General features: G+C 44.9%; 4 protein-coding genes across 31 annotated transcripts; 2 read left to right on the top strand and 2 right to left on the bottom strand.

Moving 5' to 3' along the window:
- Positions 1–18,735: 18,735 nt before the first annotated feature.
- On the bottom strand, positions 18,736–19,970 carry LOC129006898 (large ribosomal subunit protein uL11). Its single transcript, XM_054437171.2, has one exon. It carries the CDS (start codon positions 19,291–19,293, stop codon positions 18,796–18,798), a length of 498 nt encoding a protein of 165 aa, XP_054293146.1. The 5' UTR covers positions 19,294–19,970; the 3' UTR covers positions 18,736–18,795.
- Positions 19,971–30,193: 10,223 nt separating this feature from the next.
- On the top strand, positions 30,194–99,766 carry ZRANB1 (zinc finger RANBP2-type containing 1). Of its 5 annotated transcripts, XM_054437186.2 has the most exons (11): positions 30,194–30,587; positions 53,554–53,721; positions 55,609–56,459; positions 78,364–78,551; positions 83,717–83,870; positions 85,379–85,450; positions 85,933–86,131; positions 93,415–93,535; positions 94,877–95,006; positions 95,161–95,390; positions 96,487–99,766. In XM_054437186.2, exons 2-11 carry the CDS (start codon positions 53,681–53,683, stop codon positions 96,703–96,705), a joined length of 2,205 nt encoding a protein of 734 aa, XP_054293161.1. In that variant the 5' UTR covers positions 30,194–30,587; positions 53,554–53,680; the 3' UTR covers positions 96,706–99,766. The 5 variants fall into 5 exon arrangements, with proteins under 5 accessions (XP_054293161.1, XP_054293163.1, XP_063526443.1 ...); XM_054437188.2 differs by lacking the exon at positions 53,554–53,721; XM_063670373.1 differs by lacking the exons at positions 53,554–53,721; positions 55,609–56,459 and adding an exon at positions 74,074–74,195 and having other exon boundaries at positions 30,198–30,587.
- Positions 99,767–100,050: 284 nt separating this feature from the next.
- CTBP2 (C-terminal binding protein 2) lies at positions 100,051–273,572 on the bottom strand. Of its 24 annotated transcripts, XM_063670380.1 has the most exons (14): positions 273,338–273,471; positions 272,830–273,031; positions 223,137–223,240; positions 200,526–200,658; positions 153,718–153,826; positions 151,199–151,357; positions 115,182–115,336; positions 114,790–114,934; positions 109,603–109,809; positions 106,143–106,357; positions 105,531–105,661; positions 104,878–105,005; positions 104,372–104,489; positions 100,051–101,419 (listed from the first exon to the last, which is right to left on the bottom strand). In XM_063670380.1, the coding sequence occupies exons 6-14, from the start codon at positions 151,254–151,256 to the stop codon at positions 101,239–101,241; spliced, it is 1,338 nt and encodes a 445-aa protein (XP_063526450.1). In that variant the 5' UTR covers positions 151,257–151,357; positions 153,718–153,826; positions 200,526–200,658; positions 223,137–223,240; positions 272,830–273,031; positions 273,338–273,471; the 3' UTR covers positions 100,051–101,238. The 24 variants fall into 24 exon arrangements, with proteins under 24 accessions (XP_063526450.1, XP_063526448.1, XP_063526444.1 ...); XM_063670378.1 differs by lacking the exon at positions 200,526–200,658; XM_063670374.1 differs by lacking the exons at positions 153,718–153,826; positions 200,526–200,658 and adding an exon at positions 234,848–235,061.
- A 5,734-nt stretch (positions 273,573–279,306) lies between these two features.
- LOC129006903 (small ribosomal subunit protein bS21m-like) lies at positions 279,307–279,537 on the top strand. The gene has a single exon (XM_054437191.1). The coding sequence runs from the start codon at positions 279,307–279,309 to the stop codon at positions 279,535–279,537; it is 231 nt and encodes a 76-aa protein (XP_054293166.1).
- The last annotated feature ends 297,179 nt before the right edge of the window (positions 279,538–576,716 follow it).

A 576,716-nucleotide genomic window follows, 5' to 3' on the forward strand; every position in this document is an offset into this window, starting at 1 on the left:
CACGCCCGGCTAATTTCTTTTGTATTTTAGTAGAGACGGGGTTTCACCCTGTTGGTCAGGATGGTCTCGATCTTCTGACCTTGTGATCCACCTGCCTCAGCCTCCCAAAGTTCTGGGATTACAGGCGTGAGCCACCGCGCCCGGCCTGGCCTTACTCTTTCTTAAGGCCCAGGGCCAGTAACTAGGGCCTTGGAATGCCTTGTATGAAGACTCAGAGGGAGGGAGGGACTAGCAGAAGAAATGCATCCCGCTGAGGAGTGAATTCTACCCGCAGTGCCAGCTCAGTGGACCCTTATCCAAGGTTCTCCTCAATCACCACCAAAGGGGCACCTCACCTGGAGCTGCCATCAGAACTTTTGTGATTTAAATGGAGCTGCCCATTGAAAGTGGAGGTCCAGGCTGGACGTGGTGGCTCACACTTGTGATCCCAGCACTTTGGGAGGCTGAGGCCTGTGGATTGTTCTGAGCCCAGGAGTTTGAGACCAGCCTGGGCAACATGGCAAAACCCCAACTCTACAAAAAATACAAAACTTAGCTGGTTGTGGTGGTGAGTAGCTGTGGCCCCAACTACCTGGGGGGTTGAGTGGGGGCCGGAGGTGGGAGGATTGCTTGGGCCCAGGAGGTTGAGGCTGCAGTGAGCTGTGATCGCGCCACTGCACTCCAGCCTAGGTGACAGAGTGAGACCCTGTCTCTAAATAAATAAATAAGTAAAAGAGAGTGGAGGCCCAGAGAACAGGCCTGCCCCACCATTGCAGGGCCCAGGGCCCAGGAGTGGAAATGGAGGCTCAGGTGCATGTGTCTAAATGTTTCAAATCATTAATCAAGTTCCCCGCTACATAAAATACGTTCTGCCCTCTTACTGTTTTTATTTTCAGAAAGTTAGCTAAATATCAAAGATAACTTTGATACTTTGATTTTAATTAATATTGTATATGTCTAGATGCTTTGTTAATGGGTTGGTGATGTTGCCAGAGCAGTAAAGATGAATACAATTCAAAAATTATTCTAGCCGGGTATGGTGTATGGTGGCTCATGCCTGTAATCCCAGCACTTTGGGAGGCTGAGGCGGGTGGATCACCTGAGCTCATGAGATCGAAACAAGCCTGGCCAACATGGTGAAACCCCATGTCTACTAAAAATACAAAAAATTAGCTGGGCATGGTGGCAGGTGCCTGTAATCTCAGCTACTCCAGAGGCTGAAGGAGGAGAATTGCTTGAACCCAGGAGGTGGAGGTTGCAGTGAGCCAAGATTGCGCCATTGCACTCCAGCCTGGGTGACAGAGCATCTCAGACTGTCTAAAAAATATATATATATATTCTAATTTAAATTAAAACATTTATTTTTCTTTCCTGTATTTCAGCAAAGTCACTATGTTGTTGTAGGCAAAATTTTCATATAATTTGTGTTGAATTAATAGTAATGCTAAGTTAGGCAACTTTTCTTGAGTCACTGTAGTTCTTAGTATTATTAATTTCAATTTGGAAAAACAAAATTTTGCTCTATTGAAGCAATAGCAACTGGAATTGTCAGTAAAATATCACTGTTGTTATTATTATTTTGAGACAGGATCTTGCTCTATCACCCAGGCCGGAGTGCAGTGGTGTAACCATGGCTCACTGCAGCCTTCGCCTCTTGGTCCTACCTCAGCTTCTCGAATACCTGAGACCACAGGCATGTGCCATGCCTGGTTAATTTTTTTTTTTTTTTTTTGAGACAGAGTCTCGCTCTGTCACCCAGGCTGGAGTGCAGTGGTGTGATCTCGGCTCACTGCAACCTCTGCCTCCCGGGTTCACACCATTCTCCTGCCTCAGCCTCCCGAGTAGCTGGGACTACAGGCGCCCACCACCACGCCCGGATAATTTTTTGTATTTTTAGTAGAGACGGGGTTTCACTGTGTTAGCCAGGATGGTCTTGATCTCCTGACCTCATGATCCACCCGCCTTGGCCTCCCAAAGTGCTGGGATTACAGGCGTGAGCCACCGCACCTGGCCAATTTTTTTTTTTTTTTGGTAGAGACGGGATCTTGCTATGTTGCCCAGGCTGGTCTTGAATTCCTGAGCTCAAGCAGTTCTCCCACCTTGGCCTCCTAAAGTGCTGGGATTACAGGGATGAGTCACTGCACTTGGCCCTTTTTCTCCTATTCGTCTGCCTTTTGTGAGTTGATTTTTTTTTTTTTAGCAAACCTTTAGAGGACCAAGGGGAAAGCTCTCTCTTGGCCCCTACACATGTGACATATTATCTTCATGGCAGAAGATATGTAACAAGTTCAATTTTTATCATGTAAATTGCTATCAGTTACAGTGGCAATCTTTCTCATCTCTTAAAGCAATAATAGCTAGAGGCATAGAGTAACATAAATAGCTGGTATTACGCTTCACACATATTATATCTGGGCCCTACACAGACACGTCTAAGAATAATATGCGCAGTGGCTTATGCCTGTAATCCCAGCACTTTGGGAAGTCGAGGCGGGTGGATCACCCGAGAGCAGAAATTCAAGACCAGCCTGGCCAACATGGTGAAACCACGTCTCTACTAAAAATACCAAAATTAACCAGGCATGGTGGTGTGCACCTGTAGTCCCAGCTACTCGGGTGGCTGAGGCAGGAGAATTGCTTGAACCCGGAGGTTGCAGTGAGCTGAGATTGTGCCACTGCACTCCAGCCTGGGTGACAGAGCAAGACTCTGTCTCAAAAAAAAAAAAAAAAAAGAAGAAGAAGAAGAATATGAACTGTGTAATATTATACAATGTTCCTTGATGACCATATGCAACTGTTGTGAAATGTACGCTAATCTGTGAATGCCTCCCAAGCCCAGATCAAACATAAGGAGAAGAAATGTAGGGACCTAGGACTACTGGGAAATAATATTTCCATGAGTAAGAATCAGTTGTATTTATGCTATTTGACGATTTGACAAATTGAACAACCTGTCTTTCTCTGGCCTAAGGTCTTCCCTTGACTAAGTCGTCTCTGCTCTCTGAAGCAGTGCCTGACTCCAATGTTGGAAGCACCACAACCCACAAATCTCCAGGATGACCAGACAAGGTCACCTTCTGTTCAAGATCAGGGGCCAGGCCTTGTGGAGAAGCATCTCTCCAGGCCTGACACATCCTAGTCCTGACTGGTGGTGTTTACGGTGGTGACTTGTGCTGGGCCAATGCTGAGCACAGGATCCCACGGGGCCAAAACACCCCTGTGCTCCTCAATACATGTGTTTCATGTGTATGTTTGTCATGCATAAGGCTCATGGAAAGGGCCTCTCATGCCTGGGTGTAAAGGGAAAGACTTTTCTGTAATCGCAAAAATGCAGCCCTGTTTCCTGCAGGGAGTAGAGTGGCAGATACTAAGGAGCATCTGCTAGGTTCCAGGCCCTGTGCTAAGCCCACCTTTCCTTGCTTCCTCCCTTTTCTTCCCTCTCCCTCTCCCTGCCCATCCCCCCAACCCGCTTTTTTTTTTGACAGAGTCTTGCTCTGTCACCCAGGTTGGAGTGCAGTGGCGCACTGCAACCTCCGCCTCCCGGCTTCAAGCGATTCTCCTGCCTCAGCCTCCTGAGTAGCTGGAATTACAGCAGTGCATCACTATGCCTGACTAATTTTTGTATTTTTAGTATAGACGGGGTTTCACCATGTTGACCAGGCTGGTCTCGAACTCCTGACCTCAAGCAATTCACTTGCCTCGGCCTCCCAAAGTGCTGGGATTACAGGTGCAAGCCACCGCACCCGACCTTTTTTATTTTTGAGATGGAGTGTCGCTGTAATACGCAGGCTGGAGTGCAGTGGCAGGATCTCAGCTCACTGCAACCTCTGCCTCCTGGGTTTAAGCAATTCTTGAGCCTCAGTCTCCCAAGTAGCTGGAACTACAGGCGTGCCACACCACCACGCCTGGCTAATTTTTTTTTTTTTTTTTTTTTTTGTATTTTTAGTAGAGATGGGGTTTTGCCATGTTGGCCAGGCTGGTTTCAAACTCCTGACCTCAGGTGATCTGCCCACCTCGGCCTCCCAAAGTGCTGCGAGTACAGGTGTGAGCCACTGCCCTGGCCCGTCTCTCCCTTTCTGCTTCCCTCCCTCCCTTCCTTCCTTGAACAGGAATCACATTGACCAGGCGCAGTGGCTCACACCTGTAATCCCAACACTTTGGGAGGCCAAGGCGGGTGGATCGGCTGAGGTCAGGAGTTCGAGACCAGCCTGACCAATGTGTTGAAACCCTGTCTCTACTAAAAATACAAAAAAATTAGCCGGGCATGGTGGTGTGTGCCTGTAGTCCCAGTCTCCTGCCTGAGGCAGGAGAATTGCTTGAACCCAGGAGGCGGAGGTTGCAGTGAGCTGCGACAGAGCTACTGCATTCTAGCCTGGGTGACGAGCGACACTCCATCAAAAAAAAAAAAAAAAAAAAAAAGAAGAAAGAAAGAAAGAAAAAAGGAAGGAAGGAAAGGAACCACATGCAAATAGTACCATGTTGCATTCCCTGCACCCTAATGCACCCAGGGCAGGACTATGGGAGTGCCCTGGCTGAGAGGAGGGAATGGCTTCAGAAGAACCCAGAGCTCCTGGGATTTTGTAGGGAGGAGAGACGTGGGGACACAGGACTCTGGAGCTTGTCCCAGGATGAAGCTCAGCTCTGAGGATGGTTTATTCCCTTTGCCATGGCTGCCTCTGACTCTTAGACTGCTGGGGTAAGGGTGGCAAAAATGTATCCTTTAAAGACAAATTCAGGGCACTCAACAAATTGAATGTAAGAACTTCGTACAATGCTCACCATTTCTCTTATGCCCAGAAGTCTGATATCATGGTTACCTAATATGCGTCTTTTTAAAAAAAATGATTTTTTTCCTTGCCAGAATCTAATAGCGATGCCGCCTCTGAAGCCCATAGGACCCGTAGTCAGGCCCAGCTTAGTCTCTCTGTGGTCAGACTCCTTATCTGTCAATGGGTGCTGACTGCCGGGAGCGGCGGGAGTTCTGTGAGCTGGCCTCTGTGAGGGTAGCCAGCTCGGCATGCATCAGCAGCTCAGGGGACGTCAGCTCCCTTCCTCCTTCTTTTGTGAGTAAGGAGAAAGAAACAAACCTGTATGTGCCTGTGTGAGTGTGCGTGTGTGTACGCACAGGTACATGCACACACTTTGAAGGGTGTACTCATTTGCCAGGACTGCTGTAACAAACTCCCATACACGAAGGGCTGAAATCAATAGAAAGAAACTGGACTCTCACATTTCTGGGGTTTGTTTGTTTGTTTTGTTTTTTTGAGGCAAGCTCTTGTTCTGTCACCCAGGTTGGAGTGCAGTGGTGCAATCATAGCTCCCTGCAGCCTTGACCTCCCAAGCTCGAGTGATCCTCCTATCTCAGCCTCCTGAATAGCTAAGACTAGAGGTGCATACCATCATGCCCAACTAATTTTTTTTTTTCTTAGTAGAGACCAGATCTCACTATGTTGCCCAGGCTGGTCTCAAACTCCTGAGCCCAAGTGATCCTCCCGCCTCGGCCTCCCAAGGTGCTGGGATTACAGGTATGAGCCACCATGCCCGGCCACTCTCACATTTCTGGTGGCTAAAAATCAGCAGGCAAGGTGTTAGTAGGGCTGTGCCTCCTCCAGGGGCTCTAGGAAGGGATCCCTCTTTGCCTCTTCCAAGCTTTTGACGTTTGCCAGTAATCCTTGGTGTTCCTTGGCTTGTAGACACATCACTCCAAACTCTGCCTCCGTTGTCACCTGGTCTTCTTCCCTGTGTCTTCTTTGTGTCCTTTCCTCTCCTTATAAGGAATCTGGTCATGTTGGATTTAGGGCTCACCCTAAAACAGTATGAGCTCATCTTATGATCACATCTATAAAGACTCTATCTCCAAATAAGGTCACATTCTGAAATTCCAGGTGACACTATCCACGCAGTCAGTGTGCAGGTTTAAGACAGAAAGCTAAGACTCTATTGTGAGATGCATCCCAAATTCAAATACATTAAACGTGAAAAAATGTACATCTTAAACTCCATGACACATGCCTCTTACCCAAACACATGCACACATATGATTCAACAATGTAAGTGAAAAAATGTGTTCTCAAAAGTGGTCACAATAATCTTTCGGTGGGATCCCCAGTTGAGGTGCCTCAACTTTGATGGACCAAAGGTACTCACATTCTCCAGAACTGTTGACATTTCTGAAAAAGGCTTTACTCAGAAGGAAGCGGATCCTATGAAATTGCTAGAATCTGGCTTAGTTCATTAAATTGGGAGATAATGGTAGTGAAAATGCTTTGCAAGCAGTCAAATGTGATACAAATAAAGGTCAATGTACATGTGGGTGTACCCACTTTATGCCCTTAGGGAGGGTAATCCATTCCACACACATACACATAAACACACACACATACAGATCATTTGAGGTCAGGAGTTCAAGACCAGTCTGACCAACAGGCTCTACTAAAAATACAAAAAAAAAAAAAAAAAAATTAACCGGGTGTAGTGGCACATGCTTTTGATCCCAGCTACTCAGAAGGCGGAGGCAGGAGAATTGCTAGAACCCAGCAGGCACAGGTTACAGTGAGCTGAGATCGTGCCACTGCACTCCAGCCTGGGCGACAGAGCGAGACTGTTCTCTCTCAAAAAAAAAAAAAAAAAAAAAAAAGCTGAGGTGGGCGGATCACGAGGTCAGGAGATCGAGACCATCCTGGCTAACACGGTGAAACCCCGTCTCTACTAAAAAAAAAAAAAAACACAAAAAATTAGCCGGGCGTGGTGGCGGGCACCTGTAGTCCCATCTACTCGAGAGGCTGAGGCAGGAGAATGGCGTGAACCCAGGAGGCGGAGCTTGCAGTAAGCCGAGATGGCGCCACTGCACTCCAGCACTCCAGCCTGGGCGACAGAGTGAGACTCCGTCTCAAAAAAAAAAATCCTTTATCACTGGGGTAAAAGGGCAATTCCTCTGGGATCATAAACACAAACTTCGTTGTTCATCAGGGGATCCCTCAGCTCCCTCTGGGTTTATCTACCTTAGAGCCCTACACAAGTTTCTCACATGGAGGGTTTTTGTTTTTGTTTTGAGACAGGGTCTCATTCTGTCACCGCGGTTGGAGTGCAGTGGTGCGATCACTGCCCACTGCAGCCTCAACCTTGTAGGCTCCTGTGATCCTCCCACCTCAGCCTCCCGAGGAGCTGGAACTACAGACGTGCACTACCACACCAGGTTAATTTTGTATTTTTTGTAGGAGTTTTGCCGTGTTGCCCAGGCTGGTCTCGAATTTCTGGGCTCAATTGATCCATCTGCCTTGGCCTCCCAAAGTGCTGGAATTACAGGCATGAGCCACCGTGCCAGGCCCCACATGTACGCTTAATCTATGGAAGGAGAAGCTCTGTGATTTGGTCACAATGTCATATACTATAGAATTGTGCATATTTTGCACTGAGTCAGTCATTTCAAAAGGAGTTAATAGAACTTTATGCCTGGAAGGGAATTTATTCATGACCTCATCTGCCCCTCCCACCTTTAAAAAAACAAAATAAAAGAGGCCTAGAGAGAAGCGGCCGGCTGGCCCATGTGCAGAGGAGTTGGCAGCAGTTTGGGCTGAGGAGGCCCTGAAGGAGATTCTCTGAGGCTCAGCCCTGTGGTCCCCTTTCTCCAACATGCTGCTGAGGTTGGGGCACACACGTTCTTGTTTAGTCTTCACAACAACCCTATGAGGTGAGTGTATTATTATCCCCATTTTATGGATGAGTAAACAGAGGCCACCTGAGGCAATGTCTGGCTCAATACCACAGCTGGTGTTATACAGGTGATCCTGGAGCCACCACCCTGTCCTGCTGCTGAGGCAGAAACAGTGGAGAGGCAGGGGCACCCCATTAGGAGCCCCTCCACTCCCCATCCCCAGCATAAAATTTCAAAATAAGCCAACTGTCTTTATAATACATAAAAGTAATCAGTGAAGAGAATGTTCTGGAGCTTATTAAAGTGGGACAGGAATTGCAGGATATGGAGAGGAAAGTTGTCATGTTGCTTCAGGGACAGAGGCATAATTAGGGGGGTCCAGAGGACAATGCCTCCTGCTCTGTGGATGTGGAGGCCACAGCCCTGTCTTTTCTGCTTTCAAAATAGCTGACATTCATCATATAGCAATGTTCCATTCCAGTAACTATATTTCAATTTAGCCATTGCTCCAGATGAAGATTCACTCTGAGAGTAGCACCAGCGGTAGGGCAAGAGGCTGACTTCCCATGACCGAAAAATGAACCAGATCCTTTGTGCTCCAGACTTTTTTTTTTTTTTTTTGAGACAGAGTGTTGCTCTGTTTCCCAGGCTGGAGTGCAGTGACATGATCTCGGCTCACTATAAGCTCCGCCTCCCGGGTTCACTCCACTCTCCTGCCTCAGCCTCCCAAGTAGCTGGAACTACAGGCGCCTGCCACCACGCCCGGCTAATTTTTTGTATTTTTAGTAGAGACGGGTTTCACCGTGTTAGCCAGGATGGTCTCGATCTCCTGAACTCGTGATCCACCTGCCTCGGCCTCCCAAAGGGCTGGGATTACAGGCGCTTCAGCCACCGCGCCCAGCTTTCTTTTTCTTTTTTCAGATAGAGTCTCGCTTTATCACCCAGGCTGGAGTGCAGTGGCACAATCTCGGCTCTCTGGGTTCGAGTGATTCTCCTGCCTCAGCCTCCTAAGTAGCTGGGATTACAGGCATGTGCCACCACGTCTGGCTAATTTTTGTATTTTTCGTAGAAATCGGTTTTCACCATGTTGGTCAGGCTGGTCTTGAATTCCGGATCTCAGGTGACCTGCTCAGCTCGGGGGCGAATCTCCTAAAGTGCTGGGATTACAGGCATGAGCCAATGCGCCCAGCCCAGGAATTTTTTCCCAAGACATCACAGTTCTTTCACACCAAGTATCTTCTCCTGCTCAACTGGCTACTCACTGCTTATTATCTAAAGATACAGTAATGATTTTTACTGAATGAAACTAAGGAAACAATGTGGGGGAATTATGTATCGTGTATTGGAATTATGAAACCATATTCCATGTAGGGATAATTTCTCTGTTGTATTCTGGAAGTTTTCTAGCACTCAATTGGAAACCATAGAGTATGGTGTACGAAGCTTTTGCTACGGCATCTCTTAAAATATAGACGTGTCTCATGTTTTTCCTTTTCCACTTTTTCACCTCTCTAGCCGATTGATTTTCAGATTAAAACAAAATTCTAAAACTCCTTTCACAAAGCACAGACTAAAGCAGCAATTTGGAAAGGGAAATTATTTTGATTAAGGTTGACAAACAATCTGTAATGACATTGCTATCAGCAACCTTTTTTTCTGGATGAAATATATTACATGCAAACCATATTTTAGACCTGGGAGTGAATTTAGCAATTAAAGTCACCATCATTTTAAAGACTGCTCATGTGGTTAGTTATATATTTGGTATTTTTATGCACTGGGTCTTACTAATCCGGCACATATTCTCAAATAGTGACAATGAAGTACAATATTCAAGGGAACATTATAGAGACAGGAGTCAACCCCCTACACTGAGAGTTTGTAAGTACTCTGCAGATGTAAGTTCTTGGTCCATTATCCACTAAGCTCATTACCTAGCACAGATTTTGTTTGACCTCAAAATCTGCCAAGCAACAGAAGGCTGCCCCTGTAGCCTGCTGTGTCTGGGAGGGGACAGGGACAGTTTCCTCAGGGAATGTACCAGAAATGTCACTCTTAGACTAACCAAACTTCATAGCTCCTGTAAAAGTACCTTTGTAAAAATTCCCCTCTTTATCTGCCCTTCCCTGATGACCCTGCTGGGGTTTCTCTCTCTCATATTGAACGAAAAGCCTACCACAGGCTTTTTGTTTTTTACTTTCAGAGATAGAAATATATTTACGGACAAAATGATAGGATGTCTGAGATTTACTTCAAAATAATTTGGGAAGGTGGAGAAGCAGATGGAGAGAAAACTGAAGCCGGGCTGGCCACAAGTTGATCATTGTTGAGACTGAGATGGCACCAGGAGTTCGCTATGATTAGAATACTTTGGGGCTGGGCGCAGTGGCTCATGCCTGTAATCCCAGCACTTTGGGAGGCTGAGGTGGGTGGACCACTTGAGGTCAGGAGTTCGAGACCAGCCTGGCCAACATGGAGACACCCATCTCTACTAAAAATACAAAAAATTAAAAAAAAATACAAAAATTACCCAGGTGTGGTGGTGTGCACCTGTAATCCCAGCTACTCAGGAGCCTGAGGCAGAAGAATCGCTTGAATCCAGGGAGGTTGTAGTAAGCTGAGATCGCACCACTGCACTCCAGCCTGGGTGACAGAGCAAAACTCTGTCTCAAAAACAAAACAGCAAAACAAAACAAAAAAAGAATAGCTCGGAGAACATCCTTAAGCACATGCAGGAATGTCCCTAAACTCCAGGAGGAACTCTGGGGCTTACACACATCCTGCATTGTATTGGATACTACCAAATTGCTCTCCAAAGTGTCTGCACAGATTTACATTCCCAAGTCATGCATCTCACCGGAACTTGAGATTTAACCTTGCTATCCACCTGATTTTTAAAAAGTGGTGTATCTCCTTAGTGTTTCATCTGCATTATCCTAATCACCGGTGAGTTTGAGCACCGATGCATATTTGCTGGTTCTTCAGGTTTTCTTCTGTAAATTCCCTGTTCATGTTGTCCTAGATTTTAGATGAAATCACAATGAGCTCTCTTTCCTTGTTCCTCCAAGCAGTAGTGTGCAATACCCTACTTGTATTAGCTTGTGAAAGCCAAGCCAATTGTTAAGTTTTCAAGACTTTTTTTTTTTTTTTTTTGAGATGGAATCTTGCTCTGTCGCCCAGGCTGGAGTGCGCAGTGGTGTGATCTCAGCTCACTGCAACCTCCACCTCCCTGGTTCAAGTTACTCCCCTGCCTCAGCCTCCCGAGTAGCTGAGATTACAGGCGCATGCCACCAAACCCGGCTAATTTTTTTGTATTTTTAGTAGAGATGGGGTTTCACCATGTTGGCCAGACTGGTCTCGAATCGAACTCCTGACCTCAGGCAATCTGCCTGCCTCAGCCTCCCAAAGTGCTGGGATTACAGGCGTGAGCCACTGCACCCGGCCAGACTTTTGCTAAATTTTCAAGATTATCAAATATTGGTAGCTCAAAAATTGGTCCTGGTGGGAATATTTACACCATGGCAACCAGCAAATGCTACAAATGAGGACTCCTGTCCCCGGAGAGCTAGTTGTGAAACATTTACCAGCACGCACCGCCTCCAGGCATTTACAGCTGGACGCAGCCTGGCTCAAAAAAGCATCAAGGCGACCTTGAGGCACAGGTGTGGGAGGTGCCACTGACTCCCTGACTGGGACTAGAAAAGGCTTCTAGGCTGAGTTTCCTGTATTTCCAGCATCAGCTGCTGGAGCATCGGCGAGGTTGGGGAGGGCGGCGCCTCTAGCACACCCAGGAGGCCCGCCCTGCTCCTACAGCAAGGCTAGGTGGAACTGGGCACAGGTCCTGGCCTCTATTCCTTGGTCCTTTCCGTTTCTGTGCAAGGCAAGGCCAGCTGTGTAATTCGCAGGGGGCAGGGCAACATGAAAATATGGGGCTCCTCATTCAAAGGCTGGAAAAAAGCTTTTTCCTTCCTTCACCTGCAGTCTCTTTCTCCACCAATTATGGTGTTTTTAATTTGCTATTTAACGTCATGTTCTCTTGGGAATGAAGACAGTCGTCGGTGAACACAAAACCTCCTACTCGCCTGGGGTCTTGCTTGGTGACTCGGTACACAGAGAGTACATGACCCACGTGGAGCCTCCTCGTGCCTGTGCTCAGGACTGCATGCATGGAGGGGACCGCAGTGGTGACTGGGCGGTGACAGAGGGACGGGAACGTATCCTGGGGAGGCACGAAGACCATTGGAGCAAGACCATGGGTGAACCCAGGTGCTGGTTCCCACCGCACGTGCCATCGCCCCATTGGACTTCACTTACAGAACACAAATTCCAAGATAACATTATTAATACATTCAAGACAGCAGCTGTAGAGCATCAAACCTGAAGTGTGCAGGCTCCTAAGTGTGCAGCCCGTGAAGCCGCTCTGCGGCCAGGCAGCCCCGTGGCCACTGGGCCTCTGCACTGGGAAACTTACCTTGGGCTAAGAAACTTAAGAACCCAGATGTCTTCACCACCGCAGTGGTCACAGTCTAGGTACAGTCAAGTCAGAGGGTGTAGTCAGGTTTGTTTTAACAGTCCTTGGCTGGGCGCAGTGGCTCACATCTGTAATCCCAACACTTTGGGAGGCTCAGAGGGGCAGATCACTTGAGCCCTGGAGTTCGAGACCAGCCTGGCCAACATGGCGAGACCCCATCTCTACAAAAAATATAAAAATTAGCCTGGTGGTCTGGTGGCGGCATATCTGTAGTCTCAGCTACCTGGGATGTTGAGGTGGGAGGATCCCTTGAGCCTGGGAGGTCAAGGCTGCAGCGAGCCAAGATCACGCTACTGCACTCCAGCCTGGGCAACAGAGAGAGACCCTATATCAAAGAAAAAACGAAAATACAAAAGAAAAAAAAATAAATAAATAATAAAACTGGCCGGGTGCGGTGGCTCACGCCTGTAATCCTAGCACTTTGGGAGGCCAAGGTGGGCGGATCATCTGAGGTCAGGAGTTCAAGACCAGCCTGGCCAACATGGCGAAACCCCATCTCTACTAAAAATACAAAAATTAGCTGGGTGTGGTGGTGCATGCCTGTAGTCCCAGCTACTCGGGAGGCTGACACAGGAGAATCGCTTGAACCCAGGAGGCAGAGATTGCAGTGAGCCGAGATCGCACTACTGCACTCTAGCCTGGACCACAGAGCAAGACTTGGTCTCAAAAAATAAATAAATAAATAAAATAAATAAAACCATAAAACCGCAGGATGAAGAAAAAGAGCCATTCCTCCATATCAGGAGTGTAATGTGATTTTATCAGGCTAATTGAAAAAGAAAATCCTGGCCAGGTGTGGTGGCTCACACCTGTAATCCTAGCACTTTGGAAGGCTAGCTTGAGCCCAGGAGCCTACCTTGAGCTCACTTTGGGAAGATCACTTGAGCCCAGGAGTTCAAGACCAGCCTGGGTAACATGGCTGGTCTACAAAAAATACAAAATTAGCTGGGCATGGTGGTATGTGCCTAGTCCCAGCTACTCAGGAGGCTGGGGCTGGAGGGTTGCTTGAGCCCAGGAGGTCCAGGCTGCAGAGACCAGGCTGGGTGACAGAGTGAGACTGTGTCTCCAAAAAAAAGGAAAGAAAGAAATCCTCAAATAATAAGATGGATGTATCTTTCTCATGTACAAATGTCAGGGGACGGGCAGTCCAAGGATGGCCTCCGATGGCTCCAGGGAATCATCAGGGCTCCAGGCTTTCAGGCTTCTGCTCCACCAGCCTCAAAATCACTTCAGGGTTCAGGATAGCCATAGGAGTTCCAGCTGTCACATCCATACTCCAGGGAGGGAGGTGGAGGTGGGTAGGATGGCCTATTTCCTGCCCTTTAAGGAAAACTTTCTTTCTTTTTTTTTTTTTTTTGAGACAGAGTCTCACTCTGTCAGCAGTGGTGCGATCTTGGCTCACTGTAAGCTCCGCCTACCAGGTTCACGCCATTCTCCTGCCTCAGCCTCCCGAGTAGCTGTGACTACAGGCACCTGCCACCACGCCTGACTAATTTTTTGTATTTTTAGTAGAGACGGGTTACACCGTGTTAGCCAGGATGGTCTCGATCTCCTGACCTCGTGATCCACCCGCCTCGGACTCTCAAAGTGCTGGGATTACAGTTTCACTCTTGTCGCCCGGGCTGGAGTACAATGGCATGATCTCGGCTCACTGCAACCTCCACCTCCTGGGTTCAAGCAATTCTCCTGCCTCAGCCTCCCGAGTAGCTGGGACTACAGGTGCCCGCCACCACGCCCGTCTAATTTTTTGTATTTTGAGTAGAGACAGGGTTTCACCATGTTAGTCAGGCTGGTCTCGAACTCCTGACCTCAGGTGATCCATCCATCTCAGCCTCCCAAAGTGCTGGGATTACAGGCATGAGCCACCGTGCCCATCGGAAAACTTTCACAAAATCCCTCACAACCACACTTTCACTTGTATATATCATAAACACATTATGGAGCAAAACTAAGGCACAGCCACGGCCACACCTTATTGTAGTAGAGAATTGGAAATACAGTAAAAGCATTTAGCTGGGCAACAACTTTGTTAGAAACTGATGTTCTGTTACTAAAGAGGGAAAGGGGAGTGGATGTTGGGAAGAGTTTATAACAGTTTTTGCCATGGTCACTCATTTCCTTTTTAAGTTTATGGAGGCTGTAAATTCAGGAAAATAAATTGATACCTAATTCCTAGGTCCTTGAGAAGTTCCATTTTAAAATATTCTCATTCTTTCTAAAAATCAGACAAAAAAACTCCAGTGAGAAACTAATTTACGTTCTGTTGCATTCATTATTTTTGGGTACGTTACTTCCATAGTCTACTTTTCACCTGCTCTTGAATTGCATAGGGAAGCAGTCAAATGACTCAAGGATTTCACTGTAGTTGTACAAAGCTTTGTGCTTTATAGGACAAAAGAATTTTTAAAAACGTACATTTGAGACAGGAATAATAGCAGGTTGATTGCAATAGTATTCGTTTCAGCTCGGCACTCCAGAGAAAGCACTTCTAAATGGACATCTTACATATTTTTCTGTTGAAAATAATCAACAAAGAGAGCTTCTCTCTCTTGTTGACCCCATGCTGCAATACAGTATCTATTCAGGCAGTTGTTCTACAGTATAAGTGGCTTTCTGATGGAAAGCTAATGTTTAAAAAAAAAAAGCGTCTATTTTCTTAGCTCTTTTATGTCTTCCTCTTGAAGATTTTTTTTTGCTAATGTGACAGGCATTATCTGACAGCACAGTAATACAAGAAAAACATCACACTTCAGTTCCATCGACTGTGGGGCACTACAATGTGAGTTAACCTTTGTGCATGGTGGCCTAGTGATTGAACGGCTAATATTCTATTGGTGGGAGGTTTTCCCTTATGATCAGAGAAGTTTTCAGGGATATTATGGTAAACACAAAGACACATCTTATTCATGAATGTCTGTGCTTTATTAAAATAGATTTATCTCCAAGTTAGGGCTGGCTCCTTAACACATTGCTTTCCTACTTAACAATATTAAGGAAGATTTCTTGTCTCTAACCCTGATTTCGGTGATGGAAATCCCACAGACAGACTCAAAACTATATCATAAGACAAAGTGTCACAAAAGGAAAGTCTGTCATATCTCCCAGCTATGGAAATAGAGTTTAATATACAAGGATGACTGGCATTAAATTCAATGTGGGCTCCAACAAATCTTACCTTTTGTGATAAATCATTTCATTCCTAAGAGATGCTGCTGGATTGGTAACCTATCTGCTTATGGACTTCAACTTTTTTCCTGTTGCTTTAGAAAGCCATTTCTTGGTGCCTCTCCATTATTTCCCTGAAATGTTTCTGTGCCACCTCTGATAGCCATCTTTTCTGAGTTTCACTGATAGACTGGATTAGCATAATTCCTTTTATGGCATAAGACCATGCTGTAGTAGAAGAAAAAATCATGATGTTCTTAAAATACATTGTCTTTGGATAGAATATTCTTTGCTTAGGAGAAGGGATTCAAAATGTCAGTAGCAGTCTCCACCAAGTAAAGCTCTGGAAACATCTATTCCTTTAAATTTGCTCTGCTATAGTTTTTATTGGCTGGAGAGCCTCCATTTGTCCTTCCAGATCCATTCTCCCCCTGCCATGTGCCCCTTGAGACAGATAGACCGGCCAGGACTGCATCAAAGCCTTCTGAACCCTAAGGTCATCAGCTTAGTTTGGCCAATGAGAGGCCCTGGCAGAGATTGGAGAGAGGAGAAAGGCGTCAGAATATTGACCCTGGCTTGCTCCCTGCTGTGCTTCTCTAGGAAGGCCACTGCTCCTGCCAGGTGGCCCTCCCCAGCACCAACGGCTCTCTCTGCAGGATTTGGTAATGGCACCCTTTCATTGCCAGTTCAGGGCTATTTCACCATCCTTGTTGGTTTTCTTCAACCTTGCCCAATACCTTGTAAAATAATCTTAATTTTCCCACTGGAGTATGCTATTTATTTCTGCCTGGAACCCTGACTGACATGCAAGTCTTCTAACAACTACCTCAAAAAATGGGGGACAGTGGTTGTTTTGCCTATGACTTGTTTTTAGAAAATATGTTCATCATGAATAGGATTAAAGGCAATGCCTGTAAACTTCATCTGCTGTTTGTGTTTTACTGCCAGAGTTGTAAATTGTTTACATTTTCTTTTTTCTTTTTCTTTTTTTTTGAGACAGAGTCTCTCTCTGTTGCCCAGGCTGGCGTGCCGTGGCATGATCTCTGCTCACTGTAACCTCTGCTTCCCTAGTTCAAGTGATTCTCCTGCCTCAGCCTCCTGAGTAGCTGGGACTACAAGCATGAGCCATCATGCCCGGCTAATTTTTGTATTTTTAGTAGAGATGGGGTTTCACCATGTTGGCCAGGCTGGTCTCGAACTCCTAGCCTCAAGTGATCCGCCTGCCTTGGCCTCCCAAAGTGCTGGGATTACAGGCATGAACCACCGCACCTGGCCAAATTGTTTACATTTTCACAAGAACATAAAAGAGGAGGATATGGTTCTGCAATCCAGCTGGTTCTCAGGCAGGGTTCTGACATCTTGCTAGAGCATCCAGATGTGTGTTACGTGGCAGCCCTCCCAGCATCACCGTAGCCCAGGGGCAGATGAATGGAGTACTGACTGGGCCCCAATCTTGTCAGCATCTTCTTTCCCTGACACCGACCCTGCCAGGAGCATCAGCTCCAGTCAACTCCTTACCTGCTTGCTTCCTTAACCCATTACAACCCTGCATCCTATCTGCTGACCCTAACATTTCAAGATAAATCGTGCCAGGCTCCTAAAACAAAGTGCTGTAAGGCCAATGCTAATCACCTGTCCTAAAAGGTTGGCTGAGAAAGTAGCTCGTATGATCAGATTATTTTTTGAAGTTTACTTGATTAAATTTGGGTTGAAGTTGCCTGGGCGCAGTGGCTCATGCCTGTAATCCCAGCACTTCGGGAGGCCGAGGCGGACGGATCACTGGAGGTCAGGAGTTCGAGACCAGCCTGGCCAACATGGTGAAACCCCGTCTCTACTAAAAACACAGAAATTAGCCAGGCATGGCGTGTGTCTATAGTCTCAGCTACTTGGGAGGCTGAGGCAGGAGAATTGCTTGAGCCCAGGAGGCAGAGGTTGCAATGAGCCGAGGTTGCACCACTGTACTCCAGCCTGGGCGATGCAGTGAGACTCTGTCACGAAAAAAAAAAAAAATTGGTTTGAAGTTGAGTGTATATGGTATTTCTAACTTTCCCCACCATAGGGATGGATTCTTATTTCAAAAGTGTAGTGAGGCCTACAAACTGATCTGGTAAATTCTATTTGCAAGGATCGCTTCTTGAAAAAGCCAATCTTAAAATTAGAGTGGGCACTAATATTTAATTTCAGTCCACAGATCTTTTATAAAAACATCTGTTAGCTTTGAGTCTTTTGGGCCCCAGCGATGCAGATGGAAAGGCTTGGGGGAGGGTCACTGGGTTAGGACTTGAAGCGCTTGTGGTCCAGTTCCTAAAACACAAGTGCTGTAACTTCTCTGTCCCTTCCATCATTTGGAAATAACAACTGCCTGACAACACTGATAAGGATAAAAATGAGATAATGATGGTGAAGTGAAGTGATCTGCAAATTTAAATATCCTAAAAATACAAATGATTTTCTGAAGACTGCCACACGGTGGATAAATTTCAGAAAATATACCTTGTTTTTTCTTAAAAGATTGTTGGCTGGGCGTGGTGGCTCACGCCTGTAATCCCAGCACTTTTGGAGGCCGAGGTGGGTGGATCACAAGGTCAGGAGATTGAGACCATCCTGGCTAACATGGTGAAATCCCATCTCTACTAAAAATACAAAAAATTAGCCGGGCATGGTGGTGGGCGCCTGTAGTCCCAGCTACTCGGGAGGCTGAGGCAGGAGAATGGCGTGAACCCGGGAGGCAGAGCTTGCAGTGAGCCGAGATCGTGCCACTGCACTCCAGCCTGGGTGACATAGCGAGACTCCGTCTCAAAAAAAAAAAAAAAAAAAAGATTGTTAAATGCAAAAATTAATGTAAATGTTAGATACAGTTTTCATCTTCATTCATTTATAAGATTTAATGTTTAAAATTCTGCGCAAGACATGCAAATTACAAACTGAAAGAAAAAAAGAATCAAAGAGAAATATCAAACTGTCCTAAGTTCCTTTTTTTTTTTGAGACAGGGTCTCATTGTCACCTAGGCTGGAGTGCAGTGGCAGGATCACAGCTCACCGCAGCCTTGGCCTCCCCACCTTGGCCTCCCAAAATGCTGGAATTACAGACGTGGGCCGCCTGCCTGGCCCTTTTTTTTTTTTTTTTTTTTGAGACAGGGTCTTGCTCTGTAGCCCAGGGTGGGGTGGTTCACTGCAACTTTGACCTCCCAAGGTGACCTCCCACCTCAGCCTCCCAAGTAGATGGGACCACAGGTGCACGCCACCACACCTGGCTAATTTTTTAAATTCCTTTTGGTAGAGACAGGGTCTCCCTGTTTGGGATAGCTGGTCTTGAACTCCTGGGCTCAAGTGATCCTCCCACCTTGGCGTCTCAAAGTGCTGAGATTCCAGGTGTGAGCCACTGTTCCCAGCCTGTCCTAAATTCTTTTTTTTTTTTTTTTTTCAGTTGTCAAAAGATCCTTTATTGAAATATTTTCCTTTGTGCTTAACTGGCTGGGCATTCCACAGCACCACTATTGATGTCATCTATGATGTCATGAGGGTGGCGGCCATCAACATTACAGCCCACAGACTGGGCAGTCCCCAGGATCTCTTTAATGGTTCCAGAGAGTTCTCTGGCTAAGGATCGGTGCCGCATCTGTCGAGCAATGTTGACGATCTCATCAAAAGTGATATTCCCACTGTGTTTAATGTTTTTCTGTTTCTTTCTGTCTCTTGGTGGTTCCTTGAGGGCTTTGATGATCAGGGCAGAGGCAGAAGGCACCACCTCAATCTGGGCCTGTCTGTTCTGAATGGTCAGTTTCACTGTAATCCTCAGGCCCTTCCAGTCACCTGTTGCCTTGGCAATGTCATCACCAACCTTTTTTGGAGACAGACCCAGGGGGCCGATCTTGGGGGCCAGGGCAGAAGTGGCACCGACTTCACCTCCGGTGCACCTCAGGTATACGACTTTGATCTCGTTGGGGTCGAACTTCGGCGGCATGGTGGAGGCGGCTGGTGTCGGATGAACCCGGATTCGGGACGACCGAAGAAAGTTGCACCTTGGCCTCCTCCGAGCTGAAAGCCGAAAAGCTGTCCTAAATTCTTGAGCAAAGTTTAAATGTGTTAGGTCATTGGACAAAAGTAGTCAGGGTGAAAATATTCTGATGTATAAAATCAAGAAAGTAAGGTTAATCGATTCATTCAACAAATACTTCTTCAGTAACTGTGTGTGCCAGGCACCATTCTAGGTACTCAGGATATATCAGTCAAAATATCTCACATACAGGAGAGGTACTTTCTGTTTACTAGGAAGCTGTTAAAGTTCCAAGTAATGAATGAATACCAGCAGCCAATGAGTTAAGGAATTGTAGAATTCATGCATTACCTCTTATGTGGAATCACTGAATAATTTTGTATGTCATAAAAACTACATTTCTTTCTGATTAGCCCCTTTAAAAATTTTAGCTTGTGTATTTTAAATTTACATCTACTATAAATCTGCCATATTGAAGGTAATATTGAATATTGTGATCTTCTTGGTTACACTGAAACTGTTGTGCAGATTTTTCTCCTTCGTCCACTATTTGAATTCGTAGATTGTTTTTGAAGCAAATAAATCATTTGCATGAATCACTCTGGTGAATTTAAGAACTACTCAAATGACGTCATGAATACTTTCAAATATTTTGAAATATTTTTAAACTTTGTGGTCTCTGAAATGACTGGAAAGAAAGGAATGAAAAATATTGTGGCATTCCTAACTTCACTACTTTGGAATTACTTTTCGTTAACATCACTTTAGCGTTTGGCAAAAAGGCAGCATATTTTTAATTCCACGAGTATTGTATAATTAAACATGTAATGAAGATTTAGGTTCTAGATTACTACATTTTGTCTTGTATAAGACTGTGCTGGCCGGGCATGGTGGCTTACACCTGTAATCCCAGCACTTTGGGAGGCAGAGGTGGCCGGATCCCAAGGTCAATAGTTTGAGGCCAGCCTGGCCGATATGGTGAAACTCTGTCTCTACTAAAAATACAAAAATTAGCCAGGCGTTGTGGTGTATGCCTGTAATCCCAGCTACTCAGGAGGCTGAGACAGGAGAATCGCTTGAACCTGGGAGGCGAAGTTTGCAGTGAGCCAAGATTGCACCATTGCACTCCAGCCTGGGCAACAGAGTGAGACTCTGTTTCAAAAAAAAAAAAAAAAAAAAAAGACTGTGTGTATGGTATGTGTGTGTATAGGTGTGGGTGTGTAATGTGTATGTAATTGTATATATGTGTGTGTGGGTATGTGTGTATATGTGTGGTGTGTGTGTATATATGTGTGTGTGGTGTGTGTGTGTGTGTTGGGGATGGTGGACGTGTAACCTTGTAAGCATATATATACATATATATATATATATATATATTTTTTTTTTTTTTTTTTTTTTTTTTTTTTTGAGACAGAGTCTTGCTTGTCGCCCAGGCTGGAGTGCAGTGACGTGATCCCAGCTCACTGCAACCTCTGCCTCCCGGGTTCAAGCGATTCTCGTGCCTCAGCCTCCAGAGCAGCTGGAATTACAGGCGCCTGCCACCATGCCCGGCTACTTTTTCTATTTTTAGTAAAGAAGGGGTTTCCCCATGTTGGCCAAGCTGGTTTCGAACTCCTGGCCTCAAGTAAACATCCTGTCTCGGCCTCCCAAAGTGCTGGGATTACAGGTGTGAGCCACTGCACACGGCCGCCGGCACTGACATGGGAAGATATTTGCTTATACAAACTATAAACTGGGTCAATATCCACTCAGGTCATTCACATGGGTTAGACTTAGAGCATATTTGAGGTTGACCAGATGTCAATCCTGCTTCTCAGCTTTCCAGGTGTTCTCATTGAGACACGTCTTGCCCCTCAGTGAGTCACTCATTTTTCCCTCTGTCTCCAGTCTGCCTTTCTCCTTCCTCCTTGCTTGGCAAATCATATTCACCTGCAAAACACAGTCACTGCCCGTCTCTGTTTTCCAAGGGAACTGCATGGCTTGCCTCCTCTGTGTCCTATGCTGGGACGTTACTCATTTGATTATTTGATATGGAATTTGCCTCTCTGTCCTGAAACACTCATAAAATCCAATTTTCCACTAACTTGACTAGGGTTTCTTCACCTTTTCTCTGTCACGGCCAGTTCAGAATAATTTTTAAATGCATAACAGAAATGAGATTATAAGGAAGCCAATTAAATTGAAATACAGTTATTAAAATGTTTTAAAAAATCTGTAATATTAATTGAAGTACTTGTTACTCACTTTTTTTTTTCTTTTTTTTTTGAGACAGAGTCTTGCTCTGTTGCCCAGGCTGGAGTGCAGTGGTGTGATCTTGACTCACTGCAACCTCCACCTTCCAGGTTCAAACGATTCTCCTGCCTCAGCCTCCCAAGTAGCTGAGATCACAGGCATGCGCCACCACAGCCGGCTAATTTTTGTATTTTTAGTAGAGACGGGGTTTCACCATGTTGGCCAGGCTGTTCTTGAGCTCCTGACCTCAGGTGATCCGGCTGCCTAGGCCTCCCAAATTGCTGGGATTACAGGCATGAGCCACTGTGCCCAGCTTTTTTTTTTTTTGAGACAAAGTCTCACTCTGTCACCCAGGCTGGAGTGCAGTGGTGTGATCTCAGCTCACTGCAGCCTCCACTTCACAGGTTCAAGTGATTCTCCTGCCTCAGCCTCCCATGTAGCTAGGACTACAGGTGCACACCACTACATCCAGCTAATTTTTTTTGACTTGTTAGTAGAGACTGGGTTTCACCGTGTTGGCCAGGCTGGTCTCGAACTCCTGACCTCATGTGATCCACCTGCCTCCGCCTTCCAAAGTGCTAGGAGTACAGGCGTGAGTGACCACGCTCAGCCCAATTGAAGTACTTTTCTTTCCTGAGACGGAGTCTCGCTCTGTTGCCCAGGCCAGAGTGCAGTGGCGTGATCTTGACTCACTGCAACCTCCACCTCCTGGAGTCAAACGATTCTTTTGCCTCAGCCTCCCGAGCAGCTGAGATCACAGGCATGCGCCACCACACCCGGCTAATTTTTGTATTTTCAGTAGAGACAGGGTTTCACCATGCTGGCCAGGCTGGTCTTGAACTCCTGACCTCAAGTGATCCTCCTGTCTCAGCCTCCCAAAGTGCTGGGATTACAGGCGTGAACCACCATGCCCGCCCTGAAGTACTTCTTTAGTAACCTATTCAATAATGTAATATGGTCTAAAAAAATCTATGATTTCTATTGGTGTCAGTGCCATAGATGTGTTAATACTACCGTAGTATGTTGACTACACTGACAATTGTTATAAATACTGCATTTCAGTTAAAAGTTAGAAGAAATAAAGATGTACTTTCTTTCCATCCAAGTTCATGGGCCCCTCCAGGGCATGGAGACCCTAAGTTAGGGATTGTCCTCCACTGGACTGTTGGCCCCTGATGTAGATACAGCCTTACCTGTCTCTGCATTGCTGTTCTCAGCACAGTACCTGATATGGGGTCATTCCTCAGTAAATGTTACCTGGATTAAATGAAATGCAGAGCGAGGAAACCAACATTTATCAAACACTTAGGAGTACTGCCAGGCCTTTCAGCTCTTGTCTCATTGGACCCTCAATAACTGCCAGGGAAGTATCACCCTGAATTTTTCAGATGAGGACACAGGACACTGGCACTCAGAGAGGACAGCAGCATTTCAATTCAGGGCTGTTTGACTCCAAAGTTCATGCTCTCTCTGCTCACAGCTTTGCCTCTTACAAAACTTCCCCAGATAAGATCACAAGCAAAGTTGTTTCAGATACTTGATGTTTCCAAACTTCTTAAAAAGATACAACAGCCAGGCGCGGTGGCTCACACCTGTAATACCAGCCTGTGATCCCAGCTACTCAGGAGGCTGAGGCAGGAGAATCGCTTGAACCCGGGAGGCGGAGGTTGCAGTGAGCCAAGATTGTGCCATTGTACTCCAGCCTGGGCAACAAGAGTGAAACTCCGTCTCAAAAAAAAAAAAAAAAAAAAAAAAAAAAGACATAGTATACTGGCTGGGTTTAGTGGCTCACGCCTATAATCCCAACACTTTGGGAGACTGGAGGATCACTTAAGCCCAGGAGTTGCAGACCAGCCTGGATAACATGGCAAAACCCTGACTCTAGGTGGGTGTCTATAGTCCCAGCTACTCAGGAGGCTGAGCCTGGGAGGTTGAGGCTGCGGTGACCTATGATCGCAACACTGCACTCCAGCCTTGGCGACAGTGTGAGACCCTGTCTCAAAAAAGAAAAAAAAAAAAAAGAGACTCAATACAACTTCAACATTTTTTTTTGCATAATTCTGTAAGTCTAGCTTACAGGGATACTTAGTTGAAAAATCTACAAAAATTTCTTAGTCTGGATATAGAGTGACCGTGTTCCTATAAGCACAAATTTATAGCCATCAAGATGAGACCAGTCCTAGCACAGACCGGGATTCTGAAATGTCAGACAAGCTGTATTTTCTCTGATGCTTCACAAGCATATCTGGTCCTCTCAGGAGAGATTTTTTTCCAGGCAGATTTGTGGTGGACGAAGGTCACAGGACGGTACTATGTTCCACAAAACTGTCCTGTACTGCATGCATACAGATTAGGCAACATTATTAAATACGTTTATTTCCTTCTTTCCTTCCTTCCTTCTCTTCCTTCCTTCCTCCCTCCCTCCCTCCCTTCCTTCCTTTCTTCCTTCTTTTTTTTTTTTTGAGACAGAGTCTTGCTCTGTCACCCAGGCTGGAGTGCAATGGTGTGATGTTGGCTCACTGCAACCTCTGCCTTCTGGGTTCAAGCAATTCTCTTGTTTCGGTCTCCCGAGTAGCTGGGATTACAGGCACCCACCACCACGACTGGCTAATTTTTTGTATTTTTAGTAGAGACGGGGTTTTGCCATGTTGACCAGGCTGGTCTCGAACTCCTAACCTCAGGTGATCCACCTACCTGGGCCTCCCAAAATGCTGGGATTACAGGAGTGAGCCACCGCACCTAGCCTGTTACATTGCATTTTCTACTGTTAAGATGTTTTTTCCACTTGGGAATCATGTTGATCATACACAGAGAATGGAAGATACATTGCAGTTTATACAAATGACATTTTCTGCAATGTGTCTGAGAATATGTTCTTGTAACAACTGAACATTTCTAACATTTCTTTTGAGGGGAACACCCATTTTATAACACTTTCTACTTAAAAGCACAGATCCCCCAAAGACCCTAAGTAAGCTGGATCCGTTACCATTTCCTTCAGCAGAGCGCCTTCGATTTCCCTTAGCTGCATATGTCCACCTCTTGGGGGGCCTCCACAGCCTCAGCCTGATCTTTCCGTCCTAGGCCTGATTATGGACTGCCAAGACTTTTTGGGGAAAGCGGTTTCTTGTTGCTCTTCTTTTTTTCATTCTTCTTGATTTGCTTTCCTCTAACTATTGTCCCAAATCTCCTCCAGTTCCCAGAGCAACCCTCAGCAGGAGACTCTGTGCTTGATTCACCAACGGGGAGAAAGGATTTGAAGTCCACTCCATCACCTCTGTCTCACCCACCAAAACCTCCCTAGAGCTGTTTTTCACGGCTTCCTCTCCTCATTTCTGAGGAAGATAGGGCTTTCTTGCTTGCCAACACACATCACTGTGTTCTGAATTTTACCTCCCTTCTGGATTTCAGTCCTTTTACCCCCTCTACATCTCTCCTCCATTTACAAAAGTGCTCAGATATGCCCATTCTTTAAAATAAATACCTAAAAGAAAACAAAACCTTTCCCTTATTTTTGTTACTGCCCCAATCTAGTCTTATATCTCCTGCTTTCCTTTCACTGCCAGACGTCTTGGACTTGTGGTTTATAATCACAAGGCTTCAGCTTTTGAAACTTGGCTTCTCTCCCTACCATCCTACTGAGAACTGTTCGCTAGAAGGTCACTGAGTCTCTTGTTTGTCAGATCCAGTGGCCTTTCCTCCGTTCCAATGCTCGAAATCTGTAGCATCTGACAATTTTTATTACCATGTGCTTGAGGCTCACTGTACCCTCGGCTTCCAGAACACCGTACTACCAGCTTCATCTCCTGCCTTTCTGACCACTCTTTTTTGTTTTTCCTTCAGTAGTTCTTTCTTCCCCACTCCTGCGGCTTCCATAGCGAATTCTACATAGACAGCTCCCTGATGTTGAGCTCCAGGATTGCCCTACACATTTCAGACCAACATTTCCCCCACCAGCCATTCCCTTCCTCCTGAGTCCAGGATCTCGTGATTCAAGGGTCCACATCTCCTCTGACCCAGTTCCTCTCTTGCGTGTCCCACTGTTGCACATACTGCCATCACTCAGAGTTCACGGACCTCTTTTTTTTTTTTTTTTTTTTTTTTTTTTGGTGACAGGATCTTGCTCTCTTGCCCAGGCTGGAGTGCAGTGGCATGATTATAGCTCACTGCAGCCTTGAACTCCCAGGCTCAAGCAATTCTCCCTCCTCAGTCTCCTGAGTAGCCGGGACAACAGGTGTGAGCCACTGAGCCTCGCAGGTTAAAAATTATTTTTTGTAGCAATGGGGTCTCATTATGTTGCCCAGTTTGGTCTTGAATTCCTGGCCTCAAGCGATCTTCCACCTTGGCCTTCCAAAGTGCTAGAATTACAGGCATGAGCCACTGCTTCTGGCCCACTCTCTGACTTTTGATTCTTTCTTCTGCCTCAGAGTTAGTCACTGGCAAATTCTGAACATTGCACTGTCTCCCATTTCACTCTTGGCCCTCCTTTCCATTTCCACAGCTACTTTGGTTTTAGGTCCTTGTCTCTTCTCTGCTCGTTTCTACTTCTGCCCTCATTTGTCTCACAGACATTCCAGGTAAAGGTGGGTAGCTCCAATACTGGCACCTTCCTGCTCAAAACCTCTTTATGGCTTTCTACTGTTAATGGAACTACAGATCCACAATTTTGCATGCAAAACTTTCAGGAAAATGCAATATGGATTTATAAACTCTACAGTTAGTTTGGGAAAAACTGAAACGAAAGCCAGAATAAACTATCAGCAAAACTATACTCTCTCTACCCTTTACTACAAAGGTTTTTTTTTTTTTTTTTTTTGAGATAGGGTCCTGCTCTGTTGTCCAGGGTGTAGTGCAGTAGTGCCATCATGGCTCACTGCAGCCTGGACCTCCCAGGCTCAAGCGATTCTCCTGCCTTGGCCTCCCAAAGTACTAGGATTAGAGGCATGAGCCACTGCACCCAGCCTAATAAAAGGTTTCTAATAAAAGGAAATTAAAAACCCCAAAAAGACAGTGGATACTTTTTTCCAAATGAAATATTTCTCAGAATGCAGATATACATAAGTAGAATGTTAGTTCGGTACGTGTGCCAAACAGCAACAGTTCTGTAACTGTGACAATGCCATCTGCTGTATTTATTGATGATATCTTTTTAATTCAAATGTAGTGGAACATTTGACTGTGGAATCAAGAGTTCTGTGTTCTGCTGGGCATGGTGGTATGTGCCTGTAACCCTAGCATTTTGGGAGGCAGAGGCAGGAGGATCGTTTGAATCCAGCAGTTCAAGATAAGCCTGGGCAACAAAGACTTTGACTCTACCAAAAATTTAAAAATTAGCCGGGTATGGTGGTGCCTGTAGTACTAGCTACTGGGAAGGCCAAGGTGGGAGGATCACTTGAGCCCAGGAGTTTGAGGCTGCAGTGTGCTATGATTGTACCACTGCACTCCAGCCTGGGTGACAGAGTGAGATCTTCACAAAAATAAAAAAAGAAAAAAAAGAAAAAAAAGAGTTATGTGTTCCTGTTCGAATTGCAGAGTTAATTGGTCTAGCTCTTGTTAACTCACTTAACATCTTTAGGCATTAATTTCCACATCTGCAATCTTTCGGGGCTTGAGGACTCTTTTGTCAGTAGTTCTCAATACTGGCTGCACGTTTCAGGTACCTGGGGAGTGGGTTTAAAACACATTCACAGGCCGGGCGCGGTGGCTCATGCCTGTAATCCCAGCACTTTGGGAGGCCGAGGTGGGCAGAGCATGAGGTCAGGAGATCAAGACCATCCTGGCTAACACGGTGAAACCCCATCTCTACTAAAAAATACAAAAAAAAAATTAGCCGGGTATGGTGGCGGGCGCCTGTAGTCCCAGCTACTCAGAAGGCTGAGGCAGGAGAATGGCGTGAACCCGGGAGGTAGAGCTTGCAGTGAGCCAAGTTCGTGCTACTGCACTCCAGCTTGGGTGACAGAGCGAGACTCTGTCTTAAAAAAAAAAAAAAAAAAAAAAATATATATATATATATATATAAATACAATATAAATAAAACAAAACATATCCATGCCCAGGCCCCCCTCTTAGGGATTGTTTCGATAGGACATCTGTCTATCTCTCTCTCTCTCTCTCTATATATATATTTTTTAATTTGTTTGTTTGTTTTTTTAGACAGAGTCTCACTCTGTTGCCTAGGCTGGAGTGCAATGGCACGGTCTCGGCTCACTGCAACCTCCGCCTCCTGGGTTCAAATGATTCTCGTGCCTCAGCCTCCCGCGTAGCTGGGGTTAAAGGCACGTGCCACCATGTCCGGCTAATTTTTGTATTTTTAGTAGAGACGAGGTTTCACCATGTCGGCCAGGCTGGTCTCAAACTCCTGACGACCTCAGGTGATCTGCCTGCCTCGGCCTCCCAAATTGTTGGGACAACAGGCGTGAGCCACCACGTCCAACCTATAATTACAGGTCTTTCTTTCTTTCTTTTTTTTTTTTGAGACGGAGTTTTGCTCTTGTTGCTCAGGCTGGAGTGCAATGACACAATCTCAGCTCACTGCAACCTGCACCTCCGGAGTTCAAGAGGTTCTCCTGCCTCAGTCTCCCAACTAACTGGGATTACAGGCATGCACCATGATGCCCGGCTAATTTTTTGTATTTAGTAGAGATGGGGGTTTCACCATGTTGGTCAGGCTGGTCTCAAACTCCTGACTTCAGGCGATCCACCCACCTCGGCCTTCCAAATTGCTGGGATTACAAGGGTGAGCCACTGTGCCTGGCCATAATTACGGTTATTTCTGTCTTACTCTTTTCTCTATGCTGTAGTTTCCTCACTAAGATGTGTCTTACCTTTGTGGGCTTCTTATTCATTGGTACGTGATATTCACTATTTATTCAACTGAGGAAGGAGATAATAAACTTTATCCAAGTGATATCCCATTTCCTTCCCAAAATAAACTACCACTCAAGCGAAACAAAAACACCTAATTCTGTGATTCCTGTTAGTTTGTAACTGAGAGGCTCTGCAGTCTGAATTCAGGAAGGGGAAGCTGGAGGAATTCAGGAGCTCTTAAAGAAAATATTTTCAAAGTTGAAATAAATGTTGGCCTAACTATTGTTCTTAACATAGTAACATGGTGTTTGATCTGATCTACAACTGTGTTAATTATACGTTAATTATATCTATAGCTCATATGTATAAATATATATGAGAATGTATGTTAAGTTTTGCAGGCAAAAGACTTGCAATTTAAACTCAATTTATTGAATAAGTGATGTTGCTCTGGGCAGACGAGGATTGTCGAAAATCTCTACACTATAGGAATGGCAATGAGAATAAAATATGCCAATGAAATATGTTGTTGGAGAGGGGAATCTGTAAGATACAGCATTATTGTTTGCTGGCCATAATGAAGCTAAACACACATTCTTGACCATATTTATGCAAAGAGAAAGCCAGAACACCATGAATAGTTTTACTAAATGAAGTCCCATTTAAATTTTAAAAATCTGATTAAACTCTGAATAATGGTCCTCCTGTTGAACCTGAGGTATCCAACTGCTAAATGCCCTTTGGCAGTAGTATAGGTTTTCTCTAATAGATAACTTTTCAATTTACAGCTTTTAAAGAGTCGCTGTCTTTTATGATCTTCCAAATTCTTTCTTCTCCTCACAAAATTTTAAGTATGAAAACTACAAGGTAAAGTCCCACTGGGAAAAAACAAAGCTCTCTAGCTAGAAAAATTTCCCATACTCACGGGGTTTTAACAAATGGCTGGCTTATTTTGGCTACTTGGTTATTTTTATAGCACAAAAAGAAGGAAATACACACATTCTGTTTAGAACTTGGTTCCAGGTGATTCTCCTAGGCAGTATTTTTTTCCATAGCTGTAATTTATCCTCGGCCTGAAGATAGGTAAGGCTTATTTACAGACATAAGGCTTATTACGAAAGGCTTATTTCTAATTTACAGAAAAGGCAGCCATAAGAAGGTCGGATTTTCCCAAGACTAGAGCCAGGAAGTCGTGGAGGAGAGCAAGAGGCAAGGTCTCCATGACTTTTCATCGCGTGTCTATCTACGTACGCACACATGTACCATGCAGAGAGCAAAGAAAATATACACACACATCCATATACATGGATACCCCAGCAAAGGCAGGGGTAAGAATCGGACACTGCAAAACGTAAATTTAAAAAATCAAACCATCACAAAGCACCTAGAGCTTTGTCTTCCCTGGTGTTTTACGAAGAGCTTCAAAGTCCCTTAGAAAAAGTAAAGCAGCATCTAGTTTATAGGTACATCACTTAGGATACGTGAGACCTGGGGGTTAACTTAAAACTCTGGCGCATCTGTCGCAGAGAAGAGGCAAAGCGCGCGTCCAGACACCGCCGAGGACGCCCTCCAGGCAGCCGTCAGCCCGCGCCCCCGAGCGCCACGCACCCCGCAGCGGTCCGGCACCCTCAAGACCGCAGTCGGCAGCGGAAAGGAACGGGAACGGGGCCGACGCGCGCCGCCGACTCACAATCGGGGCCGCGCGCCGGCTGACGTCACCCCGTTTCGACCCGCCTCCTGAGCCCGGAAAGAGGCGGTCGCTCATTGGCTGCGCCGGCGGCGGCCTCGGGGCCAATGACAGGGCGGCAAGCGGCGGGGTCTGGCCTTGACGTTGTGCCGCTCGCCGCGGGGTTTATTTGGCTCCGGATCCCTAGGCCGCCGCCATTAGGGGTCCGCAGCGCCCGCGGCTGCCTCCCACGTTTCACTGCCCCCGCCCCCCGGGGCTCCCCAGCCTCCGCGCCTCCTCTCCACCCTTCTACCCCGGCCTCCGGCAGCCGGGAGCCGCGCGCGGACCCTCGGAGACCATGTCCTGACTGAGGGGAGAGGGCGGAGGCGGCAGCAGCGGGGCGGGCGGCGGCGCGGAGGGAGGCGGAGAGGGGCCGGGCTCGACTCGTCGCCGCGGGCAGCGCGGGGAGTCGCCGCCGCCGCCGCCGCCGCCGCCGCCAAGCGCCCGTCGGACGGGGAGGAGGAGCAGGAGCTGGAGGAGGAGCCGCCGCCGCCAGGTAACCGGGCCCCGGGGGGCGCCCTACCGCGGCCTGTCGGGCCCCTTGCTTCCAGGCGGCGCCCAGGTTGCCGGGCCTCCCGGGCTGTCCGCCCGCTCGGCGCCCCAGGGGCGACCGCGTTGCAGGCGCGGGGAGAGCAGGGGCCCGGGCCGCCGCTGTCGGCGCTTCCATCTTGGGCGCTCCGGGTGCGGGGACGGCCCGGGGGCTGTGGGAGGGCGGGTCCGCCCAGCTTGTTTACCGACCGCCGGCCGCCCGTGGCTGGACGCGGTGCCGGTCCCGCCGCCGTTCTTCCGCCAGATTTCCCCACAACTTCTTTTCCTGCGGGAGACGGGTCGGCGAGTGGGGTTTCGCTCCCACTCCGTAATAGGCCGTAAACAGTTGGGTCCATCGCCACAAGTTGGTTCTGGTGTCTCCAAACTTGTATTTCAGTCCCTCGGCCGCTTGCTTTCCACCTCCTGCGGTGGCCTCCAGTTGCCATTTCTAGGAAAATAAAGGTGGGGGACGACGAGGCGGGTGGGGAGGAGGAGCTGGAGCTAGTGGAAAGATTCGTCTATTCCTCCTGCTCGCAGTAACGAGTGTTCAGTGCAAGGCTCTGCTTTTTCTCTGCTGTGGTTTGGTGCGGGTCATTTCACAGACAAAAGAACTGTAGTGAATGCTGGCATTAAGCGCAAGGGACAGGCAGTTTAGGTTAAGCCTGGAAGTTTGAACCGGCCCATTATCTTTGAGATACACTGGTGTTTTGAAACTCTCTTGCTGAGAATTTTGTCTTTCAGTCAGTTGATTACCCTTTTCTGAGCGCCGCCCCATCTTACCAGTATTTTGGTTTCACCGTGTTTATGATGATGTTAATAAATCTAATGTGCAAAAATACCGTTTTAGGAGCACAATTGGAGATAATTTTTTTTTGTTTTTGAGACGGAGTTTCACTGCACACAGGCTGGAGTGCAGTGGCGCTATCTCGGCTCACCGCAACCTCCGCCTCCCAGGTTCAAGCGATTCTCCTGCCTCTGCCTCCCGAGTAGTTGGGACTACAGGCATGCGCCACCACGCCCGGCTAATTTTGTATTTTTAGTAGAGATGGGGTTTCTCCATGTTGGTCAGGCTGGTCAGGCTGGTCACGAACTCCTGACCTCAGGTGATCTGCCTGTCTCGGCCTCCCAAAGTCCTGGATTATAGGCGTGTGCCACCGCGCTTGGCATGAGAGAAATCTTTAACTCTGGGACCTATTATATAATGAGTGATTTCTTTACCTGTGTGTTTTAGTTAACTTCTTTTATCACTTGTGCAGCATCCAGCAGTACCCCTGTTTTGGTCAAACATGGATGACTCAGTGTACAAACCATAAGCCAGGGGAAACCATAAGGAATTTTGATCTTGGCTTGTGCCAAGGCTCTTGGGAAAGTCATCTGAACTATGGGAGAAATAAAGCTGGATCTTGTCTCCTTGTTATTATTTTGAATTAAATAAGGTAATTCTAAAAAAATTTAGAATCCTCTTGACTTTTGGCTCTAAAGATAGTCAGTCTCTTTATACTAAAATTTTATAACATTGTTTTTATTGGGCTGTTGGGGGTTTACGAGGTAGTAGGACAGTAATGACACATTTTGCTCTTTGGAGGAGGATGTTATCTGAATGTCACGAGGGATTTTATTTCTGTTGCTGTTTCAATATCTTTTATTAATGCCTCAGAGCATTGGGACACCCATTTATTTACTCTTGAAATGTGCTTGGGTATGATGAACTCATTCATGGTAATGTATTTTAAGCTCATGGCCTTGATCCCTGTCTGTACACTGATAGGGGTTATGGCATGTCACATTTAAAGTCTGAGGATTAACATAGTTTTGGAACTCATGATCTGGTCGTACAATATATGAGGCAAATTGCTTCATATGTGTAGTTGATACAGTGAGAGCTTGTCCATGTGCTTTATAATAAATGTAAACTTTAAATCTGAATTACAAAAGTAGACCACTGGCCAGGCCGGTGACTCATGCCTATAATCCCAGCACTTTGGGAGGTTGAGGCGGGCGGATCGCCTGAGGTCAGTAGTTCGAGACCAGACTGGCCAACATGGTGAAACCTCGTCTCTACTAAAAATACAAGAAAGTTTGCCGGGCATGGTGGCGTGTGCATGTAATCCCGGCTACTCACGAGGCTGAGGCAAGAGAATCTCTTGAACCCCGGAGGCGGAGGTTGCTGTGAGCCGAGATCCAGCCACTGCACTCCAGCCTGGGCAACAGAGCGGGACTCCATTTCAAAACAAAACAAAAGTAGACCACTATTAATTTGGTTCAGGGTTTTTTTTTCCCTCCTCCTTCTTCTTCTTTTTTTTTTTTTTGAGATGGAGTCTCGCTCTGTCACCCAGGCTGAAGTGCAGTGGCGCGATTTCCGCTCACTGCAAGCTCCGCCTCCCGAGTTCACGCCATTCTCCTGCCTCATCCTCCCAAGTAGCTGGGACTACAGGCGCCCGCCACCACGCCCGGCTAATTTTTTGTATTTTTAGTAGAGACCGGGTTTCACCGTGTTAGCCAGGATGGTCTTGATCTCCTGACCTTGTGATCCGCCCGCCTCGGCCTCCCAAAGTGCTGGGATTACAGGCATGAGCCACCGCGCCCGGCCCCCGCTTTTTTTTTTTTTGAGACCTAAGTCTCATCACTCTCTTGCCCAGGCTGGAGTGCCGTGGCGTGATCTCGGTTTACTACAACCTCCGCCTCTCGGGTTCAAGCGATTCTTCTGCCTCGGTCTCTCGAGTACCTGCTGGGATTATAGGCGCGTGCCACCACGCCCGGCTAATTTTTGTATTTTTAGTAGAGACAGGGTTTCACCATGTTGGCTAGGCTGGTCTCGAACTCCTGACCTCAGATGATCGTCTGCCTGCCTCGGCCTCCCAGAGGCTGGGATTACAGGCGTGAGCCACCGCACTCGGCCTGATTCGGTTCAGTTTTGTTTTTTGGGCATTGCTGCTTGCCTCTTCCTTTCCAATAATAATCTCTTGTGTCTGGGCTTTGGATACTTATCCTCTCATTGATTTAGTATTCGATTTGGAATATTTGTGCTACACTTATGCTTTGGGTAAATACTTGCACATTTGAACACTCTTACCTCCTCATATCACAACATAAAGACTTACAGAAAACTCCTTTATACGGGCAAAATAAAGTTCAAGCTTCTCTGTAGTCTGGCACTGATCCATTCTTCAGTCCTAACTCTAATTTATTTGTGAATCCCTAACTCTAGCCACACTAACTTGCTTATTGTTCCTATGAAGTCCCTCCTCTTGGCCTTTCTTTATGCCATTCTTTCTGTTTGAAATCCTCTTCTGCTTGTATTCATGGAGACAATGTTCTGGGCCAAGAGAGGTCCTGTCTCTAGAGAAGCCTTTTTTGACTACTTTAACCCAAGGGATCTATTCAGTCTTCTCTTGTGTGAGACTTTTTTTTCTTAGAGTATGCTAGCCTTGATTTCAGTTTATCTTTTTATGTTTCTATTTTGCTTCCCAAGTAGTTTTTTAAGACTTCTGTCAAATGGGTATAACTCTATATACCGTGTATCTATCTATGGAGACCATATATTCAGCACTGAAAATATGAATACATGGTCTGACGAAGTATTTTTGGTTATAGAGGTATTCTAGGATATGCAGTTTGTACTGTAGTAAGTATTGGTGTTTCTGGGACTTTATGGTTTATGAGACAAATACCTGAAATTATGGCGTCTCTTTAAAAATTTGGTTGGTATGTTTATATCTATTATGAGCATACTTCTTTGCCCTGTAGAGGATGTTCAGCATTTTGATAGTGTTTGTGTCATATTATTAAAATAAAAATTAAATATCATGTTTCACTGGTTTACTTCAGGTTTGGGTCTGGAGCAGTTACTTGGGTCTTGGATGCTAAGTTTGGTCATTCCGTATTGTATGGAGGTAACATTTAGCATCATGGGAAGGAGAAAATAATCTGTAGCCTCAGTTTGTATTCTTAACCTCAGATGTTGGCAGCGTGTGTCACCGATGATAAGGCAGATGAGACAGGAGAATATGTGATTCACTACTGCTACCTGTCAACTGTCTTGGATGAAAAATAAGCTGGTCCACAGAATTTTTGTATACCAAGGATAATACATGTAATTATGTAGTACATAGGTGAATGCTGATGCATTTGGAAAATAGGCGTGTGTGTTGTGTTTTATGAGTAGGAGATACTGGTGTTTTATGGGTATGCAGTCTCTTGGCACTAAACCATCTTGACTTACCTACTGCATCTATGTGAAAACCTGTTCTCTTTCTCCAGTTCAATAAAATATTTTTCCCCTTGAAATTCATTTTTAGAAAGTATATAAAAACTATTTTTTTTCAAGTGTCAGAAACCTTTTAGCATCATTGAAGTTAAAATGACTGTTCATAAACTTTTCAGAAATAGTAGGCATTTTTACTTCGGCTACTAGATTTGTAAAAGGTATTTTCATAGAATTATACCAGTGATTTCACTACCTGAAAAATCTGGATCTGTAAGCATTCTTTGCTTTTTGGGAGGGTGGTATTTTGGTTAATTCCATGAAGTTTTTGTCAAGAGCCATAAGTTTGAATTTTAAAATGGGGGTTGGCCAGGTAAATTGAATATAAAGTTGATATTTTTTCTGCTGCCTAGTGATTTAAATTAAAAAAAAATTTTTTTTGAGACAGGGTCTTGCTCTGTCTCCCAGGCTGGAGTGCAGTGCTGATCATGGCTCAACAAACTGTCCTCCCACCTTAGCCTCCCAAGTAGCTGGAACTGTAGGTGTGTACCATTGTGCCTGGCTTCTTAAAAAATTTTTTTGTAGAGACAAGGTCTCTCTATATTGCCCCCAGGCTGGTCTTGAATTCCTGGGCTCAACCAATCCTCTTGCCTTGGCCTCCCAAAGTGCTGGGATTATAGGCATGATCCCCTGAGCCCAGATTTTTTATATATATATATATATATATTTTTAATAGGGTCTCACTCTGTTGCCCAGGCTGGAGTGTATGACATGATCACAACTCACTGCAGCCTTGACTTCCCAGGCTCAAGCTATCCTCTCACTTCAGCCTCCCCAGTAGCTGAGACTATAGATGCGTGCCACCACGCCTGGCTAATTTTTTTTTTTTTTTTTTTTTTTTTTTTTTTTTAAGACGCAGGCTCTCCCTGTCGCCCAGGCTGGAGTATAATGGCACAATCTCGGCTCACTGCAACCTCCACCACCCGGCTTGAAGCGATTCTCCTGCCTCAGCCTTCTGAGTAGCTGGGATTACAGGCACGTGCCACCATGTCCAGCTCATTTTTTTGTATCTTTTAGTAGAGGCGGGGTTTCACCGTGTTGGCCTGGCTAGTCTTGAACTGACCTCGTGATCTGCCCGCCTCTGCCTCCCAAAATGCTGGGATTACAGGCGTGAGCCACTGTGCCTGGCCTTGCCTGGCTAATTTTTGTATTTAGCCATGGTAAGCCACTGCGCCTGGCCCTAAATTTTTTAGTAATGAAAAAAATAAACTACTACGCAGGCATGGTGGCATGTGGCTATAGTCCCAGCTATGTGGGAGGCTCAGGTGGGAGGATCGCTTGATCCCAGGAATTCGAGTCCAGCCTGGGTGTATTAGTTTGTTTTCACATTGCTATAAAGAACTACCAGCCGGGCGCAGTGGCTCACTCCTGTGATCCCAGCACATTAGGAGGCCAAGGCAGGTAGATCACAAGGTCAGGAGTTCAAGACCATCCTGGCCAACATGGTGAAACCTCATCTCTACTAAAAACACAAAAATTGGCTGGGCATGGTGGTGAAACCTCGTCTCTACTAAGAACACAAAAATTGGCTAGGCATGGTGGTGCACGCCGGTAGTCTCAGCTACTCGGGAGGCTGAGGCAGGAGAGTTGCTTGAACCTAGGAGGCAGAGATTGCAGTGAGCTGAGCTACACTCCACCCTGGGCGACAGAGCAAGACTGTCTCAAAAACAAACAAAAAGAACAACCTAGCTGAAGCCAGGCGCTGTGGCTCACACTTGTAATACCAGCACTCTGGGAGGCCAAGGCAGGTGGATCACGAGATCAGGAGCTCGAGACCAACCTGGCCAACATGGTGAAACCGTGTCTCTACTAAAAATTCAAAAAAATTAGCTGGGCATGGTGGTGCGCACCTGTAATCCCGGCTGCTTGGGAGGTTGAGGCAGGAGAATCTTGAACCTAGGAGGTGGAGGTTGCAGTGAGCCGAGATCGTGCCACTGCACTCCAGCCTGCCTCGGAAGAAAAGAAAAAGAACTACCTGAGATTGGTAATTTATAAAGAAAGGGGGTGTAATTGACTCACAGTTTCTCATGACTGGGGAGGCTTCATGAAACTTACGGTAGAAGGTGAAGAGAAAAAAAGCACCTTCTTCACAAGGCAGGAGAGAGAGAGTGAGCAAGGGAAGTGCCACGCTTTTAAACTATCAGATCTCCTGAGAACTCACTCAGTATCTCAAGAACAGCATAGGGGAAACTGCCCCCATGATCCGGTCACTTCCCACCAGGTCCCTCCCTCCACACATGGGGATTACAATTGGCAGTGAGATTTGGGTGGGGACACAGAGCCAAACCATATAACTGGGCAACATAGCAAGACCCTATCTCTTACAAAAAAAAGAATTTTTGTTATTTTTATTGTTCATATATTGAGGGCAAACTGTCCCTCTCCTGAACTAACACACCACAGTTTTGGTTTTTCATGCTTTGTCAAGTCAATTTTTAATGTGGGTGGTCTCTTTTTTTTGTTTCAGATGGGGTCTTGGTACGTTACTCAGGCTGGTGTCAAACTCCTGAGTTCAAGTGATCCGCCCGCCTTGGCCTTCCAAAGTGCTGGGACTGCAGGCTTGAGCCTCTGCGCCTGGCCGTAATGTGGGTGGTTTTAATTCATATAAATAAAAAATACTTGAATGCATGGTGTTAATTGGAATCAGTTGCAAATCTTTCCAGTTTTTTCTTAAAAAAAAAAAAAAAAGGCAGCTTCATTGAGGTATGTTTCGTATACCGTAAAATTCACCCCTTTAAAGTATACAATTCAGTAGTTTTTAGTATACTTACAGAGTTGTACAGCCATTACCAACACTGTATAATCCTGGAACATTTTCATGACCCCAAAAAGAAACTCTGTACTCATTAAAGAGTCATTTCCCCCTTGCCTCAGCTCCTGGCAACCACTAATCTACTTTGTCTCTCTAGATTTGCCTATTCTGGATATGTCATGAATGGAATTGTACAATATATGACCGTTTATGTGGCTTTTTTCACTTATAATGTTTACAAGGTTTATGTTGTGGTATGTGTCAGTACTTCATTCCTTTTTGTGGCTGGCTAATATTCCGTTGTATAAGCAGCATTTTGTTTATTCATTCATTGATTGATGGGCATTTGAATTTTTTCCACTTTTTGGCTATTATGCTGCTGTGAGCATTTGTGTACAAGTTTTTGTTTGGATGTAAGTTTTTTGTTCTCTTGGGTATATACCTACAGATGGAATTGCTGGGTCGTATGCTAATTATGTTTAACCTTTAAGGAACTTTCTGCCTGTTTTCCAAAGTGGTTGCATCATTTTACTTTTTTTTTTTTGAGACAGAATCTCACTTTGTCTGCCTAGGCTGGAGTGCAGTGGCATGATCTCGGCTCACTGCAACCTCCGCCTCCTGGGTTCAGGCGATTCTCATGTCTCAGCTTCCTGAGTAGCTGGGACTATAGGCACGCACCACCATGCCTGGCTAATTTTTGTATTTTTAAGTTGTATTTTTTTAGTAGGACGAGGTTTCATTATGTTGACCAGGCTGGTCTCGAACTCCTGACCTCAAGTGATCCACCCGCCTCGGCCTCCCAAAGTGCTGGAATTAGAGGCATGAGCCACTGCTCCCTGTCCATTTTACATTTCTGCCAGCAATATATGTTCCATTTCTCTACATCCTAATCAACACTTGTTATTGTCTGTTTTTTTTAAAATCGTCATTCTAGTGGAATGGCATCTCCTAGTTTTTATTTGCATTTCCCTAATGACTAATGATGTTGAGCATCTTTTCATGTGCTTCTTGGCCATTTGCATATCTTGTTTAGAGAGGTGTTTATTTCAGTGTTTTGCCCATTTTTCATTTGGGTTATTTGTCTTTTTGTTGGTGATTTTTTGCAAGAGTTCTTTATGTATTCTAGATACAATTCCCTTCCTATATTTGCAAATACTTTCTTCTGTCTGTGGGTTGTCTTTTCACCTTCTTTATGGTGTTCTTTGAAGCACAAAAGTTTTTAATTTGATGAAGTCTGGTTATCTGTGTTTTCTTTTGTCACTTGTGCTTTTGCCTAACCCAGGGTCATGACAATTTATGTTTTCTTCTAAGAGTTTCTTAGTTTTAGCTCTCAAATTTAGGTCTCTGATCATTTTGAGTTGAGCTTTGTGTATAATTTGAGGCAGAGGTCCAACTCAGTTTTTTTGCATGTGGCTGTCTAGTTATCCCTGCATCATTTGTTGAGATACACTTAGTTGTAGCACTGCACAGTCACGCGTTGCTTAAATGTTCTGAGCAATGCATTGTTAGGTGATTTTGTCATTGTGCGAACATCATAGAGTCTACTTAGACAAAACCTAGATAGTATAGCCTACTACACAATAGGCCATGGGTTCTAGTCTGTTGTTCCTAGGCCATAAACGCTGTGTAGCATGTTACTGTATTGAATACTGTGGTGTTTTTCTCACACAAAGATAAGTATTCATGAGTGTAAACATAAACATAGAAAAAGCACAGTAGAAATATGGTGTAAAAGATAGAAAATGGTACACCTATATAGGGCACTTACGATGAATGGAGCTTGCAAAACGGGAAGTTGCTCTGGGTGAGTCAGTGAGTGATGAATGAATGTCAAGGACATTGCTATACACCACTGTAGATTTTATAGACAGTGAACACTTTGGCTACACTAAATTTATTTAAAAATTTTTCTTCAAAAATAAATTAATCTTAGCTTATTGTAACTTTTTAACTTTATAAATTTTTAATTTTTAAAAAAACTTTAGACTTTTGTAGTAACACTTAAAACACAAACACATTGTGTAGCTGCACAAAAATATTTTGTTTCTTTAGATCCTTACCTTATAAGCTTTTTTTTGTTAATAACTAGGACACACGTTAGCTTAGGCCTATACAGGGTCAGGATCATCAGTATCACTGTCTTCCACCTGTACATCTTGTCCCACTGGAAGGTCTTCGGGGGCAATAACATGTGTAGAGCTATCATCTATGATAACAATGCCTTCTAGAATACCTCCTGAAGGACCTGCGTAGGGCTTCTTTACAGTAGACTTTTTTTTTTTTTAAAGTAAGTAGGAGTAACATTGTAAAGTAACAATAAAAAGTATAGTAAACAAACTGGTAACATACTTACTATCATGATCAGATATTACGTACTGTATATAATTTTACATGTTACACATAGCTAGACTGCCAGCACAGTAGGTTTGTTTACACCAGCATCACTACAAACATGTGAGTAATGAATGTGTTGTGCCATGACATTATGATGGCTTTGACGTCACAAGGCAAATTTTTCAGCTTTGTTATATAACCTTATGGGACCACTGTCACATACACAGTCTGTCTTTGATTGACACATGGTTATGCAGGCCATCACTGTAATTCTCAACTGTAAGTTGATTTATTGCAAGGCAGGATTCCCTGGATATATGAAGAAATTATCCCTATTCTGCAGCAGAAGGAAAGGATCTCTCTTAGTGTTGCACAGTAAAAGTTGGAACAATACACTTGTGAGTGGAATTCTGAAGACATCACTTCTGTGATTTTTAAACCACTTCTAAATCCTTTCCTCTTTTGTTTGTGGTGGGTAATTAACTTCACTTTTTGGTATTTAATGGAGCTAAAGTTTATTTTTAAATGGGAACTAGTTCAGTTTTCTGAACTAACTAAACTTTTTGTGGAATACTATCTTTTGATACCAGCAGAATATTAAGTTTCTTTTTATTGACTAAATGATTAATAAGCAATGGTTACATGCAGATACTGTTTAGGGACATACTGAGTTTTTCACAGTTGAGTGTTAGAAACAAATCATAATCCAGTAAACTAAGAACTATTTTAGAAGTTTGTTTTGAAGTGGTAAAGAAGGGGTTAAAGGCCTGGTGTGGTGGGTCATTCCTGTAATCCCAGCATTTTGGGAGGCCGAGGCGGGCAGATCACTTGAGGCCAGGAGTTGGAGGCCAGGAGTTGGAGACCAGCCTGGCCAACATGGCGAAACCCCATCTCTACCAAAAACACAAAAATTAGCTGGGCATGGTGGCACATGCCCATAATCCCAGCTTCTTGGGAGGCTGAGGCATGAGAATTGCTTGAACCTGGGAGATGGAGGTTGCAGTGAGTTGAGATCGCATCACTGCACTCCAGCCTGGGTGATAGAGCAAGACTGTCTGAAAAAAAAAAAAAAAAATAAACCGACTAAGTTTATTCAGTAACATGAGGTTGGGGTTGATCAGGATGGGCTTTACCGAGGTGGGAACATTTAAGCTGGTCTTTGAAGGAGGAGTACCAGATTTCTAGGTATATAAAACTGGGTAAGAAGGGGAATAGGAGTAGGCAAGCATCCTGTTACGAGTGAAGACATGGAGACATGAAAATTATATGTCATCTTTAGGGACTAGCAGAGGCTACGGTGTAGCCGAAGCATGCGGATGAGGTTGGAAAGGCACTCTTAGCACTTGATCCTCACCTTCCCCTGGGGCTGGGAATTAGAAGAGAGGCGTGATCTCCTTAAGTGTGGATCATCTTTACATATGTGAAGAGCCATTACCCACCCCTCCCCAACTGTGCAGCTGTGAGTGTGTATTGGGAAGATATGTTAGGGATATTTGTGGTATATATTAGAAGTGTTGAAGGCATTGTTTTTATAGAAATTATTTTAGTAAATTTTTTTTTTTTTATTGGGCACCTGCTGTGTGATTTGAAGTTGCTTAGGATTTTCTAAAAGATTACATAAAATACTGTTGAAAAGATGATTGCATACAAAACATATAATCTGTTCAATGTTAAGTGTGTTAGAAAGCACGTATACTAGATGTTGGGATACATCTGTGAACAAGACAAAGTCTTTGCTAATTGTGTTCTATTTACGCTCTAGTGTGGAGAGACAAATGCAGAAAGAAATGTCAGATAGTGATAAGTGCTGTGCAGAAAATTAAAGTAGGGTGATGTGATGGAGAATGCCTGAGTGGTCAGAGAAAATCTTTCTGAGGAGGTGACATTTAAACTGAGATCTTAATGGCAAGAATGACATGTGGAAAATCTGGGGAAATAACATTCTAGGCAGAGGAGATTTCTAATACAAAGCCCCTAAAGGGAGAATGATCTTGACTTGTAAAAGGAACAGAAAGTCACTTTATGTAAAAATTTGTAACTAAGGCTGGGGAGTTTTAATTTTATTTTGTGTAAGGATGGTGGATAGAGTGGAAGTGCTAGATCACTTAGTCTCTGCAGTAATTCAAGTCACAAATAATGGTGGCTTGGAATGGGGTATAGCAGGGGAGTCTGGAGTGAAGCAAACTTTTGGGGACTTGTTTAGGAGGTAGTATCAGTGGTAGCTAGCTAGTCTGTTTTATAGCCTGATAATCTTGGGCAATGTGTTTATAATCATGGAAGGTTGTGGTGCATTAGTGAGAGGATACTGGAGTCAGAACTGGGGTTCACTTCCTAGCCTTGTGACCCTGGACGAGATGTTTCACCTCTCCTGAAGGCACAGATTCTTTTTTTTTTTTTTTGTGACAGAGTCTCACTTGGTCGCCTAGGCTGGAGTGCAGTGGCGAGATCTCAGCTCACTGCAACCTCCGCCTCCAGTATTCAAGCAATTCTCCTGCCTTAGCCTCCTGAGTAGCTGGGATTACAGGTAGGCACCACCACACCTGGCTAATTTTTTTTTTTGTCTTTTTAGTAGAGACGGGATTTCACCATGTTGGTCAGGTTGGTCTCGATCTCCTGACCTCGTGATCCACCCACCTCTGGCTCCCAAAGTGCTGGGATTACAGGTGTGAGCCACCGCGCCTGGCCAACACAGATTCTTATTCATAAAAATGGAGGCCGGGCGCCGTGGCTCATGCCTGTAATCCCAGCACTTTGGGAGGCCGAGGCGGGTGGATCATGAGGTCAGGAGTTCGAGACCAGCCTGGCCAACATAGTGAAACCCTGTCTCTATCAAAAATACAAAAATTAGCTGGGTGTGGTGGCACACGCCTGTAGTCCCAGCTACTTAGGAGGCTGAGGCAGGAGAATCACTTGAACCTGGGAGGCAGAGGTTGCAGTGGGGTGAGATCTGCTGTTGCACTCCAGCCTGGGCAACAGAGCGAGACTCTGTCTCAAAAAAAAAAAAAAAAAAAAAAAAAAAGAGATGGGGTACTTTAAGAGGGAAGGTACCTGAGGATTCAATGAAGTTAGTGTTCTTTACCTGAAGCTCCGTACAAAACTTAAGTTGATGTTACGTCAAGCTGGCAAGTGTTCGTGATGTTAATTATAGGACTTCGGTTTTGAAGTGATCAGTTTTAGCCCTCCACTTAAAGATAGGTAAGCCATTATGGTCCCCATTTTTTCAAATGAGAGGCTTGGGTTCTAAGGATTTGGCTAGTATTTCAGATGTAAGAGAGGCAGAGGGACTCAAACTCACATTTTGGAAGTGCAGTACATTTCCTTCCTTCCTTTCCTTCTGTCTTTCTTTCTTTCATGGATTCTCGCTCTGTCGCCCAGGCTGGAGTGTAGTGGTGCAACCTTGGCTCACTGCAGCCTCCTCCTCCTGGGTTCAAGCAATTCTCCTGCCTTAGCCTCCCGAGTAGCTGGGATTATAGGTACCCACCACCATGTCCAGCTAATTTTTGTATTTTTAGTAGAGACGAGGTTTCACCATGTTGACCAGGCTGGTCTCAAACTCCTGACCTTAGGTGATCCACCTGCCTTGGCCTCCCAGAGTGCTGGGATTACAGGCATGAGCCACCGTACCCGACCTGGTACATTTTCATATATGTGAGAGAACTAGGTATAAATATCAAGAGATGAAAGTGGTTTTTCCATAGTAAAGCATATTTCTATGCTTTAGTGAAAGATAATAAATTATTAAAGGGAAATATTATAGGATATTCTTGACGTATATATTTGGAAGAGTAGCTGAGAAGATACTTAAAAGATTAATCATGGCTATGTGCAGTGGCTCATGCCTGTAAACCCAGCACTTTGGAAGGCTGAGTCAAGAGGATTGAGGCCTGGAGTTTGAGATTAGCCTGGACAATGTATGAGACCTTGTCTCTAATAAAAATTTAAAAAATAGCTCGGTGTAATGGTGTTCGCCTGTAGTCCCGGCTACTCTGGAGGCTGAGGTGGGAGGATCACTTGAGTCTGGGAGGTCGAGGTTGCAGTGAGCCATGATCATGCCGCTGCACTCTAGCTTAGGCCACAGAGTAAGACCCTCTCTGTTAAGAACCAAAAATCAGTTAGTCATGAAGGGCTTTTTATGCTCTCTTAAGGATATAAATATATTTTTTGGAGACAAGATTTTGCTTTTTCTCTTGGCTGTAGTGCAGTGGTGTGATCATAGCTCACTGCAGCATTGACCTTCGGGCTCAAGTGATCCTCTCACCTCAGCCTAGCTGGGACTACAGGCGTGTGCCACCATACCCGGCTAACTTTATAACAATTTTTTGTAGAGATGGAGTCTCACTATGTTGCCCAGGCTGATCTTGAACTCCTAGGCCTCCCAAGGTGCTAGGATTACAGCAGTGGTTCCTACCGCTCCAGCCCTGTGTCCTTTTAAATACTCTCCGTTATTATTATTTTTTGAGACAGAGTCTTGCTCTGTTGCCCAGGCTGGAGTGCAGTAGTGTGTTCTCGGCTCACTGCAGTCTCTGCCTCCTAGGTTCAAGTGATTCTCCTGCCTCGGCCTCTGCAGTAGCTGGGATTACAGGCGCCCACCACGACTCCCGGCTAACTTTTGTATTTTTGGTAGAGACAAGGTTTTACCATGTTGACCAGGCTGGTCTTGAACTCCTGATCTCAGGTGATCCGCCCACCTCAGCCTCCCAAAATGCTGGGATTACAGGCGTGAGCCACTGAGCCTAGCCTAAAAATACTGTATTTTTTAGAGCAGTGTTAAGTTCACAACAAAATTGAGCAGAAAATACAGAGAGTTCTCATACACCTGCTGCCCCCATGTTCCCCCCACTGTCTACATCCTTCTGCAGAGTGGTATATTTATTAACAATTAATGAACCAACATTGACACATAATCACCCAAAGTACATAATTTACATTAGGATTCACTCTGTAGATTCTATGGGCTTTGACAAATTTATAATGAAAAGTATCTATCATAATAGCACACAATGATTTCACTGCTCTAAAACTCCTCTGTGCTCTTTCTATTCATCCCTTCCCTCTAACTCTTGCAACCCCCCCGATCTTTTTACTGTCTTCATGTTTTGCCTTTTCTAGAATGTCATATAGTTGGAATCATACATTATGTAACTGTTTCAGGTTGTCTTTCACTTAGTAATACGCATTTAAGGTTCATCCATATCTTTCTGTGGCTTTATAGCCACAGATTTGTTTTTAGAGCTGTATAATATTCCATTGTCTGGATGTACCACAGTTTATCCATTCACCTACTGAAGGACATCTTGGTTCTTTCCAACTTTTTGCAATTAGAAAAAATTCCCACACTATATGGGTGTAAAGATTTTTTTTTTTTTTTTTTTTTTTTTGAGATGGAGTCTCACTCTGTTGCCCAGGCTGGAGTGCAGTGGCGCATTCTTGGCTTACTGCAACCTCCGCCTCCTGGGTTCAAGTGATTCTTGTGCTTCAGCCTCCCAAGTAGCTGGAACTACAGGTACCTGCCACCACACCTGGCTAATTTTTTGTAATTTTAGTAGAGATGGGGTTTTACCATGTTGGCCAGGCTGGTCTTGAACTCCTGACCTCAAGTAATCCACCCACCTTGGCCTCCCAGAGTGCTGGGATTACAAGTATGATTTTGAATTCCCACCAATAATGAATGAGAGTTCCTGTTGCTCCACATTCTTGACAGCATTTGTTAGTGTCAGTGTTTTGGATTTTAGCCATTCTAGTAAGTATGTGGTGGTATCTCAGTGTTTTAATTTGTGATTACCTAATGACGTATGGTGTATTTTTGTATTTTTAGTAGAGACAGGGTTTCACCATGTTGGCCAGGCTGGTCTTGAACTCCTGACCTCAGGTGATCAGCCCACCTTGGCCTCCCAAAGTGCTGGGATTATAGGTGCGAGCCACCCCCCGCGTTTGAAAAGATGTTCAACATCTTTTCATATGCCTATTTACCACCTATATACATTCTTTGGTGAGGTGTCTGTTCAGATCTTTTGCCCATTTTTCAGTTGAGTGGTTTTCTTACTGAGTTTTAAGAGTTCTTTGTATATTTTGGATAATGGTCACTTATCTTTTGCAAATTTTTTTTCTGGTTTTTGGTATTCTCATTCTCTTGACATTGTCTTTCACAGAGCAGAAGTTTTAAATATCAGTGAAGTCCAGCTTAATCAGTTTTCTTTCTTTCTTTTTTTTTTTTTTTTTTTGAGATGGAATTTTGCTCTTGTTGCCCAGGCTGGAGAGCAATGGCGCGATCTCGGCTCACTGCAATTTTTTTGAGATGGAATTTTGCTCATGTTGCCCAGGCTGGAGAGCAATGGCGCGATCTCGGCTCACTGCAATTTTTTTGAGATGGAATTTTGCTCGTGTTGCCCAGGCTGGAGAGCAATGGTGCGATCTTGCCTCACTGCAACGTCTGCCTCCCAGGTTCAAGCGATTCTCCTGCCTCAGGCTCCTGAGTAGCTGGGGTTACAGGCGCGCGCCACCACGCCCAGCTAATTTTCTCGTATTTTTAATAGAGACAGGGTTTCACCATGTTGGTCAGGCTGGTCTCAAACTCCTGACCTTGTGATCCGCCCGCCTCAGCCTCCCAAAGTGCTGGGATTACAGGCGTGAGCCACCGCGCCTGGCTGACAGAAATTAAATTCTGAATGAAGTAGCATGTTCATAGTTCTTGCAAAAGTTGTTTTATTATTATTTAAATGCTGGATTGCTGTGTATTTTTGGAGTTAATTGTTCCATTTCCATATATGTTTAAGAAAACTGTCGTCTTTCATCCAGTTAGATTGCAGGTTCTCTGAGCACAGGGACAGTGTTTTGTCTAGTTATATCTCTCCATATTTCTGAGTGCGTGGTAAACCTTTGATAAATGTTGTCGTAGGTTGTTACATTAGTGTTGTTTGGGATTGTGATTTAAGGTACATGATTGACCTGGGATGTCTCAAACTGTAAAGGAACTGTGCTCTAAGATAGGTTCTACTGAAGCTCAAGACATCTGTATTACTCCCGCTCACTTTCTTGTTAGGACTGAGGAACTGAAGTGTTCCGATAGAGTAAGTATGTAAAGAGCTAGAAATCCTCCTGAGATGACAAGATGAACAGAAAGAGCATTAATATTGTTTCATGCTAGATTTGACACAATGTAAGTTAACTTTTTGTCTTTAAGATCTTCTTTCATTCTAGTCAGTGGATTGCTAATTGTCTAGTGGTTTAAAAGAAAACAAGACTATTAGAGTTGTAACTTTTATTACAGTTTTTTCTAATGTAGCCTTGACAGATTAAAATGTAACATTTAAATTTGTTACATTTTGAAGACTTAGGTTTGGTTGGAATGAAGTTAGTTGTAGTTGTAGAGGGTAATCACCTCAGTTAATTAAGGCATAGTGCTGATAAGGCCAAGGTCACCCTGGCAGGTGTTACTTAGTTTTACTTTGTCCAACTTATCCGCAAATTCCTGGGAAGTGTACAGTATGTTTAGTTCAGATCTACTCATTTGATACAGATGCCATAGATAATAGTGACCTCTTTTTATAGGAATGCCAGCTCATTTTTGAGATCTAATTATTGATTATTTACATACAATTTCACACTAATTTAGGACTTTTAGAAGATACTTAATGGTTGCAAAAGTTTTGTACTTGTGTCATTGTCATAACAAGATTTGAATAGTTAACCAGCTTATGGGTTGCCACAGTGCCAAGTCTGTTGTAGGATGGTAGACTTTCAGAGCAGTGACGAAAGGAACAAACATTTATTGAACAATTTTGTGGCTCTTAGTAGTCTAATCCCTTCAATTTGTAGATGGGAAAACTGAGGCTCAGAAATAGGAAATTCTGATTACGAATTGAGTTTTGGACATGGTAAGTGTGAGAAACTTGTTAAACCTTCAAATTGAGATGTCAGGTGGGCAGCTGGTTTTACAAATCTTGAGTTAGGGGAGAGATCCAACTTGGAGATACAAATTTTTAAATTATCACGAAATAGATGATATTTAAAGCCTAGGGATTGACTAAGATCCCCAAAGTAGTTAGAGGTTAGAGAGACGAGGACCAAAGCTTGGGGCACTTGGCTCTCATTCAGAAAGATAAGGAAGCCAACAAGTTTGAGGAAGAAAAGCTACTGAGATTGGAGGAAAACCAGGAGAATGTCTTGGAAGCCATGTGAGAACAGTATGTTTAATTGTGGATTGTAGAACCAGAGAGCTTCAGACTAAACCATTTAACAAATAATTTAGTGATGGTTGTGTTTTGCCTAAGAGTTCTTTTTATTTCAAATGCCGAAGTTGCAGAGGCAAAAGTGTTTAATAATTTCGTGGATTCAATTACATGTTACATGTTTTTTAATGGGGCTAGAATGTGAAGGTGCTGAAGTCACGGCTTGCTGTGTAATATTCTAGGTATTTGTTGATGTAGTTCTATACTTCAGTATGGACCTAACTGGTGTGTTACGAAATGAGAGAAAAACAGATGTAATAGGTTTTGCTCAGTTTATAATCTGGTCAAGGATATAGGAAGACATAACAAGTGTATCAAACATGAATCTTAGTCCGAAAACTCAGTTAGAAAGAAGGTACCACGTTTGCTTTCTTTAAATTAACTTGATTTGAATTCTACTTCTTTGGCAAGAAATTCAACCTCAGTCATCCTTGGGGCCCCCTCTCTTCTTGTTATTGGAAGGCATGGTGTCATACGGTTCAGAATTTGCCTGCATTGGTTATGGTATTGTCTTCCATTGCCCTCCACAAGGTTCCATCAGGTTCTGTGGCTCTGCCACCAACTGTGGGCCCTAGTGCCTGTGGCTTGACACCTAGTTTATATCTAGCAGACACTTTTTACTGAGGTCTTGCTGCCTGTTCAGTTGCTGCCATGGAGTTGATTCCATCCTCTTTAGAATTTCTTCTGAGATTGCTCACAAGGTCTACTCCTTTCTTTCATCAAGTCATTCAACATGGCCTCTTCTTGGGTTTTACTAAACACAAGGTGCTGGTCTACCTTCCGTGCCACTGTAATCTCTGAACAAAGGTTTTTGAAAGCCTGGCTGTTTGACTGGAAATCGAAGGGAGGGATGGAAATAGAAGGCTGTGAGTGACATAGAAAAAACATATGAATTAGTGTTCCAAAAACTAGCCCCAAGAGGAAATATAAAGTGCCAGACGTCAGTAAAAGTATGGTTGCTTGGAGTGTACTTGGAGTGATTTGAAAACTTCATGAAGATGAGACTTGAACTGAACCTGAAAGGGTGGGTAGAGTTCATTATAAATGAGGGTGTCTGTTGTGCTTCTGTATCTAAGGCAGTACCTTCATGTGTATGTTGGGTGGTGGTGACACATGCATGAGTCAGGGGCGTGTGTCGCATGTTGGGGAGTGAGTGTGTGGTGTGTGTGTGTGACAGGAAGGAGTTGAGAATTTATACTGTTGCAGAAGATCCTCAGAAAGAGAATTGTGGAACGGTCAGTTGGGTGGATTTAGAAAGGGAAGATGCTTAGAAGGCTTTTATGGTAGTTCTGACCTGAACTGGAAAAGGATTGATGGCAGTGGGAATGAGAAGACAGTAATTAGATAGAAACCACTAGAAAGAATCTGTGGGGAGAAGGCAGAATTTAAGGTGATTCTGAGTTCTCTGCTGGGTGCAGAGGTATTAATAGTGTCATTAATGGAAACTGGAGAAGTCAAGATAGGAGTTTGTTGTGAGAAGAAGATAAGGGGTTTAATGGAGGATTTGATAACCTGGTGGAGCCCTGAAATGAGGTTAGATTTGTAGATAAAGGGTTTACCATATCATCGATCTTCATGATCCTGCTCTAGACCGGTTGTTTTTCCTGTTGACTATTGCGAAGAAGACAGTGATGAAAGAATATACTGATGAGAAAAGAGATGAGTATGTGCGATATTTTGGCTTAAGAGTTAAGTAGTTTAAAGTTTTTTATTTACAGAAATTTTATAGTTCAAAATTGCTTTGTAATGTTTTAAGAGCCTGAAAATTTAACATGCTTGGAAAATCCTTTTTAGTTTTAGCTTTCGTCTTTATATCCCTAAGATGTTCTCTGAGCATTTGTAAATCTCCGCAGATTTATATTAATAAGCTAATAAATATTTATACTAGTAAGTATAAATTTGTATTAATAAAGCTAATAAAAATCTTTAAGGCTGCTTTTTTTGTTGTTGTTGTTGTTTGAGATGGAGTCTCGCTCGGCCGCCCGGGCTGGAGTGCAGTGGCGCAATCTCTGCTGACTACAACCTACACCTCCCAGGTTCAAGCAATTCTCCTGCCTCAGCCTCCTGAGTAGCTGAGTAGTATAACTTCTCATCATTTGAAACTACTGGCAGTTGAGCTTATCTCAGTTTGTTTCCTGAGTTTGCACTTGAAGAGAATTATTTGTGTGTGTGTTTTTTTTTTTTTTTGAGATGGAGTTTTGCTCTTGTTGCCCAGACTGGATTGCAGTGCTGCAGTCTCGGCTTGCTGCAACCTCCACCTCCCGGGTTCAAGTGATTATCTTGCCTCAGCCTCCCGAGTAGCTGGGATTATAGGCACCTGCCACCACACCCAGCAATTTTTGTGTTTTTGGTAGAGACGGGGTTTCGCCATGTTGGCCAGGCTGGTCTTGAACCTCTGACCTCAAGTGATCCACCCGCCTCGGCCTCCCAAAGTGCTGGGATTATAGGCATCAGCCATTGCGCCCAGCCGAGAATTATTTCATTTCTTCAGTTCTCTATGATTGTTTAGTAGGTGGTTGGGGAAATTTGTAGTGTAGCTACAATTTTGAGGAATTGACTTCAGTATAAATATAATTTTTGTATAGTGTTTAGTAATGCTTCACAAATATTAAACATGACAGTATAAAAAATGTTCAATTATGTAAGTCCCTTTCCCCTGCCTGCTATTAGTACATACACCGTAATATTTGTGCACTTTTATTATCTGAATTGGAAAGTATGTAATTAAAAACAGTTACGAATTTAGTACTTGTAAATTTAGTAGTAGTAAATGGTTGATATATTTAGAGACATTATTCATTCTACAGGCAGAGCTTGATGCACAAATGGATTCCTGGTCTCCTTGGTCCACAGGATGAGAACAGTTGGTTGCATTTGAACCAAGAAATATTTGTCTTAAGAGTAGCAGTTTTGTCCAGTTCTCCTTAAAGAAGGCCCAGATTATGTTGATTTTATTGTGGTTTTCTTTTACCAATTAATTGAAGTTTGAGTCCTTGGACTGAATTTGCAAATCTGCTTTGCATGCAAAATTAATCTTGTAAACTAAATTTACTTGGGTGTATGAATATATTTAATACTTAAAGTGATATTTAGTAAGTTTTATTTCAAGGTAGAGTATTAACTTTTAGAGCTGGCTACTTTGGAAATAATTTTATGTACTTTTTGGAATGTTTTGACATCTGGAAAAAGTGTACTCTGTTAATTTCTTCGTAATACTGCAAAAAAACACATAGTTCTGTTGATGTTATCCTTGCTGTTCAGTGCTGTTTACTAATTACCACAGTTAGAAATAGCTGTCTCAGATAATCTTCAATGAATTTTTTCTTTTCTTTCTTTCTTTTTTTTTGAGACAAGGTCTCACTCTGAGTGCAATGGTGTGATCATGGCTCACTGCAGCCTCAAGTACCCTGGGCTGAAGCGATCCTCCTGCCTCAGCCTCCTGAGTAGCTGAGACTACAGGCATGTGCCACCACCCTGGGCTAATTTTTGTATTTTTTGAAGAGATGGGGTTTTGCCATGTTGCCCAGGCTGGTCTCAAACTCTTGGATTCAAGCAATCCACCTACTTAGGCCTCCTGTGCTGGGATTACAGGCGTGAGCGCCCAGCCACTCTTCAATGAATTTTACCTTGCAGTTACTAAACAAGATTCCTGCAATGTTTCAAGTTCCCTCAGAGTGAACGCTGTACATCATTACTTTTTTTTTTTTTTTCCTTGAGGCAGCCTTGCTCTGTCATCCCAGGCTGAAGCACAGTAGCACAGTCATAACTCACTGTAGTCTTGAACTCCTATACTCAAATGATACTCCTTCCTTGGCCTCCTGAGTAGCTGGGACTATAGGCACAGGCGACTGCACCTGGCTAATTAAAAAAAAATTTTTTTTTTGGTCGGGCGTAGTGGCTCACGCCTGTAATCCCAGCTCTTTGGGACGTTGAGGCAGGTGGATCACTTGAGGCCAGGAGTTTGAGACCAGCCTGGCCAACACGGTGAAACTCCGTCTCTACTAAAAATAAAAAAATTGGCTGGGCATGGTGGGATGCACCTGTAGTCCCAGCTACTCTGGAGGTTGAGGCAGGAGATTTGCTTGAACCTGGGAGGCGGAGGCTGCAGTGAGCCAAGATTGTGCCACTGCACTCCAGCTTGGGTGACAGAGTGAGACTGTATCAACAACAACAAAAATCGTGTTTTTTTTTTTTTTTTTTTTCCTTTTTTGTAGTGATGGAGTCTTGCTATGTTGCCCAGGTTGGTCTTGAATCCTGGGCTCAAGTGATCCTCCCACCTCATTCTCCCAAAGTGCTGGGATTAAAGACTTGAGCCACTGTGCTTATTATCTAATATAAGGCACATCTCTTAAAACTCTTGAGCTTGGTTTTGGTATTGCTTAGTTACCTGGATTTTCAGAGGTTGGTGGGCTAATTAGGTAGCTATCTGTCCATTATTTTACCAGGCATTTATGACAGTGATTTTTTTTATGGCAATTTTTTGTTTTTTAAATCAGCCTGGACATTTAAATATATTATGCCAGTATATTAGTTACATGAAGATTAGCTAAGATAACATAAGGTTACGGGCTGTTTAGTTGCACCTACGTAGTAAGACTTATCAAAACAAGTATGGATTTTGAATGTGAATATTTTAAAAGATATATTGAAATTACTTAGAGTAGCCCTGGATATATGTTCATTATGGCATTTATCTTGTTAATAAGTTTCTACATGCTCATTTTAATTTCCAGTAGCATGAGCAAGTAACTTATATTTCATTCCTGAGAAACTAAAAGAATCTGCCTAAAGAGTATGAAAATTGCCATTAAATCTGTATTGTCTACTTTCTGGATGCTTATATGATTATAGTTCTCTGCTCTTCCATACATTTTTGGGCTGCTATCAGTTTGTAAGTAACCATTATACAAACTAAATTTAAAAATTTAAGCAAGATAATTTTATATTACTTGGATAAGGGAAAAAAATGCAGTTGCTGAAGGTGGTTTCATAGCTAAATATAAGCAATTACTTTGCTTTTTCTACTTTTTTGGATTTTATCATCTTTTCCCTTTTAGTAATAGAGTAATACAGGTAGGAATTAACTTACCACTGCCAAATTAATAGTAATGTTAGACCTGTGTATACAGCACAGGGTTAAGGTTATATAGAAAAATGTCTCATCCATGTTTAATTTGGCTGACCAGCCGAATTGATTAGCCAATTTCATTGTTTTGTTAAATTAAAATTCTAAATATAGTTGTCCATTGTTAAGTGAGTAGGGTTAAAATAGAGAATTGATAAAAATAAAGCCTTAAAAATCTTCTAGCTAAAGTAGCAGGCTTCAAGTGAAATTCAGTTTTGGTCTCCTTTACAGGAATAGCTATTCACAGTCAGACAGAACCAGTTATCACGTTATCTCCTGAGGAAGTCAGAGTCTGAGCCAGCATGAAGACGGAGTCTTGTCTTCCATCTGATTTGCAAACCGTACTTTTATTCTAATCATGTGCAAGGTGGAGGTTATAGCGTGGGAACTAAAATCTTAGTAAGTGTGGTTTTTATTTTAGCTATTAAACAGTATACTTTCTTACAGTGATTTTTTTTTTCTTCTTAGCAGAGTTCACACTATAAATGGTGTATGGACTTGGCAGGCAGGAACATAATACAGTATACTTCAAAAGTGAAAGATTTAGGCCGGGCACGGTGGTTCATGCCTGTAATCCTAGCACTTTGGGAGGTCGAGGCGGGTGGATCACGAGGTCAGGAGTTCAAGAGAAGCCTGGCCAAGACGCTGAAACCCTATCTCTACTAAAAATACAAAAAAATACAGGGCATGGTGGCATGCACCTGTAATCCTGGCTACTTGGGAGGCTGAGGCAGGAGAATCGCTTGAACCTGGGAGGCGGAGGTTGCAGTGAGCTTAGATTGCACCACTCCACTGCATTCCAGCCTGGGCAAAACATAGCAAGACTCCATCTCAAAACAAAAACAAAAAACAAAAAAAAAGAAAGATTTAACCCTCTGGGTTCAGGAAAAATCCCTGAGAAAGAGAGAGCAAAGCTTCTATACTCTGCCTAGGATTTCTTTCTCTTTCCTGGTGAAAAATAGGTGTTGGGATGATACTGAGTTGATGAAAGTATTTAAGAAAAGTGGCCAGTGTCTAAATTCAAGCCATTAAAAAAAATCATTAAATTTGTTATGTAAGTTGCTTCATTTATGAATTAGTTGCCATTAAATTATGAAGTCTTTCTTCATTATAATGTAGTGTTAGCCCACTGTTGAATCCTAGAAATCTTTTAAGTAGTGTGAATATCTTTTAAATATGAATTGGATTTTTTTAGGTGCAGGGGATGGAGTCTCGCTCTGTCGCCCAGGCTAGAGTGCAGTGGTGCGATCTTGGCTCACTGCAGCCTCTGCCTGCCGGGTTCAAGCAGTTCTCTGTGTCAGCCTCCTGAGTAGCTGGGATTACAGGCACCTACCACCATGCATAGCTAATTTTTGTATTTTTATAGAGACGGGGTTTCACCATCTTGGCCAGGCTGGTCTTGAACTCCTGACCTTGTGATCTACCTGCCTCAGCCTCCCAAAATGCTGGGATTATAGGCGTGAGCTACCGCCCCCGGCCATGAATTAGATTTTGAGTATATTTTAAATATTCAAAATTTAAAATATTTTAATTATGAACATTCACAATTATATTGGAATGATTATGCTACTAGTTATTTCAGTGACCTTCCGCAGATTTAATTTTCCCCAGTACAGTCTTCTTTTTTTTTGCTCCAGATAGAACTAGATTTTGAGGCTACAGAATATCAAGGAACTACCTATTTCATAATGTTACTGTGTTAATTGTAGCCATTACTTCTCAACATGTTTCTTTACTACCTGTGCTAATTAAGAACAGTGGATAATTAACATTTTAAGTTGCTTTTCTCTGTTAGCGAGAATGATAAAATAGACATTGTTTGATCGTCTGAATTCATGAATCATAATCTGTGTTCATAATTTGAGAGTGGTTATGTGTTTAAGCTATTTTTTAGTTTGTGTCATTTCCTCTACCTTTGTCTCTTTAAACTATTGGTTACTTTTCTAAATTGATGTGATGGCCTCCCTGAAATCAAACATTTCTATTAGTGGCTTCCCTTTAATCTCATCCTTCTTAGATCAAACCTCATTATATCTCCTGCCTACTCTTTTGCATTCCAAAGTTCAATTTTATTAAATCTCAAGGTCTAAGATTTTTTCTTTGAGAATTTATCTCCAGTGTTTCTATGGAAATCAAAAAAGAAAATTAGGATAATTCAATGTCGAAATGTTACATGCATCTTTTGAGAAATTTATATTTTGTAGGTTGAAGGACATGCTTTTTGGGCAGCATATTTTTGGAGGTGGAATGTAGTTATTTTAATAACCATGTCCTAATTATTTATAGCTTCCTGCCTGACACAGCTCACTTCCAGAAGTGCACAATGTCAGAACGTGGAATTAAGTGGGCTTGTGAATATTGTACGTATGAAAACTGGCCATCTGCAATCAAGTGTACTATGTGTCGTGCCCAAAGACCTAGTGGAACAATTATTACAGAAGATCCATTTAAAAGTGGTTCAAGTGATGTTGGTAGAGATTGGGATCCTTCCAGCACTGAAGGAGGAAGTAGTCCTTTGATATGTCCAGACTCTAGTGCAAGACCAAGGGTGAAATCTTCATATAGCATGGAAAATGCAAATAAGTGGTCATGCCACATGTGTACATATTTGAACTGGCCAAGAGCAATCAGATGTACCCAGTGCTTATCCCAGCGTAGGACCAGGAGTCCTACAGAATCTCCTCAGTCCTCAGGATCTGGCTCAAGACCAGTTGCTTTTTCTGTTGATCCTTGTGAGGAATACAATGATAGAAATAAACTGAACACTAGGACACAGCACTGGACTTGCTCTGTTTGCACATATGAAAACTGGGCCAAGGCTAAAAGATGTGTTGTTTGTGATCATCCCAGACCTAATAACATTGAAGCAATAGAATTGGCAGAGACTGAAGAGGCTTCTTCAATAATAAATGAGCAAGACAGAGCTCGGTGGAGGGGAAGTTGCAGTAGTGGTAATAGCCAAAGGAGATCACCTCCTGCTACGAAGCGGGACTCTGAAGTGAAAATGGATTTTCAGAGGATTGAATTGGCTGGTGCTGTGGGCAGCAAGGAGGAACTTGAAGTAGACTTTAAAAAACTAAAGCAAATTAAAAACAGGATGAAAAAGACTGATTGGCTCTTCCTCAATGCTTGTGTGGGTAAGTTTCTGTATTCTGCATTTTTTGCATGGGATGGGAAAAGGTAGTAAAAATGATATGAAAAGAGCTGGGTGTGCCGACACACGTTTGTAGTCTTAGCCACTTGCTTGAGACCAAGAGTTTGAGGCTGTAGTATGCCATGATCGGTGTGTGAATAGCACTTGCACTCCAGCATGGGTAACATAGTGAGACTGTGTCTCCACGCACACGCAAAAATGTGTATGTGTGTATATATATATGCGCAAAGTCACTAGCATTTAATTCATTCAGCATGTTAGCTGTACTTTCAAGTATGCATACATAAAAATTTGTGTATTTGTGATCTTGTCATAACTTTGTACTAAATTGCCCACAATTAATTGTGTTCATGTCTCTCCATTACTGGGGACAGTGGAAACGTTTAAGTTAAAGCAAAGTTTTTACACATCAGTAGTAAAATATATACCTGGACTTTAAAACTGCTACTCTGTTTATTGTAACAAGATGTAACTGAGGAACACCAGCTGCTGTTTCCAAGTATTTGTAAACAGTGTGAGCATCTTGTGATGATAGAAGCTTTAGTCAGATGTTAAAAATACCACAAAAATGTGTGACTCCAAGAAGTTGAACAAACATATTGACCTTGAAAATACTGGTGTTAATTTAACATGAATGTCATGTAGTAAATGTTTGCAAACTTTATGGAACTGATTACATGTAGCCAGCTGATTCCATACTTCAAGTTATGGTTCGTATGTATTGTGACATTTTCCTCAGGAAATGCTGTTAAAGGACAGAGACATAGGAGAGGAGAGTTTTTCTTCAGTTCTTGACCTTGTGAGTTAATTGTGATGTAATTCACAAAAGCAGTGACTTGAGTCTTCAGTATTTTTTTTGAGTAGATTAGATGTTTGATTTTTATTAAATTATTTGGATGGGCTGCTTACTTTGACATTTGGTCTTATAAGGGAAATTTTGAATGATTACTAAGTTTAAACTTTGTGTGGAACAGTAGCTAAGCCTTAACTATACCTTAGCTGTATGTTTTCCCTCAGTACCAACTTCTTTTATTTATCCCTCTGGGTACAGCCCAAGAATACAGAAGGTTTAGGTGTATGAACCTGTGAGTCCTAGGAATTGATTTCCAATAAATCGTGAGTTTTAAAATTAAATTATATATATATATATAAAATTATATATATCATTCCCTCCCTCCCCCCAAGATGGGATCTCACTCTGTCACCCAGGCTAGAGGGCAGTGATGCAATCATGGCTCACTGCAGCCTCAACCTCCTGGGTTCAAGTGACCTGCCACCTCAGCCTCCCCAGTAGCTGGGACTCCCCATTAGCATGTACCACTGTGCCCTGCTATTGTTTTTAATTATTATTTGTAAAGATGGGGGTCTCCCTGTGTTGCCCAGGATGGTCTTGAACTCCTAGGCTCAAGCGATCCTCCCACCTCAGCCTCCTAAAGTGTTGGGATTATAGGCTTAATTTGCTGGGCCCAGGTGAAATCCTGAGTTTTCAATTTTAGCTTTGTTCTGGCAAAAAAGAATATCCCAGCAGATGAATCCTTCTGACCTCCAGATGTGGTAGGCACTTAGCAACTGTTAGTTCTAGTTTCTTCCCATCCTGAGGATGAGGGGATGAAAACACACCAAGCCATCTTTTCTGTCTGTGTTGTCCCATTTTATTCCACTGATTTTTCTGCTCCAAATTGAGGGGCAACATATAGTATGATTGTCAGTTAAAAAGATTTAAACAGGAGATACAAAAGGGTTTTGTTTCTAGTTTCCTTATTGAGGTCAAATTGATTTAACATAAAAATTCACCGTTTTGCAAGTGAACAACTCATTTGGCATTTAGTGCATTCACATTGTGTAACCACTACCTCTGTGTTGTTCCAAAACATTTTCATCATCCCAAAAGGAAACTATGTACCCATTAAGAAGTTACTGCCCCCTACCCTTGCCCGCTAACCCTTGATAACTACCAGTCTGCTTTTGGTGTCTGTGGATTTACCTATTCTGGATATTCATATAAATGGAATCTTTACATATCTGTGAGCTTTTATGTTGGGTGTGATTGTCTTTTAATTGCTTGTATGCCTTTGGAACACTCTTAAAATCATTTTTTTTTTTTTTTATTTGCAGGTAGTAGTGTACTATGAATACTTGGACTACAAGATGGTGTTATAGTACATGTAGGTTTATAGATGAAAATGAACTAGACTTCATTGTGACGGTTCTTAACCTCACAGTGAAGGTCACTAAAGGTCTTAGAATCCTTTAGGAATCAGGGCTTCATTTCAACCCTAGGTTGCTTCAAGTCAGTGGATCTCAGGATAAGAACACCTGATTTGAAGTATTTTCTTCCCTTGAAACACACAAGTTAGATGAATCAACATGTTTGTCTTTATGACATTATTTTTTCTTGGTCCTGCCTTTTTCTGCATATCCTTATTACTTCTTTTGACTAGACGACTAGCCATCCTTGTACCTCTTTGCATTTTATTTATTTTTTTGAGACAGGGTCGCGAGGCTGGAGTGCAGTGGTGCAATCATGGCTCACTGCAGCCTTGACTTCCTAAGCTCAAGCCATCCTCCCACCTCAGCCTTCTGGGTAGCTGGGACTACAGGTGCATACCACCACGCCCGGCAAATTTTTGTATTTTTTTTTTTTGGAGAGACAGGGTTTTACCTTGTTACCCAGGCTGGCATCTTACTCCTGTGCTCAAGCGATCCACCCACCTCAGCCTCCCAGAGTGCCAGGATTACAGGGGTGAGCCACTGGGTCCGGCCCATCTCTTTTCATTTTAATCACTGAGTTCAATTTAAAAGTGGAACAAGGCCAGGCACAGTGGCTCAGGTCTGTTAATCCCAGCACTTTGGGAGATAGAGGTGGGCGGGTCACCTGAGGTCGGGAGTTTGAGACCAGCCTGACCAACATGAAGAAACCCCGTCTCTACTAAAAATACAAAATTAGCTGGGCATGGTGGCACATGCCTGTAGTCCCAGCTACCCGGGAGGCTGAGGCAGGAGAATTGCTTGAACCTGGGAAGTGGAGGTTGCAGTGAGCCAAGACTGCACCATTGCACTTCAGCCTGGGCAACAAGAGCAAAACTCCGTCTCAAAAAAAAAAAAAAAAGAAAAAAAAAGTGGAACAAAAACTTCTACCAATAGGACCAGTATTGGATTTGACCTTGTTTTATTTATAAAACGATTTGTCATTAAGTTGCTGTTTCTACCTGCAAAGTTTCTAGATTCTTAGGGCCAAGGGTTGATTGTATTTGGTTCTTAGTAATGTGGACTATGTCTTTCCTATCGGCAAATATTTTTTACTATTAACTGTACAATGTCATTCTGGACTGTTATACGTAAGGTTATAATTATAGGCCTGTTTCTATGGGATAGCCATATTCTGATGTGTAAACATAACTGAAATATGTTAAATACTTTTTAAAAACTTGTTTACGTTGTGTTGGGTTAATTTAAAAAAAGGCTTGAGCAGTAAGACTAACAAGTTCACATGTACTCAAAATTAATCTTTACTTCCCTTTTCTGCCTGCCTTATGTTCCCCAGATTTCGTTAGATACAGTGTATTTTGGGTTATTGATGTTAAGTGTTTTTTAAAAAAATCCATCTCTAAAGTAGTATATACACTGAGTATAAAATGTGAGACTTTTCCATTTAAAGTTGGAAAAAAATTTCAACCTCAGGTCAGCTTTGTAGCTGATAAACTGGGAATGAGGAGGATTCAGTTGTTGAGAGGGTAGATGTCAACTAACGCATCAACAGTATCGAGCAAACATATTGACATAGCTGTTGGGTGTAAGTTTCACATAAGTCATATTATCTTATGTGGTGAGAGGATGTTGGGGACAGCTGTGCCAAAACCTGACATCAGTAGTGGAACCTGAGGTTGAGAATCAGGGTGGTAAAGGTAGAGGTGTGAATGTAAATGTACAGTTGTCTCTGGAATGTCTGCAGTTGGTACTAGATGTTTTTAGGGACATCAGGTTTTTAGGGCGGTCATGTCAGCACTCACCATAGACTGCTTTTCTCACTGGGTAGACAACAATGTATCTAGAGAATAGAGCAGCGCTACCTAATGCCCTGCTTTTGTTCTGCTATTGTATTGAATCAGTTGCCTTATGAAATTGCACTTCAATTTGTGTACATAGTTACGTCCTTAAAAAGACACAGGGTTAGATAAGAACACCATATTAAATCTGTGCTGTAACGTGTATTCCTGAATCCTAGACTCATATATCCAGCTGCCTATTCAGCATCTTTCCTGGAGTGTTTAATAACTCAAGCTCATTTCAGGCTCAGTGATGCTAAAACAGAACTGGTCTCTCCTTCAAATCTATTTTTTCCCACGCTCTCATCTTGGTTGATGGCAAATTTCTCATTCCATTGCTTGTGCCAAAAGCCTTGGCCCTCCTTGATTCTTCTTTCTCTTATGCCCCACTCCTATTTCTCAGAAGATTCTTTGGCTCTACCTTCAAAATATGTCTGTACTCTGACCACTTCTCACTATTCTTGTCCAAACCATGATCCACCCTTGCCTTTGCCCTCCGTACAATCTGCTGTCATCAGAGGAGCTAATTCTGTTCAGAACCCTCTAGTGATCACCTCTTTTACTTGGATTAAAAGCCAGAGTCCCTCAAAAACTCTACAAGGCCATCTACATGCTCTGTATTGCGCACTTCAGCTTCCCTCCATATACTTTTGACCCTTGAACAACACAGGTCTGAACTGTGCGCGTCCACTTACACGTGAGTTTTCTACCTGCTCTGTCACCCCTGAGACAGCAGGAACAACCCCTCTTCTTCCTCCTCCTCCTCCTCAGCCTACTCAAGGTGAAGGTGATGATGATGAAGACCTTTATGATGAGCCACTTTGACTTAATGAGTTAGTAAATGTATTTTCTCTTCCTTATGATTTTCTTAATAACATTTTCTTTTCTCTAATGTATTACAAGAATACAGTGTATAATACATATACAAATATGTGTTATTCGACTGTTTATGCTATTAGTAAAGGCTTCCGGTCAACAGTAGGCTATCAGTAGTTTTGGGGGAGTTAAAAGTTATACATGGATTTTCTACTGTGTGGGAGGTTGGTCCCCCTAATCTCCATGTTGTTCAAGGGCCAAATATAGTTTATCTCTGAACTAATCTGTTTCCCACCTTTTCCATTTCATTGCAGCCACTCTTGCCACCTTTTTTTTTTTCCTGTAAACAAGCCTCAAGCCTTTTACTTGCTGTTTGCTCTGCCTGGATTGCTCTCCACCTTCGCTTGTTTTCTCAGGTATCGCCTTCTCAGTGAGGTCCTCCATGACTGCCATATCTAAAATTTCATCCCTGTCCATTATCCCTCCCCACAGCATTAATTTTCTTCATAACACTTCTAATATGCTTAGTCATCTTGTTTATTATTTGTCTCTCTCTACTCTAGAATTTAAGCGTCCTGAGGGCCAGTAATTTTATCTGTTTTGTTCAAAGCTGTATCTTAGTATGTACAGCAGTGCCTGCTACATACATACTAAGCACTCAGGTATTTTTATATCAGTGAATGAATGAATATTTTTGAGAACTAGGGTCTGGGCTAACCTTTATCCTACTCCTCCTATGAATTTCTAGATTCTTTGCATGCTTCATAGCTCTCTGTGTTTTTCAGTAGTTGGGGCTCAACCCAGGAGAGCCAGTTTTACTTCTCACTGGTTGTCAGGAAGACTGAGGTAGGTAGTGGGTATGAAAGGGTCTTACAGGAAAGGGTATAGAGGCTTCAGTTTATCACCAGGCAGTCTATGGATGTGAAAAGTCTAAAGTCAGGTTTATGTTTAATTTCTCTATCTTCCTACTTTCACTCATGGCAGTATTTGTTTTTTTAAAAAAATCATTCTGTGTGTTTGCTATAACTATCAAATGAGATTTTTACTTGAAATATTTTATTCAGTTGTCATTGGACCTACTGCTTCCTAGTTGGCATTTTATCTCACTTCCTAAACAATAGCTGCATCTTTCTTAAGTTTAGGAGCTGAGATTTGGTTGGGGCTGTTGAAGGTATAGGGGGAAAAAATCAAACTTAAGTAACAAGTTCACATTGAAACTATGTATATACATATATATGTGTATACACACATATATACATATAGGTATATACATATGTGTGTATATATACGTATACACACATATATGTATATATATTCACGTATATATACACACACACATATACACACACACACACACACACACACACTTTTTTTGTTTTTTGAGACAGGATCTTGCTCTTTTGCCCACCTGGAGTGCAGTGGTGCGATCACAGCTCACTGCAGCCTTGACCTCCTGGGCTCAAGCAGTCGTCCCACCTCAGCTTCCCTAGTAGCTGGGTGTACAGGTGTACACCACCATGCCCCGCTAATTTTAAAAATGATTTGTAGAGATGGGGTCTCCCTGTGTTGCCCAGGCTGGTTTCAGACTCCTGGACTCAAATAGTGGGACTACAGTTGTGAGCCACCACCTGGCCTGAAACTGGTATTTTTATGCTGAAATACTCAGTTGCCCAATAGCAGTGTTATGAACAGCTTTCACTATAGAGAATATGTGAAACAGTAATGCCTCCCCGTGCTCTGAAGTTTTGGGGTGACGTGAAGTGCATGTGCAGTGGTGTTCCCTGTTGAGAATCACTGACTTATGGACTGAACCAGAATCTCTTCTTTATCAAGTAGCAGGCTGAAGTGGCATCATGAGGATTATAATTCTGATGGTTTCTGGCAAAATTTGTCCCACTTTCAGAATTTTGACATATCTGTTAAAGACTTAAGATGATTTTTATTGTTTTATTTTTTAATTAATTAGCTATTTAACTTTTTTGAGGCAAGGTGGTCTCACTTTGTCTCCCAGGCTGGAGTGCAGTGGTGTGTGATCTTGGCTCACTTCAGTCTCTGCCTCCTGGGCTCAAGCAGTTCTCCTACCTCAGCCACCCAGGTAGCTGGGACTACAGACATGCACCACCACGCCTGGCTAATTTTGCATTTTTTGTAGAGATGAGGTTTCCCCTTGTTGCCCAGGCTGGTCTCAAACTCCTGGGTTCAAGCAGCCCGCCCGCCTCGGCCTCCCAAAGTGCTGGGATTACAGGTGTGAGCCACTGTGCCTGGTCTTAGATGATTTTTAAAACATAGAACATGTATTGGTAACGTTTTCTTATGTTAGTTGTCTGCAAAAATATTGTTATATTTAATCTATTATTTTCCCTTTTCTCATAACTTAATTGTGTTGAAAATCAATGTTTGAGGCAAATCCATTTGGATTCTTATTGTATTTGGGCCTCTTGCCAGAAATCCGTATAACGTGTCATATGGTGTCTGTCCACTCTAGAGTGCCGAGTGTAACTCTAGAAATATCTAAATATTTCCACAGTTTCTGGATGGGTCTGGATATGGTGGCTCAGTCCTGTAATCCCAGCACTGTGGGAGATTGAGAGAGGGGAGGATCGTTTCAGCCTAGGACTCTAAAACCAACCTGGGCAACTTGGCGAGACCTCGTCTCTATAAAAAATAAAAAAAATTAGCAGGGCATGGTGGTGTTCCCATGTGGTCCCCACCTATGCAGGAGGCTGGAATGGGAGGAACACTTGAGCCCAGGCTGCAGCGGGCCATGATTATGTCACTGCACTCCAGCCTGGGTGACAGAGCAAGACCATGTCTTAAAACTTGCATGGTATTAAATATGTCAGAAGGTATTTGTCCATTTGGTTTTACTTACACACATTGTTTAAAAAAAAAATAGCAAAGTGTAGGCATATTACATTTTAAAATATTCTTTTCAATTTGTTTTGGTATTGATATTAAGAATTACGTATATGGATGGACATTTACAATTTGTCAGAGATTTTTGTCAAGTAAATTATTAAATTAGTATTACTTTTTTCTCTGGAGAAACAAAACTGCTGCAAAATGTAATCTTCTATAATGATTTTTTTAAAAAAAGTTTCTACTGTTGAAATATATGCCTGTTGTAATGAAAGGGAGGTTGTACAATAATCCAAATAAAATTAAATTAACTTCTGTGAAGGAAAAGTCATTTAGTTTTTGAGAGATTATACTCCTTTGAACTGGAATGATTTTAAGGTGATTTGTATTACCAAGAAAATTACCATGTCAAAACAGAAAAGGAAATCCTTGCATTGGACACTGGTGATTTTGCCCATTTAAGACATCTTTGGGGTGACTTTTTAACTTGAGAGAAAACTCAGGGCATACAAACGATTGTGAAGGAAAAATAGAAGAGGCTTCTATTCTCTAGTTCATTACTCCTTAGCTTTAAAAATTATTTCTTTCACAAGGATATTTTATTGTTGACTTACCTGAAGGCACAAAACATTCGGTGTTTTTAAAAACACACTATCTGCTGGGCGCAGTGGCTCATGCCTGTAATCCCAGCACTTTGGGAGGCCAGGGTGGGCGGATCACTTGAGGTCAGGAGTTCAAGACCAGCCTGGCCAACATGGTGAAACCCCGTCTCTACTGAAAATACAAAAATTAGCTGGGTGTGGTGGCGGGCGCCTCTAATCCCAGCTACTTGGGAGGCTGAGGCAGAAGAATCTCTTGGACCTGGGAGGCGGAGGTTGCAGTGAGCTGAGATCATGCCACTGCACTCCAGCCTGGGCAACAAAGCGAAACTCTGTCTCAAAATAAATAAATAAATAAAAACAAAAAAATAAAAACACACTATTGATGAGATAAGTTATAGTGTCCAAATTTACATTTTTAACTTGCCCATTGACTTCCTTATAGGTTCATCTCCCTCTACCCCCTCTTTGGGCTTTTTGGGTGATTTGCATGACCAATATTAATAGAGTGGCAGGCAAGATAATGTCCACACCCCACCTCCCCGTGCTTGCATCCCAGTCCCCAGGATTTGTGAGTATGCCACCTTACGTGGCAGAAGAGATTTTACAGAAGTGATTAAAGATTTCTTAAATGGCAGGGTTATCTGGGTGGGTGGTGTAATCACAAGCGTCCTTGTAAATCACAGCGGGAGACAGGAGAGTGAAGATTACAGATGGGACCATGAGAAGAGAAGCGGAGGCTTGAGAGAGTTGGAGGGCCATGAGGCAAGGAATGCCAGCAGCCTCTAGGACAAAAGGCAAGGCTTTTCTAGAGCCTCATGAAGGAGCACGGCCCTGCCAACACCTTGATTTTAGCTCAGTGAGAGCCTTGCTGAACTTCTGACCTCCTGAATTGTAAGACAGAAAGTTTGTGTTGTTTTAAGTCACTAAGGTTGTAATCATTGTTTGAGCAGCAATAAGAAATTAATACAAATAGCTTTTTTAAAAACAAATAATATCTTTTTTTTTTTTGAGATGGAGTTTTCGCTCTTGTTGCCTAGGCTGGAGTGTAATGGTGTGGTCTTGGCTCACTGCATCCTCTGCCTCCTGAGTTCAAGTGATTCTCCTGCCTCAACCTCCCAAGTAGCTGGAATTATAGGCGCCCGCCAACATTCCCAGCTAATTTTTGTATTTTTAATAGAGACGGTTTTCACCATGTTGGCCAGGCTGGTCTGGAACTCCTAACCTCAGGTGATCTGTCCACCTTGGCTTCCCAAAGTGCTGGGATTACAGGCGTGAGCCACGGTGCCTGGCCCCTTTTTTCCTAATACATTGTTTTACATACGAATGAAGGCAGAACCAGTAAACAGGTCTTGCATCATATTAATAGTTTTGAACATTTAAAACCATCTAATTGCCCTTTTATTAAAGACAACAACACAAAAATTGTTTGAGTTAAAAATGGTACATTAAAAGTTTTTTTTTTTTTTTTGGAAACAGGGTCTTGCTCTGTTGCCCAGGCTGGAGTGTGGTGGTGTAACCTGAGCTCACTGCAGCCTCCACCTTCTGGGCTCACACAATCCTCCTGCTTCAGCTTCCCTAGTGGCTGGGATTACGGGTGTGCGCCACCATGCCCGGCTAATTTTTGTATTTTTAGTAGAGATGAGGTTTCACCATGTTGGCCAGGCTGGTCTCGAACTCCTGACCTCAGGTAATCAGCCCACCTTGGCCTCCCAGAGTGCTGGGATTACAGGCGTGAGTCACAGTACTTGGCCCTTTTTTCTTAATACATTGTTTTACATATGAATGGAGGCAGAACCAGTAAACAGGTCTTGCATCTTATTAATAGTTTTGAACATTTAAAACCATGTAATTGGTCGGGCACGGTGGCTCACGCCTGTAATCCCAGCATTTTGGGAGGCCGAGGTGGGCAGATCACGAGGTCAGGAGATCGAGACCATCCTAGCTAACACGGTGAAACCCCATCTCTACTAAAAATACAAAAAATTAGCCGGGCATGGTGGCAGGCGCCCGTAGTCCCAGCTACTCTGGAGGCTGAGGCAGGAGAATGGTATGAACCTGGGAGGCGGAGCTTGCAGTGAGCCGAGATCGCGCCACTGCACTCCAGCCTGGGCGACGGAGACTCTGTCTCAAAAAAACAAACAAACAAAACCCATCTAATTGCCCTTTTATTAAAGACAAACAAAAGTGGTTTGAGTTAAAAATGTTACATTAAAAGGTTTTTTTTTTTTGTTTGTTTGTTTGTTTTTGAAACAGGGTCTTACTGTGTTGCCCAGGCTGGAGTGCAGTCGTGTAATCTCGGCTCATTGCAACCTCCACCTCCTGGGTTCAAGTGATCCTCCTGCCTCAGCTTCCCTAGTAGCTGTGATTACAGGCATGAACTACCATGCATGGACACATTAAAAGCTTTTAATAGGATCCAAAATGTATACAGACTTCTGTAGCATTTTTTGGCCTGCATCCGTAAAAGGAGAGTGAGTGCCAGAATACTGGCAATGCTTTGTTATGTCCTTGGCTAACTTCATGTGATACTCTTAAGCGTGATATGTGCGTAGCTATGAAGACTGTGATCATTTCACTCCACAAACGTTCGTGATTGTGGGTTTACTTCCTGTCCAAGGTAGTTCATATAGGTAATAGAGTTATTTTTAGCACCATGAAATAAGTATTATCTTCAGGTAGTTTTTGTTTTTCAAGTTTTTAAGGATTTCCTGTTCTGATCTTGGAACACTGGATATAAAATAACATTTTATGTCATGATTTTTAAGTGAATTGTGAGAATTTCCAGCAACATAAAATATTCTAATCTGTAGGGAACACACAACGCCTGTGTGCACACACACACTTTTCACGTCTTTTCTTTCTACTATTAAATGATGCTGGCCAGTTTGGTCCGGGATTTGAAAGTACTTCCTGACACCTGTGATAAAAAGAAAGCTTCCAGGAATGAATGTTTCTATTAAGGCAAATGGGCGGTGATGGCAGAAATAAAGCCCCAGTATTCTCTTGGTTGCCTTTAGTATGTCTGAGACATAATTCTTGGCTTTCGGAAATGATTGATTACACAGGGTTGCCAACTAGTAATGTGCCTTTTTATGCTGAGAAAGGGACTATGTCACGTGATTCTTGATTATGTGATAACTGACATTTGAATATGCAGCATTGATTCAGTAACGGCTTTCATTTAAAAAAGAAAGTACTACATTAAATGAACACATTGAAATATGAAGTCCAGATGTATCCTTTAAATATCAAGTATAAAAGGATATGTTTTGACTCTAGAGAATTGTTGGGATATAAACTAACTTTAAAAAGTTGCATTAAACTAGGCACATGGTTAAAAAAAACCCAGGCAGCACAGAAATGCAAATATAAGGAAATGCAATAGTTTCTTCTCTCTACCTCCAGTCCTGCTGTGCATAGACAACCACTATTTTCCCTGTCATTCTTTTATTTTACTTTTATTTATTTTTATTTTTTTGAGACGGAGTCTTGCTCTGTCGCCCAGGCTGGAGTGCAGTGGCGCTATCTTGGCTCACTTCAACCTCTGCCTCCGAGGCTCCAGTGATTCTTGTGCCTCAGCCTCCCAAGTAGCTGGGACTATAGGCAAGCTCGCCACCACGCCCAGCTGATATTTGTGTTTTTTAGTAGAGGCGGGGTTTCACCACGTTGGCCAGGCTGGTCTCGAACTCCTGACCTCAAGTGATCCACCTGCCTTGGCATCCCAAAGTGCTTGGATTACAGGCATGAACCACCATGCCTGGCCCCTGTCATTATTTTATAATGAGAAATTTCAAAACCTGTATAAAGGTTACAAGTGTAATATATTGAACACCACATGCCTTTGGCCTAGATTTTCCAGTTCTTTGCTGTATTTGGTGTCTCTGTCTGTATGTCTTTCTCGTGTGCATTCTCTGAACTGTTTGAGAGTTAGCTGAAGACATCATGACACTTTACCCCTAAATATTTCAGCATGTGTTTCCTAAGAACAAGGACATTTTTTCCTACACAACCACACAGTATAATTATCCAAGAAATTTAATACTGAAAGTCTGTATTTAGTTTCACCAATAGTTTCAGTAATTGCTGTTACCCCACCTTGTTCAGTTAAGGATTATACATTGTGTGTAGTTTTGTCTCTTCAGTCTTCTCTAATCTAGAACAGCGCCTGTTTTTTTTTTTATTTCATGATTGACATTTTTGAAGATTCCACTTTTGCGGAATGATCTTCAGTTTAGATTTGTGGATTTCCTTATGATTAGATTCAGTTTAAACATTTATCTTTTTTAGGGGAGGGAGGAATACTGTGTAGGTGATATTATTTGAGACAGCACCTCCGATATCTCTGAATAATGTCCTTGTATCATTGTTCCTTTTTTTTGCAATTTATTTTGAGGTAAAGTATACATAAGATAAAATTTATACCATTTTACTCATTAAGTGTATATTAGTAGCATTAGGTACATTCTTATTGTTGTGTAACCATTTCTACCATTCTCTCTAGAGCTTTTTTACATCTTGGAAAACTGAAACTCTGTATCCATTAAATAGCTCCATTCCCCCTTCCTCCAGCCCCTGACAACTATCATTCTACTTCCTGTCAGTCAGTTTGACTGTCCTAATAACCTCATGAATGGAATCATACAGTATCTGTCCTTTTGCTTATTTCACTTAGTATAATGCCTTTAAGGTTCGTCCACGTTGTGATCTGTGTCAGAATTTCTTTCCTTTTTTTTTTTCTTCGAGAGGAAGTTTCGCTCTGTCGCCCAGGCTGGAGTGCTGTGGTGCAATCTGCGCTTGCTGCACCCTCTGCCTCCCAGGTTCAAGGGATTCTCCTGCTTCACCCTCCCAAGTAGCTGGGACTATAGGTGTGTGTGCCACCATGCGTGTCTAATTTTTGTATTTTTAGTAGGGTCGGGGGTTTCACCATGTTGGCCAGGCTGGTCTCGAACTCCTGGCCTCAAGTGATCCACCCGCCTCGGCCTTCCAGAGTGTTGGGATTACAGGCATGAGCCACTGCGCCTAGCCAGAATTTCCTTCCTTTTTGAGACTGAATAATATTTCATTGTATGTGTATACCACGTTTTGTTTATCTTTTCCTCAGTTGATGAAAATATATTATTTCTTTTTCACCAAATTTAGACATTTGTACTGACTTCTTGTAACGATCTTTGAGAGTTTAGTTCATTTTTGAATAATAAAGGCAGACTACTTGAGACTAGCATGTGCAACATAGCGGGACCTCTTCTCTATTAAAAATAAAAAACTTAGCTGGGTGTGGTGGCAGGGTGCCTGTAGTCCCAGATACGTGAGGCTGAGGTAGGAGGATTGCTTGAGGCAAGAGTTTGATGCTGCAGTGAGCTATGATCATGTCAGTGCGTTCTAGTCTAAACTTCAGAGCAAGGCTCTATCTCAAAGAAAAGCAGACTATATGCATTGTAGACCATTTCAGAGATAAGAAAAGCTATGAAAAAATAAAAATAGTTTGTAATCTCACTGCCTAGAGGAAGTCTGTCAGATTTTCTGTGTATTTTCAGTGTTTTTTTTTGCATTTATTTACTTTTACGTAGTTGAGATTATATTGTATATCCTTTTTCATTGAACTTTATATTTTGAATCAACATGTTACCTTTTAAAAATGGATGTGTAATATGACATTGAATTGCTGCACCTTAAATTAACCTGTTCTTTATTAGCAGCAGTTTGGGTGTCCCTGTGGAGCTGTCTTTGCTGATGTTTGTTATTAAGAATGGCATGCTGTCTCATTTTACTAATCATTTGTATTTTTCTGTGAGTTGTTGATTCATGTCTTTTGTTCACTTTCGTTCACTTTCTTTGGTGATTTTATCAAGTTACATGAAATCTATATGAAAAATACACATCTCCAGTCCCAGTCTGGGCAACATAAAATCATTTTTGGCCTCGGCCTCCCCAAATTGCTGGGATTACAGGGGTGAGCCTTGGCGCCTGGCCTCAGTTACTTTGAAAAATTGTCTTAGCTTTTGCCTTTTCTTTGTTCATTCATTCATGCATTCAGGTACTCACTGAGTGTGCTCACAAGCACTTTGAAAGAAGTCATGGCTCTCAAAGAGTTTATAGGGCAAATAGAATTTAGCAAGCCAGGATAGTTCAGCAGAGGAAGTACAGGGTCCTAGAAGGAGCATATAACCTAATCTCATTAGGAGATTTGGAGAGGACTTTGGTGACATCTAAGCTGAAACTTGAAAGAGAAGAAGGAATAGTGTTTCTATTAGTGGGAATTTTATGTGTTAAAAATGCAGGGTGGAGAGGCCAACGCATGTCCAATAACCCGAGAGAAGTCAGTTGGTTGGAGTGTAGAATGAGGACTGTGAGAGAGAACCTGTAGGGAATGTTGGGACTATTTAACCTGGTTAAATAGGTTAATTCCCTAACCTGGTTAAAGAATTTAGCTATTAGCCTAAGGGCAGTGGTAAACTTTTTTTTTTTTCCCTCCCTGAGATGAGATCTCACTTTGTTACGCAGGCTGGTTGGAGTGCAGTGACATGATCACGGCTCACTACAGCCTCAACCTTCTTGGGCTCAAGGGATCCTCTCACCTCAGCCTCCCAAGTAGCTGGGACTACAGGTGCATGCCAGCACGCGTGGCTTATTCTTTAAATTTTTTGTGGAGATTGGGTTTTTCCCAGGCTGGTCTTGAACTGCTGAGCTCAAGCAGTCTGCCCTCCTTGGGCTCCCAAAGTGCTCGAATTACAGGTGTGAGCGACTGCGCCCAGCCCAGTGGTCAACTTTTGAAAAGGGAATGCCTTAATTAAATTTGTAGTTTAAGAAGACCACACTCACCCTAGTGTAGAGAATAGATTGGGAGGGAGCAACACTTGAGATGGCACACCAGTAGAGTAAATGATAGCAACTTAGGTATAGTCAGGTATAGCTAGGGTAGAGTCAGTGGAGATGGGGAAAGGGAGATTGATTTGAAAAAGACTGAAGTAGAATTGGCAAAACTTGGAAGAATTGATACTGGGCTGAGATGAGGAGGAGTTTAGAAAGCCAGATTTTTGGTTTGGACATGTGGGTTGGCTAACGGTATCATTTTTCCTGGACATAGGAGAGGGAAAGTTTAGGTTTTTTAAGAGGTTTTGTGGTGAGGATGCCTGATGGATTATTGGATACATGGGGTCTGAAACTTTTGGGGATGGATGCTTGTGGGGCTATGAGTGTCTACCAAAGCCATGAACTTTCTTTTTCAGTGGCAAATTATAGGAACTTTCTTGTTTAGTGTTTCTAATTGGAGACCTTAGTAAGATTGACTGGGTTACGTTTGAACATTTCTTCCAATTTGATGATTTTCTGTCTTAATTCTGTCTACTTTTGCCTAGAAGAATTAAATGTATATTATATGAACAGTATACAGTTATAATAAATTATGAAAGTTTTTCCTTTTATCCTTTCTTCCTTGCCCCTACTTTGTTTTTTAAACAGTGACAGGGTCTCACTCTGTTACCCAGGTTGGAGTGCAATGGCGTGATCATAGCTCATTGCAGCCTCGAATTTCTGGGCTGAGGTGATCCTCCCAAGTAGCTGGGACTACGGGCATGCATCACTATGCCTGACTAATTTAAAAAAATTTTTGTAAAGATGAGATCTTACCATCTTGCCCAGGCTGGTCTTGAAATCCTGGGCTCTAAGTGATTCTCCTGCGTTGGCCTCCCAAAGTGCTGAGATTATAGGTGTGAACCACTGCACCCAGCCTCCCATTTCCACTTTTAAAATGTTCATTTACCCTCTAGTGAAAAAAACGTGGGCTAGACTATTCAGTTTCTCCCGGCCTACCTGAGATAGTGTAATTATAAAAATCTAAAATTTGGTTTCAAATTCAGCCAGGGTAACTTGGCAGTGTGGCAAATGAAATTTTTATTTTGAAGTCAGAAAAACCTTTGGATGTGATTTCAGTGGTGTGAATGTGGTTTTGGCATACACTATTTTATGAGTTTCAAAATCTACTTTTGGAACCTAAGATTTTTTTTTTTTTTGACAGAGTTTCACTCTTTGTTGTCCGGGCTGGAGTGCAGTGGTGCAATCTTGGCTCACTGCAACCTCCGCCACCTGGGTTCAAGCGATTCTCCTGTCTCAGCCTCCCGAGTAGCTGAGATTACAGGTGCACGCCACCACGCCTGGCTAATTTTTTTTTGTATTTTGAGTAGAGATGGGGTTTCACCATGTTGGCCAGGCTGGTCTGGAACTCCTGACCTCAGGTGTTCCACTCACCTCGGCCTCCCAAAGTGCTAGGATTACAGGCATGAGCCACTGCACCCAGCCGGAACCTAAGATTTTTAAGAACCGTAATTTCCTTTCAGTTGAATATTTCCAGTAATATTTTAAGTGACTCATAATGTGAACTCATGTTCATCTGTTTTAGCCCTGTTAACATTTGTCCCCGTCTCTGATCACTTGTCCCAAAGATAACTTTGTGGCATGTTTCCTTTAAGTCCTGCCATGTTGCTTTCAGCAGCAATTCTTCCTGCTTGGCAGGATCTTCTTTCTTATGAAGGTATCTGTTAGGTTAGGTATTTTTTCATGACTTCGGGGACTTATATTTTCACAAGAGTGGGTTGTTAACACTCTGATCAAAGATGTAAGGAGAAAAGAGCTCAGTAGTATAGACTATATTTGACATAGTTTGTCACATCTTACAGATAATTTAGAAAGCTTTAGTGACTATTTGACTTCCTTCTCTCATTGAATCTTTTATTTTTCTAAAGAGGATGTTTTAGTAATGGACAGTGAGATTATTGAATAGAAGCTAGTCTTCGTATGATATAGATTAAATTTAAGAATTTGTTTATGATTTTGATTTTCATCTCTGATTCTTTGAATAGGTTATTGTTTTGTAGCACTGTTACTAGGAATAGAAATAGTAGATCTTAACTTGTTGCTATTATTACGTGGAAAATACAACCAGGAGGTGTTTTGGCCTGCTCAAATTATTTCTGAGATTGTTCCTGTGCTTTTGCCTACTTGCAGGTACACTTTAAAAAATATTGAAGTCATTTTATTTAAAAAGCAGCTCATTAGTTTTGAAAGAGTTTGCTGTGAATATCTCCAGGTTCAGGATTAAACTATAGCCAAATGCTTATGATATAAAAAAGTATTACTGGGTGGTATAGTTTCCTTTTAATATGAAAACCAGTTAAATGAGTTAAACTCTGGCTAGAGGAAAACCACATCTGCATCTTTCTCTGACCATGGTAAAGGACATTCTGAACATTACCACTTAAAACTAACTTTTCTCTTTAAGGGTTCCTGAAATTGTGCCAGCTGACTCCAGGTCCACCCTGACCCCACAGCATAAACCATGCTGTGATGTCACAGCTACCATAGAACTCCAGGGTAGTGTTGGGCTGGCCCATGTGGGCTCAGGTAAGTCCTGGCTTTTTTTTTACCATTTGGCATTCTTTTCAAAGTTAATAACCATTACAATTTTATGTCATAAAGGAAAATAAGGCAAAACTTTGAAAACTGTGCCATATATGGGGGAAAAAATAAGTCTGTTTTCTAAACATCTATGAGCCAGCTCTAAATTCTAACCAATGGAGTTCCATAGTAGCTGTGAAGTCCCCAGTGAGTCATTGACCTGTGGCTTCAAAATACGTAAACTGTACTCCTGGCCCAGCTCATGGAATAATATGTTTGCTTTTTATGTTTTTAACTGTTTAGCTAGTAATATATAATATAGTGGCTTTCATTCTTAGGCCTTCATGTTTTAAGAAGTGTATTAACACTTTATCTGTAATTATGTTTCACTATTAGGCTAATTGTGCATTTCATTCAATTTTGAATGTATGGTGATAGTGCAGATTAGTTTTATAAAATTAATCTTCTCAGAGTGGCTTCAGCTGTCCTTTTGTCTTCATGAAGGAAAAAGGGACAGAAGGCATAATACATGTTTGTTAAATTTTCAAAAAAAGTACTAAGAGAAAGATGCTTTCGCTGGGCGCGGTGGCTCACGCCTGTAATCCCAGCACTTTGGGAGGCCGAGGTGGGTGGATCACCTGAGGTCAGGAGTTCGAGATCAGCCTGATCAATACGGTGAAACCCCGTCTCTACTAAAAATACAAAAATTAGCTAGGTGTGGTGGTGTGTGCCGTTAGTCCCAGCTGCTCAGGAGGCTGAGACAGGAGAATTGCTTGAACTCGGAAGGCGGAGGTTGCAGTGAGCTAAGATCGCGTCACTGCATTCCAGCCTGGGTGACAGAGCGAGACTCTGTCTCAAAAAAAAAAAAAAGATGCTTCCGTTACTCTTGGAGGCGTTGTGAGATGTCAGTAACCTAGAAAACATGTATACGTTGATTATCTTCTCTTGGAACTTTTCATTTTTTCCTGGCCTTTGTCCTATAAAGTGAGATTTTAACACTTGCATTTATTTGTCTTTTCCTGTCTACCAACTCTTCTACGTTATTCCTACGTTCTTTTTATCCCCTGACATTAAAAGGTGCTCAAAGTGTAATTATGTGAAGAACTCAGATATTTTGTAAGGTTTTTTTTTTTTTTTTTTTTTTTTTTGCATATATTATGATGCTTTTTCCCTGCACCTTAAGTAGAAAACATGCGGTGGCTAAAACTTTAAATTATATGCATATGGGCCAAATCCTATTGCACACCATGTCTACAACAAAAACCTGTCTATGAAGTAACGTCTAAACTTTCAGAAGTTCTCTTTGAGCAGTGTGCAATAAAGACGTAGGAAAAATTGGGACAGTTCAGTGACATTTTCATGAAATTTGATTTGTAATAAATTTACTAATCTTTGTAGCTGAAAATGTATCAGTCACTGAGACTGTGAACTTTTACGCTTAATGAAAAGAATGAAGTTACATATTCCCCAAACACTAGATAATAAAATAATTTTATTTTAAATATTATTTTTTACCTATATTTAAGTGATGTGTGTTTTTCATGCTCTGGGAAGTTTGGAGAATTTCATGCTGTCAAAAACTGAGAATAGTCTGTTCTCCTCATCTTTTGTATGTCTGCCATGCTGGGGAATGGGCAGTATGCCCGTTTGTAGTTTAATGCAGAGCATGGAGTAGGAGGGACTAATTAAGTGTTTTTGATAATTTTGTATTAGGTCAAATAGAAATCCTAGTTGTGTTTGTGTATATCGGCTTTATTGAGACATAATTTCACATACCATGCATTTCAACATTGTAAGTTCTGGTTATATTTTTAAAAAGCACTTAATGAAAGCAGAATGGGTGATATTATTGTACATTATAGTTCCAAAGTACAGTCTGCTAAATTTGTTGTGCTATGTAGTCTGCACCCCACCCCCCAGTGCTCATTAACTTCTAATTACAGAAATCTCTCAGAGACATTAGAGAGGAAATCTTAAGAATTTCTAAGATGAGATTCTTCTAGACTTCAGCTATATGGTGAGTTAGCTAAAAACAATAAAGTGATTTGAAGATCTCCCCTTCTTCCAAGCAAAAGAAGGAAGTTATTTGGTGCTTAGCTTTAGATTACCTCATCTTTGTCTTTGAGAAATAAGAAATAAACACGAACACATACAGTACAAACACCTACATACATGCATACATGTATATACACATAAATTGTACAGATCTTCCTCTTTGCTTTTTCAGCTAAATTGATCAGACTCTTGGGTTGTTTTTGGAAGTGTTTGGAACATTTTTTGTGTAATACAAAAAAATTTATAAGTAGATAATATTTTTAGATTAGAACTAAAGACTATAAAAGGTGCCTTGATGCTATGTATACCTGAAAATAGTCAAGGGTTTTGATAGGACTGAAGGGAAAGGTCGTTGCCTTCATACAGAAATGCTATGAAGTGAAAGGAGATGGCGTGGGCATGCTCAGTCCTAAATAAAATAAAACTGCATTGAATTATCTTAAAAGTTATGGGCCCTACCAGACTGTACTTAATTGTTCATTAAATAAGCAGAAGTTTCAGAGTTCTTTCTGTATTTGAACATAATAATTGGAAGCAGAAAACTCTTCAATCATAGAGTTGTTTTTAGTTCAAGTAGCACTTTCTGGTCTATTTGAAAGGCTTGCCCCTTTGGGAAGATTTATAGCCTTTATCTCATGCCATCCTTGATTAAGCTTTAGCCTTGACTTCTCTAGGGCGCACTGTTCCTCATAAGGATGTGTAAGGTGGGTGGAGGCGGGGCATTTGTAGCTGAACTTGTATATGCATAGCGAGGAATTTATCAAGCTACATTGCTATGAAAGTAAGAATTCCTGTAAGAAGGCATTCTTAATACAATGGGTTTTCAACCTGAACAATGTATATGTCTGTGTTCGGGGCAGGGGGTCATTTTTTTGGGGAGAGGATCGAAGTTTGCAGAAAGGACTGTTTTGAATATTGGAGTCACGTTTTCACTGTCTTTGTACTTCTCATATTGCCTGGCAAGGCGTTCCTGTATATGATGAGGATTCAGTAAATGTGGGAATTATTTTGAAGCCTTGTTATCTTTACTAATGGTAGAAAATTGTTGCATTTTACCAATCTGTTATATTCTAAGGAATATGTCTGATCTAATTCCTAATTCAAGATGGCAATTAAAATACTTTTTTAAAAGTACACTAAGAATATTTTTACCTAGTATTAGTATCCTATCCAGCAAACACATTTGTCTTGATGTAATTTAGGAAACACTTAAAAGTATTTGGTCCCACAAATAATTTTTTAAAAATTGTTTTAAACACTTTTTGTGGTAAATTGGAAGCTAATCTACTTTTTTTTTTTGCTCAGGCTGATACCCATACTTCACCAGACTGCTTAGTAGACAGTATTACTGTGTTTACCTAATATTAATTTGTGTTAAGATTAATAAAATGGTTGTGGTAATGGAATGTTCTTTATAGATTTGGGCAGAAGTGATATTTCTGTTTCCCCCCTACTCTAACTGGATTATAATGTTTTATTTTAGCATATTTTATTTGAAATCATCTGGTCCGATTTTTACTTTATTAATAATTCTTAATGGGTATAAGGAAGACTTGGCTATGAGAATCTGAAATCAAAATGTTGCCAACGTTTACTTACAGTGAAGATGGTTTCAGTTGCTCTAAGTTGTTTCAAAGCTAAAGAGCAGTATGGAAAGCTCAGCATTTGTTTTGATCTGCTTTAAGAATGCAGTGTAAAGGGCAGGAGGAGCTCAACACCAGCTGGAAGCACATCCCTGTCTCCTTGGTTTCTGCAGAGTCAGGATGAACACAGGACCAGAACCAGGGGCTCAGTGTCTCTTGTGACGTCTGGTTTCTCATACTAGATTATCGATCTTCGATCTAATTCATACAGTCTAATAGTTCCTCTAAATCTCACCAGACCCTGGAGCCTGCACTGATGGTAAGGTAAATATCTAGGCAGTTCTAGTTCTGGAAGGAAAATTTTTAAAGGGAAAGCAAAAAACTAATTTTCCTTACTCTTATAGGACATTTAAATGATGCATCAGGATCCAGGAAGCACAGAGAAACACTTAAAAGAGTTTGGAGTGATTGCTACGGTTTGTGTTTTTTGAAGAAAATGAGAATTAAATGCTTTTCTATCTTGATGCTTGTTTTAGGGGTTGTAGAAAGTGATTTAGCTGCCATAGAAGCATACAAGTCATCAGGAGGAGACATTGCACGCCAGCTCACCGCAGATGAAGTACGCTTGCTGAACCGTCCTTCTGCCTTTGATGTTGGCTATACTCTTGTACACTTGGCTATACGTTTTCAGAGGCAGGATATGCTAGCAATATTGCTTACGGAGGTAAGTTTGGCGTTTTGGTTAAATGTTTTTTTATATTAAGGAAACCTGTTCTTTAGTTGTCATTTTTGATTTTATAATGTTTCTCTAAGCAGCTTTAAAATGTTTTGAATTCTTTTACCCCTTTTTAAAAATAACATTAAACTTAAGAGACTTAATTTTAAGGGTATATGCTTTCAAATATTTGAATAGTCACAAAAATGTTTGACTCATCATGTTTGGTTCATAGAAACCTGGGATGTATCTGTCATTCTTTAGTCATTCAATTAATAGATATTTATTGTGCATTTACTGTGTGCCATGCACTAGGCTGAGAAGGGATAGAATTGTAAAGATACTGGCTCTTTCTTCATTAAATCTCCAGCAAAGTAGAGAAAAGAACAGGTAATTCTGTGCAGCCTGTGCCCTGGTAGATGTAAATGCCAAGCGTTATGCCAGTACTTGAAGAGTTTTGAGGTGTCTTGTCGTCTTTCTTATAGCAGGTTAATGTTTTTGCTGCAATTTGAAGAGAAAGAGTTAGGAGTTAGCCACATGAAGTGGATAAGGGAAAGAAGGGAAGTTGAGGAAAGCATTTTTACAGGGGGCAGAGATGGTGGAATTTGTGGTGAATCTAGGGACTTGCAGGTAACTAAGCATGGCTGAGATGGTGATTGGGAATGGAGAGAAGGGAAGTCTGAAAGATAAGCAGAGGCTGGATTATGAAGGATCTTCTGTGTCAAGAAATTTGAAGATTATCCCTAGGCACTGGATGGTGTTAGGTACAGGCGCAGGGGAGTGAGCAGAGCAGATTGTGTTTTGGCTGCTGCACACTGGAGAGGGGCGAGCCTGGTTAAGAGGGAGTTGGAGAGGTGCTGGCAAGAGCTTCTGCCAGAAGGGCAGAAGGGTAGCCATACAAGGGTACCCAGAAGGGTAGCCTTAGCAATGGGAAGAGGGTTAGAGGGTTGGAGAGACTGAGACAGGCCCTCAGTCTGAAGTAGACTGATTGGCTATGGGAAGATACAGTGTGGATCTACGTTGATTCTTCAGTTCCTGGCTTACATAACTAGGTACATGCTACAAATGATCGAGATCGTGTATGAATTATTCAGGGGATGTGACTACATTATCCAGGTTTTTTTTTTTTTTTTTAAGCTGGAGTCTCACTCTGTTGCCCAGGCTGTAGTGTAGTGGCACGATCTTGGCTTACTGCAACCTCTGCCTCCTGGGTTCAAGTGAGTCTCCTTTGTCAGCCTCCCAAGTAACTGGGATTGTAGGCACATGCCACCATGCCTGGCTAATTTTGTATTTTTAGAAAGGTGGGGTTTCACCATGTTGGCTAGGCTGGTCTTGAACTCCTGACCTCAAGTGATCTGCCGGCCTCGGCCCCCCAAAGTGCTGGGATTATAGGCATGAGCCACCGTGTCTGGCCAAGGTAACATTTTTTAATGGTGAGAGAAATAGAGTAAAAGTGAGAGAGTCATATTAATTGTGGGTTCAAATTTTGTCAGTATACATCTTTCATATGTACTTTTGCATAGTTGTTTATTCAAATTTGCCAATATTTGGGAACCACTACAGAGCACTGTATGGGGATTAAAAAATTTGAAGGTTAGATGGAAACATGATTGTAGTAGCTAACCACTGTGTCCAGTTTGGTAAGATTCCAGTGAAGCCGGGGTGGGGGTTTGAGAGACTAAAGGCCATGATGAAAACAAAAGGGCGGGCTTATTGAGTATAAGGGAGAAGGGAACTTTTCAGATAGAGGGATCCAGGTTTTGGAATGTGAGATAGAAGAATTGGAGTTTTTCTAGTGTCGAAGGCCTGGCTGCATTTGTGTTGTGGTGCCTAGTTGTGTTGTCTATTGTATATTGGAAGGGCTGTCAATGTGGAGTTGTAGTTGCTGGTGGTGACAGGAGCCAGGATAAAGAAGGTGATTGTGAACTAGGGTGAAAGTCTTTAGGGGCTCCCCTAAAGGTAGGTAGATTATTACAAGGTTTTAGAGGGGCCATTATGAGTCACTGAGCTCCTGAGACAGTCTGAGGAGTAACAGTGGGATGATGATAGAACATCAGTATATTTATTGCAGTATCACAGATTGTCTGGAAACTTAGCAGCTAAGACAACAAATGTATGTTACCTCACAGAGTTTGTGAGGGTTAGAATCCAGGAGCTGCTTAGCTGAATAGTTTTGGCTCACGATGTCATGAGGTTGCAGTCAAGTGGTCCAGGGCTGTAGTTGTCAAAAGACTCAGCTGGGGCTAGAGTGTCTGTTCCTAAGCCCACTCAGGTGGCTTTTGGCAGGAGGCTTCAATTCTGTGCCATGCAGGCCTGTCTACAGGGAGGCTCATGACACAGCAGCTGGTTTTACCCTCGACAAGTGATCCAAGAGAGGCACAGAGTGCAAGAGAGTGGTCCAGTGTCTTTGAAACCTGCAGTGTCTTTTATAAATGGATTTAGGAAGCAACATACCATTACTTTTGCTGTATTCTGTGGGACGTGTGGAACAACCCTGGAACAGCGTGGGAGAGGTGGAGGGGATTTGTTCCAGGCAAAGAGCAAAATTGGTCATGGATTCAGTCTCCATGGAGTAAATACTCCAAAGGACAGAATTAAAGGGGCCAGTAGGGAGACTGGAAGTGGGGGAGTCTGGACTAAGTCTAGACTAAGGGGGTGTGTTGCAGAGAATGCTCAGCCAAGTTCTTTTGGAATGAGAACAGGAGAACATTAGAGTTGGGGATATGTATGTGGGGCAGGAATTTTCATCGGTTTCTGTGTCATGGACCCTGTTGGTAGTCTCATGAAACTTACGGACTCCTTCCCAGAATACTGTTTTTAAATACATAAAATAAGAAGTAAATGAGATTACAAAGGAAATCAGTTGTATTGAAATAATAGCTACCAAAATACTAAACTAAATTTGTGATATATAAGAAAATACATTTTAATATAGGTAAAAAGTTGGGGATAATTGATTTAACTTGAATTAAAACCAAATTCCCATTAAAGTACATGGACCATTCCCAAGATCATGGACCCTAAGTTAAGAACTCCCAGCCTATGGAGATGGTTGAGAACCATAAGGTTGAAGGAGGTGAGAAGGTGAGTGGCAGGCTTCAGGGGCACATCCTGCTTAAGGATGGTGGTGGAAGCGGTTGTTTGGGGGCTTAGTTTCTTTCAGAATGTTTATGGTAGTCAGGGTCCGGTCCAGGTGGTTTTTGGAAAGGTTTTCCAGGTTTTTGGAAAGGGCCTGAGAGCTAGCTGATGGGAATAAGCTATTTTTGAATTTACTTCGGGGGAGCCATTTTAACTATGTTACTTGAGAAATAGTCAATTATATTCTGAAAATATTTAATATTTGGTTTTCCATGTTTGAGTGTTGACTAATGGTTGGGCTCATGGAGTTAAGATGTAGTGAGAATTTTCATGGTTAATGGTAATCTTGGCCAATAAAGTCTAGTTGAACTGAATTTCCATGTAGGAGTTTTTTAATTTTTAATTTTTTTCTTTTCTTTTGAGACAAGCTTTCTCTCTGTTGCCCAGGGGTGTGATCATGGCTTGCTGCAGCCCTGACCTCCCTGGCTCAAGTGATCCTCGCACCTTTCAGCCTCCCCAGTAGCTGGGACTACTGGTGCATGCCACTAATGCCTATCTAATATTTTGGGTTTTTTTGTAGAGGCAGAGTTTCATTATGTTGCCCAGGCTGGTCTTGAATTCCTGAGCTCAAATGATCCTCCTGCCTTGGCCTCACACAGTGCTGGGATTATAGGTGTGAGCCACTGCACCAGGCTGCAGTTTCAGGATAGGGAGTCAGGTGACTATGCTGGCTATGCGGGGTTTTTGAAATATTATTTCTTTGATAGCAATGGCAGTTTTCTGCATATATGATGTAGATAACATTATCATTAAACCTTACTCTTTGAGAAGAAGAAGAAGAAGGGGCTGGAAGACGTGTTGCGTCACACCCCACTGTGGCTGGAAGGCTACCTTTGGGATAGTTGTCCAGGTTGGTGACATCAGGGAATAGACTCACTCTGGGTTCCCACGGTATTCTCTTTGGGTTTTTTTTTGTTTTTGTTTTTGTTTTTTTGGCAGAGTCTCTTCTGTCGCCCAGGCTGGAGTGCAGTGGCGCGATCTCAGCTCATTTCAACTTCTTCCTCCCGGGTTCAAGCGATTCTTATGCCTCAGCCTTCCAAGTAGCTGAGACTACAGCTAATTTTTGTAGTAGTATTTTTAGTAGAGACAGGGTTTCATCATGTTGGCCAGGCTGGTCTCGAACTGCTGAGCCGAAGCAGTCCACCCGCCTCGGCCTCCCAGAGTTGGTGGGATCACAGGCGTGAGCCATTGTGCCTGGCCTTGAATTCTGTTTGTTACTTGCAGATGCTCAACTATGATTTTAGAATTCTGTGTATGTATTTTTATTTAGCTCCACAAACTAGATATGACTGAAATGTGAGGTTAAATTAAATCTTTGCAACATTTGTTGCTATTTAGCATTTTAAAAAGAATAAAAAAATAACAAAAGAAAGTTCTAGCCTTCCTTGGTTTGTTGTTTTCTTGCTTAGAGGCCTGTGCAGTAGTGCTCCCATCTCACTCCTGTCAGGCTGAGCTTCAGAGGTTGGCAGTCTGTGTTTAAACTTGGAGATGCCAAATGCTTTTTTAAAAACTCAAGAGTGGTAACAAATGGAGAGGAAGAAAGGGCTTGAGGTCAGTGGGAACTAACCCTTTAAATACCGTGCTTTTTAAAGTCCAAGTTAGGGTACTTGAAACTTGTGGGAGAAGAGTGTTTGCAGTTTTCCCTTTATCAGCTGTGATTCTCTACTTCTAAAGAATGTTTTTATTGTGTGCACGATGGTTAGTCTACTTAGGTTTTCTGTCCTCCCTCCTCTTCCTGTGATGTGTCCATGAACAACACCCTTTTCCATACATTTTTATGTGCATCTTTGAGTATTTCCTTGTGATAAATTCTTAAGTAGAATTACTGAATCAGAGGATAAAACATTTTTATGACTGTTTCTGAAAAGTTATACTGGTATATACTTTCATTGGTAAGGAAATAATACCCAGTGTATTTTAAGATTAAAGAAAACCTTGAGTTATTGGGAAATTTTGCTGATTTCTTTTAAATACTGTTGTTTTCTGCTTCCATTTATGATACATGAGATGAGAGGAAAGTTTCTTTTGTATTTAAGGTGTCTCAACAAGCAGCAAAGTGTATTCCAGCAATGGTGTGTCCTGAACTGACAGAACAAATCCGGAGAGAGATAGCTGCCTCTCTTCATCAGAGAAAGGGGGATTTTGCTTGCTATTTTCTGACTGACCTTGTAACATTTACATTGCCAGCAGGTAACTCCAAAATCTAATGTAAAAAGACTTTTTCATTACATTTGTGTATGTAGGTGAAAAATGTTTCTGTTAGCACATAACATAGCTACTATATGTGCATCTTAAATTACTTGACTGTCATATATGCTGGAAGTGAGCATACGGAGGGCTACTTGTTAGTAGCTATCTGAGAGGAAGACAGCAGTTAATAGTAACGGATTTCTTTGTGGACCTCAGATTATTTTTTAAAAATCTGTTTTACTCTTTTATTTTTCTCTTCGGTTTTATTTTAGAATATCCTTTAAAAAAATCTCCTTTGAAAAATTTTCCCTTTTCATGCTTGTGTGTTATTTTGAAATTAGATAGCTATATTGGTTACCTGGTATTAAGAGATGGGATTAGAACATGAGCTTTTGATGGGTAGAGTCAGGTTATTTGAATTGAACACACTGCATTTTCTTGAATATGTCATTCCTTTTTTACTCATTTTATTTATTTCTACATGTTGGTGAAGCAACTTTTCATTTTTCAATTCATTGACAGTTGAAAACATCCTCCAGAATGCTTTTTGTCGGTTGGCATTGAATAAATACACCAAACACCAAAATTTTCTAAAATCTTTCATCTGAGATTCTGAGATGTTTGTTTTGTTGCTGTTTTTTTTTTTTTTTTTTTTTTTAATTGAAACGGGGTCTTGCTCTGTTGCCCAGGCTAGAGTGCAGTGGGCATCATCATAGCTTACGTAGCAGCCTTCAGCTTCTGGGCTCAAGGGATCCTCCTGCCTTGGTCTCCTGAGTAGCTAGGACTATAGGCACATGCCACCCACCCCTGGCTAATTTTTAATTTTTTTGTAGAGATGGAGTCTCGCAGTATTACTCGGGCTAGATCTCAGTGTTTTTAATTTTTATGTTCAGACAAACGGATTTTTACAAATTGTAGGAGATAGTAATTAAGTTTTCTGAAATTGGAGGAAGTTTCATTTGAAATGCACTTGTTCTGTGTATTTAAGCTTACCCCAGAATGAACATTTTTAAAAATTTATTTTTTATTTTTATTTTTTGAGACAGGGTCTTACTCTATTGCCTAGGCTGGAGTGCGGTGGCAAGATCACGGCTAATTGCAGCCTTGGCCTCCCCAGGCTCAAACAGTTCTTTCACCATAGCCTCCTGAGTAGCTGGGACTACAGGTGTCTGCTGTGTTGTCTGATTAATTTTTGTATATTTTTTGTATAGAGACAGGGTTTTGCCGTGTTGCCCAGGCTGGGCTCAGAATCCTGAGTTTAAGCAGTCTGCTGGCCTCAGCCTCCCAAAGTGCTGGAATTATAGGTGTGAGCCGTTGCACCCGGCCCAGAAAAGAAATATTTTATATCACACATGTTATACTTACATATTAAGAAAAAGCTATCTGATAACCTTCAATGGAAAGGGAGTTATTTTAGAGAAAGTTACTAGTAGGTAATTAATAAGTGTAATTAAGTATAAGTTAAGTTATGAAACAAAAGATCTTTTAAGCTTGCTTTTTCTTTGTAGATATTGAAGATTTGCCCCCAACAGTCCAAGAAAAATTATTTGATGAGGTGCTTGATAGAGATGTTCAAAAAGGTAAGCATGGAATTAATGAGTATAATTTACCTTTCATCTGATCAAGTAAGTTTTGTTTAGTAAGGCATGGTGTAGTTTGGTGTGTAGTGAACTTGCTTTATTTTTATTTTAAATTAAAGATGTAAAGTCCTGAAGTTCAGTGTTATATTGTATGGTTCACTGTTATAGAGTGAACAAATAAAGATAGAAAAATTTTAAAACCTTGGTTCTCTGCTGCTTCCTGTTCCAGAATGTATATATTTCTATATTAAACACTTTTTAGAAAAACTGTAAAGAATTTAAAAGTTGATTAAATTATTCTAGAGACAGAAGATGTTTCAAGTACTCAAAAGTTTATATTTCAATTGGTCAATTTTATTTAGGTGTTTATTGGTAAATTACATATAAACTATTTTACATCTAGAAAATAGGTTCTTCTCCCCATGAATATTCTCTAATGACATAGGTATGGAAATGAACATGTGTTTAAATCCATCGTACAGAATTAGAAGAAGAATCTCCAATTATCAACTGGTCCTTGGAATTGGCTACACGTTTGGACAGTCGACTGTATGCACTTTGGAACCGGACTGCAGGAGACTGCCTACTTGATTCAGTACTACAAGCTACCTGGGGCATCTATGACAAGGACTCGGTGCTTCGGAAAGCCCTGCATGACAGCCTGCATGACTGTTCACATTGGTGAGCTGGCATTCTGCCCTATTTCAACCCAGGAGTGCATTTGCTGGATTATTTCCTTGTGGTGGTGGGATACTTTTTATGTCAGTTATATTTTCTATGGAAACTGGAGGAAAAACAGTTCATTTTGGACATTAAAATACTTTGAACATGTCCATGGTTTCTGTTTTTGTTTTTCTGCCAAGAAACGAGATAAAAGCAAGAATCAATGGTTTTTATACATTTTTTTTGCTAAATTTTAAAATAGAAACATTTGAAGCTTTAAAATGCAAGCATTTGTTTCTATAAGACAGAGGCAGTATATTTGAACATTTCAAATGCAGCATTTCAAGTTATATATAGTAGCCTTAAATATTGATAAGGCCATTGCTCATCTTTTTAGGGATTGATTGATTGATTGATTGATCCGTCGATGGAAGCAGGGTCTGGCTCAATTGCTGTGCTGGAGTGCAGTGGTGCAGTCTTGGCTCACTGCATCCTCCACCTCCTGGGCTCAAGCCATCCTTCCACCTCAGCCTCCTGAGTAGCTAGAACTACAGGTGCTCATCCTCATGCCCGGCTGTTTTATGTATTTTTGGTAGAGATGGGGTTTTGCCATCTTTCCCAGGGTGGCTTTGATAATCCTGATCTCAAGCGATCCGCCAGCCTGAGGCTCCCAAAGTGCTTGGATGACAGGCCTGAGCTGCTGCACCCAGCCTTATTGAATGTTTGTGTTCACCTAAGAGGTTATCTTGACATTGTGTTACAAGTTTTTTTCCTTCCTGAGGGAGTCTTAAGATCACATTTTTTATTTTGCAAATTTTCAAACCAATGGAATAATTTAAAAAAAAATTCAGTGCAATAGATCCTGGTATTTTCTTCATTCAGTTGAGCAGTTGTTAACATTTTGTCACACCTGCTCCATGTCTGCATACAGAAAGACTCGTGGGTCAATTCGTTGTAGACATCATGATGCTTTGCCCTTCAAAGTATCAACATACATCTTTCCAGAATAAGAATATTCTACTCACCCACATCCCCATTCCTACATCTAAGTAATTCAACATTGATTCTGTTATCTAACAGTTCATAATCACATTTCTTCAATTGTATCAAAGTGTTCTTTATATATATATTTTTTAACAGCATGCAGTCACTGGAAAAATAATTGTTTTTGTGAATGAATAGTTCAGTCTTTATATTTATTTGACTTATGTGGTATTTTCTTGGTTCTTTGAACATTATCTCATTTAGTTATTACAGGCATGAGCCACCGTGCCCGGCCTATAAATTACTTTCTTGAGAGCTAAATTGTAGATCAAAGCATAACGCAGTATGGCTGGGGTTTGTGGCTCATGCCTGCAATCCCATTGCTTTGGGAGGCTGAGGCAGGCAGATCATTTGAGGCCAGGAGTTCAAGACCAGCCTGGCCAACTTGTTGAAACGCTGTCTCTACTAAAAATACAAAAATTAGCTAGGTGTGGTGGTGCATGCCTGTAATCCCAGCTATTCGGGAAGCTGAGGCACGAGAATTGCTTAAATCCAGGAGGAAGAGGAGGTTGCAGTGAGCCAAGATCACGCCACAGCACTCCAGCCTGGGTGACAGAGTGAGACTGTCTTGCGGGGAGCGGAGGGGGAAGCATAACATAATAGAGTAACAATTTGTGGGCACATTAGAGAAATAAAATAACTTCCTGGATGACCTGATTGGATGTATAATAAAGCTAAAGAGTGAATGTGTCACTCAGGTAGTTTTAGTCAATTAGTAATTGTCCTGGAGAGAGGGCTTTTTTGTGCCTCTTAGTGGAGATGGCTGTCTGGTAGTATGAAGTAGGTTCATCGGGCTAGGTAAGCCTGATGCTGGTCAGTGCTCTGCCTGTCTGGCCCTCTTGATCAGATCCCGTGGTCACCAAGCAGCTTCCTGTTGCTGATTTTCTTAGCTTCCTACTGCTGATTTTCTTGACCACTGCTATGGGCCTGTCTGTGTCAAGAGGATGAGCCTGGTTTGGTTCCTAAGACAGTGGGTTCTTGGCATTGTGGTTTCACAGGTCTGCCTTGTAGTTTTGGTTAGTGTGACTCTGCCCTGTAAGATGGAAAGCCAGGTTTGAACTGTGGTAAATCTACCACTTTGCAGGTCCTCTCTAAAAAGGCAGCCAGTAATCTTTTCTTTGGTGGTAATTTCCTTTTTTTTTTTTTTTTTTGGAGGCAGAGTCTTACTCTGTCGCCCAGGCTGGAGTGCAGTGGCACGATCTCGGCTCACTGCAACCTCTGCCTCCTGGGTTCAAGCAATTCTTGTACCTCAGCCTCTCAAGTAGCTGGGATTACAGGTGGCGCCACCATACCTGGCTAATTTTTTGTATTTTCAGTAGAGATGGGGTTTCACCATGTTGCCCAGGCTGGTCTCGAACTCCTGAGCTCAGGCAGTCCGCCCACCTCGACCTCCCAAAGTGCTAGGATTACAGGCGTGAGCCACCACGCCTGGCCTTTTCTTTGGTGGTAATTTCCTGATCTGTTGACAGGCCAAAAGTACATTGTGGATTTTAGAAGTGGTGTCTTTTTTTTAGTGGTGAGGGTTTTTGTTGTTGTTTGTTTTTCGAGAAGGGGTCTTGCTCTGTCACCCAGACTGGAGTGCAGGGGCACGATGTTGGCTCACTGCATCCTTCACTTCCTTGGGCTCAGGTGATCCTCCCACCTCAGCCTCCTATGAGTAGCTGGGACTATAGGAGTGTGCCACCACACGTGGCTAATTTTAAAATTTTTCTGTAGAGATGAGGTCCTCACTGTATTGCCCAGGCTAGTCTTGAACTCCCGGACTCAAGCGTTTCTTCTGCCTCAGCCTCCCAAAGTGCTGAGATTACAGGCATGAGCTACTGCAACTGGCCTTTTTTTTTTTTTTTTTTTTTTTTAAAAAAAAGACATTTGTGGTGAGTAAGAATTGCTTTGGGTTTATGCCCACCTGTTCCTCACCGCTGGCTATGGATGATCTTACGAGTGAGTTGTCACTAATGTTTGTATTGGGACTGGAATTCTCAGATGGTTGCAAGTCATTTGAGGTCCCAGAAGTCTAGCATAGAGATAGGGAGATTGTGGGCAGATCTCTTGAGCCTAGGAGTTCAAGACGAGCCTTGGCAACATAGTGAAACCCTGTCTCTACCAAAAAATACAAAATTTAGCCAGGCGTGGTAGTGTGTGCCTGTAGTTCCAGCTACCTGGGAGGCTGAGGTGGAAGGATCGTTTGAGCCTGGAAGGTTGAGGCTGCACTGAGCCAAGATCATGCCACTGCACTCCAGCCTAGGTGACAGAGTGAGACCCTGCTAAGAAAAAAAAAAAAAAAAAAAAAAAGGTTGGTTGGGGGGAGAAAAACAGTCTGATGTAGTAAATAGGCTAGATAGGGAGTGGCTACTAGGGTGAGAAGGAACTAGGCTGTTTGTTTACAGCCACTGGCAAGAGTTGTTGCAGCAGAACTTTTCGTCCATAGTCCTGACTCTTAAAGGATGCTTCAGGAGTGAGCACCTAGGGCTGGCATATGGACAGGTGTCCCAGAACAGCATGGTTTGGCATCACCTTCTCCAGTCCCTGCCACTGGGGAGCTTTGCCCGATGGTTTACAGTTCAGGCATAGGAAGCTGCATTGATTACAGTGATCACACAGACATCCTTACAGTATTGCGGGGTGGGTTGGGATGAAAATTAGTGGTTAGATAGTAAGTGTTGTTGCCATGGATTCGGGAGATCAGATATACTAGCCTTAAGGAATAACCCTTACATAGTTCTTGTGTTGAGTTGCATTAGGTTTGTCCACTGGGTCTGTTATGTGGCCAGTAGAGAGTAGAGTGAAAAGCTGTGGGTTTTCTAGGCCAGGAGAGGAGGAGCCAGCATGTAGCTTGTCTCCTTTTTAAGATGCTCTTTGCTGAGGTGCCTTTTGCACTTAATTGAAATCAGCCGGAATGAGGTGTTTTCTTAAGTCATGTAAGATAGATAGTAAGAACTGAGAAAGCAATTTTCTTTTATTTGAACCCCTCCACCCATCACTTCAAGATAGGCTATTTGTGTTTGTAGCTAGCTGTGCTGTTCTCTTGGATACCCGTGATTTTAGCTGACTCAGGTTCTCAAGTCTGAATATATTGTACTCGCCTTGCAGTGACATGCCAACCCAATTTCCCAAGGGGCAGGTGGAGGCGTTTAATGTAAATTGGGGGAAAAAATCAGTGTAAGTCTTTTAGAATTATTCCTTTTTTTCTTTTTGGAGACGGGGTCTTGCTCTGTTGCCTGGACTGGAGTGCAGTGGTGCGATCTTGGCTCACTGCAACCTATACCTTGTGGGCTCAAGCAGTTCTCCCACCTCAGCCTCCCAAGTAGCTGGGACTTCAGGCACATGCCACCATTCTCAGCTAATTTTTTTTTTTTTTTTTTTGGTATTTTTTTGTAGGGACGGGGTTTCGCTATGTTGCCCAGGCTGGTCTCAGACTCCCACCTCGGCCTCCTAAAGTGACTGTTTTTGTTATGAAGAATTATCGGCCGGGCCTGGTGGCTCAGGCCTATAATTCCAGCGCTTTGGGAAGCTGAGGCTGGAGGATTGCTTGAGCTCAGGAGTCCAAGACCAGCCTGGGCAACATAATGAGACCCTGTCTGAAAACAAAGAAAAACACAATGCACAGATACTACTTCACATGCACAGAAACGGCCATAACCAAAAAGACAAACAATAAGTGTTGTTGAGAATTTGAGGAAATTGGAATCTTCATACGTTGCTGATAGCAACGAAAAATGTTCTAGGTCTTGAAGTCCTGGGCTCAGGTGATCTTCTAGCCTCAGCCTCCCAGTTAGCTGGGATTGCAGGCATATGGGCTCCTTGTGATTTTGATTTGCATTTCCCTATTTAAGTGATGATACTGAGCATCTTTTCATGTGCTTATTGCTCATTCCTATAGCTTCTTTGGTTTAATATCTTTCCACGTCTTTTGCTCATTTTTAAATGGATTGTCTTAATATTGATTTGCAGATGTTGTTTGTATCAGGTCCCTTATTGGATATCTGCTTTGCAGATATTTTTTTCTATTCTGTGGCTTGTCTTTTCACTTCATTAGCAGTGTCTTTTGAAATCACGAGTCTTTAATTTGATCAAGTTCAGTTTATCAATGTTTTTCTGTTATTGCTCATGCTTTTGCTGTTGTATCTGAAGAGATTTTTGTCTAGCCCAAGGTCACAAAGATTTACTCCTGTGTTTTCATAGAAGAATTTTATAGTTTTAACTGTTACATTTAGGTCAGTTTTGTTTTAAATTTTGAGGTCATTTTTGTTTAAAGTGTGAGGTGTCCTAAATTTACCTTTTTGCATGTGGTTACCCAGTTGTTTCAGTACCTTTAATTGAAAAAAACCCTTTCTACATTCTATTGCCTTGGCGATTTTGTCGAAAATTAGTTGACCATAAAAGTAAGTGTTTGTTTCTGGACTCTTAATATTTTTCTATTGATTTATTTTTCCATTGGGCTATCCTTATGTCAGTACCAGACTGTCTGGATGATCATATCTTTGTAATACATTTTGAAATCAGGAGTGTAAGTCATTTGACTTTGTATTTCTTTTTCAACATTGTTTTGACTATTTGAGTCCTTTGGATTTCCATATACATTTTAGGATACAGCTTATCAATTTTTGTAAAAAAGACAGCTGGGATTATGATTGGGATTGCATTGAATCTGCAGATTTGATTGGGGTAATGGTGGTATTGTCAGCTTGACAATATTGAGCCTTCCAATCCATGAACATGGATTGAATGTTAAACCAAACTGGTATTCCTGTACCATTTGGTCATATATTGCTGGATTTGGTTTGCTTGTCTGTTCTTATGGAGACTCTGGTAGTTTCAGAGTTTAGGTCTTGGGGTGGTGAGGATGAGCATTTTAACATGTTTAGTTTTAAAGTATATTTTATTGAACTCCCTTCTTCAGTGGTCTTTGAAGAGTTTTGAGTGCAATCACCATTGAATTTCTGGCTGACTTAGCTGTCTTATTTATAAAGTGATTTTAGGCACCAAGAAATTCCTAACTGCATATAACTTTCAGTATTGACAATTTCTCTGTTTGATGTTTCTCCTTGAACTTTTCAAAACAATGTATTTCATCACTGTTGCCAAAATTTTCAAGACACATTTCTGTGTATCTTAGCGATTATAAAAGAAGCATATACATATTTTAATTTTAAAACATTTGGAATTATGATTAAACATCCTCAGTTACCTGGAGTATGAAAAATGTTTTAAACTTGAGTTAAACCTCTGGAACATTATATTTTAATTTCTTTAGAAAATATATTTACTTTCTAATGAGCCCTTCATTAAATTACTGTAAAGTTACTTGTGACACCACCCATTTAACTTTTTTTTCCCCCCCAGTATAGCCGGGGTCTCACTATGTTGGCCAGGTTGTTTTGAATTCTGGACCTCAGGCAATCCTCCTTCAGCTTCCCAAAGTGCTAGAATTACAGGTGTGAGCTACCACACGTGTTCACGTTTAACTTTAATATGCTGAAACTTTTTAACAACAGGAACAGATTTGTCGTTTGTTTCTTTTACCTAGAATTCAGATGTATGGAAGATAAATGTGATGTTATAAACAGATTCAATGTCTGTCTGCATTTTAGAGGTCTTAGTTGGCTTGTTTTTGTAAGACAGTGAACCATAATTTTGAGCATAATTATTTCTGAATTTTTATATTTGATAGACAGTCGATGTTGTTTTTAGTAATTCAGTGTTAAGCATAAAGAAGGAATGTTTTCTGTCATTGCAGTGGGTTTCTTTTTGGTTGCTTTTGAATTATTAGGTGATCATCAGAGAGAAATTATTTATGGAAAGAAATCTCAGGGAGATGATCTTGATACTATGAACACGTGGAATATTTCCCATCTGTTGTTTATATAAGTGATCAAGTAGGTGGTGTACTACACATTGATAGAGAAATGTAGTGTCTTCGTATACATTTCAGATGACTTTCTTTTTTTTTTTTGTAAACTAATTGTAGACAGTGGAAAATAACCAGTCTCATCATTAGCGTTTGAAGTTTGAAAATTTGGTTGTTGGTAAATCGAATTCTGGCTAAAGATGTTAAAGGATGTTACAGGGTATCTGCTAGTGGAAGAGGGAGGCATTTTTCATGTGAAAAATACGTTACCAACCAGGCAAAATAAAATTATTAATTGTTTCACAAACTGCTTAAAGACTGCATTAAATAAAAATGATCAGAACTTTAAATGTTTTATTTATAGAAGACTTATTTATTTTTTTATTTTTTTACTATCCTGCTTTTTTAGGTTTTACACACGCTGGAAAGATTGGGAATCATGGTATTCTCAGAGCTTTGGTTTACATTTTTCCTTGAGAGAAGAACAGTGGCAAGAAGACTGGGCATTTATACTCTCCCTTGCTAGTCAGGTGAGGATGCTCCAAGTCTTGTTGCTTCTGTGAGAAAAGTAAGCATGTAGTCTAAATGGATTGATTTGAGCAAACCATGTTGGGGGCAATGTGGTCAAAGAAAAGAATGCTTGACTTGATATCAGTCCACTTGGGTTCTAGTGATGACTGCTATGTATCAAATAAATAGCAAAGCAAGTATAGATGACCATAGCAAGTCCTCACTGCAGAACAGGAAGAGTAATATGTGTTTTTATATCGAATGATTAAAAAACATCAAAAAGTGAAAGCTGTGCTATGACGGTTACATACACTAGATAGTCTTGGGATTGCTCTCCATTCCTGCAGCATAGGCTTGATGCCTATGGTACCTATCCAGGTGAGCTCTGTTCTGTCTCTGGGGACACTTAAGATTACTGAACTGGTGTAGGTACTTGCATTGCTGTTACTCATCTGTCAGGCCCTGAGGAACCAGTTGTCAATCTTCATAATGCTCCCTGTGGTGAGGCAATACCTGTGTCATGTAGGCCAAGGAAAAGCGTAGTTTAGCTTACTCTGAACTAATTACCATCAATAGGAATGATTTCTGATTAATGTGGGAATGAATTTTTCCAAGTTTGCTAACGTCTTTTTATTAATGAAGGCTGCTTGTGACACAGAACTGTGTAGGGTTGTCCCTTAGACTCTTGGTTTCATGCTTTATTTTGTGAAGCACTTCAGTATACCAAACTGTAAAGTACAAATATATATACAACTACTCCTTTTTTTTTCCAGAAAGCACCATGGTTCATTTGAACTTAGAGAAGGAGGTACCCGATCTTTGGGCAATTTGGGCAGGATTCATAGTGGTTGATTTACATGAGACATGCATCTCACACCATGCATTGTAGCTCGATGATGGACCCATTTAATATTAGTATTCACGAGTTAGGTGATACTGCCATTTACATTTGCATGAAGCAGGCTCACTTTTTTATTTCAGGACTTTGTTGTAGGTAGTGCTTTCACAGTAACTTAACAAGAATGTGATAAGAAAGCATCCTTAGCTCTCTGAATCTCTGGTTCCTGAGGTTGGAGAGTTAGTAGTGAGGTTGGGTAGTGAGGGATATTTCAAAATCTGTATGCACATCTATATAATTTGTGAGTTTGGATGGTAAATGATATTTGCATGTAGCCTTTGTAGATTTCTTTTACAGTTTTAATGGATTTATTATTTGAGGAATCAGATGCTGCTTTGACAATTTTTTTTTTCTTAAAAACCAACTGCGATAGTATACTGAAGGGGAGGTAGTATTGTTTTTTACACATCAGTTTTCCAGGAGTGGTAATAAATGTTTTAAGTTTTTGTTCTGTTTTGTACAGCCTGGAGCAAGCTTGGAGCAGACGCACATTTTTGTACTGGCACATATTCTTAGACGACCAATTATAGTTTATGGAGTAAAATATTACAAGAGTTTCCGGGGAGAAACTTTAGGATATACTCGGTTTCAAGGTAAGCCATTCTTCAGGAGCAATTTACAAGTTTCTTTGAACGGAATGGCTCAGATGTCAGGAAGGAGCAGTGGACAGGGGAATGTGAACAAGGGCAGTGAGGGAGTGGCTCTTTCTTCCTGTGACTGTTGGGATATTCTTCCCTCTCTTTCCAGGTGTTTATCTGCCTTTGTTGTGGGAACAGAGTTTTTGTTGGAAAAGTCCGATTGCTCTGGGGTATACGAGGGGCCACTTCTCTGCTTTGGTTGCCATGGAAAATGATGGCTATGGCAACCGAGGTGCTGGTGCTAATCTCAATACCGATGATGATGTCACCATCACATTTTTGCCTCTGGTTGACAGTGAAAGGAAGCTACTCCATGTGCACTTCCTTTCTGCTCAGGAGGTAAGCAGCGTGTTTCTCCTATGAACTATTTCTAGTAGTGACCTTGTACCAGAAACAGCCTGAAGTGCCTTTCAGGTGTGGTTTTATCTGCACTATCACTTAATTTCTGAATGTGATTGTAGTAATTGCTGAAGATACCAGCTATACTTTGAAATTTACCTTTTCAAAATTGCTGTATGGGGACACATCAAGGAACTTAAGGTGGTGATGGGTTTTAAGAAGAAAAAGTAAAGATGAGGTTTGTGATTTAAATATGGCATTTTAGGGAATGAGAAGTGTGAGTTTTTATCTGAAAGCAGAGTTCCAAGAATTGCAAGGCCAGTGTGGTTTAAGAGGGGAAGCAACAGGGAAAGAGAGAGGGTAGGCGGCAGGGGGAAGGAGGAAGGGAGAAGAGGTCAGAGAGGATAGGGATGGGGTGGAGTTCATTGAAGGCTTTTTAAAGCTTTGGGTTTTACTCTGGATAATGTGGTAAGCCAATGGCCAGTTTACCCAGAAGAGGAACATTTGGGGTCTGGTGCATGGCAGGAGCAGGAACACCAGGTATTGTAGATGAAGGGGAGTGAAAGGGTGGTGTAGACCAGACAGGGGAGGTGGTGAGAAGGTACAAAAACAACGCTCTTTCAGAAAGCCAGTATTCTTATAAAAGTATTGGTCTTTTATTTAATATACTAGTAATTATAAAACATTTATAATCACAACATGAAGAGAAAAAGTTCATAGACCGTAACTTGTATAATTTCAGCTTGTACATAATTGACTAAGTAAACTTACCTTGTCATGTGTTTGAAGCTGTGGCTTGCCAGGATCAGTTTATTAGGACATTTGTTTTTTGTTATGTTATCTAACAAATTACCCTCTAGTGTGCTCTGCTCTTTAGTTTTTTTCTGAGAAATTTCCCATTGATGTCTTTTTAAATTTAACCAGAGCAAACTGGACTTTAATCACAAAACTTCCAAGAGGTCAAAACCATGTGAAAAGTTGATTGCTTTGGCCTTTTCATGAGTTAGCATACCAGCTGTAGGTTTCCATGTCACATTCCTACCAAGTCTCTGATCTGTTGTGTGATTTTCCCTTTGTCTTCGTATTCCTCCAAAAGCTAGGTAATGAGGAACAGCAAGAAAAACTGCTCAGGGAGTGGCTGGACTGCTGTGTGACGGAGGGGGGAGTTCTGGTTGCCATGCAGAAGAGCTCTCGGCGGCGAAATCACCCCCTGGTCACTCAGATGGTAGAAAAATGGCTTGACCGCTACCGACAGATCCGGCCGTGTACATCGCTGTCTGATGGAGAGGAAGATGAGGATGATGAAGATGAATGAAAAAAAAAAAATCAAACAGGAGAAGACCAAGGCATCAGATCTGTAATGACCCTAAAGTTAGTGTGGTGCTCCAAGCAGAGTCGACATCATGGAATGAACCAAATCTGGCAGGATCTGCTCGGGGAAGTGTTTTCCTGGACCACACACACCTTATGGAGATAATGCCTCTGCTGCGTGAGGGGACAGAGAACTTTAGTTGGACTACAGTTTGTAAAAAAAAAAAACTAATTTTATTAAGACAGAACTTTTTTCCTTTCAAATTGTAAATCTGTCTATAAATGTAACGCATGTGGTTGTGTAAGAAATTGTTTAATAGGAAAAGTTGTACCAGCATCTTCATATTATTGAGAAAATGTTTTCCAGCATGGGCACTTAGAAAAAGCACATGGCAAATGGCTCTTTGTTCCTTTCAGATATTATTTCAGTAGAACCTGGCATTCTACTTTCACCTTAAAAGATCCATCTAAGTCTCAGATCTGGAAACGTTTTGTACAGATTATCCACAGCAAAACATAAAAATAAGCTTTTATTTTATTAATAATTTCGTTCCTATTGTGCCCAATCAAATCTTTTAGGAACAAACTGCAAGAAAAGCTAAGAATGTTTTAGAGTGAACTAAATATAGACATTGCTTACTTGTTTTGAAGAGGGTTTTGGTTTTGATTATTGTGTCTTTAAGTTTTCTGATATGCCCCCTTTCGATAGTTAGATATTTATTTGTTGGGAAGAATACCTTAAAATGAGGGTTCTTATTCCAGATTCTGGGCAGTGGTCTGTGAGTATTTTTTTTCCTGGATGAAAAGGGAGCAAGCCCACTTGTCACTAAATGAATTGTGTGAAACGTGCTCACTTGGACTCCATCAACAATGTGCTGCTCCCAGATGCCACGCCAGAGGGCCTTGGGATTCTCCCTTCTGTCACCTCTGCTCTAAGCAAATCTTGTTAGAAGGGCATGCCTTTGCTTAGGCAGATTGGGAATACCAATTCACTACAGAATAAAGATTTTAAAAATGCAATAAGGTGGCAAATGCATTGTATGAAGAATTTCTCAGTGTTTAGTCTGAGAATTTTTGCATGTTGGTTAATTGTGGCCATTCTTATTTAAAGTTAAAACTATAATCTTAGGTAGAAAAACTTTTTTATAAGAAATATTATTTGACCACTTCAGGTATACATTCAATACTGGGTAAAAATTTCAGACCTATCTCAGGAACACAAGAAATATTTGGTGTCCTGATAAGCACTTTCTAGACTATTGATGTGGCCAGGAATTTGGAAAGACGACACACACACACACACGCACGCGCACACACACACAGTATTTTTTTTCCTTCCCTGTGATGAGAAAGGCTGTGAAAACCTTAAAGTATTTGCTTGCTTCTTGTTTTGTTTAGTTGATAATGAAATATGTACAACCTCAAATTTGCTGCCAGAATACTAAAAATAGAAAAATACCCACAAACTGTCATGTCTTTAGTTCTTTCCCCCGAACACTCAGTAAAAAGGTGTTCCCAGGATGAAAAGATCATTTTTGCTGCATGCTAAATCTTGCAGGAAAAAATGATGCTTGTAAAATGATGCTTGTAGTACGATTCTGCAGAAATGAATCTTTGATACAGTGTAAATGCTGCTGTTTCAAGTGGTGAATATGTTGTCAAAAATTGGCTGTTTGCTTTCATTTTGGCCAATAATTAATCAAGTTTGTAGAAAATGTTAGCATTCTGACTACTTAGCATCTGTAGTAACTTTTCTCTATGTATAGGGATAATTTTTTAGTGGGCAGAGATCCTGTTCTAGTTGCCTATTAAGCAAAATCTGCCCTCCCAATTGAAAAAGCCAAAGAGAATTTTTGTTAGAGGGAAAAGCATGTAGCCATTGCAGTCTGCATTGCAGCCAGCGTTGTCCAGAGAGTACACGCTCAGTACTTAGCTTCTACTGTGTGTTGTGGTCTGGTGTTGTTTCCCCTGAGCGCTCTATTTATTTATTTATTATCAGTGACCCTGACCACATAGTGTGATAGGTGCAGCATTCTTCCCTGTGGGAAAGAATTAAAGATGGTTCCATTTCCTAAGGCTAACGGACAGGAATGGGGCTCTAAATGGTTTTCATAGACTGGCTGTTAAAGGCCAAAATTTTTGGTAAATCAATGCTGTATTATGCTCTTGAACTACTAAACAGCCATAATTATTGTCCCAAGGACTATATTCTTAGTCCTTTTTCAAGGATTATACGTGGCTAGGTGACAGACATAAATGATTGACTCTTGATAGTAAGTAAGTCATACCTTCACTCTGTGGACTTGAGGGTTCTTTTTCTAGAGCAAACAGAGCGTGGCATTTTGTTTTGACTTGTTCTTCCTTAGAGTCAAATTTATATATATATATAAATTTTTGTTTGGGCAACCAAGATCTAATTAAAACCCAGGTGGACCATGGATTCAGACCTGCCTTTTTATGTTTTTGACTCTTAGGTTCATCGTGTCCCAGACTTCTTCACATATGTGAAGGTAAGATATTCTGTGTGCGCTTGGCCTCCTTTTCACGCATATTTCACTGCCTCTTTGATGAGTGGTTATGAAGACGTTCAACTACCTTTTTGTTCCCTGGGGTAATAGGTAACTATGAGCGCCATTTCTCTGCATGTGGGCTTGTGTTAATGGACACTTTCATGGTAGAGTTGGGATGCGGCCACCACCTTAAAATGAGTGGGCAGACAAGGCCAGGCAAGCCAGAGGCTTTAAGACACCATGATGTTTTTGTTTTGTTTTAATGGGAAGGGAAGTATAAGGAAGAGCTCAGAGGGAGTTTGATACCTGGAATTGTTGGACTTAATTGACACTTGTAAATACTTAGTATAAAGGTTTAATTCTATTTAAAAAGAAGATCCATTAAATCAAGTTCTTAACTCATGGGACTATTTTGCAACACTTCTTTGTAAATATCATTTTGTTTGTTAGGTTATTGGCAAAACAAAACAGTTTCAAGGTTCACCTCTCTCCCTTGAACCAGGTCCAGGTCATTTTGCTTTGGGGTAAATTAAAGTCAGAACTCTAAACAGTTGAGCAACTTTGTTTTGTTTTTTTTGAATTGACTTAGCACTAAGCTACCATTACATCTTAAGGATGGCATGACTTGGTAATGATGGACTTGTGTGAGGTTTTGATTTTTCAGTTAAATTTTGTTATCACATGAGGTAATTGTCAGCGGTCTTGAGTCTGGTTATGGAATAGGCAGATAGAATCCTGTAGTAACAAGAGTTGGAAATTGGCTAATTGACAATGCAGTTGCCTTAAACATCTCAAGTAGAGAACTTTTACATTAGTGAGATGTACTTGAATTTCAGAACTTAACAAATTTTAATTACTTTTTATTGAAAACTGCACTGAACGCTAAATGTCCACCTTTACAATAAACAAATACAGTAACGGTAACTCACACTAAAACAAAACATACTTCTGATAGCCATTATTTTTCTGTTTGGGACAATTTTAAAGTTTTTTTTTTTGTCACAAAAACAGGAATGTACCTATACAAAGGCTCAAAATAGGCCATCTTTTTAAACAAAAAGGCAATGATTCACAAAAGACTATGAATAGAACATGTAACTAGTTGATACAAATCTAATAGGATTTGTTAAAATCAGTCACATCTAATACATCTGAAGTGTTCTTGTATAAAATATCACGTGAAGAAAAGAAGACTTTATCAATGTCTAAAAAAGTGGGTTTGTTCATAGACAATCTGACAAGTTACCATAAAAAGTGTTTCCTGAGACATAAGGAAATGCAACATTATTCTTCTTGAACCCTTTTAGCTCAAGACTTTCCACTCAATAAAATAGCAGAGGATCTGAAACTGAGAAAATATATTTGAGTACAAACAGCTTGTGAAACTTAATACTTTTTTTTTTTTTGCATCATCAGAGGGTTTTACTGAACTTACAACCAACTTGCCCGCTCAGTATGCAGTTCAGATGTGAGAGACGCTTCTCTGTACAGCAGCCTGTACTGTCTTCAATCCTACGCGTGCAGGTGTCTACCACAGGCAAACAGTTTTCTCCCCATTTTGTAGTAATGTGATTTTCCTATTAGCAAAAAGAGGTCACCAGCCCCTGTAGACTTAAGGGACTCAAGTCACAGGATGGGGATTTCCTCTTAATATTTTTTATTTTGTTGTTTGAACTCTTGATGCAACATTGTAGAGCAGGGTGTTCAGGACCTGCTGTGCCCAAGGGACTGATAAAGGAAAAAGCTCTATTTATTCTTTTTGTGATTTGATGCACAGATGAAAAACTTAACACACAATAACAGAAGTTGGTCGTTAATAAATCACATCCTAGTCTTTCAGCGCTTCCATAAGCAGACGCGACATCTTCAGTTTTCTAGCTCTTGTAGTTTTAACACCGCAACATCAATGATGCATATGTCCAGAATCAGTTACAAAGACCATCCGATTCTTTTTCTCTTAGTTCATCTATTTTTCACTGTCTCTTGGTCCCAAGTGTATCTGAGTGATTACCTTCCGGCATTCTCTGCTATTGCTCGTTGGGGTGCTCTCGATTGTCCCCGTGTTTTGTGGGCTGGTTGGGAGAGGGCGCTTGGGAAGGATGTGCCACTGTCGGGAGGTTGTGAGTCACTGGGATGCCTCCAGGGATGATCCCTTCCATGGCTGCAGGAAGTCCTCCTGGAGCCACACCCACGATGCCTGGCGGATATCTAAGGAACACGCAGAAATAAGGCCTTGTAAGTTCAGGGCAGAGTTGCCAAGCTCTTGGCTCTTCTACTTCTGGCCTTTTCACAAGAGACAGGAGCCCAGTGACATGAACACGGCTCACCTTGACCGACCTTCTGGGCTCAAGTGATCCCACCTCAGACACCCAAGTAGTGGCGACCACAGGCATGAGCCACCACGCCTGGCTAGTTTTTGTATTTTTTTTTGTAGAGATGGGGTTTTGCCAGACTGCCCAGGCAGGTCTCAAACTCTTGAGCTCAAGTAATTCCCCCACCATAGGCCTCCCAGAGTCCTGGGAGTACAGGCGAGAGACACCACGCCTGGCTAATGGCCTTTTTTTTTTTTGAGACGGAGTCTTGCTCTGTCGCCAGGCTGGAGTGCAGTGGCGCGAGCAATCTCAGCCCACTGCAACCTCTGCCTCCTGGGTTAAAGTGATTCTCCTGCCTCAGCCTCCTGAGTAGCTGGGACTACAGGTGTGCGCTACCACCCCGGCTAATTTTTATATTTTTAGTAGAGACGGGGTTTCACTATGTTGGCCAGGATTGGTCTCAATCTCCTGACCTCGTGATCCGCCCGCCTCAGTCTCCCAAAGTGCTGGGATTACAGGCGTGAGCCACTGCACCCGGCCCTGGCTAACAATTTTTATGGGACAGTTTATCTTCCCTGTCCCCAAAGCAAGGAGAAGTCTCAATTTTTATATAAAGCACTGGCAACTAATTCATAAAAACAAAACTAGTCCAATCCAAACACGGGGCCACTAATTTTGTAGCTTTTAGATAACAAGAAGATATTAGCCCATACTATTTATGAATGTGGATATATTATACTGTTCAAAAAACACACTTTGTACAAAATGGACTCCCAACTGTTCACCAATTACTTCTGACTGATAAAATGATTTCCCAACAGAGTACAATGGACTCCTAGGGACTCAATGTTTGTCTCCCTCCATCTCCCTAATTCCAATTCAAATCCCACACCTCGAAGGTGATGACCTTAAGAGGTAGAGCCCTTGGGAAGTGACTGGGTCATGAATGAGATTAGTGCCCTTACAGAAGGGAGTCTAGTTAGTGCTCTGGCCCTCTCTGCCATATGAGGATGCGGGAAGAAGTTGACGGTCTGCTGCCTGGCCCTCACCAGAACCTGACCATGCTGGCAGCCTCATCTCAAGACTTCCAGCCTCCAGAACTGTGAGCAAGGCATTTCTTTACAAGCCACCCAGTCTATACTACTCAATTATGGCAGCCAGAACTCACTAAGCTTTCTAGGCTGGTTGGCTATATACTCCCATGGTGTGAGATGGGAAGCGGATGCTTGCTGGCTGTTGGCTGGGGGCCCGCCTTCCTCGGAACGCCCAGGCTGGGGCTGGTTTTATATTGCAAGCATGAAGTGCTGTGTGAGGACACATTGCATTCGCCAACCACAGAACATAGGGTCCTCGGGCAAAGTGGGACTCAGTGTATTCACACAGACTTATCATCCATCCAGGTAAAGGAGGAGGCATCTCACTATGGTAGCCACCCCACCCCTAGCTCCTGGCCTGCCATCCTGTCACCAAGACCTTCAGAAGGACTCTGATCATTAGGGTCCCTTCCAGTCCCTTCCTCAGTGCACCCATACTGTTCTAGGGGGCCTAAGAGCCCTGGCTTACGTGAAGGATAAATAACAATGAAGACATGAAGAGGTGGGCCCCCAACTCCACCCAACAGGAGAATATGGTGCTGTGATGGGCTCAAAATACTTTTGAGGGCCAAACGGACGGGACTGGATAAAATGTGAAGACAGCCACGTGACCTGCAAGCACCAGCATAGCTTCTTCAAGAGTGTCAGAGCCTTCATTACACAAACTAAATGCACCCTGGTCGTCACTATGGCTACAGCAGGGGATGTGGCTGGAGACATTTTCAATCATCGTGAGTGGGAGTGGGAGGTGCTACTGGCATCCCATGGGTAGAGGCCAGGGATGCTGATAAACGTCCTACAATGCACAGGACAGGCCAGGCCTCCCACGAGAGAATGAAGAGAATGATCTGGCCCCAATGTACCTATTGCCAAGAGCTAGAAACCCTGGTTTAGAGTATGCAAAAATTTTTCAAGGCTGCAACTTCATTCATTTATGCATGAGGGGGCTACTGATTTTCCTGGGAAGCCAGCAATAATGGGAGGGGGAGTGGGAGAAAACCGATTTGTGCATGGAAAATACCACAAAAGAAACCACTTCTCCCTGTGAGGGCTCCTGTCTTTCCCCCACTCTGCGTTCCCAAACATGGCTCCAGTTTCTTAGCTGACCCAAACTACAAGCATCATTCTTAGTATGTGGACAAGGTCATTATCCTGAGTTGATTGTACCAGAATGCCTTCTGCGGACATAAGATTCAAATTGGAAAATGAACTTGCTCACAGGCCTTTGCACTTGAACATCTTATCTATGTCTATGTATACGTTTCTCTTTGAGAAGCCCTTTTTTTTTTGGTGGTGGGTGGGGTCGGGGGTGTAGCGGCGTTGTCTCACTCTGTGTCCTAGGCTGGAGTGCAGTGGGTGATCTCGGCTCACTGCAGTCTCCACCTCCCAGGTTCAAGCACCTCTCCCCACTTCAGCCTCCCTAGCAGCTGAAATTACAGGTGTGCGCCACCACACATGGCTGGGAAGCCTTTTGGTTTTAAGATGGCCTTAGAATGAAAGGCAGTTCCTAGCGCCTGTGGTCAATGACATCTGACCGAACACACCCCCTTTTAAAATAGGAGCTTCTGTTTGTTCCATGAAATTAGGCATTGGAAGAAATGGGGGCAGTGTACACAGTTCCTGCTGAGAAGGCCGATTGTTCTGACCCTGATTTAGCATCTGTGGGAGGTAAGCTTCCGCCAAGTTTGGGCTTCTCTCCCTGGGCCCGGGGTGTGGTGCTCACAGGCTGAGACAAAGTCAGTTCCTCTTCTCACCTGTATGTGGCACCATTGAGCTCAGGATGAATTGCTTGCTGGTCTATTACTGACCAAGGCGCTGATGTGACAAAGAATTCCTTGTTCACACAATTTCTTAAGCTTTCTGGGATGCGACCTAGGGTAAGATGATTAAAATTAATCATATTATTTTTACAAATCAGAGTAAGTTCAACATTACACCTGTAGCTGCTTATGTGGGGAAATAAGCATTCGTAAAAATGTAGAACATCCTAAGGCCCAAGTGCTTGAGCTCTTCAACACTGACCTTCAGCCTCTGTCTGCCCCCCACCCCCGAGTTTATAATGTCTGGGACTAAAGGGAATGGTTCCCTCTCTGAAGTTTAGTTCATGGCTTACATAAATAAACAGGGCCCAACTCATATAAATTTGATGCTAAAAGTGAATTCTACCTGTCGAGAGCCGCCTGCAGCCAGCAGGACGGGAGCCAGCTGTACTGTGGAGCTGACGCTGCCCTTGGCAGGCCAGAGGCACGGAGGGGCTCACCTGTGATGGCTCGGCGGATCTCGGTGGCAGCTGCCTCCCTCATCTCCAGTGACGCCTGCTCACTGTACCAGGCAGTGTGAGGAGTGCAGATGAGATTCGGGGCATCTTTCAATGGACCCTGAGCAAAGCTAGAAAAATGTAGAAGAAACAGAGTAAGCGGGAAACGTCGCATACGCTCCCTGCCCTCCTCAGCACGAGGGAGCTCTTGGTAATGAAGAAAAGTAGCTACATAGATAGTGTGGATACAGGAACATCTGTGATGGTATTTCATGAAGGCTGGGAATTTTTGAATGTAATTATCCAAGTTGTGTAAGAACAGTATAATTGGTAGATCAAAAAGCCCAATTCTATTGAAGGCTTGTCCTGCTCTAATCCAGGGCAGAGATGATGCCTGTCTGTCTAAAGACCAGAACCACCACTACACCCCCACCAATTTTCTGCCTCTCCTTTCCCTGATGACCTCTGGGAAACTTCCAGCCCTTTTACAATTAGAATACAGCACAATCCTTAGAAGAACAGAGACTGTAAATGTCATCTCTGGAGTTTCCTGCCCAGGGACCTGTTTGGGAAAAGGGCCTCGAGTTCAAAGTGTGGGGGTCAGGTGTGGAGTTGGGCCCTGTGGGCTCCTGGTAGGCGGCAGGGGCAACACGCACCTGAAGGGCTCTGACTCATGCACGTCGAGGGCTGCCCCTCGTATCCTGCCCTCCTTGAGGGCTTGTGCTAAGGCTTTCTCGTCCACCAGGCCACCACGGGCTGCGTTCACAAGGAATGCTCCCTGCCTCATCTGTGGAAGGAAAGAAAAGCCGGTTACAAGCACACTGGCATGGTGGAAGACTCGTACCAAGGTTTAAAGAAGCAAGCTGCAAGCTAGTTTTGTTGGTCTGGTGGTTTAATGTGTGTGCTGCAGTTTGAGGGAAGGGAGTGGGAAGTTCTGGTGATGGCTGGAAGCCAGGGCCGTTGCTGCTGATCCTGAGAGGAAGCAACACGGTGGAAAGGCTGGACTGCGCTGAGCTGCTGGCCTCTTGAAAGGTTCTGGGAAGCTTTGGAAGCTGGGTCCTGGCTAGCGCCTGTCCTTCTCTGCTTAGCCTGGCTCAGCCCGAGGAAGGGGCTTCACCTGGCTTGTCACTGGTTTGTTGCAGGGCCTCTTCCCTGCTCAACAGTGTATCCAGAAACCATCTCCATTGCCCTCCGTGTCCCTCTTGTGCCCACAAGCAAGTGCTACCACCTTTCGACAGAAGCTTCCATGGCATCTATTTTCAAATTACCTGCTTTATGGTAAAGTCATTGATGAGGTGGTGGTTATGTTCGTTGAGATTGCAGTGCAAGGAGACGCAGTCGCTCTGATACAGCAAATCCTGCAGGGTGTAGACCCTCTGCACGCCCAGGGACCGCTCGATCCCATCCTGCAAGTAGGGGTCATAAAATATGACGCTGAATCCAAAGGCCTTGGCTCGAACTGCAACCGCCTGCCCCGTGCGACCTGTACAGAAACAGAGCGTCCAGGTGAGTGAGTCCACAGCCCGCGCCCCAGCGCTGCCACCTCCATTGCTTCTGAGCTGAGTCCGGGCTTGGCATCCCCGCTGGTAGCTGCTGCTGGAGAAACCATGTGCCCAAAGCTTAGTGAGGCCTGAGGTGAGCACTGCCCGCGAGGGGCCGCCATGGCCGATGTAGGACAGGTGAGGACCGCAGTGCTTGCTGCTTATATTGGCTACAGCAGGATTTTTGTTAAAAACAAAACAAAACAACCCTTCCTTGTTATTGACATTTTCAAACACAATTAGAGTGTTCTGACAAGCCCACATGCCCCCCCGTCACCACCCGTGTCCTCCGTTCCCACTCCTCTCCCCACTTGTGTGCACTGCAGGCTTCTTAACATGAGCTTTGTGTTTGAAAAACTTGCTCTCAATGTAACAGGGAGTGATGTCCTGCCTCCTCATTGCTGGGCTTGCTCCTGCAAAGGGTGACAGGAGCACAATGGCTCCCTGCAGGCTGGCCCGAGTGCAGACTGGCCACGTGCTACTGTGTTCTGGGCGGGAGGCAGGGCACATGACCATCAGGCCTGGACCTGTCCCACTGGTGGGGCCTCACGCCCATCTGCATTATGCAGCCTGGGCCTCCCACCAGCTATGTCACAGGATGAGGAGGTGTCTCCCACTCCCCAACGGCTGTCATTTCATAAACCCATGGGGTCCCCTCGATAGCACCTCCAGCTTCCCAGAGCAGTTTTCAGCATTTTGAAAACAAAATGGTTAGTGTTGATGCTCGACTGGTTCTCTTGGAGATCACAGAAGTAATCTTTAAAGCCATGGCTCCAAGGTGCAGGCAGGAGAAAGACAAAGATGCGCATTTCCAAGCAGGCAGCCCGTGTTCCAGGGGTACCTCAATGCTGGATGGCTCCTCCTCCTGCAGCAGCTCCATCTAACTGACGGCCTGGCTAGGACAACTGCCGTAGTTTAGAACAAAGGTTGAATAAGGCCAGTCTGATCAGGGACAGCTGCAGGGCAACTAGCAAGGCACGAACCATCACACCTCTCCTCCTCAGTGTCACCCCCTACAGCAGGCAGGACTGGACGGTGGCAGGGACGGAGTGGGAGATGGCTCTCTGACGCACTGTCAACATGAGACTGAGGACCCCAGCATGCAACTGCTGGGAGCTCACACTCCACAGGACCCCCCACCTGCCTTCCCCTGTTCCTGCAGCCTCCATCCCCCTCATGGCGTCTGTGCACAAACATGCTTCAATCAGTGGGGCTCACACTGCAGATCCAGGGCCTGGAGAGCCTGGGGAAAAGCAGCCCAGAGCACCAAGCCCAGATTTGAACCGTGCCGACTGCTATTTGTTTTTTTTTTTTTTTTTAACAAGTTCACAAACCCCTTCAACTTTATCCATGAGATTTTCTGATGACCCAATGACTTAATCCTGCTACTGACTTAATCAAAACCCAGTCCCTACTCTTCGAAGAGACCTGCTCCCCCGTCACAGCGCCCCCCGGCTCCCCACGGCGCGTATTTAAAAGCACAGCTCCCACAGGCTGCCTTTCCTTCAGTTTCTGTCCATGCCTCCAGCCCCAGGCTGCCCTCTCTTGGCAGCACTGTCCCACCCCGCCTGCTGCACTGAGCCCGCTGGGCCTGGGGGACTCTTGCTCAGTGGAACCTGAGGCCAGCAAAAGCTCTTAGCCCAGGATGGCTGTGGCAGCGACAGTCCTGAAGGCTACAGAGACACCTGGAAAAGGAACAAGGAGACCACGACAGTCCCTGTGCTGAGGATCCAGGGTGGTGGTGGCAGTGGTTAGTGTACAGTCTCGAGAAAACAGGGCGGCGGCAGGGGGCTGAACTGACCTCTATACACGGAGAGGGTTTTTAAAGTTGAATGATAAGGGCACAGCTACAGGAACGACCCTGGGAAAAAGTCCCGTGATGGCTGGAGTCAGAAGCCCCTGAAACAAGCACTTCCCCAGTGAGGCCCCACCGTGCACCCAGGGTGCTCACGACCACCCCCAGGCTCTGCAGCCTGGCCAGAGACCACTGAGGCCCCAGGAGAGGCTTCAGAGATGGAGATGAAGCTGCATCTCCGAGCCATGAGGCCCAGTGGGGCCTGGACAGAGGGAGCCTGGTGTTCACACACCACATCCGCTTTCGAACAAAGTCAAAACACAGTGGGTCCTTTTAAAAGATCCCCAGCACCCGGCATTTAAACTCAGACCCCAGGTGTCGGGCGAGGCCTGACCCAGGAGATCATAGCCTGTAGAGGGGACGGAAAGATGTGCACTCCTGGAAGCGTCCAGCAACTTCTGCCTTGTTCAAGTGGCACCCCAGGTCCAGAGCGGGGCTTGTGGGGAGAGGAGCACGGGGGCTCCGTCCTCGGAGGCGTGGAGCTCCAAGCAAGGGCTGAGCAGCAGCTGGGAGTCTCCCGGAGGCCAGAACATTACTGGCCCCGTGTGCACATGCATCTTCTTGGAGTCCCAAAAGGCAGATACCATGTATCCCACCAAATATCTACTTACAGATTGGGAAATTGAGGCAAAAAGCTCAGGTAATTCCCACAAGGCCACAGAGCTGGTAAGCGGTGGGGTTGAGATTCAGTGGCAACGGGCCGAGGTCTCCTGGGTGCGGTGCGGACCCTGATGGTGAGCAGGGTGGGGACCTCCTCGAGCCCCCGTGGAATCAGGCTTCTCCTTGGCACCGGTCCCCCACCACGCTGAAGACCCTCCTGGGCCTCTCCTCACATCTCCTTTTCTTGCTCCCTCTCAGGAGAGCTTTCCAAGCTGATGGCCTGACTGTGCCACCCCAACCTGGCATTTGAAGGCCTTCAGGAGTGAGGCCATGCCCATAACCCAGGTCTCCACTGAACCCTACGCCAGCCCCTACGCGAGCCCCAAGCCTGGCTGCTTCTCTACGACACACCTCCATACAGCCCCTGCCCTTCACCCCTGCCCAGGGAAATTTAGTGGGCACAGCGCCTCGCCTGCTGTCCCACAGCAGAGAATGGTATTCTAGCAGACAGCAGTGGACACGCATTCTTCCAGAACCAGCCCAGATCCTGCCTCTAGGGTGAGTTCCCTGATGGGTGTTGACTCGGATCTCCTACCCCGTGCAACACGGGGAGGGTGCTGGCCCTGCCTGCCCTGGCCTCAAGAGCAGGCTGGGGTTGCCTTTCCCAAGGGGTCCCCACTACACCAGCCCGTGTCGGAGGGATTGGGGGTCGGCGCAGAGGGTGGCACGTACCAAAGCCGATGAGGCCCAGCGTCTCCCCACGGATGCGGGCCGCTCCCGAGGCCACCTCGCGGATCTGCTCCACGCTCTGAACCCGCGTGCCTTCCCGCAGTGCCTGGTACAGCCACGTGTTCCTCCGGTACAGATTGAGGATGTGGCAGATGGTAGAGTCCGCCGTCTCTTCCACGGCTGCAGATGGAATGTTGCACACAGCAATTCCTGAAACGGATGAGGCCAAGGCCAGAAATGAGAAAACCTCAAGATCAGTGGGGAAGCCCCAGGGCTCCCAGCCCGCCCTCCTGAGACAGGGTTGTTGGCACTGGGGGAGGCCCACCTTATCGTCTAGCAGACGCGGGGCTGGGCACGTGGGCGGTAGGCCCTCCGGCTCTGATGCTTGGGAGGCTCTAGCCCCAACATCCACCCCTCCCTCCCAAGGAGGACTTTTGCTCCAGGACGTGGCTCATGACCAGCCCAACTCCTATGGCTGATCTTGGGCCTGACTGGCTTCCTCCCAGACTTGCGCTGAGTCCCAAGAAAGGACCTGGAGTGGCAGGAAGCCAGTGGGCTTAAGACCAGACTCCTCCAAGTGGACCCCACTCAGGCTCAAACCCTTCAGGGTCTCCCTCATGGAGCTGGCAGGGGTGACAAAGAATGGCTTTTGGTTTTAAGGTATGCTAACGGTTTGATGCAAAAAACACACATTTTAAACATACTGGTTTTAAAAAAACACCTCCACCCGCACATGGATGCAAGGGCTGGCCCCGGGAACGGAACTGATGTCCGAAGCGTGTGTATAGTCGCCCTGTGGTCCTGTGCTCAGCACCCTGCTCTGCTGGGAGGAACTCAGAGCAGACAGGATGCCCTCCCTGACCCGTGGAGCAGCCTTCAGGTCAGGGCCAAGGGTGGCTTGGGGTGAGCCCTCTGGTCCCACACGAGCTGCAGAGACCAGGGTCAAGTATCTCCCAGCACAAGGCAGCTGTGGCTTGGAGAGTTAACCCAAGTCATAGGCACAAAGGGCCCTGACATTTACCCTCCCCAGCCAGAGGGTGTCTGGGGAAGAACGAATGACTGCCAGATACAACAAGGGTGCAAGTAGGCAGAGGGCCAGGCTGGGAACGACCCCTCCCTACACCCGACAGGTAGAGATCCAGAGGCCTGCTTGTGGGGGAGATCCAGAGGCCTGCTTGCAGCAGAGACCAGAGGGGCCGAGCCAGGGGTGGGGCCCCAGAGGGTGGGCTCAGCAGCCAGCCTGTGGCTCCCAGTTGAGCTCTCTGAGGAGGGGTGTGGTTATCTGGGCACCACGTCAGCCCAAGTGAAAAGGTTCCCTCCTAATCCCAGGTTTGGGACCCCCTAGGAGAGTGCCTCTCCCAGCAAGGGGTGCCCAAGGCACTGGGACAGGGCCACCTTTAAGGCAGCCTAGGACTTCTCTATCTTAAGTCCTGAAGATTGGGGTGGGAACAGATTGGGGGGGTGGGGGATGGCAATCACCAAGGCAACTTCTTCGGCTCTACTGGACGGGAAACAAGACCAGTGGGTGCTGCGTGGCTGTCTCCCCACAAGGGCCACCCCTAGGTCTAGGGCCTTGAGAGTGACCCCCTCAGCAGGACACACAGCTCAGAGAAGGTGAAGCCACTGTGAACAGGTCACCCACCCACCCAACGCGGCCACTGAGGGCTCCTCTGGGCCACAGACACCTGCCAAGGGAACAGTGTGGTTGACTGTGACTGAGGCCGACCAACTTTCCCACGAGCTGGATGCCAGGAATCTTGCAGGAAACGGGCCTCATTCATTTGAAATAGCTCAGCAGAGAAGCTGGGGCTTGATCACATGCCATGTTATTATTAGAGTCAGATAGACTGAGGCCGATGCCAGAGGTTCCAGAAAATCTTTGGCGGTGGGGACAATTTTCATTCCTCGGGCGGGCTAAAGCCCAGCAGGGAGGCCCCGCAGCAGAATCACCCTCAAGGACACTGGCTCCGTGCTGCTGCCAGGGCTGGCTCGGCCATGCTGCCCGGCGTGAGCAGCAGCAGCTCCTCCTAGGAGATGATGCTGGCTGAGACCCCCCACAAGGCCACATGCGTAAAGGCACCCGGGTGGGTATGGCACAAAAAGGCAGGTTGAGGCAGGACATCCGGTCACTCTTCTCACCGAACTTGGACATTCAGCTCCTTGGTTCCAGTGCTCACCAGAGTGTAGAGTCCCAGGATGGGGAAAGGGTGCAGGAGGAAGAGCTGCCGCCACTACCTGGGATGGAAGAACCTTCCCACCCGGACCGCAGCGGCGCCACTGCCAGGAACCTCCATAACCTCCCCGCCCTCTCGGAGGGAGCATCTTCTTAGCTGTCCTCTGTCGCTCTGTGGATGCGGCCTCCCTTCTGGATGAGTCAAGCTGATCCTTCAAGTGCCACACGATGGGTGGCTCTGATACTCGCAGGCTGGGCCTCCCAGTGTCCACAGAGCCCGGAAAACGGCCCCAAAGAGGCAAGCTGCTTTTCTCTCACGGTCAGTGCCATCGTGCTTTAATCCCTCCGTGAATGCCACTGGCACGGAAACCACATAAACCAGCTTGCTAGAGGCGGCGGGGGTGGGGAGGGCTGTAGGGCCCTCCCGAGGCCTTCCCCTCGTGTCTTCTGGCTCGTGGGGAGAAGTGCAGGTGAGCAGCTTCCTCCAGCCTCGCTCTGCTCTCACCGTGAGGGTTGACTCTCGCCCGTCATTCCAGGGCTGACAGCGCAGAGCCTTGCGATCCCAGAAGGCGTCACCAGAGGCCTAGTGCGCTGCCTCGTGCAACATGGACGGCCGTTTTCTGGGCCTGCCAGGGACCCTCTTTCATCAGGAGAGGGCCTGCCTGCAGCCACCTGCCGCTCCCAGCCCTCAGCACAAAAGGCCCGCTGACCGCATGATGTGGGGAATGTGCATTCAGAGACAAAGGACGTCTGGACAGAGGCTCATTTTCCGCCTCTAGAGTCTACATTCGAAAAGTGCCCTTCAAAAGGGCCCCGCAGATGTCTTCCAAGCGCCCTTATCAGATGGGACCAGGATCAGTGAAAATCCACCGCTCACAGCCCTTCTACATTTTCCAAAACCACAGTCCCTCGTCCTGGTCGTCTTCTGTGGGTCTCAGAACTCAGGGAACACAACCTCCCATCTCGGCCTTCCCAGGCCCCCCGTCATTGAGGCCTTGGTGCCTTTCTGGCCCCACTGCCTGTGCTGGGGCACTTCTAGAAATGGAGAAAGAGGAAGTTCCACAGGCAAGGACCTCCCCTCTCTCCCTGGAAAGCAGCGTCTGGTCCAGCCGAGGAAGGGCAGGGTCAGCACCCGTATGGGCCTGGGAGCTGTGTGGTGAGGGGCCGACGTGCTGGAGAACCAAGAGGTGTGCGGGGAATAAGGATTTGAGAGCCCCTGGCACATGAAGCTGTATTCTCCTCTGCTGTTCAAACCTGGGATTTCAGCTCTACCCAGAGCACAAAGGACATTTGTTTTCAAACAAAAATATCCTTGTTTGTGCCAGGGAAAGATGGAAAATTTTAGTTTATATTAAACACGCTTTTGAAGACTCACATCTTCCGGAGTGTCTTTGTTCCAACAGAGGGGCTCGGAAGGACGCCGTGGCTGGTAGCAAGTGAGGGGTGTGGGGAGGGTGAGGGGTGGATGTGTGAAGCTGCTGCTTCCAGGACCCTAAGGGGTCTGGAATCTGAGTGACCCTCTCTCCCTCCCTGTTTTTTTGCTTTGGGATTTGCCCGTGGGGCAGCCCCACCCCACTGCGTCCTGACCCCTGTGAGTATATGGGCAGCTCCACTGCTTGCCTGGCTCTCCAGCCCTGCTCCTGACACCAAGACCCACCCGATGCTTCCGGTACCTGGGTGCTGCTCTGAGTGGCAGTGAGGGATTCAACTAACATTCTGACCCATACACTCCATGCCCCAGGCTAAGGCTGTGGAGAGACAGCTGGAGCCCATGGAGGTGGCCTCCCTGAAAACGTGGCCGGTGGTGCCCGAGGGCAGGATTCTCAGATGTATGTAATGCTCTGCTCACACACGGAGCCGATTTGACACCCAGCCCGTCCCGGAAGCACCGGGACCCACTGGGGCCTTAGCCGATGGGAGAGAGGTGGGGAAATAGCGCCTGGGCTATTCCTGGAGCACAGGAAGGGCTGTTCCGAGGCCAGGCTGCTGGCTGGAGTGGTTTTGAAGTATTCCTAAGCAGCCTCATGAATTTGGGGCACCTCAGCACTCGTAAGGCAGAGTACAGCCCCCACCCCCAAAATGCAGGGGTGGCGTGTTCCAAACACAGAGCAAGCACGGTGCCCACCTGGCCCTCTCCCGAGGACGCTCGATGCCAGCGGTCTGCTCCTTGTGCCTCTGCACTCAGCGCTCACGAGCTCACACTGGGTGCTGGGCAGAGGCCCCCCTCAACATGCACCCCCAGTCACAAGTGCATGGGGCCAATAAGCAGCTTTGAAGCCCCCAACTCTGGGTTCGCGCCTGCTGCCTCTGCTTTTCTTCGGAAGCCTCTGTCATCAACTGTGTTGGGCAGGGGTCTACCTGCTTTGGTGCCAACCTGGGCCACATGCTGCTAAGGCTGCCCTTCCAGAACGGGAGGCCCAGGTTCCCATGTGGACAGGGGCCTAGAGCTGTGCACGCAGCAGGGGTAGTTTAGGGGACACCCACAGCAGGGGTAGTTTAGGGGACACCCACAGCAGGGGTAGTTTAGGGGACACCCACAGCAGGGGTAGTTTAGGGGACACCCACAGCAGGGGTAGTTTAGGGGACACCCACAGCAGGGGTAGTTTAGGGGACACCCACAGCAGGGGTAGTTTAGGGGACACCCACAGCAGGGGTAGTTTAGGGGACACACCCAGCAGGCGTGGTTTAGAGGACATGTGGCCAGTTGCATTCTCCCCTCTGGAGGTGGCACTGGGTGTCTCCAAATTAAGCCCATGCCAGCTGAGTGTTGCTCTGAGGGCAGAGATGCCTCACAGCCCAGCAGACCCCACACAGGGGCCAGCAGGGACTATCCTACCTGTGTCATGTGAAGGCAGGGCCGGCAAGGTGCTCCACAGCCCGGCCTGGAGGCAGCCACTCTGCTACAGCCAGAAGTGGCTGCTCCGTGGTCCCAGTTCCAGCTGCTTCTCCGAGCCCACCCAAGCAGGGCCCACGGAGCTCCGGACAACTCCAGGCAGCCAGTGCGGCCTCGCACTCACCGAGCTCACCGGCAGCCTTGATGTCCACGTTGTCGTAGCCGCTGCCTATCCGCACAATCACTCTCAGGGCCTTGAACTTCTCCAGGTCCTCCCTGGTGAGGGTGATGGTGTGGTACATCATGGCACCCACGGCTTCGTTTAGAACCTGCATGGGAACAGAGCACAGGGTCGGAGCCCCACCCCGTGCAGCCCACCGGTGCCACCTGGCCTGGCCCCCTGGCCCTATCAATCACCCTTGAACCCGAGGCTGAGGAGTTCAGTAGGAAAGCAGGGAACAGGGGTTTTGGAGCCTGCCAGTTACTCGGGGCGATCTAATGGGGGGATGCTGGGGAGGGCCGGGGAGGAAACTGCCCAAGGTCAGTGCAGCCCCTGGCCGGGCAGGGTGGGCCCACCTTCTCGTGGATTTCCTGCGTGGACTGCGCGTCACAGAAGGCCACGGTGGCCAGGTCCTTCAGGATGGGCATCTCCACAGTGCAGTCGCGGCCGTCCAGCAGCGCCACCAGGGGGCGGGGGTGCAGGGGGCCGTTCATGATCTGGGGGCGGATACCTGCACGGAGGGAAGGGGTGAGCACAGTGGGTGGGTGGGTGGGTGGCTGGGGCCACAGGGTGCGTGGAGGGACAGCTCCCCACTCATCACTCAGGGCAGGGCTTGGGCAAGTGAGGGCGGCGGAGCAGCGAGGGCCCCGTCTCCACCTGCATCACCTCCCGGGGAGCCACTGCCATGAAGAGGAGCCACTTCCCATCCACTTGCGGCTCTGGTTGGAGACGCACACGGCTGCTTCCCTGCCAGCAGACCATAATCCCAAGAGCCTCAGGACCATGGGGCCCCGAGGCCAGCACAAGCTAGTCCAGCACAGGACGGGTCCTCGCACCGTGTGCCTCCCCGCCTGCACCGGCACCAGCTGCCCCTCACACAATATGACAGGGGATAAGGCATGTGTATCCGAGGGAACTTCCTGGAGAGGCCCTGCACAAACAGGCAGCCTGGGCAGGCTCCTCCAGCCCCTCTCACCTGCGCTGGGTGAGAAGAAATGGCGAGTCTGGGGCAGGGAAGGTATACCTGAGGGCAGGAGGCCTCTGGGGGCTCAGGAAAGCAAACTTCTCAAAGGACCCCACAGCAAGCAGCTCTCTAGACAGGCCAGAGCCATCATATTAATCCTGACAGACTTCCTGGTGCTGCCAACAAGATGAAGGGACAGCTGTGAGGACAGAGGGGCCGGGGCGACCCCAGGAAGGGCCCCAGCGGTCCTTCCCACAAGTCTAAGTACAAATTCTCTAGCTACTTCATCTGGACCAGCGCGGCTGCATCTAGATGTTCAGCAGGGTGGTGGAAGGCCTTACCCTGCCACACTACAGAGGCACATGCTTGCGCCCCGTGCACATGCAGGGCAGACACCCTGCGGGGCCCACCCAGGATGCAGCGAGAGCCTCAGGGCCTCTTTTCTCTCTTTATTCTGTGCAGCAAACCCAGCAGGCTCTGAAGACCTCAGAGACAGAGAAGCAGCATTTTCTCCAACAAAAACTGCCCCCTTCAAATCCATCCTTGGATTTTGTAGGTCCTCCTGACCATCTGCCCAAACCTCACATCTTCAAGACCCACACCCTGGACACAAGAGAACAACTATCTGAGTTCCAGAGGTGCAATCTGCCGAGATGCCAGGAAGGGGCAATGTCTCTTGTCAAATTAGAACTCTTTAGCCTCAGATTAAAACTTTGGGGCTTATCAAGTTTTCAGATATCCAGATCAACCCTGACGGCGGCCTTACATCCCCATCCCCTCCCTCCCTCTGAGGCTGGACGGTCCAGGCCATTGCTCCAGGCTGAGCCCAGCCTGGTGACCCACCATGGGTAACCCAACCAGGAAGGTGTGACATTTCCGGGATCACTGGCCTTTGACCACAAGGCAGCAGGCTCAGGGCCCCACAAGCAAAAGCAGGAGCCTTCCACAAAGGACAAGTTCATCTGTGTGGCCTCCGCATTCCAGCCCTAACCTCCTCAAGGGCTCTCGGTAGTCCCCAAGCTGGCCACTTGGTGGGGACGATGACTGGGACCCCAGCCACGGGGGGCTCCTGCTGGACCACCAAGGCTCATATTCCGTTAGCCACATGCTCGGAGCCGAGGAAGGAAATCCCCCTCCACTGGGGCCGTGTCTGTGTCCTGTTAAGACTATATACAGTGCTGGGGAGGGACGGCCCAGGGCACCCGCACCAGCCCTGCATGGAAGGCCGTGCTCGGCCAGTGGGACTTGGGATAATTGTCTCTTTGAACACAAAGTATAAAAAAGGCTTTTGTCCCAGCCTCAGAAGAATGGGCTGGGGGAGCCAGGGCCACAGCCAGCCCCACATGGCCCCCAAGCTATGTGCAGTTCTCCTGCCACCCCCGGCTGGGAGGAATCATGGTCCCTCTCAGCCCTGAGCGGCAGCTGCACCCGATGCTCAGACACCAAAGGCGCACGTGCACCCAGTCACTCCTGCTGCTGCCCCGACATCCAGGTCCCCAAAGCAGGGTGTCCGCATGGATCCGCACTCCAACATCCTTCTGCACTAGGAAAACAGGGCAGGGTAGGGGGAACATAAGGCAGGGACGAAGGCCAACACCCCCGTGTCCTCACCAGCCCACGAACTGTATGAGTGGACAGGAAGTGTGCAGCAGAAAGCTGGACACACCCTCAGCTCATCCGCGAGATCCGCAACAGCACTGTCACCTGACGAGGAACCCGACACACATGGCTCCCACCTGGGCTCCTCTTCTCTGCTAAGAAAATGTTACAACTGCCAAATTCCAGAAGATTCTTTCTCTTTCAGTACACTCTTCTGGCCCCCTACTTGAGGTCTGAGGGCGCAATCCTGTGGGGCCTGGAAGTCCTGGTCTCATGCCCCAGGCGGTCGCCCACACACAGTGAGGAACACCCCAACTTCACTTTCAGGGGTGCTGGCAGGATGGTTATCGGAGAGAGTGCCTGATTATAAGAAATCCAAGCTGTTCATTAAATGGTAGCCACACAGGAAAACCACGCTGGGCTCAAGGTGGGAATCCAGAGCTGCTGATGCGTCTGGGGAGCCTGAGAGGCCATTGTCACGAGATGTCCATCCACAGCATCATCAGTGCATGGATCCGTTACCAGGGTAACAAACTCCAGGTTGCCTAGCGATCGGCTCCCTCCCCGACACGGGTTGCCTTTCTCGTTGGTGAAACCCACCCTTTACCCTCCCTGATGGCCGGGCACGCAGAACGTGGCTGAGGCTGGCCCAAGAGACCTGTCCAAGGTCTGAGGCTCGAATCCTGGCAGCAGGTCCTTCATGGCAAGGTGGGAAAAGAGAAAAGCAAATGGGTTCTCGTGCTGGGAAAAGATGCCGGGCACGATGGCCGGAGGTGCGGGGTTGGGAGTGGGTGAGATGCTTGTGTGTCCTGCATGAGGTGCAGGGATATGGAGGCCACAGGAGACCACCAGCCCTGGGCATGAGAGCTTAGCTGGGACAGTGCCAAGGTTTGCTCTAGAAAGGAAAGCACCATCTTCCATGTGCTCCTTCAGTCCCAGAAGGAAACTGTCCACCCACACACCAGAGAATCTGGACTGAAATTCAAGCCCTTGCCTGGCAGCTGCTGCCCCTACAGGCTTGCTGGAGCCTGGGGCAGAGGTTTCTCATCAGAGATGAAGGTGCAAACAGATCCCTCATCTTACCTCACACAGGATTCCTGACACCTCTTTCAGGCTTCTGACAATTTGAGCAAGTTTTTAACATATTAGGATGTAACTGACCCATAGAGTAAGATTCATATACATTAAGATGGAACACGACCCTTTCAGGGACGTGGGGTCCCCAGGCCCAGTGGGGGAGGATTGGGAATTTGCGAGGAGAAAGCCCAAGGCGCAGTATGTAACGAGGGCTTCCGAAGAACTGGGCTTTATGCTAAAAAGCCATGGCTTCCAGTTGCTATGCACAGCTGAAGGCCTTTTCCATGCACACAGACCACAAGGCTGACAAGAGTCCTGCAGTGCTGCTGTTCTTCCCACTTCACAGCCCAGGAGTCAGAGCTCAGGGTGGCCCCGTACCACGGTGCGCAACCACGAGGTATGAGGAAACACTTGCGGACGAGGGTCACAGGGCCCTGGTGCCCTCTATGCGTTATTTTTCCTTTCTACCATCTCCCACCAGTAAACCTGCCTTGTCCATTTCAGGACAATTCCAGCTGCAACTGGACACATCACGGAAATGACATCAGTGCCTTACTGTTGACAGCTTGCCCACATTAACTGTGTAGAGCAGAAAGCCCTGCCGGCTCCCCTGGTATCAATTACTATCTGGTTTCAGGCTTGCGTGTGCACCAGGACAGCCCTGCCCCTCCATCCAGGATGCGCTGTGCACCAGCTCGAGGCAGTGCTGACACCCATCGCTGGGCCTGGTATTGCTTAGAGCTGCAGCTGCAATAAATACTTGTGAAATGAGAGATGCTCAGTCAAAAACAAAGTCAACACCAGGCCAAACTGCTGGAGTTTTGTGAACAGTAACCAGACACCCGGGAAAAGCAAAGTCTGCGGATCTCACAGATCCTAAGGCAGGTAGATCTCAGGGAGGATGGTGGAAGGATCCGGAGCTGGAAAACGCTACATTTCATTGTGGGGAGCTGCTGCTTTCTCGGATACAGGCGGACAGGCCTGGAGTTGACCTTCTGGCTCAGTACCATGCAAGGCAAATGGGATGCTCCCCTGAGCAGTCACCAGAAGGAAATGGATTGATCCTGCCACAGAAAGCTGCCTGCAGTGTTTCTGAGACCCATTTTCCAGTCTTCCTAGACACTATGTGAGCTAAGCTGACATCCTTCCAACAGAAATTCTCATTATTTAAAAATGATCTATAAATGGGTTTCTGTTGCTTGCAGCTCAAGACAAACTGCCCCAGGGTAAAGGCTTTCCGGATTTGAGGCTTCTACCCCAAAGCAAAGCAGCTGCAATGATCATTTCTGACATAAGAAGCAAAGGCTGGCTCTGGCCTTTTTTTTTTTTTTGGAAACAAGAGTTTCACTTTTGTTGCCCAGGCTGGAATGCAGTGGCACGATCTCCGCTCACTGCAACCTCCGCCTCCCAGGTTCAGGCGATTCTCCTGCCTTAGCCTCCCAAGTAGCTGAGACTACAGGCATGTGCCACCATGCCTGGCTAATTTTGTATTTTTAGCAGAGATGGGGTTTCGCGATGTTGGCCAGAGTGGCTTAGAACCCCTGACCTCAGGTGATCCACTCGCCTCGGTCTCCCAAAATGCTGGGGATTACAGGCAACGAGCCACTGTGCCTAGCCGGCTCTGGCCTCTTTTTTTAAAACTCACTAGATTTTATGGAAGTTTCCTGACACCGCAGCAGTCTCAAGACACCAGTGCCTGAGTCACTCCCTGTTCCTGACAGGGACTACAGCTGCCCAAGGACAGACACTGGCCACATACCCCAGGGTTGCCCCTTGAAGCCCCTGCAGGTTGCAGTCTTAGAGCTGACCGAGCTATCACATTCATGAGAAGAACCGCTGCTCAGAGTCACAGCAGTGGCCTTCCAGGAGGGAGCCTCTGTAGAATGAAGGCAGTTGCTGGAATTTGCCGGGTGCCATCACCAGCTGCCCTAACACAGATGTTGTAAGAAGTACCCGGATCCTTCCACAGACGGGAGATCCAGGCAGGCCTTCCAAAGATCCCGACAGAAGGCGTCAGAGTGCTGCAAGCAGCTCCAAGCTGTACAAAGTAAAGCAGAGGTTCCTCTTCAAAGACTTTCCTCCCCGTCTAATTAGGAATAAATACTAACTTCTCTTAGAGGCAAAATTTATTCAAAGATCTGTGCTAACATTCTTAAATATTTGCTAGCCGTAATAAGGAAATCAATGTACTTTATGTTCTTAGCTCCTGCAATTTAGCCTAAATATTTGCCCTGGCATGCTTATACTGGTCCAAGCAAGCATTAGATCATAGCCTGTTCCTCTTCCTTATTTGAAGGTGTTTTTACCTTTCTCAACATTCCACAAGTTACTTCCTCCTTCCTTTGTTCCTCTCTACCTTTGCCTCTTTAAAAAAGTTCTAAGTTGCTAGCCAATCGGGATGAATAGAGAGTGTGAGGTCCGTTTCCAGCTGATGGAAACCGGACACAGCAGTAGGGTGGACGCGTCAGGTTATAAATGACCCTGTGTCCTTTGCTGGGTGAACTCTCGTGGGAAAACTGCTGGAGAGTGTACCCTTTCTGCAGAAAGTAAAAATGGCCTTACTAAATAAATTAAATTTATGTTCAAGTGCTACTTCTTTATGGCACTGGGGAACAAGCATTTCAAACACAGCCAAGAGATCTAATGCTTCATCAGCCCCTAGGACCTGCGGGTGGCCTGGGAGGCAGGAGGAACCTAGCAGCCGGTGCGGCTCCCAGCCTCATGCACAATGATCCAGGCAGAAAGAGGAGACAAAACCACACAAACTCCAGAGGCCGGGGCGGGACACAGAGTGACCCAACACAGCTGAACCTGAGGCCCCGCCTGCCTCCAAGGAAGCCCCACTTAATATCCCACTGATCCCACCAATCTCAGAAAAGCTTCCTCTTAAATGCGGCCTCCTCCCCAATTAAATGGCTGCTTTCTGCAATCCAGCATGACCCGATCCTCACTGGCTGAGCTTAGCAGATCTGATTTCTAGAAAGCCAGACACAGAATCAGAACTAAGGTCTGCTAAGAGTGTTATTTCAGAGGCTTGGGTTTCTACAATATAAAACTGAAAATTGTGACAGAGCCAAGCTGGGGGCCAGATACTGATGCTGGGACGTACACAAGTGCCTCTCAGACACTTGGCATTAAACTTGTAAACACAGCTGCCTCAGTGGGTCTACAGGCCAGCCCAGCACACAGGGCTGTGGAGCTCTGAGTGGGGGAAGGCGGTCTGTGGGAGCCTCGTGTTGTCAAGGTAAGAGATGTCTCCCTTGCTTTGTAAACATGTTTAACCATGTTATAAAAGCTGTTCTAAACCGTCAGACGTGGGATCTAAACAACAACAAATGTTCTGCAGTTGGCTGATCTGGAAAGTGAGCAAGCCACGGTGACTCCCCCTCCTTGTGTCCCCAGCAGCTGGGAAGGTGCCCGTTCCCACAGCAGCTGCAGAGAAGACTGTGGGCAACAGGCATCTCCCCTCTGCCTTTCACGAGAAGGACCACAGGAGCAGGGTGCTGATGAGCGGGTGGCTCCGGGAGCAGCTTCAAGGCATGATTTGGAAGAAAATCTGTGTTGCTAAGAGTGGCACTATTTTAAGGTTAAAAAAAAAAAAAAAAAAAAAGCAACTGCTATTGGAAATCTCAGCTTTGTTTCTACGTTGTTATCTGCTTTTTCATTTGGCAAATGGGCTTTCTCTCTGTGTTGCTTCTGGGAAGCTCTCCCAATGCTGCGTCCACTTCTTTGCCCAGCTTCCCAGAGGCTGCGATTCCATTTTACAGTCTCAGTAATGTATAGGCAGTATGTGCTCCCCCAGAATGGAGAACCCAATCCTCGAGTTTTAAGTGTCACCTGACACGCCCAACAGATTCCCTGGCTCATGTGCACACACCTCCCACCATGCAATGCAAGCAAATACGCAACCCTTATCTCTCTTTCTGCATTCATGGCAGACATCACTAATCGATCCCCACATTCTTCCTGAAGCCAGGACCTCAGCCCTGGAGTCGCGTCACACACACCAAGCTGTTGAAGACCTGGCCCAGCTGAAAATGATTTAACTCAATCTTGGACAAGGACTGGCCTGAACCAGGGACTGGAAGACAGCGTGAGGAGAGAATGAGAGAGCAGTGTGGTACAAAATGAGTGCTGGGAAATTTAAAGAATGAAGTACACCTTCTAAACTTAGAAAGTGGTGATGGCTGTGCCGTCACTGTGTACATCCTTAGCAGCTATAGGGATTATCCATATTTTCTCCAGTGAGGTACAACCAGGTAGGAAAAAGCTCGCAATCTGCCGCATATTCAGCCAGCCCACTCCTCACACTAAGAACACCAGGATCTTAGTCTTCCAAAGTTGGGCTCTTACTTGCGAACAATTTAAAAGGGTTTATGGCAAAGGGTTCATGTGAATTACCCCTCAAGTTCCCCTGCCTTTCTGTAAGGAGGGAAAAAATTGAGTGTTGGGAAATCTAGCTTCACCAAGGCCTCTGAGCACCCAGGGGCTGTGCTGTTTGGGGTGCCCCACACCAAGTGGGCTCCCCAGAAGGCTGGATGTGCCCCATGGGGAACCTAGCTTTAAGCTACTCCACGGCTTCTGAGTTTGGCATTCTCTGCAAAGTCAGCTGGAGGTTTGGTGAAGAAATGGCCACAGGAACGCCTTGATAAATAGATTTGCTTCTTAAATAAAACATGTATCTGAATGAGTCATGATGTGACATGTGAGAGGCTCCCAGGTAATCTCCCTTGTAGCTCAGGTGACAGCTGGACACAGAGCTGGCGAGGCAGGAGGCTCCAGGTACCCCTGTCTTTATCCAGCCAGTCAGGTGCAGTCTGGTGCTCCCCAGAGCCTGGGCCATGTTCTCAGGCCCCCAAAAGCTTTCTGGGTGATCATGTTAATAACCAAGAGCATGTGTGGTATCTTCCAGGGTTGGGAAGAGATGTCCAGACCTACACCATCAAGTTCAGAAAAAAACACAAGATACAAACCCCCCTGAAAACAAAGCTCATCTGCAACCCTAGAAAGACAAGCACGTGCAGTCACTTCAACGGGTTCCTCAGAGACCCCCGGGGAGGCTGCAGCCCGCACCCTGCAGTGGCCGCACCACGCTGAACAGAGGAGCACAGCGGGCCCTGAACACAGGAAAGTGACAGGTATTTTCCCGGTTTGTAACGGAGTTTAAAATAAAAACAAAACCAAGAGTGACGTTAGGTGCCTGAAAGTGTTTTTAGGCACTGGTGGCTTTTTGGAAGCCCAGACACCATCCTGTTGGCTGCCTCTGGTGTTGAGTGTTCGGGCTCCGGCACCTTCACCTATCCCTGGGTGCAGCTCATGTTCTGGGGTGAATTTTTGCCCTGAGGAAGCAGGTGCCATCCACCCGGGGCAGATCCAACAACCCCACCCAGCCTGTGTGAATGCAGACACTGCTGACTCACTGGGCCTGAAAGATCCGTGAAGGGACATCACCAAACACGGTGCCTTAGAAGGCATTCCCACAGCGAAGCAGCCAAGGACGTGAGGCTCTGCTTCTATTTTTGGTGAGACACGCTATGTGTGCGAGATTTCCCCAGTGGCCCAGCCTCACATGGGTGGTCCTGGGGCTCTGGGAGGGAGGACAGGATGTGGGGATAGAAGCTGGAGCAACAGCCAAGCCTGAGGAGCAAGGAGTAAGGATCGTGGCTCCCACTGGGTGAGGCTCTGCAACATACCCTCCTGCTTCCCAACACGGGGACGGTTACTGCAGGGACGGGTGGTCAGGATCTCATGCACAGGATGGGGACACTCTCAGCCACCACTCTGGCTGGGGACACACATCGTCTGAGTCCCCTGTCCAATAAACAGTTCTGGTGTAATCTTCCAGGAGGACTGCTTGTTCTCTTGCTGCTGGCACGCCAAGGTGAGATGCGCCCTGGGGTTCCAACTCCCCCACCTGCCTGTGCCTCTGCACACCCCACTCGTGTGGCCGCTCCTCCAAGCCTCTGTGAAAGAGATGAGCCTCAGGGCATCGCCAAAGACTAAAAATTGTTGTTGTTGTTTTTTTGACATGGAGTCTCACACTGTTGTCCGGCTGGAGTGCAGTGGCGTGATCTCGGCTCACTGCAACCTCTACCTCCTGGGCTCAGGTGATTCTCCTGCCTCAGCCTTCCAGATGGGGTTTCACCAAGTTGGCCAGGCAGGTCTCGAACTTCTGAACTCAGGTGATCCGCCCGCCTCGGCCTCCCAAAGTGCTGGGATTACAGGCATGAGCCACCGTGCCCGGCCAAAAGACTAAATTTTAAGAAGCACAAACCTGCCAAGGACAAAAAGGGGCTCCCATATGACTATCTGTTCACCCTGGTGAACTCACTCGTCAAAGCCAGGACTGGCTGGTCCACCTAACTCATTCCTCCTTGGGAGGTGCCCACCTCGCCTCTCCAAGCTGCCGGCCAGCAGCAAAGAATGCTATGACTATGGCAATGGGCCTTCTGTCCCAAGGGTGGCAGCTGCCAGCATGTGGTTCCAGCCCACAGCTCCTGAACTATGAGATTCTCAATTCAAAGGCCCAAGCTCCGAGTTGTGAGGTGGTCTGGAGCCTGTTGGAAAGACCACCAAGAATGCCCACCGTCTGCTCAGCCTCACCTGTAATGAAAACCGGCTGCCTGCAGCCAAGGGGCCGCCTGGGACACCCCCACTTCACATACCCCATGTGGGTAGAGTGCATTCTGTGCCACGGTAATTAGACACAGACCAGACTTTCCCAGGATGTGCCTGGAAGCTGGGTAAATACCTGAGACTGGAAATGCCTGAAGTTGTAAAATAGTGAGTCTCATGCCTGGCACCGCTGGCTGCCGTCAGCCTCTTTTCCTTAATTGGTTTTCAATACTTTATTGCAGCAATAAAATCACCTATGCACCAAGAACCCAAACACACAGGGAGTCACGTTTCTGGTAACAAAGGGATGGTAAACAGTCAGCTCCTTATACCATATGCTGAGCATCATGCCCATGGAATACAGCCTGTCCTATTTAGAAGGATGGTCATGGCCACTTCTCTTGCACCCTCCACACAACCCTGTGCCGTAGGCGCTGCTGTTTCCCCAGCAGGTAATGGAGGTGGGGGGAACTTGCCCGGGGTCACACAGCGAGTAAGTGATGGAGTCAGGACTCAAACTCAGGTCTGTCTGACACCAGAGACCAAGCGTGCAACCCCAGGGCCCACCGCAGCGCAAACCACCTGTTGGATTGGTTCAACTCAACAAGCTCTGGACACTGGATAGACAGACATCATCAGGCCTGGCCCTCGGAAACAGACAGGTGATCTTGCCTTGGCAGGCTGAAGTAGGTCTTAAAGTTCTCTCTCTTTTATTGCAGGAATGTGATTGTTCGATCTATCAACCAGGCACACAAAATCAAGAACCAAGGACCTGAGGCTTCTCACCTGAGGCATGTGCTGTTCCCCGCCCGGTGTCTCTCTAGATCTTGCAGCCTAAAAGAGGCCTCATCGTGGTAACCGTTATCAGAACCGCAGAGAACAGAAGGGCGCATCCAAGCAAGTCCGAGACGCCACAGGATGGCAACATGTGTGTGCTGGCCCCACTCCCCAAGCTGGATGCAGGGACACACGGTCCTCCTCACAGTGTCCTACTGACCCAGCAGGCATCCATAGCCCTGGTGATAAGAAACCTTGTCCTAACCTGGACAACACAGTGAAGTCCCATCTCTACAAAATTTACTGGGCGTGGTGCCACGTGCCTGTAGTCCCAGCTACCTGGGAGGCTGAGGCAGGAGGATCCCTTGAGCCCAGGAGTTCAAGGCTGCAGTGAGCTATGAGTGTGTCACTGCACTTCAGCCTGGGTGACAGAGTGAGACTTGGCTCTAAAAAATTAACTGAAAAAATAAACACCTGATCCAAGAAATGGATCTATGTCAACTTGGCCCTTAACACTGGCCTCTAAGAGGGTTTATGCGAGATTCAATGCACACGAGGTTGACCTTCCTTACAGGAAGCAACCTCTTGGTGGCCTCCTGGCGAGTGGCCCAATTGCTCTGTGCCTCAGATGCCTGACCCCGTGGGGCCTCTGGCCAGGCAGGACTTGCCGAGATGGGAACACCAGGCCTCCAGAAAGCACTGACTTGGAAGGAAGCACTTCCCCTAAAGTCTCGGGAAGAATGAGCTTAGGGAGCTGAGTTTCACCCAGTTCTGAGCCGTGGTGGACAAGACCAATGACCACAGCTGCTCAGAATCCAGGCTCTCCAGGTTGAGCCACCAGCAGCCGCCTTGCCGGGCAGGGACGCCCTTCTGTCCTTTTAAGCAGTAACCAGAGAGAAGGGCCAATCATCAGATCTCACCTCCAAGAGAATAAAAACCAAGAAAAGTGAGCACTCGTCAACCCAAGCTCCCCATACCAAGCAGTTTTCCTGGAAGATACTCCGCGGTGTGGAGGGTGTTTACCAGCTACCACGTATCTGCTTCCTTGGGTAGAGGAAAAAAATGTGCTCCACATCCCTCGACAGAAGGTCTGAGTGACCAGAGCCCGAGGGAGCTTCATAGAGCAGTGCCGGGGAAACCTCCGTGGTCAATCCCGCTGTGATTGTTCGGAGACTCACTTCTCAGGCAGCGGATTCATGGTGCTGGACAACCAGCCAGCAAGGTGGGAAACCCTGCTTGCCAGCAAGTGACCAACACAAAAGAAAAAACTAGTCATCCCTGCCCAAGCAAGGCCATTAGCTTCTCTTTGAGTCCTGCACTGTCCCCAGAAGAGCCATGGCCCAGATGGAAAGAAGCATTGCTGGTTTTCATGTCAATGCAAAAAATCAGTGACAACCCAAAGGCCACAAACAGGAAATGCGACGTCTGTTTTTGAAACGGAGCCTTTGCTGTGCGGTCCCTGGTGTGGCCTGGCTATCCTCCCCTGCCCTGCTGGGGCCACAGCCGGGCTCCCAGGGCTCCCTCTGTCCACTCCCGGTCTTGCAGTTGGGAGGGCGTCCCGGAAGCCCATGCAGCCCAAACCCTAGAGGACTCCCTCTGGCTCTAGTGGCCCCAAGTGCTCCCCGAAGCACTTCTAAGAAGGCGCCTCGCCCGCCCACTGTGTGGGTACCGCTGGTGGAGGTGTTGGGTGAACAGCTCTCAAATTCTAAAAATGTGCCCCTGACCACAACAGAAGGGGATGTTTGAGAAAAATAAGAGAAAATAGAGATGAGAAAAGAACGAATGGTTGCCAGAGGAATCTGGCAGAGGCCAGCTGCTGCACACTCACTCGCCGGCCGCACAAGAGGCTGGGTGCTGGGCTGGCAGCGTGTCCAGTGTGGACACACACGGGGCTGGGTGAGATTCTGCAGGAATCTAAAAAGGCCACAGGCAACCCAGAGATGGCACGGGATGGTCCAGTCTGACTTCTCACTGTGTGAAAGTCTGAGAACGCCTACAGTGCGCTGGGTACCCGGGTCCCTGCACCTCACAAAAGGGCTCTAGCACCACCTGCAGTGACAGGGGGAAGGGGACGGTCAGGGTGCAGCGAGACTGGGGCCTGGGACCCTTTAGTGGGTCCCGATCAGGCTGAGGAAGGCCATGAGGCCACGCCCGCCCTTCCCAGTGCCCCAAGGTACAGGAAGTAGCAGCAACCAGGAGGGCAAATGCCCTGGATGTTCCATGAACCCACAGCTAGCCGAGCGCCACTGCCAAGTTCCAGGGGGCACCACTGAGTCACTGCCCAAGGGGACGGCTGCCCATGAGTGCCGGAACCAGGAGCCCTCTGGATGGCTGCCCCGGCCGCTGGCTTGTCCCTTGGAATCTGATGGACCAATTCCACCAGTGCTCCAGAGAAATGAACAATACGTCCTCCCGCAAAAGGACCCTGAGTAGCCTGTAGCCTGGCAGACCCAGTCTTAATTTTCTCACCTTATTTCCCAGGCTGAATGTCCACAAAAGCAAAATAACACCCTCCTCCTTAGCTATGGCAGCCAAGGCTAAGATGGGAGAGGGAGAAGCCTCATGCTTGCAGCACACTCTTGTTTTTCGAGTGGTCCTAAAACCCAAGAGGAAAGTGATCCACAAGGTCTGCTCTCCAGCAGGCCAGGGGCCAAGAGCGCTGCGCCCAGGCCCAGCTCACAGCCAGGAAGTGAACATTCTCAGCACAACAGCTGGCTGGATGCCGCCTCCATTCTTCTTTCTTCTCTAACTTTTTCTTAAAATGTAATAACTTCTACAGCATCCCAGGCTCAGAGCCCAGTGTACAGGAAAACACTAGAACCCATCACAAAGGCATATTTATTCCTTCATATAAAAAGCATCTAATAGGCAAATCCCCAGTGGGGAAACGTATTGGGTTGAGAGGTCAGAGGTCAGCTCTAAGCACCGTGGATGGAAGGGGAATGGACTGGCCTGTGCTGGGCAGTTGGTGCCAACATTCAGTTCCGCAGGCAGAGCTTCCTTCCACCACGAAAAATCCCTTAATACAATCCCTTAGTGAGGCAGGGCCAGAAGAGGAGGTAGGAGCCCCGGGGGAAGTCAGTGCCAAAGAACAGCTGACTGTATCCAGCCAAAGTGCAAGAAGAGCTTAACAACTTCAACCAGGATGAGGCCCTGGTGAAATCAGAAGGTGACAAGCTGGAAGCTGTCGACGGGTAGCGGAGGAAGGTGCAGGCTGAGGAGCAGGGAGGTAATGCCAGAAAGCGAACTGCAAACCAGCGCTGATGCCACTTCTTAGGAGAGGCAATAAAGGCAGGAGAAACTCACCTCTGCTTCTGAGCAACGGGTTCATCGGTCCCATCTTACACGCAGTGTGATTCTTCTATGTGATCAGTTTCCCTCTTTCTTTGGTTGCTAGGAAGCTCAGAGCAGAATTCCCACCTATCCTTGTGTACAGGACTGCACGGGATGCTGTGTTCTGGCCCTACCGCCCTCCCTCACCTTTTCCTACATTTACTTTTCCATTTATTAAAACTTTACCCTTGTGTGTGTTACAGCTGTTCCCAACAGCCAGCTTAAATCCTCTTATGACCAAAGAACATTTTACATTCCATTTAATCACATAGAAGAATGGCGTTTGCTCTTCACTGGGAGAATTAACTCCCTGAACTCTCCCAGGCAGCAGCATGATCCAGGGGAAGGAGTTTGGCCCCACAGTTGGAGCAGCTTGGATGCAGTGTGGTCTTGACGGCAGCAGCTGGAGCCAGGCAAACACCAGCAGGTGCTTGTGGAGCCAGCTGGGGGCCCTGAGCTTGCCATGCACACAGCTCCGGTGTGATGCGGTTCTCAGAGCCCTGGGGGGTGGGGGGGGCAGGTAGGGTGGGCACCATCACCCCAATGTTACCCATGGGAAGCGAGCCTCAGAGACCATCATGATGACTCCTGCTCCACAGCCCGTCATGACTCTTGCTCCAGAGCCCAGCCACTTTGTCCTGTTTCCTCTTGCTGACACAGACCTTGGCTTCCAGCTCGGACTGGTGTCTCCTCCCCAAGTGTATACCGTTGTTGACTTTCCCTTGCTGTGCTAATGCACCGTGCCTGAGGATCATCGTGGCATGGGCCACCCCCCTGCTGTGGGACTCAGGGTAGGCGGTGAACCTCTCTGAGTCTGTCAGAGGAAAAATGTCCAGAGTCTTCCTGGGATTTCAGATGGGGAATCATCCTTGTCAAATGCTCCACAATAGGCCGGGTGCAGTGGCTCACGCCTGTAATCCCAACACTTTGGGAGGCTGAGGTGGGGGGGATCACCTGAGGTCAGGAGTTTGAGACCAGCCTGGCCAACATGGAGAAATCCCATCTCTACTAATACAAAAATTAACTGGGTATGGTAGTGGGCACCTGTGGTCTCAGCTTCTTGGGAAGCTGAGGTTGCAGTGAGCCGAGATTGTTCCACTGTACTCCAGCCTGGGTGACAGAGCAAGACTCTGTCTCAAAAAAAACAAAAAACAAAAAACAAACAAACTCCACAATAGTGACAATTACTAATATTTACTGAACTCAGTCAGGGCTCTAGATTCTCTCAAGGCTGGTTTCCCCTACCTTGGCCCTGGCAAAGGGGCAAGAGGCACATTCCATGGGCCACCTGGAGTAGGTGCACCCCACCAGCCCTGCGGAGGCACCGTGTTCATATCTAGCTGGTATTGCAGGACGCGCTCCCCAACCCCACTGGCACCCTACACAACTGCATTGGGAGACCAGGAATCAGGGTGCCTACTCTTGCCCCTTCTGGTGGAACACACCCAGGGTGCTAACTCAGCCACGGGCTTCTCCCTCAAATGGTCACACAGCTGCCCCATGTCCCACTGACATTTGCAAACCCTCCTGGGATGAGTTCTCCATGGCTCTCAGGAGAACATGTCCTAGGGGGCCGCCCACCCTCTCAGTGGGGACGGGTGTTTCTAGGTTGGATTTTTTGCTCTCCTAACAATTTGGCAAAAGTTGTTTTATTCACATGCTGAAAGCTGCTGTTGGGCTAAATTTAACTACAGTGTACCTTCCTGTTCTTTCAGCAGTTCTTCCCTCCCACTGGAGGGGGCAAGAAAAGTGAATGGAGGCTAGTTTTTTTATCCTTTATGAAAAAAACAACTAGAGAGCCCTTTGTTGAAGCCAGCCTCAGAGTGGGGAACACACACCTGACAACAGCACGTTTAATTACACTTGTTTCTACATCGCTAACGTGGGCTAATTAGTTATGGATTACAAGTATTATTTCTTTTTCATAAACTTACCAAAAAAACCTCTCCCACATATGAGCAAGGAATCTGTGAAAAAGCTTTAGAATTCTTGCTTCATATGCTCTTGGGGGTAAATAAATTTGTGCCAAACACCTGAAAAGCTTTCCTGTTAATATATGTTGGCTTTCTCACTTAAAAAAAAAAATACGTCTCTCTTCCTTAGAATGTTAGTTTCCAAATGTAAGAAGTCTGGCGTGAAGCTCTACTTTTGCTCTACCCAGTCCAGCTCTCCACAGCTCAGCTTCTGCAAAGCACAAAGCAAACACTGGGACAACCAGCTGAACAGGACCCCTACCTCACACCATATGCAGAACTTTACTCAAAGCAGATCAAGACCTCAATGTCAGAGCTAAAACTGTAACACTCCTGGAGGAAAACATAAGAATATATCTTCATGACCCTTAATTAAGCAATGGTTTCTTAGATGTGACACCCATGGCATAAGCAAAGTAAATATGTAAGACTCCAAATTAAAACTTTCATGCTTCAAGGACACCATCAAGAAATTGAAAAAACAACCACAGAATGGGGGAGAAATATTTCCAAACTGTGTGCCTGACACCAAAAAGCCTGGGCCCCATGACCCAGGAAGACCCTCAACTCAAGCACTGAGGTTGAGAGAGCTGAAATGTGACTTGTGGAGCCCCAGGATGGACACCAGACACTCAGGAGCAAAGGCCACATTTGAAAGTAGAGTTAAAGCAAAATAGCGTAGGGGCCCATTGGTTGTTTTTATGGCCAGGTGAACATGGGGCCACTCACCTGGTCTGTGGAATCTGCTCAGGTACTTATACCCTTGGCTCTGCAAATCTTTCAGGAAATATGAACTGTACCTTGGCCAAGATCAACAGCTTTTAAAGATTTCAGAGGAGCAATAATCCCTGGAGGGGTTTAGGAGGCCCTGAGCTTGGCCATGCACAGAGTTCCAGGTGTGATGTGATTCTCACAGCACTGGGTGGGGGCTGGGGGGATGGGGTGGGGACAGCACAGCCACACAAAACTATTATCTAGAAACCAAAGCTATGGCCCCATCACCTGCTTCCTGGAAAGCAGAGGGTCCGCTGGCCAAGACCTCCCTACTCCATGTGGAACTGCTTTCTAAACCAGGAAGACAGAACACCCCTGTAGACATGAGGAGGTCAGTCAACGCGGGCCTTGTGGAGACAGACAGAAGAGGGTCTGGTGACTGGAATGCGGGCAGAGTGGCCAAGGTCCCAGCAGCAGTCTTGGCTGACATGGCCTCCCATGAAAACACAGGTCAATTCCTTTAAACCAACAGCAAGCGCCGACCTCATTCACCACCTGCTGAGTCCCGCACCATGCCCGGCAGAAATCGTTTGTCGACCTCTTCCCCCTTGGAGCTCTCCAGATGTGGCCAGGAGCCAGGCCTGTTAGGCAGAAGGCCTGAGACTCACGACCCCAGCCAGCTGACACCAAGCACCCACGTTGCTCTCCGGCCAGACTCCTAGTCCGATCACCCACCCGCCAGTGCGGAGGGGGTCTGCGCTGTCAAGGGGGACACGCTCTATGCAAGGTGGGCTTATAGAAATTCCCAGATACTCACTTGAAAAAAGGCCCACTAAGTTTTAACAAGACAGAGGCCTAGGAGAGGTCTTTGCACCAAACAGGACCACAGCGGGGCCTGCTTCAGCAGCTTGGCCGCTGTCTAGTTGTCCCGGCATGGCTCACCCCACGTCCTCCATGCACAGAATGAAATCCACACCCAAGGGGTCAGAGGAAGTGCTGTGAAGGAGGCAGAGCTGGGGGACAAGTTTGGCCCCCGAGACCCTGAGGGCCTCAGCAGTCCAGTGTGAGAAGAGGCCAAGGGTCAACCACCAGAAAAGCACCATTCCCTGCTGAGGCCAGGCAGCTCCAACCTCAACACACAAGCACTCTCTTCCTTCTCTGCTCACTGCTCTCCCAGAAGCAGAGGAAACAGGTTCAAGATCATGACAGACATGGAAATAGAAGCACAGAGAATTCAACACACTTGCCCAAACACAAAGCAGATGGCACTCCTCTGGGCCATGCATTCAACTACTTTATGCTCCTGGGCTGAAATCATATTCCTGGGGTCTATGGCACATCCAGGAGACTGAAAGGGGACGAAGAAGCCCAGTCTCAGCCTAGCAGAATGAGCTCCATGAACAAAGGGTGAGGCCAGGTTCAGGCACTCACTGAGTTCAGTCTGGTAAGGGGGGCACAACCAAGATGTGAATACTTCAGGGCAGCAACGGGCGGGAGGGACGATCACTGCTGTTCTGCAACAAAGGCGGAGGATGATCTGGCAAGGTCACAAGAAGGGCTGGGAGTCTCAGAAGGTCAGGCATCAGCCACAACCAGGGCCTCAGAGGCACAGAGGCCAGTAGCAGGTGACTTGCCCAGGGGCACAGAGGCCAGCAGCAGGAGACTTGCCCAGGGGCACCCGGAATGCAGAGAACACCGGGCCATGAAACCCAATGACTGATCAAGTACAAAAGCCAAACGGAAGCCTGCAGAGCTCACTGATGTCAGTGTGTTCACCGTTTTGCTAGAAAAGGCTGAGTTGTCAGCACCTGGGAACCGTTCAGCTCCTCTTGGATTTGGAAGGGAGGCCGTGCCGAGGTTCTGGCTCTACCAGGCCGGGGTAGGGGCAGAGTCCTGGCTACGTGGCTCCACAATGCTGGAATGTTTTGACTACGCAGGTATATATTACTCTGCAAGAAAAGAGACGCCACAGGGAGTATCAAAACACCAGTCAGGCCCTTAGCTGCCCTTGCACATGACAGCTCACGCACACACTTCCATCTGCCCCACGCCGGCCTGGGCGGTGTCCTCTCCCCTGGCCCCAGTCTGGCTGCGGTGCTGAGTTCCACCCTCCTCCTGCTTCCCTGCCGGTGCACACATATGCGCTGTAGGGATGCTCTTCCAAGCACAGGAGTGGCCAGGCAGCCCTGGAGCTCCAGCTGCTCCACAGGCCCCATCTTGGTCCCTGCTATACACAGTCACAGTTAACTGTCCTTTTATGAATTGCCTTTCCTGGCCCCCAGACCAGAGAGCACCTGAACACAAGCCTTGGGTCTTGCCCACCTGGGAGCCCCAAACATCTGGCCACAGGCCTGGCACATAGCAGGGGACAGGTCAATGAGGAAGGAAGGAAGGAAGGAACAGCAGGGGACAGGTCAATGAGGAAGGAAGGAAGGAAGGAACAGCAGGGGACAGGTCAATGAGGAAGGACGGAAGAAGTGAACAAACCGCCAAGCCCACGCTGGGCTCTGCCCAAGGCAGTGGTCTGTGTCCAGGACTCGGGGGTCCTGGGGGCAGCCCAGAAGAGGTTTCCTTGCTCCCTTACAACTCTCTCTGGCTGGACTGCATGGCCAGCACACAGGAAGGGCTGGACTCATCCCTCTGCTGGTCTGCAAGGCCAGCCTGGGGTCACAGCCCCTGGACCTCACCCCCAAACATCCTTGTGCTCCGAGAAAGGGGAAGCCTGCCAAAGGTTTAAGGGTCAAGACCCTCAAGAGCAGTGCGTCCTCTGCCCCAGCACAGACCTCAAGGTGCAGAGGGAGCCTCAACAAGAAGCAAGGCTGCTCGAGGACTCAGTAGCAGGGGTGCGGGCTGATGGCGGCGACCCTCTATACAGATTCTGACAGGGCTAAAATTATTGATGGAGTTGCTTTCTATCCAGGAGACCAGTGTTCACACCTCCAGTTGCTGGAAACCGAGGCCACACCAAAAGCCCTGAGAGTGACCAGCTCTGGTGATAGATAACTGTCACAACCATCAGCCTCCTCAACAGCCCCTCCACACAGACCACGTGCTCCTCCCCCAATCCTGAAGAGTTCTCAGGCAGTGACCCTAGCAACTAGACAGGGGTCACGTGTGCCCCATTAATCCAGTTGCATCAAGAAAAACGGCTGGAAGAAAATGGAAAAAGCTCAGAAAGATATTTTTGTGGATCTTTGGGCCGGGACTGCGTTTCTCACATCTGAAACTTTGCTCCCAGGGTGTGTCCTGAGCTGAGCCCTGTGCAGGCTGCAGGCTTGGCTGTATTTTGTGAAGACAAAGATACGAAAATGGCCGCAGCCCCGTTCATTCGTTGTTTCTGATGCTCCCTGCTGCATCTGGTGCAGGCAGGGCTCGGGTGACAGCACGTGACACGGGGAGATTGCTGGCTCGCAGCCACCGCCGGAGGGCTCCATGACTCGTGCCATAGCTGGCCAGGTCAGCCTGAGAGCGACAGCTGACCCCACCACTCGCCAGGTGCTGCCACTCACGTGGGCCTGGAGCCCCCATTTGTCTGTGTCACTGGGGCTGGTGGGCCGCACTGGGGTCCCCGCGGCATATGCCTTCCTCACGTTGTCACTCTGGACTGCTTGGTCAGCGAACTGGACTAGAAATAGGAGCCTATTGTGTGTATGCACAAAACCCACCAAGATAAGGCAGGTAGTTCGTGGACCGAGAAAAAGCAAACATATGTTAAAAATAGCCAAAGCATATGAAAATAAAATAGATACTGAAAACAATCCCCAAACCACCCCACTGTAAACACTGCAACACCGCCCATCCCAAAGGGGAGAAGAGAGTCAACTTCCAGAAGAGCATTCCTTGTCCCTCCGATGGAATGGAAGCACTCGAGTTAGGCGGCACCAGAACGAAGATGCGTTCAGGCTGGCGGCGTCCTGAACAAGAAACACTGGATTTCCAGATGGCTGCGTCCTGGACCAGAGGCCGGCGGGACTGCCCAGCCTGTGCTTTCCTGAAATGTAAACATTATCCTCCACACACACCGTCTACTTTCCCTGCTGGCTCCGACAGATCCAAATCTGACTGCGGATTCCATGGAACCTGCCGTACAAAACGTACAGCCATGTACACAGCTGAAGCGCTACCAGGGACGCCAGCCCCTGCCCCCTTCCCGACAGGGTGTGGGGGATAACGCCACAATCAGCATCCGATAAGGAATGAGGAGGGAAACTGCAGCTATGGGGTGGATCATTTAACAGAGACATTTGATTTGCTGGCTGGCTTCTGCCTGCAGACTTCCCTGGCACTGGCTCGCTGCCACGCAAATTAAGTAAAAATCAATATCCTCTAGTCTGCAAAACATCGTGTTAACAATCACAGTGCAAACAACTTATATAATACCCCTCACTCCATACCCAAATAATGGCAAATGTTTTTGTTAAAAGGCAAGTCTAAAATAAACAGGAAAAAGAAAAGAAAAGGCAATCTTACAGGTTCCTCCTTCAGCAAAACCTTTCCACGACTTGGGTGAGGAGATAATCTTTCTGTGATTATGACCAAACCCTCCTGTCACTTAGCAACACATAATTAAGGAATATGTTTTCAGATCCGCTTTGCAAGCCCGGCCATTATCAGATGAAATTACTGGAGCAACAAATGTCATCGCCATGCAAATTAGTTGGTTGCAAAGAAAGAATGTTTGACTGAGAGAGCAGGCATAGGCCCTCGGAAAAATTATCTGATGTCCCTCCTGCCCCACATGGATTTGAGAAAGTCAAATAATGATGTGATCAGACTAAAAAAAATCCATGAGACAAAATCAGAATCTATACAACAAAACAGAAAATCAGGCCAGTTGCTCAGTCTCCACTTGGAAACAAAATGCAAAATGCCTGGAGGTCATCTCTAGGAGGCAATATCAATAGCAGACACGGGCCACACAGCAATGGCAGAGAAACTTAATTAAGGTGGTCTCTGCATGGTTGTGAGGTCCGATGCCTCGGTCCCCGCCTACAGCTGCTTCAGGGCTATTTTCAAAAAGGTAGATCTTACTGTTTCATCCTGATTTTCACAAGCTATTCAGGAAAAAAAAAAAATCATTTGAAAAGGATTCTGTTTTCTGAATTATGTAGGGGAGGCAGGCGGGGAGGAAAGAAGTATGTTTGAAAGGAAGAAAACTGATTTACATTTTAAATTTTTGGTCAAGACTCTAGAGTTAAAATAAAAATTCTAAATGGTGTTCTGAGGACGCCCACCTAGGACTTCATCCACAATGTCCAAGGAAACACACGCCATAAATTACACCTGGCACATGTTGTGAAGAAAACCACCTACCATCACTCTCCCTTTCCTGGACTTGGAAATATATTCTTCCCTTCAAGCACGCGGAATTCCCAACTGTATTTTCTGATATGAGAGACTAAATCTGTTTTTGAAACTGAGTTCTGAGGGATTTCAACATCTTGCTTTGTTTAACCCACAAGTATGCAAACACACACATTTTCATCTCCATGGTGGGTAATCACTGCCTCTGATATGGCGTGCGGACCCGTGAGAGGTACGTTTCCACACGATCATGCCCTTCTAAATGGAGGATGCACACTTTACAGCCAGCATTTGATGAAACATTCCTGCCTTCTCCAAAGCTCCCTAGTGTGAACTAGAGAAAAGGCCACCCCTCGTGAGCTCAAGGCTGCAGTCTGTTCTGAGTGACTTCTGACTTTCTCCAAGAAACACAGTTGAGTTTTACCACCGTAATGGGAAATCTACACATCAACCCGACCTCAACTAAAGAACGGGAGAGCACTGCTGCCCCAGCAGATCTGGCCTGACACACAAATCTGATTAACCTAAGAGAAGCCGTGTCAACTGGCCACAGTGCTGCGTCCTTCTTGTTTGATGGTGTGTGTGTGTGGCCTGGCGACAGAGGGCTTGCCATCCTATGTTCAAACTTCCACAACCCCGCACCCCCCTGCTCCCCCCAGGTCCCCAGGCAGGGCAGGCGGGGAGGATGTATTACTTGGTTCTGGTGCAAGCATGGTGGACACGATGATGGGCGCCCCTGTGCGCCGGGCCACCTTCTGGTACGGTGAGTGAGGCGTGTGGAGGCTCTGGCTGGCCGGCGGCAGGGTGGATGGCCCCAGGGGTGCACCTGGCTTCCGCAAGACCTGGGGGCTGCCGTGAGGGCTGGGCAGCGGAGAGGCGGCCACGTTGCGCTCCCTCTTTAGCAGTTCCATGGGCACCGTGTATGCTGTGGAGTAGGCTGTTCTGGGGCCTGGGTGAAGGGGGTTCGAGGGGCCCGGGTTAGTCAAGGCCACCCCTGCCTGCAGGGGGTACGTGGGGCTCAGACGTGCTGTCAGGGCACAAGGGGTGGGAGAGCTGTACCCGGAGTTGGAGGAGAAGTGGGGGGCATGGGCGCCCACGCCAGGGGCAGAATAGGTGGCCGCCGTCTCCAGGAGGTGCTGAGATGGTGCGCTGGAGGGACGGCGAGCCGGGTCTCCAGCTCGGGGGGACGCTGTCTGCAGAGGAGCCGCAGGCTGGGGCTGCAGGGCCACAGCGCCCAGAGAAGCCAAGTCACCATGGAGCAGTTCGCTTCGGTGGCTGAAGCTGCTGGACCGCGCCCGGGGCAGCGGGCCCACCCGGTCCTGCCTCCGCAGCTGCATCTCAGTCCTGCAGCTATTGGCCAGGCGGCTCAGAACACGGGCCTGGCCCAGGTTGGGTGCGACAGACTTGATATCCGCGTCCTCCAGGGTAGCCAGGACGGCCGGAGAGTCAAAGCCCTGCTGTAGTAGGGCTGCCAGCGTGGCCTCTGCCAGCCCCTCCGCCCGCAGAAAGGCCAGGAACTCAGGGGGCACAGTCCTCCTGCCACCACGACCCTGGAAGGTGGACAGGTCAGCTTCGTAAGTCTCGTAAGCCATCTTGGATGGGATGCTTTCCCGGGCAGGCCCATAGCCTCGATTCAGGGCCCCTGGGGCCACCCCTGTGCTGCCTTCGGGGGCAGCAGCTGAACTGGGGTCCACAACCAGGCACGTCGGGGCCACCTGTCTGGCAGGGGCAGGGTCAATAGGTCTTTCGCTGATGTCACTGAAGACCTGGCTGGGGGGGTAGGCAGGCCCCTCCGCCCCATACCTGGTGTTGGGCTGCTCCTGTCCATACCGCCCGGGGGATGCAGCCCTGCTCTGTGTCCGCTGCCCCTGAGGGATCATTTTACCTCCAGGATCCCGGTACAGGTGACCGGCGTCCTGCAGGGCAGGTGACCGGCCTTGCATTGGATCCCATGACGTTCTGCTGCTAAGCACTCCGTAGCTGGGGACCGGCCGGCTGACTCCTGGGTCCCGATAGAGGGGAGGCTCTTTGGGTACCCTAGCAGCTCCAGACGGGTCACTGTAGTAATCCCGTGGCAGCAGGGGGCTGCGACCAGACATCACTGCCTGTCTGCTGTCGTAGAAGGTGAAGTCAGGAGTAGACCCCTTTCTTGCAGCCACTGAGTTATAAACGGCCTCCTGGTACAGGTAGGGCTCGGCGGCCCTGGGCAGGGCAGCGTCCTGTGGTCGGTGGTTTGGCTCAAACCAAGTCCCCTCTGCTGTGCCATACGTCAGGGAGCTTCTCCTCCCCAGAGGCCGCAGGGACTCAGCGTTCTCCCAGGGGCCCTCGTACCACCCGGCAGCATCCCAGCTCTGAGAACGACCAATATTTATATGCCTGCTGGGAACTGGCATTGGAAAAAAAATGACTGCGGATGAGGCAGAGGAGAAGCTTTTCTTTATAAATCTTCAATTACATACATCAAAAACAGACTTGGCTGTGTGCTAACCCTTCCGAGACGGCAGGGACAACCAACTGGGGGTTTTCTGTTTCAAAGCATGGCCTAAATTATTAATCCTCCGAAACCTTAGCAGACAAAACATAAGACTCACGGTAACTTTGCCTCACTCCCCCAACGATAGCCAGAGAGGTCTGTTCCTTACAGCTCAGTCCCAGAGAGGAGGCTGTCCCCAGCCTGCCAGGTCCCCCTTCCTGGCTGGTGTGCTCACATGGACCAGGGCTCTCTCAGCATGTGGATTAGGAGCTAAATAAAACCCCTAAAGCTTTGTTCCATGTGACATCTCGTTAGACTGATGAAGCCGGTGGCTTGCTCTATCCAGCCCTCCCAAGCTGCAACTGGGATTTACTTCTACACTGAAGCTCAGGTTTATACTCCCTCTTCCAAGCACCAGGGTACTTTTAGGATGCACTCTGCCTCCCCCTCTGGAAGGGGCTGTTCCCACCCCCGCCACTGATTCCTGAGAGGTAACAGAAGCAAAATAAGGCTGCTTCAATGTCAGTCCACTCTTAATCCACCGTGATGAAACGTTAATCCATGGCACAGCTAAACACAAATTAAACGTGGATAAACAGAAAAAGGTCCCCTCGTGATCCTAGGCCATGGATGTCTAGCCCAAAAAAGAGGCCAGCTCTGAAACCTGATGTTTTGATAATACTGAGATCTGGCTTTGAGATGACTCTTTGGTTGTGAATCAAACGGGTTTCCGAGCTGAAGCCCAAATGCATTCTTTACCTTATTACTGTGAAACACAGATCGGCTCATACTGCCGGGGGGCCGGGGAGTGCCAGGGAAGGGCGTGTGTAATCTGGGATTTAAAGTGACTGCAACAGAGGTCACAGGAACAGGAGGATCGGTGACTAAACCTTACACTGCAAAGCAAAACTGGGAAGTGGCTGCATCTGAATATCTCATCTTCCTTTAGGTATGTCAGGATGAAAAGCCTAATTCCAGCAGGCTTAGATCCTGCAGACGCTCTTCCATATTCACATGGATTAAGCCTTCAGAGTCCACAAAGGACTTCAGGCGCAATAATGCAAAGAACAGCAGTTATTTAGATAAAGGAGCGCCCCAAAGTTTTAAAACATTTCCTTAAACATATAGAACAGTCCCAGAAAGGCAACATCCCAGACTAACACGGTAGGTTCCTGCCCTGCAACTGCAGGATTTCCCATGACAAAGAATTCACAGCAAAAACACAAGCCGGTGATTAGGAAGCTACAAAGGCTGTATACATTGAAAGCACTTTAAAATGAGACAACATGCATACCTGCAAGCATTAAACCCGAGTGCTGTTCCTCACCCACATCTCTCCAATCTAGCACTCTACTAGAATCTTCTGAAGAGAAATACCAGTCTTTAAATTTTTTTTTTGAGACAGAGTTTTTCTTTTTTTTTTTTTTGAGACAGAGTTTTTTTTTTTTTTAATTGAGACGGAGTCTCGCTCTGTCGCCCAGGCTGGAGTGCAGTGGCGCAATCTGGGCTCACTGCAAGCTCCGCCTCCCGGGTTCACGCCATTCTCCTGCCTCAGCCTCTCCAAGTAGCTGGGACTACAGGCGCCCACCACCATGCCTGGCTAATTTTTTGTATTTTTAGTAGAGACGGGGTTTCACCGTGGTCTCGATCTCCTGACCTCATGATCCGCCCCCCTCGACCTCCCAAAGTGCTGGGATTACAAACAAGCGTGAGCCACCACACCCGACCCAGAGTTTTTTTTTTTTTTTTTTTTTGAGACCAAGTTTCGCTCTTGTTTCCCAGGCTGGGGTGCAATGGCGCGGTCTCGGCTCACTGCAATCTCCGCCTCCTAGGTTCAAGCAATCCTCCTGCCTCAGCCTCACAAGTAGCTGGGATTACAGGTGTGCGCCACCACGCCCGGCTAATTTTTATATTTTTAGTAGAGACTACCATGTCTCTACTCTACTTCACCATGTTGGCCAGGCTGGTCTCGAACTCCTGACCTCAGGTGATCCACCCGCTTCGTCCTCCCAAAGTGTTGGGATTACAGGTGTGAGCCACTGCGCCCGACCAACACTTCAGTATGAAGCCACCTTGCCCGTTTCTTTCCTCTCCTTGTTGTAATGAACAACAGACCTTATGTGGTGTTAGTACTACGCGACCCCACTCATGGTGCAGGCACACCTCTCAAAGATGGGTGGATGAACTCGGAGCATTCCGGGAAAATCCCCCATGCCAAGTCTTTTTGTAGCAGGGTAAGGTAGTTCTGCTGACTCACCAGCTTCTTTGCTATCTGGTTTTCAGCTCAGCAAGTTCTCAAATGTAAACAGGGCTCTATAGAAGAATGTTTACCTGGTAGCTCCTAAGAAACCAGTAATGATTCTTTAGAGAGGTTCTTGAGCTGGTGTCCAAGGGGTGATCGCAGGAGCAGGGCAGATGTGGGTAGTTGCGCTTTGGGGCGGCGTCAGCCTCCCATTGAACCAGGAGGCCCAGCTTCCATTTCTATCAACTTCCAACCTATTCTGCTTGGAAACCACCCAAACTCGCACAGCCTTGGCTCTGAGATTTGACAAATATTATGACAGATGTTTTCCCGTGCTAGGTAAAAACACCTGTAACTGGACTCACACTTTTCCAAACACTCTGGTTACACAAACACCACACACACACACACACACACCCCCACACCACACTCCGTCTTTTAGACAGGACTGCTTTTCTTAAAAATTCTCATGTTGACTAAAAGTGAGATGGGACCCATTAGAGTAATACATCTCACAGGCTTAATTTTTTAATTCTGCCAAAACCCTCACTATAGAAATTGCGTCAAGTAAAAATAAGATGATTGTATAACATAAAAAATCATCTCCTGAAAATTAAGAAAGATAAACCCAAACTCTCTTGCCGACAAAATGAACCCAAGAAAAAGCCGGTTGTGTAGAATAACCTGATAGCTGCGTTAGGAAGAGAGGCGATGTCCGCCCAAAGCCAATTCCAAAGTCCCTGTGCGATACAAGGTGTCAATTAACAGCAACAGAGACGTACAGAGATCCAGACAATTCCAGGGATGGATCCAGACAGTTCCAGAAGAGCTGGGAAGAGAGGCCAGGATGGGGATGATCAGTGGGTACCCTCCGACGAAGCAGTCTTTGGACAAACTGCCAACAAGCGTTTCATGTCCCCATTGGAATAATCATGCAGGAAACTGCTTGAAATGAGTGGGAAAACACGACTCTGGGGTCTGATTCTCACTTTTATAGAAAAACAAGAACAGGTGGGATCAGTGAGTCTGAAGGTTGCAGTAACATGAGGGCCATGTGGCTCAATGGTGTGTCCCTCTTAACTGTGCTGTCACCTGCCCACTCGGTGGGCTGCCAGGTCTGTCTCAAGGTCTTCTCATGGGATAGCTCATTCTCAGGAGGCAGCCAACCCCAACTTAGGGAACAGCTTCCCCAGGGGGGTCCTGCACCTGCCTGGGCTTCCATTCCCTGATCCTGCCTCCACCAACACTAAGGGCCAGGGCACCTCTGAAGGTGATGGTGGAAATAACATCTCAGGAAGCTCTTCGGCGCCTGCTGCATCCCAGGACAGAGCCACCACAGTGCCCTCTACGTCTCCCACAGCCAGCGCTTCCCTAGGGAGGCTGCGGAAGTTAGCGGGTAACACGGTTTTCTGGCAGACACAGGGCAGAAAAATTGGCCTATGGCATACCCATTTCCTGCTTTTAAATGTGGACAGCCTGTGTTGGATGTTTGTATGTTTCTGTCAAGGTAAGTGTTGTGGAATCTGTGCCATTAAAAAAGTTTTCTTGGGCCGGGTGTGGTGGCTCATGCCTGTAATCCCAGCACTTTGGGAGACTGAGTGGGGCGGATCACCTGATGTCAGGAGATGGAGACCATCCTGGCCAACATGGCGAAACCCCATCTCTACTAAAAATACAAAAATTAGCCGGGTGTGGTGGTGGGCGCCTGTAATCCCAGCTACTTAGGAGGCGGAGGCAGGAGAATCGCTGGAACCTGGGAGGTGCAGGTTGCAGTGAGCCAAGACAGAACCATTGCATTCTAGCCTGGGCAACAGAGCGAGACTCCATCTCAAAAAAAAAAAAAAAAAAAATTTTTCTTTCCTCTCATCAACCCCCTACCCCCTGCCCCCTGCCCCGGAACATCCTCAACCCAAAGTAACCAAGTTGGCTAATCTAACGCAAAGCGTGGGAGGCCACACCGAATGCACTGGTTACATGGCAAACACGAAGTCTGACTGGGTTTTAAAGCAGTCTTCATCTAAATCACAGAAGCACACAGCAACAATTAGCAAAACTGCCCAGACATCGTTTCAGGTATCAAAGGGGCCGAGTGGCACCGCGTGCCCTTGCTTGCACACTGAGTGCTCTCACCAATTTCCGGGCCTGGAGCGCAGAGGCTTGGACACCCGCGCAACGTGCCAAAGGAAGTCAGGAGAGTGACGTCGAGTGTCTAAACCAACCCAGCTTTTTCCAGATTAGCTGCATCCTAAGAAGCCCCAGCCCTCATGTCTCTCAGTATTCAGCCATGGTAAGTGAAAACAAAGGCCTGCACAGTGCTTCTGAATCAATTTCTTAACTATATTGTAAAGCTTCCTGGGAACTGCATTATGAAAATTAGACCACTCATTATGGGGTTTCAAAAAAAAAAAAAAAAAAAGCCCATTCTCTTGTACCGCCCATTTTGAAAGTGTTGGTGGAGCCAAAGTGTGCAATGGGACCCCAGCTGGGATGCAGGACAGGCCTCACCTTGGACCATGTCAGGATTCCCATTTCTAGCAATGGAACACACTCAACCTCGAGAGGCTGTGCTCAGCTCTGGACAGCACCTGGCACAAGACGCTCCGCACAGTAGGTGCTCAATGAACACCATCCCTTCCGCTCTTCAGCAGCTTTTCCTGCAGATTCCCAAAGTCTCCACCTCACCTCCATGGTGGCCCGCCCCATCACACTCCACTGTTTGAGGTCTCCTTGGCTCTCCTGGGATCAGAAGGTCCCAGGACTTCTTCCTTCCTCTGGTTTAGTTAGCAATGTTCCTAACCAGGGCTGGCTCAGCCAGCCCTCCCCCATGAACCTCTCTCAGTCCAATTCTGTCACTTTGTTCTTAGTCCAAAAAATCTGCCACTCATCAAGATGAGAAAAGCACCCCCAAAATAATCCAGGGCATGCATGTGCCTGTAGAGACAGGCCACGGCATGGCCGCTTAGCCCCCACCTGTGGAGCGGAGCGCACCCCTCCCTCCACGGCACGTGCTCCCTCCATTCATCACGTGCTTTTCATTTCATTTGACACCCGGGCTGTAAATCAAACTATCGACTATGACTCGATGGTGATGGACAGCTGGCCTCAAGGGAGTGTACAGTGTGATGGGGAAAAACGACAGAGACATGGACACAGTCCCCAGAAGTCCCTTCCCACAACCACTTCAGCCCTCTGAGCCTGAGCCCACATCAAAGCCCAAACAGCCCTATTTGCAAGCCTGGACACGGTGGGCACTAAGCTAGGCGAAGTACCCATCGCCCAAATAAGAATGGCTGCCTGACAGGGACCCGCTCCATGTGAGCCTGTACACAGACAGTTTCAGCACACGGCCCTTGATGGGACGGTCAGCCTTTCTTAGGGTACGAAAGAACTGACTCTCCGCCTCACTCCCAAGTCGCGGAAAAATCTGCGTCACCCATCCCAGTTGCAAATGGGAAGGGAGGGACCCTCCTGGCAGAGACATCTCTTCAACTAGAACATGGAAAACAAAACCCTCAGGTGATGAGAAACAGGCTGGAGGGACAGGGAGTGTGGGATCCCACTGTGCCCCAGTGCTGGACACCCAGAATGCTCTCCCCTCTCAGCGTCTTCACAGCCCAGCTGGGGTGCTCAGCCAGGCTCCTGCTAGATGTGGAAGGGTTGAGAAAGGCACGTGAGGTCACTCTGTAGATGGATATGAGACAGAGACAGAGGAACGCCCTCGAGCACGCACGCCAAGGTGCCTGAGCTTTAGTAGCAAGAGAGCCGAGTGGTAGAAACCAATCAGAGAGGAGTCTCATTTCACAGCTTAACACTACATTCTGGAAAAGGAGAGAGGGCAAGAAGCTGGCAGCAAAATGTATCTTGGGGTTCTGGTTCACAGTCACCCCAAATACCTGTCAATTAGGTTCAGCTGTGTGAAGAGCGCAGAAGGTTCTCTACATTCGTGTGGGCTGCTGTCTGCTGCTGTCTGGCTACCCCGGGGCCTCCAAACATGGAGACTATGGATGCACTGTTCCCCCCGTCTGCCCCAGGCACTGCTCCCCTAAGACACTGACCCAGCCTGAAACTAGAGACGCTCTTTTCCCAAAGGTGCCGGGACCAAGAGGACAGGCACTGAGAGTAAAGCCCCAGGCAGCCGGGCCCAGGGGCTCTGGGCCACACTGTGGGAGGTTTAAACTCAATCATCAATGGAGACAGGGCACCACCAACCAGGGAGACAGCGCAATTCACTGTGGTGGGGGCAGGAGCTGAAAACCGCAGCTACAGAACCAAGCTAGAAGACGGTGATGAACCCCCAACCCCCAGCCACTGACTCTAATCGCACTACACATCCCTGGCCCCCAAAATAAAAGCAAAGCGGCCGTAACATGTTGCTATTAGAAAAAAGTGGTGAGTATGAAGACATCCGCCCATCACCAAACTGACCAGTGCAAAGAGAAGCTTATGTTTGTGCTTGAGAAATGAGTAAAAACAGAGAAATAAAACACTGAATCTGATTCACAGCTGCAGAATGGGAGGGCAGTCTATGAACCCCATCCCCAGAGTCGGTGGAGGAACAGGTGGGGTGAGTGTTCCCTGGGGAGGGGTCCCCACTCTGAGTTTCTCTAAAAGCCGGGGACAGATAAGGCAAAACATGAAACTTTACCCCTTGCAAAGAACCGCACTTTTGCCTGTGAAGCTTTGCCTTGGCTGTTTCCCGAACCTTTACCTTTGCATAAGATTGTTTGGGTATGTTCATTTGTGCTTTGGAGTTTTAAGGCATGTCTAGTTGACTATTGTATATTTACATAGCTAATGTAATTACAGCTAATCACATAATTGCTGGAAATGTGCATAATTGCCTGATCCCAACATATAATTACAATGTATAGCAACATCATTAATCCCATTTTTAAAATCCATATTTTGGGGCTATTTAAAGTTATTTATTAGAACTGTTTGTGGACTACCTATAGGCAGGCTTCAACTCTGTTTCTTTACAAAGTGCTCAAAGTGCTTTAAAAAAACAAACAAAAACAAAATAAGTCCTGATTTTATAATGCATTTTTACAAAGATAGATGAAAAGAAAACAGCTACTCAGAACAAAAACAAATAAATCTCAAATACCAAACAACACCGTTTGTCAACACTGTGGATTATCTTCTTTCCTTGGGGAAAGAGAAAGTCACTCTCTCAGCCTGGAGGCTCTGATGGGTGTTTGCCAGGAAGGAGGCTGCTGGAAGAAGGAAAAGAGCCTCCCTCTGGACTTCTAGACCACTTTGGTACCCTTGGTGACCCCGGAGGCGCCTGTCTTTGTTCCTTATACATATGAATGACCTTTCTTGGGGGCACATCCCACTGAGATGTGCTTCCACAATGGCAAGTTCAACCCACTGAGAAGAGCAGAAGAGCCCGCGACAACAGAAGAAACCCACTGGGGAAACTCCCTTCCACCTCATCCCTGGCAGCGTCTTCTCGGACTTCTCATCCTCCTCCTGTGACAAAGATGATGCAGAATGAGATTCCCAGAATTTCTAACTATCTATGTGTTTCACAGAAACCAGCTTGTCTCCTTTTTCCTCATATCCATCCAACCAGCTCATCGTTCTCATTCCTTTTATCCTCTGTGGTCGTGAGAACATTCCAGAGGTGCGGAATGTTTCATGAGCTTGTTTATTTAAGAGGAGGTCCCTTTTATTTTTGCAGAGGAAATGGAGAAGCATCCTCCCTGAGTCATGTTACAAGGGGACTAATCACAACTCAGCTGATACCATCCTCGGGACCATTTTCCACATCTCTAACACATTCGAACAAAATGCTGTAAAACGAAACACATACTTTTTTCAAGTTGCAATTGAAACAGCCACAGGAAAGGGGAGCAGTGTTTACGGACTGATTCTATCATAACCCACAAGAAGCAGCTCTAACAAAAAGTCACCACCAACAACAGCCATTGTGGTTTATTAAGTTCTACAAACCCAGGGCTCTGCAAGATGCTCTTCTGGGTTCCCTTTGCAATGCTGAGTGATTGTTAGCTAGCCCTCATTTCCAACCACTAAATGTTTGGGGCAAACCAAACGAGCTCTGGCATAATGCAATAAGGTAGGTACTAAAACCCTCCAGCTGGTGCAGTTCACAATGTCAATTATGTCAGCCAACTAAATAGATAGGAAAATCGCAATTATACTCGAGAATGAGGAGACCACAATCTTGTTCTGATCAGCCTATGTTATGAGAGGGCTCCTTCGAAATAAATCTTACATGGTATTATAGGATTGTTTGATAGGCATCAGAAAAAAAAAGGAACAAATTATAAATACCAAACTCAAAGAGTTACATTAAAAAAATTAAAATGTGGCTTTTACGTTGGCTAGAAAGACCACTATTCCAGCTCATTTGGCTGGAGTCCCAAAGACTGTCTGTGTCCTGCTCTCAGAGTAGAGACACAGCCTGGCAGAGTGAATCCCCACGGCAGATTCTGGGCACACAGAATGATCAAGCTCCATGCCACTTTTTCTTGCTTTGAAAAGTTTCAAGGAGGAAAGGGCTGGAGAGGCCTTAGAAAACAGGGAAAGGCTGTAGAAGTATCTGTGCAGGGGTGATGCTCAGATTCCAGCGGAGTACCTGGAGTGGGACCCTGGAGAGGCCTGCCTGATTCCAGCCTGGGGACCCACGACCAGGGCTTGATATTGGGATTGTGTAGCAGGCGGGAGGGGACGAATTTGAAGGAGCTGGTGTATCCAGACACCAAGAGCAGTAAGACAAAGTTCCTACAAGCCTGGGAGCAGACTGGGTAAGCACAGCAGAACATGGCAGCTTCATGCTTTTAATCATTTAGAAAGAAAAACAAACCTAAGGGACGCAGAAGTCCCTGTGTCAGGTGTAGGCAGTGGGGAGGGAGAAAAAAACAGTTTGACAGGCTCTCTGCATGTCAATACAGAACATTCTACAAGTAGCTGACAGAATAGAGACACGGTGAGAATTCAAAGCTAGAGGGAGTGAGTGTGTGAGTGTGTGTGAGTGTGTGTGTGTGTGTGTGTGCGCGCGCATGTGTGTGTTAGATGTTCAAGGCCTTCAGGTGGAAGAAAGAGCTGAATCCAAGGAGCTGATATGAGAGAAGGCCAAACAAAAAAACAGACTGCCCGGATTCCTGGGTGCAAACTGCCTACTGCTCAGCACCTCTCCGGCAGCACCTGTGAGATGGGTGCCACCTGTCCTGAACCATAACAGGTGCCACAAGGACTAAGTCAGCTTATACACAGGAAGAGCACCAACAAAGCACCTGGGACCAACTGTGAGTACTTAATAAGATGGCCAGGGAGCTGACATATAGATGGTGACCCACATTGGAGTAACTGCATTTTGGCCTGTCTGCGTTGACAGTTATTGAGAAATTTAAAATACATAACTGTAAATGTATCTGAAACACTATGCATAGACAAGGTAATGCAAACTTCTGTTATAAAAAATTGGCTGAAAATTTCCTATTACACATAAAGGGGGTGAGAAGGTTGGTGAACCATCCTTCAGCACCTGTCTGGATGGGACAGAGGGTCTACAAGCAGGCAATGGTTTTGCCCAAGTCAGGTTTATACAGCCATGGAAACACAGACAGGAAACGCTGCTGGCTCTTCAATCCCATTCTAGTTTCTGATGCAACACCCCTGGAGAATCCTGGGTGCAGGGGGTGGAGTCAGCCCCAGAGGCATTCCTGCTACTAACCTTGGAAAGCTGAGTCACGAGCGTGTTCCAGAAGCAAGTACTCAGTAACCTCAATCAAGCACCTTTACACTGGAAGTCAAGAGTAAATTTTACAACTCCCCATACAATCTGGTGAACCCATACTGTGGAATAGTCTACAAATCAATGGGGCCTGGGCTCTTCAATAAGTCCAATGTCTCTGAAAGTCAAAAAAGCCCAGGGGATAATTTTAGACTAAGGAGACTAGAGAGATGTAACAGCTAAACACAATGCGTGACCCTTATCTATTGCACAGGCAAAGAGACATGGAGGAAATGCGAATATGCAGCCTATACTAGACAATACTGTCCTGAGGTTAGATTCCTGGGGTTCATTCCAGTATTGGGAGCATGTAGGAAATTGGATAAAAGGTGCCATGCCATAGGTAGTCCAGAGTAAAGTGCTGCCCCTGCATTTTTTCAGATGGTTCTGGAAGAAAATCCATCATCTACTCACACAGTGTCTATTTATATGTATATCTCTATCTTTATCTCCCCTCAAAGAAATCTGGAAAACTGAATGGAATATTGGTGTTCACTGTACTATCCTACCAACCTCTCTGTAGGTTTTTATAATTTGTGAATGTTTACTTTAAAAACACCCTTTAATGCCAGACTCCTTATACTGAACCCTAGGAATGTCAGTGCTTTTGTGATCTTGCAGTGCAGAGTACTGTGGGGCTGTGGAGTCACTCAGCAGAATGTCTATGATGTCCCCACCCCGTGTGGCGTGAGCCACATCTACTTATAGGACAGACAATTCCATATGGGCAGCTGCAGGGGAAGGCCTGTGGGTTGCGTATTCCTGTCCGCAAACTGGTGGGTCAGCTACTAAACTTCAGCGTGTGCGTGAAGGGTGCGGAGGGGGCTGCGGAGCCACCTTCGCTTCCCTCCGAGAGCCACCCTGTAGGGCAGTACCAGCAATCACCCTGAGCAAAGAGCAGCCCTGTAGCACTGACCCCATCTGGCAGGTGCACTCACCCCTAAACCCAAATCCACACGGTGGTTTCTTACCACCCGCTAGCTGGAAGAGCGCAGTGCTTAATCAACACTTCAGAGTTTTGTCCCCAGGTTTCCATTAGATTTTAATTGTGTTTACTTTTCCTTTCATGAACAGAACAGAACACTTCCAGACATCTCCAAAGATACCAGGGACATGAACACACCACGAGGGGCAATGCTGGGCTCTTCAGGAATCTCATAATATCAGGAAATTCAGCATTGTAAATATCTTAATCCAAAACAGGTAAAGTCCTGAGATTTCAGGAAGTGAAAAAAGATGGTCCTAATCAATACCATCTTTTATATGCAAAATAACCTTAGGTACAAGGAAGACATGGACCTCAGGGCCCACCAGCCCTGAAACTGTTCTCCTAGTTCTCAACCCCGCCCCAGAAGCCAGGCCTTGTCCCAAGCCAAGGCCAGGCCCACGGCCAAGGACACCCAGCAGAGGGTGCCAATGGTGTGCAATGTTGGAAGGAATCTGGCTTGGGGGGTGGCACAGCCAACTCAAGGGAGCAGCCAGCGAAGATCTGAGTGAGGGACTACGTATGTTTGGTAAAAACCGCCAAACACGCTCTTACCTTCACAAATTCTGTCCAATCGCTGTCTCTTGACTTTGTGCTTATCCACAAGGGCCATTCTTTATGGAACTTTGCAACTCTCAGATCAAAAGGCAAAGCAGTCCTCTAAGAACTTAGGGGAACTCGCAGGAGTCTGCGTGCATGACGCCACTATGAAGCCTGAAACAAGGAGAAAAGAATCCTTACTCTCTGGAGACCCTCTGGGCACAGGACAACAGCTCATTGGGGACTTAACTGCTACTTTCTATAAGGGAACCTGCCATGCGGACACATGGGACTTGCTCTCTTCCCAAAGCACTGGGAATGGAGGCTGCACCAAGTGCATCTCAGCCACCTCCTGCTTCTTATAATAGAAAGCAAGCGAATGCACACAAGACAATCGTCAGTTATTTCTGGAAGCAGCAAATTCCAACAGATCTCTTGCTTTTAACTTTAGGGCTATAAATGCCAATTTACTGACCAATTTGAAGTGTAATAAATTGTATTCCAGTGGCAGAGACCAAGTGACAGCCAGTTGGACCTGCCCCAAACGCACTCACGCTGAGATGCAGATGCACACTGTGGTGACTCGAGGGGCTCTGCCAAGGCCTTCTGCCAGGTGAGTTACAACAATGCTTTCCAAAACAGCCACGCAGGGGTCAGGGGTCAAAGCCACAGCTCAGAACAACACAAAACCCTGACTCTATCACGTGAGAATGCGGGTGGGAAGCCCCAGCAGCTGCTAACCAATGTTCGTCCAATGCCACCTTCCTGAACCTTCCTTGCAGCTGGAGGGGACCGCAGTCAGCACCAGCAAGGACAGGGTCCCAGGCTGCTGGCCTTGACACTTGGTCCCAGCTATATGGGCTGAAGTATTTTCTTAGTGTGAGAGTGTAACCATCCCCGTGATGTTTCAGGCAGAGGTGAGGCTGATGGAGGAGGCAAGAAAGGTCTCTCATGTGGTTTGGGGTACGTGGGATTCTCTAGAGGGAGACCTGACTGCGGCCTGGGGAAGAAGAGCTGCTGCCCATCCTCCTTCTGGAAAGGTCAGGATCTGAGCACTTTGGAAGCCTCTGACTATCACCAATGTGCCGGGTGAGGTCCAGATCATTAACGGCTGTCCCCAATATCCCAGGTTTGCGTCACTGCTCTGGAACTGCATTCTTTCCATTGATTACAAGAGGCTTGATGAATCTTGGCCAGGCACGGTGGCTCACGCCTATAAGCCCAGCAGTTTGGGAGGCCGAGGCAGGCGGATCACCTGAGGTCAAGAGTCCGAGACCAGCCTGGCCAACATGATAAACTCCTGTCTCTACCAAAAATACAAAAATTAGCCAGGTATGCTGGCAGGCACCTGTAATCCCAGCTACTTGGGAGGCCAAGGCAAAAGAATCATGTGAATCTGGGAGGTGGAGGTTGCAGTAAGCTGAGGTTGCACCACTGCACTCCAACCTGGTGACAGAGCAAGACTCTGTCTTTAAAAAAAAAAAAAGGTGCCTTGAATCTCAATTGGGAAATAACGTTTAAGGCCCACTCTATTGTCTTCTGTATTTTTTTCCCCAAGGAATACAATTAAGTCAGTCTTATTTTAAGAACACCACCACAACCACATACACACACACAGAAAAAGTGGTTCTCAGTGATCTAGCGGAAAGAAAGAGGAGAGATAAAAGACAAAAGTGAGGCCCAAGGGGTAGAAATGAGGATAATGATGTACGGTCATCAGTTATGCAAAACATTAAGAGTTACTTTATCAAAAGGTCAGATTGCAGGTCTACCAGGTTTCTGTAAGTTAATGGCTAATTTCCCAGCAACGAGGCTGAAAAGGCATCCGAAAGATTTATGGCGATAATTACTTGATTCTCAATAAAAGAGCTACGAAAAAGCACAATTTCCAATCACATAAATAATTAATGTAACATCCCTGAGATACCAAACCCTTTCAATGATTGGGAAGTTCCCCCAAAACGGGGAATGACCATATCGGATCAGTCAGGAGATGGAGGTTGTCCTAGAATGTGTGGGGTTACCCTTGAGCAGATCCATGTGGACGTATTTTAAAAACTGGTTTTGCTAGTGTTGGTTTTTTTATTTTTGGTGAGACAGGGTCTGCTCTTCACTCAGGCTGGAATGCAGAGGCAAGCTCATGGCTCACTCACTGCAGCCTCAACTTCCCAGGCTCAAGCAATCCTCCCACCTCAGCCTCCTTAATAGGTGGTACTACAGGCATGTGCCAACATGCCTGGCTAATTTTTGTATTTTTTGAAGAGACAGGGTTTCACACCATGTTGCCTGGACTGGTCTCGAACTCCTGAACTCAAGTGATCCACCCACCTCAGCTTCCCAAAGTGCTGGGATTACAGGTGTGAGCCACTGCGCCTAGCCAGTGCTGGGCTTTCTGAAAGGCAACCACACAAAAAAAGAGTCCCTAACTATAGCCAACTTAAGAGTTATTGGAGGGGGGGCGGGGGGCCAAACCTATCGATCTGAGCTTTTGTCCATCCCCTCCCAACCCACAAATGACTCTAGGTGAAACTGACCAGGAAGGCTCGGGCCAGCAATTGTCATCTGCTCAGGCACAAGCTCTGATGGTCAAACTGCAGTCTGGCCCCTCCTTGACTCTGTTGTAAAAACAGAATTCCACGTCAGCTGCGTCATCCAAGGGGGGAAGAGAATTAATCAGTTAATTTTTGTGAAGACCTCGGAGATGAAAAATGACAGCATTATAATCTGAGGCAAGACGGGTTTCACACCCTCCTCCCCCAATTCCCGAGTGAGGCGTAATCATTCTTTTTGCTTTCCTTTGAATTTTAATTTGTATAATTAGATGGCTTCCTGAAAAATTGATAAGTAGAATTTCAATCATGCAATCAAAGGAAAGATCAGCCATCAGCTTCCACAAACGCCAACATTCTACTATTAAAAAAAAAAAAGAGAGGCTGACTCCCATGTCTGGCTTTTTTTGGGGGTCGGGGGAGGGGGGTCACCCTCTTTTCTCGCCCTTCTGTGGGTTCCTTTTTGCACACCCCAGCCAGTGGCACCGACCCATGTTTAGGGCTGGCCATCTTGGCTCCCAAGGCCACCAGCCTCTGGGTCTGGTCTGGGCAGTGACCATTGATTTGTGTAGCCTCAGTCCCCTCCCCTGATATTTCTTGTGCAACAAGAATGTACGAAATGTGACATTTTCCTCCTTAGCCCTCCCAAGGAGCAAGCTATTAACATAACCATCTTCCAATGACAGCCACAGGCCCTCCTTAGAGCTGAGCTGCACACAGCGGCCTCCAGCTGGTCTCCATGCTGAGCAAGCCAGCACCCCCAATCCACGCTGGCTCTGGGCTCCCTGACATCATCACAACTCTCTTGGTGACGTCTCCTATGAAAACCAGGCTCTGCCTTTATTTTAAACCAGACTCCACTCATAAATCAATTTTTCCCCGCTAAACACCAAACAATATGGGCACAAATAAGGAAGGAACAAAAGCAGAGGGAACGTGTTTCACTATTCCACTCCTGCTGAAATTGTTCCTCAAACCATGCGAGGGGCGGAATTGTGGGTGGAGGGAGTTCTAGACTCCACTGGTGGAATGAGCTTGGATGAGCTGTTCTGGATACTCAGGCTCCTTGTTTGTAGAATGGGATGTCACTGTGATGTCCCAGAGTGGCAGTGAGGACCAACCAGTGAGGATGTACACGAAAACACTTGGTGGGAGCCTGCAGGTCTCTGCGAGCTGCTCCTGCCTTTCCTCTGACACCCCCTTGCACACTCCCCCTGGCAGGGAATAATCATTCCCTTCTGGCTGAGGCTGGGAGGTGAACCTCAGTGAAGTTCAAGGTCAACAGGAAAGCTGTATCTTTTCAAAAGGAAGAAGAGTGCCCTGAAGCCAAACCTCACAAGAAGAAACACTGCCTCCTCCCAAAAGGAAAGTTATGGGTATCACAGGCCAAACTCCAACCAAAGATCAGAAACGTGGACCTTAAATTGTATTTGCTTTAAGTGAGGGCTGTGATCTAGGGCTGAAATATTTGGTGTCAAGAAATTCAACTCATTTCTGAAGATGAACAAGGCTTGGAAAAGAAAGCCACTTGGAGATACTTGGTTGTTTCCAGAGGGGACAGGTATGGAAGATTTGTTTCGTGGAGGTATCACAGAGAATGGGAGATTTTTGAAGAAATGAGACAACCAAAAGGAAAAACGGCACATTTTACAAGCCCTTGCTTGGCTATCAAACTCCAACATATCCAGAATCAAGGGCAGGGGGAAGGGGAGGGTTCCCCTCATCAAGCACAGTCTAAAATCTGGGCAGGTTAATTTTATCAATGACCATCACCAGCTCCTCGCCACCATCATGAGGTTCTCTACCAAGCGCCCTTAGTTTACACAGCACAAAAACCCAGCCCATCAACTCAGTTTTATAGACCCTCTCGATTTCTTTTCTTTTTCTTTTTTCTTTTGAGAAGGATTCTCGCTCTGTCGCCCAGGCTGGAGTGCAGTGGCGCAATCTGGGCTCACTGCAAGCTCCGCCTCCCAGGTTCATGCCATTCTCCTCCCTCACAGCCTCCCGAGTAGCTGGGACTACAAGTGCTGCCACCACTCCCGGCTAATTTTTTGTATTTTCAGTAGAGACCGTGTTAGCCAGGATGGTCTCGATCTCCTGACCTCGTGATCTGTCTGCCTCGGCCTCCCAAAGTGCTGGGATTATAGGTGTGAGCGACCGTGCCCGGCCGACCCTCTCGATTTCTTGACTCCACTTCCTAACCTTCATCAAGAATAGGCAGCCGAAGGGATTTATAGAGTAAGTGCATGCCTCTGACAGTGCCCTTCTTCAAAATGAAATTTCTCTCAAATCCAGTTAAACATGATGATGTCTTTCAATTCTTTCAAGGAAATCTACTTAAACATTCTGTTAATAAAGGCAGACCGAGTTTCACAATATGCTCACAAATTAATATCATTGTAGTTAAGCAAGTCCTGCCAAAGTTCTCTGAGTGTGTCCCCGGAGAACTCAGATCTCATTGGTAAGCATGAGTGGGGCGTAGACTTTCTGTTTGAGAGGTTGAGGCGATCCAATGCAGGAAGAAAAGATTCCTTGCAACCCAGATGGCCGCATTGATGCACAAGGTCCACCACCCTTCTGAGCCTGGGATCCAAAACGACAGGACTCACTCCTGGAAAGCTTCATTCACCGCAGCCTACAGGGCCTCTCAGTGCACCCGCAGGCTCATCTAGGAGCCTGTGCGACTGCTGTGCCAAGATGAGGAGACAGCAACAGTCCAGGTGGTGGCGACGCCCAGCTCTTGCACACATAGCCGAGGATCCTGCTGGTGCGGTGCCAGCGGCACATCTGCAGATACGGTGCCAGTTAACAGTGCCTTGAGAACACCAGCCCACCAATGACTTCTGCCCAGAAAACACTCTGACTTTTCATCCGGAGTCAACAGAGCCACATGTGCTCAGGCCACCTCAAAAGAGCACATTCCATAAGCTTCAGAAGCCAAACTTGTGCAACAGATGTCTTTCTTAGGAAGAGAGCTGGGTAGAATCTTCTGAACAGGTGATGAGCATTTTATTTTGTAAACTACACTTGGAAAAAACTACTAAAAACCAGATATAAGCAGGGCACAGTGGCGTGTGCCTCTAGTCTCCCTCCTCAGAAGGCTGAGACGGGCAGCTCTCTTGAGGCTGTGGTGTGCCATGATCGCACCTGTGAATAAAGCCACTGCATTCCAGCCTGGGCAACCCAGCGAGAGCCTGTCTCAAACTTAAAGCAACAGCAAAACCAGATATAACAAAACAAATGTCCTAAAAGAGTCAGGGATCACAGCGAGAGCCTGTCTCAAACTTACAGCAACAGCAAAACCAGATATAACAAAATAAATGTCCTAAAAGAGTCAGGGATCAGTGGGTCAAAAAGCACTGGCCCAGCCTTTGATTAAATGGCAACCGTAACACAATTAATAACAAAATTACTAAAACTGTACTTTAAAGGAAGAAAATGAAGCTTTTTGAGAAAATCAGGATAGGAAATGAGCTTAATGGAACCAGTTTTCAGAACAGCAGCTATGGACCGAATGCTTATGTACCCTAAAATTCTTCCATGCTGAGTGTTGAATTCGTGAATGTTCAAACCCTAATTCCCACAGTGACGTATTTGGGTGCTGGGCCTCTGGAGGTGATTCACGAGGCTCTGCCCTCAGGAACAGGAGTAGTACCCAGTCCGTAGTACCCAACAGATGATCTTGCTGCCCCACACGAGGATACAGCCAGGAGGTCTACAGCCAGCAAGCAGGCCCTCCCAGATCCTGGATCTGCCAGATCATTAGTTTTACATTTCCCAGGCTCCAGAGCTGTAAGAAATAAAGCCACTCAGTCGATGGTATTTTTCTTACAGCAGCCCAAACTAAGACAATGGCCAAAAGTGAATATTGCTTCCTGATTATTTATTAATTTTTGCAAATTTAGTTCTACATTTTTGGGTATTAAGAGAGTGTCTGACTTCCTATACACTACCAATAAAAAGGTGTACAGGAAAATCTCCCTCTCCAAGAGCCCCCATACCCCATGCCCTAAAGGTAACTAGCAGGACCCTTTCTTTTTTTTTTTTTTTTGGAGACAGATTCCCGCTTTGTTGCCCAGGAAATCTCAGCTGACTGCAATCTCCACTTCTCGAGTTCAAGTGATTCTCCTGCTGTAGCCTCCCAAATAGCTGGGACGACAGGCACACGCCACCAAGCCCAGCAAATTTTTGTATTTTTAGTAGATACAGGGTTTCACCACGTTGGCCAGGCTGGTCTCAAACTCGTGACCTCAGGTGTCCTGACCCCTCGGCCTCCCAAAGTGCTGGGATTACAGGCGTGAGCCACCAAGCCCAGTCGTGACACTTTCTAATACACACATTGAAGCTTCACTCTGGTTCCACCATCAAAGAAAGGCTGGCGAGCACCCAGCAGCCCAACCCGAGAGTGACATGGTCATACCCTGGTCACATGCCCTCGATCAGTTCCAAGGGCCCCACCCTCTAATTCTCTAGGGCTGATGCAATGCAGGAAATCCAGCTGTGGCCAACACAGGGCTACAACCCACTTCCGACACCCCAAGGCTAGGTATGCTACAGAATTCACAAGTGCTTGGGTTTTAAAAAAAAATACATGGCTTCCACAATCTATTACAGTGTACCCCCCAAATCATCTAAATGCCTGTGCCAGAACAGATAATCATACTGACCCAACTGGATTAAGAAAGAATATAAAAAACAGACTCATCAATTTAGGGCAGGTCAAATTATGCCACTATCAGAGTATTTTAGAATTTGGATATGAGGGCCAGGCGTGGTGGCTCATACCTGTAATCCTAGCACACTGGGAGGCCAAGGAGGGCCGATCACATGAGGTCAGAAGTTCGAGACCAGCCTGGCCAACATGGTGAAACCCCATCTCTACTAAAAATACAAAAAATTAGCCGGGCATGGTGGTGCATGCCTGTAATCCCAGCTACTGGGGAGGCTGAGGCAGGAGAATCGCTTGAGCCAAGGAAGTGGAGGTTGTAGTCAGCTGAGATCCCGCCACTGCACTCCAGCCTGAGTGACAGAGTGAGACTCTATCTCAAAAAAAAAAAAAAAGAATTTGGATATGAGGCTAAGGAATGTGGACCTGTGATTCTGTTCTGTCCATCTAACTCCCACCAAAACATTCTTAGGGGCTTTGAAATGACCAAAAAATTAAAAGTGAAGCCCCTGTAAGCTACACAGGGTAAGAAACATCAAAGAAATGTACACAGCAAGTCTCTGAGCACATGGAGCCAGTGCTAGGAGAGGGCACACTATGAGGCTCTGGGCTGCCACACAGGAGGAGGTGAGCAAATCTAAAAACCAGGCTTTCCCTTGGCCAACAAAGCTGAGTAAATCCTCCCGTTTTGGTTAAGGGTTGTTAGCACACGAAAATACATTTCCTCATGTTAAATGCAAGACTCCAAAATTCTAAATATTTTCACTTGCTAAAAGCTATAATCAAGAACAGAAGACTTGAGCAGAAAGAATTCATGATTTTCCTAATTGGTTGTTTGATTTGTGTCATAATGGAAATTAAGCGTTGGTCTTTGTTGCTAAAGAAAATGAGCCATTCCTGTGTTTAGGATTTTCACACATTTTAAAAGCACTTGTCTGTCTTCCAAATATGCCTTAAAAATAAACAGTATATTAGTTTTAATAGTGTTATTTAATAATAAAGGCTAAGAAAAAAAAGGGATAAAAGCAAATAAGCAAACAAACTAAACGACACCTCTTATTCCTATCTGTTTAGACTTGAGGAACCAGGAATGCAGATTAATTTTTCCTTTTCTAGTTTTCTCTTTCCTACTCTGGCATGAAAATTTTGATCTGTAGCTGAGAAGGCTGGTTGAACAGATAAAAAAAATTAGTAATCTCAAATTTTATGCAGACAGAAGTGGTTCCACCAGAAAACTCATCTTTTGTTACATATAGTGTGCAAGAAATGATTCCAGAATGTTTATATCTGAACGTCATGCAGAGAAAGTATCCAGAACGTTGGAAGGTTCTCATGTCATGCCTGCAGAAGGGCACCGGGCCATGGTAAGTAAAGCCACTCCTGTGCCCCCAAAATCACCACGGCAAAATCTGCAGCCTGTGATACAACTGAGCACACACGATGCATCTGCTGTGTCCAGCATGGTGTAAAAGCACAGGGGACTGATGGCCACTAAGGGTTCTGAACTTGAGGACTTACAAAGGCGAGAGCCACCAAGCTACACTTCTTGGAGAGAAATATCTGGAGGTTATATGCTAAACCTATGCAAAACTTAATACAATTTATTAGACTATGTATTCAACTGTCAATTGTTATTACAGAACACTGTGTTATATGTATCATATAGTATATAATAAATTATTAATGAGATAATGTTAAACATTGCTATCTTAGTATATGAAATGGGGGAAGATTTAATCCTCTTAACTTTTAATTATTTAGCTTACACTTAACCATGAATTGCCCTTGTATTTAAATATCAAATAAAGGCAATTATAGGAATTAGCTACTTATCAAACAAATTGCAATGATGAGATATGAATTTGTAAAAAAAATCTTCAGGTTAGATTTTTAAGATGCCTGCCTTTGGATTTTGCCTCAGAGAGGCCTGGAATCCTCGACTGATTTTGTGGGGCCTCTACTGTCCTTAGGAGAACCCAGCTGGCCTTCTGAGATCCCAGCCCACTCATCTCTTGACACCGTAGGGTCCAGAATGCTCGTATAAGGACATGCTCTCTGCAGTCTCTGCTTGCTCTCAAAACCAATGGAAACCCCCACGTGGGCTGACCTTTTCCTGTTGCAGCCCTTCCTGGGAGATGGCCCAGCCCAAGGGAGGCCTGGTGTCCAGCGATGGGGCCCTTTGGCCGGCAGAGGGCACTGCACACCCTGCATGGCCTTCCAGAGGCTACAGAGACAGCCTCTTGGCCATGAGTCACCATCCTCATTTCTATCCCAACTTGAGCTCTACAAGCACCTGGAGAAAATAAGATCAGCTACTCCTAGAAGGGAAGGCCTGGGCCCATGGATGAGATGCTGCATTTCCCTGAAAGTTCCAGATGCAAAAGAGGCAGAAGGTCTCACCGTTCCAGCAGCAGAAGCTTCGTTTCTAGGAGCATGATATGCCAGGGGAAAGGGGATGCAGTGCCAGCCCCTACCTGTTGTTTATCTCCCGAGATGCTAGCTGGGGGTCCTACTTTCACAGCTGAGTGACTTGAGGTACAGGCCAAGAAGCAGGGAGGCTCCCTGCCCAGGGCGTGGGGTCCCTGACCCCAGGGAGCCAGGGCCACCCTGACAAATGATTTTTCCATTATGTCCGGTGATATCAACCAGTCAGTGTTGAAAATTGGAAACAACTTGGCAGAGACGGAACACACACAGAGAGGAAGGTGCTGGGGAGGGGCCGGCTGGGCTGGGCTGCTCTGCAAATGCCCGTTAGGCTTTCCGTTACAAATGACAGCCTCTGGGGCACTATACACACCTGATCAACAGGCGACTGCTCAATTTGACTCAACACCAGGATCAGTTTGCTGTGAGACAAGTATGATCTCAAGATATACAACTTTTTTTCTTGGTAGACACTAATTTAGAAAGGAAAGTGAGGAATGGGGGATTTTTCCAACCTTCCCCAGGAATGGATTCTGGCCAGAACGCACATTAATGTGCTCTCTGGCCTCAGTTTGCGTGCGCGCACACACACACCCGCCTTTCACCAAGTTCTAAGATGCTGGTCACCTCTTCTCCACACTGGCAGGGCACCTGACAGTTTCTGGTTGGAGAAGAATGGGAGGGGCTGGTGTAGCCTACTAATGCCCCACTACGGGAGACACATGTGCCTAATTCAGTCCCCACCATCACAGGACACTCTTTCTTACCATCATTTCAAAGCTGCCACAGTTGCCACAGCAGCAGGACACCACTGGGTGATATAGCACATGCTTGGCCTGACTTGGCAGAAGATGCCTTTGGATAGACCCCACACACGTGCGGATCCTGGGGAGTCCCCACCCGAGCTCTGGTGCCACCTCCCCCAGGCAGCCTCCAGGATGTGCCTCTTCATGGTTCTGATGTCACAAATACCTCACAAGCTTGCTCCAAGTCACATTTAGTGGGACTTGCTTTCACTTTCCCGGACGAGGTTCCTCTGTACAACCCACTTCAGTGTGGAACCCTCAGCAAGGAATGAGGGCTACCTGGTGGCCAAGGAGAGGTAGAGACCCACAGGCATGGTTGAAGATGGTGGGAAAGGGGAGTTCAAGCTGGACGGGCAGAGATAAGCTATCAAAGCAAACGCTGGCTGGGCTGCCAAGTGTCTGGAGAGATTATCTCAAAAACAAGCAGGAACAGCTCCCTCCAAAGGGGCCCACCTGTTGAAGGAGTGGGGACCCAGCCTTCCAAGTTCCAAACCAAATCAAGACTCTTGAGCCACCCTGCTCCAACTCTTCTGCCCAGCCTGACGTGACCAGGCCAGCGTGGCCACCACCCCAGTGCACAGCTCAGCTCCCCAAACCCCACGTCTGAGGGGCTAACTGTTTAGGACACCAGGAGTTTGGGCATGTAGTGGGATAAAAGTGTTCCAGGCACCTGGTGTGGCCCATCCTTCATTTCAAGTAAGGTGTCACTCATGCAAAGGTTGGCACCCAGGAGAGCCAACTCAGACCTCAAGAGTGGAGGATTATGTTTGCTTTATGAGGGCAGATACTCTATGCCTGGGTCCTTACAAGTATACACATTCCATAATGCGTCTCTATCACCAAAAGCCGCTCTGCAGCATCATGGGGCACCGGTACTCTGTCTCCTGCGAGAGGTCGTGGAAATGATATGTAGAAATCAGACATCCCTAACTCCAGAAAATCTCTAGATTCAAAGGCACCGCTTCCCAGACTTTATCTTTTCAACCTGAGTCATAGAGAGAAAAATCTTAGTCTTATCCAGTTATTTAACAACATGAAATAAAGCAGCTTGCAGCTATTCATTTTGCTTAACACGGTTTTCACGTGGAAGACGGTTGTGTAACGGAAACCCAGAGGGACGAAGGCTTTGTTTGGTATCCATGACTGCACCCAAAGAGAGAGCGGGCGCCTCGCAGAGTCTGATGGGGAGGAGGAGGGTAGGACACTCCCGTGTCACACAAATTCATCTTTGCCTATCAAATGCTGGGAAAAGAAAGGGTGGGGGTGGGGCTCAAAAGAGCTCTTTTGTTTTTGTTGTGGGGTGTCACTGGGGTTCAGCTGTCTTCTTGAATCATTTCACCTGTTTCATAGTGGCATCCAGTCCCGGTCTCCAGGTCTCTGATGAGTACACCACCCCATTTTAATATTCATCGTAGCTCAAATGTTCCAGGCTATAGCTCAAATATAAGTTAGTGGAAAGAGGTTGCTGGGGAGGAGTAGGCAAGGCTCCTGATGAGAATCTTCTAGAGAACTGCAACCTTGTCATAATGAACTGGGGTCCTCACAGGCCTCCTGCACTGAAATCCTCTAGAGAGGGAGACATTTGGATGAGGAGGGTGGATGGTGCCCATGAAGACAATCACCTATGTGGAGAATTACAGCTCGTCGTCCGCTATCATCAGGGATCCTAATTTTACATGAAATCCCATTGGAGAATTCTTGACAAGATAATGGCCATTTAAACATCTGCTCTGAGACATTTTATGGGGATATTGTGCACGTTAGGGCCCAAGCCAGACAAATAAATGGGAAAAAAGGTCTGAGGACTCAGGATACCTGGATCCCAAGTTTTTGTCCCCACCCCAGACACCATGCGAAAATGGTACACGAAGACCCTTAGGGAAAGGCAGGTCCCTGGAGGCCCACTCCTCATGTACTTCCTGCCATAGCCATCCAAGCCTGAACATTTATGGTCTTGATGTCAATTAAGTCCCCAAAGCAATTAAAATACCTTTTCAAGCTAGGCATGGTGGCTCATGCCTGTAATCCCAGCACTTTGGGAGGCCAAGGTGGGTGGATCACTTGAGGTCAGGAGATCGAGACAAGCCTGGCCAACATGGCAAAACCCCGTCTCTACTAAAAATACAAAAATTAGCCAGGTGTGGTGGTGGGCACCTGTAATCCCAGCTACTCGGGAGGCTGAGGCAGGAGAATTGCTTGAACCCTGGGGACGGAGCTTACAGTGAACTGAGATCACACCACTGCGCGCTAGCCTGGGCAACAAAGTGAGACTCTGTCTCAAAATAGAAACAAACAAACCAAAAAAAAAAACAACAACAAAAAAAAACCTTTTCAATTAAATGCCCACAGGTCACACTGACTGTTACAGGTTGAATTATGGACCCCCCTAATTATGTTAAAGTTCTAAGCCCCAGGACCTCAGAATGGAACCTTATTTGAAGATAAGGTCATTACAGCAGCAATCAAATTAAACAAGTCATTAGAGTGGACTCTAATCCAAGACTAATATTCTCATAAAAAGGAGGACATTTGGACACTTAGACACAGACGGGGAAGACGATGTGAAGACGGCGTCTAAAAGCTACGGAGACAGGCCTTCTCTCAAATCCTTGGAAGGAAGCACCCCTGCGGATAACTTGTCTGAGACTTTCAGCCTCTAGAACTCTGAGAAAACACATCTCTGTCCTGGCCTGTCTGTGGAACCTTCTTTCAGCAGCCCGAGCATGCCAACACATGCCAACAGATGAGAGGCTCACATCTATCGATCGGGGTCTGCGCTGCTGAAACCTGCAAAGCTCAGGACCACCTTGGCAGGAAGCCTGGTTGTGGTGCAGGGGCAGCAATCTGTCCAGAATCCTGGCTTTATTAAAAAGCGCCAAGTCAACCCAAGCCTGCTTTAGGGGGAGAAGCAACCTTCACCCTCCAATCTCACCCCGGACAGCTCAACACGCATGGCCTGACTCAGAGGGGCTGCAGGTCCCAGAGCTGAACCCCACAACATGCAGGGAGCGGCCTCCCGAGAGGCTCAGACCTGTGTTCGCCAGGGAAGAAACCCAGGAGGGAATGTTCTAACCTTATTTCCCTTAAGCTGCTTTCTGTGCCCCATGTCTGGGATTTCACTGTTTGGACCATCCTGCCTTTGTGTTGTCTGTGTTAACAACACCCAGAAGATTCCATCAGCCTCATGCCAGGGTTGGGAGATCAAAGAAAGGTGATCCCCACACTGCCCACAGAGGAGGGAAGAACCTATCAAGGACGTCCTTGGGGTCTAGCAGCAAAGAATGGTGGTCGTGTCTTTGAACGCCTCAGTCCGGGCTATGTGTATCGTGGTGTGGGCTCCAGCGGGAATCTGGGGTCCACAATCACAGGCACCATCCATCGGTTCCTGCTTGGCGGCAGCCCCAACACACTCCCATGGGAGCCCAGACTGAGCACCCACTGGATCTCAGGCTGGAATTGGGCGCTTGGATCAACTCCATTCAAATGGCTTTGGGACAGCCACGTGCATCTCCACATTTCCCAAGTTCATGGGAAATTTTGAAAAAAACTTTTCTGACTGTCAAAGCATTCTCTCCGGTCCATTCTCAAATTCTTCCCCCAGAATGAAGTTTATGAATACGCATCACGCAGCATGCAGCCGCTGACCCCAAGTGTACTTATTCCTTCAAAATACAGAACTTTAGGAGTACAAAAGGCTTATTGGAAGAGAGAGAGAAAAAAAAAAAAAGAAAACAAAACCCCACAGAACTTCCAAGATAATTTAAGCATGAATCCACGGGGCCACCAAAGCCAAGGCTGCCCCTCAGGGCAGGTGCAGCATTCTCCCAGGTTTCTGGAGTACGACTGGGGGTTCATCTCTGGAGGGCCGGGGCTCCCTCACTTCCAGGAAGGATCCAGTGCACTGTCAACACTGGAGACACGGGAGCAGGAGGAGCCCACTGAAAATGACCCGCCACTCTATCTTTTGAATAACAACCTCACTGCCCACCGAACAGAGAGCAAGAGGACACAGTGACAGGTCTTTTGCAGTCCAGATGCTTGCAGCCCCTCCTGGCGTCCCCCAACACAGCAGTGCGAGGAAGGCCCTCTGTCCTCTCCAGGCCCCTCCCAGAGGTTCTCCCAGGGAGGGCACCCAGGGATGAGTGGCTCCTGGGCTCAGCTTGCTCCACTCCCAAGGCCCTTGGGAAATCAACAGGCTCAGCTCAAGAGAGGCAGAGAAGGGGTGAGGCTAATAGGTTTTGGTTTTTGAAAGGTCTGAGGTTAGACCCTCTGGGCTTCAGAGACAGCACCTCAGATGATGCCAGGGTGAACATCTCAGACACGCTCCTGAAGATGGGAGGGGAGATCTCAGCCCAGAGCCGAAGGTGTAGACGGGTCTGATGATGTGAGAAGAGAGGAAGGGAAATGGGAACTTCACTTGGAAAAGGAGAGATGTCACATAGTTCCGAAGGGCAGGGCACTGGCCACAGACTGCCCTTCATGCCCAGCTCCACAAGAAACCAGGGACCCGGCAGAGGATCAGATTCCACACAGGGGCCCTCACTGAGGTTGCACACACATTATCTCAGTGACCTTTCCAGCCCCTACAGGACTTCTGGGGAATCCGAAGCCTGATAGCTCTGCACAGCCACCCACCGGTGACACAGGCGTGCCCACAAAACAGCAGAGGGCCATGAATGGAGGGCCATGGAGGATTTTCCGAATCACTGCCCCTCCCCAGAGGCTCACTGAGAGCTTTCCAAGCTGAACATGACCCTCTCCCTGACTAGGGCAGATCCCATCTATACTGTGGATGCCAGAAAAAGAATCAAAACCATGGCCCCCAGGGACCCCCAACCTTTTGGAATTCATGTCCTTGTATAAGCCCTGCTTCTAAACAAACAGTATACACAGGTGAGGGGATGTCACTTCTGAGATTAGGTTAAAAGAGACTGTGGCTACCAATGTGGGTATCCTCCCATCTTCCCTGCCAACTTCCCTCCCTCCCACAGAGGCCAGTTGCCATGTCAGCTGCCCTAAGGAGAGACCCACGGAACAGGAAACCAAGGCCCTCAGTCCCAACAATCCACGAGAAGCTGAACCCTCCCTGAGCTGGGCCTTCAGATGAGACCACAACCCCGCTGACATCCTGACTGCAACATTGTCAGGGCCCTAGCAGGAGGCACCAAGCTAAGCTGTGCAGGTTCCTGTCTCACAGACAGTGCAAGACAATAAAGTTTTGTTGTTTTAAGCCTTTACATTTTGAGGTAATTTGTCACACAGCAATAGATAACTAATATAACCCTTTACACAACCTATCACACTGACTATGGTTACTGACACAGTACAGTTCAACAGAAAAGATAAAAACAGTAATACATTTGTAATGCATGGCGTCTAGTTTATACTACCTACAGGACAGAGAACACTAACAAAAAACAAGCGAAACCCTCTAAATCCTCCGCTGCCCAGGCTGACATGAGGTCTGTGATATATCCACTTCTGTAAACTCTTGGGGTAAACGCTATTCTCCTCACATCAGCAATGCGCACAGGCTGAAGCAACGGAAAGTCTGCTGTTATGTTCACTTACCCCAGATGCTTAAAATAAATTCCAGGGCTACGCTCAACATGCACAGAGTTAACTCAGGCACCCTGGGGTCTCCACTCTGACTCACGCACACCCATAAATCTGGGGAACATTAAAAAGATCTATCAGAGCCTGGGCCCCACATTAAGAATGCAGCCTCCTATACCCCCCTCTGAATGGTAATTCACTGGGTAAACAGACCTTCTTGCTTTTTCTTAAAAGTGGTCCTTGAACTGCAGCTACGATTAAGTCTGAGCTCTCAGTTAGAGAAAAAGAACATGTAGGTAAATATTAAAGGCAGTCTGCACAGCGGTTCAGGGCACAAACACAGCCGCTCCTGAGATGGGGAACGCCATGAGCTGAGGCAGGAGCCGGCCTCATCTGCAACACAAGGGGCAGAAATGGGAATGCTGCAAAAACCACGCAGGTGCCATGCCCTCATGTGCCCAGATGCTTCGGTGGCCCTGGATGGTTTCCTAGGATCACGGCATTTCTGGAGCCTTCTGAGATTGTAGAGGTCACCACATCCAAACTTCACAGAGAACCTGAGACTCAACATGGCCAGTTCACTCCTAGTCCTGTGTCCATAGGACTCCAATGTACATCTCCCGCTCCCCGAGAAGCAGCACTGCAGAGGCTTGTGGAGCCAGATTGAGCCACACCAGCCAGATGCAAAACACGGCTATGTCTCACGAAGCCACACCCCACAATCCCCGAACCACACTCCAAGGGAGAGCTCTCCAGAGCAGACAGAGAACATCTGCAGAAGCAAAAAGCCAGACTAGCATGTAAAGTCATGAAAAGAAAAAAATCAAAGAGGCAGGTAGACACATACCCAACTGTTAGCAGGGGAGTCCCTCTGAGGAGTGGGACTGTGGGAAGGAGGAGGCACCAAGAGGCTGGAACGCTTTTTAGCTGCATGCATGACTTGAAAAGCAGCTAACTGGCCAGGTCTGGCAGCTCACACCTGCAATCCCAGCACTTTGGGAGGCCGAGGTGGGCAGATCACGAGTCCAGGAGTTCGAGACCAGCCTGGCCAACATGGTGAAACCCCATGTGTACTAAAAATACAAAAACTAGCTGGGTGTGGTGGCACGTGCCTATAGTCCCAGCTACTCAGGAGGCTAAGGCAAGAGAATTGCTTCAGCCTGACAGGCAGAGGTTACAGTGAGCCGAGATCATGCTACTGCACTCCAGCCTGGGCAATACAGCGAGATTGTGTCTCAAATATAATAATAATAACAACAACAACAACTAATAAAATAAACAAAAGCAGCTACCACTTCTAGAATGCTCCATGTGTGATGAGAACTATTCTAAGCGGCTGTGAGTGGTAACTGACACAATGCATAAGCAGCCAGCAATTCCATTCTGCTGGGCTGGTTCACATAGTGAAGGTGTGCACACCATGGAGGAGGACACGCCCAGCACAGATGTCTGTCAGCTCTGGATGAGGCTTCAGGTGAGTCCCCAAAACCTCAGGTGCAGGCAGGATACACACACTCCCCCTCCACCCCAGATACCTTCAGAAGAGTGTGCCATTGGCTCTACGGAGCCCAGGAGGCCCAGATCCTGTAAGATAACATCACGACACAGTGGCCCAGGGGTCAGGGACATCTGCTGAAAACTCACTCCCTCTAGTTACCCGCCAGCCCCACAGCTGCTCTTTGTGCCTCAGCTTCATGGAAAAGTTAAATGACCAACGCCGTCCTCCCGCCTCCAGAATGGCCACAGACTCAGGTCAGATGACAGTCTGCACTCTTAGTCGAGGGATGTTGGCTACAGAAACTTCCATGGCCTTAGGACCTCCAACTCCATAGCTCCCAAGCCCATCACGGGCAGCAATTGCGGACAGGTCACACAGGTGCCATGGGGAATGCCTCCTAAGGACCCACCTCCCAGTCCGTGTCTGTGGCCCCAGTGCTTGATGAGCTGTGATCAGAGCATGTATCCACAGGCAGAGCTCTGGAAGATTCTCTCCGAGGGACCTGTTGAGTCCCTCTGTCCCCGGGGTACACAGGATAGCCTCCAGCCATGGAAGCATGCCGCTCTGCCCTCTGGGTTGGGCTCCGTTGCCCATGCCAGGTCCTGGGGACAGGAGGGAGACAGCAAGGCCAGAAGGCAGTGCAATCTTATTCCCAGAGAGGCACCCAGGAAGGGTTAAACGGATTGTTAGAGACAAAACTGATGAAAACGACTTCAACACAATCTGATGAGGTCAGCGAGTAGAGAGGCCCTAATGACACTTGTAAGAAAAAACATCTGTTGGTGTCAAAAGGTCAGCAGGAAGTGAGTGGGATTTACGTGGCTGGGATTGGCCAGACCAGCACTCCTCGAAAGAGAGACACACACATGGCTTAACTTAGCCTGAGAGGAACAACAAAAACCCCTTTCAATTGTCCTGTGACCAGCCCCCGCCTCCCTCTAAACAACAGGCCAAACCCCGAGCTATGAAATCCGTCTGGGCCCCTGACTGGCAATTAGCTCTTTGTCCATTCACTGATCGGCCACTGAGGCCCAGACTCCCCCCGACTGAGTCTTTTGGGGATGAAGTTTTTGCTGTGAGTGTGTATCCCTTTTCCAGGCTACATAATCTCCAGCTTGACTTTTTCCTTGGAACACAACGAGGGTCACTTGAATAGCAAATATTTCAATAAATCCATCATCACAAAAACCAAAACAAGAAGTTTCTCTGGAAAAACAGGAAGTCCTGGTACACAGCATGGCTTAAAATAGGGCCCGTTTCATTTGTTGACAAAACTCCAGCCTCTGAAGCCTCTTGGAGCTTTGTCTGAGATCCAACTTACCTTTTAAACGCTCCTTCAGTAAAAAGCATCCCAGTGCCTCGGGCAACAGACTGGCCTGGACTTCGTTACACTCTGACGCAGGTCGCAGGTCACAGTTCTGGGTTCTGGCCGTCCCACTTCCTGTCCACAGGCCCCCAAGAGGGTCTCACGGGAAGCCAGGCTCAGGGCCGCAGCAGGAATGAGGCCTGGTGCTTTCATGCCATAAATGAGCTGGGTGGCGGGAGGTGCTTTTCAGCCTTCTCCTCTAAAGCATTTCTAACTTGGAGGCCTCTCGGAGTTAGTATTCTGCTTGTTCTTTATGAACTGTTACAGAGTTTTACAGGAGCCCTGACTGGGAGAAACTCTTGGACTGTCACCTGAACTTGACCACTGTGCAGTAGGCAAAGTGGGGGTCCCAGTTGCATCCAGCCAGCCTGGAATATGCAGCTGCGCCCTCCCCAAAGTCACCCACTATAAAGAATACAGGCACCAGAAAACTCCAGAAAGATGTTAAAAGTTCTTCACGCGATACGACTGCACACACAGTGCTGCGTCCTCACAAGATGCCTCCTGGGCACCGTCCCATAAAGGTGCTCTCACCTGATCTAACCATCCATTCCTCTCCCGCTGAGTTTTGCCTTTTCCAAGCTAACCGCCAAGGATCTGGAGGACGGTGTTCACACAGCGAGGCACGGGTGTGTGTCGCAACTATTCCCCTGTTGAAATGTGAAGCCACGGCCGGGCGTGGTGGCTCACACCTGTAATCCCAGCACTCTGGGAGGCTGAGGTGGGCAGATCACCTGAGGTCAGGAGTTTGAGACCAGCCTGGCCAACATGGCAAAACCCCATCTCTACTAAAAATACAAAGATTAGTCAGGTGTGGTGGCGCGGTGGGCAGATCACCTGAGGCCAGGAGTTCGAGACTAGCCCGACCAACATGACGAAACCCATCTCTACTAAAAATACAAAAATTAGCCAGGTGTGGTGGCACACTCCTGTAATCTCAACGACTCAGGACGCTGAGGCAGGAGAATCATTTGAACCCAGGAGGCGGTGGCTGCATTGAGCCAAGATTATGCCACTGCACTCCAGCCTGGGAGATAGGGTGAGACTCTGTCTCAAAATAAAAAGGCCCAGAGAGATGAGAGAATCAAGTCTACCAAATTCTTCCCACGGAGATTCCACCACCACCAAAAGCAAATCCCCATGGTCAGGCAAGTGAAGAGGACCTTCAGGAGATTCCCTTATCACTACGATGGGCAGGGGGAGGCTTCTGCATGGATACTGGAGGCTCACTGCGTGAACCTTCTGGAGATGGCACTGTCACTTTTGTCTCCTTTGCTGGTGCTAACCAAAGTGTGGGCGGTGGGGGTGGGACACAAGCAATGCTAGTTGTTTCAGGATCCTGCTGGGTTTTGTTGGTTTATAGAGGAGAAAATCAGCTATATGAAAGTACATGAGGGGTAAGACATATGCAATTTCACTTCAGAAATGTGAATTGAGGCCTGGCATGGTGTTTCACGCTTGGAATCCCAGCACTTTGGGAGGCTGAGGCGGGCAGGTCACTTGAGGTCAGGAGTTCAACACCAGCCTGGCCAACATAGCGAAGCCCCGTCTCTACTAAAAATACAAAAAATTAGCCGGGTGTGGTGGTGCACGCCTGTAATCCCAGCTACTCGGGAGGCTGAAGCACTAGAATCGCTTGAACCTGGGAGGTGGAGGTTGCAGTGAGCAGAGATTGCATCACTGCACTACAGCCAAAAGTGACGTGATTTAGATGGAATTTACTCCGGACCCAAGGCTTGTCACCACCGACCCATCCTGATCCACACCTGACCTGGACCTCATTAGCCTAATGTCCATGCTAAGATTTTCACACTGTTTTTTGACATTGACCCCAGAAGCCATGCTCCAAGGCCACTGATGCTGGATCAGTGGGCAGCTCAGTGTGCTACCCCCCTCCCCCAACCAATTTCCTGCCCCCCGCCCCACCCCCCCCCAACCCCCTCCCCCCGCCCCAGCTCCAGGAGGCGGAATTTGTCAGCATTTGTCTGGATTCACTGGGAGTCAGGAACGGGCCTGTTTGGGAGCTTGTGTTGGGTCTGGCTTACTGATCTTTTGGGGGGAGATACTTAGGCTGAAATGGGGTAAAGGACAGAAAAGCCTCACCCGCAGGACCTCGAGGGTTAGCCACAAGTCTGACACACCTGAGCCTGCCCCACTGCCCATCTCTGGAGTCATCCTTCCCGGGGACCAAAGGCTCTTCCATGTCACTGAAGTTATCATATGGCGGGCAGATTCGAACCGTCTATCCCAGTCACTCTTTTGAAGAGTGAACAATATGGAGAATGTGAACATATGTGGCCACGCAGCTGATGTACACAAGCATTCCCCACAGCCATTTATTTTAAGGCACCGTGTGCTATTTTTATCCTCCACAGAAACGCTGCCAAGGGAATCCGCAGAGGAAAACAAAGGCTCTGGAGCTGCGCGGGCTACTCTGGCTTCACTCCTTCACATGACAAATGATCATAGCACACTATTTGCCACCTTGTCTCAGAGACAAATGTCATGAAATAAGTCACTTGTCATTATTTGAGTTCAAGTACTTTTTCTTAAAAAATGGCTTTTAAACAGAAATGCATTTTTCCTTAACTACTGGTCATGATATTCCATTCCTCCCACGTGTGTGTGTGTGTGTGTGTGTGTGTGTGTGTGTGTGTACATGTGCGTGTCTGTTGCGGCTTACCTGCAACACTGGTTCTGAGCAAGTGAAAAACTGGCAAATGTGTTGTGGAAGAGAGTGGTGATGCTTATCCCTAGCAGGGAACGTTCCCGAGTTTCCATCTCTGCCTGTGATTATGTGCAGGGCAGTCATGCGGAAGAGGGATTGGGTGTATTCTGCATGGGCAGACCTATGACTAAGGAGAGAGGGGAAGCCAAGAGGAGAGATTTCAGATGGATAAAGAAGCTTCTCACAGTCGAGGAATAAGAACCACACGGGCAGGCTTCCCTGGAGAGGCCGGTGCCCCAACCTAGAGGACACGAAGCTGAGACCAGGACTGTGACCCGCAACTGGAGACCCCTCTTGACCCGTGGGGGCTGGTGTGCTAAGGTGCAAAGGGAGGGAAGAGCAACATGCAGCGTGACACCTGCAGACAGTTCTCCCTGTTCTGGAATCTTCTGGTCGGCCCCAGGGGTGCACCCTAGGGCAGCCCATCGCCAGCCCCTGCTAGATCCCGGCTCCCGGCAACCCTCAATGCTGAACTCTCCTGGGATTCCTGCGGCAGCAAACAGCCCTGGTATGTACCATTTTATTTTCACTCAAAACATCCTTCCTGGGACCATCCCAGCAAGCTGAGCATACTATTTTCAACTAAGGCCCTGGCATTGTCTAGGAATGTTTTCAGGGCTAAGCAAATTGCTAAAGCAAACATCTTATTTTCGTCTGCAAGGACAGCCAAGCGCTGTAAAAATACTTCCCGATAGGACTTCCAGTGGAACGGCCCCCTCTGGTGGCGCCGTTGGCACCAGACACTCTGGTTCAGGGGAAAGCTCTTGCTGGGCATCCGGGGCGACACCCACACTTCCCTTGACAGTGGCTCCACTGGCAGCCGCCCTGCTCCGCACCCCTAGCTGCCCCAGGGGAAGGCCAGAGAGGGCCTGGGGGCAGGAAGGGGTACAGGCCCTGTAGCGCCAGGAACAGGGCCTCCCTCACCTCTCCTCCTCCTTGCTCCAAAGAACAGCCATAGTTTGACACCAAATCCCACACATCCCAGTTCCAGGAGTGGCCTGGGACTCAGACACCAGATGATCTGGGTATGGGAGAATATAACAGGGTGTACAGCAGCAAAGCCTGAGGCCCCCACACCAAGCCAGAGGCAACTGAGAGCTGGTACCACAAGCCAGACAGAGCCCCGTGCAGCATCCTGGACCCGTGAGCTGGCCTGCATTCCTGGGTTTTCAGATGCACCACGGTAAGGTGCCACCTCCTCACGGTCACTACAACTGTCACACCCTTACTGAGAGGAGCAGCTGTAGCAATAAGCAGGCTCCCCGGCTCACGGCATCCTGGACACTGTTCCCAGCACTTTGCATGAATTCACTCATTCCTCCCAACGGTCTTAGGAACCAGGTATGCTTTCCTCATCTAAAATGACTAAACAGAGGCCCAGGGTAGAAAACAACTGGCCAGACACAGCTGGGGTGGAGGTAGGACCGAAGCTGGGTAGCCCAGGGGTCGTCCACACCCTGAGCTTGTGATGGACCTAAACTCCTGTTTCACTTCCTGTTTCAATTGCTAAACTGAGAGGGCCCTTAGCGACTGCTCCCACTGGGGCTGGAGAAGCAGAACCCAGTGGACTCAAAACGGTGCCCACAGGGAAAAACGGGGTGAGCAGGGGACGGCTGAGTCCAGCCTCAGTTCTGGACTACTAGAAAGAGGGACCCCTGAATGGGGGGACACAAGGGTGCTCTCAAAACTCAGCAAATGTTAGTCCTTGTATTTCAGGAAAATACACGGAACTATTTGTTGATGTAATAGAAGCTAGGGTTTACTGTATAATGGCCTGGTAGGGTATGTCTGTAAGAGAATGCACGTGAAATGAGGGTGACGAGGACATCTGCTTTTTTAAGTCTGTCCTGTTTAAACCTCTAACATTTGTAACGTGGGGACAGTGCCACCTACTCTGAAGGCTGCGGGGAGGTTCTGGTTCAGCAGCATGCAGCAGAACCCAGCGCGAGGGTTAGGGTCGCTGCCATCAGTAATAAAAAATACGGAGGGACCGGGTGCGGTGGCTCACACCTGTAATCCCAGCACTTTGGGAAGCCAAGGCAGCTGGATCACCTGAGGTCAGTTTAAGACCAGCCTGGTCAACATGATGAAACCTCGTCTGTACTAAAAATACAAAAAATTAGCCGGGTGTGGTGGCACACGCCTGTAATCCCAGCTACTCAGGAGGGCTGAGGCAGGATAATCTCTTGAACCTGGGAGATGGAGGTTGCACCAAGCTGAGATTGCGCCACTGGGAGCCTGGGCAACAAAGCAAGACTCTATCTCAAAAAAAATAAAATAAAATAAAAAATAAACCACTGAGGGCACCCAAGGAACAGCATCTGCTGTGTACCCATGTTTTTCTAATGGCCCCAAGAGAGGCTGGCTGAACAGACAACCGTGCTCAGATGATCTTTCTGGCGTTCCAGTGAGCAGGCTGGGCCTCCACAGGAAGGGAGCTTAGCCAAAGAAAGGACAGCTCCCCAGCAGCGAGGCAGGGCCCTGGGCAGCTGTGCACAGCCTCGGCCAGCCTCGAGCTGGACCTCAGCCGCAACTATGTGCTGTGCTAAATGGCCATCATTGGTGGAACCAAAAACGAACAATGGGAAAATTATCACATGATCCTTCTACGAAGCAATCTGGAAAGCTAATTACGTGTTACTCTGAGCACATCTTCATCTCTGATGTGGAAACAGCATGGGCGAACTGGTCTGGTGGGAAAAACATCATACTTAAGAAATACGGAGAATTTATTTCTCCGCAAGCCACACACGTGTTTTACCCACGCGTCATGAGGCCTGTGGCACCCCGATGGGGACTGAGCGTTCACTCCTCTGCCCATGTGAGGAACCAACAAAAGATGGCAAGGACACCCCGGGATAACACCCAGACACGTCGACTCGTGGGAAAGGCCTCACGCACGATCCTTTCTTGCTGTGGCAAAACCGTTAAGTTTCTCTCAACACACACAAAACCGAAGTAAAATGCTCATCCTCTGGCTCCCCTACAGTAGTAAAAATTAATTGCCACATAAAATTGCTGATTCCTACCAAATGAAGCTATACGATTTATCAACTCACGGATGGCGCAAACTCAATAGTGGTTTAACTACATCACCTGAGTTATTGCTGTGTTTTCTCTCAGTGACAGCTTTACGGGGAATGTAAGTTTTGCGAATTCATTCACGTAGGACAAACTTCCAAAGTAAACAAAGGCATTAAGCAGACACAGCTCTCCCGTGGCTATGTCACAGCGATTCTCAAAGCCACAGGGTGTCTGGGCAAGAAGCGTGGACACCCCGGGTAGGGACCCCTGCGGCAACTCCATCAGTCATGGTTCCCCGCCCCCCCACCCCCAGGCTGCAGTGCCACCTTCCAGGGGTGCTCTCTGCTGAAGCCCTCAACCCCCCGCACCTCAACTTTAGAGGCCATCGTAATTTAATTATCCAACTCCACCTCCACATAGGAATCCAGTTATTTAAAATGCATTAAAAAAATAAATCACTGCCAGTAGCTTTTGTATTTTTGGCCAGGGCAATAAATTTATAAACAGCTTATATATATGGTGTGGAAGACAATTAGATGGTGAATACCTCAGGGAACACCATAGTCTCCTCGGTTTTCACCAGAGTTTGCCTGGGAGCCGGGGCATCCCTATCATTTTATGGGCTATTTCTGTTTTCTTCATCATTCGTCCCCTGTCCATTAGACAACAATGGATTGATCTTTTTCTAATCTGAATTAGGCCGGGCACAAACAGGTAAGTTACCTTCCGGTTTCCACAATTACGGGAACAGGCAAGTACTTCTTCCAAACTCAGGCCTTCAGAGAAAAATAACTTTGGTGGGAGGGGTGCAATCCCTAGGGAAACAGGGTTCTTGGTGAGGACAATGCTGAGGTCACCTATCAGTCTCTGAAGAACAGCAGTTCTACTTCTCAAGGAAGAGAGCCCCAACTCTAAGAATTTCAGGTACATGAAAACACACAAGTGCCACAATCCATTGTCCAAGTTTGCCTTATGTTCTATTTATAGTCAGAGTGCATGCTCTGAATCCGTTTTAGAATCATGTTCTTAAGGACAACTTGAAATAAAAATCAGAGAAGTTTAATTTCAAAAAAGGTAGAGAGGTGACTATCCACCCAGGTGATTTCACCCATTCCTGCCATGCCAATGTCCCTGGTCAGCCTTGACCCTGCTTCCCTGACTGTGTAGTGAGATGCGGGGATTCAGCCCAAGGCTTGTGGTTAAAGACACAGGAAGAAAAGACAAAGAATGAAACCTTTCTGGTTTGGTGACTTAGCTCAGAGCTGGTCTGGCTCTTCTCTACTTTCTTGCCAAGTTTTGCATATTTGGGATTTCAGTTTCACAAGTTTCCCCACCTCACTGGTTTTACTGCTTAACGAGCAGAGAATATTCTCTAATGATTATCTGAAACACACCCACAGGTAACCACAACTGTTTCACACAGAACAGGAAATGCCCAGCAAAGAAACTCTCACTTGATGATGAAATGTTTGCCACTAGAAAATACATTGTACTGTCCCCATTCCATGGGCTCCCCAAACCTCTCTGCACAAAAACTATGGTTGGGGGGCTGCTTGACAGACTGTTCTTTGACTGCTCACTTCAGGATCTGGTCTTTCCAGGGAGGTCCAGCCATCATCAGATCCAAATGGAAGTCTTGCAACTGGGGCACTCTGCTTGAACTCAAATGCCCCCAACAAGAGCCTCGTTCTCTTTGTGATTTCCTGTGCTGCACACATGAATCTGTGTGCTTTTCTGAATGTGCAATTTTTAAAAAATTGAAAACAACCCAAGGATGAGTCAACATTTTAATGCAGCTCATACCTGACTGTCAACTTCAGCAAAATAAAGGGAAGGAAGGGCAAAGCCCGCAGGGGCTTTGGGGAAGGAGAGGTGGCGAGGGGAAGAGGCAGGATCCGGCTAACAAATGCCAGTATCAGGGAAATACCAAGTCCACATCCTGTGCAGTCAGCTCACCAGGATTTGTTTTTGTGGGTCTCTGAGCTGAGAGCTAAGGGGGCCAGAGGGAGAAAGTAGGAGGTAAAGTTAGAGGAGGGACTCACTGTAGGAGCACACTGCCAGCTCTTGTGGCCAGCCCCAGTGGAAAACAAAATCCCACTAAATTTACATCCATTTGTGCTCCATATGAAGAAACTGAGGGTCACTGTCCTCTTCTAGCTATTTCATTCAGCTGGCTTTCCAGTCTATCAGAAAAATGCCATCATCAGCTGGGCGTGGTGGCGCTCACCTATAATCCCAACACTTTGGGAGGCTGAGGTGGGCAGATAGCTTGAGCCTAGGATAGCTTGAGACCAGCCTGGGCAACATGGCAAAACCCCGTCCTAAGAAAAATACAAAAATTAGCCCAGCTTGGTGGCACGCGCCTGTAATCCCAGCTACCTGGGTGGCTGAGGTGGGAGGATCACTTGAGCCCAGAAGGCAGAGGTTACAGTGAGCCCTGATTGTGCCATGGCACTCTAGCCAAAAAAAAAAAAAAAAAGCCATCATCTTCTTGATGGTGAACTCCCTCTAATGCTCAGGCCAATGTCCTAACACCCAGGACAACATCTGAGTGACCAGTGGCTCTTGGCTGAGGGATGTGAGCTGTGAGCCCCTACATCACAGCTTCTGTTAAGATGGCGATGGCTAGGCACAGGCAGCCACCCCTCTATACCAAGCCACATCCCAAATCCTAACCTCAGCAGAGCCAGAGACTCAATGCTTTGTGTCACATGGAGCTACCAACATCAGGACCAGCGAGAAATCGGCAAAACATCAAGTCAGAATGTCCCGGGCCTTCTAAGCAGTCAGGTGCATGCACCGTGCTAGGTGAGTGCGGGGCAGGGAACAGAAGGTAAGCAGGGTGCGCAGATGTAACGGGAGAAGCAGGCACGGCCAAGCACCCTAGAAAGTACTGTCATGTTTCGTACAGGAGCCTGCTGGGGGTAGCTCACAGGGACTGGAAGCATGGCCCTGAAGTGTGGGGCAGCATCTTTTCTGTTTGCACGACTCAAAGTCTGCCTGGTGGAGGAGGGTGACACCTGCACAGAAGCCAGGGAGCACAGTGCACCAACCTTCAGTGTAATCTCCAGTCCTGCCACTGACTCGTGAGGTGTGTGACTCTGGGTACATCACCTGAACCCTTCACACCTGGGGGTTTCTTATCCATAAACGGAACAACCTCACCAGAATTTTAAAATTTAACAAAAAAGGAACTCGCCCATGTGTCTCTCAGTAAATGCCTCAGGGTGAACTCAAGAATCCAGAAGTCTCCAGGGAAGGCCAGTGTGTGTGATGTGCCTCTTCCTATCTCCCCTGGGCAGTCTTCCCAGCTCCATGGAAAAGTCTTTGGTCAACTGAACGCAGGCAAGGCCAATGAATTCCTTAAAGTCCCCACCTGACCACCAGGCCCAGGTATAAGGGAAGGGCGACTCCTATTGATGGACAACTGACAGCCCCCACCGTCCACCTGCTATGTGGGGCGATTCATTATTGGTCGGCAAAGGCTTATACTTTTTTCTTTAAAGAATTTTTTTATTTAGAAATTACACAAAAAAAGTCTTCTGTGAAACCCATAACCCAGTCCAGGAATGAGAAAAACATCACACGAACTGCAGTAGAGGGACAATCCACAACATATACGATCATAATCAAAACCGTCAAGGTCATCCAAAAAATAAGGAAAGACTGCGAAACTGCCACCGCCAAGTGGGGCCTAAGGAGACAGACAGTGACATACAAGGTGAGAAACTGGACAGGATTCTGGGATGGAAAAAGGACATTAGATCATCAGAATACAATGTAGACTTCGGTTAATATTAATGTATTGATAATTGGTTCATTAATTTTAACAAATGTCTCATACTAACGTAATGTCAAATGATAATAAGGAAACTAGGTGAGGAGATACGGAACTCTCCGTGTAACCTTCCAGACGTTTCTGTAAATCAAACTGTTCTTAAAAATATCCATTTAAAAGGGAAAAAACTGCTTTTATATATGCCATTTATCAAACTTCTTATCTTACCATCTCAAAACCCAGGCAAAGGATATAATATAAACCAAAATATGAGAGTAATCAAAGGAAAATATTAATGGCACGTATAACCCTCATTCTCTTTCTCTCAAAGCAGTAAGTTATAGCAAGTGTTAGCTGCCAGCCTGTGCACGTAGCCTTTAGTTCAAGGAAGGCCCTGACCCGTGCACTGACCCAAGAATCAAGTCCCACGGGCAGGGCCCATGGTGGGACTCCCTGACCCGCGTCATCCTGTGCCCCTACCTCTGAAGCCGCCAAGTGCAGAGTCTGCCCAAGGAGCCACCGGGCTGCAGACCCAGGGCGGGGCCGATGTATACCCTGGGAGGCACCCCCAATTTCACCTCTCCTTGGTGGGCCTCTCACCTGCCCACTTGCCACAGGATCTACCTGCCCTCTGGTGCCAAGCAACATCGGATGAATACCCACTACCTCCAGACGGTCAGATGGGCCTCAACTCAGCGGGGGTATCCAACAAGCAGCCAGAAAGCAAAGCGAGGAAGATGACAGCCAATTTCACCATGTGGCCCAGGCCCACAGACTCCAGAGGATTCTGGGAAGCTTCACAGCTGCACCAGAGTTCTGCCCCACGACCATCCTGATCTGCGAAGGACACATCCATTCTGACCACAGATGTTCACTGAGCCTCTGCTAGGCACAGGGTGAACACCATACAACGACCATCCCCAAATTCAGGAGTGTGAAACTTCATCTACATTAGAGAATTCAAACTATGTAGACAGGGAGTTATACAAACCAAAAGAAAATGTTAATTCGCACACATAACCCCATCCCCTTTCTCTCAAAATAGCAAGTTATAAAAATCTAGAAAGTAGAGAACATTTTATTTGCAGTTTGGATAACCTAAGGTTTACTGAGCAATGAAACTGAGAATGTTTCCACTAACACACGGGCCACAGGTTTCAGGGTGGCAGGAAGGCCAGGAAGGAGCAAGTGCCCTGGAGGTGGCAGCTTTGTCTCTATACCACACCACAGATGCCGGATGTCCCGGAACAAGGTTGGCCAGGGTGCAAAGGTCTTAGTGCCGTGGCTGAGACAACTACTGGGTTTCCCAGTGTGGTCCCTTGGGTGAGGGAGCTACAAAGGACTCATCAGCACCCTACGCAGAGGGGTTTCTGAGCACAGGACCAGGCCCTGGAAGGTGGGAGTCTTGAGACCAGCAGGGCTGTAGGAGGTGCTCCCTAAGTCACCTATTCCCTCGCAACTTGGAGGTCAGGGTTGCTCTGCCCTGCTGGGGGAATCTGCCCCTGCTGTCTCCGAGGCCCCACTCTCCCCTCAGCTAGCTGGAGCACTGGGTTCTCCTTTGGATCCTGACACTCGACCTTAGACAATTCATTTTACTGCTGATCCTCCCGTTGCAGGCTGTGGCAGGGAGATCAGCTACAGGAACAGAAGGGAATGGTGCACTCACAGGGCTGGGGTAGAGCTGGTGTCCACCCCCACCACCAGCCAAATAGCCTTGGGGCTGGCCTCTTTTCCAGGGGCCTTTCTCAGGACCAAGGGTTTCCTGTTCCCTGCCTGTCTTGGCTGAGTGACCACCTCCCCTAATAGCTGCCTGCCAGCCAGCTCCTACAAATCAGGACCTTCTATTGACAACACTACAAACAAATTGCGTTATGATTTTATAAAGCTTTAAACTGCAAAATCAGAATTGGAATTAGTCCAACCTGTAAACGCCTACAATGATGAATTTCACACACACAAAAATACTGCCTGTGGCCAAGTGCGGTGGCTCACACCTGTAATCCCAGCACTTTGGGAGGCCGAGGTGCGCAGATCAACTGAGATCAGGAGTTCAAGACCAGCCTGGCCAACATGGTGAAACCCCATCTCCACTGAAAATACAAAAATTAGCTGGGTGTTGTGGTGCACACCTGTAATCCCAGCTACTCAGGAGGCTGAGGCAGGAGAACTGCATGAACCCAGGAGGCCGAGGTTGTAGTGAGCCTGAGATTGTGCCACTGCACACCAGCCTGGGCGACAGAGTGAGACTTCATCTCAAACAAACAAGCAAACAAAATTACCGGCTGAAAGTTTCCATTAAGACAAGCTTGTTTTCCAATATTAAATCCCCAAGCCAGAACATGGTCATTTCTGTTTGTTGTGCCATCTAATCAGGACATGGAGATTTCTGCTGAGAGTCTCCCCTTTAATGGAGGTTCTCATAGAGTATTTTGTTGTTTCCCTACTCCCTCAACTCCCCCACCATCAGGAAGCTGACAGAAAGTAAAGATGTGAAATTACTTCCTTTTCCACACCACACACACACACACACACGCACACATACAAACCCTGGAAGAAGTGAATATAGAAAGATAAAGAGTTACCCTAAGTAACTACAGACTTTGGATAATAACAATGGATCAATTACTTTGGGAGGCCTAGCTGGGCCGATCACTTGAGCTCAGCAGTTTTATATATATATGGGTCATTAATTGTAACAAATGCATCATACTGGCTGGGCACGGGCAGCTCAGGCCTGTAATCCCAGCATTTTGGGAGGCCGAGGCAGGCGGATCACGAGGTAAGATCTACACCATCCTGGCTAACAAGGTGAAACCCCTCTCTACTAAAAATACAAAAAATTAGCCGGGTGTGGTGGCACGTGCCTGTAGTCCCAGCTACTTGGGAGGCTGAGGCAGGAGAATCGCTTGAACTCGGGAGGCGGAGGCTGCAGTGAGCCGAGATTGTGCCACTGCACTCCAGCCTGGGCGACAGAGTGAGACTCTGTCTCAAACAAACAAACAAACAAACAAAAAACAAATGTATCATACTAATGTAAGATGTTAATTATAGGGAAAGGCCAGGTGGGGTGGCTCATGCCTGTAATCCCAGAGCTTTGGGAGGCTGAGGTGGGAGGAAAGCTTGAGTCCAGAATCTAGAGACTTCAGTGAGCTGTGATGGGGCCACTGCATTCCAGTCTGGGTGACAGTGAGACTCAATTTCTAAAAAATGATAATGATAATAACAATAATTACCAATTGTAATAGGGAAAACTGGGTGTGAGGTATATGAAATCTGTATTATCATCACAATTTTTATGTAAATCTAAAATTTTTTTTTTCTTCTTTTTTGAGAGGGAGTCTCGTTCTGTTGCCCAGGCTGGAGTGCGGTGGCGCGATCTCAGCTCACTGCAGCCTCCGCCTCCGGAGTTCAAGTGATTCTCCTGCCTCAGCCTCCCGAGTTGCTGGGATTACAGGCATCTGCCACCACGCCTGGCTAATTTTGTATTTTTAGTAGAGGCAGGATTTTAACATGTTGGCCAGGCTGGTCTCGGCCTCCCAAAGTGCTGGGATTACAGGTGCGAGCCACTGTGCTTGGCCTAAAATTTTTCTAAAATAAAAACTTTTTTTAACCGAAGAAAAAAAGAAAATCACCCACTTCCCTCACACTGCATTCCTGCAAAGACAAAACGCCCTGTATGCAGTGATTGCTTCCCTCCCCAATTCTGAGCAGATGCTGCTCTCTGTTGCATCGAAGCATATTCCAGGCACATCCAGATGCTCCTGAGCCGTGTGTGTGCCAGGGCTGCCATGGCCTCGTATCTGTGCCCCACTCACCCATGCAACCACCGCCTGCTGAGAGGGGAAACGGAGGCAGCGAGGGGCAGGCTCCCTGCTCTGGGAAGGGAAGGAGCATTTGCGGGAAGGCCCAAGAACATGAGAGCCTGGTTGAAGGCCACTGGACGGCCCTTGGCACTGGACTAGGGGGCCAGCCAGGGATTCAGGGATGATGGAAAAACCAGGAAATATTAATAAAATGCAGAACACTTGCTGTGTGCTCCTGATGGAGGAAGCAGCAAAGCCGGCTAACAAATTGGTCATTGGTACAGTGAGCCTGAGCCCAAGTGGGACAGGAAATTAATCCAACATGCTGAAGACTTGAGTTCCAACTGCTGGAACAAGGCGAAGGGGTCCCACCCCAAAAGTGAAGTAAGACCTGAAAGATGGCAGTAAAAACTTACAAGACACAAATTAAAACAGAGCTAATGGCGATGACAGCCGGCCAAGGAACAGGAGAATGGACCAGTCCGCCAGGTTTTAAAGAGTTTTTTAGAAAGCAAGGCTGACTAGAGCCAGTGAAAAATAAAACGCTTAGAAGAAAGACAGTAACTCTTTAAAACCACAGTTAATGGTCCAATGGTTCTTCCTTCCATCACAAAATCAAATTCCCGGATACCTTGAAATGCACACCACCACCCGCAAACATTCCCAAAGCAGACCCTGCACCTTTGCAAATGCTGCAGATTCAGAAACAGAGGATGCAAGCAGGAAACAGAATCTGACAACTGTTGTTGAGGGGAATGGGCCAGAACAGTCAGCTGCCCGCAGGGCACTTGGTGGAAGACAAGAGGTCAAGACAGGCACTTCCTCTGGGCTGAGGGTGGCCAGTCTGGGCCCTAGACATCCACACCATGGACAAACCCTGAGGCCTGGACATGGGCTTTTCTGGCCAGAACATAATCCACATACGTGGCCGGGCACGGTGGCTCACACCTGTAATCCCAGCACTTTGAGATGCCGAGACAGGCGGATCACGAGGTCAGGAATTCGAGACCAGCCTGGCCAATATGGTGAAACCCCATCTCTACTACAAATACAAAAATTAGCCAGGCATGGTGGCGTGCGCCTGTAGTTCCAGCTACTTGGAGGCTGAGGTTGCAGTGAGCCGAGATGGCGCCACTGCACTCCAGCCTAGAGAGACTCCGTCTCAAAAAAAAAAAAAAAAAAAAAACGGAATCCACGTACAGCTCCTATCTGTCCTGCAAGAAAAGGAAATTGACGAAGCTGGGCGCAGTGGCTCACGTCTGTAATTCCAGCATTTTGAGAGGCCAAGGTGGGCGAATTACCTGAGGTCAGGAGTTTGACACCAGCCTTGCCAACATGGTGAAACCTCATCTCTACTAAAAATAAAAACAATTAGCCAGGTGTGGTGGCGGGCGACTGTAATCCCAGCTCCTCGGGAGACTGAGGCAAGAGAATTGCTCTAACCTGGGAAGCAGAGGCTGCAGTGAGCCAGGATTGCACCACTGCACTCCAGCCTGGACAACAGAGTGCAGAGTGAGACTCCGTCTCAAAAAAGAAAAAAAAAAAAAAAAAAGGAAACTGACAAGAAGGCCAAAAACAAAGAAACAGATGCCAACTGCTTGGGGCCCTCATGGTAGCTGGGGAGGAACTACCACCTACCACTGGCATGGCTGATTCCCCAAGTAACTGCCTCCAGGTCCCTGGAGCACACACAGGGTCTTGTAGCAGGACCTGCAGGCTCAAATCAAGTAAAAGCTAGTCTCAGATATTCAGTATGTTCCCCTTGATAAGTGTCTCAGGACTAATTATTTTACAAGGCCCCAAATCACTAACAAAACTGTTGACTACAGTTTTGGCAATCATTATTTAAGTCATTACTAACGGTTGGATGCAATAAATAGAGATGACAGAATGGCAAACAGCTGAGATCCCACCTCCAGAGCCCAAGAACACAGTGTCAGAGAAAGCTAACAGCCACGGCAGTTCCACGCCGGCTCGCCCAAGTCTTCAGATGTGAGCCCTGCCCAATATAAATCAGTGTCTGCAATGGCAAGGGCCACTCTCTTACATTTTACATCATCTTTCTTTCTTAATCTCAATGTTGATGTCCACTTAGAAGCTCAAAAACACGATGAGATTTCTTCAATGGCTTCTGCATCTCTCTTTTTTTTGAGATGGAGTCTCACCCTGTCGCCCAGGCTGGAGTGCAGTGGCGCGATCTTGGCTCACCGCAGCCTCTGCCTCCCGAGTTCAATCGACCAGGTTCAAGCGATTCTCCTGCCTCAGCGTCCTGAGTAACTGGAATTACAAGCGTGCACCACCACACCCAGCTATATTTTGTATTTTTAGTAGAGACATGTTGGCCAGGCTGGTCTCCAACTCTTGACCTCAAGTGATCCGCCCGCCCTGGCCTCCCAAAGTGCTGGGATTACAGGTGTGAGCCATCGTGCACAGCTGGCTTCTGAACCTCTTTCAAATGGAATTTATTTTTTAAAATAAGATAAACATGTCAATAAAATTGGAAACTGATTTGTACGTGGCAAACAATTTTCAGGTGGCAAGTCAACTGCCTTGATTCATATAGGCATTTATACAAACTGTTATGGCTATAGCAGCTAAGTTTTACCAAGAAGAAAGATACAACTAAATTTCTCTTAGAACATAGTGAAGTTCACCAGGACTGGACACATAAAATGGCCAGCATCTCTGCGTGCTGCCCTCCGGAAAGGGTCCGGACATGGCGACATATGAGAGGGAAGACTCCTCCCAACCGGGGTCTGGTGCTGGTTGGAGGCTATCTGATGTCATCTTTCCCAGGAGGGTGTGTTCTTACTCCCACAGTCCCGACGTGGAAACCGTGAACCCTGATCTTCAAACCCACCCAGCGCCACAGAGTGCTGGGGATGTTCTCAGTACATGTTCAGCTGTCTCTCTCCCCCTCAGCACTGTTGGTATTTTAGGCTTAACAATTATTTGTGGTGGGGGGCCTTCCTGTGCACTGTGGTATGTTCATAAGCCTGGCCTCTATCCTCTAGATACCAGCAGCATTCCCCGTCTCCGAATATGATAATCAGTCCCTCAAGGCAAAGCCTCCTGAAAGCAGCAGCTACATGAAGGTCTCAGAGAATATAGTGAACCTAAGGAAGAATGTAACAATATAGCTCAGGGCAACAAGGATCCCCTGCAGACAATTGGCTGTAGGCAATGACCTGTCTGGTACACCATGAAGACCTAGCTGGGATGCACCCTCTGCAGTGAACACTGTCTTTTTTTCTTTCTTTCTTTTTTTTTTTTTTTGAGACAGAGTTTCGCACTTTTCACCCAGGCTGGAGTGCAGTGGTGCATTCTCTGCTCACTGCAACCTCTGCCTCCTGGGTTCAAGCGATTCTCCTGCCTCAGCCTCCTGAGTAGCTGGGATCACAGGCGCCCGCCATCACACCCAGCAATTTTTGTATTTTTGGTAGAGACGGGGTTTCACCATGGCTGGTCTCAAACTCCTGACCTCAGGTGATCTGCCCGCCTCGGCCTCCCAAAGTGCTGGGTTACAGGCGTGAGCCACAGCGCCCGGCGAACACTGTCCTTTTTACATTGAAGTAAATGTGACTGGGTGTACATTTCAGAGTGCACAGCATGTATTCAGTGTTGTTCTCCAGTAACTTCTTTCTCACCTTGAAGCACTCTGTGTAGTACTTGGTCCTTCTCAACAACTTGGACCCGACACATCACTCAGGGCTTTTCCTCATCAGCTACAGGTTTAACCTGGCAGAGAGGTACAATGAGCTGAGATGGCAGCTCAATGGCACAGCGACACTGGAGCCACCTGTGGAACCATGAGTCCTACCTTGACCACGACTTCCACAGGCGGAGCCGAGAAAACAATAATAGGTGGGAACCTGGACTCCTAACTGACGCCAGGCAGACTCAATAAAGTAAACCAAACTTTTAAAAGGAAAAAAGGAGAACGTCCTAAGGATCTTGGGTAGACAACAATGATCTAAGACACAAATGCACTAACCATAAAATCTATGACTAGCCATCATAAAAAGCTTCTGCTCATCAAAAAGATTATAGAGTGACAATACAAAGTGAGAACATATTTCAGTAAAAATATGCAACAATGGTCTTCCATCTAGAATATATCAAGAATTTCTACAGTTCCAGTATACCACAGTTCGCATATGGCCCCCAAAAAGAGTATGCTGGAAACTTAATCCCCCATCATTCTGGGAAGTGGGGCGTTAATGAGGTGATTAGGCCATGAGGCTCCACCCCCATTAATGAACCAATGCTGTTATCGTGCGAGTGGGTTCCTTATAAAAAGGTGAATTTTATTCCCTTTTCTCTTTCTCCTCTCTCTTTGCCCCTTGGCCAGGGAATGACGCAGCAAGAAGACCCTCGCCAGATGCCAACCTTGTGATCTTGGACTTCCCAACCTCAAAAACTGCAAGCCAATTTCTGTTCATTATAGATTACTCCTTCTGTGGTATTCCGTTACAGCAGCATAAAATGGACGAAGACACGGTAAGAAAAAAATCCAGACACAGCAATTTTTAGAACAGGCAAAAGACTTGACAGGAACTTAAGAGAATACCCAGATAGCCAATGAAAAGGTATCTAATATGCACCAGGAAAATACAGATTAAAATGTGCTGAGGTTCTACTACAAATGCACCAGAATTGCCAAATGCAGAGGATAATGCTAAGAATTGCCAAAGCTGTGGAACAGAACTCTCACGCGCAGCTGGCAGGAGTGGAAATTGGTACAACTCTTCTAGAAAACCACCAGGCGGTTTCTACCAAAGCTGAGCATGTGCATCCCAATGGACCAGCAATCTTCTTCTAGGTATGTGCTCAACAGACATGCGTGTAGCACATGTGCACCAACTGACATGATCATGGCAGCAGCATCCCTAACAGCTCAAAGCTACAAATCCCAAATGACCACAAACAGAATGGGTGTATAATCTGTGCTATCATCACACAATAGAACCATACACAGAAGTGAACTACCCCCTCCCTCCCTCCCTCCCATGAGGAGCCTCCTCTATCCTTTCTTTTCCCAAGCTCCAGACCCCCATTACCCCGCTATCATCCCTTAACACCACAGGCTGCACCCACCTCTGGGCCACAGAAGACGACCCTGAGCAAACGTGGCTTAAGGCTCCAACCCTGCCAACTCCACTCAGGTGGGCTGGGGTGTGGCACTGGCCCTGGAAGGCTGGTCCAGGCAGCAGCTGGGGCCAGCCCCAGCTCGACCACTTTGGGAGCATGGCCATCGTCCAGTCAGCTCTGGCCCCTACACACCATGGGAGGCTCAACCTCAAGGAGGGTCAAGATCTCCTCTGGGTCCAGAAGATCTCCTCTGGGTTCAGTTCTGTCCAGGACCACTGTCACCACTCAGCTCTTTCCCCAGGAACTCGGCCACCTCCGTTCTTTCATCACAGCCCCACACTCCTTCCAGCTCCTTCCACTCACACAAAAGAGCACCTGGGACTTGAGAGGCAGCACCTCTCCACGCAGCACAGACTTCACTTTCCAAGTTCTCCTGCCACCGACCTGACATGGAAGACACATTTGGCACAAAAGGACCAGACAAAACCCAGTGCCAGTCAGGTTGGCGTTGTTCTGAGAAGGCAGAGAGAAAAACAGAAACTGAGTTGTAGCAGGGGTTAACAATTTTATATCCACTCTGGCAAGAGACGGCTCGTTCCTTGTGCACTGTCTACGTATTTCCCTATTTCATCCCTGGAGAGTTTAAATGTCCAGAAAGGTTTCTTCCTTCCCAGACCCTCTTCATCCTTCCCCCTTTAAATGGTCATTTCTGCCAAGAATCATCTGTCTCGCTACTTCCTGCTAGTCCATTAATTACAATAAGAAATAACCCTGCAGTGATGTCATCCAAACTTTTACTTCCTGTAGTGAACGCACAGGTCAGGCCAACTGATGTGTGTGTCCAGATGCGCGACGCCTCCATTTTGAAAAGAGAAAAAATTCACCGCTCTTGCACTCCATGAAAGCTTTCGTGTGTCCAGAAGCACTCACCCCAAGGTTTTATAAGTTAAATAAAAATGAAATGCGTGTCAGGCACCGCTACCACCAAAATGTCGCTATTGTAAGCGGAAAACAAGCCACTGATTGTGCAGAGCTGTGAATGTAGGTTTATATACATAAAGAAAAGCCACATTTTCAAGACACATGTAATGAGATGCAGGGTATAAGACACATTCAGCGTTTCTAGCATGTGTGAGCTGGGGAGAGTTGGTTTCTGACGTCAGCAGGGATAAGGCGGCACCTGTTGGGGATGGAGTGACTCCCTTATCTGTGTTCTTAGAGCAACAGGACTGGAGACGGGGAAGGAAGAAGCCCCCATCTGGCTCCAAACTCCCCGGGCTCGCAGAAAGGGCTCACTCACCCCCTCACCAGGCCTGGCAGCCAATAGCAATCGGTGTGGTTCATTTTTTGAAGGGATCAAAGAATAAAGCTGCATCCAACAGCACATTCTGGAAAGTTCTGGAGTTGGGATGACCAACAAAAAGGGCTCTCTGAGACAAACAACTGGGAGCCTGCCTAGAAGAACCCTGAAAACCCAGGTCAGCTGAAGAAACCACCCATGAAAAAGCTGGGGGCACCGTGGTGATGCCCACCCCAGCTGATGCCCACGGGGCCCCCGGCCCTCTGCCTCCCGTGTTCAACCTCAGCTCACCTCTCATTTAGTCCAAAAGGGGCCACCATTTGGAGTCTGTTCTGCGATTTCGGCACCTGGTATTCAAAGTTATCTTAGGTTGTGGCTTAAGCAGCCAAGTCTGACTTCAGATTCAGCCCTGGGTGGTGCTGATGGGGGGTGGTTAGGGGCTGCTCTGACCTCATCATCACAATTCCCATAAGAACCTTTCCCAGGCCAGGCGCGGTGGCTCACGCCTGTAATCCCAGCACTTTGGGAGGCCGAGATGGGCAGATCACGAGGTCAGGAGATCGAGACCATCCTGGCTAACACGGTGAAACCCCGTCTCTACTAAAAATACAAAAAATCAGCCGGGTGTGGTGGCAGGTGCCTGTAGTCCCAGTTACTCGGGAGGCTGAGGCAGGAGAATGGCGTGAACCTGGGAGGCGGAGCTTGCAGTGAACCGAGATCACGCCACTGCACTCCAGCCTGGGCGACAGAGCGAGACTCCGTCTCAAAAAAAAAACCAAAAAAACAAAAAAAACAAAAACCTTTCTCATGGGAGGACGGGGGCTTGGGCATTGAGATCAACAGAGGAGGGAGCTTCTAAGATGTATTTCCTACGTGAAGATAGGTCCAAGAAGATTATTTTTGTCTACAGCCTGCCAGAAACAAGGTCTTATCAATTATTATTGACTACGAAGCCACTTTGTCACCCCAAACTGCCTGTTCTGTGGCCACCCCAAGATTGTTCTACTTCCACAGCCTTTTTTTTTTTTTTTTTTTAAACCCAACGCACATTGGCCATTTCCTGACAAATTCTACTAGGGTTGACTTCAAAGTGTCGGGGGGAAAGTGCTGTTTTGAGTTGACACGAGGTCACAGACAAGCCAAGCTGCGATGGTTGGGGACAGCTCTGGAGGCGGAGCAAGCACCGGATCATGTAGAGATGGCCAAAGCCAGGAAGACGTCTTCAGATACCTCTAGGGACTCATGACTCTCGCCAAGGGCTTAATCTGACCCTTACCAATAATAATGTTCTTTCTTTTTCCTGCTGTGTTTTCCTACCACTCATTACAAATTCTAGACCAATCAAAAAATTTGGAAAAACCAGGCCTGGCACGGTGGCTCATGCCTGTAATCTCAGCATTCTGGGAAGCTGAGGTGGGCAGATCATTTTCGGGTCAGGAGTTCAAGACCAGTCTGGCCAGCATGGTGAAACCCTGTCTCTACTAAAAATACAAAAAAAAAAAAAAAAAAAAAAAAAAAAGAGCCGGGCACGGTGATGAGCGCGTGTAATCCCAGCTACTCTGGAGGCTAAGGCACGAGAATTGCTTGAACCCAGGAGGCAGAGGTTGCAATGAGTTGAGATCATGCCACTGCACTCCTGCCTGGGTGACAGAGTGAGACCTTGTCTCAAAAAAAAAAAAAGTGGAAAAACCAGCCCTTGATGGGCCACCAGGAGCTTTCGGGAGCCTGCCCGGGATATCACCCGGCTCCACCATGTGTGAGGCTCCTGCTCTAACGTACTTGGAGGACACGGGGCACAGAGCCTTTCACAGCTACTGGCTCACATGCCAGTCCACAGTTCCCAGCGGTGGCGGCATTCCTCTCCAGGGAGGAAAATGCTACAAAATATTCACCACTGGTCAATTCATCTGCCCGGTTGGATCTCCTTCCAAACTTAAAATCTAGGCATTCAGTCCTGAGAATGCCATACTCCGCAGGTTCTCCTTACACAGATTGAGATCAACAGTGGGTTGGTTTCAATAAGATATGAAGAAACAATGAGGCAAGACCATTTTGAAACAGCCCATTATATATACAGAAAATCCAATCAAGCCTTGGCTACAAAAACAGAAGGGCGGGCTGTGCACTAGCATGTCATTAATTATTAATTCTCCTGTAATGTCCCAATATGGACTAAATAACCTATTCCCACAGGAAAATGTATTGTCATTGACCATAGAAGACCAAAATATCTATAATGGTTGCTAATTTGAATAGAATCAGTTCCACACTTAGGACAAGTGACTATTCCAATGGAGAGTTTATTTACAAGGCATTTTCTCACATGACGCAGGGAGACTGATTTAGAAATTGCAATCCTCTCTCCTGTGATGAAAACCACTTCCACGATTAAGCACTCCATGGAGAAGTACTTACTTACAAGCTTTCCTTTGGATTCTGAATGCTTTCTGCAGATTTTAAACAGAGTCGGCTCACCCTCCATTCCTGGTAACCATGCTAAATGGTTTCGATACTGTACCTGAGCATTTAAGTGATCTTGTCAAATAAAACATTCCTCCAAGTTAACTCCGCTGTATATTTATGCACTTAATATCACAGCTTACTGCAAAGTGCACAAATCATTTTAACAGAGTATAAATTTAACTACCATGAAGGCATTTTATACTCTGTTTAACTTCACTGAGGGGCCCATATTTTTTGGAGAAGATAAATCATGCTTCCATATAATTCGACTTAGGGGAACAGCAGTCAAAACTCACAGAGAAATACACCCAGTTTCCTCGGATTAGGGGTAAAAAAAAAAAAAACCACACACACCCACACCCTCAACCAAGACATCTGTCACCTGTACCTCTTACCAAGCAGTGGTAGCCACCAGTGCACCCAGCCCAGGGCAGGTGGGCTACGTGAGGGGCTGGGCCATGAGAGTGCACCCTTCTCTGCCCCTGGTCACTGTCCTCTGGCCATTCTGGAACAACGGGGATTGAGCGCTGTTGACCTGACAACACCCCTAGCATGAGAGGTCTGCCATCTGTGCCATCTTGGCTGTCATCATTGGAAGCACAATCTCCTATGGATCTTTTCTAAAAGGAGCTCCAGGCCCCACTGCCAAAGGGTCTCCAGATGCACATAAGAAATTTAAAAAGGGGGAAAAATAGTCACGCAAGAAATCCATGCATACAGCAGCTGAAGTCATCAATTATTTATTGAATGAGGGAACCTTAGCCATGGCCCATCTGGAAGGGCCAGACTTAGGTCTCAAGCTGTGCCCTGCAGGTCAATAGCAGGAGCTCTTCTGACCTGACAGGAGTCTCTGAACTCAACTCAGGGTCACAGAAGTACACTCTTAACATTCAGTGGAGGCAAGGGCACATGTGTCACCTCCACAAATTAAGGACACTCAGCGCTGCCTCCCACATCCCATGGCCAGACCTGGTACGTTAAGATACACAAAATCATGTACAGGACTTAAAAAAAAAAAAAAAAAAAAAGGAGATTGAGATAATAGCTTTACAGTGGAGAAAGACGGACACGATCTTAGCCAAGTGATCAAACTTAACCCCACCAATAATAAGATAAATTCACATGATGTGCCCTCCTAATCCGCTGTGCTGACAACAGTGGTTCCTGAGCATTCCTGCCCAAAGTGCCCAACTCGAATCAGGAAAAAACACAGGACAAACTGAACTGAGGGCCACTCTACAAAACGACTCATCTGCTCTCTTCAAAAACACCAATGTCATGGTACAAAGGAGGACAAAGAAATGGTTCCAGATTAAAGAAACGTACAAAAAAACGGTTCCAGATTAAACATGACTAAACAGACAAGGAAACCAGAGGCAACATAGAATCCGAAGTTTCTTTTGCTATAAAGGCCCTTATTGGGACTACTGGCAAAATCAGTAAGATCCGAATATTGGATATGATTATCAGTGTTAATTTCCTGACTTTGATACTTGTCTTATGTGAAAGAATGTGTGCTGTGTTTAGGAAAAATTAACTCCTCCATCCCTAAATACTTTTTAGCCTTATATATTTGCAAATATCTCAGAGGGATCTGAAAATTATATACTCTGTGCGTGTGTTTCCGTGTATGAGAGAAAAACAAGCAAATGTGGTAAAATGTCATTTGGAGAGGCTAGGTAAAGGGTAATTAGAAATTCTTTGTTCCATTCTTACAACTCTTCTGTAAGCCTGTAATTATGTCAAAAGAAAAAGTTAAAGGGGGGAAAAATAGACATGAATGGCCACAGTGATTGTGTTCAAGTTTTAGAATCAAGACTGACTGATATTTTCCCAGAGAACCCAAATTTTTGCAATGTGATTTCATTACTCTTAAAGGTAAACTATCAAAAATAAAGTAAGAGTCACAGCATGTCAGGGGCTTCCGGCGGGTCAGGCAGGGCGAGGTCCCAGGCCTCCTCCTGTCTCTGCTGGCGGCTGTTGCAGAGGAAGTGGCCACCGAGAACCCACCCCGTCTCCACCCAGGCTCAAGTATCCAAAGCCCAGGCCAGCATGGTCAGCGCTGCCCAGGGGCAGGCTCTGTACCTGCTGCTGTGTGCCAGACAATTCTACACAGCCACAGTACAGTCCAGAAACCAGCCAGAACCAGCCCGTGGGCAAGGGAACAGACCTGAAGGTCACAAAGCGTGGCATGCCCTCCCTGATGGCCCAAGGTTGGGGGTGGCCACGCCGGAGCTGGGGGCTGCCCTCCTCCCTCCAGGCAGCCTGTCTCTGCAGGCCAGCTCCGGGCCACACTGTCTTCAAAATCCCCATCCATGCTCCTTCCAGCCAATGGACAGCCTCGCCTTGGAGATGTGGCCAGATGGGCTGCCTCTTAAGTCCTTGTCCATGCTCCTTACAACCAATAGGCAGATTCACCTTGGAGATGCTGCCCTTCTGGCCTCTCTCTGGAGAAGACAGAAAACTCAGTAACTTCCCCAAAAAGCTCCTGCTTTATGTAGTGAACTTGTACTTCCCACTAAAATCAATTCTTAATAAGATTTAAAAGGCCTCTTGCCTCAGGTATCATTTCCAGCTAACTTTTACTCCCCCATGAGGAGAGTATGGTGGCTGCACAAGTCGCGTTTGCACACTGTATCCATATCCATGATCATTCTTCTGCCAGCTTTCCTTTTTTTTTTTGAAACAGAGTCTCGCTCTGTCGCCCAGGCTGGAGTGCAGTGGTATGATCTCGGCTCATTGCAACCTCCGCCTCGTGGGATCAAGCAATTTTCGTGCCTTAGCCTCCTGAGTAGCTGGGACCACAGGTGCATGCCACCACACCCGGCTAACTTTTTGTATTTTTAGTAGAGATGGGGTTTCACCATGTTGGCCAGGGTGGTCTCCAATGCCAGACCTCAAATGATCTGCCCGCCTCGGCCTCCTGAAGTGCTGGGATTACAGGCGTGAGCCCCTGCACACAGCCTTTCTGAGAATTTTCATAGGATGTATGTCCAGCAGGCCTCGGCATTACCTTCTACTCCAGAAAATTCGGCTCAGAAGCCAATGCTCCAGGAGAGGGTTTCCCAGAGCACACCAAGCAAGACTGAAGTGCCCTCTCCCTCTGAGCCAGCACAAGGTCCATCTCTCTGCAGGAGGTGGGGTGGTGGGTGGTCCCCACCAGACTGCAAGTACCGGGAGGGGATGGTTATCCCCTTGGCTCTGCAGCCAGCGGCTGCTGCAGAACACGTGTTGGACTAAATAAAGCTAGACTTAAATTCTGCCTTCACGTCGCAAGTTTACATCTGACAGCAACAACATAAGACCACCAGGGCCAGCACGCATTCTCAACATACTTTCCAAAGCTGGAAAAAAGCACAGCCAAGTCACTCAGAAAAGCCTCTCTTGATTTGGCTTCTGGATAAAAAAGAGTCTCCCTGTCGTGCCAGATGGGGTCAACTACTCGGTGAAAACAGATGCCCATTCCACAGGCACCACTGCTGAGCCTCTGAGTTCCCAGGACAGGGCTGTCCGAGGACACAACACTGACAGCCATGTGCAGACCCCCGACCTGGGCAAGGATACCGCCCTCTGAGACTCAGTCGCCTCGTCTACAAAAAAGGAAAAGATACTACATTACCGTGACCATCTAGCCTAATGAAAATGCCGCCAGGATCAAAGACCATAACGCAAAGCCCTCTGTTCGCATCTTAGTCCGAACAAGCACCCAGGATGCACTTGCTGTTGTTTGTTTGTTTTTTTAAGGCAGGATCTTGCTCTGCCTCCCAGGCTGGAGTGCAGTCTTGACCTCCTGGGCTCCAGCCGTCCTGCCACATCAGCTTCTCAAGTAGCTGTGACTGTAGGCACGCACCATCACACCCAGCTAAAGTTTTTTTTGTTTTGTTTTTTGAGACGGAGTCTTGCTCTGTCATCCAGCTGCAGTGCAGTGGCGCGATCTGGGCTCACTGCAACCTCTGTCCCCTGGCTTAAGCATTTTTCCTGCCTCAGCTTCCCGAGTAGCTGGCATTAGAGGCGTGCGCCACCACGCCCAGCTGATTTTTGTATTCTTTAGTAGAGATGAGGTTTCACTATGTTGGCCAGGCTGGTCTAGAACGCCTAACCTCAAATGATCTGCCCGCCTTGGCCTCCCAAAGTGCTGGGATTACAGGTGTGAGCCACGGCGCCTGGCCCCAGCTATGTTTTTTGATTTTTTGTAGAGAAGAGAGCCCACTATGTTATTTTATTTTTTGTAGAGATGTTATGTATGTTGCCCATGCTGGTCTTGAACTTCTGAGCTCAAGCAATCCTCCTGCCTTGGCCTCCCAAAGTCGTGGGATTACAGGTGTGAGAAACTGTGAGCCCAGCCGGCTGCTGTTTAGAAGTGCATCACGAAGTCTGCCTTGAGGGGCTTGGGGAGCATCTCAGGAGAGAAGCTGCAGGGAGAACGGTCCAGTCATCCTTCTATTTCAAGCCAACAGCAGCCCCGTGGAAGGAAAGGTGACTAAATGAGAAGGAATGTGACTCAGAGGGAGGTGCTCTGGAGGCCTCTGTGCCTACCCCAGGAGGGGCTGGCCTCTAGGTGGAGTCCCTACCGGTCCGGAGGCTCCCGCCCAACCTTCCCCATCCTCTCTGGGAAGGGAGGGCGTGAGGAGGTGGTCCCCTGGAAGCCACTTCCCCAGCCCTGAGGTTCACACCACCTCAGTCTCAGGGGTCTGGGGGCGGCCCCAGTTAAAACACGGGTTTCCAGACCAGTGAAGCACTCAGAAGCACAGCCACTCTCCCTGCCCGTTCTGTGTCCCCTGGCAGAGGGTGGATCTGGTATCTGCGTAGCAGGTCCTGACCCCACCCAAGCAGCAGCAGTGTCCCAGCACCCCCGCCTTCCTGACCCACCAGCACTTTTTCCCACCAAGGCGCCTCGAGATCCCCAAAACACGTCTCCACTGCTGCCCCAAGTCTGCCCCTAAAGGTTTGGCCTTCGCCACCTGTTACTGCCCAGGCTTGACACACGGCCATGAGTTCTGCCGTCGCCACGTCAGCAGATCTCTGCCAATGTGTGCTTGCCCTTGAACATTTCCCCCAGCTCTAGGCAAACAAAGCCCTCTCCTTAGCAACAGCTCACTGGACAAAACCCAAAGATGACCCGACCTGGCGCACCTCCAGCACTCCAGGTCTTGGCTCATGACCATGTGACCGCGACAGAAATTACCTTCAACCCTCACGTCACCACCCATCACCCAAGCTGCGACATCAATACATCAGCAGGAGAAATGAGGCGGATTGCAAACAGCTGCCGAGTTCCAAGATAAAGAGTTTTATTTTGGTGGCTAAGGGGAAAAGTAGAGAAAAGCCGCCAACATTTTTACTAACAGCATAATTATATGAGAGAAAACTCCCTCCTTTAAGATTCCTACGCTGCCCTGACAGCAATTTAAGCAGCTGAGAAAAGATGGTGAAGACAAAGTCATTACGGCAGGATCCCGTCTCCTTCCTGTACACACGTCTGACTCTCTGTAATGACAATGAAAGAAAGCTCTGCGGGCATATGGCAGGGGAGCCACCTCCGTGTGCAACAGCAGTTGCATCAAGTCTTTAGTGCAGGATTTAGCTGTCTTAAAGATCCTATTAACCAGAGACAATTTCCATCCCAGGCTCCAGGCAGAGCTGGGAGCTTTCCTTCAGAAACGAGGGCGAAGAACCTCCAACAGTAAGTTTTCTGCGGGCGCTGGAACTTCCAGCCCCAAAGCCTTCAGCAAATCACTCCATGGGGAAATCTAGTCCTGTCAGCTTTAAACCAGCCACCTTGCATTAACAGGGACTTTCGCAGCTAGGGTGTGGGTAATCTTAATGCACAGCTCTGCTACTATACGAGTTCACTTAAACGGTCCCCTTGTTTCTGCTCTTATCCCTTCTAAGCCATTTTCTAGAGACACCCAGGAGGATTCTCACTGGAAACTGAAATGTGATCCTAGCCCAGTGTCTGGAAACTCTCCAGCAATGCCCAGTGCCTTCGTGGTCAAGATCCGGGTCTGCGCTCACAGGGCCACAACCGCACTGGCTCCTGCCCTGGGTACAGCCCCTCGGCCTCGAGACCTTTCCCCAGATGCCCCATGGCTGGCCTCCTCCTGCCACGCCAATCTCAGCCTCCCCACAGAGAACCACTCCCTGCGCTCCCACCAAAGGGTCCCCTCAGTCCAAAGTATCTGTCTGGTCTTAATGTTTGTGTCCCCTGCAAATTCCTATGCTGAAAGCCTCATCCCCAAGGTGATGGTATTAGAGGGTGAGGCCTTTGTGGGGTAATTAGATGAGGGTGGAGCACTCACGAACGGGATTAGTGCCTGATGAAAGAGCTCTTTTGGCCAAGGCACGGTGGCTAATGCCTGTGATCCTAGCACTTTGGGAGGCCGAGGTAAGTGGATCATCTGAGGTCAGGAGTTCGAGACCAGCCTGGCCAACACAGCGAAACCTCGTCTCTACTAAAAATACAAAAATTTGTCGAGCGTGGTAAACTTTGATCCAGCAATCCCTGTAATCACAGCTACCCGGGAGACTGAGGCAGGAGAAAATACAAAAATTTGCCAAGCGTGGTGGTAATCGGCTGTAATCCCAGCTACTCGGGAGGATGAGGCAGGAGAATCGCTTGAACCTGGGAGGTGGAGGTTGCGGTGAGCCGAGATCGCACCACTGCACTCCAGCCCGGGCAATCGAGCAAAATCCTATTTTAAAAAAAAAAAAAAAAAAAAAAAAAAAGATCTCATTTGACCCTTCCACATAGCGAGAGCATACCGTCTCTGAACCAGAACGTGGGCCCTCATCAGACACCGAATCTGCTGGCATCTTGGTCTTGGACTTCCCAAGAATTGTGAGAATTAAATTTCTGTTGCTATGAGCCACCTGCTTATGGAATTTTGTTATAGTAGCCCAAGCAGACTAAGACAACATACCCTCCACTCGACACTGAGAAAGCCAGCAAGACCACAGGCCCTCAGGGAGGGGGCTCCGCCTCTAGAACACAAGTTCAGTGGGAGCGCGGCCACTGCACCTGTGGATCCTGAAGAACAGTCCACGACACGCACGCGCGCCCACACACACGCTCTCTAGATGGATGACTGAGTCTGAAGAGATCATGGACCAGCCATGATTCTTCAGCCCTAACTTCAACCTTGAAAGGAAAATTTGGGCAATTACTTTTTTTTTTTTTTTTTTGAGACAGAGTCTCGTTCTGTCACCCAGGCTAGAGTGCAGTGGTGTGATCTCAGCTCCCTGCAACTTCCAACTCCTGGGTTCAAGCGATTCTTCCGTCTCAGCCTCCCGAGTACCTGGGATTATAGGCGCCTGCCACTATGCCCGGTTAATTTTTGTATTTTTAGTAGAGACGGGGTTTCGCCATGTTGCCCAGGCTGGTCTTGAACTCCTGACCTCAGGTGATTCGCCCACCTCCAGCTCCCAAAGTGCTGGGATTACAAGTGTGAGCCACCGCGCCCAGCCAAGGGCCATTACTTCTTAAGTACAGAAGCATCAGTGAAGGTCAGTGGCATGATGCGCTGGGCCTGTCCTCTGCAGGTTATTATAAAGAAGACATCCATGAGGACGAATGTCCACACCTGCCAGGAAACACTCCTCTAATCCCCCTGAGGGGCAAAGGTCTGTCTTCCAAAGAGTCTGGGCTTGCTCCTTTTGTCATTCTATTGGCCCAACACCCACTCACATGTCTCTCATCCCCCCACTTAGTCCTCATTTTCTCGAGTCCTTCAGTTTGACCAATAATCAGACCCCACATCTAGGAGTGTGCTGAATAACTCAGCTTTGTTTAAGCACAAGAGGTCTTTGGGATGCTTCAACGCCAACTCCCACAGCATGCCACGACACGCCTTGTGGCCAGGCGGCCTGTCTGCAGCTCACAGCATGTACACGCTCTCTCTCACTGGTGGACAGCTTATGTGGCTTTACGAATTTTCTCGATTTACAAGAACTGTGCTTCCTTGTCTCCCAACCCAGTTCTGCCCTCTGGAACCGGCTGCCTCCCCATTTCCTGGGACAATACTCCAAGGACAGGTGCTTTTTCTCCGGGCTCAGCAGCCTCGGGTGCCTAAGTTACCTTTACCTTCCTGCACCCTCCATTCCCACCTCCTTCGGTGAGCTCTTCGAATGGTCAAGGCACAGCTCACATCTGGCCCTGGAATCTGACCCAGCACGCCAGCCCATGGAGAACTGTCCAGGATGCCTGAGAGCCTATGGAGCCACCAAGAGCCAAACTGAAAAGGGACAAAAGGCCACAGGAGATCCTCTCAAGACAACTGTAACTGGTACGTACTGTGCGTCGAGGATACCGTACGAGGTCATTCAGGAAGCTCACGGAACAGCACTGCAGTCAGTCGGCAGGAGTAACGACAGAACCAGGATAGTGGAGGGACGCTGGCAAGGGGCGGGGACCGCTGTGGGGGGTTCTAAAGAATGAAAAAGGGATGGGAGCGGGGTGACCTGTGCAGTTAGTACAGATGATAACCATGACCCCAAATCAAGAGTTATAAACATACAAAGAATGTCTCTTTACCACTCAAACGATGACAGGAGGCATCAAGGCAGACACTTCTGATACCTGCCATGCAAACTGAGGGTTTTCTTTGATGCTGCTGGTCATCACTCAATTGTGGCGAAACAGCACAACCAGCCTCAGAGCATGCCATTTATCAATCAATGCAATGGACAAGCTGAAATCACCCCAGATAACCTCAGGATTGATCATTATTGCTCATTACCTTCTAAACTGCAGGGAATGAGTCCACATCATCTGAAAATGTCTCTCTCCTGGAAATTCCACAGTAAGTGTTTCCGTTGGCTAGAAATCAACAGCCCTACTCAACGCCTAACAATTGAGTTTTGTTAACGGGCATACAGAGAGGGGGAAGATCACACCCTTCATACTTCCCACTTACCACCACTGTGTAAACCCACCTACCTTCAAGAACTGCACCAAATTCGGAGACCTAGTTGGGAGATAAATGCCCCTGAGCTCCCCCGAGCTCCCTGCCCTCCCAAAGAGAGTTTCATTATCAGTTCTTCCAAGCCAAAGATCAAGATGAGATAAATACCAAACAGAACCATTTCACTTTCTTCATCTATCAAGTGTGTCTTTTACTCTAGCTGGGATTCACAAAGTCGGTTGCGAAGATATAAAATCAGTATCGGAGACACAAAAGCCATGTTCTAATTTCTTTAATAGGGTAAGAATAACATCTCTCACAAGTATATTTGTCACTTATACCTCAAAACAAGCTGCGACCTACATAGTATTTCAGAGCCGTATGACATGCTGCAAACATTTTTTTACTTTAAAAGACGTGCTCTTGACAATAAATTTTAGGCGAGAATAAAAGTTGCTTTCTTCATAAGTGTCAAGGAAAACAAACACTACCAATGGGATTTTGTTTTTCAACATCTGGAGATTCTAAAGTACCAGAGGTTGACACAAAAACTTTAAATCAAAGTAATGAAAATGCCTGACAGAATCAGTGAAATTATTTTGTGAAAGAGCCGACCAAACTGGATGACAGTTGAACTTCAGAAGTCACGGTGTAGCTTAGGGAGAGCACAGGTGTCTAGGGGAGGAGTCAACCTGGAGCTATTAAAGGACCCTTTTGTCAACCTAGAGCCTCCCAAGAATGGTTTCTGGCCACTGTTTGGGCTGTTTCTCTTTCTGAGTCTACACATTTGCAAAGTGTGCAGATCAGGCAGGCACAGCTCGAAGTGGCTGAACACACCCAGAAGGACCAGCCAGAGAATGTAAGATGTGCAGGCGAGAGCAGCTGGGGAGAAAAGGATGCTTCCAGGAGGCGGAAGCTGGGCAGCTTCCAGGACTGAACTACACATGCATTTCCTGCAGAGTCCTAGCTCAATCCTTGACACACAGCAGGGACTTAATAAATGTCTGCTCCATAGCATACACTACTAGTACTTGGAATCCAGCTGACCAAGGGAAAGGCCTAACGGGTGGGACCACGTCACAGGAGGGTTCTCATCTTGGCCTCTGTTGGCTCAGTTTCATATGCCCCTCCCCTGGAAGCCTGCACACTGATGCTGTCCTTGGGAACACTTCCGACTAGGCTGCACCCTCCGTGTTTGCTCCACTGGTGGGAACCTGGGGGCCAAGGGGCCCCAGCAGTCAGGTCCAATGCAATAGTCCTTGAAGATCACAGCCAAAGCTACGCTTGCTCTGGACAGGTAACTCTCCCTTTCATGGGCAGGGGGTGGTAAAGGGAGCAGGCAGAAGCAAAAAGGAATTTTCCTCTAAAAACAGAATTGCTGAAAGGCACTTAATAGAGGGATAGGGGCCAGGCATGGTGGCTCACACCTATAATTCCAGCACTTTAATAGGAAGAGGCTGCGGTGAGCCGAGATCGTGTCACTGCACTACAGTCTGGGTGACAGAGTCCCTGGCTCAAAAAAAAAAAAAGGGTTGGGGGGGGGATGGGATTTGGCAGAAACATGAAACAGTGAAATGCAAAGAATATGTATCATAAACTGAATTACAGACTTAAGATATTTTATGTTTATAAATGATTTCATAGAAAAAATATGGAATAATAATGGTTGTTTAAAAAAAAAAAAAGGCTGAGGAGGGCCAGCGCGGTGGCTCACACCTGTAATCCCAGCACTTTGGGAGGCCAAGGTGGAAGAATCACTTGAGGCCAGGAGTTTGAGACCAGCCTGGGCAACATAGTGAGACCCGACCTCTACCAAAAGTTTAAAGATTAGCTGGGCATGGTGGCGTATGCCTGCAGTCTCAGCTATTTGGGAGGCTGTGGTGGGAGGACTGCTTGAGCCCAGGACGTCGAGGCTGCAGTAAACTGTGTTGGCACTCACCCTGGACGACAGAGCAAGATCTTGTCTTAAAAAAAAAAAAAAATTAAAAAACAAAACAAAACTGGGGAGATGGGGGAAAATAACCAACCACACTGACAGCAAATTGGCAAAGTGCTTACGTCTCCAAGCACTGGTCCATGTAATTTGCAAGTACTAAGTCATTTATCCTTTACAAGCTTATAGAACAGTTACTATTATTACTCATATTTAAGGAGGAAATTGACGCAAAGAAAAGATCAGCCATTTTCCCAATGCCACACAGCTACCAAAGGCAGAGGCAGGAATTGAGTCCAGGCAGCTGGATGCTAGCACACATGGTTCTGCCAAAAGAGACAATTGAAAAAACAAAGGATATGACTTAACACAAACCAAAACCATAGTAAGTACAGATTCCACTTAGGTAAAATCCTGGGTGTGCACACATGCCCAAAGGCAGTAAGAGGGAAAGAAAAGTATTGGAGAGGCCTACTAGTCGGCAGAGGTATCTATGCACAATCTGCCATATCGAATGGGAATGCAGGAGTAACAGCACTCCTTTTGGTAAGCCAACAAAGACACCCTCTGTACGTTCAGATGCACTTGTACGTCCTGGTAAAGGCAAGGAGAAAGACAGTATCTGAGGACTGGAGAGGGAAGGTAATCAGCTCTGTCTTAGTAAATCTTGCATTGCACTGTTCGCCTCTTCAACAAATCCATGATTCCTTTGGAAGCATCAGGGTGACCAGCTATTTTATTCCCTATTTAAAAAGTAACATAGGCCAGGTGCAGTGGCTCACACCTGTAATTCCAGCACTTTGGGAGGCCAAGGCAGGAGGATTACATGAGCCCGGGAGTTTGAGACCAGTCTGGGCAACACAAGGAGACCCCAGCTCTACAAACAAACAAAAAATTAGCTGGGCATGGTGATGCATGCCTGTGGTCCCAGCTATGTGGGGAGCTGAGGCAGGACTGCTTGAGCCTGGAGGTCAAGGCTGCTGTGAGCTGTGACTGTGCCACTGTGCTACAGCCTGGGTGACAGAGTGAGACCCTGTCTTGGAAAAAAAACAAAAAAAACCCAAACATGTATTCATTACAGAACATTTGGGGAGGAGGAGTGGGTATGGAAAAAAAAAATTACCCAAAATTCTACCAACTAAAGATAATCACTATGAACTGCTCCTCATGAGCTTTCCCCCATGATTATTTTTATGGTTCTATTCATAAACGTTCAACATTTGATATTGAAGCTTTTCATTTTAAGACAAGCATTCTACTTACTTCAAACTGTGAAGGCATCATTTGAAAAAGAATTAGCTGTTTTACCACTGTTGGATGCTTGAGTTATCTGTCTTTTTGCTGTCAAGTAACACCATAACTAAAATCTTGGTGCATTAGAGCTTTCTTGGCATTGGGCGGGCGAGGGAGATTACTAGGTCAAAGAGCATGGTTTCCTTGTCTGAAGATTCTTTTTTTTTTTTTTTTTTTTTTTTTTGAGATGAAGTTTCCCTTTGTTGCCCAGGCTGGAGTACAGTGGCATGATCTCGATGATCTCGGCCTCCTGGGGTCAAGAGATTCTCCTGCCTCAGCCTCCCTAGTAGCTGGACTGCAGGCGCGTGCCATCACACCCAGCTCATTTTTGTATTTTTAGTAGAGATGGGTTTCACCACATTGCTCTCGAACTCCTGACCTCAAGTGATCCGCCCGCTTCCACCTCCCAAAGTGCTGGGATTACAGGCATGAGCCACCACTCCCAGCATTCCTTGTCTGAAGATTCTAATGGATTACTTCATAGTCACAATCTATGACAGTATTTTATCTAACCTTCTTCCCACCCACCATCAGCAAGTATGTGGGGACAGACCTGGACAGACACACACAGGCATGGCGGCCTCATCCTACAGGGTTAGTTCCATAGTAGCAAGTTAGGCCCCGGGGGCAGTGGACTAGAACAGAGTGGTGCCATCAGGAGGTGGTGATGTCACCAGAACGTACCCAATGTGGGCACTGGCTTACGTTTAGGAGCAACGACTTCTACAAGATGCCCAGTTACTGCATGAGAGTGACACCCAGTGAGATGTTCACACAAAGCATGGCACACACAGCGCCAGGAAAACAGCCCGCCTTCTAGAGTGGCGGGGGCAGCATGTGCTTCCTGAGTTTAACAGTGGCCCATGGCCCATCTCAGGACCCAACACCAGCCCCAACTGTTATGCGGCACTTGAATGGCACTCAGAACACACACTCAGCACCCAGCGACTCCGGACCCCAAGCTGACCGTTCTCTTTCCTGCATCAGTGTCTCAGCCCCCTTCATCTGCACTGTCTAAAGCCTGCTCAAGTGTCAGAAGCTGTTTCCTTCGTCAGATCCATCCTGTGTGCTTTCTACATGAGCATCTTTAACCTCTAATGCTGGGCTGAAAACAACTCAGTGTTTTGGAAAGTAAGTTTTCTACTCCAGTAATCTGAGGGTGGGGACATCCACAGGAACCCTGGGGCCCACAAGGAAAACAGAAGACAGGCTTAATCACTGAATTCTCACTCAAGAATTCCAGTGGCCAGATGTCCTTTCTAATCCCGTGTGCTGCTCTGAGAGAACATTCTAGCCACTCCTTTGTATATGTGAAAACCACTGCAGCAGGTCTTATTTTGAGCAGATTTTCCACATTAAAAGGCACAATGGTTAAAATGATCGTTATGATACACCTCCCACCCACGACACTTTGTTTAATTCAAACTCAAATACCAAAGTAGGAATGCCGACTGTTTACCACACTTGAATTTATAAATGGCCTTCCTGCCCATCACCCAGGCTGCCCCACCCCCTCCCTTCTTTCGACACAGCTGGGTGGGAATGCAGTGACCTAATATCACTGGACAGATAATTCCTTGCCTTGGGGAAAGACTGGCAAAGCCCACGGCATCTGCCATTTCCAATCTACTCCTCAGAACGGTAAGTAGGGGCTTGTGCCAGGACGCTCGGGGGGCAGCACAGAACGCGCGCAACCGTGGCTGGAAGTGAAAATGTAAAAACCCACCCACGGCCTCGTTGGGAGTCACTGCTCTGCACTGGAAAACCCGGGTGTTTGATTCAACTAAATCATCTCAAAGCCTGCATTGGAGAAAATAATTGAATTAAAGAGTTGCTATAACTCATTCAAGTGAGATAAAAACCATCCAGTGGGAGGCGAGACGGCAAGGCAAAGACACTGCTGCTAGAATGTGCCGTCTTCTCAAGATCGCGAGGAGAAAAGCAATATAATGTGGTTCAAAGGACAGATGGGACTTTCCTAATTGTCCCCAGATTCCTAGCAGCAGGGGTGGTAACTAAATGGTTTCAATTAAAAGTTAAAGAAACAGAGGAAAGCAGGCGGTAAGTTATGCCTGGTGCTGATAAGCCTCATTCGGATCAGTCTCAGGGATGCTTTGTCCCGATTTCAGACAGCCAAGTGTCAATGGCACACGAGTGGTGGAGCCATCCCAACATGTCACCCTGACAAGGTGACAAATAAATCTGTCTGTCAAATGCACTGTCATGAACACCCGTGTGAGCGTCATGGAGCCAAGCACCAGGCATGTGGCGACGGCTCAGAGCAGGGCCCTTCCATCTGCAATCAAGGAGAAAAAGGGACGGACGCAAACACTAGAACACAGCCCAAGGAAGCAACGATGATGTGGGGGTTACGCACCTCAGGGAGGATGCTCCACCTCTGACGACGGCTACAGGGTGGTTTCCGTGCCAAGCACGGTATGGCTCAAGCACAGTGTGACAAGGGCCATGGAATCAATGTCTACCCCTTCACCAGGGGCTCTCAAGCAGGGGACACTGGGCCCTATCTGGCGACATCTCTGGTCATGCTGGGGTGGGGAGGGAGGTAACACTGGCATCGGGTGGGGAGAGGCCAGGGATGCTGTTGAACATCGTATGATGCACAGGACAGCCCCCCACAACGAAGAACCACCAGACCCAAAATGTCAACAGTGCCGAAGTAGAAACTCCTGCCTTAAAGGAATCATAAGTTGAAGTCTCTGAAGTTCCAAACTAGAAATGCTGAGAAATGGCTGGGACTCATTACAGGCAATTTTTTTTTTTTTTTTAAACCAACACAGGACATAAGCAATATCCTGAAAGGGACAAGTAAGTGCATCAAAAAAGCAGAACAGACGATGAGCATGGGGGTGAGCTCCAGCCTCTGAAGAAGCGCGGAGGAAGCAAGTGTGGCAGGGTTGGGTGGCGCTGTCCTGAGGATGCTGATTCAGAAGAAGCTGACCCACAGCCAAGTGTGGCTGAGGTGGAGCTGAGAACAGGAGGTCCCCTGGGGATGACTGCAGCCCCATCTTTTAGGGTAGGTCTCTCAACACACTCACAATTCCCATCCATGTCACTGCTCTGGGAGGAACTTTGACACACACCTAGCAAACAGATCTTGGAAAAAATGAATCCCTAAATGTGAGAAGGTCTCTACTGACAAAGGCAAACAGAGGGGCGTAGGGTCCCAGAAAGCCAAGGTCAATGCCTAAGGCTCTGAATGCAAATACTCAGCATCCACCAGCCCAAACTCAGAAGGCAGCCCCAGCTACCACCAGGCTGCTCTGGAGTCACGCAGCCCAGCCACGCTTCCAAGGGATGTGGTCAAAACAGAAAGACCACCCAGAGCAAGGAGGGCAGGAGGAGCCTCATCTCATCACAGAAAAAGGGACGAAATGAGCCTGGGAACGGCTCCGTTGGTGTCAGGGGTCACCAGGCCCCACCACCAGGAAAAGACAAGAAGAGTCACTACCACATGCTCTGAGGACGCTAGTCCTTCTGGAACTGTGGGCCTCAGAAGGAAGCAGACTAAGGTGCTCCTTCTTCCCACCACTGCACCCCACGTCTGGGTGGCTCCTGCTGACTTTTCGAAGTTGGCAGATGTTTTGTGATGTCCTAACCTCAAAACTAGAACTAGGTGTGTACAGGGACAGGGCCTGGGAATCCAGGCTGGAGCAGACGCTGAGCTTTGCAGACAGCACAGTTTCTGCAGGAAAGTAGTAGGTTTCTCACTGTTTACAAAAGCTCTGTGGTGACTCCAGGTTTAGGCTAAAGATGACCCCACTCAGGATTCACTAAGCCTTGCTAAAGCCCAATGCTCATGAGGTGGGAGGCAGGGGAGTCCTTGCCTCTGCCAGGAAGTCCCACCAAGTCTTCACTCCCTCAGCCCTAATGCAGCCCTTTCTAGGAAGCCCTATGAACCGCACGTCCAAAGGCAAAACAGGAAGGGAGCTCAGGGAGTGGGGGCTCATCTCCTTTCTCTCCGCTCCTTAATACTTAAGGGGTTATTCTTTTGTCCCCTTTGTCAAACGCAAAAAAAGCAAAACACAGCATGCACATGGTTGAAATAAGACATGTTTGCATTCTTGTTCTAAGAGCTCTGGAAACAAAATCCGAGTACTCAATTATGTAGCCCCACTATTAGTTAACACTTCATTACTATACTTCGTATTTCCTTCTCGTCTTTTTTTCTGAGAGTAGGTTAAAGAGAAAGAAGACACTGAACTCTGTTGAACCTACCCCATGGGGGGAAAAAGTCTCAAAGTTATGAAAAGTGAAAAAGAAAACAAAGATGCAAAATAATATAGTGATAAAATCTCTGCATGATTTGAGACTATCACCTCATGAATCTAAAGCTGACTGATCAATACTTCCTATTTCCCAGCTCAGAAGTGGGACGACATCGCTACTCGACTAAGCAGATGGCTAACAACCACCAAGTAAACCCCCTCCCTGCCAAAACAGTTACTGGACACTAGAATGCAGGTTATAGCACGTGGTCATTTACAAAACTAAAAGGTATGAAACTCTCTGCTGAGTCAGGTTGCCTAGACACAGCTCTAACACATTCTCTCATCTAAGATTATCATATACATTAAGGTTTAAAAAAAAGCAAGCCAGCCCAGGTAAGAAATACAAAAGTCTATGCAGCATGAAATAGCTCAAAGAGACTTGTTTGGTGGAATTAACTAGTGGCTTAATGGGGGGGTGGGGGGGAGATGTCTGATATACAAGAGTGCCCCAATTTCTTCAGAGAAATTAACATTTCAATCCTGTTTTTATCTAGAAGTCATTAAACTGTGCAACATGAATTATTGGAACTGTAGCAGCGAATTAACTCTATTCATCAACTAAGTCCAAACATTTTAGAGTGTATCTGTAATGAAAAAATAGCTCTACATTTCTATCTCTTCTCATTAAAGTAAACCAGTTTTCCCTCTCTCAGTATATAAAACTGTCTTCTCTTCACATAATTTATATTACCATAAGCCGGCTCACATTCTAAACTATTACATGCCTCCAATTAATTTTTGCAGCTTTTGCCTGAAAATTTAATGAGATAGTAGTGGATGAACCTGCTGACTCCAGATTATGTGTGTGCTCCCAATATTAATGTTGGCACAATAAAATAATCTGATCCACACCTGACTCAAGCATTTCCCCTCGCTGGGGTATAAAGGTAATATGGAAACCAGGTCCGCTCATTTCAGTCTTTTAAATCCAATTACAAAATTTACTAGTCTCAAATTAAACTGCTCCTACTCATCAACCTGGGAGAAAAGGAGAAAGCAGCAGCACAGTCTAGTTATCCCAACACCATTTCTATCAACACTGCAGGGAACAGTTACGATGGATGACTATTTGTCTAAGGCTTCAGTTCTCTACCGTAGAGGAGAAGTCACAAGCCGCACTCCTCAAAGCCAACCCAAGGAAGCCAGGGCAACCCCCGTGATGAGTACAGGGTACAAGGAAGCCCGTTCTCTGTCCCGCTGCTACAGGTGCGCCTTAGGTGCATGCCTCAGGTGGGGTCCATACCATTCACGATTTGTTTGTACATGTGTGCATATCAGTGTGTCCATGTCAGATATATGTGTGCACACGTGTGAGCATGTACATGTGTGTTAATCTATGTGTGCCTGAGTTCAGACGAATAGGTGAGGGGCATTGGCGACTCTAAGTCTCAATGACAGGCCCTCTGTAGTTCCTACTTTTTGCCAAAGGGTTGAGGTGCAAGCAGAAGGCAAAAAAGGCCGACAAGGCTGGGAGCAGTGGCTTGCGCCTGTAATCCCAGCACAGCACCTTGGGAGGCCAAGGCAGGTGGATCACTTGAGGTCAGGAGTTTGAGATCAGCCTGGCCAACATGGTGAACCCATCTCTACTAAAAGTAGCCGGGCGTGGTGGCGGGCGCCTGTAGTCCCAGCTACTAGGGAGGCTGAGGCAGGAGAATTGCTTGAACCCAGAGGCGGAGATTGCAGTGAGCCGAGATCGCGCCACTGCACTCCAGTCTGGGCGACAGAGCAAGACTCCGTCTCAAAAACCAACCAAACGAAAAACGCCGACAATACCAGTAACAGCAGCAGCAGTCAGTAATCAGTGTTCAGAAAGTGCCTGCTATCCCCGTTTTCTTTTTTTGCCAAGCACTGAGACGGTCCCAGCCATCAGTCCACAGGTGTGTGGACCCAGCACGTGTTCAGCTCTGGGAGTGAATGGAATGGAACTTAGGCAGACTACTCCCAAAATTCCATTCCCTCCCTAGGCTGCTAATGACAATGACACCCACATACACTAGCCCTGGTGGCTGAGAATATAGTAACATCAAGAGAATACACGGTACCCAGCTGCGTCTGGTATATGGGTGGTCCCTAAGGCATCACTTGGTTGATGTGTTTAACAGCCCTTAGGAAGGCCAGGACCTGGGGATTAGCGGGCCATGCTTCCGAGGATGGGGGTTTATGTCCAAAGATGGCCAGAAGACCCCCCTATTCATACCTGTGCCCTGCACCTTCACAGTGCCAATGATGCAGCCTGGGGCTGCTGCTGGTGAACAGAGAGAGAAATGGGAGAGAGAGAGAGACAGACAGACAGACAGAGAGACACCCAGGCCTTGGAGCTGCCCACCCTGTGCTACTTTAGCCTGGAGTCCTGGCTACAGCAAAGACCAAGGGGCTCATTCTGCTCTGGGGCCATCTCCTCCCCACGCCCCCTCCACCCCCACCACTAGGTGTGTGGGGAATGGAACTGCAAAGCTTACAATAAACTCAGCAAGCTCACCTGACTGAGCATTTACCAAGCCAGAAAGCCTCCTTTGCATGCGCTGTTGGTCTGCAAGCACGGAGTCTATAGAGAGACTGGAGAAAAGCCATCATACCAGCACATGGTCAGGTGCGTTCAGTACACACAGGTTTATACCAACATCTAAACTATTTTAGGAAAAGGCCGTGTAGCAGAACATGCTGGGTGTGCAACTGAAACCTAGACCTAGGTTCAAATCTGACCTCTGTTCTTGCCAAGTGCCAAGAGAAATCAATTAATCCCCCTTATCCATCCAATTTATAGGAATGAAGGTAAATACCTCAACCTTGCAAGGCTGTGCCACACACATAGGACCAATTCAAGCTGTGCAGCGTCTGGCACGCATGCCACATAAGGCTTCCTTTCCGGGGCAACTGGCTGGACCATTCTGGGCCCTCCAGATTAAAAAGGCCCTTTTCAAATTTGCTTTCCTGACCAGAGAAGGCCTGGGACATGAGCCCCAAGCTCCACCACTCAGCCCTCCCTCCAGGTTCACTGAAAGATACCCCCTTCCTGAACTCCAACTGGAGCCATCTCCCTCCACTCCCTTTTCAGGGGGCAGTTTTCAAAGGGTACAATTCCTCACTCTCAATAAAGCAATGCTTCCTGCCTTAGAGAACCATCAACAAGTTTGTATGGAAAATAAGCTTTTGAGTTGTCAAAAACCCATGGCTAAAGGAGAACCCAAATGGTGCCAAGCTACCAGGGGAGGTGGCACCTCCAAGAGTGGCAGAAGGGTCCCAAGGACTGTTCAGACCCATGGTCTCTTTCTCTGGACCCATCACTCCAGCCAGTCTGGTCCAGGCTAGGACGGAGTAGGGATGGGGGTGATAGATAAGACCAGGTCTAGCCAGCCAGGCTCTTCCCAGAACCAACACAATCCCAGCAAACTGTGGCCAGAAGCATCCTCAAAACAGGACTTTGTGCAGGCTCAGATTCAGTCCTAAGGCACCAGAAAAAACAGCCTTAAATTTGACACTGCCAAGCCCTGGGGGGCACACAGAGAGTCTCATCAAGATCACACACAGACTCCGAAAACCTCATATTGAAGAACGGGAGCTATTAACTGTGTTAACGGCATGCACAGATGTTGTCTACATCTAAAAATTCCCAAATACATCAATTTGCATATTATAAAGAATTTACTTCCATTTTCCCTCGACAGATCATAAAGACCAAAATGTAACGCTCAGTTTGAATTGACAAGTGTGTATGGCAGAAGATGCCGTATTAAATGCAGACAACAGTGAAAGAAAATGGTATTTGATGACTGGCCACCCAATTCTCAGAGTACAACGTCAAAAGCCAGAAATCCATTTATTTAGTAACCAAAGCTCAACATCACACAAGTCACTTGGGCTCTGGTAAGGGAAGTTCCACCATCTGCACTTGGTAATTCCACTGTTCCACTCATTTCCTAGGTAAGATACTGGGAGCATGTGTGGAAAAGCAAGACAAGGCTAGAACCCAGGGGCAAATACACGTGCACACACGTACACAAATCAAAGGAACATTTTTGGGAAAAAAAAATTTAATTTTTAAGCAAAAATAAAAGAAGGCATAACAACATTCTTATGTGCTGAAATTCTAAGCATGTCTTTACTTGTATGTTTAGAAATGATCCTTTTACAGGAAGGAAGGGCTGCAGGAGATAAGGATGAGAGGAAAAACACCAATAACATAAAACTAAAATTAAGTTAATAGATGCAGAGTTATCCTTCTTCCCATTCTTCCAGAATCCTCTTCCTAGATTGCAAATCAAAATCTGCATTTAAATAGAATATTTTTAGTGTGGGAAAGAGAAAGCCCTAGGGCACAAAGGTATTGCATTCAGGATCTATGGGCACAATATTGTATTTTAAATGAGATGAAGAATTTTGAAATTTACTGAATATATTACATATTCCAAATTGTCTTGTTATTACTACTATTTTTACTAAATTCTTCTATCCTAATAGGTGTTTCTCTTTTATGGCCAAAACTTTTAATAAAAGTAGTGTGATATTACATCATTCTATCAATTTAATCTTGAGAAAAGATTACACGATCCAGGGATCTTATAAGCTGTGGGCTCTGATAATTCCAGCCATTATTCAGTGCGAAATTCAAACAGTCTGAATTCATTAACATTGGTTGTTACAAATCTGCATTTTTAGACTTTGCCATAAAATGCAGGAGTCCAGACCCAGTGACCTGAATCTAACTGCCTTTCATGTGAAGTGGCCGTGTTCCCGGCCTCTCCCAGTGTGGCTCTCGAGAGAAAGCCTCATGTCTTCGTCCTCTCCATGGCTGGCCTCAGGCTCTTTGGTCACACTTACTGTTCAGGCAAATTGCAGAGACCTCAAGCCATTTAAAGGAGTAGAGACGTGTTCCCAGGAAAGGATGTCCATTAGGAAACAGATGTCCAGGTGGGCATAGGAGCAGGTGCAGCAGCATGGCTGTACCTCGCCTTGGCTGCGGCTGGGATCAGCACACCCTCACAACTAAAACCCCAACGCGTGACATTTGGGAAAGGCTTCAGGGAAACCCCAAACCTTTCACTGCTTGATAGAAAAACATTACTACCTGGTCGACGGGCAAGGAGTGAGCATCCTACATCCCAAGTGCCAGGAGGAAGACAGAACCTTCAGGAACACAGTAGACCTTCATGAGCAAGAAAGGTTTGAATTCCCTTCGTCTTGCATCTAAATGTTCATTGCAACATAGACCACAGGTACTGGCTTGGAGAGATGCAACCTGTACTACCTCCTCCTCCAGCCCAGGCAGGCAAGCAGGGCATCTCCCACATGCTAAGCCTTTGGCTGTGTGCATTTACTGCTGCTACTGCAGCAATCACTTTTGGGTGTGTACATACATTCATGGGGTACAAGTGGAATTTTCTACATCCATACACTGCATTGTGGCGAAGTCAGGGCCTTCAGTGCCTCAATCGCTGAAGCAATGCACATTGTACCCACCAAGCCACCTCTCATCAGCCCCCCTCGTCAGTCCCCATGATGTCATTCCACACTCAGCAGTCATTCTTGACTAAGCTGTTAACATGTACCAGGTACCTGTTAAGCCCCGTTCAGTACTGTTTCATTGAATCCCCACAACTCTGAGATTAAGCACTACTATCTGCTGCATTTGCAAGAGGGGGAAACTGAGGCACTAGGCTCAGAGGGGCATAGTTTGCCCAAGGTCAACACCATCAGAGGAGGACAAGGTCAAGTTGCAAGCATTTTTTGGCCATACCATGAGGACCCTGCCCTCCTGCCATCACCAAGGCCAGGACCAAGTCCTGTGCAATTAGAATCATTACCTTCCCCTTGCAAACATCAGGAGGAAGTGCCAGAGCCACTGGGGCTGCTGGAGGGAGTGACTGTTATGACGCAATTCCATGCTGAAGAATTCCTCCTGGCCACGTCAAACTCTGCTTCAATCTGCTCTGTTTAAACACACAAGCAGAGAGGGCTTTCCGGCCTTCAGCAGGCCTCTGCAGTGCTGCCACTTAAGCCCAGGGTTTGCAGGGGGGTGGGGATCAGAGCACAAATCAATGTGAGTCCTCCTTCCCAGAGGAAGCTGCAGCCCTGTGTCATGGTTTAGAGGTCATCTTCTGCTGTAATGAGGGAGTGGCAGTGAGTTTCAATTGAATTATGAAAAGCCAGGAGGACTGTACTCTCATCAAAGTGAAGGTTTTTTTTTTTTTTTTTTTTTTTTAACAAATGTGGGACTGGGGCCGGCAGTTACACATGCAGGAAACAACAGCTTCCAGGCCTCTGAAGGTGAGCAAAGCAGCAGCCACCATGCTGGGTCCTTGAAGAAATTTGATACAGAAGCCATCTGAGCTTTGTCTCGAGGAACCTAGGCCTACAGGACTTGCAGAGCCAGTGGGCCTTCTTGCTGTCCTCATCATCCCAGCTTGGATGTAGTCAGGTCGGCTGAACCACATTATCCCTCACCTACGAGTCTGCTGCAAGTGTGGCACCCACAGGTGGCAGGAGAGTACAGCTGGGTCCCCACACCCTACCTGCATGGGTTTAGACTCCCTGCCCTACTTGCACGAAGGAGAGGTGGGGGCATGACTTCACTTCCCTGCGGTGGAAAGCTCAAGAACACGGCGTGATTATCTCAGAACATGCACACCTCCTCTGAACAGGTAATATAACATGCTGGGTTGCCTTCTGTCTGCAGAAAACACTCCCAGCTAACACAGAACCAACCCAGCCTTCCAGACAGCTGCTGCGATGCGCTCCTACATGTGCCCAGCCCACTCCACACCCCGCTGGCCCCACTGCAGCCTAGATTCATTCATTCAAAAAATTACTTCTGGGGCATCTACAATATGCAGGCCATGCACAGAATTAAGGGGACAATGAGCTCAAGGAGCTAGCTCTGCTTCAGGGAGCTGCAGAAATCACTCTGGAAGGTTCTATGTTTGTAGTCAGAGTCCTGACCTTTAGTCCAAGTCCATTTACAACACTTTTTAACTTCCCCTGATACAGGAGTCAGAAGGCTCAGGAAGTCAGAAGAGACACCCTTGGCTGCTGTACTAAGAGGGACTGAAGACTCCCACCAGACAACAGGCCACCCAGGCAGAGGGAGCCCAAATGCTCACAGGAAAGCCAACCCCAGGAGGTACAGATGCTGTGACATGCAGAAGTGACATGCCTCGAGCAGCTGGAGCCAAGGTCTCCCAGGACACAGGCGCCATCCATGCCCCCCAGGTGTCCCACCACCGCAGAAGCGGGTGACAGGGAGGACTCACTTGCCATGACCAGCTGAACCAAGGGGTATATCCTGCAAACCTGCATTGTCCGGGAAAGAGGCAAGCTTCCTCCAGGAAAGGGGGCAAGCCTGTCCCACAGCTCTGGGACCCTCCTGTAAACACCCTCCCACCCCTGCTGAAGAGCCTCTCCCCCTACATCCCTGAGGAAACTGATCACCCAAGCTGAATTCTTCAAGGAGTTGCAGGTTACACCCTACCCACGACAACAAAGGTTTCCTTTGAGTTAAACAATGTATAGCTGAACCGGAGGAAGGAAGGTGACCACGGGAAAGGTATTGCATTACAAGGCTCAGGAATTCGATATCTTCACCAGCAATTCTCGTTTTCCACAAATCCCTATTAAAAGACAGCACAGTACCGTTCCCAGAAATCAAGGCTCACACTACGTGGAGCTGACTGGATGCTCACAGGGACATTTGATCCCAGTGGCCTGGAGAAAGGATGGAACGGGAGGACCCTGTGCGGGCGCCATTGTTGTTCATCAGTATACATTTATAAAGAAACGGAAATTAAACACTGTCATCAGACGCTCTGAACTGCTGCTCATCCACGGCTGTGTTTTTTCATCCTCCCACATTAACATTTCCCCCTAATGTTCTATCTTTTTGCCATATATAATTAATTTTAACAGCTTCTGCAACTTCCCCACAGGTTGTTGCTGTTTCTTTTAAACAGTATACTGCTGAGAAATTGATTTGTTTGCTCCGCGTGCCTGAAGAAACCACATTATGAAATATGTATAAATGTCACTGTTCAGGCTGCTTCTCAGGATAAGTGCAGAAAAACGTTCCATTTTACCTCCTTACACAGGAGTCCACTCACGGAAGCTACTCGCATGTATTACCCGTGTGCTCACACACAAATGCTGATGAATTACGCAGCATTTTCTTTGAAAACCTCCTATTTATCCTTAACTGGTACAAGGCTAGGGGAATCATCTTAATTGCTACGTGGAAAGAATGAATTGCAAAAGCATTCAGTCGACCAAGAAGACTTTATTTTTAACAGCATGGGGCCAGGTGGAAGTTGCCAAGTTTGCCAAAAATAAATGAATCAACCAATCAATAAAGCAAATGTGTTCAGCTGGTGTTAAATGAACGCCTGGGAAGAAGGAAGCCACAGGCAGCACGTCCTTCTTTCTCCTCTTTTCCCGCCCCCACCCCTGTGAAAACACCAGGCCCGAGGACACGAGGGTCATGGGAATTCTCAGCCATTTCCTACATCGTTACTTTTATTTATTTATTAATTTATTTGAGACAGGGTCTGCCTCTGTCACTCAGGCTAAGTAGAGGGGTGTGACCACAGTGCACTGCAGACGTGAGCTCCCAGGCTCACACAATCTGGCCACCTAGGCATAGGCAGGCGCCGCCACCTGGCCGATTTTTAAAAAAATTTTCTGGAGATGGGGTCTCCCTCTGTTGCCCAAGGCTGAGTGCAGTGGTGCAATCACGGCTCCCCGCAGCCTTGACCCCCCAGGCTCACACAATCCTTCCACCCAGCTACTCTGGAACCGGAGGACCACAGATACACACCACCACCTGGCTGATTTTTAAAAAAAATTTTATAGAGATGGGGTCTCGCTATGTTGCCCAGGCTGGTCTCAAACTCCTGGGCTCAAGGGATCTACCCTCCTTGGCCTAAATCATTACTTTAGAAAATGCATCCAATTTTCTGCTCCTTCAACAATGGTCAAAATTCAGATCCAGATACTAAATCCTAAAATTACTGCAAGTAACCAGGATCTTGCACTTCTGAGCTATTTTATCAGCATTTGCAGGTGGGGGAGCTGCTCTAAGTTGAAACTAATGCCCCTTTACACTTGAACCTGGGCAGATCCCTCAAGCTTCAGTGAAATGGTGTGTGTCCTTCCATAAAGACCAACTGAAACTGCTTAAAACCAAGACCATGTTTAAAAAAAAAAGTTATTGGTCTAATGCATTCTAAGAGTATTAATAAAATCAGCAATGGTAACACATAAATGTTAAGCAAAAATATTTACAGAAAGAAATAACCTTTTCCTCCGCCACTAATCACACCCAGGAACACTTGATTAGTAAGCCAACATTTTAATAAGAGAAAGCTCACTTCCCTGCCTACTCATCTGCACATCGGCATCTCACATCGGCATCTACGCCCCAGCCTGAAACTTGACAGTAAACAGAATATACCACCACTCCCTTCAACAAGTGAGGCTCTGGCCCTGCTGCTTGCTCCATCCACTCCTTCACACTCTTCTTGCCTTTAACAAACACGTGCTCCAAGCCTCAGAGAAATCAGCCGCTGACCCATGTCTCTGGCTGTCCCACACAACAGGGCTGCCATCCCTCAGTTCAGTGGCCAGGCCTGTCTGGGGCACAGGGGGGTCTCCACCAGGGCTGGCTGTTGAGGGATAGCAGACGCCCGTTCTCTGCACACTGCCACACTCTCAGGGGCAAGATGCAGCCCATGTGTGGCCCCACTTCACATGGACCAAGTGCTCTTCCTCCCACACCCCTGGGGTGGGACGGTACCATGACAAACCTGAGAAACCTTCCAGGAATATCAAAGACCCTGGGAAGTCATCTTCACTATAAAGGGACCCTGCAATATTTGGGAAGCCAGGCTCACTACCACAGTGTTTCTGGAAAGGTTTCCACCAGCAAGGGACGCGGTGCGGCCTGAGTTTGGGGTTGCTTCATCAGCAGCTGAATACCAGATATACCTAAGGCCACACGTACCGGCAGGTGGATCTGTGCGTCAAGTTCTTCAGTAACAAAACGGAGGTCTTGGCAAGGGTATGAGGATCATGGAAAGAGAAGCGGACACCACGTCTCCAATTCCCAGCATAATGTCACTCAGTGGCAACAGAGACTCCTGGCCCCGCCAGGAGTGACAGGTAAGTGTGGCCACCATCCTACAGAGGCCCTGCTCGGAGGTACCCCTCCAGCAAAGGAGCAACTCAGCAGGAACCCACCCAGGCCGGCCACACAGTTTTGACACGTGGGTCACAGAGGGAAAATTCAGGCCTTCTGCCTCGTCTCTTCCTCCCTACTTTGCAAATCCACTCTGATGAGAACCAGCAGCCGGGGTGGCGCAGGAAGCGGAAAAGAACAGTAACAGCAGAAAGCCAAACTTACCAGAATAGAGGGCGTCACCCCTCTGTGACCCTGGACCCATGCAGACGCTAAAACAAAAAGAAGGGGAATGGACGGGGTGATCTCTCCATCCCTACTTGGGAGGCCACACTAGGTTGTTGAGATGCTCAGGAGAAAAGAACAAAGGCTGAATCAATGCCTCCCATTTATCCTTGGGGGGTGGAGGGAGGCTGGGATTCCGAAGCACAACTCACATCCAGAAGGCACAGGAATAAAATCCAAGCAAGAACCAAGAGCTTCAGCGGGGGCCCCTCCTCTCCTACTCGGAAGGCTGGCTAAAGTTTCGCTGGCATCTTCCCCACTGCCCCACCTCAGCCTCCTGTTTCTCACCTAGAGAACCCCAGAGATGAAAGGCCCTGTGGATCTTCCTCTGGTTTGTGGTTTCGGATGTTGGCAGTCTTGCTTCCGGCCCAAACACTGGAGCAGGATCACACGGCCCTAAGCAAAGGCCCCACGGATGCATGCAGGCCAGGAGCTCAGGAGGCCAAGGGCCCGAAGGACCCTGGGGGCCACACACTGGGACCAGAGTGGCACAGTGGCCATGGCCCAACACCCCCACCACTTTACAACCACTGACAATCAGACCCCAAGTTTTAGGTATGTGTTTCCAGAGTAATTCAATACTTTCCTTCTGTTTTTCATGGAAAAAAGATATCTGTCCTGCCAGAAGCAGGCTAGAGGAACAATGATCAGGAAGATGACCTCACCTAGGTGGCCTGCTACAGCTACAACTCAGATGGAAATCCAGCCTGGTTCCCACAGCAGATCAAGGCAAACCCCTCTTCTACCACCAAGCACACTGAGTTTCCAGCACTGTGTCACCTCAGACTGTCTTTCCCAGAGGCCTTGGTAGGCAGGTCAAGCTTCTATATCATCCTGGAGATCCGTCAAAATACATAACACAGCATGCATGGCAGCCGGAAACAGTCCTATCTTTGCAAAACCACAGCTGCAACTGTTCTACCACCATTTTACATAATATAATAAAAGTTAAGGGATTTGATTTGCATTCCCACTCATTTATGAGCATTTAACCAAGAACACTTTTTCTGCGACACTTTTGCTAAAAAAGGTAATTGGGTACTGCGGCAAATATTAATGCTTAATAACAAAATGGTACTAAAAAAAACCATGACCCAACTGAAGTGATGGAGAACGGTCTTTTTCCAGGAGAAGCCAGCAAAGCCATCTGGCATGTTGAGCTTTCATTATGACAAGTAGCAACATACAGAACAGATAGTAAAAGCAGAACATGCATCTGATCTAAATTTAGCACGTCACTATTCATTATTGAGAGAACGAGCCTCTAGTTAGGAGAAGGCTGAAGTGTTTGACGTCAAGTTACTAAAAGAGACGGCCATAAACCAAAATATTAAGTCTAGCACAACAGGAATGAGATGCTTTTTAAATTAGGACATGCGAAAGAAAATACTAAGAGGGCAAAAACGATGTATAAATGGCTCTAGGGCCTCACGGATTCACCATTATCCCTGACGGTGTCACATGATTTTCACCTACCTCCTTCTCCTCTGCCCACATTTTAAAAGATGTGTCTAGACCAGAGATCTCAACAGGTGGGCTCTGGTTGAAATCCATATGTGGTCCTTACTTTGGTTACAATCCCACATGACTTCCTTGTGTTGCTGCGTGCGGACAGCAGGCAGAGCTGGTTACAACTCCCTGGGCATGGTGACGTTCCACAGAGCAGAAAGTCTGAGAGCAAACACACACGCCTTCTGGGGCGTGAGAATTCCACCGCGAGAGTATCTGCAAGTGGTCAGGGGAGAAGTTTTATCCTGGTTCTGGGCGGGGGGGCGGGGGGGCAGGTGGGCCAATGGGGCCACACTCAATGTGTGCATGGGCTGTGGACACCATGAGCCGTTGTCACAGCACAGTGACCATGCTCCAGTGACGGCCAGCTCCAGTACCACACCAAGTCTCTTAAGCTCTTCCAAAGTGCTATAAAAAACTCTTACCCAAAAGGATGCCAAAAATACAGGAATGGTGGGAACCCCACATAAGGGTAAGTGTCTTGAGTCTGCTCAGCACTCAGGAAACATTTGTTAACAGGAAGCGTGTCACAATTTCATTCTGGTTCTGGATGCATTTGGAGAATGTTAACTCATCTGTCTGAGATGGAGATCACTGCTAAACAGGATCCCAGAGTGGCTCTGGTTATTAGACTGAGTCAAATGAAAATGCCCTCATTCAACCATTTTTTATATTAAAAAAGTCCATTTCATCCTTATACACCAAGTTCCCACATCCTTCTGTTTAGAGAAAATGATTTCCAACACTGAAATGAGCATCTATGAAACATACTGATGGTCCATCCAGCTGAGATGCTCCCAGGTAGGCAGGGCCTGGTACTTGTCTGGGTGAAAGAGCGTGGATGTCCGACATGGCCAGTTCCATGGTGTCCAACTGGAAACATCACCATGACCCAACCCACTGAAAACATCTTCGGACCCAGCACCCAACACTGGAACTATCTCTGCCAATCCCAGGCCCAAGGTGACTTTGTCTCTGCCTGAGAAACCTGGGCAGATTCTGGCACACAGGTCTCTCTGAGAGAGTGAGAGGCAGAAAAGCAAGCAACGTTTGTCCTGAAAGGCTGAACTGAATAAGGCTGTGAGTGGCGGTCCTGACCTCCCTCAGGTTTCCACCAAAGAACATTCCACCATACTTCCAGTTCCTCATCGTCCTCAATGCTAAGAGCCTTAACTGTTCAAAGATGACTGAGGGGCCCCTCTCATACATAACTCAACTCGAGCTTCACGCTCTGCTATGGCCTTTGGCCCAGCAAAGCCCTGTCAGAGCACTCCCAGGAAAGGGTTCTGAATTTCTACATCAAATTCAAGCTTAAAGGGTGGGGAGGGTCCTGGGTACCAGCCCAATCCACCTGTTCGATTCACAGATAAGGCTTCCAAGTGCCAGCAGAGGCCACTTGCTCAGTCACCAAGCTGGTAAGCAATATTTGGAGGTCTAGGTCTGGGTCAGCTACCTCAGTTTCCCCAGCTAGATCTACTTTATGGAGAAAAGGAAGGGACACACAGAGATCCTTTCCTGATCCTACAACCCACTGTGCTGCTTAGGTTCAAGCAGATTCAGCTTGGCCCCCTCAGGTGGTTGCCCATGTGTGCCCATGGGCTCGAAGTCTCTAACTGCCTCCAGCAACTCAGGAAGCCAGGCCTGAGGGCCTGGTCACAAACTTACACCTCTCTGGGAACCAAAGCTAGTCCCCTCAAGGCTCTGCTAGGAGTGTGACAGGTGAGAGAGACAGGACACAACTGGCCAGTGGTTTCCCTTGCTTTTGAATGACGTTGTTACCTCACGGAGAAAACATTTTTTTAAAAAAGCAAGATTAAAATCAATTCCATCAGAGAAGCTGCCACTTTGAGACTTTAAGAAAGATCCAGGTTTTGTGAAAAATGGCTAAAGACATGCCGAAATGAAACAGAATCCCAAAACCCTGCTACGGGCGAAGGATTGAACTCCATCCATCAATGAGTGTGGTCGGGATTGAATGCTCATCTCAGCCTGCACCCACATTCCCAATCTACTCCCCCAGAAAAATCATGGTATATTCAAGACATCCTAGAGGCTGGTAACACTAAAAGCCTAAGCTGACTGAAGAGGTGCCAGCATCCACAAGCCGCCTTCTTCCTAAAGACATCCATCTACCACTTATGACTGACTTGGGGTGTCATGAGATGGTTTCTCTAATTCATTTTTATTCTTTTTAATTAATACATCGAGAAATCCTAACACTATTTCCATTCTGACTTGAGTTTCGTTGTAGTATAATTTCCGTTGACTTATCTCTATAGCAGCAGCAGCAGCAAAAATCACTTTACACTGAACTATATTGCTTCAGAGTTAATTACATGTATTTTGCTTTTGATAAATGAAAATACTAGATGCAATTAATTGAAAGACAATCAATATGATCCCGCGATTAGACATCCCAATGAAACAGCCAGAGGCTGCAGGCAATCCATACTCATCAACTAATTGAACACACATTGCAAAGGGGATTCTAGAAAACTGAACTTTTACCTGGAGATATTTCACAATAACTCACCAATATAAATCTGTCCACAAACTCTATAGTTCACACGATGGGCTGTCCGTCTTTTTAAGGGAATACAGCTTCATTGGTTCAAAACCATTTAAGGTGATGAAACCCTGAAAGCAAAATGAATGGAGTCAGTGAAGTTGAAGTAGAGATTTTTTTTTTGTTTGTTTACATCTAGGCATCCTTTAATTGCATTTTTCCAATGCCTTCGACTCTAAGCTACCAGAGGTTATTAAATGGTTTCATTAAAAATACTATTTGTCTTGCTTTAGTCACACACCAGATCAAATTAAACAGTAGAGCACCAGAACAAATGAACCCTTTCCATCTATTTTGACACAAAGCCAAGTATGCAAAAGCAGAAGGTGATATTGTGTCGTCACCGTGAAAATGTCATTTAGCTTTCTCTACATCTCCAAGTGGCAAGCAAAGGGACAAAGGAATCAATACCTTGAAGCAAAAAGTATTACCAACTGTTTTGAGAAATATGGAACTATAAAGTGCAAATCATGAGCCCACGGTTTATAAGTGCTATTAGCATAAATGCTGACAACTGTTAATCTACTGTAACTCTGATTAACCGTTGCAGTTGTCCATTAATAGAAGGCATTTTAACTTACTACTGAAATTGATTACTCAGTTAAGAATTCAACCCTAATGTTCAATAAAATTGCACTTTCTTGGCAAATGCAATATGAACCGAGGTGACGCATTAAACAGCACTCCCATTTATTTTACTCTGCATGGAACAGAGAAGGAATACATGGTGGGACCCACATCATCCGAACCACTTCCTGTGCACACACAGCTGTGACAGCAGAGAGCAAAGTTCCTCCTTCTGCAGCTGATGGGGAAGGCAGACACCTGTGCAGCAGACATGTCCAGGTGTCCTTTCTACGGCTTTTCCAGGAAGAAAAGATGGAATTTAACACTGGAGTTGCTATGTAACTGGAGAGCCAATGTATGAAGGTAGTCCTGCTCGAGCCCCACGAGGGAGGGGAGAGGCACACTCTACAGACATGAGCTGCTGCAGCCAGGCCTGACATTGCCAACCCCACCTTACAACCAAGTTTCAAATGGTTAATATATAAAAAGGCACGAACCACATTCCCAGCTGCATTCGACTTTTTTTTTTTTTTTTTGGGAGATGGAGTCTGACTGTCACCCAGGCTGGAGTGCAATGGCGCGATCTCGGCTCACTGCAAGCTCCGCCTCCTGAGTTCAAGCAATTCGCCTGCCTCAGCCTCCTGAATAGCTGGGACTACAGGCGCCCGCCACCACACCTGGCTAATTTTTGTATTTTTAGTAGAGATGGGGTTTCACCACGTTGGTCAGGCTGGTCTTGAACTTTTGACCTCAAGTGATCCACTGGCCTGGGCCTCCCAAAGTGCTGGGATTACAGGCGTGAGCCACCGCGCCCAGCCAGCATTCTACCTTTTTTTTTTTTTTTTTTGAGATGTAGTCTCACTCTGTCACCCAGGCTGGAGTGCAATGGCGAGGTCTTGGCTCACTGCAACCTCCACCTCCCGGGTCCAAGGGATTCTCCTGCCCCAGCCTCCCTAGTAGCTGGGATTACAGGTGCACGCCACCATGCCCAGATAATTTTTGTATTTTTAGTATAGATGAGGTTTCACCATGTTGGTCAGGCTGGTATCAAACTCCTGACCTCGTGATCTGCTTGCCTTGGCCTCCCAAAGTGCTGGGATACAGGCATGAGCCACCGTGCCCAGCCAACATCCTACTTTTTAAACCATTCAAATCTTAGGAAGCTGTAGATTCCTAAAAGAACTTCCCTTCTTTTCATGGAGCTTTTAATTAGCAATGGGGCTAATCTAGGATCCAATCCCGTGACAGGCATTCTCCTGCATGGTTATGTAAGCAAGTCATAAAGAAGAACTGCTACACTCATGGTTTCCATTCAAAGGAAAACCATGCTCCTGTGCTGTTTCCACTGAATTCAGTGAATCCTCCAACAGCCAGCTCCTGCTTCACACCTAGAACCAAGTCACTGGCAGGAAGGACTCTGAAGAACTACTCAGGAAAAGCATGGACTCTATAGTCAAGGTTATCGTGTATCCAAGGTCAAGCAGTAATTCACTCCCAACTGTACACCACACTGTAACCCACACCTCTTAAGGAAGTAGATGGGAGACACAGACATTCCAGCCTCAGAAGTGTTAGCAAGGGAGGGACAAGCATAGCTTTTCAGTAATCCCAAGCCTATAATGTCACGAGCATCTAATAGCCAAGGAACCATTTTTTTGAGGTGGCAGAGCTTGCCTGGCAAACTCATATCCACCCTTCAAAACCCATCTCACAGGTTATCTTCTTTAACATCTTCTCTACTCTAGCTGGCAGGCTACTATACACCCTGCCCATCTCCAAGTCTCTAAAGGTTAAATGCCTTTTACTTAATCACATTTTATTTATCTTTGAAACATAGTAGGGAATCAAATATTTAATTAACTGCAAAACAGAACTTATACTCCTGATTAGTGTTGCCTGTCTTATTATGTCACAGGCTTTCTCCTTCCATTTCCAATGGTTTACACAGAATTTCCAAAAATACAAAGGGATTGTATCTATTTTCAGGAAGTAGTCCCTTTTGGAAAGGAAGGAGGGAAGGAAAAGGAACTGGGGAGGTACACCTTAGCAATGACTATAACATTACTTGTTTTTGAACGTCTGAAGACAAACGTAGCAACATGTTAACATCTACCTAATCTTGGTGGTGGGTACAGGTTCTAATGTGAGATATTTCAATAGTAAAATTAAGCAGGAAATAGACAAGTCTGCCTTGTAGAAGGCTTCACAGAGGAGGTGACATGTCATGGAATTTCAAGCCGGGAGTTCAAGCAACTGTGCTGCCTATCCCAGTGAACGACGACAGCTTATTTAGTGGAATAAGAATGTTAAAAGGCTTGGAAGACTGTCAGAATTTTAAAGCAAGTGCCCGTTGTTACTTGAAGGTCAAAAGAAGTACTTAAAAAAGACTGGAGCTACAGAAAAGCTAAAAATTCAAAAATACTTGTTTCAGCAGATACTTGCTGACAGTGCGGCGTGGACTAGTGCCCCAAGGATTCACCAGGGGATATTTTCTTGGCAGGATTTCTCTAAGAACTTCCAGGAGTATACAACGAGACGTGGAAATGACTTAGCCGATTAAAATCACCACTGCTTCTGAACCAGCAACCGCAGGAGCTGAAGTGGCCTCGGCGTGTAACTGCCAGTTAGCATGCCCACCCCCTCCAAGTTCACGTGGCTGCTTTGGGCCAGACAGGGGTCCTATTTTTGGCCTGTATCATCAACATGCATGAACTTACTAAACATCCCGTGGCAAATGTGATCTGCCTATAGCTGATGACAGGGGGGTGTGTACTCTCACACATCCCAGAAGAGAACCGCGGCATCCAGAGATGGATTTGGGGGTGGGGGCCCCAACCAGACTGTGGTCAGCTAGTTCCTGCACTTTCCACATATAGGAACCTCACAACTAAGGCTGCAGTACCTAGACGGGACCCCCCACCCCGCTGCCACTGCTTGGGTGTTTTGTTCTTATACTAAGTCAGGCATACAAAAATTATGTTTTAGGTCTGTAGTGAATAAATCCTTTTCTTAAAAACTAAATGAGACTAGAACCTTTAGAAGCCTTCAATGAGCCCAAAAAAATCTTGATGGGGGCACCTGAGAAACTCTGGTGTGGCTCCTTCCAGGAGGACTGGGCCTGCCTTCACTTGAACTCGTAGCGTTCTTTCAGAACAGCTTCTGTACTCTGCATGGCATGGAAGGGGTGCCCACCCACCCATCCAAATGCAGAGATAACAGAGGTCAGGCGAGCAGCTCAACCCGGCCTGGCCCCCCCATGCCACCTGCTGTGAGCAGCATTCATCTAACCAAGTGCCCGCTTACCCATGCTTCCTCTGCAGGAGGGATTTCTAGTGATATTTCTGCCATCTGAAGCTCACATGTGCCAGCTCCCGTTAGGACTTGAGGCTTTCTGCTCGAACTCACATTTCAGCTGTCTAGGCTCCTCCTCCTCCTACTGTCCCGCCGTGGATGGCGAGGACTCATCACCCCTGCTTCAAGGTGGGGCACCTCCTGCTGCCTCCTCTTGAGGCTGACCCTGTGGCTGGGTCACACCAGCCAGGGAGCAGAACTTCAGCTCAGCGTGGGCATATATTAGGGGAGAAAGAATGATCCTAAAGGGGCCCATGCATCCTGGAAAGCCTTATCTGAAACTGACTCATGGTTTCCACAGGTCTGGCTGAACGGAGCACCACTGCGCGCTGTGTTCCTCACACTCCAGGAAGCACCGTTCATGTTTACTGCTAAAAAGAGAAAAACTGGAATGTATCCACAAAACCGTCCCTTAGGCAATCAAAAGTTTCCCACAGGTAATGGACTCTGGGAAGGGACAAGGGAAAGAACAAGGAGTTAGCAAGAATCAATCCCAGGTTCCACAGGCCAGCATCAGTGGCTAAGAAGCAGTATCCTGCCTGTGATTTGGAGGTAACCGCATCTACCTTCAAAGGTGGTCAGGCCCTTTGAAAGAGAGAACCCGTGGAAGGGTCATCCCAAGGCCTGCATACAGCAAGCACTCAATAACTGCGTGTCATCATCAGACTCCAGACATGTCTCCAGGCTGAGGCTGTTATCCACCTCTTCTAAGAAACTCATCTCTGGCTAACTCGTGAGATAAACAGTTGACATTCAGCACAAGAATCCAATAGTCCTAACCAGGTCATTGACGGTTAATGGTTAGGCACCCCAAGCATTCCTCTCCCTCGAAAGGCGGCCTCACTGCCATCCTGCGGTGTGGCTGTGCTCAGAAAAAAGGGATTGCATAAAGAACCATCCAGAATTCTGCACTTCTGCCCCAAGCACAGGGCATGGTAGCAGGTCAGAGTAGTCTACAGTCTTCGTCCCCTACACTCCACACCCCTGCCCACCACAAACATCCAGGCTTCCTCAGAGACCTCTCTGGACTCAATGCAACACCAACTATGACCTCAAACTCCTGGATCCTTTCAACAGGGATTTCCTGAGCACCTACTCAGTGCCAGGACTGTGCCAAGCCCCAGAGGCACAGGAGCAAAACAGAAACCTGGTCCCTGCCCCAGGGACTCAGGAGGGGCCACCGACTCCAGGCCCGAACCCAGCACTCAGCCCTTGCCCCACTGTTGCCCAAACCATGGAGTGACTGTGCCAGCATGGTCCCAAGCAAACTCTGGGGCCAAGGCCTGTACCCATGTCTCATGCAGGGACGGGTAGTGTGCAGGTCACAGTGCCCCACGGCTGGCCTGGGGTTTCTGGAAGCATGGTGTCTGTTAGGACGAGTGAACGCCCTCTGCCTCACAGACACTCCCTCGGCACCCATGCTGATGACCTTCTCAAAATGGGCCCATCACATGGGTACTCCAGGAAATGTCCCACCCTCCTCCCCACACTCTGCCCCCTCCTCCTTACATTCTGGCCCCCGCCTCCCCACACTCTGCCCCCACTCCCAACACTCTGGCCCCCTCCTCCCCACACTCTGGCCCCCTTCAGAAGGGGTGGCTTACCATGGGGCTGCTAAAAGTGGGACCCACAGAAGCTGAGCTAAATCAGAAGCCGAGCTAAAGCCACAGCCCTGGGGATCACCCCCACCCCTCGGAGGCATCCAGACACAGCTCAGATACCCCAGGGCAAGCCCCCTCTCCTAGCCTGACACTCCCTAGAGCACCACAGCACTGCCTTGGGGTATCAGTCAGTATGTGGGAAGGGGAGAACTCTCAATGGTAGGACCAGAATGAAGACATGTAGCTGTTTCCCAGTCCCTGAGCGGATGGCATGCAAAGTGGTGCCAGGGGCTTTCCCCACACACCCCATAGCAGATCCTCAAGTTCAAGGGCAGAGGTCAAGGAAAAGCCTCGGGCAAAAGCTCATCAAGAAGACAAATGCTCTGCCCCAAAACTGACCTGCCTACAGCAGCATGAGGCAGGATGGTGGCCCTTGACTCGAGGCCATGAGAAGCAGCCCAGAGGACCCATGGGCTCCCTGAATGACCAGGGACAGGCACTCAGCTGCCCGCCTCCTTTCCTGCGTACTATAGTGGCTCCTGGTTCACACACCCCCAGCCACCCTCAGTGGGGTCTCTGGCCACCTGTGTGTGAACATGGGCCACATCGGTGCTCTCCCACAAGGTGACATCCCGCTCCCTGGCCTTCCCAACCCTCCTCTGCCCCGACTCTCTTCAGGTTGCAGCAAGGATGCGCAGTGCAACGAATTGTAACGGGGGGCGGGGGGGATGGCACTGGGGTGGCCGCCAGCTGGCTCTGCAGGAAGAGGTCATGTGCAGTCCTGGGGGGCTGCTGGGGGTAAAGACAGGCATCCCTGAGCAAACGGCAGTGGGAGGTGCCACCTCTCCTCACTTCTCAACTCTGCCACTGAGCCCCACACAGTGGGGTACACGTGTGACCCACGCCCTCTAACAAGGACCTCAGGCTGCTACCATGACAGCACAGCCCAATGTTGCCTGGGACGGCACCCCCCAACCCCACCATATTAATTATGCGCCTGGCCAGCCTTTAAGGACAAACCCACCCTGAGAAAGGCCAAGCTCACTGGGCATGAAGCAGTGTGGAGTCCAGGTTTGGTTGGCACATGGGGAAAAGAAATACAATAAAACGACAATGTCCACCAAAGGGCTGAGTGTCCGATACACACTGGACAAGAACGAACAGGGTGTACCCGAGAGGCTGTCACTTTAGCATTGCTGGATTATTCCTTCCTGAGATTCAATTCCACCAACTATTGCCTAGTAATAAATAAACCATATTAATTAGCTTGGAAACAATTATCCTTTATTCAGGGAAGGAAAAAAAAACAACCCCGAAAGCTAATTCTTTCCATGTCCCTATACAGCCACGTTGGCACAGAGGCACTTCAGGTCAAATCAACACTTCATTATGACCCCCTGATGCCCAAGAGTTTCAACTCCAAGAAGAAAAATGCCCTCTAGGCAGAAACTTTACATACACAGTCTTTGTCAGAGAGTGTTTATGGAAATTTTATAATATTAAATATATTCAGCTGGTTTTAAATTTTAAGAATGTAAAAAGGCCCAACAGCCAAGATTTTAGAACTCGTCTTCCAATAGAAGGCCAACCAGTGGAAAACTGGAAGGGAAGTCTTGGAATCCTGCCACTTTTTAAAGAAAAATAAAATAGGATATGTTTCCAGTGTTGTCTCAGATGTAGTCAATTAACATGACCATTCCCCTGCGCTTTCAGCTTTTCTAGATGACAGGGCCAACAGACTTGAGACGAGCTGGGTGACAAGGAGGAACTTGAAGCCCTTGCGGCATGAGCTGGGCTTCTAGAAGTGCCCCATCCGAAGTGGCTCCAGGACGGAGAAATAAACAAGGGTGTGAGATGGGAGAATGCCAGATGGGAGTCCTGGCAACAACTGGAGAAAGGAACAAGGAACAAATTGATAAACGGGTGCTGCTGATCGGGGCTGCCATGGGCCAAGTTTTGAAAGGGGGAAAAAAAAGGTGGATCCACGAGCAAGCCCACACGACGACGTCATTTTGTGAATTCAAGCTGCATTCCCACACCCAAAGCTGCCCGCAGGCCATGGAAGCAGAGGCAGCCGGTGTGAGCAACTGGACCTGAGGTTCATGGGGCCTGGCTGCACCCCCACACACCTGTACCTGAGTAGGGGCACGACAGTCCTACCTACAGACAAGCCAGGAAATCACCTGAACTTGAAAGAGACCAGGGCAGTGGCGGGGGTGGGGCGGGGGGCAGCGCCTAAAATCAGCCTGGCTCAGAGGGAAGCCTGGCCCTGAGGTCCCCGCAAAGGCACGCAGCTCCGAAAGACAAGTAGGAAACACATCCCAACTCAGAAGCACTTGAAGGTATCCGTCTCTGGTCTTCCATGGTTCCACACTGTAAGTGGACAAGGCGGCTGCTGGTGGAGGTGCACACACCCCTGTGAGATGGTCAGGAACCTGCCAGAAGGAACGGACATAGGAGATGGCTCACTCCAACTAGTGGCCACTACTAACCAGCTGAGGCATCCTGGTGTCAGGCTCCGGTCTTGCTTTCTCCCTTGGTCCCTCTTGGGTGACCAAGAGGGGTTTTCTGAGCTCCTTTCCACAGGGCACCCCAAGGACACCTGATCTAACAAGCGCCAGACTATATATTTACTATAGGCCCTACACAGGGCCAGAAGGTGAGCAGAGGGGTCTTCAGACATTCAGAGCACACACCCACACCACAGTGAGAGATGGAACCTCTAAAGCTGGCAGGTTTTAATGCAAGATCCCCTGACCAAAAGCAGGATGCTGGCTGCTCTGAGGAGTCAGCGAGGGTGTGACCCCCCACCGCCCGCCCCGCACTGCGGTGGAAGGAGTGGGCATCTTTTCTGTAAACTTGAGATTCCATGCCTCACTCCACTCTCCCCCTAGGGAATCCTTAGAAAAGTGGTCAAGATGTAACAGACCATGCTGGAAACCAGAGTAGGATAAACTCTCTCCTGATAGAGCTATACAGGGATATGTCAGACACTATCCATCTCAACAATTACATATTTACTGAAAGTATTTCAAAATACTTCAAAGACATAGGAAAAATACTTATTAGGTCAAATGGAAAATAAACTATGAAACGTATTCAAATCTCACTTATATTTTAAAACATTCTTCAGTGAATCTCATTTTTAGTATATACATATATGCATAAGAGACAGAATAGATCCAAAGTGTTATTCTCCAAGCTAAGATTAAAAAGGATTTTTAAAATGTGTAACATAACAATCATTTACTTTAATTTCTTATACTTTCCTGTATTTTTCTATTTTCTACAAAGAGCATGCTTTCCTATAATATGGAAAAATGTGAGCTGTGAGCTCCTGTCAGGAGGGCTCTGAAGCTGGGGTGCAGAAAGTGAGCTGCTGCCTGGGCTGCTTTGCCTTGCAGGCTTTTGGGCCATACCTACATTGAAAAGTGGCCCCATTTAGGATGTAAGTCCCTGCGTGACTGCTGTACTACAAAGGTGGGTTTTGAAAAAAGCCAAGTGTCCCTCCACCCTCATGCAAGTTCAGAAAAGGATGTTCTCTTGGGGATTTCAATGAAGATGTCTCAATTCCAATAGCCAATCAACCTGGGAAAGAATTGGTGGGCTGGAGAGACACAGTGGGAATCCCTCACCCCACCAAGGATCTAGGACCCCGACCGATGCTGGGAAAGAAGCACAGCCAAAGCCTTGTCAGGGCTCAGGCAAAGGAGACTTCCCAGTGGGCTCCAGCCAAGTCCTTGACCACAGATTAGACTCCAGCAGGATGAGCAGGAAGATGAGCAGGAAGTGGCACTTAAAAAGAAATGACGTGAGAACCAAATGGCTCAAAGTCCATAATCCCCGAAAAATCACTTACAAGTATGACCAGCTTTACATATCAACACCATTTCTTTTTTTCTTTTTTGAGACGGAGTCTCACTCTGTTGCCCAGGTTGGAGTGCAGTGGTGCAATCTCGGCTTACTGCAACCTGCACCTCCCAGGTTCAAGTGATTCTCTTGCCTCAGCGTTCTGAGTAGCTGGGATTATAGGCATGCACCACCACACCCAGCTAATTTTTGTATTTTCTGCGGAGACAGGGTTTCGCCATGTTGGCCAGGCTGGTCTCAAACTCCTGACCTCAGGTGATCTGCCTGCCTTGGCCTCCCAATGTTCTGGGATTACAGGTGTGAGTGACCGGCCAACAACATTTCTGTAGAGACAGGGTCTCACTCTGTCGCCCAGGCTGGAGTGCAGTGGCATGATCATAGTTCACTACAGCCTCTACCTCTTGGGCTCAAGTATTCTTCTGGGCTCAGCCTCCTGTACAGGCACGGGCCCCCAAGCCCAGCTAATTGCCCTGCCCATGTTAACACTATTGATCAATGGACTACATGCACAATACTGACTGGGAAAGTGAAGTTAGTAAAATTAAGGTGGCCAGATATCGGCCCCTTGACCCTGACTCTCTCACATTACCTTCCCCTGACAATGACCTCACCCTCAACCCTTTATATATTGCAAAAGGCATTATATAAATGGGCTGCCTGTTCTGTAACTGGTTTAGATGGGCAGATCCATGAGAGCAGAGACAGAATCCAAGTTTTATCCTGCAAAGCTCGGAGACCAACCAAATGGTAAGGAGCCCTTCGGTGAGGCTGTGAGTCACCCCAGGAGAGTGTTCTCTCCCTCTGATTTCTCTTCCTCCCCCAGGAGCCCAGGTGTGGTCACCTGTACCTTCCCCTCATGGGGCCACAGCGGGAAGCACAGGCAATACCAAATGCACAGCGCTCAGTGTGGCGCCTGGCACACCAGAGGCACCCAAGCATTAGCTGTATCGTTTACCAAATGCTTTACTCACACGGCTTGGTGAATTCGAGAATCCACAGTCCTGGAAAGAAAAGAGGCCTGAAGGAAACCGGGCTCTATTTAATTTTAAACTAAATTATGAACTCAAAACCTCAAGGTTGGGGGAGATTTCAATTGAAAATGAAGAATATCCCTGCTGTGGAATGGAGCAGCTGCTAAACCCACCATGTAAAACTACTCACTTTTCAGACCTCGCACTTTTAAAAATCCATTTACAAGGCTACGCGTGTCACAGAAAATAGCATATGAAGAAACTCTGCAAACAAAGCCATGAAGAAAGCACCCAAAGACAGAAGTGAATTCCTGGGTCCAAAATATATTCCCTCTAGAAGCAACTCATTCTATTTTTAAGAATTAATCACAGTGCCAAACGACATCTAGAAATGGAGAAAAAGGCCTGGGTCCCCCAGACCATCAGCAACAAACTCCTCCCCACTCTCCACCACACCACGCTGTCACCCAGGCTCAAGAAACACATCACAGCAGTGAAACCTCCCAAACAACAGCCCCTTCACATTCAACCAAAGTGAGTTCCGACCACCCAGCTCTGATGGCCCTTGATGCAGGCGCCGCAGCCTCTTACCAGGGGAATCCGGGACGGGAGAGAAAAGCCAAACTCCAGACCAGCCTGTGGCCCACCCTAACCCAGGCCTGTGAACCAAGCGACCTTCCAGTCCTGGCTCCCCAAAAAGCAAAGGGCACTTGCCTACAATCAGCAGCAGGGGTGGCTTTACAGTCTTGATTCAGGAAAAAAATAACTGCAGAGCCCCTAAAGGACATATAAATATTATCTATTGATTTATGTGCATCAAGTCACTAACACTGGGAATCCTGAACTAACTTGCACACATATGTAATTACTCAGTCGCATTTCTGCAGTTTGGAAAGAATGGACAACCTTTTAGCATGGATGTTCATGAGGAAAGCAATTCACAAATGCTGTTCTCACATGATGAACATATAAATACACACAAGTGTGTATGTTCAAAATGCAGGGCAAGTGTGCTTTCTGAATGAACAACTCAACATTTTCACTGTGAAATTGGATTCTTGGGACTTGTCATTTTACAGTTTTCACTGAAGCATGCCAAAGCCACATAGGTCCAACAGGCCTTCCTCCTAAAGAAACCATGCCAGCACAGCCCTCAGCTGCCTGGTGCACCGGGCCTGCACCACACATATTATTATTCTCAGAGCATGAGCGCCAAGAAAGAAAACCGAGACTCAAAAGCCCTTTATCCCAAGGGTTGTTTCTTCACGTTTCAATGTACACTGTGCAAAAACATGCAACACAGACGAACAAAACTCACAAGGTGAACGGGGGTTCTTCCGCTCTTTCCAAAATCAGCCAAGCCAACTGGTACAAAAGTCACTCCCAATACGACCCCATGGACATCTGCTGAGACGGGACGAGGTTAAGAGAGGGCTGTCGACATGACCAGCTCTCCTTGTCACCAAGCAAGGGTCCTGTCACTCTCGGGTTTCCATGATGGATTTCCTCTTCCGCAGTGTTCTGGTCTAAGGCTGGGTCAAAAATCTTCCAGTCAATACACAGAAACCAACCAGCCATACATACAACAACTCAAATGAATCTCAAAGGGAATTAAGCCAAGTGAAAAATCCCAATCCCCAAAGGCGGCAATGCTGTAGGGTTCCAATTATATAACATTCTTAAATGACACCGGAGAGATGGTGAACGGATTAGTGGTCGCCAGGCTTAGAGACCAGGAAGTAGGTAGGACACGCCAACTCCAGAACTTTCTTTGAGCAAACTGGGTCTTAGAAGCTCGTCAGCTGTGTCTACCCATGTGTGTCGACCATGTGCTTCAGCTGGGGACTGTCCTGGCCACCTGAAGTGGTTGTGACTGTAAAAGGGCAACAGAGGTGATTCTTGGGCTGGTACAAATAGAGACCTACCCGTGCTAAAATTGCACAGAACTAAATACACAGCCAAATGAGTGCATGTTACACTAGGGATTTCTGAATAGTATCCATGGATTCTATCCATGTCAATTTCTCCGCTGTATTGCTGTTACCAGAACTCTGCACAATGTTACAACTGGAGGGCACCAAGGAAAGGGTTTAAGGGATCTCTTGTATTACCTTCTCCTACCCTGTGAATTCATTCTGTATGTGAATCTGCAATTACTTCAAAATAAGTTTAATTTTTAAAATAACAAACAGATTTGTCATTTTTTGGTTTGTGTGGTTTAGCTCATGCTGGCCACTAAGTAAGGCAATTCCTTTCTTTAGGGGATCAGCGCTTACAAGGAGGGGCCATGAGGAGCTGGCCCTGTTGACACTGCTTACGCACTCAACCGGGATCCGTGTCCTCCGGCTCCCCGGGGGCCCCAGGGTGCATCCTGTCTCTCGAGAAGCCAGAGCTCACAATTCCTGAACCCTGACCTTCTCCCACTGCAGCTGGCAGAGATGCTCGTGCTACGTCAATTCTTTCCTGGGAGCGGGCATGACTGACTCATTGTTCTCTCCCAGGTGCTGCCAGCTTCGCAGGCCTCCCAGGGCCACACCCAACAGAGGGCGCGTTCCCTGACAGAGCAGCCCTGGAGGACAGACCAGAAGAGGAAACCAGCCCCCGGGGCAGCTCTGTGCTGGGCAAGTGCCACTCTGGTGGGTAACAACTTCAGGACTCCCTGACCCAGTCTGGCTAAATCGAAACTACAGAGCAGGCTGGAACAGGCCAAGACTGTCCCCAGCTGACACATACAGTTCTACGCTGGGCTGGCCGGCTTCCAACACCCAGCTTGCTCAAGGAAAGTTCTAGAGCTGGAGTGTGCTACCAGATCACCAGGGTCGGGGAGACCCAGAGCTACGCCCCTGCTTCTCGAGCCTGGGGACCCTGCTGGTGCCCTCAAACGCCACACCAGCCTTTTGTATCACCCGAAAGGTCTTTGTGGCACTCTGTGTCTTTTCCCGGGCCTCCCCTGCTGCCTCCCTTTTAAGGAGAGCTGGCATACTCGATGCTAGCACTCCCGGTAACTCCCTGCTGATTCAAAGAATCCGAAAGAAAATTGCAGGAGCGTCTTTGCTGTTTCCGCCTTTATTATCTTCAGGGTTCCACTTTTTTCAATGCATTCGACAGTTTATCTTTACTATCTCTCAGCAACAATAAGAAAAGTACCTCCATCTCCCAAAATGTGCCACTAGGTACATGTGCATAGATACAAAAAATACAGATTTTAATAATACTATTTTTTGAAATTCTATAAACCCTTAAATAGCCATTTACCAAAAAAGCTGAACCACTTTCAAATCATCAACATTGCTTAGCTTTAAAGCTGCTTAAAACACACACAAACCAGTGACTCTTCCACACAAACAAAAATTATATTATACAGAAATTAAATATATAATTTGATTAAACATATTTATGTCTTTGTGATGACATTTAAAATAGAAGTAATCATTTTCTTTTTTAAAACAAAAACTCTTTCAATTATAATTCAAAGCTGTCAAACCAATCTTCTGCTACAGATCTTTTAAATGTCACATACCTTCAAAAGGGGATGGCAGTTTCCTTTTAGATATGCAATTCCAAACAGTGCCTTCTGAATCAAGAATGTATTAAAATACACCGCTGGCATTTATCTCGATGAAGTATCGCCCTCTGCCCCCTCCCTCCTGATAGATATGTACAGACGCACGGCACTCAGATGTGTTTCTCCCCAGTGTAACTTGGGAGCGGTTGGTGCCACTGCCACTGGCTGTAGCCACAGGGCTCAACACCAAGTCACACTCCTAACACCTTAAGGGGACAGACGTATCCTCTCACGATTCTTCCAGTTTTCTTCCCAGATGGCTTGCTGAACTCTGTGTAACCCAGTTTTGGTGTAGCATCAACAGCCCAATTGTAAGACAGTGTTAATCAGATGCAAAAAACCTCCAAACTCATTCTCATAAGTCAATGACCTACATATTCAATTGCTTATTTGCCATCCGAGTAGCAAACACCATGCTATATTTAAACACAGAGCATAGATATATCTTTCTTCTAAAATGCTCAGAGAGACAGATAAGCCTTATATTTCAGCCCTCTTCTCAACTTAAGGAAAGCAAACCTTGTCAATATCCGGTGTTTGGGAATCTCTGAAGACAACAGTCTGGTCTACTCTGCCACTGTCTTAGTAAGGAGGTACTAAGCATCATTTTCATAAAAAGCAAACATCCCCACTGGAACTTAAGTCAATTGAAGATTGCCTTCTTAGCACCTGACAAACAGTGCTCAGATAATGGCACCGAGTGAGTTACGCATGGGTCATATGCATGTCGTGTACTCACTGTCCAAAAACCAGTCAACAATGATAGAGTTAATGGGACACTCAGTGTCCAAAAACCAGTCAACAGAGTGACCAGAGTGATGGGGACACGAATGTTTCCTAACTGCTGTACCTCGGTAGCAGAGACAACATCCAACAGAGATGACAGCAAAAGCAGCAGAAAGCTCTTGAGATCTGGGCTAAGAAAGGGAGCCATAGCTCAGGGGTTGTCCCTCTGCCAGCCTCTTGGTATTTCACTCAAATCGGAAGAAGTGTAAACAAGTCGGTCCCCGGATCCCCAACCAACATTTGTTCGAGGGTGATGCTAAGAACATCTGAATTAGTGTCAGGGCTGAGCATTCAAGAAACCAAATAGATGACATGCCTAACCCAGTCTCAAGCCAAAGCCAATGCCGTCTACCTAAGAAGCAGGAGTGGACTGAGGTTGCGGGAGGGCAAGGAAGAGCCCAGGGTTCTGGCCTGTACCGCTAGACCGCAGTGCAGCGGTGGCCTGGGAGAGGCCCGCTGGACACACCTCGCAATGGGCCAGCTCAGCTGCTGGTGCTTTCCTGCCTTGTCCAACTATGTGACCTCAGGCAAGTCACTTAGCCTCTAAGAAGCTCACCTGGCAGGGTTGAGAGGAATGCTACCTAGCAAGACGCTGTGATTCTCGGTAACTTAAGTTCTAATTCCACTTAAAAATAGGCAGTCATGAAACTTAACAACCAAAGCCAAACTCAAAAGTCACTGGGACTTAAAAGACATCAAGAGTGTGGGGGTGAAAAAAACAAGAGTTAAGGGGCTTCTCTCTTTGGGTTCAGGCTAAAATTCTCTTCCTTGGGTGCTGAACTCCGTTCCTAGGGTATGGATAGGAAGCGCCAGAAAATGCCATTCACGAGGCCAGGCCCCACACAGTGACGTGTGGTACAGCTGAGGATGGAGACGGCAAAGGCAGAAAGCCACAGAAGAACCAAAATACATGGCAGGGCCAGGCCCGTCAATCAGGACAAGCCACGTACTTGTGCTCGCACCTCCCGGCCTCGGCCCTGGAGAAGCTACTGTCTGCTCCCCTAGGCGCCAACATTCCTTATTTGATCCTTGCCATCAAGCTTTTATTCTGATCACCACCCCCCGCCATATAGACACACATATACACATCTATAGCTATTTCCACATTTACACACCACATTCACATCTTCCACATACACACACATCCAAAAGAGCCTGTGTGCACTTCTGATAGTCAAAGCCAATAGCCCATTCTCAGCTGCCATCTGTCTTGCCTGCTGCACCACACACGTGCACACACACACACATTCTCTCTCTCTCTCTCTACTCTACTCTGTCCATCCCCATACTGCATCAACTATGAACAAGCCAGGTACTGTTAAGTAAAGAAGGCTGGAAACTAAATGAGACATAACCCTGTCCTCAAGGAGTTCAAACAAGAAACAGCCAAGTGTTACATGAAGTAGGCACGGACTAAGGAGGGACGGCAACTCTGCCTCAGCCCAATGCACGTGCTCTCAAATCAAAGGCACTCCAGAGGCTCCTTACCACCTGCCTTCTAGATACTTCTGTCCAACTGCATGTTCCATCAACCCCTCCAACTCAGCTCACCCGCAACCACTGACATCACTGCCTCACTCCTTGCAGTCCCCGTCAACAACCCAAACAAGCCCGATTCTGCCCTGATCTCACGTCTGTGTCACTGGAACCAACAGGCCTGCCTCAACCACTGTCCACCTGCGCATCTGAGAGGCTGGCAGGTCACCAGGGCTAGCCCTGCATGTCAGTTCCTGGGAAGAAAGTAGAATGTCAATCATCTTCTCTCAAACACCTATCAAAAGCCCAGCTGAGATCAACAATTTTTTGGGAGAATAGACCTGTACCAATTGGCTCAGTGTTTGGTGAGGTATTGTAAATTCGATCCTAAATCAAACGGTATCCCTAGAAGGACCCGCATGGAATGGCCTCCTCTAAACATCCCTCCACGTTGTACTTCTGACTTTCCAGCAATCTCAAGCACAAGAAGCAGTTGTGGGAACCCAGGCCTGGCATCTGTTGGCAGCCCATGGTTGGTGGTAGAGCACTTTACAGCCATCACTATGCCCTATATGCAGCTCCCTGTGGCAAGGCGTTTCCTTGAAGGACACATGTCGTCCCTCCCCAAACTCAGAGAGAGCTGCCCAACTTATCTGTTATAGCAACTGTCATGAAATTTTTGGTTGCTGTATTTGCATTTTAACATCAATTTTGGCCCTCCCCCAATCTCAATCCCTATTACGGCATCCTATTTTTTGAGTCCTCAAAGAACTTTCTTGAAAGAGGTAGGATATAAATACATAAAATGGAATCCACTTAAGAGAAAATTCTAGTAACCCTCTAAAACATGCTTCTAAAAGTAATGATCCCAGAGACTTGGAAGAGCTGGCTGCAGCTTCCCGAGGCCCATGAGGCTAGCACACCCAGATGCCAGGTTCTGGGGTGGCCCAGCTCATGGTGAGGCTGCTCTGGGAGCAGCTGTTTAGAACACCTACTTAGCCAAGTGTCCATCCTCACACGGAAGCAAACTAGGACAGCATGTGCTACCATGTGACCATCAGTAGGCTCCAAAAATCCACTTCTGTCAGTCATGAATGCAAAACAGTGGGCACCAATGTCAGAAAGAACCAGGAACACACCAGGTACCAAAGGCCACGACCTTCATTCTTGACTTACTAGCCTGGAGCTTCATCAGAGAGCATGGTATTTTGGGGACAAGAGGAAGCAGGGTAAGGGAGAGACATTGGGAGGTGGGGGGAAGGAATGAAGGACAAGAATTGTTCAGAATAGCCAGGAAAAGCAAGAGAAACAGGCCCCACCCTAATATAGAGGACACAGCTACATCTTCCAGAGCATGTGAATTCCACAGCCCATGCCCAGCAGAGCCAACAGTGCAGACCCCTGCTCCCATCTTGCTAGTAGGGAGGTGGGGGTCAAAGGAGAGGAGGGGGCCCTACCCACTCACCCTCCCATCCCACTCCACCACCCAAGCAGAAAGCCAACATTCTGTAGGGTGGTTTAAAAAATAGCTGACTTCCATACATGATTGGTGGAAGCATAAAATGTTATAACCGCTTTGTAAGACTAAACATACACCTACTCTATGACCCAGCAATTCCATTTCTAGGAACTTACCCAAGAGAAATGAAATCATATGTCCACAAAAAGACATGCATGAGAATGGTTCATAGCCACTTGCTCAGAATAGCGAAAAGCTGGAAAGAGCCCAAATGTCCATTAATGGGTGAGTGGGTAAAGAAACTGCGGTCGAGTCATTCAGTGGAATACTACTCAGAAGTAAAAAGGAACAAGAGAATAATCTGGCCCAAAATGTCTTAAAAATCTCAAATACATCATGTGTGTGGCATGAAAAAAGCTTCATGCAAAAAGGTACATGTGTCATAATATACATACATATTAAATTGTATGTACACATGTATATGCTGTGTATAATGTACATAGATGTATTATGTAGTATTACATGAAATTCTAGAACAGGCAAAACTACCTCTGTTGAAGGAAAAGAAACCAAAACAGTGGTGGCCTGAAATGATCAGGGAGGTGAGGGTGGGGACAGCCTGGCAGGGCCCCAAGGGGACTTTCTGGAGTGACTGTAGCTCTTGGTAGGGGTTTGGGGGGTACGCAGGTATGTGCGTGTGTTAGAACTAACCAAATGGCACACTTAAGGTCATGCATTTCATTTGACCTCATGCCCCTTCCCCACCAATCCCCACTTCCCTCCCAATACTTCCCCTAAGTTTTACCTCAAAGAAAAAACAGAAAGAACCACAAACAGGTTGACCTTCGATCATGAGATCCGTGCTCCAGGTGAAGATTTGAAATTCAGCCAAGAAATGTGGTCAAACAGAAGACGACCGGGGCTGGGGGCACAGTGTGTCCTGACGAACCCGGGGGTGGTGTGCACATTCATTGTAGATGATCAGACCTACCTGTCCGGTTTTCCTAACAAGAGACTGAAAACAATACCAAGACAATCTTCCAAAGGAGACTCCAAAACCTCAGCTGGGAACCTTTTACTCAGAGCGATTCACAGGAGGCCTGTCTCTGGAAGGAGGAGCACAGAAACACCCGTGAGGACCAAGGCCCTGGAGGCACAGGGAGAATAACTACTCCAAGTCCAAGTCTGCAAACAGCACACGACAGAGCAGCAACCTCTGCCTGTGAGTTCAAGGAGGTCCAGGACATGGTCAGGGTTGTTTGTGCTAATGCAGGCTGACGAAACAGAGGACCCTGCACCGAAAAGGGCCCTCTGGGAAGAAAACCCCAGGACAATGACATGTGCAATATGCTTGCTGGCTGTACAGGGCTTGGAAGCAGGGCAAAGAACCCCCAGGTATAGCCCACAAGATTTCTTTTTTTTTCTTTTGAGACAGAGTTTCATTCTTGTTGCCTAGGCTGGAGTGTAATGGCATGACCTCGGCTCACTGCAACCTCCGCCTCCCAGGTTCAAGTGATTCTCCTGCCTCAGCCTCCCGAGTAGCTGGGATTACAGATGCACACCACCATGCCCAGCTAATTTTTGTATTTTTAGTAGAGACGGGGTTTCATCATATTGGTCAGGCTGGTCTCGAACTCCTGACCTCTGGTGATCCACCCACCTCTGCCACCCAAAATGCAGGGATTACAGGTGTGAGCCACCATGCCTGGCCAGCCCACAGGATTTCTAGCCTTCCCTCGCTGAGCGTCTTTGGAGGCAGGGCAGCCCCTGGCCACAGTTCCCCAAGAGCAAAATGATTACCACAGGTCCACTTGGAAACACGCTGCTAAATGCCACACGACTTGAACGCAGCTGCTGTTAAATGCTGTGTCCTATAAAAGTGGGACTTCTCAATCTGAAGTTCCGTTCCCAGCTCAAGTCACACGTGGGCTGCACTTACAAGCCTCTCAAGAGGCCCAAGAGGCTTTTAAAGTATTAAGTATAGAAAATACATGCAACTTCCCAGTTAAAATATAGTGCGTGGACACTCGAAAAGGTCAATGCAGCCTCTACTCCATTTTCATTACTGATGCTTCACCCAGATGGTGGGGAAGGTACAATAAAAGCGTATTTAGAGACCGACTGTACTGCCAGACAAGAGTAGCGGAACTCTAACTCCCAGGTTGCCTTGATCTGAACAGGTTCTAGAAACTGCCAAGCATCGCCCCCTCATTTTAGAGGGAGGCACACTGCCACCCAGAGAGGGGAAAGGGCTTGCTGTCCAAGCTGGAGAAAATTTCTGGATATCGCCTCCAACCCACTGTATCTCAAATACGATGTGTGTTGGCTCGGGTCTTCCAAAAACCGAAGCCAAGACACGATCAGCTCTGGAAGAGACTTCTTGGGGAGGCAGACAGGCGGGGAGGCAGAGGGAGACGCAAGTCTGACAGCAGATGCAGATGAGATGGCAGGGAAGGCAGGAGGCTGGGGAGGAGGAGTCTTCACCTGCTGTCCCCGGCTGGGAGCAGCCCGCAGAGCGCAGGCTGTCTGGGAACGCCATGCTGGATTTCCACTGCGGGATTCAGAACGTAGCAGCTGGGGCCACCAGTCACTCACATTCCCAGAAGCAGAAGATCAGGAGCGTCTTCATGGCTGCCACACCATGCCAGGTCATTGCTGCAATTTTACAGCCCGACTTGCTTCTAAACTTCTCCAACGTTTGAAAATCAGGCTTTAAGGGCACCTAGCCGAACCCAAAGTGTTTAGGTGGATGCCATTTGGGTAGGTGTGAGGCCCCCAAACAAGGGCAGAAGGGAGGGGCAGAATCTACAGGACTCAGTGAATAAATGGGCAAGAATGAGTGAAGCGAAGCCATGAGGTTCATTTAGGCTGGTGAATGAGAGACGGCCCTGCCTTCTATCTAACCCAAGCAAGTGTAGGACAGGGAGGGGGCAGCGGTGGGTTGGGACTACCCAACTCACTATACTACTTAATGTTCACATTGTCTGCTTTAACAAACAAGTCTAAAATTGTATATCAGCTCAACACATTAGAATTTGATTTCTAAATCACAAGAACATCAGGCTCATGTTCCTAATGGGCAACTCTGCTCCACAGAGTGATTCAGGCACCCAGAATCCTCCCCTAGCACCTAGGCATTCTCTGCTGGATTTTCCACATCCAGCTGACAGTCAACAGGAGAAAAACTGGGCAAGGCACACTTGTTTCTTAATTACTGCTGCTGGGAAGCGACACACATTGCCACCCACATTCCATGTGGGAACTATCATGGCACCTCCGACAGATAATTGGGGTGGTGGAAGGGAAGCAGGGCCCTTTGGTGGACACCTGGTGGTCTCCGCCATACTCAGCTTCTGTCTCAGTCTTAGGTCAGGCTTATTTTGGAAGCATTATAGCACTCTGGGTCTCTGAACACAAGAACCCTGGATGATCTGACCACTGAATCAAATCAGAAAAGAAAGGCCAACAACTCTAGAAATGCAACTAGTAAATCCTCTGGTAACAAGTGGAATTTCGCTGACCAATTCAAAAGTTCAGCAACTGCTTTTTTGTTGGTAAATGCCAAACTCTAAAACTTTTGCAAAAACAGGTTCATGTTCTTCAAGTCTAAGACATCATGAAACCTTAGACCAGCATCATTTTATAAACCACTAAGGGAGAAAAAAAAAAATGCCGTCAATTAAACTATGGCTTGTGATCAATTTTATGACACAACTTGAGTCCAGAGATGTTAAAGTGCTGAAAAACCAATACAGTGTCTTCAATGAAGTCTTCCAATAGCCTTGTCAGAAACACAGGAATGGCCATTTCACAGATGAAGGCCTGGAGTCCCCAGAGTTGGGGGACTTGGCAGCAGTCAAACAGCTGGCGATGGGCAGAGTTGGAGGAGGGGGATTTCCAACCAGCCTCTGACTCAGCACCTGGTAGAGTCCTAATCCCTGCAGCTGTCTCCCAGCACACCCGCAAACTCTCAAAGCCCAAGCCGAGCACCAGTATTCGCACATCCGTACAGACTGCATCAAATGGCAAATCAAGCACCTTGGGTATATAATACTTATAAGCTTATTTGAATAAAAAAACTCCACTAAAATATGGGTTTTCATCTGCACAGCACTTTACCAACAAATTCCACGACATTCAAGTGAGAACAGATGATGTACTGAAATACCAACAACAAGAATCCGATTTGGTAAACAGCGGAGTGCTATTTTCACATCATCCTAATGAATTTAGTTTCAATAAACACAAATCAAGCAAACACTCGGAAAATTTTAACAGTATGGCAAAATGATGCTTAAAATGACAGCCCCAGAAGACAAAGTCTTTTTTGACAAGTGACAGATACCGCAAGGAGAGAAGAATCAAAATGGATGACTGGATTTAAAGGGCCTGCCTGTGGCCCACATCCCTGAACTTGGCCCTGCACCTGCTTGCTAAATCTCCTTGACTGTGGGGGAAGCAGCCAGGAGAAAGCTCTAGATCCCTCAAGCTGCCAGGTACATTCTAAGAGCATGTGTCTGGTGCATGGAAATCCACATACAGCAGGTCGGTGAGCCCTCACAGAAGACCACACAGATTCAAACTCCTGCCCATAGCCGCCATCTCAGTATGACCTTCAGCATCAAGCACTGATTGCTGGAAAGTATGTAGAGATGGGAGAGGACAGGTCAAGGCAGACCCAGCCTCCTCAGACCTGCTCACCTGCCTACCCATCCCCCAAAATGTGTCTCAATCCCATCGTGCCCTGAAAGTAGTGCCCAAGTTAAAATCTCAGCAAAGAGTTCACAAAGTAGCAGTGAAACCAAGCGTGCAACTATCAGGCCAGAAACTCAAAACCAGGGGACAGGGAAACAGGCTCATGCGCTGGTGGGGTACTCTGCAGCCAGGAGGAGCACAGGCAGGGCCACCTCTTCGGAGGGTGTCTGAGCAGTCCTTCAATCTGAATCCCTCTTCGGAGGGTGTCTGAGCAGTCCTTCAATCTGAATCCTTTGTTTTCTCCATGTGAAAACAGAGGCTTGTTGTTTGGAGGGTGTAATTAGAACGCATTTGAACACAACTGTAAACTCTAAATCACTTTAAAGAGGCTAGTCTAGTCTTTTGAAATGACTGTTTTTGCCTTGGAAATAATAAGCCAACATGAACAAATTTAATCAAAGTTGTATTTACAAAGACTCCCAAAGCCTAAAGCAGAAGTATACCATCTCTCCTCCACACTGTGAGCTCTTTAGGGACAGGGAAGCACCTCATTCCTATTCAGCCGACCATGTGGAAAACTACAACCGACTTCTGAATGGCAGGCACTTCCTAACCACAGCTCCAAGATTGGAGCAGCTTCTTTCTGCATGGGTGATAAAATGTGGTTCCAAAAAGAAACGCACATAAAGGCATGTAAAACTTAGCAGGTAGGATATCAGGCAAGAAACAAACTACAGATCAGATTTGAAAAGGACACGATCAGAAGGAACAAATGGAAACATTCCGAAGTCCTGTCCTGGAGCACTAGTTACTCACTGCATGCTGTTCTGAAAATGCAAATATTGAGCAGCCCCAATGACCAGATTGAACAAACCCATCACCAACAGCCAACATGACCAACCTCAAGTAATTCTGTTATCATTCCCAACTCAAGAGGTGGAGAGACTGAGGCTTAGAGTCTCACGCCAGAGTCCACAGCAGTTAAGAGCAGATTCAAATCTAGGCCAACTCAAGTGCACCCAGTGGAAGCCCCCCGTGCCCTGCTCAGCAGAGACAACAGGGCAGGAGGAAGGGGGGAGAAAGGAAGGTCAGTGCCTCTGTAGGGACCGCCTGGTGGGGAATTCAGGTCCCTCTACTTCCTGGCCCCCTGCTTCAACCAGGGGAGTTCACAGCACAGTTCTTGTTCTGAACCCCAGGTAGGGACCATAATCCTACACCGCTCCCAGCAACTGCTGGTGACTCCTCTGAGCAAAGAGCACTCTGCCAGGCAGGACCAACTGAAGCCCATAAAGGCTGGAGAACCAGGCTGGCAAGCCCCTCCTTTCCTGCCCCCCCACCACAGCAGCCCCAGACACGCGGCGCGGGAGGACGAAGAAAACCTGACCAATGAGGGAGAGGTTGAAGCGCCCAGCACCCTGGGCCACCTCTGCGGGTCCTCGGGGAAAGGAGCCAACAGTACAGATGCGTGTGGCCAGGCCTCCTCCCATCTTCCCCCAGCCTTTCCCCTTGTTCCCTCCCAACTTGGAGAGGGAGTCAGGCATAGCCCTCCCCGCTCCACCTACCCTGCTGCTTAGCTCCTCCTGCCTCCTGCCCCCGGTATACTGAACCCTCAGTAATACTAAAACCCACGTTAATACTAGAACCCACGTTCATCCCAATAGCCAACCCCCGGGGACCTTAGCCGATGTTCACAACCTCAAACCTTTCCGTCACAGGCAGCGGCGAGGCTACATTGTGCATGGATGCCTTGGTGCGCCCCCACTCATTGCGCCGGGCTAGAGGGGAGCCCCTTCTTGATCCAGGTATCACCGTTATGTTTACTTCCTCCTGCACCCTGGGAGGAAACCAAGTCCCCAGTCTCTCCCTGACTCTGCCTTCTACAAAAGCCCAACCACCAGGAAGGAAGCCAATGCTCAGGAATGCCTCCAGGTGTCCTTTGTTCCCTGCAGCACCCGCTCCACGACCCTCTCTCCCCACTGTCCACAAGACAGCCTCCCACCTTTGTAGGCCAAGGATTCCCATCTGAGTGCTCTGAAAAAAATGTTAAGATCCCCGAATCCCTTGAGACACTGGAAAGCCAGATTCTTTTTCTATAGAAATGCATATATGACCTTCCCCATCCCATCCCCCATCGCCTCGTGTGGTTTCTGGGCTGATCCCCCACCCAGGCAGGAAGCCTCAAGAGGTCCATGGTCTGAGTCAAGCCCTCCAGCTTTGTCTCCTAGGCAACGGCTGCTTTCTCCTTCCAGCTACACATGGACCAACCAAGGCAGGAAGATCCCAGCCTCCCTTCATTTCTGGCATCCCAGCAGCTAGCCCTCCTCTCCATCCCCACACACACAGGCACCTCACCCTATGGCGCTCATTCCACTGCATTCTTTTGAGGAAGTGAAACAGGCCTGAAGGATGACCCTCACCTGCTGATGGGAAGCCAGGCCACACTGGGCTCACCACTCGGGACACTTCTCGGTGTGTGGCCCTGGGTGCCCCGGTGCTGCTCTCCTGCCTGGCCCCACAGCAGAAGCGTACCTGTCAGTCAGGTGTGCATTTAAGAAGTCGGCCTCCCAGGGCAGCCTCCTGCCCTCTGACCCTGCTCCCAGTCTGTGGGGCAGGGAAGTTAGGACTTACCTGATTTTCCAGCCCATCCCTTCCGGCCCACGAGCAGAACAGGACAAGTGGCCTCAGCTGAGGGGTGCTGGCTGGGCAGTGGTTCCCTACCTGGTTGTTCATTAGAGTCACCTGGGAACTTTTCATTACCAAGGCAGATACCACTGTGGACCACACACTCAGAACCTGAGGGTAGGATTAAGCTGGGATCTTTTTTCAAAGCTCTCCAGGTGATTCTCAGATCCAGATAAGGATGAGAACGAAGGGGCTGGCGGGACCCAGGCAGGGGGTGGCCTCCTAGGGGAGGGTGAGCTGGTGGGAAGGAGGCCCAGGCTGGCCCCTCACCTCAGGGTGCCTGGGTGGGGCTCCCCAGGCCCCAGACCCATCCCCCTGTGTCTGGCTCACCCAGCTTAATCGCCTGCCCACTGTTCTCTGGTTGGGTGGTCAGCTCCTTGCGGGCAGGAGCAGGTCAAGCTTGTTCAGGCCACCACCCCAGAAAAGCATCGGCCACACTGTTCCCCCACCCTAACCCCTGGTGCCCAGCTCATTAGCCCTGAATTGAAGAAAGGCCCTCCTCTTTCGTGTGCCTATTGGAGTGGGACAAGGTACTGTGGAGGATGTGGGAAAGAAAGAAAATGAACCCCATGGAGCACATTCTTGCAGGAATTATGCCCTGAGCACCTTCCAAGCCTCCCTACTTAGGCCTCTTTTGGTCCTAAAACAGACCCTTGCAGAGAATGTGACTCACTCAATTTGCAACATGCACCTACTACATAGCAGGGGCCGACAAACTTGAACAGTCATCAGTTGACAGTCAGTTACAAGACACCGTCCAAACGCTGCCTTTTAGTCCCCCCAAAATAGCTTCACTAGCACAGGGACATTTAGGGGCAGAGACGTAAAACATTCTCCCAAAATGGTAACAGGATGTTTCCCTGATGGCGTTGCCCAGGGCCTTGAAAGAGCCAGGAGCGATTTCAAATGGGCTCCGGGCTCATGTCAGGAGCAGGAGCTGCCTTTAGCGGGACACAGGTCACCAAACCTGACCCACCCAAATCTTCAGCACTGACATCACCGCCGAAAACGAGAGGTTTGTTTACAACAAGGTCTCACATTCCCGCTTATTCTTTACCTAAATCTAAATTTCCCATGTGGGTCCTTACACATCTGTATCACCAAAATCATAATTCGCCAAGATACTGAAAGCACCAACAATTTCTGAGTTTAAGGAGAAGAGACAAAGAAATCAAGACAACAGGAAGAAGGATGCAGGAAGATGTCACCAGTTTGCTAGGACGTGGGCCTCAGGAGTCAGAGTCCCTTCTGGGGGCAGCGGCTGTGGCCAAACCCAGAGCAGAGTCTCGGGAACCCCTCAGCCTTATTTCCCAAGGGGCCTGGGAGTCCCTGGTGACTCTGGTGGGCTGGTCCTGAATATCCCAGCTCCTCTGTCCTCACCATCTTGTCAACCCCACCAAGGCTGCAACCAGTTCCCTCCAAGGATGGTGACCTGCACATACAACATCAAGGCACCAACTTTATCTTTTAAATGCACAATGTGCTTGAGCCAAAAACAAAACAAAAAGCCTCTCCAAGATGCTTTCCTGAAACACACTAGGCTGAAAAAATGGAGCCCCATTTCCTCTTATTTTTAATTTTACACTGGCTGTGTTTATAATAAAATAGAATAACTTATTTATTTGCTTACCTTACTTGTAAAGACAATAAATTGGAAAGGCTTCATAAATCTCACAGGGAATTCCTTTCAACAGGGACTGTCAGCAAAAATCCGTAAATAACCTTCTGCCAGCCTCTAGCAATCACCTCCACCACGTTCTTTTTCCTTCCTGCTTTTGTACTAATCTTCTAGCAAACAAATCGAATCACACACCAAAACGTTTTTATTCTTATCGAGGTAAGGCTCACAAAACATCCGGAGTCCACTGGGGCTACTGACTCACGTGGCCTCTGAGAAGACTCAGATGCAGAGAAGACCCCAGGGGACCGCAGGAGGGGCACCTCTGCACCCTCATAGCCAGCCACGCTCCTCTCACTAACTTACAAAAACAGAGGTGGTGATTAGCTTCAGAAGTGGAGCCAGAGATGCTCTTATAACAACTGCAGCATTAATTCCATCTGGAGCAAACCATCCGCAAAGCCCTAGACACACACATGAGGAAACAAAGTCCAGGGCAGGTTGCTGATAGTTCCTGGTGCCTCCTCCCATCCGGATTCTGCTGGTGTCCACAACGCAGCCTCTGCTCACCTGGCTCCCTTATAATCTCAGTGTCGCCGGAGCTTCTGGTCAAGTGCACTCATCCTGGAGCCGACTGAACCAAGGGAGCCAACAGAGTCACGCTGGGTGATTCGAGACCATCCCGAGCAACACGGACCTCATGCGGCAGGTCCTGTCCCCACCACGCTGACACTTGAAAGGCAACTGTTTGAAACTGGTTCAAATGGCTGTGTTTGACTTGAAACACATCCGCGTTTGACGGGGCTGGTGAAAATGACCTTCGGCAGTTCAGAAACAGCGGAAGATGGACAGTCTCACACTGAGGTTTCAAGGACTGTGCTAAAAATAAGATTAACTAAGAGGCAGAGAAGGAGGCTCGTGGATAATCAAACATGCAAGACTGGAAAGAGCCGCTGTAATCAATTTGCATATCAGGAAAGGGTAATTACCGTAACCAAAGGGAAAATTTCTCCAAGCCAAATAGTTTAAAAAAAAAAAAAAATCAGACCAGCAAACCACTACCTGAATAAATGTAAAACAAAAATGTATATTTCCAGCCAGGACGTCAAATGCCTTTCAGGCTCCGGAACTACAGAGCTTCACCCTGCGACCTTGATTCTTGGGTGCGAGATGATGAACTTAAGAACTCCAAACATACCTGTGCCCGTCCGTCTCTTCACTCGGCTAACTGTGGAAAGGAACTGGCTTCTGATGAGTCCCACTGTGGTTTCCATACAGCAGCTGCCAAAGAGCTGTGTGTTCCTGGGAAAGTCACTGAGCTTCTCTGAGTCTACTTTGTCTCTAGCCTGTGAGCGACGCATTAGCCATTACTATTATGCATCCACCAAATACATCTCCATCTTCCCTGCTTGGCACATTCCTGGCACTCAACAGACAGTAGATACGATTGGCCAGGCGAGGTGGCTTATGCCTGTAATCCCAGCACTTTGGGAAGCTGAGGTGGGGAGATCACTTGAGTGAGGCCAGGAGTTCGAGACCAGCCTGGCCAACATGGTGAAGCCCTGTCTCTACTAAAAATACAAAATTTAGCCGGGTGTGGTGGCGCACACCTGTAATCCCAGCTACACGGGAGGTTGAGGCATGAATTGCTTCAACCCGGGGGGCAGAGGTTCCAGTGAGCCGAGATTGCACCACTGTACTCCAGTCTGCATGACAGAGCTAGACTGCCTCAAAAAAAAAAAAAAAAAAAAAAAAAAAGATGGTAGCTACTATTATAATTATTCTACCAAATTAATGTATTTCTAATATTCTTGAATGAGGGCAGAGGATTTTCTTAAGTGGTCCCCTTTCAAAGTGATCTAATACTGCACACCCCCAAAAGACTGTCTGCCTTGTTTTTTTCTCGACTGTTCATTAGCCCCTGTTTTTTGGACTCTGGGAGCTTCCAGTCTAGGCCAGCTGGGCCTGGGCATGTAATAGCAAAAGCTACTCACCTGAACAAGCACCGCTGGAGGGGCTCTCAACTCACTTCCCTCCAAGTCAGCTGGAATTTTTGGATCCACCCAAGGGAAGCAATTTCCCCACCCAAAGTGTGGAGATAGATGTGGAGCCCCAGAAGGGTCCTGGGAAAGCATCCTGTATCCAGGACACCATGAGGCCCTGTAGCTGCCTAGAACTACGGCCCTACTGTGCTCACAGCTGCACATCACAGAGCACAGGTGCCTGGTGACCTGTGTGAAAAGGTCCCCAGATCACCTTTCCAGACAGTAAAGAACTTTGCTCTCACCATCCGAAAGCAGACCGGTGGCCACACACATTCGCAACTTCCACTCAGCATCTAGCACACCCCTTCCCCAACCCTTGCTGAACTGTCCCTGAACCCTTAAGAAGGACACGATGGGGTGTCCACCCACCTTTCAGCTACTAACCCCATGCACCTGAGTGTCCTCACACTACACTGGGAAGCCCTGCTGAAATCTGCTAAGCTATGTATGTCCTGGAGGGTATGTTTCCATCACACTCACTGCATGGCAGTTTGTTCACAGACGACCACCCAGAAGAAGCCAAGAATGCTTAGACATTAATTTCAGGCCAGGAATCAAGGTCACATTTAGTCTGAGCTCAAAGGCATCAAAGGGTTTTCTCATACTGCAAATGCATGCATACGAGATGCACCGAGACCACGGGAATGCCAGTCAGGGCTGGCCAATCACGATGACTGCCGCTTCCACCTGCCCTCAGCCTGACTGATGTGATGAGGGAAGGGGACAAAGAATGAGCTCCAAAAGGACATTTCGGGCAACGACCAGAAAATCAGCAAATGCAGTGACCCCCACTTAACAATTTTATAAATTCCAAGACTCATTTCAAGTTTCTCCCAACTGAAAGAAAATAATATTAAGGGCCGGGTGCAGTATCTTACGCCTGTAATCTCAGCACTTTGGGAGGCCAAGGTGAGTGGATCACCCGAGGTCAGGAGTTCGAGACCAGCCTGGCCAACATGGCAAAAGCCCATTTCTACAAAAAATATAAAAATTAGCTGGACATGGCGGTGGGCGCCTGTAATCCCAGCTACTCAGGAGGCTGAAGCAGGAAAATCACTTGAACCCAGAAGGTGGAGGTTGCAGTGAGCCAAGATCACACCACTGCACTCCAGCATGGTTGACAGAGTGTCACCCCGTCTCAAAAAAACAAAAAAAAGAATATTAAAATTCACTAAGTGGCTGGGCGCGGTGGCTCATGCCTGCATACCCAGCACTTTGGAAGGCCGAGACAGGCGGATCACTTGAGGTCAGGAGTTTGAGACCAGCCTGGCCAACATGGTGAAACCCCATCTCTACTAAAAATACAAAAATTAGCCAGGCCTGACAGACTGCCTGTAATCCCAGCTACTCGGGAGGGTGAGACAGGAGAATCGCTTGAACCTGGGAGGCAGAGGAGAGGTTGCAGTAAGCTGAGATCATACCACTGCACTCCAGCCTGGGTAACAGAGTGAGACTCTGTCTCAAAAAAAAAAAAAAAAAAAAAGAATAAATAAAAATAAAAACAAAAACCATGAAGCAATGAGTCAGTTGCAGCTCATATCCCAGAGTGCAATAGGGACTTCCTGCCAAGCATCTCGTCTGCTGGGCACCTGGGCACAAGCCTCCAGCGCCTTCTCATTACCTCCTCCTGTGAGAGGAACTAGCGACTAGCGTCCTATTTAACGCATAAGGAGCTGGCAGGGTTGGAAGTGGAGCCCAGGACTGCAAGCATGGCCATCTACCCTCAGGGCCGGCCCCAGCCTCAGGGCAGCTGACCTTCCCCACCTCAGAAGCTCTCATTCCTCTGGGCTTTCCACAAACCACCCTTCTTGACCACAAGAAGGTGGCCATCCTGACTGGCCTCTACCTTCAGGAAAACAAATGGGGACCTGAGGGCACTCAACCACCCCAGACCACCCAGGAGTCACAGGAGCACGGAACAGCAAGCAGGGAGACAGCACACAGTAAGTACATGGCAAGCACACAGTAAATACACAGTAAGCACATGGCAAGCACAGTATATACACAGTAAGCACATGGCAAGCACACAGTAAATACACAGCAAGTACATGGCAAATGCACGGCAGGTACACAGCGAGCACACAGTAAGCACATGGCAAGCACACAGTAAACACACAGCAAATACATGGCAAATGCACAACAGGTACACAGCGAGCACACAGTAAGCACATGGCAAGCACACAGTATATACACAGCACATGGCAAGCGCACAGTGAATACACAGCAAGTATATCACAAATGCACAGCAGGTACACAGCGAACACACGGTAAGCACACAGTAAATACACAGCAAGTCACAGTGAGCACGTGGCAAACACACGACATGCACACGGTTAGCACACTGCCCGGCTCCCTCCAAAGCCACTTCCCCCACAAAGAAAGGAGAAAGCGGCCCTGGCCTGGCAGTCACTCACAGTCCCTCTGGACCTGGAGCCAGTGGCTATGGTGGACGAAGAGGCACCTGTTCCCAGGCACTTTCCAAGAGGGGCTGGTGGGACACAGTGTGGAGAGGCAGCTGTTGTGAGTGTCCCTGGGGAGCCCAGGGAGCATGGCCTTAGATGCACCAGGGCCTGCAAGTGTGGCCCAGAACTGCCCACTCTTGGGTTTGCGGGGGACGGGGGCGGTTTGCCTACTTTGCGGAGGAGGTGGTTATCTGCTGGTTTCAGGCAAGACTCAGACTGCAGTGACTGGCTTTTGGTCCAACCTGTCCAGACGAGCCAAGCTCCTGGAGTCTCAGGCAACCCTAGGATGGCACTGGGGAGAGGGGGGGTGTCATCCAAGCCAAGTCCATCTGCTGTGACCAGAGCACCCCTGGGGCTCATGCATAATCCTTGGATATTACAAGTGTCCTGGAAATTACTGGCCTCTCACACCAGCATCTACCAAACTCCTCACACTTCCTAGGCTGGCCCTTCTACTATCAAAAAGGAGTGATTTCATTAGTGGTGGCTAGAGGCTGGGAGTCAGGGTGGGGAGGCATGAATTCCATAGGAGCACAGAGAACTTTCCTCGGTGATGGGATGGTTCCACAACCACCCGGTGGCGACGCCTCGATTGTCAAGACTTGCAGAACTGCATGCTAAAGGGTGTTTTACTGTATATAAATTATTTCTACATAGGATTTTGAAAACTTGATCCCTCTCAAAAAGCAAATGATAAAATTAAACGACTTGCTTTATGCAGTGAACTGTGAAATCCTCTGCGGCCCCCAAGAGCTTTGCAACTGAGGGGTGGCTGAGCCAGCACACACCCCACCAGGCTTGTTTGAAATCAGCAACACCCAGAAGACACCAGGAGGAAGGATTCTGTGGAGCACGTGCTCGCAGAGGCTGCCTGAGATGCAGCTCCACTCCAGACGGTTTACTCAGGGAAAATCACTTCGTTACCTCCCGTGGTTTAGTGGCCAGGACATGGGAGCTGAAAGGACATGCGAACTTGAAAGGCTCCTACCTTGGGTGCCCTCTCCCACATTTAGCCTCAGCACACCCCCTTCAGCCTAACTCCAAACCTAACGTGGCCACCTCTGCCCACCCCAGCTCGCGGAAATCCACCACTGTTTTGCTGAACTTCAGATAAACGCTCCTTGCTCTTCTTCCCTGCAGCCCGGCAGCCCCCCACGACATCCTGCACACAGTAGGGGTGCACCTTCATTCCACAGGCAATGTTCAGAAGAAGCAAATTCACCTCAACCAGCCAGGCATGGTGGCTCACACCTGTAATCCCAGCACTTTGGGAGGCTGAGGCAGGCAGATCACCTGAGGTCAGGAGTTCAAGACCAGCCTGACCAACATGGTGAAAACCTGTCTCTACTAAAAAATACAAAAATTAGCTGGGAGTGCTGTAATCCCACCTACTTGGGAGGCTGAGACAGGAGAACTGCTTGAACCTGGGAGGGGGAGGTTGCAGTGAGCGGATTACTCGCCACTGCACTCCAGCCTGGGCTACACAGTGAGCCTCCATTTCAAAAAAAGAAAAAATTCACCCCAATGGCACTGCATTATCACACCATGTAACATGTTTAAACCCTATGTCTAAAATACTGTATACCTATTTTTATTTGATTTACTAAATTCTAAAGCTTTTCTAAATCTCTAAAAGGTAGTTTCCCCAGTAATGCATAACTGCTTAATCAGGAAGTGTACAAAACATAATTACACTGCCTAAAACTACAATATTTCTTATGGGAATATCTCCGTTCATGTATTCCACTTTATTTTGTATTTAATCTCTATTAAGATGTCTATGTGAAAACGGATAGGTATTCTTCATAAACACCATAAATCATAAAGTCATTTCTTTGCTAACTCAAGTCCAAAAGTGGCCCCAAAAGAAACTGCCAGGGCCCCAAAGACTATCACTTTCCATATTCAAGCAGACAAGCTCCTTGCACAGAGGCCTCATTGCAGAGCTCCAAAACACCTAGCCCTGGGCCAATTAGTCAGGTCATAATTTCTCTCACCATAAATGGCTCTGCATGCAATTCAAAAAGCACCCAGACGCTCCCCAGAAAGCAGTCACTCAAACCAAGAAGAGCAATTCCTTTCTGCCCAAGACCCCAGTTACAAACCTCATATCAAGGGGCAAACAGAGTCCTTTAAATCCTTCTTCATCTAAGGACACCCGTGGATGCTCTTTCAAGTTCACCTTTCAACACGGGGGACTCCTGCCAAAGGCTCCAGACTCTTGAAACTGGATTCTCCTGCTTCCCTTCTGGCCTTCGAATCTGCACACACCTGCTCATCCCTAGAATAGGGTTATGTGAATACACAACCATTCTCTAGACAGCCTGGTATTGGTGGAGGAGAACCAGTTCGGATCTCGCTTGATCATTAATTAACTGTGAGCCCAGTCTACGCGGCTTGCCAATTCCTCAAGTGGGAAATAATCGCACTGCCTCACAACAGGGTTGTTACTAAAAATAAAATAAGCCAATGTGTAACAAAGTACTTCTGCAAACAGAAACAAGCTAGGTTATCAGCCTCGCTGAAGCCTACTAATTAATAAATTCCCCGATCAAGATAAAAAGGATTTGCCACAAAACGAGTTCACTCTCAGTTCTAAAACAGTAGGTATCACTCCCAAATCGGCTTGCATCATGATGAAACAGGCTAGAGGCACAAGTGAGGGCCTCGGGGGCGCTCCTGAAGGTTAAGCATATTTACCTGCAGTGGGAGGTAAATGCACCTTTTGCTGATCCATGTTCTCGCTCACACGCGCCAATGTTAAAAACATCGACTCTGTGGCATCCATCTTTGACTTGTGTACATAGACTGTAATAGTGTGCTTCACTGAGCAGTTCAGATTTTACTAAAATATAATCTGCAAAACCAATTTCTTTTCCAGCAGGTATGCTCTGACACTGCCCAGCCTCATCTCAATACACACTGCTGCCCGGTCAAGAGTGAAATGTCAAGTGCATCTGAATACGGAACTGGCTCCAATTTTATCAGACACCCAGGAAATTTCCCCTGCTTTCCTGGGAATGCCTGGTAATGTTGGAGGGTGGAGAATCCCTCTTCAAAGAATGAGGATGAGTACAGCAGAAATCCATATTCCAAGTTTCAAATAATTTAGTGGGTTATTTGAGTTATATAAAATCTTCTTTCGACCATTTTTCATGCCAAATGTTCAATAACTAGCCTCAAGTGTGTGGGTGTGTGTTGGGGGAGTGGTTTGTTTTTGAAGAAAGCCAGTCTGTGTGCTGCTGTTGGCAGGTTTCGGGCTGGCTGCATCAGGCACCTCCTGGAGGAGGTGGCTAAAAATACAGATGTTAGGGCTTCTCCATCGGGACGAAGGGTGGAGCCCTCAGGAGACTCCTGGCCAGGGGTGCCTTGGGGACCCCCTGCTCCAGAAGCCATCCTTTTGAGCACCCCCAACCCCAGGTACCAGGGCCTCTCTGGGGACTGACTGAGTCACTCGTGAAAACCACCAAGCCCTCCCCCAAGCTTCGTAGTATTAAAGGTATCTGCTGTCCCTTGGGGCAGGGTAGGGCAGGGCACGGCAGGGGGCCAGAGAAGGTTGCTAGCACTTATCTGCACCCTCCTGATAAAACAGGGCACAAACAGCCACTCCCTGCTAGGAAGAAGAAGGCACAGTTGACGGGAGGATTTTTCTTTCTCAATGACATTCACGCCACCATAACTACTGGGATTGCAATGAATCCTACTCCTATCACCACCACCACCAGCACCACCGTCCCTAATAATAATAATGGTAACAAACAGCTAGCGTGGGAGCACTTCCCACATGCACCCACATCTTATTCATTGTGCACACTCTCCAGGATTTGCAATTGAAGAATATGACATTCTGGCCCCAGACCCCTGGTCCCTGGCCAGCTGAGATGCCCTTGCATTCCAGCATGGGTAGTTTCCCAAGGGCATTTCCAAGGACCATTTTGCTTTTCCAAGTGAGATTTTTTTTTTTTTAATTTGAGACAGAGTTTCGCTTTTGTCGCCCAGGCTGGAGTGCAATGGGACGATCTCGGCTCACTGCAACCTCCGCCTCCCGGGTTCAAGTGATTCTCCTGCCTCAGCCTCCCGAGTAGCTGGAATTACAGGTGCCAACCACCATACCTGGCTAATTTTTGTATTTCTAGAAGAGACTAAAATATAATCTGCAAAACCAATTTCTCCAAAACCAATTAGAAGAGACAGGGTTTTGCCATGTTGGCCAGGCTGGTCTTGAACTCCTGACCTCAGGTGATTGGCCCGCCTCGGCCTCTCAAAGTGCTAGGATTATAGGCGTGAGCCCGGCCCTAAGTGAGTTTTTTTTTTTTTTTTTTTGGAGACAGCATCTTGCTCTGTCGCCCAGGCTGGAATGCAATGGCACGATCTTGGCTTACTGCAACCTCTGTCTCCAGAGTTCAAGCAATTCTCCTGCCTCAGACTCCCAAATAGCTAGGATTACAGGTGCGTGCCACCACGCATGCCTAATTTTTTGTATTTTTAGTAGAGACAGGGTTTTCACCATGTTGGCCAGGCTGGTCTCAGACTCCTGACCTTAGGTGATCCACCTGCCTCGGCCTCCCAAAGTGCTGGGGTTATAGGCAGGAGCCACCCCACACGGCCCCCAAGTGAGATTTTTTAATAGCATGAGTTGAATCCAAAGAAACTGCTGGTTCATGAAATAACCAGCTCACCCTGAAGGTGACAAACTGTCTGCCGGACAGGCATCTTCCTTACCCCACCTTGCCATTTCACGCGCATGACCTACTATTCACACCTGGAGCCCCACAGGAAGCACAGAGCAGTTAACACTGGCTGGGCGGAGAAAAGACACTTGAACATTTCAATCAGAAGACATTTGGTGATGCTGTACGCACATGCGTACTGTGCTTGGCCCCTAGTGGGTGCTCAGTCAGTATCTGTGAATGAATATCCTAGGAGGAGATGATTAATTACCACCCCATTGCCAGGGCCTGGGGTCAGGAACATGCCCAAACACTCACAGCAGATCTGCCACCCAGCTGCACCTGGTCCAGTTACCACAGCTGCTACTGACTGAGGACCCACAAGAAACCAAACAGGATACCACCAAGCAAGTCGACAGCCCTGGCCACTGACCGGCAAACGCACCCACTCCTCAGGGACCTGGGAGGGTGAAGGGAGCTATGATGACGTGTGCACAGAGGGAAGGGCAGACACAGTTCCTTTTCCTGAACAAATACGCTCCTCGGAATGTGGACTGTCATGCCCACGTTTACTGTGGTTTATGTACTCTATAAAGATGGTACTGAGGCCTCAGCAGTGGAGAATTCAAACCTGAGCCACCCTTCTCAACAGGCTTCACCTGGGCAGGGCGGCTGGGGCAGCAGGCTCTGGGCCCCCACCCTGGCTGCCCATCAGGCAAGGCAGTTTTTTTCTTCCTTCTCCAGGAAGAGAAAGTAGGTCTTAAATAGAAAGTAAATATTTTACTGAGCGTTTCTTGGAGTGACCTAATACATAGTAACATCCCACAGACTAAAATTAACCTCGTGAACAGTTTTCAGTTCATTGCTTTGGGCCCCAGGAATCAACGAGAAGACTAATCAATGCTCCCAAACTAAGCCACCCCACCAGCCACTCCCCTTCCCTACCACAGGGCACGACATCTTTCAGGTATTTTTAACACAGCACCATGACAGGCTTGGCAGCTCACACCTGTAATCCCGACACTTTTGGGAGGCCAAGGAGGGAGGATTACTTGAGCTTAGGAGTTCATGAGCAGTCCGGGCAACATGGCAAACCCCATCTCTACAAAAGATACAGAAACTAGCCAGGTGTGGTGCCATGTACCTGTAGTCCCACCTACTTGGGAGGCTGAGATGGGAAAATTGCTTGAACCCGGGAGGTTGAGGCTGCAGTGAGCTGTGATTGCGCCACTGCATTCCAAGCCTGGGCGACACGGTGAAACCCCATCTCAAAAAAAAAAAAAAAAAAAATTCTAACAAACACATACGGTACGTCAGGCCAGTTCTAAAGGCTTTATAAACATTACTTCATCGAATCCTTACAACACACCCTCTCCTTACCCTCACTTTACAGATTCAGAAACTGAAGCCCTTTGCAAAGGCTTCCCAGTGTGGGAGAGAAGTCCAGCACTTCTTTCCATCCCTTCTTTGCCACACTTCCTTGTTTTGCCTCTACTAAGCTCTAGGAGGGCAGGACCATCTCTCCTGGGGCCCAGCCTCAGTGTTTGAAAGGAAGAAAGACATTCACGACCTTCCAGTGGGACCTCTCTCGTCACCAGCCACCAAAGTGAGCACAGCAGTTAGCTCAGCGCTTTCAAAGTGCGCTGCCGGGGCCCCTAGAGCAAAACTTTGGATCTGAGCCAGGACCCTGACATGCCAAGTAACCACCAGGTTGCAAAACTCCCAGCTGCGGGCGTGACCAAAAAGGTGGTCCATGTGCTGCTGCAGCTCCCTTCCCACTAACCACAGTGAACCCAGGCTCCCCCTCCCAGCCTGCTCGCTGCTCTAGAAGACAAAAGAGAATTAGGAAAGAAAACTCCTTTTTAAGCTTCCTTGCTGAGAAATATTTTAAAAGACTGCTCTGAGGGACCAAGTAACATATGGGATTTACTTCTAAGCTCTCAGGCCTGACTGGGACACAACCAGGGACCCAAAAGCACAACTGGGTTGAGTCATAACCCCCCTCCCTTCATCCTCTGCGGACATGACAGCCTCAACTAAGACACTCCCGAATTTACCACAGGAGCGTCTTCCTTTGCCCACTATTTGGAGGCATGTGGCCAAATTAGGATAGAAAAAAATTACCCACTATTCAAGGCCTTCCTTAAATGCTGAGGAAGACATCCCTGCAGACACAATTCCAACTTTAATTGTGAAATCTCCTGGCTTTTGTCAGTTGAAGCCTCATTCTTAATCCTAGGCTTAGTTGAGAAATGAGAACGATGTGTGCAAGTGGAGGAAAAAGAATCCTCAACCCTGAGTGAAAAGCACGCGCCGTGGAGGAGCAAGGAGAATGGACACTCTGCAGATGCCAAGGCTGGGAAACAGGGTGCTGGGGAAAACTGGCTCGCTAGCCTCAGAGCTGCGGCAGGTCCACCACTGCGCCGTGTTCTGCTGGAGGAACCTGGATGCCAGCTCAGTGGATCTTCTGCCCAGCGCAAAGGATCCCTGAAACCTGGAACAGGACAGGGGACACACCACAGACACGACATGGGCTCTGGAAGACCACTCACAAGGCCCGGCTCACAGGAAATGACCATTCATGGGAACCTGCACGCCGCAGTCATTCTCATGCTTAGACGCCACTTTCCAAGCAACAGCCTCTGAGAAAGCAGCTTCCCCCTTCTCAGTGTCCCAGTGAGGCACCACGGAAAGGAGAGGGCTGGCCCAGGGATGATCCTAGCCCCACCACCCTCCTCCAGGTGGAGTGAAGCGGAATGGAGACCTGTTTAAAAACTGCAGGGGGCACTTAAAATAGGCTGACTCTAATCATACCCAAGCTGGAGATGAGCCAGGACACCGGGACTCACATGACTGATTTGTCAAGAGACTCCTCCCAGCACTTCCTTGAGTCATCCACAAGACAGAGCAGAATCCAAAGGCCAAGATGGAGGCGCGGGGCACCCCACATCCATACCACCCCCGGTCCCAACGGAGCCCCAGCGGAGACCAAGGATTTCCAGAATACACATGTGCTCACAAGCACACACGTGTTCACGAAAAGAAGAGAAGGGTTGTAGAACAGGAAGGTAATCTTATAAGGAAAAGCCTGTTTTTCAGGAAAACCTCCACCTTGTGGGGACCTTACCCTCTATGGAAAGCCAAGGTCAACCTGGGAGCTCCCGCATCACCTGCTCCGGGTACTCTTCCGGTGAGTTAATCACCCAAGCGGGGCTGGTCTCTGATTTGAAGGCACACCCAACTCTGTGCCATTCCCTGTCAGTTCTCTGATAGCCTCTTTGAAAAGAAGGCTGTTCCCTTTGTTCAGGTGTATTAATTCAAATTCCTTTCTAAGGCCCACACCACACAAACGCAGGGGAGCGACCCAAAGGAAGTTCACCTGGCAAAACCTAGTTTCTCCCTGGTTTTCACAGGAGTGGTGCAGACTATCCCAGTTAGGAGAAATCCTAAGCATCTTCCCTGTCTCTTGACCCCCAACTCCCCAACGTGGAACCCACAAACCAGATCCTATTTCAGGTGTGCACATGGCTCCAGCTGAAAGCCAAAGGCAACCAGAGTCGGGGAGGGGTGCATCCCATGGACCCAAGCCCTCCCTCAAGGGAGACGGGGGTGGGGGTGGAGGGCAGCTGAGATCACACTATCCCAGACCACAAACATGGTCTTACCTATTGATGAAATGATACCTGGCCACTAAATCCAATTTTACCACATGAAACCCTAAGCACCGTGAAAGCCACACACATAACCCCAGGAGAGTGTGCCCATGCGCTCTTGGAGTGAGGGGAGGTGTTGCATCAAAGACACACAGATGAGGGCAAGGGAGAAACTGAGCTTGGGAGGAAAAAAGGAGTCTAGTCTTGGTTAGTGTGGCAAACCCATCCCCAGACATTCCCGTGTCCCAGTCAAAGGCCACAAGAAGCCTCTGTCAGCCACAGAGAAGCCAGAGCCGGGCGAAGTTGGTAGTAACTAGCTAGACTTAATTACCTAAGTTCCCTGGCCCTGACTCTTCATTGGTAAAACAGTGACTAACTATCACCTGTGCCTCTGTGAGGACAGCGCTGTGCTTGGCCAGGGCTGGAGAGCTGATCTCAAGGCAGGTGTCTGGCCTTTTCCTGGACATAGTGAGTCTGTGATCCAGAGAGTCTGACCCATGTATTCAACGGGGCCTGCCTCAGGCTTCCAAATAGGAGCCATGCTGTTCTGAATATTCACTCCAAAAGTGCAGTGAATGTGAAACGTCCTAGAGCAGGAAGTGATCTAGAAACCCCTCCGTGGCATTGGATTATGACTTCCTATCAAAATGATCACTCATAAAACAGGGCTGACTTCTCATAGCTCTATGTCCTGGAAAGCAACTCTGGGCCTGAGAGAAAGATACCTGTATCTGAGTTCATTTGAAAACAGGTCGGCTCCGGGAAAGTCTTTCACCTCCACCTCCCCTGAACTTTAATTTCAGGGTGGGCAAAGAAAGAGGCTCACCCCACGCAGGAAGGAGTTCCTTCTCCCACCACGGAGTCATGCCCAATCCACTCAGGCAAGTCCCTCAAATGCCTCCTCAGACATCACCCCACCTCGTGAAAATATAACGCAACAACACACAATGGCCCAGCGAGCTAGTGCCAGACACTAAGTAAGTGCTCAAGAAATGGTTGCTCTCTAGTTACTTGAACAACAGGTAGAGCGCACTTGAATGGCTGCATAAATTTCTGGAGCACCAAATTAAGTCTGCAAAACACAGAGGCGAACACAGAAATTCCTCCATGGAGAAGACGAGTGCAAGACGGAACGGGCCAGATCGCACCGTCCTACCACTCTGCGCTCGGACAACCTCTAGTCACATGCCTCGCCAGGCTTCAGGTGTTGGGAGAAGCCGGGGTGAACAGCAGAGAACGCAGCAGAGGCGCGCAAATGTCACTCGTCCTCGACGTGGAGTTCTGCTGAAGGTCTCAGTGGCCCTCGCTGTTTCCCACAGCAACTGCTACTGCGCTATTTGTACTACAAGGAAAACACGCAGATTCGAAGGTTATCCAAGAACCGTGGCCACCCCCAAACACTGCCCAGGAGACGAGATCCCAAGCCGGTCAAGTGGAAATGATGCCGCTGTTTACCGTTTGCTTGCAACTCAGCCACCATCGCGCAGTCAATCAACGAACCTCACCACGACCCCAAGTCTGGAGCGCCCGGAGTCCGCGACCGCTGCGGGGTGGAGGCGGCTCTGGCCTGGTGCAACCAGGTCCCTGCCCCTGCTCTGAGCCTCGAGTGCGGGCTGGGGGCCCAACCTGGTGTCCCGCGTGGTCTCGAGGCTCCTCCCTTGCCGGGGCCTCGCGGACCAGAGAGGGGCCCGCGACCCTGCTGGCTTGAGGCGGCGTCTAGCTGGACCCCCGCCGCCCCGGGTCCGAGCGGGCCCGCCCAGCACAAAGGCCAGCGGGAGGAAGGAGGAAGTGGGAACGGGGAGGGGGGAGCAGGGCCCATTCTCACACCTCTCAACGACTTCCCCGCGGCGGGAAGCGGCTCCATTTACAAGTGAAAAGGCGAGGCGCGAGGTGGGGGGGCCCGGGGGTGTCAGGTACCGCGGCCCGCGGAGGGGCCAGGGCGGGGCCGCCAGGTGCCCTGCGGGGGGGAAAAGGGCACAGCTGGGGCGAGGCGGCACCGCCAGGTGTTCGGGCCCGCGGGGGCGGGGCCTCCAGGTCCACCCGCCGGGAGGTGAGGGGCGAACCCCAGGCATGGAGGGGGCTTCACCTGGGGCTCGGGAGCCAGGAACCCTGGGACCCCGGAAGCCCGGACGCCAGGAGGCCGGTCCTCGCAGCAGGGTGGGGCACCCCCGCGGTCCGGGAAATGCAGGAGACCCCGCCCCCTCCAGGTAGAGCGCGGCCAGGTGTGGCGGGCTGGCCCTCCCCGCAACAGAAGGTCGCGCAGGACACCGGAAGTCGTCCTGGAGTCAGTCTGAGCGGATCGCAGGGGTTCCAGGCGCCCCAGGCCCCCCACACCGCGAGTCACAGGAACAAGGAGGAAAAACAGCCTCTTTATGACTTGGGGGAGGCAATTCAATATTTCTTCCTGGCATAAAATAGGAATTGCTCTCTTTACCCAGCCCGCAGGAGCGTCGTGAAGATTAATGACTGTGAAATGTTTTTAAGATCAAAAACATACCCAGATTTTACTTGTAGGCACTTATACGTGCATATTGGTATCTGTACAGCAAAATATACTCTTTATTGATTGCCCTCCTAGTGTGACTTCTACTCTGTAATCTGAAAGCCCTGAGATAAAGGAATCAGGTCTGTCTCTGCATGCTCCTGAAACACTAGGAAATATGGGTAGGAAATGTCAGGTCAGCTGGGCATCTACGCTGAGCCTCTAGCTCTATCCAGTCCGCAGGGCAGATAGAGCAATCCAGAGTGCGGACCACAGCTGAACGTCTGGAGAAAGGGAAAAAACTTTAAGATTATTGGTCACCCCCACTGGGAAGAAAACACAGTATCCTCCCCAGCTCATTAGGAGGTGCTCCCAAAGCCTGAGTCTCCATCAGGGTCTTGGGTGTTTGCAGAGCCTTGGCTGGCACTGGGAGCCAATGGTCAGCCAAGTTCTGCCTGTGCCAGGAGCCCACGCAGCCCATCTGGCCCGGCAGCTCCAACAGCAAGGCCTCCCTGTTCTGAGCAGAGTAAGGCCACATGACCGCACAGAGGACAATGTTGGGCTTCCCAGGGGTGTCTCCACTCCAGGCTGAACATTCTCAGTTCCCTCAACCGTTCCTGGGACATGGCTTTAAGAGCTCTCTCGGGCCCTGCCCGCTGCTGGCGCTGGCTGTACTCCAGGTGGGCAGGCCTGGGAGCTGGCTGCAGCAACACCAAGTGGGGTGTCCAGGATCCAGATGGATTTGCAAGAACTGCCCCACCCATTCCCTCGGCTTCCCTGGACCTGAACAAGCAGTGGATAAGCCGACTTTGTTTGTACTTCTAGACTGCACTAAAGACCATCCAACAGCAAAATAATAAACTCACAGCTAGAGTTCATTTAAAAGGAAAGGTGCACAAACTCCTGGCCTTTCACCCCCTCCAGCAGAGAAACCTTGAATGCTCTGTTTTCCCCTCCAAACTCTTCCCTCTCATTTCCCCTCTCCACCCTCCCCCTGCCACACACACACCTGGGGCAGGTACAATACTATCACTTCCAGGTTAGATTCTGGCCACTTACACCATAAAATGATTCTTTGCTAGCCTCATTTTATAGATAAGATTTTTAAATTCCATCTTGGAAAAAGAAAAGCCCCATAAGGCCAGAGAAGTTGATCTCCCTCCACGGTCTAGGTCTTCGGGTTCCTTCCAGAGAAACTTCCTCAGATTCCATGACTCCATAATGAAGTTTTTGTTTGTCCTGGGCCTGGACAGATTGCTGGAGGCCAGATTTCAGGCATGGCTGGAGCACAGCCACGATAAGCTGGACTTTACAAGCCCTGAGCTCGCTTGTGCTGCAGGAAGAACTACACACACTGTCTCTGTGACACATCCTTTAACGTGGCCCTTCCAGGCTTCTGCCACAACGTGGGCTGGAATGAGACACGGAAATATTGCCACTATTTCCAGACAATCTTTAAGGCAGCTGACGGTTTCTTTTAGTCATAATTAAGGATTTGTTTTAATGCAAGAAGCACATTTCTGCTGATCAGAGGAGAGCTTTGGAGGAAGCACAAATTAGCAATACTATGGAAGGTAAGTATTTTTGTATTTTATAAATGAGAAGGATTTTTAGAACCCCATGGATGAAAAGCCCAGGCCTCCCTCTCCCCCTCACCCCCGTGCCTCCAGGGCTTTTCTGGACTCACAGAAGGCAACAAAACCAAAGGCAAGGCTGGCCACCACCAGGATCAGGGGCAGACAACAGCAGCTATTCAGGGTTCCCATCCTTTAAACACTAACCGATCTTTGGGAGAAACGAAGCCTCTATTAATTACCTAGGACAAAAGTCACAATTCTCTATAGAACCAAAATCATCACTTGTCCCATTCATAAGATCCCAACCATTTCATCACAATTTTTGTGAATATTAAACCAACTCTAGGCAACCATCTGTTAAATTTAGTTAGGTAAACAGCTAAAGCACATCACTTTCTAAAACGTTCACTGAGGGAGGGACTAGGCATATACACATGCAAACTACAACTGGTTCTCACCAAGTGTAGTTGCTAAAAAACTGAACAGGCTTCAGGCACCAACAATGGTTAATGATCTACATACTATCTGCATATTCCACTTAAGGTGAGGGTTAGAAAGTGAGGGGCCAGGAATGCACCTCCCTTAAGCTACAGAGTTGGTTCCACTTTGGGACCTCAGCTCCCACGTGGAAGGAGAAGGGCTTTGTGAATGGGGGAGGAGCTTTTTCCGAAACGGCAGCAGCTATGCAAAACATGAACATCCAGCAAAAACTTATTTTAGCTGCATTTTCTCTAATGCTACCAACAGATTAAAAACTACTTTAAAGTCAGGAGATGAATAAAAATAAACACAACTTCTTCCTGTGACTTAAGATGCCTCCTTTCTGAAGTTGAATATCATTTCCTAAAATCACATTTCGAGGGGGTAGAAAAGGTCTGTTTACTTTCCTTGAGGAACTCTTACTATCTGCTGTTAAAATCGTTCCTCAAAAAAGCAGATTACTGAGAAGAGAAAGCACACGACATTCCCTGGCAGTCCAGAAAAGACCACCTTCTAAGAAAAACTCTGGAAAGGGAGCAGGCCAAATCTCCATGCCCGGCAAAGACAGATGAATGTGCCCCCTGGTTCCCAACCCGTCCGCAGCTCCTGAAGTTTCTGTGTTTCCAGCAGTTAGAAGAATGAAGGCGAAACTGGCCCTTGGCTCCCATGGTCAACATTCCACACAAACAATGGCCTGGCTCTCTCCCTATTGTACATTCTGTATTCATTTGTGAATCTCCCCCCCCCCACTTTTTTTTTTTACACAATGTGCAAAGCCCTTCTTTTCACAGGCGAAGTTCTGAATGCCCAAGTGCAGCCATAATTTAGGCTTTAAACATTAATAATGATAGCTAAAAGCAAACTCCAGATTATGCCCAAACATTAATTTGTGAGTATCATTAGAGTCACATTGATGGCTTTTGGATACTCTCCATTAAATCATGATCAAAAGAGCCACTGAACACCTTTAAAATGTTTCTGAAGTTTTTAGCAATTATTAAATATAATTTTTCAAACCCCGAGATAGGATTAAAAAAAAACCCTTTCATAAGTCTTTGATACATATTCCATCAAACACAGACTTGAATGAAAATTAACTTCAAAAGATGAGGTGGGGAGGAGAAGCCTTGCATTTTCCCTTCTTTCCAGGAGTGCTGTAACTTTAACTCGCAGCAGCGTAAATTAAGACATGCTTACCAGCTGTAAGGGAGAAAACTGATATCTGCCAGGCCGCACAGTCTCTAAAAATGTATCCATTCCAGCATTTCATGTGCCCACTAAAAGTTTTCAGCAGGGAAAGTTCACACAAGCAATTCCTCCCCTAGCAATTCATAGAAAGATTGCTGGGGAAAAGACACCCCGAGATTTCACCACATGGGTCACTTCCATTAAGTACAAATACTTCTTTTTTCAGGGACAGACACACTGCCCTCCCATTTTTTAGTTACTACAAAAATATGTTCCAACCTGTGTAACAGACCTACCATCCCAAAGTGGAAATATTACCTGAGCTCTGCCCTGCCCAACTGATAAATTTCCCTTCCCAACCATGTGCTGTATGAATATATACTTGTGGCCTGATTCAGGGCCACAGGACACTAGGGCTGCTGCTTTTCCCTGATAGATTAACAGAGGGACCCAGGCTGCACGCACATACATTACGATGACAGCCCCTCTCTATGGAAATGACAGTGGTAAAAAATGACAACTGGGGCCACCATTCTACCATTGCTGTAAACTCTTTAAATTTTTTCCATTTAGGGAAAGCGTTGAGTTCAAAGGGTATAACTTTTCTTTCAAAAATGATTCATGATGTTAGTGAACTGTTAGCAAATGGCATTCTTGTGCTAGATCTCAGCAGGGCTGCTCCCTCAGAGGTGTCCTTTTTGGTTTTTTTTCAATCCGTGAATCTCAAGGATTTCAAATAGTGTGAGCTGTTTGTATTTTAACAGCAATGGTAGCAATAAAAATATTTTAAAATCCAGTGCACTGCTTGTTCAGTACATACTATATTCATTCATCACTTCTTTACCTTGTAGCTAGCTACTCAAACTAAAAAGTTGCAGGTTGATTTTCTGTTTTTGTTGTTTGTTGTTGCTAATTGTTTGTTTCATTTAATCTCTCTTTGAAACACTTTCCAGACTTAAAAAGTAAAATTTCTGGAGTTTTAAAAGTTAAGACTGAAGTTATTGATTATTCTCTGAAAGGGTAACTGACAAACTAGTTAATAATTATACAGATAGCAAGTTTTACTGTTTCATCTTGTGTACACGACCAGATTAACAATGGCAGGGAAAGCACACACAACTTGGCAGGGACAGGAACAGGTGTGCCCCGACTCTCAAAAGGCCAAAATATCTCACCAAGTATGGCACTGGTGTGTTTTTACAATGGCAGTAGTGTTTGTTTTTAAGTAGCCAAACGTTCTTACTTTCTTAACTTTAGAGAGACGTACTTTACGAATATCTGTCTCTTCACGGAATTGATGATTCAGTTCCACACATAAATTGCAACTCATGCAAGGAAATGATTTTTAGGGACAATGAGGCTTTTTAAAATCAGTTAAGAAAAGGTAATTCACCCTGCCCCTCCCCGCAGGAGAACACCCATTCAAGGGTCAGTTTCAAAGCTCCCAGGCGAAACCGTAAATAACTCACAGGGTTCTGCATTCAACCTGCAGACTCTTATTAAGGTACAATTAGAGAGGGGGTTGTCAGGTGGGGGTTAAAAAAAAAAAGAGAGCGGGGGGAGTCGGCACTCTTTACCTTATCTTTCTAAACAGGAAAAAGAATTAAACCCAAACCACCTAGTCAGGTTCAAAACAAGCTCCAAACCCAAGATCTTTTAATTCCCTCTAATAACTGCTTTCCACAGGGATGTAACTGGGGTCCCCTACCCCTGGGGCACAAAAAACCAATCAGCGCCATAAATTCCCTTTGCCTTCAACCCTCTCTCCCTTTTACCGGGGGGGGGGGGCAGGGTGGGGGGAGGGGGTGACCCAACATCAACACTTACACTCTACAGAAATATGCTGGCTTATTTCCTTTGTTTGCTCATGTTATACTTGATCAAGTGTGAACGATTAAACTGGTTTCATTAAAGGCAAGTGCATTCACGGCTAACATCCAACTTCAATGGCAACTGTAAGCATATTTTGCAAGAAAGAGGGCCTGCTTTTTTGCTTGAAATCTACCATCTCATTAACTTTTCTTTTGGGGGCAATAAAAAGGGCACTAGGGGTTTTTCAGGAGAATGTCAGAGCAGTTCAGAGATCTGATGCCAGACAAAAGAATATTTAGTGTTTCAACTCTATGATACAGTCTCTGCTAAAGAAAAAAATTCTGTTTCAATATTAAAGCAACTATGACTGAAAATGTTTAATTAGCATTTTGACTATTACTTTATAATCGCTGTAAGAAGTATCCTTTGAAATCAAGTGATTATAAAAACAAGATCCTTTAAAGTCTCATTACTTCAAAATAGAAAAGATTTATATTTAAAAAAAGGGAGGGGTTAAAAACCTCAGAATTCTCAAAGTACATGAAAACTACCCACTTCTACTTGGAAAACCCTCGAGGCAAAACAGCAATCTTAGGTACTGAACACGAAGTAATTTTTAAATTGTCTTCGAACCCAAACACCTAGTAGAGAAAGCTATCTTTTTTGAAAGGGTGGTATGAGTCGATATATTTCGCCCAAGTTAGAAAGGCAGAAAGAATCACTTTGTAAACTTCCCCAAAATATAACGTCCCCTCAAAATTATCCATGTCAGATAAAAATATACCAGTCTCTAGAATATCCAACGGAATTGCAAATAAGGCGTTTAGCATTTTAAATTCCCAATGCATATTTATAGAATAGAATTCTCTTGTCTATCCTTCCAGCCACTCGCATCAGACTCTCTAAGAACTTAACCCGATCTCCAATCTTTAAAGAAAAAAGGGGATAAATATACAGAAAGATTGTTTACCCCGGACAGGGCAAGGAAGCCCGGTGTGACGACGTAGGCCATTGCCAGCAGCCTCCACCACGAGCACGCAGAGCGAGGATTTCTACGAAAAATTCCTCCTCTTCCCTATAAAATCCTAAACGTGGGGTCCTCTGCAGCCAACTGCTGCTTGGGCCGCCTCCGGAAAAAGTACCGGGCGGGGGGAGGGGGGACAACCACAAACACTCGCGCGCACACGCTCACTCCGTGTCCGCGACCGTCGTCGCCGGCGGAAAGCGAGCCACGGGAGGGAGTGTGTGCGCGCGTGTGTCTCGGCGCGGCCCGCGGTGACCGAGCTGAGCTCTTGGGCCCGCGGCCTCCGAGCCCCAGGGCGCGGCGTGGGCTGCAGGCGACCCGCCACGCCGCTGGGCCTCCCGCCGGAGAAAGGCCCAGGCACGCCCCGGCTCCCGCGCGCCTCTGCCCAACTCGCCCGGGGCGCTGGGGGCAGCGCGAGGGAGAGAAAGAAAGGCGCTTCCCCTCGGCCGCGCGGGGCCGTCCGGCGCCGCGGAGGGCTGGGAGGAGGAGGAACCGCGGCGGCCCGGCTGTCCCTGCGCCGCACCGGGTCCCTGCCGCCCGGGGCGCGCCCTAGCCAGCCCCTCCTGCTAAACTTTTTCTTTTTGATTCGCCCCACCCGAAAAGTGCGGCCCGGGCGGGGAAGGTGGGGGAGGCGGGCGGGCCAGGCTCCCGGCGGCGGCGGGCGAGGAGGAAGTGGTGCCCGCGGGAGCGCGGCCGGGCAGAGGAAATGCCCGGCCCGCCCGGCCCCCGCCCGCGCCCGCCGCCCGGCCCGCCCAGGCCCCCCGCCCCGCCGCGACTTTGGCGGGCCGAGCCCCGCGCGGCAGTGGCGGCGGCGGCAGCGGCAGCAGATGTGGCCCGGCTGCCCGGAGGAGCCAACAATGCGGGGCCGGCAAAACAAAAGGGTTCCACTTCGCCTCCTTTCCCGTCTTTCACTTGCGCTCCCGGGGCGCCGCGCGGGATCCCCCGCCGGCAGGGGCAGCGCCCCTGGGGACCGAGAGCCGCTCACGCCCCGACTTCCCCACGGAACCCCGCTTCTCCGCGCCCCCCCATCCCCGCCTCGTAGGCGCAAGGCCCGCCGCACCCCGGCGCGCTCGGACTCCTGTTCCCGGGAGATCCGGCCGTATTGTCCCCACGGCGCGTCGCGCGCTCGGCCTGGGTCGCCGGCGGCCCCCGAGCGCGCACCCACCGGGCTCAGGGAGCAGGAGCCGGGGGCGCCCAGGGAACCGTCGCCGAGACGCCGCCGCCGCCGCCGCCGCTGCCCTCCGGACGCCGCCGCGCTCGGGGTTTCTTTTTTTTTTTTTTCCCCAACCCTGATGGGAAGGAAGGTGACCGCCTACTTCGCATTCATCAACTCTCATCACAACAACAAAAATCCTGGCGCAAACGGCGGCCAGCGGGCGCAATCGGTGGCGGGGGCGGGCGGGGACCCCCGAGCCAGCGTCCACCCCCGGGCGCCGAGGGGGGACACGGGGCCGGGGGCACGGACCAAAGATGTCCTCGGATGCCGGCTCCGTGTCCTTCGCCCTCTTTCTCCTCCTCCTCCTCCCTGAGTGGCGCAGTGAGGCGCGGGCGCGGCGCCCCCAGCCCGCGGCCGCAGGTGAGGCGGGGGCGGCGGCGGCCCCAACCCTCCCCCGGGGCCCCCCTTACCTCTTCCCGGACGGTCGGCGTCCACGGCGAAAGGCGCCCACCCTGGAGGCGGCGGCGGCGGCGGCTCCCGCCCCTCCCACCCCACCCGGCGGCGGTGGCGGTGGCGGCGGCTGTGCGGCCCCCCCTCAGCGCGGCATGGCTCCCGGTTCGGTCCCTCGCTCCTCGGGCCGCCGCCGGCTCCTCCGGGCCGCTCCCGAGCCACCTTAAAATGACACACGCACACAGGGACACACACACAAAAACTTAATCTCTCCAGCTCCCCGCCCCTCCCCCTCCCGCCCTCCCCACCCTCCCTCCGCTCCCCTCCCCTCCCCACCCTACCCCTCCCTTCCCTTCCACCTCCTCCCCTCGCCGCCGAGCCTCTTCCTACTTCCCCACCCACCCCACCCCCTTCCTCCGCCCACCCGGTTCCCAATTCCCCCCGCGTCCCGGCCCCGCGCCCTCCCGCCCGCCGACAGGGGGCTGCGCTGGGGGTCCCCGGCCCGCGCCCGCCCCGCGCCGCGCTCACCCCCGAGAGGATGCTAATTCCAACTTGGATCGGGGGAGGGAACGTCCTGGATGCCGAGCGCCTCCCGGCTATTTGCTCTTCTTTATTTGTTTTCTCCTCCGGGGAAGGAGGAGGAAAACGGAGAGAAAAGGAAAGGAAAGAAGCGGCGCTGGCCGCAGCTCCCGGTGCCCGCCGGCTGCGCAGGAGCGAGGCGGGAGGCGAGGTGAGGGTCGCCGCTCGCTCACTCCTCGCTCCTTTTTTTGGGGGGGGGGCAAAGGCGGGGTCTCTCTTTGCAAACCAATGACACAACCCCACATGGGCCGGCCTCGCCCCCTTCAGATACTCCTCACTACAAATCGGCTCTCTCGGGGGATTAGTGGCTCCGCGAAAGTGCACACAGGCGCGGCGGGCGGGAGGGCCAGGGGCCGGGCGCGGCGGGCACTCCCTGGCCCGGCCCCGCCCGGGAGGCCCTCGGAAGGCGCGGGGGCCTCGGTGGCAGGGGCCAGGGTCCTGTCGCGGTGGCTCGGGGTCCGCTGCTCCCCTCGCCCTTCATCCTCCTTCGCCCCTTCCACGTGGGGTACCGGGCAGCCGGCCACGTGGGGGAACGCGAGCCCCGGGTGGCCCCGGTCCCGTGGGGCCCCGCCCAGCCAGCGGCGCCGACCAGCCCCCTTCCCGGCCCCCGGGCTCCAACTTCCTCCTGGGCCCCCGCGCCGGCCGCTTCTGCCTTCTCAGGCCCGCGGGGTCAGGCGCGGGCCGGCCACAGGGGGCACTTGCGCTCCCCAAATCCAGATCCTGGAGACCGTGCCGGAGAGGCGGCGACCGCTGTGGGTGCGCAGGGAAGGGGCCCTCTGTGCTGCAAGTTGCAGCAGTGCTGTGCCCTAAAAGAAGCAAAACATTCTTACACATTAAAAAAAAAAAAAAAAAAAAAGGTTCCCTCTTGCTGCCTGGATCTCAACGGGGCATTTGAGAAGCCCTGTGTTGGGTCGGAGCCCCGGGCCTCGAGGAGGGAGGCGCGCTGCGGCGTGGGGGCCCGCGGCTCGGGGTCCTGGGCTTGCGCGGCGGCCCGGAGCCCACGCCGCCCTGACGTCTCGAGGTTGGAGTCTGCACACCGAGCCTGGGGATCCAGGCCCAGCGGCCGCTCGCGGCCCAACGAGCACCTGGGCTAAATTCCCTGCCTGTGACACGCGACGTCCGAGCGCCGTCTCCGGAAGGGAGCTGGTGGCCGCGGAGTGTGGGGTCTTCTCCCTGCGCCCCAGGGCCCCCCAAACTCTCTTCTCACTACCCTGAGTTCGGCGTGCGTCCTCCAAGAATCCCTGGGTGGGCTGAACTGAGCCCTTAGGATCGATTTGTTTAAAAACCCTATTGAGATATTAGGAACTGGATTGAGATGTCGAGCAGGAAAGGAGTGGGAGGGGTCTGAGGTCCGGCCTTTGGAGGCCGCAAGGACCGCCATTCCGCGAACCCAGCGGCGCGGTGTGGCCTCCTCCATCCTTGAGTGCCCCGCGCCCTGCAGAGCCGAGGAAACTTACAGCCAGGGCCAGGGGGCCGGAGGAGAGGCCACCGAGCCGCACGACCCTTTTCTGCATCCCAAAGAGCGTTGCTCCAGGCCTCCCAGTCTTTATTAAACATTTGTTAAATCCTGCCCCAGCCCGCCGCGGGGCTTGTTTGCCAAAGCGCACCAGGTGCGTTGCGGCCTGAGCGGCCTGCAGTGGAGGGGCCGGGACTATCGAAGATTGCTTAATCACTCAACAAGATTTTAAAACGTGATTGAAGACCGCCTACCTGTGAGGGCAGCGCCGACCAGGCCTTTCTTGCCCGCTAGTCCACGTAATGCGGTCGCTAAGAAGTCCGCAGCACGGTTTTCGCGTGGCCTTCATAGGGCCTGGCCAGGCCAGCTGAGAGGCGCGCCGGGCTGCGCTTCCATCGAGGAACCTCCGCACATGCAATCACGCTTGTCTCGTCTTCTAGCAACCCTGGATCTCCACAAACTGATCTTCAGGGTGCTTCTCTCTTCAGCAGTTTTGCCTCAAGGGCATGGCGCCTCAGCTAGTTTTTGGCTATAAACAAACCGCGGCCACCGCCAGGCTACCGGGTTACCAGTACCCGTTCTTCGGAGTTTCTTAGGCATAAACTATAAGAACTACAAATAAAGATTTTCTGCTTCATTATTTCACAGAAGTCTTTGGTTCTGAGTGGTCTTCTCTTCTCAGGAAGAAACCACAAAAAGCCTGATTTTTCATATCACTCCTTCACTTTCACGTGTTCTATAAATTTGAATTCTGACTTAGAAAGTATTACTAATATGTTCTTGGCCAGGCACGGTGGCTCACGCCTGTAATCCCAGAACTTTGGGAGGCCAAGGCGGGCAGATCACGAGGTCAGGAGATCAAGACCATCCTGGCCAACATGGTGAAACCCCGTCTCTGCTAAAAAAAAAAAAATACAAAAATTAGCTGGGCCTGGTGGTGCGTGCCTGTAATCCCAGCTACTCGGGAGGCTGAGGCAGCAGAATCGCTTGAACCAGGGAGGTGGAGGTTGCAGTGAGCCGAGACTGCACCACTACGTTCCAGCCTGGGCGTCAGAGCGAAACTCCGTCTCAAAAAAAAAGAGAAAGTATCATTATTATTATTACACTGCATTCCAGCCTGGGCTACAGAGCGAAACTCCGTCTCAAAAAAAAAAAAAGAGAAAGTATTACTGTTATTATTATTATTGAGACGGAGTCTCAGTCTGTCACCAGGCCGGAGTGCAGTGGCGCTATGTCCGCTCACTGCAAGCTTCGCCTCCCGGGTTCAAGCCATTCTCCTGCCTCCGCCTCCCGAGTAGCTGGGACTACAGGCGCCCGCCACCATGCCTGGCTAATTTTTTTTGTATTTTTAGTACAGACGGGATTTCGCCGTGTTAGCCAGGATGGTCTCGCTCTCCTGACCTTGTGATCCGCCTGCCTTGGCCTCCCAAAGTGCTGGGATTACCGGCGTGAGCCACTGCGCCCGTCCGATAAAGTATTATTAATATATTATTTGTTTTGAAAACATTAAAAGCAAGGCATCCTGAGAGCTGAAAAGTATTTCTCACTTCACTTTACCTGCATTTTAAAATATGGAGCTCATTTGCCCCCAACATGTGAATTATTTCATACTAATTTTTTTAAGATGTTGCAAACAAAAAACCCAATTCAAAAATGGCCAATGACTCAATAGGCATTTCTCCAAGGAAGGTAGACAAATGGCCAACAGCCAGTAAGCACATGAAAAGATGGTTGGCCTCACTGGTCATTAGAGAAATGCAAATCAAAACCACGATAAGTTACTACTTCATGTCCACCGGGATGGCTTTTTCAACAAAAGAGAAAAAAAACGTGTGTTGAGGAGGATGTGGAGAAATGGGAACCCTTGGACTGGCACAGTGGCTCATGCCTGTAATCCCAACACTTTGGGAGGCCAAGGTGGGCAGATCACCTGAGGTCAGGAGTTTGAGACCAGCCTGGTCAACACGGTGAAACTAAAAATACTAAAAATTAGCCAGGCGTGGTGCGCGTACCTGTATTTCCAGCTACTGGGGAGGCTGAGGTAGGAGAATTGCTTGAACCCGGGAGGCGTGGGTTGCAGTGAGCCAAGATCGCGCCATTGCACTCCAGCCTGGGCAACAAGAGTGAAACTCCATCCAAAAAAAAAAAAAAAAGTAATGAAAGAAAAGAGAGATCCACAGCCCCAGTGTGGAGCGTTGAGTTTGTAAGGCACTTATTTTCTTCCGTCTGGCAGCCTTTAAACAGGATGGCATAATTCCTTCCCTACTTTATACCTCCTCGGGAGCACTTCTGATGTCTATAGGAGCCCAGGGGCTGAAAAAGGCCCTTGGGACCGGCCTGTGGCTGCATCACAGCATGCCTCCGCCTGCTACAATCAAAGACCTCTAACAGAGCTTCTTATTTCTCAGTTTCCTATCTTTCCTATTTCATTTCCAGGAACCAATGGTTGTAGAAAAAAAAGATAGTGGCCCTAGATAATGGTGGGTCCTTTTATCGTAACTGTTTTGTGCAATAAAATGGACTAGTTGTGTGCACTTGAGTATTTCAAGGGTCTGTGCAGCGAGAGTTACTGGGAGTTGGACTTAACGGTATTGTTACTCACCTATCTCTGTTATTCAGGGTTCAGCTCACTTCAGAACCACAATTATCTGAAGCTCTCAGTTGCTGTCCTCAGTGGATGTGGGAATTTTGCTGCAATGTTTTATAGAATAACAGTGCTCTCTTTGGCTATAATATAATCACTATGTGATTCATAATTAATTCTGATCAGTGAATACATATTGCCTTTATAGATGCCATGGCCCTTTTCAACTATGCATTGAAAATCCTAGGCTCGGCCGGGCAAGGTGGCTCATGCCTGTAATCCCAGCACTTTGGGAGACCGAGGCGGGCGGATCACGAGGTCAGGAGATTGAGACCATCCTGGCCAACATGGTGAAACCCCATCTCTACTAAAAAAATACAAAAATTAGCTGGGCGTGGTGGCGCGTGCCTGTAATCCCAGCTACTCGGGAGGCTGAGGCAGCAGAATCGCTTGAACCAGGGAGGCGGAGGCTGCAGTGAGACAAGTTTGCGCCACTGCACTCCAACCTGGTGACAGAGCAAAACTCTGTGCTCATGCCCGACGTGCGCAGTAAGGGGTGCAAACTGGAGTGGTTGAAGCTGTCAGTTTCAGGATTTAATTGGCATTTGGGTTTAAGCCCATCACTTTTATTTTTTAATTAAACACACACATACACACATACACACACACACACACACACACACACACACACACACACACACACACACACACACTCACTCTGCCTGAGTCCTTTGAAAAACAGTGACCACAGTCCTAAGAAAACAAAAGCAAACATGTTGATCTACAGACACAAGCGAATCTGTATTGTAACATCTAGAAGAAATCAGCAAACATACCACGCAACTACTACTCAACAAATGTTGAAGGAAGGTCTGCGCCGTTCCTGGCCCAGGCTGGACCCTGGGTACAGAGATTAACCCCAGCTGGTCACTATCTCCAAGGAGAGAGCATCCCAGGGAAACTGCATTAGCTCAAGTATTATCTCATTTAAGCCTCATAATACTGTGAGGTAGGGATTAAGATTCCACAGTTATCTGTGGGAAAGGTGAAACTCCCAGAAAGATTAGGTACTGAGCCTGGCTTCCCGGGCATGTGACCCTATGCTCAAAAGGGAGAACTTGGCTCTGCTGTCACCATCTTAAAAATGTTTTATTAAATTTTTAATTTTTTGTAGAGATGAGGTCTTGCTATGTTGCCCAGGCTGCTCTTGAACTCCTGGCCTCAAGTGATCTTCCTACCTTGCCTCCCAACATGTTGAGATTGCAGGTGTGAGCCACTGGGCCTGGACTTAATAATTTTGAACAAGGGGCTTTGCATCTTCGTTTTGCACTGGGCCCCACAAACTGTATAGCCGGTTCTGATTACATTCATTTAGATTAAAAAGGCCCCATCCTTGCACCATAGAACACAAAGTGGTAAAGCCGAGCAGTCTTCATTATCAGCCCATGGAGTCACATAGAAACCAACATGAGTCTAAGAAGTCCCCTGGCCTCTCACTAGGCCACCACCTTGCATGTACAGTGCTGAGTCCACCCACGGAATGTTAATTTTCCTATACTGCAGCAGGGCAGGCCCGTGACATGCAGACCTCAGACACATCAGCAATGGTAACTAAGGCCGGAGTCATACAGGCTACTGACTCAGTGGGGCCAGTAGTGAGGCCATGATGGGATTACTGCTGAGAATGACCAAGCATGGGACAGAGATGGAATGGCAGCCTCCCGGGAGCTGCTGCACGCGGAGGAAAGAGCTCCATTATCATAGGAAACGATTCGACTCCAACCAGAATTAGCTTTATGGTCAAAAGCTCCTGATATCGGGGTCTGCTAGGTACTGAGCGCGTCAGGCTTTACAGAGTGAAGACTTAAATCCAAGGTCATGGCCAGACATCTGAAGTTCATCACCAGGACTGTGATGGCACAGGAAGGGAACGTGGAAAGCGCACACAGGACCCTAAACAGAATCCTAGCTATGGATGGGTTCATTGAGGACATTAGGCGTTGGCGGTATTATGAGAAGCCATGCCACCGGCAGCAGAGGGAAAGCTATGAGAGGTGCCGGTGGATCTGTAGCATGGAAATGGCTCACAAGATCAACTTCTTGATGTGAAAGAATTGGGCAGATCCGTGGCAGGGCTGCTGAGGCCTGTGGATGGGACACCCACTGTGAAATCCTCATCCAGTTGTGTCTCCATCTCGTTTCTTTGAACAATCCCATTTCCTATTACCGATCTCTACAATAAACTCAATCACATGTTGGCAAGAAGGCCTCCACATATAGAAACAATCCCGTTAGTCAGCAGTGGACCCTCTTTTACTAAGTGAAAGAAGAAACTGAGTCTGAAGTAATATAAGAGTAGAATGGCATTTGCCAGGGGCTAGGAGGGGGCAATGAGGAGTTATTGGTTATTGTTTAATCGGTACAGAGTTTCAGCTTGGGAAGATGAAAAAGTTCAGGAGGTGAAGCCAGGCGTGGTGGCTCACGCCTGTTATCCCAGCACTTTGGGAGGCTGAGGTGGGTGGATCGCTTGAGGCCAGGAGTTCCAGACCAGCCTGGCCAACATGGTGAAACCCTGTCTCTACTAAAAATAAAAAAATAAAAAATAAAAAATGAAAAAAAATTAGCCGAGAATGGTGGTGCACACCTGTAGTCTCGGCTACTTGGGAGACTGAGGCAGGAGAATTGCTTGAACAGGGGAGGTGAAGGTTGCAGTCAGCCAAGATCATGCCCCTGCACTGCAGGCTGGGCAACAGAGTGAGACTCCATCTCAAAAAAAAAAACCCAAAAAAACAAAAAAACAGAAGGTGGATGGTAGATGGTGATGGTGGTTGCACAAATGGTGAATGTCCTTCATGCCACTGAACTGTACACTTAAATGCTTACGATGGTAAAACGATTGTAAATTTTATGTTTACTACTATAAAAACTTTTTGGAAAGAAAAAAAAAAAAGCTTCTGATATCATCTGCAGTTTTGGCACCTGCAAAATACCCTAATAACAGAGCTGACTTCAGTGAGTCTGTCTTCCCCAGGGAACTCTCTACTTAAAAAAAAAAAAGTGTCCATGCTTTTCCCTGAGTATCTACAATTAGGGCCCCTGTTTATCTGGTCAGCTGGCCAGGGGAGCCTATGTCAGAGTTAATTAGACACCATTCATGGTGCCTTTACTTACCTCTGGAAAGCATCATTATTTCATGTTGGTTGGAGTGGCCCTTGCATTTCACAGAAGAAGCCAAGGAGGCTGTGAGGCTGGGTCACTCCAGCAGGTAGGCTGGAGCCCAGGTTGAAACTGCAGGTCTCTGGGCTTCCCAGATTTTCCCTGGCCCTGCTGTTTTGCCTCCTACTGCCATCTGGGCTGTAGACAGGTGCGGGCACCCGGCCCCCTGGCCTGTGCATCTCTGGAATCTCTGGAGGCTTGTTCTCACATCTAATTTGTGCCAGGAAGAGGTAAAGCAGTGGCTGGCCAGTTGACCTGACACACAGGGGCTCTTATTTGTAGATTTTTCAGGGAAGAGCATGGATGGTTTTTGTTTGTTTGTTTTTTAAGTACAGAGGTCCCCTGGGAGGACAGACTCACTGAAGTCAGGGAACTGACTGCTCATTTCAAGATGAAAGAAAAGTTGATTTGAAGAGTGCGATGCATGCTCACTCACAGGCCCACCACCTGTGTGAAACATTTTTTCATACTGGATCACAGTGTCATTAGCTGTTTTTTTTTCTTTTTTTCCACTGTATATACATAGATACTTTTTTCCTGAACCATCTAAAAGTAAGTTGCAGACATCTTGGTGTTTCACTCCTTAACACTTCAGCATTTTTGTCTCTTAAGAAGAAAGACCTTTCACAAAACTCGAATATCTTTAGCCACAACTATGAAAATTAACAATATGTATTAATGCCAGGGCTGTAAATTCAGTAATGTTCAGTGCGTGGTCAGCATACTGCGGCCAACCTGTGGACTGTTTTTTACAGGTCAACAACAAGCTGAATTCTAAAACGGAGAGCAAGCTTTTAGAAACTTTTATAGCAATCTGACAGAGTACTTTTAGATCTGTTAAATCTAATAATAAAAAATCTGGGCTGGCATTTTGTGTATTTTTCCACTTCTTCCTAATAAGTCACTTTTCTTATGTTTTACAAAAGCATCACTCTGAGACACACTAGAAAACAAAAACAAAAACTGTTCCTTCATTATAGATAGTTTGCAGAGCCTCTGGCTAATCCTCAGACCATATTCAAACATCCTCAATTGTCCCAAAATGTCTTTTGTACATTTCTTTCTCAGCCCAGTATCCAGTTCAGGCTCACATGCAGCATTTGGTTTTCACAGGGTCTGCTGGCCTCTCTTAGCAAGCATGGGGCCATCTTCCTGCTTGTCTTTGGAACTTGTGGGCGGGCCCATCTTAGAACCAAGTAATTCAAGTACCAGGGACCTGGATCAGGGACAGGTCTGCAGTTCTTTGGGACTACAGAAATTACTGTTCTTAAAGCTATAAAAGTGTATGCCCAGCGATCTGACAAATCATTTTCAAATTTCATATGAATGGTTTCTTGATGAAAGAAAATAATTATAACATATCTGGCATTTTGGCAGAATTATACTGAGTAAGGCAGGGGAACCTGTGTTCATGTTAAGTGTCAGGCAAGCCAGAGATTTGTGCGGCTCTGTTGTTAGAGATGGTAATCAGGAAAACCATAACAACGTGTTTATGCAGCACTCAAGATCTGGCTAAACTTCTTTGCACAAGATTGAAAGTTGTCTGGTTTAGGCTCTAGGTAGTTCTCAGCTATGGAGTGGTAGTCCTAGTATGGATTTAGGGACTCCTCAGCGAGGAAGTAATATGCATTTGTCTAAATTCATTCCCCCCGAAGTGGATTAATTAGTGTGATTGTTATAAGGCACGGTACAAATAACTACCATTTATTTTGTGTGTAAAGCATTCCACATGATGCTTGGCACACGGAACGTGCTTAGAGCAGATGCCCCTGAACTCGCACCCAGAGCTCCGTGAGTTGCAATCTGTGCAGCTGCACAGGACCCTACACTTAGAAGAGCCCTGTGCTCTTCAGCTCTGTAGCTGCCATCTTGAAATTCTTAATAATTTTACACAAGAGGCCTTGTGTTTTCATTTTGCACTGGGCCCTGAAGATCATGTAGCCAGTCCCACCCCCACCACATCTCTCTGATCCACCTCTGATTTTAGCAGCAGATGTGGTGAATGGTCGGGTGCAAGCTCAGACTCCCCTCCTACCAACAGCAAACACCTTCAGCACGGGCAGCACAACTTTGCGCATTCTGCTCCTGAGCCTTCTCCAACACTGCACTGAAGTAGAGTCCCGAAGTGTGGGGAGATAGGTGGTGGTGGGGAACCCCACAAGCAGATGTCATTGGTGGAGGCAGGAGCTGGTGGCTAAATGCCGTGGGCTCCTGCTCTTTGGAAAGACAGTTCTGGGATGTATTCTGGACACTTCTCAGAGCTCCCAGCATAACAAAGCCCTAGATGCCCACAGTCACCTGCCTATACCCACCACTCCTGCTTCCTGGGATCGCCTCCTACATAAACCACCTGCACCCAAGATGTTCCTTGTCTGCTTCTGCTTTGGGGGGATTCCATGCTAAGACAGTCACATTGGTGGGTGTTCGATGAATATGTGCTGGACAAATCAGTGAGCCTTAGGATGTAGTGAGCCTTAGGATGTAGTGAGCCTTAGGTCATAGGATTATTGACAGGAGCCAATGAGATAAATTATGTAAACATCCGGTTCAGAGCCTGGCACATGGCAAGAGCTCAGTATGTGGTTGCCCGTGTTGGTGTAACTTCCCATCTCACCTATCCAGAGTTTTCCCTGCAGCAGAAATGGATGTGAAATGCAAGATCAAGTATGACAGGGACAGTGTATTCATTTTCTAGGGCTGCCGTAACAAATCACCACAAACTGGGTAGCTTAAAAACGACAGAAATATTGGCCAGGTGTGGTGGCTCATACCTGTAATCCCAGCACTTTGGGAGGCTGAGGGGGGCAGATCACGAGGTCAGGAGATTGAGACTGTCCTGGCCAACATGGTGAAACCCTATCTCTACTAAAAATACAAAAATTAGCTGGGCGTGGTGGTGCGCTTCTGTAGTCCCAGCTACTCAGGAGGCTGAGGCAGGAGAATGGCTTGAACCTGGGAGGCGGAGGCTGCAGTGAGCCGAGATCACGCCACTGCCCTCCAGCCTGGGCGACAGAGTGAGACTCTGTCACCAAAAAAAAAAAAAAAAAAAAAAAGAAATTTATTCTCTCTAGAGAGAATTCTGGAAGCCAGAAATCTAAAATCAAGGTGTCAGCAGGGCCGTGCTCTCTTGAAAGGCTTCAGTGGGGAGGCCCCTCTCTGGTCTCTACCAAACTTCTGATGGTTGCCGTCCGTCCTGGTTATTTCCAGCCTCTCCTTTGTCCTCGGGTGATTTTCTCCCTCTGTGTCTGTGTCTACATCTGTTTCCTCCCCTTGGAAGGATATCAGTCACTGGACATCTTAACTTGATGACATCTGCAAAGGCCCTATTTCCAAATAAGGTCACAATCACAGGTACCAGGGATTAGGACTTGACATATGATTTGGGAGGACACAATTTTACCCACTGCAGATGGAAAGTGGAATTTATTTAAAATAAAATGCATAACAACCAGGGCTTGATTTTCCTTGGATAAACTGGCAGAATGAGCAAAGGATAATTTGTACCTCTGGGATCAGTTCATATGTCACCCTAAATGGCATTTACACTATTATGTCATTATAAAGAACGTCTTGGGTGGATTGCAGCCATGTTTTGACATAGCTGTTTGTAAGTGTGCTGAGAATTTAACCTCTGATATAGGCCATAATCCCATCTGGGCTTTTCCCACAGAGTTATTTATAAATAGCCTCAGATGTTAATTATTAATACATATAAAATATTTATTAAGCACTTAATTTATGCCAGTCTCCTATGCCAGGCACTAGAGAAACAAAGAAGAATCAGGCACAGAATCAGACCAGAATCAAAGAGCTCCTGGTCTGCCAGGCGATGGTATCTAAGTTTTACAAATTCACTCAAGAGCATTTACTGAATGGCCACTGCACGCATAGCACGAACCAGCTTCTGAGGTCATTGCTCCTCCTGTGTCTGCAATCCAATGGGGCTGCCCAGGGAACTTTCTAGGCAAAATATAAACATGAGTGCCACTGCTGAGAAGCTCTGTTGTGTGTTCAGACTGGAAGCTGGGTTCTTTTCTTGACTGTGCCTTTTTTCTGACCATGTGGTTTGGGATAGGTCACACCCCTCTCTGGGCCTCCTTCTCTTCCTCTAAAAATGAGCAAATAAAATGAGATCATGCCAAAGGGCTTCTCAATTCTTACATCATCATCACAGTCAACGTAGACCCTTAGTAAGCACCATGCACCAGGAACTGCTCTAGCCCTTGCCAGATATAATTTCAATTCATCTTCACAACAATCATATGAGGTATGGATTTGAATAATTCTGCACCCGCTTTTTTTTTTTGAGACAGAGTCTTGCTCTGTCGCCCAGGCTGGAGTGCAATGGCAGGATCTTAGCTCGCTGCAACCTCTGCCTCCCAAGTTCAAGCAATTCGCCTGCCTCAGTCTCCCGAGTAGCTGGGATTACAGGTGCCCACCACCACGCCCAGCTAATTTTTGTACTTTTAGTAGAGATGGGGTTTCACCACATTGACCAGGCTGGTCTCAAACTCCCAACCTCAGGTAATCTGCCTGCCTTGGCCTCCCAAAGTGCTAGGATTACAGGCGGGAGCCACCTCATCCGGCCTAATGATTCCCATTTTTTTTTTTTTTTCTTGAGACAGACTCTCACTCTATCACCCTGGCTGTAGTGCAATGGCATAACCTTGGGTCACCACAACCTCTGCCTCCTGGGTTCGAACAATTCTCCTACCTCGCCCCCTGAGTAGCTGGAAATACAGGCGTATGCCACCACACCTGGCTAATTTTTGTACTTTTAGTAGACACAGGGTTTCACCACGTTGGCCAGGCTGGTCTTGAACTCCTGATGTCAGGTGATCCGCCCACTCCAGCCTCCCAAAGTACTGGGATTACAGGCGTGAGCCACCGCATCCGGCCATGATACCCATTTACAGATTGAGAAACTAAGGCGTAGGGTGATTGAGTCCATTCCCATAGGTCACAGGGAATTAACAGTTACAGCAGGGGTCTGACCCCAGGACTGAGCCATCTTCCTGTACATTCAGTGATTTTGCCATATCGAGAATCAAGATAATTTTTTTTTCCTAGGCTGGAGTGCAGTGTTGCAATCTTGGCTCACTGCAACCTCCACCTCCCAGGTTCAAGTGATTCTCCTGCCTCAGCCTCCTGAGTAGCTGGGATTACAGGTGCGCGCCAGCACACCTGGCTAACTTTTTTATTTTTAGTAGAGACGGGGTTTCACCATGTTGGCCAGACTGGTCTCGAACTCCTGACCTCAGGTGATCCACCTGCCTTGACCTCCCAAAGTGCTGGGATTACAGGCGTGAGCCACTGTGCCTGGCAATATATATATATATATATATATTTTTTTGAGACGGAGTCTGGCTCTGTCTCTGAGGCTGGAGTGTAGTGGCATGATCTCAGCTCACTGCAACCTCTGCCTCCTGGGTTCCAGCAATTCTCCTGCCTCAGCCTCCTGAGTAGCTGGGACTACAGGTGCCTGCCACCACACCCGGCTAATTTTTGTATTTTTTAGTAGAGACAGGGTTTCACCGTATTGGCCAGGCTGGTCTCAAACTCTTGACCTTGTGATCTGCCCGCCTTGGCCTCCCAAAGTGCTGGGATTACAGGTGTGAGCCACCGTGCTCGTCATTATTATTATTATTTTTTAAGAGGCAAAGTCTTGCTCTGTTGCCCAGGCTCTGTTACCTCAAACTTCTGGACACAAGAGATCATCTGCCTCAGCCTCCCAAGTAGATGGGACTACAGGTGTGTGCCACCACTCCTGGCTAATTAAAAAAAGAATTTTTTTGGCCAGGCATTGTGGCTCATGCCTGTAATCCCAGTACTTTGGGAGGCCGAGGTGGAGGGATTGCTTGAGTCCAGGAGTTCAAGACCAGCCTGGGCAACACTGAAAGACCTCATCTCTATATTTTAAAAAACATAAGCAAAAACAAACTAAAATTTAAAAAAAAATTTTTTTAAGGGAGTCAGGGTCTTGCTATGTTGACCAGGTTGGCCTTGAACTCCTGGGCTCAAGCAAGCCTCCCAGTTTAGCTTCCCAAAGTGCTGGGATTATAGGCATGAGCCATTGTGCTCGGCCTCAAGGGAACTTTTAAAGACAGCAGCAATCCACCAGGTGAGTATAGGGAGGGAAGCTTTATAAATCCTGAGCTGGCAGAGAATAGCAGCCAATTCTTTGCCCAATTTCCTTTTGCTGTCCCACAGCATAACTGAAACAAGTTCAACATAGAGCAAACCTCCTCCTTCAGCAGCGGGTCTCCTCCTGAGCTTTCTTTTACCTAATGGACACCATGGATCTGCTTCCAAGCAGATTTCTGTCTCTGTGCTAATTGGTAGGAAGCACACACCCCAAATCTGAACTCACTCTAGCAGCTACAGAATACCTTATAGAACACATTTTACATGCTGTCACTAACCCCCGGCTTCACAGCATTTACACATTCTTATTTTCCATTTACTCTGATGTGCCAGACGTCTTCATTTGTCCTCCAGATCTACCCTACATCCTTTCCCACTCTACTCTCTGTCCTGGAAGGCTGAACTGTGTAGACAACACCAACTGCTCACCCACTGGCTTTCAGTTGGGTCTGGACAATGGGGAACCACAGTGGATTAGAAGGAAGGAGGAAGCGGAGGTCAGTGTTTTGATTTCCCTGTCTCCCCGCCTTCTCTCCCTCCTCCTACCATCCCCACCAGGTTGCCTGGGGCTGCCTGTGTCTTTCCACCAAAGGTCATGCTACCCCCTGCCCCAGCTTTTTTTTTTATGAAAAAGGATATTGAGACCAGCCTGGCCAACATGGCAAAACCCCCTCTCTACTAAAAATACAAAAATTAGCTGGGTGTGGTGGTGGGTGCCTGCGATCACAGCTACTTGGGATGCTGAGGCGGAGAATTGCTTAAACCCAGGAGGTGGAGGTTGCAATGAGCCAAGATCGCACCACTACACTCCAGCTTGGGTTATAGGGTGAGACCTTGTCTCAAAACAAAACAAAAAAAACCCAAAAAAACAAAAAAAACAAAACAACAACGAGAGAGAGATGGGGGTCTCTCTCTGTTGCCCAGGCTGGAATATAGTGACAATATTCACAGGTGCAATCATAGCTCACTCTAGCCTCAAATTCCTGGACTCAAGCAATCCTCCTGCCTCAGCCTCCTGAGTAGCTGGGATGACAGGAACATGCCACAACACTGGGCTGTGGTTCACACACATTTTCATGATGAGTGAGGGCAGAAATAATTACGTGATTGGTTTGCTGATAACATGACATTTGGGCTGTGGCTCTTTCTTATGGCTCTTGCCTTTTACCAAGTCGTTAGATGGTTTTAAGAATCCCAGGGGATCTTGCGGGCTCCAAACCTGCTGCTTCTGGAAACACCTGTCAGGGAAGTCTGGTCCTCAGCTACATTTTGAAAGTGGCGGCATTCACTTCATCCATGAAGTGAACATGGAGGAAATGCCTGGTGAATTGCTGGACTGAAAAGCGGTCATAACTTTTCAGCTCACATGAACACACACTTGGGAAATGTGTGAAACCCTAATTTTAAAAAGAGGCTCCTTGGGAGAAACATTAGTAGCTGACACAGAGCCATTTTCTGGCTTTCACCTTGTCACCACTGGTGGCTGAGAACAGACTGTCCAGCCTCTGCCTACTCATGAGGATTCTCAAAAGAGTTTTCAATAAATTCCATTTGTTAACAAGGAATCGCGCTACTAAAAAAAAAAATAACATTTGCAAATAACCTCCTATTACTTAAGGCTTTGATTTTTACTGTATTATGGAAGAATTGGCAAGAACAGCAGAGTAAGACAATGGACCCCATAGTAGAGACCCATGAATAACAAGGCAAGGTTTTCTTAAGCCTGTCACTCAAACCCAAGGGCTTCTTTCTGGAGCAATCTTTGATGTGAATGCCCAAAATGCCCCAAATTCAACGGCCGTTTAAATCTTAATGATAAAACTCAGGAGCAATACAAGTGTTTAAAACAGGAAAGGGATACTGAAAGCTCTCCAAAACAAAGACTAGGATTCCAGTGTCACTGGTCATAGAAGAAAATTGAGGTCAGCAACGTATGGCTCAGAGACATTTTATCTTCAAAGATAGTGTTCAGCTGCTACTGTTATGAGGCAAATGTGAACAGCTTGCTTAATATTTCATCTACATTATTTGCAGAAAGTTAAAAACTTGACGGACATATGATGTTGACTAGAAGCAAGGAGAATTGTCCTCACATTCTTGGTGGGAATTTCAACCGGCCCAATATTTCTGGAGGAAGGTTTGGCAATATGTGTTAAAAGTCTCAAAAATGGCCAAGGAGCATCTGAAAAGATGCTCAACATCACTGACGATTAGAGAAATGGAAATTAAATCACAATGAGATATCACACCACACCCATTAGCATGGCTGCTGTCAAAAGAACAGAAAACAAGTATTGCTGAGGAATGCAGAGAAGTTGGAGCCCTTATGCACCGTTGGTGAGAATGTAAGATGGCGCAGTTGCTATGGAACCAGTATAGAGGTTCCTCAAAAAATGAAAAATAGAACTACCTTATGATCCGGCAATCCTGCTTCTGGGCGTATATCTACAATAATTCAAAGCAGAATCTCAAAGAGATATTTGCACATCCATGTTCACTGCAGCATTATTCACAATAGCCAAGAGGTGGAAACAACCTTAATGTCCATTGACAAATGAATAAAGAAAACGTGGTATATATATACAATGGAATAGTATGCAGCTTTAAAAAAGAAGGAAATTGTATTGTTCGCAACAACATGAATGGACCTGGAAGACATTATGCTAAGTGAAATAAGTCAGCCACAGAAGGACAAATACTGCATGATTCCACTTACATAAGGTATCAAAATAGTTGAACTGATATAAGCAGAAAATAGAATGGTAATTGCAAGGAGATGGGGTAGGGAGAAACGACCTGTTCAATGGGTATAAAGTTACAGTTATACAAGGCGAATAGATTCTAGAGACCTGCTGTACAACATAGCGCTCATATTTTTATAATTAACAATATATGCACTTACAAATTTGCTAACGGGGAAAGATCTCATGTTAAGTATTCTTATCACCAAAACCAACCAAACAAAAAACACCAAAAAACAAAAAAAACAAAAGGATGAGATTTTTGGAGATGATGGATATGTTTATTACCTTGATTGTGCTGAAAGTATCACAGGTGTATGTGTATGTCCAGACTCACCCAATTGTGTACATTAAGTACGTGCAGTTGTTCTCTATATCAATTATTTGTCAATACACCTGTTAAAAAAGAATATTTAATGGCATTGTAATATGGTCATGACATACTATTACATTAAAAAGACACTTTAGAACAGGTGTGGTGGCTCACGCCTATAATCCCAGCACTTTGGGAGGCCAAGGTGGGCGGATCACGAGGTCAGGAGATCAAGACCATTCTGACCAACATGGTGAAACTCCGTCTATACTAAAAATACAAAAATTAGCTGGGTGTGGTGGTGCGCCTGTAATTCCAGCTACTTGGGAGGCTGAGTCAGGAGAATGGCTTGAACCCGGGAGGCAGAGATTGCAGTAAGCCAAGATTGCACCACTGCACTCCAGCCTGGCAACAGAGCGAGACTCCGACTAAACAAACAAACAAACAAACAAACGACACATTAGAACTTAGAATTATACTGTGATTCTAATTTTGCAATAATTCAGGCATGTATGCATAGAATAAAGGCTGGAAAATAGATGTAAGATACTATATGAACAGGGGGACACCTTTGAGCATAAGGATTAGAGCTGACTTTTATGTATTTTTGTGTGTCTCTATTATCTAAGACAAACATGTACCACTTTTGTAATCAGAATTCAGCAATTTTTCAAAAAAGAATAGGAATGAATTCCTAAAAGGAGTACATCATGCTCTGGGAGGTGAGATTGGGAGAGTTGAGAAATAGCTTCCATTTTCTACCTTATAGACTTTTAAAAGTATGTATCACTTTTACGAACAAAAAAGAAGAATGAAGTCAAAGCAAGGTGCAGTCACTGTCAAATTCTTTTCAAAGCCAAACCCACCAGATGTCTTTTCAGGGACAAAGTATAAAAGGCAGTAAATAGGAAAAGCGCCTGCCAACCACACAGGCCTAGAAAGCCTTCGTGTTTGGAGCTGTCCATAAGTTCCAGGGTGTTGGATGGTGCCACCCCACGCACAGAGGCATGGGAGGTGATGTGAGAGCTGGAGCAGGCAGAGGCCTGGAAAGTCTGTCCTCTGGCGATTGGGGACCAGGGAGAGGGACTCCCCCCAACCCTGAGAGAATGTGCCTGGTGTCTCAGACTGAAGAGGGCAACGTAATTGGGTGGGAGGACTCTCATACAATTGGGTACAACTGTCCATTTTCAGCATCTAAACTTCATTCAGTAGCAAAGAATGCAGGATGATGTTGCTGTTTTGACAAAGAGTTGTTTGGGATTTGGAGCGCTGCCCAAGGGCACGGAGGAAGCTTTTTGTATTATCCGCTGACAATGGCATTGTGGACATGCTGGAAGGGGAGTTTGTTCACTGCACGAACACAGAGTCACACCCAGCTTTGCCTATAATGGAACCAACAGTCGTGAGCCCGTTAAAGACATCGCAGGAACTTCAGGCTCTGGCAGAATTTGCTGGAGTCATTTTGAAAGGAATCTTGGACACTGAGGGGTCTGTTTTCAACTGTCTAGGGATTTAATTTGCTTCATCAAGTTGATTGTGCGATTTTTTAAATGGGTCTCCATTCTTAAGGCAAATTTGGGTATTTTTATCTTGCTTTTTATTGAGTATTATGACATAGGCATATTTTTCACGTTAATACAAATTCTTCAAAAACCTCCAAAATGGCATACAATATCCCATCCTGTGGCTGGGCCATACATGATCCCTTTGGTTGGCCATTGAGGTTGTTGGCAAGTTTATTAATATTAATACTGCTGTAATTCATATTTTTGTGCCATTAAACTTTGTTTGCCTTTCAGATTATTTCCTTAGGACTGATTCCAAGTGAAACCACTAGGTCAAAGGCATGCACATTTTTAAAAATTTTTTTTTATTATACTTTAAGTTCTAGGGTACATGTGCACAACGTGCAGATTTGATACATAGCTATATATCTACCATGTTGGTTTGCTGCACCCATCAACTCGTCATTTACATTAGGTGTTTCTCCTAATGCTACCCCTCCCCCAGCCCCCCACCCCATGACAGGCCCTGGTGTGTGATGTTCCCCACCCTGTGTCCAAGTGTTCTCATTGTTCAATTCCCACCTATGAGTGAGAACATGCGGTGTTTGGTTTTCTGTCATTGCGATAGTTTGCTCAGAATGATGGTTTCCAGCTTCATCTATGTCCCTGCAAAGGACATGAACTCATCGTTTTTTATGGCTACATAGTATTCCATGAGCCACATTTTCTTAATCCAGTCTATCATTGATGGACATTTGGGTTGGTTCCAAGTCTTTGCTATTATGAATAGTGCCTCAATAAATATACGTGTGCATGTGCCTTTATAGCAGCATGATTTATAATTCTTTGGGTATATTCCTCCTTGAGGAATTGCCACACTGTCTTCCACAATGGTTGAACTAGTGTACACTCCCAGCAACAGTGTAAAAGCGTTCCTATTTCTCCACATCCTCTCCAGCATCTGTTGTTTCCTGACTTTTTAATGATCGCCATTCTAACTGGCATGAGATAGTATCTCACTGTGGTTTTGATTTGCATTTCTCTGATGACCAGTGATGATGAGCATTTTTTCATGTGTCTGTTGGCTGCATAAATATCTTCTTTCGATAAGTGTCTGTTCATATCCTTTGCCCACTTTTTGATGGGGTTGTTCATTTTTTTCTTGTAAATTTGTTTGAGTTCTTTGTAGATTCTGGATATTAGCCCTTTGTCACATGGGTAGATTGCAAAAATTTTCCCCCATTCTGTAGGTTACCTGTTCACTCTGATGGTAGTTTCTTTTGCCATGCAGAAGCTCTTTAGTTTAATTAGATCCCATTTGTCAATTTTGGCTTTTGTTGCCATTGCTTTTGGTGTTTTAGTCATGAAGTCCTTGCCCATGCCTATGTCTTGAATTGTATTGCCTAGGTTTTCTTCTAGGGTTTTTATGGTTTTAGGTCTAACATTTAAGTCTTTAATCCATCTTGAATTAATTTTTGTATAAGGTGTAAGGAAGGGATCCAGTTTTAGCTTTCTACATATGGCTAGCCAGTTTTCCTAGCACCATTTATAAAAAGGGAATCCTTTCCCCATTTCTTGTTTTTGTCAGGTTTGTCAAAGATCATATGGTTGTAGATGTATGATGTTATTTCTGAGGCCTCTGTTCTGTTCCATTGGTCTATATATCTGTTTTGGTACCAGTACCATACTGTTTTGGTTACTGTAGCCTTGTAGTATGGTTTGAAGTCAGGTAGTGTGATGCCTCCAGCTTTGTTCTTTTGGCTTAGGGTTGTCTTGGCAATTCAGGCTCTTTTTTGGTTCCATATGAACTTTAAAGTAGTTTTTTCCAATTCTGTGAAGAAAGTCATTGGTAGCTCGATGGGGATGGCATTGAATCTATAAATTACCTTGGGCAGTATGGCCATTTTCACTATACTGATTCTTCCCATCCATGAGCATGGAATGTTCTTCCATTTGTTTGTATCCTCTTTTATTTTGTTGAGCAGGGGTTTGTAGTTCTCCTTGAAGAGTTCCTTCACTTGGGAGGCCGAGGCGGGTGGATCACAATATCAGGAGATCGAGACCATCCTGGCTAACACGGTGAAACGTCGTCTCTACTAAAAATACAAAACAAAATTAGCCGGGCGTGGTGGCGGGCCCCTGTAGTCCCAGCTACTGGGGAGGCTGAGACAGGAGAATGGCGTGAACCTGGGAGGCGGAGCTTGCAGTGAGCCGAGATTGCGCCACTGCACTCCAGCCTGGGCGACAGGGCAAGACTCCGTCTCAAAAAAAAAAAGAAAAAAAAAAGAAGGGTTCCTTCACATCCCTTGTAAGTTGGATTCCCAGGTATTTTATTCTCTTTGTAGCAGTTGTGAATGGGAGTTCACTCATGATTTGGCTCTCTGTCTGTTATTGGTGTATAGGAATGCTTGTGACTTTTGCACATTTATTTTGTATCCTGAGACTTTGCTGAAGTCTCACCAGTTTAAGGAGATTTTGGGCTGAGATGATGGGGTTTTCTAAATATACAATCATGTCATCTGCAAACAGGGACAATTTGACTTCCTCATTTCCTAATTGAATACGCTTTATTTCTTTCTCTTGCCTGATTGCCCTGGAGTAGTGAGAGAGGGCATCCTTGTCTTGTGCCAGTTTTCAAAGGGAATGCTTCCAGTTTTTGCTCATTCAGTATGATACTGGCTGTGGGTTTCTCATAAATAGCTCTTATTATTTTGAGATATGTTCCATCAATACCTAGTTTATTGAGAGTTTTTAGCATGAAGGGCTGTTGAATTTTGTCAAAGGCCTTTTCTGCATCTATTGAGATAATCATGTGGTTTTTGTGATTGGTTCTGTTTATGTGATGGATTATGTTTATTGATTTTCATATGTTGAACCAGCCTTGCATCCCCAAGGATGAAGCTGACTTGATCGTGGTGGATAAGCTTTTTGATGTGCTGCTGGGTTCAGTTTGCCAGTATTTTATTGAGGATTTTTGCATCAATGTTCATCAGGGATATTGGTCTAAAATTCTCCTTTTTTGTTGTGTCTCTGCCAGGCTTTGGTATCAGGATGATGCTGGCCTCATAAAATGAGTTAGGGAGGATTCCCTCTTTTTCTATTGATTGTCATAGTTTCAGAAGGAATGGTACCAGCTCCTCTTTGAACCTCTGGCAGAATTCGACTGTGAATCCGTCTGGTCCTGGACTTTTTTTGGTTGGTAGGCTATTAATTATTGCCTCAATTTCAGAACCTGTTATTGGTCTATTCAGAGATTCAACTTCTTCCTGGTTTAGTCTTGGGAGGGTGTATGTGTCCAGGAATTTATCCATTTCTTCTAGGTTTTCTAGTTTATTTGGGTAGAGGTGTTTATAGTATTCTCTGATGGTAGTTTGTATTTCTGTGGGATCGGTGGTGATATCCCCTTGATCATTTTTTATTGCGTCTATTTGATTCTCCTCTGTTTTCACCTTTATTAGTCTTGCTAGCGGTCTATCAATTTTGTTGATCTTTTCAAAAAACCAGCTCCTGGAATCAGTGATTTTTTTTGAAGGGTTTTTTGTGTCTCTATCTCTTTCAGTTCTGCTCTGATCTTAGTTATTTCTTGCCTTCTGCTAGCTTTTGAATTTGTTTGCTCTTGCTTCTCTAGTTCTTTTAATTGTGATGTTAGGTTGTCGATTTTAGATCTTTCCTGCTTTCTCTTGTGGGCATTTAGTGCCATACATTTCCCTCTACACATTACTTTAAATGTGTCCCAGAGATTCTGGTACTTTGTGTCTCTGTTCTCATTGGTTTCAAAGAACATCTTTATTTCTGCCTTCATTTTGTTATTTACCCAGTAGTCATTCAGGAGCAGGTTGTTCAGTTTCCATGTAGTTGTGTGGTTTTGAGTGAGTTTCTTAATCCTGAGTTCTAATTTGATAGCACTGTGGTCTGAGAGACAGTTTGTTGTGATTTCTGTTCTTCTACATTTGCTGAGGAGTGCTTTACTTCCAATTATGTGGTCAATTTTAGAATAAGTATGATGTGGTGCTGAGAAGAATGTATATTCTGTTGATTTGGGGTGGAGAGTTCTGTAGATGTCTATTAGGCCTGCTTGGTGCAGAGATGATTTCAAGTCCTGGATATCCTTGTTAACCTTCTGTCTCGTTGATCTGTCTAATATTGATAGTGGGGTGTTAAAGTCTCCCATTATTATTGTGTGGGAGTCTAAGTCTCTTTGTAGGTCTCTAAGGACTTGCTGTATGAATCTGGGTGCTCCTATATTGGGTGCATATATATTTAGGCTAGTTAGCTCTTCTTGTTGAATTGATCCCTTTACCATTATGGCCTCCTTTGTCTCTTTTGATCTTTGTTGGTTTAAAGTCTGTTTTATCAGAGACTAGGATTGCAACCCCTGCTTTTTTTTGCTTTGCATTTGCTTGGTAGATCTTCCTCCATCCTTTTATTTTGAGCCTATGTGTGTCTCTGCAAGTGAGATGGGTCTCCTGAATATAGCACACTGATGGGTCTTGACTCTATCCAATTTGCCAGTCTGTGCCTTTTAATTGGGGCATTTAGCCTGTTTACATGTAAGGTTAATATTGTTATGTGTGAATTTGATCCTGTCATTGCGATGCTAGCTGGGTGTTTTGCCTGTTAATTTATGCAGTTTCTTTATAGCATTGATGGTCTTTACAATTTGGTATGTTCTTCCAGTGACTGGTACTGGTTGATTCTTTCCATGTTTAGTGCTTCCTTTAGGAGCTCTTGTAAGGCAGGCCTGTTGGTGACAAACTCTCTCAGCATTTGCTTGCCTGTAAAGGATTTTATTTCTCCTTCACTTATGAAGCTTAGTTTGGCTGGATATGAAATTCTGGGTTGAAAATTCTTTTCTTTAAGAATGTTGAATATTGGCACCCACTCTCTTCTGGCTTGTAGGGTTTCTGCCAAGAGATCTGCTGTTAGTCTGATGGGCTTCCCTTTGTGGGGAACTCGACCTTTCTCTCTGGCTGCCCTTAACATTTTTTCCTTCATTTCAACCTTGGTGAATCTGACAATTATGTGTCTTGGGATTGCTCTTCTTGAGGAGTATCTTTGTGATGTTCTCTGTATTTACTGAATTTGAATGTTGGCCTGCTTTGCTAGGTTGGGGAAGTTCTCCTGGATAATGTTCTGAAGAGTGTTTTCCGACTTGGTTCCATTCTCCCCATCACTTTCAGGTACACCTATCAAACATAGATTAGGTCTTTTCACATAGTCCCATATTTCTTGGAGGCTTTGTTCATTTCTTTTTACTCTTTTTCCCCTAATCTTGTCTTCTTGCTTTATTTCATTAATTTGGTCTTCAATCACTGATACCCTTTCTTCCACTTGATGATCAAATTGGCTATTGAAGCTTGTGCATGTGTCACGAAGTTCTCATGCCGTGGTTTTCGGCTCCATCAGGTCATTTAAGGTCTTCTCTACACTGCTTATTCTAGTTAGCCATTCATCTAATCTTTTTTCAAGGTTTTTAGCTTCCTTGCGATGGGTTTGAACATGGTCCTTCAGCTCGGAGAAGTTTGTTATTACTGACCTTCTGAAGCCTACTTCTGTCAACTCGTCAAAGTCATTCTCCATACAGCTTTGTTCCATTGCTGGCGAGGAGCTGTGATCCTTTGGAGGAGAAGAGGTGCTCTGGTTTTTAGAATTTTCCGCTTTTCTATTCTGGTTTCACCCCATCTTTGTGGTTTTATCTACCTTTGGTCTTTGACGTTGGTGACCTACAGATGGGGTTTTGGTGTAGATGTCCTTTTCAGTGATGTTGATGCTATTCCTTTCTGTTTGTTAGTTTTCCTTCTAACAGTCAGGTCCCTCAGCTGCAGGTCTGTTGGTGTTTGCTGTAGGTCCACTCCAGACCCTGTTTGCCTGGGTATCACCAGCGGAGGCTGTAGAAGAGCAAACATTGCAGAACAGCAAATATTACTGCCTGATACTTCCTCTGGAAGCTTAGTTCCAGAGGGGCACCCACCTATATGAGGTGTCTGTTGGACCCTACTGGGAGGTATCTCCCAATTAGGCTACACAAGGGTCAGGGGCCCACTTGAGGAGGCAGTCTGTCTGTTTGCAGAGCTCAAACACCATGCTGGGAGAACCACTGCTCTCTTCAGAGCTGTCAGACAGGGACGTTTAAGTCTGCAGAAGCTGTCTGCTGCCCTTTGTTCAGCTATGGACTGCTCACAGAGGTGGAGTCTATAGAGGCAGAGGCCTTGCTGAGCTGTAGTAGGCTCTGCCCAGTTCGAACTTCCTGGCCAGTTTGTTTACCTACTCAAGCCTCAGCAATGGTGGACACCCCTTCCCAACCCAGGCTGCTGCCTCACAGTTTGATCTCAGACTGCTGCGCTAGCAGTGAGCAAGGCTCTGTGGGCATGGGACCCACTGAGCCAGGCATGGGAGAGAATCTCCTTGTCTGCTGGTTGCTAAGACCTTGGGAAAAGTGCAGTATTTGGGCGGGAGTGTCCCATTTTTCCACGTACAGTCTGTCATGGCTTCCCTTGGTTAGGAAAGGGAAATCTCCCAACCCCTTGCACTTCCTGGGTGAGCTGATGCCCTGCCCTGCTTCAGCTCGCCCTCCGTAGGCTGCACCCACTGTCCAACCAGTCCCAATAAGATGAACCAGGTACCTCAGTTGGAAATGCAGAAATCACCTGTCTTCTGCGTCAATCACGCTGGGAGCTGCAGACTGGAGCTGTTCCTATTCTGCCATCTTGGAACAGAAAAAGCATGCACATTTTTTAGTGTTTTGTTTTGGGATTCTTTTTGATCAAATTTTATTTCATGTTGCTGAGGCTATATTTTTCTCTTCTTTTTTTCCAGATAAAATAGACTTGCCCCCAATTATAAAAGAAATATTTACTCAATGTAAATAATTTAGGTAAGAAAAAGAAAATTACCAGGCAAATTCACTACATATAACTACTGCTAACATTTTTCCTTCCAGACTTTTTCCTATATGCTTACACACACACACACACACACACACACACTTCTAACTTACTTCCCTTAACGTATCATGAGTGTCTTCCTAATAATTTAATAGAGGACCAGATCTTTTTATTTGGATGCACAGCGTGCACGGTATGGAGATATACTTCATGAAAAACCAAGTTTAGACATTTTTAAGATTCTTGACTCATTTTTACCAAAACACTTTCTAACAGCTTAGATCAATAATGCTCACTCCCACAATCAGTGGGTGACGATTCTTCTCAAGACCAGTGAGAACCATTTGCAGTGCCTGACTTTTTGTACCAAGACATTTTTAGCAAAGGGTAATGGCAAGGATCTTGACCAGTAAATTTGGTAGTTTAGTCCGTTTTCATGAAAGAATGGAAAATAATCATGGCAGCTTACCCATCATGGAAGCCAGATTACTTCTGAGATATATGTTGGGAGGGTGTTGGAGAAGGGAGCCTAGGGAACTGTGGTTTCCCTAAATATAATTATGGTCACCTATGGCAACATCTCTGATTTCAGATGGGGGTTTATTTACCATAATGTAGAATATCTTTGGGGAACATTGCATACAGATACTAGCAATTAACTCAATCTAAGAATCACATTTCTTGGCCGGGCGTGGTGGCTCACGCCTGTAATCCCAGCACTTTGGGAGGCCGAGGCAGGTGGATAATGAGGTCAGGAGATCAAGACCATCCTGGCCAACATGGTGAAACTCCATCTTTACTAAAAATACAAAAATTGGCTGGGCATGGTGGCATGCGCCTGTAATCCCAACTACTCCGGAGGCTGAGGCAGGAGAATCACTTGAACCCGGGAGGTGGAGGTTGCAGTGAGCTGAGATTGTGCCATTGCACTCCAGCCTGGTGACAGAACGAGACTCATCTCAAAAAATAAAAAAATACATAAAAGAATCACAATTCTTGCAATTAATAGAGTGCTGGTCCAACATTCTAATGACAAACTCTCCCCAAAACGCCAATGGAACAGGAGGTGGGGAGCCTCCTAATTAGGCAGGACTTTCCACACAGACTAACGATTGAGATTTTGAGGGTCAGACAGGGGATGCACGGATCTGCACCGTGTCACCTGGGCCAAAGGCATGTCACATACAATGGTGCTCACTTGTGACAGGGAAGCATCATTTCCTCTGTCTTTGAGAACTAAGGGACAATGAGACCCCTGCTCACATCTCCACAGGATGCCAGGGACCTTGGTGAGCTGCTGCTGCTGGTACTTGGGGCCTGGTGTGACTGTCCTTCCTAAGTGCAACCTCTGTCCCTATAACCCAGTGCATTGAGCCTCCCCAGGAGGGGAGCTGAGGAGCTGGGGTACCGCCCGAGGGATTTGTCAGGGCCTGAGAGCTCTGGAGGTGTCCTCTCCCTGGCTCACTCGAAGCTCTGGAAGGCTGGGTTTGGTTTGTGAACTTTTCTGATCCTGCTTGTTTTCCAAGAAGAAAACACTATACTTCAAAAGGAACAGAGTACACTCGTGGCCTGGTTAGGATTTTAACACTCCTAGCCAAGGTCTTGACGGTCCATGAATTGTTGGAGTTGCAAATCTTGGCCTTGCCGCCTTCTCCGGGCTTCTGGGGAAGGAGGGACAGGCGCCACGTGGCAGCACTCCGGAGCCAGAAGCACCGCAAATCACGCTGTCTTCTGTGCAAGGAGCGAAGGCTTCCTGTGGCCTTTTCCCACCCCATTTTGCAGGAAAGGAGAAGGTAGCAACTGAGGAAAGAATGCTCTACAGACAAGTAGCCAATAGCTTGGGTGTCACTGGCAAAGAGAGAGAGGGCTGGCAAAGCAAATGGACACATTTAAATTTGTAAGCCAGGGTCTCTCTCTGTGGGTCTCTATCCCTCTGTCCCTCTGCCCCCACCCCTGCCCACCCCCTGTGTCTTGCCTTCTCCAGTATGTGGGCGGCTGTGAGAAGACCTAGTTCCAGAGCCAGCACTGGCCTTGGGCAGTCATGTCTTCTCTGAACCTAAGTTTTCTCCACTTGATGAAAATCGTAGTGCACAACCCACAGAGCTGTTATGGAGATCAGATGAGTCAGGCAGCATGAAAGGGTCTTGCAGAGAGCCGCACACAGGTGGCACTCGGTAGAACCAGTAATTTTGATCCTAAAGTCTTCAAGTGGAAGTGGCTCTAGGGTGCTTAGCATATTGGTCCCTTGAGGTCACTGCTCAGTCAGGAGGTTCACTTGCTCATGCACTGGTGTGATGAGGCTTTGGCGTGACTGCAAGCTCCCAGAGGGCTTCCCCAGAGGCTAGAATGATGCCAGTGCTCCACAAATGCCTGTTGCAGGAAGGCAGGCAGGCAGGCATGAACACATGACTGAATGAAGGAACGGGCTTGAATAACAAAGGACATTTGCCGAGCACTGTTAGCCTGTGCCAGGTGCCACCTGCGCGGTGTCCCTGATTCTCACAGGACTGTCTCTGTGTATCTGGAAGGCTGTTCCCCTTTTCCTCCCTTTCTTCCCTCCCCTTAACTCCTCCTTTCTTCCCTCCCCTTAACTCCTCCTTTCTTCCCTCCCCTTAACTTCTCCTTTCTTCCTCCTCCTCCCTCTTTAGCCCCACTCTCCCTAGGTTCCCACCTGGTGAACTCTTACTCATCCTTCAAAGCCCATTTCAGAGCTCACTTCCTCTGGAAGTTTGCATGCTCCCTTGGATAGAGGTAGGTGTTTCCTGTCCGGGGCTTCCCAGCCTCCCTATAACACCGTTCCCCTCAAGCCCGGAAGCTTCTGGGTAGAGATTTGGTCTTGCCCGTCTCTGTATTTGGAGTGCCTTGTCCAGGGCCTGTCATCTCAAAGGTGTGTCCTATGTGTTGGTGAATGGCAGAATGTCACAGAGTATCTGGCTTCCTTAAGCAGGTTGCTACCATTTTATACTTGAACCCACACCTGGGATTCATGAACGCTTTTCCAAAGCCCTGAAACTGCAAATAAGAAACATGGCAGATGGCTCTGCTCTGTTTTTAGTTTCCAGGGGCTTCTAGAGGATTGGCAGCCCTCGGGACCCCACATCAGCACCAGAAGACAATGGAGCAATGTACTGAGAAACTGCCAAGAAGAAAATCGAAGAAAGGAACACAAATCTCTTTAACCAGAGACCCAGCACACAGAATGTGCCACTAAAGGGGGTTTATCTTCCAAAAATAATATGAACATCACCAGGGCAAAGCACCAGGCTTTGCAAAATTGTTGTTGCCAGTGGTGCCTCGCTGGCAGCTGGGTTGCAGGCCAGGAGTAGAATGCCACCCTCTCTAAGGAGCTCTTCTCCACCTTTGCCATCAGGAATGTCTATGCTGTCATCAAACATTGGTTGGCTCTGAAGACAGAAAATGAAGAGAGTTTTCTCCCTCCCAAAGAACCAGTGCCTGGGGAGGAGACCCAGGGGAGCTCTCCGGGCTCTAAGATGTCTGCTGGAAGCATCTTGCTCCTAGAGGGGTACTCTATTGTCTTGGGAGGGCAAAGCCTTCTTAGGGACCATGACATCTGAGTGAAATTTGGAAGCATTGATGGGCTTCACTGGGTGACAAGGAGGAATAGCACAAGCTGAGGTCAAGTGTCTACTGGTCACTAGCAAAGTCAGCCCAAGTGGCTCTGTCGGCACTGAAGTCTTTCTTGCTTGTGTTGCTCTCCCCTTCTGGAGTCATCAGTGGCTCCCCAGTTCAGTACTACCATGCTTAGGACAAGCTCCTCGTGCAGGTATTCAAGGCCATCCGCAGTACCATCATCTCCCTGCATCCTCTGCCGTCTCTTCCCTACTCCAACCCCGTATGTTTGCCTCTGGTCTGAAAGCTCTCCTTCTCCCTCTCAGCTTCCTGTTTGATCTCCCCCACAAGAATGTGAGTTCCGTCATGGCCAACATGGCAGTCCCCTCAGCATCCAGCACGGCGGGTGCTCTGGAAGCTTGGATTCCTTGGCGACATCTCTCCAGCTGGGACGAGGGCTGCTCAGGGGTGAGGGCAGTGACTTCCTTTTGCTGGGGGAGCAGTGGGCACCAAGGCGTACCCAGGACTCCCTTCCTGAATGGGAGGAGTGAGCTAGTAGCTCTCTGATTGCTGCTTGCTCTTACTCATGGGGACACCTCCAGAGAGGGACTCCTGCCTCAGAGTCCCCCACAGCTGTGTTCTAAAGGAGATTTCCAGATGGACTCTTATGCAAGCACATAAACCCAAACTCCTTCCTCCTTCACTCATTCATTCGTACTCCAAACACACCTGGAGCATTTGTTGGGGCTGGGGTAAAAAAGGGCAGTCACAGACTCTGTTCTGGGGGGCTTCCGGCCAGAGGGGTCAGAGCTGGCCACAGGTAGAGCAAGCCTGAGAGCTGGCCCAGGGGATGGAGGGAGCTTGGCTCAGGGAGAAACGTGGTCAGGAGAGAATGCAGCTACAGCAGCATTGACGTCGAGTCTGGGGAAATGGCTGAAATCAGACAGGTGGCAAAAGTGCACATGTGCATGTGAGCAGCATGTTTTTATTATATGTGTGTGTATAGTGTACATGGATGAATGTATATGTGTGTTTACATGTAAGTGTGTACGTGTATATGTGTATGAGCATTATGTTGTTTGTATATGTGTGTGTATTGTGCATATGTGTCAGTGTGTACATAGGCACATGTGTGGGTTTACATGTATATACATACATGAACATATGTGTTTATATGTGTGCACAATCATGCATGTGTTGTGTGCACCCACACATACACATATATGTGTGTTTGTATGTATACATGTGTACGTGTGTATGTGCAAGTGTGCATAGGATGAGAATGGAGAACAGCTGGTCATCATTTTGGGTTTCCCGGGAGAACAGTATTAGGTAACAGGGTTAGGTTTGGGAGCAGATGGAGGGACATAGTTGAGTTCATTTGTCCTTGGGTACCACCTGAGGAATCACAACTAAATCTGTGGGCCCTGGGGAGTCATTGAAGGCTCTGAGAAAGGGAATGACATGGCCAGAGCATGTCCAATGCCTCCACCCTGTCCCATCTTGCTGACCAGGAACAGCACAGACAGGTGCATTTCAGAAGACGAGGGCAAGAGCAAGAAAACTGGTAACCAGGGTCCAACTTAGCAGGAACTTTGACCAAGAAGTTTGAAACAAAGAAGGAAGGTTTGCCCCTAAACTCTTGACTTATTCCTCTTGCTCTTTCCATTCCCACGATTTCTTACTAAACGATTGGAGACACCAGACAATGCCCTCACTGTTGTGTGGCTGCCTGGGAGCGTTCCCGAAGCATCAGAGCCTCTGTGCTCAGGTGACCCTTGTGCTGGGGGTAGGATGCCCCCCCACATAGGCCTTAAACATCTGGATCACGCTAGGGAACCCGCCACAGGGATCTTTAAAAAATAAAATAAAATAAGGGTCTGGATTTTGAACAAACTCTTTTTGTGGGAATAATTTTTATGTTCCCAAGTATTTGTGGGTTCAACTTTGCACACAATTAATTGTACTTACAAATGCCTCCTTGAGGGCGTAATTAATCACCAGCAACTCATTCTAAAGGCACCAGAGGCTAATTGTACCCCCAAGTGAGAAGTTTCAGGTGTAATTAATTATTCTTTAATTATTAAATTTATTATTCATTGGTTGGATGCACAAAGTTGTGCTCAGATGAACTTGCTGGCACAAGGAAGGCTGGAATGAAGAGGTCCACGCCACCCCCTGAGCAAACCTCCGCCAAGGGGCTGTGAAAAGAAAGAAAGGAACTGCTGGCTGCCTAGCTCAGCGTGGGAAATTCCTCAAGTGACAGTAACGAGCCAGAGGAATTGGCCAGACAGTGGGAGGGCGGCCCAGAAAACCTATGGCCCTGGGCCCCTGGGTCAGGCATAGGGAAAGGGCTGGAGCTTGAAGTCAGCCAAGTCTTCAGCTGGGTGACCTGGGCAGAGCACGTCCCTCTCTGCGCCTCACCTGTAGAATGGAATGCAGTGCTGGCCCATCTCCCTTGCTGTGCAGATGGAAGGAGGTTGTGTCTGAATGTACTTAGCATGGACTCAGGCCCCATGGAATGGGTTTCCAGTAGGTGTCAGCCTCCTTGAGAGGCAGAATTGTGAGCTGACCACCAAAAAGTACTCAAGAACCTGACTTACCAGTTTTGAAATCCAGAGATACACATCAGCTCTGTAACCTTGGACAGGCTCCCTGGGCCTCAGTTTCCTCATCTGAAAAATGGGAATTCATCATAGCACAAAAGCAAAATACTTTATGGGATTGTGAAGATTGAATGGGCTAGCATATATAAAGCATTTAGGACCATGCCTGCCACAGTAAACATTATGAAGCATTTGCTATTCTGTCTTTTGTACCTTTCATGATCACAAACCTGTTTTCAACAGGAAAACCACCGCACAAATGGTAACCCATTGACTTTGTGTAAAATGCTCTGTATTTATGCTGATGCCTGACTCTCAGAGAATATCTGTCTTTTGTAGCCAAGACAGGAGGAGCTGCATTCAAATGTCCAAAGTGGTTATTTACAGCTGCATGATGAAATTATGGGTGGTCATTTTCTCCTTGGTCTTTTCCAGCATTTTTCATTTTTTAAAGTTTTTCTTGGTTTTTATTTTTAAAATATGCTTTGTTATAATGACGACAAGAGAATAATGTGTATGCTTCCAAGTGGTTATGTGTATCCTTCTGCAAACTGATCTACGCGTCTAGCCCCTAGCTGTCCTTCAAGGCCAGGATCACGCCTTTCACAAGTCTTGTCCTAGCACTTCCCACCCTGCCGTCCATGCCCACCTTCTAGCCATCAGCGGCTTTTTCTCCGCTGCCTACCTGGGCTTTCTCTGTCTGCCCGAATGGCACATGCGCACACTCTCTGCCTCCTGGTTTATCCCAGCCTGACCCTCATTCCCTATGAAATTGAACTGTCCCAGGCCAGGGTCTCCCTGTGCTCCATACCAGGTCCCCCTGGAGCCCCACCAGGATCTCAGTCCATGACTCCCTGCACCTTAGAGCTAGGAAGGTCCTTCGTTTGATCTGATGTTTTATTAGGACAAAAATTCAGAGCAGCACAGAGAATACACCCATACACCCAACACAGTAGCAATCACATACTTGCCTTGGGTCTATTTTTTGGAAATAAAACATTGCAGATCCAGGTGAAGTCTCCTTTGTACCCCTCCCCAGAGGTGGCCACTGACACAAATTTGGTGTGTATCTTTCCCATTTCATTTTAATAGTTTTACTACATATGTTTGAATCTGTAAACAGTTTACAGTGTTTCGTGTGCTTTGAAAATGTAAATGTACACAGATGCTATCATCCTGCAACACGATTTTCCCTTCAACGTTCTGTCTCTGAGACCTGTCCACAGCGATGCCCGCGGATCCAGGTCTGCTGATGGATGAAGTGGCTGAGACCCTGGGTACTGCGCTGTCCAAGAACAGCCTCTACATTCCATCAGGAAGCTCTGGCTGCAAGCAACAGAAGCTGACACCCTGCTAACTGAAGCTGGATATGAGAACCAGGTTTAGGAACAGACAGGAAGAGGGCAGTCCCGGGAATCTGGATGGCAAGAACTAACTCACCACCTTGTCATAAAGCTACCAGAATGGATGCCCTCTGACTGGTGCTTTTTTTTTTTTTTTTTTTTGAGACAGAGTCTTGCTCTGTTGCCGAAGCTGGAGCGCAGTAGCATGATCTTGGCTCACTGCAACCTCCACTTCCTGGTTCAAGAGATTCTCCTGTCTCAGACTCCCAAGTAGCTGGGAAATTACAGGCGCCTGCCACTACGCCCGGCTAATTTTTGTATTTTTAGTACAGATGGGGTTTCGCCATGTTGGCCAGGCTGGTCTCGAACTCCTGACCTTGTGATCCACCTGCCTCAGCCTCCCGAAATGCTGGGATTACAGGCGTGAGTCACCAAGCCTGGCCGAGTGGTGCTTTTTGTCCTTTTGCCACTTCACTCGAGATTCAAGTTCAAAAAACTTTGCTCAAACTGGCTCAAGCAAAGACAGAATATATGGCTCACATAACTTAAAAAAAAAAACAAAAAAAACAACCCACTGTCCAACATCCAGGGCCAACTTAAGGACTCAAATGACATCACCAGGACCCGGTCTCCCCCCGTTTCTCACTGTGCTTCCCCGTGGCCCCTCGCTGTCCTCTCCCTCGTGCTAGCATGATGGCGCCTGCAGTTCCAGCCTTCCGTGCTCGCAGCTTTCCTAAAGACGAGGGCCAGCTTCCATCCCAGCCTTCCCGGGAAAGGACTCACTGCGTCTCATCGGCCCTGATTAGGTCAGGTATTCATTTCTGAACCAGTTACTGTGGCCAGAGGAATGCAGTAGTCTCATTGGCTAATACTGGGTCACATGCTCTCCCCCAGGAGTTCGACCTGAATGAAGCTCAGGGCTGAGAGTTGGGGAACAGTTTCTTAGAGGGAACTTGGCGGTTTTACCCAAATAAGGGGAATAGATGTCCAGTGGGCCAGAAAAACAACAAATGCCCCCTCTGAAAAGCAAACAGATAAACAAGAGAAGAGATATAAATAAAATAGGCCAGGCGGGGTGGCCATTGCCTGTAATCCCAGCTCTTTGGGAAGTCGAGGCAGGTGCATGACCTGAGGTCAGGAGTTCGAGACCAGCCTGACCAACATAGTGAAACCCCGTCTCTACTAAAAATACAAAAATTAGCCAGGCATGGTAGCGGGTGCCTGTAATCCCAGCTACTAGGGAGGCTGAGGCAGGAGAATTGCTTGAACCTAGGAGGTGGAGGTTGCAGTGAGCCAAGATCATGCCACTGCACTCCAGCCTGGGCGACAGAGTGAGACCCTGCCACAATAAAATAAATAAAATAAAATAAAATAAATAAAATAAAATAAAATAAAGTAAAATAAAATAAAACAGGGCAGCAGGCTGGCCATCATAGGACTTGCCAGAGCCTGAGCTGGGAGAGGGGAGGACCAAGAAGCAAGTGTTGGTGACGGTGTGATGGCTTCACTATTCAAATGAACAAGTGTCTTTTTTTTTTTTTTTTTTGAGACAGAGTCTTGCTCTTGTTGCCCAGGCTGGAGTGCAGGGCGTGATCTCGGCTCACTGCAACCTCCACCTCCTGGGTTCAAGTGATTCTCCTGCCTCAGCCTCCCGAGTAGCTGGGATTACAGGCGCCCACCACCATGCCTGGCTAATTTTTGCATTTTTAGTACAGACGGGGTTTCGCCATATTGGCCAAGCTGGTCTCAAACTCTTGACCTCAGGTGATCCACCCGCATCGGCCTCCCAAAGTGCTGGGATTACAGGCGTGAGCCACCGCGCCCGGCCTGAGCAACTGTCTTAAAAACAAAAAACGTTGGTGCCAGTTCGCGCGGCTTGCCTGCACCCCCAGTGACGGAGGAGGTTGGGCTGTGAGGTGCCCAGCATGCTCCCGTCCATCTTCCTGCTCATCCATTATAGTCAGATGATTAACTTCAACCACATACTACATTTTCCCGGGATTAGCCCCTCAAATGAATTATATGAATAATAAAGTTTCAATATTTTTCACTTAGCAATTAATCTTAGTGAGCACAAAACTTCATTTAAAGTGCTGGTGCAGTGGCTGGAACCCATTAATCAGAGTGTTGAAGGAGCCAGCTGGGTGCAGAATGAACCCGGGCGGTGAAATACGGGCACTTCTCAAAAACCGGGAGATCCTCTCCAGTGTGAACACGCGTCACATTTGAGGCGCAGCGTCACCAGATAGCAGAGCTGGCCTGGCTGGCAGGGCCTTTTATTTTAGATTCTGTGTGGGGAAAACCTCCAGACTGGGTTTAGCATTCATGAGCAGTATTCACCGGAGGAAAGAGATGATCGAAAAAATAGTTCATCAACCCCAACCAGTCATTATTAGAGTGGCAAAAACACAATACTTATGCACAGAATAGTTTACATTAAATTAAAAACCATAACTTACCTCTGAGACACTCCATTTAATACATCTGAGGTTAAATATGGTTCATAGCAGCTCTTTCAATTAAATTGTTCTTCCTTTGCTCTAGTAAACTATATTAAACATAATTTCCTGAAAAGTAACAGAGAATCATTACTCTGTTTACAAATTGATACCATGTTATTGAAAATAGGAAAAATTTGCAGGGTTATTTCAGATTACTGTATTTTTACAGAGAATCTGATATTGGCAAGGAGGATACCGTGAAAGCCCAGGTTTCTGGCTTTCCAATCAAGGATGGCGTAGGACTTGGGTTGGGGAGGAGAGAGGGGTATGGAAGCATCAGAGCCAGTGGGCGGGAACTGATAGGAAATCCCAAGGCTGGTCCTGGGAAACCAGGAAAGAGGTTTCCTAGAGTCCTATGTCCTTCCATTATGACCCCAGTGTCCTCACAGCTGGAGAGCTCCGAACAACCACACTGCAGGTGGATTTTGAGTTGTTCGTTTATGTTTGACGTTATGGTTGTCATTCTACTCATGTCACTAACTTTATAGCCTTAGCTGGCTTTTATCTTTGCCTGTCCGATCGGACAGGCCTGTTACATTTACATGAAGCCGGGCTGTCTCTTACCTCTGCTCCCTGAGTCTCAGTCACAGTATTACTTCAAGTTCATAAACAAAGCCCCGAAACGCCTTCTCCAGGTTTGATGCAGCTCAAGTGAAGCATGTGGTTTGCAAGACTGTCACATGGGCCTCGGGCTTGACTGTCATCCTCCAGTGATTTGGCCAACGGAGGGCTGCAAGGCAAAGCCCAGATGAAGCTTCGATCCTTTGTAGAGGCTGAGTCTCTGGGAACCAGGTGCAGCTCTAAGTCAAAGCCATCTGTCCACGGCAGTAGGATGTGATGTCAGGCCTGACGGGGATGCATATCGCCTGTGGGAACGGCCCAGAGACTGCGAGGAAATTGCACATGTAGAGGAGGTGTGGAGTGAGCCCTCCTTTGAGTGGTGAAATAGAGCATTGCTACCCGTTGCTCTGGCCATAGTGGAGTCATTTGTGTACCGTAGTGTGCAGGTCGACAGCATCTCAATTATACCAAGAACATGCAAGAATGGTCATCGTGCATGTGGTCTCTTCAGAACCACCCACTCCACCCCACAAAACATTGCTCTCACCCTAGAGGTGTCTTTGACCCGCTAGGAACTGTGAGTGGTTGCCCATAGGCCTGGGGGCTGGAGCGCTATTTAGAAAAAACTGCTTTGTAAAGATGGTGGGGCAGTCCTTGAGTTGTGGTCACCCCAGCCTTGTCCCACCAAGCATGCGGCTCCTCTCAACTCGGCTCCAGACCCCCACCGGGACATCAGTCATATGATGTGTGCCTGGCATGAACGAGTAGATAGTGAGAAACATTGTTGTTCCCCAAGTGGAAACTACCTCCAAAAGACAGGAGCAATTTGCCATCCAGCACTGTATCCATTTCCCCAGACTCTTGCCAATGTCTGAGATTTGGGCTAATCCAGTGAGTAAAAAAGGTATCTTACTGCTGTTTTAATTTGCTTTTTCCTGATTCCTAGTGAGGTGAAGCAACTTTTTTTTTTTTTTTTTTTTTTTTTTTTTTTGAGATGGAGTCTTGCTCTGTCGCCCAGGCTGGAGTGCAGTGGCGCGAACTCGGCTCATTGCAACTTCCACCTCCCTGGTTGAAGCAATTCCCCTCAGCCTCCTGAGTAGCTGGGATTACAGGCACACGCCACCCCACCCAGCTAATTTTTTTCTATTTTTAGTAGAGACGGGGTTTTACCATGTTGGCCAGACTGGTCTCAAACTCCTGCCTCGGCCTCCCAAAATGCTGGGATTATAGGTGTGAGCCACTGCGCCCGGCCAAGGCAACTTTTTATATGCTTATTGGCCATGTGTATTTCTTCGATGAATTGCCTGATACATTCTTTGCCCATTTTTCTATTGCGTTGACTTTTTATTATTAAATTGAAACATTTCTTCGTATAATCTGCTTATTAATACCTTGTCTGTCATGTATGTTACAAATGTTTTCTCCCAGTCTCCTTCTTTTAACTTAGATTATGATATTTTTATTTTTTATTTTTTTAGAAATGAGTGTCTCACCTTGTTGCCCACGCTGGGGTGCAGTGGCACAATCATAGTTCACTGCAGCCTCGAACTTGTGGGCTTAAGTGATCCTCCTGCTTGCCTCCTAAGTAATAGCTGGAACCACAGGTGTGTGCCACCATGCCCGGCTAATTAAAACAATTTTTTTCTTTTGTAGAGATGGGGTGTTGCTTTGTTGCCCAGGCTGGTCTGGAACTCCTGGCACAGTTTCTTTCTTTTTTTTTTCTCCAGAAATACTCATTTTTTTTTTCTCCAGAGAAATACTCATGTATGCTTAAGAGGACAAGACAAGGATGCCCATTGCAGCATTGTTTTTAATGTGAGATGCTGGAGAAACCCATATGTTCATCAATAAGGGACTGGTTAAACAAACTAACAACACATCCATACTGAGTATTGGGCCACTAAGCTGAAGAAGACAAATGCGGCCAATATTGTACACAGCAATTTGGAACATTCTGCAAAGCAAGTTGCGAAAGATACATAGAGTATGATACTATTTAAATCAATAAAAGCCCAGCAGATAAAAAAACTCGACTACATAGTTCTTTAAATATTTTTATATGATTGTTATTTATATTTATATTTATTTGTTTGTTTTTTTGAGATAGTGTCTCACTCTGTCACCCAGGCTGGAGTGCAGTGGCACAATCACAGCTCACTGCAGCCTTGACCTCCCGGGCTCAGGCGATTCTCTTGCCTCAGTTTCCTGAGCAGCTGGGACTACAGGTGTGCACCACCACATTGAGCTAATTTTTAAAATATTTTATAGAGACGGGGTCTCCCTACATTGCCCAGGCTGGTCTTGAACTCCTGGGCTCAAGTGATCCTCCTGCCTTGACCTCCCAAAGGGATGGGATTACAGGTGTGAGCCACTGTGCCCAGCCCATAGTTTTATATGCTTCTACTGATAAGTTCATAGAAATAAATCTGGAAAGATCCACACTGTACAAATGCCAGGAGTTACTTTGGAAAGGAGTCTGGAATTGGAAGTGAGGTTCTGAGGGGACTTGAGTTGTATTATTTGTATTATTTTTACCTGTATTATTTGAATAGTTCATAATGAGACCATATTCGTATTTTATATGGTAATTGATGCAGAAAACTGCCTTGTAACATAGGCCCCAGCAGATCCTGTGAGGTCACCAGAAGGCCGGGCACACCTGGACCCACCTGTTTCATCTGTGCTGAACCCACAGAGATAGTCCAGAGGAAGAGAGGAGGAGGAAAGAGAGTGGAATCTATTGAGCATCTCCTACGAGTCAAACCCCATGCTAGGGCATTCAACTCGGAATTATCAGAGCTGAGTGCAAGTGTTGACCTTGTTATTACCTGTGTGACCTTGGGCGAGACAGTTAGCCATTCAGCTATTTGGGCCTCCAGTTCTTCATCTGTAAAATGGGGATGACATCACTTGCATTGTCTAATTTGTGCCAGACAGAATTCTAGGTGCTAACAGAACAGCTTCAAGGACCCACAGATCCAAGTAAGAGAATGTGAAATGGCGATGCAAATTGAGGGCCTAGGATTGCTTTCTGACCATGTGGGTCACAGGGTAGGTGTTTAAGAGATAATCCTTGAAGGTGCCTGTGAGATGGCGCCAGCTCTTCTCAGCGCAGGGCTGAGCCTTGATGAGTGCCTGGAGGCTTCTTAGGGTTTTGCTGTTCTCAGTCTGTGCCTTTGAACCTTTGATGTAACAGAGGCCTTCAAACAACAGAAATAAAGTGGGTGTTGATGCTGGCATGGCATTTACAGAGTTAAATCCACAAAGGGAAGTAAGGAAGATTCCAGATGGAGAAGACCCTCCAGGGGAAAAATTAAGATGAGAAGAGCCATCCATTAGAGGCCATGTCTTCCCTTTCTGAGACCATCTCTAATGCGATTCATCAGTGTCAAGGCCAGCAAGAAAGACCTGCAAGGATCAATTCCTCTGTGCAAGATAAAGAGTTTAAAATAATTGTATATATGTAAAGTATTTGCCTTCTCATAATTGAAGAGAACAGAGAGAGAGAGAGTCAAGAATATTTCAGGGAGAATGTCTTTGCTTCATGTCTAGAGTCTGCAGCGTCATGCAGATTGGTTAGTAGCTGGCAAAGGGCCAAGAAGCTTAATCAATCTCCAAAGTTTATTATGAGTAACCCCCAAAGCTAATGGATCATTCTTAGCAAGAACATCATCCTGGTTATTTCCTCATTTTTATAAATTGATCTACAACATTGAATCTGGGTCCTTGAGAGGGCTGCTAGGGGCATTAATAATCAGTGAATCCAGCAGAATTCTTTTGTTTCCAAAAAGATCAAATGAAACTGTTCTTGTTTAAGTTGGGGTAGGATCCTACCTGCTCAGACCCCACTCCCTGACCCCTACAGTGGCCCTGCAGTGGCCCCACGGGCACCTCCTAGGAACCCTAGGGCTCTGAAGAGCACAGTTGGAAACCACTGATCTCACCAAAGTCCCCCATTTTGCAGATGAGGAAGCTGAGGCCCTGAGACAGGAGGTGACCTGAGCAAGGTCATGCTTAAGGTACATGTGGCAGACATGATTGGATGCTACTCAGCAGCCATTGCCCAACTCCCTTTGTCTTGCTTGAAGAGCTCATCTCACATTATAGGGGCTAAAAATGCTGGCTGCTCACCTTTCTGACCTCTCTTCCAGCTGCAGCATGGGCACTGACTCAATCCTGCCCAATTCTGGAAAGGGTCTACTTCCCTGGCAAAAAGAAGCCAGCAAGGAGAAACTGTCCTTCTTTTTGACTTTCAATGTGTTTGTGGTGAGTATGTGATGACTGGAGCTGCAGCAGCTATCTTATGGCCATGAGAACAAAGTTTGAAGTTGACTGCTAATTAGCTGGTGTGTAGCCAGGAAACAGGAACCACTCTAGGTGTTTAAAACAGAGGAAATTAATGCAGTGATTGCTTACATAGATGATGGAAGACTGACAGGCCAAAGGGGAATGCCAAAGCATCTCTCCTGCCCCAAGAGGTCAGCAATTACAGACACTGTTAACACTCCTAGGGCTGGAGGGACAGAGGTGGAAGGAGTGAGCACCCAGAAGCTGGAGCTGGGATCTGAAGTTACAGCCAAGAGCCTCTTGGAAGGAGCTGGGAGCATCAGGGTGGTGTCTGATGGGAGCTTGAGCTACGTACAGCAGAGGTTCAATCACTGCCAGAGATGCTGCAGGAAGCACAGAGGGAGGCAGAGACATGCCCGACTCACTCCATCTGCCCTTCAATCCTCCATCAGTGCCTCCCATTGGCTGAACCTCCCTAGAATCCTGGGAACTGCAGTTCTCTGAAACAAGGCAGAGCAGGGAATGGAGCTGAGAGCAAATGGGCAGTTGAACCTACCCATCACGCTAAGGATGGCGTGGCAGAAAAACAGAGAGCCCTGTGGTTTTAGTGATGATATTGTTAAAACATGGACCAGTCCATATCTCACCTGTTGCTGGATATCTCCTTCTGGGGATGGGAAAAATCTGAAGGCCGGGTGTGGTGGCTCATACCTATAATTCCAGCGCTTTGGGAGGCTGATGTGTGAGGATCGCTTGAGCCCAGGAGTTTGAGGTTGCAGTGAGCTATGATCACACCACCGTATTACGGATGGGGCCACAGAGCGCAACCCTGTCTCAAAAAAAAAAAAAAATCTGAATTCATAAAGTCTCCTGGGCTTGGGCATTTTGTTCTTGCAGTTGAATGGTCTCAGTGCTGCACCAGGTCTGAGTCAGACCCATGTCTTTCAACTCCCAGTCCTAAGCCTGGGCCACTGCACCTGCAGACAGTAACAGAGGCCAGAAACCTGAATCTTTGTCCACTCTGCAGGCGAAGGAGTTCACTTTGACAAGCAGAGAAACAGAATGAGTCAGCAGCAGGTCCACATGCTCCTTGTTCTTCAACAGAAAAGCTGCTCTGAGTAACTCATGCACAGAGTGAGAGAAAGAGGAAGGACCTGGGCAGCCCCCATGACCAGCCCTCATGGACCACTGACACGGTTCCACGTCAATGGAACCATGGGCAGAGGTGCCCACGGGGCTAAATCTCAGGTTTTTCCTGGGGCCAATATGTGAAAGCTGAGAGTTCAGCTGAATGAGTCACCTGAGCCTGTGGTTTTTACACTTTGTTTAGACTCAGAATCCAACAACACTTTGCTCAGAAGCCCAAGGTGGGGTTGGGAACCCCAGGTATCCCCCTCCATCCTATCCCCCAGCCCCTGTGGGTCTTCCCAGTGCTCTGGAAGCAGTTTGAAAACAGCTGATCTCAGCCTCACCAAGATGGTGAAACCACGTCTCTACTAAAAATACAAAAAAAAAAAAAAAAAAAAATTAGCCAGGCTTGGTGGTGGGTGCCTGTAATCCCAGCTACGAGGGAGGCTGAGGCAGAGAATTGCTTGAACGCAGGAGGCAGAGCTTGCAGTGAGCCGAGATCGCGCCACTGTACTCCAGCCTGGGCGACAGAGCGAGACTCTGTCTCAAAAACAAAACAAAACAAAACAAAAACCAGCTGATCTCATCTCCCTAAGTCAGTTTATAAATGAGGAAACTGAGATTTCAGTTCTGTTACTTGGTTGCAGTGACAGAAACCCTACTCAAGCTAGCCTGGGTGGCCGGGGGACTTACTGGGATAGGCAGCGATGGAGCTGGCCCCAGGGATCGGGGGCATCATCAGCTTGGCAGTTGTTGTCTCTTGTCCCCCTCCTCACACCCACACTTCACCCCCACATCTGCTGGCTTTTCTGCATGCTGGTGTCGCCACGTCCTACCGCAGGCCAAATTTTCTTTCGTGGTCAAGAATGTGGCTGCTGGTATTTCTGGATTGGCTTCTCCCACTTAGCCCCAGGACAGAATTCTGGATGCCTTTCTCCTGATTCCAGGATGCAGACTTCTGGGGACACATTTGGAGCCTCTGCCTATGGCTTGGACCACTCTTGGTGTCAGGGGAATGACATATCTGATGGCCCAGCCTTAGCCATAAGCTCAGCCTGAGGCCTGGGAGGTTCATCCCAGAGAATGTGCAGGTAGCCCAGTCATGGCCCCTAGGAAAGGCCTGAGCATGGAGTGGGTCCCCAGTCTGTAGGCGTCAGCTTCAGAAAACCTGGCCTGAGCCCCAGCGGGGCCATGCACTTTCGTTGGCAGTCTTGGAATCCTTCCGGTCCTTGGTCCCATTAGCTATGAAACAGGAAGACCACTTCCTATCTCACAGGCTTCTGGTGATCATCAACTAAGAAAAGAGGGCCAGGCGTGCTGGCTCACACCTATAACCCCAGCACTTTGGGAGGCCAAGGCAGGAGACCAGCCTGAGCAACATAGTGAGACCCTGTCTCTACTGAAAATAAAAAAAGAATCAGGCCGGGCGCGGAGGCTCATGCCTGTAATCCCAGCACTTTGGGAGGCCAAGGCGTGTGGATCACCTGAGGTCAGGAGTTCAAGACCAGCCTGACTAACATGGAGAAACCCCATAAAAATACAAAATTAGCCGGGTGTGGTGGCACATGCCTATAATCCTAGCTACTTGGGAGGCTGAGGCAGGAGAATTGCTTGAACCTGGGAGGCAGAGGTTGCAGTGAGCCAAGATTGTGCCATTGCACTCCAGCCTGGGCAACAAGAGCGAAATTCCATTAAAAAAAAAATCAGTCGGGCATGGTGACACATGCCTGTGGTCCCAGCTACTCAGGAGGCTGAGGTGGCAGTTTCGCTTGAGCCCGGGATATTGAGGGTGCAGTGAACTATGATCATGCCACTGCATTCCAGCCTGGACAATGGAATGAGACTGTCTCAAAATAAAAAAAAAGAAAAAAAGAAAAGAAGTTGAGAAATGCTTAATAACTAAATCAAGGAGGAGCACATACAGCTATGCTATAGGTGAGATTTCAGAACAGGCCCTCCAGACACCCAGTCACGTGGTCTGGCTTTGGTGCCAGGAGCCCCTCCCCTGTGGGAGCCCTCCCAGAACTCCCTTTGGGGATGCAGGGGGAGTGTCCAGGTCAGCCTCTTCCTCTCCAGGTGAACCCCTTTCAGAATCCCGACCAACAGCCTCCTGCAAATACCTTCCCAGGGAATCAATTGCTGGTTTCTAGCATTTTTATTTCTGGGGATTGTGATTCTTATTTGGTTAAATAACACATTTTTAAAAATTGTTGTGATTCCATACCGAAGCTTCCCATATGGTTAATTGGAAGTGTTCTCACCAATATTGCAGGCTGTAAAAACTAATGAGGTAAATGGAAAATTTATCAAGTGCCACAGTTAGAAATTAACTTATTGCTTGCTGCTGCACTCATGACTAATGAAGTCAGAGGGGGCTCTTCATGCACAGAACAAGAACACAAAGGGTGGCCAAACTTGCTGGCCATGATGCCAAGGAAAATCCTTCTACCTGCCCTTCTCAACCTTTCTCCCCACCTCCCCTCTGCCAAATATCAGATGAGAATAGCAAATGACTAGGCTTCCTAAGTCTGTATCCCAAAAACAGTACATGCATTCAATTATGTACCATATCAGCAATAGCAACAGTAGTTAGCATTTATTGACGCTTGGTGCTTGGCACTTACGCGCATTATCTCGAGTTCTTCTTACCTCAGGGAAGTGAGGCAGGTGCTATGATTACCCACCATTTACAGATGAGGAAACAAGCTCAGAGAGATGAAGTGAGTTGTACAAGGTCACGCATTCCTAAGCAAGGAAGCTAGAGTTCAAACCCAGGCCTGATTCCAGTATCCACAGGCATTACACCTGCAGTACATGAATTCATTCATTTACTCAAAAGGTTCATTTAACAAAAGGTGCTGAGAGCCCATGCTGGGCCACACGTTACATGCTCCTGGAGATGCCAGGGTGGGGTGGGGCAGTGATGAAGGATGTGGTTCAATCCAGCTCCCTCTGCCCCTTACTGGCTGTGGGATGGTGCCAGGGCTCGGGCTGCTCCTCCAGATTCCTTCTGGATTCTACTTCACGCCCTGGAGGCTGACCTGTGTGGCCATATCATGGACTTCCTGGACCTCTGCTTCTAGTTGAGCTTAGCCGATGGGAGACACCGACCAGGGATGGGAGACACTGACCAGGGATGGGAGACACTGATGACCAGGGATGGGAGACACTGACCAGGGATGGGAGACACTGACCAGGGATGGGAGGAGACACTGACCAGGGATGGGAGACACTGATGACCAGGGATGGGAGACACTGACCAGGGATGGGAGACACTGACCAGGGATGGGAGGAGACACTGACCAGGGATGGGAGACACTGATAACCAGGGATGGGAGACACTGACCAGGGATGGGAGACACTGACCAGGGATGGGAGACAGGAGGAGAGTGGGGAGGGATGATCTTTCTTCAGCTCCCTGCCTGCTGGTTGTCAGGGACTGGCTGCACCTTTCACTGAACACCATGGCTTTCGCTGTCACCCCTTACTTCTGCAGGCCAGGAATGGGCAGAGTCCCCTGCTGTCACTGGCCTGAGGAGACTATGCCATCCCTTCTTGGTTTCCTTAAACCTTGCCTCCACTTCCGTAAATCCCCCCTTCAATAAACGCCTCTCAAATAATGACTTTGAATGGTATCTCTTCCCTGCTGGGACTGTGATGGAGCCACATGCTGGTTTGCTCGGGTGACTTGCTTGGGCCTCGGTGCCCTCACCTGTAAACTGGGGGTAATAATGAGCTGTCATGTGGATTACAGTAACCAGGTGTAAAGTGCTTAGAACAGTGCTCAGTACTTAGTAAATACTCAGTAAATGCCAGCTTTTTTTTTAAAAAAAAAATTAATTTCTTTTAGGTTCCAGGATACATGTGTAGAATGGGCAGGCTTGTTACATAGGTAAACGTGTGCCATGGTGGTTTACTGAACCTATCAACCCATCACCTAGGTATTAAGCCCTGCATGCATTAGCTATTAGTCTTGATGCTCTCCCTCCCTCTGGCCAGTTTTTCTTATTGTGAAAACAGGGTCCTTCCTTTAAGGACTAAGTGCACTGATTTTCAAACCTGAGCATCCATGGAATCACCTGAGATGCTGGATAGATGTGCACAGTCCAGCCCCAGCCTCTGGGCCTAGGACAAGCCCTGCAGGTGACTCTGGTGAGACTGCCGTAGACAGACTCCAACCACACCAGAAGGATGCTGCCCAGAGGGAAGGGGCACAGGGCAGGCACCTTTGTCAGGTGGGGAAGCTGGACAAGGAAGGCTTTCTGTGGGGGCTGCCACTGGACCCGGACCTAAGTGCAAGCTGGTGGAGCAAGGATGTCCAGGTCCAGGACTGGCCTGGAGGTGACAGCAACTTGGCATATCAGGGACAGCCAGAAATTTGGGATGGCAGAAGATGGTGAGAGATAGGGCTCTCTGGTAGGCCCTCTGTTGGACTGTAGCTCAGATGTCATCTCTTGGTGAGGAGCCCCTGCAGGCCCTTGGCCTTGTCCGCCTGGCCTTTCCTTCCAGGCAGCTCCTCCACCCCTTTCCTCACACAGCCAAGCAGGACTGTCTGCTGATCCTGGAGTGTCCCTTCCTGCCTTTGACCCTTTGCTTAGAGGGCTCGCTCCAGCTGCAGCTCCACCCCTTTCCACCATGAGATCCTCCTAACCCCTTTGGCCCCATTGCAAATGCTGCTTTCTTCAGGAAAACTCCTGATTAAATGTGTTGGAAAGACCTCTTCTACTTTTACAATTCTATGGTGCTGGATTTTTTTTCTTTTTTCTTTCTTTCTTTTTTTCTTTTTTTCAGATGGAGTCTCTCTCTGTCATGCAGGCTGGAATGCAGTGGCACGATCTCGGCTCACTGCAACCTCTGCCTCCCAGGTTCAAGGGATTCTCTTGCCTCAGCCTCCCGAGTAGCTGGGATTACAGGCACCCGCCACCATGCTAATTTTTGTACTTTTAGTAGAGAAGGGGTTTCACTATGTTGGGCAGGCTGGTCTTGAACTCCTGACCTCCGGTGGTCTACTGCCTCGGCCTCCCAAAGTGCTAGGATTACAGGCGTGAGCCACCATGCCCCGCAGATAGTGCAGGAATTCTAAAAAATGCTAGCACTCAAAGCCGGCCAGCAGGCGGCAAGCAGACAATCACTTGTATCGCTTGTAGAGTTTAAATTGATGCAATCATTCAGAAATCCAATTTGGCATATGTATCAGGAGGTTTTAGAATTCTCTTCTCAAACCCAATAAGTCCCACTTGTAAGAATCTCTGTTATGGAAAAAATTAGAAATGCTATCGGAGACTCTTAGATGAGATTTGAGCATTACTTACTTATATGTTCCCCTAATGGAAACAGTCTGGAATCCACCCTAGATGCTTGTCAAGGGTGTCATGGTTAAATATATTATTATAGCAAGGCCGTATGATGAAATATCTTACCACTTATAAATTGTGGTTTCAAAGAATATACAATGACACGGGAAACTGCTTGTGATATAGTATGTGAACAATGTAGGCTATTTACAAAATATACATTTTTTTTTTTTGAGATGGAGTTTCGCTCTTGTCAAACAGGCTAGAGTGCAATGGCCTGATCTCAGCTCACTGCAACCTCGCCTCCCGGGTTCAAGTGATTCTCCTGCCTCAGCCTCCTGAGTAGCTGGGATTACAGGCTTGCACCACCACACCCAGCTAATTTTTGTATTTTAATACAGACAGGGTTTCACTATATCGGCCAGGCTGGTCTCAAACTCTTAACCTCAGGTGATCTACCCGCCTTGGCCTCCCAAAGTTCTGGGATTACAGGTGTGAGCCACTACGCCTGGAAAAATATAAATATTTTTATATATGTATGAAGACTGGAAGGAAAGAGGAATAGATCAAAAAGTAGAGGCTGATCATCTCTAGTTGATGGGTTATAGCTCATTTTGGATTTTTGTCTTTATATTCTTCTGTATTTTTCACACTTTCTGTTTGTATTACCTTTATCATTTGAAAAGAAACTCCTTTCTCCTCAGAAGAAAGCAAACTCCAAGGAGCCGTGCACATCTCTTCCGGAGGAGATTCTCCTGCCATGATTGACGGTTCTGAGGGTGCTTGTTTCATTTTGAAATTCTACAGTAACTCCTCTATAGGACATGAGCTGTTTTTGCTTTCTGTTTTTTGACTCACCTTTTGGGCCTCCAATAGCTGAGTCCATGTTTGGACAAAGTAGGACTAGTTAACAAGTTGAAAGGAATCTTTGAACTTTCTTTGAAGTCGGCCCTAGGGCCCTGGGGTCAGTGTCTTTCCGGAGAATGGGGCTGGAGGGCCTGGCAGTGGAGGGCCTAGCTGTGCTGATAGCAAAAGAGTGGGCTGGAAGGGGCCAGCCACCCTTGGCAGGACCTCCATTCTGGCCATTCCATTTACTCATCCGGAAATGGTTCCATAAATTGAGTAGTTTGATTGTTGTATACAATTTTTTTGTTCTCTAATAACTTACCCGTGTTTTTGCTTAACCATCAATTTTTATGTCTCACTGATTTTTTTGGTTCTATTTACAGACCTTGCTCCAGAGATCAAACTTCTGCCTTTTCTTTTCTTTTCTTTTCTTTTCTTTCATAAAGCCCTCAAGCCATCTGCCTCTACCCGTTCTCTTATTTTTATTTTTGCTAACGTGATAGAGATGACTTTATCATCTCAGAATCTGATGAAGTTTGAAATGGAACGTGCATAGGCAGTCCCCGCTTTATGATGAAGCTTTTCAAATCATTGCACTGTGAAGAAAAGGAAGATCTCCTTGGACTTGAATCGTTCTCTCCCTTTTGCCCTCCTCTTGGCTGTCCACTGATGAGACGAATTCTTTATTTGAATTCACTGTTCTGGACCCCAGGGACAATGAAGTGTGCCTTTTTCTTCTGCTTGTTCTTCTAAATGCTGAAGAAAAGAAGCTCCAGTCACTCTCTCTCTCTCCCTCTCCTACCTCTCCCCAGCAAAAGAACCTTCCAGTGCCTCAATTCACAGAACACTGGTTTCTGGGTACTTCGCGCTCCCTCAAGCAGGACTAGGAAGCCTTTCCTTATCTTTTGTGGGGGCAAGGGGGAATTGGAGCCTGAGTGTTTGGGTTGGGGAAACACGGACGATTTCTGTCCTCTCTGTGTGTGAGATGCTATGCGAGACTGTTCCCCACGGTAGCCACACCAGGAGCAGAGACGGCAGCTGCTGCATGAAAAGCTTCATGCACTCATGTATTGAGCACTTACTAGGTGCCAGGGGCTGCTATGATCTCCAGGAAAAATGGTAAGCAAAGCTAGATTGGCTCTCGTTCTCACAGAATGCACAGTCCCGGGGGGAGGTGGACAGTCATCAGAAACCATACCTGTGATATTTTGGACTGTGGTGAGCACTTTCGTAAGACCATGCGGGCCCAAGGTCAAGGGCCTGGGGCCTGAATTCAGCTCTGCACCAAGGCCTCTCACCACTGTGCCTCTGCTCCGAGGCAGGCAGCGTGCTCCAAGGCTAGAAAAGGAAGCGTCCACGGAGGCATTTTTGTAAACTCTTGCCCTTTCCGTCCCCCTCCCCATCAAGCTCTGAAGGCATCTGTGTTCCTGGATGGGATCCATTGCGTGGGCTGCCCGGCAGGCTGAGATGGGCCTGGGCCTGGTGCCCCAGCTCGGCGGGAGGGTGGCAGGGAACCTGTCTGGTTGGAGTCAGGACTCAGCCGCCTAAAAGCAGGAGCCAGGGAGAACAGCCGAGCTGCGGGCGCCTACTTCTCACAGCCGCCTCTGGGACTCTCAGCGCCTCGGGGCGCAGCACCCAGGGCGCCCCAAGCACAGGCCTCCAGGGAGGGAGACTTGTGAATGTTATCAACCTCAGGCCAGAGAGGGAGAAAGGAAGGGAGAGGACATGTCTGTGTCCGCGAGCATGGCCACACATCTATCGGAGCCAGATCTAAGATTAGAACGGGTACGTTTCTGGTGCCCAGATATACAGCCAAGCCCCAAACCCATGCTGTTTTTTGGCGAAGCTCCTTCCACATTCCTCTAGCTCAGATCCACCCTCGTTTGTCTCTGGAAATATTGTAGCTGTCATAATCGTTGTTCTAATAAAATACTCATCTGACGATCTATTAGGAAGGCATATTGTTGACAGGAAATGTGCATTTGCCATATTCCCTCTTCTACTGTGTATTTCCTGCCTCATTTTTCTTGGGAGGGCAGGAGTCACTGGAGATAATAGCATATTGACAAAGAGAAAGCAAGGGAAAGGGATCGTTGAAAGTGGGAGAATTCAGTTCTATTCCGCTGCAAGGGTTTCCAGCAGGAAATCCACAACTCGTTTCCTGCCAGTCTGCTCAAAACAGCGTCTGTCCCTTCTCCTCTCAAACAAATTGTCTCCTCGATCCTGGGAAGCTATCTCCCTGGTCATATGATGGAGGTCAAGGCTGTTGTTTCTGGGGCCTGTGGTTGGGAAAGATTCCTCAAGAATCCAGAAGAGAATGTGAAATTAACTATTTTTCCTATAATAGTTAACAGGACTTCATTGAGGCTAGTGGAACAAGAAGCTACAGAAAGAAGACAGTTTTCTAGAAATGTCTTGCCCACAGGCTTTTTTCTTACACTATCCAGTTACAAATAGTACATCCCCAGGAGGGAAAAAAAACCACTTATGGATTGTGCAAACGCCCGGGGTGTGCCTGAAAATGGCAGTAAGTGGCCCCTTTAGGACTGGTCCAGCTGCACCCCATGACAAACTTGTGAAGCTCTGGTTTGACCAAGTTCTGGGGCTTTGCCAGTGCAGGCCCTGGGAGGGAGGGGGCTCAGAGCTGGTCATGGATTTAGTGCACAGATTTAGAGGGCCGCAAACAACTCTGCCTTCAGAGGCTGGCACTTCTTCCCTGGGCCCTGGGCCTTCCCGTTTTTTGTTGTTGTTGTTGTTTGTTTGTTTTGCTGCTTTCACCAGGAGGAGCTGCTGCATCCAGAGCTGGACCTGGGGGAAGAGGGAGAGATGGAGAACATTCAGGGTGACCAGCCTTCACAGTTTGCCTGGGACTGCTTCTCTTCTAGCCCTGCAACCCCTCAGTCTTGGGAAAATCACAATGATTGGTCACCCTAAAAATGTGTATCATTTGGCAACTAGCATGTGCATTGCTTTCTAATTCCATGCCAGCTCCTGAGCTGGGTTCCTGGGTGGCGAGTAAGGCACGTATGGGACCGAGAGGGAGAGACCGATATTGATGTAAGTGATGGACACTCTACTTACATCTTAGGCAAACGGGAGCCTTTATTGGCTCAGGGAACCCAAAGTGGAGGCTCTTGCTTCTTTCAGGCAGGCCTGGGGCCTGTACAAACTCCTGGATCCAAGGGCATGGTTGAAGCGGAATACGGCCCTTAAGCAAATTGCTGGCCGTCTCCAGCAGGCTCCCAGGTGAGTGCCAGCTTCAGGTCTCAGCAGGAAGCCTTCTCCGATCCCGGGCCCTGACGGAGCTGGCGCCATCCTGTATGCTTCCCAGCCCCTGCCCCATGCTTCCTTCTTTCAGAGCATGCCACGTTGCCTGGGGTCTGATCTGGCTCTCCTCTTCCCCCTAGCACCGTGAAGCCAGAAATAACCTGTGTCTTGTTCACTGTGGCATCCCCAGGACTGGGCACGGTGCCAGGCACATAGAAGGCACTTCTATGTAATACATGTAATACTTACCACCTCCCCAGCACTCTGCTTATGCTGTCACACTTGGGGCTAGCACTCTACATACATTATTTGATTTAATATTCACATTAACTGCATTTTTAAAAATTTGCTAAAATATACATAACATAAAGTTTACCATTTTAACCCTTTTTGAGTGTACAATTCAGCGGCATTAAGGACATTAACATTGTTTTGCAATCATCACCACCATCCATCTCTAGAACTCTTTTCTTCTTCCCAGCCTAAAACTCTATCCCCATTAAGCAACAACTCTCCAGTCTCTCCTCCCCTAGCCCCTGGCAACCACCCTTCTGCTTTCTGTCTCTATGAGTGTGACAACTCTAGGAACCTCAGAAAGTGAAATCCTGCAGTCTTGGTGTTTTTGTGGCTGGCTCACCTCACTTAGCATAACGTCTTTTCAAGGCTGAATAATATTCTCCAGTGTGTGCATTTCACACTTTATCTGCTCCTCTGTTGATGAACAGGTTGCTCAGATGTTCGATGCTTCTACCTTTTGGCTATTGTGAATAAGGGTCAGGATTTTTAAAATCTTCATTTTACAAAAACAAATATGGAGGCTGAGAGAGTATAAGCAATTTTCCCATGGTACCCCAAGTCCAGTGGCACATGCAGGTCTTGAGTTCCAGACCTGTTGGAGGCTGCTGTACCATATTTCCTCCCATTCATGGTATGAATGCAAGGATAACTAAATGAATAAGTTTCTTAGAAAGTTACCAAATTGTACTAATGTATTAGTCTGTTCTCAAACTGCTATAAAGACATACCTGAGACTGGGTAATTTACAAAGAAAAGAGGTTTAATTGGCTCATGGTTCTTTGGCCTATACAGGCTTCTGTTTTTGGGGAGGCCTCAGGAAACTTACAATCATGGCAGAAAGTGAAGAGAAAGCAAGCACATCTTCACATGGCCGGCAAGAGAGAGGGGGCGGGGAGGTGCTACACACTTTCAAACAACCAGATCTTGTGAGAACTCTACCACAAGAAGAGCAAGGGGGATGTCGGCCCCCATGATTCCATTATCTACCACAAGGCCCCTCCTCCAACACTGGAGATTACAATTCAACATGAAATTTGAGTGGGGACACAGAGCCAAACCATATCAACTAATAAAGATAACACTAGCTGTTATAACAAACTGCAAGTTTTAGTTGGCTGGGCAGTGAAATAGAAGTTAACTTCTCATTTATATAAAGTGCAGTGTGGATTGGTCCTGGGTTGGTGGTGTCATTTCTCCATGGGGTGACTCAGGGCCCAGGGTTTTTCTTGTCATAGCTCCACCATCCCCTAGAGCCTGGAAATCCTCTACTCCCCAAGGCATTGGAAGTCTGGAGAGATCATGGCGGAAGCACACCTGATTTTGAAAAACCCCGGCCTGGAAATGACCACCTCCCCTCCACTTGTAGTCTGTGGTTTGGCCATGACAAAGGCAAGGGTGGCTGGGTGACGTCATCTGTGGCTGGGCAGCTGTTCTCTGCTGCCCTGCTATCTTCTGAAAGGTGGGGCATGATTTTTTTGTTGGATCATTTGTGAATCTGTCACACCAACGAGTGCTGTAAAATTCGGAGTGGGATTTTACATAGAGAAAGCTAGAAAAACACCTACGTGTTCATGAGGCCAAGGCATCAGGGGTGAGGACAAACATAATTTGAATGCAGACCTGTCTCTGCTAGTTAATCTCACTTTACAGTTCCCCCAATGTCGTGGGTTATCCGGAAGGTTATTTCATGTACCGCCTTCGCATGGAAGCACATTTCCATAGATAGCAGATAAAGATCTCTTAACCTTGTATTCTCCCTCATATCATCATAAATAGCTTATGCAATGCCATTTCAGTGAGTCTGACAGCTTCTACAATGAGATCTGGATGCAGCAGCATATCTTCTTGTTATATATAAAAAAGAGTGACAGCATTCATCGTTTACAGTGACATCAATGAAGTCTGCTTGTAGAGGTTCCCCATCCATCCATTCATAATACCTTTTATGACTTTAGGCTTTTAAACACGGCACTCTGGTCTGTTTTTCAAATGTACCACCATTATCGGCTCAGGAAGCCATTCTTCAATATTTCATTTTCCTGAGAATATCTGGAATATCTTAATTCCTATGAAGCTTCTCCATGGGGTAGGCTGTCAGGTAGGACTTTAATGGGAAAAGAGGGGGAAAACTGCTGCTGGATCATCCTCTCCCTTGTGACACCTGAGGGTGTGTTTCCCATTTTTTCCTTCTTGTCATATTCCCCAAATAAAGACCCTTGGGAGATGCAGTTCCTGAGCACAGCTGTCTGCGCTGTACCGGGAAGTTAAATAGGTTAGAAAGAGGGGAGTTATAACACAGATTGAGTTATATTGTGGGTCATTCCTGACCCAGAAACGTATTACCTCTTCAGAGCCCTTCAATTTGCCATCAGGAGAAGGAGAGAGGTCCATTCAAGGTGAAGCCTGGAACCACCAAGGGTTGGGTGAGGAATGGGCAGTGAATGTGCTTCCTAAGATACCCTTTTGCTGATCAGAAGTGCTCTCTTGGTTCCCCAGGAGGTGCTCATTTGGACACAGATGGAGAATTATGATGGACATTGCTTCTTAATGTTTTGTCACTTTTGAGGTGCCACGGGTGTCTTTCTTTGGCCACCATCTCGTGGTTTCTTCCTTGTCTGCAGATCTTACTAGAGTAGGCAAAATCAATTTCAGGTTCAGCTCTACGGGACTGGGAACAATCTCCCTCCAGCAGGGAACTCCTTGGACAGGCTAGGGACAGCTGGGACAAGCCCTGAAGCAACTTAGATAGGAAAAACCATGATGAACATTGATTTAGGGAAGGACGTTGTTGGGCACCTGAGTCCGCCTGCCACCAGCCATGGAGGGCATGTTATAAACATGCCAGACACGCCAAGGATGGAACATTTGACCTAATTTAGCAACAACAAATCCTTTCCCTCACACGTACTTCTCTAATTACAAATGAGATCCTGGTAGGCTTAGCAAGGGTAAATAAAATTGATTCTCTCCACATAGTACTGGAGATGATAAATGTGTTCAAGAAAGGGCTTCGAATGCCTCACTGCTGATTAGAAAAGGCAAAATAATTGTGAGATAGTGACTAATAGATGGAAGGAATTGTGGCAGAATTGGTCTCCTTGCAGAAATGTCACCGGTCTGATCTTTTTGAGATAATTACCATCAAATGTCTGTGTGTTTCATGCTCTATGTTTCAGTAGGCCGGGGCACTGCAGGAATCCTCACACTGACTCAGCTATGGGTGGCTCTGGCTTTCTGTCTGTTTGAAGCCTGTAACAGAGCCCCTCTGTTTTCTTAATGCAATGACTGTGTCCCATTCATTTGTCCCCTGGTGCCCAGCACAACTACTGGTACAGGAGAGGCATGCTGCATTTGTTAACTTTTGAGAGCCTATTTCCACATTTTTGGAGTGAGGTTAAAGAGCAGGTAGCTTGCAGGACGTTATATGAAACAAATAGGATAAAGCATTTGGTTTGACTCATAAGAAATTGCTGACATTTAACTTTTAAAAACTTAATAAATAACAATTTTATATGGTTCCACTTAATATGTATTATTTATTATGGCATAATAAATTTCCCTCAAATTTAGCAGCTGAAAACAATAAACATTTATTATCTCATAGTTTCTGAGTCAGGAATCCAGGTGCAGCTGAGCTGGTGCCTCTGCCTCAAGGTCACCAACAACACTGCAGTCAAGCTGTGGCCTGGGTTACAGTTTCATCTGAAGACTTGGCCAAGACGGAATCCCCAGCCTGACTGCAATGTGAGCTCACACACGTAATTGTAGGTAGGCTTCAGTCCCCTGTAAGCTGGTGGAATGAGGCCCTCCAACTCCTACTGGCTTTGAGCTGAGTCTGCCTCCAGCTCCCTTCTATGCAGAGGCTCCAGGTGCCTCATGACATGACAGCTGGCTTCCCCTAGAGTGAGTAGAGAGAGAGAGCCCAAGACAGAGGCCATAGTCTTTTTATAGCCTAATCTCAGAAGTGACATTCATTACCCCTGTCATATCCTATTTGTTAGAAGTGAGCTGTTAAGTCCAGCCCACACTCAAGGGACAGGTATCAAGGGGGTGAAAACCAGGAGAGGGGCTTTCACTGGGAGTCATCTTAGGAGCTTCCTACAACATGTAACATCTAGCATGAGTCTAACACAAAGATCTTGGGCCAGGCCCAGTGGCTCATGCCTGTAATCCCGGCACTTTGGGGAGACCCAGGCGGGTGGATCACTTGAAGTCAGGAGATCGAGACCAGCCTGGCCAACATGGCAAAACCTTGTCTCTCCTAAAAATACAAAAATTAGCTGGGTGTGGTGGTGCACACCTGTAATCCCAACTACTCAGGAGGCTGGGGCAGGAGAATCACTGGAACCCAGGAGGCAGAGGTTGCAGAGAGCTGAGATCATGCCACTGCACTCCAGCCTGGGAGACACAGCGAGACTTTTTTTTTTTTTTTTTTTAAAAGATATCAAGACATGGTAGTTAAAGAAAATCAGGTCAGGTGTGGTGGCTCACGCCTGTAATCCTAACACTTCGGGAGGCGTAGGTGGGTTTGAGGTTGCAGTGAGCCATGATTGTGCCACTGCACTCCAGCCTGGGCAACAAAGCAAGACCCTGTCTCTAAAAAGAAAATGAAAAAGAAAATAAAAAAAAAAAGAAAAAAGAAAAAGAAAAGGAAATCAATAGGGGAAAGAGTTGCAGCATTGGAAATATTTCCATGTGCATCTTAATTCAATAGGAATAGAACTTTTTTCTCTTATGAAGTAACGTGGATGGAATAATCTGTAATAAAAATGCCCAGTGGTAGCATCCCTGAGAATTCCTTTTTATGGAGTGCCTTTGGCTCTCTCCACCTTGTACACTTGAGGTCTTCTTGTCAGCAGATTCTGAGCACCTGGCCTCTGTGAACACCACCTTGGACACCCAGGGGACCTTTCAATGGCCAGGGGCCAAAGCCTGGGATGTGGGTGCTGCAATGTGGAATGAGGATAGGACCTCTAAAAGAATAGGCCAGGGCTGAGTTGCCTGACCTGGGGATTTTGGATTGTGGGCGGGGCCTGCACCACCCTGACTCGGCAGTTCCAGCTCAGGGACAGGCCCTTCCTGAAGAAGATGCTGGAGGAGCAGAGGGAAGAAGGGGGAAAGGAGAGCTTCTCTTTAGGTGCGAGTCTCCCTCGGATGGCGAGGCACTTTCTGAGAGTACCTGCCGCACTCTTGAGTCTGGCGCATAGCAAGGAAGAAGCAGCTGGGTGGAGCCAGCTGGAGTAAAAGATTTAGCAAAACCACTGGTGGTAAGGGTTTGGCATTTTTAAACCACCATTTACTGAGCAAGCTTTGTGCTAAGTTCTTTAGAGCAAAATCCCTTTTATGCTCATGATGGTGGTGGAAAGTGAGAGCTATCATTTCCTTTTTATAGACGAGACTCAGGGAAATGAAGGGAATTGCCCCAGGCAGCCAGAGTGAGGTGCAGAGCCAAGTGTGTCTGAGGATGGGATATCCTGCAGACTTTCAGCGTTCGTGACTCTGAAGACATCACTGCGGTGTTGGGGCCTGGACCACTTCTTCCTGGAAGCATTATCTTCTCTGGCCCCTTCAATTTGAGTTATCTTGTTGCTGATACCTTCAATCATAATCAACTTAATTCCTACCTAGGCACATGCGCCCAGGTGAAGCTGTGTAAAGAGTGGAGCCGTGAGGTGCTCTAGGAAGCGACAGAAATGAGGAGGGAACTGGGCTGGTAGCTGGAAGACCCAGGGTGGAATCTCGACTTTGCCTCTTCCTTGCCTGGTGACCTGGTAGGTTCCCTAACTTTTCCAAATGGGTCTTTTTCTCATTTCTCTAATGTCAACAATCATACCTGTCCTAAGGCAGGACACCAATGGGGGCTTCATCGCCTGCGTGGATCCTTTGGATGGTGGCAGCCTCTTGAAGTCTTGCCTTGAGCATTGCGAGTTTGATTCCAGGCTCAGCTGGAAGGAATTCTGGCATTGACTAGCTATGTCTGCCGTGGGTGAGGAATGGGAGTCGGGGTCCTTGCACCTTTACTTTTGTGCACCCTGTTCTAAGGCTTCCTGTGAGGTTTAAATGTGATGATGCATGTGAAAAGTCACACCTGGTTGGTACCAGTAAATTCTCATATTTTTCTCTTGGTTCATTTGAATGCAATTTATGATCAAGTTCAGCTGCAATTGGAAACTGTTGACCAGGCCGTAGTAGGTGCTCACTAAGTGTTCTTGGAGTGTTGGCAGGATTTGAGGCCAATCCAGTTCTTTCTGGGCCCATGATGACTCCCGTCAGGGGCCCCTGCCCCCACACAGCTTAACGGAAGTGTCCAACCTGGCGCACAGAGCCCAAGCACAGAGAGGGAAAAGGCACCAAAACAGCAAAGGTATTAACGTGGTGTATTTACACCCCCAAGTGTCTCGCTGTCATCAGGAGCAGCCCCTTCATGAGATATAAGTAATTTGTGCGGCTGATCCTGGTTTTCTCATTAATATGCAAATGAGGCATGCCAGTTGTTAGGTTAGAAGAAAGCTGTCATGTTTATTGTGACAGATTTAATGGATGTGTTTGGATTGTGCATTCAATGTGTTTTCAAGAGCATGTCTTATCTTTGTTTAGGCAGTAAATCAAAAATGTAAACAACAATTCATTAGCATCTGTCAGAAGCTCAAAGCCACATTGTTTCACTTGACAATCTTCCCAGAGGTGGGGAAAAAAACCCTATATCTGACTTAGTCAAGATTAGTTGGAAATCGCACTGGCTTTTCCATCTTTTTGCTCACCAATGTGCAAGCAGTGACAGAAGAACAACTTCTCTGCTCGGAGAGCTGCAGGGGCCAAGGGGTCAAGAGTGGGGATCAGATGGCGCCACCCAAACTCACCTGGCTGCGCCCATGGAAATTGCAAGCCTTGGAGCATGCCCTGGCGACTGGGGTGGAAAACAAAATCACAGGCACGTTGCCTCATTTCACCAAACATCTCAAGCAGTCCGCTAAAAGAAAACAATGGAACACAGACAGAAATTTAAAAATAAAAATACAATTAGGGGATATGGACAGAACAGCGTGATACGACTAAGGGGAGAAAATAATTCAGATCTGCAAATCTTGTTCTATGTAGTTATTAAATTTGGCCTGCAGACTAGCTCTGAGCTTCCTGGGAGCCAAAGCAAAAAGTGAAGGCACATTAAGTTATAAAATACATTTTTTTTTTTTTTTTGAGATGGATTCTCACTCTGTCACCCAGGCTGTAGTGCAGTGGCGTGATCTGGGCTCAATGCAATCTCTGCCTCCTGGGTTCAAGTGATTCTCCTGCCTCAGACTTCCAAGTAGCTGGGATTACAGACATGAGCCACCATACCTGGCTAATTTTTGTAGTTTTAGCAGAGACGGGGTTTCGCCATGTTGGCCAGCCTGGTCTTGAACCCCTAACCTCAGGTGATCTGCTCACCTTGGCCTCCTAAAGTGCTAGGATTACAGGTGTGAGCCACTTGCCCAGCCAAAATTCACTTTTTAAGTCGTAAAATTAACTCCATCAAATATAAAAAGGGCAGATTAGTATACTATTTAAAAGAAACAAATGGTATACTAATTTAGAACCAGTATACTGGATCTAAAAGCTTCATACCAAGTGCACTGAATCATGTGGCCCAGGGCCCACACGCAGTTATGGAATTGCTTAGTCTCCTTCGGGATAAGATGAGGATCTAAAGTCGAAATGCAACTCACACTTCACCTTTATTCTCGTTTCTCTCCTGGCTTCTTCTCAGCATTGACACCTGTCCCTCAACTCTGGCCCCAGATCTTTCTTTTCCTTCCCAGGCAAGCTTCTGGGAAGACTTGTCTGTCCTCCCTGTCCTGGATTGTGTCCTCACCTCCCATCTGATCTTCCTGCCACCATTGCTGGCTCCTGTCCCCACCTCCTCTGAAGGCAGCTCTGGGCACCCTCATGTTTGCAGGGCCTGGACCTCCCTACTGTTGCTCCCTCTTCTGGCAGAGTTTTCTTTCTCTGACCTCCCGTTCCTGGTTTTCCTGTTCTCTAAGGGGGACTCTTCGTTGCCCAGTCCTCTTCCCGGCCTTTGTGCCTCTTTCCTGGGACTGATGCTTGGTGGTGCCATTTGCACTCCGGCCTTTCCTGAGGGTTCACTGGTCAGCTCTTTGCTGAAGGCCCAGATGGGTCTCTCTGGCTCAGTCCTCTCTTTTGAGTTTCAGCCCTGCATGACTAGGTGTTTCATGGGACCCCCTGAGCTGGTGTCACCCCCAACTTCAGTACCCAAGTGGGAGCCTGGGGGACCCCAATGTCCTGTCCTGAGGCCCTGGCCTGTCTCCCATGGCCCTCTTCTGCAGCCCTTCGTACCTGCCTCTGTCTGGGTTCTCACTACTCACCTGGCCTTGGGCAGCACCCAGGCCTGAGCTCCCTCTGTTCCTTTTCTACCCTGGAGCTGGAGAGGTCTTCCCCAGATGCCCTCTGAGCAGGCCTCTTCCTACCCTGGAGCTGTGGCCCCTGTGGCCCTTGGGGACCTCTGGGTCCTGTGTCCTGCTCTGTGAGCTCTGCAGCCACTCCTGTTGACTTTGTGCCTTAATGTAAATGATCCCTCTCCTTGGTCACCCACTGGGGTTTGCACTGTTCTTGTTGACCTTTAGCCTACGGCTTCCTGGGAACCTCTCCTGGGTGGACTCCACCTGTCCCAGGATTGCAGCATCATTGACTCTTCTCCCCTTGAGGGAGTGGACCTCCTTCTACATCCTTGACCGTGTCTGCTCTAAACCAGGTGCCCACTGCCTGTTTCTGTGCAGCCCACGAGTGAAGAGCAGTTTTTATAGATGACCATTTGGAATCAGTACGATGACAGAGAATCTTAACTTTAAACCTCAATTAGGCAAAATGCTATCCCTTTCAAAAGAGGGTTGATTCTTCTCAGTAGCAGACCTATGTTACAAGAATAAACCCATATTCATCGATAGAAATTTTCTGGAAATGTGTTTTCTCTCTTGTTATACCTGTCCTTACATAAAGTCCTCAATTTGCCTCTTGGCTCCTAAAACCTAACATATTTACTCCCAGGTTCTTTTACAGGACACGACTGCTGACCCCTGGCCTAAATGACATTTAAAGAATGTAAATATGTGTCACTTTACATCTTAAAACTCTTAGCTGGTGCCGCACATTCGAAGGACAAAATCCAAAGTCCTTAGTCGGGTTTAGGCCTCTGGTCCCCTATTCCAACCTCATCACTCCTACAATCCGCCATTAGGAAACTCTTCCAGGACATTACATTGTCTGGGCTGCAGTGCCAGCGGCTTGTGGGTTTGGTGCAGGCAGTGACTGTGTCTGTTCCATTCCCTGTGTCCTCCCAGCTACCACACACAGACAGAAACCACCAAATCTCTGTTGGGTGAATGAATGAATGAATGAAGGCAGGCCCGGTAGCCAAGCAGGCAGGGTTCTGAGGCATTGGCCAATCTCTCAGGCACACTGTAGGACCAGTTTCCTTCCACCTATGGGTCACTGATTGGTGGCCAGGAGGTCGGAGGGTCAGTTCTCCAGTGGTGGCTGTTGCGATGACCACTCTCAGAAACAGCCTGAATTGCTTCTGGACTTGAAATACCACGAGCACCTAAAAGGAGAGGACCTAAGTTCCAACAAAAGCCTCTTGCACATTTTTGTAATTTGCCAAGGACATCCAGATCTACGGGGCCATTTCGTTCTTGTCATGTCCTTCTGGAAGCAGGCAGGATGGGCACATGAAGCCCAGCTGCAGAAGAGCAAACCAGAGCTCACAGGGTTCCAGCAGCATGCCCGGGGTGACCGGCTTGCCAGATTTGGGACCAGAACCCAGCTTCCTTGACTCTGGGCCAGCGCTCCTTCAATCCAATAGCTCTGCTGAAAGCCCCTCTTCCTTCTTCATCCCTCCTTATCTACCTCTGCTATATTTCACCAGGGCTGCTAAATGCCGTTGGAGAAAAATCATCCCATGAAAACCAGGATTAGAAATGGGGTCAGGCTGGGTGCAGGGGCTCGCGCCTGCAATCCCAGCACTGTGAGAGGCCAAGGTGGGTGGACTGCTTGAGCCCAGGAGTTTGAGACCAGCCTGGGCACCATGGTGATAGCCCGTCTCTATAAAAAGAAAAATACAAAAGTCAGCTGGGCATGGTGCCGTGCACCTGTAGTCCCAGCTACTTGGGAGGCTGAGGTGGGAGGATTGCTTGAGCCCCAGAGGTTGAGGCTGCAGTGAGCTGTAACTGCACCACTGCACTCCAGCCTGGGCCACAGAGTGAGACCTTGGAAAAAAAAGAAGAGAGAAAAAGAGAGAGAGAGAAAGGAAAAGAAAGGAAAGAAGAGAAGAGAAGAGAAAATGAAAAGAAAGAAAAGGAAAGGAAAGGAAAGGAAAGGAAAGGAAAGGAAAGGCAGCCACAGGTGGTTTCCAGTCTGGCCAGTTTGTGATCCTTCTCTCCAGCGGCATCTTCCCAAACTGAGCTCACACAGCTTCCCTGAAGTGGTGAGAGGGCCTTGCCCCCTATTTTCCAGAGAAAGTGGGGGCCACAGGCAGGGATCTCTTCAGCACTCTGACACCTTCCTCTCTAGCACCTTAACCAGTTTTTAGAGCATTTTCCAAAACTGCCGTCCGCAGAACTGTTGTCTCCGGCAACAGTTGCTAAGAAAACAGCATCTTTATCCCGAGTTTGGAAAACCGTGCAGCCCTTCAGCCCCTCCTAGATATAAATGTGCACATTACCCAGCAAGAGGGAGCTGGATCTCAGTGTGACCTGGGCGCACACATGGTCCCATCAGCTCCATGTACTCTGCTGTTGGAGTCAAAGTGGAGTAGAGGACTGGAAAGTGCTGGAAAACATTCGGATAGCTGACCACTGTTTCTCTCTGAATGTGACTGGCCTGAGATGACTTTGGTCCTGAGCACTTCTGCTATCATGAAGCTCATTTGGCTTTGTAACCTGGTGTTGCTTCTACTTGGTTGACAACTGAACACCAGTCAGTACCTCACAGGACCCCATAGACCAGCGTAGCAGATGCTGATCCGGAATCACTTCCCTTCCTCTCAGCCGCAGCCTCCCCACCCTCGCTCCTCACCTCTTGGCCTCCCTGCACTTCTGCACAGCCCGTTCCTCCCCTCGCTGGCTGCTCCTCCTTCGCACGCAGTCGTGCTTCCTCCTTGTCAGTGACCTTCTGTCCGTCCTGGGTGGCCCCTTTGCCTCCTGCTCACAGGAGAGCTTTTTGAAGGAATGGGCTACTCTTGCCACCTGCACTTCCCACTTTCCCCTTTTATCTCCAGCCCGCCACATCTGATTTTTGCTCCTGTCAGTTCAGGCTGCTATAACCAAAATACCAGAGACTGGGAGGCTTAAACAACAGGCATTTAGTCCTCACTGTTCCAGAGGTCGCAAGTCCAAGATTAAGGTGCTGGTAGATCCCGTGTGTGTGGAAGGCCTGATTTCTTGTTCATAGACAACACTTTCTTCCTGCGTCCTCGCATGGCGGAGAGCAGGGGAGGAAGCAAGCCCCCTCGTGTTTCCTCCTGGAAGGATGTTCATCCATCCGTGAGGGCTCTGCCTTCATCACCGAGTCACCTCCTCAAAGCCCCCTCTGCTAATACATTCACCTTGGGGTAAGCATTTGTCCTATATCAGGGGTTTTGTGACTGTCTCCCCTGGAGGCAGGGACCACACCTCTCCCCTTCACTGCAGGTCTGGCGCATGGTGGACTCCCAGTAAGTGGACAGCTGGGAGCTTGTAGCACCCACCCCTTCCTCTTCTAAACAATCGGTTTCCGGTTCTCAGTCTGGTGGGCGGAAGTGCAGGTGAGGCAGGGAAGGTTGTCAGGTGGCCTCTGGGGAGCCAGGGTGGGGTTGGTCACTGGAGGAGGGGCTAGGAACTGGCGCAGATGGGACAGGTAGAGCGCTCACTGAACAGGCTGCACGGCCGGGACGCAGTCTGCAAGGTTGCTGCATGTCCTGAGACCCTGAGCAGAGGCTGAATTTGCCCAAAATGCCCTAAAGGCAAAGAGGTTCCATGGTGCTGCCTTGTCCCTGACTGCTCTCCGCTGGAGTCCGGCCCTGTCCTCCCTGAGGGATTACAAAGCTACGCCAGCTTGCGCCCTGGGCCTGGGAGTGGGCTGAAGGAGAAAAAGGTTAAGAACCTTCACTTTCAGCCCTCATCAAGATTTAAACCAAGAGCTAAAAGGGTGCGTGAACCTTCCAGCGCCACTTGAAATCCAGCTCCACATTTAGTGGGAATTAAAGTAATTGATGAACTTGTACTGGAGACACAGGATCACATAAATAAAGAGCTACAAGTTCTAAAAATAGCACTCAGGGCTTTTTAGTTTTTTAAATACGGTAAAGATCAACATGCAACACACCCCAAGAGGCTCCACGTCAAGCAATTAAGAAACTGGAGAGAACGGGAAAATGAAAATGTTTATTCAAAAATCAATATATTTATCCTAAAAGGGGTTAGTGAACCACATGAGTAAAGTCAGGTCCCACCACAGTCCCCAAAGTCGCTCTGGGGCAAGATAGGCTCCAGGCAGTAGGAAGTTAAGATATGGATTTCAACTCTGAAGTTGAAGGAAGACCCCTGGGTGAGCTTTTCATTGTTGTCGACTAAAAATGTTTTAAAAATCAATATAACAGTGTATCAAAGGATCTTCTAAAGCTTGAGTCAGTCCCATTCATAGCCAAATGTGCCACAGTAAAGAACGGATGAGGAGGATGTTTAATCCACCCATCCTTGCAGCTAATGAGGCAGGAGTATTTGGGTGATTGTTGATGCAGGTGGAAAAACTGTTTCTAAAGAGTACTGATTGGCCGGGCGCGGTGGCTCACGCCTGTAATCCTAGCACTGGGGGGGCCAAAGCAGGTGGATCACGAGTTCAGGAGATCGAGACCATCCTGGCTAACATGGTGAAACCCCTGTCTCTACTAAAAATACAAAACATTAGCTGGGCGTGGTGGCAGGTGCCTGTAGTCCCAGCTACTCGGGAGGCTGAGGCAGAAGAATGGCGTGAACCCGGAAGGCAGAGGGTGCAGTGAGCCGAGATCGCACCACTGCACTCCAGCCTGGGTGACAGAGTGAGACTCCGTCTCAAAAAAAAAAAAAAAAAAAGAGTACTGATTGCTTCTGCAGGAACAGATCATAAAGACCTGGCCCTTCCCATCAGCTGAGATTTTGCCCAGAGACAATAATTGCATACTTTCCCTGGCCCCAAATGGGTCTGAATTGTAAATCATGCGGTAACATAATATCTAGGATAATAACGAAGATTCATTCAACAAACACTTGTCATACTCCTCTTGTAAGTCAGGGGCTGGGCTCTGTGCCACAGGGATGGATATACAGCTCGTGAGGCCAATGCTTTGCCCTCCGGAAGCACAGACTCTGATGTAGTGCCTCTCAAACTTTTAAACCAGAAATATGTACTACATTGGGATCCAGTATATTCGTGTACTTTTGGAAAAAAGAATTATGGAACAATATTCACTTTTACTTTGCATGATGCATTTCCTTCCCTCCCTCCCTCCCTTCTTCCCTTCCTTCCTTCCTTTGACAGTCTTGCTCTGTCACTCAGGCTGGAGAGAAGTGGCACGATCTTGGCTCATTGCAATCTCCACCTCCCGGGTTCAAGCAATTCTCGTGCCTCAGCCTCCCCAGCAGTTGGGATTACAGGTGTGCACCACCACGCCTGGCTAATTTTGTTTTTTGTATTTTTAGTAGAGACAGCGTTTTGCCATATTGCCCAGGCTGGTCTCGAACTCCCGAGCTCAGGCAATCTGCCCACCTCGGCCTCCCAAAGTGCTAGGATTATAGGCGTGAGCCACTGCAGCTGGCTACATTCTGATAGTTTCCATTCTAGCCTATATTATTGAAAAAAGAAGTGCTGCTTGCAACCCTCAAAATTGATTTCATGACCCACTATGAATGGATAGTGATGTGAAGTTAAAAAATTCCTATCTAGAGGGAGGGCAGACATGAAAAGTGATTCAAGAGAAAAAAAAGTGCCTCGTGAGGGAGTCAGGAGAGGGTGGGACCCTTCTGGCTGGGGACAGCAAGGAGGGTCCTACGGAGGGCGTGGCATTCGAGCTAGGCCCTGAGTGGCAGAGAGACGCTTGTGATTTAGACAGACGGAGCTAGGAAGAGTAATGATGTTTGCAATAACATGGAAATTATGTTTTTATTATTCATATAATAAGCAGGGCTACGCTTTTCAAGGGACTTTCCCAACTCTAGGTTTATTGGATCATCCTAGCAAATCTGTGACCCAGTTAGATGAGGTATTAGCCACATGTTATCAATGGAGGAACTGAGGATCAGAGAAGCAAAGGACTTTGCCCTAGGACACACAGCTCTTTGGCGTTGGCAGAGCCAGGTGTGAGCTCTGGTCTGCCTGAATCACAGCCCCTGTGTGGCCTCTGAAGCGGGAGGCACCACGCGGAGTCCCTGCTTCATGTCTGATGCCTGATGCCTGAGAGCAGGCTTTGAGAGCACAGGACTGGGGGTACTGATGGGCAGAGCTCTTTCTCTCAGCTCCCTCACTTGCATGATCAGGGAATGAATTGATTTGCCTTTGAGTCACAACCAGATAAACCCTCTTATGGGTTTCTCCACAGGGACACCTGAACTTGGCAGCCTTCAGCATCCCACCCAGACTCTTGGACAACTACCCCACTTCCCTGGAAACTTCTCTTGCTCCCTGTGAACCTAGCCTTGCAGCCTGGAGGCCAGTTAAGCCACGTCTTACTGTTCGCCACGGACTGGATCTGTTCTCTCCCAACCGGCAGCCTGCTTCCCCAGCCTCATCTATTTGACTTCTTTCTCTCAAGGAACTTACAATTTAATCATGAGTCCCTAATAGTACATGCATTCTAAATTGCAATCATTTATTGCATCTAGCCTGGGGCTTTCTGTCTGTTAGAAATATCAGGGTTATTTCCTTCTTTTAAGAGTTTATGTTAAAAAAAAACTTTACAAATAATGTTTGCTGTTTAATGTTCTCCCCTGAAATATCAATCTGCAAAAAATAGAAATCCTTTTTTACAATTCATTGCAAGGATAGAGTTCCAGTTTCTTATAATGTAATGAATGTACGGCAGATAATGGTCCAATAGTGCAAATGAAAGGCGCATATAATCAAAATGATAATGGAGCGTATTGTACTGCTTGTATAATACAATTCATACCAATATGGAAATCATATCTCAAGGCAACATTCCTCTCTTTGATTTTTGTAATAATTGTACATGTAAGAGCAGAGCAGCGAGAAGTGGGGGGACAAAGGCCTTTATTGCTTCATTAGGCAGCTGGCGTTCTGATGGTCCGGCCTGTCGACAGTCGTTCCTGAATTTCCAAGGGAAGCTTCTCCTCTTTCTGCAGACATGATTTACTGTTCACGTCAGCTCCCTTTTCAGCCCTTTCTCTGTGAAGACTCACAATTAGATGAAATGAGCTTTGAGGGCTCTTTTGATCAGCACCTTCTGCCTGCTTGGCCACTGATCTGGGTTTGGGTCAGACTGGAGCCAGGCTGCCGGAAGCTTGGGTGGGAAGGAAGAGAAGGCCTTGGGCTGCACAGCCTCCTTGGCCGGCCAGGCAAGGGGCGTGTGAGGGAGTGGAAGAGCAACAGGCACAGGCCCTGGCTGCACCGCCTTGCAGTCTAGACAGGTCAGCACACACCCAAGGTGGGAAATGTCCACTCTGAAGTCGGGCCTCAAGTGGATCTTGGCTTAGGTACCAACTAGAATATGACCTTTGCCTTGACCTCTCTCAGCAACAGCAACCTGAGATGTTGGCCAAGGTTGCAAAGTTGGGTGGCAGTGGTGAGGGGAGAGCCCAACTTCCTAAAGAGGTCAGTGTTTTCTCCCAGGTTCTGGGAACTGAAAGATGCTGGCGGAAAGCAAGTCCCACACCAGAGGAGTAGATTGACAAGTAACCTGGAAGTTACTTTTTGGACTTCTTGGATCAGAGCAAACTTGGATCTTGCTCCTAAATGCTGTGTACCCAGCCACTTCTCCTGGCCCAGTGGGTCCTGGGGCCAAGCCTTCTGGGAGTCTGGATGGGGCGGGGTGAGGTGTGGTAGCCCTGGCCTAGGGCGCCCCATCATTGTAGGGTGGAAGGGAAGCTGCGGATGGTGCTCTGTAAGGGTCAGGGGTCAGGCGCTGGGCAAAGGCGGGGCAGGAATTGGGTGGCCCAGAACTGGAAGTGAGCCCTGGCAGGCCCAAGGGAGCCTGCGGCTTTTCGTAGGGCGCCGGAGTCCGCAGCACAGGCTGGCTGAGGGCTGGTAAGGGAGCTGTGCTGATGGGGCAGAGTCTTGGGCACAGTCCTTTGTGGACTTTCTCTTGGAGGCACTGCCACTTCTTGACGCTGGCCTGGGGACGCTGCCAGAGAGACCATGCTGTGTGACCCTCACTGCTGCTGAGGCCAGAGAGGGAGGTGATGTCCTGGGCTACCCCGGAAAATGGGGCAGAGAGGGAACTCAGCGGAAGCCAGGTCTCCATTTTAAGTTCTTTGGCGAGAAAGCATAACGTGCTAATGCCTCCCAGGTGTGTCTGCAGAGCAAACCCTGGGGGCAGCCCCAGCTCTCAGGGGGATGGCCCCGGGGGGCGGGGGGGGGGGGTCCCACCTCCTCTTCTTGTCTCCACACCAACATCCACTCCAATCCACTCATACCCTGTAGGCTTCTGTGGTTAAACTCAAGCCCCTGAGGCCCAGACTCCCTGAGCTTAAATTGCAGTTCCACCATGTTCGACCTCTGTGGGCTTGGCCAAGGCCCTGGCCCTCTCGAAGCCACAGTGTTCTCTTGTGTACGATGGGGAATAACTGCAGCGAGGAAGTGGGAAGAGGACTGAGTGAGTTCAGCAGGGAGTGAACACCTGGCCATATGCACGCTACGGGCCGTAGCCATCGGTCACCAGGTAGGGACAACAGGCTCACCTCCTGGGGGCAGGCCTTGACCTGCTCAGGACTCTGAGGTGTGTCTGCACTAATGGGCCTCAGGAAGGGGTCCTCTTTCTTTCTCTCTCCAGGTCACCGCAAGCAGTGGGGTAACGTGCACAGGAAGGTGACGTCGCCGGCAGTGGGAAGCAGTGGGGTAACGTGCACAGGAAGGGGTAATGTGCACAGGAAGGGGTAACGTGCACAGGAAGTGGGGGCAGTGGGAAGCAGTGGGGTAACGTGCACAGGAAGGGGTAACGTGCACAGGAAGGGGTAACGTGCACAGGAAGTGGGGGCAATGGGAAGCAGTGGGGTAACGTGCACAGGAAGGTTACATCGCGGGCAGTGGGAAGCAGTGGGGAGTCGGGGGAGGGATGGATGTCTCCTCAGTGCCCGCTACCTGCAGGCACAGGGTAGTGGATGCTGGGAGGTGCTGCCCAGAGACCCTTAACAGCAAGCCAGGGAAATTGCCAGCTGAGGCTCCCAGCTCACTCGTGTCTGAAAATTTCCCAGGACTCTCCAACTGTAGCTGCACCCAATGACTGGGCCATGGCGGAGAGGCAGAAAGACCTCAGTTTGGCTGAAGGATCATCAGAGCCCCAGACCTTCACAGGGGCTCATCTGACACCATTGTAGCAATTTTATCACTGTTCAAGTTCCCCTACAGTCCAACCCCCAGCTCATATAGGCACCGATCCCCGAGGGCACTCCTGGTAAGCCTCCTGCCTGCAAATCTCAGAGTCTCACAGTCTGTTTCATGGAACTCACCCTATGACAGTGTTCCAAGCACTTTATTTCCTTGAACTTACTTATTTTATTGAAGTCTCACAACAAATCTATGAAATCAGTGCTATTGTAATTCCCAGTTGCAAAATAAGAAACTAGGGGAACAGAGAGATTAAGTAACTTATCTAAGGTCAAACAGCTAGTAAGTGGCTGCATTTTTCCCCCCCAGCAAACTGTATAATAACAGTAAAACAGCCCAGGTGTGACCCACTGCAGTGTTTCCTAAGGTGTTCTGAGGAATCCTTGCGTCAGAATCACCTGGGCTGCTTGTTGCATGGCAGATTTCCAGGTCCTGATTGAATTGGTATCTCTGGGATTGGGACCCAGGAATCTGAATATGTAACAAGCTCTCCGTGCAAACTAATGCAGGAACCACTGAGCTCTGGGGAGAAGCATCAGATACTGGAAATCTGGCAGGGACAATAGGGATTGTCAAATGCTTTTGGCTGCAATTGAAATGAGGCTCCAAAAGGCAGGCAGGTGGTCTCATCCAAATTCATGGAGGCATCAAAAGGGAGATGAGTCTGGACTTGAACTTTCCCAACTCCTAAATCAGTTGACTGTCTTCCACACGGCATGGACACTTCTTACCTGCTGCTGTTGGCTCAAAGCACATGTGGACAGGATGACAAGTGAGACTCTGAACACCATTTTTTGGATTTTAAAAAATTGCACGAAGTCTTAAAAAATTTACAAAACCTAACATTTGACCATTTTAATCATTTTAAAGTGTATGGTTCAGTAGTACTAAGTGTATTCACAGCAACCATCACCATCATCCATCTCCAGAACCCTTTTCATCTTGCAAAGTAGAAACTCTGTCCCCATTAAACCCTCACTTCTCATTCCCTCCCACTCCCAGCCCAGCCAATCACCATTCTATGTCCTGTCTCTATGAATTTGACTGCTCTAGAGACCTCATATAAATGGAATCATGCAGTATTTGTCCTTTTGTAATGGGCTTATTCCACTTAGTATAATGCCCTCCAGGTTCATCCATGTTGTAGCACGTGCTAGAATTTCCTTCCTTTTTGTGGCTGAATACTATTCCACTGTATATATGTACCTCATTTTCTTTATCCATTCATCCGCATGTGGATGTCTGGGTTGTTTCCATCTTTAGGCTATTGGGAATAATACTGCTGTAAACATGGGTGTACAAATGCCTCTTCAAGACTGTTTTCAGTTTCCTTGAGTCTATACCCAGAAGTGGAGTTGCTGGATCATATGGTAATTCTATGTTTATTTTTTTTTTGAGGAACTGCCATTCTGATTTCCACAGCAGCTGTTCCATTTTACATTCACATCAACAATGCACACGGGTTCCAATTTCTCCACATCCTTCTCAACACTGGCTGTTTTGTTTCTCTTCTTTTTAAATAACAGCCATCCTCATGGGTGTGAGGTCTCATTGTGGTCACTTTAGTTATTTTATTTTTAAAAACGTTTTTTGAGACAGGGTCTCACTCTGTTGCTCAGGCTGGAGTGCAGTGGCATGATCTCAGCTCACTGCAACTTCTGCCTCCTGGGTTCAAGTGATTCTCCTGCCTCAACCTCTCGGGTAGCTGGGATTACAGGTGCCTGACACCACGCCTGGCTAATTTTTGTATTTTTAGTAGAGACGGGTTTTCACTATGTTGGCCAGGCTGGTCTCAAACTCCTGACCTCAGGCGATCCACCCACCTCGGCCTCCCAAATACAGGTGTGAGCCACCATGCCTGGCCCCCTTTAGTTATTTCAAAGCATGTTCTTGGAGCCCATTTTCCCTGTAGGCTGCTCCTAGACGTCCCAGCCATAGCTGCCAGGCTGCCGGAGCCAGTGTAGACAGAAGGCGCTCCACCCTCTCACCGTGCTGTGGTAGATGTTGCATCCCACTATGGTGCAAAGGGAGGCAGAGGGTGCTGATGGGCAGCAGTCACCAGGATCGCAGCTCCAGCTCTGTCACTAATGAGTGCAGATTTTGAATGGGTCACTGACGGTTGGAGTGGCAGGGTCCTCCTGCCCATAGATAAAATGGCGTTTCTGCTGGTCACTGCATCATGCAAGAACAGCCAGGTGGTTGCTCACCAAACCTGAAGGATGTGTTTGGGATGGTCTGACTTAGCATATAAGCCATGTAGCTGATACAAAACTTACTTTGGGAGACCATGGGAAACCCCTGTGCAATGACTGGGCATTCAGCCTCTGAAGGAGCTGAAGCCAGGGTTGCAGAGGTCCCTGTAACTGCTGCTAGGGAGAGGCCTATTAATATTAAGATGCTGTGGCCAGAGAATGGGGCCTTCAGATATGAGCCTTGAATCAAATGCGTAGGACAGAACCCCAAGTGGCAGAGTGGCTGCTTCAGAGTTGCTGAGCCCTTTCGGGCAGGGGCCTCATGGGAGGCTGTCGAGTGGGGTGGATTTCCCAGGGCAGCTCCTCCACCAGGCTGGGTGGGCCAGCCAGTCTGGAATTCAAGCAGTTGGGATCCACTAGCCCAGGGCTTCTCAAACTGGAATGTGGACATGAATCACCACGGATCTGGTTACATTGCAGATTCTGACTCAGCAGGTCTGAGGCGGGGCCTGACATTCTGCATGGCTGGCCGGCTCCCGGCGATGCTGATGCTGCTGGTTCCTGGACCACCCTTGAGACCCTGAATGACCTCTGAGGTGCTACCTCACTGCAAAAACCCTCAGCTCTTGGGACCTCTCCCTGCGCTTCCGAAGCCCTTTCGGATAATCTTTTCCTGCAGCCCTCACAAAGAGCTTGGAGTTGCGGTTTCTGCTGCTGTTGACTCTCGCGTGGCTGAGGGCATTTTCATTTAATTTTTTGAAGCTTTTCTAGAGCCCAAGCTCCCTAAGGATGGGGAATTCATCTCACCCAACACTTGGCATCCCCTAGAGAACCTAGTCCAGTGCTGTGCTGTCTTCTCAATACTGTTTGTTAGAGGAATAATAATAACAGCCCTCATATGTGTGAACACTTCATAGTTCACAAGCACCTTCATATGCTTAATTCATTACTTGCCATTTCTCTTCCGATGAAACCAGCAGTTCCTCTTGGCTTATGTGCTAGGCTTGAATTTCCTCATTTTTATCCTCACAACAATCCTGTGAATTACACAGGGCAGGTATTAGCCTGCCTGCCAAGAAGGGGACCCTATTGTTTACAGAAACAGTAAGCGTGCTGCCCAAGGTGTCCTAGGGGACAATGGCAAGCCTGGGATCTGTCTCCAAGTTGCTGCTGCCACTTCCCTAGAAGAGAGTTGGGACCACCAGCAGGAGTAGGGACTTGGGATCCAGATGGTGTCCGCCTCTTCTCACTGGGCCATTGCAGTGGTGGCTGGCCAGTGTTTCTGGGTGCCAGCCCTGTGGGCCTCCCTGCCTGCATCCTACCTGCGCCAATGCCCCATGGCACAGGTGACCTCCACGTGGTTTCTTTTCTAGCCTTTGCGTTGAAAGCCCTTGCGCTGCAGGATAACAGCTCAGAGGACTGGATTTCTGGTCCTAGCTCTGTTACTTCTGACCATGGGGCCGTAGACCAGGCACCAAATGAGTTTTGGTTTCCTCTTGTGTAAAATTTGGAAGATGCTGTATGCCCAGCTGGGCCACTGGGCTTCATGAGCCCACACCAATAGCGCTCTGTGGAAATGCTTTGTGCATGCAAAGAGACATACATGCTACTTCGTCATCAAGCATGTGTATTGTAAAACAGAAAGGCTTTTTTATTTTCAAAGTTTGGGTATTTACACAGAGGCACTAGCATATGCGTGATCATTTCAGTGGCTCATTTGTTTGTCTTGCTGTGTGAAACAGTAAGACGCGAGCCCCTCCTGAAGCCATCGGCAGTCTCCTCACAGCTTTGAAAGTTGATTTCCTTTGTCGTCCTTACTTCCCAAGGGTTAGCCTGAGTCATCCAGCATCAGGATGCCAGCTTTGAGTTAAAAGTTAATTATTCTTCTTTATCATATTGAGGACATTTAATTTTTTTAGTGATTTACTCTGCTTTGTAATTATAGATGTGGTGATTAGAATATCTTATATTTGACATTACAGAGTTTTAAAAATATGATTTATCCCCACCACTGATTTAAAACTCCTCTTTATAAGTTTTTATTCCTGCTTGTGTGACAGTGTTTAGGGACTCCGGCCGGGCCTGGTGCCTCTACAGGGGCTATTAGAGGCACTGTGTACATATATAATTAAGGATTTTCGAAACACAAATGACTGCCTTTGGGGCCAATAGCCACTGCAGTTTCCATCTATCACGTCAGCCCTGGAGATGGTTGTGTATTTGGTAAAGTAAATTAACATACAACAACTTTGCTTAAAATAATGTTCAAATTTAAGATGTAGCAAGAAGCAGGAAAAACAAACAATAAAGGGATCCAGGGAGAGCAAAAATCACATATTTAAATGCGAAGAAAATCTTTGCCTGGTGGCTTTATCATCTGTGGGTTACAGCATAAAGCCACCTGAAGACCCGGATTCCTTCTTCACCTCCTTTTGTTTTCTGGCCAAACTTTCTGTTCAATTTGCACCGTCTCTGAGCAGACCTTGGGTTTGGAAGGGACCTTTGGAGCCTCATCTTTGTCACGTATTTTGTCCTTTGAAAATGTATTGCAGAGACAATGGAACAGCATTTCAGAGTTTCGGAAATGGGAGAGAAATCTCCCAGCAGCCCAGCAGTTGAAGAGGAGCTGCCTCAAATACCAGCCCGACGGGAGGCCTGTCTCTGGCTTTTATGTTCAAGCTGGGACTCTTGGCCTCAGAAGCCTGCTTCTGGTTTTGAAAGTTGGTCCCTTCCCAGCATTATAGCATTAAAAAAAAATTTTTTTTTTTTTTTTGCCACCAATAAAACCATGTTTGGGGCTAATACTCATGCTTTAAAAAAATTGCAATTGTCCTTTGGAGCCCAGTTAACAGAAGCAAATTTCTTTAAAACAGATGTTGTGTTTGTGGTCTGATGCTGATGTGGATGAGGCTATTTGGAAGGGTGTAGAAGTTTTCCCATCTCACTCAGAAGGGAATGAGATGATGGTTCTTAATACACAAAAGCCAAAAATCAACTGTTATTATACTACCCAGCAATAACCACAGCTAGTGTTTTGGTGTGTCCCTTTTTAGAACTGCTTCTAGGTGAATTTATACATCAAGATTAATCTTTTTAAAAAATATAAGCTGGATATACTAATTTTTAGCCTTTTTTCTCACTTACTGTACTTTGAACACTTTACACCACTTTTTCCAAGTTAGTGAATATTTGAGCTTTTTTTTTTTTTTTTTTTTTTTTTTTTTGAGATGGAGTCTTGCTCTGTCACCCAGGCCGGAGAGCAGTGGTGCGATCTCGGCTCACTGCAACCTCAGCCTGCCAGGTTCAAGCAATTCTCCTTCTTCAGCCTCCTGAGTAGCTGGGATTACAGAAATCCAGCACCAAGCCCGTCTAATTTTTGTATTTTTAGTAGAGATAGGGTTTCACTGTGTTGGCTAGGCTGGTTTCGAACTCCTGACCTCAAGTGATCCGCCCACTTCGGCCTCCCAAAGTGCTGGGATTCCAGGCATGAACCACCATGCCCAGCCTAAGCACATGGTTTTCAATGGTTGCAAAAGGGCCCATGACTCAGCTGAGATCACCATTTCTGTGGTCTTTTTGATACTGATGAAAATTTAGGCCCTTTCCTTTTTAAACTTTTTGCTATTAAGAACAATGCTTCAGTGAACATCCTTCTACATGTACCTTTGTGTGTCTATAATAATTTCCTTAAGATAAATTCTTAGAAACAGGGGTGCTGTATCAAAGGTTATGCACATTGACATTACCGTCTATTCCTCTTAAAAATAGCATTTTCCCTGGCAAAACATGCAAAGTGCTTTAAGACATCTGCTGCACTTGTTGTAGTATTCAAGTAGAACATCTTCTCAGCAAGAAGGGCTGAAACTGTGTTGTCTACAGCAGGCTGGCTGCTGGATATCACTCCAGAAAGAAACTAGCAGCCTGCAGAAGAGGCAGGGTCACCAACACCTGGGAGGGCAGTAACTGAGCCTCTTTCCCACCGGTGAGTGTTGGCATCAGCCCCTACCCCAGGAGCAGAAACCATAAGTGACAAAGGGAACAGCTCCCTGGGGAGGAAGCTGCCAACTCCTCCCCAAACCACAGGTAATCCTCACTTGGGAGGAACTGACAGCCAAGATTCTTCATCTGTTGAGGGTGATTCAGTCAAGATAGGGTAATGAATTTAGAGCTTTGTAAGAAAAGTGGTTGTTGCAAAGAGCTGGTGTAGTTGCATTGTGAAAGGAATCATGGTCACAGAAGGTTTCAGAAGCTTTATCAGTAAGACAGATTGCAGAGTATCAGATTTGCGTTGGGTGGAATTCTGTGGGATGCCAGCATTAGAAAGCGAGCCACAAGGCTGTTGTTTTTTCAATTCATCAGAACAGCTGGGTCTCCAGGTGTAATTCATGAAATGGATTAGATAATATCCTTCCTGATAGGCCATCACCCCAATGAAAGAATGTGGTTTCTGCCTTGTCAGCATGCAGCCATCACTTTTCTGATAATAGGTCCCTAAATTTTCTCAGAAGAACACCATTTCTCCATTCTTAATCCTCCTGGTTTGAATGGGGTTAATAATCCAACCTCACCTGGGCCATGCAAGTAAAGTAAGTCATCTCCCTGACCACTTGACCACTATGATTGATCTAGGATGGGCATGTGATCAAGTTCATCCAATCAGAATGCATCTCAGAACTTCTGCTTGAGCACTTGCTGGAAAGTGTTCTTTCTTTTCCTCTGATGTTAATGATTGGGAGGCTGTGGCCTGGTGCAGCTAGGAAACCCTTGCTGGGGAGTGCTGCTCTGTTTGGGAAGTGTTTTTAGACAATAAAGTCAACATGAGAGAAAGCAAAACAGAAAGATATAGAAATACAGCTTTTTATAGATATAATTTGAGCTCTTGGATCCAGATGTGCCTGAAGTAGAGCTATATCTGGAGTTTTCAGTTATTTGAACCATTATATTCCTTTCTGTTTTGGTTAAGCCAATTTGATTTAAGTTTCTGCCTCTTAAATCCAAGATTCCTGACTACTACAGATATATTAAATTTCAAGTTGATTCATAGGTCTGAATGAGGTAATGTTGCCCTCAAGCCTATGTGAATGATCTAAGTCCAAGCTTAGTGTCACAGGACAGGAACACAACGTCTCAAAGACAAGGCAGTGGCAGATCAGTGCTGGGTGGTCTGGGAGGGAAAGGATCACATTCCGCAGGTAGGATGAAGACAGGAGTCACAGAAAAAGTGATATTTTTGATGAGTCTTGGAAAATGACAGGTGGGATTGGCAGGCGATGACATTTCTGGTAAAGAAACAGTAGGAGCCAGGGCAATTAGGCAGGAGAAGGAAATAAAGGGTATTCAATTAGGAAAAGAGGAAGTCAAATTGTCCCTGTTTGCAGACGACATGATTGTATATCTAGAAAACCCCATTGTCTCAGCCCAAAATCTCCTTAAGCTGATATGCAACTTCAGCAAAGTCTCAGGATACACAATCAATGTACAAAAATCACAAGCATTCTTATAAACCAACAACAGACAAACAGAGAGCCAAATCATGAGTGAACTCCCATTCACAATTGCTGCAAAGAGAATAAAATACCTAGGAATCCAACTTACAAGGGACGTGAAGGACCTCTTCAAGGAGAACTACAAACCACTGCTCAACAAAATAAAAGAGGATACAAACAAATGGAAGAACATTCCATGCTCATGGGTAGGAAGAATCAATATAGTGAAAATGGCCATACTGCCCAAGGTAATTTACAGATTCAATGCCATCCCCATCAAGCTACCAATGACTTTCCTCACAGAATTGGAAAAAACTACTTTAAAGTTCATATGGAACCAAAAATGAGCCCACATCGCCAAGTCAATCCTAAGCCAAAAGAACAAAGCTGGAGGCATCACACTACCTGACTTCAAACTATACTACAAGGCTACAGTAACCAAAACAGCATGGTACTGGTACCAAAACAGAGATATAGATCAATGGAACAAACAGAGCCCTCAGAAATAACACCGCATATCTACAACTATCTGATCTTTGACAAACCTGAGAAAAACAAGCAATGGGGAAAGGATTCCCTATTTAATAAATGGTGCTGGGAAAACTGGCTAGCCATATGTAGAAAGCTGAAACAGGATCCCTTCCTCACACCTTATACAAAAATCAATTCAAGATGGATTAAAGACTTAAACGTTAGATCTAAAACCATAAAAGCCCTAGAAGAAAACCTAGGCAATACAATTCAGGACATAGGCATGGGCAAGGACTTCATGTCTAAAACACCAAAAGCAATGGCAACAAAAGCCAAAATTGAAAAATGGGATCTAATTAAACTAAAGAGCTTCTGCACAGCAAAAGAAACTACCATCAGAGTGAACAGGCAACCTACAAAATGGGAGAAAATTTTTGCAACCTACTCATCTGACAAAGGGCTAATATCCAGAATCTACAATGAACTCAAACAAATTTACAAGAAAAAAAACCAAAAACCCCATCAAAAAGTGGGCAAAGGACATGAACAGACACTTCTCAAAAGAAGACATTTATGCAGCCAAAAAACACATGAAAAAATGCTCACCATCACTGGCTGTCAGAGAAATGCGAATCAAAACCACAATGAGATACCATCTCACACCAGTTAGAATGGCAATCATTAAAAAGTCAGGAAAAAACAGGTGCTGGAGAGGATGTGGAGAAATAGGAACACTTTTACACTGTTGGTGGGACTGTAAACTAGTTCAACCATTGTGGAAGTCAGTGTGGAGATTCCTCAGGAATCTAGAACTAGAAATTCCATTTGACTCAGCCATCCCATTACTGGGTATATACCCAAAGGACTATAAATCATGCTGCTATAAAGACACATGCACACGTATGTTTATTGCGGCATTATTCACAATAACAAAGACTTGGAACCAACCCAAATGTCCAACAATGATAGACTGGATTAAGAAAATGTGGCACATATACACCATGGAATACTATGCAGCCATAAAAAATGATGAGTTCATGTCCTTTGTAGGGACATGGATGAAATTGGAAATCATCATTCTCAGTAAACTATCACAAGAACAAAAAACCAAACACCACATATTCTCACTCATAGGTGGGAATTGAACAATGAGAACATATGGACACAGGAAGGAGAACATCACACTCTGGGGACAGTTGTGGGGTGGGGGGAGGGGGGAGGGATAGCATTGGGAGATATACCTAATGCTAGATGACGAGTTAGTGGGTGCAGCACACCAGCATGGCACATGTATACATATGTAACTAACCTGCACATGGTGCACATGTACCCTAAAACCTAAAGTATAATAATAATAATAAATAAATAAATTAATTAATTAAAAAAAAAAAGAAACAGTAGGAGCAAATGCTGAGAGGAGAAAAAGCAAAGTGCATAGCCCATGTAGGGAGAAGGCAGGAGGTAAAATTAGTAAGAATAGTTGGGGTTATGTTGTTTGGATCCTGAATTCCATGCTGAAATAAAACTTAATGAGATTTTTGCCTTTTGTGTATGACAGAGAAGCTTATATTAGACCAACAGTCCCACTGAGAACAACTAGAAAATCCATACAAAATTAAATAAATACCCCAAACCAAAAACATCTGTTTGAAAGCATTGTAGATCTGCCATGTTAGCCAAGATTTGAGAGGCAAACATCTTGAAGTGTGAAGGCACCGTTGAGTTTAGCTCAACATTCTATATGCTGCTTTTACTTTGGGGTGATTTATTGACGTTTGCTTGTGACAAGAGGCTGAAAAGTCTGGTAAAAGGTCCTTGCTAAGAGGCAGAGAAGCCAGTCAAAGTTTTATAATCTTGCAGGGCTAGGGAAACAAAATTGGAGATTGGGGTTACTTAGGTAAACCAGAACATAAAGAGTCAGAATCATGGAAAGAAGGGAAGTGAAAGGAAATGAGCCCAGTATGTGATGTTTTCACGTTTAGGTGTTTACCAAGTCACAGTTGCACAGGGCAAGAGTCTAGGAATCCAAGAAAAAAGTGGCTGAGAAAACAGCAAGTTATTGGCAGTTTCATGGTGCTGGAGAGATAAATATTTGAATTCAGGAGCTGCCTAGGAGGAGCGGCCCTAGTAAGTACTCCAAGCTGACTTACTCCTAGTAAGTACTCCCAGTAAGTAAGGTTCTGAATTGGACACCTAGAGGTTTACACCCATAGATGTTGTGAACTAGAGCTTTAGAAAGACTGTTACTCAGACTCAGGTCAACAATGTCACTGACTGGATTGGAAGCCATCTGCTCTTGCTCTAGCTGTCTGAAAGATGATAGAGTTGAAGCTTCTTTGGAGGAAGACGTCATTACCCTGACCTTCTCTGTTTTTCATATACCATATCTGGCTCCCAATTAAACATTCTAGGAATACCAGGCTGGGTGCAGTGGCTCATGCCTGTAATCCCAGCACTTTGGGAGGCCAAGGCGGGCAGATCACTTGAGGTCAGGAGTTTGAGACCAGCCTGGCCAAAATGTTGAAACCCCGCCTCTACTGAAAATACAAAAATTAGCCAGGCTTGGTGGCAGGTGCCTGTAATCCCCGCTACTTGGGAGGCTGAGACAGGAGAATCACTTGAATCCAGGAAGCGGAAGTTGCAGTGAGCTGAGATCGCATCACTGCACTCCAACCTGGGTAACAGAGTGAGACTCTGTCTCAAAAAAAAAAAAAAAAAAATTCTAGGCATACCAAAAAACAGTATCAAAAGAGGGGAAAAAAAAATCAGAAGGTAGAAACGGACCCATAGGTAAATCAGATGTTGCACTTTTTATACATGGACCATTAAATTAACTGTAATTGATATATTTAAAAAAAGATAAGACGGAAAATTTCTTCAGAGAACTGAAATTTATAAAAAGAACCAAATAAAAAGTATAAAACTGAAAAAGCCAATAACACAAATTTAAAATGTAATATGTTTAATAGCAAATTTTACACACTAAAGAGAGGATTAGTCACCTGGAAGACAGATTAGTAAGAAATATTCAGACTAAATCTTGAAGAGCAAACAGGGTGAAAATTATAAAGCAAAAACATGAGAGAAACAAAGGAAATGGTGATGAAAAGGTCAAACTTATGTGTAATTAAAGGAGAGGAGAGGGAGAGTGGATTAGTCCATTTTCACACTGCTATAAAGAACTACCTGAGACTGGATAATTTATAAATAAAAGAGATTTAATTGACTCACAGTTCCACAGGCTTAACAGGAAGCATGGTTAGGAGGCCTCAGGAAACTTACAATCATGGCAGAAGGCAAAGGGGAAGCAAGTGGAGAGAGGGAGAGCAAACAAACGGGGAAGAGCGACACACCTATCAAACAACCAGATCTCGTGAGAATTCTACCATAAGAATAGCAAAGGGGAAGTACATCCCCATGATTCAACCTCCTCCCACCAGACCACTTTCTCAACATGTGGGGATTACAATTCCAGATGAGATTTGGGTGGGGACACAGAGCCAAACCATATCAGAGAGTGATCAGTAATAACATTTGAAGGGATTTTTGAATGTTCAAAAACTGACATAATACATCAGATCACAAATTCAGGAAGACCTACAAACTCTAGCCAGGATGAATATTCAGAAAACTATCCTAGTCATGTCATAGTGAAACTGCCTAAAACTAAAGACAGAGAAAAAATATTAAAAGCAGCTAACAGGGCAATATTACCTTTAAAGGAGCAGTGATAAGACTTACAATGGACTTCTTGGCAGGAATGATGGAAGCCAGGAAACAATGGAATAACAACTTTAAAATGCTGAAAGAAAAGAAACTTATCAACTCAGAATTCTATACACAGAAAGAATATCTTTCAAAAGTAACAGTGAATACAAACATTTCCTGTCAAATAAAACCAGAAAGTTAGTTGTCAAGGCACTGGCACTAAAAGAAATATTAAAGGAATTTCTTCAGATAGAAAGAAAATGATCCCAGATGGAATTAGAAAAATATGGAAAGAAATGAAGAGCAAAGAAAAGGGTAAGCCTCTGGGTAAAAGTACATTGACTGCACAAAACAACATGATACTGTCTTTCAGGCTTCAAATATATATAGAATTAAGATGTGTGACAACAGTAACACAAGAGAAAGGAGAAAGTGATGCAAATGGACTTAAAGGGCTCTGAATTCCTCAAATTGTTTAGGAAATGATAAGAGCACTAATTTAAATTATACTCAAATAAGTCAAGGAGACATGTAATCCAGTGACAACTTAAAGAGTACTAAAATAATGTATAATTCACAAGTTAATAGACAGAAAATAAGAGTAACACAAAACACTTGATTAATCCATAAGAAGGCTAAAAGGGCATGACAAAGAAATAAAAAAAATACCAAATAAAAACCAATATGAAAACAATAGATTTGAATACATATCTTAGTCAGTACATTAAATGTAAATAAAATTAAGTATAAATTGATGGATTCAATTAAAATACAAATATTGTCAGAATAGATTACAGAATAAAGCCCAACTATATTATTCAACTATATGATAAGAGACACAAATTCAATATAGCATGCAGAAAGGTTTAAAGTAAAGCAACAGGAAAAAATATATCCTGAAAAACCAACCAAGTTAAAGATTTTGTAGCTTTACTAATACAAGACAAAACAGACTTTAAGATGAGAGCATTACCAGAGATAAACAGAGACATTTCATAGTGATAAAAAAGCCAGTTCATCAAGAAACATAATAATATAGCTTCACAGCAAATACTGATAAAATAAGAAATAGACAGTTCTACAATTATAGTGGCAGGCTTTAATAGACCTCTCTCAGTAATTGTTAGAACATTCAGCTGAACTTCAGTAAGAAAAAAGAATATTGGAACAACACAATGAACAAACTTGACCCTAATTGACATAGAACATTTTACCCAAAAATGACAGATTAAACACTCTTTTCAAGACTACATGGAACATTTACCAACATTTATCATCGACCATGTGATAGATCATAAAATGAGTCTAAATAAGTTTCAAAGTATTCAAAGGATAATCTCTGACCACAGTGGAATTAAACTAGAAACTAATTTTTATTTATTTATTAATTAAATTATTTTTTCTGAGACAGAGTCTCACTCTGACACCCAGGCTGAAGTGCAGTGGCGTGATCTTGGCTCACTGCAGCCTCTGTCTCCTGGGTTCAAGTGATTTTCCTGCCTTAGCCTCCAGAGTAGCTGGGACTACAGGCATGCCACCACACCTGGCTAATTTCTGTATTTTAAGTAGAGATGGGGTTTCACCATATTGGTCATGCTGGTCTTGAACTCCTGGCCTCAAGTGATCTTCCTGCCTCAGCCTCCCAAAGTGCTGGGACTATAGGATGGCACCACACCTGGCTAATTTTTGTATTTTTGGTAGAGACAGGGTTTTGCCATGTTGGCCAGGCTGGTCTTGAACTCCTGGCCTCAGGTGATCTTCCTGCGTCAGCCCCCCAAAGTGCTGGGATCACAGTCATGAGCCACCATGCCTGGCCTAGAAACCAATTTTTAAAAAATTAATTAGAAATTCTCCAAATATTTAGAAATTAAGCAATATGCTTCCCATTAACTCATAGGTAAAAAATGATCTCAGCAGAAATTATAAAATATTTTTAACTCAAGGAAAATGAAAATATAACATATCAAAAAAGTGGGATGTGGCTGGGCATGGTGGCTTATGCCTGTAATCCCAGCACTTTGGGAGGCCAAGGTGAGAGGAGTGCTTGAGTCCAGGAGTTCAAGATCAGCCTGGGCAACACAGGGAGACTCTGGCTCTATAAAAATTTTAAAAAATTAGTTGGGCATAGTGGTGCACACCTGTAGTCCTGGCAACTTGGGAGGCTGAGATGGGAGGATTGCTTGACCCTGGGAGGCTGAGGTTGCAGTGAGCCATGATTGCGTCACTGCACGCTCTATCCTGGGTGACAGAGTGAGTCCCTGTCTCAAACAAAAAAATAAAATTAAAAAAAAATAAAAAAATGATGCACTTAAAACTCTGCTTAGAGGCAAATTTATAATTTTAAAATAAATAAGAAAGGAAGAAAGGCTGAAAATAATAGCTTAAATCTCCATGTCAATAAATTAAAAAAAAAAAAAGGAAACAAAATCTAAAGAAAGTAGAAAGAAGGAATAAAAAAGACAAAGGCAGAAGTTAATAAGATAGAATCAACACATAATATAAATAAATTAATAATTTATTTATGTTTATTCTTTGAAAAGACTAGTGAAATCAACAAACTTCTAGAAGTTGAGAGATGGTAAGAGGGAGGGAGAGAGAAAGAAAGAGAGAGAGAGAGAGAGCGAACCAAAATCTGGATTGAAAAACTGATATAATTATAGATTCTACAGATATTAAAAGATGATGCTACAACTTTATTCTGATGCATTTGAAAACCAGGATAGACAGACAAAATGTTAGAAAAGCAACACTTACTACAATGGACTCAATAAGAAATAGAAAATCTGAATAGTTCTATGCCTATCAAAAAACTTACCAAAAATCTTATTCTGTCACTGAATCTTTCTCACAAAGAAAGCATCAGATTCAGATGGTTTCACTGGTTAATTATCTGAAACATTTAAGAAATAACCAACTAATTCTACCGCAAGGTAGAAAAAGAAGAGTCCCTTCTCAATTTGCTTTATGGGGCTAACATAATCTTATAAAAACTTGATAAAGACATTATGAGAAAGGAAAATTGTGGACAAATTTCTCTTATAGACATAACAAAAATCTTAAATAAAATACTTTAAATTGAATACAAGTTATATGTCAAAGAAAATATATCATAGCATGTTGGGTTTATCCAGAAATGTAAATTTAGTGTAACATTCAAAAATTGATTACTGGCTGGGCGTGGTGGCTCACGCCTGTAATCCCAGCACTTTGCGAGGACGAGGTGGGTGGATCACGAAGTCAGGAGATTGAGACCATCCTGGCTAACATGGTGAAACCCCATCTTTACTAAAAATACAAAAAATTAGCTGGGCGTGGTGGTGGGTGCCTGTAGTCCCAGCTACTTGGGAGGCTGAGGCAGGAGAATGGTGTGAACCCAGGAGGCGGAGCTTGCAATGAGCCGAGATTGCACTACTGTGCTCCAGCCTGGGCAACAGAGTGAGACTCCATCTCAAAAAAAAAAAAAAAAAAAAAAAAAAATTGATTACTATAATTCACCACATTAACAGAATAATTTAGGAGAAAAACTAATGATCATTTAGAGAAATGCAATAAAAGCACTTTATAAAAAGTAGAGGCTAAGAGTGGCAATAAAAAAGAATTTCCAAAATTGGAAAATTCTATTGTAAAACATTATATTTAATGGTGAAATATCCAAAGTTTTCTCTCTGAAGTTACATGTGAGACAAGGATGGCTGCTGTCACAACTTCTACATTTTACTGATGCTCCTGGCTAGGGCAGTAAGTCAAGAAAAAGACAAAAACACATGCCGTAATTAAAGAGAAAGAAATAAAACTGTCTATTCACAGATGACATGATGTGCATGGAGAAAATACAAAAATGTGAATTTTCAGAATTAATAAATCAGTTTAGCAAGATCTGGATACAAAGTCTACGTGTAAAAATCAATTGTTCTCTTCAGAGCAGCAACAGCAACAACAAAATCACAAAGTATAATAAAGTAACCATTTCCAGTAGCACCAAACAATAAAAGAAAACAACAACCAACAACAAATATCTAGGAATTAATCTAATGAAAAATGTGTATGGCTTTAGCAACATGAGAAGTATAAACTATTATTGAGCAAAATTAAAGAATACCTAAATAATGGAAAGATATACCATGTTCATTGATTAGAAAATTTAATACTGTAAAGAGATCAAATCTCTTTCAAATTCATCTGTAGATTCAATGCAATTCCAATCCAAATTCCAGGATGATTTTTATGGAAATTCACAATTTGATTCCTATATTTATATGAAAATGCAAAGAGTAAAATAACTAAGACAATCTTAAAGAAGAACAAAGTTAGAAGACTTAACACTACTAAATAATGAGTTATTATATAGCTACAATAATCAAGAGAGCATAGTTTGGCACAAGAATAAAAAATAGTCCCACAGAAGAGAATGAAGTCCAGAAACAGATCCACACATAGAAGGTTAGTTGATTTATGTCAAAGATGATTGGCAGTGCAGTGCATTGGGGATAGAATAGCCTTTTAAATGAGTCGTACCAAAACAACTGAATATTCATATGGAAAAAAAATGAAACCTGACTGTTATCTCATAACATATGCAAAAAGCAATTCCAGATGGATCGTAGATCTAAATGTGAAAATAAATCAATAAAGCTTCTGGAAGAAAATGTAGAGAATACCTTCATGACTCAACATTAGGCAAAAATTTCTAAAGTAGGACACAAAAAGCATTAATCATAAATAAGCTTATTCAGCTTAGTAAGTTGAACAACATTAAAATTAAGAAATGTTTGCTCACCAAAATATACTATTAGGGGATAAGAAGGCAAGCCTCAGAATGATGTAAGATATTTGCAATATATAAATCGACTAAGGGCTCATGACCAGAATATGCAAAGAACTCTTTACAAACCAATAAGAAGCAAAGAACTCTTTACAAGCCAATAAGAAGAAAGACAACCCAACAGAAAAATTGGGAAAGAAATGTGAATAAAATGTTTTATGAAAGAGGATACACAAATTACCAAAAAACATTGATAAGGTGCTTGACCTCGGTGATCGCCAGGAAAATGCATATTAAGCCATAAACACCTATCTAAAATGGTTAAACTTTAAAAGCCTGACATTACCATGTGTTGGAGAGTATTTTATTCATTGTTGGTGGGAGTGTAAATTGGTACATCTACTTTGAAAACATATTTTGTTATTACATATAAATTTAAAAGTAACTCATACCCTGTGACCAGGCATATACTCAGAATAATTATGCACATTTATTCAACAAAAGACACATCATAGCAACACTATTTGCAACAGCCCCAAACTGGAAACAACCCAAATATCCATTAACATAAGTAAATAGTTAAATTGGGTCATAGTCATACTAGGGAACATTGTAATTACAATTATACACAACAATATGGATGAAACTTCCAAACACAATTTTGTTTTTTTATTTTTATTTTTATTTTCATTTTGATTTTGTTTTATTTTGCATTTTATATATTATCCAGTTTCACATTCTCACCGAATCAGCAATGACAATAGCCACCTAGTCTCCCAAGTCTGAAATGGCAAGACAGTCACAGCTGCGGGTGTTGGTAAAGCACTGATATGCTCACAAAACAAAAAACATTGCACCAGTGCCAAAAAATTTTGAGTGAAAGGATTCAGACACAAATGGGTACATACTGTTTGAGTCTGCTTATGTAAAGTTCAAAAAGAAGCAAAACCTGGCCAGACACAGTGGCTCACATCTGTAATCCCTGCACTTTGGGAGGCCGAGGGGGGCGATCACCTGAGGTCGGGAGTTCAAGACCAGCCTGACCAACATTGAGAAACCCCGTCTCTACTAGAAATACAAAATTAGCTGGGCATGGTGGTGCATGCCTGTAATCCCAGCTACTCAGGAGGCTGAGGCAGGAGAATTGCTTGAACCTGGGAGGCAGAGGTTGCGGTGAGCCGAGATGGCGCCATTGCACTCCAGCCTGGGCAACAAGAGCGAAACTCCATCCAAAAAAAAAAAAAAAAAAAGGAAAAAACCCACTTATGGTGATAGAAATCAGAATAACGTTTATCTCTGTGGGTGTGGGTGACAGTAGGGGGCATAAGGAGGATGGGGAGAGTGCTCAGAGTGTTCAGTCTGTTGACCTGGTTGGTGTGTTTGGTTTATGAACATTGATTGAGTTGTGTATTTTGATATGTATGTTATTCCTCATTAATGAATGACCTCATGTATAATCATGTGTGATTTAGCATGAGGGGAGGGTGAGGGTGTGGGGAACACCATGGGTGGCACAGGATCTGAACATTTGCCCTACATCTTTGTCTGGCTGCACGATTTTGGCCATTTGTGCTTGTCTTGGACTCTTGGACTGGATCATGGGTCTGCCATTTGTGCTTGTCTTGGACTCTTGGACTGGATCATGGGTCTCAATACCATGGAGTGTCACAGGTCTGTGAACCTCCTGAAACTGTAGGTAAAAGCCTGTGTGCGGGTGCATTTTTCTGGGGAGAGGGCCAGAGCTCTTTTTTTTTTTTTTTTTAAAGCAGATTGTATTTTTTTAGAACAGTCTTAGGTTCACAGCAAAACTGGGCAGAAGGCACAGAGATCTTTCACGTAACCCCTGCTTCCCACATGCGTAGCCTCCTGCTTGATGAGCATCCTTCCCCAAAGTGGAGCATCTGTTATGATGAAGCTACACTGACATCATTATCACCCAAAGGCCATAGTTCATGTTAGGGCTCACTCTTGGAGTTGCCCATTCTACAGGTTTGGACATGTGTAATGACATGTATCCACCATTACAGTAGACAGAGTAGTTTTAGTGCTCCCTAAAATCCTCTGAGCTCCACCTATTCATCCCTCCTTCCCTGTAACCCCTGGCAACCACTGATTTTTTTCACTGCCTTCATAGTTTTGCCTTTTCCGGGTTCATATTGTTGGAATCATATCACATGTAACCTTTTCAGATTGGCTTCTTGCACTAAGCAATTTGCCTTTGAGGAATCTCCATGTCTTTGGTGGCCTGATTGTTCATTTCTTTTTAGTGCTGAATAATATGCCATTGTCTGGATATACCCCAGTTTATTTTTCCATTTACCTACTGAAAGTCATCTTGATTGAGTCCAGGGTTTGGCCATGATGAAGAAAGTTGCTATAAACATCCATGTGCAGGCGTTTGTGTGGACATAAGTTTTCAGCTCATTTGGGAAAATACCAAGGAGTGTGATTGCTGGATCCTATGGTAAGAGTATGTTTACTTTCATGGGAAACGGAAAGTCTTCCAAAGTGGCTGCATTCTTTTGCATTCTAACCAGCAAAGAATGCGAGTTCTTGTTCCACATCCCTGCCAGCATTTGGTGTTGTCAGTGCAGAATTTTTTACCAAATTATTTAAGGTGTCTGGAACCGAAAGAGTTTAAGAGCCACTCAACAGGTGACCTCCAAAGTGCCTACAGCTCTGCCTGCCACAATTTTCTGGGCCATAGGCAATCTGGTGGAGGGCATATTTTACACTGGGTAGCACTGGGTCGAAGGTCAGCATGCAGTTAAAATAGTCTGTGGCAGACAGTGAGGGTGGTAAGTGGGGTGTTGGAAGGAAGGAAAAATGGGACCACTCCTCTGTCTGCAATTGCTAGGTTATGGCATCAGGGAACACAAAGAGAGGCAAACTGTTCTGGCACAAAACTTTTACAACTAGGATTTCTTTTTCCTGACTCCATCTCCCCGCTCCTCCCCTTGCAAGAGGAATTTCCAGTTTCTGTCATGTACAGCTTTGGGGGCACCATGAAGTTGTCACAATGGATCAAGTCAGCCGTGAGCAATAGAGACAATAGGGACAGCAAGGCTGCATCCTAAAAGGGCATCTTTTCTCTTAAGAAACAGGGCACACTAACCATTAATATCAGGAAGAATGAGAAGCAAGTTGCTGAGGCCAGGACTTGGCCTGAGGATTGGCAGAAACCTTTCCTTCTACATGAGACATGAAGTGATGTGATTTTTTTGGTGGTGAGAATCTTGTCATAGATGATGGATAAATACATTTTATTAATACGGATTCATGGCACTGTTTTAGAAGGTTTCATTTTTGCATGGTTAATGTGGTAATTTCTAAATGAAACAGGTTCACAGGGCTGTGTCAGGGAGGTGCAGCCCACTTTTTGCAGTGAATGAGCTGGGGGAGGTGACCCACTCTGTCCACAGAGGCATCTGGCTGTGGCCACGGTAACCCCTCTCTGCTGGGTAATCCTTCAGACCCTTCTCCTCCTCAGTACTGCAAAGGGCTTTTCATTGAGTTTTATAAGGAGAAAAAAGGTTTTGGAGGGTTTGAGCCCACCGCTCCCTAAGCCCCCTTAATAACTGGGTGAACTTGAGCACATTGGTGAAGTCCTCTCCACCTCGACTGCCTCATCTGTAAAATGATCCAGGATGGGCCAGGCGCGGTGGCTCACGCCTGTAATCCCTGCGCTTAGGGAGGCTGAGGTAGGTGGATCACCTGAGGTCGAGAGTTGGAGACCAGCCTGAAGAAGAAAGAGAAACATGGAGAAACACTGTCTCTACTAAAAATACAAAATTAGCTGGGCATGGTGGCGCATGCCTGTAATCCCGGCTACTTGGGAGGCTGAGGCAGAAGAATCGCTTTAACCCCGGGAGGCGGAGATTGCGGTGAGCCGAGATTGCACCATTGCACTCCAGCCTGGGCAACAAGAGCGAAACTCTGTCTCAAAAAAAAAAAAAAAGAAAAAAAGGGATCCGGGATGATCCGGCAGCACAGAGCTGTGTGAGGCTTCACTGGGGCCCTGTGGTAAATGGCAGAATAGAACAAAAGCCTTGATAGCAAGGGCTGTGTGAGCCCAGGAGGGAGTGCGCCCTTTCTATAGGGAAATCTGCAAAGACTTAAAGGACAAGACATTTGATATGAATTTTGAAGGATAAACAGATTTTGATGGAAGAAACAGAGAGAAGGAACCCAGGCAGAAGGAAAAGTCTTGCTAAGAGATGTGGAAATATGAGGACACATTGGCTATTTTGGAACTGGGAACTGCCCGGTGCAGCCAGAGCTGAGGATGTGGAAGGATGCAGAGAGAGGTGGGAATGTCAAAGTCAGATCACAGGGAGCCTCTGTTTGTTGAGCTAGGCAGGCATTTCAAGTGAGGTCCAAAATGTTCCATTCACTCACCGGGATGGTTCTCTCTTGCTAACGAGCCAGCAATACCCAGGATGGGACAGGTTGATGCCCAGGGCACCTCTCTGAGGACAGGGCATGACGCCTCTGCTCCTCTCACTCATTTCATTCTAAAGCCAAAGCAAAGGCTAAATTAAACTGTGAAGGTAAATATACACAGAGAAAACCACCAAGTTAAAAACATAAGGGGGTGGGATTGAGTTGTTAATCATATCACAGCATTTAAAAAAGAATAGACTGAGTTTTCCAATGAAACGATGACTCCAGCATATAAATTAATCTTTTGTATAGGAAAAAATGAAAGTCATTAAATGTCATTGTCTTATTTTAAAAGCAGCAATATCCTGCCTGATTGCAAGTGCTTAGAAGAGGATGATTAAACAGAAACCTTATCTTCACTGTTGCAAGGAGAAAATTGGAGAAAAGTTATCCAATTATGGATGATAAGCAGAGAAAAAAATCTGAGAAGAGGCAAACTTGGTGTGGCAGATTGTACAAGAACACGTTCCCCTTGGTTCTGTGATGTATGATGTATTCATGATGTATTCATCCGGAAACATACTCAGTCACAAAAGTTGCAGCAGCATTTCCACAAGCTGCTGAACGCTGAGTATTTGTGAGTTCTTTCTTTTTCTTTCATGTTTTTCCTCCCAAGTTCCTATTTTGGTAGATAACTGCTATTTTGTTATATATCCTTATAGAGTAAAGGAATGATTTTCAAGCTAGCCATGGGAATATGAGCACATTATCCACTGTGCCTGAAACACAGTCTCCTTATCTGTAGGCTGGATCAGTCACCTCCTAACAGGCATTATTGGTGAGCTTGAGCAGAGAGGGCTAAATGACATCAGCTACACCAGGGCTTCCTGCCCTCACACTATTGATCTTCTGGGCTGTTCATAGTAGAATGTTTAAGCAGCATCCTTGGTCTACCCACTCACCCCCATTTCTCCTGCCCAGTTGTGACAACACAAAATGTCTTCAACATTGTCAAATATCCCCTTAGGACAAAAATCATCCCTGGTTGAGAATCACTGGAATAGTGAGAACATCTGGCTTTGCACTTAGCAGAGTCCACACTCAATCAATAGTAGCTATGATTCGTACTCTCATTAGTGCCATCAGAATCTTCTAACAGCTGCTTTTAATCCTAATGTTGTTGCTAAATGTACCCAATGCATAATGATTTAGGAATTATCCTCAGATTTCTTTCATTTTTTTAAACCATATCAAAGTATTAACTTCTAACTTGGATAATTATGATTCTGGTAAAATAAGATTTTTTTTCCTGCAAAGGAATAAATGTTTTTCCTAAATTTTAAATTAAAATTTTGGATTCTGTATTTTCCCAGTGAAGAAAATGACAGGGCAAGCATCATCTCAGAAGTGAACATCATGCACCACACCTAGTACGATAAAGACTTACAGAGCAATTACCACGTAAAAGGCATCATGTTGTGTGGCACTGTTCTATGAGGATATGTATTTTATTAGGTGCAATCATATGAACGCATGCTGCAAATAACTATAAGCTCTATTAGATGGATATGAAAATGGGATGAAGGCCACATAGGTACATCCAACAAAGATAGGGACAGAGCCACTTCTCCAAATATTTACATTTATCTAATGAGTTGGGATTCTATATCCTGGAGGAAAAAGGAATTTAAAAACAATTGCCATTGCCATTCCACTTAGATAATTTCCATTTCCCTTAGGCAAGTTTTTTTTTTTTTTTTTTTAAGGATCTTGCTTGTTGTCCAGGCTGGAGTGCAGTGGCGCAATCATAGATCATTGCAGCTTTGATCTCCTGGGCTCAAGTGATCTTCCCACTTCAGTCTCCCAAGTAGCTGGGACAACAGGTATGCACCACCACACCCAGCTAATTACAACAATTTTGTTTTAGAGAAGCGGGGGGTCTCACTATGTTGCCCAGATCTCATCAAACTCCTGGACTCAAGTGATCCTCCTGCCTTGGTGTCTGGTCTCATCAAACTCCTGGACTCAAGCGATCCTCCCGGCTTGGCCTCCCAAATGCTAGGTTTACAGCTGTGAGCCAGTATGCCCAGCCACTTAGACAAGACTTTTATATCACCAAAGGAGAGGTTAGGGGAGGAGGAAACAGAGTTTCATCACAGTCATTCCACGCTGACCATAGCCCCGTTTGGGCCAACATAGAGAAAGCATCTGGATGAGTTTCCCGGGGATGCCCCAACCAATGACCAGAAAGTTGCTGGCTTAAAACAGCAGAAATGTATTTTCTCACAGTCTAGTGGCCAGAAGTTGGAAATCAAGGTGTCAGTGGGGCTGCACTCCCTTCAAAGCCTCCAGGAGGGGATCCTTCCTTGCCTCTTCCAGCCTCTGGTGGCTCTAGGCATCCAGGCTCGTGGCTGCATCCCTCCAATCTGTGCCTCAGTCTTCTCATGAGCTTCTCCCCATGTCTCTGTGTCTTCTCCTTTTCCCATTTCTTACATCGGATTTAGGGTCCACCCTCATCTTGGATGATCTCACCTCAAGGTCCTTAACTTAATTACATCTGTGAAGACCTTTATTTCAAATAAGGTCACATTCTGACATCCCAGGTGGACATATCTTTTGGGGGACACATTTCAATTTACAATTCACTGCAGCAAACTTTTCCCATGTGGAGCTTTTGAAGATGAAGCTGGGTGACAGATCACCAATAACAAATCATTGAACAGTAACTCTCAGCGAATGGAGGACGTCTTTCTCCCCTCTCCAAGCCTTCAGATTTCCCCTGAGAACTGAGGGCCTGCAGGTGAAACAGGTGAAGAATAGGCAAGCACTTCACACCCTTCGTTTGGTTAATCTCTTCATGAACCTTTAACCATGAACAAGGAACCCTTTTTTTTTTGTATTATACTAAGTTCTAGGGTACATGTGCACAATGTGCAGGTTTGTTACATAGGTATACATGTGTCATGTTGGTGTGCTGCACCCATTAACTCATCATTTACCTTAGGTATTTCTCCTAATGCTGTCCCTCCCCTCTCCCTCCACCCCACAACATGCCCTGGTGTGTAATGTTCCCCACCCTGTGTCTGAGTGTTCTCATTATTCAATTCCCACCTATGAGTGAGAACATGTGGTGTTTGGTTTTTGGTCCTTGCGATAGTTTGCTGAGAATGATGGTTTCCAGCTTCATCCATGTCCCTGCAAAGGACATGAACTCATCCTTTTTTATGGCTGCATAGTATTCCACAGTGTATATGTGCCACATTTCTTAATCCAGTCTATCATTGATGGACATTTGGGTTGGTTCCAAGTCTTTGCTATTGTGAATAGTGCCGCAATAAACATACGTGTGCATATGCCTTTATAGCAGCATGATTTATAATCCTTTGGGTATCTACCCAGTAAGGGGATGGCTGGGTCAAATGGTATTTCTAGTTCTAGATCCTTGAGGAATCACCACACTGGCTTCCACAATGGTTGAACTAGTTTACAGTCCTAGCAACAGTGTAAAAGCATTCCTATTTCTCCACATCCTCCCAGCATCTGTTGTTTCCTGACTTTTTAATGATTGCCATTCTAACTGGGGTGAGATGGTATCTCATTGTGGTTTTTATTTGCATTTCTCTGATGGCCAGTTATGATGAGCATTTTTCCATGTGTCTGTTGGCTGCATAAATGTCTTCTTTTGAGAAGTGTCTGTTCATATCCTTTGCCCATTTTTGGTGGGGTTGTTTGATTTTTTCTTGTAAATTTGCTTATGTTCTTTGTAGATTCTAGATATTAGCCCTTTGTCAGATGGGTAGATTGCAAAAATTTTCTCCCATTCTGTAGGTTGCCTGTTCACTCTGATGGTAGTTTCTTTTGCCATGCAGAAGCTCTTTAGTTTGATTAGATCCCATTTGTCTATTTTGGCTTTTGTTGCCACTGCTTTTGGTGTTTTAGTCATGAGGTCCTTGCCCATGCCTATGTCCTGAATGGTATTGCCTAGGTTTTCTTCTAGGGTTTTTATGGTTTTAGGTCTAACATTTAAGTCTCTAATCCATCTTGAATTAATTTTTGTATAAGGTGTAAGGAAGGGATCCAGTTTTAGCTTTCTACATTTGGTTAGCCAGTTTTCCCAGCACCATTATTAAATAGGGAATCCTTTCCCCATTTCTTGTTGTTGTCAGGTTTGTCAAAGATCAGATGGTTTTAGATGTGTGGTGTTATTTCTGAGGCCTCTGTTCTGTTCCATTGTTCTATATCTCTATTTTGGTAACAGTACCATGCTGTTTTGGTTACTGTAGCTTTGTAGTATAGTTTGAAGTCAGGTAGTGTGATGCCTCCAGCTTTGTTCTTTTGGCTTAGGATTGTCTTGGCAATGCGGGCTCTTTTTTGGTTCTATATGAACTTTAAAGTAGTTTTTTCCAATTCTGTGAAGAAAGTAATTGGTAGCTTGATGGGGATGGCATTGAATCTATAAATTACCTTGGGCACTGTGGCCATTTTCACGATATTGATTCTTCCTATCCATGAGCATGGAATGTTCTTCCATTTGTTTGTATCCTCTTTTATTTTGTTGAGCAGTGGTTTGTAGTTCTCCTTGAAGAGTCCTTCACGTCCCTTGTAAGTTGGATTCCTAGGTATTTTATTCTCTTTGTAGCAATTGTGAATGGGAGTTCACTCATGATTTGGCTCTCTGGTTGTCAAGGAACCCTTAGCTGTTGGTTCCAGCTCCATTAGAAATGTCAGCAGAATGCCCTGCTGCTCCCAGGCCCTGCTGTGCCAAGGCAGGCTAGAGAGAAAACATTCTTCTTGAAATTCAAGCACTTCTAAATTTACTAATGGTGGCTAATGAACTAATCAAGATGGAAACTTTAAAAATAAACAGTTAACCTTGAAACTAGAAATATAAACAGAACTTGCGGTTTTGTTTTCCCCTGCTTTGAATGTTTAATGTTTGATCTGTGGCAGTGGAGGCCTCCTCGTAAGCACTTCTGTCTTTGTGGGTGGCTCTTTATTGGAAATTCTCTGTTTTCTGCATGAGGTCCCCTTCCAAGTGAGATAATTTTTAGCATTGTATAAATTAAATTAAAATGGAACTCTTCCGTTTTAGCCAAAAGCTTTCAATTTCTCTTCAGTTATAAACTGGACTTCACTGTTTCACCCATATCCCTTCTTCCTGCCTTCATCCATCCATCCATCTGTCCATCATCCATCCATCTATCCATCCAACTGTCCTCCCATCGTGTCTCCTCCCTCCATCTGCTGTCCATCATATCTCCTCCCTTCTATCATCTATCCATCCATCCAACTGTCCATGTATCCATGTTTGCTCCCTGCTATCCCTCCCTTCTCTTCTCTCTTCCCTTTCACCCAACTTTCCCTTTCCCCTCCCTTTATCCAACTCTCCATCTATCCATGTTTGCTCCCTTCCATCCATCCCTTTATCCATCCATTCCTTCCTCCCTCCCTTCATCCAATCACCTATTCATCCATGTTTCCTCTCTCCTTCACTCCCTTCTTCTGTCCGGCCATCCATTCAGTCATATTTCTTTCCTTCCATCAATCCATCCATTCATCCATTCATATAATACAAAAATTTAACAGTCCCCTACTGTATGTCAGGCATGGTTCTAGGAGGCTCTGAGGATAGAGGGGCAAAAAAAGCAGACAAGCAGGAGTAGGACCAGGTTTTTGTGACCCAAAGCTTATGCAATTTGGGGGGACCCTCTTTAAAAGAATAAAATCACAAATACAAACTGCGGAGGCTTTCCTGCTGCCTTGGAGTGGGCCTATGTAAGTGAGGAGCCCTGAAACATACACTTCATTGACTTCTTAGCAAATCTTCCTATCAGGTGTGGCCCCTTCTCTCTTGGAGCTCAAGTTCTTGTGCCACTGATGAGTGCTGGGGCTCTCTGCCAGGCAGGAATTGGGGTGAAACTGGTTTGACTCCCTGATATGGTTTGGCTGTGTCCCCACCCAAATCTCACCCTGGATTGTGATAATCCCCACATGTCAAGGGTGGGACCAGGTGGAGATAATTGAATCACGGGGGTGGTTCCCTCCATGCTGTTCTTGTGATAGTGAGTGAGTTCTCACAAGATCTGATGGTTTTATAAGAGGCTTTTCCCCCTTTGCTCAGCACTTCTCCTTCCTGCTGCCATGTGAAGACAGATGTGTTGGCTTCCCTTTCCACCATGATTGTAAGTTACCTGAGGCCTGCCCAGCCATGCTGAACTGTGAGTCAATTAAACCTCAAAAGTAGGCAAGCTGACAGTGCAGCCTTCAGTCTGTGGCCAAAGGGCCAAGAGCCCCTGGCAAATCACTGGTATAAGTCTAAGAGTCCAAAAGCTGAAGAACTTGGAGTCTGGTGTTCAAGGGCAGGAAGCATCCAGCGTGGGAGAAAGATGAAGGCTAGAAGACTCAGCAAGTCTCCTCATTCCAGTTTCTTCTGCCTGCCTTATTCTAGCCACTCTGGCAGCTGATTAGATGGTGCCCACCCAAATTGTGGGTGGGTCTGCCTCTCCCAGTCCACTGACTCAAATGTTAATCTCTTTCGGCAACACCCTCACAGATACACCCAGGAACAATACTTTGCATCCTTCAATCCAATCAAGTTGACACGATATTAATCATTACACTCCCAATGATCATAGCCTATGGGAATCTGGAGTCTCCCTTTCAAGCCCCCTTCTTCATGCCCCCATCCAAATCCGCATAAGATGTTTCAGTTTTTTTCCTATCACCTGTACACATAGTTTCACCCCCTTTATTGGTTTCCATCAAAGATCTATTTGCACCAGCACTTTATGAGTATGGTGACTTTACTGAAGCTTCTAAAACTTCTACATTGTGCTTTATGCAGCTTTTCGCCACGTCCCCCCCCCCCCCCCCCCCCACATTCCTCCTCTTCTTTTCCTGCTCCTTCAGTCCTTCCTCTAGAGGGCAGCTTCATGTCCCTCAGGCCTCTGGGATCTTTGCTTCTGTTCCAAGTGAATCTGTCAATTAATTTTTCCTCATCAAGATGGGAGTCCCTTTGAAATTCACATGCCAGCTGCAGAAGAATGTTCTGTCCATCTCTTTACACTGGGTTAATATTAAAATCATTCTGCTAGGGTGAGACTTGGCCAAGAAAGACAAGCTCTGTTTTGGGCACATCTTAGCTTTGCCATCCATAAGAACGGGAGCAACACAGGTGAAAGTGTGGGATGAATACCCTGTGGTATGTGAGGTCTCTTGGGGAGTCCACAGCGGGTTAGCCTCACAAGCAATAAAAGGCCCCTCATTTCTGATGCTTCTCTTACCTCAGTGCCCAGCGAGCTGACGCTTCTCAGACTCACCTTCTGCCCTCCCTGAAACTGTAATTCTCCGATCGCCTGCTCTTTTCCAGTCGGGATGTTTAGAAGGGTCTGATTCAGGCCAGGAGCAGTTGCTCACACCTGTAATCCCAGCACTGTGGGAGGCCGAGGTGGGAGGATTACTTGAGGCTAGGAGTTCAAGACCAGCCTGGCCAGCATGGCAAAATCCTGTCTCTACTAAAAATACAAAAATTAGCTGGGTGTGGTGGCATACGTCTGTAATCCCAGCTACTCGGGTGGCTGAGGCATGATAGTCGCTTGAACCTGGGAGGTAGAGATTGCAGAGCCTACATAGCGCCACTGCACTCCAGCCTGGGTGACAGAGCAAGACTCTGTGTCCAAAAAAAAAAAAAAATTAAATTAAATACAATTATAAAAAAGAGGCTGGGCGCAATGGCTCATGCCTGTAATCCTAGCACTTTGGGAGGCTGAGGCGAGCAGATCACCTGAAGTCAGGAGTTTGAGACCAGCCTGGCCAACATGGTGAAACCCTGTCTCTACTAAACTAAAAATATAAAAATTAGCTGGTGTGAGCCTGTATTCCCTACTACTAAGGAGGCAGAGACAGGAGAATCGCTTGAACCTGGGAGGCACAGGTTGCAGTGAGCCGAGATCGTGCCACTGCACTCCAGCCTGGGTGACAGAGTGAGACTCTGTCTCAAATAAATAAATAAATAAAAATTTAAAAAAAGAATGAATCTGATTCATCTGTGCTCCATTTTGCTTGTATTTTGTTTTGTTTTTGCCATTGTGCTGGAATCTTCCAACCCTGCTGGGGCAGGACTGTTCTTTGTTTGAAGCACGCCGTCATCCCAGGGCCATGTAGCAATGTCTATGTGGCATCATATAAATAACAGCAGAAATAACCATCAAAACTTGGCTCCTAAATAGCACTTTTCATCATCAAAGCGCTTTGAAAATATGGACTAATTAATACACAAGACATAAGGTCACAGTCAATAAGTCTCTTTTGAGCAAAGCAGCCATGATGCTTCAGGGTGGGAATCCTTGGTGAGTTTGCAGATGCTGTTCAGTTGGCCTGGCCCAGTGGCTGCTTGATGGGTTCTGGGAGTTCATGGGAGTCTGTGGGAGCAAACTCTGATGGCCACTGGGCAAATCCAGTGACTCTGTCCACCGCGCCCCAGATGGGAACCCTATAACTGTCTGCTTTGATTGCCAGGGCAGGATATTTTTTTTCATCCCCACAGCAAAAATTTGGAGGTCCCAAATGGAACCCAAGGAATGGAGCGAATGTGAGTGGTTCCAGATTGCCACCAAACCATACAACCCAGTTTGAAACTCACCCAAGAGGCAGCTCCCCTGACCACACTCCCCGGTGGGCCCAGCTGGAGGAGACCTATTTCTTTTTACCTTGATTTACCTGCCATGGTCATGATCTTGCTGACTTGCCATCTGGATTGAGCTCAAATATCTTCCATTTGCCTTGAATGACAATTAGAGAATGGCAGATGTGTGGCCTTGGAGCCTACAGTGGAGACTCACTATGAGCATCTCTTCTTTCCAGCCAGGGTGGGGATGGAGGGCTGATGGTCCCATGGCCAGGATGTGAGGGGAGGGCCTTGAGCTTCACTGTGGCAACTGAGCTTCTCCTTCTGTATCTAATTCAGTATTCTTGTAATCTGGACTTTTTATTTTTCTTCTGAGGCTAGGTCTCACTCTGTGGCCCAGGCTAGAATGCAGTGGCATGTTCATAGCTCACTGCAGCCTTGACCTCCCCAGGCTCAGGTGATCCTCTCACCTTAGCCTCCCGAGTAGCTGGGACTACAGGCACACCACCACACCCGGCTGAATAGAGGTAGGGTTTTTCCATGTTGCCCAGGCTGGTCTGGAACTCCTGGGCTCAAGTGATCTGCTCACCTCAGCCTCCCAAAGTGCTGGGATTATAGGTGCGCACCACCATGCCCAGCCTGGACTTTTAAGAATAATTTTATTACAAAATTTAAAAAAACGTACCCGGAATGCAATGTTGTAAAAAGCCCCCGATCTCCTATTGATGCTAATTTCTAGGCGTTTGCTGTGCTCCCATACACAAGTCAAGATCTGAAAAGAACCATTAAAATATTTAGAAACATTCAACATCATTCAACATCAGAGGCCTTCAAATCTAACTGTATGTGGTAGCCTCTCCAAGAGCTACAACCTGCATTTTAAAGAAAGTATTTTCTCTGCAAAGACTTATGAGCTAGATAAAAATCTGTACAGTTTTGATACTGAGGTTATCACCGATATTGCAAATCTGCCTTTCTCAGGTCTCGCTCTTGCACACACCACACTGCAGCGAAACACAGTTATGAACATGGGGTCTGTCTGCCTGGACTGTTCTGTGGTCTCATCCCTCTATCAGCACCCAGCCAAAGTCCACATCCGTGAGAAAGGCTTCCCCAATCTCTGCAGTCAGATGTCCCTGTGGCACCCTCTGATTCCCCAAATTTGCTCCCTACCAATCCCGGCACTTGCCTCTGCCCCCTAGAGTGGGGTAATTTACACTCACTCCCTGGTTCTTTCTGGAGTGGAAGCTTCTTGAGGGCCGAGGCTGGTCTCCCTCATGCCCCAGCCCCTCACATAGGAAGGCCCAGGAAGGACACAGGCATTGTGGACCGCGCTGTCCTCTGCCCAGTTTCTGCCTCCGCTTGTGCTCACCCACCAGCTGGTGGTTCAGATGCCTGGGGCCATTTTGTCTCACAGGTCCAGAGGTTGAGCTATCGTTTCCATGACAACCCCTTCCCACGTGGGTATTTGAGGTCACGTCTGCACAAAGGCCCGAGCAAGCCTGCAACACTGACATATATGCTTTCTGCATCTGTGACATTGCCCGGTGTTATTGCTATAACATCCCAAAGCGTATCTGCTGGTGCCCCAGCTAAAGCCGCTTCTGCTGTTTTCTGACCTCTAAATGCAATTTTAGGGGGTCTTTTTAATAACAATTTATTTTGCCTCCCTTTCTAGAAAATGAAAGTGTGGCCCTTTAAATATATCTTTTATTTTAAACATGTTTTTAAGGAATCAGAAAAGTAAACATAGGTTGACACCTCCCTGTCTTATAAGGTGAGTAAATGGAATCGAATTCTACCTTCTAAATAACAGTTCTGGGTTTTCGCAGTGATCACCTACTAATATGTGGAGCTGTGACGGAACAGGGCTCTCTACTGTTGCTGAAGGAAGCCTCAGTTTCCCCTTTACGTCACGTCAGTCCTGTCCCCACCTCTGCCAGCCTCTTACCTACTTACCAAGGGCATGCTCTCATTCCTTTTCATCTTCGCCTATCTGACTGTTGCAATGAGTATCTGCATACCTTTAGAAGTGTATTTACATAAAACAAACACGTCCTTAAATTGAGGTTGCTGTCTTCAGCTTTAAACATTTCTTTTTAACATCAATGCGTGATGTTCTACTCCTTGACTGCAGGTTTGAACTTACCAATTTCTGTGTATGGTTTTCTTCAAAAGGGGAAAATTCATGGCTGTGTTTATACGTTTAGACGATGGCTTTCAAAAGGATATAAATTATGCAAATCTCTTAAAAGTTCTCTGATCTGAAAGTCAACTTGAGTTCCTACCCATTACTCATCTCCCATCTCCCCAAGATCCCTGCTCCAGTGAGCAGCCCTGGCCCCCCTCTCTCTTTGAACATGTCAAGCTTTTTCCTCCCTCCAGGGCTCTTTTCCCCCACTTGGTTCTCAGAACACGGCTTGGCATCAAGCAGATATTCAGGAGCTATTTGCTAAGTGAAAAGTGAATTTCATAGATTTTGGAGAAGTGTCTTGGGGTACAGAAAAGCAAATGTGCTCAGGAGTCCAAGACCTGGGTTCGAGTCCTGGCCCCAGCTCTTCCTAGTAAAGTGCTTGGACAAATTGTTCCCTCTCAGAGAGTGCCAGCTCTCCCCCTCTGAAGAGCGCGGATGATGGTATCTAGTTCCTAGGTCTGACGTGAAGAGTGATGAAATCAGTGGGGCAGTGTGGGTGTTGAGGAATTGGCAAAATGCTGTGCAGAAGGAAGGCATTGTCACTCTCCTATAATTGGGTCCTATGTCAAGAGCCATAGGAAGATCTTCGTGGAAAATTATAAGCCCTTGCCAAGCAGGTTATGTTTCATCTTAGTTTTTTTCTTTTTCTTTTTTTTGAGACAGAGTTTCGCTCTTGTTGCCCAGGCTGGAGTGTAATGGCACGATCTCAGCTCATCACAACCTCCACCTCCCGGGTTCAAGCGATTCTCCTGCCTCAGCCTCCCAAGTAGCTGGGATTACAGGCATGCACCACCACGCCCGGCTAATTTTTTATTTTTAGTAGAGATGGAGTTTCTCCATGTTGGTCAGGCTGGTTTTGAACTCCCAACCTCAGGTGATCCTCCTACCTCAGCCTCCCAAAGTGCAGGGATTACAGGCGTGAGCCACTGCGCCTGGCCTCATCTTAGTTTCTCTAAAAAAAAAAAAGTGCCAGAATGAAAAATGCCAGTCCTTGATCTTCACTGTATAGTGAAGTTGGATTGGTTGAGGACAGAAAGTGCTTATTGTATGGCTATAGGAAGTGGCCCTGGAGACTGCACCCACACGAGGGGCAGGGGCAGGGGTAGGGGCAGGGGTGAAGTCACTCAGCTTCTCTGTGTGGCCTGGCCAGCCTCGGGCAACTTGTCAGCTCCATCCAGCCTCAACTGAGTGACACTTACTTTGTGCCAGGCACTGTGCTGGGCACAGAGAGGTAAGCCTAACCCTGGCCTCAGCAGGGTCTCAATGAGGGAGAGACACAGAAGCAGGTACCACACACCTGGTACCAAGTACTTAGTCTGTTTTGCGCTGCCATAACAGAGTGCCAGAGACTGGGTAATTTATTCAGGGTTTTATTTACTCACGGTTCTGGAGGCTGAAAGTCCACTATCAAGACACCAGCATCTAGTCAGGAGAGGAGAGATGCTGTGTCCTCACAGAGGGAGGCTGTGTGAAGCCTCTTTTATAGGAGCCTCCATCCTATTGATGAGGGGAGGAGCTCTCAATGACCTAATCAACTCTTAAAGGCCCCACCACTTAATACAATCACATTGGCAACACCTGAGGTTTGGAGGGGTCACATTCAAACCATGGTAGGTTGGAAAGGAGCCAGCATACCTCTCTTTGTCGTATCTGCTAACATCTGTCCCATTGTCCATATCAGTGCCCTACAGGCTGTTAGAAATGTTGAATATCACACTGCACACAGGTAACGGCACCAGCACACCATGCATTCCAGTAGTGGTAGGTCCTCAGTGGCATGGGGCAGGCATGCTAGGCACAGGGACCAAAATGTGTACATAGGATGGGGTGGGGCAGCCTCCTGAGGACAGCACAGCATAGCGAGGGATGAAAATATATATATCAATGACCATCAGCCCGTGAGAAACATGGGAAGAGTCATAATAAAAATGTAAATTACTGGCCGGGCACAGTGGCTCACGCCTGTAATCCCAGCACTTTGGGAGGCTGAGGTGGGTGGATCACAAGGTCAAGAGATTGAGACCATCCTGGCTAACATGGTGAAACCCTGTCTCTACGAAAAATACAAAAAATTAGCTGGGCATGGTGGCACGTGCCTGTAGTCCCAGCTACTTGGGAGGCTGAGGCAGGAGAACTGCTTGAATCCGGGAGGTGGAGGTTGCAGTGAGCTGAGATCGTGCCACTGCACTCCAGCCTGGGCAACAGAGAGAGACTCCATCTCAAAAAGAAAAAAAAAAAGTAAATTACTGCCCATTCATCCATGCACCCATCTGTCTTTTCATCCATACATATGTCCATCTGGCAAACATGAAGTGAGTATCTATGTGCCGGGCACCATGTCCAATGTTGACCCCAAAGAAACAAGACTCCATTCCCATCCCTGAGGCTCAATGGAGACAGTTGTTTGTGTGATCTTGATGAAATTTGACATCGGCTTCAAAGTCAGAGGAAACTGTGCCTGCTGGTAAGTGTGTTAAGTGGGAATCAAGGAAGGCTTTGGGGCATCAGTATCTTTGAGAAGAGCCTCGAAAGATGAAGGTGGGCAGGATCCAGGTAGTGGAAGATGGTGAGGGAGGAACGGCAGGCCAGGCCGGGAGGAGGATGTGTGTGAACAAAGCCAGGAAGGTGGGACTCCATAGAGAGGTTTGGGATTGGAGGGGAGTTGGTCTTGCCTGGAAAGCAGGGTTTTAGGGTTCCCATGGAGGAAGAGTGGGAATAATAGCTGACCCCCGAGTAGAGCTTGCCATGTGCCCAACCTTTTGTATCTACTACTACGCTTAACCCGCACTCCAGCCCTATGAGGAGGAGCCATTTACCCCTCCTTTGCCTTCACAGTGAGGACACTCAGGCACACCTACCCAAGGTCAAACAGCTGGTGCGATCCCAGTGGCTCTGGGATGGTGATATGGTTTGGCTCTGTGTCCCCATCCAAATCTCACCTTAAATTGTAATAATCCCCATGTGTTGTAGGAGGGAAGAGTGGGAGATAAATGAATCATGGAGATGGTTTCCCCCATATTGTTCTTGTGGTAGTCTCATGAGATCTGATGGTTTTCTAAGGGGTTTCCCCTTTTGCTTGGTCTCTCATTCTCTGTTTCCTGATGCCATGTAAGACGGGCCTTTCACCTTCTGCCATGATTGTGAGGCCTCCCCAGCCACGTGGAGCTGTGAGTTCATGAAACCTCTTTTTCTTTATAAATTATGCAGTCTCAATTATGTCTTGAACAGCAGCATGAAAGTGGACTAATACAGATGCAAACCCAGGTTTGTCTGGGCCTGCTTGTTCCTCTCAACCGGTCCGGGACAGCCCCAGGTGTAGGCCCTCAACAGGTGTTTTCCAAGGCTCCTTCACTAATGACCACCATAGAAACAGTCGTTTGTCATCTCCCTTGGGATGCCCTTGGCTTTGGGGTCCCTCGGAGCTCTTGGACCACCCCCAGACACAGCTGAGCATTTCTTCACTGCAGAGCGAGCAGGCCAACCCTAGATTGCAAAGCTCAGCCCCTCTCTGAGCCATGTCTCCCCTCTCAGCCCCTCACTCCCCCCTCTCAGAGAACACACCACTCTTCAAAAGAATTCTTTCTCCTGTTACCTTCACTCCAAGGTTATCTGCTCAAGTATGTACCGAGTAAATGAAGTTGTTTGGCTTATGGATACAAATAGACACTGCTTTTTTGACTTGCAAAATGAATTCCACCGTGACTGGCTCAAACTTAAGTATGCTAATGCTCAATGAACCAGTTGTCTATTTATTTCTGTTTATGCCTGCAGAACCATTAGCAACTTTTCCTTGTTTTCTTTTAGAATATTAAACGGTTCCAACATATTCTAAAAATTAGTTGATTAGCTTGTTAGGGCACATTTTAACTGCTAGCTCCGCTGAACCAAAGGAGAAAATGAAGGTAATTTTGTTTGCAAGGAATGTATGATTCGGAGCTGACTGTTGAAAGATGTGCCACGTCAACGTAATGAGGGAGCGTAATATCTTAGTTTGCATCAATATGGAAATAACCGTGCGCTTTGACAGACCTGATGCTGAAGGCATCACCAGCCTGCTCATTATGCATTCCAGCTCTGATTATGAAAAATAGTGTGTTTTCCTTTAAAGAGGAATCTGCATTATCAATCAAACCATACCAATTATTTCAGAAAGGGATCACAGTGAAATAGACATGGGGGCTTTTCAACTAGAACAGCACCGGATAGGCAGGCAGATCTTAGGAGGTGTGATATTTTTATTTCGTGACAGTTGTTAGTATTAATTAGGAACACTAATGAAGTATTTTGTGCAGTGGCACCCAGACAACCTGCTTTCCCTGCTATCGTCTGGATCTTTATTATTTTGTTTTAATGAGCCCTGTCTTCAATAATATCAATGCACTTCTAATGATACCTCTCATGCAGCCTGGTGATTCCAATGTTCTTCTCACAGGGTTGTCATATCAGGGAAACATGGAAAGGAAGGGAGGTGAAAAGAGACAATAGGAAAACCATAGGCTGTGAACAGAAAAAATGAAACAGGTATGCAAACAAAACGATGCTCATTGCAACATAAAGAGTTTCTTTTCATTTTGTGTGTGTGTGTGTGTGTGTCGGTGGGGGTGAGTGGGTGTGCAGTCTATCTGCGTGTGGCATGTTGGATTGAAGATTACGCACTTATTATTTTTATTCTGACCTTGCAGATGGGTGAGAAGAAAAGTCCAAGAGCCAGGATGATGGCTCAGCGATGGCTCACTTTGCATTGCTGTTCCTGTCCGCTGTTCCACTGACTGTGAACGCTGTCAGAGGTGACAGGTCTTGTTTATCTTTAGAGGCATCCCTGGTGGGTTACCCTCAGGACCTGATGCACAGTTGGCATTCAGAAACTGTTTGCTGAATGACTGAAAGAAAGAGCGTTCTCCTCTTAGTTTGAAACCTATAGCTAGATGTACTTGGAGAGCATACAAAGACATGCATTTTCTTGAACAAAACACAATAAAAAACTAATAAGAGGTACGGGGGACATTGAATAAGTATGCAGGAATTGGACTGGCCTGGACACACTCACCTGGTGGCCTCAGCCACGTTGCATCATTTTTCCAAACCTCCATTTCCTGTAGAATGAGCGGAGGTGTGAATTAGTGACAACATACGGAAGGTATCTGGCGCGTGGATGGCATTGCTCCCTGGCAGGTCATCGCTCAGTAAATATTTGTTGAATGAATGAATTGGGGAAAGAATGGAGAGAAGATCTTGGTCATCTTCCTCTTAAATTCCCATAATTGTTAGGGCCGTGTTGTTGCAGGAACTTCTGGGTGGTCTTGGTGGCAGGGGTGGGGAGGGGATACATCCCCCAAAACGCTCCAAGATGTATCCCAGAGAAAGCTCAGTCCGAGCACCCTCTCTGCATCCAAACCCTAGTGCCTCCCCCTCCTGGGGCTTCCCTGCCTGTTGCTCCCCCTTCTAGCCACACTGAGCCCCATCCTGGCATCGAGTGGGCTTCTAACTGTGAGCCAGGTGGCAGTGCCCCCTCAAACACAGCCTTGCTTCTACCCTGAGTAGGTCATGGTGGAGTTGGGATTCCATACTCCCTGGGTGCAGCTGCTGGGACACAGGCCGGGGCAGCACTGGAGGCTCTAGGGGGTGAACCAGGGGTCTGGATCCCAGCCACCCTGGGGAAAAAGGCAGGGGCTTGCTTGGGGAGAGCTGATGCTGAGAGCTCGAACCGTGATGGTCTTACACAAGGCCTTCTGCAGGCCCCTGGGCCATAGCCCAATTTCCTATACTTGTTCATGCTTTCACAAATGCATTTGTTCATACAATCTGTGCAGAATGCAGCAAGTAAGGCTTCAGTTCTGCCCTCCAGGGACTTGCAGTCTAGCAGGAGGAATAAGACAAACTCTATAATCTAAGTTAGAAATGATCGGGCCGGGTGCGGTGGCTCATACCTGTGATCCCAGCACTTTTGGGAGGCTGAGGTGGGCAGATCACCTGAGGTCAGGAGTTTGAGACCTGTGTGGCCAACATAGTGAAACCCCATCTCTACTAACAATACAAAAATTAGCTGGGCATGGTGGTGGGTGCCTGTAATCCCAGCTACTCAGGAGGCTGAGGCAGGAGAATTGCTTGAACCTAGGAGGCAGAGGTTGCAGTGAGCCAAGATAGTGCATCATTGCACTCCAGCCTGGGTGACAAGAGCAAAACTTTGTCTAGAAAAAAAAAAGTTAGAAATGATCAGTGTACTACACAGCACTGCTCCAGTGCCACATGGGTTCTGAACATGGAGGGATCACAGGCAGCTGGGGGAAATCTGAGAGGGCTTCTTGGAAGAAGTGGCATTTTATTTTTTTGACAACAGCATTTCCCGAGCACACCTCTTGCAGCTCCCTAATTCCTGAAAGCCTGGGGCTACCAGGTCTCTGCTCTTATGGAGCTTATGAAATAGCAGAGGCGAGGTGCAGAGGCAGACAATGAGCGAGGCAACAAGTACCTCGAAGGGACACTGTGCAGAGAGCAATAAGTGCAGGGAAGGAAAGTGTCCTGGGCTTTGACAAATGTGTAGAGCCCGGTCCCTGGAGAAGAGGAGGCCAGGGCACCCCCGGCAGAGTGTAATGAGGGAACAGGCAGGGAGGGGTGCAGGGGAGGGAAAGAGAGAGAAGATCCTGGGAGGGGGAGTACGGTTGGAGTGAGCTTGGATGCCAGGCTAAGGAATCACCCAGTGAGCAGCGGGGAGCCAGAGCAGGCTATGGACCAGGGGAGTGGTCCTGTGATGAGGGGGTGACCACTGGGAGTGTGTGGGGTCATCTGAATGGGGAGGGCAGGGGTCTTCCAGAGGGGTAAGGACCAGACAAATGATGCAGTGTCTGGGAGGTGAGAAGGGGGTCAGGGTACAGGTGCAGAAACAGGATGTGGAGGTGCAGAAACAGAGTGTGGAAATGCAGACAGCTAAGGATGGAGCATTTTAGCAACAGGACTGTGGCTGCCCTTCAGCAGCATCTTTCCCATTCTGATCTTATCCAGGCTCAGGTGTCCCAGGATGGACAGGCCAGGAATGGGAGGCAGGCACTTCTCAATGGGCCTCTGCGGGAGCCAGGCCCTGAGGCATGGTTTCCCAGCACCCGTCCCCTCCGTGGCCACATCTGCATTGTGCCTGGAATGAGTGGGTTTTTGGTAGGGTTGCCAGATTCAGCAAATAAAAATACAGAATGCCCAGTAAAATTTGAACTTCAGAAAAACAATAAAAGATTTTATAGTGTAAGTATGACCCATGCAATATTTGGGATATACTTAGACTAAAAAATTATTCATTGTTTACCTGAAATTAAAATATCTGAAATTAAAATTTAACTGGAGGTCCTGTATTTCATATTGTAACTCTACTTTTTTTTTTTTTTTTGAGACACGGTCTCACTCTCTTGCCCAGACTGGAGTGCAGTGAGTGGCGTGATCTCGGCTCACTGCAACCTCTGCCTCCCACGCCCAAGCGATTCTCCTGCCTCAGCCTCCCGAGTAGCTGGGATTACAGGCATGTGCCACTACGGCCTGGCTATTTTTTGTATTTTTAGTAGAGAAAGGGTTTCACCATGTTGGCCAGGCTGGTCTTAAACTCCTGACCTCAAATGAGCCACCTGCCTTGGCCTCCCAAAATGCTGGGAGTACAGGCATGAGCCACTGGGCCCAGCCTGTAACTCTACTCTTTGGTACAACCTATATGCCAGCCATGTCCTAAGAAATAGTATTTCTGTCCATGTGTGCATGTGTGTGTGTATAGGAGAGAGAACTAATCTTTACTAGTTTTTGGAATAGATATAACAAAAAAATCAGAATGAGTCAGCTTTGAAGCTGTCTTGTCAAATGGACACTGAGCTGCTTTCGTCATGTTAAGCCCGACTGGCCTGGGGGACCCCGTGCCTTGGATGGTGCATCTGCTTAGAGGATGGTGACTGCGGATCCCTCGTTGACACCTTCTTCTTTCCATGGGCAGTGGCAGCCCCACCTCAGGGTGGAGTCTGACAGTGTCTCAGGATACTGCCGAGTTCTAGTTTCTAACCAGCAAGAGCCCCGAATGGGGATGGACGTCTGGCTTCCCCACGCCCGCCCTGGAAATATGAAGTGCTGGCGATGGTGTAGGAGCTCAGGCGAGGTCTCCTGTGTCACTCTGTCTGTAATTCGTACGGAAGGGAAGCAGGATCCCATTGGGCTGTCAGCTGAGTGTCAAGACACCTGGCAGAGCTGGCCCCGGGGGAACATTGACATGTCCTTGGCTCCTGCCTGGGTTCATCCTTCCACTGAGATACTGCGGGCAAAACAGCTTCTTGAGGCTTCCAGGCAAGCCTCCCTGGCCTGCTGCTGCTACCGAGAAGAATAAAAAGGCGAACTTCACAGTGGATCCCTTTGGTCTGCGGTGCTGTGTGGAGTGTGAAGCCCCTGGCAGTGGGTGCTGAGGGTGGGCATCTCCTGGCCCTTGAGGACTCAGCACCAAAGTTCTGGGGAGGTGGGTGATAGCTTCACTGGCACTGCTCCCTGGAGGCCTTCCTGCTGCAGAGATAAGGCACATCGAGCCCTGCTCTAGAAAGCACCATACTGCTGTCAGATAACCAAATTGACCTTCCCCTCCTACCCTAAACTCTGCCGCCATCTTGCTCCAAAACTTGCCTGGAGTCAGTTGTGGGGAGCACTAGGGTGGGATCGGACCGGACCAGCAAGTGCTGAGTTTTTACTGGGAACCCCACTAAGCTGTGATGTAAATTCCTCAATGGAGGGGGGAGATTTCTTTTTTCATTGATACATAATATTTGCACGTATTTAGGGATGCATGTGTTATTTTTACATGCATTGAATGTGGAATGATAAGTCAGGGTATTTAGGGTGTCCATCACCTCAAGTATTTATCATTTCTATATGTGGGGAACATTTCAAGTTCTCTCTTCTGTCTATTTTGAAATATATAACCCTGGTATGCTATTGAACATTAGAACTGATTCCTTCTATCTAACTGTATTTTTGTATCTATTACCCAACCTTTTTTCATCCTCTCCCCATTTCTCAGCCCCTGGCAACCACTATTCTACTCTCTACTTCCATACGATCCATGTGGTTTTTTTTTCTTTTTCTTTCTTTTTTCCTCTCACACATATAAGTGAGAATGTGCAATATTTGTCTTTCTGTGCCTGGCTTATTTCACTTAACATAATGGCCTCCAGCTCCATCCACAGTTGCTACAAATGACAAGATTTCATTATTTTCATGGCTGAATAGTATTCCATTCTGTATCCAGACCACATTTTCTTTATCCATTCATCCCTTGATGGACACTTAGGTTGAGTCCATATTTTTGCTATGGTGAATTGTGCTGTATGGGAGCACAGGTATCCTTTGATATACTGGCTTTTTTCCCATTTGAATAAATACCCAGTAGTGGGATTGCTGGCTTACATGGTAGTCCTATTTTTAGTTTTTTGAGACATCTCCTACTGTTTTCCATAGTGACTGTACTAATTGACATTCTCTCTAACAGTGTATTAAGAGTTCCCTTTTCTCTGCATCCTTACCAGCATCCCTGTTAGTTTTTGTCTTTTTAAATAGCCATTCTGGCTGGGGTGAGATGATCTCATTGTGGTATTGAGGTGCATTTCCCTGATGATTAGTGGTGATGAGCATTTTTTCATACAGCTGTTGGCCATTTGTATGTCTTCTTTTGAGAAATGCCTATTCATGTCTTTTGCCCACTTTTTTTTTTTTTTTGAGTCGGAGTCTTGCTCTGTCACCCAGGCTAGAGTGCAGTGGCGTGATCTTGGCTCACTGCAAGCTTCACCTCCTAGGTTCACGCCATTCTCCTGCCTCAGCCTCCCCAGCAGCTGGGACTACAGGCGCACGCTGCCACACCCGGCTAATTTTTTTGTATTTTTAGTAGAGACAGGGTTTCACCGTGTTAGCCAGGATGGTCTCGATCTCCTGACCTTGTGATCCTCCTGCCTTGGCCTCCCAAAGTGCTGGGCTTCCAGGCATGAGCCACTGCACCCGGCCTTTTGCCCACTTTTTAATAGGGTCATTGGATTTTTTTACTGTTGAGTTGTTTGAGTTCCTTGTGTATTCTGGGAATTATTCCCTGCCAGATGCAGCCAATGCTTTCTCCCACTCACAGGTTGTCTCTTCACTCTGTTGATGGTTTCCTTTCCTGTGCAGAAGCTTCTTACCTTAGTATAGTACATTTGTCTATTTTTTGTTTTTGTTGCCCGTGCGTTTGAGATATTAGACATAAAATCTTTGTCTAGACTAAAGTCCTGAAGTGTTTTCCCTATGTTTTCTTCTAGTAGTTTTATAGTTTCAGGTCTTACGTTTAAGTGTTTAATCCATCTTGAGTTGATTTTTGTATATGGCGAGACATAGTGGTCCAGTTTCATTCTTCTGCATACAGATATCCAGTTTTGGGGTGGGGGGGATTTCTTTTAAAAGAAAGGTGGGGCTGGGCATGGTAGCTCATGCCTGTAATCCTACCACTTTGGGAGGCCAAGGTGGAAGGGTTGCTTGAAGCCAGGGGTTTGAGATCAGACTATGCACACAGCAAGACTTTGTCTCTGTAAAAAAATTTAAAAAATTATAATAGCTGGTCATGATGACATGTGCCTGTAGTCCCAGCTACTAGGAAAGCTGAAGCAGGAAGATCACTTGAACCCAGGAGTTGGTGGCTGCAGTGAACTATGATCATTGCACTGCACTCCAGCCTGGGTGACAGAGAGCAAGACCCTTTCTTTAAAAAGAGGGAGAGAGGCTGGGCACAGTGACTCACACCTGTAATCCCAGCACTTTGGGAGGCTGAGGCCAGTAGATCACCTGAGGTCAGGAGTTTGAGACCAATCTGGCCAACATGGTGAAACCTTGTCTCTACTAGAAGTACAAAAATTAGCCGGGTGTGGTGGTACATGCCTGTAATCCCAGTTACTCAGGAGGCTGAGGCAGGAGAATCACTTGAAGTGGAGGTTGCCGTGAGCCCAGATTCCAGCCTGGGTGACAGAGTGAGACTCTGTCTCAAAAAATAAAAAATAAAATAAATAAAAAGAGAAGAGAGAGAGAAAGGTGGGTTGGCATGGTATTTCCTTCCTCACAATTCAAAAGGGCAACATGCTCAGGCTGGCTCTGGATGAACCAGGGATGATCTTAGTCCAGGGAGTGAGGTGGGGCAGGAGGAAGGTAGATTTTCAGAGCCAGCCAGACCTGGGTGTGAGTCCCCTGATTCTACTTCATGACTTGACAACTTTGGGGCAAGTGCTTGACCTCTGTGGGTCTCAGTTTCCACATCTCTAACGGTAATAGCACATGGAGGTAGGCATATAGCTCATTGCAGCCACTCAATTAATGCAGAGCACCTGCTCTGTGCAAGTGCTGCTTTAAGTGCTTTGCACGTATTAACTCATCTAATTCTCAAAATAATCCTATGGCTGTGATTATACCCATTTTGCAGATGAGGAAACTAGAGGAGAGGTGTTAGTTCTCTTTCCCCTTGTGAATTACGATCTGGTAGCACGCACTGACACATATACTAATCCCTGTGGATGGGTAGGGAACGGCGGCGGGGGGATGGTCGGTGGCATCAAAAGACTATGAAAGGCACTGGGAGAAAGAGAGGTGGGATTCACTTAGATTAGCGATGGGTGGGAAGGCTTCTTGGTGGTGGTGGGTCTTCACAGGGCCTTGAAGTTCCAAAAGAATGTTACTGGGTGGAGAGCTGAAGAGGGTGTTTCAGACAGAGCATAAGCGGTGGCTGGGGACAGGAGGACGAGGGCGTGTGGAAGGAGCAGCCATCCTGCTGAGCTACAGCCGGGTGCAGGCTGTGTATGCGTGTTTGTGTGTGTGTGTTTGTGTGCGCATGTATATATGTTTTTGTGTGTGCATGAGTATTTGTGTGTGCGTATGTATATATGTATGTATGTACAAATGTTTGTGTATGCATGTGTGTTTATACGTGCGTGTATATATGTGTATGTGTGCGTGTGTGTGTGTGTTGTTGTGGGGGATGGAAGAGGTTGAAAGCGGAGCCAAGTCCTTTGAGTTTTATTCTGTGGAAAGTGGTATATCTCTCGTGTGCAGGCTCTGAACCTAACCTGCTTTTTAACTCTCCATTATTGGATCTGTCCATCTTGTTAATAAGATGTTTTAATGCCAGCAAAAGTGTGCCCTTTCCGATCACGATGGACCGCTGAACTTGACATTTAATGGAAAACAGAGCCCAGGCCTGAGAGACGGTGAGTGAGACAGGCACATGTTCTCACACAGGCTGTCCTGTGGCTGTATGGACAGGGCTGGCCTGTTTCAGGGACAGTGTCAGAGCTTGGCTGAGCCTGTCGGTGGAGACAGCCCCATTGCTGCACACCAGCACGGGACAGTGCTGAGGAGATTCTGGCATCTCCCATAGTTTGCTGACATGTCACCCCTGCTGGGAAGTTTAAGGGACGTGTGTAGAAGTGGCTGTAACAGAAGATAAAACATGCCTCGTGTCCTGAAGGGTGCCTGTGAAGTGCTGTGGGGGAGGGAAGTCATGTCCTTCTGGGGTCTGAGGGAAAGGCCCTATGGAGCAGGTGGCCCCAGAGCTGCCTCTTAGGGTGGGGCAACCATTCTAGAAGGTGGAAGCAGCTTGAGCAAGATTCATTGGCCAAATGGCGTGGCCATCAGCCAGTGGAGTGCATAGCCCCCATGAGACAAGTGTCCAAAGGGGAGAAGGGAGAGGGTTGGTAAAGGGGGAGAGCTGGGAGGCTCCTGGGGAAGGGGGCTTGTCTAGGGGAGGGGAATGCAGGTGTGATCCAGGAGAGAAGGCTTTTTATCACAGCCACCCCGAGGTCAGGATTTCTCAGTGGCCTCTGAGGACCCTGGGAAAAGTGAGGAGCAAGTGGGTGGGCCAGGGGGCTCAGGCTGCAAGCAACAGAAACTCATTGCCGACCTAAGCACAAGGGGAGTGATAGGAAAAGCATCTGGGTGCAGTGGGAAGCCTGGAGACCTGGCTTGGCAATAGGCGGAAATCATGGAAGCTGGTTGAGGGGAAGGGAGGCACTGCGATGGAAGCAGACCTGTGGGAGTAGCCTCATGGCAGGAATGCTGGAATCTCCATCCATTCCTGGATGCCTGGCTCTCAGCTCAAGCTCTGCACTCAGCGAGGGCTCAGCCTAAGAGCCCTTGGCTTGGCGAAGGCAGGGTCCTGCCTACAATCCCACAGGTAAAGTAATTTCCCACAGGAAGACTGGAATGCTCTTTGGAAGGCAAATGAGAGCTGGTTGGCCTTAAAGCACCAGAGTTCATTATACACCTACCTGGATGGAGAGCCTGAGGCCCACACCCAAAAAACTGGGCTGGCAGGTGATGCAATCTCAGTTGTTTTGGGAGTTCTGCCCCCTTCCTAGATTCCCCAAGGGAGATTTCTGTTTTTAAAACAGTCCTAATTACCCAAGAAGACTTTACAGTGAATGTGCTATTTGTCCCAGTCAGTGTCAGGATGATGGACACAGGGAAGCTGGACTTTCTGCTTCTTCATCTGACACCTGTTGCCTGTCAGGCTTCCTTTGTTCTGGTGCATCATAAACCACATTTCTTTCATTAATCTCAATTCTACATGTGGCATGCAAAGGCCTTTCTTTGCTGCAGATCTACAGAACTCAGAGTAAAGAGCCAAAAAATTATTCAGTTAATTTGATTGACATAGACATCTACTGTGAGCCGCTAACACCAGAAACAGGGTGTGGCACAGATCTTCAGAGCTGGATCTTAAGTGTCTTACAGAATGACCTCCTGAGCTCAGCAGATTTCCCAGAACATGGCCAAGTGTTTACTCTTGTGTAGACTGAATTTCTGCAAGGGAGATTCACTCTGGGTATGGAGATAGAAATGGAATCCAGGGTTAGAGTCTGCAGGGAAATACTTCAACCTGCATTGAGTCTGTGATTTTGGCAATATCTGATGTGGTGAGAAGAGTCACAGATGACCATTCTATGGGCTTAATTTCATTGTCAAGGGGGTGAGCATCTCTAAATGTGCCTTTTTTCTCTTCTAAATGAATTTTTCACTTATGGTCATATGTGATAAGTGACAAAATAATACACCAATGTTTTATGCAGAAAGTTCCTTTTTGTTTTTTTTGTTTTGGTAACATTCCAGTTACCAAGAATACGACCAGCAGGGACAGGTTTTCCTCCACCTTTAAGGGTGACCCTCAGAGTCCACATGCCCCACTGGCTGTTGGTTTGGGGCTCTGGGCAGGGCTGCCAGGCACCCCCTACACTACAGGAAGCTTACATCCTGGTAGCACCAGGCCCATAATGCTCAGGAGGGAACTGTTCCCAAGCCCTCTGAGGCAGGAGCAGAGACAGGACAAAGTTTCAGCGGGTTTTAACAAGAATCTCCCAGCATCAGCCACGATTCCACCAAGAATACATGTGCTTCGTGAGAACTGCAATAAAAGCTGGGAAAATATGACAAGTTATGATAGACAGAGCCATACAAAAATGACAAGCCATGTGACAAGATGGTATTTTGGGGTTGGGGAGAGAGTTAGAAATAATTACAGTGTTCCCACCCCTCTCGCCGCGCCACTGGGGGCTTGTGTGTGTAGATCGAAGAGAAGGGGGAATCGTTTGACTCTAATTTCAAGCCTTGTTCCTGTAATGGTTCCTTGTGGAATGCTGTTAAATAATGATAATTATTACAGAGCCCTGTGCTTTGAGGCACTCTTGTCAACTGCAGCTGCGTCCTGCAGAGTTTGCTACTTCCCTCCGAGACTGGTTTGTGAGGCTGATCTAAGATGTTTGCAGATTATTTCTTCTTAAATTTTCTAAGGATCATTTGGGTAGGAGTCACCAGATGAACACAGATATCTTGAGTTTGGCCTTGTAGGTCCAACATTTCATAGTCATGGAAAGGTAGGTGCGCATAGGTTAATACACAACCCAGCCCCCAGTGGTGTGACCTGTGAAAATGTTATTGACTCCTTCAACCCATCAACTTCACTCCATTCAAATGCTTATGATTTTACCATGAGTTAAACTCTGCTCTGTGCCAGGATGGAGTGGTGAATCGGACATACGTTCCCCCTCTGGAAGTTCATGTAAAAGAAAACCACTGGGTGTAATACTGTGGAAGGCATGATAATAAAGACACGCACACTGGGCTTAGGCACAGGAGGGTGGATTGCCAAGTCCACCTGGAGTGACAGGGGTTTGTTTAAAGGGAGAGGACGCTGGAGCTGGGACCTGAAGGTTATGTAGGAGTTAGACATGAAGTCTGTTCCAGGCAGGAGGGTTTTGTGAGTCACAACGTGGAGGCACATAAGCAAATTGCATGTTTAGGGAGGGATTAGGGGGACAAGATGGCTGAAAGAAGGCAAGACCCTATTTTTAATTCTAAAAAAATTGTTTTTCTGATTATAGTGATAATGTTTAAAGACAATTAAGGTAAAAATCTTGGTTGGCCTATATTTTCTCTTCATGCCTCTCCTCTCCCCTACCTCCTTCTTTGGATGTACTTCTTTCTATTTGTTTCTCTCTCCTTCCCTCTTTCTCCAGAAGCAGGATGAAGTTGAATGTATAGTTTATATCCTTGCATGACTAACTACATTATGAACATTTCCCGTTTCCTATATATATTCTTTCTCTCTCTCTTTTTTTTTTTTCTTTTTTTTGAGACAGGGTCTCACTCTGTCGCCCAGGCTGGAGTGCAATGGCGTGATCTTGGCTCACTGCAACCTCTACCTCCCAGGCCCAAGCAATCTTCCCACCTCAGCCTCCTGAGTGGCTGGGATTACAGGCTTGTGCCACCATGCCCAGCTAATTTTTGTGTTTTTAGTAGAGACAGGGTTCCGCCATACTGCCCAGGCTGGTCTTGAACTCCTGATCTCAAGTGATCCACCCTCCTTGGCTTCCCAAACTGCTGGGATGAGAGGCATGAGCCACCCCACCAGGACCATATGTATTATTTTTAATGATTTTTAATATTTCACTTTATGGATATGCCAGAATTTTCTAAACTATTTCTATATTGTTGTGCATTTCGTTTGTTTTCAGTTTTTTGCCTTATAAATAATACTCTGGTGAACACTAAAATAAAAACTTCTACCCCCATTTCTGATGATTTCCTTGAGCTAAATCCCTAGAAGTCTAGAAGTGAAATTAAAGGGTATGAATATTCCTAAGTTTCTTGATACATGTTGTCAGTTGATTTCTTTTAAAAAAATAGCTTGTACTTAGAAAAAAGAGAAGCCCATCTCTTTAACTTCCAGGTAAAGATGACAGATTGAACACACTAATTTTGTTCCTCTACCCCCTACTTCAGTAAGAAGATTTTTTTTGAAAGGCATAAACTTTCAAGAACATGAGAGGAGAACAGCAGCACAGTCTGGGAGTCTGAGCAACAGATGGACGAATGGTAACTGCTTTAGCAGATTTGAGAAGGCTGAATCCCCAGCTGGTGGTTGAGAAAATGGAAAATCAACTCCATGTACGCAGCTGAATCCTCAAAACACGCAGGAATGGGTGGCACCAGGTGAGTCTCGGGGACGCTGAGAGTTGTTTCAGAAACAGTCAGGTCCCTAGTTCTGCTTCCTCGCGCTGTTGGCTGGGCCAGGGGTGGTTCCCCTCACCCCGTGCCTTGCATAAGTTTGCACATTATTCTCTGGAGAAGGTGAAGTTGGGCAATGCTGCAGTGGGACATCAGGTGCAGCAGAGGATCGGATAAGGACTTGGGAACCCCAATGGGCTAAGGGAGCCTACATAGAGTGGCTGCTGGTACCCCCAGTTCTCTCCCCCTAGACCCTTGGAATGCTGATACCCAGGCTGGGCCTCCAGGCTGGGAACTTAAGAAATCTTCCTTATGGAGTTTGTCCTGCACAAGAGCAAAGACTGTGAAGAGATGAATGTGCAGGTTTTTAGACGAACATGTGTAGGGAAGTTCATAGTAGTCATTCCCTACTTACATACTTGGGAGTTTCTAAACAGATTCCGAGTTCCTCACTTGGAGGAACATGAGAAAGTTCACTCTGAGGAACATGAGAAAATGACCAAGGATTGCCAGACATCTAAAGAAAGCATCTAACATGAAAGAAAGATACCAAAGCAAACTATGAGAGGACGTTGAGCACTACCTACCAGACACTACACATTAAAGTCAATTTGAGAGGACTTATAAGTATAAATGTGAAAGGTATAATAATAAAACTCCTAGCAGGAAACATATGAGAATGTTGTCATGACATTGAGGTAGGCAAATACTTCTTAAACTGGACAAAAAAAGCACTAATTATAAAATTAAAAATTAATTAAAATTCATTAAAATTTAGAATTTCTGTTCCTCAAAAGACACCATTTAGAGAATGAAAAAGTAAGCCACATAGTGAAACTAGATATTTTCAATTTATACATTAGACAAAGGGCTTCTATCCAGATTATACAAAGAACGCCTATAAATCAGTACAAACCAGCCAATAAGAAAAGACTGCTTGAAGATAAAACATCTGCTAGAAATGACAGACCCAAAATAAGGATTGGAGGATAAAGTTGAAGAATCACTCAAAAATTGAACAAAAAGACCAAGGGATGGAAAACAAAATGATTGGGAAATTAGTGGACCAGTTCAGAAAGTAGGAAGAGAGAAAATAGAAAGGAGAAAATAATAAGTGAAATAATTCAAGAAAAATTTTCCAAATGAAAAGTTACAGTTTCAGGTTGAAGAGGTTCATGAATTCACAATGAATCAAAATAGAGCCATATAATGAAATTTCAAGGCCCTGAGGACAAACAAGCAATGTTATAAACTTCCAGAAAAGAAATAAAACACAACATAATACAAGAGAACTATCATATCAAAGGATCATGTGTCACACTGGCTTTGGAATTCTCAGCCTGGAAGCAACCCTGGAAGCTAAAAGACAATGAACAATGTTTTCAAAATATGGAAGGAAAATTCTTTTCTTTTTTTTTTTTGAGACAGAGTCTTGCTCTGCCACCAGGCTGGAGTGCAGTGGTGCGATCTCGGCTCACTGTAACCTCTGCCTCCTGGGTTCAAGCTATTCCCCTGCCTCAGCCTCCCACGTAGCTTGGACTACAGGTGCATATCACCATGCCTGGCTAATTTTTTGTATTTTAGTAGAGACAGGGTTTCACCATGTTGGCCAGGATGGTCTCGATCTCCTGACCTCATGATCCACTTGCCTTGACCTCCCAAAGTGCTGGGATTACAGGCTTGAGCCACCATGCCTGGGCTGGAAGGAAAATGATTTTCAATCTTGAATTCTACCCAGTCTATCAATCAAATCTGAGGGTAGAATAAACATTTCCAGACTTCAAAAAGTCTCAAAAAGCCCAGGTGCAGTGGCTCACACCTGAAATCCCAGCACTTTGGGAGGCAGAGACAGGTGGATCACTTGAGGCCAGGAGTTTGAGGCCAGCCTGAGCAACATGGCAAAACCCCATCTCTACTAAAAATACAAAAATTAGCTGGGCATGGTGGTATATGCCTGTAATTCCAGCTACTTTGGAGGCCGAGGCGTGAGAATCTCTTGAGCCAGGGAGGAGGAGGTTGCAGTGAGCTGAGATCACACCATTGCACTCCAGCCTGGGCGAAAGAGGGAAACTCTGTCTCAAAAAGAAAAAAGAAAGTCTCAAAAAATTTATATCCCATATACTCACTTCTCAGGAAGCTTCTGTAGTTTATATTTTACCAGAATAACAAAGTAAACACAGAGAAAGGTATGGGTAACAAGAATCTGGAGAAGCAACAGAGAGACACAAACTGATGACTGTGACCAAAAGTATAATGCTGGTAAAATCTGGAAAGTCAAAATTACCAAAGAAGCTAATCATCAGGAATGAGGAATTGCTGCAAAACAAAAACAGACCATTTTCTTTTTCTTGTAATTGCATCCCTACAAGGCTCGCAAGCCAAGTTCCCACTGCTCTGGTGGCTGCACTCTGGGTATGGAGATAGAAACGTGATCCCAGGTTGGAGTCTGCAGGGAAATACTTCAACCTGCATTGGGTCTGTGATTTTGGCAATATGTGATGTGGTGAGAAGAGTGACAGATGACCATTCTATAGCCTTCATTTGATTGTCAAGGGGGTCAGCATCTCTAAATGTGCCTTTTTTTTCTCTTGCAAATGAATTCTTCACTTATGGTCCTATGTGATAAGTGACAAAATAATACACCAATGTTTTATGTAGAAAGTTGCTTTTTTTTTTTTTTTTTTTTTTTTTTTGAGACAGAGTCTCACTCTGTTGCCCAGCCTGGAGTGCAGTGTCACAATCACCACTCACTGCAGTCTTGAGCTTCTGGGCTCAAGTGATCCTCCCACCTCAGCCTCCCAAAGTCCGGAAATTACAGGTGTGAGCCACCACTCCCAGCAACATTGCGGGTCCAGCTGGGGAAATGGTTGTGCTATGTCCCATCCACGTGAAGGGATACTACGCACTTGTTAAAAATAGGTTTACTGCGAGTTTGTATCAAGATTTAAAAAATGCTTACAGTGTGTTGGTAAATAAAAAAATGACAGGGCACACTGCTGCATTACTGTGTGACAGCAATCACACGAAATAAGTAATCTATGTAGAGGACGAGAAACTTCTTTGAAGAAGCAGTGAACATTCACCAGCTGTTTCGGAGTGGACTATAGACGAGCTTCCTGCCCCCATTCTTTCTGCTTCCCCAATTTTTTAAAATGAGAAAATGACTGCTTTTATGATGGAGATCAATATTAGCAGTAAGAAATGAGTGTGTGTTAATTATCCCGTGTTCCGTAAAACTGCTTGGACTGCTGACAAGCTTCTCCAGAGCTGCCTCGATTCTCCGGCCCAGTTCTGCCTTCGGATACCAGTTGTGCAGACATATTTGGGAGCAGACATTGGCTCCTTCTTTTGCTTCTCTTCCCTACTCAGACATCAAACAATCAGCATTGTGTGGAGCACATTATTGTTCTTAATGAGGCAACAGGCCCTATGTGATGGGAGTCTGAGCACTGGGAGTGTTTTTTTTCTTTTTAGATCTAAAAAATACTCTTGAGAAGTGTAGCAAGTGAATTGGGTGGTGGGAACTGGGCAGCCTGAAGATTCTTGCATCCTGTAGAAAAGAACCAAATCTCAAATTGCAACTTGCTTATGTGTTTGTTTAAAAACCAGACCAGGTTAGTGTGCCAGGCGCACGGATTCTCTCTCTGCCGGTAGGAGTGTGAATTCGCACAGCCTTTCTAGAGGACAATCTGGCAACGCTCAAGAAAAGCCTTATGGTTCTGTACATCCTTTGAGGGAGCAATTCTACAAATAGGGATTTGTTCTAAGGATATAATTCTGGATGTTTGTAAAAATAGAGTTGTAAAGTCCATCATAGCAGAGCTTATAATAATGAACAGTCGGAAACAATAGTAAGAGGTTGGTTCCATAAATTATGATACATTTATGTAATGGCATATTATATTTTGGAGAAGATGCAATAAAAAAGAAACTAGTCAAAATATATTGTTGTATGAAAAAAGCTGGCTATCACGTGGAACATAATAGCATGAACCATTCTGTATTGAAAGTATATACTTGCTAATTAAAAGTGATGGAAAATTATACACATTTATTCTCCAGACACTGACCGAGGACTACAATTTGCCAGACCCCCTACATGGCTGGTGCCAAGATAAAGAACACATCCCCCACCCTCGGGGGGTCAGGGTGGGTTGGCTTCATCACACAGTGAAAGAAGTGTGGTTGGCAGCTTTGGTGTGGCCTGGCAAAGGGGCCCCCTACATAGGCTTTTGAGGGGCAATGAGGGAGTCTCGGTTGGGAGGGTTTCTGGGAACAGAGGAAAGTTTTTTATTTCCATAGATTTTTGGGGAACAGGTGGTATTTGCTTACCTGAGTAGGTTCTTTACTCCTGGTGATTTTGGTACGCCCATCTTCCAAGCAGAATACACTGAACCCAACTTGTAGTCTTTTATCCCTCACCCCATTCTCATCCATTCCCCCTGAGTCTCCAAAGTCCACTGTGTCATTCTTACGCCTTTGCATCCTCATAGCTTTGCTCCCACTTATAAGTGAGAACATATGATGTTTGGTTTTCAATTCCTAAGTTACTTCACTTAGAAAAATAGTCTAGAGAAAGCAAATTCTAGGGAAGTGGAAGCAGTGAGGAGCTGTATCTAACATTGAGAACGGGGAAAAGGCTTCGTGTTGGAACCTGAAACCCAGACCCCCCAGACTTCCTGGGGGGTGGCAGGCCCTCTGGGTAGTGGGGGACGTGGCGCACCTGAGGAGACCAGATTAAGCCCCAAGCACAGAAACAGAGGAGCTGCTCTCTTTCCTGGGCCCACAAGATGTACTACGGAGGCCAACTTGGTCTGGAGGTCAAATGCCCTTTCTAGGAATGTTCTGGATAACGCTAGGCCTCTAGGGCCCTTGGAGAATCTAGGAAGGGGTCAGAACTCCCCAAACAATTGAGATTCCATCACCTGCCAGCCCAGTGCATGAAGGTCTCTGACAAGGTTAAATTTCACACAGAGAGAAAAAAGATTGTGACATTTCTTGAGATTTTGTTGCTGTAGATTAAAACCCTACCACTTACACTTGGTTTTCAGATGTCTTTCTTGATCTAAGGAAGTAATTCAAATACAGACCTGGGTCAAAATGCATTGGTGTTTAAAATGTTAGTAGCTTTGCAAGATTCATTTCCAAAGAGGGAACAGTTCACACTTCCAGCAGCTTTCCTGTACGCCAACCAGCACTGTGTGTTATTAACATTTTTGTTTTTTTGACTCTATGCTGGGTTAAACACTCATTATGTTAATGTGCATTTCCCTGGCTACTGATGAGCTCGAGCGTCTTTTCATGTATTTATTGTTCATGTGCACCTTTTTCCTGTGGCTTTTTTCTTGTTATAATTGCAGGTGATTTGCCTTTGCGTTCCTGGGACGCCTTTCTCAATCATTCCATTTGGAAGTAGGTGTTTGGTACCTTGGTGCCTGTAATTAGCTAGGATCCCTCTTGCAGACTGATTTTGTTTGGCTTTTTATTATGGGACGTTCATGAGTATGTTCACTGCCTGCTTCCTTCCCCAAAGATGGGAAGGTGCTGGGTCATGAGGAGGTGCTTATCTGTGTCTTCCACCAGACTGAACTTCATGATGGCTGGGATCAGGACCCCTTTGACTTTGTGCTTAACCTTCCACTATTTACACAAGTACTTTGAATTGAGGTCTCAGAGTGTTCCCCCACACATTATTTATTAATCCTAAGGGTTTTTTTTTTTTTTTTGTACTTTACAGTGGAGAAATTTGGCAGATAGAACCTTAACCAAGTGGCCGGAGCTAAAGTCACCAATAGGCAGATGCGCTAATGTAACTGAGGACCCGGTGTCACTTGGGTTGCTATGGTTCTGCCCAAAATGCATGGCCTCAATCCAACGACTAATCCAACAAACTCAATTGAGGAACAGGCTACAAAGCAACTGGCCTATGCTCTTCAAAGCTGCCAGCGTCAGGAAAGGCAGACAAGCTTCAGATTTGGTCCCTGTAAAACAGAAACTAGAGCCATGACAGTTGATGCAATATGTGCTTGCTGGGTGGATCCAGAGTCAGAAAAACATTGCTTTACAGGATGTTCCTGGGACAACTGGGAGTTTGTGTAACGACTGCATGATAATAGCGTGGTGTCAAGGTTAAATTTCCGGAGTTTGATCATCATACTCTGGTTACATAAGAGAATGTCTTTGTTCTCATGAAATTCATGCTGAAGTATTTAGGGGTGATAGGTCATGATTCTGCAACTTATTCTCAATTAGTTCAGCCAAAAAAAAAATCCATTATACACACATGAGAAAGACAGAGAGAGGCGGTGAGAGGGGGAAGAGGAAGCAAATGTGGTTAAATGTTAACAATTGATGAATGTAAGTGAAAGGTATATGAGTGGTTATCACACTTTTTAAAAAGTAAGTTTGGCATTTTCTAAAACAAAATGTAATTTCTTGTGTTGGGCAAGAGGATCGAGAGCTCTCAAGTCATATTGAAATCGAGTGCCTTTTCTGGAGTGGCCCAGGTTGGAGGACAAGATTTAGCACCTGCCAGAGCATTGCATCCATGATATTAATGGTGGCTTATAGCAGCTTCTCTTTGTGTCAACTTCCATGAGTTTTGTAGATAAAGACAGTTGAGAATGCATTCTGGCACTTCTTTAGTATCATCTCACACACTCTCAACCCAGTATCAACTTATCCCAAACCAAATTCAACCACAAGGCTGTTGCTGCTGCTTAAAGAGGAGTAAACACTTGGCCGTGCTCTGGGAAATCTGCTGAGCTCAGGGGGTCATTCTGTAAGACACTTAATTTAAGATCCAGCTCTGAAGATCTGTGCCACACCCTGGTTCTGGTGTTAGTGGCTCACAGTAGATGTCTATGTCAATCAAATTAACTGAATAATGTTTTGGCTCTTTACCCTGAGTTCTGTAGATCTGCAGCAAAGAAAGGCTTTTGTGTGCCACATGTAGAATTGAGATTAATGAAAGAAGTGTGGTTTATGATGCACCAGAACAAAGGAAGCCTGACAGGCAACAGGTGTCAGATGGAGAAGCAGAAAGTCCAGCTTCCCTGTGTCCATCATCCTGACACTGACTGGGACAAAGAGCACATTCACTGTAAAGTTTTCTTGGGTTATTAGGACTGTTTTAAAAACAGAAAGACTGTATCTACATTAGCACTTTAACGACACTGTAGCAGAAAACAGAATTAATTTAAGATGGTTTTGCTTTCTGGTCAGGATGGTTGCAGATACTGGGCTGGGGAAGAGGGCAGGTGGCAAGGGAGCCAATCGGTGGGGACAGGACTGCTCACGGAGCATTGAGAAGGAAGGCTCTGGGAAGCGGATTCAGAACCAGACAAGGAAAAGACCTGAGGTAACAGTGAGAGCCATGGAAGGTTGTAGGGAGGGAGCATTCTCCTGGAGCTGGAAAACTGGCCAGCCCGGGAACCCAGGGCTCCACTGCTGCAAGTCCCTGCACTGAGCTCAGCTCAGTGGGCGTTCTGGGTCCCACAGTGCTGAGGAAGAAACGTGGAGAATTTTTACAGGGAAAACAAGGATGAACAGGAAGGAAGGGCTGGAAATAGGAGCCTGGATAAATGGTGCTGGACATGGAATTCCTCAGTCTGGAGAAGAGCTGAGTTGGAGGTTTTGTAAATAAATTAAGTCTATGGCCAAGACTATTTTAGATGTTGGGGGAACAAAGGCAAACACTTCAGGGTCCCCGCCCCTAAGGGAAGAGAGTTGGGGACATAAATGAAGTTCTCCTGCAGTCAAGGGCAGACCTGATTGGTGGCTCCAACTGTGGGTTTCACAGTCTAGTATGATCAGAACACACAATGTTGGGAACTGACATAGAGCTGCTAACTTTTTATTTATTCAAATTGAGAAGACATTTAAAAACTCAAACTCACCTACTATCACCATTATTTTAAGAAACAGGGGCTTTCCACCACCAGGAAAGCTGGAAGCCCTGATTTTCAGAACAGAGGACAGGGCCGAATATGTTTAGTTCAGTGGGAGTGCACTTCCTTATTTTCTTTTTTTGTTCAAACCAATGCAAACTTCCTCTGGTGTGGCAGACACTCCAGCAGCGTGGCCACCTCTGCTCAGAGCCCTGGAGCCCGCAGCTTCAATGGAGCAATTAACCTGAGGGCTGCAGGACGCTCGCCTGTTAGCTGCGCTGTTGCCCTCTGGAGAGCCCTGGCCTTCTAATTAATGGAACAGGGATGGCTTTACTGTGCGCTAACAAAGGGACTTAGGTGATTGGAGGCAGGTGACTTCTGGACTTAATGCAGTGATTTGATTTGATTTGTGACCTTTACTCCCCATTTTAAGCAGAAGAATGAACGCCTATAATTGTGTACTGTGTTATTTCTTCTTCTGTATTTAACCTTCAATATTACCTCCAGGCGAATGCCTGCTCTTCCCTGGGCCCCAGGAGAGGGCTACCTTGTTTACTCATTTCATCCTCAATCCTCCCCTCCCTTCCCAAGCTGACATTTTCAGCTAAACTGGAAAAAGGGAAAAAAGTGTAGATAAATTGTTAAGATTCTCTATTTCTTGGTTCTGAGCTGAAGAACTTCCTTCTGGTTTCAGAAGAAGCAGAGCTACCTGACTGGAGCTGTTTCACAAATCTGGCCCCATTTAATTTAGGCAAATATTAGGGGCACATTGGTGTCAAGCTCCCATCCCCACTGCACCCTTCTCCCACTGTGGTGCAGCCAGGCTGTGGAGGAGCTGACTCAGATCAAGGGTGGGCAACGCTGGGCTGAGGTCAGTGTCCTGCTTGCCAATGGCGGGCCCAATACTGGCTGCTGAGATTTGAAGTTTTCTCTGGCAGCTTCTGAGAATATTCACCTGACTCAAGAGAGCCAGGATTTCTTTCTCCCTCTGAATGTGCAAGAAACAGTCTGTTGCTCTGAATGCTGTAGTCAGTGGTCTTATAGCCAGGAGTGAACCAGTCGTAGGACAGAGCTAATGATGAAGATGGTAGAAACAGAGAGACGGGCCGACTCTGGACTTGGAGACTTTGGTGACATCATTGGGCTGCCTGGTCAACCATCCCTGACACCCAGTCCACCTGGAGTTTGGTGCCCTGTGAGTTGATGATTTCCTTCTGCTGAAGCTAGTTTATGCTGGGGTTTTGCTTCTTGCAGCCACAGCCTCCTAACTGATACCACACCCACTTTTACTGTTTCCTTCTTGTTTAACTTGAATAGGCATGCTTTCTTCTGCTTCTCGGGAATTCCTCTACCATCTGTACCCTGCTCCTCTGGGGACTTGTGAATGTGTATGTATGTGTGCACGCACACACACAGAACTGTTGAAATTGGCTAATGAATTGTCCTTTCTCCTTCCTGAGCCTCCCAATTTCTTCCCGTGTCCTACTCAGGTTGTCTGAGCTCCATGTCCTCCAAGACCGAGTTGAAATGTTACCTTCCTGAAGAGCCTTCCTGATTCCTAAGGGGATTGCTCACCTCTCGTTTATGCTTCCACTGTGCATTGATTACGGATGGGGGAGCAGCCAGGGGGCTTCTAAGGGGTCAGTGTTAGGATACGGTTTCAGCTGTGTATGAAAAAGACCTAATATCATAGCTTAACTGAGGTATCTATCACTTATGTGAAAGTCTGAGCAGGAATGTGGGTTTGCACCACAAAACCATCAGAGCACAAGCTCCTTCTCTCTTGTGGCTCCACAATCCCTAACGTATTGCTCTTTCATGCGTGGTGCAACATGGCTGGTCACCATGTAGGGGAGGGAGCACTGGGGGAAAGGGAGGACACACCCCTTCCCTTTAAAGACACAACCTTACTTCTGCTCTCATCCCATTGGCTAGAAGTTAATAAAATAGCCTCAGCTAGCTGCAAAGGAGTCTGGGAAATGTAGTCTTGATATTCAGTCATTGTGTGTCCAGGAAGAGTTTGATCACAGTGGAAGAAGGAGGGATTAGATATAGGGGGACCAGTCTCTGTAAACATCAATGGTATCAATCACAGATGTTTCTTAAGGCAGACTTCCACGTATGACTCCTTACCCAACAGGTAAAGTGTAACTTAGTTCCATTCCCACCAAAGAAGAAAGCCAGTGGAGCAGAAAATTCCCTGCTGGTGCCAGCCCAGTGAGAGATGCTACACCAGGCACAGGCAAGGTACAAAGCAACGTCAGGCCACGCCCTCTAGCCTGGGACCCCTTGGCAACAGCTACCTGGAGTTGGCATCTCAGGATACCAAATTCTGAAACTAAAATAGTGCATGGCACAGTGCTATTTACTGTGAATGAGGAATTTCTTTCATTATCTACATTTTATATAATCTAATATGACTCCACTCCCCACATGACACTTGACTGGTTTGGTGAATCACAGAACAGAGCAGAAATGAAAATATGCACTACAGCAGCATGAGAAATGTCCTGCTGGCAGCAAAACCTGAACAAGAACTTTCAGCTGCATTTTGAATGAGTCTTTGTCACCATACCCACACAGAACACCACACTCCTTAGCGCAGATGAGGGGCTGATGCTCCCCAGTTTGGGGTGTCAAAAATTCGCTGAAGGAAAGACAGTGCCAAATAAGCTGTAATATTCTGCTCAGTACATGCAATAAATTGCTTATTTCAACCAAAAAGAAAAGCTATGCTATTCTTATGAATTAAAAAAAAAGAATTTCTTCTACTCCTCTGACTGTTACACAAATATTTAAAAGATGTTGTTTTGAAGGAGAGTGGCCAATCACTAAGAGCCTGCTCCCAGGTCAACTACAGTCTTTACTGGGTCTCTTGCTAGACACAGGCGTTGCATTGTTTGTGAATAATTCCCTCTCCCCAGAGTGAACTCCAAGATCCTTGAGGTCAAGAATGTGCCTTCGGTCTCAATGTCCCCAAATACTGGGAGCTATATGTGAAGCCCTAAGAGTGCTGCCTTTGTGGTGACGTCTCATCTGTGGTTTTTCTTTGCCAGCTTCATCCTGTAGGCAAGATCAATGAGGTGCCCACTGTTCTCATCGGCAGCACTGCAATTGTGTTTCCCAGACCACACTGGTAGAAGGTGAGTATTAGGATCTGGATGAAGGTTCTGCAGTTAAGTCAGTGGGAGAATCTCTGCCTCCAACACTCATCTTTTGGAAATTCACATTTACAGCGCACATTTGAATCCCAGAGTCTCTGAAAAGGCCTGCTGTAAATAAATAATTTGATTCAGCTTTGTTCACTCCAGTGTGTCCCAAACTTACATAACCACACTTTTTTGGAGTTATATTTTATTTTCTTTAAGAAGTTATTCTTGTGACATATTTCGAGCACTCAGGAAAGGCTAGAGGACAGCATGGTAAGTATTCTGGGGTTTATCACCTGCTGTGTTCAGTCTTAACATCTGGTCATATTATAACAGATTAAAAAAAATCGACCCCCTTTTTTTTACTTTCCTCTTACTGAGATTGTAGGGAGCCTACAGTGGGAAATGCTGGCCTGCTAAGCAGGCTCCTTCATCAGGCTTGGTCCCATATGCAGGCTCCACACCACTGCTAATCAGCCGTCCTAAATTAGCATTCCCATGGCAATGCCCTCTTTCCTCACAACACTTTCTCTGGCTCCCCACTGCTTCCCAAGGAAATTCTCCACCTCTCTTCCAGAGTCCTCATTTTCGGACCTTGACATCCACCATCTGAGCCTTGGGGTCTTTCTAGCGGGGAGCATGTGTTGTTGCTCAGAAGCCCATGGTTCATAGCATTCACTCTGTCTCACCCAGGCCTTCTCTCTTGCCTCTAGTTAGAGTTCGCCCTTTAAGGCCCTGCTCAAATGTCCCTTCCCTCATGATCCTTTACTGGTTCACCTCAGCCTCTGCCGTTCTAGAGGCTGATCTATATCATGCCTCTGTAGACACCTGTTGCTTCTGGGAGTTTTTAGTCACTCTTGTATTCAAGCTCTTTGAGGACAGGGACTCTGTTTCTTACAACTTTGCATTCTGTAGTTCTTGGCACAGAGTGCAGCCTTCATAGATGGTGGTTGAGTATGTGAATGAATGAATGAATGAAGGAATGAGGGAATGAATGGATACAACATGCAATGTCTTTGGATGATCCTGAGAGCTGGGATTGGAGAGTGTGGTGAAAGAAAAACCTGGAATGACCACAAAAGTAGTGTTTCATGAAGATTTGGCCCCGACAAGGAGTTTAGCCTAGGAAACTGAAGGAATGCTGGCCCTTACAGCGAGACCACCAGCAGGCATGAGCAGGGGCACAAAGCCAGTTCTGGACTTGTTGGTGTGAAGTGACTATGGACAACTCCCAGAAGTGAAGATGAGCATTGCCTCTACCAGTGAGGACCCAGGTGACCAGATTAGGGTTATAAAAGGAGATTTGGGGGTTGCTCAAAAAAGTTAAGCATAGAATTGACTCTGCAATTCCACTCCTAGCTATATACCCAAAGGACTGAAAACAGGTATTCAAACAAAAACTGGTACACTCATGTTCAAAGCAGCACTATTCACAATCAGCAAAAGGTGGAAACCACCCAAATGTCCATCAGGTGACAAATGGATAAACAAATCATGGTCTATCCATACAATGGAATATCATTCAGCCATGAAAGTATGAAGTTCTGACACACGCTACAATGTGGATGAACTTTGAGGATATTATGATGAGTGAAAGAAGCCAGACACAAAGATCATACATTGTATGCTCCACCGATGTGAACTGTCCAGAATGGGTAAATCCATAGACACAGTAAGGAGATTAATGGTTACCAGGGGCTGGGGAGAAGGAGTGGGAAGAGTGACTGCCTGATGGTTATAGGGTCTCCTTTGGGGGAGAAGAAAATGTTCTGGAACTTAATAGAGGTGGTGGGCACACAAAATTGGGAATGAACTAAATGTCATTGAATTGTACACTTTAAAATTATTCCTTTTATGTTATGTGAATTTCATCTTAATAAAGAGACTTAAAAAGGAGAGGGGATTTGGGAATCCCCAGCCTGGGGAAAATGATAGCCTCCATCAAGAAACCATTGGAAGAGAAGTGCCCAAGGACCTGGAAGTGGCAGGGGAGTTAGAATGAAAAGGACAGAAGCAATCCGAGAAGTAGAAGGAGGACCTGAGGCTCCAGCAGTGGGGGAGGGAGGTATAAGTGGGGAGCATGTGGCCAGCAGCGCTTGGTGTGGGAGAGCAGTTGGAGAATGAAGAGCTGTAGGAAATGTCACTGGGCTTAATTATTTAATGCTTCTTTACTGAGCACCTGCTATATGCCAGGCTCTCTACTGGTGACTGGGATTTCAGCAAAGTTCCAGGATACAAAATTAATGTATAGGCTGGGTGTGGTGGCTCACACCTGTAATCCTAGCATTTTGGGAGGCTGAGGCAGGTGGATCACTTGAGGTCAGGAGTTTGAGACCAGCCTGGCCAATATGGTGAAACCCCATCTCTACTAAAAATACAAAAATTAGCCAAGTGTGGTAGCACATGCTTGTAATCCCAGCTACTAGGGAGGCTGAGGCAGGAGAATTGCTTGAACCTGGGAGGTGGAGGTTGTAGTGAGCCAAGATCACACCACTGTACTCTAGCCTGGGTGACAGAGCGAGACTGTCTCAAAAACAAACAAACAAAATAATAATGCACAAGCATCAGTAGCATTTCTATACATCAACAACATCCAAGTTGAGAGCCAATCAAGAACACGATCCCATTCACAATAGCCACAAAAAGAATAAAATACCTAGGAATACAGCTAGCCAGGGAGGTGAAATATCTCTACAACGAGAATTACAAAACACTTCTCAAAGAAATCGAAGATGACAAACAAATGGAAAAACCTTCCATGCCATGGATAGGAAGAATCAATATTGTTAGAATGGCCATACTGTCCAAAGCAATTTACAGATTCAGTGCTATTTGTATCAAACTATCAATGACATGCTTCACAGAATTAGAAAAAAAACTATTCTAAAATTCATATGGAATCAAAAAAGAGCTTGAATAGCCAGGGCAATCCTAAGCAAAAGGAGCAAAGCTGGAGGCATCACATTACTTGACTTCAAACTATACTACAAGGCTATAGTAACCAAAACAGTATGGTACTTGTACAAAAACAGATAAATTATATATATATATATATATATATATATATATATATATATACCAGTGGAACAGAATAGAGAGCCTGAAATAATACTGTATACCTACAACCATCTGATCTTTGACAAAGTTGATAAAAACAAGCAATAGGGAAAGGACTCCCTATTCAATAAATGGTGCTGGGATAACTGGGTAGCCATATACAGAAGAGTGAAACTGGATGCCTTCCTTGCACCGTATGTGAAAAGTAACTCAAGATGGATTAAAGACTTAAACGTAAAGCCTAAAACTGTAAAAACCCTGGAAGATAACCTAGGAAGTACCATTCTGGACACAGGACTTGGCAAAGGTTTCATGACAAAAATGCCAAAACTAGTTGCAACCAAAACAAAAATTGACAAGTGGGACCTAATTAAACTAAAAAGCTTCTGCACAGCAAAAGAAACTATCAACAAAGTAAACATAAGACCTACAGAATGGGAGAAAATATTTGTAACTATGCATCTGACAAAGGTCTAATATCTAGAATCTACAAGGAACTTAAACAAATTAACAAGCAGAAAACAACCCCATTAAAAAGTGGGCAAAGGACATGAACAGACACTTCAAAAGAAGACATACATACAGCCAACAAGCATATGAAAAAAAAGCTCAATATCACTGATCATTAGAGAAATGCAAATCAAAACCACAGTGAGATACCATCTCGCATTTGTCAGAATGGCTATTATGAAAAAGTCAAAAAATAACAGATATTGATGAGGTTGCAGAGAAAAGGGAACACTTATACACTGTTGGTGGAAGTGAAAATTAGTTCAACCACTGTGGAAAGTAGGGCGGCGATTCCTCAAAGAGCTGAAAATAGAACTACCATTTGATTCAGCAATCCCATTATTGGGTATATATTCAAAGGAATATAAACCCTTCTACCATAAAGACACATGCAAGTATATGTTCACTTCAGCACTGTTCACAACAGCAAATACATGGAATCAACCTAAATGCCCATCAGTGGTGCACTGGATAAAGAAAATGTGGTACATGTACACCTTGAAATATACACAGCCATAAAGGAGAACAAAACCATATCCTTTGCAGCCACATGGATGGAGGCCATTACACTAAGTGAACTAATACAAGAACAGAAAACCAAATACCTCATGTTCTCACTTACAAGTGGGAGCGAAATATTGAGTACATACACATGGACACAAAGAGGGGAACAACAGACACCAGGGAGGGTGGGAAGAGCGTGAGGATCAAAAAATGACCTATCAGGTACTATGTTTATTACCTGGGGGATGAAATATTCTGTACACTAATCCCTATGACACAATTTACCTATATAACAAACCTGCACATGTATCCCTGAACCTAAAACACAAGTGAAAAATGAAAATGAAAAAAGATAAAGTGGCTTCCTGAAAGCCAGGGTGCTGGGAGTGAAGCCAGGTCATTGGGAACTTCAGGTGGGGACTTGCAGAGAGGAGATGGAAGTGCCAGATGCAGAGGGACAAGAGATGGGAGGTGGCATCGAGCAGCGCCACAGGATCCAGTGAGAATGTTCATGTTAAGAAGGTGGGCTCAGGGCTGGGCATGGTGACCCACATCTGTAATCCCAGCACTTTGGGAGGCTGAGGTAGGAGGATTGCTTGAAGCCAAGAGTTCAAGACAGTTACTATGTGTGTCACATACTAAGACCTTATCCATCTCTACAAGATAAATATATAAAAAACTAGCCAGGTATGTTGGTGGACAACTGTAGTCCCAGATACTCTGGAGGCTGAGGTGAGAGGATCGGTTTGAAGCTGCAGTGAGCTGTGATTGTATCACTGTACCCCAGCCTGGGCAAAATAGGGAGACCTCATCCCTTAAAAAAAAAAAAAGGAAAAAAAAGATGGTGGGTTCAGAGGACCATTTAACACGGAGGGGAAATATTTCCGAAAGGGGAAGAGTGTGAAGAAACTAGATGGGGAAGAGTTAATTCTGAGAAGTGTACCTTGAACAGCCACTGAACCCCACCGATGATGTGCCAGTGGGCTTATCCCAGGGGTGTCTTCATGCATTTTGTGCTGCCATAACAGAATACCAGAGACAGAGTGTTTTATAACAAAGAGAAATTTATTTCTCATAGTTGTAGAGGCTGGGAAATCCAATGTCAAGGTGCCAGCATTGCAAGGGAATTCTTACTGCATCATCCCATGGCAGAAGGTGAGAGGGTAAGACAGAGGGCAAGAGGGGCCTGAACTTCCTTTGATAATGAACCTACTCCCACTATAATGCCATTATTCAATATGAACCAAACACCTCCCATTGGGCCCCAGTTCCTAACACTATTGCATTGGGGATGAAGTTTTTAACACATAAACCTTGGGGGATACATGCAAACCGTAGCAGGGGGTTACTATTTTGGATGAGGTCCAAAGGTGGCAATCATGGCTTTATTGGTTTCTGGTCCTTGTGGGAGGTGGCCCTGAAGGATGTTGAACATCAAATGCTTTAAACTGCTCTAACCGCCTTTTGGGTATCCCATTCCTGACTGCCAATCATGCCTTCTTTCCCTAAATTATCCAACCGAGGGGCAGCTGGCAATTTGTAACCATTCCTATCAGATCACTGAGGCCCAAATTAAGCCCAAAGGTTTGAAGAATGTCACGATAGTTTTGATGTCTCCCTGCTACCACTCTGCCGGCCAACAAGCGTTGGCATATGTGACTCCATTCTGTCCAAAACTAATTCAGTGCTTAAGAACGCGAGCACTTTCCAAAGACCATCTGTTTACTCTTCTGCTTAAGGAACTCCACTCTCCCCCAGCCTCCTAGGATTGAATTCAATAAATCCTGACATGGAGGGATGTTTTTTTGGCGGGTCTAGAAATTGAATGTTTTCCAAATGGTACATTATTGATATTAAAACCGATTTGTGCATCGCCAGCCATCAAAGAAATGTACTAAATAATATCTCCAGGAATGAAAAGGAAATTGAAAAGCCTGTCCACGGGCATTTATCAGCAAAAACACCAGCCTCAACTGTAAAATTCGGCAAGTGAGAAATCTACAGACTCCTACAAACAAAGGAAAGCTACTCCGATATATTCAGACTTAAACCCACTTCCAACCTACTTAGAAACACCTGACATAAAATAAACTTTCTCACGCAGCCCTGGCTCTTCTCCCTGCTCTAGACTGCAGCCACCATGAGGAAGACTTAGGAGTGAGAGATTTCGGGTTCGAATCCTGATTCCCACCTTCTGCCTCCACACACAGGGAAGCTCTGTGTGATCTTGCACAAGTTATGCAAACTCTCCCAAACCTCAATTTCCTCATTATTTACAATACCTTTCTTATGAGATTGGGTGACTAGTAAATGACACGGCACATAGTAGGTCTGTAGATCTTTCTTTCATTTCCTTTTCCAGCTATGGCTCTGTGCTCCGCAGCATATGAGTGGGTGCTGAGAAGCACGTTAGAGCCAGTGCGGTATCAGTTCATCCTGCTTGACGGGTTGGCTTGCTTGCTGCCTGTTCGCTGACTCGAAGAATGTAATTTCCTAACGCAGAACACGAAACACAGTAGTGGATATTTAATCAACGTTTTGTTGAATGCGTAAGGATCACATACAATATAATTCCGTTTGTAACTTAAGTAAAGCAGTGACATAAATATTTAAAGACTTGTTGAGAATGCAGCTGTAAATCTGTATTGATTTCTACTGCACGTTTTACAGAACGTTCGACATTTCTGTAGATTATCACAATGAAGGACAGCACTCCCCCTGATTTGAAGGCAGGTACAGTTTCCACTGGTCAGTGGAGTGGAGTCATCTGCCTTCCGTCAGTGGAGTTTCCAGGCTGGTCTGGGAGCTTTTGGGGATCTTTCAGGGATGGATGACCACAGCAAATTTCTTCTCGATTTTCTACTATTATTTAAATCCCATGACAGTGATATTCATGCCAGAGTCACCAATGCACATCGCATGTTTGCCTTAAAATTTATATTTAGAATATATTTGTGACAAGTGTTTTAGGACCCATAATTTAAAAAAAAAAAATCATGTTCATTCTAATGTGTGACAGTTCAATTTTAACCAGCAGGGGCAACCAGCTCTGTCACCTGGCCTGACTATGAAATAAAGCTTCCAGTGTCTTCCCTGTGCACAGCTATGAATTTCCAGTAAGTGTGTCACTGGGAAAAAGACAGTGGTTCTACAATGGCCTTTTCCCCTGAATTTAGGTGTGTAAACCAAATCACACAACCCACACACTGTGCCCAATTAAAGCCTAGGCAAGTTCAAGTGCATCTGCCTGGCACCCATTCCCATAATATATTATTAGACCAATGATAATGCTGTCTTGTGATTATTTTAGAGCTTGTGAATTTTAAGTTTTTATTGTCTGACTTACATTTGATAAAACACGAAGGCAGTTGAAGAAATAAAACCATATGTCATCTAAAGATAAACAGAGAAATATATCTTCATAGTCATGGGTGAAGCCAAGCTGTCTTAAAGGAGGCATGAGTGTGAGGATACAAACAGGTAAGGACTAACACACATGGATACACACTCATACATACTATTCACAGAAGAAAAGGTTGCCGAATTTCACTTTGTTAAAATTAAGCACTTCTGCTCATCAAAATACACTGAGAGAGTGAAAAGACAAACCAAAGACTGGAGAAGATACCTTACAACACATGCATCTGACAAAGGACTTGTATCCAGAACATATGAGGAGCTTGTACAAGCCAATAAGGAAGAGAAAACTCAACAAACACATAGGCAAAAGACTTGAGCAGGCATTTCACACACAAAAAAGATATTCGAGTGGCAGATAACCATGTGGAGATATGGTCAGCTTCATTACTATCAGGAAATGTAAATTATAATTATAATAAGACACCACTGCACACTCTGTAGGATGGCTAAAAAAAAGACTTAAAACTAAGTGGTGGGGAGGAAGTGGGGCAACAAGAACTCTCATGGATTGCTGGTGGGAGAGTCCACTGTATAACTTCTTTGGAAACCTGTTTGGCAGTATTGACTGAAGCTGAGCAAACATATCCCTTAGAACTCAGCAGTTAGATTACTTGGTATATATCCAAGAGCTAAAAGTGCATATACCCCCAGGTGAATGTACACAAATATTCATACTGGCTTTAATTAAAAACTAGCAACAATCCAAGTGTCATCAAGAGTAGAATGGAGAAATCCATTGTGGTGTATTCATGGAATGGAACCCCACAGGAAAAAAAAAAGAATAAACTACTACTACATTCAACAACGTGGATGACTCTCACAGACACAAGGAAGAATGAAAAAAGCCAGACACAAAAGAGAATACACCGTGTGTTAATTTATAAGATGCTTAAGAATAGGCAAAACTCATCTATAAAAAAGAGGTCATAATAGTGATCATGCTTGTCTCTGCGTGTGTGTGTGCTGTGACTAGTGTGGGGACATGTGAGAATGTTCTCATTGTGAACATTCTATTTCTTAATCAGTGTGATGGCTATTTGCAAAGAGGGCATATATACATAAAAATCTATCAGAAGAACACTTAAGATTTGTACACATCATTATATGAATGTAATAAAAATGGAGAAAGAATGAGAGCCAGTAGTGTGCTGCCAAATAGTTAACAACCAACTCTCTAGGGAAAAACCTCCACCCCCGTTTTCTACTATTTCTAATTTCTATGGCATATGTACTCTCACCAGGGCCAATTTCAAGTTACAGTTGATTAAGAAAAGGTGTGCAAAGTTCCTGAAAATTTAACATTCAGCTTTCATGAAGCATTTCACACTGGTTCATGGAACACCACTGCTGATACAAAAAATTAGCCAGGTGCAGTGGTGGGTGCCTGTAGTCCCAGCTACTCGGGAGGCTGAGGCAGGAGAATGGCATGAACCTGGGAGGCGGAGCTTGCAGTGAGCCGAGATCGCGCCACTGCACTCCAGCCTGGGTGACAGAGTGAGACTCCGTCTCAAAAAAAAAAAAAAAAAAAAAGAACTGATTATGCTTGTGGTAGCTCAGATTAGATCTAAGACTGACCTACTCCTCTTTTAAGTTTTTGAAACCAGTTAGGTGAGAGGACATCTTAACGTAGTCATGTAAGCTGCTTAAAAGTAAAACTACTTACCTGTTTGAATCAAGATTCTCTTAATATTAAAGAACCAAAAATATAGAAATAAATGGGTTACTGATGCTGATATTGCAATTTTCATCCACAACTCCTGGCTTTATTTTTTATGTGATTATTGTAAAGCTTTGCCATTTTCATTTTATAAGGAAATGCTATAAACATTAAATTTATAAAATATCTATTTCCTATATTCAGGTATGAAGTACTCGAGACTCTATGACATAAAACATAACTTTTACAAAAGGGAATATGTTTTGATGTGTAATTTGGAATTTCTGAGAGGAGATCAGGAATGGCTGGATCCAGGGGTTCAAATAATGTCAGAGTTCTATCACTCTTTAAATCTCTCAGCCTGTTTGCCTCTAGCTGTTTGTATTCCAAGCAAGTTCTTTACATGTGGTGAGTGGCAAGCAGTAGCCATATGTATTAGTCCTTTCTCACATTGCTATAAAGAAATACCTGAGACTGAGTAATTTATAAAGGAAAGAGCTTTAATTAGCTCAGTGTTCCACAGGCCATAGAGGAAGCATGATGCTAGCATCTGCTCAGCTTCTGGGGAGGTCTCAAGAAACTTACAATCAGGCAGAAGGTGAAGGGGAAGCAGGCATGTCTTACATGGCAGGAGCGGGAACAAGAGGAGGTGGGAGGAGCTGCACACTTACAAGCAACCAGATCTTATAAGAACTCACTATCATAACGACAGCACCAAGGGGGATGGTATTAAACCATGAGGAACCACCTTCATGATCCAATCACTTCCCACCAGGCCCCATCTCCAACACCGGGGATTACAACTAGACATGAGATTTGGGCGGGGACCCAGATCCAAACCATATCATCATGCTTACATTATCCTTACAGCTTCTAATCCCAAAGAGAGAGAGAAAGTTTGGGAAAGACCCTAATTGGCCTTAGATCAAGCGTCCATCTTAGAACCAACCAGCATGGCTGGGGTACAGGGTTCTCTTACTTGGTTGGAGTGCACCCATTCAGGTCTGGATACCAGCCCTGGAATCACATAGATTGTGCAGGCTAGCTATGGAATGACAGAAAGGTGGCCCCGCATGGCGAGTGGCGATGGGCAGACAAAGGCTTCACACTACACAGTCTATAAATTTCATTCAAATAAAAGACATTTGGAAGTGGGAACTCACAGGCAGAGAGGAAGGAAAATTCAAGGCACTGGGAAGAAGCCATGTGAATATAGACACAGAAGGGAAATAAGTTGAAGGACAAGGTGAGGGGCCTGTGTTTCAGGGATGTGGAGGCAGGAGGTGGAACAGAAGCCTCATCAGACCGGGAAGGGCACTGCATCCGTCTCCACATCCCAGCAGATCAGTGCTGGGCAGGTCTTGGCTTGCCTGATCTTATCAGTGCAGGCCCTGGGTGCAGGATGAGTCTGATGTGACTTCGGTAGGCACAGGGACAGAGGGAAAGGAAGTACAGAACTCCAGCCGTGTGACCCGGCAACCTCTCTGCAGCTCTGATTCTTCAACTGTAGAATGAGAGCTAACACATCTACCTTGCAGTGTTCTTGAAACGATTAGAGGTCATTTACCACATTTTAGCCATATGACTGTGCACAAGTTACCCAAACTTCTCTGAGGCTCATCTTCTGAATCTACAGAATAGGACCCACCTGACAGGACTGTTGTAAAGGTTAAGCGAAAAAAGCCATGTAAACCACAGGGAATGATGCTCGGGACATTGTGTGCACACAATACCCGGTGCTGGCAGTGATTATTACTATTTCCATCCAGAAGTGATCACGCCCACTTGTGAAGCCCCCAGCACCTTCAGCCTCTCCTCTGGCAGTTACCTTTCCACCTCATGGGAGAGGTCCGTGTCTGACCTTCCATGCCAGGCTCTCAGAGACCACAGCTTCCTATCCACATGGTGCTTTGCATGCAGCAAGTGCCCTGCAAATGTGAGCTGAAGAATGAACAAATGGAAACTTATTCTCGTGAAGAGACTTTAAGATCTAGTGATGAATTAGTGATGGAAATTTTTCATCCTGAAAAAGTAAAGCATGCTGGATGTGGTGGTTCACACCTGTAATCCCAGCATTTTGAGAATCCTAGGTGGGAGGATCACTTGAGCCCAGGAGTTCAAGACCAGCCTGGGCAACAAAGTGAGACTCTGTCTCTACATAAAAAAAAAAAAAAAAAAAGCAACAAACAAACAAAAAAACAAAAAGACCCAATTAGCTAGGTATAGTAGCGTATGCCTGTAGTCCCAGCTACCAGAGAGACTGAGGAGGGAGAATTGCTTTAGCCTGGGAGGTCAGGGCTGCAGTGAGCTGTGATTGCACCACTGCACTCCTACCTGGGCAACAGAGTGAGACCCTGTCTCAAAAAAAGAAAAAAAAAAAACTAGTAAACCATGAGGAAGATTTAAATGTACTAAATGGATAAACCTCAAAAAATGTAATTTCAGTGAGAAAATAAAGTCAGAGAATGAGGAATATTCCATGATATCACTTATGTAAATTTTTAAAGGCATGGAATGCTTTCTGTAGATGAACAGGACTATAAAATTATTACCTAAGATGCAAAGATGAGCACAATCCATGAGAAAGCCTCCTTTGGGTAGGTGGGAGGCGCATGTGGAAGGCTTAAAGGTCAAGGGAGTTTAGCTTTATCTGGATTGTTCACATGTTTTTTTAAAGGACAATGGGTTCATATGGGTTGTATCATCTTGAAAGATAATAAACATGGGTAAAAAACTGGGTGCAAATATAGCAAAATGTTAGTAGTGGTTAATTCTGGGTGCTGGAAATATGGGTTGTAATTATTTTTCCTTTTCTAACATTTATATTTAGTTTTTCTATTATTAAATTTATTAAAAATTTATTTAAAATAAATTTTATCTTTTTAGCCAAATAAGTAGTTTTTGCACAGATAAAAGAGGTACATTATACAAATTCAAGGTACAAATGATTAGATATCGGAGGATCTGATGCTTTTGCCATCCCACGCTGGCCACCCAGATCCTCTCCCTACAGTCAACAACTGTTACAAGTGTCTGAAGAATTTTTTCAGAGATAGAGAGTAGGTTTATACATGTGTATTTTTTGTACAAATGGTAGCATTCTATAAACACTTTTCAGTAACTTATTCTTTTAAACTTGACAGAACATCTTGAAGTCAGTTCTATCTCTCTCTCTCTAGACTCTTCACTTCAAAAAAAGGTTGGACAGTATTCCACTTTATGAATATAAATTCTTCATGATATAATTTTTTAGCTGGTTCTCTATAGATGGACATAGAGTTTACTTCAAATTGTTGGCTATTACAGTGTTTCAACAAATACCGTTGTTGATACATCTTTTTGCATGTTTATGAATAAATCTGTAGGATAAATTATTATGGACAAAACTGCTAAGTCAAGGGTTATGTACATTTACATTTTGGGTTGATGTCACCAAATTATTTTCCATAGACTATTCCAATCTATACCCCACCCTCAATGTAAGAAAACTATGTTCATTATTAAAGAACACAGGTGCATTAGGTGCAAAAGACTTTCCATTTAAAAAATTAAAACATAACAACAAAATTTTCTATAAGTTTATATATAATAAATCTTCAAGTCAACCATTAGTTTTGAGTCTCAGGAATTGCAGAGACCTGTAAGAATTTTGGATGCCTGTTTTTAGAATTGGCGAGCATCAACAAGCAAAAGAGAAAACATATTTTCAGTAAGTATTACAGCTGATAATAAATTTTGCTTTTGTTGGGCTTCAGTCCACAATAAGTACCTGCACTGCTGAAATTTAAAATATTTTAAAATCACTTTATGCAGCATAACATAAAAAATCCTATAACCCACCCGATCTCTGTTTACTTTAAAAATCATTCCCCCTCTTATAATTGCCTTGCTTAATATACTATATATTTTAACTATCCAATTTACAGCGTTTGGGAAGACCTGAAATATCAGCATGCATCAGAACATTAACAACCTATTTAGCAGTATTTTTTTCAACCAAAAGCCTAGAGGATACATTTATCAAATAGGTATTACACATATGATTTCCTCAAAGTGTGTGTTTCTGCTCCATTTCAAACATTCCCATCATCTAAACTGATGCATTTCAATTTTAATTAGTCTTAGATTCCAGGAGAGTCATTTTAATGTATAAGATGACCTTGGCAGTTGACCAGCAATAAACAATGAGCCCAGCTTTTCTCCGAGTGAGGCTGACAGCCACACAATGGCCTCTGGGTACTCAGCTCCAGCAAACTTTGATGTACCCAACCCAGCCAATAAAACTTCCTGCTGGCATTTTCTTCAAAAGTACTTTTTTTCCTTTTCTTTTTCATTTACAATGGAAAAGGATGTAAGTAAAAGGAGAAAACAATTGTGGCAGAGAGAACTTTTCACTTGGAATGGATGTCAAAATCCCAGCCAGTTATTTTGTGGATATTGACAAACTGATTATGAAGTGTTTATGGAGAGGCAAAAGACTCAGAATAGCCAACACCAGGTTGAAGGAGAACAAAATGAGAAGACTGACACTACCCGACTTCAAGACTTATTCTAGAGCTACAAGTAATCAAGACAGTGTGGTATTGATGACAGAAGAGACAAATAGATCAACGGAACAGAATAGAGAGCCCAGAAATAGACCCACATGAATATAGCCAGCTGGTCTTTGATGAAGGAGCAAGGCAATGCGATGGTTGAAAGAGAGTCTTTTCAACAAATGGTGCTGGAACAACTGGACATCCAGGTGCAAAAATAGAAAAAAAAGGAATCTAGGCCGGACGCGGTGGCTCACGCCTCTAATCCCAGCACTTTGGGCGGTCGAGGCGGGTGGATCACCCGAGGTCAGGAGTTCTAGGGCAGCCTGGCCAATATGGTGAAACCCCGTCTGTACTAAAAATACAAAATTAGCCAGGTGTGGTGGCGTGTGCCTGTAGTCCCAGCTACTCGGGAGGCTGAGGCAGGAGAATCACTTGAACCCGGGAGGCGGAGGTTGCAATGAGCGGAGATTGCACCACTGCACTCCAGCCTGGGCGACAGAGCAAGACTCTGTCTCAAAAGAAACAAACAAACAAAATCTAGACACTTGCAATGGATGCAACCAGCTATTAGATATCAAGGGAGGAGACTTTGGAGGAGACGCCAGAGCAGGGCTACTGAGGGGAGCGAGGACTTCTTTCCTGAAATCCAATAATAAGAAATCCTGCCTAACTGGGAAGGTCAGCACTGCCTGCAAAGGTTCCTCAGACGCTGGAATTCTACAGTATTTTTTGCCCTCCAACGAGGCTATCTCTGCTGCCTCCTCCTTATTGTGCCCTGGGGGGCTGCAAAACAATCAAAAGGTATCAATTACACCCAACCAGGGGCTTCTGCTCCAAGCAAATAAGAGGGCAAAGTAAATACTCATTGTCTTTGTCCAGGCTTATCTAAACAGGCTCGTTAATGGTTGCTTCCAAAAAATATATTTTGCCTCTTTAAGGAGAGGAAAATCAATAACAATATTGGGTTTAAGTGAAGGTCAGTGGGTTCGGCACTTAGCATCTCTTATCCTCAGGTTTTAAAGGAAGCTATGAAGGAGCATCATTTCTGACAATCCTGCATGGGAAATGTCTTGACTGAGATTCTTGGACTTAATAAAAGATTTATGGTGGAAATTCTGCAAGTAATATCTTGTTAGAATAAGTTCTGTGCTAACCTCAAGTGACAAGTGATTGCTCAAACTTGTTCCCTGGGCTCCTGGGCCTTCTCTTTAATCTTTTATTAGCTCTGTTCTCCAAACTTGAAATACAAGGGATGGCAATTGTTTGGGTCCATTATCTTTGATATGAGTGTCTCTTCTGTATTTGAAGATCTGTTTTCTTTTTCTGAATTACAAATGAAGTAAATGTCACCATTTGATGGTAATGGATGGCATTTAAATACACACTGAATGTCGCATTGCTTAAAAGTCAAGACCCTTGTAAGCAATATTAAGTGATAGGCAGAGAGTGTTTTCTGGGTTAGAGAAGACAGGGGAAGAGTTCACAGCTCTGATGGTGAATGCAGGGAAAATCCGTTGTCCCAAGATCTCGACACTTAGAAACTGAAAATGAAGAAAACACAAGCGTGTGTGTGTATGGCATGTGTATGTGCATATATATACACATAGATATGTGTGTGTGTGGATATACATATATATATATTTCTGTGTTATATTCATTTAACCTTAATTACCTCCTCACAGGCCCTGCATAACTGTATTTGGAGAAGGGCCTGCAAGTGTGTGTGTATACATATACATATGTGTATATATATATATACATACACACTTCTGTGCTATAGCCATTATATTATTAATACATATGTGTATATATGTATTAATATATACACATGTATATATATATACACATACACACTTCTGTGCTATAGCCATTATATTATTAATATAATATAATATAGTATAATTCATATATTAAAATTATAATTAATTATAATTATATTATTATAATTAATATAATTATAATAATATAATTATAATTATATTATATATAGTTAATATATATATTATTATATATAATATATAATATAATATATAATATATAATTATTATATATAATATATTATATAATATATATAGAATATATAATATATTATATATAATAATTATATATTATATATTATATATTATATATATATTATATATAATAATTATATATTATATATTATATATATTAATTATATATTATATATTATATATATTATATATATTAATTATATATTATATATTATATATTATATATATTAATTATATATTATATATTATATATTATATATATTAATTATATATTATATATTATATATAATAATTATATTATATATATTATATATTATATATAATAATTATATTATATATATTATATATAATAATTATATATTATATATTATATATATTATATATAATAATTATATATTATATATTATATATATAATATATAATAATTATATATTATATATTATATATATAATATATAATAATTATATATTATATATTATATATTATATATAATAATTATATATTATATATTATATATTATATATAATAATTATATATTATATATTATATATTATATATAATAATTATATATTATATATTATATATAATAATTATATATTATATATTATATATAATAATTATATATTATATATTATATATAATAATTATATATTATATATTATATATAATAATTATATATTATATATTATATATATTTTATATAATAATTATATATTATATATTATATATATTTTATATAATAATTATATATTATATATTATATATATTTTATATAATAATTATATATTATATATTAGATATAATATATATTATATATTATATATAATTATATATTATATCTAATATTTTATATATAATAATTATATATTATATTATATATAATATAATATATAATATATAATTATATATTATATAATTATATATTATATATAATATTATATATATAATTATATATTATATAATAATATATTATATATAATTATATATTATATATTATTATATAATAATATATTATATAATAATATATAATATATAATTATATATAATTAATATATATAATATATAATATATTATATAATATATAATATATAATATATATTATATAATTAATATATTAATAATATAATATATATAATTAATGTAATATATAATTATATATAATATATATAATTAATATAATATATAATTAATATAATTCAGAGAGAAATAGTTGCCAAAATCATTTTACAATCTGGTGATTAGGGTGGATAATCCTGGCTATCTACTGTTATGGACTGATTTGTTTCCTCCCAAACTTATAGGTTGAAGTCCTAACCCGCAACGTGACTGTATTTGGAGCTAGGGCCTGTAGGAGGGAATTAAGGCTAAAGGAGGCCATAAGGGTCCTTCTAAAAAGAAGCGACACCAGGAATGCACACACAGAGAAGAGGCCACGAAGGCATAGTGATAAGGCGCCATCTGCCAAGCCAAGGAGAGAGGCCCCAGGTGAAACTAACCTGCCGGCACCTTGATCTTGGACTTCCAGCCTCTGAAACCGTGGGAAATTACATTTCTGTTGTTTAAGCCCCCGAGTCTGGCATTTTCTGATGGCAGCCCTACCTGATGAATACATCTGCTCGTTAGCCAGCCCTAGTTCCTTTCTTTTGCTGGCAGAATCTGCATCCTATCCCAGATGGAAAACACTGGTGACTTGCTGTCCCAGCCTCCCTTGCCACCCAGGCTGGGCATGTGATCCAGTCCCAGCCAGTGAGACATAAATGGAAGTCTCCTGGGGCTTCTGGAAAAGATGAGAGAGACGGATGTCTGAGAAGAACCACTCACCCTCTTGTTGCGTATGAATTTTATCACATGAGGAAGTGAAGCTGGAGCTGCCACAGTTGTCTTAAGACCCTTTGGGAGGCCAAGAGCAGTGCAAGGGAGGGGTCTTAGAGCCTCAATGCAGTGCAGCTGCTGAACCAGCCCTGGAAACTGCTTACCCCTACACTCCTTCGTATGTGAGAAAAATAAAACCCCATGTTTGAGCCACTTTTACTTGAATATGCATTGCTTGGGCTGAAAATGTATTAAATGATCCAATGTTTTGTTTTTGTTTTTTAAAGGAAGTCTATTGAAAATCTGTTATTCCACATGATACCATGCCAGACAGACAAGTATCACATTCTAGAGAATTCTAGTTAACCCAGGCCATTAGAAAGTTGAGCATAGAGGTTTTTCCATGTTGACACAATCTTTTGACTGTGAGCAATTATGACTGTGTGCAATTCTGATATAAGTGCATGGATTGAAAAGACTGTCCAGTTTTTCAAATATTTCTTCTAAAAATCAGCAGAATTTCACCTTCTGCTTCATCTCCGCTATGAGCATCCCAATCCATCATCTTGCTTCTGGCTAGTCCCCATTGCATTCCTCACAGTCTAGGCATACTCACTTGTTTATCTTTTACTTTAAAAAGTTTCTTTTCTTTTAAAAAAATTTTTTTTAGTATTTTTTATTCAAAATTTTTTTATTTTAAATTTTCATGGATATATAGTAGGTGTATATATTTATGGGGTCCATGAGATGTTTTGATACTACTTAAAAAAATTTCAAATCTAAGTAACACATACACATGACTTGACAAGAAAGTTGTGCAGAGGGGCTTACAATGGGTCCCTTGGCTCACTAGTCCCTCCTCACACAGGTAATCATTTTAACCATTAAATATATATGCTCTCACCATCCTCCCTCCAATATATAATTATATCCCTAATCATTATTTTTAGATTTTTAAATAGTTTGTGCCAATAAAAATATACTTAATTATCTATAGTTAGGCAGTTTCTTAAAAAGTTAAACAAATTTACCATGTGACCCAGTGAATTCTATTACCGCATATATCTACCCAAGACAAACAAAAACATACATTCGCACAAGGACTTGTATGGGAATGCTCACGGCAGCATTTATTCATAATAACTAAAACGTGGAAACAACCCAAGTGCCCATCAGCTGATGAATAGATAAAATGTGGCATATCCGTACAAAGATATTATTCACCAGTTAAAAGGCATGAAGTACTGACACATGCTACAACATGGATGAGCGCTGGAAACATTATGTTCAGTGAAAGAAGCCAGACACAAAAGACCACATATTGTATAATTCCATGTATGTAAAATGTCCAGAAAAGGCAACTCTGTAGAGACATAAACCAAGGTTGCCAAAAACTGGGACTGGGAACAGGGAGTAACTGCAAACAGGCAGGAAGGATCTTTCTGAGGTGATGGAAAAGTTCTAAAACTGGATCGTAGTGATGATTGCAAAGCCTTGTAAATTTACTCATGATCATTGAATTGAACATTTAAAGAGTGAATTTCATGGTGTGTAAATTATACCTCGATAAGGCTTTAAAATATTTTTAAAAAATCACATTGTTCCCTATCTTCTGTTCTACCAACTAGAGACAGTACTCTTGACTTCCTCTTTTCTAAGGTTAATGTGCCCAGCCTTCCTGACCCCTCTGTTATCTCTGTTCACTTTTCAATGGAGTCTTGCTCTGTCACCCAGTCTGGAGTGCAGTGGCGCGATCTTAGCTCACTGCAACCTCTGCCTCCTGGGTTCAAGCAATTCTCCTGTCTCAGGCTCCTGAGTAGCTAGGACAACAGGTGCACGCCACCACACCTGGCTAATTTTTATATTTTTAGTAGAGACGGGGTTTCACCATATTGTTCAGGCTGATCTTGAACTCCTGACCTCAGGTGATCCACCTGTGTCGGCCTCCCAAAGTGCTGCAATTACAGGCATGAGCCACCACGCCCAGCCCCTTTACAATTTCTTTAAGTTGTATACAGTCGGTCCTCAACATGGTTGATAAGTTCTTAGAAACTGTAACTGTGAGTGAAACAACATATAACAAACCAATTTTACTACAGGCTAATTGATATAAACAAGAGTTAAGTTCCTATGGCATATTTCTGGTCACAAAAACATCACCAAACTTCTAAACAATGACCAAAACAATTCTAATAAACATTGAAATAAATGTCAGCTCTACATATAATCATTAACGTACATTAATTAAGAAAGATTGATAAAAACAAGATAATTATGTACCCAATTTTTGGTGAATCAGTGAGTGACAGCTGTCATAGTGGTGGTGGATTAAATCAAGGAATAAATGTTTACAAAGTAAAAATGGTAAGGAACACGGTCTACCACCACACAGTTCAAAAACAACCCCTACTAAATGTGGCAGGCTCGCCGAGTGCTTTCCTACCATCCTACTTCATCATCTAAGGTCGGACATTTGTATGATTATCATCTGCTTGATGAATTTTTGTTTTATAATCATTTGTATTTATACATTCATTCATTTCACAAGCTGCTTATTCCAGTTCAGGGTCGCAGGTATCGGAGACTCTCCCAGCAGCTCAAGGCGCAAGGCAGGAACTTACCCTGGACAAGGTGCCATCTAACACAAGACTCACTCACACACACACCCACACCCACACCCACTCACATGGGACAATGTAGACCCATTAATCCACCTAACTGCACAGCTTTGTGGGAAGAAACTGGAGTACCTCGAGGAAACCCAGGCAGACACAGGGAGAAGGTGCAAACTTCACCCGGATGGTGGCCCCTGCTGGGAATCAATTGTTTTCTTTTTGTCAACGTTGTAGCAAAACATCATCAAATGAAATGACATTCAAGGACCTGCTATATTTACTTTTACTTTGCAAAGAATGCTAACATTTTATTCTGCTTTATCTACAGATAAATTCTATGCACTTAAAAGAAATAAGCAGCATTTACACAAATGTGATTTTGCAAATATTTTTTCATGGAAGAACCAAGTCTTGTGCTGCGACTCTGTTTTCTTTCCGATGGTTCCAATGTCACTTTTCCTGGACCACTCAAAAGAGGACGTTCAAATGGATTATCCATTTTTGCATTCTGTCGATCACTTAAAATCATGTCACATTTTATTTTTCTCCATATTTGAACAATGCCTTTCTTATGCAGTTGTACACTTTCTCTGCTCCTGGATTAAAAAAATAATAACCTTCCTATTTTAGAAGAGTTTTAGATTCACAGAAAAACCGTGGAGATGGTACAGAGAGTTCCCATGTGCCTCACACTCAGTTTCTACTATTATTAACATTTGACATGAATATAGTACATTTGTCACCATTTATGAACGGATGTTGATAAATTATTAGCTCAACTCCCTACTTTATTGAGTTTTTTTCTGTTTTAATGTAGCATCCTTTTTCTGATTCCATTTTGGAAGCCACATTACATTGAAGCTGTCATGACTCCTTAGCCTCCTCTTGGCTGTGAGAGTTTCTCAGGCTTTCTTTGTTTTGATTACCAGGACAGTTTTGAGGTGAGCTTGTCAGGTTTGTTGTAGGGCACTTCTCTATTGGAATTTGCCTGATGCTTTTTAATCTTTTTTGCTGTAAAATGAAGCACTTATACCAAAACCACAAACTAAATATATGACCTAATTAATTAATTATTATTTTCTTTTTTGAGAAGGAGTCTCACCCTGTCACCCAGGCTGGAGTGCAGTGGCGCGATCTAGGCTCACGGCAACCTCCGCCTCCCAGGTTAAAGCTATTCTCCTGCCTCAGCCTCCTGAGTAGCTGGGATTACAGGCGCGCGTCACTATGCCCAGCTAATTTTTGTATTTTTAGTAGAGATGGGGTTTCTCCAGGTTGGCCAGGCTGTTCTCAAACTCCTGATCTCAGATTATCCGGCCACCTTGGCCTCCCAAAGTGCTGGGATTACAGGCATGAGCCACTGCGCCTGGCCGACCTAATTAATTTTTATAACGTAGACACCCTTGTAACTACCTCCCAGGTCAAGGAATAGAACTCTGTCACACCACAGAAGCCTCTCCAATAGACCTTATTTCTTTTAGTCTAAAAGACCAGAGACTGGGTAGTAGAGACGCCTATTGCTACTGGACGAGGGTGATGTTGTGAGCTTAATTGTGTCCTCTAAAAATTTATATGTTGAAGTCATAACCCTCAGTACATCAGAATATGACTATAATTGGAGAGCAGGTCTTAAAAGAGGGAATTAAGTTAAAATGAGGTAATATCAATGAGCCCTCATCCAATATGACTGGTGTCTTTAGAAGAGGAGGAAATTCAGATAGACACATGGAGTGAAGCCCATATGAAGACACGGGGAGAGGACAGTCAGGTACAAGCCAAGGAGAGAGGCCTTAGAGGAAACCACTCCTGCTGACACCTGGATCTCAGACTTCCAGCCTCCAGAACTGTGAGTAAATAAATTTATTTTGTTTAAGCCCCCTAGTCTATGGTGCTTTGTTATGACAGTCAGAGCAGGTAAATAGTTGGTCATTGTTTGTAGGTCTTTTCAGCAGACTGAGCTAGGAAATACATAAGCAAACAAACACACACACTTATATGAAGATAAACGATCTCATGAACTCATGTTGCTATTTTGTTATTCCTGATGTTAAAGAGGATACAATACTTTAAATAATATACAAAGTAAGACAGAAGAAATAAAATCAAGTATATCAGTCATTATATTAAATACGAGGGGACTAAACTTTACCATTAAAAACAGACATTGTTAGCCAGGCGCGGTGACTCACGCCTGTAATTCCAGCACTTTGAGAGGCCAAGGTGGGTGGATTTGAGGCCAGGAGTTCAAGGCCAGCCTGACTAACATGGTGAAGCCCTATCTCTACTAAAAATACAAAAATTAGCCAGGCATGGTGGTGGGTGCCTGTAATCCCAGTTACTCAGGAGGCTGAGGTAGGAGAATCGCTTGAACCTGGGAGGAGGAGGTTGCAGTGAGCCAAGATTGCACCATTGCACTCCAGCCTGGGTGACAAAGCTAGACTCTGTCTCAAAAAGACAAAAAAAAACAAAAAACAAAAAACAACAGAGGTTGTCATATTTGGCATTAAAAACCAAGTCAGTTAAATACAATTTATGCATATTTGAAGGTAAGTGATAGAAAAAGCTTGAAAGTAATGGATTAGTAGTGATACTAAACAAAAGCAACCAAAGGAAAGCTGGAATGTCAAAATCAGACATAGTGAAATTTGAAGTAGAAACACTAAAAAAATTAATAGAGAAAGTATGCAATGAAAGATAATAATTTATGAGTAATTATAACCATCCAAGATCTATATGCACCAAGTAATATAGTAACTGATATCTAAAAAATATTTGAATTGCAAGTAGAGCCTAACAAAAATACAATTATAGTGAAAGATTTGGGTACATTTCTCCTTTCTCTCAGAATTGAACTTATCTAGTAGAAAAAAATAAGTAAGGATATAGAAGAATAAAACCATGATAAGAAACTTGATTTAATAAATGTGTATAGAAACTTACACAACTCAAAAGAGGTGACACACATTTCTTTCTATATCTATAGAATATTTACAGAACTTGATTGCATTTAAGTTGGTCACAAAAAAACCACTTTAGAAACAACAAAATAACAAAATAAATGAGCAATAAAAGAGTTTTAACTTATAAGAAATTAAGCAATACCACTCCCAATTAGCTGTTGGAGCAAAGAAATCAAAGAGAAATTATATGCCACTAAATAACCATGAAAAGGAGAATATTTATACCAAAACCTGTGGGGCAGAGAGAATTCTGTATTTATAAAATATTTTAGAGCCTTAAATGCCTTCTATATTAAAAATAATAAAATGATAAGAGTATTAAATATTCATCTTAAGAAACTAGAAGAAAAGACAACAAACTAAACAAAAAGAAATGAAGGAGAAAAAATTAATAAAATAGCAAAAACTGGTACAAAGACTGGATAAATCCAACTATTCACTGAAAATACCAATGAAATAAACAAATCTTATGTTACCCGAAGATAAAATGAAGCAAAATGTGTATCTATAGGAATGACAATGGAGCATAACTTCAGATAAATAAATTTTAAATGTTACAAATATTATAACAGAACAGCACATGCAACTGTATGGCAACAGATACAAACACAAAAGGAAATGGGTTTCCTAGTAAAATACAACTTACTAAAACTTACTGAAGAAGAAATGAAAAATTGAAAGGACTATTTACCACAAAAGAGTTTGAAAAAATTTTAAAGATCTATCATTGAAAAAGCAGTAGGACCAGAAGATTCAAACAGTCATATCTAGTTGTTATAAAACAAATAATTCCAATGTTATTTAATGCAAGCTTAAGAATAAGGCAAAATAAGTTTGTTTCCTAAGTCTGATGTACCACAAGAAAGATAACAACAAAACTAGGAACTGTTTTTACTTATAAATACAGTTGCAAAAATGTTAAATAAAAGATCAGTAAATAGAATATATATATGTAACAAAAATTTGTACTGTATGTCCATGGAAGGTTTATGCTAGGAATAATGATGGTTCAGTTTCAGGGATATTTTTACACTAATTCATTATATCAAAAGTTAAAAGAGAAAACCACATGACCATATCACTGGATGCTTAAAAATCATTTGATAAAAGCCAGCAGACATTTGCATGGCAAATTCTAAGTAAAATAGAAATAGAAGGATGCTGATTAAATAAAATAAAGACTGTTTACCAATACCCAAGAGTACATATTGTTCTAAAAGGTAAAATTCTAAAATTATTTTAACGAAAATCAGAAACTATGAGAATGACTACTGTCACTATTATTGCTTGATTTTGTCAGAGATTTTAACAAATGTAATACAACAAAAAATAAGTTGCATAAATACCAGAAAAATGGTAAAAACTCTTGATCTTTGTGGATGATACTCTAATATACCTAAAAACAAAAAAGTCTCTGGTTAAGAAAATACAGTTGTCCCTTAGCATTCATGGGGAATCCTTTTCTAGACCCTGTGTGGATACCAAAATCTGTGGCTACTCAACCTCCTTATATAAGATGGGGTAGTATTTGCATATAACCTGTGCTCATCCTTCCATATGCTTTAAATAATTTCTAGATTACTTATAATACCTAATATAATGTAAATGCTATGTAAATAGTTATTGTACTGTATTTTTTCAAAATTTGTATTTTTTTCTACCACAAAACACAGTACAATTGCCCACAGACCCTATAAAGCAACCACACAAAAGAAACCAGAAAACAACAAGCTAACAGCTTCATGATAGGATTAAAACCTCGCATATCAATATTAACCTTGAACATAAATAGTCTAAATGCCCCACTTAAAAGGCACAGAGTGGCAAGTTGGATAAAAAACAAGACCCATCCATCTGCTGTCTTCAAGAGATGCATCTCACAAGTAATAACACCCTTAGGTTCAAAGTAGAGTTGAAGAAAGATCTACCACATACATGGAAAACAAAAAAGAGAGGGTGTCACTATTCTTATATCAGACTTTAAATCAACAATGGTAAGAAAAGGATAATGAAGGGCATTGCATAATGATAAAGGGTTCAATTCAACAAGAGTGATTAACTAACCTAAATATATACAATGCTCGAGCACCCAGATTCATAAAACAAACTTCTAGACCTATGAAAAGACGTAGACAACCACACATAATAGTGGAGGACTTCAACACCCCACTGTCAACATTAGACAGATTATCGAGACACAAAACTAACAAAGAAATTCTAAACTTAAACTCAACACTTGACCTATTGGACCTAACAGACATCTACAGAATGCTCTACTCATCAACCACAGAAGATACATTCTTCTCACCTGTGCGTGGAACATACTTCAAGATTGACCTCATGCTTGGCCATAAAGCAAGCCTCAATAAATTAAAAAAATAGAAATATACCAAACATACTCTTGGACTACAGTGGAATAAAGATAGAAATCAATATCAAGAAGATCTCTCAAAACCACACAATTACATGGATAATCAACTTGCTCCTGAATGGCTTTTGGGTAAACAATGAAGTTAGGGAAGATGTCAAAAAATTCTTCAACATAAATGAAAGTAGAGACACAGCATACCAAAATCTCTGGGATGCAGCAAAAGCAGTGTTAATAGGAAAGTTCATAGTGCTAAATAAATGTCTACCTCAAAAAATTAGAAGGATCTCAAATTTATGATCTAATATTGCACCTAGAGGAACCAGAAAAACAAAAACAAACTAACCCAAAGCTAGTAGGAGAAAAGAAACAATGAAAACCAGAGCAGAACTAAATGAAACTGAGACCCAAAAATCCATACAATGAATCAACAAAACCAAATGTTCGTTCTTTAAAAGGATAAAGATCAATAGAGCACTAGGTAGATTAACAAAGAAAAAAAAAAGAGAAGATCCAAATAGGTACAATTGGAAATGACAAAGGTAACAGCATTACAACCAAGCCTGAAGAAATACAAAAGGTCCTCAGAGACTATTATGAAGACTTCTATGCACATGAACTAGAAAATCTAGAGGAAATGGATAAACTCCTGGAACCACACAATCTTCCAAGATTGAATCAGGAAGAAATTAAAACCCTGAACAGACCAACATCAAGTTGCAAAATTGAATCAGTAGTTAAAAAAAAAAAAAGCCAACGAAATAATCCCCAGACTGAATATATTCACAGCCAAATTCTACCAGACATACAAGGAAGAGCTGGTACCAATTTTACTGAAACTATTCTAGAAAAATCGAGGAGGAGAGACTCATCCCCAACTCATTCTATGAGGCCAGCATCACCCTCATAGCAAAGATACAACAAAAAGAGAAAACTATAGGCCGATATCCCTGATGAACATAGACATAAAAATCTTCAACAAAATACTAGCAAACTGAATTCAACAGCACATCAAAAAGTTAATTCATCATAATCAAGGCTTCATTCCTGGGATGGAAGGCTGGGGCAACATATACAAATCAATAAATGTGACTCACGACGTAAACATAATTAAAGATAAAAACCATATGGTCATCTCAATAGACATGAGAAAAGCTTTTGATAAAATCCAACATCCCTTCATGATAAAAACCCTCAAGAAACTAGGCATCGAAGGAACATACCTCAAAACAATAAGAGCCATCTATGACAAACCCACAGCCAATATCATGCTGAAAAAGCAAAAACTGGAAGCATTCCCCTTGAGAACTGGAACAAGACAAGGTTGTCCACTCTCATTACACCTATTCAACATAGTGCTAGCCAGAGTAATCAGGCAAGAGAAAGAAATAAAAGGCATCTGACTAGGAAAAGAAGAAGTCAAACTATTTCTTTTCATGGATAATGTGATTCTACACCTAGAAAACCCTAAAGACCCCACCATAAGGTTCCCAGAACTAATAAATTACTTCAGTAAAGTTTCAAGATACAAAATCAGTGTACAAAAATCATTTTGTACATCCATATGCCAATAACGTTCAAACTGAGAGCCCTACAATCCCATTTACAATAGACACACACACACACACACACACACACACACCCACACACACCTAGGAATACATTTAATTAAAGAGGTGAAAGATCTCTACAAGCAGAATTACAAAACACTGCTCAAAGAAATCATAGATGACACAAACAAATGGAAAAACATTCCATGCTAATGGACTGAAAGAATCAATATCATTAAAATGGCTATACTGCTGAAAGTAATCTACAGACTCAATGCTGTTTCAATTAAACTACCAATGACATGATTAACAGAATTGGAAAAAAAAATTTAAATTCATATGGAACCAAAGAAGAGCCCAAATAGCCAAGGCAATCATAAGCAAAAAACAAAGCTGGGGCATCACACTACCTGACTTCAAACTATACTACAAGGCTACAGTAACTAAAACAATATGATACTGGTACAAAAACAGACACATAGACCAATGGAACAGAATAGAGAACCCAGAAATAAAGCTGTCAGCCTACAGCCAACTGAACTTTGACAATGTTAACAAAAATAAGCAATGAGGAAAGGACTTCCTATTCAATAAATGGAGCTGGGATAACTGGGTAGCCATATGTAGAATAATGAAACTGGATCCCTACATTTCACCATAGATAAAAATCAACTCAAGATATATTAAAAACTTAAATATAAGACCTCAAACTGTAAGAATCCTAGAAGAAAACCTAGGAAACACCATTTTGGACATTGGCCTTGGGAAATACTTTATGACTAAATCCTCAAAAACAATTACAACAAAAACAAAAATTCACAATTGGGACCTAATTAAACTAAAAAGTTTCTGCACAGCAAATGAAATTATCAACAGAGTAGACAGACGACCTACACAATGGTAGAAAATAGTTGCAAACTATGCATCTGCCAAAGGTCTAATATTGAGAATCTATAAAGAACTCCAATCATTGAACAAGCAAAAAACAAATAACCCCATTAAAAAATGGACAAAAGACATCAACAGTCACTTCTCAAAAGAAGACACACAAATGGCCAACAAACATGAAAAAATGTTCTACATCACTAATCATCAGAGAAATACAATTAAAAACCACAATAAGATACCATCTTACACCAGTCAGAACGGCTATTATTAAAAATCAGATGCTAGTGAGGCTGCAGAGAAAAGGGAATACTTATACACTGTTGGTGAGAATGTAAATTAGTTCAGCCACTGTGGAAAGCAGTTTGGAAATTTCTCAAATAACTTAGAACTACCCTTTGACCCAGCAATCTCATTCCTGGGTATATATTCAAAAGAAAACAAATCATTCTATTAAAAGACACAGCATTTGCATGTTCGTCACAGCACCATTCACAATAACGAAGACATGGAATCAACTTAGGTGCCCATTAATGGTGGACTGGATGAAGACAATGTGGTACATAAACTCCATGGAATACTATGCAGTCATAAAAAAGAATGAAATCATGTCCTTTGCAGCAACACGGATGCAGCTGGAGGCCATTATTCTAAGCAAATTAACCCAGAAACAGAAAACCAAATACCGCACGTTCTCACTTATAAGTGGGAACTAAACATTTGGTACTCATGGATATAAAGATGGCAACAGTAGACATTGGGGACTACTAGATGGGGAAGAGATGAGGGACAAGGATTGAAAAACTAACTACTGGGTACTCTGCGCAGTATTTGGGAGACAGGATCATTTGTACCTCAAACTTCAGCATCACACAATATACCCAGGTAACAACCCTGCATATGAACCCCTTGAATCTAAAATAAAAGTTGAAGGCCAGGTGCAGTGGCTCATGCCTGTAATCCCAGTACTTTGGGAGTCCGAGGAAGGTGGATCATCTAAAGTCAGGAGTTTGAGACCAGCCTGGCCAACATGGTGAAACCCTGTCTCTGCTAAAAATACAAAAAATAGCTGGGGTGTGGCAGCGGGCGCCTGCAATCCCAGCTACTTGGGAGGCTGAGGCAGGAAAATTGCTTGAACCCAGGAGATAGAGGTTGCAGTAAGCCGAGATTGCGCCGTTTACACTCCAGCCTGGGCAACAAGAGCGAAACTCCCATCTCAAAAAAATAAATAAATAAAATAAAATTAAAAATAAAATAAAAGTTGAAAAAAAAGAAACCTAGAAAAAAATCCACCTAGAAAAACATACCAAAATTTGTATTCTTTATTGTTGTATTGATAGTTTTTATTTATTTTTTAAAAAATATTTTCTAGTCAAGGTTAGTGGAATCTGGGGATGAGAAGAGCCAAGTGTACTATATTTTAAAGAAAAATTCAGAAGGTGGATGGTTTTAAGATAAATATACAAAAAATAACTTTTGTCCATTCTAGCAATAAACACCTTGAAATTAAATGTGAAGAATAATTAATTGACAATAATGGCAAAACCTGTAAACCACAAATAAATTTAATAAAAAACACTCGATCTAAATGAACTATCAAATCTTACTGAAAGACATAAAATGTCTGTTTTTAAAATTTGTTTTTAAAAATTGTACTGCAATTTTTCATTGTGTTTTTTGGGACTATTTCCTATCTGAACAAAAAGAAAATAACTACTATGATTTTGGATGCAAATATTTTACATTATGAATATATCAATGCTACATAAATGATAAATTACTATATAAATATAATGGAAAAGTAAGCAGTTTTTTTGAGTGGATAAAATAATCTAAAAGTTTCTATGGAGGAATAAATTTTAGAGAATAGCCACAAATATATGAAAGACCAAGCTTGCTTCTCAGACCATACTGTCAAGGCACTGCAGTAACACCAATAAGATGTTTGTATAAGACTGGGTAAACAGTTTAGTGGAACACAACAGTCTGAAATTAGATCTAGGAGAGAGAATTTAATATGACAAAAATTGATGGTTTGGTGGGAAAAGAAACAACAACTGCTCTTTTGATTTTGTTTTTGTTTTGTCTTACTTTTTCTGCTATTCACAACTTGACCATAGAGTGCGTCTCCCATGCTTACTTTGTCCTTCATTACTTATTGTCCAGTTCACACAGGGATGTGCTGGATCTGGCTTTTACCAGCTCACAGCAGCTAACTGTACGCAGTCCTCCATTTATTGACCCTTTATATACAACAAATGGCTGACTTAACAACCAAAATCTTGGAAAACAGCTTGTTTTTAATCTGAGGACTGTGTATATTTCTTAGCTGTGTCTGACTTTCTTGAGTTATTTCCAAATCCAAATAAAATTAATGACAGCAACAATAACAACAATAACAAACTAGAGATAGTTTGAGGAGGATGCAAAGAAGTAGATCTTACTTGTTACACCCATGGGCTTTGCAATCAAACAGATCTAGATCTGATCTCCACTAACCCTCAAATAACTATGGGAATTGGAAAGGACACAGCCCTCTCAGTAATGCCTAACCACAGCCTACCCCTGCCCACACATTTAACTCGCATGGCCTATCTCCCAGCAAAAAGGGTTTTCTCTTGTGAAACACATTAATATCACCGGGTGAGCTATCAAGAAAAACCTTTGCCCAGGCTCCACTCTGGACAAATTAAAACAGAATTTCCAGGTGATTGTAGGATGCCTCCAGGGTTGAGAATCACTGCACTGGTTGGTATATAAGCACAAAATGATTTCACTTTGATGGTCATGACGGCCATGAAGTCATGCCTTCTTCTTGACAAATCTGGTGAGTTCTCAGTATTACTGAAAAATCAAAGCCCACCTGCCTGTCTTCTGATGGCTTCAGTTGTGACTAGAAGATCCTTGAGGAAATGGCTTTGAGTTGAGTTGTTTGTGTGTATACTGGATACTGAATAGCCTAGGAGAGTGGCCTCATAACAATGGGCTGGTGCTTGATCCCCTTACTCTAGCCGTGCAGATCCTAGAATGAGCAGCTTCTGTAAGGTGAATGAATGCCAACCAGGTGCTTACAGGCAGTGTGCAGAGAATCTTCCTGTTTTTCTACCTAAGTCCTGGCTGGATGGAAGTGGTTGTAAGTCCTGAGAGGTCTTCATAATTTAGCTACTGTTTCTCTAGAGCTCAGGCAACCAATGTTCATGTCCTACCCTCATGCAGGGCTTGGGTTTTGCAGTGAGGCTTTTGCTGCTCCAACTTTTCAGCATCTGACATTCAAGTCCATCCTGATCTTACCAATGATACTTTGCCTTAATGGATTTTGACCATTTTACTCTCAGATTATTTTTCTTTCTAGACCAGAGAGGCCCCAAACTAGCAGCCTGTCCTCCTCAGTAGCCCCAGCATCCCTTCATCACTTTGTTGCCCTTCTGTGGGCCTAGTTTAGGTCTGAGAGGCATAGTTTTAAAATCTTTATTGTTATTTATTTATTTATTCTAGAGATAAGGTCTTGCTATGTTGCCCAGGCTGGTCTTGAACTCCTGGCCTCAAGCAATCCTCCTGCTTCAGCCTACCAAAGTGCTGAGATTACAGGCATGAGCCACCACGTCTGGTCAGACAGGCATAGTTTTACAAATATGTGGGTGGATAAATGCTGTCCAGTCTTACTTCATCACTTCTATCAATTGGATGCTTTTGGTTGGAAATAACAGAAAATCCAACTAGAAGTGACTTAAACAAAGGAAATGTTATTATCTCATGTACCAGGAATTCTGGAGGTAGACTGGTTCAAGGGTGGATTAATTAAGCAGCTCAGATATTATCAAAGACCCAGGTGCTTTCTATTTTTCCACTGTGTCATAGCCTCATGTTGCCTATTGTTCTCAGGCTTGTCACCTGATGGTACAGATAGGTGTCCCAGCTCCCTGCTTCTTGGGCAGACACAGCAGCATGAGCAGGAGAGGAAGAGCCCTTTTCTCCTGTGTGTTTCTTTTTATCTGCAAGGAAAATCTTGCTCAGGAGCTTTCCAGAAGTTTCCCCTAATATCTCAGAGGCAGAATTTCATCACATGCCTACCCTTGACTGATCCAGTAGCAAAGAGAATGGATGAATAGTTTAGACTAATTAATAGTTAACCTTCTGAACTGTCTGCCTGAAGAACATTGCCATCTTATTTTCAAGAAAATTGGGGTTTGTTAGCAAAGTGAGTGGGAAGTCATAGTTGTAGTGCAAGCAGCGAAACGTGTCTGCAATTCTAAATGTCTCCATCACAGCAGTGCACATAAGAAACATGCCCATACTGATTCCCAGGGAATCAAGAATTAAGCTGTCTCAAGATCTTCATGTTACACCAGAGATATGTTGATTCCTTACATTTCCAAAGGTATCTTTATTTGCCCTCATATTTCACTGACAGTTTGGCTATGCATGGACTTCTTGGCTCCAAAACAATTTCTAAGAACTTTAAGACCTTGTTCCACCATCTTCCAGCATTTAGTGTGTCTGAGTTCAGTCTCACTCTCAAGGTTAACCAGGTAAAATGCTTTTTTCTCTCTGGAACAGTGTGGAATTTCCTCTTTATCTCTAGAGTTCTGAAATGTCACCAAAAATATCTAGGTGTGGACCTTCTTTCACTCATCCCCTGGGCACTGCTTTCACCTTTACTTATTCTCTTTCCTCCGCTTCTGGAATGCTAACTAAATGAATATTTTACCTTTTGGGTCTATCATACTTATTTCTTTTTTTCTGATTTTCTGTTTGTCTCAGCCATAAATTATGTAAGTTTTCCTTGGCTAAATCTTGTAGACCAAAGGTCTGTAAATTACAGCCAATGGGGCACATCTGGCCCACTGCCTATTTTTGTATGACCCTTGAGTTAATAATGGATTTTAAATGGTTGACTCTCTCCTGCCATCCATGTTTCTCTGCTGGCCACGTGAATATGTGCTTGCTTCCCCTTTGCCTTCTGCCATGATTGTAAGTTTCCTGAGGCCTCTCCAGCCATGCCTCCCGTACAGCCTGCAGAACTGTGAGTCAATTAAAACTATTTTCTTTATAAACTTAAAAGAAAAATTGAAAAAAATAAAAGAAATAATAATGTTTCATGGCAGGTGAAAATTATATGAAATTCAAATTTCAGAATTCATATATAAAGTTTTGTTGAAACACAAGCCATGCCCATTTATTTACATATTGTCTATGTTCACTCCAAAGGCAAAGTTGAGTAGCTGTCACAGAGACTGTATGACCCACAATGCCTAAAGTATTAACTATCTGGTCTTTTACAGAAAAAGTTTGCTGATCCCTATTCCAGTCTATCGGTCTGGGGTTTAGCCATGCTCATTGTATTATTCAAGTGGTCCACTGAATTTTTTTTGCATAATAATTTTTTTGAGACAGGGTCTCACTCTGATGCCCAGACTGGAGTACAGTGGCATGCTCATATTGCACTGTAGACTTGACCTTCTGGGCTCAAGTGGTCCTCCCACCCCAGTCTCCCTAGTAGCTGTGACTACAGGTGTGAACCACCACGCCTGGCTAATTTTTGTATTTTTTGTAGAGATGCAGTTTTGCAGTGTTGCCCAGGCTGGTCTTGAACTCCTGAGATCAAGTGATCCTCCTGCCTCAGCCTCCCAAAGTACTGGGATTACAGGTGTAAGCCACCACACCTAGCCCATAATATTTTTAATTTCTAAAAGTTTTTGTTTTTTGGCTATTATTTTATCAGATGGATCATTTTGTTATGAGTTTAATATTCATTTTTATTTAAAGTAAACTTTCTGCACAAATACTAAAAAGGACACAAATTATAATTATAAAACTCAATAAATTTTCACAAAGTGAACATATCCATAGAGTGGTTTTTTTCACTCAACATTATGTTTGTGAATTTCACCCATATTGTTGTGTGTAGCAATCATTTGTTCGTCTGCCATCCATTGGTTGAACAGGCCAAAAGTATATGTATTCCTCATCATAATTTATTTAGTAGTTCTTTTTATTATTTTTATTATTTTTATTATTATAATACTTTGGGTTTAGGGTACATGTGCACAATGTGCAGGTTAGTTACATATGTATACATGTGCCATGCTGGTGTGCTGCACCCATTAACTCGCCATTTAGCATTAGGTATATCTCCTAATGCTATCCCTCCCCCCTCCCCCCACCCCACAACAGTCCCCAGAGTGTGATGTTCCCCTTCCTGTGTCCATGTGTTCTCATTGTTCAATTCCCATCTATGAGTGAGAACATGCGGTGTTTGGTTTTTTGTTCTTGCGATAGTTTACTGAGAATGATGATTTCCAATTTCATCCATGTCCCTACAAAGGACATGAACTCATCATTTTTTATGGCTGCATAGTATTCCATGGTGTATATGTGCCACATTTTCTTAATCCAGTCTATCATTGTTGGACATTTGGGTTGGTTCGAAGTCTTTGCTATTGTGAATAGTGCCGCAATAAACATATGTGTGCATGTGTCTTTATAGCAGCATGATTTATAGTCCTTTGGGTATATACCCAGTAATGGGATGGCTGGGGCAAATGGTATTTCTAGTTCTAGATCCCTGAGGAATCGCCACACTGACTTCCACAATGGTTGAACTAGTTTACAGTCCCACCAACAGTGTAAAAGTGTTCCTATTTCTCCACATCCTCTCCAGCACCTGTTGTTTCCTGATTGCCATTCTAACTGGTGTGAGATGGTATCTCATTGTGGTTTTGATTTGCATTTCTCTGATGGCCAGTGATGATGAGCATTTTTTAGTTCTACTACCAAAGTTGTTTTCAGGTTTTGGCTTTTAAAACCTGAATGTTTATAGCATGGCTATAAACATTCTTGTACATATTTTAAGGAACATATTGTACACATTTCCATTAAGCAGTAGATTGTTGAGCTATAGAATGTGCATCTATTCAGACAGAGTAGATAATGTCAAATTCCCACCAGCAATGTATGAGAGATTCAGTTGCTCCATATCTTCACTAGCACTTGGTAGTATCAGTCTTTTTAATTTGAGTCATTCTGGTGGCTATGTATTAGTATTTCACAGTGGTTTTAATTTGCATTCCCCTAATGCCCAAGGAGTTTAGAAATTTTCCATATATTTTTAGGCCAGTTAGATAGCCTATTTTGTGAAGTGCCTGCTCAAGTCTCTTGCCCAGTTTTCTATTGGATTCTGTATCTTTCTCTTATTGGTATAGGAATTCTTTATATATTTTGGAAGTGAGTCCCTTGTCAATCCTCGTGGCTTGCCTTTTTTATACTCTTAATGATGTTTTGTGATGACTAGAAGTTATTAATTTTTAGTGGTTTGACTTGTCAACTTTTTCCCTTAATGGTTAGTGCTTTTTATGTTATGCATAAGACATCTCTGCCTACTTCAAAGCCATGAAGATATTATCCTTTGTTTATTTTCTAAAAGCTTTATTGTTTGCCCTTTCACAAGTTGACCTTCAATTCACCTAGGATTGATTTTTGTTAATGGAGTGAGGTAGTGGTTATGTTGCAGTTTTCCCATATGGATATTCAATTGACTCAGTTTTATTCCTTGAAAGGATCATCTTTTTCCATTGTACTGATGTGTCTCCTTGGTCATAAATTTAGTGACGGTATGTGTGTGGATCTGTTTCTGGATTTGTTGTTCTGTTCCATTGCTCTATCTGCCTATCATTGCACCGATACCACATGCCTTGATTGCCGTAGCTTTGTAATGAATGTTGATATCTGGTAATGTAAGTCCTCCAGTCTTATTCTTCTTTAGGATTGTCTTGGTGACTTTTGGCATTTATCATTTCCTTATAAATTTTAGAATCAACTTGTCAGTTTGCACACACATTTAAAAAGACTTCTGAATTTTGACTGGAATTGCATTGAACTTAAAACTCAATTTTGGAACAATTTATATCTTCATAATATTGACTCTTCAAATTTATAAATTTACTATATATACCATCATTTGTTTAGGTCTTCCTCCTTTGCTCTCTCCCTTCTTTTGTTCCTTCCTTTCTTCTTTCCTTTGTTCCTTTAAGTCTTTAATTTCCATGAAAGTTTTGCCAGTTTTTGTGTGTACAGATTTTGCAACATCTTTTGTTAGCTTTATTCCTAGATAATTTGTTTATGGATGCCATCATAAATGATAGCATTTAAAAATTTAATTTCTATGTGTGTGTTGCTGGTGCAATCAATTTCTGCATATTAAGCATATATCCAATGACCTTAAATTCACTTTGCTGAATATTCTTTCCAATTTTCTAATATTTGAACACGTGTTCAACTAATGGTAATTTTGTTTTTTCTTCCCTTATCCTTAAACTTTTATTTTTTTCCTTATTGTAGTGATTAAGACCTTCAGTACAATGTTGAATCAAAGTTATAGTAGGCAATCTTGTCTCATTCCCAATGTCCTGGAAGAATGTTTCCAATAAATTATGATGTTCACTAAATTGTATTTTTCTGCTTTTTGTTTGATGCTCTTAGTTTAAAGTTCTCACTATTTCTATTATGAATGGGTATTGAATTTTATTAAATGCTTTTTCTGCATCTATTGAGATGATTATATAATTTAATAATGTAGTGCATTATTTTGATTGAATTTAAAATGTTAAACCAACTTTGCATTCTTAGAATAAACCCTGCTTAATAATGATGTCTTATCCTTGTTATCTATCATTGAATTTTATTTGCTTATATTTGTTTAGGCCTTTTGTGCCTATGTTCATGAAGGAGATTAAACTGTAATTTTCCTTTCTTACTAACTGCAGATTCTCACATAGCCTATTTTATGCCAATGTTTCTTACAGAGAGAAAACTGCTAGTTTATAAACCCCAAGTATTAGAATCTGGATATGCTTTTTGGGGAAAGCCCCCTACACAACTTTGGCAAACCAGCTGGCATGTGTGTTTGAGCCTACCCACGTCTTTTGCATTTCAGTAAATGGTATCACCATCCATTGGTTGATCAGGCCAAAAACTTAGTATTCACCATAAATTCCTCTCTTTCCCTCACACCTTGCATCCAATGTATTAGCAATTCCTTTTGGCAGTAGCTGCACACATATTCACAACTCAAACCATTTCTTGCATCTTCACTGCTTTTCCTTTGCCCCACTATGGTCTTCATCTGCCTGGATTACTGTCATTGTCTCCTAAACCATCTCCCTACTTCTACTCTTGTCTTCTTCCCCTGTAATTCATCCTATACTCAGAAACTGGAGAGATCTTTTAAAACTCTACATCTAACCATGTCACTTCTCTGCTTTTATCCATCCACTGGCTTCCTATTTCAACTTGCAGGGTTTCAAATATGATCTGGCCCTTGTCTACCTTATGAATGTCATTTCCTACTCCTTTTCCTGTTATTACTAGATTCAACCACTTAAGTACTCTGTCAAATTATCAGGTGTTATTTTCTTTATAGGAGTTATGCACATAAAACAATATTTATTTTTTCCTTGCTTATTTTTTCCCACATTCCTCATACTCTTTAAGAGTTGAACATTCACTGACAGCCATACCCCGGCACTTGAGACAGTATCTAATCATAGAAGATGCTGGATACGTGTTTGTTGACTACCTGCTTTGTTTAATCATCAATCCAGTCTCATCTGTAGCTGATCTTCTAGAGTTTCCTCTAATTATCTGGTCAGCTGCAGACTCTATTTCTTGTTTTCCAGGACTGGTTTTGTTTTTTCTTTGTTTTTCTTTAAAAATAGCTCATTTTTTGTCATTTCAATGAGACCTTGTAAGGGAGGAGAGACAGGACCGTGTGCTTAGCATGACATTGATTTAGATGGCATCAGTCCTCACAATTGTATGATTTTTCTTTAGCAATATTTAATGTATTCATTAATTTCCCCAGTTATTGAGTGTCTGCTCTGAACCAGGCACTGGACTAGGCACTTGGGACAAATTAGTGAACAAAACAGACAATGATTCTTATCCTTGGAGCTTATAATCTAGCTGGGAAGACACAACATAACCATGAGCGAAATTACATCATATGTCAGAAGGGGATGGGTCATATGGAAAAAAGGAAAATTAGAGCAGCTGAAGAGGTTTGGAGGTGGCGGGGGTGGTATGGAAGCAGGTTGTAGTGTTCAGTGGGGGCTGGGGTCAGGGAAAATGAAATTTGAGCAAAGACTTGGAGCAGGAGAGAGAGCTAACCAAGCAGGTGTCTGGGGGAAGAGTGTCCAGGCAGAGGGAATACTAGAGTCTAAGGTGGAAGCACGGCTTGGGTGTTTGAGGAACAGCGAGAAGGCTGACGTGGCTGGCACAGAGGAAGTGAGGGAAAGAAACAGAAGAGAAGAGGTTAAAGAGGTAGAGGGTGATAGCTCACCTAGGGTTGTATTTGCCATTGTAAGGGCTTCAGCTGACAATGAGTGAGATGATAGCCATTAGAGAGTTTTGAGCAGAGGGCTAGTATGATCTGACTTACTTTGTGAGAGGATTTCTCTGGGTGCTATGTTGGGAGTAGACTATGCAGGGCAAAAGTGGAAACAGGGAGATCTGTTTGGAGGCTGGGGCAGTGTTCCTAGCAATAGATGATGGTGACTTTAAACAGGACAACAACAGTGTAGGTGGTCAGATGGCATTAGATTTTGGACATGTATATTTTTAATATCTTACAATATGTTTATCATGACTCTTTTGAAATACAGAGGAGGTAGTCTTTAAAAAATTGTCTTTTCTCTTGAAAATAGGTTGTATTTTTCTGACTGTTTTGTTTGTATCTTCGATACAAGTAATCTTGGATTGTATCTTTTTTTTTTTTTTTTGAGACAGAGTCTGGCTCTGTTGCCCAGGCTGGAGTGCAGTGGCATAATCTTGGCTCACTGCAACATGTGCCTTCCGGGTTCAAGTGATTCTCCTGCCTTTGCCTCCTGAGTAGCTGGGATTATAGGTGCACACCACCACGCCTGGCTAATGTTTGTATTTTAAGTAGAGACAGGGTTTCACCATGTTGGCCAGGCTGGTCTCGAACTCCTGACCTCAGGTGATCCACCTGCCTTGGCCTCCCAAAGTGCTGGGATTACAGGTGTGAGCCACCACGCCCGGCTGGATTGTATCTTGACATTGAGAATGTTATCTTGTGAAGACACTGGGTTTTGTTATATTTCTTTGAAGGGTGATTTTCTTTCTTTCTTTTTTTGTTTAAACAGGCACTTAACTTGGCTGAAGACAAAGTACAAACTCTTTTCCCTACGGCAACTCAAATATCGTTTCAGCCTTTCAGGCTTAGCTGGGCCTCTTGGAATTTGTTCTTCTCATGCACGGTGTAGTGTCAGCCAGGGATTTGGGCTGTGTTTATACCCAGCATTTGGGGCTTCACTTTTGTAGTTCTCTCTTTTCCAACATTTCTCCCCTCATTTCTTATCAGATATGACTGCCTTGATATCTCTCCTCTGATCCTTTAAATCAGAAAGGCCAAGCGTTTTCTATTAGACTTTTAACTGCTCAACATAGTGTATATTTGAGCCTTCACCTGGATAACATTCACAAAGGGTGGAGAAACTCATCCACTATCATTCCCTTCTCCCAAGTGTTCACTCCTCTCCAGAATCAGCCTTCTCTGTGTTGCTTTCTAGTGCCTTTAGGTAGTCATATTTTTGTATTTTGTTTCTGCATAAGAGTCTGTTTGAATGGAGTTACTCAGAAATGACCAGAATTGGATATATTTTGAAGTTAGAATGTGGGATTTGAGAGAAATATAATTTTACTCTGAGAAATTTGACCTGGAAATTTGTAAAGACAGAGTTAGTGCCAATTGAGTTGGAGAAGACTGGGCATAGTACAAATGTTTTTGGGGGGAAAAAGTCAGAAGTTCAGTTATGGACATGTTGAGTTTGAGAGGTTTGCTGAGTAGGCTATTGGATATTTAAGTATTGAGTTTAGGGGATACATATGGGCTAGAGACATGCATATTTTTGGAATTTTCAGCATATACATTTCACTTAAGGTCATGAGGCTGAGTGAGATTATTGAAAGAGTGAGTGTGGACACAGAGTTGAAGACCAATGACTGACCACTGGGGCACTTCAAAATTAAGTTGAGTGAAGAAGAAAAACCAGCAAAAGTCCAAGAAGCAGAAATTAGCATGGAGGGAGAGGCTGGGTGCAGTGGCTAACACCTATTATCCCAGCACTTTGGGAGGCTAAGGTAGGAGGATCTCTTGAGGCCAGGAGTTTGAGACCAGCCTGGGCAACATAGTGAGACCCTGTCTCTACAAAATTTTTTTCAAAAACTAAAAAGAAAAAAATTTTTATCAAAGAAAAAATATGAGAGAAACCCAGAGAGAATGTGAAGAAAATGTATCAAGGAGAAGGAAATGCTGCCAATAGGTCAATTATGATGTGATCCGGGAACTGATTTAGCAGCATGGAGGTCTTTGGTCATCTTGATGAGAGCGTTTTTTTTTTTTTTTTTTTGAGACAGATCTCATTCTGTTACCCAGGCTGGAGTGCAGTGGCGCAATTTCAGCTCACTGCAACCTCCACCACCTGGGTTCAAGAGATTCTTCTGCCTCAGCCTCCCAAGTAGCTGGGATTACAGGCACCAGCCACCACGCCCAGCTAATTTTTATATTTTTAGTAGAGACAGGGTCTCATCATGTTGGCCAGGCTGGTCTTGAACTCCTAACTTCAAGTGATCTGCCAGCCTTGGCCTCCCAAAGTGCTGCGATTACAGGCATGAGCCACCATGTCCGGCCGAGAGCAGTTTTAATGGAGTGATGGGGGTGAAAACCTGACTGGAGTGGCTTTAGGAGAGAATGGGGAGTTAGGATTGGTGTACTGCAGGGTTTATTTAGAAGTGATTCATCAGCAAATTGGTGTAAGGATAAGGATGAGGACATTATGAAGGCAGGGCTCAGAAGAACATGATGTTTAGAATCATGAAAGATGGAAGGGAAGCTAGAAAGACTCCCAGGGAAAACTCACTGGGCTGTAAGGATCTTGAAATGTGGCACAGCCTGTGTGGGGGGATGAGGACGTGAGAAGGGCAGGAGGAGGTAAGGCGACTCTCGCTGGAGAGTGGTGCCTTGATGTATTTCCATAGTGGAGCAGTTGTGTGTGATGATGAGGCCCAGGATGAACCATGGCAGTGGGTGGCAGTGAAGGAGCTAGGAGGCTTGAGTTAGATGAGCATGCATGCTGACAGTTAAACCATGCAGTGTGCTGGGAAGGTCTGCAGTGGAGAGAAAGATGGGATCACAGGATCTAGCTGTCAGCTTTTGATGAATATGGGGAAGCGATTGGGAGATGGGAAGATGTCAGCGTGGAGATGAGATGGACATGATATGACTGAATGATAAAAGTCTCATGAGAAAGGGGGGTTCCATGGAGGTAAAGGAGTGATGGTTTTGAGGTGTTACCCTAACCATCCCTGTGCCTGCAGTGCTGACATGGGGAGCAAACATTCTCGAGAGATTAGGGCTTTGGGAGAAAGCAAGCCTGCAGCAGCTTTATTACTGTTAAAAACACCAGGGGGATGATTTCTGCTCTCATTCAAGCCTTCAATAAAATTAGTCAATAGCAAATCCTATTCACTTCTAGAGCTGTTGCTGCTTGGCATTCTGTGCTCATAATGTGTTTGCAAATTGCTTGTATAGAGTTTTCTTTTACTTAACTTTTCAGGGTTAGTGGTAAGCAAATGAGCAAACGTGTTCCCTCCACAAAGCCTTTTCTTCACTTCCCATTCAAAGAATTACGACATCCGCCCACCCCACTTTTGCCCTGTCTCCCCTACTGCTCGGCTCCCTTCAGGATGAAGCCCTCCTTCGCAGTCAAGTCTTGGCTTAATGCCACCTTGGAGATAGACCTTTCCTGATCTATCCTGGTCCTGGAGGAGTCTGCTCCCCTCCTCCCAGACCTGGTCTTCTTTCTTTCAGCACACTCTTCTTTTCTTCATAGAACTTACTGTAGCATATAATTTATTTATATGGTTCACTTTTAAACAATCTACTTCTCTCATTATAATATAATTTCCTTAGGAGCAGGGTCATGTTCATTATTGTATTTCCAGTACCTATCATAGTGCTTGGCATGTAGCGGACATTCAATAAATTAGTACCTCCAATTTACAAATGACAAAACTGAGACTCAGAGAAAGTAGTGAGCTTAGATCCCAGCCCAGTTCATCCAACCTTCCTATTTCTGTAATTCCTCTTTGGATTGGGAAATGGCTTATTCTCTGTCTTAATTCGTGATGGTGGATTAAAGATGGCTACACATTCTTTATCACATCCTCTATTGAGAGGTGATGCTTATTTTCCTACTCATCAAATCTGGACTGGTCCTAACACTGAGTTGATCAAGAAGATGCTGCAGAAGCAAAGTTGTGCGAGTCCTAGGCTTGGCCTTGAAGAGGACTTTGGCTTCCCCCTCTTGGAACACTTATTACTGGGATCCCTGTACTGCCTTGTGAGACTATCTTTCTGGAGAAACCACATGGCAATACCACATAGAGAGGCCCTGAGACCACATGGAGAGGGAGAGAGGCCCAGCTGTCCTGGCATTTCAGTAGAACCCCCAGATGACTCCAGGCCCGGGTGCCAATCAACTGCAACTACAGGAGAGATTGCAAGTGAGACTAGCAGAAGAATCACCCAGCTGAGTCCTTTTATTTCACAGAACCATGAGTTACATTAAAATAATTGTCATTTTAAGCATGGTGAAAACTAGGGTGAGGCAGGAGAGGTCCCTGGGGCAAAAAACGCAATGAGGTGCTCACTCTCAGGGCTGATCCTGGGAGTGAGTGCCCCTTAAACTGCTCTAGGGCCCCCACTTGCTTCACCCTAGTCCTGGGACCTGGTTTTCAGCTGCTATGTTTTGGGTTTTTTTTTGCTCAGCTATGATAGATAATGAAAACACTCATGGTGCCTGGCACAGAGTAGATACTCAGTGACCCACACTGAGCAATTAAGATGAATGATCACAACTCCCAAGTGATGTTCTTTTCACCGGAATACCTCTCCCTGCAATATTTTGTATCCAAACTTTCTTCAATACATTATCCTATAGATTTCCCACATCTTTCCTTATAGTTCTGAACTCTTGTCATTTTCTCTACTTCAGCAAACATTTACTGAGCATTTACTTTGGGCTCAGCACTGTCCTAGGTGCTCTGGGATGTATATGGGGTCAGGGGAGACACAAAATGAGTAGGATGTGGATCCTGCACCTCCAAGGAACTGACCACTGAGAGACGCAGCCTGCTGTGGACAGCGGAGATAGCAGAGGTGGGAGCCAAGCACCGTGGGAGATCTGGGTGGCAGAAAGGGCTGGAGGTTATTGTACTGGAACTGGGGGAACTGGAGGAATCTGTGGAGGGAGCACACTTGTGCTTAGTGTAGAGATGAAGGGAGTTTTGACCAGCAACCTTGACAGGGCAAGGCTGGGCACCATGGATCACACCTGTAATCCCAATAATTTGGGAGGTGGAGGCAGGAGGATGTTGGAGCCCAGGAGTTTGAGACCAGCCTGGGCAACACAGTGAGACCCTGTCTCTACAAAAAACAACAACAAAAAACCCCCCACAAAACACTATGAGAGGGCAGAATGGAGAGGACAACAGCTCAGGCACAATTGCTCTGCTCACTTCGACCTTTTGGTTTTGTGTTCTCCCCCTTTCATCCTCTTCCCCCAATCTTCTGGAAGAATCAAGTGAAAAGGGTGTCTACGTAGATCTCTCCACCTCCTACCTAAACAGTCTTACTCCGTGGGCTCCTGCCTTTCTGAGCAGCGCAGTGATGTTTTCCTGGTTAACGGCTATATTCTCCTACCACAATCCAGCTTTATGATCTTTTAAAAAAATGATCTAAAGAGATTTGATCCATTGCTCCTGATCTGTAGATATTCTCTAAAGCCTGACTCATTCAAAGTAAATTTGGGGAAAGCTCACCTGAGTTGACCATATTGTTTGGCTGTGTCCCCACCCAAATCTCACCTTGCATTGTAATAATGTCCGCGGATCAAGGGCAGGGTCAAGTGGAGAAAATTGAATCATGAGGGCGGTTTCCCCCATACTGTTGTCATGGTAGTAAATAAGTCTCATGAGTTCTGATGGTTCTAAAAATGAGAGATCCCCTGCACAAGCCCTCTTGCCTGCCGCCATGTAAGATGTCTCTTTGCTCTTCCTTCATCTTCTGCCATGATAGTGAGGCCTCCCCAGCCATGTGAAACTGTGAGTCCATTAAATCTCTTCTCTTTATAAATAACCAGTCTCGGGTATGTCTTTATTAGCTGCATAAGAACAGACTAACACAGTTGGTGAAATGCCTGTGTTGAGAACCATGTTTGAAGTTCCTTGCACAACCAGGTTTCCCCATTCTCAGGAAGGGAGGACTGGCAGACATTCAGGCTGGACCTATTTTAACTTAATTCTCTATAACTGGTAGATGGGTTGTCTGCAGAAAAGGATGACTAGGCGTTTTCAAATGGAACGATCTTCTCTGTAGGTTAAACATTTACCTTCTGCTTTGCAAACACAGTTAATTTGCTGGTTGAACTCCCTTCCCTCATGCAGAGTGTGGAGGTAAATTCCTCCCTGAATTTCTAGTGAGTGCAGTCCAAGTGCTGGAGGGTGAGGGTGAGAAGTTGGGTTAGAGTCTGGTGGAGGGGACAACTGATCCCAGCCAGCAAAGGCGATGGGAAACAGGCAGAACCTGTAGCCCAGCTCATCTCTGTGGTCACCTGCATGGCACCAGGAAAACAGGTGAGTAAAGCCCTTTCAAACCTTTAGAGCCCATTGGGGATATTAAGGTCCCCTAGGAAAGAATCCCCATATTCTGGGGCACATGGTTTCAGGCTCACTGAAAATCCCATGGACAATAAATGTCAATATGAACATATAAATTACTCTTTTTAATTTTTAGGTTTACATGACTCTCCTTTTATACTTAAATGTCTAACTGAATTTCGCCATGAAGAATTCATCGAAGGCTCAGTGGACTCACTAGCCCTCCTCATTTGTGGAACTGGGAGAAGGTTCCATGGCATTCTCATCCTTCCAGCCTCTCTTCCCTTGGTCAGGGATTGCAAACTCACTGCCTTCGGGGCCCAGGCAGGTGTCCTAAATAAATGAGCTCAGTGGAGGGTGGGCCTGTGGCCAACTGAAGCCCTCACCTCCCGGACAAGGGAAACGTGACTTGCAGATCCTTGCCCGTGGGAAACAGGCCCAGTGTACTGGTGGCCAGATCTTGTGATTTTAGTAACACAAGATGGATTTTCCCTTGAAATCAGCAGAAAAGCACTGACAGATGAAACAAAATGTGTCTGTGGTCACTGCTGGGCTGCCAGGTTGGGGGAGGGAGCTGGGGTCTGGATTCGAGTCCTCTCAAGCCTCTGGCTGTGGGATGTTGGCCAAGTCACGTCCTTTCCTGGGCTTATTCTCTTTATCTGGAGAGTCATGACTCTGGAAGATTCCATCTCTAAGATGTTGTTTCATTTCAGGACTCTGAACCCCAGTATGCAGTGTGACATATACTCTACTAGGAGGTCAAAAATTGATGTTGAATTAATGAAAGAAGGAATTATTCATCTGGACTTCTTTGCAAAATTAACCTGGGAAGAAAGTCTCAGACAAGCCCTTCCTTTTTCTTAGCAAATTCTTTACTGTTTTCTAAATTTTCCTTTGGCACTCTTTGCCCCCTAGACTTTGGCTTCTTTATATCCATTAAACCCCAGCTTTTGGAAAAGCAGACCCTCAGACTCCACAGAGGAGCTCCGGAATGCTGCCCCAGGTTGGGCTGGATGCACTTTCTTTGCCAAAGCTTCTGTGGTGGTCCTGATGCACTCCCATGATCAAAGGTCACCCACCTGAAGACCTGCACCCTTCCACATCTGCTGAGCATGAATCTCCGTGAGAGCAGGACTCCACCGAGGCAGAAATCCAGAGCCAAGAACGACACAGGGTTTCTGGGGATGGCATTAGCCCAGGGCCTTGTTCATTGTTTTGTGGATGTAGAAACCAAAGCCAGAAGGACAGGTGATTTGCTCAGGGGCATCCAGTCCAGGAGATCACATGACACCTGTACCTTCTCACAGAATCCCCAACCTGTGCAAAAGAAGTCAGCCCTGATGGGGTAGGATTCTAAAGATGTTTTAGATTAAGCTGGGTTTTCCCTGGCATCCATGGAATTGCAGAATTTTTAAACTGAAGGGACCTCAGGAAGAAGGACAACTGGGAAAAAGGAGTCACCTATCCTGTACCACCTACCCCCCGAGAATTTTATTTCACGTAATCTTCAGATTAAATGAAGCATTATTATTTCATGTTTCCAATGAGAGAATGAAGGCTCAGGTGATGAAGGTAAATTCCCCAAGATCACATAACGTGTAAGTTGGAGAGCTAGGACTCAAACTCACAATCTTCTGGCTTCAAATCACCATTCCCTGAGAGGAATCTAGAGACAGTCTATCTACCAGGTTCATTTTCTTCACTTGCTAGGTGAACAAATGTGGCCTGCAGAGCTCAATGACTTCACCAAGGTCAAGAGTGAGTGAATGCCATGGCTGGGGCTGCTCTGGTCCATGTGTTTTCCATGCCAGAGGATGGCCTCCTGGAGTTCTTTGGTGATGCCTCTAGCTCTGGGTGACACCAGGCTGGTGGAGGCAGATCTGATGGACCAGGGATGGAGACCTTCATGCCACTGCTCCCTCTTCATGGCATCCAGAGCTCCAAGAGTCCTTTTGGATCAGACCAAGCCACAGTCACCTTCCATAAGGAGCCACTGGGGTGGCCATCAAAGGCTTGGGACACACAAGCTTGGGGCAGTGGTCCAGGGGTAAAGGCCTCCAGTCTTAGGGCCTTCCCCTCCTCATGGCCCCTGGGCCTCTCTTCTTACCTTGGGGTGCTGGCTTTTCCTTTGCTGGTTAGACCTGTGGTCCAGGGAATTCACTCAGGGCCACCCCAAGGGAGGAGTGATGAGGGTGACCCAGTTCCTCATTGCCGGCCTCTCCACCTTCCACCGTCTGCCTTGCTCCATAACATTTCTGTGAGCTTCCAGCACACACCAGCAGCCAGCCCATCTTCTGATTAGTTTCAGCCTGGTAAGTCCTTCCTGCCGCTGAACCACCTGTCTCCCGAGAGGACCTACAGCCAACGCCTCCCACACCAGATGGCCACCCCCTCCTGCCCCTCCATAGTGTTCTAGCCAAGGCCAGGCCCGGCATGGACAGAAGAGGACCTGAGTGGCTGCGGCCAAGGTCAAAGTGGCCATCTGGACACAGGTATCAGCAGTGTGGAGGGGCTGCCCCAGAAATGGCTTTAGCGGGGGAGATGTTTCTCAGGCATTCAGCTCTTGGTTTTCTATTGGTCTCCCTTCAAAATTGCCCCAGCAGGTAGGCAGAGCACCTGATGGATGCCTTCAGCAGCACCTCCTCAGTCAGGGTGGGTCTTCCCTCAGTAACCACTGCGGGCAAACAATCCCATTTCTTTTTCAGCAAGAAGCTTGAGCACTGGGGACCCCTGACTCTGCTTATTCATGGCCTATGAGGCATGATGCTCAAGTCCACAATCAGCAAACTTCCTGTTCACCCCACAGCTCCTCTTCCCCAGAATCTACCTACCCCCATCTTGAGTTCTGAATATTTTCCAGTGCCATCATACCTAAAGACTTCCTTCTAGCTATTCGATTTGCCCTCCCATGGTGAATCAGTCAAATTAAAATGTGGGGCTACGTTATTGTACCGAAATGTTTACAAAATAGAAAACTGAAGAGGAAACCATGCTTTGTTTTCTGAACAGTTTGAAACCCAAACAGACTTCTTTTCAATTCTCTTATTTTTCCATGTGTACATAAGAAGGCCATTGAGATGGCCTTGAAAGAAGTTTTAGACCAGACCCTCTCCCTTCAGATCCTGTTGGTAGGTTATATATTCTGAATTTTTTCTTAAAAAAACAAAAAGCCAGAAAATCCCACTGCATTCTGTGTTTCTAAGCCAGCACAACCCATTTCTTATTCTAAGCAAGTGAAGAAACATTTGTCTTGAAGGCCAAGACGTCAGTGTTAAAAAAGTGTTTTAGAAAAGAAAACGCAAACCCATAACTCCAAGCCTGGGCAAGGACAGCTACACGCATTAGCTAATGCATAATTGCAGACTATTTATTCCCTGCTTTTTCGTTATGCTTTTATTCCCCCCAAAAAGAGCTCCAAGTGAAATATTAATAATATCACTACTGTAATATTATTACACATTATTACCCCCACAATGGTAGCTTCAGAAGGGCATCTTTGTTTTCATTCCAATGTGACCTACATTGAATTCATTTTTTCAAAATGGCACTAGAAATGTCTTATCCATTTCCTTAGTAACTGGTGAAACGGAACAAATAAGACCGATCATTTTCTTCTATGAGAGATACATTTGAGTAAAGCGATCTTGTGCCTATGGGGGATGGTGGGGGTAATTGGCATAAGTGAATTAAATGTTGGACTTGCAGTTCTATTGGACTTCAGACAAACATCTATGCTGATTGAACACTGATTTGCTGGCATTCCTCAAATCACAGTTCTGCCATCTCAGCATCCCAACTCTTGCAATCTTTTCCATGTGCTTCTTTATGGATGGGCAAATCACCTGACCGTAGCTGCCTGGAACCAAGCTGGCATTGCAGTTTTGCCATTCTTATTCAGTGTCATCTGATGCCTGCCGTCACTTGCCAGCCTCATTTACACATTGCCAATTCTAGGGGGGAAAATCAAATCTAATTTGAGCACCATTTTATCTGCTTATTTTACCCACAGATGTGAGTCCATTTTTCTGTAGATTATATAAGTATTTAAGCTTTCATTCCAACTGTTTGTCAGCACTTACTACAACAGACAACCAACTAGACAACCCCCACAGTGCCAGAAATACCTTTGCGTGAACCTTATTATCAAAAATAGAATGCAATCAAGACCAGTGGAGGTTACAGTAAAGTCACCAAAAATGACTCAAATGTCCCTCTGAGCTAGCTCCTATGTTCTGAAAATATGTGGTGGGTGGAACGAGTCTTTTATGTTCCCAGATTTGGCTCCTCCAAGTGAAATATTAATATTATTACTACTGTTGCATTTGGCAATATGAAGAAGCTTCCAGTAATAAGCTGAACAGACAAAGACATCTGTATTCATGGCAGGTTTTCAGAACCACAATTTATGTGGTAATGTAGGTGTGAGTCCCCGGGCACAAAAGTTGATCAGGGAGTTACTGAAACCCTTGAGGATAACTCATTGACTCAAAGGAAGAATCACTGGGGAAAGTGAATAAAGTGCTATGTCAGCAAAACGTTGCTCCTGTGAATCAGGACTCAGTTACTCTTTCTGGCTGGATGATCTCAGATGCAAATGACTTACTGTGGGTATCCACAAGGTCAATGGGTAGAAATATGACATTTCATAGGTGCAAAGAATGTGTCTCTGAGTGCATGCAGTTTTAGTCTGATGAATGCCTATGGTTTTCTGGTGGGCTTTGTGAAGTGGGTTGCCTTGTGGTATTGGAGCTTACACTCCCCAAGGGTTTCAATAACTTCCTGATCACTGGAAGCTTCTTCATGTTGCCAAATGCAACAGTACTAGTATTATTAATATTTCATTTGGAGGAGCCAAAATTGGGAACATAAAACTCTCATTCCACCCACCACACACTTTTAAAACATATGAGCTAGCTCAGAGGGACATTTGGGTAATTTTTGGTGACTTTACTGTAACCTCCGCTGGTCTTGATTGCATTCTATTTTTGATAATGTGGTCCATGCAAAGGTATTTCTGGCACTGTGGGGGTTGTCTAGTTGGATGTCTGTTGCAGTAAGTGCTGACAGACAGAAAGATGGGAAAGTGATGATTGTAGTGGCCTTTTTTGGAGGGAGACCAAGAGGAAGACCGATTAAAGACCGGCAGAGGGAGGAGCAGTGTGGGAGCAGCCCCTGCCCAATGGGCTTTGGTGGCCTAGAGCCATGAGAAGGTCCTCCCACTTCACCCTGCCACAATAGTGACCTTTAGGAAATTTAAGCTGCCCTGAACCCCATGCCCCCAGCTTGCCACATCCAAAAGGTAAGTACATAAGCTGAAGTTTGTGGTTCAGGTCTAAAACAGAGGCAGAAACAGTGGGGGTGGGTGGGGGAGAAGGTGAGGGTTGAGTTTAAAACCTGAAGGGCTCTAGAAGGAGAGGGTTCTGGTGTGCAGAGGGCATGCAGGGGAACAGGACTGCCACCTCTCCACTCTGCATAACCCCAGGAAGCCTGGAAAATGGAGGCTGTTTGGGTAGAACCATCCTGGGTTCTCTTCATTCTCTTTACCACGTAAGTCACCAAGACAAATGAGGCAAGAAACCTCTGTGCTCCTCAGATGAAGCTTCTATCTGCTGATGGCATTGTTATTCTCATCTATGGATGAGGTGTCTGCGTGAGGGAATTTCTTCTGGATAAGAAGACATCCTTCTTTTAGGGTCATTCGGGGTTTGTGCAGAGGTAATCCACTAAACAGAATTCTGGGCTCAGGAATGGTTTCCCTCCCATGAAATGCTTAAATCTTGAGGTTCGCTAGCTCCTGATGGCTGGCTCCTTCCAACTCCCTGGCTCCCAGGCCTGCTACTGGAGCTCTGGAGGACTGCACTGTTTCTCTACAGCAAGGGTTGGCAATCTTCTTCTAGAAAGGGCCAGATAGCAAATATTTTCAGCTTTGCAGGTCAATGTCGGTATCACCTACTCAAATCTGCTGTTATTGTGTGAAAGTGGCCACAGACAATACATGAACGAGTGGACAGAGGGCAGTAGTTTGCTGACTTCTGGTCCAGATGATGTTGGTTGGTCAACTGGGTCAGGCAATAAATCCTCCAGTTATTTAACAGATGTTTACTGTTCATCTGCTCAGTACCAGACACACTTCTAGGTGTTTGGGATACATCAGAGAACAACACAGATGAAGGTCCCTACAGCTCTGCACTCTTGTAGCTTACATTTTAGTTGGGGGGATGGACAGGCCTATGTAATGATTACCTGCTATGCATCTATTCTCCATCCTTCTCCACCCTGCTTCAGAGATGCTCATGCCCCTTGTGGACCATATGGATAGCATCTTCCCATTGGGCCCATCCTTCAACATCATGCCCCCAACGTTTTCCCATTGGGTCCAGCCAATGAGAGGCACAGACAGGGGCATTTTTATTTCTCCTTCTTATCAAATGCTCAGTCCATTATACCAATTTCAATGTATATCAGTATATTAATACTATAGCTACATACATACTGTGTTTCGAAGCAGCATAGTTTTTCTCAAAAGACTCTATTGGAGGCCTGAGGAGCTGAATGCTTGAGCATGGAGTTGGACTGACTTGGGTGTTAAAGTTACTTCACTTCTTGGAGCTTCCATTTTCTCACCTGTGAAATGAAAATAATAGTAAAATCGCCTACCTCATAGAGTTGCCATTAGGATTAAGTGTAATAACACAGGGAATGTACAGGACACAGTAATTGTCCTGTAGCCTGACTCATAGAAGAGCCTCAATGAATGACAGTGATAATCAGTATGTAATGCATCGTATGGTGTAGGTCATGTTGGTGAGTTACATTCATTATTGTGCCTACTCTTAACACATCCTTTTGTATTATGAGTACAGTAGGCCCAAGGGCAGCTGCAAGAAAAGAGATTCAGTTGGCTTTGGTGCAAATGTGTCTTGTATTGATCCCTAAAGGGGCCATTAGAAAAATCTGACTCCCCTTCCTGAGAAAAATCTCAAGCAGATTCCCACAGCCCACCCATCCTGAGACAACTCCTCTCATCTTGAGTCCTCTTTTTAACTGCTGCGTGGGTGCCAGACCAAGGACCATTTTTGTGGTGGATAGTGTCATCTGCTCTATGTGGAAGGAGAAATGGCACAAGTGAGAATAGATACATGGATTTCTACACACTGGTCAATGACCTTGGCAACTGGTTGGGACTGGAAGAAAAAAGACAGAAAAATAAGAGACAAAGAAGGCTGGTGTGGACAAGTGTGAGCGGGCAGAGTGCTGAAGATTTTTGAATCACATATTAATGCCCACCAGAAACATGTATTGTAGATAGAGAACTGGAAAACAAGGTAGACAAATGACTTGGCTAGTCGACATTAACCACACTTCATCATTGGCCACCCAGAAGCAACAGTATAGGTGCGTGAATAGAGGGGCCATGGTGGCCGAAGTGGAGGCTGTGCATGAGCTCAACAGCACGGACTCGACTTAACAAGATCATTCTAGCTATTGCTTCCTCTGAATGTCCAGCCTGCAGCCACAGAGACCCACATGGAACCTCTGGTATGGCACTACTTCTAGAAGAGACCAGACACTTGCAGGCAAGTCAGCTTCTTTGGGCCCTGGCATTCTGGAATAGCCAATGGTTCATCCTCAAAGGGAGACATTATTCCAGGTATGGGCTGCCTTTATTGTCCACAGAGCCTCAGCCAGCACTGTTGTCTGATGGCTTATAGAAGGCCTGGTCCACAGGCCTGAAATCCCACCCACCGTAGCATTCAACCAAGGGACGTGCCTCTTAGGGAGTAGGGTGTGGGAGTGAGCCAGTGGCTTATATTACATACTGCACTATCCAGGAGCAGCCAGCCTCAGTGAATGCTGGGACAACCTTCTAGAGGCACAGCTGTAGTGCCAGCTCAAGGGGAACCCTCTGGAAGGATGGGTGCCAGACTTCAGGACAGAGTATGCACATTCAGAGACCTGTAGATGGCTGGTCCTGTCTCTCCAGTAGGAAGAATGCACGGTTCCAGGAACTGACGAGTAGAAGCAGTCATGGCTCTATTTACTATCACGCCCAATGACTGACTGGGGGACTTTGTGTTTCCTGCCCCCACCCTCTGGGTTCTCTTTTAAAAAAAGTTGCAACCTGACAAACACTACCCCAGCCAGGTGATCAAGGTTAACAGCAATAGTGAAAAGTGATACGGAAGCATGCGCCCTTGAATGACACGATGCGAGGGGCATTTTACCTCCCCAAAACACGTAACCCCAGTCTAGCCAGGAGAAGAACACTAGGAAAATGTCAATACAGGGGCATCCTACGACGTCCCTGACAGTGCTCCTCAAAACCCTCAAGGTCATCAGAAACAAGGAAAGTGTAAGAAACTGTCACAATCAAGAGAGATGGTGACATCTCATCAAAGGAGATGTAATGACCAAATGTGGTGACCTGGATGGGCTCCTAGGACCAAAAAAGGACATTAGGGGGAAACTACAGAAATCTGAACAATTGTTTATCACTCTGCAGTTACCTGTATTCTAATTTAGTTATCATGTAACAATGAATGAATTATTTAGTTAATTGTGTATCAACATTGGTGTATTCAGATGTTGATAATAGAGGACACTGGGTGTGGGGTGTATGGAAAATATGCATTTTCTTCACAATTGTTCTGTAAATCTAAAACTGTGCTACAATTAATAGTTTTTTTTTTTTTTTTTTTAAGTTTCCTTGTCCCCAAAGGAACAAGTGTCTTCTAAGGGTCTCATTGAACTAGAAGCTTTAGTGCTGTGCCCCGGGAGCAGTGTTCTTAGCTGGGGAATTGCCCTACGGGCAGGAGTCCCCCACTGCAAGGGATTTGCTTTTCCTTTCCTTCTTTTTGAAGATGCTTGGGAAATGTGGTGCCATAGTGCAGGCATCCCGTGCTCTGGATCGTCTGCTGCCCTTACTTTCCCTTTTCAGCCAACATAGGTCAGAGGACACGGGGCCTCCAGCCAGAGCTTGGGACCTGGCAGAACTGGCTTCATCAACCTCTGTGCTGGCACCTGTGCTATGGGAGCCACAAGGCTTTCTTTTCTTTTCTTCTTCTTTTTTTTTTTAAATTGAGGTGGAGTCTCACTCTGTCATCCAGGCTGGAGTGCAGTGGTGAGATCTCGGCTCAACCTCTGCCTCCCAGGTTCTAGCGATTCTTCTGCCTCAGCCTTCCAAGTTGCTGGGATTACAGGTGCACACCACCATTCCCAGCTCATTTTTTGTATTTTTAGTAGAGATGGGGTTTCACCATGTTGGCCAGAATGGTCTCAAACTCCAGATCTCATGATCTGCCCGCCTCGGCCTCCCAAAGTGCTGGGATTACAGGCATGAGCCACTGCGCCCGGCCATGGACTGGCTGTTTTCTAATCTTGCTGTATAACATTGTTCTGGGATTTCTTGATTAGTTCCATTATTGCCTGTTTCTCACTTTCCCACTCCTTTTTCCTTTTTGGTTTTAACACCTTTTGTGTGGCTGAAATTACATCCTTGATGCATTTGCTTTTGAGTTCTTGGTCATGAAGTCTTCGCCTAAGCCAATATCTAGGAGGGTTTTTCCAATGTTATCTTCTAGAATTTTTCGGTTTCAAGCCTTAGATTTAAGTCTTTGATCCATCCTGAGTTGATTTTTGTATAAGGTGAGAGATGAGGATCCAGTTTCATTCTTCTACATGTGACTAGCAATTTATCCTAGCACCATTTGTTGAATAGGGTGTCCTTTCCCCACTTTATGTTTTTGTTTGCTTTGTCGAAGATCAGTTAACTGTATTTGGTTTTATTTCTGGGTTATCTATTCTGTTCCATTGGTTTATATGCCCATTTTTATACCAGTACCATGATGTTTTGGTGACTAAGGCCTTATAGTATAGTTTGAAGTCGGGTAGTGTAATGCCTCCAGATTTGTTCTTTTTGCTTAGTCTTGTTTTGGCTATGTGAGCTCTTTTTTGGTTCCATATGAATTTTAGGATTGTTTTTTCTAGTTCTGTGAAGAATGCTGGTGGTATTTTGATGGGAATTGCATTGAATTTGTAGATTGCCTTTGAGAGTATGGTCATTTTCACAGTATTGATTCTACCCATCCATGAGCATGAGATGTGTTTCCACTTGTTTGTGTCATCTATGATTTCTTACAACAGTATTTTGTAATTTTGCATGTAGAGGCCTTTCACCTTCTTCCTTACGTGTATTTCTAAGTATTTTATTATTTTTTTGCAGCTATTGTAAAAGGGGTTGAGTTCTTGTTTTGATTCTCAGCTTGGTCACTGTTGGTGTGTAGCAGAGCTACCGATTTGTGTACATTAGTTTTGTATCCTGCAACTTTGCTGAAATCATTTACCAGTTCTAGGAGCTTTTTGGAACAAAGATAAATAGAAGAGACTTAATTAAACTAAAAAGCTTCTGCACAGCAAAAGAAATAATCATGAGAGTAAACAGACAACCCACAGAGTGGGAGAAAATCTTCACAATCTATACATCCAACAAAGGAGTAATTTGCAGAATCTACAAGGAACTCAAACAAATCAGTAAGAAAAAAAACCAAACAATCTCATCAAAAAGTGAGCTAAGGACATGAATACACAATTCTCAAAAGAAGATATACAAATGGCCAAAAAAAAAAAATGTAAAAATGCTCAACATCACTCATGGTCAGGGAAATGCGAACCAAAACCACAATGAGACACCATCTTACTCCTGCAAGAATGGCCATAATAAAAAAAAATAGATGTTGGCCTGGATGCAGTGAAAAGAGAACACTTCTACACTGCTGGTGGTAATGTAAACTTGTACAACTACTGTGGGGAACAGTGTGGAGATTCCTTAAAGAACTAAAAGTAGATCTACTATTTGATCCAGCAGTCCCACTACTGGATATCTACCCAGAGGAAAAGAAGTCATTATACGAAAAAGATACTTGCACACCCATTTTTATAGCAGCACAATTTGCAATTGCAAAAATATAGAAAGAGCCCAAATGCCCATCAATCAACAAGTGGATGAAGAAGCTGTGATATGTATATATATATAGGAATAATCAGCCATAAAAAGGAATGAATTAATGGTATTCGCAGCAACCTGAATGGAATTGGAGACTATCATTCTAAGTGAAGTAACCCAGGAATGAAAAACCAAACATCATATGTTCTCACTCATAAGTGGGAGCTAAGCTATGAGGATGCAGATGCATAAGAATGATACAATGGTCTCTGGGGACTTGGAGGGAAGGATGGAAGGGGGTGAGAGATAAAAGACTACCAATTGGATTCAGTGTATACTGCTTAGGTGATGGGTTCATCAAAATCTCAGCTATCACCACTAAAGAACTTACTCATGTAACCAAATACAACCTGTTCCCCAAAAACCTATGGAAATAAAAACAATTTAAAAAAAGAACTTATTTATGTAACCAAACACTACCTGTTACCCCAAAACCTATTGAAATTTTAAAAATATTACATCCTTGAGTAACTTTCTCAAAAAGATGTATTAGAAATACATTCTCTTCATCTTGTATTTGTGAAAACGAATAAGTTCATCAAACTCGCCAATTATCCCTTTGGAGTGTGCTGTTCCCGTCCGAGACCCTGATCAATGTACTGGGTTCAAAATGATAAACCTGCAAGATTCTGAAGATCTTGCTTTGCTGACCTCTAATATCCATTTTGTTATTGATAAGTCTGATGCCGATTCAGTTTCCTTCTAGGTAATTTCTTTCTCTCTGGAAGCCATTAGGATTTTTTTAAATGAATTCTCGCTGCTATGAAATTTTATAAATATATGTTATATCAGTTAGGAATACCTTTTTAGCATTAAGTAAAAAAACAAAACAAAACAAAAAACACCAAAAATACTCAATTAACAACGGCTTAAGCAATATTTGTAAGAAGTAGGTGTCCCAGATTAGACACACCACTTCAGTGGTATCATCAAGACCTCAGGCCCTTTCTGTCTGTCCTGCCTTATGAAGGATGTGGAAGGAACAGAATCTTGTCATCCTTGGCTTGTTGCCTCGTGGTTGAAAGACGGCTCCCACATCATTCCTTGCACCAGTGCAGAGAATATCACTTCTCTTTATGAGGCTCAGAGTTTTGTTGTGAAAGAACAGCTCCTTATTACACATCTCTTGAACATTTCATTGGCCAGAACCTGGCTACATGTTGACTCCTAGACACTCATTGGTAGAAGAGAATGGAATTTATTAGGATTGGTTAAGATCAGTTATAGTTGATTCCCTGGGGCTGAGAGGGCGTGCCATTCCTGATGTCATAAGATCTCTGCCTGCTACCTACTCAAAATGTGGAGAACTGCTATCAGGAAAAAAGGGAATTCTTTTGGGGTAGTCTATGGAGAATATCCACTTGGTATGTCTAGCCGTGGTCTTTTTCACTATCATGCTTTTAATTTGAAGTCTCACTTCTCCTTTTTGCTCTAGGAATTTTTTCCCTTATTATTTCTTTGGTAACTTCATCCTTTCTGCTTTTTCTAGTCTCTCTTTCTAGAATATTTTAAAAGGAATATTGGATCTCCTGGATCAATCTTTTCTATTTATTAACTTTTCTCTTGAATATCCTATTTCTCTGCCCTTTTTTCTCTTTATTTCACAAGATTTTCTTGTCATCATCTTCTATCCCTTGTCTTTTTATTCTATTTTTATTTCATTTATTATTTTATTTCAGATCTATTTTGGTTACATATCTATAATTCTTGTTCTTTTTTAAAAATCGTATCTTTTTCTTATTCTAAAGAAACACTATAATCTCAAATCTCTTGGAGGATATTAGAGGGTGTTTTAAAAAACTCCTTGTCTATTTCTTCAGTTATCTCTGTTTCTTGCAGAGTCATTTTTGCTGATGTTGTTGTTTATTTATCTTTCTCTTTCATAGTGCAGATTCTCCTCTCATGTCTGCTATATTTAAAGATAAGAAAATGCAAATGCCTACTTGGGGGCCTGAGGCACATTTAGGGCTTGTTAACCTGAAGGCTCAGCATTCACTGGGGTGCAGGGGACCGAGGGCCAGCTTCCAGGATGGGTTGGTCCCATGCACCAAGTGAGGAGGCCTCTGTTCTGGGCCAAGAGTGCTCTCACTAGCTGCCTTGGTTCACCCTAGAGTTTTACATAGGTTTATTTAGAGAAGAACTCTAGGTTTTCCTCCTAGGTAATGATGCCTGGCTGACTACAGATCGGCCTGCAGAGAATGGGATGTGTGAATGTGTATGGGCTGGACCATTCAGAAGAGAGGCTTTTAACAAATGCCCAACTTCTCACCGCTGCCCACTGGAGATCTGCAGTTTTCAAGTCTGTAGACTTTGGGGACACTTCTGGGCTGACTGACCTCTTCTGTGCACAACTCCTGTCTAGGATCCACCTGTCTTTGCTCTGTTTCAGCAGCCAGGACTCCTCCATCACCTTTACATCATCTGGAAATTGGTTTAAATCATGTATTCTCTGATGGTTTCCTTTGGTTTTTTTCTTTGGTGTGGGCTCCTACATTTAAAAAATTCCTTTTCCTTCACTTTTATTTTAATGGAGTCTCAGGAGAAAGGAGACAAATGTTAGGAAGCAGTCTGCAATCTTGACCTAGGGGGATAATGTCAAGGTTTTCTTTTAAATTGATTCATTACTGTTTTTTAATTTAAAAAAGTTTTTTTTTTTTTTGAGATAAGGTTGTGCTCTGTCACCCAGGCAGGAGTGCAGTGGCATGATCATGGCTCATTGCAGCTTCAGTCTCTTTGGCTCAAGAGCTCCTCCCACTTCAGCCTCCTGAGTAGCCAGGACTACAGGTCCATGCCTCCATTTGGCTAATTTTAAAAAGTTTTTTTGTGGAGATGGGAGTCTCACCACGTTGCCCAGGCCAGTCTCAAACTGCTGGGTTGAGGTGATCCTCCTGCCCTGGCCTCCCAAAGTGTTGGGATTACAGTTGTGAGCCACCACATCCGGCAAACCTTAATTTTTTATTGTAAAATACACCATAAACTTGATCATGTTAATCATTTTAAGTGTATAGTTTAGTAGCATGAAGTGCATTCCTACTGTGGGCAACCAATCTCCAGAGCTCTTTTTATTTTACAGAACTTCAGCTCTATGCCTATTAAATAACAACTCCCTGCTCGCTGCTCCCCTCAGTCCCTGGCAACGATCATTCTGCTTTCTATCTGTAGGAATTTACAACTTCAAGTACCTCATGTAAGTGAAACCATATGGCATTTGCCTTTTTGTGGCTGGCTTATTTGAGAGCATATGGTCCTAAGGTTCATATATGTCACAGCATGGGTCTCAGAACGTCCTTCCTTTTAAAGGCTGAATAATATTCCATTGTGTGAATAAACCACGTTTTGTTCATCCACTTATCCATGGAGGGAAGCTTGAGGTGCTTCCACCTTCTGGCTATCGTGGGTAATGCTGCTACGAATGTGGATGCCAGTATTGCTGAGTTTTAAAAGGCCTGTAGCATGGGAGACCCCCAGCCACTAAACCCAAAGCAGATGTATTTGTACATAAATTTCCCATCGCACTGGAATTAAGATGCTATAGTCACATTGTCATCCACAAAATACTCCCGTGTTTAGAGTTCTACTTGACACACTTCTTCTGGGTCCATTATTATAACCAATGAGGTAGCTAGAGTAGATAGCATTATTTTTGCATCACAGTGAAAAACTTCGAGCTACAAAGGGGTTAAGTGACTTGCCTAAGCTAATAAGTAGAACAACTAAAAGTACTGAATAATTTTATCTGCCTGAAAGACATTGCTGAACGCATCTGTTTACATCAACTCTATTGTGGGCTGACTATGGAGACAGGGCCGTAGAATCATGATCTCTAATCTAGTACATTTAATGCAACTTCTCCAAACAGATAAGCCAGGTTGACATGGTAAATTTTATGTGAAAAAGAGAAATCTGTCTGAAGCTCTGCCAGCCAAGATAAGACAGAATAGCAGATATGATTTAACTATTAAAATTACAGAGATTTGTTTCTCTTTATTTTTCATGGAGGAAATCAAGGTAAATGTTCTTGGGTTGTTGGCAGTATTTCTTCCATTTGTATATTCCTTCTAAACATGAACATTATGTTGTTTATTCATCTGTTAATGACAGCTGATTATCAAACCATAAATATACATGTTGGGTCTAATGGTTTGTGAATGTTAAGCGTCAGACAGTAATATCGCGGGTACTTAGAGAAGAACACTACAGCTACATACCAATCACTATCTAGCTTGTCAGTTTCCTGTAGAATTATCTGATTCTTTGTGCTGTCAGCTGAATCATGTGTTAGGCAGAAAGCAGATTTTTTTCCCATTATTGCTATTTTTTCCTCCTTATCAGTAAACAGATTTTTTTTAAAAAAAAAAAAAAAAAGAAGAAAGAAAGAAACACAATTCTCTGGTGTAATCGAGGCTCCAGATATCACATTTTCTCTATTACTTGTGGAAAACAACAAATCTGATTTCTTGAGGCTTTTCATGTTCAAATCATTTCAGGAACATCAGCAAATACATATTCACTCAGTGTTTCCGTACCATATATTGGAGAAAATAACAGATATGAAGATGCTAAAGTTCAAATTAAAGGGCTTTCATCCTGCTGCCCTAAAGTCCCTTGGTACTTATTTAAAATGTTTAAAAAAATCTGGCCACTAGTGGTTTACTCTCTGCACAGCAAGATACATGTATTTATTTCCTAAGCAATGAGGCAGAGAAGCGTGGTGTTCAGGCGTTGACAGTATGCTAATGTGTGCTGGGGAAAGACACACCGGTCCCCAGGGTGCAAAGAGGAGCCTCTGAGAACTTTTCCTAAAAGGTCTTCATTCTTCCACTCACCCGGCAAACAGTGGTTAAGCATTTACTAGTGCAGGTGTGCACTCAGCCTTGGGCAAATAGGAAGTTCCTGCCTCGTGGTTCTCAAAGCCGGAGGAATAGGGGCGGCACGGCAGAGCAGAAAGGGCATCGTCAGAATCCCAGCCCACTTACCTGCAAAGGGCATGGCCTTAACCTCCCCAAGACTTCCCCTGGGGCAGGGATGGTAATACTCACCCCAAAGAGCGGGGAGGATGAACTGATTGGCCTATAGCCGGTGCACGGCACAGAGCTGCAGCCTTCTGGGACACTCCTGGCTTATTTCCATTTCTTTCACTGCCCTTCGCTCAGTCCAACCTCGTTTCCGTTCCGGACACTCCACCAGCAGCGCTTTCTTGTCCTCCTCCATTTTTGGTGCTGCGTTAGACCCTACCACCTTCAAACTCTTGCCTTCTTTCCCCACACTTACCACCCTGCTCTTTCTCTCTGTCTCTGATCTCTTCTTCTCTGGAGACTTTGTTTTCTTTCCTTCTCTCTCTCTTCTCTCCTGAATAGTGGATTTTCACGAAGTCTCTGCTCATTCATCTCTTTGTAATATTGCTCCTTTAACACAAACCATATTTTCAAGTCCTTCTTATTTCTTTAGACATCACTAATGTCATATTTCTGGCTTCAGCTATCATCCTTACTCTGATGACTCCAAAATTTCTATCTCTGTATTTTCATAGCCAAACTTCTAGCTTCAGTTTTCAACCAAATACCCAACCTGTGTGTTCACTTTCAACTCGAAATCTCTAAAGCTATACATAACATCTTTGCCCCAAATGAACTCCCCTATTAGATTTTTCATTTTTTTACTCTCTGTCAGTAGCACTATTTTCTCAATTATCCACTGATAATTTAGCTGCTTTATCATTTACTAAAACTATTTTTCTTTTTAGGAAATTAATTAATTATTTTTGTTTGTTTGTTTTTAGAGACAGAATCTTACTATATTGCCCAGGCTGTAGTGCAGCAGCTAGTCATAGGCCAGATCAGAGTGCATAGTGCACTGCGGCTTCCAACTCCTGGCCTCAAGTGATCCTCCCACCTCAGCCTCCCAAGTAGCTAGAACTACAGACGTGCACCACAGCCCCCAGATAAAACCAAGTTTCCTCTTTCAAAACATTTATGAGCAGAAAAGCATTAAATTAAGTTACAAAAGACAACAAAAAAATTTTTTAAGCTCCTTAAAGAAATAGAAGAGCCGGGCACAGTGGCTCACACCTAGCACTTTGGGAGGCCGAGGTGGTTGGATCACCTGAGGTCAGGAGTTCAAGATCAGCCTGGCCAACATGGTGAAACCCTGCCTCTAGTGAAAACAAAAATTAGCCGGGTGTGGTCGTGGGCACCTGTAATCCCAGCTACTTGGGAGGCTGAGGCAGGAAGAATTGCTTGAACCCAGGAGGCAGAGGCTGCAGTGAGCCGAGATCATGCCACTGCACTCCAGCCTGGGTGACAGAGCGAGACTCTGTCTCAAAAAAAAAAAAAAAAGAAGAAGAAACCTATAAATATATAAAGTGGCGTATAAGTATGGTCCCAACTTTGTTGTAGTTGTATTGTTTGTTTGTGTCTCTTTCTCATCTACCAATATCATCTATCTACATATGTGCATAAGATAGACTGAGTGTTCAGAAAATTTCTCTCACTAATGGAATTATAAATGAATTTTACTTTCTTTTTTATGCTCCTTTTTCCTTTTTATTTTTTCTGGACTTTTGACACCAAAGATAGGGTTCATTTTAAGTCTTGGTTTATGACACACACTCAGCATTGGTTCCTTTATCCCCCCTTTTGTTTACTTATTTGTATGTTTATTGATGACTGCAGTGGGCATCATGCCCGCCCTCCAACCCAAGCCCTGGAACAATGACACTGGCTTACATTTCCAGCACGCTCCCCTTCATTTCCTAGGTCCTAGCAAGGTCTAAGGTATTACACTTGTCCACACCTCCTGTCCATGAGTTAGTATGTCAGGCTTCTTATGCTGGTTGATTGGACATAAAATAGCATTTCAGCTGGGCACAATGGCTCACGCCTGTAATCCTAGGACTTTGAGGAGCCGAGGTGGGTGGATCACTTGAGGTCAGGAGTTTGAGACCAGCCTGGTCAACATGGCAAAACCCCATCTCTACAAAAAATACAAAAATTAGCCAGGTGTGGTGGTGGGCACCTGGAATCCCAGCTACTTGGGAGGCTGAGGCAGGAGAATCGCTTGAGCCCAGAAGGCAGAGGTTGCAGTGAGCCGAGATTGCACCACTGCACTCCAGCCTGGGTGACAGAGTGAGACCCTGTCTCAAAAAAAAAAAAAAAAAAAAGCATTTCATTGTGGTCTTGATTTGCATTTCTTTAATACTAGCAAAATTGAACATCTCTTTTTATATGTACAGGCTATGTCTTTTTCCTCCTCTGTGAACTTATAGGCTTATGTCTTTTTCGTCTTTCATCTAGGTTGTTTGCTTTTATCATATTGATTCGTAGAAATAAGACAAAAATGTCCACTAACACCACTGATATTCAACATTGTCCTGGAGGTCCTAGTCAAAAAATAAAAAAGACATGAAAAATAAATAAAAGACATTGCAATCTGAAAGGAAGAAATGTATGATTGTCATCATTTGCAGATAAAATTACTAAGGATAAAGGAAACCCCAAATAAGCTACAAATTGTTAGAATTAAAGGAGCCTTTAGCAAGATGGCTGGATATGAAATCAATAGATGAATGCCAGTGGCATTTCTATACACCAGCAATAAACAGTTAAAAACTGTAATATTAGGAAAGTCATTTATAATAGTAAAATGATACTACACAATACCTATAATTAAACCTTAAAAAGATATGCAAGTCCAAAACTTAAAAGTATCAAATTCTTTGCGACACACTGAGGAGACCTAGATAAATAATTTTCATGCTCAAACTCATCATTACAGTAATATAAAATAAAACAACCATGTGATACCAATTTTAACTTATGCAATTAAAAAAGATTGATAACACCATATTAGTCAGGGTTCTCAAGAAAAACAGAACCAATGGGATATATATATGTATATATAAAATAAATATATATAAGTATATAGAAAGTGATTTATAATGAGGGATTGGTTCACAGACTGAGAAGTCCCATGGTTTGCTGTCTGCAAGCTGGAGGCCCAGGAAAGCTGGTGGTGTTGTATCAGCCCAAGCCTTAAAGGCTGAAAACTCGGGGAGCCAATGGTCTGAATCTGAAGGCCTGAGAACCAGGAACACAGATGTCTAAGGGCAGGAGAAGATGGATGTCCCAGCTGTAGTAGAGATAGAAAATTTACCCTTTCTCTGTCTTTTCATTCTATTCAGGCCCTCAATGAGTTGGGTGATGCCCTCCCATATTGGTGAGAGGGGGTCTTCTTTATTCAGTCCACTGATTCACATGCTAATCTCTTCCGGAAACACCCTCACAGATGCACCCAGAAATAGTGTTTTACCAACTATCTGGGCATTCCTTAGCCCTGTTGAGTTGACACATAAAATTAGCCATCACAAACACTAAGTAGTGGGAAAGATATAGTGTAACAGACAGTATCACACATTTTAGGTGTGAGTTCAAATTGGCACAGCTTTTCTGGGGAGAAATCTGGCAGCACTAATACAATTTTTAAATGTTTATACTCTTGGACACAGCAATTTTACTTTTGAAAATTTCCCTATAGACATATATGCATAAGAGTACAAAGACTTTTGTATAACAATTTTCATCACATTGTAATTTGAAACACTCCGTCTACCAGTAGATGACTAGCTAAATAAGTTGCTATAGATGTGATATACAATGAAATACAGCATCAATCACTCATATGAAATGAGATAAAATACACATGCTGAGATGAAAATGTACCAAAGGCATTTGATTAAGGAAAGATGAGTGTGTCTTAGTGTCGGTTTCCCTGGAAGCAGAGCCTGAGGCAAGGATTTGGATGCAGGTAGTTTATTTGGGAAGAATCCCAGGAATCATGTGTGAGGGAGTAACGAGAATGAGGGGAGGAGCAAAGCGAGTATGATCTTCACATAGTGTGGCAAGGGGCTTGCTTCAGTTGGGACCTTCTGAAAAGTGTAAAGAAGGGTTCTAGCATTGTCCCTTGTCCCTTGATAGAAGGACAGGAGACAGAAGGTGAAAAGATGGACAGCCTGTGCAATGGGAGTTGTAGCTCACACAGAACTGCCCACTCCAGTTGTGGCTGAAATCAGAGGCAGTCCAGGGAATGTGATGTGGGGCATTAGAGGAATTTGCTACAGACTGATTCAATTTAGGTAGAAGAGGATGTCTGCATACATCCCTAGAGGTATGTATGAGAAGCCATCTTTTTCTTTTTTTCTATTTTTTGAGATGGAGTTTCACTCTTGATGCCCAGGTTAGAGTGCAGTGGCACGATCTTGGCTCAGTGCAACCTCCATCTCCCGGTTTAAAGTGATTCTCCTGCCTCAGCCTCCTGAGTAGCTGGGATTACAGGCATCTGTCACCACAGCCACCACACCTGGCTAATTTTTGTATTTTTAGTAGAGACAGGGTTTCACCATGTTGGCCAGGCTGGTCTTGAACTCCTGACCTCGTGGTCTGCCTGCCTCAGCCTCCCAAAGTGCTGGGATTACAGGTGCCAGCCACCGCCCCCAGCCGAGAAGCCCTCTTAAGCTGTGATCAGATGAACTGCTGCCCTCCATTCCCTCCATCAAGGAAACATAATGATGCCTGCATAGAAAGCTTGGGATAAGTAGGTTACTGTTTGTGTTCTCAAACATTAGGGAGCCTCAGAATGAATCACCTGTAGGGCTTGTTAGAACACAAATTACTGGTCTCTGCTTCCAGGCGTTCTGATTCAATTGGCCTGGAGCAGGCTGGAGAATTTGCATTTCTAATAAGTTGTCAGGTGATGCTAATGCTGCTGGTCTAGAGATCATGTACCGAGAACCACTTGTCTAGAACATCTGTGTATTTTTCCCAGCCATTGCCCAGAGCCTGTTGTGTTAGTTCCCAAACCTGTTCATGTCATCTTCACTTGTTATTATAGTCAGGTAATTTAAGTAAATATTGCATGAGCTAATGAGACACAAGTAGACAAAGAATTGTGTCTATACAATACAAGTTGAATGTTACTGAAAAGACTCAATATAGATGAGGCATTGAAAACTTGCAAAATGTCACAAAAATTGAAAATTGAAAATTTATAAGAATCTAGAAGACTATTCAAAGATTACTCATAAATATCTTTAGTTCTTGCTCCATATGAAGTACCTGCAACAAGGAATGAATGCCAATATATTATGGTGTGATCCATGTAAAAAATATACCTGAAATGCCCTCGAGTATCAAAGAAGAGGCCTTATACCCGTATTAGATTACTGTCAAATACATATACATTTATTTGCTTTAATTTAATAAGAAAGTTTAAGGTGTTTATTATTTTTTTCTGATTTCCTGCTTAGTTGACTATTTTGATCAACTAACCTGTCCTTATCGAATTGAATGAGAACCTCCATGGCCTCCAATTTTGAACCTTTCTGTTCTAAAGCAGGTTTCTCCCCAGGCACGAAACTGAAAACTAGGAATTCCAATGAGGATCATTCCATGTCCCAAATAGTATCTTATTATTTAAAAAAATGTCAATTCTATGTTTTCTACATTTTTCAGAATTGCTGCCTATCCACCTGGGTCATTACTCTGCTCACAAGTACACACTGAATAAAATCGAAATCCTAGGCATTCAGGGCTCTCTCTGAAATGATTGACATCTATCACTTGCTCCCCCTAATTTTTCACTTCTTCTCTTCATTTACCCTGTACTACACATAAAATATCATTTCTTGACTATGCATTTGGGTTTTTTTTCATGAGTTCTTTCCTCTGCTCCTCTGTCTAGAGAAGTCCTATTTATCCTTCAAAACCCAGCCCAAATGTCTCATCTCTGAGAAGCCTTCCCAACTCCCTCTTCTGTTCTAATAGCTCTTTGTTGTACATGGTCCTTGATACCACTTGTCAGAATGCTTTGGAGTTTTTTGCTTTGGTTTCAGTGGAAGCTGTAGCATCTCAGCTTTCAACATCTAGGACATTTGTAATATCTTCCCATCTTACTTTATCACTTTACCTGAACTGTGCTCCAGTCCTGACATTCTAGTCCTGAGTAGGGGCTCAGGAATATTTGTTGAGAAATATTAATGAGTAAACGAATCAATAAATGGACTCTCATTACATCTGACATATTTGATATTTCTCATTCAAGCATCTGTAGACATAAAAACCCACCATAATTTAAATGACAACTTAAGTATAATATATGTTGACTTGAATCACACATCACTCACTCTCTTAGTGCTTAGCAATTTCTTCTTGTATCCATAAATAAAGTCCATTCCTGTTTTAAAGCCTGTTTAAAAACAAACAGAGTGAAACTCAAATTGTTGAGAAGATAAGTAGGTTTATTAAATATGATAGCTTCAGCATTTTACAGATTCACCAGTGAAACTTCTCAACTGAGAGAGTGTGATGCTGCTCAGGTTCTTTGGCTGTAAACTAGGGGCAATAACAGCTCTGACACCTCAGGGCCATGGTATTTAGTGAGACAGTTTATGTAAGGTGTCTGAATGCAGCAGGGACCCAACAAATACCAGTGGATTTAACTGACTAAATTTTTGTTAAACTGAGCACAAAAACAGAGACCAAATAGCAGCAGAGGTCGGAGCTAACCATGTGCAATCCCCTAAGACCCAGCGATTCCACTTCTAGCGCTATACCCAATAGAAAAGCTCACAGAGATGCATCTAAAGACCTGCCAAGGATATTGATAGCTTCAGTACATGTAACCGTCCCAAACTAGAAACAATCCAAATAGCAACATTAAAATGAAGCAATGCATTGTGTTACATTCACACAATGGAACATCATACAGCAACAAAAACAAATGAAGGACTCAATGTGGAACAACACAGATGAATCTCATAAGCACAACACAAAAGAAAGGAGTCATATGCAAAAGAGTACATGTATCTTTAATTGATATAAATCTTAACAACAAGTGAACTAATCTGCTGATAGAAATTGTGAGTGGGAACGGAGACTGGGAGAGAGTCTGAGAGGCCTTCTTGGATGCTGCAATGTTCTAGATCTTGAGCTAGGGATGGTTATCTGGAGGTCCTCAGTTTTTAAAACTTCATAAGGCTATTTATGAATGGTGTGCCTTTCTTTATGGATGTCACATTTCAATAAAAAGCTTAATTAAAATGACAAAAGACAGGCAGGTTGAGTGTTTGGGAAGATGGACTAGCAAACATAATGGCAAGGAATTCCTGGTGTTTGAACATATAGCAGAGATGTAGGGAAGCAATAAGAAGGATGCTTCAAGAACAGATCCTTAAGTCAATGTGTATCTAAGGATGAAAAACAAAGCCTGTGATAGTAATGGCTTCTTTTCTTTTCTGGGTTACATGACAAAAATTCTTGTCATCTGATGAGATAAAATGATAGCCATCTGGAAAAGTAAATAATCTAAACTTTACACTGTTCATCAGGACAAATTCTAAATGAATCAAAGATGTATATGTAAAATAGAAAACCATTAATGTATTAGAAGATAAATGGGAGAGCTCCTCTTTAATCTTGGAATAGAGAAGGCCTTTGTGACTATGACACAAAAGCAAGAACCCATAAAAAATGGATAAGTTGACTACACAATTATAAAAGCCTTCTGTTTGGTGAAACAACCACAACCACATCACACACACACACAAAAAGCAAAAAAGAAAACATGAAAAGCGAAACCAAAAGACAAATGAAAACAGGACAGGTAAATTGTAACTTAATCATAGTAAGAGGACTAAACTTCTGTCTTAATCCCTTTAATGGAATACCAAAGACTGTGTACTTTATAATAGAAATGTATTTGGCTCACAGTTCTCAAAGTTGGCAAGTCCAGGATCAAGGAGCTGCATCTGATGAGGGCCTTCTTGCTGTGTCATAACATGGCAGAAATCATCATGTAGCGAGAGAATGTGCAGGAGAGGGTAAGAGAGGGCTGAACTTGCTTTTATAACAAATTCACTCTTGAGATAATGAACTCACTCCCACGATAATGGCATTAATCCATTTATGAGGGCAGAGCCCCCTCATGACCTAATTACTTCTTAAAAGTCACCCCCTCAACACTGTTACATTTAGGGATTAGGTTTCTAACACATGAACTTGGGAGGACACATTCAAACCATAGCACCTTCCCAGTATGTTAAGAGCTTCTAGGAACAGATAAGAAAAAAAAAAACAAAAAAAGATAGGAAAACAGATAAAGCTTATGAACAGATAGTTTACAGAAAAAGAAATACAAATTGCTCTTAAACATATGAAAAAATGCTTAACCTCATTCACAATATGAGAAATGCAAATAAAAACAGACTTTATTTTTCAACTAATCGATTGGAAGAGAAACATGTTTGATAATACCCTTTTGGTGGGCCTCTGGGAAACAGGCATGTTTGTATATTGCTGTTGGGTGTGCACATTGGAGCAACCCTTCTGGAGGCTATTTGACAACAACTATCAAAATTAGAAAAGTATATCCCTTTGGCCTTGAATTCCCATTCTGAGATTTGTCTTACAGATCTACTAGTCCACATGCAAAATGCTATATATACCAGGTTATTCACTTCAGCACGGTAATCACAAGAGTAGAGACAATCCAAGACCATCGAGAGATGGCTAGTTAAGCAGATGAGGCATCCATACAACGGGATACCATGTTAAAAGAAAGAAGCTCTCTATTAAGGACAATGGAATTCCATGTATAAAGGAGGAAGACCTCTAAATAAGAAAAGATCTGTAAGATACACAATAATGCAGAACAAAGCAAAGGAGAAGAGTTCATGTAACATGTGAAGGTATGTGTGGGGTAACCAAAGAATCTATGTGAATAGTTGCTTGATCTGCATAAAGAAGCCTAGAAGAATACATTAAGAATATCAAAACAGAGTTACCTGTGCGTGGAAATGGAGGTGGGTGGAAATTGTGAGAGGAAAGAATGGCTGGGAAGAAGACTTTTTCCTGGTTACCTTTTGATGCTAAAAAATGTTGATCTTTGTGACTATATTAGCTATTCAAATAATTTAAAACACATCTTAGCTTGTGCTGGGTCTAGTTCTAATTAGAATGCCCTGCCTTCTTCTTAAGCTAGTGATTTGGCAAGGTAGACTAGAGAGAATTTCTGTTTTGGGGGTTTTTGGTCTTTTCATTAGTAAAAGAGCAAACGGAAGTTATGTACTAACCCAGGATTTGTGCTTTCTTTCAATGACTTTTAGTGAAATAAAAGGATTGAAATAGGTTGCCTAACATATTTAGAGTCTCATCTTAGAGGACAGGGTTTTGTAAGGCTAGAACTTGGTAAGTGGGCACAACCAACAGGAAACAGTTCTGGGTTCCTCATTTATAGCTTCACAGGCAGAGACAATAGCTGACAAATCAGAGGGAGCTAGCTGAGGGTTTGGCAAAAAACAATTTAGCAAACTCCAATTTTACCCAACTACCTGGATATTTAAATAAAAGTATCTTTTAGGTAAAAATGATTCTGGACAACTAATGTGATTCCTTATTTTATGTTGTGTGTCTCAACAGAGGATGATTCATAATCCATGGCCCAGCCCACGTCCAAATCCCATCGACCCTCTCATTGGGGTAGGAGCTGTGTGGTGTTTATTCATTCAACATGCAGTTTCTGAGTGAAGAACTGAATAAAAGCAGCAGCTCACCTCTATAATTCCAGCACTTTTGGGAGGCCGAAGCAGGAGGATTGCTCGAGCCCAGGAGTTCAAGACCAGCCTGGGCAACACAGTGAGACCCCCTTCTCTACAAAAAATTTTTTTAAAAAAATTAGCTAGACGAGGCCGGGCGCAGTGGCTCATGCCTGTAATCCCAGCACTTTGGGGGGCCGAGGCGGGTGGATCATGAGGTCAGGAGATCGAGACCTTCCTGGCTAACACAGTGAAACCCCATCTCTACTAAAAATACAAAAAAAAAAAAATAATAATAATTAGCCGGGCCTAGTGGTGGGCGCCTGCAGTCCCAGGTACTCGGGGGGCTGAGGCAGGAGAATGGTGTGAACCCGGGAGGAAGAGCTTGCAGTGAGCTGAGATCGCGCCACTGCACTCCAGCCTGGGCGACAGAGTGAGACTCCATCTCAAAAATAAATAAATAAATAAATAAACAAACAAATAAATAAATAAATGAAATTAGCTGGACATGGTGGTGTGTGCCTGTGGTCTCAGCTACTCGGGAGGCTGAGGTGGGAGGATTGCTTGAGACCAGGAGGTTGAGGTTGCAGCAAGCCAAGATTATGCCACTGCACTCTAGCCTGGGCAACAGAGTGAGAACCTGTCTCAAAAAAAAAAAAAACAAAAAACAAAAAACAAAAACGGAAAGGAAGCAATTCTCTGTGTCTCTATCATTTGGCCAGACCTTGAAGCATACAGCTAGCAGGGTGAAAAGGAAATTAACATGCGAGGTGCACAGGTGCGTGGCTGGTGGACCCAGGGTGGTGAGTGGCTCTCCATTAATTAAAGAGAACGTGAGGTGAAGTCGTTGTCTACAAGTTACAGACTTTGAGAAATTGTCTCAATAAAGGAGAACTTCATTTGGCCTCAGGTGAGAGCCAATCAATAAATTAGTTGGCTGAGGGTAGAGATGTGCAGGGAGAATCAGGATCTGTGTAAAACCAGGGGGACAGTGAAGAATCAAGAGGGCAGGCAGCAAAGCAAAGGTAAAAAAAATTAATAAAATAAAAAGCTGCTCCAGCCCCAGCTTGCATTCCCTGTGATGCATAAACCGGGTGATCTTCGTTAGCCTTGGGAGAGGCAGAGAAGGTGAGAAGTGGGGGCCGATTGCCACAGGACTGTGGCCATCTATTTCCCCGTGACCGTCTCCATTAGGACAGGATAGAGGTGAGACCAATCAGAAAGCCACCTTCACAGGGAAGACGTCCCGGCCCCGTGTAAATGCGCCGTGAGCTGCTGTTAGTGACGCTAATGTGGTTCTGAGAGGCGTCCTCGCCCAGCCCCAGAGCCGCAGACTCAGGCAGAGCCCCGGGTGCTGAGCTGAGGGGCGTTCCATCACCCGGACGGGGAAGGCAGACGGCCCTGGGCTCCCAGCTGGCCTTGTAAAACTTGACTCATGGTGACGGAATTCCTTCCATCATCGTTTATGCTGCACCTTCCCGGCTGCATCACTGTTATTTAGCATCCTGCCGTCATCCATAAAGCACCTCGCTGCCATTTGTTCTTTATTTCTCACTCTCCTGAGGTTTGCTGTTCTCATTCCCTGTCTGGAGCAGAGAGGTGGGCGGGGGAGGGGAGAGAGAGAGAGAGAGAGAGAGGAGAGACAGAGAAAGAAATATATTAAAGAACTCTGTTCCAGGTTGCCACCTGCCTGTCCCTCTGCCCCCAGGGCCTGGCCTCCCCTCTGAAGGCCCTGCCCACCCTTGGTGGTGGCACCTGCCAGGTGAGTGTGGTAGGGCTGGAAATATGGGGCCTGGCATCTGGCCCTCTGCCCCGCTGTTCTGCTTTATGACCATGGGCAAATCTTTCTGTCTCTTTTGTGTATCCTGAGCTATAAAATGGACAAATGATGGTGGTCCCCTTTTCTTCCTTGCAGTGATGTCATGCCGGATCTTAAGTTTTTCCCTAATGTAATAAATCTCAGAGACCAAATAGGATCATCAAAAAGAAAACCCACTGAGTTCCCAAGAAAGGCATGGCTCTTCACGCCCTTGTTCATGTGTGTTCTTGCCATGAAAGGCCGTCACCTGGGCAGGCGTCCCCATGGCTCTCCCGTCCACCTCCTGAATTCATCGCCTATCAGGTCCTTCCTCTGCTAGAAACCCTCGATGGCCTGTATCCCATGCAGAGTCAAAGCCAATCCTCAGAATGGCCTGGGCACTCCACGGTGGCCCCTGCCCCTAACTGACAGCCTGCTCCTCTCCCCTCCTCCCTGCTCTGCCCAGCTATGCCAGCCACCTTGTTGCCCTCGAGCACATACCTGGGCCACACCCATGATACCTGGCATTTTCTGTTTCCCAAAGCTATCCTTCCTGACTCTTTCCTTTAATGTCACCTTCTCAGGAAAGGTGTCCCTGACCAGGCTGGGAACGCCCCAGGGCGGGGACTTTGCTGCTTTGTTTCCTGCTATATTTACAGTACCTTTCCCAGTGCCGAGACAATAAACATTTACTGAATAAATAAGTTATGTCTCTCTTTTAGCAAGCAATTAATAACAGTAATACACTTGGTATGACAGTTTCCAAATCACTTTGAATGCAAAGCCCATAGCATTCATGTATTGCAGGCACATTTGCCAGTCACAAACTTGGATGTGCAAAGATGGTCACTTTATGTACCCTGGGAGTTAACTTGTTTCCAGACCCCCAATTCCACCCATCTTGCCAATTCAAGGAAACTGAGTAAACCCAGGCTGATTCCAGGTGTGATTCCCCAGCTGGTCTACCTCGGTCTGTGTTGGCTGGACTGGGCAGAGAATGGACCTCGCCCTATAGCAGCTTTTGGGGGATGTTTGTCCTGGGAAGGACCATGCCTGGCTCGCAGCCCACCCACAGCCCTGCTGTGTGCACCAGCCAGTGACACTCAGCTGTATTAGTCCATTTTCATGCTGCTGATGAAGACATACCCAAGACTGGGCAATTTGCAAAAGAAAGAGGTTTAATTGGACTTACAGCTCCATATGGCTGGGGAAGCCTCGCAATCATGGTGGGAGGCAAGGAGGAGCAAGTCAATGTCTTAATTGGATGGCAGCAGGCAAAGGGTGAGTTTGTGTAGGGAAACTCCTGTTTTTAAAACCATCAGATCTCCTGATGCCCATTCACTATCACAAGAACAGTGCAGGAAGGGCCTGCTCCCATAATTCAATCACTTCCCACCAGGTCCCTTTCACAACACATGTGATTTCAAGATGAGATTTTAGTGGGGACACAGCCAAACCATATCATTTCACCCCGGCCCCTTCCAAATCTCATGTCCTCACATTTCAAAATCAATCATGACTTTCCAGCAGTCCCCCAAAATCTTAACTCATTTCAACATTAACTCAAAAGTCCACAATTCAAAGCCTCATCTGAGACAAGGCAAGTTTCTTCTGCCTATGAGCCTGTAAAATCAAAAGCAACTTAGTTACTTCCTAGATACAATGGGGGTACAGGCATTGGGTAAATATAGCCATTCCAAATAGGAGAAATTGGCCAAAACAAAGGAGCTACAGGCTCCCATGCAAGTCCAAAATCCAGTAGGGCAGTCAAATCTTAAAGCTCCAAAATGATCTCCTTTGACTCCATGTCTCATATCGAGGCCACACTGATGCAAGAGGTGAATTCCTAGGGTCTTGGACAGCTCCACCACTGTGGCTTTGCAGGGTACAGCCTCCCTCCTGGCTGCCTTCATGGATTGGCATTGAGTGTCTGTGGCTTTTCCAGTAGCACAGTGCAAGCTGTCAGTGGATCTACCATTCTGGAGTCTGAAGGATGGTGGCCCTCTTCTCACAGCTCCACCAGGCAGTTCCCCAGTAGGGACTCTGTGTGGGGGATCTGACCCCACATTTGCCTTCCACACTGCCCTAGCAGAGGTTCTCCATGAGGGGCCCCACCCCTGCAGCAAACTTCTGCCTGGGCATCCAGGCGTTCTCATACATCCTCTGAAATCTAGGCAGAGGTTCCCAAACCCCAATTCTTGACTTCTATGCACTTGCAGGCTCAACACCATGTGGAAGCTGCCAAGGCTTGGGGCTTCCACCCTCTGAAGGAACAGCCTGAGCTGTACATTGGCCCCTTTTAGTCACAGCTGGAGCAGCTGGGATACAGGGCACCAAGTCCCTAGACTGCACACAGCAGAGGGACCCTGGGCCTGGCCCATGAAACCATTTCTTCCTCCTGGGCCTCTGGGCTTGTGATGGGAGAGGCTGCCACAAAGGTCTCTGACATGCCCTGGAGACATTTTCCCCATTGTCTTGGGGATTAACATTTGGATCCTTGTTACTTATGCAAATTTTTGCAGCTGGCTTGAATTTCTCCTCAGAAAATGAAATTTTCTTTTCTATTGCATTGTCAGGCTGGAAATTTTCTGAACTTTTATGCTCTCCTTCCCTTATAAAACTGAATACCTTTAACAACACCCAAATCACCTCTTGAATGCTTTGCTGCTTAGACATTTCTTCTGCCAGATACCCTAAATCATCTCTTTCAAGTTCGAAGTTCCACAAATCTCTAGGGCAAGGGCAAAATGCTATCATTCTCTTTGCTGAAACATAGCGAGTCACCCTTGCGCCAGTTCCCAAGAAGTTCCAAACTTTCCCACATTTTCCTGTCTTCTTCTGAGCCCTCCAAACTGTTCCAACCTCTGCCCGTTACCCAGTTCCAAGTCACTTCCACATTTTCGGGTATCTTTTCAGCAGTGCCCCACTCTACTGGTACCTATTTACAGTATTAGTCCATTTTCACACTGCGGATAAAGACATACCCAAGACTGGGCAATTTACAAAAGAAAGAGGTGTAATTGGACTTACAGTTCCATGTGACTGGGAAGGCCTCACAATCATGGTGGAAGGCAAGGAGGAGCAAGCCAATATCTTACATGGATGACAGCAGGCAAAGAGAAACTTTGTGCAGGGTAACTCCCATTTTTAAAACCATAAGATCTCATAAGACTAATTCACTATCATGAACAGCGCAGGAAAGACCCACTCCCATAATTCAATCATCTCCCACTGGGTCCCTCCCACAACACATGGGAATTCAAGATGAGATATGGGTGGGGACACAGCAAACCATATCATCATCCTGGCTCCTTGGCGACCTTTTGCTTTCCACACACACACAGGGGATTTCTTTAGGCCTGAGGAAGCAGCTTCTTCCCTTCTGCCCACAGCTGCACTCAGCATCACTCTTCCAGTTCTCTTCAAGGCTCTTTCCTATCAGGGTTCCACTGGGGATCAGTTCTGGGTTCACTAATTTTGCGTTTCCAAATCCATCAGGAGAATCTCAGATGCCACCCTGAGGGTTGGAGAGAGAAGAGGACCCCCACCAGCGGGTAAATCCCATCTCCCCGCTCCTCACTTTAGCTAGCCTGCCCTGCTCTGGCACGCATCTTCCCGTACGCTGTGTTCCCGCCCCAGTCCACCAGGTTTTAGTTTTGAGAGCCAAGTTTTTAGAAATTTCAAAGCCCTTTCTCTCTCAAACTCTTGCTGCTTACAAAGCAAAGGCAAGGCTGGCTGTCAAACAATGGGCCAGGCATGGACTTTCAAAAGTCTATTTTTAAATTGAAAGGGAAAAAACAGGAACCAACCAGAAGGGAAAAAGTGTTGAATAATATTTCAAAACATTATGTGCATACACATTCACTGATGATTTACAGCTTACCAAAACATTTCTACCTACATAAGAGCATGAGATAGGCTGGGTATGGTGGCTCATGCCTGTAATCCTAGCACTTTTGGAGGCTGAGGTGGGTGGATCTCCTGAGGTCAGGAGTTCGAGACCAGCCTGGCCAACATGGCAAAACCCTGTCTTTACTAAAAATACAAAAATTAGCCTGGCATGGTGGTGTGTGCCTGTAATCCCAGATACTTGGGAGACTGAGGCAGGAGAATCGCTTGAACCTGGGAGGCAGAAGTTTCAGTGAGCTGAAATTGTGCCATTGCACTCCAGCCTGGGCGACAAGAGCGAAATTCTGTCTCAAACAAACAAACAAAAAAGCACAAGATCTGTATGGTCCTGGTGTAGAGACAAACGGGGCTGCAAGGTCATACCGGGCAAAAAGGGCACTTCCATCCTAAAACTCCAGTCTTTTGGTTCCAAAATTTGTTGTTGTTGTTTTTAAATGACCTGTCACACTGATTAGCCTGGAGACTGTATTAGATTGAGTCCTTGTGCCCTATAGTTAACAAAGGTGGGAAGTGTGAGTTGAGTAGATGAAGTCCTATCCCAAAATGCAGCTCATTTGAGGGATTTGTTATTAGACTCACTTTAAAAAAAAACTCTTTGTCCATTGCTCTTTGTCTCTTTCCCTTATCCTGATGCCTGTTCCTCTTTCCATCTGTTGGTAGTATATCTCGATGGATTTTTTTTTTGTACATTTCCTTGCCCAATACGAGACTAATAGGCATTTTATAATATTTTGAAGTATAAAATTCTTATTAATTTATCTCTTTATTAAATACAAAGCAGACAATAAATTGCTGTTTCAAACAAGGAAATATTTTACAAACAAATAAAAATCAGAAGATCTGTTGGTCCCCAAAGTGGATTTTCAAAGTTGCTAAAAATATACAATCATTTAATTATTCTGTAGAGGGCTACCTCTTTTTAGGATAAATAAATGATATGTGTTTCTGTATATAGTGATTTTAAAGACATGTTTCCTTTTTTGTTTGAGATGGAGTCTCACTCTGTTGCCCAGGCTGGAGTGTAGTGGTGTGATCTTGGCTCACTGCAACCTCTACCTTCCAGGTTCAAGTGGTTCTCCTGCCTCAGTCTCCTGAGTAGCAGGGATTACAGGTGTCCACCACCACACCTGGCTAATTTTTGTATTTTTAGTAGAGACGGTGTTTCATCATGTTGGCCAGGCTGGTCTCGAACTCCTGACCTCAAGTGATCCTTCCACCTCGGCCTCCCAAATTGCTGGGATTACAGGTGTGAGCCACCGCACATGGCGGATGTTTCTGTTTTCCTGTTTTCTATTTTTTTTTTCCTCCTTCTGCTGAGCGAATTTTATTGACCACTCTCAACCCTTATTCTGCTCACCAGGCTGTCTTTTGGTGAGAGGTTGGGTTAGGAGTTCCTTTTAATGGCCTGAAAAGTCTTACTGTATTTCTTTGGTTATTAAATACACATTTTTATTCTGGTAGTTGCATGCTTAACACATTTGAAAGGTTTCAAAATTTGGTTTTCCAACAGATGCTGTAATCTGTATTTCTAATTTTAGGGATAGTGACAAATTATGGCCAACTTTAACAGTTGATTGTACAGTAAAAGTACAAACACTGACAAATATGGCATCAAGAGTCTATGCTTGTGTTCCTAGTTTTCTTGCTACTTTCTCCATCCTTTTAATCCATTCAATCATTGGTGAATTTATTCATCAAACAAACACTTATTGGGCAGCTACTATGTCTCAGGATGCCTAGACACCTGGTGGGTGCTGGGATGCAGAGTCTTTAGCAGGTGCAGTGTCTGCCCTCAAGGAACTAGACACAGAGGATCAGAGAGTCAGGGAAGGCTTCCCCAAGAAGATGACCCTTGAGGTGGGCTTTAAAGGGATGATCAAGTGAGCGAGGGCTAAGGGCGACAACCTTTTGCCAATTTCCAGAAATCATTCCCTGGTGTTACTGCATAATTCTGTGTGGTTTTGCTATTCCGTGCTCACACCTTATAGATCATTTCTTTGTGAAACGATCCTCAGACATAATTAAAATCTGTTCTCTGTCTCCTGCCACACCCCCGACTGATTTGAGGGAGGTGTTTGATTGTTGTTCCAGGCTTCAAGGCAAGATCAGAAATTGTGTCTTTGTGTCTGAGGGAGACAGGGATTATGGAGGGATCCTCTGGGTCTCCCTGGATGGAATGGGATGGAACCAAATGCTGGAGGTGGAGGAGAGGACCCCAGGGGTGAGAAGCAGAGGAAAGAGAATAAGGTCCTCCAGGGTCCTCCAGCATGGGTCTCAATTGCAAGTGACTCTGAGGGAAGGCCATCTCATTCTCTGGAACTCTCTGTGTATATTAACCAGCTAATAGTAAAGTTGTTTGACAGTAGGTTCTTCTACCCCATTGAGAACACAGCACTGTTTTGTTTTGTTTTGTTTTCTCAGAAAGACAAAAATAATTGAAAACAAACAAATGTTCAATCAGGGACACGTTTACATTTGTTCAGTGAAATATTATCTAGTTATTGAAAATGATAACTATAAAGATAATGGTGGATATGGAAAATATCTTAATAGATCTATATGTTAAAAAATGAATACAAATGGTCTGTATGCTATGATAACAGCTATGCAAAAGTAAATGCATGCTGATAAGAACTAGAAAGGAAAATGTAAAAAAAAAATTCAGGATTAATGATGTTTGTATTAGTTAAGATAATGCAAGTAGTTGTAAAAGAAAAATTCTGAAATCCCAGTAGCTTAACACACTAGAAGTGAAGTTCTGCTCAGAACAAGTCCAGTACCAATATAATGGACCTACGCTCCTTCCAGCTCATGGCTATGCCTCCTCCAGGGCCTCACAATCCCCTTCATTCACTGGGTGGATAAAGAGCTATGCCCTAGCCCTCTTGGGCCCGAAGGTGTCCATCTTTATTTTCACTCACATTTGATTGGTCTAAATGAGTCGCATGGCCCCATGATAGGATCAGAGGCTTGCAGGCATTGGAAATCTATTTTTTCTTTTGTACATTTTGATATTGAGTCTATAGTGACTTTCTTGTCTGAACTAAAAACATTTACTACAACAATAAACACCCCGGTATTTCCTCTTTCTGGAAGATGCTGTACCCTCCTCCCTACTCTGTCAGGTAGGCTACTTAAAATTCTTTCTTTCAAGGTTCTCTTTAAGTTCCTTCTGCTCCGTAAATCCCAACCTGCCCACTGCAGCCTCAAGAGCAGAGTTCTCACTGTTGATATCTGGACCATGAATCATACTTTCCTCTTAAAGGCACCATAGAATGGTTGAAGTGGAGGTGATATCAGCAAAAAAGGTGGAGCAGGGACCTCCAAAAATCATCTCCTCTATAGAAACAATGAGATCATCGGCAAAAATGGTCAGAGTCAACGTTTGCCGAAGTTAACCAAAGGCTTGCAGCAATCTGGAGAGCATTTATTCAAGAAAAACGGCTGTATCTTTGTATGAAATGCAAGCTTTATGGCAATCTAATTGGTCTTATTACCATTGCCCACTCCTGAACTCTGTAGTAGTAACCTTGAAAACCAATAGTCTGCAATCATGGTGAAAACCAGTGGCCTGGCAGACACTGGAAAGGGAAGAACAGAGCTGAAGCTCCTTCAAAGCCTCATTTCCAGAGAATTGCCACTATCTGACTTGTCTAGTGGTTTCTGGAAGACCCCACACACAAGGCTGTCTTTATTTGATCTGACTGGTAGCTCCTCCAGTGTGAACAGCTTTTTTTCCCCAGGGACAGTTGTCTAAAACAATTAGGAAATTGTTTAACGTTACAGCTTCCCAAGATGGTAGATAACAGTTTGGGGAAACAGTACACAAACCTAAAAGCTTAAAAGGAAAAGCTAGGAAATGAAATGTCCATAGGGGTCTTTGAAAGGCTTTGATATAGTCTTGGGAATCTAGAAGGCCAGGCACATGTTTAGGACTGTGCACATGCCCAAGGGCTATGTCCCTGCTCAGGAAGGCCCTGAGAAGGCCCTATGCTCTCCGCTTTGGCTAATTTTGAGACTCTGCATAAGCAGGAAGTGAAGGCCAAGATTGATTTTTAAACTGCCTGGCTAAGTGTTGAAGTAATACCCCCAACATGCACACAAAACTCCTCAGCAAAGACTAGGAAACCTATTGGTAATAGGCATTTAAGGAAATTTCTGCCCAATCACTGGCTGACCACTGAGCTAACTGAACAAAGACTTCAATGGCTACATACAACGAAGAATAAGACTTTATAGAAGTAGTTCAGAAAAGTCACCAAGAAAACAACCACAGCAACAACAAACCCTGCAGAGAGGGAATAATTTGATTTCCAGAGTTGCCACATTATATTATTTTAAATGTCCAGTTTTCAGCAGCAGCAACAACAACAAAAAACACAAGACTTGCAAATAAACAAGAAAGCATTGTTGATACACAGTGGGAAAGAAAACCCAGTCAATAGAAATTATCCCCAAGGGAGTCCAGACATTGGTTTGCTTATTTAAAATATTCAAATAGCTAAAGGAAACCATGTATAAAAAATTAAAGTATTAGAATGATATTTCACCAAAAATAGAATATCAAAAGAGAGAGAAATTATGAGAAAGGACCAAATAGAAAATCTCAAATTGAAAAGTACAATTACTGAAATTAAAAATTTATCAGAGAGGCTTAACAACAGATTTGAGCATGTCAATAAGAGAATTTTCCAGTCCAAGGATAAAGAGAGAGAGGAAACAACAACAACAACAAAGAAGTGAACAGTCTTGAGAACTGTGGGATTCCATGAAGCATACCAACATATGCATACTGTGAATGCCAGAAGGAGAGGAGAGAGAGGATGGAGCAAAAAAATATTTAAAAAAGTAATCACCCCAAACTTCCCTAATCTGATGAAAAACATCACTCTGTATATTCAAGAAGCTCAACAAACATCAAGTAAACTGAAAAGAGATTCACACCTAAATATATCATACTCAAACTGTTAAAAGCCAAAGACAAAGAGGAAATCTTAAAATCAGCCAGAAAGAGGCTACTCATCACATACACAGGATTCTCAACAAGATTTATCAGAAACTATGGGAGCCAGGAGTCAGTGAGTGACATATTCAAAATGCTGAAAGAAAAGACTGTCAAACAAGAATTATATCCAGCAAAATTATCCTTCAAAATGAAGAAGATGTCAAAATATTTCCAGATAAACAAAAATAGGGAGATTTTGTTCCTAGCAGACCTGGCTGAGAAAAAATACTAAAGGGAGTCCTTAAGGTTGAAATGAAAGAACATTAGATAAGAATGAAGAAATAAAGAGCACGAGTAAAGGTAACTACATAGGTAAATATAAAAGGCAGTATTAATGTATTTTTGTTTGTAATTCTTCCTTTCTTCATGCTTATAAATTTGTGTTAACTGACATATGGTGTATAAAAAATGTAATTTGTATGACAATAACAGCACAAAGAATGGGAGGAGAAAATAATGCTATATAAGAGCGTAGTTTTTAGATAATATTTAACTTAAGTTGGTTTAGGATGTTAATGGTAATCCCTAAGGCAAGTACTAAGAAAATAACTTTAAGAAATGGGGGCAAGGCCAGGCATGGTGACTCATGCCTATAATCCTAGCACTTTGGGAGGCTGAGGCGGGCAGATCACCTGAGGTCAGGAGTTCGAGACCAGACTGGCCAACATGGTGAAACCCTATCTCTACTAAAAATAAAAATTAGCTGGGCGTGGTGACGCACGCCTGTAATCCCAGCTACTCGGGAGGCTGAGGCAGGAGAATTGCTTGAACCTGGAAGATGGAAGTTGCCATGAGCCAAGATCGTGCCATTGCACTCTAGCCTGGGTGACAGAGCAAGACTCTGTCTCAAAAAAAAAAATAAAAATAAAAAAAAGGAGGGGCAAAAGAAATGATAATAAAATTAAAATAACATATGAGAAAATAATTACCACAAAAAAGCAGTAATGGAGGAATACAGAAATACAAAAAGATATAAGACATATAAAGTAAATAGACAAATGGCAGACAAAAATCTTATCAGTAATTATATTAAATGGAATGGATTAAACACTCCAACTAAAGGACAAATATTGGCAGATAGGTAAAAAATGATTCAACTATATGCTGTTTTCAAGAGGTACCTTTTAGATTCAAAGACACAAATAGGTTGAAAGTGAAGGGATAGGAAAAGATATACCAGGCAAACAGTAATCAGAAAAGAGCTAGAGTGCTTAAACTAATATCAGACAAATAGACTTTAAGAAAAAAATCATTACTAGACAAAGGAAGACATTTTATAATGATTAAAGAGTCAACATATCAAGAAGATTTAACAATGATAAACACATGTACACCTAACATAGAGTTTTAAAGTGCATGACACAAAAACTGACAGAATTGAAGGCAGAAATAGACAATTCAGCAATAATAGTTGTAGACTTCAATACCTTAATTTCAATAATAGATAGACAACCAGGAAGAAGATAAACAAGGAAACAGAAGATATGAGCAATGCTATTAACTAAGTAGGCCTAAAAGTAATCTATAGCACACTCTGCCCAACAGCAGAATACATATTATTTTTAAGTGCAAATGGAACATTCTTCAGGATAGACCATATGTTAAGCCATAAAACAAATCCAAATTGTCTCACAAGCATTGATATCATACAAAGTACGTTCTCCAACCAAATGGAATGAAATTAGAAATCAATAACAGAAGGAAGTTTCGGAAAATTACTAATTTGAGGAAATTAACACACTCCTAAATAACCAATGAGTCAAAGCAGAAATCACAAGGGAAATTAGAACATCCTTTGAATCAATGAAAATGAAAACACAGCATACCAAAACTCATGAGATGTAGCAAAAATAGTGATTGGAAGGAAATTTATAGTTCTAAATAGCCATGTTTTAAAAAGCAAGATCTGAGTTGAAAACAGAAGTTAAACTTCTGTCTTAAGAAACTAGAAAAAGTAAAGCAACTAACTTCAAAGCTAGCAGAGGAGGAAATAAATAAAATAGAGAATAGAAAAGCAACAGAGAAAATCAACAAAAACCAACAAGCTAAAAAAATTGACAAACCTTTAGACTGAGCAGGAAAAAGAGAGAAGATTCATATTACTAAAATCATTACTGAAATCAAATTTCTGAAATGAAAGAGGGAACATTACTACCAAGTAAAAGAGATGACAAAATAATACTAGGAACAACTGCATACCAACAAATTAGAAAACTTAGATGAGATGAACAAATTCCTATAAAGATCAAAAGTACCAAAAGTACCTACACTGACTTAAGGAGAAATAGGAAATCTAAATAGGAGTAAAGAGATTAAATTAGTAATCAACAAACTTCCCACAAATAAATGCTCAGGACCAAATGACTTCACTGCTAAATTCTACCAAACCTTGAAGAAGAAAGAACACCAGTCCTTCACTTAGTCTTCCAAGCATAGAAGAGGAGGGATCACTTGAGGCCAGCGTTACTCAGATATGTGTAACCAGATAAAGATATTACAAGAAAAAACTACAGACCAACATTCGTCATGAATATAGAGACAAAAACCCTCAACAAAATATTAGTAAACCAAATCCAGCAACATATGAAAAGGATAATATGCCATGACCTAGTGGGATTTATCCTAAGGACGCAAGGTTGGATCAACATGGAAATCAATGTCATATACCATATGAATGGAATAAAGGACAAAACCCACCTGATCATCTCAATAGACTCAGAAAGACCCTACGTCCAATTCCTCTCTGTCACTTGCTAACTCTGTTGCATTGAGCAAATGTCTTGGGGTCTCTGAGCCTTAGTTTCTTCAATGGTTAAGGATTAAATCAGTTAATATAACTAGCATAGTCAATATGTGCTAATGTTTCTTAATGGCAAACATGAGAGATTCTGATGTAGTAGGTCAGGAGTGGGCCCAGGTACATGCATGTACATTTAATTAACAGGTTTCAATTGAAAAGAAAATATATGTGTTAATCTTTCAAGTTTACAAAGACACATATGTTCAGAATTCTCTTCTGAGTGGTGCATGGTTTCAGACAGTTTCTGTGGCATGTGTTTTTTTTACTTGCCCATTGGTTGTGTGCTATAGGGTACCCCTGGGACACACATGCCTGGATTGAGACTCATCATATGTGAAATATCCGGGCCACAGTAGATGGTCAATAAATTGTAGTTCCTCCTCTCTTTTCTTGATACAGTTTTTGCAGCTCTATGAATTTGACATATTTATCTCATTATAAACTGGGTGATTTGTCTACTGAGCTCACTTATATACTCCTTTGGAGGAGAGATATATGTCTTTTGCTCCTTTCGTGCTTACCACAGAGTCATACGCATAGTAGTTGTGTAAATTTGCTTTTTAAAAATATGTTGTTGAGAATATAAGAGAATTGATAAGCTAAGTGAAACAATTCATTTTGATTTTAAGTTGTAAAGTCACTTGGAAATGTTATTATCTAGCAGCAGTGTGCTGGATTCACTAGCTAGACTACACCAGTCTAGTCTTCCTAGCAGCACTTAATTTACACAATGGTAGTCCTTGGGCACCATAGAGTACAGAGTTACATTTAATATTATAGCACTGAGCACATAGTAGGTGCTTAATAAACAACTGTTGGATTCACAGAGGAGTGGCAAAATATGGGCTCATTTTTATTGTTGAGAGAACAAAGAAAAGCACAGAAGCTGTTTAAGACATGAAAAATGTTAGTGTCAGGGTAAGCAATGTGTTCTTACCTGTACCAAATGTGCAAAGCAGATTTTTGGAGACAAAAACAAAAGGTTATGTTGAAGGCAATCAGTTTTGCTTAATTTTAACATGGCCACATTTATGTCAAGTGATTAGTGTTTTCTCATTAGCTTAGCAACTGTAGTATGGCTAACATATTTGGCAAATGCTGATTTTAGAAGTCAGATGTTGTGCCAACCTTGCAAAATGATCTAGATATAGTTTTTAAACCACCCAACCACTTCACAATTGTTTAAATGGCTCATAATAGCTTTTCATCAAAAGAAATACATTTTCTTGATGGAAAGGAATTTATTTGAAGTATTGAAGATAATGTTGAATGTTAGGAAAAAATGAACACGTTTGAAAGGCAACGATATTGGATATTAAAGAAAAATCACTCCCTCAAGGAATCTGCCACCATGGTTTCCACAGGGCCAAAAATATATGAGGTCCTGAGTGCGCTGCGCTCTCAGGCAACACAGAAGATGCACCATGGGGTTGTGGGGGAAACGAAGATTTTGTACTTCTCACCCTGAAGTTCATTTTTATTTTGACTTTGCTTTTCATATCAATTAGAGACTCTTTGTTAAAATGATTATGTAATTTTCACAGAACTATGCTATCCCTCAAGGGAGGCTTCTGCATACCATCTTTTTAAAGTGTAGCAGAGAGAAATGTAAATGCCCAAGAGATACAAGCAAGGCTTTTGGCTGAGAGAAGGGGGATAAACTCCTTGTTCAAACACCCGACACAGAGATTGCAGGGAACGAAAGCTTCCTTTGCTTTGGAACTCATCTCTGCACTCAGTTCCTGTCTTGTGATAAGGTTACAGTGAATGGGGCTGGCATCCTTCAAGGTTACTGTTCCAGAAAATATTTGCAAATAATTTGATGTGCTGTCAGTTAGCAGGCTGCAGTGAATTCTTATAATTCAACATACTAATGTGGTTTTTTAATGCCTTAAGCTATAAATAAGTTGGCTATGCAAAAGTTTCTGTAATGTTTATTTAATAACAATATTTAAAAAATAAATCTTGATTATTCCATCTCGCTTCAATGGAAATCTTCTACTCCGACGGTTGGTTGTCTGTGACCTCAGGCGGTTCCTTCCTTCCTTTGTCTCATTTCATATCACTAAAGAAACACGCTTGTTTTTCTTTTCAGGCTTTGGGAAGCAGCACTCTGATGCCTCTGCCTACATGCTCCCCATCCAAGTCTCTGCTTGTTAAATGACTGAACTCAATTCAAGTTGAATAATCCCAGTGGGATGGCGCCTCTTGGGTGTGGGGCCCTGGGAAGATGAAGCGGGCACCCCTGGATTTAGGAAGCCTGTAGGCCAGTTGGAGCCCCAGGCTCCATATCACAAAATCAGTGTGCCTCGACTGTATGAGAACACAGAAGGGAATATTGATCAGTGTGTGGAGGCCGTGGCCCTGAGTGGGGCCTGCAAAGATAAAGTCACCAGGTGGACCGCAGAAGCCAGGGTTGCAGGCAGAATGCACCAAGATGGGAGGTGTCAAGGGTGAATCTCATAATGGCAAGACAAATTGTAGTGCCGATGTTTCTATTGATAATTTTCTGTAATGAGGTCACTTAAACTATGGATGAGCCGAGGGTATGCATTGACCCCGGGTGTGCCTCACAGGAGACCTCCAGGAGCTTCTGGAAGTTGCGTTCAGCCAAGAGTCCTGGGGCTGGGGTCAGAAGGTAGCAGGATCCCAGGGAGCTAAAGAGCAGCTCTCCGGGTGGGGGCCACCTTCTGAGGGCCCGTGCTGCTGCTGATTGTAAAGAAGCGCCTGACAATGCAAAGACATGGCAGAGTGCAGCCTGTGAAACCGGCGCATGCGCGCCCAGAGGCGCCCCACACGCTCCTCAAGGTTAGAGCAGGAATGCAGACAGCGGGCAGGTAGGAGGTGGGGAACAATTTTGTGGCTTCGTGATGCTCCCTGGGCTGTCCCCAGTGCCAGGGCAGGCCCAGCCTTTGGGGAATGTGTGCAGAGGAGGCCTGTAAGCGGGGGACAGCTGGAGACCAAGCTAGGGAGCATCTACCTCCCCGTCGGGAGGCATGCTTCTCAAGGTGCTGTGTCAATTTTTATTAAAAAACAGCTTTATTGAGATACAGTTCACACACCATATAATTCGCCCATTTAAAGTGTTCGGTGACTTAAATTTAATGATTTTAGTATATTCGCAGAGTTGTGCATGGACCACCGCAATCAGTTTTAGAACATTTTCCTTACCCCTGAAAGAAACTCTATATCCTTTATCTATCTTCCTCCTCTCTTCCCATCCCCGCAATTCCCCCATCCCGCCATCCTCCCCAGCCCTAGGCAACCACTAATCTACTTCCTATCTCTATAGATTTGCCAGTTCTGGCCACTTCATATAATGGAATCATACAATATGTGGTCTTTTGTGACTGGCTTGTTTCACTCAGGATAATGTTTTCTAGGTTCATTCATGTTGTCGCTAGACTATATAGCTCCCTATCACCAGGAGCCATGGCTTACTTGCTTACTCTATTTCTACAATACCTACTGTGTGTATCTGACACACAGTAGGTACTACAAAATATGTGTACAATGAAACAATCCATAAATTGTAGTAGCTGAGGGCGGCCATGGCCCTGGGTGCGCCCTTTGAAGACGTGAGTTCCTTCCCAGCCCCCTCAGCTGCCAGCTGCCAGATGACCTTGGCTTGCCAGATGACCTTGGGCTGCCAGATGACCTTGGGCTCAGATCATTTCTCATTTTAGTTCTCATCTGTACCACCAGGCAAATGGTCTCTTGTTCATGGAGACTTGAATGACTCAGATATTGCAGATGAGTTTTGTAGGTCTTCATGGTGTAACGAAATTTTGGGAAATATTGTTAACAGAGCAGTTAAGAGAATACAGAATGCTTTCAGCTTCTGGGGCAGAGCAAGTTTAGCAATGGTCAATTGCTCAGCAAGACAGACAACAATTTTATGAAGACTTTTTTTGTCCTCCCCACCCTCAATTAAAATATGCAGGTAAAGTAAAGGTTAAATCAGGCTTGGAAATGTTTTTGTTGCCTTTTGAACATACACAATTGTTTGGGAAAAATGTACTCATTATGGTTATACTCTACTTAGTAGAAATATATGATTTCTTTTTATATTTTAAATAAGTAGACTGACTTTTTTTTTTCTCAGGCAAAGTCATAATTGTATTTATTTTAAATTTATATCCTGTCTGCTTCAAAAAAGAATTTGAGGCAGCCGGGAAAATCATAAGCTATAAAATGAGCAAGCTCCATTTTCTACTAATAAAATAAAAGTTAGGATCTCATCAGTGAAACAACTTCTCTTTGTGCTGTACTGTGTGCAAATATTTGGATTACTAAAGTGAATTTATGAAGCAATTACTTTTAATGCTATAAGAGGAAATTAAGTACTCATTGATTCTTGATTTATAAGCTAGAGCTAAAGATCATGAAAAAGCAAATATAACTTAATTAAATGTCCCTCGGCTTTGCTACTATTGAGGTCGTCACTCATAAAGTTAGTAAAACAAACCATTCCTAGAACATAAATGTATATTGGTTCTTCCAGTTGGGAAGGCAAATAATTTACTGGTTAAATATATTCAGCAAAGTTAACCCAAGTGAGAGATTTTCCCAGTGTCCTCTGGGGCTTGAAGAGATAAAAGCTATTGTAGTTTTAAGGAAACCATTGTCTTGGGAATGATAGGTAGTAACTTGCTGTGAAAAAGAGTGAACAAAAGGATGTCTCTTTTTTTTATTAGAAAATATATTTTAATATGCCCACAGAATAGACTATAGATCTGCAAAAGAAATAGAGCTTTATAGTCTATTCATTGGCTATACACTTGTGGTTATTCACTGCTGACAGTGAACACATTAACCTGGGATAATTTAATTGAATCTTCTAGTAATGTTGCTATTTTTCTACCCTGAAGTGTAAATGATTTTTAAAAATTAGGTTCTAAAATGTAACACTTCAAGTGATGTATACAGCAAATCAAGGAGCCAGTGTGAGCTCCCCTTTGTGCTCCATGAGTTATTGATTAGAAAAGCAAGAATAAAAGAAAAAATAAAAGAACGAAAAAACACAGCAGCAAAAGAGTGCCAAGTAGGGCCGGGCGTGGTGGCTCACGCCTGTAATCCCAGCACTTTGGGAGGCCGAGGCAGGTGGATCGCCTGAGGTCAGGAGTTTGAGACCAGCCTGGCCAACATGGCAAAACCCCATCTCTACTAAAAGTGCAAAAGTTGGCTGGGCGTGGTGGCACATGCCTGTAATCCCAGCTACTCAGGAGGCTGAGGCAGGAGGATCACTTAAACCTGGAAGGTGGAGGTTGCAGTGAGTGGAGATCGTGCTATTGCACTCCAGCCTGGGTAACAAGAGCAAATCTCTGTCTCAAAAAAAAAAAAAAAAAAAAAGAGTGCCAAGTAGAAATAAGACCCATTGGACCAGGAGCACTTGCTGTAAGGAAACTCCACTTACATCTCGCTTTCCTGACCTTGTTTGTTCTCTAGGCATCCACTGAGTTTAGGTTTCCTGTCCAGTTGAGTAAGAAGAGGATTTATTCAAATAAATTATAAATAAGCATGAATAGGAAGGGTTCAAAGTTTCTCACAGAAAATAAAGGTTTTGAGAAATTCTCTTCTCTCTCATTAGGATAGACTGGAATCTTGTCTTCAACGGCACATCAAGCTGGTTTTAGGAGTGACGTAGCAAGAGCAATGAGAGAGAGAACTGGCATTCTAGACTCCAGCCAGGAAACGTTATGATAATGGTTATGAAAAATGGAGCATGCTGACTTCAAGAAGATGACATCACCACCAGCAGGGCCTGAATGTTAAGGGCATTTTTTTAAGGAAGTACTGATGGGCAGTCAGGATTTCTCTTGGGTTGGCCTTAGGCAACCAGGTTGGATTAGGCAAACATCTTTGCCTAGTTGCAAGTTGAGGTTAAAGGCATTCTGCAGTCGTGGAGATAATTTTTCTCCCTGTCCTTCCTGTGAATAAGTCCATGATTTTGGCCTCCTTGGTGCTATGTTCCAATCACAGGTACTCTTGGGCCCAGAACTGCATCCTGGGTGTGGCGGTGTACCAGGAATACAAAAAAATCAAGGTAAAAAGATGCATTCGTTTCAGAGAGCTGCCATAACAAAGTATCACAGACTGGGGGGCTTAAACAACAGAAATTTATTTCCTACAATTTTGTAGGCTAGACATCTAAGATCAAGGTGTTTGCAGGGTTGATTCCTTCTGAGACCTCTCTCTTTGGCTTGTAGATTGCTGTCTTCTCCCAGTGTCTGCACATGACTCTCCCGCTGTGTGTGTCTGTGCCCTAATTTTCCCCTCTTATAAGGACAGCAGTCGTATTGCATTAGGGTCCACCCTAATGACCTCATTTTAACTTAATTCCCTCTTTAAAGACCTGACCTCCAAGTACAGCCATATTCTGAGGTACTGCAGTTAGGGCTTCAACATAGGAATTTGGTAGTGAGGAGGGGACTGTAATTTAGCCCATTAATAGAAGAAAAAACTGAGGTGGACGTACACATTTGAGTCAATTATCAAGAAACGAAATGAGCAAGTTCTGTCTTTCTTATAATCTGTGTTTTGTCCATTTGTGACTGTGGTGTGCTGCTACATGCTGGACAACCAGCTCTCTGAGAAACAAGAAACCTGATTTGTAGTGTTTGCTGACTTCCAGGGTGTAAATATTCCCAACATGGCCTATTTCAACCTCCAAGATGGCTTCATTGACTGTGCAGTTGGGGAGACATGTGCACAGTCAGCCCTCGTGAGCAGGTGTGAGCCGCCTCCAGAACTCCACTGATGTGAATGATAAAGAACAGAAAAGTAAAGGGGAAGAAACTGAAACTCAATTTTGGGAATTTTAAAGCTATTCCTATAAAGCTTGATAATGGGAGGAGGTGCAGAAATGTTGATTAAAAGAAATTATCTGTAATTTTGTCATTTCGCTCCTATTTCACCATTCTTTTTTTTCTTTCTTTTTTTTCAGGCAACCATTGATAGTAATTATTTGCCTGTTAAAAGTAAAAATTTTATAGAAGCGAAGATAATGGGGCTTGGTAAAAGGATATAATGATATAAAAAAAAGTTAAAAGAGCTCCTGTTCCCAGTAATGAGGCAGACAAGTAATCCTGAAACACATACATGCGCATGTGTGCACACATACGCACACACACACATCCCTTTTCAAAGTGTCAATGAGCTGGGAAATGAGTATAGAATGTTCAGAGGCCAACAAGAAATGAGGCACTGAAGTAGGTCGGTTTTTCCAACCTACTTTGCTGAACAGGGTAACCTTGAACTTTGATATTCATGATTCCATGGGAACAGGAGACAAGGCGGAAGATCTACCCAAGGACGGAGTGTAAAAGGGGAATCCCTGCTGGTACTTGAAAGCAGTAGTTATTTCTTCACTGGGGTGATTTTGCCTCCCGGGGACATTTGGCAATGCCTGGAGACATTTTTGATGGTCATGACTGGAAAGATGCTGCTGGCATCTACTGGGTAGAGATCAAAGATGCTGCTAAACACCCTACACTGCATGAGACAACTTCCTACAACGAATTATCTGGCTCAAAATGTCAGTCATAATGAGGTTGAGAAACTTCGCTCTAAAAGGTTACACTGTCAAAGTAAGAGTGAACTAGAAATTAAACCACCTTTCTCTCATCTCCCAAAATGCAAGCAAATATATTGTTGAACCAGCACCATGGTTCAACAATGTATTTGCTTGCATTTTGGGAGATGAGATGCTTGCATTTGGGGGTAGTGTGCCTCTATGGGAACTCATAAGTGCAGGCTACCCCCATGCAGATCTGCAGCCAAATTCATTCTAACTGAGGCAATAATTCATTCATCTCAGGTGAATTTAAAATGGTTCCAGGCTGGTTATCTTCCCAGGTGCTTGGCAGAAGCAAACCACCTTTATCCTCCCTGTGAAAATCCACCTTCAACTTAGATCTCAAATAACCTATACTTATACAGTTCCAAAAAATATATACACATAATAAAAAACACAAGAAAACATCTTGTATAATCGAGTGAAAGCCAACAGAAAAAGAGAGAAGAATCTGTCCCCCAAAGATTTTTGTTGTTGAAATTACCAGATAGAGAATATAAGAATAGTTAATATGCTTAAAGGAATAAAATGAAGAAAATACAATTAAAGAATAAGAGGTTATAGATAATGACTGAGAAGATTTGAAAAATAAGCAAATACAATTTAAAAAATCAAAAACAGTATGATTAATATTAAAAACTCAATGGAAAGCAATTAGACACAGCTGCTGAGAGTTAATAAACTCAAGGATAGGTCTAAACACTTTCCCACAGTGAAGCACAGAGAAATTAAGATATGGAAAAGAAGAAAGAGTGATAAAGTGATGTGAAGAAAGGAATGAGAAGGTCCAACATATCTGTCCAAACAGAGTTTTGTAAAGAGAAGAGGAGAGAAAATGGCACAGAAGTAATGTTTGAAGAAACAATGACCAGTCATTTCCCAGAACTCATGACAGATGCCAATCCACAGATTAAGTCCAGTGAATCCCAAACAAGATAGATAGATAAAAGGAATCCCTAAACTTAGACCCACCACAGTGAAACTGAGCAACACCAGGAACAGAGACTATCTCAAAAACTATCCCAGAGGGAAATAAATTACCCTCTTGTCTTCAAAAGAATAATTAGGCTGAACACTGACTTCCCAACAGGAACAGCAAAAACCCAGAGTGGAATGACATCCTCACTATACTAGGTGAAAATAACTATCAACCTAGAATAATTTACCCACTGAAGTATCTTTTGAGAAAACTGAGACACTTTGCTAGCAGTAGACCTCTAACTAAAGGAAGTTCTAAAATATGGACTTTAGGCCAAAGGAATGTGGTTCAGATGGATGGAATCCATGAGATCTTACCTTGAGATGCAGGAGGAAACAGAGGGAGGAGAATATGTGCAGCTAAACAGACATGACCTGTGTAAAACAATATTAGGAATTCCATTGGTTAAAGATAAATAAGAACATTTATAAAATAGCACCAATATCTGGAGGAAGTGATTAGAAGTAAAGTCTCCTAAGGTCTTATATAAACAAAAAACAGATTTTCAGAAGAAAAGGTGCTTCTATCACCTTCGACACTAATAACACTCTCAGGAATCAGAGGGATTTATGTAAATGGCTTAACTCCTTCTCCTTCTAAGTCCTTTGTGGGTGGACCTGGTGCTTGTTAATCCTCTGTCTCCATCATTGGCATCTAGCTCAGCACATTGCACATAGAAGGTGGTCGACATATGCTATTGTGTTCAATTGAGCTTATATCAAATAAGCTGTAATTATCAGTAGGGCTACTGTACTTAGAAGTTAAAGAGACGTATTCATTATTCACTGAATATTTTAACTCAAGTTTTTCATGGCAAAGCATAAAATAGTGTTGTTCTTATCTTTGGGGGCTGTCTTGGTTTGGGTTCCCCCAGAAGGAGACCCTGAGACAAAGATTCAAGGCCTATGTAGCTTTGTTTGGGAGGTGATTCCAGGATATACTGGCAGTGGCATGGGGAAGTGAGATAGGACAGGAGGAAAGCCAAAGAGGGATGAATTAATGAGTCAGTATCTGTGGTGAGCTCCATCCCCCTGGGACCTTTAGCAGAAAGTGAAGAAATGCCTGTGTTAACCCAGCCATGGGCTCCCATATCACTGGATGAAGCTACTTTCTGGGCATCCCTCTTTAAAATGTTTGGTTTTTCCTGTCCATAGCCCAGCCCCTTCCTGGCCAGAGATGAAGCTTGCAGGGAGAACATTGCAGCATTTGCGGCAAGCCTCCTTTGGCTTCTAGAGGTGAAAGCTGGGGAATGGGGGACCATGGGCAGGACACAGCCTCTGCTATAGCACTAGAGGCTTGAAATCAACCTTTTGGGAAGAAAACGCGAGTGCAGGCAGGAGTGGTGGAAATTAACTTTGAGGAAATAAGATAAAAAGGGCCCTTAGACAGTAAAAGGGGTTGGAACTAAAAGGGCAACATCAAGAAGTATAATGGTCTCAGTGGCAGTAAGTGGGCAGAGGTTCATGGACACATAGATAGGACAGTGATGGCTGTGACAGTAATTGGGACTTGTCTGAACACAGGGGTGGAGAATTAGGAGACAGGGCATCACAAGCATGAGCACTCACACACATGGCAAGGGTAAAAAGGTCAACAATGAGCCTGAGAGTTACCAGGAAAAAATGTTAGCTGCCTCATGCAGGGCAGGAGTGAACAGAGATAGTTTAGACATATCATTCATGAGGGTGAATCAATGGATGTGGTTTCATTTCTAAATGACACAAATAGATAAATATATTGAAACACACTATATAGGATGGGCAAAGATAAGACAAGCAGAATGAAAAAAAAAAAAAAAGAAATGAAGCAAGCTGTAACATGATTATCAAATAAAGGAGATTCCAAGGAGGAAGGCAGCGAATGAAGCAACTACCTTATGAAGGTGGTGCACGGACATTTGTTGGTTGTTTTTCCAGAAGCGATTCCCTCAATAGTATCCTGATTCCCCTTTGAGAGGTTACCATTCTCCCATTATTAGCCATGTGTCTTGCGGTGGGAATAAACTCTTTTTAGCTTTTGGATGGGGGCCCCAAAACAATATATACAGACACCCAAAAAGACAGAGTAGAATAAGAAAGAAAAATGAAGTTCTTGATAGCATTATTTGGGGCTGCTGGATCAAGCCTAATCTAAAGCTTATTTTGTTAGCTACAAGAACTAGTAAATTCTATTATTGTTTCAACAAGTTCTCTTTTTTCATCTTTTATTTTAGGTTCAGGAGGTGCATGTACAGATTCATTACAGGGGAAAACTGTGTGTTTCTGGGGTTTGGTGTACAAACCCTGGTAGTGAGCGTACTACTGGATAGGTAGTTTTTTGACTTTCACCCTTTCCCACCCTCCACTCTCAAGAAGGCCCTGGTGTCTGTCATTCCCATAATGTGTTCATGTGTACTCACTGTTTAGCTCCCACCTATAAGTGAGAACATGTGGTATTTGGTTTTCTGTTCCTACATTAATTTGCTTAGGATAGAGGTGTCCAGCTGCATCCATGTTGCTGCGAAGGACAGGATTTTGTTCTTTTCTATGGCTGCATAGTATTTCATGGTGTATATGTACCATATTTTCTTTATCCAGTCCACCGTTGATAGGCATCTAGGTTGATTCCATGTCTTTCCTATTAAGAATAGTGCTGTGATGAACATATGCATGCATGTGTTTTTGGTAGAATGATTTATATTCCTTTGGGTATATACCCAGTAATGGGATTGCTGGGTTGAATGGTAGATCTATTTTAAGTTCTTTGAGCAATCTCCAAACTGCTTTCCAAAGTGGCTGAACTAATTTATATTCCCACCAGCAGTGTATAAGCATTCACTTTTCTTGTTTTTGTTTTTTGAGACTGGATCTCACTGTTGCCCAGGCTGGACTGTGCTGGTGCAAACATGGCTCACTGCAACGTTAACCTCCTGGGTTCAAGTAATCCTCCTGTCTTGGCCTCTTAAGTAGCTGGCACCATGGATGCATGCCATTATGCTGGTTAATTTTTAAATGTTTTGTAGGAACAGAGATTTGCCATGTTGACCAGGCTGGTCTTGAACTCCTGGGCTCAAGTGATCCTCATGCCTTGGTCTCCCAAAGCACTAGAATTACAGGCATGAGCCACTATGCCCAGCCTGACTTTTTAATAATAGCCATTTTGACTGGTGCACAATGGTATCTCATTGTGGTTTTGATTTGCATTTCTCTAGTGATTTGTGATGTTGAGTATTTTTTCATATGCTTGTTTGCCATCTGTATGTCTTCTTTTGAGAAGGGTCTGTTCATGTCCTTTGCCCATTTTTTAATGGAGTTGTTTTTTGCTTGTTGATTTGTTTAAGTTTTTTATAGATTCTGAATATCTGACCTTTGTCAGATGCATAATTTGCAAATATTTTCTCCCATTCTGTAGTGCCTGTTTACTTGGTCATTAGTTTTCTTTTTCCTGTGCTGAAGCTCTCTAGCTTAATTAGGTCCCACTCGTCTATTTTTGTTTTTGTGGCATTTGCTTTTGGAGACTTCATTATGAAATCTTAGCCAAGGTCTATGTCCAGAATGGTATGTCCTAGGTTTTTCTCTAGGATTTTTATAGTTTTAGTTCTTACATTTAAATCTTTTATTCATCTGGAGTTGATTTTTGTATATGTTGAAATGAAGGGGTCCCATTTCAATCTTCGCATGTGACTAGCCAGTTATCCCAGCACTATTTATTGAAAAGGGAGTGCTTTCTCTATTGCTTGTTATTGTTGACTTTGTCAAAGATCAGATGGTTGCAGGTGTATGGTATTATTTCGGGTTCTCTATTCTGTTCCATTGGTCTGTGTGTCTGTTTTGTACCAGTATCATGTTGTTTTGGTTACTGTAGCCTTGTAATATAGTTTGAAGCCAGCTTTGTTCTTTTTGCTTAGAATTTCCTTGGCTATTCAGGCTTTTTTGGTTTCATATAAAGTTTAGAATAGTTGTTTTTTGAATTCTGTGAAAATAACATTAGTAGGTTGATAGGCATAGCATTGAATCTATAAATTGCTATGGCCATTTTAATAATATTGATTCTTCCTATCCATGAGCATAGAATGTTTTTCCACTTGTTTGTGTCATCTCTGATTTCTTTCAGCAGTGTTTCAGAATTCTCATTGTAGAGCTGTTTCACCTCCCTGGTTAACCGTATTCCTAAGTATTTTATTCTTTTTGTGGCTATTGTGAATGGGATTGCATTCTTGATTTGGCTCTCAGCTTGAAGGTTATTGGTGTATAGAAATGCTATTGATTTTGTACCTTGATTTTGTATCCTGAAACTTTACTGAAGTTGCTTACCAGTTCAAGGAGCCTTTGGGCAGAGACTATAGGGTTTTCTAGGTATAGAATCATATTGCCTGTGGAGAGAGTTTGACTTACTCTCTTCTTATTTGGATACCTTTTATTTCTTTCTTTTCTTTTCTTTTTTTTGACTGATTGTTGTGCCTGGGACTTCCAGTACAATGTTGAATAAGAGTGGTGAGAGTGAGCATCCTTATTTTGTTCTGGTTCTCAGGAAGAATGCTTCCATTCCAGGTTTTGCCCTTTCAGTATGATGTTGGCTGTAGGTTTGTCATAGATGACTCTTATTATTTTGAGGTATGTTCCTTTGCTGTCTAGTCCATTGAGGGCTTTTTTATCATGAAGAGATGTTGAGTTTTATCAAAAACCTTTTCTGCATCTATTGAAATAATCATGTAGTTTTTGTTTTTGTTCTGTTTATGTGATGAATCCGTGTATTCATTTGCATATGCTGAACCAATCTTGCATCCCAAGAATAAAGCCTACTGGGTTGTGGTGGATTAGCCTTTTGATGTGCTGCTGGATTCAATCTGCTAGTATTTTGTTGATGATTTTTGCGTCTGTGTTCATCAGGGATACTGGCCTGAAGTTTTCTTTTTTCATTTTGTCTCTGCCAGGTTTTGATATCAGAATGATGCTGGCCTCATAGAATGAGTTAGGGAAGAATCCCTCCTCCTTAATTTTTTGTAGTAATTTCAGTAGAATTGGTACTAGCTCTTTATACATCTGGTAGAATTTGGCTGTGAATACATCTGTTCCAGGGCTTTTTTTGTTGGGAATTTTTTTAAATTACCAATTCAATTTTGGAAATTGATATTGGTCTAGACATTCAGGACTTCAGTTTCTTCCTGGTTCAATTTTGGGAGGTTGTATGTTTCTAGGGATTTATCCATTTCTTCTAGGTTTTCTAGTTTATGTGCATAAGTGGTGTTCATAATAGTTTCTGAGGGTTTTTCGTATTTCTGTGGGATGGGTGAGATGATGTCACCTTGTCATTTCTGATTGTATTTATTTGGATCTTCTTTCTTTTCCTTTATTACTCTAGCTAGTGGTCTATCTGTCTTATTATTCTTTCAAAAAACCAACTTTTGGGTTCTTTGAATTTTTGTATAAATTTTCATTACTCAATTTTGTTCAGTTCAGCTCTTATTTGGGTTATTTTTTCTTCTGCTAGCTTTGGGGTTGGTTTGCTCTTGTTTATCTAGTTCCTCTAGGTGTGATGTTAGATCATTAATTTGAGATCTTTCTAACATCTTAATATATGCGTTTAGCACTATAAGCTTTCCTCTTAACACTACTTTAGTGGTGTCTCAGAGATTCTGATATGTTGGGTCTTTGTTTTCATTAGTTTCAAAGATTTTTTTAAATTTCTGTCTTAATTTCATTCTTTACCCAGAAGTCATTCAGGAGTAGGCTGTTTAATTTCCATGTAATTGTATGGTTTTGAGAGATCTTCTTGTTATTGATTTCTATTTTTATTGTGCTGTGGTCTGACAGTGTGGTTGGTATAATTTCATTTTTTAAAAATTTGTTTAGAATTGCTTTATGGCTGAGCATGTGGCTGATCTTAGAGTATGTTCCATATATAGTTGAGAAGAATGAATATTCTGTTGTTGCTGAGTGGAGTAGCCTATAGATGTTGGTTAGGTCCATTTGGTCAAGTGTCAAGTTTGGGTATCAAATACCTTTGTTAGTTTTCTGCCTGAATGATCTGTCTAACACTGTCAGTGGGGTGTTGAGGTCTCCTACTGTTATTGTGTGGTTATCTAAGTCTCTTCATAGGTCTCTAAGAACTTTTTTTTTTTTTTTTTTAGATGGAGTCTCGCTGCTGTCACCCAGGCTGGGGTGCAATGGCACGATCTCGGCTCACCGCAACCTCCGCCTCTTGGGTTTAAGCAATTCTCCTGCCTCAGCCTCCCAAGTAGCTGGGATTATAGGTGTGTACCACTAAGCCCAGCTAATTTTTTTTGTATTTTTAGTAGAGATGGGGTTTCACCATGTTGGCCAGGCTGGTCTCGAACTACTGACCTCAGGTGATCCACCTGCCTCAGCCTCCCAAAGTGCTGGGATTATAGGTGTGAGCCACCACGCCTGGCCTAGAACTTTAAAATGAATCTGGGCATTCCAGTGTTGGAGGCATATATATTTAGGATATTTAAGTCTTTTTGTTTAAGAAGACTTCTTGTTTGTCATTATGTAATACCCTTTTTTGTCCTTTTTGATCATTGTTGATTTGAAGTCTGTTTCGTCTGAAATAAGAAAGTAACGCTTGCTCTGTTTTGTTTTCTGTTTGTTTGATAGATTTTTTTATCCCTTTACTTTGAGACTATAGATGTCATTGAATGTGAGATGGATCTCTTGAAGACAACATACAGTTAGGTCTTGCTTCTTTATCCAGCTTGTTACTCTGTGTCTTCTAAGTGGGACATTTAGCTCACTTACATTCAAGGTTAATATTGATATGTGAGGATTTGATCTTGTCATTCTGTTGTTAGCTAGTTGTTATGTAGACTTGATTATATAGTGTTTTATAGTGTCAGTAGGCTATGGTACTTAAGTGTGTTTTTGTGATGGCAGGTACTGGTCATTCATTTCCATGTTTAACACTTCCTAAATACCTCTTGTAAGGCAAGTCTGGTGGTAACAAATTCCCTTAGTGTTCGCTTATCTAAAAAGGATTTTATTTCTCCTCCACTTATGAAGCTCAATTTGACTGGACCTGACATTCTTGGTTGGAATTTCTTTGCTTTAAGGGTGCTGAATATAGGCCCTTAATCTCTTCTGATTTGTAAGGTTCCTGCTGAGAGGTTCACTGTTAGCCTGATGGGGTTCCCTTTGTATGTGACTTGCCCCTTCTCTCTCGCTGCCTTTAAGATGTCTTGGGGATGTTTGTCTGGTATAGTATCTCACAAGGGTTCTCTGAGTTTCCTGAATTTACATGTCAACCTCTCTCATGAGGTTGGGGAAATTTTCATGGACAATATCCTCAAATATGTTTTCCAAGTTGCTTGTTCTCTCTGTATCTCTTTCAAGAATGCCAATGATTCATAGGTTTAGTCTCTTTGTATAATATCATATTTCTTGGAGTTTTTGTTCATTTTTAAAAATTCTTTTTCTTTATTTTTGTCTGCCTGCATTTATTCTAAGGAGCAGATTTTGAGCTCTGAGATTCTTTCCTCAGCTTGGTCTATTCTGTTATTAATGCTTCCAACTGCATTCTGAAACGCCTGCAGTGAATTTTTCATTTTCAGAAATTCAGTTTGGTTCTTTCTTAAAATGGCTATGTCATCTTTCAAATCTTGGACTGTTTTACTGTGTTCCTTGGATCGGGGTTCAACCTTCTTCTATATGTTGATGAGCTTCCTTGCCATCTAGATTTTGAATTCTATGTCTGCCATTTCAGTCTGGTTAAAAACCATTGATGGGGAGCTAGTGCAGTCATTTGGAGGTAAGAAGACACTCTGGCTTTTAGAGTTGCCAGAGTTCTTGCACTGGCTCTTTCTCGTCTGTGTAGGCTGATGTTCCTTTAATCTTTGAAGCTGCTATCTTTTGGTTGGGGCTTTTTGCTTTTATATCCTCTGATGCCCTTGAAGGTTTTGCTGTGGTATAAGTGGGGTTTAGTCAATTGGCTTTGTTTCTGGATGCTCTCAGAGGGCCAAGGCTCAACTCAGCACTCCTGGGCTATGTGTTCCAACCCTGGGGTGCTAGGACTATGCCTAGAGCTTTGTTCTCTGGCCCCTTTAGGTCAAGCACCTGCTGTACTGGAGGGACTCAGTTGTTCCCAGTCCACTAGCAACAACACTCAGATGGGGGCTGTTGAAAAGAGCACTCCAGTAGGACATCAGCAGACCCCCATGGATGTGTGTGCTGGTTGGAGTAGTGGTGGGCGAGGGGGTCCATGGACATGTGTGCCAATGAGGCAAGGGGCTGTAAGGGAAGGCTGCAAGTGAGTGCACACTGGTGGGGGAGGACTGTGAGCAGGTGCACGCTGGCAGGAGTCTGTCTGCGAAAGCATCCCAATGGTTAGGTGGAGTCTGCTGGTAAAAGAGCTATGGCAGTGACTGCTGGCAAGCTGAGGCTGCACTGCAAGTAGGTGCAGCCAGGCAGGAACCCTCGGAGAGGCTGGCAGACAGAGGGATGCTCAGATCGGACTGTTTTTCCTCCCATGGGCAAGACAGCCTTGCTCTGCCCAGGTCTGACAGCCAACAAAGGCTAGAGCTGCCTAAAGGACTATGGTGGGCCTTGCGGGGGTGGGCACCAATAGCTGTGCTCCACTGCAGTCATTCCTCCACCTCTGGGCTCTGTGCAGGCTGGAGTTCTCTCTCTGCTAACTCTCCAGAGTTCTGTCTCTGCCAACACTCCAGGCAGATGTCTGTGGTGGTTGTGGGGGTCTCCCACAGCTAGGATCCTGGAGGTCCATGGAAAGAATTAGCCACTCCACATGTATATCACTCATCCCTTCCTTAGGAGCCGCTCAGATCCAGGAATGAGTCTTGGTGCTTGGTCATCCTGTGTAGGGTTCCTAGCTTTCTCCCCTTTTAGCCCAGCGTGTGTGTCCTCTCTCTGTCCATGCTCAATGCTTTCTTTCTGAAGATCTGTTCGGAGTGAGCTGTTTTACTTGATGGTCTGGTCTCTTTCAGTGGGAGAAGCTCTTCCTGGCTGTGTCTAGTCAGCCATGCTGGCTCTCTCTCAAAAAGTTTGAATTGAGTTTTTTATCACTTGCAAGGTAAGGGTTTTTTCTGACACAAAGGGTTGCGTAGCTAAGATAAAATTGTCATAATCTTTATTAACTAAATAATAAATTTCATTGAAACACATAAAACAAATTCTCTAGAAATTCGGCACAAAACAAATAGAAATAAAGTTGTAATGAAAGACTTTAAATTTCTCTTTAGTGACCAAATAGGAAACAAACCAGTATGAGAAAATCTGAATAATAAAATTAACAGGATAGATCTAATTGATATTATATACACAGCACACCTTTAACAGTGCCAGTGATAATGATACATGTACACATTTTTACAATTAAACCATAATAAAAATTTATTGTGTTCTCTAAAGAAGAAAAAACTATGACAGTCTCTGACAAACAGTCTTGGAGCTAATAACAAAAGTGGAAAAGTAACAAATCCTCGAAACCCTGCAAATCAAACCAAAACCTTCCTGTGTGATATATTTTTTGAACAAAAAAGTAAATAATACTTGTAACTCTAGATAACATATCTAGAAATAGCTACAATAAAAATATGACTTCAAAACTTTTGAGATATAGCAAAAGTTGAACTTCAAGGACATTTTCCATTAAGCACTTTATTAAATAAAAAAGGGAGGAAAACATGATCCAAGCAACCAATTCCAGTAATGAAAGGAAACTGTATTTTCTGCTCAGTTTTGCTGTGATACTAAAACTGTGCTCAAAAAGTCTATTTTTTAAAAAGTAATTCATAAATTTTAGGAATGAAGAAGTAAATGACAGATGAATTAGAAATTAATAAATTAGAAAATGATATAATTAATAAACACAAGATACAGTCTTTGTGGGAAAAATTAATGTCATGTATGAATCTACCAGCTAGATTAGTCAAGAACTAAGAGAGAAAGCCCAAATATACAAAACCAGGATTCACACAGGGAAACTAAGCATAGATACTGATAAATGGGAAGGATTCTAAGATAGTATTTTGTTTAATTTTCTGCTAACCAACTTGAATAAAAAAATGAAATAAATGACTTTCAAGAAAAATACGTAAGACTATAACCAACTGAAAGATAATTAGAAAATTCAAATAGGCTCCTAGCCAAGGAAAGGGCTGAGGAAGTTGTTACAGAAATCTTAAACTGCAAAGTTCTAAAACCCAGAGAGCTTCAGGGGCAAATCACCCAAAACTTCAAGGAACAGATAATTCCTGTGCTTCATCAGCTCTTCCAGAGCAGAGAAATAAGGAAAACTTCTAAAATCTTGTTAGAAAGCCAGAAATTGTAAAGAGAGCATGGAAAAAACTAATCAGCCCACTGACAGACAATGAGTAGGCTGATCTCAATACTCACGTAAAAATCAGAATCTCCTATTAAAATATAGAACATTCATACGGATATTTAGTGTGTATATATATATATATCTATATACATATATATATATACGTATATATATATCTATATACGTATATATATATACGTATATATATATCTATATACGTATATATATATACGTATATATATCTCTTATATATGTCCTATGTAATGTGAAATATTAAAGAAATAATGACCAAAAGAAGTTCTTAGTAAAGATGAGTAAAGATGGCTTAATATAGAGAACTCTATTCATGTATTCTATCATATACTCTCACTAGATTCCAAACTCATTTAATAAATTTCAATATCTGTTCCTTATTTCTAAAAACCCCATAGTAAAATAGAAATAAATGGATACTTCCTAGATAAAATTTTATGTGTTTGTGTGGTGTGTGTGTTCATTACATCATACAAAACAATACCAATATTCTGCTTCATGATAAAACACTAGAGGTAATGCCCATTAAAGTCAATAAAAGACAAGAGTAATCATTGCTATTCTTACAGCCTGATAGTTATCACCAAATTCCTGTGCAACAAGGTTTTAACAATTTGTACTCCCATTAACTGAAGATGAAAGTGCCTGTTAATCCACACTCTTGCCTATGTTATGTTTTATCACCCTTTTAAGTCTTTGCCAATTTTATATAGGAAAATATTTACAGTAGTTTTAATTATCATTCCTTTAAGCATTTGTGAGTTGAATTTTTAGGTTTAAAAGCCATTTATGCTTTTGTAATTAACCTATTCCAGTCTTTTGCCCATTTTTCTGTTTGATATGCCTTTTTTGAAATTGTCATATTTGTAAATTAATAATATTAACCCTTTGTCATATATCTTACAATTTTTTCCAGTTTATAGTTTGTCTTTGATCTTATTTATGGTGTCTTTTGTCATGAATAAACTTAAATGTTTTTATATAAGAAAATTTTCAACCTTATCTTTTAATAGTTTTTTGGCCTTGGTATTTATATTGAGAAGGGCTCTATTCTAAGAACATGAAACTATTCCCCACTGCTTTATACTAACAGCTCTACAGTTATAGTTACAATTTTACATTGAACCATTGGATACACCTGCAATTTATTACGGTGTAAGGATTGAGGTAGAGTTACAAATGACTAGCAAAATTTCCCATGTCATCCATTGATGAGTGATTCATCTTCTCCCATTGATTTTAGGCATCATCCTTCAATACTGTTTTCTTTTCTAACCTCAGGTTTGCATGTATATCTTCTATTCCATTTCACTCGTCTGATTATTGCTCTTACCAGGACAGGCTGTTTGCCAGGGCAAGTGCTTCACCATTATTCTTCTATTTTGGAATTTTTCTTATTATTCTCAGAAGTTAGTTCTTCCAGATAAGCTCTAGAATTATTCTGTCAAGTTCCAAAAAATGTTCTGTTGACATCTGACTGAGACTATTGAATTCTAGTTTGATTTAGAATGAAATATTGAATATTTCCCCCTAAGATAAAATATGTTTCTCTATTTTAAAAATAATTTTTATGCTCTTCAGTGGAGTTTTACAGTTTTATTTATGTGCATCTTATGTGCTCTTCATCTACTTTATTCTTAGGTGTATTGTATTTTTGGTACTATAGTGGATTTCCCATTATATTTCTTTTTCTTTCTTTTTTTTTTTTTTTTTTGAGATGGAGTTTTGCTCTTGTTGCCCAGGCTGGAGTGCAATGGCAGGATCTCGGCTCACTGCAACCTCCACCTCCTGCGTTCAAGCAATTCTCCTGCCTCAGCCTCCCAAGTAGCTGGGATTACAGGTATGCGCCACCACACCCGACTAATTTTGTATTTTTAGTAGAGATGGGGTTTCTCCATGTCGGTCAGGCTGGTCTCGAGCTCCCAACCTCAGGTGATCCACCCACCTCAGCCTCCCAAAGTGCTGGGATTACAGGCATGAGCCACTGCACCTGGCCTTATATTTCTTTAAATCATATTTTTAATAGGTTATTGACTATATAAGTTATCTATATATTAATTTTAAATTAGAACCCTTAGTAAGCTGTATTATTCTTTCTATTAAGTTTTTGGTTGATGTGAGTCACAATCATATCTGAAAATAATTATTTTTGCCTCCCCCTTTCTAGCATTTATAAATTTTATTTATTTCCCTTGTCTAATAGTAATGACTAACAATTACAGAAGAATGTTAAATAATAATAGATTACATTTGCTGAGCACTTGTTATATGCTAGATATTGTACTAAACTCTTTATACTAATTAACTCATTTGATTCTCAGAAAAACCTAAAAAAGTTGACATTATTATTCACATTTCTTAGATAAGAAAATTAAAGTATAGAAATATAAGGCAATGTACCCATATTTTCACAGCTGATAAGTGGTAGAGCCAGAATTTGAACCAACACAATTCCATCCTTTGCAGAGTCATGCTTTAAGATCTACCAGTTTGTCTGTGTCTGTCTGTATAATCTGTCTGTTTGTCTGTGTCTGTCTGGCCTTTATAAGTTTGTCTGTCATGTGCCCAGATGTGGTTTTCTTTGTATTTATTCTGCTTGCAATTCATTGAGTTTTTTATATTTTTTGAGTTGCTATTTTGTTCTGGTTTTTCTTGTCAAATTTTGAAAATTTTTGGTCAATATTTCTTCAAATGTATTTTGGATCTTTTTATTCTTTTCTGGGACTCTAAATACATATATGTTAGACTGCTTAATGCTGTCCCATAGGCCACTGGGACTCTGTTGATTTATTCTCAATCTTTTTTTTCTCTGTGCTTTAGTTTAGATGATTTTCTGTTGACCTGTCTTCAAATTCACTAATTCTTTCTTCTGTTGTATCTGATCTATTGTTATCCCATTCCATGACTTTTGAATTACAGCTATTACAATTTTCCAGATCTAGAACTTTCATTTGATTCTTTTTTAATGGTTTCTATGTCTTTTCTGAAATTTTGTATATCTTCACTCATTTTATTAATATTTTCCTGTAGACCATTTAATATATTTACCATAATTATTTTAAAATCCTCACCTGCGAATTCTAATATCTAAATTATTTGAGGGTCTGTTTCTATTGATTGATTGCTCTCTTGACCATCTTGTTTCTTTACTTGTCAGATTATTTTTTATTGTATACTAATACTGTAAATATGTTGATATAGTATATAGAATATGGATTCTTTCTTTTTTTTGGAAGAGTGATGCTTTTTCTTGCAGCAGGCAGTTAAATTACTGACAGATCACCTTGAACTTATGGATATTTGGTTTTGCATTTTCTTATGGCAGTTCTATTTCAGCATTTTCTTAATCTTAGATTGAATCCCTCTTGAGACAGTTTTTACTCCTAAGGCGTGGCCCTTCGGAGGTTTCAATGGGTCGCCCAGGGCATTTACCAAATCCATCTAACTTGGTAACATGTGAACTCTGAATTCTGTTTCCCCTGTGGTGAAGAGTAGCCATGTTCAGAGTATGGCAAAACTGCTCAGCTGTTTCAGACTTCTGGATGATATTGTTTTCCTACTAGAATCTTTGGAGTCTCACTTGCACATGTACTGTTTTGGGGTTAGCCAAAGAGTTGGGGTAAATTTATATATAGATTTTGGGATTTCCTTCTCTGTGGCTCTCTCCTTTTAAGAATTAACTCCTCAATTTTTACACTCAGTTGTCCCAAACTCTGTTTTCCTGCTTCTCAGTCCAAGAACCCTGAAGCTTTCTCCTTGAGTCCAGTTGCCCTGAGCCAGGTAGACTAAGGAGAGCCTGCAAGGGAAAATCCATATAAATGTGGAATCTGCCTGTTCTTCTATTGTTCTCCAGGCCTTTAAACCTTTTAAAAATGACTTTATCCAAACTTTATAATTTCTTTTTTTTTTTTTTTCAATTGAGACAGTCTTGCTCTGTTGCCAAGGCTGGAGTGCAGTGGCATGTTCATAGCTCACTACAGCCTCCACCTCACAGGCTCAAGTGATCCTCCCATCTCAGCCTCTCAAGTAGCTGGGACTACAGCTGCATGCCACCATGCCCAGCTAATTTTTGTATTTTTTTGTAGAGACGGGGTTTCACCATGTTGCCCAGGCTGGTCTCAAACTCCTGGGCTCAAGTGATCTGCCCACCTCGGCCTCCTAAAGCTCTGGGATTACAAGTGTGAGCCACTGTTCCTGGCCTATATTTCTTTTTGAGGGAGAATTAGTCTGATATACATTACCTGATCAATGTAAGGCACTCCATCATTGTCAGAACTGTACCCTCTCACCTGTGCACATAACTCTGAGGCCATGCTTTAAACTAGGGTTTTTCAAAAGTTTAATTATGACCACTGTAATACTTTTTACATTAAACCAGTACACAAATACACACATCATACACTAAGACCACTCACTACTTGGTAGTATACATAACAATTTTATGAAAAATAACTCTATTTTCTTCCTTCCTTCCTTCCTTCCTTTCTTCCTTCCTTCTTTCTTCCTTTCTTTCTTTCTTCCTTTCTTGGTCTCATTCTGTCTCCTAGGCTGTAGTGCAGGGGCGTGATCACAGCTCACTGCAGCCTTGACTTCCCTGGCTCAGGTGGTCTTCCCACCTCAGCCTCTCAAGTAGCTGGGACTACAGGCATGTGCCACCACACCTGGCTAGTTTCTGTATTTTTTGTAGGAATGGGGTTTTGCCATGTTGCCCAGGCTGGAATAACTGTATTTTCTAAAAGTATCATAGTAAACAGAGTAGCCTTGTTTTACATGTATGTAAATCTTTTTAATGTTTCGCTTATTCCAAGATAGCTTGATTCTCTTGTTTGCTTCTGCATTCAATCTATTGTAGTATCACATATCACGTAGCCTTTGAAAATTCTGCTATACACTTGTAAAAGAATGACTTAGAAAAAGACAAATAACATCTTTGTATTGTTATAAAATTATCAGAACTTCCAGGGTTCCCTCAAAACATGCTTTGAGAATTACTGCTCAAAGCCATTATTATCAATATTGTTCACATGGGCTATAAAATGTAGTTTAAAAAATTATAATATTTATTTATTAAATGCCAGCTTTGTGCCTACTCTGTCCTAGAGTCTCTATTTAACTTTTCAGAACAATCCTTCATGGCAGGTGTTATTGCCTCCTGCCCACCTCCACCCTCCCCTGCTCCCCCAACACTTTAGAGGAGGTGAGCAAACTGAGAAAGACAGACTCAGGTTTTTTCCCAAGGTCACACCCTAGTAGATAATGGTAGATAATTGGGTTGAATTCAAACCCAAGTCTGTCTGACTTCAAAGCTCAAACTCTTTCCATCGTCCTTGTCTCTCAACAAAGTTCCCCTCATTAAAAACACTCTATGAAGGAGAATGAAATGGCAGCCATTTCTTTGATCTCACTGAGTGATCTGCTTAAATGCAACATGCCATTATGGTTCTTTGAGTGGCCAGGAGCTAAACTGACCTAAGCCCTTCCCTGTCTGCTATCCTTGCAGGACACTCAAAGCTCCTCCATATGCCTCACTGCCATTAATTCTGATAAATAGCTCAGAATATGCTTTCAGCATATTGCATCACACACTTTGGCATAAGGACGATTATTCTGTAATAAATGAAAGGATCACATCCTCCGGTGAAGAATAGACAGCAATGTAGATCAATTCCTTAAAAAGATTTTCTCTTTATTACTGTCAAGGGGTTAGACCTAGGATAGTGTGGCATACAGATAATAAAGGTGAAATACAGGATACTTTACAGATAACTACTATCCACTTTCTTTTTTGTGACAGTTATGGAGGGAAAGGAAAACCATAGATGTCTGATAAGACCCAGAGACATCCTTTCATTATATGTCTTAAGAGAGAGGAACAAGTGAGAGTAGCATAGAAAGAGACATAGGGAAAAAAATTAGAAGGATAAAGAAAAAATCTGAGCACTTCATTATTATATGGGTGGTTTCGGATTACTGCACATCTGCGGACAATATTTGAGATTTATTTCTTCTCTCTGGGGATTCCTTGCTGGGCTAAAGTTGATGTCTGGAGCTATGTATAGCTTCTGTGAAAGGATCTCTTGGCAAATTAAATTCCACGGTTTTGTCTTCATTCATAATGCATACTTTATACATCTCCGGAAATAACCATTGGAATTTAAACTAGAGAGTGACAAAATAGACCTGGCTCTGGGTCTAAACAAAATTGGAATATTTGACTATTCTGAAGTCATCCCTGATCACTTTCCCTTTAATATTAGACTAATCTTTTCCCATTGAAATGGTTCTTTTTATGTTTAGAATTATCAACAGTGAAGAATGAAAACAAAGATGCTGTAGCACAATTTCTCAAAACAAGTTTCTATGCTAACATCATCCATATGAATATAGGGAGACAACCACCATAAAGAGTTAAAAGAGAAAGGGAAAAGGAACAAAACAAACTACTCCCCACTTCCTCTCCACGCTGACCTAGCCTTGAGGACACAGTAAAAGTTCTATGTGAGTGGCCGCAGTAACTGTGGGCACAGATTCAATTTTTCAATATAATTATTTCAAGTTCTAACCTTAAGGTTCCTATAAACACAATTCCAAATCTTAAAGTACTCCAAAGATCTTCACCTGCATTAAGCAGGAAAACTAAGGCATCCTTCACTACGGAGATCCATAATTCAGAATTATGTCACACTACAAAATGGAAGCTAGGATTCAACCTGCTGATAACTGATGAATTTACCAACGTTGCAGTCTGTTTGGAGAGCTGTGAATTGTCTAGATTCACTTAAGCTCAGGTTAAAAACTTTCTCTTTTTCTGTATTTGTTTGTAAATGATTAGTATACTGTTTAAAAAAAGAAAAGCAGGATATGGATGACAAAGAAATCATGAAACAGAGCACATGGGTATCAACATTATAAAAATATAAACATAGAGTAAATAGAAAAAAGGAAACAATTATTCATAATTGCAACATTTTAATACTACCATTTGTAGCATTTTAATTTTCCCTTCTGATTTTTTTTTTTTTTTGAGACAGGGTCTCACCCTGTTGCCCAGGCTGGAGTGCAGTGGCATGATCACGGCTCACTGCAGCCTCGACTCCCAGGCTCAGGTGATCCTCCCTCCTTAGCCTCCTGAGTAGCTGGGAGTACAGGTGTGTACCACCATTCCTGGCTAATTTTTGTATTTTGTGTAGAGATGGGGTTTCATCATGTTGCCCAAGCTAGTCTCGAACTCGTGAACTCAAGCAGTCCTCCTGCCTCGACCTCTGAAAGTGCTGGGATTACAGGCATGAGCCACAGTGCCTGGCCTAGATCTTTTTTCTCATATATATATATGTGTGTGTATGTGTGTATGTGTGTGTATGTAGGCACTCTCTTCCCTTATAAAAGTCATATTCATTTTGTGACATAATTTGTCTCTTGTTTTTTGAAATCTAACATCATACATAAGAAGTATTTACAAAGTTTCTATGTAATCTTAACAATCTCTCTAATGGATATACCATAATCACTTTTGTATGACTATAAATGTGTGTTGTGTCTCAATTTTGTGTATATATTTGTGTATAGAATATCTTCATGCATACTGCTTTTTCTTTTTTCTTCCTCTCTCCTGTTTTCTTTTGTCCTAATCAACACCATTATTCCCCTCCCTGCCACATGGAACAATTCTAAAAAGTTTTCCTTTGGGAGGCTGAGGGGGTGGATCATGAGGTCAAGAGATTGAGACCATCCTGGCCAACATGGTGAAACCCTATCTCTGTCAAAAATACAAAAATTAGCTGGGTGTGGTGGCATGGTCCTCTAGTCCCAGCTACTTGGCAGGCTGAGGCAGAAGAATTGCTTGAACCAGGGAGGTGGAGGTTACAGTGAGCTGAGATTGCGCCACTGCACTCCAGCTTGGGCGATGGAGTGAGACTCTGTCTCAAAAAAAAAAAGTTTTTATTGTATTTTTGTGTGTGTTCCTGCAAAATGTGTTATTCTTGTTTTGTATATATGCATTTTTATCTTACATAAACATATCTCATTCTGTTTCTTACTTTCTTCACATAGCTAAAGGGATATTTGTGTCATTGCTTCTAACTGCAGTATACATTCCATGACCTGCCATGTAAACTATCCATTTTCCCAGTGCTGGGATTCCAGATTTCTTCCAGCTCCCCACCACAACAAATAACCATGTCCAAATTTCACCAGTAAGGCATCTAGACCTAGAGGTGTTTTTTGTTTTTTGTTTTTTTTTTTTTTGTGGGAGAATTTTTAATTACAAATTCATTTTTAAAAATCGATAAAGAGCTGTGCAGATTTTCTAATTTTTTATGACAGTGTTGTTAGTTTGTATCTTTCAAGGGTTTGTTGATTTTATCTAAATTTTCACAATTATTGACTGAAAGTTGTTCATAGTATTTCCCTATTATTCTTTTATATCTGTAGGATCTGTAGTGATGTTCTCTCTTTCGTTCCTGATATTGATAATATGTGCCTTATCTGTTTTTACTTGATCAATCTAGACAAGAGTTTTATCATTTTACCGATATTTCCAAAGAACCAATTTTTGTTTTATTGATTTATTTCCACTGTTTGTTTTTCATTTCATTGATTTCCATTTATATCTTTATTATTTTCTTCTTTGTATTTATTTTAGGTTTAATTTAATATTCTTTTTATATACTCTTAAAGGGGAATCTTAGATCATAAAGATTAGACAATTATTCTTTTCTAAAACAAGCATTTAAAGTTATACCTTTTCCTCTAAACACTGCTTTAATGTCAAACCAGAACAATTATGTTACATTTTCATTATCATTCAGTTTGAAATATTTTCTCATTTCTTCTGTGATTATTTCTTTGCCCTATGTATTATTTTAAAGTGCATTGTTTAATTTCAAAATGTTTGGGTATTCTAAAGATACCATTTGTATTGATTTCTAATATAGTTCTGTAGTGGTCAGATAGCATACTATGTATAATTTCAAATTTAGCAAGACTTGCTTTGGTGAATGTCCTATGTATACTTAAAAAAAGTATTTTGCAGTTGTTGGGTGAGGTTTGTTTTAAATACCTATTTAACTTATATTTGTTCATAGTGCTTGCTATTTTCTATTTGTCTGATTTTTGTCTCCTAGTCCATCAATTACTGAGGGTGGAGTATTGAAATAATTACTTGCACTTTTTTTTTTCTTCTCCTTATAGTGATTTTACTTTTCAATGTGTTCTTGTGTTTGTGGTGATTGGGTGGAAATGCACTTAGGATTGTTATGTCTTCTTGATTAATGGACTCATTTATCACTTAAAATCTTCCTTTTTATTGTAATATTTCTTATCTTTATTTCTTTGATGTTAATAGAGCCACACCAGTTTTCCTGTAATTTATAATATATAGTTAGATTATGGGATAACTTTTTCTGTTTAGTTAATTTTAAAAAAAATTTTTAAATTAAAATATTTAAATAGACACATAATAATTGTACATTAATATCCCTACATACCCCATGAATATAATAATTATACATAAATATGTGTAATTAAGCATACATATTTATATATATTTATACACATACACATTTATGTACACATACATATAATTATATGTATAATTAAGTATACATATTTATACATACATATTTATACACATACATATGTATATATATATATTTATACATACATATGTATAATTCATTATACATGTGTATTTATAATTCATTATACATATGTATGTATAATAATTACATTTTATTTATGGCATACATAGGGATATTTTGATACATAAAATGTGTAGTGATCATATCAGAGTAATTAGCATATCCATGACCTCAAATATTTATCATTTCTTTGTGTTGGGAAACATTCCGGTTCTTCTCTTTTATATATTCAAAATTATGTAATAAACTGTCGTGAATTATGATCATCCCACAGTGCTATAGACACTAGAACTTATTCCTCCTACCTAGCTGTAGTTTTATAAAAATTATGGAATGTTTCACAGATGTGTTCTCTGTTTACTTTTTACCTACCAATGCCTTTACAGCCTTTATATTTAAAGTGAAGCTCTTGTAAAGAGCAAATAGCTCAGTCCTGCTGAGGTTTTTAGTCCAGTGGAATTAGGCCAAGGTGAGTCAGCTCAGAATAGAGAATGCAGTACACCAAGGTGGGTCTGGGAAACTAGTGGGAAAGTGGAATTATTTTAGTAACCAAAAAGGTGTCATCTTAATTTGCAATGAAGAACATTTTAAATCCAACTATCCAGATGGCTTTAATTTACTAAACTATTTCTTAACCTCTAGTATCATGTTTACTTAACAGTGCTGATCCAAGAATATCTTACAGGCATTGGGGGAAGAAGTCACTTAATTTCAACCTCTTGGGGGAAAAACAAGCAAAAAATAAAATCAGAAATTTTTTATTGTTTCTTTTTAGAACTCCGCCTGTTATTAAAGATGTGCTCATTGGATAATTAAGTACTCTGGTGATAGTCAGGACTGTTAAGATGCTGAAACAGAAAGACAACATTTCATTATTTTCCAATAACCTGTAGTCTTTAGGCTGTGGAGCTCCTAAGATCAATATTTTTATCTCTGTAAGGGCAGTGTACATTCATTTTGTTACACATCTAGCATTTCCAAAGAGGTCACTGTTTCACACAAATAGAGTCGCCTAGTACTCTGTTATTATAATGGATCCCCTCCAAGAGACATAAAATACTTAGAAAATTTCAAACTCCTGTTTTAACCAGCATGATTTCCAGCAGTTCTAATAAATGTTTTTTTAAAGGAAAAAAAATCACCCTGACAACAAACAGTTGCTTTTATCATCCCTGCCATCAAATAGTAAAGATCTGACAGCTCTTCAGGTAATCAATTTTCATGAATTCCTAATAACAGAAAACCAAGTAGGTCTCCCAGCCTCAGCAACTCAACAGTTGTGTGTAGGCTATAATTTTAAAAAATAGTTAGTCATCTCATCATACGAGTCCTGAAATCATACTGTTAACTTTTATACAAGAAATATGGCTTGTTATACACACAGCGTGTACTATCCTGTGGCGTACCTAATAGGACAATTAGGGTTTATCACTGAATTTGTATATATCAGCATTTTCAATTTCACCTCAGGATTTAGTTTTCAAGTCCTCAACCTAATGTGGAAATATGATTTTAAAATTTGACATTGCAGCAGTGCAGACTGCCCTTTTTGAAAGAGTTTGCTAAATGATTAGAAGAATACGAATCTTAAATCCGGGCTTCAGGAAACATTGAATCATAAATTAAAGTGCTGTTTATAAAACCCTTCCCAAATTGTGCTAAAGTTTTTTAAGTGAAATAGGTTCTCTGACATGCTGTATTTGAAATCGGAAGGAGGAAGATTTTGTCATTGTTATTGTCTTCCAACTATATATCTGCATGCCACTGATTTTTATTCACTCTGCTCTCTGAATTCGAACAATGAAAAGGTCGTATTAATGCACCACTTGCTAGAACAATGGCCGAGGTCCCTCTTGGCAGCTGAAAATCTAGATCATGAATCTTGATGGAGAAAGATGTCAGTCCATAAATATGTAAGATGTCCTTAAGCCGAGAGATCTATCATTTTGGCCTTATTTGTCAGATACAGAGAAGCAGAGCCATTCTCCTGGGACCCTGGAGCTCCCAGCCAAAGCTCCCTTCTGCAAAGAAGACTTTCACATGAAGTCTGCCTGAGGACTGCTTACTTCATGGTTATTTTGCTAAAAGAACGTCCAGCAAAAGTAAAAGACAAAGAGGCATTATTTAAACCATTCAAGGGGAAAATCCCAGCAATCAATATCGCCTACAACCCTAATCTCTTCAAATGGGTTAGACTAAGAAATGTGGGAAGAGGATCGATTTTGATATGTTTTTAGTTTAGAAGCAAACCACACTTTAATTCTACTGTGTAGAATTTCACCTCTTGCTATTAGTTATGAATACAAATTAGAGGTCAGAGCTGAAAATTTGGTCTTGGACTAACTTTCTCATTTTTCCAGTGTAATACTTGCCTGTCAAATATTTAAGCATTATGAAATAACATGTATGAAATGTGTGGCATGAATTTTTAAAGCTCACCTTGTATGAAAATGATTATACATAATACCAAATAACTACAATTTATGGTTCTCAGGGAAAACAGGAGGGATCAAATTATTCATGAAGTCAGATTGAACATGGTTATCAATGGGCTATAGGAGACTAACTGACAGGTAAAAATGCTACCTATCAGCACCAACTAGATAATGTGAACTTAAGTTCCTTTACATGCTGTATACCTCCAGGAATTGAGCCTGTCTTCTAAACTCTAAAATGGTAAGGCTGTGAGAATATACAGTGCCCATAACTTAGTTATATTCAGGAAAATGATACTCTTTTCCATCATTTGCATTTGTGAATGTGTAGGGGAAGAGTTACCAAGGAGGTGAAGTTAGATTGAAAGAAGTCTCCTCAAAAATTAAATTGGAAAGAAAAAAATGTAAAAAATTTAAACAGATAAGTAAATCATGTATATTTGGAGGAATGATTGTATCTATTTGCCTTTCATTAATAAATGTTGGATATAACAGTTGGAATTTAAACAAATTTTCAACGATTTTTGTTTGTTTGTTTGTTGATTTCATAGTCTTCAGGTTTTATTGGATGGGCACTGAAGTTCTATAGTTCAGTGTTCTCCTGAGGCAGGGATTTTTTTTAGAACATCCCTGACAAGTACTCATCCAAATTCCAGTGAACCTGAACGTTCCATGTGGCCAGCACTCCCATCTCTTACGAGGCAGGTTGTATAACTCTTACTGTTTAAAAGGTCTTCCTTGTTTTGAAGGGAATACCCCTCTTCATAACATCCATTCCTCAATGCTGACCACATTCTTTTTAATGACAGAGAACAGCTTTTCACAGGATGACCCTTTAACCTGGGGAGAGGAGTTCCTGAGCCTTCAGAACCTCGCCTCTCCAGGCTAAATAGCTATTTCACACCCTTTCCCTTAAAAAGCAGAGTAAAGCGAGTAATGATGGCTCTTAACTTTGTTTGGGTCATTGTTCCCTTGGAAAATCAGATGCAAGCTAGGAACCGTCTTCGCTTCCTAATGAAAATGCGCATATGCACATGTCCTTAAAAATGTACAATAATTTCGGGGATTGCAGAGTAGTAGGTTGAGAACCACAGGGGCTCCTGGGGACACTCGGGTCATCTTGGGGCATCAAAGGCCGCTGATCAGCACGGGGCTTCTAGATATAAGAGAGGAGTGGTTGGCTGGATAGCAAAGAATGGGATTTGTTTTTGTTTTGATCCTTTTATTTTATGTATTTACTGATTTTTTTTTTTTTTTTGAGATAGTCTCACTTTGTCACCCAGACTAGAGAGCAGTGGCATGATCTTGGCTCACTGCAACCTTTACCTCCTGGATTCAAGCAATTCTCCTGCCCCCGCCTCCTGAGTAGCTGGGATTACAGGCACATGCCACTATGCCCAGCTAGTATTTATTTATTTATTTATTTATTTATTTATTTATTTATTTTTAGGAGAGATGGGGTTTCACCATGTTGGCCAGGGTGGTCTCAAACTCCTGACCTCAGGGGATCCACCAACCTTGGCCTCCCAAAGTGCTGGGATTACAGGTGTGGGTCACCATACCCAGCCTGTTTTGATCCTTTTATATCAAGAATTGACACCATGGTGTTTTGTTTGAAAATCTGAAAGCGGACAAATTTTGGTTAACTAAGGACTGCGGATTTGCTGAGGATTTTATGAAGTCGTGTGCACTTTAGTGTCCCATTTTCCTGGAAGGCACCAGCACGGCTGTCCTCACATACTAACCTGGCAGGAGACCCCAGTGGCCAGCAGCTCTCTCCCTTCCTCTAACCACCCTGAGCTGTTACATGGTAATCATCACTGGATGAGCTATCAACCTCTCATCACTATAGCACGTTAGACTTTAGAATTAGCTGTAATAATACTGGAGCCTACAATAACCAGTGAAGAAGCAATAATTTTTAAAAATTTTTAATTTTGTGGAGTATATAGTAGGTGTATATATTTATGGGGTACATGAGATCTCTTGATACAGGCATACAATGCATACTAATCCCATCAGGGTAAATGAGGTATCCATCACCTCAAGCATTTATTTCTTTGTGTTACAAACATTTCAATTATACTCTTTTAGCTATTTTAAAATGTACAATAAATTTTCGTTGACTATAATCACCCTATTGTGCTATCAAATACTAGATCTTATTTATTCTAACTATATTTTTGTATCCATTATCTATCCCTCACTCCCCCACTTTGTCTTCCCAGCCTCTGGTACCCATCATTCTTCTGTCATTTCCTTGAGCTTAGTTGTTTTAATTTTTAGCTCCCACAAATAAGTGAGAATATGTGAAGTTTGTCTTTCTGTGCCTGGCTTATTTCACTTAATATAATGTCCTCCAGTTCCATCCATGCTGTTGCAAATGACAGAATCTCATTCTTTTTTATGCTGAATAGTACACCATTGTGTATATGTAGTACCTTTTCTTTATCCATTTGTTAATGGACACTTAGGTTGCTTCCAAATCTTGGCTATTATGGAGAGTGCTGCAAAAAACATAGGAGTGTAGATATCACTTTAATATGCTGATTTCCTTTCTTTTGGACGTATACCTAGCAGAGAGATTGTTGGATCGTATGGTAGCTCTATGTTTCGTTTTCTGAGGAACCTCCATTCTGTTCTCCATAGTGGTTATACTAATTTACATTCCTGTGAATATTGAACAAGAGTTCCCTTTTCTCCACATTCTCACCAGCATTTGTTATTGCTTGTCTTTTGAATAGAAGCTATTTTAACTGGAGTAAGATGATATCTCATTACAGTTTTGATTTTAATTTCACCAATGATCAATGATGTTCAGCACCTCTCCACACATCTATTTGCCATTTGTATGTCCTCTTTTGAGAAATGTCTATTCAGCTCTTCTGCCTATTTTTGAATTCTATTATTGCATTTTTTCCTATTAAGTTGTTTGGGCTCCTTATATATTCTGATTATTAATCTCTTGTCAGCTAGTTTGCATGTCTTTTCTCCTATTCTGTGGGTTGTCTTCTCACTTTGTTGATTGTTTCCTTTCTGTGAAGAAGCTTTTTAATTTGATGTGATACCATTTGTCCATTCCACTTTGGTTGTCTCTGCTTTTGGGGTATTACTCAATAAATTTTTGCCCAGACCAGTGTCTTGGAGAGTTTCTCAAATGTTTTCTTGTAGTAGTTTCATAGTTTGAGGTCTTAGATTTAAGTCTTTAATCCATTTTGATTTGATTTTTATATTTGGTGAGAGATAGGGGTCTAGTTTCATTCTTCTGCATATGAACATCCAGTTTCCCCAGCACCATTTATTTAAGAGACTGTCATTTCCTTGGTGTATGTTCTTGGAAACTTCATTGAAAATGAGTTCACTGTGGATGTATGGATTTATTTCTGGGTTCTTTATTCTGTTCCATTGTTCTATGTGACTGCGCCAGCACCATGCTGTTTTGGTCACTGTAACTCTGTGATATAGTTTGAAGTCAGGTAGTGTGATTCCTCCAGTTTTGTTCTTTTTGCTCAGAGTGGCTCTGGCTATTCTGGGTCTTTTGTGGTTTCATATAAATTTTAGGATTATTTTTTCTATATCTGTGAAGAATGCCATTGGTATTTTGATAGAGATTGCATTGAATCTGTAGATTGCTTTTACTAGTATAGACATTTTAACAATATTGATGCTTTCAATCCATGAACATGAAATATCTTTCATTTTTTGTGTCCCCTTCAATTTCTTGCATCAATGTTTTATAGTTTTCATTCTAGAGATCTTCCACTTCTTTGGTTAATTCCCAGGTATTTTATTATATTTGTAGCTATTGTAAATGGGATTACTTTCTTGATTTCTTTTTCAGGTTGTTCACTGTTGGCATATAGAAATGCTACTGGTTTTTGTTTGTTGATTTTGTATCCTGCAACTTTACTGAATTTGTTTATTAGTTCTAGTAGTGTTTTTTTTTTTTTTTGGTGGAGTCTTTTGGTTTTTCCAAATATAAGATTATATTATCTGCAAACAAAAGTAATTTGACTTCTTCCTTTCCAATTTGGGTGCCCTTTATTTCTTTCTCTTGTCTGATTGTTCTAGCTAGGACCTCCAGGACTATGTTGAATTACAGTGGTGAAAGTGGGGATCCTTGTCTTATTCCAGATCTTAGAGGAAAGGCTTTCAATTTTTCCCCATTCATTATGATACTAGCAGTGGGTCTGTCACATGTGGCTCTTATTGTGTTTCAGCGTGTTTCTTCTATACCCAGTTTGCTGAGGGATTTTTTTCATGAAGTGATGTTGAATTTTATCAAATGCTTTTTTAGGATCAACCAAAATGATCATATGGTTTTTGACTTTCATTCTGTTGATATGATGTGTCACATTGATTAATTTGTGTGTGTTGAACCATCCTTTCATCCCTTGGATAAATCTCACTCGATCATGATGAATGATCTTTTTAATGTATTGTTTAATTCAGTTTGTTGTTGAGGATTTTTGCCTCAATATTCATGAGGTATATATATTCACACCTTTGTTGGTTTTGGTATCAGGGTAATACTGGCCTCATAGAATGAGTTTGGAAGTATTCTCTCTATTTTTTTTTGGAACAGTTAGAGTAAGATTGGTATTAGTTCTCCTTTAAATGTTTGGTAAAATTCAGAAGTGAAGCCTTCAGGTTCTGGGCTTTTCTTTTCTGGGAGGCATTTTATTATGTCTATCTCATTACTTGTTATTGGTCTTTTCAGGGTTTAGATTTCTTCATGGTTCAACCTTGGTAGGTTGTATACTTCTAGGACTTTCCATTTCTTCTAGGGTTTCCAATTTATTGACATATAGTTGCTCATAGTAATCTCTAATGATCCTTTTTGAATTTCTGCAATATTAGTTATAGTGTCTCCTTTTTTATCTCTGATTTTATTTATTTGGGTTCTCTTTCTTTTTTCCTTAGCCTGGCTAAAGGTTGGTTGATTTTATCTTTCCAAAAACCAACTTTTCATTTCATTGATCATTTGTATTCTTTTGTTTCAGGTTAATTTATTTCTTCTCTGATCTTTATTTTTGTTTTCTTCTACTCATTTTGAGTTTGGTTTGTTCTTGTTTTTCTTTTTCTTTAGACTGCATCATTAGGTTGCTTATTTGAAGTTTTTCTTTCTTTTTTTTTTTTTTTTTTTCAGTGTAGACACTTATAGGTAAAAACTTCCCTGTTAGTATTGCTTTCACTGTATCCCACAGATTTTGGTATTTTGTGTTTTCATTATCATTTGTTTCAAGAAAATTTTAAATTTCATTCTTAATTACTTCATTGATCCACTGGTTATTCCAGAGCATGTTGTTTAATTTTCATGTTTCTGTGTAGTTTCAGTTCCTCTTGTTATTGACTTAAAGTTTTGTTCCATTGTGGTCAGGGAAGTTACTTGATATGATTTTAATTTTTCTGAATTTTTAAAGACTTGTTTTGTGACCTAATGTATGGTCTGTCCTTGACAATAATCCATGTGCTAAAGAGAAGAATGTATATTCTGTAGCCATTGGATGACATAGTCTGTTCATATCTATTAGGTCCATTTGGTCTATAGCAAAGATTAAGTCTGATGTTTCTTTGTTGATTTTCTGTCTGGATGACCTGTCCAATGATGAAAGTGGGGTGCTAATAATATTCACTTTATGTATCCGAGTGTGCCAGTGTCAGATGCATATGTATTTACAATTGTTATATCCTCTTGCTTAATTGAATCCTTTATCATTATATAATGACCTTATTTGTCTCTTCTTATAGTTTTTGTCTTGAAACTTTTTTGTCTGATATATAGTTAATCCTGCTCTTTTTTTGGTTTCCATTGGCATGGAATATCTTTTACCATCTCCTTTTTTCCAGTCCATGTGTGTCTTTATAGGTGAAATGTGTTTCTTGTAGGCAATAGATTGTTGGGTTTTGTTTGTATAAATTCATTCAGCTACTCTATGTTTTTTGATTGGAGAGTTTAGTGCATTTACATTCATTATAATTATTGATAAGGAGGGACTCAATGCTGCCATTTTGTTATTTGTATTCTGGTTGTTTTGTAGTCTTCCCTCCCTTCCTTCCTGTCTTACTTTTCTTGAAGGTTATTTTTTTTTTTTTCTGGTGGTATGTTTTAATTGCTTGCTTTTTATTTTTGTGCATCTGCTGCAGGCTTTTTGATTTGCGGTTACCGTGAGGCTTGCATATAACATTTGAAAACCTATTATTTTATTTTATTTCATTTATTATTATTATTTGAGGCGGGGTCTTGCTCTGTCACCCAGGTGACATGATGCCCTGTTGCCCAGGTGAGATGGTGAAGTGGCACCATCTTGACTCACTGCAACCTCTGCCTCCTAGGTTCAAGTGATTCTCATGCCTCAGCCTCCTGAGTAGCTGGGACTACAGGTGTGTGCCACCACAACTAGCTAATTTTTGTATTTTTAGTACAGATGGGGTTTCATTATGTTGGCCATGCTGGTCTCCAACTTCTGACCTCAAGCAATCCACCTGCCTTAGCCTCCCAAAGTGCTGGGATTACAGGTATGAGCCATCACTCTTGGCATGATAACCTATTATTTTAAACTGATGACAATACTGATTACAAATACAAACAAACAAACGAGCAAAGAGAAAACTAATACAACTCTGCAATTTAACTTCATCTCCTTGCTTTTTAACTTTTTGTTGTTTCTGGTTATATCTTATTATATGATGTCTTCAGGAGTTGTTGAGTTATCATTTTTTATAGTTTCATCTTTTAGTTTTTCTACTCAAGATATGAATATTTTACACACCATAATTACAATGTTATAATATTCTGTGTTTGTCTGTGTACTTACTATTACCAGTGAGTTTTGTACCTTCAGATGATTTCTTATTGCTTGTTGACATCCTTTTCTTTCAGAATGAAGAACTCCCTTTAGAATATCTTATAGGACAGTTCTGATGTTGATGAAATCCCTTAGCTTTCATTTTTCTGGGAAAGTCTTCATTTCTCCTTCTTTTTGAAGGATATGTTTGCTGGATATACTATTCTAGAATAAAAATTTTTGTTTTTCCTTTAGTGCTTTAAATATGTTGTGTCACTCTTTCATGGCCAGTAAGGTTTCCACTGAGAAGTCTACTGCCAGACATATGGAGATCCTTTGTATGTTATATGTTTCTTTTCTCTTGCTGCTTTTAGGACCCTTTCTTTATACTTGACCTTTGGGAGTTTGATTAGTAAATGCTTGATGTAGTCTTATTTAGGTTAAATCTGCTTGGTGTTCTATAACCTTCTCGTACTTGAGTATTGATATATTTCTGTAGGTTTTGGAAGTTCTCTGTTATTATCTCTTTGAATAAATTTTCTACCCTGATCTATTTCTCTCTCTCTGCCTCCTCTTTAAGGCCAATAACTCTTAGATTTGCCCTTTTGAGGCTATTTTCTAGATCTTGTAGGTGTGCTTCATTCTTTTTTGTTCTTTTTTCTTTTATCTCCTCTGACTGTGTATTTTTAAATAGCTTGTCTTCAGGCTCACTAATTCTTTCTTCTGCTTGATGAATTCTACTATTAAGAGACTTTGATGTATTCTTCAGTGTGTCAATTGCATTTTTCAGCTCCAGAATTTCTGCTTGATTCTTTTTAATTATTTCAATCTTTTTGTTAAACTTATCTGATAGAATGCTCAATTTCTTCTCTGCCTTATCTTGAATTTCATTGAGCTCCCTCAAAACAGCTATTTTGAATTCTCTGTCTGACAGGTCATATATCTCTGTCTCTTAGGATTGGTCCCTTATTTAGTTCGTTTGGTGTGGTCATGTTTTCCTGGATGGTCTTGATGTTTGTGGATGTTCATCAGTATCTGGGCATTGAAGAGTTAAGTGTTTATTATCGTCTTCACAGTCTGGGTTTGTTTGTACCCATCTTTCTTGGGAAGGCTTTCCCAAACCCAGTAATGGTGTGGCTCTTGCAGACTTATAGAGCTACCACCTTGGTGGTCTTGGGTAAGATCTGGGAGAATTCCCTGAATTACTGGGAAGAGACTCTTGTTCTCTTCCCTTACTTCCCCTTACTTCTCTCAGCACAGAGAGGGAAATGAAGTCTCTCTCTCTGTGCTGAGATTCCTGGAGCTGGGGAAGGAGTGACACAAGCATCCCTGTGGCTAACACTGCTGGGAAGGCACCAGGTCAGACCTGAAGCCAGCACAGAACTGGGTCTTGCCCAAGGCCTTGGGTGACTACTGCCTGGCTATTGCATATGTTCACTTGAGGCCCAAGGGCTTTACAGTCAGCAGGTAGTGAATCCTGCCAGGCTTGTGTCCTTCACTTCATTGCGGCAAGTTCCCCCTACCCTGGGCAGATCCAGAGATGCCATCCAGAAGCTAATGGCCTGGAATTGAGGACCTTAGGAATCTACTTGGTGCTCTATTCTACTGTGGCTGAGCTGGCACCCAAGCTGCAAGAGAGTGTACTTCCCACTCTTCCCTCTTTTTTCTTTAAGCAGGAGGAATCTCTCCCTGTGGCACTGCAGCTTGGGATGTGCTGAATCACACCTGAAGTCAGCATGGCCCAATGCCTGTCCAGTACTGCCTAGCAACCACTGATGTTTATTCAAGGCCCAAGGGCTTTTTAGTCAGCAGATGATAATTCCTGCCAGGACTGAGTCCTTCCCTTCAAGGAAGCAAGTTCCCTTCTGGCCCAGGGTGTGTCTAGAAATGTCATTTGGGAGCTAGGACCTGGAATGGGACCTCAGGACTCTGCCTGGTACCCTATTCTACTGTGGCTAAACTGATATTCAAGTTGTAAGACAAACTCCTCCTTACTCTCCCCTCTCCTTTCCTGAAATGGAAGGTAGGAGTCTCTCCCAGAGCTGTGAGCTGCACTGCCTGAGGTTGGGGAAGGGATGATGCAAGGACTCCCCTGTCCACCCCAGCTCGTGTCTCACTAGGTTGTGTACACCCCAAGTCCACTGGCTCCAGCCCAGCACAGCACCAGGACTTGTCCAGAAATTGTAATCCTTGTGGCTTAGACTGCCTTTCAAATTTATTTAGAACCCCATAACACTTTAGTCCACAGTGGTGGGGCTAGCTGGAACTCAGGTTCCTGACCACTTGGAGATGTGATTCTCTTCTGGCTAGGGCTGGTCTTAATGCTCCCTCCAAGACTACAGCTGATTTCTTCTCTGTGTTGCTTTCTGCTGTTACAGGGCAGCACTAAGTTCCAATACAAAGTACCACAATCACTGTGCTCTCCCTTCACCAAGCACATAGCTTCTCTCTCCATGCCATGCGGCCACTGCTGCTGCAGAGGGATGGGAGAGGGGTTGTGTTGGCAATTCAAGATGGTCTTTTCTTCCCTCTTCAGTGCCACTTTCCTTAATATGATGTTAAACCCAGGTACAGTGATTCCTCATCTGATTTTTGGTTCTTATGAAGGTATTTTCTTGTGTAAATAGTTGTTCAATTTGGTGTTCCTGCTATATGGGACAATTGCTGGAAGGTTCTATTCAGCCATCTTTCTCTGCATCCTCAAAGGAGCAATTTTATTCTTGTTTTTTATAAATGAGTAAACCAAGACTCTGAGAAGACAAATGACTTGGCCAGGGCCACAGAGATGGGTGTGTCTAGGACCCAGCAGGCTGGACTCCCTGCTACCCTCCCCAGCACCCTTTCATCCACACAGAGCTATTAACTTAGTGAGCTGAAATATAATCTCATTAAAATAGAATGAGAAGTATCAGGACTCTTGTCCTTTCCGAACCTCACTTGTCTGAGGCAGTGACTTTGCCCTATAGAAGGGTTTGAAGACCTGGGAGCCAATTCTTTACTGATGGTCCCAGAGGAACCAGAGTTGACCAGAGGGGAGAAGCAGACTTTGACAGGGGAAGTAATCATGAAAGGAACTGATCCTGTCCACTGTGGGCAGAGGTAGTTTGCTGGACCCAGCTTTGGGGAGTAGCTTTCCTTCTCTGAGAATTTGTTCAAGGTCTAGGAATCTAAAATCCTGCCTCTGGGTGATTTGAACCCTGAGACTTGGGGCCAGATAACATCTAACAAAAAACAGATTTCTTGAGAAATCACATCTTGCTCCTGGCCCCACCCAAAAACTGTGAGGACACCAGCTAGCTCCAGAGAGCTCTGCAGAGAAAAACCCGTAACAGGGGATGCCTATGGCTGGTGCCCAGCAGTGTGTAGCTAATCTCTGCTTCCAGTTGTTTGATGCCAGTGTCTGCTCTACTCCAGCAATTCCTGCTCCATATTTATGTTCCTCACTTTCCTTTCCGACCTTGAAAATGCCTGGAAACAGTTTCCTCTGTTGCTGCTGTTCGGAGCCTCAGCGGTGAAATTTATTCACAGCAAGGCGGGAGCTGGCCACTCAGGCTTTGTGCTGCAGGGCTTTCTGGCAAAGAAGTCACCCCATTACCTGAGACAGAAGCCATTTTCAAGACAGCCCTTTCAGGCTGGCCAGAGAATGACCAGGAACTGCCCCTGTGTGCTTTGCTTTCTTCCAGGTCTCCACACAGCGGGAAGCCACACAACCTGGGCCACTGAGCTGAGTGTGTGAGTTGGGGGGCGGGGGGGTGTGAAAGAAACTGAGACAATTGGGACACATTGGGGAGGCTCTGAGGGGACACCCCATTTTTTCTGTTATGGGCTTGCCCTGGCCTTACCCCTCACACAATGCTGGGCATTTTGGACACTGAGATGGGATGACCAACAAGAAAATGAGGCAAATTCTTCTCTTAAAATCTGTCAGTGAGATACTCAGAGCATTTGGGGAAAATTAATAAAAAAACTAGCACTTGAAGACAGTGTAGCTATTTGCTCTTTTTGAGCTTCATGGAATTTTTACTTTACGTATTTGGGGGCAGTTTCTTCAAGAAGAATCTGGAAGATAACAAATGTCCAGGCTTGAATAGGCTGTGTTATTTGCATGAATCCACAGAAAGGCACGGTCTGGAAGACCCAGCTGGGTTCAAGAGGGGTACAGTGCAAGACCCTGCTCACTGCCGGCATGTGGCCTCAGCACATTGCACATGACACTATGTGCCACCCTCAGGGAAGCTACACATGGTACTCTCTCTTGTTCTTCTCTCATACAGATGTCAGCTGAGGCCATGACTCAGGACTAGTTATAGACAGGGCTCAGATGCGAGACTGCACAAGGCAAAGCCAACTCTCAACTGGCCGTACTGCCTAACATGTGCTTAGAGCAAGTAAGATGGGAATATTAATGACAGGTGGTCTTCCCCTGCTCATGGGGTTCTGTGACAACTGGAGAAGTAGCTGAGTGTAATGTGTGAAGCTACTAAGATGACTTTAGGTTGCACAGAGATGAGCCGTAGCTACTGATGGACTCACACAGCGGGGAAAGTTATTCCCTCTTCGATCCCCTTCAAATAATTCTGACTCCAGCCAGGACCAAATTCCCAGTTGGGTGTTAGCCTTTGACACACATCTAATGCCATCTTCTGGCTCAGAGCCTTCTGCAAAGGACAGCATCAAGCTAGCTGTTAATAACATTGTCTTGTGCCCACTGTATTTGTTTTTATAGATTTTTTTTCTTATTTTGGTCAGGCAATACTTATTTTCCATTTACAGAGTGACATGAAACTTAAAAATCAATGTATTGTTTTATGAAGGGTAATCAATTGAAATAAAAAGATTAATTAATTAATTGGATAGTTGGTGCACAAAATCCATGAAGGTTTGGAAAACACCGATACAAGACTGACAGTGTAGACTTGGCGCTGGACCCTGGCTCTGCCATTTCCTAATGATATAGTCTTGTACAGGCGATTTAATGATTGGCAATTACATGAGGTAAGAGGTACGGGAGTTCTCCTTGATCTGTAAGATAATAGTCAACGATTCTTCATTGTTACTTAATGTTATCGCATCATTATATTAAATAGAAAGTACCAAATCTCAGTCACACTTGAGTTTTCCTTGTTGCTATGACCACTATGGGTAGACAGGGCATATGCAGAGACCCACCAGCACCCAGACACTGAAGGATCAGACTCGGGGAGGAGTTTTGGATGGAGTTTTGGATGGAGACCAGAGCAGAGGGGGAAAGGCTGATGGTCCTGCCCTGGGGCAGGAATTTCAGAGCTATCATCACACCAATAGCTCCCTGATGGTGTTGCAAAGACAACTGGTTGTCAGCTGGGCCGGGGCACAAGCTGCTGGTCTTCCATCACCAAGGAGGGGATGAAACCATCACCACAGTCAACACAATGAACATAAACACTTCCTCCCAACCCTCACTGCCCTCCTCATCCCCAGACAGATCTGCTTTCTGTCATGATAGATGAATATACATTTCGTGGAATTTTGTATAAACAGAAGCACGCAGTATGTACTTTTTGACTTGCTGCTTTCACTCAACATAGTTATTTTGAGATTCATCTATGTTGCTGTGTGTATCAGTAGATCATTCCATTGTAGTGCTGATTCCATCACACAGATATACCACAATTTGTTTATACATCCACCTGTTGATGGATATTTGTATTTTTGTCTAGCTTTTGGTTATTATAAGCAAAGCTGCTATAAGCATTCGTGTACAGTCTTTTTATGACCATAGGCTTTCATTTCTTATGAATAAATACTACAAATGTAATGGCTGGGTCATATGGTAGATCTATGTTTCACTTTCTAAGGAACTGAAAGGCCGGGCGCGGTGGCTCACGCCTGTAATCCTAGCACTTTGGGAGGCCAAGGTGGGTGTATCACGAGGTCAGGAGTTCAAGAACAGCCTGGCCAAGATGGTGAAACCCTGTCTTTACTAAAAGTACAAAAATTAGCTGGGTGTGGTGGCAGGCACCTGTAAACACAGCTACTCAGAAGGTTGAGGCAGGAGAATCACTTGAACCTGAGGGGCAGAGGTTGCAGTGAGCCAAGATCGTGCCACTGCACTCGTCTGGGAGACAGAGTGAGACTCCGTGTCAAAAAATAAGAAAAAGAAAAAGAAAAAAAACTGACAAAATGTTTTCAAAAGTAGTTGTATCATCTTACATCCCAACTAACGGCATGTGAGGATTCATTCCAGTGCCTCCAAATCCTCACCAGCCTTTGGTATGGTCAGTCTGTTTCACTTTAGCCATTCTAATGATGTGTAGTGATATCACATTGTGGTTTTACTCTGTCTTTCCCTAACTGAGTAATGTTAAGCACTTTTTCTGTGCTTCTTGTCATAGTATATCTTTTTTGGTAAAGTGTCTGTTTAAATATTTTTCCCATTTTTAAATTGGGTTGTGTTTCCTCTTATTATTCAGTTATAAAAGTTCTCTCTATACTCTAGGAACAAGTTCTTTGTCAGATAAATTTTTTACAAATATTTTCTTCCAGTCTGTGACTTGCCTTTTTATTTTCAAAACAGTGTCTTTTGAAGAAGAAAAATGTTTTATTTTAATTTTATTTAACTATTATTTTATCTTATTAAATAAACGAGATGGGAGTCTTGCTATGTTAGCCAGGTTGGTCTTGAATTTCTGGCCTCAAAATGTCCACCCACATCGGCTTCTCAAAGTGCTAGGATTACAGGTGTGAGCCACCCCAGCTGGCCAAAAAATTTTAAATTTTAATGAAGTCAATGTACTAATTTTTTTATTTTATAGCTTGTGCTTTTTAAAATTTATTTTTGTTGTATTGAAGACATCTTTGCTATACATATGTCATTAGGATTTTCACCTATGTTTTCTGTGAAAGTTTTATAATTTTTTTACTTCTTACATTTAGGCAAATGATCCATTTCATGTTAATTCTTGTATATGCTGTGAGGTAAAGGTTGAGGTGTTTTTTTTTTTGCGTATGGAAATTCATTTATTCCATCACCTTTTACTGAAAAGACTGTCTCTTTCCCACTAAGTTGGCTTGGCACTCTGGGTGAAAACAAAATTGACCATCTGTGTATGGGTTGATTTCTGGACTCTGTTCTGTTCCATTGATCTCTGTGTCTATCTTCTGGCAATATCACACTGTCTTGATTACTGTGGCTGTTTAAGAAGTCTTGTAATCAGAGAGTATAGACCCTCCAACTCTGTTCTTCTTTTTCGAAGTCGCTTTGGGTATTCTAGGTCCCTTGCATTTTCATATAAATTTTGGAGTCAGCTTTCCGGTTCCAGCTTGCCTTCCTGCATGATGAGGGGTCGAGGCATTTTCTGGTTTAGTTGGGCATCTCAGGAAGGTGGTGAGTACAGCCCCTCTACAGTGTAAAACAACAGTCAGGGGAAGATGACTTGTGTCTGTTTCTCTCTCTCTTTCCCTATACCCTTTCCCTCTCACTTGTATACTTACTCAAGGAATACTTCTGGCAATTAAAATTCTTGTTATATAATCATAGTCTATGTCAAGCATGTCTTCATGGTTGAATCTCTTTCTCTCATCTAGACGCCAGCAATCAGGATTTGCAGTACAGACGAAGACTGTGGAACACTTATTTTAATAGGCTAGAAGACTTCCTGGCATGTTTTGAGTAAATTGTGCTACTGTCATGCAGAACTGGATTAATGTCTGTCTTATAAATAAGACCCACATGGTATCACTCTGTTTGCAAAGTGTAGCAGCCAGTGTCACCGGTTATATCTCCGTCTGCTGTGTTAGGAAGCATTCTTGTCCTGTTTTATTTTTCCCTCAGAAGTATAGAAAAAGGACCTCATGCCAGGTGTGGTGGCTCGTGCCTGTAATCTCAGCACTTTGGGAGGCCGAGGGGGGTGGATCACGAAGTCAGGAGGTCAAGACCATCCTGGCTAACATGGTGAAACCCCGTCTCTACTAAAAATACAAAAAAATTAGCTGGGCATGGTGGCGGGCACCTGTAGTCCCAGCTACTTGGGAGGCTGAGGCAAGAGAATGGCATGAACCCAGGAGGCAGAGCTTGCAGTGAGCCACTGCACTCCATCCAGCCTGGGTGACAGAGCGAGACTCCGTCTCAAAAAAAAAAAAAAAAAAAAGAAAAGAAAAAGGACCTCATATGACTGGGTCCAAGAAAGCTTTGCCTCATAGCCTAGAGCTGATGAACATAGAATCCAACCCCACCAGCCATTCCAGGACACAGAACGGGACAAGGGTGAGAGGTGTGACATGTGTAAAGGACAATAATAGCCAGTAAATGGCCCTAAGAGTGAGTGTCACATTAATCTTTTTTTTTTTTTTTTGAGACAGAGTCTTGCTCTGACACCCAGGCTGGAGTGCAGTAGTGCCACCTCAGCTCACTGCAACCTCCGCCTCCCAGGTTCAAGCAAGTCTACCACCTCAGCCTCTTGAGTAGCTGGGATTACATGTACCCGCCACCATGCCCAGCTAATTTTTGTATTTTTAGTAGAGACAGGGTTTTGCTATATTGGCCAGGCTGGTCTCGAACTCCTGACCTCAAGTGATCCACCCAACTCGGTCTCCTACAGTACTGGGATTACAGGCGTGAGCCACCACGCCCAGCCTACATTAAATTTTATATCCTAGGTGCCTTATGCTCTTCACCCTAGCATAAGGTGGCCGGGTACATTTGGCAGCAGGATGTTTAAAAAACTGCATTGCATCTCAGTCCTTCAGAACTCTCATTTTCAAGCTAGAGTCATGCATTCCCTACATTCTTAAGCATCGACTTAAAAAAATTATCTTGGCCTTCCTATGCTACTCTCATCCCCAAAGAAAACTAAAGAATAATAATAATTTTTAAAAACCTTCATTTCCTGAATTGAGGTCACGTAGTGGGTTTTAATAATTTATTTTTTCATAAATGAAACTTTTCTTTTGTGGGGTACCTACTCTGTGCCAGGCACTGGACCCTGATGGGGGAACGTGGCCTTACAAAGAGAGGGATAAGCTCATAAATCATTAAAGTCAAAAGGAAGCTGGAAGATGCTCTGTGAGAAGGGCAGGGAGAGACCACGTGGTGCTGCAGGGAGGGCGTCATGGAAGAGGAGGCATTTGAGCTGGGTCAGAAGGTCATCAGCCATAAATCTTTATCAATCTGTTATGGCAAACAATGACAATCCCACCACATCACGGGCAGGGAGCACTCTATAGGGGCCAGGCAGGCACCGAGTGTGTATCCTCACAACAAGTGGTGTTTGTATATTTTGTCTGTATTGGCTATGTCTACTGCCCCTATTTCACAGGTAAGAAAGCCAAGAATTAGGGAGAGGCTCAGTAACTTGACCGAGGTCATACAGCTAACAAGTTTAAGAGTCAAGATCTGAACCAAGGCAGTCTCGTTGCATAGCCCAAATATTAGCAGAGAAAATCTCTTCTTTAAGTCAAATGGACTCATGTTAAACATTAAGTGGAAATATTTCAGAGCCTTCAGGATAGGCTTTTTTTTTTTTTTGTCTAGAATGTTCAATATTTAAGTTTAAGAGTGTTTAGAAGGCACAGCTCAGCATGCACTTCTTATCGAAAGTGTGTGCCTTGGCGATTATGAAGCCTCTGCCCGCACACAGGCTTGGCGAGGACGGCCGCGCGGCCCTTCTGCCCTCACAGGCATTCAGGAAGCTAAATAAGACTTCACTGGCTACAATAACACCCGTCAGTTATCTGTGCTGTAGTGTAAACAACGAAATTCTTATTATGTACTCAGAATCCACAAAGCCATTACCATGGCAACTCTGTTTTCATGTCATATCTTTAATGAATAGGTAATGAAAGAAATTCTACATTTACAACTTCATTACCAGCTTTTTTTTTTTTTTTAAAGAGGACCACACACGCACACACACACCCCTATCTGTAATTTTGCATTATGGGCGTTGTCATGTTTTAGCACATGGTGACTGTCACAGAGGAATTTTCAAGGCTGTCATTTTGGATCGAATGATGGAAGGAAGACAAAAAAAATATTGCCAAACCCGACCCACCATGCCAAAGACTCTGCTAGTTTCACTTTTTGTCTCTTTATGATTTTAATAATTTTGGCTCAAAATAACTCTCCATCCTTAGAAACAAGCAAGCATGTTCGGAAGTGGAGAAGGGAAATTTAAAACCAACTGCTGGTCTCCTTCAGGCTTTCCTGGGCTGACCTGCCTTTTTTTTTTTCTTTTAAGTTAAAAATGGTTGTCTTCCTTAAGACTTTCTTATCACAAGAAGGTTGATGAGCTAGGGATCTGATTTGCTGTTTAAGAATTGCTCTAATGTAACATAAAAGATCGTCTAATCATGGCATCTAATTGCTGAGAGGAATAAATTCTTGCAACATCAGTGCAAGTGTCTTAAAAAGAACTTTTACAAGAATTATTAACAAAGTACTATGTAGCCTCCATCCTGACAGTATGATCAAAATGTGTGCACAGGTCTAAAAGGACAGCAGGAGAGCCATAGGGCTACAGGGAAGAAGGAAGAGGCTTTGATGCTCTCCCAACACACCCCCATACACACGTGTGCACACACACATCCATGTACACACATGCACACACACAAGTGTATGGACACGTACACACACATGCACACACATGCATATGCAAACATGCATGTACACACACATGCACATATGCACATGTATGGACACATGCACATATGCACACATATGCATGCACACATGCACATTTTTGCACACATGCACATATGCACACATATGCATGTACACACATGTACATACAGCACATGTGCACACCATCACCAACTTCTGGAACATTCCCCTGTAGACTGTGTGTTGCTGCTGCCCACTCCCCTCTTCACCCCATGCTGTTGATGGAACATTTGGGTGGGGTAAAAACAATCAGCTGCAGTTTGATCTGCACAGGAGGAAAAAGTAAAACCTTACCCCCCTTCTGCCAATCAGTCCTGTCTCCCCATTTCTGCCCTGGTCAAGTTCCTGATTGCTTGGGAAATGCCGCACGTTTTCCTGCATAGTTATTTGTCATCATGCCACTGAGCAGTGAAATCCAGTTAGTTTGTTGAGCAGCAAATCCTCAGTCACCAGATCCCATCATTTGGGGTTTGTGATATTCTCAACAGTGACCAGGTGGAAGCTCACCCTGGGCCATTCCTGGAGAGAGTGTGCTAAGAAAATTCAGAGGAAAAGGAAGATAGGAGAGAAGACATGTAAATTACTTTCAAGTGCCCTTGGAAGAAAAGGCTTGTTTGTCTATAAAACATGTCTGTTCATTCAAGTCCTTTCTTTAAGAGCTTTGGACAGGGGATTTTTTTCAATGTAACTCTAAGTGCTTGAAAATAATAAAGCTGCATTTCTCTGATAATCCTGCGTAGATAAGAGGCTGTATGCTACAATGGAGGAAAATATTGCCGGGGCTTCCTTACTAACTTTCTGTGTGGTCTTGGGAAATTCACTTCTCTGAACATGGTTTCATTTTCTATACCGGGAGTCCCAGGCGACTGGGCCGTGGAGCAGTACTGGTCCATGGCCTGTTAGGAGCTGTGCTGCACAGCAGGAGGTGAGCAGTGAGCAAGCGAACATTACCACTTCAGCTCCATCTCCTGTCAGCTCATCAGGCATTAGATTCTCATAAGAGTACGAACCCTATCATGAACTGCACATGTTAGGGATCTAGGTTGCAAGCTCCTTATAAGAATCTAACGCCTGATGATCTGAGGTGGAACAGATTCACCTGAAAACCAAAACCATCATAACCTGGCACCCCTTGCTGTGGAAAAATGGAATTCCATGAAACTGGTCCCTGTTGCCAAAAAGATTGGGGGCTGCAGTTCTATGCCTGGAAATGGGTAGGATGAGATGACCTCTGAGCTCCTTCCAGCGCTTTACTGTTTTATGAGTGCACAGCTTTTCACTGAAACACAACCTACGGCCCCACCTCATCAGGCAGAAGCACAGAGTGGCCTGAGAGGGAAGCACCTGGGCTCACGAGAATGCTGCCACTGGAAGTGTCCTCAGGACTTCTGACTTGACTTCAGCCCTGTTTGTCATCTCTGTCCATGGCATCCTTGGTGTACTCAAGGTTCATCTCTCCAGAGGGTGGTCTCTGGTCCGGTCCCAGCTTCAGCTTCCTGGAGGATGCTGGCCTATGTCTTTGAGGTACCCTTGATATGAACTTGTGTGAGCTCCATTGCCAGTATTCTACATCAGCCTACCTCTAACACACCCTCCGACTCTGGAGCTCAGCCAGCCAGCCATTTTTGTGTGACATGGTAACAAACACAGAAATGCAGCTGAGCACTGACTGTGCAGGGTGGGGCTGGCACAGGGCCATGGCACTGGGTTCGGAGTCAGAGCTTCTGGATTTGGGGTCTGGCTGTGTGATCCTGGGCACATTGCTCCCAGCTTTAGTCTGCAAATGAGAACATGAATGTCCCACCTCCCAAAAATCTCATGGGGCCCAGGGTCACGTCTGAGAACTACCCAAGATAATACGGAGGAATTGATTTATAAACTATAGCATGCAATAAAAAAGTGGAAGCTTATGCTTCCAGGAAAACCAGAGGAGACACGATGACCTCCCTGGAAGGCTACCCAGCTTCTAAAAGCCACTTCCAAGCCGACAGACCCTTCAGCACGTACAATAGTCACATTAGGCAGTGGTTCTGTTTTGCTGTGTGTCTCTGCACTGTTTTTCCTACAGAGTAGCCTTTGCTGCCTCTGACGGCAGATGCCACTCTTCCTGTCCCTTCTTGCTGCCCACAGCACCTGGTGGGACAAAGGACTCTTTACCACTGTATATACACCAGCATCATTTAATAACGAACAATTACAGACAAAGTGGTTTTTCCCTAAAGAACAAAAAGCCCTTTTGACTAATATATTTATTTCTGGAACTCACTCCTAATGACACAATCTGAAATAGATAAAAAGTGTTGCATGTAGAGGTGTTCACTGCTAAGTTATTTTTCAGAGGAAAAAGTCTTAATTAAGTTAAATGTTCACAATAGGAAAAGAGTTAAATAGATTTTAGTGTCTCAACTATGTAGCCTGTCTTAGTCTGTTTGGACAGCTATAACAAAATACCATATATTGGATGGCTGACAAACAACAGAAATTTATTTCTTGTAGTTCTAGAGGCTGGAAGTCTGAGGTCAGGATGTCAGCATGGCCAGGTTCTGGTGAGGGTCTTCTTCTGGGTTGCAGAATGCTGACTTCCCGCTGTGTCCTTACTTGGTAGAATGGGGGCCAGAGAGCTCTCAGGAGTCCCATTTATAAGGGCACTAATCTCAATCATAAGGGCTTCACCCTCATGACCTGATTACCTCCCAAAGACCCCATCACCTAATACCATCACTTTGGGGGTTAGGAGTTCAACATAAGAATTTTATGGGATACCCACATCCAGACCTTAGCATAGACTACAATCCAGCCCTTGGAAAAGATATTTGAAAGAGTGGAAGTGGTTCAGCATTACATTTAGCGAGAAAAAAAAGAACAGAGTATAAAATCGTATATGCACTATTCATTCATTTATTCAACAAATATTTCTTGAGCACCTACCACGTACAGGCATTCTCACAGGCCCAGGAAATGGAGTTGTGCCCATGGCAGGTGTGCTCCAAGCTCGGGTGGGATGCAGCCATCAGTGGGAGAGTGGGAATTGGGGTAGACCGGCTATAAGCAAGCAAATGAGTCAGCAGGAAAAATGACTGGTGGTGCAAAAGCTCCACAGAGGTGATGGTGGAGAGCAGCCCCCACCATGGAGACAGCCTCTGTGGAGTGACCTTTACGCCGAGGTCGGATTTGCCAGATGGGAACACCTGTGGGAATGCCAGTGGGAGGAGCACTCCAGGCAGAGGGAGGAGCACTCCAGGCAGAGGGAGGAGCTGGAGCAGATGTCCTGGGGTGGGGACAAGTGATGCTCACTCCAGGAAGAGACAGGGGGCAGTGTGGCTCCTGTCCAGGGGGCAGCGGGACAGGAGTGAGGTGGGTGGGAAGGAGAGCAGGGGCCAGATTCTGAGGTCTGATGGAAGGGGAGGCACAGAGGGAGCTAAGACTTAGACGGAGATGAAGGAGGATGCAGCAGTGAGCTGGGTGCTGGGCAGTCAGGAGACGAGGGAGGCATGAGGACAGGAGTACTGGCTTTCTCAACATGGGGACGAGGAACTGGTACCTCCTGACGGCAAATCAGGAGCCTGGCTGGAGCAGGCTAGGGAACAGAGGTAGTGGCTGGAGTCAGTTCCATCAAAGAGTCCTGTGGATGAGGGGAGCGGAGAGAAGGGGTGATGCCTAAAGAGGGCCGTGGGCTCTAGGGAGGCCTTTGTCTCCCAAGTGAAGATCTAGGGTGGCTTTTTTCTCCTGTTGGGAGTGAAGGGGGAGACGTGGATTATTCAAGAGGCAGGAGGAGGACCAATTCCCCGAGAAAGCAAGAGAGGACAGAATCCAAAGAGCAGTGGGGTGATGGTGCTCCCCTGAGAGAAAGGTGCCCCCTCTGCAGGCCACACAGGGACACAGAGGGCGTGGGGCAGGAGCCACTGGGCTGGGGACATTGGTCATGGGGGACAAGAGTGTTTCTCAGATCACTTCTGTTCTCCCATTGAGGTATGAGTGCAGGTGAGACGGGAGAGCTCATGCTGGCCTGTATGTGGGTGTGGGGACGGGGCAGGAAGGTGATTTCAGTAGGGAGGAGAGGTCATCGGCAGGGAAGTGTTGGGTGCCCACTAAGACTCATGGCTGGGAGTTGAAAGTTGCCCTCCCCCAGCATGAATGTGAATTTCTAGATAACTAGAATGTGATAACTACATAACCAGGACACAGGATGACCGCATACGGCATACCGTGTGTATACATAAAACCAAACTTTAAGAAATGCAGGGGAGATATACCAAAATACTCACAGAGGGGGTTTTGAAGTGGCAGGACCATAGGTCATATATTTTTCTGTCCTTTCAATATTATATGTCTTCCAAATGTCCTATATTGAGATTTTATCATATTGGAAAAATTAACTATAGCTTTTTAAAAGAAAAAATATGGAAGCAAAGGCGAGGGTAGACACAACTCCCTATATATCAGATATTTTTATTTGCCAGGGTTTCTCAGTGATACTCCAGCAACGTATTCAGATCAGCTGGAAAGTATTTCCAATTAGCTCTTTTAAAGATAAACTTTTAATTTTGGATACTTTGCAAGGAAAAGAAAAGTTGCAAACACGGTGCAGAGAGTTTCTGTACACTGCTCACTCAGTTTCCCCTATTGTCAACATCTCACAGAAACGCGTTCCGTTAGTCAGAATTAAGAAATTATCCTTAGTCCATTACTATGAACCAAGTCACAGACTTTAATTGGATTTTGCCAGTTTTCCTACTAATAATCTTTTTTTCTTCCAGGATCCAATCTGATATACCACATTGCATTCAGCCAATTAGCTCTAAAAGATTCCTTGGCCCATATGCAAGAATTGTTTATTTTTTAATCTATCTCAGAGGGTTACTGTGAGAAGTAACTGAAATAATCCACAGGGAAAAGCTTTATAAACCATAAAATGCTACATGATATTGGATGAGGTTGACAATGGGTTAGACTCATGGGCTGAAATTGAAGGAAAAAGAGGCTAATAAAAACTTTCATTTGTATATCATCATGTACTATCATCATGTACTTCTTAAAATGCTTGAGGCTCTCATCTACTAATAAAAAGCTATCACTTATTAAGTGCTTGCTGTACACATCAGGCACTGTGTTAAATGGGCTTACCTCTATTAGTTTCCTAGGACTGCTACACCAAAGTGCCACAAACTGGGTGCCTTAAACCAACAGACATGTATTGTTTCACATTCTGGAGGCCAGAAGTGCAAAACCGAGGTGTCAGCAGGGTTGGTTCATTCTTGGAGGCCCTGAGGGAGACTGTATTCCGTGCCTATTCCTAGCTTCTCGTGGTTGCCAGCAGTCCCTGGCATTCCGTGGATTGTGGAAGCTCCATCCAATCCTTCCTCTGTCATCACATGGTATTCTCCCTGTGTGTGTGTGTGTGTGTGTGTGTGTGTGTGTGTGTTTCTGTATCTGTGTCAAACTTTCCCACTTCTTATAAAGACACCAGTCCTTAGCATGCCCTAATCCAGTATGACCTCATCTTAACTTGATTATATCTGTTAAGACCTTATTGCCGAAAGAGGTCACATTCGCACATTTTGAGTGGAATGGATTTTGGGGGGAAACACTCTTCAACCCACTATGTGTTCCAGTTTATTAACTCGTTTGCTGCGGCTCATCAACCTTATGAGGTGATACTTTCATCATTCCCAATTTACAGACAGAAAAACTAAGGCTTAGGGCTGGGCGTGGTGGGTCACGCCTGTAATCCCAGCACTTTGGGAGGACGAGGTGGGTGGATCACTTGAGGTCAGGAGTTCAAGACCAGCCTGGCCAACATGGCGAAATCCCATCTCTACTAAAAATATTAAAATTAGCTGGATGTGGTGCTGGGTGCCTGTAATCCCAGCTACTTGGGAGACTGAGGTAGGAGAATTGCTTGAACCCAGGAGGCGGAGGTTGCAGTGAGCCGAGACTGGGCCAATGCACTCCAGCCTGGGTGACAGATCAAGACCCTGTCTCCAAAAAAAAAAAAAAAAAAAAAAGAAAAGAAAAGAAAAGGAAAACTGAGGCTCAGGAAGGTAAATAACTTGCCCAAGGCTCAAGAGCTTTAAGTGGTTATGCTCAAACTTTGGCCTCTCAAGTTCCATCTTCTTCTTTTTTGTTCTTTTTTTGAGATGGAGTCACCCAGGCTGAAGTGCAGTGGCGTGATCTCAGCTCACTGCAATCTCCTCCTCCTGGGTTCAAGTGATTCTCCTGCCTCAGCCTCCCTGGTAGCTGGGATTACCAGCACGCACCACCATGCCTGGCTAATTTTTTGTATTTTTAGTAGAGACAGGGTCAGGGCTGATGGGGACTATTCTGGGGCTTGACCGGGTAAAGAGCTGTGTTAGCCAGGATGGTCTCAATCTCCTGACCTCGTGATCCGCCCACCTCGGCCTCCCAAAGTGCTGGGATTACAGGCATGAGCCACCGTGCCCGGCCAAGCTGCATCTTCTTCACCACTTTCCCAGTGTTTTCCAAACTGGGATTCAAGGATGTGTCTTGGAACTCCTCTATGTCTCAACAATAATTTTAAAATCTTGTTCTTTTATTCTGACAATACTCTTCTAAAAATCATTGTCAGCATATTGTGGAACCTTTCCCTGTAACCAAATATTGCCGTGTGACATCCTTGTAACGTGGCTAGAATTGTGTTGATTTCTGGGTAAATCACAAGCAAAGAGTAGAGGACTATCCATGTAAAGAATGCATTTTGCAAGAAACCCCAAATGACGCCAAGGAATGCTGGACAAACTCCTCGGGATTCTGGGAGTTAAACTGGGAAAAGCTGCTGTGGTTGAGAAGGGTGAGGACCGAGTTTCACCATGAGACATGCAAGAGCACACACTCACGGAAGTCCAGGGATGTGAACAGGACCAGCGGGCACGAGAGTCACATTGCGAGAGGATGTTTTAGTTCTTGCACAGCATTATCTGTTACATTAAATTCCTGCTTTTAATTGAGCTTTTATAGGTTTTATGGCTTTCTATTGAATCTTTAAGTTTCTCTTGGTTTTTATAGATATATGAGAACTATCAGCATAAGGAAGTTATACCTAATTTATAGTTTGCACGTATTTGAGTAATACTATTATAGGAAGAATTAAGCTCAACACCTCATGAGGATTTGTTCTAATTGGAGAAAAACTACCTTCTGCTCTCTTGCCTTTGGATTTCACTCCTGCGAGCAGCCAGCAGAGTGGGGTGTGCTGTCGCCCTGCATTGGAGTGGGGCAGAGTGGGGCACCTAGTCTCAGGGAAGGCAAGCCACTTCCCAAGTGTTGTCACAGGAGTGGTTCATAGAAGAATGGAAGAGCTAAGAAGACCTACCAGCCAGTCAAGACTCCAAACTGTAACGCACAGAGAATGCAACTCAAACTGCCGTCAAACTTAAAGGGAATCTATTGGTGCATGTTACTCAACAGGTTAGGGTGAAACTTATTTTAGGCTGCTTTTGATCTGGGGTCCAGGTTTGTGACCAGGACCTGGTTGATCTCTTCCTTTTCTCCTCTGCTCTGTCGCTCACAGCCGAGGACTCTGAGGTTAACTCCCCGAGGGTCCTTAGAGACAGCTGGCAGCTCCCAGGACTTCGTGCTTCTCCTTTCAAGTCTAAGGGGACAGAACAGCCTAGAGGAAGCTCACGAGTGTCCTGTTGGCACCAACTGGGCCCCATTCTTGGAGGGATCCCTGGATCTAGGGAAAAGGTGAGCTAGTCGACTTAATTCTAGGTTATGTGCTCACCCCAGAGCTAGGGGCTGCAGCCAGAAGTTCGTAGACTGGGCATGGCAGAGGTGGCATCCCCCAGAAGGGAGGAACCTTCCCCCAGAAGGGTGAGGTTCCTGGGCACAGAGTAAATAGGTGATGGACACGAAATAACGGATGGCTAGGAGACAAAACCCAGTGGCTTCGATGGCAAGCTCTCCCATGAATTTTCATCCCAACTCACCACTTTCCTCACTGAGTGACCTTGAACAAGTTGCTTAACCTCTCAGTTTCTCAAATGGGGATCATGACAATAATATCTACATCATAAGGGTTTTTTTTGGTAAACATTAAATAACACATTTAAAGTGATTAGCCCAGCATCTGGGACATAGAAGTCCTTGCTAAATGTTAGCTCTTATTAATAGTAGTTTTTAATTTGATCTCCAAACAGAAGCAAATAATGAAGAAAGTGATGTCCAGGGTCAGGGCTGATGGGGACTTTTCTGGGGCTTGACCAGGTAAAGAGCCTGTACTTGTTTGGGATAAATATCCCTGGCCCATCCCTCAGTCACAAAACCTCTTAGAAATGGAGTTAGCGGGCTGGATGTGGTAGTGCACACCAGTAATTCCAGCACTTTGGGAGGCCGAGGCGGGAGGATCACTTGAGCTGAGGAATTTGAGATCAGCCTGGGCAACAGGACAAATTCTCATCTCTACCAAAAATTGAAAAAATAAACCAGGCGTGATGATGGCACACATCTGTGGTCCCAGCTACTTGGGAGGCTGAGGCAGGAGGATTGCTTGAGCCCAGGAGATTGAGGCTGCAGTCAGTGAGCTATGATCATGCCGTGTGTATGTGTGCACATGTGTGTGTGTGTGTGTGTGTGTACTTGCACGTGTATAGGAGATCTGGAAGATCCTCTGACCAAGCTCAGTTTTGGAGCCATTCAGGGAAGAGGAAACAAAAGGTTAGGGTGGCCCAGGAGGACAACAGCCCATGAACCATGACACCTGCCAGAGGCTGAGACACAGCTTAGGGTCCCCCAAGCCTCACCCTTCCCCTTCCCAATGAGGCTGTGCCCTCGCCACTGCTGACTTTTGTTTGAGAACCAGGAGGACCCCAGTTGCGTGACACTCCCTGAAATCGAACTGCATGGAAATAATGTGTAATTTCTCTCCATACATGGTAGAAACCTGTGTACAAGAAGGCAGAAGAATAGCAGGAATTCCTCTATTTTCCCTGCAACTCTGGCAGGACCCAGCTGTGCCATGCAGGAAATGAGGCAAAAAAGAAAAGCCAAAAACCCAAAACAAACACAAGCAAACAAACAAACGAACAAGGAAACAAAAGCTTTGCTGTGCCTGGTGCACCTGCTTCTGCTCCATGGAGCTGTGCAGGCTCGTCGAGTTCTGAGTTCTTGGCCAGTGCCTTGGAACTCATTTGAGGGATGTACATGCATGTATGTGTAGGGGGTGTCTTCTTGCTGTTCTTTAATCTACCTGCCACACTGCCATGGCAGTGTAAGCATCGTGTGTGTGTGTGTGTGTTTGTGTGTGTGCCCAGCTAGGATCTGTCCCCTCCTTCTCTGTCTGGTACCAAAACAATAAACAGCCTGCAGATGGGCATCAGGCAGCAGTAGGGGTGGTGTCCTCAGGCCAGGGGCACAAAGAGGAACAGAGCCCATGGATGCTCTAACTCCTCCAATTGATCAGAAATTTACAAAGGAGATTTAGATGCTCCAGCATTCTTTTTTTTTTTTTGACAGGGTCTTGCTCTGTCTCCCAGGCTGGAGTGCAGTGGTACGATCTCAGCTCACTGCAACCTCCAACTACCAGGTTTAAGCTATTCTCGTGCCTCAGCCTCCCAAGTAGCTGGGATTACAGGTGTGTACCACCATATTTGGCTAATTTTTGGCATTTTTGGTAGAGACAGGGTTTTGCCACCTTGGCCAGGCTGGTCTCAAACTTCTGGCCTCAAGTGATTCGCCTGCCTCAGCCTCCCAAAGTGCTGGGATTACAAGCATGAGGTACCTCACCTGGCCAAGATGCCCCCACATTCTTTTCAAAGTTTTGGTTTTCTAGATAAGGTTCTAATTCAAGTCCCCCATGAAGAAAATTTAATTAAAAACCATAAAAAAGAAATGCAAGGAGTAAATCAGTGAGGGTGCCATTGGTGTGAGCACATTGTCTCTCTTAGAATGGCAGGGTCTCCCTCTGACATGCAGTCTGAGGATATGTGGCATGAAGGATTGACAATCATTTTTGAAGATGAAATTGCAAAAAAAATGTGTAGTGATGCCTTCTCAGAACCATCTGATTCATAACCAGGATGAAAATGGAAGGATAGAATTAATGATACACGCCAAGATTTATGTACAGGGGTGTTTATCACTGTGTATTCACAGTGCTCAAAATTTGGAAACAGTCTAACTTCCTAAAATAGGGACATGATTAAATCATGTCACTTTCACATGCTGGACTTGCATGTAGTTATTAAAAATCAAAACTCTCAGATTGCCTAACAGAGAGAGGCTCTGCCATTTTCAAAGAAAAGGACATACTCACATGCACCCACCCTCATTGATTTGCTCCCCATATTCGCTTTTTACGGTTTTTATTTAAACGTTCAAAAATATTTAACAAGAAATACCTGTCACTCAATGCTCAGCTTAAGAAAGCAGAATTCAAAACTCTATATATTGCATGATCCCAATTTAGTGTTAAAAGTACAAAGAAAAAAAAGACCGGGAGAAAATCCTCCCATATGGTAACAAGGAAAATGATGTCTTCACCACTGAGTCATGAGATTGGTGGTGTATTTTATTTTCTTCTCTACATTTTCTTTACCAACCTTTTGCAAATGAATATATATTCCATTTTTTCTTAGAAAGCAATTTTAAGGACTTTTAAAATCACAGGAAATAACATCAGGACACATCAAGGCCTCAGTACACATTGCCAGTAGATTGAAAGCCTGGACAGTTATCTTGAGAATCCTCACTGAGTTGCAAGAAAATAAAAAGACCAAGCCTTCCCTATACTAAAAAAATCTTTCCTCCACTCTACTTCTCCCTGATGACTCCAAACTCTTGCCTTCCTCCTTCCTTTGCCATCCAGCCTGCTTGAGTTTTCTCTGTGCCATCTCTCTGTGCACCTCCAATACTCTCCTCAGCTCCATGAACACTGGCTATCTTTAGATCACTGGCCACCTCCTGATATTTAAATCCAGGAGCCCAGACTAATTGCAATCTGTCCTAATCACCTCAGGCTGCCATACAGGATAGCACGGACTGGCTTAAATGACAGACATTTACTTTCTCATCATTCTGAAGGCTGGAAGATGATGGTGAGTTTGGTTTCTGGTGAGGGCTCTCTTCCTGGCTTGCAGACAGCCACCTTCTTGCTGTGTCTTCACATGGCCTTTCCTCGGTGCGTGAACACTCTTGGTGTCTGTTCTTCTTCCTATAAGGGCACCAGTCCACTGGATTTGGGCCCCATCCCTAGGACCCCATTTGACCTTAAAGGCCCTATCTCCAAATACAGTCACATTGGGGGTGGGGGCTTCAGCATATGGGCTTGAAGGGACACAATTCAGTCCATAGCCCCACTCCTGCCTTATTGACAACGCTATGTCCACCAGCTCCCATTCAGCTTCCAGGCACCATGCTCCTCTGGTTCTATGCCTGCCTCTCTGGTATTTCTTCTCTAGTCCACTCACTGGTACACCTTTTTAACTTGTCTCTTAAATGTTCAGGCTCCCAGGACTCTCCTTTGCTTGCCTTATCCGAGTGATCTCATCCATCTCCAGCGACCTGTGTGCTGATGGTGCCCAAATCTCCACCTGTCACCCTCAACTCCCCACCTGGGACTTCTTTTTGCTGACACCATTCATTCTTAACTGGGGGTGATTCTACCTCCCAAGGGACATTTGTCAATGTCTGGTTATTTCTGGTCATCACAACAGGGATTGAGGAATGCTCCTGGCATTCAGTGGTTGATGCTACACATCCCACAGTATCAAGACAGACCCACAGTGCACAATTACCCAGCCCCAAAAGCCAGTAGTGCCGAGGCTGGGAATCCCTGGCTATATCTTGACTAAAGGTGTCCCCATTTCCTCTGCCTCCCAAGCAAGACCCATCCTCCTCTTTTGTCCCCCTCACACCTGGATTATTCAAAGAGATCCCCAGCCCCCCACCCTTTACACCCATGGCTGTAGATGAGGCTGTCTTCAGGTCTGCCTGACACTTGCCTCTGCCACTCCTGACCGTGTGTCACTGCGTCAGAGCTTCCTTTCTACAATGTACATGTGACCATTTTGCTCCTCCCACTTTAGATGCCTGTTGGCTTCAGGACATCATTTCTGACCACATCCCACCATGCAGCCTGGGCTCCTGGAATGAGCCTCTCATCACGCCCTGGACATGCCACATCACGTGTGACCTGCCCTAAAGATGCGATATCACATGCCACCTCTGGCCCACCTGTTGCCTCTAGGCCTGGTGTGCCCTCCCCTACTACTCTCACGTGATGAGGTCCAACTCATCTCAAAGGCCCACTTAAAACATCGTGTCCTCAGTGGAGCTCCTCATCTGCCCGGACAGGCAGTCAGACCATCTTCCTGACACAGCCCTACTTCCCCTCTGTTACACATGTGAACGCGGATTGCCCACCTCCCTGGGAAGGCTGGTAGTGGGAGCTCTGGAAGGCAGGGGCCAACTCTCCAAGACTCAGATGTACCACAGCGAGGTTCTGCTCATAACAGACACTTAAAGAAGGCCTGTTGAAGGAGCGCCTGCTCAAGCAACCCCAGCAGACAGGTTCCAGCTCTCTCTGTGTGTGTGTACCAACGTATGCAGAGTCAAATGCCCAGGGGAAAGTGGGCAACCCAGAGACACATGCAAACATGCGGGAAGTTGGACATACCTTGATGTGCAGTTTCAGGAAAACGCAGGTGATGTCGGCAAATTCTTTGGGCTCAGGGATCTTTTCTTCCCATTATTTTCTTCCTCCAGAAAAATTTTTTAAAAAAATACCTAAAAATAGGCCAGGTGCAGTGGCTCACGCCTGTAATCCCAGCACTTTGGGAGGCCGAGGTGGGTGGATCACGAGGTCCATTTATCATAAAGTCTCTTCTGCAGAGAACCTGTTGAAGAGGAGTCAAGTCTCATGCATTTGTGTCCTCCCTCTTCTCCTTCCCACCTTCTTTTCCACTCATTCTCAGCCAAGGAAACCTAAGCATAAATCTGCCTTCAATGGCCCACAGAACAGGTCATCTCAACACATTTGAGAAGACTTGGTGGCTGGCCTGGTGAATTGTTTGGGAATTTCTGAGTTATGAGTTCCTGACATAGACATATATATTAATAAATTATCAAACAAGCAAGAAGTACTCAGGATTGTTTGCTTGCAGGTATATTTGTTTATAAACAATTAGATTTAACACAACTACAGAAGGATATTTTCATCCTATTCTGGCGAATGCAACAATGAAGTTTTGTGGATGGAGAAGTTCTTGTTCCATATAAAAATACAAAAGTTCAGGTCAGGCACAGTGGCTCACGCCTGTAATCCTAGCACTTTGGGAGGCCTTGGCAGGAGGATCACCTAAGATCAGGAGTTCAAGACCAGCCTGGCCAGCATGGCAAAACCCCGTCTCTACTAAAAATACAAAAATTAGCCGGGAATGGTGGTGTGCACTTGTAATCTCAGAGATCAACCTACTCAGGAGGCTGAGGTAGGAGAATGATGTGAACCCATGAGGCTGAGGTTGCAGTGAGCTGAGACTGCACCATTGCACTCCACCCTGGCAACAGAGTGAGACTCTGTCTCAAAGACAAAACAGAACAAAACAAAAAAAAAGCTCAGTGCTCCGCAGCAATGTGTTCTGAACAGGATTCCTGGGTTTGTATTGTTTATGAAAATAATCTGCTGCTCTCAGTTCACTTGTAAAGTTGACTGACCAGTGGCCATGAGAAAAATATTTACATACAGAATTTCAAGACTGAGTTTCTTTTGTGGAAGATAAGTGGGTGTTGTTGAATATCAGAGACCGAAAACAACAGATGAATTACATGGCACATACAGTTGAGATGGTAAATATCCAAGGAATTGGGATTATGTGGTGAAACCTAAAGGATCTTCTGGCCAACCTCTTCCTCTCACCTCCATGGTCTTCTTAACAGAACTTGGTAATTTAAACAACATGCATTTTGACTATGAGTAGTTTGAAAACTAAGTGACTACAAGTCAGAACCTTTCCATCAGAAGTGAGATCACATAGGGTTAGGCTGTCTTTAAGACATCAGGGAATAGCATGAGATCTTTCCTGATTCCAAGGGCATACATGTTATTTTAGAGTTTATTTAGGGATTTCTTAGAACTGGAAGGGCTCTTGGAGTCACCCAGTCTCAATGCCTCTGGCATCAGAAGACCACAGCCTACTGGTACGATATCTTCTCATTACTCATGGTGGTAGACATAGAGGCCAGAAGAGCAGAGCAGCTGGACATCTACGGGGGACACCTTAGAAACGAAAGACCCACAGAAAGGCTGAGATCTAAACTGCTGAAACCTCTGAATGATTACTAATGTTTGCATGTGCATAGAGACCCCAAAAAGCCTAGCCAAAAAATAGGCAGAAACCAGGGGGCAGGGCCCACCTTGAAAGACAGACTGGTCCTGGTGAAATGTGCTGTGTCTTTGAATATGTGTGTTCCAGACCTACTCAGAGCTTGGGCAGCAGTAAGCAGAAGCCTAACTGGCTTGAGGCATCAGAGGGAAGAACTTGAACTTGGCAGGGCAACTAGAAGTTTAGAGGACCACAAAGAAGAGTCCCAGAATCTGAATGCCAACTGTGTCTAATTGCTGATTCCTGGGCTATGCAAGCATATTCTTCAAACACTTGGCAGGTGGGTGCGAGGGCACTGGGCACTGTTGTAGTTCACGTACTGTCATTAATTTACTGTCTCACCTTGTCGATGGGGCAGGCAGCAGCCAGGTCTGCAGCTCTTTCAGCTCCTGCCAGGTCCCCTTCAGCTTCTCTGATGTCTCAGCCAGTTTATGTCTAAATGCAGAAGCAACAAACAGACATAAACTGTTTAACCATCTCCCATAATTACATAAAGTCAAATCCCAATTAAATTGCATATTCTGTATCAGCTAGTGGTTCATGCTGTTGCTGTTGTTTTTAAATCACACTCTGACCAATATACCATTCAAACGTTAGCATAAGAAAGCTGGAGTGACTGTAGTAATGTCAGATGAAATAAACATTAAGTCAAGGAGAATTGCTAGAGACCAAGGTGGATAATTCATAATGGCAATGGGGTTATATGGTAGGAAGATAAATCAGTTATAAATGTAGGTCTGTGTAATAACAGGGTTGCAAAATACCTGAACAAAATGGACAAAACTAAAAGGATAAATAGAAAAAAATCTACAATTATAGTTGGAAATTTCAATACTCATATTTCATTATTGATTTCAAAAAATCAGTAAATACATGGAAGACTTGATCAACACTATCAACCAATTGGACTTAGTTGAGATTTATTCCACCTAATAAGAGCAGAATAAACATTATTTTCAATGACACGTGGAACATTAAAATAAACCATATGCTGGGCCATTAAACAAGTCTCAGTACATTTTAAAAGATTGAAACAGTACATGTGTTCTCTGACCACAACAGAATTAAACTAGCAATCAGCAACAGACTGTATCTCTGGAATGTCTCCAAGTATGTGGAAATTAAACAAACACTTCTAAATAACATATAGATAAAGAAAGAAATTTCAGAAGAAAGTAGAACTTATTTTTGAATTGAATAAAAATGAAAACACAATTTGTCACAATTTACAATAGGCAGCTAAAGAAGTGCTTAGAGGGAAATGAATAGCCATAAATGCTTGTAATAGAAAAGAAAAAAGTTCTCAAATCGATAATCTGAGTTTCCACCTTTAAAAGCTAGAAATAGAAGAGCAAATTAAACCCAAAGTTAATAGAAAGGAGGAAATAATAAAAAGTAAAATTCAGTGAAATAGAAAACAAAAATCATAGAGAAAATAACTGAAACCAAAAGGCTTTTCTTTGAAAAGTCAATAAATTCAATAAAGTTCTACCTAGAAAGACAGAAAGCAGAATGTGCCAATATTACGAATGAGAGAAGAGACAGGAATACAACAATTCTACAGACATTAGGGAAATAATTAGGAGTTATTATGAAAAACTCAGTGCAATGCATGTGATAACTTAGACAAAACATACAGATTTGTTTTTTGGAGTGCACTGGTGTGATCTCAGCTCACTGCAACCTCCAACTCCTGGGCTCAAGCAATTCTCCCACCTCAGCCCCCCAAGTAGCTGGGATTACAAGCGTGCACCACTACATCTGTCTAATTTTGTTGTATTTTTAGTAGAGACGGAGTTTCACCATGTTGGCCAGGCTGGTCTCAAACTCCTGACCTCAAGTGATCTGCCCCCTTCGGCCTCCCAAATTGTGGGATTACAGGCATGAGCCACCACATCCAGCCTACAGGTTTCTTGAAAAACAATATTATCAAAATAAACTCATTAAGAAATAAAAATATGATGTCCTATATTAATATAAAAATGAATTCTCAATTAAAAATCATTACTGCAATGAAAATTCTAGATATTAATGACTTCAGTGGTGACTTGTATCAAATATTTAAGAAAGAAATAATACCAATTCTATAGAAAATTTTTCAGAAAATAGAGAAAGAGGAAACATTCCCAACTTATTTTATGAGTCCAGTATCACTCTAATATCAATGCCAAATAAAGACATCAGGAGAGAAAAAGGAATCTATGAACCAATATCATGCATGAACACAAGCAAAAATCCTTAACAAAATATAGGTGACCCTTGAACAACATGGGTTTGAACTGTACAGGTCCACTTACCTATGAATTTTCTTTTGCCTCTGCCACCCCTGAGTCAGCAAGAGCAACCCCTTCTCTATTTTCTCCTCCTCAGCCCACTCAACATAGAAATGATAAGGATGAAGACCGTTATGATGAGCTGCTTCCATTTAATGAATAGTAAATATATTTTCTTTGTTGTGTTATCTTAATAACATTTTATTTTGTCTGGCTTACATATACAAAATATGGGTTAATTGACTATGTTATAGTAAGGCTTCTGGTCAAGAGTAGGCTATTGAGTTTTGGAGGAGTCAAAAGTTATACGCAAGTTTTTAACTGCCTGGGGGTCAGCACCCCTAAGCTCTGCATCGTTTAGGGGTAAACAGTACTATAAAATCAAATACAGTATAAGAAAATGCATATACCAGGAATGCAAGGTTGGTTTCTTGTTAGAAAATTAATCACTAAAAATTACAATATTAATGGAATAAGGAGAAAACCATATGGTTATCTCAACAGAAGCAGAAAAGGCAGATAAAACTTGTTCCTGAAAACTCTCTGCAAACCAGAGGTAAAATAGTGAACATTTTCCTCTCTAGGATTAGAAATAGGTCAAGGATGTCCGCTCTCACCAATTCAGCTTTGTACTAGAAATGTTAAAGTTTGCAATAGAATAACAAAAAAGTCATACAGATTAGAAACGAAGACATAAAACCGTCTTTATTCTCAGAAAGCATGGTTATATACACAAAAATCTTAAGGAATCTCCATAAAGCACTAGAACTAATCAATGAGTTTAGCAAGATCCCAAAATGCAAGGTTAGTATACAAAAGTCAATGGCATTTGTATGTACTGGCAATGAACAACTGAAAAATGTAATTTTAAAAAACCATTTATAGAAACATCAAAAATATGAAGTATTAACAAAATATGTACAAGACCTGGACACTACAAAATATTGATAAGTTTTAAAATATAATGAAAAGAAGAGCTGTAACATGCATAGGGACTGGAAGATTCAATATTGTGAAGATACTAAGTTTTCCTAAAATTGATCTCTAGATTCAAGGTAATTCTGATCAAACTCTCAATAGGCCTTTTTTTATAGAAATTGGCAAGCTGATTCTAAAATTTATATGAAAATTCAAAGGAACTAGGTTGGTCAAAACAATTTTTTAAATAAGAACAAAGTTGGAGGACTCAAACTACTGGATCCAAGGCTTACTACTATAGAGTCGCAGTAATAAAATAGTGTGATGTTGGCATAAGGATAGACATATAGATCAAGATTCATTTATATGGTTAATTGTTTTCCATAAAGAGACTAAGGTAACTCAATGTGAAATTTTGGGTTTTTTTTTTTTTTTTGGCAGAGTCTTACTCTGTTGCCCAGGCTGGAGTGCAGTGGCATGATCTCAGCTCACTGCAACCTCTGCCTCCTGGGTTCAAGCGATTCTGCTGCCTCAGACTCCTGAGTAGCTGGGATTACAGAAGTGTACCACCACAAATGACTTTTTTTTTTTTAATTTTAAGTAGAGATGGGGTTTCAACATATAGGCCAGACTGGTCTCGAACTCCTGATGTCAGGCGATCCGCCCACCTCGGCCTCCCAAAGTCCTGGGATTACAGGCGTGAGCCACAGAGCCCAGCCTGAAATTTTGGTCTTTTGAATAACTGGTACTGGAACAATTCATTAGCCATATAGAAAAAATAAACTTGAACCCTTACCTCCCACCATACATAAAAATTAATTTAAAATAGACTGTAGACCTAACTGTATGAGCTTAAAACTAGAAAACTTCTGTATGTCAGCATGAGAGGAAAACTTTGTGACCATCAACTAAAAAAGATTTCTTAGAACACAAAAAAATTGAAAACTTCTGCTCTTCAACAGAGTTATGAAAATGAATAGGTGAACCACAGTCTGAGAGAATATATATATTTATAAAACACATATCTGACAAAGAGCTGGTGTCCAGGTTATAGAAAGAACTCTTACAACTAAACAAGCCAAAATTAAGACAACCCATCTTTTTAAAAAAGAGCAAAAGGTTTGAACAGACACTTCACAAATGACCAAGAAGCAAATGAGAAAATGCTCCCAGAAACAAATCAAAACCTTAGTGGGAGGCCATTAATCAACCATTTGAGCGTCAAAACAACACACTGATGATATCAACTAGTATTGGTGGGGATAGAGCAAGTGGAACTCTAATATATTGCTGGTGAAAATACAAAATGGTACAGCCACTTTGTAAACCAGTTTGAGAGTTTTATTGAAGTTAAACATATACTTGCCATATGAGTTTAACAATACTCTTTCTAGGTATCTACCTAAGAGAAATGAAATATGTCTACACAAAGACTTGCACATGAACGTTCACAGCAGCATTCTTCATAATCGCCCAAAACTAGAAACGACCCAAATGTCTATCATAGGGTTAAGGGATAAACACATGTGGTTTATCCATTCAGTGTGGAATATTACTCAGTAATGAGAAGGGACAACCTATGGATACAGAAAACAACATGGATAAATCTCAAAAACATCATGCTAAATGAAAGAAAACAGGCACAGAAGATTGCATGATGAGTATTCCATTTATGAGATTCTAGGAAAGGCAAACTATAGTGACAAAAGTAGGTGGCCAGGGGCCAGGGTTAGGGGAGAGGATTGGCCGCATCAGAGCAGAGGACTTTGGAGTGATGAAGTGTTCTACGTCACAATTGGGTGGAGCTTATGCAACTGTGTACCTGTGTCCAAACTCACAGAAACTAAGATGGATGAATTTTATTGCATACAAATTATACCTCTATTGTGCCTCCCAAAGGCAAGAATAATTTCTGGACAAATAAGGACTTAGGCAGGATATTTACAAAAAAATTATTCATTTTTCCTTGCTGTACATACACAGCCTATCCCCTGGAAAGGGATAGGTAGATTTTTGCTTAAGATCAGAAGACATGGGTCAGATTCTGTTAATCCCATCATGACTTTGGGATGTCAGAGGGGGTTTTCCCCAGGATCTCCCATAATCATGTGTAGCAGTGGTGACTGCTCTTTCCTTTCTCCTACCAGCAGCTACAACCCTTATAAACCATGGCTTAGATTGGATTGTTTGTAACACAAAGGATCAATGCTTGGGGGGAAGGACACCCCATTCTCCATGATGTGATGATTTCTCATTGTATACCTGTATCAAAACATCTCATGTACCCCACATATATACACACCTACTATGTACCCACAAGTCTTAAAAATTAAAAAATAAATAAACCATAGGAGGCTTAGAATAAGTTGTATACCTGCATCTTTTCCTTTTTGTCTAGCATGATACCCTCAGGCAGGACCAACCCAATGAGACTATTTTATTTTAACAGTGTACAGTGGGACATTTGAACTTCCCGTGGTACCCAGTTCCCTTTCCATCCATCATCATCATCTACAAGTTCCTCCTTACCTAATCCAAATTCTTAATGCTTCCATCTTCTCTCATTCTCTTCTCTTTTACTTCCTACAAGGTCAATGAAGCAAAGCTCATAACCATCTGTAAAACAACCTTTTCTACTCTTGAGGAGAATCATTAAATCATACTCCATTCTTGCACACTGAGATAAATACTCCTCACGTTTGTGAGTTTCCTACTTCCTTATATTTCTCCCCAGAGACAGGCTCCCGGGGCCTCCGGATGGGAGCACACTGTAGGAAAAGGCATTGTTTGCCAGGAGCTTAGAATCTGGTGTTCTAGAAAGTGGGAAATAGGTTCAACTTACATTTCTACTACTTACTCATTGATAATCTTGGGGCAAGTGGCCTCCGAGTCTTAGTCTCTCTATCTGATTATTGGGTGTCCTATATTTACAAGAAGTGCTGACGATGAGCAGATGCTCACTAATTCCCTCCCCAACCCCTGCTCCCCAATCCAGAAACCTGCTGACTCTCCTTGTCCCTTGGAAAGTGTCCCTTGGAGAATGCTATGATGGAATTCTACTTATCTGGATGATTAAGGTATTGCTTAGACACTGTATTTTTGAAAATTAATGAAGCAAGATAATAATACCTAGTATTGATACAGTCTTCAGTCTGTTATCTTAATTATGCTTTATGAAGCTACTATAAAAATGTTAAGTAAGATTACTGAAAATTAATTAATATTTATTATACTCCTGGAAGCAAAGTAGAGCCTTTATAAATCAGGTATGGCGAACTAAAGAAAATTCTTCCTGAATTTGCAGGATCCAGTGTCACTGAGGCTGTTGACTTGCAGCTAAATTAACCCTCAGTTCTAGCCAATACTGCTGAAATCAGCAGGGATCCTCAAATGAGAAACCTGGCAGGAACTAAGGTCTAAGAAGAAATAACTCAGAATTCACTCAGGACCTGTAATCCATTGGAAAGTACAGTACTTCAGAAAATGCCTGCAAAATGACAGTAACTGTCCTTTTCCCTCTTATTTCCCTTTCTTTTAGCTTTGTCACCAGCTTCCGAATTTGTTGGCTGCCCATTAGTACAAACCCATTCTTTCAGGGGAAAGGAGAGAAGGGGGTGGTCAGTGGCAAGGAGGAAATGACAGATGGGAAAAATGCTGGACTCAGCGTAGCTCTGACTTAGCAAACTTTCATGTTGTGCTGCAGCCACGCTCTGTTTGCCTGTCCCTGTTTTAAACTGGGTGGCCTGGTGGTATCTGTAATCTGGTGACTTAATAAATGAACAGAGACTTCTCAAAAGAAGACACACACACACGGCCAACAAGCATATGAAAAAATGCTCAATATCACTAATTATTAGAGAAATGCAAATCAAAACCACCATGAGATACCACCTCACACCCATCAGAATGGCTATTACTAAAAAGTCAGAAAATAACAGATGTTGACGAGGTTGCAGAGAAAAGGGAATGCTTATACGCTGCTGGTGGGAATGAAAATTAGTTCAGCCACTGTGGAAAGTGATTTGGAGATTTCTCAAAGAACTTAAAATAGAACTATCATTTGACCCAGCAATCCCACTCCTGGGTGTACACCCAAAGGAATATAAATCATTCTACAAAAAGGACACATGCACTTATATATTCATCACAGCACTATTCACAATAGCAAAGACATGGAATCAGCCTAGATGTGCATCAACGGTGGACTGGATAAAGACAATGTGGCACATATACGCCATGGAATACTATGCAGCCATGAAAAAGAACAAAATCCTGTCTGTCCTTTGCAGCAACGTGGATGCAGCTGGAGGCTATTATCCTAAACAAATTTACACAAGAGTAGAAAACCAAATACTGCATGTTCTCACTTACAAGTGAGAGCTAACCACTAACTATGCATGGACACAAAGTGGGGAACAATAGACATCAGGGACTACTTGAGGGTGGAGTGCGGGAGGAGAGTAAGGTCAAAAAACTCCCTATAGGGGCTGGACGCGGTGGCTCACGCCTGTAATCCCAGCACTTTGGGTGGCCGAGGCTGGCGGATCACCAAAAATCAGGAGTTCAAAACTAGCCTGGCCAACATGGTGAAACCCTGTCTCTACTAAAAATACAAAAATTAGCCGGGCGTGGTGGTGGGCGCCTATAGTTTCAGCCACTCAGGAGGCCGAGGCATAAGAATCGCTTGTATCCAGGAAGCAGAGGTTGCAGTGAGCCGAGATCGCGCCACTGCACTCCAGCCTGGGAGAAGGAGAAAGACTCCATCTCAAAAAAAAAAAAAAAAAAAAGAAAAAGAAAGAAAAAAAACTACCTATTGGGTACCATGCTCACTACCTCAGTGACGAAATCATTTGTACACAAAACGCCTAAGACACGCAATTTACTCATGTAACAAACCTGCACACACACCCTCGAACATAGAATAAAAGTTGAAAAAGGAAAGAAAAATTGTTTAGTGTGATAATTGTATTGGGCTACTTGTTTTAAAAGTCCTTATTTTTTAGAGATACATGTGGACATTCATATAGGTGAAACCATATGATATCTGGAATTTTATTTAAAAGACTCCAGAAAAGATAAGCAGAATTAAAATTAATGAATGGAGACTAGACAAAAGAAGAATGACAGAGTGCTAGTAATGGTAGATTCTAGAAGATGGGTACGAGAGGGTTTATTACACTGTTCTCTCTGCTTCTGTCTACATTTGAAAATTTTCACAATAAAAAGTAAAATAAAAAAATAAATGAGTAATCATAGTTGGTGTCTGTACATGCTTTAATTTACACTATCTTATAGAGATGGCTTCGATGAAGCATAAATATGCTTTACACGTGGCCTCTCCCTTATGCATCATTGCAGATGTTCTATTTGAGTTTATTTCAGAATTGGCTTACATGTGATTCTCTAATGGAATATCTTGACCAATGCAGGGAGAGAGAGGTGGGTTACTACTTTAGATCTAAAAGCCTACCCTAGGCCCTGAATAGGTGCATTGCGTGTGTGTGTGGGGGGGTGGGGGTTGGGGGGGGTGTACTCACGTGCACATATAAGTCATATATAAATATTTACATATCACCATATGTACAAACCGTATTTCTAGGGTTTGTTTAGAGGTTGGGATTTAACGACAGTGTGTTGTAGGGGAAGGAATCTGACAGTCAGTAGAACAGCCATGAGCATGAATCTTGGCTATAAAGCTTACTAGGTATATCATGTTGGGAAATTATTGTGAACTCTTAAAACCTCAGTTTCCTCGTCTTTAAAATGAGAACAATAACAACAACAATAATAGTCATTCCATCTATCTCTCCAGTCTCACACTTTATTGTGTCTTGCAAGTACACAAACCGTGTATTTGAAAGTACTTTGTAAACTGAAATACTGCCCAAGGCTAGCTATTGCTTCTAGATTTTCTGGTAACATGAATTATCCAAATTCTCAGACTGAAATTGAATGTAACACAGTCTAAATAAAAAAATTATTTAATGATTTTAAAAGACATAAATTCCATGCTTTCCCACAATGAGTTAGCACTTCACACCATTAGCATGGCTATTATCAAAACACCCAAGCCAGCATGGTGGCTCACGCCTGTAATCTCAACACTTTGGGAGGCTGCAGTGGAAGGATCACTTGAGCCCAGGAGTTTAAGACCAGCCTGGACAACATGGTGAAATCCTGTCTCTACAAAAACTAAAAAAAAAATTAGCCAAGCAGGGTGGTGCACACTTATAGTCCTACTACTCAGGAAACTGAGGCAGGAGGATTGTTTGAACCCAGGAGGTTGAGGCTGCAGTAAGCCATGATCATGCTACTGCACTCCAGCCTGGACAACAGAGTGAGACACTGTCTTAAAAACAAACAAAACAAAAAAACAGCAGCAACAACAACAACAACAACAAAAACCAGGGCCAGGCACAGTGGCTCATGCCTGTAGTCCCAGCACTTTGGGAGGCCAAGGTAAGGAGATCACTTGAGCCCAGGAGTTCGAGACCAGCCTGGGTAACATGGTAAAATCTTGTCCCTACAAAAAATACAAAAATTAGGCGGGCATGGTGGTGCGCACCTGCAGTCCCAGCTACTCCAGAGGCTGAGGTGGGAGGATTGCTTGAGCTCAGGAGGCCGAGGCTGCAGTGAGCTATGATCATGCCACTGCACTCCATCTTGAGTGTGACAGAGACAGAGAGAGAGAGACCCTGTCTCAAAAAATAAAATAAAACAACAGCAGCAACAACAACAACACAATAACACCCCCAGGAACCAACAAGGGTTGGCAAGCATGTGCTGAAACCGGGACCCTGTGCATTGCTGTTGGGAATGTCAAATGGTGCAGCTGCAAAGTGGAATAGAGGTTACCAGGGACTAGGGGGAAGGGGAGGGACAGATGCTTTTTGATGTGTCAGAGTTTCTGTTTGGGATGATGACAAATTCTGGAGATGGATACTGGCGCTGGCTGCGTAACAATGTGAATGTACTTAATGCCACTGAACAGTGCACATGAAAATGCTTTAAATGGAATATGCTTCAAATGTTTTACCAGAATAAAAAAAAATTTCCAAGCTTTTCTTCCTGTCCTAGCTACTTTGAAACTACTGTCTTTTAAATATCAAATTTCAAAGTCACCCAGCTCAAAAGGCACAGTAGAAAACTGGTTGACAAACTCACTTTGGAGCGGAGGAATCCAGGTTCTTGTCTTATGTTCCCCACTTACTGGCAGTGTGACCTTGATCATGTCACCTCCTCCTTTCCCTAAGGAGAGTGTGAAATGCTTTTGCCCAGTGAGTTGCTCAGCTGTGGTTACTCTGACTTTAAAGCCTAACTATGGATTTGAGTTTTCTTATCTATGTCCCCTGCCATAATACGACATACCCTCTATTCCATACCTTTTTAGAAAGGGTTGTTTTTATGTTTGGTTTTGTAGGGGCGGTGGGAGTTTTGCATCGTGTTGTGTTGTGTTGTCCCTCACTTTGCATGGCATGGTCACACCCTGATTGCGACGAGGGTTCTTTTCACCCTTCACTTTTATTGACTCTTGAAGTTTCTCAGTTAATTGTGTATTTTGCATGTGCGTCAATCAAAATACAACCCTTCACCTGTGCCATATTTTCTGATAATCCTCAGATCTGTCTGGTTTTCTTCTGAGAAATGTATAATTCACCGGCCACCCCATGCCATGGTTGTGTTACCCTCCTCTCCTCTCCTACCAGAATGTCCCGTCTGCCTTAACCGGAACCTTCTCCACAACAGATCCCTATTTGCCCTTGGTAAAGGAACATTTTCTCATTTCTTGGTACCTTTTCCTCTGTTTCTTCCACTGCCCTGGAACTAAACACTGTTCCAATGCTGTGCACTCAGCCTTTCCTCCCCTTTGCTAGCCAAGCTGTTACTCTGCCTCTACCTGCCTCTGCTCAAGCACTTTCCCCTTACGTATCTAAGTAAGAAGTTGGGAACTTAATGTTTCTGTTTTCTTCTTTTCCTAATGATACTGTAGCATGAAAATCATCTAATTCCAAAGAAAACTTCTGAATTTCATGATGGTTATTCTCCACTGTTGGGCAAACTTCACGGTCTTCTCATCATCTTGGCATTTAATCACGTCGGCCTCACTGTCCCGCAAGGCGATTCCAGTCTCTGCCTTGCCTTTCATTGGCTGTGGTCTCTGGCAGCCTTCATGGTGCGGTGGGTTTGAACGTGGTGGTCTGCCGCTGTCTAGACAGGGAGGCGGTTCAGCACAGTGGCTCAAAATGCGTCTCCAAGCCCTGTGTGCATGTTGGACACTACATCGACCTCTTGCCAGAGGGTCATTAGCTCTGTGAACTTGGGCAGCTAACTCAACTTTCATGTTTCCTGGTCTGTAACATGAAGGGTCTTTACAGTGTCTAACTCACTGCAGGAACTGCCACGCTAATGCACCGTGGCACTTACCACATGTGGATATCATTCAGGGTCTGGACTATGGGGTCCACCTGGGCAGGACCTTGCCTCCCCTGCCTCGTCACCGCCGTGTCACTGGGCCCAGCACCCTGGCTGGTGGTAAAAGTAATGTATGAATGGAAGCAGGCCGGAGGATCAGGACAGAGGGTGCTTTATGTTACCCCACGCACCCTGGGAGATGCCAGCACCAACTCTCAGGTCTTCTCCATTGACCACTCTCCTCCCTGTGGCTGGCTGGGCTCCTCACCCTTGTGCCCACACTAGAACATAGACACCCTCCCTTTCCAACCTCCTCCCTTTGGTCCAGGCACATTCTTCATAGTCAGAGACTTCTCACATTTCTTCTCAACTTGGATGCCCTCATACTTTTCTCTTGCCTCATACGGAAAAAAAACACGCCTTGTCCTGCCTAAACTCCACCCCCGTCCCCTGTCCAGGCTCACGAAGTACTTAACTTTCCTTTTACCTTTTCTATACCCCTCGGCCTCTCTCCAGGAAAGGCAATCTGTGATCTGCCTGCCTTTGCTTACATTTTTTGGGAACCATGTCAGCCTTTCTAATGAAAGCTCAGTGCATTGTTATAATCTGACATTAATAACACTGGGCTACCAGTCTTGGAGGGAAGCATTTTCCTATTTAAAAACATGTCTTAGCTGCTGCCTTTCCTGATGTACTGGAGTGCAGGCTCTTGTCCCAGGCAGCCTGAGTTTGAATCCACCTCTCCTACTTCCTAGCTGGGTAACCATGGGTAAGTTACTTAACCTCTCTGTGCCTCATCTGTACAGTGGGGATAATAAAAGCTTCAACATCTCACAGAGTTGTCCTGAGGATTAAATGACACAATGCTTGTAAAAAGCTTAGCGCTTTGAAAGTACTAATGTTTCTGGTACATATGTTTGTTATCATCCCACTTACAAGTGGCCATCCTTTCCATGTTTTCTTGTTTCTGCCTTTTGCTTGGCTGAGTTGCCTGGAAATCCCAAGGAGAAGTTGTCTGGGGTAGAGCTCCCTTCCCGCTCCTGCCCTGGTCTTGTCCACATTCCTCCCCCGCAACCCGCCATTGCTGCCCTGGCGTCTCTTAGGTGCTGGACACACTGGGTGACTGGGAGTTAGGAAACACCTGCTCCAGCATCAATGGGAAGTGAGGCAATTCCATTAAGATGCACACTTTTTGTTTCTGTACCTCCAACAGCTACTACCTCCAGTTTCTCCACAAACACTTACTGCTTGTTTCCCGTGGGTCTGGCACAGGGCAGGGGCTGGTGAGGCAGACCCTCTCCTGACCCTTGGCAGTGGGTGGTGGTGGCAGATATACAAACAGGGCCTCAGACACCAATATGGGAGAGCAATGGCAGGGCCATGTGCAAGGTGTAGGCACGTGACCACCCTGGGCAGAGGAAGGGAAGCAGCGGCCACAGGGGACCCTGAAGGAAGCGCTGCCAAGGCAGAGTCAGAGATGAGGAGGGTGGGCCAGACAGGGGAAGGGGGTGGCACATTCCAGGCAGAGGGGACAACTCGAGCTAAAGAATTCTCCGTATGAGGCAAGAGAAAAGTATGAGGGCATCCAAGTTGAGAAGAAATGTGAGAAGTCTCTGACTATGAAGAAAGTGCCCGATCTGAAGGGAGGAGGTTGGAAAGGGAGGGTGTCTATGTTCTAGTGTGGGCACAAGGGTGAGGAGGCCAGCCAGACACAGGCAGGAGAGTGGTCATAGGGAGAAGGCCTGAGAGTTGCTGCTGGAATCTCCCGGGGCACATGGGGTAACGTAAAGCATCCTCAGGCTGGAAATGATCTGAGGTGAGCCAGAACGAAAAGCAGTTGAGCGTTATTGGAGAGTAATGGGACCAGTGCAGAATGGCGTGAGGCAGACAGAAGTCGATCAAATGCCAGCTTTATTGTGGATGAAAACCTGCTGGAGAACATAGCTTGACCCTCAGCCAACAGCCCCAAAGAAAACTTACCTCCCCACGCTGCAGGCCTCTTCCTTGGGGGTGGCACCTTCCTTGGGAGAGGAACCTGACTCAGTGGGTGCCCTTCCGTCCTTCCCTGTGTGTGGGTAGCACAGAGCTCACTCCTGCTCCCTGCCATCCAGCGTGTGGCTATTTAGACACTGGGAATTCTCGCCTGCTGTTTTCAACCCTGGCTACCAGAATCTTGGCTGCAGCAGCCCACTGCTGTGTATTAGGGAGATGTGGATAATGCTAGTTGGACTAATTTAAGATTCAGAATGACGTGAAGAAAACCAAAGGATGCACTGAGGTATCTTCAAGGCATGTCAGACTCATGACCCTTCCCTTTGACCAGGTCCCCTTTCCACATGCCCTGTGTCAGTAAATTGATGCACCAGCCACCCATCTGCACAAGCAAAGAACTTCAGAGCCATCCTTGACATTTCCGCTCCCATCCATCCACTACCAAGATCTGCCCATCCAGCCCCTAAATGTCTCCCCAGTCCATCTACATCTTCTTGCCAACCCCAGATCCAAGCTGCCATCATCTACCATTTCATTCTTGAACTCCTAAGAAAACCTCCCAACTGGGCTGCCCACCTCCAATCTTGAACTCTGTCAACCCATTCTCCAGCCAAAGCCTGGGGGATTGTTTTCAAAATGGAAATCTGATCACGTCTCCACCCACCACCCGTACCTTCTCTGGCTTCCCATGGTGTTTAGGATAAAGATCTGAATGCTCACCAGGTCTGGTGGGCCTTGTGTGATTCCCCCCTCCCCACCTCCCCACAGCCACTGGGTCCCACCCAGCCTTCCCTACCCCTCACGCTCCCCTGACTCCTCCTGGATCTTTGCACATCTTCTACCTGGGATGTTCTGCGCGCACTTCAGGCCTCTGAAGCATCCTCCAGAACTCAGCTCACATGAAACCCTTCAGGGCAGCCTTCCCTGCCCTCAAGCCTAGGTAGAGTTCCGGGTTAGAAGTTCTTAGAGCTCCCTATTCCTTTCGAGCCCTTACCACGGTTTGTTGCCCTTTAGTTTCTGCAATCATTCTCTCTTTCACAAGACCACGGGTTCCCTGAGGAGTGTTTTGGATCACTCTTACCTTTCCATGGCCTATGATAGTAGTGGAAATGCAATATAAATTAATGAATTCTTACATTATTAATTTAGGAGCCATCAGGAGAGTCCTACCAATGGGCTTCTTCAGTGTGGAATTGTATGCCAAATTCCTATAAAAATTTAAAGCTTTTTTTTAACTAAAATTTGGGGAGAAATGTCATAATGAGAGGCACAGGGGGGCTACATTTTGCATATATTTGCAGAAGTGGAGATATATGTAAAATGACATTCTCTGGAAAAACTCCCAGACTATTAATATTAACCCAAGGTTAATACTAAAAGCCAGTTCCTCAGGGAGTTGTACTGAACTGTAAAGAAATGCACCAGGGTGTGACACTGCATCAGAGACGCTGAGCTTTTCATGACTTTGGGAGAGGGAACAGCAACTTCCCAAGCAGGAAACAGCAAGACAGACAACGTGTTTTCAGCAACTGCTCTAGCAAATTCATTTTCGGTTATAAGATGGTGCAATACCGACATGGAATTCATCATATCTGTCATTAGGGTGCTAATGAGAGAACATCACACACATATCACCTGAGAGCTGCAATAGAAAGAATCACTGTATCACCGGAAGAGGCTAGAAATGGAGTAATCAACATCAACAAAATCTATTGTTCCCAGGTTGCAAAATTGAGGGATTATTTCTACTGCAAGTCAGAATGAAATCTGTTTGCATTTGTCAGCAAAATGATCACATTTTACACCATTAACATTTGGCAAGACAGAGCACCATCCATTAGCTAATCTGCAGATGCCCCAACCACAGATTCAGGAAAACAAAGAGCAGCACAGAGCTGTCTTGCCTGCACCAAGCCAAAGCGATGGGCTAAACCTGCATCTTGGTTACAACTCAGGTAAGGTGAGTGAAACGGAATGGTTCATTAAAACAATTCAGGAGCTGGTGGCTGCTGGAAAAGATGTCACTAGGATGCATTGAATGTCAGGAGGTACTCAGGCAGGGACCGCTGGAACATTAAGATACGCATGGGGTTGCCAGGAAAGGCCTAAGACATAGCAGTAAATAAAATAAACACCCCTTATTAAATTATGGTCCCCAGGATGGCGAACTGGTGTTCACGTGTTTGGCTCTAACGTCCTCTCTTGAGCTCCCAGTGCTGACTGCCGTGCTGGGACCTATGCCATGGAGAGTAAAGGGAGGAGTGGGACCCTGTCCCTTCTTCTCTGTCTTGGCTTTCTCCTAGGGATGTGGCCTGAGTCCTCTAGTTTCAAGCCTTGGCAGAATCCAGGAAATGGCTTTCCCAGCATAAACTGTTCTCAACTCCCAGCTCTCCTTCCTGGCTTAAAACTAGTTAGTCTGGGACCAAGAATTCACAGGTACCACCCAACCCCTGGCCACTGGACATTCTCCCCAGAGCAACCAGCCTTCACAAGATGCTGCAAAACAAAACTCATCTGTATGGGAACAGACGTAGCTCAGCAATGAGCAGCGAAGCCCCAAGAGCCTAGAGGCTGCTCCTAACCACGTGCTGGAGATGATCCGACATATCCACCTATGGTGGCAAGATTAAACACCAGCAATTGGCCCCCAAATTTGTCTTGATAGACGGGTTTCTGGAGTTTTATAAATATGAATCCAAGAAAATATTTTAAGTATAAACACTGTAAGATGTATTCAGAGAGAACCGTAATTCAGAATTTGTCCTGGCACATAATAGGTGCTCAAGCATTTATTGAATGAATGAGTGAATGAATGAATGAACGAATGAGTGAATCGTGACCCCAGGAACAGACATGCCACCATGGAGTCAAGTGAGGTACTCCATCTTCATACTCAACGTGTCTTTCTTGGCAGAAATGTGGCAAAGACAAGCCTACACCAAGCAAATAAATATAGGGCTCTGGGGGCAGAGCTGCCACAAATATCTGTTTTATGCATAAGATTAGCGATTGTGGAAACTGAGAACCAACAACATAAACTTCCCTTCGTCAGCCAATGGGACCTTTTAATATGTATTAGTGGACAGCTTACAACGGTGAGAGTGAGGCTAATGCCAAGCCGGCACCTTCCACCCCAGAAGACCACACTAATGTGTTCTGTCAGTGTGACAGCAGAGCTACGATGAGCCACCAGAGTGACCTGAGCTCTAGATGATGGCAACGCTATTTTGCGTTTCTGTAATGCTTCAGAAATGTACTCCTAGCCATTATTTCACTTGCACACACAGTATCTCTGGGACGAGAATGAGGCAGATACCGTCCTATGTTGTAAAGGTGGGAAACTGAAGCCCCAAGAAGCTATACGGTTTGTCTTTGGCAGGCTAGGGCACAGGGTGAGTGGGACAGGAGCCCCATACCTGCTGTCAGCTCCATCTAAACCCAGCCGGACATCCAGTTCCGCCACGACACCAAATTCTTCCCACCTCTGGCCACTTGTTTGTGCTGTTCCTTCTGCTTAGAAAGGAACACTTCCCCACCTTCACCTTCATCCTCCTGTTCTCTAGGCAGAGCCCTTCCCACTGTACTTCACATCTCAGCTTAGACAGATGTTTCACAGAGCCCTCCCCAGGTCACCCCATCCAAATATGTCACACTATTCATGTCCTTCTCAGAGCTTTAGACAGTGTGCAATTACATATTTATCTCTGCGTGTATGTTTCTGTCTCTGCCCATCTCAGTAGCCGTAAACTGCATGAGGGCAGAGACCTTTTCTGGGGTGTTCCATGCTGTCACCTAGTTCATTGTCCCCATCATCCCCACCCCACTGGGCCTGTGATGAAGCTCTGGCTCTAAGCCCCAAACCCAGCCTTCCGGACTCTGCAAACTCCAGCTCGCCACCGCCAGCTGGTCCCCAGAGGGGGCGCTAGAGACAGACCGGGCAGGCGGCAGGAGGAGCAAGAAGAGATTTTTCCTTTCCTTTTGCTGGCTCTTCGTGCTGGAGTTTCCCCAGCAATGTTTTCGCTTTTTCCCTAATTGTTTCTAGGGTCTTTTCTTCTTTTCTTTTCTTCTTTCTCTTTTCGTTTCTTCTCTTCTCTTCTCTTCTGTTTTCTTTCCGTTTCTCTTCTCTTCTTTTCTTTTCTTTTCACATTTCTAGAAGTTCTCACTGTGCTCCCTCAGGGCTCAGAGGTCTGAGTCTTGTCTCTGTGGGGTCTCTCCTCCAAGGGTCCAGGCTATATAATATAATAACAATATAGTTTAGTAGAGAATAAAAATGGTATACACACAACACAACAATAAGGTGACATAGAATCATCTCAGTGTTTCCCAACCCTGGCTGGATGGTGGCTGCTTCCTGGCAGTTATGTTCCTTAACATATTCTGTTCCCCAATGTTTGTTTAAGTAGTTTCTTGCATTAGATTCTTTCTATTAAAAAAAATGGTTCTGTTTCCCCAACAGGACCCCTGCTGATACAATCATAGTATCCACTGTGGTCATGGTTAACACTGACTGTTTATTAAACTCCACTCCAAGTGTTTCACATGAATTCATCTAACTCTCCCAACCCTGTGAGGCAGGTACAACTATTACCCTCAAAAGAAATGAAGGAACAGAGAGATTCAGTAAGTTGCCTAAGACTTCACAGCTACTGAATAGCAAAGCCGGGACACTTCTGAACGAATCCATGTGTCACCCAACGGAGGAAGGAGCCCTTTTGCGTGGCCTAGAAGCTGCGTGGACAAGTGTGGGGCACAGCGGTGTGCAAGGGCCTTTCCCTGAGTCCTTTTCAAGGTCTTAGAAGCTCTTCAGTGTGCTTGGGTCACCAATCTGGAGATTTCTCAGGGCACTCTTTGGCTCCTTCTCAGAGGTACGCTTTTCCCTGCATCTCAGCACAGCCTCTACCTTCAGCCCATGGGTTCATCACCCAGCACGAGAAGGGGATGAAGGTCTGGGAGGACCACAGGCCGTGGCCTGGGAAGGCCTTAGGCCGACACCACGGTGATGTGGGCGTCCATCCCATAACTCCCCATGCTGCTTTCTTTGGCTTCACAAGACCCCGAGGAGCCACCCGGAAAAATGCTTGCTGGGGATGTGATTTAGAGAGACGAAGCTTCAACACATTGGCGAATGCCTAACCCTTAAGTGGAGCTATGATTCTGGAGGAACGGTTATTAGAACTGACGTGAGGTGCTCTGTCTGAGGGTGCTCTGGAATCGAAGAGGCTTTCCTCTACTCTGCAAGATAATGACTTCAATTCACTCACATGGATGTTTAATTTTATAACATTGCTATTGGGCCCAGAAAAAAACTCCCTCCAGAGCCTATTATTAACATCCCGAAAATGGAAAGCATAATCTCAGAACAAAGAGCTAGAATAATATTTTGCCAGGGTTTTATTTTTGCATTGTGAGGGAACTCTATGTCGTTATTCCCTTTTTTTCTTTTTCTGCCTTTTCATTTGGAGTTGAGTGCACTAGAACGAAAATGTCTCAGCCACAAAGGCAACTAGCCTGCACGAGGGAGAAGAGAGTGGGAGGCTTCATTCCGTCACAACCTTGACTTCAGTGATTATGCCCTTGGTAAAGAGGGGATGTCGGACACCTGCAGAGGTGGGGCCTGTCTCCAAGGAGACCCCTGCCTCCTGCACCTTGCCTAGTTGCTCCTGTGTGGTTTGGACCCTGGATTGCCTCCCATCCATTTTACCTCTTGCATCTGCAAGCTCAGAATTTAGCATCTCTCGATTACTCCCTCAGACAATCAGCCTTCTTAACACACTGCACTCTAGGCCATCGCTGGGTGAATGCTTTAACCACACCTCCCCATTCTCTGGACCTTCAGGCTGGCAAATGGTTTTGGATTCAGTTCGTCAGCCCTCAGCCTGAGAATTTGGATCAGGCCTATACCTGGGCCTGGATAGCCTGGCTCAAACATCATCCTGAAGATGGAGGAAATGACAGTGGCTTTCCTCTTACCGAATTCCCTCATTTTCTGCGTTAAATCAGTGCCAGCATAACCCAGGCACATTGATTTGCAGATCATCGTGGATTTGTGCTTAGGCTTCCTATGCCACGTCTTGCTCTGTGAGTGTGAGGGTTTGGTGTTCTCTCCGGAAGCCATGGCCCCTTGGAGCAAGGCGGGGGGACTTGACACATCACTCACCTGAAGCAACCTGGGCCAGGCAGTTGTCTTGAAGCGATTAAATAAAACGTGATTTTACTCATAAGTGAGTATTACAAAGTGGTTTATAAAATACATGTATTTATTTACTGGTACAGAAAGTCTCATTTTGAGATTTATTCAGAAACATGTTTAAAACTATAATCCAGAATAGCAATTTAAATTTTAAACAAATGCACTAAACAGTGCAATTTGAACAATGCGATGATGTAGTCATCTGGACGTGGAAGACTTTCCTTGGATGCAGAGGCCAGGAGAAAGAATGGGGCTGACCCGGCCAGGAGTCAATGCACTAATGCAGATGCTTGTTTTAATTACCCCTTCTGTGTTCTATAAGATATGTTAGGTGCTGAGTTAGACAGTCCCCTCCGGAGAACTCCCCTCCCTGCTTGCCAGCCTCCTCCCACCTCCCACTCTCCCCTCCCCACCGCCTCCTCCACACACACTTCAAGCTTTATTTCACCCACTTAATGCACTCTGCTCTGTGCTCAGGTACTTAAAATCTCCCATTACTATCACTCTGGCTCTTTTACCGCTTTTTTTATTTGCTCTATCATTTCACAGTCCAGTTGTTCTTTTCAGTCAGGTGGACTATAAAATACTCTGATAACAAGTTCACACTAGGAGCCGATGGCGGCCTCAATCTGTAATGACCACAGACCCTTCTGTTACTGGTGGGTCCCAAATCAACACAGTTACCATGCTGCCCACCCTGTTCCTACCCCAAGAACAGATTTTCCTTACTCTTTTTATGGCTGCTCCGAGAAGATCTTTCATGCTCACGATTTTTCTTTTAAATAATCAAGCCTTTTTCACCCTTGCTCCTTAATTACCTGCCTTCTCTAAGAGTATTTTAATCTATTGCTATGCATTTAATATTATTTCTCTCTACATTAGCCTCCATAAATATGAAATAAAATCAGTCTCTGTGGGAAGTCTTCTTTGGTGTGCTACCTTCCTCTGTATCTTCAGGGCGCATCTTTACAGGCTCCGTACCCAGAGGGGAAGGACACTGGCTGAGGATGTCATCTCTTCAGTCAAACTGTCTGTGGGCTCACCCCATGCTACCACTCAGCTCTTCTGTGACTTTGAGCCTGTCTGACTCATTTCATCTGTGATAGGGGAATAATAGCAGTTCCTCCCCACTCCCTCAGGAGTTATCCTGAGGATAAGATGAGATATTGGCTCTTCCTATGTGGATTAGAGTGGGGTGCTTCTCTCCCTGAGGAGAGGAGAGGATCTCGTACAAGAGCATGGTGCCTTTCCCGTTCAGCTTGTCCCAATCTCAAGAAAGAATTGCCCAGCCAGAGTTCACAGCCCACCATTGCTGCTGCCTGCTCTGAGACCAAACCTGCAGGAGCCAAAGCCAGCTGGCCCTGAGCAGTCAGCTTCTGCAGAAGGCAAGGTGGGCATTTGATATGGCTTGGCTGTGTCCCCACCCAAATCTCATCTTGAATTGTAGCTCCCATGACTCCCACGTGTTGTGGGAGGAACCCAGTGGAAGGTAATTGAATCATGGGGCTGGTTTCCCCCATACTCTTCTTGTGGCAGTGAATAAGTCTCATGAGATCTAATGGTTTTATAAGGGGAAATCCCTTTCACTTGGCTCTCATTCTTTCTTGTTTGCCGCCATGTAAGATGTGCCTATCGCCTTCTGCCATGATTGTGAGGCTTCCCCAGCCACATGGAACTGTGAGTCCATTAAACTCTTTTTATTTATAAATTACCCAGTCTTGGGTATGTCTTTATCAGCAGTGTGAGAACAGACTAAAACAGCATTGCTTACCAATTCAGATCGAAGACAACTTTTAGGCTTGCATCAAACCCCATAATGATTCAATTTTCCCTTCACTCTATTGATCCAAACTCTTCAGAGTTTATTTTCCACAAACATATTCATGGCTTATAATATCATTGATTAGAACTTGGTATCAACTGGGCCAAATTCAAGAGTACTAGCTTTGCTATTTTGAAAAATAATAATTTACTACATATTAACTGTATGCCAGGCTAAGTGCAAGGTGCTCAACAAGTACTGTTAACCCGTAAAGCCCTTTGATGTGGGCGTAATTTTCACTCACTTTATAGATAAGAAAACTGAGGCTGAGAGAGGCTAAAAGTCTTTAAGTTCATGCAGGTAGAAAGTAAGTGGCAGACGGGTTGCAAGTCCAGGCTTGCTGGCTGCTACTGTCAGATACTAACCCCCAATCTGCTGTCTGGGAGAGGACTGCATCTTCCAGGCTCCACCTGGTCCCACATGGGCTCCAGTAGGCTGGCCCCTCACTTCCCACAGCCTCCTGGGGTCCTGGTGCCCAACCACCTCAGGTCAGAACACACCAGTGGATTAGGGCAAAGTGTTGACAGGTCCAGAACATCAGCTCCATGGGTGAAGAATGGATAATTTATTCCCTGCAATCGTTCGTCACATTGAACTCCTGCCATGCTGATGACCAGCTGGCATATAATAAGGCGGTATCTAATGACAGCAGTTCATTCATATCTCATAAATCTTCTTTCACATAAAATTTGAGAACTTTTTCCTCTCAATTTGTCCAGCTAAAAATAATAATCCAAAATTGAAATTCTTCTCTCTTCCATCTTTTTTCTCTCCAAGGTATTTTATCCTCTTCTGAATAGAAAGCACCTTGAAAATAAGATAAATGAATGAATTCGTCTGGAGAACATGAGAACCACTTATTATCCCAGATAACTATATTTATTTATAATGTTATAACGTACCCTCATCCATTTCTAAAGATTATTTCAGATGACTTGTAGTAACAAATATACAGGAACCAAGATCATTAAGACACAAAGAAAAACTTAAAGACCACAGATATGGAGGGGAAAGTATGATATTCAGGCAAGTGAGATCCTCAGGTAAACGCTATGTCCAGCGGAGATTAATTATCATCATAGTAATCATTGTGTCTGCCAGTTGTTACCACATACTCTGTTCCAGTTGCTTCATAGACACTATTTCATTAAAGCCTCCTGACCCACCTGCAGGTAGGTATTATTGTCCGTGGTTTCAAGATGGAGTAGCAGTCCAGTGGTTATGATAGTTAGTTTGCCAAATGCCCCAGCTTCCGCAGGTCCCCAGCAATTCTGTCTGCCTGTGAGATCAGCTTATTCAAGCGACACAAAACTCTATCCCCCAGCCTTCTTGCCCCACCTACATCTCAGGAAGCTTCTCTCTCCAGACTTTGCCTCTTAGACCATTGGCTCCCATCCTGTCCCTGTTCTTTGAGGCTAACACATCCCCTCAGACCCCTGCTTGTCTTCTCCCCACCCCTCTGGCCTTGCTATTTTCCAGCCCATCACTCTTCCTGAACTAGCCTGATCCAAAGATCCTTTGGCCACAGGGCAGCTCTGCCTCCCCCCTCCCTCTCTGAGCAGTGCTACCTCCCAGCACTCAGGCCACCCTCCTGTTGGCCCCCATTGGCCTCCACTCAGACCACCCCCTTGTTGGCTCCTGAGTGGGCCTTGATCTACTCCTTAACCCACTGCCTGGCCATCTCCTGCCAAACCATCCTCTTTTCTTCACGGGCACCTGCTCTGCACAGTTGCCCCTGAACGATTTGTTTATTGTAAGGGCCCAATAAATAGTGTATTGAATGGGTAAATCACTAAGTGATAGAAAGATAATGGACAACTGGCAGAAGCCATGGGCACATCAGACACCCAAGATCACAGCCCTGTAAGTGCAGAACCTGTCAGTCAGTCACCAAAGCTCGGGCTTTTGGCACACTGTGACTCCTTGGGCTGTTCTGTGACCACAAACATGCCAGAACACTGAAAATATAGTACAGTTTCAGGTCACCATCCAGTTTAGATTCCATGAGGATGGTGCCTCCTGGAGTTGTGCAATGCTACAATCCTGTCCTTCCCCTACCATCTCCACATTTAGCAAAGGCTCCTTAGCAGCAGAAAAATCTAGTCACTATTATTCCAGAAGGCTGGATACACCCCAGTGCCTACAACAAGGATGTACCTTGCTAAGGCACTGCCAGCCCACCCTTGATGGAAGGCCATAGTGCTTAGATCAGAACCAAACTTGACTCCCTTCACAAGCTGTGGCAGCTGTCTCTACCCTGTAGAGCAATGATGGAATATTCCATGGGAGTCACACTTGGCTTCTTTATAATGCCCATTCAATAGATTGTTCTGATGGAAACATCACAAATTCATTTTGTGAAAGGCAATGATATTTGCACCCAAGAATTCAATAATAGGACATGAAACTCTGGGAAAGAAATAATTAAATTGTCCATCCAGAGTGGAGTTAAAATTGTCATAAACATTGATCCTTCATTGCAAGGAACGGAAATAATAAACAGTTGCTGAAATTGCAGAGCTGCAGAGATTTCATTCTCTAATTGTCAAAAAGCATTAAACATCAACTATTTATTTTGCAGCAGAGGAAGCAAAAACAGACTTCAGTGCATCCCTTCACCAGCGGTTGTCCCTAATTGTCATGCATAGATTGCAACAGAGGTTACTGACAAAAATTGTTTGCATTTATTAATCAAAAGGAGTCAAAGGCACACAAAGATATCATCAAGGCTCCCTTGTGCTAGGGGGAGGCTGACAACTAACATTCCTGATGAAGTGTTTGCAGAGTGTTTGCAATCTGTTCAAAGCCTTTTTCTTTGCAGGTGCAAACCTTTCTATCTGAAACATCAAAGAAACAATTGAAAATTAAACAGAGTAAACATCGTGATACAGGTTTCAATCTTCCATTTTTTAAGACAATGGGAGAGGTATAATTAATTTCAAAGCAATATTTGTGTTCTTTTCAAAACTCATTTGTGCACATTAGCATTTCATTAGTTGTGTATTAAGCACTGTTGCTCCTTTCCCCCTTTTTTTGCTCCTTTTGTTTTGTAAAAATTAGAAAGTTGAACTACTCCTGAGATGCCTTTTACTCCAAAGCATCCATGCATAGATAATTATCTTGCTCAGCCTGTTGGATCAGCAGAATAAGTCACAACTGCTTGGGTAAAGTCAGGCAGCAGAAAATAGATTAAGTGAGAAAGAATTCCTTTCTGGTGATGGTAAGACCTTCAGAAGCAAATGCAGCCCCACTAAATTTTGCTAGTGAAGAGTGTATTTTAATATACTCATTGTAGGCACTTTTTAATATGTTAATTTTCTTTAATTGCTTCTCTCCATCACTACTCCATTTAGCTTTAAACTCATCTTTACTGAAGATAAATTAAATAAAAATACAGCCAGCATATGCTATTTTGTGTCATATCTGAATGTTAGAAGCATGTTTTTTATATTTTGTTTATTAAACCGTATCTGGTTTTTGGACATTATATTCAACTGGCCAGATTTCCTGCATTATCTGAGTTAGACACTAATAACTTTCTCCCTTAAGGTATATTAATTTTATGCATCCTGGACAGGAGATTGACTTTCTCAAGCAGTATACAAGGTCACTCATGTTCATAAAAATATAACTCCTTTTGTGTTCCACAAAATGGCACAATTTAACATGAATTCTGTAGTCAGTAATAGTTTTTTAGCAAATAAGAGTACTGCCGAATGTTCTCACTTATAAATGGGAGCTAAATGGTGAGAATTCATGGACACATAGAGGGAACAACACAGGCTGGGGCCTTGTGGAGGGTGGGGGGTGGGACGAGGGAGACAATCACGAAAAATAACTAATGGGTACTAGGCTTAATATCTGAGTGATGAAATAACCTGTACAACAAACCCCCATGACACAAGTTTACCTATGTAACAAACCTGCACTTGTACCCCTAAACTTAAAATAAAAATTAAAAAAGAATAGGCCAGGTGCAGTAGCTCACACCTGTAATCCCAGCACTTTGGGAGGCTGAGGTGAGTGGATCACTTGACCAGCCTGGCCAACATGTGAAAACCCCATCTCTACTAAAAATACAAAAAATTAGGTGTGTGATAGCACGCACCTGTAGTCCCAGCTGCTTGGGAGGCCAAGGCAGGAGAATCACTTGAACCCAGAAGGTAGAGGTTGCAGTGACCCAAGATCACACCACTGCACTCCAGCCTGGGCAACAGAGTGAGACTCTGTCTCAGGAAAAAAAAAAAAAAAAAAAGGAGAATAATGCTGGAGATTTTGATTGAAAACATTTATTAAGAGAGAAGTCATTCCCTTAATTTGTCCATTATTCAAGTGTAACATACATAATTATTCTATTGGCGTTTAGAATCCTTAATTTGCATAGCCCCAATGGGTGGGGAATATTTACTAGAGAAAATTCGGCATAGGAGACCAACTGAACCTTGCCCTGATGATGGGCTGCCTCTGCCCCTCCTCCTGGGAGAGCTGTATTGGATGCTCCCTCTGTGCACAGCAGATGCCACAGGGCAGGTTGTGACCCAGCATCTATCTGATCTGATCAATGCCAACTCCATAAGTATTTATTGAGTACCCACTCTGTGTCCAGCATCAGCCTAGTAGCAAGCTATGATACCATGGGATTCCACAGCATTGAAATATGCGCTTGAAAGTCAACCCCCTTTCCTGGTGTAGCACTTCCTTCCAAAACTAAGACTATTTGAACAATGATTTATTTTTAAATTGCCCTTGACCATTACAGAGTGTTTTAGAAGTGCTGTAACAGGAAGGCCATAAATTTTTTATTTAGGTGACTTTAAAGCAGTGGTACAGGATTGCTATTGTGTTCCCTACTCGGCACTAAAAATGGCAGGAGAAATTAAGATTGCAAATCACTCTACCATGTGTTATGAAACTAAGAACCATCAAAATAGCCCATAGAGTGCCTGGGGTAGGTAGTCACAGCCTCAGAGAGACACAGCCGAGCACATGCAGCTCCTTGACGTCCTCTCTTGCATTTGGAGATGCGTTGTTACCATCGTTCTGACTGTGAGCCTCCTCTGCTGGGTCTCCAGTATGGGTGTCCCAAAAAATCAATAGCAGGTTTAGCTGGCAACTGGGTAAATTTGTAGTTTAACCTTGTAACCAAGGGGAAAAGAAGAAAGACTTAAGGAATGATGAGTTCACCTTGTCTTTCTTTTCAATCGATCAGTTTCTTTTGGTTGAAAATGCTAATTAAACCCAAATGGGAATAAGTCAAGATGTTTCAGTCCTCAAGCCAAAGTGAGAAGTTTCTCGCTTCTCTACCTTCTGGGCATGATCAATGAGTATGAGGATTTTTCCTTTTATAACCAGAAACAAGGTTTGAGTTTTCCCAAGCGTGGTATGAAAACACTGTCTATTTTTTCATTACCCCTGCTCTTCCTATGTGATCTCGGATGTCAAGTCCCACATCGAGAAAATCAGCAAAGGCACCCAAGATTCTTTAAAAAAAAAAACCAAAAAACAAAAAAACTCACTTTATCAACCTATTATAACTTCTGGCCATGAGCAATATTAACTTCTCAGATAAGGGAAAGCCAGAGTTCTACAAAATCTCAGAAAAACCTAAAAGGAAAATCTTCAGAAGAGTAATTTTCAGTGCCTGTGGGCTCTCTTCAGGTGTGTCAACTCCATGTCACCTGTGATTCCTATGCCGGCTCCAAGGATGCAGGGCTGCTTAGAGCGTCATCTACTATCATGGTGAAACATCTGATGAGGTCACTTGGAAGTGCACCAGTTTAAAACTGTCAGCCTCTCTCAAGCAAGTAGTCGTTAAAGAACACACTGAAGTTCCCAGTAATTTACTTGTTCAAGATGTCCTGGAGGTTGTATTTTGATGCTGGAGACAGTAGGCAGAGAAGACAATTCTGCAGCTGAAGGAGGCCTGCTCTGTGGAGGGCTCAAAGCTGGAAGACATTTACACCCTGGGAGGCTTTCCAGACAATAGAGGGTACGTGCTTCATGTACCTAGTCATGAAGGTTAAGTCTAGGGTAGCTTTGTTTATTTGCAAGGTCAATAATTTCAATGACTTCTTTTCAAAGACTTCCTTCAGAGAGGAGAGAAATAGTTCTGCTCAGATGTGGAATTATAATGTCTCCAGTGACAAATGCCATGTTCTTCTTTTGAGAGCCTAAGGCCACTTACTGATCAAGAAATACAAATTTCATTTTACACGGAGCACAGTGATTTGAACTGTGATGAAAACCCAAAGTGTGTAGCCTCCCAAAATTTCATATGGTCAGGGAGACTTGAAAACTATTAAATTCTGGTGAGATTAAAATTTTCTATTCTCATCAAACCGAAAGAACACAAGATTAATTTATTCCTTTTTCACAGTTCTATAGTGACTTGCTGTGTGACCAAAGGAGAAAGCATTCACTCATTCATGTATTTTATAGGAAATATTTTAGTAAATATGTACTGTGTGGCAAGTCCTGAGCTAATTTCTAGAGGTAAGGATGAAAATGCATGGTTTTCCTTCCAAGGGGCCTACACCTAGTGGGGAGATGAACTTGAAACAATCGAGAAGATCATTCTATGACAACAAGCATCAGCTGAGTTTCAGTCAAGGCCTGGGCGTGCTGGGCACTGGAGACACAAGGGGACAAGAGAGGCCATTTCTGGCTTCCTGGGTCACAGGCATCCATCGTGGGACAAGGACATGAAACAAAGGATTACATAGTTACTTAGTGATGATGTGGCCAGTGCCATGAGCCCATGGAATAGGGCAACGACCCACATGTTGGGAGCCGAGGGAAGTGACATCCAGTGCCAGCAAAAACAAGGCCATCAGAGAAAGAAACATGTTCAAGAATTATATTTGTGATGCTTTTTAAAAAAGCATCAAACTGGTTATTGTGTGAGAAACCAGAACTTATTGAATGGCTGTACACGGATAGTGTGGTTTAATATTGCCTTTGTGTTTCATCACATTTCACAGAGAGGAGCAGTCACCACTTCAGTGCTTTTGCTACGAAGTCTCACACTGGTTCTGGGCTGGTCCTAGGCAGGACTTGTTTATTGTTTGTCTTGTGCACTCTGCACTAGACTATATACTCCAGAGAGTGAAGGTCTGCTTTGTTTTATTCACAACTAGGTCCCCAGCCCAGAACAGTGCCGGCCTATAGTATGCACCCAAAATTATTTGTTTAATAAAAAGTGAGTTCAACAGGAACCTAAATAACTACAACAACTATAACGGAAATCTCTGCCACCTGGGGAAGGTACAGCACATACACATACATGCCCTGAGACAGAAGAAAAGGTGCTCAGATGTATTTTAGCTCTAAGTTTCAGCTTGGAGCCAGTTGTCTAATATAAGTCTTCCAATGACTCTGCAATGCAGATATTGGTATTCCCATCTTACAGACAAGGAAACTGAGGCTCAGAGAGACTGAGTAAGTTGCCTCGGGTCACATAGGGAACAGGAGAAACAGGCACTGGCCCAGGGGTACTGGTGGGTTATGGCCGAAGTCCAATTCTGACTTGGGACACAGCACTCAGATATTTGATTGAACGTGATTCTGACTTTTTCTGTATAGGTGTTTTTTGGATGAGGCTAACATTTTAATTGGTGGACTTTGAGTAAAGCCGATTGCCCTCCATAATGTGGGTGGGCCTCGTCCGATCAGTTGAAGGCCTGAATAGCACAAAGACTGAACCCCCCTGAGCAAGAAGGAATTTTGCTGGCTAAATGGCCTCAGGACTCAACTGCAAGTCTTGCCTGCCTAACCTGTCAGATTTTGAACTCTCTTTTGGTTCTGTTTCTCTGGAAAACCCTGA

The sequence above is a fragment of the Pongo pygmaeus genome, chromosome 8 (genome assembly GCF_028885625.2).
Source record: "Pongo pygmaeus isolate AG05252 chromosome 8, NHGRI_mPonPyg2-v2.0_pri, whole genome shotgun sequence".
Lineage (NCBI taxonomy): Eukaryota > Metazoa > Chordata > Mammalia > Primates > Hominidae > Pongo > Pongo pygmaeus.

Coding starts and splice junctions, on each gene's coding strand:
- CTBP2 (XM_054437172.2), bottom strand. CDS start 139,574: ATGCCAGTTCCCAGCAGGCATATAAATATTGGTCGTTCTCAGAGCTGG. Junction 114,935..115,181: donor CGCAGGAAATCCACGAGAAG/GTGGGCCCACCC, acceptor GTTCCCATGCAG/GTTCTAAACGAAGCCGTGGG. Junction 109,810..114,789: donor CAAGGCTGCCGGTGAGCTCG/GTGAGTGCGAGG, acceptor CATCCGTTTCAG/GAATTGCTGTGTGCAACATT.
- LOC129006903 (XM_054437191.1), top strand. CDS start 279,307: ATGGCCAGACATCTGAAGTTCATCACCAGGACTGTGATGGCACAGGAA.
- LOC129006898 (XM_054437171.2), bottom strand. CDS start 19,293: ATGCCGCCGAAGTTCGACCCCAACGAGATCAAAGTCGTATACCTGAGG.
- ZRANB1 (XM_054437186.2), top strand. CDS start 53,681: ATGTGCAAGGTGGAGGTTATAGCGTGGGAACTAAAATCTTA. Junction 86,132..93,414: donor CTGCATGACTGTTCACATTG/GTGAGCTGGCAT, acceptor CTGCTTTTTTAG/GTTTTACACACGCTGGAAAG. Junction 93,536..94,876: donor TACTCTCCCTTGCTAGTCAG/GTGAGGATGCTC, acceptor TGTTTTGTACAG/CCTGGAGCAAGCTTGGAGCA.